We start from the raw sequence: 469,487 nt of genomic DNA, 5'->3' as shown, positions 1-469,487 counted from the left end.
TCCACAGCTTCCACGTCTTCAATTCCTACTGCTGTTACGGACAGCAGCGTTGCAACAAGCCTCCCAAACCCTGTGCTTCCAGCAGTGTCTGACCAGTTTAAGGCAAAGTTTCCATTCGGTGGTCTGCTAGACTCTATGCAAACGTCAGAAACCTCAAAACTGCAACAGCTAGTGGAGAACATTGATAAGAAGATGACAGATCCAAATCAATGCGTCATTTGTCACCGTGTGCTTAGTTGTCAGAGTGCTCTCAAGATGCATTACAGAACGCATACAGGAGAAAGACCATTTAAATGCAAAATTTGTGGACGTGCCTTTACTACGAAAGGCAATCTAAAAACACATTTTGGAGTTCATCGAGCGAAGCCACCACTTAGAGTACAGCACTCATGTCCCATTTGTCAGAAGAAATTTACAAATGCGGTTGTTCTTCAGCAGCACATTCGTATGCATATGGGTGGGCAAATTCCAAACACGCCACTACCAGAGGGCTTCCAGGACGCCATGGACTCAGAGCTTTCCTATGATGAGAAGAACGTTGACACACTGAGCAACTTTGATGATGACATTGATGAAAATTCTATGGAAGAGGACCCGGAGCTAAAGGACACGGCAAGTGACTCATCCAAACCCCTTATCTCTTACTCTGGGTCATGTCCTTCCTCGCCACCTTCTGTGATCTCCAGTATTGCTGCTTTGGAGAATCAAATGAAAATGATTGATTCTGTCATGAACTGTCAGCAGCTGACCAGTTTAAAATCCATAGAAAACGGATCAGGGGAAAGTGACCATTTGAGCAATGACTCCTCATCAGCTGTTGGTGATCTTGAAAGCCAGAGTGCAGGCAGCCCTGCAATGTCAGAGTCTTCTTCCTCCATGCAAGCTTTGTCTCCTGTAAATAGCAATAGTGAAAGTTTCAGATCAAAGTCCCCAGGTCTCAGTACCCAGGAAGAGCCACAAGAAATACAATTAAAGACGGAAAAACCAGACAGTCCACCACCCGCAACTGAAAATGGAGGGGCATTAGATCTGACATCCACCAACCCGGGAAGACCGGTCATCAAAGAGGAGGCTCCTTTTAGCCTGCTGTTCCTGAACAGAGAACGTGGTAAGTTTAAAAGTACTGTTTGTAATATCTGTGGCAAGCCTTTTGCTTGTAAGAGTGCATTGGAAATTCACTACCGCAGCCATACTAAAGAACGTCCATTTGTTTGTACAGTCTGCAGTCGTGGGTGTTCCACTATGGGTAATTTAAAACAGCACTTACTGACGCACAAATTAAAAGAGCTGCCTTCTCAGTTATTTGAACCCAACTTTACTCTAGGTCCCAGCCAAAGTACTCCTAGCCTGGTCACCAGTACAGCGCCTACCATGATCAAAATGGAAGTGAATGGTCACAGCAAGCCGATCTCTTTGGGTGAGGTTCCCTCGCTTCCAGCTGGAATCCAGGTTCCTGCTGCACAACAGACAGTGATGAGTCCAGGGATCACCCCTATGCTGGCACCCCCCCCTCGCCGGACTCCCAAGCAGCACAACTGTCAGTCGTGCGGGAAGACCTTCTCCTCAGCAAGTGCACTGCAGATACACGAGCGCACCCATACCGGTGAAAAACCGTTTGGTTGCACAATCTGTGGTAGAGCTTTTACCACAAAGGGGAATCTTAAGGTAAGAGGCCAAATAAAACTATAAAGGCTCGGGGGGGGTTTAAGGCACCGTGCTTGAACTCGGCAGGTTTTAGTGCCAAGTGTTTGTCCCAGAGACAGGAGAGAAGGGAGCTTCGAGGAAACGCTTGCTGTACAGCGGTGGTTACTATGCTTCCGCTGTGTTGAAGATAGGGACTGGAAAGCGGCTGTGCAATGACACGAACTTTAAAACCGGTTCCGGGTGTACATGCTTGCACGTTGTTGTTCTCCTGGCAGATGTAAGCGGCACACGCAGTCGGCTGGTGGACAAGTTCCGGCAGTTCTTGTGGACCATTGGTGCAAAATAACCTTGCTGTAAACCAGAAGCACGGAGCTTGCGCAGCTCCTTGGGTGCCTCTCAGTTTTCCATTTTCTATTCTGCTTTGCAGCCGTTGTAGACTAGAAAGCTGTTTCCTGCTGATTTACGGCAGGTTACCACAGGACTGATGCCTCTTATTCCCGCAGTCCCGCAGTAACCATCAGGACACAGCCTGGGGAATACCTTTTTAAATGTCCTTTTTTTAAAATATTAAATTTAACAAAATAATTGATGCTCTGACACAAGATAAAATGTTATGAAAATAGGCAAGATGTAAAAAGGGGAAGGCCAGAAAAAAAGCCCATCTGCTAGTAGAAGTAATGCCCTTGGTAATATTCATCATGTGAGGACTTCCAGCTTGCATGTGAAATTGCCTAACCTAAGAGGATGTGTACTCTTTATTCTCACAGCACGGCATTTGTTTTCACTGAGAAGAAACAAATGCACATTGAAAAATTACTACGGAGCTGGGTTTTCTTTGTATGAGTTGACTGGGCCTTAGAACTGTGTCTTAACCGGAATTGATTTGTTTTCAATGCGAACTAAAAGGCATTTTTTGTAAAAAGCCAGCGATGCTGTAGCTAACGGCATTTCAGGCCAGCTGCCCCACCAGAACGTGCTAACCTGGGGGTGCTTCTTGTCCCCGTTTGCTCCGCAGGTCCACATGGGAACTCACATGTGGAATAATGCCCCCGCACGCCGTGGCCGCCGCCTCTCCGTGGAGAACCCCATGGCTCTGCTTGGTGGCGACGCGCTCAAGTTCTCCGAGATGTTCCAGAAGGATTTGGCGGCTCGGGCCATGAACGTTGACCCCAGTTTTTGGAACCAATACGCTGCAGCTATCACTAACGGACTTGCTATGAAGAACAATGAGATTTCTGTCATACAGAACGGAGGCATCCCCCAGCTCCCAGTAAGTCTAGGCGGAGGTGCCATCCCGCCTCTGAGTAACCTTACCGGTGGCATGGACAAAGCTCGCACGGGCAGCAGCCCTCCTATTGTCGGTCTGGACAAAGCAAGTTCTGAGACGGGAGCCAGTCGTCCGTTCACCCGATTTATTGAGGATAATAAAGAGATCGGCATAAATTAAAAGCATTCATTCTGAATACCCGTTGGACCGCTACTCGACGTACCACTTGTCCCGTTCCATGTACAGCTTTCGAAGCTAAGCGGTAGTTTCCTGACCTAAACCCGTAGGTTCCCTTAAAAGTTTCACCCATAGCAGAAATTCATAACTTTGTGGCTGCTGAAAAGTTGTCTTGCAAGACCTGCATGGTACTTCTTTCAACAGTGAGTTTGACTGTTACTGAAATCTTTGAAACCTTTTAATTTAACAGTAAACAAACAAATCCTGGGATAACTTCATTAGAGCCAGAAAGTGGCTAGTCTACGTCCACGCTGCTTCTTACAAACTTACCATCACTTGAGAAGGGGGGCTCCATTGCGGCATTCTGTCACACTTACTTGCTGGTTTTTGTTCAGATTAGTTAGCGACTTGGACTATGTTTTTAGGAATCTTAATCTTAAATAAGTGATTTAGTACCCCAATGCTGTGTATTATTACAGTATCCTTGTCTGTAGTATTTATAATGTTAAGATTATGCGGGTAACAGACAATATACTAGCCACAAACTTATATGAAGCTTTTGTACTGCAAAATACATCTGGCTATGTGATTTTTCTTTTTCTTTTTTTTTTTTTTAAAGTAAGTTTTGTTTTACTATAAATAAGTAGTTTATTTCAATGCAGGCAAAATTGTGACGTTTTATTGGGAAAGATAGCATGCTTTTCATGTGCAAGTACCTGTCAGTAACAAACCTTTTTTTATTTAAATATTTGTAGCTGCTATGTGGACAGTTGTTCTATTAAATGAAAAAAAAATGTAGTGTGGACTTGAGCTCGATGATTGGAAAACAAGTTACAGACAAACCTTAGCACCGTAAATTATTCACAACATCATAAACAGTTGTGAGTAAATTCTCCGTGTTATCAGAGCTGTACAATAAAAACGTAATGTTTGTATAATGTGGTTGCAAACTCTTAATTTATACTATTGCACTTTTAGTATTTTGTATTAGGGAGGTTTGTCTATAATTTGAAACTGAACAAATATGTAAACTATTTTATAAATAGTACTTTGACTTAAAGAATAAGGAGGAGAGCCCTGTTGCAGTTTCTTGGTTTGTTTTAAGTTCAGACACTGAGAGATCTCTATTCACTCTGCAGAAAAGCCGCAGAGAACTGTCAGATCCTCAGAAATATGGGGCCTGCCATTTCTGAAATGGAAATGATTCGTTAAACTTTTCCACAAAGCCCATTTAAGAGCATGACCACCCCCGAAAGAATTCTGATACATTTATCTGAGGAGTGTGAGATTAATACCCGCCTAGGACAGAGGAAGGAGAGCATTGCGTGGGTTTAATTTTACTGTAATCTGCTCTGTCTCTGTCGCACCTACCCACAAGAAAGATGTTGACTGCCTAAGAATGTGGGAGCAAAATAAGAACTCTTGGGCAGTGTGAGCAGTAGTAACATACAAATATTCTGTATTGATTTCCAGCTCTTGCTGATTATCTTCTCAGATTGCTCCAAAGCACAATGTCCTCTGATTAATCAAATATAATGTGATGTTGATTGCATTGTTTAAATTACACCGGGTAAAGAAAGGGAATGGTTCCACTCAGAAGCTAGGCTGGGGATGCTGAGGAGGCTGGGGCTTAATCAAAACTTGAACAGTAAATGTTTTGTGTACTACCTCATTTTTGTGCGTTACGAGCGTGGTGGAGCCGACAGTGTGACCTTTCGTCTGGCAGCATTGCTTGAGGGACGTTATGGGTAGCTGGGTAACAGCGCAAGGAGTCTTCTGCCCCTGAAGAACGATCAGACAGTGAGGTCTTCTCAGTTGAGACTGAAAAATAGGACAATCTTTCTTATACAACAAAAACCATTACTGTAAGAGGATGGACTATTTCTGCCATCATGTAATGGAGTGAAAAGAGGTTTAAAGACTTATTAGCTGTTTGTTTCTATTGGAAATGAACAATGAACTCTGCAGCTCCATTTTCTACAGTGATGAGATAGAGATATATAGATATATATGTATCTATATATAAGCAAAATTATATATCTGTAACACCTCTACAGTATAACATCTTTTTTTTGCCACAGTGTGCAGGTGGTTAGAGGTGTTTCCAAGCATTGAAAAAAAAAAAAAAAGAAAACTGAGGTGGCTTAATGTTGCTGTATTTCAGCAATTGAATGTTTTTATTTATATCTGTGTCATTTTTGGTGTGACTTTTTTTTTTTTTGGTTAGTATTTGGTACCATGTAGTGTTATCTCTGTTCCCTAAAGGATGTGTATAACTTCAAAAAAGAAAGAAAAAAAAAAAAGAGAAGAAAAAATGAAAAATGAAAAAAAGAAAAAAGATGTAAAGTGTTGTAAATAAGATGGTTGATGATGGTACAGTACGACTGACCCCATTTTGTATTCAGGGTTAGGTCATTCCTCTCTGCATGGTGAAGAGAGACACTATTTTTATACTGTGATACCATGTAGGGCTAGGAGCCTCCCTGAACCAGCTGGGAATTGTTACCTAGATCCAATATTTTTTATTATTAAATCTTGTTGGCTTGACACATCTACTGATTGAAATGGATGTCTTAGTCTAGGTTACTATTTTTGTCATATGGAATTGAATAAAATGCAGGATGTAATATTATTTCTGAATTGCGTTCCTTGATTATTCTAACAACAGGGCAAGATATGAGGCTAAGGTCACTTGTGGTAGATTGGTGTCAATGGCTTCTAATCGTCGCATCTGAAAATCAGAAGAAGGTCGACACCTTATATTCAAATGCTATTCTAATATGTCTTAACAGTGCAAAGGGGTAGAATTTTTAAAGTCTCTTTTCCAATCAAAATAAATCGTAAGAGCATTTCTCACAAGACAGCAAACAAAAAAAAATTTTGAAGGGGGTGAAAACAGCCTTGGAAAGGACGACTGTTTCAAATTGACTGATTTCTGAACACTTATAACGTACTGTCTACCAAAAAAGCCTCCTTTTCATGTTGTTTAAACATCTGCCTAATATTCGCGATACACTGCATGATAAAATGCGGGAACAAATTTATCAGGAGCAGTTCAAGTTCTAAAATACAACCAAAAAAAAAATTGACAGCTCGCATCTGTTCATTCCAAATGACATAACCTGTACGTTGAAACCCATGGCTTTGTTTCTTCTTTTTTACCAAGACCCTAATTTATCAAAGCATGTCTAACTTTAACAAAATTATTTTTTCACATTGATTTAAATGAAAGTATTTACATTCTTAAGGTTAGGCATGTGATTAAGTATCTCCTGCAAAAAAGCTGTGTGTTTGAGTAACCTTCAAGCTGTTATAATCTGGTGATGAATGCCTGCTGCGTTTAAAACAGACGAAAGATAAATAAAAGAGAAAAATCTGTATTAATCATCTTTCAGTGGCCTTGTTCTGAAGATACTTTCTTTTATAAGATCTGCCCAAAGAAGGTATGAGTTTCCTCTGGTGACTCAACAACAATAGGTTTGTGCTTGTGTTCCCGCACGCACATCCCTGAGCCTTGCTGAGAGGAAACGTGAAGTGCAAAGGAGAAGGAAAGCGAAGGAACGCTGGTAGTTATGGGTCTGTTCAGAACACAAGAGGACAATTATCTGCCTTCCTCTCCACCCAAAAAAAGGACAAAAGCAGAATGGTATCTATTTTTAGATATGTATGGATTATTTTTTTTATTATAGGAAGACATTAAATGATAAAATGTGCTACACAGACAAAAATAGTCAAAGAGCTGAATTACAGATGTTTATAAATAGGGCCATGTAGGAACTCTGCGAAATCAGAAAAATTGCCGATCATGATTTTTTGAGGGGAGAGTTATTTTACAAAATGAAAATTCCAGCAAGGCTTTCAAATTCTTCACTTATATTTTTTCCGTGAGTTATTAGAAGGAGAGTATTTATGACAAATGATTGACATAACTACTTTTTTTTTCCCTTTTCTCTATATTAGCCCTCAGTGTATCATCTGTTCCTTCACCTATTTTGTCCTTTCTAACTTGGCAAATACTTCGTTCTTCTAAAGCTGCATTTGAGCTGGTTTTTTGTTGCCTTTATTTTACTTCTCTGCATATGCTCTGTCATTTGGAAGATACTATGTTTCATTTTTTTTCCTTTTCTCTCTAATTCTGCAGAAGTCAAATGAGCTGCCTGTTTTTCACACCTATGTGTAACACTAGCATAATGAGTGATGCAGTCATCAGTGGTGTGATCAGGTATGTGAGTAGCTCACAGGATTTGCTAACAACCATGCCATTCGCGCTTTTTCGTCCAGATGAAGGCATGCAGTTTGTTAGTGTTGCTGGTATAGGGCAGCCACAGATTGTCAGGAGGATGGAAGTCCTGATCCTCACTTCACTGCGCCTGCTTTTACACCACCGGAAACTCCATGGCCTTCAGTGGAGATACTCCAGGTTTACACTGGTGCAAGAGGGACTGCTTCCAGGTTCAGAGGTCTTGCTTTTCTTTACATGTCATCAAAACAATGATTAGCTATATAGTAGATTAAAAGTATGTCTAGGCAAAAGCATTCTGGACTTTATTTTTAAAAAGAGGGAAAAGAGAATACATATATTTTAGTACATACCACAGGATTATCCCAGTTTTAAAGGAGGTCCTGGAAGCTGAATCTGAAAAAAGACGACTGTGCCCCTTAATACAGAGTTTTATTTCATCATCTGAATAATCAGTCCTTTTTCACATGAATAAGTAAAAAGAACGTGTAATTTTTATGCATAAAAGTAGAAGAATGTGAGAATCTTGCTATGGCTTTGCTACACAAGGTAGGCACTCACAGAGAAATGCCTTCCCTTTGCAGATGCTAAAGGTATAAGCTAATTTATGAAAAGAAACATACGTGTTTGTGCATGTCGCAGCAAAAATGCATAATATTTTATTTTTTCAGAAGTGAGAATGTCTCAATCAATTGACAAAGTGACAGATGTGAAAGCCAACAGCTTTGGGCTGTGCCACTGACAGATTTTAGGGATGTGGGCAAGTCGCTAAGTAGACTCTGATTCTGCTTGAGTGTTCCATCCTTCTGGGGCCTCTGGGGTGAGCTCCCCCTTGCAGAGTCAGCTAGCACCTTGGATCATCGGGATGAGTTGCGCCATCAGTAAAGATGGGGCAATGCTTTTGTACCTACCTCACAGGGGTGTTGTGAGGAATAGTTTTATGTTTGTACAGTGTTTCAAAGATGGAAAATGCTTGGTATTATCGCTGATTTTAGAGAGTTTACAGTACATGTACTATTATTTATTATTTGTACTCCAGTAGTACCTACAGGCTCCAGTCAGGACTGAGAGGCCTTATCCTAAATGTTGTACACTCACCTACTTGGGACTGATACAAAATTTTGCTGAGTAACATTTTCCAGTGGAGGTATTTCCTTATCAAGTATCTATTTCATTACTATAGACTTTAATTCAATTATTTAGATGTTCAAATTGATGATCAGTTTTAGACCACGGCAGAGAATTATCTGGTGTCACATTTTGTTTTGGGCTTGTATTGGTTTTCAGAAAAAGTGCACCAATTTTCTATGGATAATCTAGAATCAAATCTTGCTATCAGTGGAATTCTACTGTACTTTTTGCTATTAAAGCTAAACATTAAAATAACTGTGTGTATATGTTATTATACACCAATATATAATATACATGTACCTATAAACATGTATGTTTTAAATTTCTTTAGCTGCTTAGAATTTATTTCAAACTGTGTGTTGCATATTTTGCCCAAGCGTTACCCATTTCAGATGCAACTAGAACATGACTACATGGTGTTGGCCCTCAGCAAAGGCACAAAAACTGGAAATCATGACAACAAAAGACACTGTCACTACGATTATACTTATGAAGGCTTGTGAGGAAAGTTTCTAAGTCTCAAATGTGTCAAAAACGTTCACTAAGTCATAAAAATCTTTACTTAGATTATATTGAAATAAACAGGATGAGTCACTCATTGTATATAAGTATGTTAAAATAAATAATTAAATCATTCCAAAGGTAATGCTTCCTATCATTTGGATGTTGAACAGAAAGTAATTTGTTTCCCAGATTGGCAAACTATATTTAATATTTTTTTACAGGTAAGAACAATCTGATTTACAGTACTGTGTTAAGCAACCTCTTCAGCAATTTTTCATGTGCTAAATATGTTAGCCCGATTAATTCTGTTGATACTCTTGTCTTTTTTATTTGAATATAAGGAAAGTTTTTGGTTTAGCTTTGTTTAATGTGTCCTCAGTGATATTAGTCTCACTGATTTCACCCAGGCACACCATGGAATAAAGGTATGAGTAACAGTGGGTGCATCTAGTCTAAAGAATCTCTCTTTCTTTTGCCTCTGGGAATTATTGACATCTCTCCACAGCCCCGTTGTGGTTACAGCCAGCCTGTCTGTAGGTTGTTGACTTTCTTGTGTGTCGATCAGCACTTGTGGCTCAGCTAATTTTGTCAAACACTTGGCAGCTGTTCTGCTACAACGCACACTTCATATAGCACCTATAAACATACTAACATAAATAACGTATTTAAGATAGGCTGGTGGTGGAGGGTGTAAGTGAACACCTATGCTGGAATTCCTATGCCGTTACCTGTTGTGTGCAGCAAATAAAATGTGCACATAAAAAGATGTGGTCATCAAGAGATGTGGGCACCTTTCCATTTGGTTTCTGTCACTTTACGCTCTCAGTAATGTTCCTGATACAGGAGGTTTGGGTTGGGTTTTTGCTTTTTTAAGCACTCCTGATAAGAACAGTTATAAAGATACCTCAAACAGGGGAACACACCTTTTCAGGTGAGAGTTTTGTAGCTAAATCTTGATTGGGATTTGCCTTTTCTTCTGCACATTTTCTATTAAATCGCTCTTCCCAACATAGCTTTCTAAATCACTTCACAGTTAGAATTTAGTTCTTCACCTAGGTTTCAGTCTGCCATCATCCCATTCCAAACAGGTTTGTTGAAACCGACAGGCTTTATGTTAAGACATTAGCTAATGTATCTAAATAGGTGGTAGAATCAAGTCCCCTCTGCATTTTGTAAATATACTTAAAATTCAGTTAAGTCTTCAAACAGTTGCCTGTGTGTCTTGTATCATTGAATGGGATCTCTGTTCCAACATTTGGCGACAGTCTGGGCCAGACTCTGGTACTTTCCCTTACACTGGGCAGCCCAGTGCTCCACAGTTTACCCTGAGTAAACTAATGACATGTGCCAACCAGTATTACTCATTGAAAGGAATTTTTTTAGCATGTTATCAAGCATCCTACTACAATAGCTGCAATTCCAGCCTCACAGAACATAGATTAAATGCGGCTGATAGTCTCTGCAGCCTACATCTTTTCCTCTTCCCCAACGCCTACCGGTTCTTTTCTGCAAAGTAGCCCTGCTATGCTAATTTCTTTGATTTCATCGTCTTCCTGTGCACGGCCATGTTCTTCACGTGTTTCTTTTAAGGCTGTGTTATATTTGCCCAGTGCACACGTTTGTCATTCTATTACGTTGAGATTAATTTCTTTTTACTTTTTGGGCCAGGTCATGTTGTCCCTACTCGTGTCTCCACCTAATTCCAATTCATTTCTCTCGTTGAGACTATGAGTACAAGATATTGCACAATATAGCAAAATCCAGCACCCTGAAACTCGGAAGACTTTCAAAATGTTTGTCCAACGGAGATTACTGCACACTCATGTATTTATATCTGGAGACTCTTTCAGGCTGATCTTGATCTTCCATACTTTTTAAAAATAACAGCATATTAGTTTTCCCAAAGACCTGCATCAAAATTACATTTACTTAGTGGTTAATGTTTTCTATGCAACAAGCAAATTGTAATAAGGAATAACCAAGCTTTGCTGTTCACAGAATCACAGAATCACAGAATGGTAGGTGTTGGAAGGGACCTCTGTGGGTCATCTAGTCCAACTAGTTGCATAAAATGCTGAGATGGAAGTAAAGCTCAAATGAGTAAAATAAGTAGCTTTTTCTTTCTGCCTTTAGATCTCCAGTGCTAAATGGGAGAAAAATAAAAGGACTGTATACCACATGTAAAGAAACCGATATCGATACCATGACAATAGCAGTGTTAAGCACAAACATGAGCACAGTACCAGAATAAAAGGCAACAGAAAATGTAAGAATTTGAGATACTAGCACCAGATTTTAAAAATACACGTAATAAATAAACAAAACCATACTCCTACGCAACTAACTCAACAGACTTCCCTAATAATCATGAACTTTACTTTTTTCACACGGATTCACTTCTCTGAAGTCAACAAGAGCATCTGGGGGAAGCCGAGCAGTGTGCCCCTGGGTGCAGCTTCTTGTCGACTTTCTCATCGGCTCAGGAAATGTTTATTCCGATTTGACAAGTCCAGTTGTGAAGGTTGGGGACCTCCTGAAACCAGAAAGATCATCTAGTCAATGTTAGTGTGCGTGAATATCCCAAGCACATTTCCAGTTTACCCCCCTCTTAGAAAAAAGTGGAATATTTTAGTATTTCTAAAGCTTGTAACAGGGCTCCAAAACAGGAGTGAAAATGACCCCTAGCACATCCTGATCATCATGACTATAAAAGGCCTCATTCTGATCTCTTTTACCCAGCACAGAGACTATTCTAATTTCTATAGAATCACTCCTGATTTACACTGGAATGAGCAAAATCAAATGGCCATAGTGACTGTATCATCCCTTTTTCATCAGAGCAAGACAGTTGTCTTTTTTCTTAAACCATAAGTTTTTCAATGCACTTTTTCTGCTACAAGTCACAGCACACGCTGGAAGAAACATGCTATAACCAAGGTATATCTGTACTGCTGTATGGAACAGACCTGGGCCCATTCCAGCGGCCAGCTAGCCCAGCAGAAGTTGTATCCACACCATTTCAAACCCTGTCACTCCCTGGAAGGGATTGGCCCTTGGCCCCCAAATCACATCCGGGCATTACGTGGGAGCATGTCCCTCAGCCCATGCCAAAACTGCCTGTGAAGGTGTTGCTGGCTGATGGGGCAACCCCTGGCCTCCTGCCCTCACCCTGGCCAGTTCGAGGAGATTGGCAAAACCTGTGAGGGCAAACATTTCTATCCTGAAGTGGGAAACGTACTTTTAGGTGGAGTAATTTTCCACCATGCCTTTGAGTAAAAGGTACTAAAGTCACTGGAATTAATTCTTTGTCAGACCGCTCCTTTCGGTGTCTTTCTCTCTTGCCATTAGGAATTTGACTCCTCTTGCATGGTTTCATAGTTCACGTCTCGTGCTCCTGGGAAGCCAGGCTTCTTCCACTAACTCTTCTGTGTGAAAAGAGAGTCACTCCTTGTAGGTTTGCTGAGGGTTTTCTCTAGATTCAGTGAAGCTGGCAGAACATCTTTTAGGATGTGTTTATTCATTATTTTGTCTAGGTATGTTACCTAGACCATTCCTCTTACAGCATAAGAATAGACACACGGTTATTCAGGAATAATATTTCCTGAATACTTGCGTAGACAGCGTAGTCCCTTAAGTAATGAGTTCAATTAGGCTAAGATACACTATGTAGCAATTCAATAACAAAAGTCCTGGGAGGTAGGGGGAGAAGAGGCTTGCCAATTGCTTACACACAGTATGCTGGATGACAACTAAAGACTTCGTGCTGTGGCATATTTGGCACCTGCTGGCCTACAGTTATGCCTAGCAACTCCCAAGGTTTGAGCAGTTCCTTACTAAGGTTTTAATCAAGGGAAAAAAAAAAAAAGCATGGTGTGAAAATTAGTAAGACAACAGGCTCCATTTGAAAACTCTTTGGGGATGTTCAGTCTTACAGAATACCAGCATCTAAGAAAATCAATTTATCCTCCATTTTTGCCTGAAAAAAATGTCAATAGAGAGTTTAATTTACCAATTCACTACCCTGAACACAGGCTGTTGGATTCAGAACTGTAACTTAGAAAAAACACTCTCAAAATCTGAAATGCATACAATTTTGCATATTTGACTTGGGAATTGCAATAGATTCAGTATTTAGTCTGCATTTCTTGTTCCCATTGTTAAAATTTCAATATTTCTTCTAAGAAGGTCGATTAGCTGCATTCTAAATGGACTAAATATTCCACCATGTGCTTAAAATTATATACCTCCACTATGTATTATTTTGAAGGGATAATACATTGAAAAAATGCCTAGAAATCTTCTTTGGCTCTGCCTGTAGTCCAGTGAGACTACTCTTCTTGGTTTCTACTTCAAGTGCAACCTCTTCTTGAGGAGTCTATCTTGTAAAATGTAGAGACATTGCTCATTTTTTAAAGTCTACTTCAAAACGTTATGATGACTATTCAAATGAAAACAAAACTCAGAACCTAGCAACACTACACTAAAATAATACGGTATTGAAAGATTGCTATGCCAATATCTCAGAGTCGTCTGCTCTTCAAGCTTCTGGTTTTGTGATAGCAATGGGATTCTACCTGCCAGAGCGTTAAGCATCATTCTGAGGAGGTGGCTGCCAGTCAGACCTCCTGACTGCTGCTGGGGTTGAGTCTTCGGAGGCTGGAAATATTGATACAGATTTCTTGGCATTGATTTTTATAGAGAATGTTAAAATGTAAAGTTTCACTCAAATGCTTCGAATGAATTGACTTGTTTTAGTTGTCTTGAGTCACAGAGTCAAAGCAAAACTTTGGCTAATTAAATAAGAGCCAAAAGCAGATTTCAGCTGCTGAAATCATGCCGCAGCTAGGGAATCGGTGTTGACATGCTGTTCATGCTCTACAAAGTTTAGAACTTGCCCACTGGGTTGGGATCTTTGAGCCTTACCACACCTGACTGTTGAACAAAGCATCCAGTAAAACAGCAAGACCTTAACAGGGTGTTGGAAAACAGAAGAAAGCCCCTGTTGCTCCACTGTGAGACAGAGATAGGACTGTTCTCCTGAGCACTTCAAATTGATGTGCTGTTGTTTTCGTGGTTAGAGTGTTCTAATGGAGCTGAGGCTCTGCCAGTGATTTCGACATGGATTTTTCAGCTTTCGTTTTTAACTCATCTATATGCCAGTTCATTAGCTTGAGGTAAGCTTTTCTCAGCTTGTATTTTACTTCTGCTATCTTTATTCTAAATAACTGGCTTCTTTCCATGTTATTTTGTACCCTGGCAAGCTGTACTTTTCTGCTTACGGTACATATTACTGAGTAACTAGCTGTAGCAGAAATGAAAGCATTCAGAGAAATAACAAACGACCATCACATTGCAGGTTTTATTTGTTTAGACATCAGATACTGTACTGTTTATATTCTTACCTTTGGCTGAACAGGGTAGGTTTTTCTCCATTTTTCTTTCTCTTTCAGTGTTTAAGTAGGACACAGCCACTAAAATGACCTTGTATTCGATAGCTGATCCTCTGTTCTGAAACCAAACAAACTCCTATTAGCTTGTGCTCAAGTCTGAAGTGTGTATTTCTCCTGGAATGATGTATCCAGATTATAGATATATATTCCTCCAGGAGTTATTTTGTGGTTAATATGTAGGAATTGGGAGGGTAGTCTTTTCTCCCAGAATGATTCTGAGATTTTAGTCACTTGTTACAACCTTGCTATCAAAATTATTAGAAAAGGCTGTTTAAAGTTTTAGCGAAAGCTGGAGACAATAACTGGCATAAGACAATGTAGGCAGCCTTACCACAGTGCAGAACTAAGTAAGCAGAAAGCAAGAAAGATGCATGGGAATAGACAAAAGAGAAGGAAGGAAGGAAGGAAGGAAGGAAGGAAGGAAGGAAGGAAGGAAGGAAGGAAGGAAGGAAGGAAGGAAGGAAGGAAGGAAGGAAGGAAGGAAGGAAGGAAGGAAGGAAGGAAGGAAGGAAGGAAGGAAGGAAGGAAGGAAGAGAGGGAGGGAGGGAGGAATGCAGCGTTATATAAAGAAGTGATGTGGAGCTATCTGGGCTGTTACACATTTAGGAAAAAGTGCCTTCTTATACGATGTCTACAAAGAACACTAGACAGCAGAAATAATGGATAGTGCATATATGTTGTGTGCAGACTGCATGCTTTTTAATTGTTTTTAACTGCTTGGATTTGCTTATATGCCTTAAGACAAACCTTACTTACAATTTATTACTTTTCTTCAGTATTTCACACTCTGAAAATCACTCATTTGTAATTATCAGCCCTGTTTTTGCCTCAGTGTCAAACTTTAAAGCTGTAATTGCTCCACTGACTGCTATAAATGTTGGCCTATTGCTAGTTACAGTAGTACAATAACAAATTACATGGGCTCGTTCTGGACATATAAAATCCATCTCAGCTAAACTAAGTCCTTACCCAGGACTATCAGCAGCACTTCAGGACCCATTGCCTGTGTTCTGGTCTCACAAAATCAGCCTTTCAGCCATACTGCAAGGCTCAACTGTTGGTGTAACCATGGCAAACTGTGTATTTGATGGTTTTGTTGCAATTTGGCTTTATCTTCTTTGAAGAAGCTGGGTGGACTTGCCAGGGGAAATTCTTGAAGTGCTACCGAACAGATTCAGAGGATGGGCAGACCAGTGGGGTCCAGCAAAGTCATTGCACATCTGCTCAACTTGTGTCTTCTAGAAACCGAAAGGCTGAAGGAAGGACTGGGAAGAAGACAGCCGCGCCTCAGAGGCAATGGAAAAAATGTCATAGGAATGTGGGGAAACTCAGAAGAGCTTTCTGCTTCTCAGTTAGTGAAATGGCTGCAGTGAAGGGCCCACCTACAATGCTGTTTTAGGCAGAAAGAATTGAATGGGATGTTTATTTTCTTTTCTCCAGCTACTTTAAGGATATTTTTCTGTTAAAAGCTTATTGTGAACTTTAATTCAAATAAAACTTAGCTTTCCTGAGCTTAAAATCCAAGGTGGGGAAAAGGGTGGGGAGGAGGCCAGTCTGCCACAAAGTTGTAGTTGAAGCAGAGCCTTGTGACCTTCTGCACGAGCACAGCACTGCAGCTGGCTTCGGCCACCACCAGCTCTAGCAGATGCTCTCGCTCCTCATTCCTTCAGCCAGGGTACAAATCCAGCCAGAACATAAAGGCCTGTTTCTGCGCTGTTTTGAGCTTCTGCAACTCCCAGTGTTGACGTCGGGTGGGGTAAGAGGGAAAGGAGGAAGGCTAACAGCTCTCCTAGAGAAAATAGTGGTAGTGGAGGTCTGAGGTAGCAAAGAGGTGGAAATGGTAAGGAATATAATTCCCTATTAGTGGATGCTGCCTATGCTTGGGCAGGAGGTGAAGGCATTTCTTGTAATATGCAGCTCATTGCAGTTAACTGCCTCCAAGCTGATTTCTGACATTCTGACAGTATTTGAAATTAGTCAGGAAATGCCATTGTCAGAGAGCATGGCTTTCCACTCCAATGGACCTTCTTCTCATGCAGAATGGACTATAACTGAGCCTATAGTTGCATTTGCTTTTGCACGGTGCCAAATACAATTTAAAACAGCAGTTGTAACTGATAAAGCAACAAACTGTTTGATTCCTGTGGAGCTTTCCTCAGCCAGCGCAGTGGCTGAGGTGTCGTGCCACAGCCGTCACGTGCACACCAGAGAATCACAGAGTCACAGAATGGTCAGGGTTGGAAGGGACCTCTGGGGGTCATCTAGTCCAACCCTCCTGCCGAAGCACGGTCACCTACAGCAGGCTGCACAGGACCGCGTCCAGGCGAGTCTTGAATATCTCCGGAGAGGGAGACTCCACAGCCTCCCTGGGCAACCTGTTCCAGTGCTCCGTCACCCTCAGAGGGAAGAAGTTCTTCCTCATGTTCAGACAGAACTACCTGTGCTTCAGTTTGTGCCCGTTGCCCCTTGTCCTGTCACTGGGCACCACTGGAAGGAGTCTGGCCCCATCCTCCTGACACCCACCCTTCAGATATTTATAAACATTTATAAGATCCCCTCTCAGCCTTCTCTTCTTCAGGCTGAACAAGCCCAGCTCCCTCAGCCTTTCCTCATAGGACAGATGCTCCAGTCCCCTCATCATCCTCGTAGCCCTCCGCTGGACTGTCTCCAGTAGCTCCTCATCTTTCTTGAAGTTGGGAGCCCAGAACTGGACACAGTACTCCAGATGGGGCCTCACTAGGGCAGAGCAGAGGGGAAGGACACCCTCCCTCAACCTGCTGGCCACAGTCTTCTTGATGCACCCCAGGATCCCATTGGCCTTCTTGGCAACCAGGGCACACTGCTGGCTCAAGAGAAGGGGGGAGCAGGATGTGGGGAGAGGATCACACCTGCCACCTCTGAGTCTCCATGGGTGTGGATTACTGTGCTTTGGAGGCATGATGCATGTTGCTGCTGTTCCCTTCCGGGGAAGGATGGAGTAGTTGGGAAATTACAAAGGTTGAAATTGGATGAAAGGAAAGTGTTCTAGCCTGAGCAGACAGAATGGGTTTACTTCTGGGTATTGGCCAACCCTGTTCTTGCACATGTGCAAGCATATTTTGTACCTGTACTTAAATCAGGATGGTACATCTTAAAACTCTATTTAAAGAAAGAGCAAGCAATTGTTTAGCTACCTAATTTCTGAAACACCTGTATTTTCTGCAGTGATGACTTGTGTTTTCCTATGCCACCAACATCTGAATTCAGCTGTCTGTTTTTTGCTTTCTTCTTTATCACTTGCTTATGCCAATTTTAGGATTGATCTGCCTACCTAATGCTATTGAGCTCCTGAGCACATGTGCATTTTCTACTCTCCTCCCCCACTCTTGTTTTCCACTTTAGTTACTACCACTGTTTGTGAACCATTATAACTCCACGTCTGCTGGTTTAATGAAATTTACCTATGGAAAGCAACGACATGAGATCTGGCGGTCGGGGAGCTCAGGGAGACAAGGTGGTCTGTTACTGAATGAAGTGATGCTTGAGAGGTGCTATTCTTTATGCATCATCATGATCATCAGATAAGGAAGAATCATCTGACGCATTGCAAGAATGCTTTGAAGAAAGTGAAATTCTAATCCTTTCCCAACATAATCATAATGATGTAAATGTATCCCTTTATATGGTGTAAAATTGACTTTTGTTCCTGATAACAGCTGTACCATTTCTGTTCTGCACACATTTTTCTTCAAAATTGCCTGGTTCCCTCTGAGTACATTGTTGTTCTTTCCCTCCTTCTTTCTTTAAAGCCATTCATTTTTTATTTATTTTATTTGCCATCCTGACCCTTGTTAAGGTTAAAATGATCATTCGGCAGTTGTGCACTGTTGAATTACCCATCTTTTGTTCCGTGGTCTATTTTGTTGTTAGTGTACTCCTTAGACGCTTTTGACTCAATTATCGCTGATATTGTTAATCTCTGGGCTACTCAAGATGAATTCCAAACTGTATAAAGATGACCTCAGTCTTTTCTATTCTTAAAAGACTAATTCTTTTGACAGAAATCCAGGAAACTTCAACCTGTGAATGAATAAGGTAAAAAGGACAGAGTAATGATGTGATACCTTTTATCACGCTGACATTGTAACTTGATTCTATTATAACTACTCTTAGGAATCTAACTGATATCCCAGTCCAATAAAAAGTATGGCAGCCTTTATTTTATGTAACAAAAATCTAGCTTCTTCATGTACACTGCTGGACCTTAGCTGCCAGAATGTGGTCAAAGGAGTGCAAAGGGTTGTGCTCTGTTCTCAGAAATAACTTCTGTGCTTGGAAGTGTAAGGAATCCCACAGATGTCCCATGATACGAGGAAATTTTAATGATAAAACTATCTTGAATGGGGAGGGGGCAAACTATTGTACTGCTGCGTTCTCACGGAGAGGCAGGTGTGCTGGAATAGAGGTGTCTTACAAACTCACTGGACTTTTTTAGCAGCTTGAACTGCAGTAAAGCCTATGGTTTCGTATTTTTCTTTAGAGGCTCAGTGAAAGGCCTCAACATACATTTGGGTACATGTGTTTTGAGCAAAAAATGCCAAGAGCAGCACCCATCAGGACCTCAAGGAAGGTGCCCACCCATAAACACTGCCTTCTTTCAGCACTGAATGCACTCTAATGCTGCAACACTAAGGTACATGAAACAGGCAAAAGGCGGATTTTTCCATCTAGTCATTAATCTCATGGTGGATTTAATACCACAACTCCAAGCAAATGTGAATGTTTATTGTCTAAAGCCAATCTCTCACCTTCCTCCTGTTTTTTTGGCCTTCCACTCCTAAACCTCCCCACAGATTTTTTGGATGCCTGCCTATTCCATGTTTACCTGCCACAACTCTCCCTAAACCTTGTCTGTCACCTCACATCCCCCCTGAGCTTTTGCACAATATTCAAACCTAACTCCTGCCTTTATAAAGGAACATCTCACTCCCTTGGGTCCACTCACACTAGCTGCTAACCCAGGAGAAGTTGGGTGTCTGTGAGACCAAGGTTCATTCCCAGTTTCAGAGCTTCCAACTGGATCTTCTGAGTGAACTAGTTCTGGCCTTAGTCGGATTAGGTGGTTCGGATAGGACTTAGATACAAGGCATGAAGGAGATTATTCAAAAAGGAGGATTAGACAGATAATAGCTAAATTGGCAAGGAGGCTAATCCTGCGTATGTGCAAAAGGGGCAACTTAGCTGTCAAAGGACTTTTCCCTCTCCTATCTGTGTGGCTGCTGGGGCAAGATAGTTGGGGAGGCCGGCGAGGCGAGATGGCTGTGTGGAACCAAGTGGGGAGTAGGTGTAGCTCTCCAATGCCTCTGGACACAGGCGTAGCCAAATTAGGACGCTGAGTCTCACTGTTGGCCTTCACAGCACCCCTAAAACAGGAGTGGGCCTAACCTATTACAGATGGATACAGATACCGTACTTAGAGTCATCAGTCAATTGTCTGGGTTTAAAAAAGTATACACTGATAGATTTGTATGTAAGGTAGGTATGAATCTGTAGGACCTTATAAGATGCTTTATGCCTGTATGGCTGTTTCATCTCTTGAAAGCTAATTTGCTATGCTACTATAAAGTAGTTATTTCCATTGCAAGTGCAAGGATAGGCAGGGATGGGGTTTTTTGTTTTGTTTTGTTTTGTTTTGTTTTTTGCTGGGGGTGGGGCAGTGGTGGTGGCATCAGTAATACAGAAAATTTTATGTTTGGCCATAGGCACCTCAGCCACTTAGGACTTGCAGTAAGGATAGACCATTGAGGCTTGTATTTGCTAAAAGGATCATACTCTTATGGTGTTTTTTTAAAGACTTTTTATCTGTCTGTTGACCATAGCCTCTTTTTGTTTAGTATGACTTCTTTACCAATTTTTCTGACAGTGTACTGATCAGCACAGATTTTATTTGCCTAATACTCCTCATCTGTAGTTCTAGGAGCTACCATGATTTGGTCCTCACTGCTCCATGACAATCCTGGTTCTCTTTATCCCACCTAATTTTCATTCCCTTCGAAGGATGCAATGTTCGTTGTTTTGCAATATTCTCTGTACTACTCAACCACAGTTGCCTTCAAATATTCTTAAACTTACCACACACAGTCGTATTTGTTTCATTTTATTTTTGGTTTTGGCTATTATTTGACTTGCCAGTGCAGAGGTCTCGGGTATTATCTGTGATGTTTTCCTTCAGTGGCAATTCTTTTTGCCTTTCAGGTAGCTGACCATTATACATTCTGTTCCAGGAGCCCACAGCAGTCATGCAGGTGTTATAGTAATATTTTAGGAAAGCAAATAAGACCTAAAATCAACTGAATAGGACAAGGGGCAATGGGCACAAACTGAAGCAGAGGAAGTTCCGTCTGAACATGAGGAAGAACTTCTTCCCTCTGAGGGTGATGGAGCCCTGGAATAGGCTGCCGAGCGAGGTTGTGGAGTCTCCTTCTCTGGAGATATTCAAGACCCACCTGGACAAGGTCCTGTGCAACCTGCTTTGGGTGACCCTGCTTTGGCAGGGGGGTTGGACTGGATGACCCCCAGAGGTCCCTTCCAACCCCTACCATTCTCTGTGATTCTGTGAGTCTGTGATTCTGTGAAATTTCACTCCAAGTGTTTATTTTATTCTAACTGAAATAATATGTGCAGTTTTTATTTACACACTTGCACATTTCGAACTTTCAGAGATCCTGAGAAATGCATGTTTTAATAGGTAGCCTTCCATGACACTGGCCCGCTCAAATGGAGTGAGAACATCTCTCCTCCTCTTTCTTTTTCTTTCTTTCCTTCTTTCTTTCTTTCCTTCTTTCTTTCTTTCCTTCTTTCTTTCTTTCTTTCCTTCTTTCTTTCTTTCCTTCCTTCTTTCTTTCCTTCCTTCTTTCTTTCTTTCCTTCTTTCTTGCCTTCTTTCTTTCTTGCCTTCTTTCTTTCTTGCCTTCTTTCTTTCCTTCCTTCTTTCTTGCCTTCTTTCTTGCCTTCTTTCTTTCTTGCCTTCTTTCTTTCCTGCTTTCTTTCTTGCCTTCTTTCTTTCTTGCCTTCTTTCTTGCCTTCTTTCTTTCCTGTCTTCTTTCTTTCCTGCCTTCTTTCTTTCCTGCCTTCTTTCTTGCCTTCCTTCTTTCTTGCCTTCTTTCTTTCCTTCCTTCCTTCCTTCCTTCCTTCCTTCCTTCCTTCCTTCCTTCCTTCCTTCCTTCCTTCCTTCCTTCCTTCCTTCCTTCCTTCCTTCTTTCTTGCCTTCTTTCTTTCTTGCCTGCCTGCCTTCCTTCCTTCCTTCCTTCCTTCCTTCCTTCCTTCCTTCCTTCCTTCCTTCCTTCCTTCCTTCCTTCCTTCCTTCCTTCCTTCCTTCCTTCCTTCCTTCTGTCCGTCCGTCCGTCCGTCCTATTTTAGGGCAATGGATCTAATCTTTCAGGATATTTTAAAATTTCAGCTGACTTCAAATCAAGTCGTTCTTTCCAAATTAATGCCCCATAGATCAAAACATTGCCTTCAACTGCTGTTTGCAAGGCTTTGCACAGTTGAACTCCATTCAGCCTGTGCCATCCCTGGTTTACTTTATCTCCTAACTAGTTGCATTGTAAATGCAGTCATGGAGTGAGATGTGTTTATGCACTGTTTACAGCACAATATGGTGCTATTTACCGTTAAACTGGTATTTTGGATTTTTTGTACCTGGATAAGGACCAAAACCAAGATGCTCAGAGAGACAGATTCATAATGCAGACACATGCTCACGAGGTAGTGCTGAAGCTGGCTCAGCCAAAATGAGCATGACCAAAGTCCACTGAAGTGACAAAATGACTTTCCATGCATTTGAGCTTAAAGATATAATTGCATCAAGAAGTGCAATTAAGCTATTATCAATTGCAAGCCAGCAAGGAGTAGGACCCTGTGTTAAGAGAGACTGTTGTCTCAGAAATCTCTGTGTTGCTTGCTTGATAACTTGCTTCATACTATGAAAAAAAAGAGGGGCTCAGTATCTCTTTCCACTTGCTTGTAGCCCTGCTTTTGTGTGGGCTTCAAGGGAAGTCAATGACCATTCCCTATATCACCTTTTCTTTTTCCAATCAGGTTGAACTCTGTTTAAATTGTGACAGCTCTGCAACCTGGAGTGGGATGCTTGCATCAAGACAGTTTCTAAAATGTAAACATGGTGGATTAAAATGTAAAATACCTGCCAAATTAAGCACATTAGGTTGCACTCGTTATGAGTCTCATTTACTTCTTTGCTATTTTTTGTAAGTCACCAGGTCTTTGCTCACTCAAGAAATAAATACATCTAATTATTGTGTTGTGGAGGAAAGAGTTTCCATTTTTGAAGTTATCCTGACTGGCAATAAAACAGCAGTGCTGCTCAGAGAAAATAGCCAAAAGCATTGTATTTACTCTGCTATTGCATTTTCTATGCACTTGTTTTTGAATTGTAATTATTTACTTTATTTTTAGACTGGATCTACTTGTCTGTATTTACCCACTCTCAGACTTTTCTGTTCTTGTTTGAGTTACATTACTTCTAAACATTACTGAAAATATATCACAATTTTACTTCAACTACTATTTTCCTTCTTTCCTAATCAGCCTCTTTTTTCCTCTTCATTTTTGTCACTGTTGTTTCCTCCTCTTTACCTGCTATAGACTGTTTAAATATTTTCTCTTTGTCCCCGCGCAGCACTGTCCCACTCTTTCATTGCTTTGTCCGCTTCCATGGCACTGATGGTAGCCAAGGCATCTTGCTTCACTTCTTCCCACTTTGGTCTTAGAGCCACTTAGCTGGAAAAGCTGGCAGGAGCCCACCCATTAACTTCAGTGAGAAGCAGGTCAGCCCGCGGTCAGCCCTCCCCATCCCATGATCATGTATGAGAGGGAAGAAGGATAAAAAGCCCCGATGAAATGCTTCTCTGGGTGTCTTCTATGTCCTGTGTTCTCTGTCTGCCTCAGCTTTGTGACCTCCCTGAGGCAGAGGCTTTGTTTGGGTCATGGAGATAGGAAAAGTACTTTTTAATGTAGTCACAGATTTCAGTGAGACCCTTAATCTTGGGGTGGGGCTGTCTTGGGATAGGCTTTTTCCTACTGTTTGTAAAAGAGTATTTAAGTAATATAGATTACCTGAGTTTGAAAGGGAAATCTAGAAAAAATGCATCAAGCAGAGGTAAAATAAAAGGTTAGAAGACTGCGGTTGCGAATTCTTAAGAATAGAAGTGAACTTATCCTGCTTAATTTTAAAATGAAACAGATGAAATAGTATTAGTCATAATTTTCAGTGTTTTCACCTATGGTGAGAAAGCAATCTATGCTAAATGAGATGTCTGGCTTCCTAGGACAGTGAGTAGCCACACCTGATATGACTGAAAGCACAGCTGGCCAGTATCACTACAAAACAAAGGGCTAATTTATAGATGAGTGGAGATTCCAAGGAACTTTAATTCTGTACATTTTTTTTAAAAAAGTTCAGTAAACAAATTGCCATTTTATGCTTCTTAATAGGAGGAAAATTATCTCACAGAAAATTATGTACAGTTCAAAACTCTTCTCAGATGCAATTCCACAACTGCACTTCAGACTAACAGGCCATTTGCAATTGTAACTGAGTAAGCTTTGGCCTTCTGTGTAATAGATTATTACTTTCCTGACTCCCAAATATTTATCATGTTATTAACTTTAGGCAAATAAAAAGAGACAATTTAAGCAAACCTATGTCAAAGAGCTAAGATGATTTTTCATGTATTGTTAAATATTAACTTAATAAATAACAACGTTAAATCAAAAGGCTGCTCATGAAGAATATAGCAGTGCTAAAACAGACAATGTACATTAATAAGGGAATAAATGGATATCTTCAAATTCTTATTTTTAATTGCTGATGCAAGTTCGGCATCTTTTAAAGGTACTGTCTATAGGATGCATGCTCTTTAGACATTACAGTGTTTGTGAAAATGCAACCTGACCTACATTTACATTATTCCTTAATTAAACATTATGGCTTAAATTTACTTAGAAACAGCATCAGTGGAGTTTAAAAAAAAAGAGTTTAGAGCAAAGCTTTCTCCCTACCTATGAAGCTGATCAGATAATGATTGTGAAATAAACCATCCAAAGGTAATGCACCAATTTGAATGAAACTAGACTGAAAATTAAGGTCATGATTTGTGCCTGTTGCTCTGGGGTATGGAAAATGGGACTAAAGGAAGTATGAGGGAAGTTAAAGACCTTATTCCAAGTCAAGAAGCTCAAGGCATTCCTGTCCACACGCAAAAATGTTAAACTCGTAATTCTTGTACTAAAACTGGGAGATACATCAGCACCAGTGCCCAGTGATTCAGCCCAAGGAATGCAAAGATTATTCAATATATTGTTCAAAAGTGACTAAACTTCATGGGAAACAGGAGTGAAATTAAAAATATTTTATGATCTCAAAACGACCTATACAGGGAATAAAGCAATAATGAAAAGCAATCACAAAAAATAATAAAGCTGGGGGGGAAAGCGGATGAACTAGTATGGTTAAGCGACACGTGAAATGTTGGGGTGGTTGATATGCCTGAATATGCAGAGGGCTTAGACCCAGAAGGATTTTTTACAAGCTGGCTGAAAGAGTTATTGATACAAGCCAATTTAGCTGCCCCAGTTGTGCTGGCATCTGCCAGGAGGCTTCTTGCTAAATAAACTTCTACTTTTCCCTTTCTGTGTACTGTGCTGGTGGGTTGTGTAATTGTTTTTGTAATAAACAGGCTCCTTAAAACATCAAGAATTGCTTCTAATCTGAATTACCAAAGTTCCACTCTGGGAATATATATCCAGATTACACTATGTTACTTTTGAAGGAGAGACAGATGTTCATGGCTGTGAAACAGATATTTCAATATATTGTTTTTTTCTTGTGCAGTTCGCTGCTCAGCCAGACTTCGGGTACAAGTAAATAGGCATATGGACAGCTTTTAACTCCTGATGAAGCAAGTATGTTTGCATAGGATCAGTGGAAGTGAGATCGCTGTATTTGCAGGAATGAATAAATAAAAAAATCCTCTTAGAACACTTTCTGAAGGAGCTGCAAAACATGGAATTAAAATATCTTTGTACATAGCATAGTGAGTATATTTCTTTATGTGATACCCTTATTTAATTCCTAAAATAAGATTTAGAAGAAAAATGCATACTAAAAATATCATTCAAGCAGAAAAAGAAGGAAAAATATATATGTTCTGCAAGTCAATTCTCATATCATCACATGATGACTGGCTTTTAGTTACCTGATAAGACATCAGAAACCAAATTAAGAAGTGAGACTTTCTGAAGCACATAAACCAACCATAATTCCTGTTCACAGCCTTTATTCATGGGATATGCTTGTGTGCACACAGAAACATATATGTAGTCCAGTTCACTATAAGCTTTTTCCACATGAATACAACCTGTATGTTAAGGAAATGGAAATCTCCTGAGTCAACCATCAAATACATTAGTGCAAGGACAAGGCCACTTGACAGCGGTGGTCACCTTCTTCTGTTGGTTTAATGGAAGCTAAAATGGTTTCTGTGGTGCAGCAGCTCTGATGGAAAGGATGTTTGAATGGAGGGGATTGCAAACATTGCTCTAGACACTACTCCCTTTAGAGGCGATATCTTTTACTTTGATAATGGAGGTAGAGTTTTTTCTAACTGCAGGAAAGCTTACTATAAGTTGTTTAGAGTAAAGTTTAGGGATGTCTGATCAAGATGATTAAACCATTTTCAAGACTCTTAAAGAGTTTTGAAGAGATGCTTAGATCTGGCAGAATGCCCAACCTCACTCCAGAGTGAAGGGGAACTTACCCAGTTTAAAACCTGCCAGACTGTACATAGTCATACCAGGCATTTGTCCTTGCAGCCCATGTGTACTGATTATTGTAATAATCATATTGTACCAATTGCTCTCTTAGGACAGATCTGTTTTTCAAAGAGGAATGAAAATCTCCTGTTCTCTGGATATGGCAGATGCCTGCCTGGCACCTTGCTGGTGGGCAGCCACGAGGGATTTGAGTCCTCAGAAAGTGAGGGTTGGTTGGTCCCTTACCAATTTTCATTGTAACAGATTAGTAGGAAGTGTTAACATTTATATGCATTTCTAAATCCCCCTTGACTTTTACAATGCATTTACTTTTACAGTATTTTCTGATCTGGAGATCCAACGAATCGCTATACAATATAGAAACATTGCCAACCATCTTAAATGTGTTCCTTTTATTTCCTTGATCTTGTATTGTAACCTAGTAATACGGAGTAACCAACTGATAGGCTTTACACTATAATGATATTATGATAATTATGCCATGTCATCTCTTATTCATCTACCTCATAAACAGACCTAATCTCTCCACATGCGGAATTATTTCCTGGCCTCTGATCACTTGCCTGTAAGCCCTTTCAGTTTATTGTATTTCTGCTCTGTTTCGTGAGAAGTGCTGACAGACAGCAGGCAAGATCAAAACTGAAGGGTGGCTATTGATTTATAGGACCATATGATAAATGTCTTCGATAAAGTGTCTTCTGTTCCATCTATTAATACTTCCTAAAACACTCTGGTTTTGTTCTTGGTGGTTTTATTTTCGTTTTTAACTTACGGCTGCACATTGAGCAGATGGCTTCATCTGAGCCATGCACAATGCTGTCTAGGTCTTTTTCCTGCATGTTTACAGTTAATTTAGAACAGCCTAAACTTCCCACTGAAGTCAATGGGGAAAATAAATAAGAACTGCTGAGGAAGGCTCAGAGGCTGGCAGGACACTGCAAACTAACAGTCTTCAGTGTAACTTAGAAAAAAAAAGACGACAGATTTTTCCTGAGATATGAGCTTATTGAAGTGATAGTGCTGACAGCTTTCTTTAGGTAAAACTGGCAGTATGAGATGTAGCTATCCATTTCTTGGAAGAGAGATGATGTAATTAGAGTATTAAACATCATAAACAGGCTACAAATTTTTTTTTTTTGCCTTATTCCACAGAGCAGAAGGATTTAGGACAAAATTTTCCCAGCTGGATGTTTCAGCATTCTTCTGGAGGCACATGGAGCCAGTGGTGCTTAACATAACTGAGGATCATGCCTTTATTTAGGTGACTGCATGGAATCAGAATCCACTTCAGGTACTTGGCTTTTGAGGTCTTTTCCTCCAGGGTCTAATGGCAATGTCACTGAAGGCAATGACTCCTTCACACAAACCAAAGAAAAGTAACAGAGGAGAGCCCAGCAGTAAGGAGCAGGACCATGAATATGGCTGTTGCCACTGCTTGGCTCCTCATTCTCCAGCAAAGTGCACATGGAAGATGTACAATAGCACAGGACTCATTTTACTTAAATCTAGATGCACAGCGTGCAGACAGCTGTATCTCAACTCAGTCTCTTGACTCCTTCACTGGTGGGAAACAGATACGGATTGGGTGTGATGTCTGACATTGGGGACTTGTATGGTCTTGACTCTATACTCAACCAGATGAGCAGAAAGCATCTACAACCCTGCTCTGACTTAATAAGAGACCAACCGTGTGTTAAGAACTCTAGGCACAAGCATGTCCTTGGCATTGCTGACCACACGCGTAGCTGAAACTTCAGTGAGATGACAGTAATATTTCAGTAGCTCATGAAGTCCTTATGGGAACTCTCTTTAGAATTTGAATAGAAAGTATATCATCTTCTGTTAAACTCTATTTTTATTATTGTATTCTGGTGTTTGGTCTCGACATTTCATTGCATTTCTAAAGAACTATTCATTTCTGAAATGCTTTTACATGGCAATATAAATCTATTCAAAAGTGGTAAGCTGAATTTGCATGAACTTAACGTTTTGTTAAAGTAATCTAACCTATGCAGTTAAAATACTACTTTTGTGTGTTATTGCAGTTTTTGTTGTGCAGGTACAAACTTATTTGTTGGAAAGAATTTAGCATTGCAAAAAAGTCCTGTTCTTTCTCTAGCTACCTTACAAGTAACATATGCAGATTGCTTTAAGAACAGCTACTTATATGCATTATATGCTGGAACTGATATTTTTCTTAAATATCCATTAGGGAATTTAAGAAAACAATATTCAGTTACTGACTGTGTTGTGTGAGTTGATGAATAATTTGCCAGATTTATTTTTGCAAGCTTATATGTTCATAGATAATCATTTATCCCTACTGTGGGGATTTTTGCTGTCAAAATATTTCCTTGGCAATAGGAATTTACTTAGGGAAAAACTGAGAATTCCAATGACCAGCTGTCATAAGTCAGTAAACATTTAAAAAAAGAAAATTTCTGTAAGGCTCCTATAGAGTTCCTGCATGTAGGAACCACCGTTTGTCATATAGCAAGGAAGACATTCTCAGGAAAATGAAGCTGAAAGCTACTTCATTATTAAAAAGATTACGTCCTTTTGGTTTCTTTTGTTGAGATGGCTAGCTTGGGAGAAATCTAGTAAAATCTTACTAAAGTGGAGGTTTGTATATTTTTTCTGAATTATGTTAGTGACAGTCAGTGTCATATTCTTCAAAACAGGCTTATTTACAAGGCCTTTGTCTTCAACAGCTACTTATCTTGAAACATCTAGGTGGAAAAAACCAACACGTCAGCTTTTCAGGCAAAGAGGTTAGAGGGAATTCCATCAATAATGAAGAGATAAATGAACCAATAGTGTTTGCATAATAGCTCAGTGACAGGAACTGTAGTTTATGAGGGTCAAAGCTGAATGATAAATCTAAGTTCCGAATAATCAGGAGGCTACTGATAAAGATTTGTCTAGTTCCTCTGGTATTCTCTGGAGTAAGAGTCTTGTGCACTAGTGTGTCCTTTCCCTTACATTTCTCTGATACATGTACACAGCAGTATGTCTAAACGAAGAAGAAGAATAATGTTAAATAACAGGTTGAGGAAGATGAAAAATCTTAGCTGGCTGTGGTCAAGCCAAGAGGCAGTGAACGTGTTTGCGGTAATTCATTCTTCTGGCCAAGACTGACATTCCCAGTGGCTTACTGGGAAAGGAAGTGAATTGGAAAAAAATTCTCTGCAGGTTAAGGATGTTCCCTTAATGATGAAGCACAAAATCAATGATTAAGGATGTCTGAACATGTCCAATACACTTCAGATCAGACTTTTAACTGTAAGAGATTCTACTCATCTCCAGAAATACAAAGATCACAGAGGAGGTAAGAAAGAAAAATGTCTTCTGGGATAAAAATACATATGATGGACTACTTTGCAGCCATATCAAAAAATTGCATGATTCAGTACAAATAAAAGTAACTTTAGGCATAAAGTGATAAACAATTAAGTAATGTGATCTACGGGAAAGTTAGCTGGCAAATCATTTTTAGAAAATCTGTTTCAGAAGGCAGCATACTATTTACCTTTGTGGACTAACATTGCTGCTGTTTTCTTTCAGAACAAATAAGTATGATAGGAAACCCAGACAGCAGCACCACCTATTTGAAGGTACGCTACCTATAGCTGGAATTGTCCATGCAAGATCACGATACTGAAATAGAGGGCAGCCCAAATCAAACTTTCCACTCACCGCCAAGTAAGGACATATCAAATATGTCTTTTGGAATCTAGTGCTAATTTTTGCCAAAGATTTTAGTACAAGTAGAATTGGGCCCCAAAAAGAATGAGGAGAATATTACAGGATTTTATAGTTTAGCCTCTACTGAGGGATGGCCAGCCCCCGGTGTATAAAGACTTTACTATCAGTTGTATCAAAGACATCCACCATGGAGAACCATGAGGAGGTGGGATTTATTTGCATGCTTACTGCAAAAACATTTCTGTTGCTTCTAAATACGAGATTAGGGAAAAATATATCACTTTGCCCATAATAATTGTGAGTAGATCTCCTTCACAGAGATGTCCTTATGCCTTCATGGTTAGGAACAGGGACTTGAGGCTTGATGGGGCACTGCAGCATTGTCTTTCAGGGATGTGTCTTTTGTCATCCTTGCACATTAACTGCCCAGGTGTGGCCCCCATTACAAGTCTTTAGAAAATGTCAGTCTTCATTTGCACAGTTGTTAGGCTGGCTGCTCCATTCATGGAAGGACATGTTTACAGTGAGTGTTCTCTAACCTTTTCCCCATGTTCCTCGTGGCTCCTGTGGTACCAGAAATGAGATCAGACACATCGCCTTTTGCCCTTTCAAGGCTTCCCATATACAGAGGAAAAAGATGCTGGAGTGGAACAGGAGGGAGAAAGAACAAGGCCTAGACTAGGATGGTAAAGAAGAAATAAAATGGGGTAAGGATCTGAAAGGTTAAACTGTCAGGTCTTGGGGTAGACTTCAACTGAGAGAGTAGGGGAGTTTGGGATTCAGACTGAGGACAGAAAGGACACCTGAGACACCATAATGAATTTAGGGGCAGGACAAAGGAGAGCATCCCATCCACATAGCCTGGGAGACTAGAACTGGTACAAAAGAGGTGAAGGTTAGCAGGGAATGCAGAGGTGTGGAGAGCCTAACAGAGTTGCCTGGTATTAGCTAAGCCAGGAGTTTTAAGAAAAAATAGTCTGTGTTCAGTGTAGATAAATGACATCATAAAGTATATAGAGCTGCATTAAGACTGTGTGGGTTTGGAGGTCAAACAATGGTGTTATTTTTGTCTTGCTAAATTAGACTAACAGAGAAATGCTGAGCTTTAGGGTTTTTTGGTTTGTTTGTTTGTTTGTTTTTTCTTTGTGCAACTTTGAAAGGGAATTAATTCTTTTTTATTTTCTGACAAGCATAAAAAAATCCTGCTCCTCCAAGTGCAAGCATTTATGAGGACTTGGTGAAAGCAAGAGCCTGAAAAGCCTAGGAACACCTATAGTGCTTGCCTTGGAGCATGTGTTACACCCTGCATGAGACAAACCGTCTAGAGGACTGGTGTAGCGCAGCACATGCAGTGACACCCCGCAGTGTGGTCGCTTCTGATATTTATGCAGCCTAGAAAACACAGAGACTCAAGGGGGAAATGATCACAGAATATAAATACTTTCTGGTAGAATAAGGAGCAATGGCCTGAAACTAAGAGAGGAAACATTTAGACTTGCTATTAGAAAAATGTCCTTAATGGGAAGAGCAATTGGGCAGAAGAGCAGATTACAAAGAGAAGAGATCAAGGAACTGCTGCTATTTTAGACTGCATTAGGTGGAGAAAAATAGCAAAAGCCAACATTACCTGTGGAAGTTCACTTTCAGTGTTACATACTTGTAAAGGGTAGTATCCTTTTATTAGAATACACAGTTATTATGGAATTCCTTCTCTCCTAATTCTTTTTCAAAGCAGTGGATATAATGTATAATGATTGCAACCAAAGGAAAATGGATGGTGAGAAAATCATAGGAAACTGAAAAAGTGCCTGAGAAGGTTCTGAAAATTCCTCACCAGAATGAAGATACAGCACATCGACCCATGGCATTTCTTGGTTACCACTTCTGGAAAACTTTTACGTCAGCGCTAAGTACCACGAACTGAACTGCCCAGGGTTGCTGAGCCCGCTGTGACAGGAGGGATGTGTTCTGCGATATCCAAGTCCTGTGCAGTCTTACCCTTCCACTAGGCTGAAGCTTGGCAGCTCTGAGGACTGTCTGATCTGTCCTGCTGGATACCCGGAGGAGTGGCCGTGTGGCAAAAAAAGACTAGATGTGTTGTAGCACCAAATAATGTGTTCAACAACTGTGTCACTGAAAGAAGGCACACCTCAAGAAGCTTTGTGATCTTTAGAGGTTTTCTCCTGTTTATTCGCAGCTTATTGCCTTTTGCATATGGCTTTATAGAAAGTCAGATTCTCAGTCTTGCGCTAACATTAAATTATCACAGTAGTAATAATAAAAATACTACATAGTTACATGGTTTTGGCTTACATCATGATTTGATCCCAGAGAACTAATTACATTATTTAAAACAGAGGCAAGCATAATATCCAGTGCAAGATGCTGGAGAAATAAAACAATAATGTCATAATGTTGCTTTGTTTCTGATTTTTAATAGCACGCAACATCTGGAATAAGTAAATGTTATCTAGTTTCATGAAACATTGGAAAAGCTACATACCAAACCCTTTTACTATTGAAAATCGTGAATGCTTGTGGAAATATTTTTCAGTTATGACACGAAGGAAATTTTTATTGCTCTTAGCTACTCATTTACACTGTTAATATTAAAATTTAATCCATCTTTGCACAAACTCTGTGAACCAAAGATAAATAATCACTGACTGAGATAAGCAATGCGCTGGCTGATTGAATGGAACAGCTGATAATGGTATCGGGATGCTTCAAAGCCCCAGCAGACGTTACGGTTCAAAGAGGATGTTCATGAAAATACATATCTATATATCCTTTACAAAGTATTTGTAACTTAAATCAATTAATATCCTTTACAAGAATGGTGAGGGAAAGGTACCTATGGAAGTCAATAAGCTGCAAAGGTAGTTCCTGAGCTCAGAATGTATTTTTTCAAGGCTAATGTTTCACTGCAGATGTGATGATCCAAAACGCCTCATCTGCTTTTTTGTACACGAAATATATGATGACACAGGTGCCTCAACTGTGTGTCACACCAAGAACAGGAGAATTTCAGTCAGCCTCCACAATCCACTCATCACCTGCCACACATTCTTTGGCTTGAGCTGAACTATTTGTTTTTATATCTCAAAAATATATTTAGGACAAATATTTTAAAAAAGATTTTATTACTGGTGAGACGATATGCTTAACTACGCAATCACAACTAATAGAGCAAACACAGTGAGGATTTCAGCATCATCACACAAAAATAAACTCTTTCCTGTGCCAGGTACTCCTCGAAGCTTAACCGATGAAAGTGACAAAATTAATTTTTTCTTATCTAGACTGTCCATATTTTTATTTTGAGGAGTAGGGGTTTTTAAATGCCATTTAAAAGATCTGCTACATTACACTGTGGCTTTGCAATAAAAACTCAGTGTGGGACAGAGGAACAGCTGTGCTATCTCAGAAGCATCTTAGTGAACCTATAATTGCTTCACTCAGATTTCTTTCTCTTTGTCAGAAACTTTGATAATGTGGCTGAACAGAGATCGATTTTTCTTTTAGTTTTCTTAAAGAAAGAGGCATTATCTCTTTCCTTTTATCTATGGGAAAGATTTTTCAAAATACATATTTAACTGAGAATCCTGTTTTCCATCAAAACAATTTTGTCTGCACACTTTTGATCAGACTGGCTTAGAACAAAAACCTGTCATATTTTCCTAGCTCCAGAAGGGGACTAAGGTAATATTTCCATTTGCAAGGGCAGAACTGTGATGGCAAGAGAGCCAAACCCTTCTTCCAGCTTCTTCCTTCTCGCCTTTGCTGTAGGCACTGGTCATACAGGGAACTGGGAATCCGTATGCAGTAGTGATCTGTGTAGACTGCCTTCAGGGAGTAAGGTACTTTTGTTTCCCTCCTCGCATAAACGCAGAAGTAAAAATTGGTCAATTAGCATCTTGTCTTTTAATTGCTTCTTCACAAATAAACATCCTTACCCCTCAAGGGTAAGGTTTGATCAACTTCACTTGGGCATATAGAAGACAGGTGAGAGTTCTCTTTAGCCCAGTTCCCGGAGGAAGCGCTAACCCTGCACAGCTCTTAGAGGAGAGCAGGTGAGGAGCAGATTTCCAAACAAAGCAAACAGGTTCACTGCCGAGTTTCAGCATCCATGCAGGGACAGGAATGTCTCTCACACATTGATACAATGCACAGTCGATTCGATTTATTGCTCTGCTTTCATGGTTATATACATTTTTCATATCTGCACATGCGATCATGCTTATTCGGATAGGCTACAGACATAAATCACGCGCTGTTCACGCACCCCATATTCCCTTATGATTGGTAACTATGCACTAACGCTAACAGCAACAGGCCACCTGCATGTCCTTGAACACATCTTGTTTTTGCTAACCCACATCATGTGCACTATCAGAACTTTCTCAATTGTTATTCTTAGCTGTCCTTTCCAGCGGCCTGTTTAGTTATGTGAACTGTTTTGCTGAAGCAGCCTAGTCATGCTAACTCTCAAATTACATCGACCCCAACATCTCCCCCTTTTTCTTTTCAAAAAAAGCTAAGCTATCTTATCATTGCCTTAAAAACGTTTGCTCAATTGGTGTTAGTTGCATCAGAAAATTTTTTTTTTACAGTTGCCTCTAGTGCCTTTTGTTTTATGCGTATTATACACGGAACCAATATAATCACTGCTTCCTCTACATCTCCCCCTTTTTTATTTAATGAACTTAAAGCAAGTGCTACATTGACACACCTAAGCATCACTATTGGCTTTATGGTCCAGTAACAGCCCTGCTACAGTGCAATACTAAAAACAAACAGAAGAACACAAATGCTAATAAAAAGATATATAGATGTGAAGTGCATACCATAACCTGTATTCATATTAATCACCTAGGCTAAAATCAATGTGTCTAAGGGTATAACTCATTAACTATATACAATACCTGCAGAACTCACCAAACCAAAGACGCAAAGGCAGTTACTTAGTCCAGACAAATCCGTTAGATCACAGAAACCAAATAAATCCGTCAGATCACAGAAATACAAACACTATGACAACAAACACATAAAACCACACAATCATAGTCGCGACTGCACATGCACAAGCACACCAAGTTTTCAACATAAATCCAAATATTGCAGACTTTTTTTTTTTTCTTCTTTTTTTTTTTTTGCAGTGCAAAGACTTATGAACAGACAAGGACTTACAATAACATTCAACACTTAACAGACAAATTCCCAAGCCTCAGTTTCAGGAAGAGTACTCTCTTTTCAATTCTGTTTTAGGAACGGAACTTTCACTTCTCCCCAGGGATGTAGCCCATTGCTGTGAAGCTTTCACTATGACTAGCAGGCAACTAACAGGCAGGCAACAACGAACAACACTGGAAGAATGTCTTTGTCTTATTAATGGTTCGTGCTCAGAACTTTTTGGTCCAGGGATCAGAGGTTCTCCCCGAGAATCCCTCGGTGCCGGCTGGAAGTCCTGCAATCCCTCGGACCATTGATGTTCAAGAGCAGCGTCCACCTGGGTACCCAAAATCTATTACCAGAAAGCAGCAAAGTAATTCACTCTCCAAAACTTAACCCCGGAGCCCTAGAAAGCAGGCACTCTTGAGAACTCATTAGCATACATTAATATCATAATCAGCTAGAACAGTTTGCAGCGATAAGGATACAAGGAATTCTACTGCAGTAATTGAATTATACACACTTTTTCCAACCAAGTCCTTGAATGTCAGGAAGATGGTTTTTGCCGCGCCGCTTCTGGGCTGGCCGGGACGGGCCGGCGCGCTGGGATTGGGGCGGGGGGGGGGGGGGGGGGGGCCGGGCCAGGCCGCACTGCTGGTTGCCTGGGGGGGACCGTGTGCCCCACCAGGTGTAAGGTTCGCTGACCCATCTGGTGTGGTGGTCACTGGCGCTGCGGGCTGTGCTGTGTCGGAGGGGCTGCGAAGTTTTATGCTAGAATTCACCCTGCTTTGATCTCAGGTTGGGTACGCCAATTGCTGTAGAGGGACCCTGTTGTACACTTTCGGGATGCCGGATTTTGCACCCCACTTCCCATTTCTCTGTATTCAAAGGATCATCAGGTTCTGGCTGATTTACTTCCTGCATTTCTCGTGTTGGGTTAGGAATTTCGTCGTATGTGGGGTTAAATATTTCAAAAGACTGCAGGTCTGCCCTTGCTTTTGAGATAATGGTGGAGGAGTAGCAGCCACTTCTAAGATAGTTTCTACAAGTTTTAGAACATTTAAAGCTGTATGCACTGATTTCCAAGTAATGATTTCCTCAGGGATTTTAAACTGCAAGACTTTGTTCTTTCAAAATTCTCTGTAAAATCTTTCAATTGAGCTTTCGTTCCTTTCAGCTGATCATGCTTTTGACAGCTCGAAAAACAGAGGCTAATAATCGCTCCTCTTTGTTGCCAACCTGCACAGAGTCCCCAGTTCTCTGCCACACATCTAAGTCGAACAACCGATCTGTCATTGCCATCAGCTTTTGTCGGCGGTACCACAACAATAGTCCCAATATCTCTCCTTCAGTTAACTTCACTTTGGCTCGATCCGCCAATTCTGGCAGGCTTCTCTGCGCCGCCTTTTCCAACACTGATACAGTGGAACCCATACTGCCAATACTCACGCCCCCCCGGCGTGCCGCGGATCCGCTCCTGCCTCTCTCGGGCAGCCCAGCTTACCTCGCTGGCTGGCAGTCCCCTGCCTTCTTCGGCTGCGGTATCACGTCAGGGTCACCACAATGCTGCGTTTCAGCATCCATGCAGGGACAGGAATGACTCTCACACATTAATACAATGCACAGTCGATTCGATTTATTGCTCTGCTTGCGTGGTTATATACATTTTTCATATCTGCACACGCGATCACGCTTATTCGGATAGGCTACAGACATAAATCATGTGCTGTTCACGCACCCCATATTCCCTTATGATTGGTAACTATGCACTAACGCTAACAGCAACAGGCCGCCTCCACGTCCTTGAACACATCTTGTTTTTGCTAACCCACATCATGTGCACTATCAGAACTTTCTCAATTGTTATTCTTAGCTGTCCTTTCCAGCGGCCTGTTTAGTTATGTGAACAGTTTTGCTTAAGCGGCCTAGTCATGCTAACTCTCAAGCTACATCAACCCCAACAGTTCACAAAATTTGCCAAACCAGAGGTCTACAGGGCAGGTTTCGTGGATAGGCAAGAAGTCACAGACTAGCTAATATCTGCCTTAACTCTTGAATGTGAATGATGGAAGTATTGCTCCTGGTCCACCAGTGATATGGGATGAATCCTACTGGCTCTGCTGAACCTATGCAGAGCAAGGAGGGGTGTCTTGGCTACTCATCTGGAGAGGGTGGAAGGGTGTAACACTGGGCTCTGCAGAGTTGTGTATAGCATAAAGATGATTTACGACACATAAACCATAAGAATGGTTTGGGAATCTCTAGCAAAACACCCAGTGGCTTCAGTATAGCAGGGCGGCAACTGTATACAAAAAGGGTATGGTCCACAGTGGCTTGTGAATGTTATCTGCACTTTATCTTGAATAAGACATTTTTAAAATCTTTCCTTAGCCAAGGGATATTTAGTTTTAAACAAGTTCATTCACAGGGAAAAAACAAGAAGAATATAAGCAAATTACTGTAGTATACTGAAACTCTAAAAATAGTAATAGTACAAAATTCAGCACTGCAAAGCTGTTTCCTGCCTCCTAGGACCCTGACAATAGATACCACTGATTGCCAGGTCTGTGCAGCAGTGTGATGAGACTGGCACTTGTGGCGATGTCTCTTTGCTGAACAGCATTAAAAAGAATAAGTCTTATTTTGGTCATGTAGAGCAATTTCTGGTTTTGTCGTATGGCTTTATAAGACTAAGCTTAACCCTGAGAGGGGCTGTGTGTGTGTATTTATTATTAATATCATAATAAAAAATGGTTCAGAAAGACACAGTTTATAAAAACCTTTTTTGGCTATTTATGGTGTTTTTTTGCATTAATTTGGAAAAAAAAATCTATTTTTAGAAATATGAAAATTTAGCTCACAGAAGCGTGAGATATTTACATTTCATGGAATAAATCTGCCTTTAATATCTTAAGGGTTTTCCTTAGTGACAGGGAGAAACTGTGATCTCTGAGAGAATCAAATGCAGGAGTTTTTTTCAGTGATGGGTGCTCAGAGAAGGCAGACTTTGCAAGAGCAGCATTCTTCAATTCTTTTCTTAAATCAGTGAGAGTGCCGAGAAACTTCAAGGAAGACCTCAGCTCTGTGCAGAAACAGACACAAAGGCAGAGGAATTTACCCAATGTATTTGGGTTCTTCCTACTTTTTTGCCATTTATTTACTACATATTCTTGTTATCTATACTTTTCTTTGGGTCCTCACATGAAAAAGAGATGTGATACCACCATTATAAATGTGCTGTGAGATTTATTCAATGCCAAATCATCAGTTGTTTGGAACCTGTTGTTAAGAGATGGGATCACATGAATGTAAGGCTAGATCCCTCTCGCCTTCCTCCGCTTCTGCGAGAGGGTGCAGCCCTGCAGTATCCTAATCTACTAACAGACACCATTTACCCTGAATGTACAGCACACTTGCTCCAGATCACGATTTCAAGACTCCCTATCTTTTGGGCAATTTTGGTCAAGACATTTCTAGTCTTGTGGCTGACTGGACAAGCTAAATCACGTGACTCTACCTCATTCTTAAATATTTGTTCAGAGAAGGAAGTATGGATAGTTTTTTGTGTTTGTTACTTCTCCAATGCAACATAGGATGGAGGTTGACTATACTAATGTTCTCCATGAATCTGATGCATGAAATAAATGAAAATACCATCACCGCCCATTTGGAAATGCAGGAAGATTTAGACAGAATAACTATTGAAGCTGGAATTTAGCCAGGATGCCAAGGCTGAACACGCTTCCTGCTGCAAATACTACCATGGATCGTTTCCTGACTGCATGTGGCCAGGACCTCATTTTTTGTGTGTGTGTTAGCAAGCTGTCGTCTCCTTTCAGTCTTGTCCTAAATTAAGAATGACATACTACATCCAAATCATAGACCTCCATTATCAACAGCTCATAGAACAGTCTTCAGCATAATCAGTGTAAGTAATTTACCAGATAAAAGAATGTTAATAGCATGTACAGTGTAATTTATGTGGACACAAATTGTACCTATCTTTCAGAAGAAGACAGGCACTGCTGCACACAAAGAGTGTATCAAGAGCAAGGTCAAGTGTAAGCACTTCTGTTTAACATGCACAGCCTGAAAACAGCAGGCGGAGCTTTCAAAGACAGATGGAAATTATACTCAATAAAGTTATTATAAATAATTACTGTTTCTTCTCCCCTAGTGAGTTTCATATGGGAGAGGCAGTTGCAAATGGAAGATCCATTCATTAGAAGACATTTGACGAAGACCTTCTCATTTCATCAAGAGAAGAGTTGAAAGTTTATGACTTGTGATACTAGAAAGACATGGTCGTTTCAGTTAGCAAAGTTTCTTAGCTAGCATGTGTAGATATATATGTATGTAAAACACTGTTACAAGAGATTTTGTTCATAATTCTTGCATCTCAGTTATACAAGTCCTGAATACAAACACAAGTGAAATTTTTTCTTTGGATTAAAGGAGCATCTTCTCTTTCTGAAAGTACTAGCGCCTACAATATGCTAGGAACGGGCTAGGCTGTGCAAAGTAAGTATTTTCTTGACATGTACCAGGGCTTGGGACTTGTTAGCTGCACAAAAGATCACATTTTGCCTAGATTTTTTTTCTCTCTTCTCTTGATAATGCCATCTCATAAGCAGAAAGATTGAAAGAAAACATTCAGAACTAGCATGTTGTATCTTGATTGTATGTAACCACAAAGCTTCCACTTCTCTTCTCAGTGAAGCTGCTCTTTGCATGATGGGGAGGTTCCCCAAATCTACCACCTCAGTAAAGGAAGAAACCTCAGACACTTTGCTCTGTGATGGAACATGGGCTTTCTGAAGCACAGGAGAATATGGCATTTTGCTAACTGGCTTTCAGAAACCTGCTTGGGCCAGACGCACTTTGTAACTAACATGGTATGGAGAATGATATTTAAGTGTTGAAACTTCTCTCTGTGTTGTATGGACATCACCCCAAAAATGTGTTGTCTACCATTTTGAAAACCCTCACACTTCAGAGATTAGCAAAACAATGTGGTGGGTGGAGGCCAATTTCTGCCTTAGGATGCTCTGTATTTTCCAGCAAGGTAAATAAGCCTGGAAAAAGTTGTCAGACAGATGATTTTCTGGACAAGATGCAGGACTAGGACTGAGGCAAAGTGGCTTTTGTCACTGGATTTCCCATAGATTTTCTTAGTGTTCTTTGCTGTTCAGTTCTCGTCCTATGCTTTCACCACCGTAGACAACTTCCAGATCCATCCCCAAATTCACTTGGGAAAAGTAGAGAACTAATGAGGTCAGATGTGTCACACTGACACTACCTTGTCAGCACATATAAGTTCACTTAACTTGCTGCTGGATACGTACTAATTTTCACTCCCATTATCTTCACATTCTTGAGTCAACCCTGTGCCTCAGCAGCTTTGCATAGCTGGTAACATGTCTAGTCAGGTCTCCAGCACTGGGAATTTGGATTTCCCCTAGGTCTATCTAGACTTTTAGTCACGCTCTGAACAATAGCGAGGGTTAAGTGGTATTAGCAGGTAGGTGAATAGCAAGAGATGTCAGCACTCTGCGGCAGTCGCAGTTATTGTTACCCTCCTGACCCCAGAAATACTGCTGGTGATATGGGGGCACATCAGGTGATTTCTTCTTTTTGAAGTATGTGCCAGGGCAGGTAACAAAGGCGAACTTTCCAAACTTCATAGATGGAACAGGAATCCCAGTCACAGTACATCAGACATATACACACACATATACACACACATATATATTGAACAAAGATAACTGAATTAAAGCCAGCCTTCCATAAGTCCCCTTAAAGGCAGGTAACATGACAGGCCCTGTTTCTCACCATCTTCATTTACTTTCCTGCCTGAGCTCTCTGCCAAAATCTTTTCATGCTCTGTCTGCCACAAGAGAGTGAAGACCTTAGCACAAGGGCTCCTTGCTGTAAGGAGGCAAGGAGCTGACCAGGATGACTGAGGAGAAATTGAAATCAAATTGAATTCAAATCACCCACATGAACCCTGTTCACCTCACAGTTATTCTTCTCTCTTTCCATAGTTCATTCTCTCTGGTAGCACTGAGGGAAAATTAAGTGTTTCCATTGACATTTCAGAGACCCTAGTGGGGATGAGGCATCTGCTGAATGCTTTGTTGAAGTGAAGCCTAAGGCCACAGGCATATGCTGAACTCCATCTTTCACGTACCACCACACCCAAATTGTTAATTGTTCAGAGAGGGCCCAGGGATACATTTCTTCTTCCTATCCGTGATGCTTCCATCTCAGCCCAGTCCTCAAAGGACAATCTTCTAACAACATCAGTTTTCTCTTCTGATAGAGACCTTGTTGCACACTACTAGCACAAAGGGAAACCAGGTGTGTTATTTTCCAGAAGAAATGTCTTTGACCTTAAAATTATTATCTTTATTTTCTTCAAAATGTCATATAAAATTTGCAGGGCACATCCTCCTTCCCCCCTCCCCTTTTTAACACTTGCCTCTTTGAGGAAAGCAAACTGGATGCAACTTGAGATTTCAGATGCTTTCTAGAAGATTAATTTTTAATAATGAAGTGGATAATAACCCATAGATTTCATAGAAACAAAGGCTAGTCCAATGATCTGGGCAGGACAGCATGAGTCAGTCCTAATCCCAACTGAGTCTGATAGATCATTTTAATCTGTGTTGCCATACTTCACCAGAGGTCTGTGAAATTATTTTCAAGCACCTCTGTTATGGAGTGAAAACTGACCACTCACATCTTTGCTTGTTTTAAATGGAATTTGTACAAAGCCGAAAAAAAATCAAGAAGCTAGAAAAAGAATATAATCCTCAAACAAAAGTTCATCTTGAGCTTCAAGAGAAAACAGTCTGTCTTGTGATATTGATAGAATTCACAAAAAGGATTGTTGCTTTTTTTTTTTAGTAGGAAACTTATGAGAGCAGAAAAATTCCCTAGACTTCCCACTTTTCTGAAGAGCTTCTTCCTTGACTCTTCCCCTACTTTCCTCTTGCTAACATTCTTCTGACTCAAAGGTGTAATGCACATCTTTCTCTCTTTCCTTTCTTTTCAGTATTAGCAGCCTTCAAAAAGGAATTTAATAAATTTCCCTGAAATCTGTGCAAGACATGGACTCCTTTAGATTCCTTTCATAGAATGTTCATTTGGGGTTAGAAAAATCTTTCTTTTTACCAGTAGATTGATAAATGGCAAGGCACAGCTGATGGTCCTGTTACCCTGAACCCCACAGCTGCTCACTCACGCCTCCCTTTCCCCCCCAGTGGGATGGGGAGGACAAATGGACGAAAGGGAAAACTCATGGGTTGAGACAAAGACAGTTTAATACAACAACAAAGGAACTACTACTACTACTGATGAATATGCAAAACAAACTATACACAATACAATTTTCTCACCACATGATGACTGATTCATGGCCAGTTCCCCAGCAGTGATCGTGGAACCTGGAATTCGTGGATTTTGTGAATTTCATGGAACTCTCGAAAAAGACTGAGCTCCCAGAAAATTTTGAACTCCCAGAGATGAGAGGATTCGAACTCACAGAAAAGAGAATAAAAAAGGATCCCTCTCCCCTGGCCAACCCCTATCTATAAACTGAGCGTGACGTCTACGGCATGGCATATCTCCATTGGCCAGCTTGGGCTGGCTGTCTGGCTCTGCTCCCTCCCAGCTCCTGCACAGCTCATTAGCTCAACATGAAAAATTGGAAAAAGCCTTTGATTTGTTAGCAACAACTAAAAACATCAGTGTTATCAACATTCTGCTCCTGCTAAATCCAAAACACAGCAGCTACTGGGAGGAAAATGAACTCTATCCCAGACAAAACCAGAACATACGCACAGTCTACCAAAGAAATTCACACAACTTTTTATATATTTCTCTTCCCTTAGCTGTTTGTTTCAATCTTGTTTTGTCTGTTGGCTTGTTGCATCCTGTACCTATAATTTTGGTTATATAATTATCTTCACTGACATCATGGACTATGATTCCATGCTTCTGTAGTCCAAGAAATTAAATCCTGGTGACTTCAGTCTCTCTGTATTCCAGACCTAATGTACTATTTCTAACCAATGCACTAAAAATAGGTACAATCGCTGCCAGCTTTTGTAGATAACCTATTCTGTCTGCTGCATGAAGTACGTACTCCTCTTCAGTCTTAAGGCTCTTCACAGCAACATTATCTACTTTCACAAATACTGTGTTTGTCTACCAATTCTTCCATATTTAGATAAATTAGAACTAGACAAGGATATTGCAAGCTGCAGGTAACTCATGTTTGTAGGCTGATCAGTCTTTATCCTAGTACCTTGTCTGGAGACCACAGCTGATGTTCTTCTTCTAGTGTTATGGAAGGCAACCCTAGTTTCAATTCGCACTGCGGAAGGAAGCTTACCTTTCCTAGTTCTGAAAATGAACAATGAACCCATTTTTTTCCATTTATGGGAAATTCCCCAAGGAATGGGAGAAAATGTTTGCGAACTATACAAGCAGACAAAAACCACTGGAATTTTCTGTTGATTAGTGATGGGAAAGAATCTCAGTGAGAAATAATGAGTTGAGCGAGAACAGATTGCTGCGCTATGCAAGAAGAAGCTAGAGGAAGGACATAGAAAGAAACCAGACATTGAAAGTGATGAGTTGGGAAAATAATCACTTCAGCTCGTGCTGAGCTGATCTGAGAGTAGCTGCCATTCCTGACACCAGAAGAAGGGTGTGGTAGCAGTCGTGAGGCTAAGAATGTGTATAATTATGTTTCCTATATGGGTAAGAGATGCTATACAGTGAAGATCTGTAAGATTCAAACTGCTGCTTGGACTGCAATCGGTATACAAAGAGATGTTGTCCAGGTTTTAACAGGAGACAGTTCTGACTGGCTAAAATGACGGAGAGAAAAGGGGTTTCAGAAGCAGGTCTGAGGCAAACAAGAAGCCTTTTTGCTATGGTCCTGTGCTGATGGCTGGGGCAGACATAAAGGGATCTCAGAGAGAGAGGACGTTTTAAGTCATTTCTGACTTCCAAAGGATATGCTAGCCAAGACACTAAGTATTTTGTCACTTATCATTCAGGAGATTTTTCTTCATCTATTTCTGTATAGCTCTCAGAACAAAGATGCCCTAATCCTACTTGAAGTTTCCAGTCGCTGTTGTAACAGAAACTGCAAAAGGAAATCGGATCCAGTGAGTCTGATACCAGCAATCGCAATGGGATACTCAAGCTTACGCTTGGGCCTTGTTTGTCCTTCCATGACCTTTTCAGAAGCTCTGAAAACAACACAAAATTTGTAATTAATCCATGGGCACATTTTCTTTCCGTTTCAAGGAGTAGTTAAAGCAGCTGTATTTATTTATTTCAAAGATTAACAGAGTGAAATTTGTTAAAATAAACCCCCAGAGAACAGTCAAAAAAATGGTGTCCTTTCAAAGTGCTGGTATGCTTTGCTGTTGATTATGCACCACAGATCATGGAAATATTTTACTGGATACTCTCTGGTTTTAAGAGAAGATCAGAAGTTGGTAATACAGCTCAAAAGTTTTGAGTCCACAGAATTTTTTTCTCCAATTACAAATAAGAATCTTGTATTGAATTTACCTACATTAAGAGGATGAGAAAGAGTATCTCAGAAGCTAACTAGAAATTAAAAGGCATGGGATTTTTCAACATATATTGCAGCAATTTTTTACTTTAGAGGTTAATATAACTGAAGAGATACTGTGAACAATTACTAGATTGTTCTTACTGAAGGGCCATTGTGAAAGCTCAGTAAAATAATGAGCATTGTCTTCTTAATTTTCTCCTTTTGTTTATCCACAATCAATAATTAATAGCTTAAATGTGATTCTGTGATTCTGTAAACGAAGTCACAACTGATATTTGTATCAGAAGTCACCAAAGTGTACCTTTGTTTCCAAACCAATTTGATTTAAGTACTCTAGGATTTGCTCTCATTTTTTTGCCTCATCTGTTGCCAAGTGAAATGGAGAAAATGCCTTTTCAGCCAGACCTGTTATTGGCTAGAAGATGTAACTCTGGCAAAATCCAAAATACAACACATACGTAATTTTGCTGATTCAATTGGAGAAGATATTTCTGGTCTTTTATTCTAAATGAAATACTGGGTGGAATCCAGGTGAGGGTGGCACACAGCTGGTGTGAAGCCAGTGCTGCGGGACCCACAGTTTGGTAAGGATGGACTGCAAAAGGAGAAGCAGAGATTTAGCAGGCCATAAATCCCACAGAGCTTCAGAGAGTTGACATTTACCAAAGAGAAGACCTTGAAGGAAGGTCTGAAAGAAATGTAACAGCTGGGAGCACAAGTAATTGACAAACACTGAATGCTCTGAATATTAAAAATAAAATGTGTAGAAATAGAATTTTCCTTGTAGTTATGTAGACAACAGCATTTTTTTTTAATATGTGAGTAGTTCTGTTTCCAGTACCTATTGCATTCCAGTTTGTTTTTATAGTATAGTAATATTTTATATGATTATTTTTACTTCTTGTTGGTGTTTAAACTCATTGATTTCAGTGTATAACTGAATTGCGTGCGGATTCGTTGTCTGAAGTAATCTTTTAAAACAAGAGTCCTCTCAGAGAAAACAGATCTCCAATTTTCTTCTTTCCCACAGCAAGACAACATTTTGTTACATCCTACTGATACGGATTGAAGATATGAAGGCACTGCTATTAGTTATTAAAACTGATAACTGTACCTGGTTTAGCTTCCTCTCTTTTGTATTTATTCTGCTCCCTCACTCTGACAGCGTAAGAATGTATGTGGTTTGGTCTTCCTTGCTGCGTTCAGCTCTTTCTATATAGACAACAGGATTCTTTCTGTGTCGCTGTTCTCAGGCGTTGCCAGTGATTTTGTTTGTTTGTCTGTTTGAAGCCTCTAGGTGTCTTGGACTGATTTGCAATTTGCTGAAAACTTGAAGACAGATACTGAGCTGGTTCCTCACTGATGAAAGAAGTTTCACAATTAAAATGGAAATGCAAGTCCATTTGAAGGATGAGGTGAGAAAACACCTAGTATAAAAGTAATGTAAATTTTGTATCATGTAACATTATGTGAGGCTTACTGAAACGCATTTCTTTTGTTTTATATTCAACTGGTTTTAGTATTGCTTCCACACATTTACTTCGATATAACTGATTTTATAATTTGGCTCCGAGAAGGATAGTGAAGAATGAATTAGCTTCAAACCGTCTCTCATTCCCCACCCCCCTTACCCTAGCCGAGACTGGATACCTAAACAGGATTAGGAGTGAGGGAGCACTTAACCTTGAGCATTTACAACAGAATTAGAATGATAGTGAAACTATAAATTATTATAAGAAGCCCTCTGAGGACATCAGGCAGAACTAGTTACAGATAGGTTCTGCACCTGTAGCAGATACATGTAACAAATGCAAAACATTTTCCATGCCAGCTCATGCCTAGCTAAACCAAGAGTTCACCAGGTCCATAAATCACAGGTTCTGGATCTCTGCCACTTGTTACAAATGCAAAAAGATGCAAAAAAGAAACACAGAGAGGATCATCCAGACAATTTATTTCAGAATGGTGTTGCATTTACTTATCACAAAAGTATGTTATAATCTTTCTCAAGTGACAAAGGTTATTTAGCCAGTACTTAATATTGAATGCAAAAGTATTTCTTTCCTGAAATTAAAAGCTTTTTTCACATAGCAAAAGAACACCTGCCTGAGATGCCTGACTAGCAAAACCTGGATCAAAAGCAAGTTTATTCTGTGACCTTGCAGGATTTCTAAATAGAAAAGGAAATATTATTTTCAAAATGCAGGCACATTTGCTACAGGCATTTTGAAAAGTCCCTAAATACCATATGGCAAAGTCTCAATTTTACATTAAAAACCTTTTTCTATAAATGTTAAGAATTTTCTTTAAAAAACATACAACAGGATTACACAATAATCTAGAGATAGAACTGAATGATGATGGAAGCCACACAATAAAAAAGCTGAAAAGCTTTTACTATTTTATAAAAATATTGATACAAATAGGCAATCAGAGTGATCAAGAAGCTGAGATCATGATAGATTTCCACCAACTGTCTTAACTGGAAGTTTTAAACATGCATTTGAAGTAAGCAAAGCTGCATGCATTTAAAATGATAAATATTACATTTGTCATTGGCCATCGATTTATTTAAAAACTGTCATTTTTCCTCTTCTTAGAAGGCTTTCTGGTTCAAAGCCTCTCTGCACACAGGTAATACTGAAGTATTTCTCTTTTAAAATCCTAAGGTAGTCATAAATAAAATAATGATTTACAGAATACACTCAGTAAGAAACCAAGACTCTAACAGCATTTATGGCCCCTAATGATTGTCCCATGCTGGGGCACTTACAAGTCTGCCAATAATAAACCTTTTATTATATATGCTAGATCACATATTTGTCTATACATACGGAATTTACAAACACATAGACGTAATTGACTACACGTATTTGTCTGTACACATGGAATTTACAAACACGTAGACATAGTTGACTAATATTAGGGATAGATACAGGCCAGATAATCTGGTAAATAGCCAGAGATATAACCAAACAACCACAACCAAAGTTCTGCAGAGATGAGAAGACTGGTCTTAGGATGTTACCTTGTGAATTAAGTGATTTCTGTTCTGTCCGAAAACAACTCTGCCACAGGCCTAAATCAAATAGCAGACACAAAGAAATCACTTTAATTCTCTTGGCCTCAGTGAACTGCATTACCTTCATTCGCCACGTGAGGATTCTGAATATAATAGCTGTTAATATTAAAGTTAAAATTTTAAAGTTGAGAGATGCGCAGAATTGTAATAACAAGGGCCACGAAAGCACCTAGGACTGGCATAATTGTTATGTTGAAAGTTTTCAGGGTTGTGCTTGATTGCTCCAACACATAGAGTACAGCTACCGTTGCAGAGCAGGCAGGAGGCAGGCAGGACCACACCGTAACCCACCGTGCTGCACGTCAGACAGCAAGGTGCCCTCACAGCACAGCCAGCCCCTATCACACCTCAGGCAGTTTTGGTAAATGTGCAGCCAGCACCTACAAGCAGGGAAGCGATCCTTCCCCTTGGTTTGGCACTTGTAAGACTGTAATCAGGCTATCGTGTCCAGTTTTGACCTTCTCATTACAAAAGGACATTGTCCTTCTGGAGTGAGTCTATGCAAGGATGACCAAGATGGTCAGGGGGCTGGAGAACATGATGTATAAAGAGATGCTGAGACCTCAGCCTGATCAGCTTGCAGCAGAAAAGGCTCAGAGGAAACTTTTTAGTTGAATACAACTACGAAATGGGACTATACAGAGAAGATGGAGGTACACTGTTCTCAGAGGTGCGTGGTTATCAGGTGAGAAGCAACAGAAACAAGTTGGAACATGGGGAATTCTGATTACTTATTAGCAATTTGTTACAAGACAAACACTGCAACAGGTAGCCCACAGAACTTGTGGAAACACTGTGCTGTCCTCGGAGGTGTCCAATACTCCACTGCACATGGCCGTGAACAACCTGCTATCAAACGCTATGTCTCGGAGCAGGAGCTTTGTCTAGATGACATCTGGACATCCCTTCCAACCTAAATGACAATTCTATGATTCTACTGGTGTGCTACCATCAACTTTATAACAATCATCACAGTTAGAAAGATGCCTTTTTGGCATTTCTGAGTTCAGCCCTCCAAACACCCAGCAAAGTCCTGCCACATGTCCAGCAGCGGGATTTTTCCCTTTTATTCCCATATGAGCCTTGTGCCTCCCACGTAACTGTTCTTCCTGCTCTCCTGGTTCATCTTCGAGCGTTCTGTGTCTGTCGGTGAGTTCAGTAACCAGTTAGTGTGCTTAAAGTCAAAATACTGCTTAGAAATTTGGACCTGGCAAGCAACCTTAAGCATTGTCAGGGTTTCATGACCTTCACTCCAGCAGACAGGAGCATCCTGCGGCGTACACTGTGTATTGTGGTGCCTCGCTACCGACCATTCTCCCTCATTCTAAGGGAGAAAGTACGTTCTCAGGTACAGCAACATTCCAGTCCGAAAAGTCTGGATCGTAAGAAGCAACTTCATTTAGCACTTCTGAGTAGACACAGTATTCCAAGTGTGGCATCATCACTTGTCAGTGATGGAGTACTGTATCCAGTTCTGCTCTCCACAATTCAGGAACGATGCGGACAGGCTGGATAGGGTCCAAAGGCAGGCCACAAAGATGAACCAAAGGGCTGGAAAACCTGACCTGTAAGGAAAGCCTGAAAGAAGTCTTTTCTCCCGGGGGAAGAGAAGGCTTGGGGGGACCTCACCACAGTATTCCAGTACCTAAAAGGTGGCTACAAAGAAGACAGAGACTTTCTCATCAGAAGGAGAAGACATGGGTCAATGGGCACAAGTTGCACTGGGAGAGGCTTCATCTCTATATGAGAAAGGAATTTTTTACAGTGACAACAATGGAACAACCTCCCCAGCGACATGGTGGAGTCCCCATCACTGGAGCTTTTCAAGACATGATTAGACAAGGCGCTAGATAATCTCATCTTGGCTCCGTTTCCCATGAAAGGTTGGGCCAGACGGTCTTTGAGGTCCCTTCCAGCCCAGGCTGTTCTGCTGCTCTACGCTTCTACAATTCTGAGGGCAACTCTTTCACTCATTTGTTGTTCTTGGTTGCCAGTGCTGCCATTAGCACACCGCATGCTTCAGGTCACACTCCAGCAGACCAAGGGTTTCACCTGTGCCACGAACATCTTTCTGCCATAGGGTATCTTCAGAGCAATAAAAGGAAAACAGCCCATGTTCTAGAAGACTGAAGGTGGCATCCTACTAATTAACCCAAATTAATTAGCCCCAATTAATTGCCAAAGATCTTGGTCTTGTTATCTTGTGTAGGCCCAGTCATTCTGCAAAATAACAGAAGATTTTTGTCATTTGTGAAATCTTTTTTCATTCTAACGTATTTTGAAATTAGTAAGCTTAAGGCATTTCGCAAAACGGTTGGTGTGCAACCAGGCAGTGAAACCTGTCTTCCTGCTGTATTATTGCTAAGAAATCTGCAATCCTCTGTTGGAAAGGCGGCCCCAGCAGCTCACACTACTGACGAGCAGCAAAAATCATCAAGAAAAGGTTTTTTGCCACGTAGCTTTAATTTAATCTTGTGTTCCGCACTTTGGACATGTCCTGCTGTCTTTTGGTGGAAATGGAGTGGTGGATACACTAGCAGGCTGTGCTGCCATTCAGCGAGACCTGGACAGGCTGGAGAATTGGGTGCAGAGGAACCCGATGAAATTCAACAAGGGCAAGTGCAGGGTCCTGCACCTGGGGAGGAACAACCCCATGCACCAGTACAGGCTTGGGGCAGACCTGCTGGAGAGCAGCTCTGCAGAGAGGGACCTGGGAGTACTGGTGGACGACAGGTTGACCATGAGCCAGCAGTGTGCCCTGGCTGCCAAGAAGGCCAATGGGATCCTGGGGTGCGTCAAGAGGAATGTGGCCAGCAGGTCAAGGGAGGTTCTCCTCCCCCTTTACTCTGCCCTAGTGAGGCCCCATCTGGAGTACTGTGTCCAGTTCTGGGCTCCCCAGTTCAAGAAAGATGAAGAGCTACTGGAGAGAGTCCAGCGGAGGGCTACGAGGATGATCAGGGGACTGGAGCATCTCTCCTACGAGGAGAGGCTGAGGGAGCTGGGCTTGTTCAGCCTGAAGAAGAGAAGGCTGAGAGGGGATCTTATAAAAGTTTATAAATATCTGAAGGGTGGGTGTCAGGAGGATGGCGCCAGACTGTTTTCAGTGGTGCCCAGCAACAGGACAAGGGGCAATGGGCACAAACTGAAGCAGAGGAAGTTCCGTCTGAACATGAGGAAGAACTTCTTCACTCTGAGGGTGACGGAGCACTGCAACAGGCTGCCCAGGGAGGTTGTGGAGTCTTCTTCTCTGGAGATATTCAAGACCCTCCTGGATGCGGTCCTGTGCAGCCTGCTGTGGGTGACCCTGCTTCGGCAGGGGGGTTCGACTAGATGACCCACAGAGCTCCCTTCCAACCCCTAACATTCTGTGATTCTGTGATTCTGTGAAATGTCTTGGAATGAAAATTTTCCCTGGTAGACACTTTTTTAATTTTTTATTGGATGTTTCTTCTGCCTCGAACTGACATTGAGAAAGAAAGAAATTTTCATTTTTTTCTCCTTTTGTGGAAAATCTCCCACGTCTGCGGCAGCACTAGGCCTCCTGCTCCCCACAGCAGCCGATTCCAGAGGAGCACCGAGGGGTCACGTCCCACGGCAGGTCCGTGGACACATCTGTCCCCCAAATCAGTCCAGACCCCCCGAGCCCGCGCCGCGGCCCGCCCACGACCCCCCGGCGGAGCCGCTCTCCCTCGGGAGGTGCTTCAGCACCCGCAAAACTTGGCACCGCCCACCGCCCCGCCCGGCCCCGCGGCCACACCCCCCGCCCGCTCCGACGGGCCCCGCCCCTTGCTCGTCCCAAGGCCCAGCCCAGCTGGCGCTTCCTTCCTCCTGGCGTCAGCCGCCGGTGGCCGTGACGTCAGGGTTCCCGCGGCTGCACCCCGCGGGCGAGGCGGGGCGGGGGGAGGCGGAGGCAGAGGGGGGTGAGCCCCCAAGATGGCGGACCAGATCCCGCTGCACCCGGTGCCGCGCAGCGCCCAGCGGAGAGCGGCCTATTACACCAGCGCCGCCGCGGCGCAGAGGCACAACAGGTACGGGCAGGGGCGGCGCAGCGGCTTCCCTGCCCCCCCCCGTCCCTTCACTTCTGGTGGCGGGCGGGGCGGTGCGTGCCCCTCGCCCAGCCCCGTTTCCCTCAGGGGCTCCGGGACTGCCCGCTCGCTCCGTGGGGAGGGCGGGAAGGGGTGACGGCCCGCCGGTAGGCCGAGAACGGGCGTGCCGGCGGCCCGTGGCTCCTCCGGGCCTCCGCGGGGCTGGCCGCCCCCCCCTCGGCCGCCGCGGGGGAGCGCGTCCCGCTCGTCCCTTCGGCTGGCGGCGGGTGGTGCCGCAGGGCCCCGCGGGAGGGTGCGCCGGGCGCCCTGGGCCCTGCCGCGGGAGCGGCCTTCGCGCCCCCAGCCCTGGCCGGCCGCCTGCAGCGGGGTGGCACCCGGCTCCCCGGCCGGGACCGGCTCGCTTGGCAGCGGGGTGCCCGGTTTGGGCGCTGGTGGCTGGGTTGGGCGTCCCCAGTAAACACGCTGTGAGGCGGTTGCTGTGCATGAGCACGGAAAGCGCTCGTGGATGCAAGAATTAAGTCCAGCTTGCTTGAAATTGACTAGATTACTAATTCGAAGAAGCCAGTTTAAAGGTCTGCCCTCAAATGAAGTTTTTCAGGCAAAGGTTGAATGTTTCTTTGCTTCCCATTACTCTGGATGATTTCTGGGTGTACTGTGGTTGCGAGGAAGGAGAAACTTCGCTCCGTAACCGTGGTGTGTCCGCTGGGCAGCACTCTTAGGGTGGAAGGTGTGCTTATAGTTAGCTGTTGGAGGGTTTTCCCTCTTCTTTTGGTTTTTGTAGAATGCTGGTTGTGGACACAAGGGCTGGAGGGAGCAGTTGTAGGATCTGAAGTAAATGGACTTTTTAAAAACAGAGTAGTTCGTGCTGTTGCTCGAATATGGTGGTAAATCTGCTTCATCACAAATAAAATGTATTTGCTTCTTTGTCTGAATGGAACAACTAACAGAAAAGGTAGTTTAAAACTATGCAGAATAGTTTAGACTTAAATTATGTCTTGATTCTTACACTAGATAAAAATATTTTTTGTGAACTTTTACAAGCTTGTAGGACAGTCTGCCATGGCAGTAGTTTTCCCTATCTTGCTAATACATGAATGGTCCAACAATTTGTAGTAGATTTGTCCTCTGTTTTGAGGTAAGGCACTGTTACCATCGTCATCGGTATTCCTCAGAGAACTGAAGTAGGGGAAGCTCTTGCTGGAGTCTCTAAGCTTCTCAGTAGGTTTTGTGCCTTGGAAGAAAAAAGGAAAGGGGAGCTTCTTCCCCTCTGTTTTGTTTGATCAACACCACCCTCCAAAGATCGTGGATTAAATTCCTTCTAGTTTAGATTACGTCTTTCAGAGTTACGGTCTTTCAGAATCTATGTGTTTCTCAAGTACAGGTGATAAATGTGTTTAACTTACTGATCCTCCACACAGATGATTATCTATGATTTTCATTACTTTTGTTCAACTACTTGTAGGTTTATAAAACCTTTAACAGTTGTCAGGCATGTTTATTATGTTTATTTTGATCACTTGATTAAATTGCTCTTTTGAGCTCTGACTATTAGAATACATATACCAACCTCTTCACTCACTTTAGTTCTTTATATTTCTCTTACGGTGAGTTGAGTAGGTTGGCCATTCTCCTTCAAGAATACTATGCCCTGGATTTATGAGAGCACCTGGTGGTGTACTTTGGAAGGTGTCCTATGTACCTGTTACAAAAGCATGGGAATGCTTGTGTAGATTCTACTGCAGGTGCCTTGTGTAAAGCAAAAAGGGGGAACGTGGCAGTGCAGATGGTCAGACTACAACTTGTAAGTCTTATGACTGTCACCTTGTAATTGAACTACAGCTCCTATGACTTTATGAATGATTCATCCTGCTTTTCTGATCTTTATCTTCAGCACAGACTTTGAAGAAGCCTTGCATTCCTGTGGAAACTGCAGCAAAGGTCCTTTTCTTGGAGATACTTATAAGAGTGTTGAAGTCATTGAGTCTCTGATGTGCCGAAAGTTACCACATGCATATACACGTGTGGATTTTGCCTAAAAGGGTATAATTCATACTTCTGAAGATGTCTAGAAACAAACACCGATTAAAATATAATAGAGTTGGTATCTCAGGTTTAATCCAGTACTGTGGTTTCTGGGCCCTCAAGAGTCTTTGACTTGCTGTGATTTATTTCTTCAGTGAAGAACTGACAGTCTTTTGAAAGTCTTATGCACAGATCCTTAACTTCAGTGTGGTGGTGTTTTTTAACTCAAATTGATTGCCCTGCTACTCTACAACATCAGTTAATACAACTCATCAGTGGCTAACCTTTGGTGGCCTCAAAGCTAATTTGTAGGAAGACTTCTTTTGCTTGAGCTAAGCAGTCTATAGGAGCCTTTGCCAGTGTTGCTGTAGTTTCCCTTGCAGTGAGGGCAAAGACTTTCTCCTTCCATGTTTGTCCCTAATGTGCTTTGTGCCTTTTGAGATTATTTTGACAGACTGAGCGCGTATTTTAAAGCTGCAATATGTTTTTCCCACAAACCTAAAAAAAACTATGATGGTACACACCTGAGACTGTACACTTCTGTGTAAAATTGTGTCCGGTTAAGAACCATGAAATGTCCTGAGATGTGCTTAATATATAAATGTGACAATATTAATGTATTTTATATATTTGCTTTGTATATATATTAAGGCCTGTTTAAAAAAAAACATATTAAAAATACATATGAAATGTTACCTGTGGTTCAGTGAACACATGTATCCTGTTCTGCTTTTATTTCTGATGTTTAAGGGCAACTTCTTACTTTTGCAATAGAAATTCAGGTTTTGTATCTTCTGGTGTCTTCCCCTACCTCAGATGGACAGAGAACTGTTTGTATACTACTGTGAGAAACTAGGGAAGTCTATCTTGAAGTAAAAGGTTGTTCATCTTCAAATTATAAAAAAAAAAAGTTATTCTTTAGTATGTTGACTTGAATTGTTGTAGAAAGCTTGGGGAAGAAGAGGTGATTGATTCAGCACTTTGTCCTTCAGCATAAAGGATCTGTTATCTAAAGGAAAAACAGCTGCTGCTTTTTGTTTACATTGTGACAGGAAGAGGAGACCAGAGAGCATTCAAGGATTACCTTAAATGTGCAGTGAAACTTAACATGCTGCTTCTCGTATGTTAGACTTGTATTTGTCATCATCAGCCCCAGAGTAATCAGCTGCTCAACACAGGAAGGGAGTTAGCTGTGCTGTGCCTGTGTTGTCATGTGAAGTTGGTGGAAGGAAAACAAGAAGCCTGGTGGAATTTTGAAGCTGATAAGGAGTCAACCCTCATTTATCCATAAGCAAAATGCCTGTTTTTTTCAGGTGTCCTGCACTTGCTGCTGTCACCCTGTGCTTGTATTTTGCCTAATAGCTCTCAGATGTGAGATGTTGGGACTCCTGAGCTGGTAGCAAAAAAATCATTTCTTACTAGCTGTATTATATAAATTCAGGTGCACTCCAGGTAGTCGCAAAGGTGATGTCATGAAAAACACTGACTGGAAGGAATCCTCTTGCATGATTATTCATAGCACTGGTCATGGTAGTGTACTTACAGATGACTACACTAGATATGTTAGGTGGTTGCAGTAGGACAAGTTGTGGAACAGATGAGCTGTGGTTGCTTGTCTCTGTGGTTTGCTCACTGATAGAGCAGCTCTGTTTTAAGGCAACCGGCTACAGTGTTCTTTTTGAATTCTCATTCTTTTATGTCATTAGCGAAAAACAAAATTACACAAGAAGGAAAAAAGAATGTGTCCTTTGTTGAGGTAAACACAGGATACATGTTGCTTAACAAGCGGTGGATTGTAGGTTATTTCATGTGAACTATGTATAATAGGAAAAAAAAATCTATTCCAAGCAAAATGGAATGGAAGTCTGCAGAAATCAAAGTTCTCTACAAATTTGTATGTTTCCCTGATACTTACAAATGTGAAACAAATTTTCATATTGCATTGAAAGTAAAGTGGTTTAATGTAGTATTACTGTTCTAAAGCTCATCATTTAAATGGAAGCTCTTCCCAGCAATCTTGTAGTCCTTCTGGTTATGATTTGTCAAGGTATTTGGCTAGGTTTCACAGTGAACCACCAAACAACAGACATACAAATGTCAACATGTAATACTACATGCATGTATGGTAATTCTGTGATTTCTTAAATTTCTGACATTGTCTGAAGTGAGCTTTGTCTGAAATATTTTGATACTTGGTGCCTGCTTTCAGTTGTTTGTTGGAAGCTCGTGTTCCGGATCTCAACTACAGTGTGATTTTCATACTTCAGATGTTATTCTTCATTTTCCAGTGGCAAATTATATGCCAGGTTTTTGATATTTGAAGTGTAATAAGAATAAAAACTTCCCCGAATAACTCAAGTGTTATTTGTTGAGACCATATAACAATCAGAGCCGACAGGACCTAACAACTGTTGTAGAATGGTGTTTACACTCATAAATTATTTTGTTATGAGTGTGGGTCTGGAAAGCCTTGCAAAATGTCCATAATTGTTTTAAAAAGACCTGAACATTGATACATATCAATAGAGTTTACCTGTTGCATGGGTTGTATTCGGTGATAGTTGGTATTTCTTGGAGTTTCTCTAAAATGTTGGTAGTTCCCGTGAATCTCTTTCCCTGGGTACTTCTGAATGTTTAGAACAAAAGTTCTTGCGATATTTGGGCAGAGTTTCATAGGCTTCATTTTAATCTGCTCTTCTCCTTTCCACACCAGCGAATTGAATGGCTCTGCACATTTTATCCTGAAAATGAGTTTGACAATGACGGATGAATCTGAAGGATTGACAGTATTGATGTTAATTTGAATGTTAATACAGCTTCTGTGATAAAGCGTTCTGAAGATGGAACTGTATTTACTTTTCAATGTTTATGTTTTAAAACTGCTGTTGCAAAGTGACAGTAGCTTCTTCAAATGTCTGTTTGACCAGAAGCGATACGTTTTTTAGTCCAGGAACATAAACAGTAAATGTTTATGTTACTTTTTTGTAGAAATAGCGTTAGTAATGCTATTCATCCTGCTACTCGGGGTATGGTCACAGAAATTCCAAAAGTTAAGCAAGTGTGGGAGTGTGCAGGAGTGGGTACTACTTGTTAGGAGAACTATTGCCCTCTGTTTTTTAGTGTTTTCACCTGAAATTCAAAGTGTTTGTCGCTTGCAAAGCAAAACTGCTTTTCTTTAAAAAAATAATAAAAACTGATGTCACTGTCTTGCAGGACATACTGTCCTTTGTCATTAGACATTCCTGAACTGTGGTTTTGGACAGAGATGGGTTGGAACTATGTCACTGAGTAATTTTTAGGCTGAATCTGAGATGCTATATCTTCATTCCAATTCTTCCAACAGGGTTGTTTGCATGGCACCTCTGTACTTGCAATGTTGTATATGTATAAGAGTGGTTGGGTCTGTGCTTTGAAGACTCTCTCAAGTGATGAAGTACCACTGGTTTTTAGAAAAAGAAGTTAGCAGTGATTTTCTTTTTAAACTTTCTTCTCAATATGTGTTCTATGCCGGTTGTTCACATGTTCACATTCCTGGATTGCATGTTGCTTTGTTTGCTCAAGACTTTATTCATAGGGTAATACTGCTTGTTGGGACTGCACTTGATTCAGGAGAGACGTAGATGCTGAGATTTTTCCCTGGGACAAAGGTCGAAGTAGTTTGATATACAACTTTTGAAAAATGGCCTTGCCATATGTTAATGTTTTCAGAACTTTTATGCAGTGTGTGTTGTCATTGTTATTTTAGTTTCTGTGGCTTTCACTTTTCAGAGCATTCTTTGATTTAATGATACAGGTAACCGTATTACATGCATATAGAGATGCTCACAATAGCAACTGTAAAATATTTTTACATACAATGACACTTTCATTGGTATTGTACCTGAGAAGTCGTTTGTAATACTTTGTCTGTAGGTTTAAATTTTGATGACATAGGAACTTTAAGTGATTTCAGTAGTTAATAGGAGCTCTTTAACTTGACATTACTTAGAACTGTGTATTTGGAAAAAGTTGTCCTTGTGTGTTTTTCTGCACTAGTAATACTCTTTCCCACCAGGATAGGTTTATAGAAAGTCATAATCTTTAGCATGGTCATTCTTGGAGTAATTATCCTGTTCTGAAGTGTTTTAATCATTAGACGAAAATAAAGTTTGAGAACTTCAAATTGCTGTTGCAGATGATGCTGTCTTTTGCAATGAGCACATGTTACTGCATGTGCAGTAGAATAAGCTCTGTAAATGTGTTTCTAAGGTTATTCGTGTTTAAGCTATTATTTTTGCCCTGTGTTTGCATGCCTTCCTGGTTTGTATCTGTAGTATCTAAATACAGTGATTTGTGTTACTTGGGCAGGCATTTGGGTTGCTAAGAACAGGGAGAGAGAACAATTGATTGGGCTGCAATGTCAATAACAATACCCGGTGACAGTGATAAAATGGTCCCGTTGTTGTGATCAATGATGTACCCTGCTAATTAAAAATAGGGTTCTGGTGAATGTAGATGATGTTTCCTCAGGTCCTGCTGTGTATTTAGGTATTTCTGGTACCTATTTGTTAAATACAGAGACTCACTCATCTTGTCATGGGTTGAAAAAGATCTCATAATAGGATATGCGTAGTGCTTTGTAAGGTAACGAAGGGGGAATAAGGAAGGATGCCTATTTTCATGAAGGCTTTGTTATGCAGATCTTGTGATTTTGCTACATCTGTATACAGCTCTGGTAAGGAAGTGTGAGCTAGGAGAGAAGGCAAATAACATTCAGAATATTTGCTTTATGTAAGTGTCTGGTGGAACCTGTAGTTTCAGTTTATGATTTAAGCAATTTTTGATAAGCTGCTGATGAAAAGGAGCTGCCTTGGTAATAACTACATAGTCTGCTTTTAGACCTTTAGCTCAACAGATGTAAGTTTTTGGGTTTTTTTTTCCCCTTAGTTCTGCATGGCAGAAGATGCTAGCTTTTTTTTTTTTTTTTTTTTTTTAATCGTAGTAGTTGAGCAAAAATGTTGCCGTATGTTTTTCCAGAATATCTCTGTATCATTTGTAAAAGGCTGGGGGGGCAACTTGATTTATTTGGTCTTATTTCAGTAAGTATTATTCATCTCGGTGACACACTCAGTAATAAATGTGCCAGCATGCAGCAGAAGTGCTTCCCTCTGTCTGTTTTGTTGTCCAATGGATAAACATGCACTACGATGGGAGTCTTGTAATAGCTTTTTTAAAGATGCTGCTATGCAAGGACACAAAAGCAAAGTTAGCAATTGAAACTGGATATAAATGTTCAGCTTTACAGATCTACAGCTTCCTTAAAAGCTGTGTAAATGTGTGGGGTTTGTTTTTGCTTGTTTGTTATAACTGTTGGGATACTGTGGTTAGTGTGATCCTCCATGTAGAGATCTCCAACCCACCTGTTTTTGATAATACATACACACATGAAAAATAATCCTATTACAAATGTAGATTTTTTTTTATTTTTTTTTTTAGGCCAGGACTTTGAGAGACTTTGCAAGTAATACTGATTAGGGGTGCACTTGTATTAGAGGCACAACTAAAGCTGAATAGGGACAAACAGTGGCAAGCTCTAATCAATTCTAAACACTTCTGAAACAGCTTTTCTGTGTTTTGGAGGAAGAGGTTAAAGGAAATTCTTTCAATCTCATGCACTTACCCATAGAAGATTTTTCCACTTCTCTTGTAATCTGGGAACAACATGATTGCTTTGTAGCTTAACTGAATTTACTGATGTATAAAGCATAGAGGCGTTTGCAATTAGAGAGGAAAAAGTAACTTCCGATCTTTAGAAATGCAGAAGAATGTTTTTAAAAAAATAAATACTTGTAATTTGATTTTTCTCAGGTAGCTTCCAGCAAATCAGTCTGTTTTATGGAGGCACTGGATATTTGAAGAAGAGCAGTTATATGAAAATATGTTGTATACTTTGAAGAATGGTTATGGATGAATGTACATTTTTTTATAATATTCTTCCTGCTGCTGTGCAGTTTCCTGGGATTTTTTTCTTTGTCACAGGACAGGATCTGTACAGTTATATGGGTGATACAGGCAAGCTATAGCAGTTGCTGCTTTGGTGGTTTGTTCTTTAAGAAACAGTTCTTGCTCGTTATATAAATATGCCTGTTGCTTGCTTTATTATTCCTCCTCCTGCATCTCTACAACTTGGCAACGTCATTCTTTATCCTCAGACTGGGAAGGTGTTCACCTAGGTTAACCCTTGGAGGCATTACTGGAGGTAGAGCAGAGTATGGCTGAGACAGATTGTGCTGCTTAACTCCCTCAGTCTTTCCTCTGCCCGTGACCAGAAGGAGAGGGAGTCCTGTGTCTGGCAGCAGCCACTGAGCCAAATCACCAGTGTCTGGTGGGATGGGACATGGTCATAGTGGCAAGCGGTGGTAGCTCAACTGCCAGTAACTGGCCTTTCTCAGCTTTTCTACTTAGATGCTCAGCTGGAACTTTTTCCACTGCTGCCTTCCATGCTACTCTGCATCCCACAGCCACCTCCTATATCCAATTCCTGTCTAGAGTTGTGGCTGCACACTCCTTTTCCCCCTCCCTCACTAGGTTTGAGAAATACTGCTTTAAGAAATCAGCTTTACTTTTTCTTCTTGTGAATTATGGTATATAGCACAAGTGATAGGCAACAAGGAAACAGTATTTATGCAGTATCTGATGCAGTGCTTCTATCCTACTTGGGTCTTTTAAGCAGGCAGATAGAAAAATCCATCGTAGATACTGCTTCTGCATTTGTCAAGTGAGTAAAACTAAAAAAACATGCCGTCATGATTGCCCTGCCCCTTGAACCTTCCTGCTGCACCCTTGAACATTGCTCTTATAGAACAATGGAAAACTGGCAGAAAATACAGAAGCAATTACGGATCCAGATAGGTAGCCAGATTAGCTTTAAATGAATTAAAATGGTTTCTGTTACCAGTTATGGCACCCATGGAACTCTGCAGCCACATCTACAGTGGCAAACAGCCATCAAAGTTGAATGATGTAGGTGCAGGTGACTTGAGGCATCATTTTCATAGCAGATGTTTATATCAAAATTTCATTTAGAAGTATTTATTGTACATGGTTTCCTTTCACTGAAATCTGTTAAATGATATTCCTAATAGTAGTCAGATTTTGTTGAAAGTTGTTTAATATTAATGTTCCCTTTTCCTTAGGAAACTGTATTTTTGTCAAGATAGTTGTCTTCATACCTGATTTAGTAGCACTCATGCTGAGAGTTTTGATGTCTTCACTCTGGCTTCTTTATTCATGTTGCTTTCAGTGCTTCCCTATTTTAACAAAAGTTTATAGGATTATACTAAATTGATTTGTCACTCAAGGAAAATCAGCACTTCAAGCAATTAAGTGCTGGAAAACTACTAGGTAACAAAGGCATAAAGATTTTTGTCCTCATCCTAGTTATGAAAAATCCATTATTCATTATCTTACTGTTTTTAAATACTGAAGTACAATTTTCCAACACAATAGCAAAATTGCTTTTGAAACAGAATAAATTGCTTGCCAGTTCAGAGGCTGCATTCTGAAGTCAGGATTAGTAAACATGATGGTGCTTGTGCTCATTATCTTCACTACTTGTTGAAGTTCCATATTTAAAAGTGCAAACCTAGATACTGACTGTGGAATTTTTTTTTTTATAATGTCAAGAAAACCTTAAAAAAAACCTTAAAGAAATTATGATTGGAACATTAATGTACTCTTCAAATATTACTGCATTTACAAGAGTAGACTTAGATATTATGCGTGTCTGTGAATGTTTCTCAGACAAGTCTGTCTGCCATAATTCTCTTGTGTTAGCATGTTTCTTCAAGTGAGACTTTAACCATGTTGACTGTGTTACCTTTGTAAATAAAGAATATTATTTTCTGAATCAGACGTTTGTGAACTGTACAGAAGTAAAAGGGATCTGTTACTTTGCAGTATCTTGCTAGATATTCCAGTATGGCTAGCAGATTGTGATTTCACTGAATGGTGTTACAAATACACTGTTAATTGTTTGGGTATCTATAAGCAAAACACAATGCAAAAGAAAGCTCTATATTAAAACTGTGATGATCTAGATTGCAAATTTAACCAGGAGAGATTATAAAAGCATTGACTGTGAATCTGTTTAAACACAGGCCTGTCTTAGTGGGAGTCTTAGTATAAAGTAATGTCCTAAGTTTTTTCTAAGCAGTGGTTTTATTGTCTAGTGTTAAATCAGTCTAGTCTGAGAGTAATCCATACAGGTTAACCTGTAATAACTACTCTGTTTTGTGAAGAGAATTTTTTGTGTAGTGTCTTTTCTTAATGACCATTGATAGTAATGGGAATGGAAAACATACTGTCAGATTACCGTATTAGACTAAACATCAGATGCAGCTTTCTGCAAACAACATTGTTTGTGAAGATCAAGTTTCTCATTTTTTTTTAAACTTTATTTTCCTTTTTTTTGAAGTGGGTGCTGGTGGTTAGAATTCTGAAAGCGTTTTCCATACCATGTTTCCACATAACTAACTTTCTGGGAACTTTTAACAAATTTATGCAGGCTTTTAGTTTGAAACTTTTGTTGTGTTTGCTGCAGTGTGGTGCTTCTGCATCATTTGAAACAGATGAAGATTTTTCTTCACAAGTTCGAACATGTGTAAGGTTCCAATAGTCAGTTGACTTTAGCTGGGGAGGATTGGGGGGGGTGTCTGTGTTTATTAGTGTTCCTAGTTATGCATGATTTTCTCATCTGCTCTGAACACTTTGTTAACATCCCTTAATGATGTACCATACCAAGTGATTCAAAGGGGGTACAGAAATCAGGGCGTCACCTGCCAACCAAATGAGGAAGTGTCTAGCTAATGCCTGGTTAACCAGTGGTTGGTTTTTGGGGTCGTTTTTTTTTTCCTCTCCTTCCTAATTAGATCTTCTTAACTGTGTTGATACCAATTTATTACTAAGCCAGTGTAAAGTATGTGGTGTACCTTTTAAATAGGGAACTTACCTACAATACAAATCCCTTGCTTCCCCTGTCCCTTTCCTGGCATCAATAAAGGTTAATAACTGCTCTGATATATTCCTGTATACAACAGGGCACAACACAGCAAATCTAGGGGAAAAGGAAATGGTTTCAGATTTTTGTGTTAAATATACAATAAGTTGGGAAAACACAAATCAAGTGATGGTGCTTATTCCTGCTTAGTCCCGGGGTTTATAATGTTACTCTTCTTAAAATACTGGGTTTGTCTATCAAGATTTTGGACTGAATACTACCCAGGTTGCTGTTCTGTGTCAGCAGAACTCCCCCCCTGCTCAGGCAGGGCCACCTAAAGCTGGTTGCCCAGGATCATGTTGAGACAGCTTTTAAACATCTCCAAAGATGGAGATGCCACAACCTCCCTGGACAACCCTTGCCAGTGCTCAGTCATCCTCATGGTAAAAGTGTTTCCTGATGTTCAGAGGGAACCTCCTGTGTTTCAGTTTGTGCCCATTGCCTCTCATCCTGTGACTGGGTATCACTGAAGAGAGCCTGCCTCAGTCTTCTTTGCAGCCTCCCTTAAGGTATTTATAGACATTAATCTTGCCCATGCCTTCTCTTCTCCGGGCTGAACAGTCCTAGCTTGCTTGGCCTTTCCTCATAGGAGAGATGCTCCAGTCCCTTAATCATCTTCATGGCCCTTCATTGGACACTCTCCGGTATGTTCATGTCTCTCTCGTACTGAGGACATAGGAGTCTAGTTTGTGGCCCCACCAGTGCTGAGCAGAGGGAAGGATCTCCTGCATTACCCTGCTGGCATTGCTTTGCCTAATGCAGCCCAGGATACCTGTAGCGTTCTTTGTGGCAAGGGCACATCATTGTCTTATTTTCAGCCTGGTGCCCACCAGGATCCCGAGGTCCTTTTCTGCCAAGCCCCTTTCCAGCTTTCCAGGTGTCCCTCCAGCATATACTGGTGTCTGGGGTTGTTCCTCACCAGGTGCAGAACTTAGCACTTCTCCTTGCTGAGCTTCCTGAGGTTCCTGTTAGCCCGTTTCTCCAGCCTGTCAAGTTTGCACTGGATGGCAGCACGCCCATCTGGCCTATCAGACACTCCTCCAGCTTTGTGTCATCTGCAAACTTGCTGAGGGTTCGCTCTACCCTGTCATCCAGATCACTGTTAAGCAGGACTGGACCCAGTCAGGACCACTGGGATACACTGCTAGTTACTGGCCTCCAACTAGACTTTCTGCCACTGATGATGACCCTCTGGGCCTGGCTGTTCAGCCAGTTTTCAGGCCACTTCACTGTCTGCTCATCCAGCCTCTGCATCAACAGCTGGCCTATGAGGATTTTATGGGAGACAGTATCAAAGACCTTACTGAAGTCCAGGTAGACAACTAGCCACTGCTGTCCCCTCATCTACCAGGCCTTCCCAGGGACTGTGATGAGACTGACAGACCTTTAGTTCCCTGGGTCCTTCTTGAAGTGGCATTTGCTTTCCTCCAGTCTTCAGTCACTTCTCCCAGTTGCCGTGATTGATCAAAGGTTATAGAAAGTGGCCTTGCAGTATCATCTACCAGCTCCCTTGGCACTCATGGGTGGATCCCCTCAGGGCCCATAGACTTATAATTGTCCGATTTGCTTAACTGTTCACTAACCTTATCCTCATCTTCCTTATTCTAGCCTTTCCCCCTGCTCTGTGAGACCTGGGACTCCGGAAAGCCAGACTTGCTTGTAAAGACTGAGGCAAAGAAGGCATTAAGTACCTCGGGCTCTTACATGTCCTGTGTAACCGTGTTCTCTGTCTCATTCAGCAATGAGCCCACATTTTTCCCTAGTCTTCCTTTTGTCACCACTCATAGAATAGTTTCGGTTGGAAGGGACCTTTAAGCGTCATCTAGTCCAACCCCCCTGCAACAAGCAGGGACATCTACCACTAGATCAGGTTGCTCAGAGCCCCATCCCACCTGACCTTCAATGTTTCCAGGGATGGAGCATTTGCCACCTCTCCAGGCAACCTCTTCCAGTGCTTTACTGCCCTCACTGAGAAAGATTTTGTCCTTGTATCTAGTCTGAATCTACCCTCTTTTAGTTTAAAACAATTACCCCTTATCCTATTGCAACAGGCCCTGCTAAAAAGCCCGTCCCCATCTTTCTTATTGGCCCCCTTTAAGTATGAAAGGCTGCAATAAGATCTCCCCACAGCCCTGTCCAGGCTGAACAGCCCCAACTCTCTCAGCCTTCCCTCAGGAAAGGTGCTCCATCCCTCTGATCATTTTTGTGGCCCTCCTCTGGACCCCCTCCAACAGGTCCCTGTCTTTTCTGTGCTGAGGGCCCCAGAGCTGGACGCGGGACTCCAGGTGGGGTCTCACCAGAGTGGCAGAATCACCTCCCTCAACCTGCTGGCCATGCTTCTCTTGATGCAGCCCAGGATACTGTTGGCCTTCTGGGCTACGAGCACACATTGCCAGCTCATGCCTGACTTTTCATCCACCAGTACCCCCAAGACCTACTCAGCAGGGCTGCTCTCAATCCCTTCATCCCCCAGCCTTTGTTGATACCTGGGGTTTCCCTGACCCAGGTGCAGGACCTTTAACTTGGCCTTGTTGAACCTCATGAGGTTCACATGAGCCTGCTTCCCAAGCTTGTCCAGGTGCCTCTGGATGGTGTCCCAACCCTCATGCGTGTCAACCACACCACTCAGCTTGGTGTCATCTGTAAACTTGCTGAGGGTGCACTCGATCCCGCTGTCTAGGTCATTGATGAAGATATTAGACAGCACTGGTCCCAATATGGGCCCCTGGGGGACATCTCCATCTGGACATTGAGCCGTTGACAACTACCCTCTGACTACCCTCTGGATGCGACCATCCAACCAATTCCACCAAGCAGTCCACCCATCAAATCCTTGCCTCTCCAATTTAAAAAGAGAAGGATGTTGTGGGGGACCATGTCAAAGGCATTACAGACATCCAGATAGACGACGTGCTTAGCTCTTCCCTTGTCCACTGATGTAGTCACTCCATCATAGATGGCCACAACTTTGGTCAGGCAGGACTTGCCCTTGGTGAAGCCATGCTGGAGTGCCTCAGATCACCTCCCTGTCCTCCATGTGTCTTAGCATGGCTTCTAGGAGGATCTATTCCATGATCTTCCCAGGCACAGAGGCAAGGCTGACAGGTTGGTAGTTGCCACAGTCCTCCTTTCCAGCCTTTTTAAAAATGGGCACAATGTTTCCCTTTTTCCAGTCACTGGGGACTTTATCTGACTGCAGTGACTTTTCAAATACTATGGAGTTGATTTGGCAAATGGATTTCTTCCAAAAATGTATTGACATTACATGAAAATGAGAAAAATCACCTTCAGTAATTAATGTTTTCTTGCTATAAACGTGTAAAGAACTCCTACCATGCTGAAAAAAAAGCACTGTCACTTAATACCAAGCACTTGCACAAGTCTCTGTAAGGTGTGTAGTCATTAGATGCAGTCTAGGCAGGTTACTAGTAGTAATGTCATGGCTTTCTATTCCACTTTGTTGGATTATTCTATTCCAATAGCTGAGGAACTACCTCAGCCAATTCCTTCAGGACTCTGGGATGCATCTTGTCAGGTCCCATAGTCTTTTGTATGTTCAGGTTCCTCAGGTGGTCTCAAATATGATCTTCTCTTCCAGTGGGAGGGACTTTGCTCCCACAGTCCCCATCTTGTGGTCTATCCACTGTGTACTTACAGACTTCTTGTCTTTGACATCCCTGGACAGATTTAATTCCATTTGGGCTTTAGCTTTCTTAGCGTTGTCCCTGGATGCTTGGACAATGTTTTGTATTACTTCCAGGTTACCCATCCTTACTTCTACCTTCTGTGCACTTCCTTTTTGTGTTTGAGTTTGGACAGGAGCTTGTTCATCCAGTCAGGCCTCCTGGCATTTTTGCCTGACTTCCTATTCATTGGGATGGAAATCTCTTGAGTTTAGAGGAGCTGATCCTTCAGTATTAACCAGCTTTTTTGGGCCTCTCTTCCTGTCAAGGCCTTATTCCGTGGGACTCTCCAAGTAGTTCTTGAAAAGACCAGATCTGTTCTCCTGAAGTCCAGTGTTGTGAGCTTGCTTGCCACCCTCTCCCCTGCCTTCAGGATCCTGAACTCCACCATCTCATGGTCACTGCAGCTGAGGCTGTGTTAAACTTCTGCATCTCCAGTGGGCCTCTCCTTGCTTGGTGAGTATGAGGTCCAGCAGAGCACCTCTCTTTGTTGGCTACTCTAATGACTTGGAGGAGGACGTCGTCGTTGAAGTACTGCAGGACCCTGTGGGATTGCTTATGTCCTTTTGTGTTGTTCCTCCGGCAGATATCGGGGTGGTGGAAGTCCCCCATGAAGACCAGGGCCTGCAAACATGAGGCCGCTCCTCTCTGTCTGTAAAGGGCCTCATCTGCTTGTTCTTCCTGTTCCGGCGGTCTGTAGCAGACCCCCGTTTTAATGTCACCTGTACCTCTCCTCTCTTTAATGCTAACCCAGAAGCTCTCAGTTGGCTCCTTACCGCTCCCCAGGCAGAGCTCCATGCACTCCAGCTGCTCTCACATAAAGGGAATGGATTTCTGGTCTTGTTAATTACCATTTTTGTATAGATTGTTTTTAGGTTCCTGTATGGAAAATGGGACAGTCCCAGGATGCACGTTGTGAGAGATGAGCGTACAATACAGCTTCATCAAAATCAAGCTTCCTCATTCTGTGCCAAACACTCATATTTTTTTGGTGACTCGATCCTTTTTCTTGTTTTTTTTGTTTTTTTTTTCCCCTGAGCTCCAGGAATTATTCTTCGCTACTCTCAGTGCACGAATAATTTTGAGGCAGAGAAATTACATATTACACAAAGAATAGATTGATGGTAGTCTACTAGTGTGCTGAACTGTAAAGGAGTTGAGATTTAAAAACACATATGCAGAATATATTTTTATTTATTTTGGTCAGAAACTTTTTTTCACCAGCTGTTCCTATTTAAAGACTGCTTAACTACCGTTACCAATAGTGTCAAGTAATTTTTTATATATTTAAAAGTTTTTGCTGTTGTGTTCAGTTTGATACATCTTTCGTGTATTTTGTGTTTGTACAGCCAGCTTTTCTGACCATTTTGTTTATATTCTTTATCGTGCATTTTTATTGGTTAGGGTTATTATATGTGTTACTGCGTACAAGTAGATGATCTTTGCTTGATTATAATGTTTAATCTTTTACAAAATTTTCTTCTAATTGATATCCTTATTAGTCCTTTTAATAGTCTGTGACAGGAAACCTGAGAAATAGTGCAGTTTCTTTCAATCATCTTCCCAATGGTATAAAAACGTGAACTAAGTTACTCAATTTACATGCACTTAGGGGAATTTTCTTACTGAATATTCCAGTGTTTTGTGTTGACGTGAAAAGTATTCCAGAAATGTAGAACTGAAGGGAAGGATAGTTTCTGGAGAGGAAAGGACCATTGTTAGCTCAGTGTTGTTTCCATGAGTCCCACAGGCAAATCTGCTTTGACTTGCTGAATGTTTTTGTATAGAATTGTGGAAGTAACTATAATGTTTTAGTAATGAAAACTAAGATACTGATGAGTTATTTAGAAAGTGTGACTCCAAGAGAGGGCTGTGCACACAGGAACAGGCATCAGGAAAGCAAGTGGAAGAAGCTCAGTGGAAATCTAAAATCTGTGCATCCATGAAAACTCAGTCACTTGCATCTGCTATAAACTTTGCCCAGTAAATTCTGTTTAACAAAATCTTACAAAGAATCCTTTTAAAAGTATGAAGCTGCAGCTCTGTATGTACAAATTATATAAGAAACAAGAATTTCTCTAGAATGATTTATACTGTGATTGACAATGATTGATTGCAGAGCTTTTTGCTGTATTGCAGATTTTTAACTCAAATCGGAATTTCTTGTTGATGTGTCAGCACAAATACATGAGATGTTTAGATGAAAATAGCTGTCTAATAAAATTCCGTGTGGCAACTTGTTACTTTAAGAGATTCCTGGGAATAAAGAAAATGATGTATTGGTTATATACTTACTGTTTTTGTTTCATTTTTTCAGGTACCAAGTGGAAGATGAGTCCTCTCATTTGGATGAAATGCCACTAATGATGTCAGAAGAAGGTTTTGAAAATGATGAGAGTGATTACCATACTCTACCAAGAGCCAGAATTTCTCAGAGAAGAAGAGGCTTAGAATGGTTTATCTGTGGTGGCTGGAAATTCCTTTGCACTAGGTTTGTTGAATACCAGTACTTTTTATTAAACTGTTAAATTAAGTAAATAGTAACTGTGTATTGTGTGATATGTGCAGAATATGGGAACACAATCATTTGCTTGACATGCACCTTTTTGATTGCTTTGCCTGCATTTTCCCTACTAGGACATTACCAGCCATTAACAAAAAAAAGTTCTGAAGAACTGCTGCTGCATACTTCTCCTGTCTGCTGTGCTGACTGGCAAGAAAAAGAAGGCTTTTAAGAGAGACCATGTACTAAACTTGTACTAGTCTGAGGTCCATAAAATGACATATTGGCGTGGTCCTCACTTCCACTCAAAACCACACCAGGGTAGGGGGGTTAAAACTTTCTGTTACATTTGAGAGTGTTAGTGTGTTAAGTTGGCAATATATAAATTTTATTGATGTTGCTGGAAAGAAAAAGCAAATTCATGAACTAATGATTAGTTAACACTTCAAATGTAAGGGTTAAAGAATACTTGTAACTGGTGGCCTTGGAGTGAGTACAGCTGGAATTAGCTCTTGTGATTAGGTTCTTATTTAGAAACTTCTTATGCTAAACTCTGCTGTATTCAGTTGCCTTGGAATAGTAACTTTCTAATGAACTTCTAGCAAATTTCTAAGTACAGAAATTTCTATTAGGATGATTAAGAATCATGGAATTTTTTTTATCTTGAAGGATAAAATCTGAGAATCAGTCAAATGAAGTGAGTGGAGCATCTTCAGTGAACTTAAATGATGAATGGTTTTTTTGACCGATGATTTTAGAATAGATTTAGATAGAAGTCTTCACCAGTAGTTTTCATGGAACTTAGTAAATTCCAAGAGGCCTGATACTGTTGTTTTCCATAAGCAAAGCATTATTTGTGCACTTTTCATTTAGAAATAATTTTGTTATGTGGCTTTATTATTTGCAGAAAAATATAATCTGTGCTGATGTTTTTTTTCTATAGTGATTTAATGAAAACTCATTAGATTATTAATTGTACTATAGGGAATAAGTGTTTGGAAAGTAGCAGGAAGGAAGTAAGGTAGCAAAGTTTGCAGAATCTGTGTTTGTACTCGCAAATGATTTTTGGAAACAATGTGTCTGTTACAGAACTACACTGTAGTTTTTAAAAAAAACATTTTTAAGTATTTAAAGAAACTGTTAGTCTCGGACATGTCTTAAAATTGAGATACCTTTCAAACAATACACGTTGAATGAGTTCAGCTCTAAGTATCAGTGAGTATCTAGTTACTGTGATTACATTCCTGTAAGATTCATGAGAACAGGTAGACCAGTAAAGGCTGCGTCCTGTAGTTGCCCTGGCAGAGAATTTACAGTGTTTTGATACAGGCAGGAAACTGTAAGATGAGTTTATGTTGGAACTAGTTAACGATTGTAAGAGAATGTCACAAGAAAGTGTCTTTAATGCTGAGGATTGCAAAATTTCATGTTCTTGCTTTTTAAAATTGATAGGTACATCTCAGCTTTAAGTGGAGCTCAAGCCTAGAATCTTTCCAACATATTAGAACTTCTTAATGAAAATATTCGAGCGATATTTTTGATGGATTTCTGAGAATGAAAAGAGCAAGGAAATTGCATTATGTATTCGTTATTTTGCTATGTCTTGTACGTATTTTACTGCTAATGTAGGTGTATAAAGGAGGCCTTAGAAGAGTATGGCTTCTGCTTTGCTGATTTCCTCAAATGAATTGGGATACAATAAAGAGTCCATTCAGTCTTGTATTTATACCTAGAGGCACTTTGATCACAGTAGTGTTTTCTATAACAGAACATCATAGCAGATAATTTACATTTTTCATGGAAAAACAATCCCTGTTTAAAAAAAAAAAAGAAAGATGACTCAGATCCTAGCAGAAGCTTGAAATTTCAGTAGGATATTAGCAGGCAGAGGATACTCCCACAAGAAAGTTGCAAACATCTGCTTAGATGATATGGGTAAAATTAGCTGGAAGGAAGTGAATCCTATAGTATCTTATTTACTGGTCCAGTCAGCTTGGGTGAGCGATGCTGAGTGACTATCTAAATACCCGTTATAGCGATAGGGAAGTTTCTTCTGGGCTGAGAGCACGATTGAGGCTTTGTTACTCCTAGAAGTCAGGGATGTGCAGTCAGTGTTAAGTTACTCATTTTGATGGTTTCTGATTACAATAAAACTTCGTGACTTTTTGCTGGGGCCCACAGAATCCTAGGTTTTTTGAAATGCTGATTTGCTGTTCATGAAGCTGCCTAGGATCATGCAAAAGACCATACAGGAAACCTGGAGACTACTGCATTGTCATACATACAATTATTATTTACACTGTCTAGTAGAATGAGTTACACTGTTTTTATGTGGTGTAAAGTATCAGTCTGGGATAGAACTGGGTGTTGATGCCTTCACACAGAGAGAGAGGAACATGTGAGAAAACAATTTTCATGTATGTTGATGGTGGATTAGACATGTTATGCACACAACTGAAATTTATTTGCAGAAGGTAAACTGCCTTCTTTTAAGTGTAATGTAAGGTTAAAAACAGCATAGCAGTCTGAAACATGTTTTAGTTGAACAGAATTTAAAATTTCACCCTGGTTTTATGGAAATCAGTATCTCATACCTGAGACTGGGTGAGGTTGAAATCTCAACTTCCACATCCAGAATTTCCTTTAGTGCTTTAAACTAAATTGTAAGTTTTTCAAAGCTGTGACAGGAAGTTGAATACAATAAAAGACTGGAGCAGAGCTCAGGGGGCCCCTGATTTCTTTTGGGTTCTCAGTGAAAGTCTTCTGTTTGTGTTCGAAATCACTTGTTGCAAACAAACAAAAACCATCATACTTGCTGGTTTGTTTTTTTTTCTGTCTGTCTTGCATTATTAGGATTAATCTCATTTTTGTGAGAGGAAGTTTTATGTGTCTTACTTTGCAGCTTTAGAAATTTATGTTGTACGGATTTTTTTTTTCCTACATCACAGTCAGTTACTGTTTAGTTGAAACAATTTCACCCTTTTGGCAGGAGCAAATATGGAAGGTTTGACAAAGTTCACTGTACATTAAAATTTATTTTGTAAAAATCCTTTATTCGGCTTTTAACTTCTGTTTAGACAATAGACGTGTTGATCAGAACTGAATAGTGTGAACTTTATTTGCAAATCTGCAGCTCTTTAAACAGTTTTTACACTTGCAAGAAAAAAATCATAATTAAATGTTGTCTTTGATTTTGAACAAATTGAAGACTTAATTCAACCAGTATAACTTTTAACTTCAGAAACTGCTTGTTTCTTGCTTTCATAGCACAGTTAAAAGAAAACTTTGTGATATAGCAGCTGTTTTGTGGCTGTAATCATTTCCTCTTTATCTTACAAATTCTCTTCAAGCTCGTGAAATTATAATGCACATAGATCAATACTCTGGAGTTCTTTGGGCTGGATTGATTTCTTTCTCATGAGATTTACATTCCACTTGTTATCAAAAAACACTTTGTCCCTATGAAAATGGTGCCATTGAATGGTATTTCCATATGAAGTGAAGGGGATATCAAATGCTGGGATTAATTTGGGCTCTAAGATGGCCTGTACGCTTTCAATTAATCTGCAATGCATTTGTTATGCAGAAGCATGGGAAAATGCTGATCTTTTAAGAATGACATGACCACTGTGTTGCTTTTGGCCTGATTACTGAAGCTACCTGTTGAGTACAATAATTACAGTATGTTTTCTTTGCAGAACTAGTTTCTGCTACTTAAAACCTAATAAGGAAAAGCTGACCCTTGCAGACAATATAGAGCTTTTATATTATCTTTCCATTCTGATGAAAATGCTGTTTTGTGAAAGATACTGGCAATTAAGCTTGTAGGATAAAAGTAATGAAAAGAGAAAATTAAAAAAGCCTTTATTATTAGAGCTGCAGAGTCAGTGGAGACTTTTACTTTAGCTTTTGACTTGGAGAGATACGCTCTATTTGTGAAAAAGTGAAGGGTTCTTATTTAACAATTACTCCAGGTTGGTTTTCTTTAATATGGCATCAGTTACTGATATGAAGACTGTGGTGGTTGTTCCTTCAAATAAAAAAAAGGTACATTAGGAAGCAGGTTGGTAAAAAGCCGTTTCATAAATACACCTTAAAGTTATTTTGTTGATTACTTCATTACTTCATATATACAATCTGTTGTACTGATACAGGCAACATGGCTTATAGCTAGCTTAGGAAAAAAGCTTTCTGTGCATGTGTTGAATTTTGTAGGCAAGGGCATTTGAAATAGATGCTTAAACAAGCAGTAAACAAGAATGTGATTTTTAATTGTTGAATCCATAGCATAAAGTATGGTTTTACTTTAAACATTTTGGGAAAATCTAAAGTGTGTCTTGCTCATACTACACCTTACATTATGTTTTTAGGATCTCTTTGAAGCTTGGAGAATGCTGTTCTTATTTATCTCCTAATATTTGTTTCACACAAATTTAGTGGGTGCAAAAAGCCCATGAAAGGGTCCATACCCTTGTACAAAAATAGTTTCTGTATTGGGGAATGTTAATTTGCGAACAGATTAAGTGTGTGTTGGGTGTTGATAATAGAAGTTTCGAAAATATCAGGTAGACTTCATTGTTTTTAAAAATCTGGATTAATATAAATTGATTAGGATGTCTAAAGCCAGCATGTCTACCTTATGTTCTTCCTGTGATATACCAGTGATTACTGCTGAGACTGTAAATGGCAGAACCTAACTGATTTTTACTTTTAAGGTAGTAAAACTCATCTGGACCATTACCATACTGATTTGGGCATAACCTGTAATATTTCTATCATCTGAGATTTTCTTGCGTCCTAGAACTTGAGTGTTGTTAGCTCTGTGTCAGTCAAATCCCTTTTATCAAAGGTATCACAGTTGTTGCCCAGTCAGGCATCATTCTTGTGTCTGTGCTTTTTGGCATTTGCTAAACTAATGGTCACTGTGGCATCTGTCTCAGCTTCTCTGTCAATCTGTGATGGAAAAAGTAGTTTTAAGAAGGGGAAGCTCCATGGCAAGGAAGGCGGTATAATTCAGTTGCTTTAGTCAAATGTTTGATTTTAGTAACAGAGAAGTCCTCAGTGTCTGAGGAAATTAATGTACAAAAGAGACTGTGCCTGGTCAAGTGTTCAGTCTGTTAATAGTTTAAATTCAAAAACTGATTTAAGCAATACAGGATTTCGAAGGCAGTCAGGAAATTTCTGTCTGTGGGTTTGTAGACAGAAGCTGTCATGCTTGTTCACTTTGCCTGGAAAAAATTATTTTCCTTGGAACTTTTTTGCTACAGATCTATCTTGACATTTCTTTGCTATACAGCTAAGCTGTCTTTCATTTGTATTGTCTTCTCCGCCTCCCTCTTGCCCTGGAAGCTAAGATGTTTAAAGCTTTAATTCCGTGAGCAGTTTTATCAAGTGTAAATCCAAGCTGGCACTGAGTGGAATTGTTCCACCTTCTCCTGCAAGCATGTAGCCTGCGTTGTTTCAAGTATTTTTAGTTTTATAGATTTTAAAGATCAGGGGTGGTTCTAACTGAAAATTGTCCCCTTTCTTATTCTGCATTAGTTTGCAGCTGAATCACTTCACAGGTCTGGTTTACCTGTGCAGTTGCATGAGTAGTTGTGTCAGCACAAGGGAAGGGGCAAAAGTCCACACCTTCGTTGTGGGAGGAGGCTGGCACTAGCTATTTCAGCAGCAGCAGTACAGGTTCACAGCCGTTAAACTGCGGAACCATGACATAGGAAGACTGCTGTTCATTTAGCTTGAAAGAGAAATTTAAGTGATGATCAAGGTAACTGGATTGTTCTGACTTGTAGGTTACTAAATAGCAGGGCAGAAATTTGAATGTTGAACTAACAATGTTTCAGTTTTTACAATAGAATAATTCTTTGTCGCTGTTTAAAGGTGATGGGGAAAAAGTTGCTGAATGGGCTTGATTTGTAACAAAAAGAATATGCATGTTTACATAGAATGGTTTGGGTCGAAAGGGGCCTTGAAGATCATCTAGTTCCAGCCCCACCACCACCACGCAGCACGACACCTTCCACTAGACCAGGTTGCTCAAAGCCCCATCCAACCTGGCCTTGAACACTTCCAGGGAAGGGAGCATCCACAGGTTCTGCAGGCAACCTGTTCCAGTGTTTCACCGCCCTCATAGTAAAGAATTTATTCCTTATATCTGATCTAAATCTACCCTCTTTTAGTTTAAAGCCATTAACCCTTGTCCTGTCACTACAGGCCCTTGTAAAAAGTGCCTCTCCAGCTCCATTGTAGGCCCCCATCAGGTACTGGAATGCTGCTATGAGCTCTACCTGGAGCTTTCTCTTCTCCAGGCTGAACAGCCCCAACTCTCTCAGCCTTTCCTCACAGGAGAGGTGCTCCATCCCTCTGATCATCTTTGTGGCCCTCCTCTGGACCCACTCCAACAGATCCATGTCTTCCCTGTGCTGAGGGCTCCAGAGCTGGACTCAGGACTCCAGGTTGGGTCTCACCAACGCGGAGGAGAGGGGCAGAAACCCCTCCCTTGCCCTGCTGGCCATGCTGCTTTTGATGCAGCCCGGGATACAGTTGGCCTTCTGGGCTATGAGTGTACATTGCTGGGTCATGTTGAGCTTCTTGCAAACCAGCACGCCCAAGTCCTCCTCCTCAGGGCTGCTCTCAATCCCTTCATTCCCCAGCCTGTGCTTATAGCCAGGGTTGCCCTGACCCAGATGCAGGACCCTGCACTTGGCCTTGTTGAACTTCATGAGGTTCACGTGGGCCCACCTGTCAAGGTCCCTCTGGATGGCATCCATTCCCTCCAGCGTGTCGACTGCACCACACATCTTGGTGTCGTCGACAAACTTGCTGAGAGTGCACCCAGTCCCACTGTCCATGGCACAGACAAAGATGTTAAACAGCACCAGTCTCGATACCAACTCCTGAGGAGTGCTACTCATCACTGGTCTCCACTTGGCTATCATGCTGTTGACCACAACTTTTTGACTGCGACTATCCAGCCAATTCCTTATCCACCGAGTGGTCCATGTGTCAAATCCATGTCTCTACAATTTAGAGACAAGGATGTCATGTGGGACAGTGTCAAATGCTTTGCTTAGGTCCAGGTAGATGTCAGTTGCTCTTCCCTTATCCACAGTGCAGTAACCCTGTCATAGAAGGCCATCAAATTTGTCAGGCACAATTGGCTGTCACCAGTCACCTCCTTATTTTCCATGTGCCTTTAGCATTGTTTCCAGGAGGATCTGCTCCGTGATCTTGCTGGGCACAGAGGTGAGACTGACTGGCCTGTAGTTTAAACTTGAGAGGGTCAAACCAAATTGATGTCCATCCTGTAGCTTCAGGGAGGAAATCTTAAGAATCCAGCATTTTGAAACACTTCAGTGTCAGCTTGTGAGTTGGTGTAGTGGCATTTCCATAAAAAAGTGATTGTTGCTTTGAATGATTTTGCTATTGTGTAACTTCTAGTTTTCTTTAAAAAGAGAGTGCAACTTGAATTCCATTTGTTCTTTGGCAAGATTGGTTTGTAATAGGCCTGGTGTAGTGTAGGCTACAGACAAGAACATTTTAAGTGGAACTGTGACGATGTAAGCTGACTATCAGCCTTCCTTCCCTGCGTATTTGTGTGTACCGTCATATTGTAATTGTGGAAAAATAGAATAGGAAAGGACCTTAAGAGATCATCTGGTCGATTCCTTGCCTGCACAGGATGAATTACACCCATCACTTATGTCTGATCTAACCAGATCTTGGAGACCTGCAGTGGTAGCAATTCCAGGCTCCTGGAGTGTTTCTCTCCACCCTAGCTGTTAGAAGCATTTACGTCTGTCGCCCCGGCTTATTTGTTTGCTACAGTTGAAGTCCATCATTACTTAATCGTGGTAGACCTAGAGAAGAACTGTCCCTTTGCAGCTGTTTCTTAGATACTTGAAACCATTTTAGGTCCACACTTGGCCTTCTCCAAACAACTCTGTTTCTTTTGGTGTATCTAGTAGAAAAGCCTGCCCTGCTTTCTAGACCTGTAATTTTTTTGTTGCTCGTGTGTGGTCTTTGTTTTCCCAACAGGCCTGTTTATTGAAACCTGGTATTCAAAATGCTATTGCAAGTCAACTGAGATCTTTCTAGCACCGAATTAAGAATAAGGAATACGTTCATGACTTGGTAGCAATGTGCCTGTCCATGCTGACCAGGTCTATGCCTCTTTTTGTACATGTATATCCTTCTCATGCAGTAAATGAGTCCTCTTCTGAGCTGCCATCTAGTAACTATTTTCCAATTCTGTATCTGTGTAGCTGATTATTTCTGTCTAAGCGGGCTGTGTTGCGCTTTTGCCTGTTTAACTGCATTCTGTCTCTTCCAGGTAGTTTTTCAAATCTGTCAAGACAGCTTTGAATTCTAGTCTCCTTTTTGCATGTTTTCCTGTCTCTTCTAGCTTTTTGTTGTCTGAAAAATGAAATATCTGATAGTCAATTACCCAGCAAGTTCTTGATAAAGCTTTGCAGAACTTCACTGAAATTATTTTGGTTTCATAACAAGCTGTTCTGCAATTCTGATTTTTCCAACTGTGTCTGTTCCAAGAATATGTTGCTTTACTTTCCTTAGGAGAAATACCTTGAGAGCTAAATTTTATGAGAGAAATAGAATCATAGAATGATTTGGGTTGGAAGGGACCTTTAAAGATAATCTAGTCCAACCTCCCTGGCCATGGGCAGGGACATCTTGCCCCAGGAGTCGAGAGAGGACATATACTCTCAAGCAGTGGTGCATCTGGTTCTGCTCAGGGAGAAATTAGCTCTGTTTTAGAGATTGCTCTTGACATGTCTGTGTTGGTTATGACTTTTCGTTTCCTTTCAGGTGTGTACAAATACATACAAATAGGTTGACTATACAGAATTCATCCAGAAAACAATGCTGAGGTGACTGGATCATAATTTTCCCCTCCTGTTCTCAGCAAAATCCTTCTTGTTGGTTTGAATACAATTTGTAAGAGCTTCCTAATGGTTACCCTTTTCTGCATCAAAACTACTGTCAGTATATTCAAAATCCTCACTAGAAAACGTGTGTCAGTTTCCTTCACCTTCACCTGCTGATGTAGCTGAAGTCCACTGAGACCAGCTAGGTCTGTGCTTCGGCCCGGCAGGTGCTCGTGGAAGGCTTGTACACTCAGTCTTCCTGATTCACCTGCTTAAAACAGATTCCCAACATGATTAAGGCACCTCCCCCCAGTATTAAAAAATGCAGAGAAATTATCCTTTAACATACAGGATTGCAAAACAAGTATGTACAATGTATGGCAAACCTGCTTTTCTTTCCACACTGCCAGTTCTTTCCAAACCATCTGTACTCATCTGCGTTAATAATGTGTCCCTGTGGATAGTCCTAGCAAGTCTTAGGCTGATTATGTTATGTGAGTTGAGTCACATCCATATTTGTTTGTTGTTTTACTGTTGTTAGTAAATAGTCTGCTGAGTGTTGGTGGCATAATTCTGTTTGCCAGCCTTTTGTTCTTCCTACACTGTGATCTCGCCCATCCTTCCTGTGTCCTTGTCCAAATTACAGTTGTTGAAAGGTGGCTGTGAGCTCTTCCTGTCTCACTGCTCCTAGTTTAAACCCTCTTCAGTAGATTTGTAAGCTGGTTAGGCAAGGATGCTCCTCCTTTCCGCTGTGAACTGAAGTTCACCACTGCAGATCCTTGTGCAGTTTGCACCTACATCAGGTTTGGTTTTTCATTTGTTTGAAAACATTTGACAGCATGGCATTAGGTATGCTCCCCTGTGATGTCTGCTATAGGCAGTCTGATGGAGGAAACCAAGATTTATAAATTATGTGGTAATTGTATACAAAGCTGTTGAAATTTTTCTAACTTTATCTAACAGAAGCCTTATTTCCTCTTCAATCATTAGTATAATTTGAGTATCAGTAATACAAGATAAAGAGTTTAGCCGAAGGACTGTAAGGTATGATGGATGAATTAATTAGTTAACAGTGGGGGAATTTAGGCACTGCTAATGCAGGTCTGTGTTAACTAGAATTTTTTGAACCTCTGTCAGGGTAAAGTGAAGTGAAACTTGTCATTGTTTTATTAGGATTTCCTGTAAAGAATGTGCCAGTGTTTCTATATGTACATGTCTGAATGAGTTGAGTATTGTGTAATTGCCCTAAATATTACAGGTCAACATCATGCTTGCTTATTTAGATGTGGCAAAAATTTTCAAGCCTGTTTTTCTTAGGTGTTTGCCTTTAGGGTCCCAAGTTTAGAAACAGTAACACATATAGTAAATTTTTAGTTTTAAAGTAAACAATTGTTTTTCTTTTCAGTTGTTCTGATTGGCTCATAAACATTTGCCGAAGAAAGAAAGAGCTGAAGGCTCGCACAGTGTGGCTTGGGTGTCCTGAAAAGTGTGAAGAAAAATACCCCAAAAATGCCATAAAAAATCAAAAATACAACGTCTTTACCTTTATACCTGGGGTAAGGCTGCTAACCATTTTTTGGTGTTGGGCTGACTGTATGTTCTGTAGTGTTTTTTGACAATTCTGCAGAAAGATAATTTTATTTGCCCAGATTCTTTTTTTTTGTTTTTACATTTATCTCAGTGTCTTCAATTAAAATTGACAGTTGAGAGTAAGGCTTCTTTTTTCTAAATGTTGTTTACAAAGGGGTATTTGCTAACGAAGTGCACTATGTATAATTGAGTGGTTGGAATTCAGTGAAGATTTAGAAATTTGAGATGGGTTTCCTTGCACTTTTCTATTCATCATTAGTAATTTGTAATCCTCTTTTTGAAACAGAAGCATTTCTACACAGCCAGTTGTGAAAATACTATGAAGCACTGACTTCAGCTGAGAAATTAATAGTAGAAAATTGCTGTGTATGCCCATAAATATTTTCTCGTACTCTCTGCCATTGAAAGTGTAATAATAAATAAGGTATTCTGAAACAGGCAACGCCTTAAAGGACAAAATCAACCCACCTCTTCAATTTATATGACAACAAGTAAGGCCTAGCTTAGTAAACTAGTTCTTTTCAAAGTTATATTTCTTACTGCAGTTATAAAAACAGTGATGTCTTTTTGGTTTTGAACACAGTTCTTCAGACAATACGTTTGTTGTGGAGTGGAAGGATTTTTTGTCACCTTTTTCCCTAAGAAGCCATATTATGTATTTTTTTTTGCCTGTAATGTTCACGGTGTTTATGAAGACAAAAGAGACATTACAGTTTTGTCTGGTTCATATTTTTAAAAAAATCTGTTGTTATAATGAAAAATAGCGATAGAGAAGACAACTTTTGAAGCTTCAGTAGTTAAAATCTAAAAATGTATGCTGCTGTGATATTATAAATTTTACTAATATGCTTTTAGTCATACTTTGACTAATACCGTCCAAGAGTCCCGTGTCCTGTTGCAAAACCTGAATGTCTTCTGCATTTGAATACAGACATGCTTTGTCTTAAATTTTTTATTTAAGTCATCATGCTGGTTGAGAAGAGTATTGATTCTGTTCTTCTGGCCTCTTTCATCCAATGACTGGCAGGTGCTTTCTAATACATTTCTTTATTAAAACAAAAAAAAATTAATGGCTTTGTAATTAAGACTGATCTCCTGTCAAAGAAACAAAATGTCACTTATCACAGGCGGATAAAATATTCTCATCTCTATTGAACGAAGTAAATGTTTTCTTCCGAAGTTTAAATTATTAAATACACTGAAATAGGTTAAGCCACATATGCTTTCCCGAAGGTCAAAAAATTCATTAAGCATATAGTAAACCATTGATTATTGTGACTAGAAATCTGCAGTGTAGATTACAACTAGATTCATGTTTCCTATCGGGATCAGCCATAGCTTGCAATTACCTGTTGAGAGTGAGAATGTTTGTTCTTGTTTGATCTTTTGAAAATGTTTGGTTTTTTTTACAGTATAGGCAGAATCAGATTTTTATTTTGGTGTTAGCGTTTGGAAACTCAGTAGTAGCTTCAAAACGAAGTGAGATCCTAAACCTAAAGCCCAATAGTTGGTGAAAAGAAAATGTTTCTAAATGTTATTTTTAGACATATATTAACAGTTTTCATTGATTAGAAATACTGTGTAGCTATCTGGGTTTTATGCTGTTCCATTAGAAGTAATTTGTAGGGAACATAGTTGTATTAGTTCCAAACCCATAAATGTAACCAAGTCATAAATATTGACTCCAGTGATTTACTCTGGTTGAAATTTTCATCATACCAAGTCTTGTCTTCTGTTTAGAGCTGTGTCTTTTTTAACTTTGTAGCTGGCAATGGGTAGTATTCAATGATTTCATATCAAAATACAAGCTTAAAATAGTGTTTGGATTAACAGAATTTTACATGTTGGCTCAAAGAACTATAACATTTCCAAAATACCATTAATTGCCTAACATTTGTGTAAAATACTGACTGCTTCTATCTTTACACCAACTTGTTCAATTTCTGTTTACTATTGCATATACATCTTGGTACAGCTGCTTAGGAATGTTGTGTAAATTTCCATAAAGAATATCTTCTGTGATGGACAGGTTTTCAAGATACCTCTCCTGAACTTCAAAGTAGTAGTCTATTTTTTTAGTTCAGTTTATGTAACCGGAGACTTCTTAATTTGCTTAGCTAGGCTGAAGCGTTTAGCTTTGTATTGGAAGAACTGTCAGTGGTCTGCCATGATGCAGAAGATTTGTAGGAAAGTGCTTTTTACCTCCCATCTTCTCCTGCACGATGGGTTCTTTTGCAGATCTGCACCTCCCAAAGTACTCTGTGGACTTTTCTTTGACCTGGTATATCAAGTCTTTGTAAACAGTGAACCATACTGCTAGAAAGGAGTCTATGAACTTCATCAGTATTACCATGAGGCACGGGTTCAAGCTGAGTTAGTTTCCTTTTGGAAGAGTACTCCAACTTTCCCTGCAACTTCAAATTTGACTTTTTTGGCTTGACAGTTTTGTTGGTAAATAGTGGAATAGAATTCCATGCTTTTGAAAAAATCTTCTGATTTGAGGCTGTTTAGGTAGCCTGTAGCTGAACAGTAATGTAGCACTCTTTCAAGAACTGCCAATTTTGAGTACTACTGCTTTCTTGTGCCTGCCAGAAAGACACTTTGAAATGAACTTACTGGAGTATTTTTTCCTAGGGCATAGGTTTGAGTAATAATGTTGGATGTAGGATCAACAAATACCTGTCCAATAACTTTGATTTTCATGCAGAAGTCATTGTAATATTAACTGAATTGTAAGAGTAAAAGATGGAGGCACTTCTAAAATGTGTTTTTTTGATCTGTTTTGAATCTTTTAGCTTTGACACAATTGATTATCCATTTTCTCAAATCTCAGTGTTCCAAGTTCCGTAGCCACTGCTGATCATCCTGCTGGAGGTGCCCTGTTATCCTGGCCTACTAAAGAAATATGTGAATTCTTTGAAGATTCAAAATTCTGTAAAATGAATAATGTTCTTAGCACTGTAATTATAATTAAAGCAATGTTGAGAACGTGCACTTGCTGAAGTGGTGCTTTTGATTACCAAAGGAATCTCTGCATCTGTCATTCCTTTGGAATATGGGACAATTTATTCTGTGATAAGGTTACTGTGTCTTCATTTGAAACTTGGACATGTATCTTGGAGTTTAGACCAAAGCTTTGATTTATTAATAAACATATCTTATGTACCAATATATATTGCAAAATAATCTTTTGAGGAAATAAATGCTGAGCGTTTCTTCTCAATTACCTCAAAAGCCCGTGTTACTGTGTTACAAATTTTTTGTGGTTTAAATTTTCTGAACACTTCAACTGCAGTTGCTTTGTAAAAGGCTTGTCTTGCTGTGGAAACTGAAGCTGACTGCCTTGTTCTGAGGTTGCCACACAACAGCCATTTGGAAAGAGGGCAGGGTCGCTCACCCTTGCTCCCTGGATGCTTTCAATAGTGTTCGTTTTGTCTTCCTAAACAACATTTGTTCTCGAACATTGGGCAGTTTCACTATTTTTAAGAACAGTGGGAAATGGATATTTTAAAGGAGTGCGTCTGACTTGATGGTATCCTTTGTCCCTTGAAGAAGCAAAGAACTTCAGAAATAAGGCATGTGAGATGTAAAGCTTTCACCCTTGCAAGAGGAGAAACCTCAGTGGCTGTATTGAGGAGAGAGTGTGTTGAGGGAATGCAGCCAACAAAAGTAACGAGGGGTTCATGTATACTATTTTCTGTATGTTTTTTTAGGGTATCTCCTAGTGATGCAGAGCAGCATGGTGTAGCCTACTCGGTTTTGTTACTCTGTAGGAGTTAAAATGACAGAGACTAGGGTAATATTTTTGTAAATGGTTTCTGTTCATTTGATGCCAATGTTTTTTTTAATTATTATTTAACACCAGGATATGAAAATTTTTAAGACAAAGAGACATTGAAACACAGAACAGAATTTAAATATTGGTACTTAAGGAAAAATTAAGATTTGCTTTTAATGCTGTATTTTTAGGAAGAGAAGTTTTAGACGTTAAAAATGAAAACTTAATGTAAGCAATGAAAGTTCAGATCCTCACACAAACTCATTTTGCTTTTTTTAATGGAGACTATAAAAAAAGAAAATTTTCAAAAACTGTTCTAACTCAAACATTAAGGTAACTTGTGGATATTAAATTATTGTAAGATGCTTCTACAGACATCTGAATTCTGCTTACTGTTAATTTCAGAGTAAATCTTTGCACAGTGATCTTGGTGTATATTTAATATTTGTAAAGATTGAGTTCATGTAGTCCAGTTTTCAAAATATCAAAGATTTAGCAAATTGCTTTTTCTGAGTGAGAAGACTCATCAATATCGAAGGATGTCTCAACAAAAAGAGCAGTATAATATTAAAATAACTCATAGTGCATGTAGTAGTTTGTGATGATATATGGCATATTGTGCTATATAGTCCTGTAATAGTACCATGTAGAATAGTATGCCATATAATGGTTTTATATATACTATCACGAAAAAGTGGATTTTATGTACATTATGGGTACAAATTTTAAGGCATTTATCTATTCTGTGTTTTTGATTTTAGGTTTTATATGAGCAGTTCAAGTTTTTCTTGAATCTCTATTTTCTCGTCGTGTCCTGCTCACAGTTTGTACCAGCATTGAAAATAGGCTACCTGTACACGTACTGGGCTCCTCTGGTAAGCTCAAAAATAGTATGAACTAGAAGTTTGGTTTTTTTGACTTCAGATGAAAAGTGCATGTATACATACTTTTCATAAATTTGCATCTGGTAAACTACAGTGATTGAAGTGTGTAACAGAAGTAAAATGCTTATTTGAAATTAGAGTATTTTACAGCTGATACTCCAGAAGGTGTTGTTTGATAGCCCTCCCTGCCAGCTGCCTACTGCCCCGCAGGCTGGGCCTGGTTCTTGCTAGGCAGCTAGTCTGAGTGAGCACTGCACCTTTCTGCCTGCTGGTCACCTGAGAGGTTTGGAAAAAAAAAAAAAAAAAAAAGAAGACAGAAAAGCCTACGGCTAGCAGAGCACCTTATTTGGTGACATAGATAATTTGTGTGTTATATTTCTTTCAGTTTATTGTTACTTACTATTTTATGTTTTCAGGCTAGGTCAGATTGAAAGCATAAACTTTTTGCATTCCTTTATTTTGATTGTGTCCTTTTTTTCCCAAAAAAATTGAGATAAATTATTTTATCTCATGGGTAAAGCAGGAGGAAAATGCATCTTGAAAATAAGGATTCATTAAACATGCGTTTGCTAATGGATTGCCCTGCCTGTTGCACTGGCTTCCTTTCAATATGTCTTTTTATTATTGAGCCCTCTGCAGTATTTTCTTGGGAAGCTGTTCAAACCGGTTGCTTGTGACTTTGGTTTCCTAAGGTTTGAAAATTGTATTCTCTTCGGAGGAGGCCCTTTTGGTAGTCTGCCAGCTATATTCCCATGATTTGGAATTCTTTTCTTGTTTGTAAACAGATCATTATTTTCATCTTTCTCCTGGCCCGTCCACCCCAGGTCTAGAAGCAAGGCAGGAAGAACAAATGCTTTGTTTTCTAAATTTATTTAAAAAATGGTATTTTCCAGTAGTATTTATTCTCGGTATTCAAGAGGAACAGTGATATGCTGACTGCTTGAGTAAAGGTCGTTCTTAACAAGTCAATAGAGTAAATATTCTGGATTGATTTCATTGTTTTAATTGTTGCGACATGTGTCCTTTTAAGTATTGATAAGTGGAGAGACTGTCCTGGAGGTTCTTCACACCTCCTTTTCCCGGTAACTTTTGGCTTCTACTGCAACAGAAATCACTTCCAAGACAGAAAGCTTGTTCAACAGTGGGATTTGAAATGAATATTTACAGATATCTTTGTCACTGACCCAGTAAGAAAAGACGGAAGTCAGCCTTGTCTGGAAGTTAGTCTCTTCAGTAAAGTGCTGTGTACAGCTCTATACTTTAGTGGGATAGTAAGGAAAAAAATCATTTGGCATCTCAGCCCATCTCATCCCTGCCCAAAGAAGGGAGAAGATACTGTATTTGGCAAACATGGATAACCCTTTCTGTATAGATGTGTTTGTCTTATTCAAGGATATTCTGAATGACGTTTCCCAGTTTTCACATACAGCTTGAAAATACAACAGTATCGCAGTTAGTGCTAGTGGTACCCTTCTTTGCTAAACTCACTTGTTTCTACTTGAATAGCTTTTCTACTAGTTATTGACCTCCAGATAAAAAAGATTGCTTGGGTTTGAGTAAGGCTCAGTATGTATGATGAAAATATAAAACATGTAAGTCAGACCTATTGTTCTGTCTGTGTTTCTTAACAAATAAGTTTGGTTTTCTTTTAAGAGCATGTAGCAGCTGATAATTTTTCAGTAATAATCAGAGAAGTAGTGATGACTTGGCTCATATTTTCTCTCAAGATTTTAAAGGAAAAAAAATTGTTTGGCCTGATACTTAAAACCAACTGAATAGAAGTTGACTACATGCGAAAAGGTTTGGGGGGTTTTCTGGTGGTATGTGGGTTTTTTTAAGGGTGTTTTTTGGTTTTGTTTTTTTGGTGTTTTTTTGTTTTGCTTCGATGGTTTTTACAACAAACAGACATAATACACTTAGGTCAAGCACTGGAGTTCTCCATTGTCATTTGCACAGTAGGCAATGGACTTCATATTTCGAGTCCAACGTACAACGGATGTAAGCATGCAGGTTTGCGAGCAGTATGCTGAAGATATTTAACTGCTTAAAGAAAGATGGCAGGTTTTTGTGAGCTAGGCCTCACAGTTGCAGCTCCCCTTTGGAAGAGTATTAAGTTCCTTTGAGCAAGTAAGGGAAGAAGGAAATGTCTGTCTGAAATTTTTCCTCATAGTCACGGTCAGCTGTGCTGAGCTGTGCGGTAAGGTACACTGACCGCTCGGGGCAATTCCTGAAACTAACACCTTGCATTCTGTGCTTTGATTACTGTCCAGTAGTGAGATATGTGCAACGGCGAATGTGTTTCAAGGTGTTTCAGGGGTGCCTTTTTTTATGCTGCTAAATTATCTATACTGCCACAGCTCATGAAAATGCCGCTGCCAGAAAAGGGGAAAACCCTGCTACTCATTCCGTTATGCCCTCGGAGTGAAAAGGAATGCATTTTGCAAAAGCATTCGTTTGTTCTGCATAGTTCTAATATAACTGCTGTAGCTAAGGTAAACCTGAACAGGCAAGAAGTGTTCAACTGTAAGGTCGCAACAGAATAAACCTTGGAATTTTGGGCTGGAACTGCAGAACAGCCCTTGCTATTGAAAAGGAGAATTTTAGTCAAGACTCCTTTAGGAAACTCTACACCTTCACTCCTTTCTTATTGCTGGGAGGTTGGGGGAAGGTTGACAAAACTGTTGGACTTCTGCAAGAAGAGTCTAATGGTATAGATTTTATTCTATAGAATGAAAGTATTGGTGGGTGTCTGAAGCCAGATAGAACCTTATCTGATGACACATTTCTGAATATTTGATTTTTTTTTAGCCATCTTACAGTAATAAGATCCCTTTACTGTTGAAAGTTTTATTTTCCTTTCACTGATTGAGAAGGACTGAGCACTTGAGTTTAAGAAGCCAGAAGACCATATCTGAGGAGGTTTAGAAAGGGAGAGAGGAAACTCTTGCGTGCTTATCCCTGAAATGTTCGGAATTCTTTTTAGCTTACCATTCTTTCGTGGCCAGACACCATCTCAGTTTCATGTTGTGCACTCTGTGCTTCCAGCAGAAGCCACAGGAGCACTGTCCTGTGAAAGCAGTGGCCAAAGCATTTAGATACTTAGTTTTTCAGAAAAAAAAAACTGTGGGGTTTTTTTTTCAATACTTGTGACATATTGGTACATAACTACATTTAAGATGGCAAAATTAATTAAACTGGCTATCCGTTTGCCTTTTCATTTCTGTCTGTTAGGAGGAAGGTAGTGAACTCAAAATTAGAATTGGAGACGTCTTAAATGTTTTTGGTAAAGCCCTAAAAATTGTGGAAGACAGTAAAATAAGCTTATTGAACTATAAAGGCTGTCTTTAGCTCATCCAAAGCATTTTAATTTTTAAAATTTCAGATTATATCTAATGACATGTATTTGGAGATGTAGTTATTCTAATTATATTTGTACAATGTACAAGTATGATTTTACTTTTTTTGGACTAAACAAAGTTGTTATTTTAACAGATTGAAGAAAACACCAAAATGAGGAAAAAAGTAAATATTCTAAGCACTTGTTCTTACTCTGTAGAGTGTTCCTACTTGTGTATTTCTATTCTAGCTCTTTGAGAATTCTGAGTTATGTAATCATATCTTCAACAGGGATTTGTTTTGACGGTCACGGTGGTGCGGGAAGCCGTTGATGAATTTCGACGTTACAAGAGAGACAAGGAAATGAACTCACAGTTATATAGCAAGCTGACAGTACGAGGTTAGCAAAACCATTTTTATAAAACCTTAAAATATTTCATCTTTTTCTTACAGACTTTCTGTTCAAGGAAATAACGAATAGTCTCAAGGTGCACCCTTCAGAATGAAACTGATACTGACCTAAATAAAGTGCTTGATTTCCCTCAGATAAATATGACTGTTAAACTTGATCTGTTTAAGAAGTGGTGTGATTCTTTTTGTTGTTTGTAAAGGAAAGATATATGTATATAATGTATATATTTTTGAAGCATTCTGCTGTTTAGTACTATTACTTGAAAGTGCAGTTCTCTGAAATTGATACTGAACAGTAACTCAGCAACACTCTCAGCTGTGTATCAAGTGTATATAGCAAGTAAGGGATCAGTAACTAACAAATAATGATCTAATTAAAATTCACTAGAGCCTTTCAAACTTGGTGGATAGATTTGTGCATAAGAAAAGGAAGATGTATTGTGAGTCAACTGGTATCAAAAATACTTATTTCAATTTTTGCATATAATTTATATATGCAAAATTTATAAGTCTGTATGATCATGCAGTAGGAACAGACAGTTTTCTTTCTAGAAATTAATAGGAGGAGAAATCACAGTTACGACTTCTTGGACTCAAAACCTTTGACAGTTTTTCACAAAGACTTTTGAGGAAATGAAGCACTTCAGCTGTGAAGTGATAATTAAATTTGGTAGGATATTGTAAATTTTAAGCATGGGCATGAGAGAAAAAACTGTGCACTCCTCTCCACTTTTATGTTGTTTAGCACATTTTACTGTTTACATTCAGAACAGAGTGCCACGTAGAAAGGTGCCAAAAAATAATGAATAACCTAGTATCAAGTCAAACTGTGATGAGCAACCTTAGAAAACAACGTGACCTTGCTATTACCCTCAAAAGTTGTTTTGCTACAATATCCTGGGAAGTCGCTGTTAAGGATTTTCCTTGGCAAAAGTTGTAGAAAGTGGGAAGTTGTTAAGGAATGAGGTTGCATGTCAAGCAGTTAGAGTATATGGCCTACATTGTGCCAAGTGTAAATTCTGTTACCGAATTTCCAACATACATTTCACTGCACTTTTTAGTGTATCTTGATGAATATCTTCTGAGAGCCAACGGGAAGAGTAACCTCGCTAGATCTGGGAATCTTAATTAGAAGCTAACCTCTTGGAGTAGCTCTGGATAATACTCTCTCCAGAACAAATGGATGAAAAGCTTGTAATGTGGCACAAGTATGTTCTGTCTGAAATTTTACCCTGTTTTTTAAAGTAATTGGAAGGTAAGGAAACAGGCTACAGTCTCATTAGTGATGACATAACCTAGTAGTTGAGAGGAATTTATACTGCTTCTTCGCAGTGTGGAGACTTGCATTGTTTTCTGGAGTTTGCATAAAGAAGGGAGCAACTGCAGGGAATATTTGCCTATGGTTCTTCCCTTACCTGTCAGCCTGAAATAGCTATATCAACGTTTAGACATACCACTGTGGAAATACACAAATGGATAGCTGTCATTTAACACACGTGGTTGCATTGCTAGCCTCCATATCTTTACAGGCTTTAATCCAGTCTGTAAAGAAATGGACTCTTAATGGCTTTTCTTTGAGGTGTAATTTAACCTGCTAGTTGGTTTACTCATTTTTTTGGATCTGTTATGGTAGGCCACTGAATGCTCACCTTTGAAATAGATAGTACCATCCTACCCTATTCAGCAACCGTGTTAGTAATCGGAAATACTTAGTTCTGGAAGCACATGTATACTTTATAGTTGCCAGTGTGATGTAAATGTCAAGATGAACATTTGCTGTTTTAAGAGCCAAGTTTCATGCCTTTTATGCTTCTTTTTTCACTTAATTTTTTTAGAGTTAATATTGGAGTTTCTGGTAAATTACTAGGCATTTGAGTAGAAGTTTTGGAATCCTGTTTTCCTCTTTCCCAGTTCTTGAAATATTTTGTGGTTGTGTATTTGAGAAACTTTTCATTTTGTAGCTTCTAGAAATAAGGAATTTGTCAAATTAAAATTGGATTTGGTCATCCTGACACAGCTGTTCTCTAGATATGGAATAGAGATTTAAAAATAGTATACAATACTATATAGGTAAAGCCAGCAGTTATATCAGGAACTGACATGTAGAGAACAGTGACTTATTCAAAAGAAGTTTTAAAAATGCCCTTTTTTCAAAAAGCATATCGGCTTTTACACACAAATGTGTATGTCTACTTCAACTTTCAGATTTTGCTGTCAGTGCCAGCATGAATTCATACTTGGTTTTTGTTCTGTGGGGTTTTTTTAAGACGATGATATTCTACACAAGTAAAGATTCAAGATCTCTGCTTACAAGGAACTCTGAATCCCGTGTTTACAATGGTGTGATCAGTGAACTAACAATGTGGCCAGTTTTAGGAATGAAAACATTATTGCAGTCCCCACTCAAAATTAAGCTGTTTGAAGAAACAGATGGGCCAAGTCACCTTTCTCAAAGGGAGAAGAGGGTCTTTGCTCACGAGTTAGCGGGCCTGATTGACAGAGCTTTAAACTAGACATGAAGAGGGGAGGGGGATAATACCAGACTTGCCCGTGACCAGCTGTTGGATGACACACCAAGGTTAGAAGGATGGGGTGCTAGTGAGGGCCCTCAGACTGTTGCTCTGAGATGTGCTGGGTACACTGCAGCACACTTGAAGTCTTACGGAGATGAGCCAGGTGCTCCTGAGGTAATAGGGGTCAACAGGGAAACACCACTGAGATATCTCAAAGGAATTAAGGGGTGTTCCTCTAGGAAGGTGACATGGCCAACAACCCAGCTGAAGTGTCTCTACACCAATGGAGCAACACATGTTGCCCATGCAACAAACAGGAGGAGTTGGAAGTCACCATGCTGCTAGAAAGCAATGACCTAGTTGCCATTACTGAAACTTGGTGGGGTGAATCCCCACTGGCGTGTGGTGGTCGATGACTACAGGCTGTTCAGAAGGGACAGACGGGGAAGGAAAGGCAGAGACATTGCCCTCTCTGTCAAGAAATGGATAGAGTGTGAAGAGCTGTCTCTGAAGTACAGCCACGAGCAGGTTGAAAGCTTATGGGTAAGAATCAGAGATGGAGGCAGCAAAGGCAGCCTTGTGGTTGGTGTCTCCTACAGGCCGCCCCATCAAGGGGAGCCTAGTAACGAAGCCTTCTTCCTCCAGTTCCAGGAGGCTTTGTGCTTGCAGTTTCTCGTCGTGCTGGGGGACTTCAACCACTGTGACATCTGCCGGAAAAGTAGCACAGCAAGCTGTAGGCAGTCCAGGAGATTCCTAGAATGCATCGAGGACAACTGCTTAAGCCAGGTAATAGACAGCCCTACCAGAGGGGATGCGATACTGGACCTGTTGGTCACCAGTGCAACTGAGCTAATCAGAGATGTCAAGGTTGGAGGCAGCGTGGGATGCAGTGATCACGCACTGGTGGAGTTTGCAGACCTGAGGGATATGGGTCAGGCGAAGAGTAAAGTTAGGACCCTGAATTTCAGGAAAGCAAAATTCCAGCTGTTCAAGGTGTTGGTCAGTAGGACTCCCTGGAAAACTGTCCTCAGGGACAAGGGAGCAGAACAGAGCTGGCAGCTCTTCAAGGATGCTTTCCATGGAGCTCTCGATCCCCAGGTGTTAAAAAATCAAGAGAGGAAGGCAAGAGACATGCATGGATGAGTAAAGACCTGGTGGTCAAACTAAAGAGCAAGAAGAAACTGCACAGGCAGTGGGAGCAGGGACAGTTATCCTGGGAAGAATATAGGGACGCTGCCCAGTTGTGCAGGGATGGGGTCAGGAAGGGCAAGGCACAGCTGGAGCTGAACTTGGCAAGGGATGCAAAGAACAGTTAGAAGGGCTTCTACAGGTATGTCAGCCAGAAAAGGAAAGTGAAAGAAAGTGTACCCCACTGGTGAGCAAGACTGGCAAACTGGTAGCAACAGACAAGGAGAATGCTGAGGTACTCAACAACTTTTTTGCGTCTGTCTTCTCTGGCAACCTCTCTTCCCACACCTCTTGAGTGGATGGACTGCAAGACAGGGACTGGGGGAGCAAAGTCCCTCCTACTGGAAGAGAAGATCATATTTGAGACCACCTGAGGAACCTGGACGTACCAGGTCTATGGGACCTGACGAGATGCATCCCAGAGTCCTGAAGGTGTTGGCTGATGTAGTTGCCAAGCCACTCTCCATGATATTTGAAAAGTCACTGCAGTCAGATAAAGTCCCCAGTGACTGGAAAAAGGGAAACATTGTGCCCATTTTTAAAAAGGCTGGAAAGGAGGACTGTGGCAACTACCAACCTGTCAGCCTTGCCTCTGTGCCTGGGATGATCATGGAACAGACCTTCCTAGAAGCCATGCTAAGACACATGGAGGACAGGGAGGTGATCTGAGGCACTCCAGCATGGCTTCACCAAGGGCAAGTCCTGCCTGACCAAAGTTGTGGCCATCTATGATGGAGTGACTACATCAGTGGACAAGGGAAGAGCTAAGCACGTCGTCTATCTGGATGTCTGTAATGCCTTTGACATGGTCCCCCACAACATCCTTCTCTTTTTAAATTGGAGAGGCAAGGATTTGATGGGTGGACTGCTTGGTGGAATTGGTTGGATGGTCGCATCCAGAGGGTAGTCAGAGGGTAGTTGTCAACGGCTCAATGTCCAGATGGAGATGTCCCCCAGGGGCCCATATTGGGACCAGTGCTGTCTAATATCTTCATCAATGACCTAGACAGCGGGATCGAGTGCACCCTCAGCAAGTTTACAGATGACACCAAGCTGAGTGGTGTGGTTGACACGCATGAGGGTTGGGACACCATCCAGAGGCACCTGGACAAGCTTGGGAAGCAGGCTCATGTGAACCTCATGAGGTTCAACAAGGCCAAGTTAAAGGTCCTGCACCTGGGTCAGGGAAACCCCAGGTATCAACAAAGGCTGGGGGATGAAGGGATTGAGAGCAGCCCTGCTGAGTAGGTCTTGGGGGTACTGGTGGATGAAAAGTCAGGCATGAGCTGGCAATGTGTGCTCGTAGCCCAGAAGGCCAACAGTATCCTGGGCTGCATCAAGAGAAGCATGGCCAGCAGGTTGAGGGAGGTGATTCTGCCACTCTGGTGAGACCCCACCTGGAGTCCCGCGTCCAGCTCTGGGGCCCTCAGCACAGAAAAGACAGGGACCTGTTGGAGGGGGTCCAGAGGAGGGCCACAAAAATGATCAGAGGGATGGAGCACCTTTCCTGAGGGAAGGCTGAGAGAGTTGGGGCTGTTCAGCCTGGACAGGGCTGTGGGGAGATCTTATTGCAGCCTTTCATACTTAAAGGGGGCCAATAAGAAAGATGGGGACGGGCTTTTTAGCAGGGCCTGTTGCAATAGGATAAGGGGTAATTGTTTTAAACTAAAAGAGGGTAGATTCAGACTAGATACAAGGACAAAATCTTTCTCAGTGAGGGCAGTAAAGCACTGGAAGAGGTTGCCTGGAGAGGTGGCAAATGCTCCATCCCTGGAAACATTGAAGGTCAGGTGGGATGGGGCTCTGAGCAACCTGATCTAGTGGTAGATGTCCCTGCTTGTTGCAGGGGGGTTGGACTAGATGACCTTTAAAGGTCCCTTTCAACCTCAGCTCTTCTATGATTCTAAAAATTGCCATAAACACATATGTAAAATAACAGATGATAAGTTGCACCTTTTTTGTAAGGTAGGCTTCTTTCATTGTAAGACATTCTGAAACTAGAAGGTGTCATTCTGAGGCAATAAAATGGGACTTCCTGCTATGATAAAATTAGACCCAAGATTTTTACAGGTTTTGAGAAGGCTGTAGATACTTATCTGTGCAAATTAATAAAATCAGGTACTACACTTCTGCAAACTGTTATTATAAATAACTTTCAATATAATATACCTAGTTTTTAATATTGGCAGTACTCTTCAAGTGGAAAAATTCACTTAGGCTTACTATACTAACCTGCAGGCTAATGGTTTTGAGAAAGAAGGCTTTGTTACTTGTGAATGAACAAACTTGATACTGATTTCATTAAAAGCCTGAAAATCGATACCACTCTTAAGAGTCACTTTTCAGAGTGGAACTGCACTTTATACTGCTCTAGCAGCTTTTTTTTTCCTAGTGATTTGGGGACTTCTGTAGGTTTTGCAGTCTTTACTTTGAAACAGATATTTTTTACATCTCGAAGATGGAGAGACTGACATAAGAGAGGTTAAGCAGGTTGCCTAAGCTCAAACTGGACAGTAGGAACACTTAAAGTTAGCATGGTTCAGTGTTAGCTTTGGATTAATTGTACCATTTACAGAAGATAAAAATGAGAATTTAATCACTTCTGGTTAGTTGTTTTGTGAAATTTCTTTTTTACTATAGGGAAACAAAAATTTGTAGCAATAGAAGCTACTGGATTTGATTTGTAATTAATTACTTGTATAAAGTTAGTGTGGGTAGGCTGATTGGTAGGTTAAAATCTTTTTTTGTAGTGTTGCAATAGATTAAGATCAAGGAATCTTTGACTGCCTAGCAGCATTACTTACTATGGAGCTATTCTTAGTCTCAGGATCCCCTAAAGATGTAAAATGTGAATGTTTTCTTGTGACCTGCATGTTGATAGTGTAAGAAGTACCAGTTTTTCGACAATGGTGTTCACATTAGTGACGCTTGAAGACTTAGAATTTCTTTTTAGTAATTCAAGACTTTGAATAGGTATTTGTTCTAAGAAGTAAGTCTTAGCTTTTTTTATAATAATGAGATGTTCCAGGTAGGAAATCAAGGGAGAATGGGACATCTGTTTTAAGTGTTACTTAGTTGTACTGGTAGCAATGGCCTTAAGATGGCCATGTCCATAGACTAAGGCTGAGCCATGAGATAGCCAGTGTGATGCAGATTTCTTTTTGTCATGTAACATGGCAAAGCTCAGTCATCCCTTCGTCAGTTTGCTGTGTAACTTTGCACTTGTCAGGTAGGTGGGCTGCTACATGTGAAGTTTGAATGCTTTCTGCTTTTTCATCCCTTTGTAGCAAGTGATGAAACATGCAAATCAGTAAATGTATTGAATGTTTTTTGTAAGCAAGTCAATTAAGTGTTCCCATCTCCATGTCTTTCATGTGAATCTTTTCCTTTGTATACTTTCCTAGATTATAATATCGCATCTCTCAAGTTGTTCAGTGTACAGTGCACTCTGCTGTCTTAATCTTTTTAGAGATGCTTCTTGCAAAATCTACTTTCCTTTCTTGCGTATCAGGGTCAGCAAATCCTTAGATTTCAGTCAGTAAGCAAGTTAAAGTTGGAGGGAGGAAAAGTATCTGCCTGTAGAATTGAAATTATCTTGCTATTGAAGATCCTGTTAATTTAATTGCCTTTTCTGCTTCAGAGCAGCTCACCTGCGTATCCTTTTGGAGAGCAGAAACTGTAATGGAGAAAATTTTAGACCTGTGCATGCAGGTTTGGGAGGACTTGTGTTTTCCTTTCCGAAGGGGCCATTATACTTCTGGCGCAGCTGCTTGTCCCGTGCATTTAGGTATGACCAGTTAAATACCTGTGAAAAAATGGTGCTGTTCTGCAGAAGAATTACCTCAAGTTCATAAACAGGCTGTGATCTGTCTTATTAAGCTGCCAAAAGCCAATTGGATAATAAAATTGTAAAGCAATTTTAACTGTTTTTTTCCTTCCCGTTCTTGAAGTTGGCAGTCCTGCCTTGAACCTTTCCTAGTTTGGTTTGTCCATGCAGTGTTACTGAAGTTTGGAAGAAAAAAGGTCAAGAAGAATATAACTAGCTATAATAGTCACAACTGCAAGTTGCAGAAGATCTGTCACTTCATCTTGGGATGTTTAACGTGATTTTTGGAAGTGTTGCAGAACTCTATCTCACTTTGCAATCTGCAAACCAAAAGAAAAAATGAATGCCAGGATAGATGAGATGAATTAAATCATTCCATTCAGGTTTCAAATGTGAAAGACTTAACGTCTTTACTGTATCCTTAAATGGTGTTTAAGAATGTAATGAAGTTGAAAATATGTGCCAAAACTGTGTGAAATTGAGAATATACCGATAACTGCTACACATAAGAAGAGAAAGCATGAAAGTTAGCATGTTTCCTTTAAAATTGGAGAATTGAGGAGTCTGTTTTGGGGAGATACATGATTAAAGTTTTTTTTTTCTTACCTTTGAACTTCTGTTTGTGCAGTGGGAGCTGGTCTGTACCGAAAATGCCACCTTCCTGAGTTTGTATCTAAATGGACCTTTTTTTTTAAATTGCAGAATGGTCTCTGTCAAGCAGCAGTCAGTTTTCAATCATATATACCTATGTTATCTGCAACTGCAAAATAAGAGGTTTGTCAGAATGTCTCGTTTATTGTAATATTATTCTTTTGCAGTTGTTGGAAATCTGTATTGAAACCTCTTAGAACATTAGAATTTCAGCTCTTCAAGAACAGGTCATCCTTCTGCTTTTTAAAAAGCCACCATATTAAAAACCCACAACATTCTTTCTGAACCTAGAGGTACAACATTAGGTCTTTAGCACTTGCAGTATTTCAAACCTACCGACAACTCCATTCCTGGTGTTTAGACCATTTGGAATGGAGACGTTTTTAAAGGATTGTATCAATTTGATCTAGCTGATTAGGGAAGATGTACGCAACAGCAGAAACAGAACTTGAAATGTCAGTGTAAGACAGAATTTCAAAAGGAGGCCAGAAGAGAGAAATTGTCAAGGAGACTGTTCTCTTCCCCGTTTTTGCAGCATCTAGGAGACTGGATAAGAAAGAATGAAGGCTTTTCAGTTCACCAAGGAGGAGATAAGTACACAGAGGAGAGGAGCTAGGAAGCTCCTCTCTAGAAAGTTTTATACTGGTGATTAAAGACTGACCTTAGTTCGCTATGTAAGATGGAGTTGAGAGAAGGACCTAAGGACAGTCCTTGCACTGAAAGGTCAGGATCCTCACCTCGAACTCACTGCAGCTTTAAGCTTTCACCCGCTGCCCCCGCTCCCCATTATGTTAGGTATACTCTAATTATGGTGACCACTCAGGTTAATAGATGTCAGGTAAAACTTTCAGATAGTCTATACTTAACTCCTTTCATTCAAGAGTTTTGTATTAATGGATTAAAGACAAGCTCCGTTACCAACTCCAGGAGCAGTACTTCAGACAGTACTCAAGGTACCATCGGTAAGATGTAATAGCAAATTAAAAAGAATTTGAAAATGCTACTCTCAGAGGTTACTCTTCTTTCTGGAGTGGCTTGTACTCCGGTAGTAGAGACACTTTTTAATAAAAATAAACAAAGTCATTTTGGATATACTATATACCCACATTTTGTTTACTTCATTTCTTAAATTTTTATGCGAAATACTTGTTAACACATATGAGATATTTATTAGTTTTTTCAAATCATTGCAATTCATTTCAAAAGGCTTAATCTTGGGAGTATAATGAATTACTACAGACACATTTCAGTGTTCCAGTTCTGCATAATTCTAGATGTTGCTTTAGGCAAAAGCCTTGCGCCTTGGTGGACTATAAAGTCTGGATGCGCAGCCACTTCTAACAGCTTTGGACTTTTTATTGGTAATTACACAGATGGTGAAGAGTGTTTTGCTACAGAGATGTTTTTAGAGAAAAAATAGTTTGCAAAAATAATTTATGCAGTGAATAACATTCAGTGTCTCTTTTCTCTAAATGCGTCTTCACTAAGATGTGGTATTGCATTATTTTAATGTTCTTTGAAATGGTGTCTAATGATTTTCATTTTTGCTAGTCTAAAGGAAAGTGTTATTTGTTGACTTTTCAAAATTTTAAGCCACTTTTTGAATTACTGCCACGTTTTACCATTTAGTTTTTAATGGAATATGTCCTGCCATTCAGATTCATTGTAGAATTCATTGTCTCGTATGTCACAGGCCCCTTCCTTATGTGTGGGGATATAGAGGATGCTCTAACACGATATGTTAGTGTGTAATAAAGACGATATCCTGTTGTATTGTACTAACCCATCTAGAAAATAGTCTGATAGGGAAACTTTTCAATTCATAATGTGAAATTCCCAGGATTGCTAGACTGAGTACAAAGGTGCAGTGGGGATTCCTGTTGGTGTACTTAACACCAGGAGTCTTTGGCTGTGCTGCATCACATTGCAAATGAATGTTCTACCTTCTCTCGTCCTCTGAGGCTGAGTGTCTTTTGATCTTTACTGTAGATGCTGTTAGAATATTACTGGAACAATCAATTGTTGAAGTTGATATAATTGCTAGTAGTCGCATTTGATTAGTATCTCTGAATAGTTTTGGTCATACATGACTGCATAGGTCGCGTAGATCTGAGACTTAATGCAGCTGGTACTAGGATTTTAGGGGCTGGTATTACTGTAATCATTTAATTGACTTGGTTATCACACTGATAAACTGAAGAAAATTGTTGACAAGAAAATAGGAAATGCTGTCCTTTTGGTAAGGCTAACGGAAAATAAAGATTATTATGTTTTTCTGCTATATACTATTAACTTCTAGTTAAAACTTGAGAATTTCTAAAGAGAATTCACAGGATGAGCAGTTAAGCAGACTAAATGTGCTGATATGCTGTCAGACTGGTTTTTTAGTAGTTAAGCTTTAGGTACTTTAGATTTAAAAAAAAAAATCATTGAGAGATTGACACTAATGTAATTTGCATAGGTATCTTGAAACTGCTGTAGAGAACCACCAATGTTTCTTGCTACAGCTTTTTATACCTTGGTCTTCTGCTGCTCCCTTCACCCTCATAAATGTGTTATGGCAGAGTTAGGAGTCAGGTTGAAGATATAATTTGTTTTATATTTTGGAGAGGGGGAGGGAAGCTGCTTTTGGCAACTGAAAAATTGAACTGGTGTTCAAGATCATTCTGGATAACAAAGACTGGCTTTCAGAAATAACTTTGTGGACAGGCCAAACAGAAGTTCTGATTTTCCTCTGACATTGCACATTGTAGAAGTGCTAATGTCATGGAAAATGTATTAAAAAATTAGCTATAGGAATACATTTATTATTGACTGAATTAAACAGCTGTTACTTTTGCATCAAATGCAATTTTAAAGAGTAGGTACTGAAAATAATTATTCCTAACATAAATCTTACTACCTTTGACTAGTGCACGTGTAAGTATAAGGAATTTTTTGAGGTTAACTACCTGGTTTCTCTTCATTGAGAGTTAGGAGGAGGAGGAGATCTTATGGAGTTGGAACCTAGCTTAGTTTTTCTTTTATACTTAGTTATACTTAGTATAACTTTGAGGGGTTGATAAAACACACATTCACAAATCTCCTATTTATAATCCTTTTGATTAAACTCCAAACTGATTGCTGCTTATCCTGTGCTTTTGTGGGTCTTCTGTTCCAATTCATTCAGCCTGATTTTTGTTTAGAACCCTAGCACCTCAACATGTTTTTACATAGTTGTCATTTGATGCTTGCTGATCAGATACCTGCTGCTTGGAATCATGATAGTGTTTCTGATGGGAAAAGAGATTTTGTATGCGTGTGTGTTTCAGCTCATCAGGCTGTGTAAATACGTGTTTATATCCTGGGTTAACAGGTTCTGAATTAATCACCTGTTACATCTTGGAAGAGAGTATCCATATGTTATGACTTGTTTGTCTGGAAGTTTTATTTTTTTTGGTTAGTTTTGGTTGTTTTTAACTCAGGGAAGCAACTTTTTCTAGAATTGTAGCAAGGACCTGGGACTAGAACTCCTGAATTCCAGTGAGATGAACAATAACTCATTTTGGGCAGCAGCTTAACCTCTCTGTCTCAGTCTCTGCATCCATCAAATAAGAATGTTAAATCTGAACAATCTTACAAATATGAATACCCTTCAGAACATACAGAAGTTAAATTGGTACATATGCTGTGTATATTTTTGAATGAGTTGTTCACTGCAGTTACTGGATGGGCAGCTCGAGACAATGAAAAACTTCTAGTTCAGCTTTCGATATTTTACTTTTCTAAAATGAAATCTTAAGGCATTTCTTCTGCCTTTGGAGAGACTTACCTATTTTCCACTATAATTGCCAGCAAGTGTCAGACAGTGCCAATTACCTCAGGAGCTTTAGTGGCCCAGCAAAGCTACCTGCTGGTGACTGTGACTAACAACTTGTGTGTGTGAATGCTCCATCAATGTAAGGCTAACAACTTGTGACTTGTCAGAAATAGAAGTGCTGTCTAGTAGGAGATGTGAAAGACTCCTTTTTCCAGTTTTACAACTGTTATTGGTACTAGAGATCAGACTTGAGAATCTTCCATACATATTTTTTTTGTCTAATACTTCTACAGTCGTGAACTGGTTACAAAACTAGACTTTTTTTAACCAGTGAATTATTTATTCAAACAGATGAAATCTATTTATTAATGTGTTCATCAGAGATCCATTTTGCATAAATTGTAACATTTTCACCAAACAGTAACATCTTTTAAGTATAACTTGCATTCTGGGATTTATATTCTTGTGTCTCTTTATTAATGTCTGCCTAAGTTGATTACATTTCTTCTTTTTTTTTAAGGTAAAGTGCAAGTTAAGAGTTCAGACATACAAGTTGGAGACCTCATCATAGTGGAAAAGGTTGATACTTTTTAAATACATTTTAGAGACTAAAGATTATTAACATGCTAACTGTCTTCTGAAGAGAAATATATTGAGGTACTTATCTGTGAAGTACTAACTAGCTAGTGTTTTAGTTCAAGTCTTACTTGAGAATCTTCAAGAAAGTATTCTTGGATTAATTACAAGCTTAATTGAATGTAAGCGTTTATGTTTTATAAATTGGTGTATACTTAGATGTTTCTAGTGAAGGAAATACCATTACTGAGTTAAATTCTCTGGCTTGTGCTATGGTAAATGTTCTGAGCTGTCTGATTACTGGTACCTTCCTTCTGATGCTCAAATCAGTGTTTTTCTATGTCTGAAGCCTTCAAGGATAAGTTTTATTTATATATATATAATATATTTCATAGTTATAATATGTACATAGTATTATATTATATATATAATTAAATAAGATAAAAGTTGATATATTTTTCAAAAGGAGAGAAAGCTTTCCAGTTTGGTTGCAAGTGGTGAGTGAGAGCTGTGAGCTTTTTCCCCCTCTGTATTACTGTTATAATAAAGACAGTGTTGCTTACTTCATTTGTCTTTCTGGGATACTAAGAAATTATTGTGACCTTGAAAGTCAATGTAGTTTTCTTGTCAGAGGAAACTATTTTACTAAAGTTCACTCTGGGGTGGTGACTCACTTTCTAGGTGCTAGCAAGTGATTTCCATCACGCTTTGTATGAGAGAGCTAATCCATGGGGATGCTGGAAGGAGGCAGCTTGGGTGGAAGCTCATATCTACAGCTTTGTTTGAAGTGTCGTATGGCAGGTTGCAGCTTGGCAGAATAATCCTTAGTGGAACCTGGTCAGTGATTAGACTTTTCTAAACTCCTCGGTGGTTTTACTCCTATTTAGTGGAGTAAATTACTTCTGATAAAAGAAAATCCTTCAGCAAATGTGCCCTCCTGATACATTTTGTGCTTTCTTATTTGTTAACACCTCTCCTTTTACTTGGAGAATTTGCAGAACTCATACATTCTTAGTGGATAGAGATTATTTCCATTTTTCTCAGCCATATACATAAGAAACGCCTCTTCTGTTTGTTTTGGAAAACTTCTGTTTCCTTCCTTTCTATTTCTTCTGTAGTCCGAAGAAAGAACAATACACTCAAGTCTCATTTAGTTTGCTGCTCTCAGCTTAAAGTATATCTATTTTCATGCGGTTTGTACTATTTTTTGCCATTTTTTTTCTTGCTTTTGTCTTCTATCTCTACCAGATATTTTTTGGGCCTTGTCTGAGAAGCATATACTAGCGTAAAGAAGATTTGCACTAATATGCCTGGCCTTTACATCTGTTTTGCTTTACACCTTGCTGTCTTAGAGTGTAGGTGGAATCAGCTTGCAGCTGCTTACATGCGCCTATTCCAGATCATCTAGGGGACTGAGAATGAGATATTTGCTCTGATTTTCATTAGGAAACTTTTTAGGGCCTTCTTAATCTCTCAGCTTGGAATTAATTGTTATAGGGTGTAGGGAAGACTCTAGTGGCTATGTAGGTAACCTGCTTTCCCTGAAATTTACTGAGATCCATCAGTTGAACTATGCTAGAATTTGGAAAATTTGAATTACTTTGGGGATCAGTCTGTCTTGTATGAGGTAGGTCATTAGCATCTATTTCAGCATTCAGCTACTGGAGAGAGTCCAGCGGAGGGCTACAAGGATGATGAGGGGACTGGAGTATCTCTCCTATGAGGAGAGGCTGAGGGAGCTGGGCTTGTTCAGCCTGAAGAAGAGAAGGCTGCGAGGGGACCTAATACATACTTATAAATATCTGAAGGGTGCGTGTCAGGAGGATGGGGCCAAGGTCTTTTCAGTAGTGCCCAGGGACAGGACAAGGGGCAATGGGCACAAACTGAAGCAGAGGAAGTTCCAGCTGAATGTGAGGAAGAACTTCTTCCCTCTGAGGGTGACGGAGCCCTGGAAGAGGCTGCCCAGGGAGGTGGTGGAGTCTCCTTCTCTGGAGATATTCAAGACCCGCCTGGACAAGGTCCTCTACAGCCTGCTGTAAGTGATCCTGCTTCAGCGGGAGGGTTGGACTAGATGACCCACAGAGGTCCCTTCCAACCCCTACCATTCTGTGATTCTGTGTGATTCTGTGATTATTTGCAGGAACTTACAGATCATATGTTGTGAGTACCTGAGATTTCTAATGAAAAAAAAGTAATGTTTAAGTATTTAAGGAAATAATGAGTTAGAGTTCTTTTTGATGAAAATTTTACTCAGGTTCAGTAAGATACATATAATTGTTTGAGTATTTCAGCTTCAAGCTCCCTTCTGCCCCAGCAGAACTTTCTTTCCTTTTGGCCTAGCTGAGGGTGCCTACAAACTAATGAAATTAAATGTTTTCTGGTTCTGTTGAGAAGTGTCTTTTGTTGGAGCAAGCAGTTTTCAATTTCCAAGTATGAGTCTTAAGCCAAAGAACCAGTCGGGAGTGAAATGTTCAATTGCTCGCTCTGACGGCAAAGGAGCACGTTAACATTGTATTTGACTGGAAGAAGCATCAACAGCATTTCTGCAGCGAAATTAATGACTCCTTTGAGCTGAAGATCCATATGTTAACTAGTGATTGCATCACCAATGCTAACAACTTAAGTGAAAGGCTTTTCTGTATTTAAACCTTTAATATCCTCTGATTATTGTCTTTTTTTTTAAATAAGCTTGATTAATTTCAAAGCAGCTCTAAGTGACTGCAATATGCTTAAAACAGTTTAGTTCCAAGTAATGTATCTGTTGTTTCAACTGAAAATTTTGTAATGCACTAACACTAGGGCAGGAAGAGGCCTGAACAGAAGAAAATATTGCCTGTTTTTAAAGGCTAAAAGACATTCGTATATGTTAGCTAAAAAATGAGCAGACATGCTGCTTCCTAGATGTTCTCCTTGGTATGTGTGAAGATACATTTTTAGTTTCCAGTGGGAGCACAGGTGTGCAACCAATTGAAGGGATGAGTTGATGAGTTCAGATATTGTTATTTAGACACTGTAGATTATTGACAGTTTGGAATATATTTTGGAGATGTGAAGAGGGCATAAAATTTTAACACATTTACTTAGTAACACATTTACTTAATAACACTTAATAATAACAATGCATAACAGTGTTTTAAAACATGGGGAACAGTAATGCTTTGTCTTGAAACTTTGAGATCTTATTTTTGAGCTGTAAAGTGACAAAATTGTTTTTCTTAATCTCGGGTGTTAAACTGAAATTAATCTAATACTTGTAAGGATTGTAGTTAATGCTAGCATGCAGTATTGTACAGCATGCAGATGCGAGAAGACAACTGGGAAGTGCCTCTTCTGTTTACAAGTCAGAAGCAAGCAGGAATATTTTAGTCAATGAGAAAAGTACATGGTTCGTTACATGAATGGAGAAGAAAGAACAGTAAATGCAAAATTCTGAGGGTCGGTAGCTATGGACAGTTGTAGGGGAATTGGAAGACTGACTAGGGAGCTGGAGAAACTTATGTAAATAACAATTTCATGATAACATGAGAAAAAAGTAATTTGAAAGCTATTAGGAATGGTATTTTTCAAGTGAAGATTGTAGCCTGTGTTGCAGGGAAGTATAGGTGTGTTTGTGGGTTTTCTTGTTTTCCAGTCTGGCTAGTATTCCTGGCTGGCATGGAGTTGGCCATGGGAACCCAGAAGCTGGGGAAGTACTTACCTTATATTGACCATTGTCTCGCTGTAGTTAGATCTCTAGGAATGAATCTGTAAGTCTGCAACATAGAAAAACACTCAGAGAAATGGAAGCCCGTCTTTGGAGCTCTAATTCTGCCCAGACTTAAGCAAAACAATGTAGTCAAATCAGTTTCATGACTTATGTATTCAAATTTCAGTATATATCAATAAACATTTCTAGCTTCATCTTCATGGTAATTGAGATTACATGGTTTCTTTGCAGGTTTCTGAATGCTTGAAGTTGTATGTGTTGTCATTTTAACTTGTTCCACTTTGATAAACAGGACATGAGAGGGCTAACATGATTGACATATTGCTGCTGTTTGTCTGTGGCAATGTACAGCAGAACTTAATTTTCTCCATAATGAGGTGTTAAAGATTTTCGTAGCATACTTGCCATCTGTTTCTGCGCAGTCACTCTTCGGTAGTGACTAGGTAGATCTTTGCAGGGGGATCTTTGCTCTCCGGTGTCAGCAGTAATAGTGACAGTGTTTTTTGATATCTAATACTCCTGCAGTACCTTTCTGCAGTATGAAAAACCTGATGGAAACAGAGATGCCAATCTTAAATACTGCTGTGGTTTTGGTTTTGTTATTTTTTGCCTTTTTTTTTTTTTCCCCTGAGGGAGAAAGTAAAGACAAGACAGGCTCTATTCTTCCCTACATGGAAGGATATATTCAGGTATGTCAGTGCAGAAAAGCTTACATTATTTTACAGGAAAGAACAACAAGCAGAGAGAACACATTAAAAAGACACAAAATCAAGATGCATTTTTTCCTAATAAAATGTGAAAATGGTCACATGACTAATTTGATTGCAGTCCATAACTTCCTCAAGGGGGGCGAGGGGGAATGTGTACTGATCTCCTCTCTCTGGTGACCAGCGATAGGACCCGAGGAAATGGAATGAAGCTGCATCAGGGGAAGAACAGGTTTGACATTAGGAAAAGGCTCTTCACTGAGAGGGTGGTTGCTCACTGGAACAGGCTTCTCGGGGAAGCGGTCATAGCACCAAGCCTGTCAGAGTTCAAGGAGTGTCTGGGTGAAGCTCTTCGCCTAATGGCTTTGCTGTAGGTAGTCCTGCAAGGAGCAGGGACTTGGACTCAATCCTTATGGGTCCCTTCCAGCTTGAGATATTCTATGATTCTGCCCGGTTTTGTCAGCCATAAAGACCTGAATCTTGGATCTCAAGTACTAGGTGAATGTTTCCTTTACTGAATGTGAAACATGCGTTCTCCGTGGAAGCTGGTAATGGTTTGTAAAAACCTGATACCTCATTCAGATTATTAGACCTTGTATTTCATTCAGTATTAGATCATTTGACTGCTATTTCTGCAAAATTTTTGGGTGTTGGTCAAGTGTTTTACCTTGTTTACAAGTAACTGGAAGTTTGTAGGTATGAAGCCAGTAACCTGAAACTTGTGCAATGGATTTATGTCAGAGCTGGCAGGCAAGCTGCAAAAATGTATAGCTAATCTGTGTGAAGCTGGATATCTCTTTAATTGTTATTGTCATTTAAGGAAAGATTTATTTAATTTTGAAGTTGCAGTTTCCTTTTCCTCTTTTTTTCTTTCTTCTAATAGGTGCATAATAATTAAGGCTAATGTTTTTACTGCAGTTTTTTCCAAATCTGAATATCAGATATTCTTGGTTGAATCTAGGCTCATGATGGATAATAAATTTTACTACACATTTAATTATTTTCTGTTATAAGGCAAGATTCCAAAAAATGTTGTACTAGCTGCAGTTGCAGGTGAGCAGCCTCTTCAGGGTGAATAGTGCTGACGTACAGACAAGCACATGAATTTTTAACTCTGTGTGCTTTTACAAATAAATGGGAATTGCTGCAAATCAGGAAGTCTCCATACATGAAAATGCATAGTTTCAAGGTATGAGAAGGGTTTTTTCTAACTGCATAGGATTTTTAGGTAAACGAGAACATGTATCTATTTTCTGATGTTTCCCAGCTTACTTGAGATAGTAGCATCCCTGTAGCCCTTCATGGCACTCCTATGCTGAACTTCCCATCAACAGAGAATACAGCTGCAGTTGGTTCCAGTCCCACTTCTGAACTGGTGTCCTTGAGAGGGTGGTACAGGGAGTGGTAAGAGGTACCTGCCTTCCAGAGGTTTAGGAACTTACATCCTCTTATTTTGAAAGCTGAGCCCATTAACACAGAATCTGGCAGTTGACTCTTGACACATCTATTCTGATCACAGTATCCCAAATGGCACTGCTGTGGATGCCTGCTGAGCTTGGGAAGGTTTCTCTGAAGCAATGGAAAACATTGCCTACAGTACCCAGGATGTTTTGTGGTCAGAAATAATATTGCTGTATGAGTGTGGCTTCTCAAGAACTAAGGCAAAGTTAGAGTTCAGCATTATATATGGGGAAAAAGCATCAGCTGCTTCAGTGGTATTGCCTGGTTTAAATACACATTCATTCTCCATTATGAGTGTGACAATGTGAATTTTTTCACTCTGAACTCATTTTTATGGATAGTCAGGCATAGTATTTTGAAGGTCCCACACACTAAGTGTCGTACAAAGCAGGGTTTAATTATCTTGACAAATGTATTTTGAGCTGTTTTGTTGGAGGGGACTGTGAGTGTACATACACCTAAGATTTTTCTTTTGACATGCGGTGATGATTCTGTGATTCTGAAGAAGTGCTGCCTTGAAAAAAGTAAAAGATGGAGGGTTAAAAATGAGAAGCTACGTGTCTGGTTTCGAATCGAACCAGTTTAAGAATGCTGGGTTTCTTTGTGTCCATAGCAGTGTTGTGTTCTTAAATACTGAGATGGAGGACTGGCTTGACTCAGATGAACAAAAATACCCCTCTGTGTTTTGTGTTGATTCTTTTAGGAGGTTTTTGAATGTGTTTTCTGGGGTCTGGGCTATTGCCTAGATTCCTGTTGGGATAAGTACCTTCAAAGCTGCTACATGCTGAATGCACTTGAATTTCATGTAAAGATAATTATGACCCCATTATGGTTTTCTTTGATAGTTACATATTTGTAATAACCCACAGAATTTGTATCTTCCACTTTGATACAGTGAATTAGAGTACTGTGACTAGGATTACCCTTACAAAATTTACTGGCCGGATTCTGTATGCTGCGTTCAGTACGTGAGATGTTCCATTGCTTAATGTCTCGAGTTGAAGTTTTCCGGTTAGCTTGACCCCATCTTCATTGCTGTTTATTCTGTATAAAATAACTAACCAGTTTACTATAGCTGATAGTTTGTGCACAATAGAGCCACAATTGAATTATTAGTGCTGTATTAATTTTGCAGTTTGATGATAATTGAAGTGTGAAATAGGAAATAATTGTGTGGTATTGAAACGCTCATATACTGAACATGCTTCTCAAATTTTTATGTTGAGTAAATTCGGTCAGGTTTTTCAGGCTGAAATGTGAGGTTTGTGAATGCCATGTGGTGGACTTCATTAGCTACATTTATTTTCTTTTCCACTCAGCTGAGCTCTTAAAAAATAAAAGATGAGCCTTATGTATGCAGTGGCTTTCAATGTCATCTAAGTATAAGAGAAAAACTGGAGATTTGTTCTCAAATGGAGGTACCTTCTATGGCAAAAATATTTGTGCATTATATCCTCTTAACAAGAAACCTGAAATGAATATTAAGAAATATTTTTTAGCATACAACTAGTAAAGCCATTGATAATAATCCACTGAGATTTCTTAATTGGTTAAAGATAGTCTGTAAATAAAATGCAAATGAATCTTTCTGTTCAGCTTCAGTATTGAGCAGTACAGCATGTGGCACACTGGACAGAAGTGGTGATGGAAGAAACTGAAATTCAGTGCAGTACCTTTCTCATGGCTCTGCCCATCGTTCACTCTGCTCCCTGTCAGCTTAGTCTGTTGCTTTGTTCCTTTCCAGTCCTGTATCTCTTTCAGGTTTTGACATGTTGGTTATTTTGAGTTCCCCCAGTTTTTCATTCTTAAGCTCTGCATTGGCAGCGTGTAACTGGTGCTGGTAGGTGCCCTATGAACAAGTGGTGGGAGACCTAAGAATAGGGGTGATCAGGCAGCAGGTAGCATTTGTGTGGGATTTTGTTTAATCTGCGAAAGCTTAGATTGGCCTTTCTGTGGCCAACAAAAAATTGAAAACGTGATTTGATACAGCTAGTTCTATGCTTGAAAGGGAAACAGCAGAACAGGTGTACAGATGCCTCTGACTTTGCATATCGCTCCATGTCTTAGATGCTGGGGAAGAAATTCTATTCATTTTTGTCTTTGTAAAGGAGAGGTTTATAGGTAGGGAAAAACATTTTCCTGTTTCACATGACTTACTGTTTCCTCTGTGTGTGTTTGTGTGTGTTGTGAGAGAGGAGAGTAGTTGGTATACATGTTTGCAACTGAAGTGCCAAGATGGATGTTTTAAATTTCACTGGTTTTTCTGTCATATAGGCTTAACTGAGTGTCAGAGTTTTGCTCAGTGGAATTATTTTAAAAAATATTTGTTAGATATTTATATTCTCAAACTACTGTTTTCAGTGAAGAAACATGTGAATCTGTTGTAGTTCTTCAGGTATTTATAATTCACTTATAAAGAGCATCTGAAAGGATTAGCTGTTGTTTGCTTATTGTATAATTTTTCGAAAATATTGATTTCTGAATTGTAAATGCTGAATGTAAAGTACTGTGAGAAATCCTATTTTAATTGAGTTTCAATCCAAGTGTGACCTTTTGGTGATAGATCTTACTGGACATTTGATTGGAATTCACTTTTTCCCCTACTTACAAAAAACATACCTTTTTTTTTTTCTACCCCCTCTCTTCAGAATCAACGAATCCCATCTGACATGGTGTTTCTCAGAACATCAGAAAAAACAGGTATGTTTTGATCATTCCGATTGGTTATGTAAGTTTGTGGTTGCGGTAAAATGTTAGCTTGTGCATTATGGTCCAGCAGATTGATGGTAGGAGATCTTCCTTTGTCAGATTAATGGAAGGGGGTCCATATGCGAGAAATACAGTATGCTTGGACTGTAAAACAGGAGAAATCTTACTGTGAATATGAGACCTTTATAGTTATGTTCCTCTAAACAGATAATTTTTATGAATTGTTAGAACAAAATGTTTAGGTAAAGCAAATATTAAGACTACTTTATATTTAAAAGACTGTACTTGTTTAACATGACTTGACAGTATTTAAATAATTCTTCTTCATCAACGACCTGGATGAAGAGTTAGAATGTACCCTCAGCAAGTTTGCTGATGACACCAAACTGGGAGGTGTGGTAGACACACCGGAAGGCTGTGCTGCCATTCAGCGTGACCTGGATAGGCTGGAAAGCTGGGCAGAGAGGAACCTGATGAGGTTCAACAAGGGCAAATGCAGGGTCCTGCACCTGGGGAGGAACAACCTCATGCACCAGTACAGGCTTGGGACGGACCTGCTGGAGTGCAGCTCTGCGGAGAGGGACCTGGGTGTCCTGGTGGACGACAGGTTGACCATGAGCCAGCAGTGTGCCCTGGCTGCCAAGAAGGCCAATGGGATCCTGGGGTGCATCAAGAAGAGTGTGGCCAGCAGGACGAGGGAGGTTCTCCTTCCCCTCTACACTGCCCTGGTGAGGCCCCATCTGGAGTACTGTGTCCAGTTCTGGGCTCCCCAGTTCAAGAAGGATGAAGAGCTACTGGAGAGAGTCCAGCGGAGGGCTACAAGGATCATGAGGGGACTGGAACATCTCTCCTACGAGGAGAGGCTGAGGGAGCTGGGCTTGTTCAGCCTGAAGAAGAGAAGGCTGTGAGGGGACCTAATAAATGCTTATAAATATCTGAAGGGTGGGTGTCAGGAGGATGGGGCCAAGCTCTTTTCAGTGGTGCCCAGTGACAGGACAAGGGGCAACGGGCACAAAGTGAGGCACAAGAAGTTCCGTCTGAACATGAGGAAGAACTTCTTCCCTCTGAGGGTGACGGAGCCCTGGAACAGGCTGCCCAGGGAGGTTGTGGAGTCTTCTTCTCTGGAGATATTCAAGACCCGCCTGGGCAAGGTCCTGTGCAACCTGCTGTAGGTGACCGTGCTTCGGCGGGAGGGTTGGACTAGATGACCCACAGAAGTCCCTTCCAACCCCTGCTATTCTGTGATTCTGTGATTCTGTGATTTACGACTGATTATTATCTTGCAACACACATTTAAATGTCTTCTGATTGTATTTCAGTTATAAAATTGAAAAGAACTGAAATCTGAACATACTGATATGTGATAAAAATAATTTTATAAAAAATTTACTACAATGATTAAAAACCTGAAATACTGATTTTTTTCTTTGCTTAAAAATAATGCTGCCTTTTTGGTTAGTCAAAAAAACCCCCCAGTTTTCTTGAGTGAGAGAAAGAAAAGTTGGATGCCCCCTATATAACTCAAATGAGTTTCACTCCTTTACATTACCTTTTCTCTTCAGATGCTAAGAACTGTCTGGTATTTGTCAGACAGCACTAAATTTCACGAAGCTAATAGCTGTGGTGTTGGTAAACTCTGTATTAGTGGCATTTGGTATTTCACTGTGGCACTGGAGTTCTATAATATATTTCAGATAAAAGGCTAAATTTGCCGATATCATTTGCAAGAGAAGACAAAAATATTTCTGATAGCCTACAGAACCCTGGTAGAGCTATATATTTACTGAAAGAAGAAGAAATTACTGTATAGTTACTACATCTCGCTAATGACTTTCAAATGCTGACTAGATGCATTAGATCATCTATAACTTGTCTGGACTGACAAAGTTTCCTGATAGTCTGTATATAAGCTCCATCTTGGTTAACCACCCTCTGGTTCCGGATTCATGGGCTTTTCTTTTTATTCCCTCCCACAGTACCATATTTTATTAAAATGCATAGTGCTTCTGAGAACTTCCATCTCTTGGATCCAGCATAGTTATAAAAGGATTGATAACGTGTCTTTTTGGGCTACTTGCAATGTCATCTTTTTCTACTGACCCTGTTTCAGCTGAAATCACAGCTCCTAGAAAGGCAGAAAGTAGGAGGACTTCCGCACCTGTAGAAGAAACACTGTAAACTAGGCCACTTGCATCTAATGTGTAAGTGGAAGAAGGTCAATGGGAGTTGATCCAAGATTTTCGTAACATTTACTAGATATGTTGGATTAGGTGTTACATATCTCGGCATTTGGAAGCAATCATCATCTGCTCCAGCAGGGCTGTGTCTCAGTTGTAGTTTCTTTAAGTGGTGTGTGCACAGTAGAAATGTGTGGGGAGCTCCATATGTACCGTTGTGCAGCGTTTGCTGTTGTAGGAGCATCACAAACTGTTTGTCTGGTGGGAGCTAGCTTGCTGTCCTTAATTAGGATCCTTGCAGCCGTTTACATCGGATGCATTGACGCTGCTGGAGTAAATGAGCAAGAACAAGATGAAACAGTTGCCCAGCTTGCAACTAAACAAGTCCTTTAATTATGGATTTTGCATAACTGCACTGTAGCGTGTTGTTCTCCCTGTTAATTCTGAAATTCCTGGATTCTTTCTTTGAGGTTGTAAGACGTTGCATAGTCTCCCTTCCCTGTAGTACTATTAGTTGAAGGATGTGGTGCAGGTATGGTTATCAATGAACAGTACAGGCCAGAAATGCATCTGCACAGGATAACTCTGTCTCGGTTGGAATATATATCAACAGTATATCTTGAAGTACCACAGTTAATACAAGTTAAACTATCTGTTTTTCGAGCTATAGATGGGGGGAGGAGAACAGGGTGAATCCCTATGTCAGACATGGGTGAAGAAAAATATTTTTGAAAGTAAAATTCATCAAGTCTACTTCAATATTTAAGTCTACTTCAGTCAGCTTTCTTAGAATGTCATAATTAAAATTTTCCTGTAAGAAGCTCCATTAATTTGCTATCTAGAAAATAAAGCTACTTCTAAAAGTTTATCATGATGTAACAATAGACTTTCCATAACTGATATCAAAAAATGCTCGTGAGTAATTTGAAAGAGTTGTGTACCTGCTATGTAAATGTTCATTATAATGTAGAGTGAATAAACAGTAAATTGAGTGAAATCTTCCCAGCATTCTCATGTAAATTATTTTATATACAATTCTGCTACATATGGGGCGTGATTTTTAACATTGAAAATGTACTTTCTATAAGCATGCAACAGCTTAAATATTCTGGTGTTGCACTTCTTTAGAAATAAAACAAACAAAAAAACCCACAAAAAAATAATCCCCTGAACTTCAAGCATATGGCAGTAATTATTTTTTGACTAAAGAGTGAACACTTACATCTGTAATTGTTTCTTCCTGGATGTTGCAGTTTTGACTGATTTATGGTTTAATTTATAGTTGACACTTTAACTACTTTGTAAAGCACAGTAGTTTTTGCATGGTTTATGTTCCATACGTAATTTTATTTTATCTTCCGTGCAATGAAACAGCTTAACTATAACTTCTTACTATAAATCTGTAAAGAGTAAGACGAAGAGTTTGAACTAATCTTAAAATCCAGCCCACCCTGTAAGCTTCTCTTGGGGCAAAGTACTATTTTCCAACTTCAGTACTTACACTACATATTAACGTAGGCTGCAGCACTGCAACGTCCTGTTTCTTCAGTCGAAACAGAAGCCGCTTGAGTTACAAATGGGCAGTTTACAAAGTTCACTCTAGAACTATTCTGGCTTCTTTTCACGCAAGTGTGGTACCATGGAAGAAATGACAGTGCTGTGTGCTTGTTTTCCTCCCCTTCCACTTCCCACCCACCCCCCAGATGCACTTTTAGGAATTTTGAGCTTTTTAGCAGAATTTTAACTCTACATAGAAGCAGCTGAATTTCAGGGAATCAAGCTTATTTTGATAAAACTTAATTCTTATTGGGTGTCTTTTTTTTTTTTTTATCAGATACATAGGCTTTTAGTGTGAATGATATCTTCATATCATCTGATAAAATCACGGTGCTAATTGTGTACATATCTCTAAGATTCCTAGGGGCTGTTTTTATCAAACTTATAAAAGTTAGTCTGAAGACTAGTGTAAGTGGGTCTTAGTTTTGTATTCATGTTTGACAGTCTGTAGTGTTGGTATTCCTCTCTCATGAATGGAGGCAGCTAGATGACTGAGTCTAGAGTTAGTGTTAGTTCCCAGGAGGATGCAGGAGGCGGGAATCACTCCTCAGATGTGAATTCTTTGCTGCTGTCAGGCTCCAATAGAGGTTTCCACAAGATCTTAATTGTCTTCCAAAATAAACAAAAAAAGACAGTAAAAAAAATTGAGCAAAAAACTATGGAATAATATCTTGATTTAAAATATATTTAAAAGAGGGAGGGAGGAAGGTTAAGGCTGAACTGTGGTTCTGCTCATTACGTGTGGCAGGGGTGACATGCAGCTTGGAAGATTTGTCCCATTTATCAGCCTTCCACCAGATTAAAGGAAATGTTCATGCTGAGACAGCTGCAAAACATGGTTTAAAGGTTATTTTCATTTGGTGTATAAGCAGGCATCATGCCAAAAACAACTGACTACCTTAGTGGAAAGCTGTTATGCAAATGTAGGCAAGATCTGTGTTACACCAGCGGAAAGCTCCCTCACTGAAATTAAACTAGATCCGAAGTGGCCTTTAACATAGTTTTGAGGTTATTTTTTAAATTGCTTGGCATGCTGTCTGTGTTTTATTTGTCTATATGCCATCTCAATCATAGATCAAAAGCTAGACAGGGCATTCTGGACATCATTGTGTAACTTTCTAACTGTCCCCAGGAACTGCCAGCTGAAGCAGGTGTTAATGACGTCAGCATTGCGGGAGTATTATAAAAAAATACTGTGTTTGTAAAAGACAGAAGAAAAATTTCAAAGATAAACTCTTTCCTTCTCTAAGCTGAAATCTTCGTCTTCCACCTTGGTTGTGCCTTTGTGTTGGTACTTTGGTTGTACTTGGTTCAGTGATTGGCTTCTGATCCAGGTGATACAAAAGTGTTCCAACGTGAACTGGAACTGGTCCTTCATGAAAATCTGGTGCATGTCTTTGTAAGCCTTGGTATCTCTGGAATATTTGTGCTCTGGTAACTGTAAAATGTGAAATTCTGAGGGGAACACAAATTTGATAGGGTGGCTACAGTGTCAAAAAATAATGAATGAAGCTTAATATTTTTTTTCCTTCAGACTTTGCATTTACCCACCTCCAGTAACCTCATATTCTTATTATTCATAGGGCAAAAGCTGGCATGCGCAATGGCTGGTTCTGAGCTAAGCACATGTTGATTTTTGCCATCAGTTTTTGCAAGGTCCTAGAACAGATGCCTGCTGGAGCTAACAGCTTGGTGGTTGTCTTTTTCATGCGGCTCTTTCATCCTCTCATTTTTCACAAAAATTCAGGGAGCTTCATATCCTTGAGATCTTTGGTCTGCCATACTGGTTTGAAATTGGCCACAAGTGGATAGTTACTGGGAGAGTGATGGCATGGCAGAATAGTATTGTATGTGGAAATAGGGCTAAAACAGGCTATTTGCTAAAGCCTTTACAGCTGGAAGAGCCAACTGCCTTCTTGGCTTGTGACATGCTCCGTAGACACTAGGAGTATGAAGAATCGTTTGTGTTCTGTACTGCTACTAACTATTTAGGCCTATGCCAGACTAATCACAACACTGTTATGATACTGGTTTTTGTTAGTAGCTTTTTAGGAGCCACTGCTTCTGGAAAACAGTACTTTTCCCAAGAGACAGAGTATTGCAGTAAGATATTCCTCTTCTAACAGACCTGTAAAAGTTTGTAAAAATTGTAAAGGTAAAAGTATAGTAAAATAAGGTCCACAAATGCATTTTAATATATCAGCTGCTGTAAACTTCTCAGCAGCTACCAAAGTGGCAAAAGATTTTTTTTTTTGTGTTGTTAGAGATGATACTCTAGAGAGAGCAACTCCCACTGGACGATCAGTTCCACTGTCAAGCATGCTGTCATGCACAAATCATCATCATAAAACAATTTTGTTATTGTATGTCTTTAAATCCAGTATGTAGTGACTTACTGGCATGGACATTCCAAAATACTGTATATCTACCACTACTGCTGTGCAATGGAAGCAATAGGGAAATGGGACATCGTTTACAAATTCTCACAGTCCTTTGATTGTGAAGAACCTTTAATTCCTTGCAAGGTAATGCCAGCTGCATAATTGTTACATCTGGTATTTTTCAGGCCTGTATTTACATTGTTGTGGTCTTACCTACATAAGTATTTAGATGGTATTTCAGCATCACAGAATGGCTGAGGTTAGAAGGGATGTCCAGATACCATCTGGTCCAACGACCCTGCTCAAGCAGGGCCACCTAGAGCTGGTTGCCCAGTACCATGTCCAGACAGCTTTTGAATATCTCCAAAGAAGGAAATTCCACAGCCCCTTGGGGGAAGCTGTGCCAGTGCTCAGTTATCCTCACAGTTAAAGAACAGCAATTCTTGTTTCCCGATGTTCAGAGGGAACCTCCTGTGTTTCAGTTTGTGCCCATTGCCTCTCATCCTGTGACTGGGCACCACTGAAAAGAGCCTGGCTCGGTCTTTACACCCTCTCTCCAGGTATTTATAGACATTAATAAGATCCTCACTGAGGCTTGTCTTCCCTATGCTGAGCAGTCGCAGCTCTCTCAGACTTTCCTCATATGTGAGATGCTCCAGTTCCTTCATCTTCGTGGCCCTCTGTTTGGCCTTCTCCGGTATGCCCGTATCACTCTTGTACTGGCGAGCCCAGAACTGGACATGGGAGTCTAGCGTGTGGCCTCACCAGTGCTGAGCAGAGTGGAAGGACCTCCTCCGCTGACCTGCTGACAATACATTGCCTAACGCAGCCCAGGGTACCAATAGCCTTCTCTGTCGCAAGAACATGTTCCTGGCTCATGTTCAGCCTGGTGCCCACCAGGATCCCCAGGTCCTTTTCTGCCATGCTCCTTTCCAGCTGGGTGGCCCTCCAGCGTATACTGGTGTCTGGAGTTGTTCCTCGCCAGGTGCAGGATTTTGCGCCATTTCTTGTTGAACTTTGATGTCCTTGTCAGCTTGTTTCTCCAGCCTGTCAAGGTCCCCTCTGGACATCCCCAATTACAGAGATAATTTTCTTGAATGTCACTTACGAAACTCATTAAAAATGGTATATTTACTCAGGCATAAATTACTAGTCACAAACATGTTTATATTTTTGCAGAATTACAACAAAAAGAGCAGTCTCACTTGTATTGAAATTTGTAGTTGAGGGTTTTCAGGATTCTTTACTTGTAATTACTTTAACAACAATGGTATGATCAAAATGTGGGAATAAAACAGGAAAATAATTTTTATTTTGAAGCTTTGTAGCAATTCATTTCTGTAGCAATATAACTGCCTCAGATGTGATGTTTTTTAAAATTTTAGCCATTTTACTGGCATAAACTATGCAGTGCAAGTATAGGCGAAGTCATCCCTCATATAGCTTGATTTGCTGTTGGAAGGAGCTCTGAGTAAACTAGTAAAGGCCTCCTCCAGAGTCCAGCTTCTCAAACAAAGCCCACTAATTAAAGAAAAGGGTTCTTTTGAAAATGATGAATCCTTAAGCATTTCTCCACAGAAAGAGAAGCATGGTGCTGGCAAGTATGTTTTACTTATTTGAAAGGTCTAGTTTTTGAGATCTGAAAATGCAAGTATTAGTAGAACATTTATGTCTTAATACGAAACCCCAAACTCCCTGCAAGTAAAAAAATAAGAAGGATGATGCAAGTAGTGTCTATTTATTCTGGACAGTTAGAAATAAGTGTTCTACAAAGAGCTTCATTGTCTGGGCCTCAGCCTGTTCTGGAACTTCAGATATTTGAAAATCAAACCAGGGTAAAAAGATGTCATTTTGGAATTCAGTTGTGCAACTGATGTCACTTTTTATCTCTTTATAAAACCAACTATTGCAGAATAATAAGGCTGAGTGAGTTGCATTTGTCACACACTCTGGAATTTTCTATTATGTTTAGAAAACAAGCGTTATAAAACCTACCTGTCTGGGAACGAAAATGCTTTGAAAATCTATTGCTATAGAGAATGATAAATGACTAGAGTTAAGTTTTGCACATACGGCCAGATAAAAGTTTATCTTCAGGGCATGAGTAGCTGCCAACAATCTGTCCAAACTACTTTAATCTGTTTCTATACTTCAGTTCCTATTCTGTTTTTAACATTTGATGTAACTCGGGCTTGAAATGTTTCGGTATCTACTTTAAGCCACTGAGTAATACTGATTCTATGTGATCAGCTGCTTGTTTAAGATATAGTCAGAGAGTATAGGTGTTACATGGTAGACGGAGCGGATTTCAGCAGGCATTAAGCTCCTAATAGTATTACTCTATCTATATTATTGATGTAAAAATACACAATAAAATGTTATTGAAAGACACGATCATGTATTTCATTCCGTAATTATTTTCTTTTATTTTCTGTGCATACTTGGGTGACTAGCACAGTGCATGTGTTTCATTAGATTTGCAGCAAAATATGCAGTAACAAAGAAGTATTTTACTATTTCTTTGTTTTTCTTATTAAAAAAATAAAAAAGACTAGTTAGAGTTGAAAAAGTTGGATCTGTTGGGAGGCTTTGTATTGTGTTAGGCATAAATTTACCTGTTCCCACTGTCCAGTGATAATGCATTTGCCCAGAATTTCGGGGCATTTGGTGGCTTGGCTGGGGTAGCAGTTTGAATATCTTGAAAGCCCAAACAATTTCCCCAGTTTTGGCAGACAGCTTAGAAAAGTGGAAGGTGAGAATCATCAAAGTGGATCTCAGAGGCAGAGCAAGTCAGGCAAACAAACTATATGTGTATTTATAACTGTTAGACTGTGAATATGTTGTGGAAGACTCTGAAAATAGCAGACAAATCACTCTTGCAGAAGTTAGGTTCAAGAACTCCTTGCATAGAAGCAGTTTATAATATGTTTTCTGTAAAGTATCTGTTCATAAGGTTGATGCCATGCATTATGTTTTTTTAACGATGCTGTCACCTTTTTCTTCTATTAGATTGTTTCATTTTGGGTTTTTTTTTTTTCTTACCTGAAGTCTTTACAAGGCAAGCTGTTAACTTGATAATTCTTTGAAACAATTGGAAAACATTGTGTGGTGGTCCTCATCTTTATTATGGAAAAGGAACTTTTGCATGGCCTATGAAGTTCTGATTATTAGGTCTAATGAGGAATGATCTTGCAGTAGTTGTTGTCTCACTAAAAATTTAGAAATGATCCTCAAATCAATCTTAATGTATTCATAAGAAAAGGATGGCTTGCACATGTTAATCTGATTCTGCCTTTCATGTGGGGCTTGAGGTGTGTGGCTGGCTGGAGCTGAGATGGAAGCTTGTGTAGAGCTGAGCTACTTTAGTCTAGCAGCTGTCTCTCCAGTGGCAGAGAACCTAAGGTGGAGCCACCTGCCATATGAGGAGTACGCAGCTGAGGAGGGCATGGGAAGTGCTGTCGCCCACGTCGCCATGCTGTTGTTGCTCTTGGTACATATGGAGGGTAAATGAAATTTAGCTCAAATATTCAACTTTTTCAGTTACAGGTCTGATTGCAGGTGTCCATGTAGCTTGACACAGCTTTCCTCTGTCTGTCAAGGAACAAGAAATTGGAAAAACCAGAAATCCTCTGCTTTTTGCTGTAATGAAATCCAGTGGTAAATCTTTGCAGCTGGGGTTGTTGCTTCCTCCCAGGCTCCTGTTGGGTAAAGGGGAATGTGATTTTCCCCGATAAATTTTTAACCAAAGATTCATCCTCGTGTTTTTCACATGCCAATTGTAATCTGATGGTTTTGTCAACTCCTCCTCATTTAGGTAATGGTATGTCCTTTGAGTTGATTGCTGTTGCTGCTGCTAAAATTTTTGAGACTAAGTATGCTTTCAGTGGATTCTGGTGTATTTGGCCATATGCTTTTCTCAGCCTCCTTTATTTGCTTATAAGCTCTGCTTCCATCAAGAGAGAAAATGCTCCTTAAGTTGGCCACAAGCACTCTTCTTTGAGATGCATATGCATGTGTATTTTTGGTATTAGTGGTCTTCAGAAATATGTAAGTGCATTAGGAAGGCTGTTTGAGAGAGTGAGTTCTGCTGTGTTGTTAGAGCTTTCCAATCAGGGAGCCTGTTTAGTCAATATTCTTAAAATATTTTTAATGTTTTGAATCTTTACTTGTGGCATCGATGTTAATGTGTGCTTTGCATTAGGATCAGAAAATTGATTTAGTTGATTTTGATTTTTCTACTGGAATTTAACCCAAAAAAAGAAGGGAAGCTAGTTAAAAAGTTGTAATTCCTGATCCCATTTCTGTTATGATAGGCAATGGTTTAATGATTATCCCGTATAATACAACTACTGCATATCTGACTGCATTGTAAGGAGGATCCTATTGAATCTTTAATATACAGCACTTGCACTTAGAGTAATTCTCATGTAACATTTTAAATAAGAAACAACTTTCCAGTTGTAAACCAGAATGCTTTCCTGTGAGGGCCAAATAAGCACTGTGTGTTAAGGCCAGATAAATGGAAAATGCCAGCTGAATGCAGTACCTAGACCAGAATAATGATTTAAATAATGATATCAAAATGGATGGTTTTTATGGAATAGCCATTATTGAATAGTATCTCTGGTAGACAATTTTCCTGTTTTAGTGGGGCCTTAAAACGGTTTGCAGTGGAGCCACTTTTGTATGAAAAGACTCCAACTTACTCTGTGTTTGCAAACGGTTCCGTTTCATCCCTTTGACCTATCCAGGTGTGCAGCATATTTTGTATCAAAGTAGTCTAGTCTCAGCAAAACTAGCCTGCTGCAGGAGGTTACACTAGGTGGGGGTTTTGTCCTACTGCATTACAATTGCTTCTTCTGGAAAATATTTTTGTCCTCGATTCATTTGAAGGAAGATGTACTGCTTGTTGAGAAACGTGCTTCTAATACTAACATATGTAGTAAATATGACTAATATGTTGAAGATATGAGGAAAATTGGTTTACAAATGAATAAGCAAGGCTGAAAATATTCTCAAGAGTCTTGGGTTTGAATCACGCAGTGTGTTTGGATCATTCATGGGACAGATCACCATAGGTTATTCCAGTTCTAAATGTGAAAACCAAGTGGAGTAGCAGACTAAGCAAATGCACAAACGGGGAGCAGGGTCAGTGAAAAATATTCTGGTGATTGTATGCAATGTAGTGGCAAAGCTGACATGTGCCAAGTACGGTACTGATTTTCATTCCATTATAAAGTGGTATTCCAGCCTTCTTCACCTTTTTTTGATCTGAGAAGTGAAGCGAGAACTTTTTCAGCGTTCTAAGCATTCTGTGTTGCAGAGTTTTTGATTTAGTCATTAAAGTGAAGACGTAAATAATTCACATTATCTTTTTTCTGTATGACTGAGTTTTTCCAAAAAGAGATTACTAGCGTACATCAGAATAATGGAGCAAAGTGGTGCATCAGATCCTCTTAAATGGAAAGATAAATTAATGCTTTTGAGTATGCTTCTGTATATCTCAAAATAATATAAATCAGTAAGATAAATTTGAGAGTGTGAATGAGTATAGATGCTTTTTTTTACTTCAAACATTGTTTGCTATATATAAGAGAATTCCAGAATGTTTTTATTAAAGATAAAAATTCCTAAGGCTTACTGAATCAATATAGCAATTCCAAAAAAGATGCAGTGTGATCAAGCTTGGATTAAAAGCATCTGTGTGCTCGTCAATAAGGAGCTGTGATGAGTTTCGGGGTATCATATTGACTGTGTATTAATACGTGGTATCCTATAAGACCATCAGCTGATAGTTTAGAATGTAAATGAATCTGTTGATGGATCCAGTGACTGATGGCTTAAATTCCAATTAATCAATTGCTTCATCGGTTTCTTAATTCAGATCAAATATCTCAAGTACACACAGTTCTTTCATGGTGTTAAGAGAAATTAATTCCTTAAAACTAATTTAATCAGTCTTGTATAAATGCCATTACATTTTTTTATGGCATCCTATGTAATAGCATTGTGGCTTAAATGTTTGGGATGTTTCAGGTGCTTCAGGTTTTTCCCTACTTAAAACTATCACAATTGATAGCTTGTTATAGTGGTAAATGAAACTCTGTACTCTTAAGATGTCATCTTGGTGCTGCTATTCATCTTGTCATCAGTTTAAAATTTTCATGCACATAGTCACTTAAGCAATATAAATGATTTAAAAATTAAGTTGTTCATAAATGATGTGGTGTTAGGTGTGCAAAGTCGAAGTCCATTTTTATTCTGTTTGGTAGATTCTAGTAACCCATCTCTTTCAATGCTTTTGACTTCAAGCAGGAAGGCTGGTAATATATACAATATATAACAATATGCTGTTTATGACACCACAGTTCCATGTGCCATGTTTCCCAGTGACCCATCAATTAATTCATCAACACTTGATGCAGGCTCTTCACTGTGACACTTACACCAGTTGATCTTAATTTGATTGCCATTAAAACCTTCCTTTCCTGACAACTATTGTCAATTATACAAAATAAAATCAAGTATTCATAAGTAGGCTGTAATAGGATATAGGCAGACAGATTTAATAATTCAGTTTTGCTGAGGCTTGAAAGGCATTAGTTGTAGCTGTTGTTCTCATTTGTAAAAAATTCATTGGATACAGCTCTTGAGAGAGAAGGCAGACATAATTTTATTTATTTAGATTTGACTGAGAACAATCCAGACGTGTAGTGGTGGTTTAACATTATCTCTGTTTAAGAATAACTGACATGAATTCTTATCAGTTACACATTAGAGAAAGTAAATGAAATTTAATTTTACAATTTTTTTTCCCCACTAGTTTAAGTGCACACACTCCACAGCTGGTTTTCGATAATACATCTGTAATGGAGTGTGGAATTCAACCCTACACTTATGCAGACAAAACAATACTTTTTCAAGACTAGGATGCTTGGTCTTTCATATGCTTGTAAAATATGCATATTCCTGCGTATCTGCTGTATGCAACTAAATTATAGTTGTTTCCCTGTAATGCATCTTCAGCACAGCATAATGTTAAAATGGGTGCTATGACGTGTTTGAACTATACCTATAAGTTCTCTTTATTGCTTACTGGCTAATATCTTTTTGTTTTTTTTAAGCTTGCTGATATTTGGCAAAAAATTTGCAAGCAGATATCTCTTAACCTCAGAGTTCTCTAACATAAAGTTAAATACGGTTTTCAGACGACCTGTGTTGTTTAGTTTCTTATATACTATTCTCTACTGTGTGTACTGACATTTGTAGTTGTGTATGGGTTGACTGATAAGGCTCTGTGGAAGGGGTTTGAATGTACTGTACTTGTGAAATCTAAAAATGGAAATCTTTTTAAAAGTAATTTCACTTGTAAAATGCTGATTAAATAGGCACAGTTGAATACAAGATCTGCATTAAGTGATTGCTCAAAGCAAGAGCTGAAGTAGTGAAGGACAGAAGTGTGGAACTGTTTTTCTAATGATGTGTCATTCAGTTCAGCATTTTTTAATGCTACTCAGAAAAAGTTATTCCTTAGGTGTCCCCCCCTCACCCCCAAATTTAGAATCCGCTCTCTTATGTCCTGTCTCATCTCATGACTTAGAGCTTCTTTCTCAGATCCTTCTTCCAGACTGGGAACTGGGAATAGGAAAATGAAAATTAAGTTCTGGATACAGGACAAGTGTGATAGTTTAGTTTCTTATGGCAGGAAAACCACCATAACTTCTCATGTTGCTTTTAGTCAAGAAACCTGGCTGTTCCTGGAAATCAAGCATACTTTCCCACCTTCTCTCTGTAAAAACAAAGCCAGCAGGCTTCATGAGCAGAAGGAAGCAGGGGGGGAAGCTCTGTCTTTTCATGTTGCCACTCTACCTAAATTTTTCATTTCCATTTTCAGAATCTGATTCGCAGGGAATTTGCATGAGTTGATGCGTGCATTTTTAGGCATTCGGTTTCAATTATCCAGTCTGGGATTATTCAAGAGTATTATTCCCTAACAAAGCCCAGGGGGCAATACTTGTATAACTGGTAGGATATTCTGCTTCTGTCTGATTATTTTAGGACACTATTAGGCTACTAAGAAAAGTTCTGTTGCAGTCTCCTATTAAAGATCATTTGCCTAAAACACCTCTGAAAGAACAATGTTTGTGATGCACAGGAGTGTATGTAATACACAGGAGATGCTACGAATGGCACACAGTTTCCCCAGGGTAGTTGAGATTTTCTTTCTACAATTATTGCAAATGTTAAAATCTTGATATAATTCAGATAATTTGATTTATTTTTTCTTCTTTATAGCCTTCCATGAATATCAGGTGATACAATTTTATATAGAATAATTTAAATTTTTTTCCAAAGTAGATTGCTCCTAGTCTGTCACTACTACTGTTTTCGGTTTCTTGTGTTAAGTACGTTTCGTTTAGATACTACTTGTTAAACAAGCTGAATAGGAAGTTAATTGTTTTAAGGATAAATTGTCCATCTTTCTACTTATCAGAAATAATAACACTTCCAAATGAAATAAAATAAGAATAAATAACTTGCAGCAATTTTTCTCTTCCAAGTGACTTCATTTAAAAACCCCATAAGCTAGAACAGATTTAAGAAAATACGTAACATCCCACGTAATAGCTTGTTTTCGGAAGCCTGTATTAGAAACTAATTAATATTCAGAAGTGTGTATATCAAAATAAAATGTAAGTGCTTGGTGGTAGCACAAGTTTGCACGCATTACTATAATTTCAAGAAATTAAAGATATCTACACATAAAGAAATGAATGCATAAAATATGAATAGCAAGTTTGGGAGTATAAAAAAGACAAGATTTGGCTATCTGATGATGATGCATAATACTAAGAGAAAGCTTCTGATATAATTGGGTTTTACTTCATTAAGAAGTTTCTCTTTCTGGTTTGGGGGTGGGGGATTTTTTCCCTCTTCCCCTCCCCCTTCCCCCCACTTTTTTAAGTTTAAGGCTAAAATATGACCAGCATTTTCCAAGCACAACCTGCATTTAGTTCGAATTTTTTGTTCAGGGCCTTTTTCTTCAGGGTTTCTAGAGGCCGGCAGGCTCACACAAGAGGTGACCGATAACGTCTGTAAGTGTCAACCATTCCCAGAAGCATCTGACATGTACGTGTCCTGCATCTATGTTCCGAATAAAGCCTGAAGTCCAGCACACACGGAGTAAGCAGGATTCTCCCTGTTTGCTCTTTGTTGAGCACAGTACCTTTGACAAATCTAGGCCAGGCATATAACGGCCCTTAATTAGTGCCTTCATAGATGAGCTTTGGTGTCTCTGTTTCAAAATACCATAAAAGCCACTAGAAATAAATGTTATTTTTATGCGGTGTTCTATTAACACACACAATAGCTTTTAAAAAAAGATGGGTTTTTATCCACAGCATCTCAGATAACCATAAACAAGACGTCTGTTTATAATTAGCAATGTATCCTTCTATTTTAAAGTTACATAGTTACTTCAGGTTCTTAAAATGGTTTTCATCCTTTGTATTGCAGGTGCTGCTTTTGGACAGAAAAGCAATCTTAGGGTAACTTCTGGACAGGCCTCAAATGCATAGTTCATCTTTTGCTGAAACCCAGAAAAAGAATTGTAGTCCTAGGACTTCCCTAGGCATACAGGTGTCACGGAGATCAGCTGCAATGTTGTTAAAAATCAGTGGAGTTGCATTTGGACACCACCTTGCATGGACATGCTCTAAATTAACTTATGCCTGTCTACAACTGATGAGGCTAAATGAACATTATATACTTGTGAATTAGTTTAAATGTGCTCACGTGAAGTTTCACAAAGTCACTTTTGATAAATGATTAATCTCTTTAAACCCAGTGTAACTTCCTTAAATCAACCCTCAAATTCTGAATCAGGTCATTCCAAAATTTTCACTATAAAGACAAAAATAAGTCAGGCCTGTTCACAATCTTCAGCTTTATCCATTAATGCTGAATGACTGTCTGTTGTTATGGGAAGTGAGCATCGGAGTGCCCTCGCTGTCAAAATTGAAAAGTTTAATTTTATTCATTCTCCTTTATATGGAGCCTTTCTGTTCTCTTAGAAATTTCTTATGTTTAGTGTGGAATTTCCTTTTGGTGGTTTTTTGATAGATGGCTATGCTTTGGTTGGTAAATATTTAAACTACTTCATGACTTTTAAGCAGCACAGAATTTTAAAAAAAAATTGATTCTTGGTGTGCTGTAAAAAAATTGTCAGGTTCAAGAGTTGTCACTGAATTCAGAGAGAATAGCAATTCCTGAAGTTTGTATAGATGTCTCTTTCCCGGCAAGTCACATTCAGGTTAGAAATAGAAGAGATTTCTAACATTGCCCTAAAGCATTCTGTTCAAGTACATACAGCTCCAAATGTAGTAAAAAATTATGTGTTTCTTTTGAAATTGTGTGATGGGGGGGCAGTGCTTCTAAGCATTTAAAAATGGAGCTGTTACAATAGCTATTTTTCCAAAAGACTGTGATTTTTTAGAAGTTTGATGTACTGCTGACTCAAATACCTTCAAAAGGTAAAGTACACGTGACTTCCACGTAATACGCAGTGGGGAATGTGTAGTTTTTTAGAGGTCCAAGGGCTTGGTAAGGGTGAGGAGTTGTTTTTATACATTTTTTTTCTAATTACATATTTAATCTCCCATGTTTGTACCTTAGTTAAGCCAGGTTTAAAATCAGTATCTCATAGTATAATCAAAATTACTTAGTCAAATCTGCTGAAGTATTTGAGGTAGAGAAGAGGATTATATTGCTTCAGTTTTGCTGTTGTGATCACTATTGAAAGCTGACTTGGCAGAAAGCAGTCCCTTTTTCTGGTTAAAAGGGAAACGGGCTATGAGATAAGTTATTGATGAAATTAACTGCTGAAGTGGAGAGGAAATGCAGCTGGCCAATACATGTCATAGTGTGAGCTCTATTAAATGAATATATGTGCAGTCAACCATTCACAGGAGCCACACTGGTCTTGAACTGCATTGATCTATAGTATAATTCTAAATGAAATTGATGGAAGAGAGCAGCCATTGACAGGAAGGGTAAAGAGAACCATGAAATGTCTTGTACAGGAAAAGTATGATGGAAAGTAGGCTCATCTATGCCATGGATAGAACATGCAGGGAAACCATGTTATTTCTAGACGTTCTAGGTACGTTACCCTTATGTAGTGTATCTCACTGGACTCTTCAAAATGTGCTTTATAGTATTTTATTTTTAGAAGAAAATACATTAAAAAATCCTGTCAAGAGTTTTAAATCTGCTTTTCAAGAACTGTAGATACAGCTTTGCAGCTTGTATCTGAGCTTTGGGTGAAATTTAGTTGTGACAATGTGTTCTGAGAGCTGTTTATATTAAGATTTAAAGATTTGTGTACTTACTATGCACTTAATACAAATGCAGCTGTTACAGGAAGGCTTGTAAACTGCTTTCAAGACTGTTGTGTAAAAATTCTACCTTCTAGTCAGATATAATTTCAGGTGGCTTCTATGTCAAGCTTGTCCTTTCAAACTGTTAGCTCATTGAACTACTTAATTTACAGGCCTTGATGAATAAAACATTGGGTTCTGTTAGATTTTACTTACATCAGGGTCCACGTGTCCTATAAAAGAATCTATCTCAATTTTTTGTTCACTCATAGATACCCTTTCTTCATGTATTGCCTTTTAGATTCAAAGCTTCTAGCACGTTGTCTTCTTGTCTGTGTAAGAAGACTCAAACCTGGATAAAGTCCTTTGCCAGTGTTTCCTTCAGTTTAATTGCCACCATATCACTTCTAGTGATGGGACTGCTTTGTTAGTTTTTATTGGGATGGTTGAAATATAGAAGGAATTATGGGTATATACGCATGTATGTTTACACACATTGTCTAAAATTTACAAATAACTAGAAAAATCTATTTTTATTTCATGCCCATGGCACACAGTAACAATAGTGTATACAGTTGCTGGGCTGTAGCATAACAGAAGGTGTAATTATTACTTCAGAAATATTTAAGCTTTCTTTAGTGTAGCAATTGTGAAGAGTATTGCTGAAGTTGTAACACCCTTTTTAAAGGCTTCAAACTAGATGGACATTATTACTAACTGTAAATGTTTTTAAGAGATTTGCAATGTTTGTGCACAGTCTTTTTTGAATTTTACATTAGCAACCTATGTAATATTCCAGATTTGGTGATATCCATCAAGCTAGTTACTGGCTCTGCACTGGTCTTAATTTTCTTTTTCTTCAATACTAGTCTTCTGTCTGTAAAGCATGCTGATTCTCTGCAGTACGTATTTGTCTGTTTCCGGACCCTCCCTCGAATCTGAAGTACTGCGCATGTGTTAACAGGGTTCTTTAGCTTTGGATCCTTGACAATTTACAGGTGATTTAAAATTATTTCTTTCATAGAATCGTAGAATGCTTTGGGTTGGAAGGGACCTTTAGAGGTCATCTAGCCCAACCCCCCTGCAGTGAGCGGGGACATCTTCAACTAGACCTGGCTGCTCAGAACCCCATCCAACCTGGCCTTGAATGTAACCAGGCATGGGGCCTCCACTGCCTCTCTGGGCAACTTGTTCCAGTGTTTCACCACCCTCGTTGTAAAAAATTTCATCCTTATATCCAGTCTAAATCTACCCTCCCTCAGTTTAAAGCCATTGCTCCTTGTCCTACCGCAACAAACCCTGCTGAAAAGTATTTTCCCCATCTTTCCTAGAGGCCCCTTTCAGGTACTGGAAGGCTGCTGTAAGGTCTGCCCAGAGCCTGCTCTTCTGCAGGCTGAACAGCCCCAGCTCTCTCAGCCTTTCCTCACAGGAGAGATGCTCCAGCCCTCTGATCATCTTTGTGGCCCTGCCCTGGACCCGCTCCAACAGGTCCATGTCCTCCTTGTGCTGAGGGCTCCAGAGCTGGACGCAGGACTCCAGGTGGGGTCTTGCCAGAGCGGAGAAGAGGGGCAGAATCACCTCCCTCACCCTGCTGGCCATGCTGCTTTTGATGCAGCCCAGGATACTGTTGGCCTTCTGGGCTGTGAGCACACATTGCTGGCTCATGTCAAGCTTTTCATACACCAGTATCCGCAAGTCCTCCTCCTCAGGGCTGCTCTTAATCCCTTCATCCCCCAGGCTGTATTGATACCTGGGGTTTCCCTGACCCAGGTGTAGGACCTTTAACTTGGCCTTGTTGAACCTCATGAGGTTCACACAGGCCCACTTCCCAAGCTTGTCCAGGTGCCTCTGGATGGTGTCCCAACCCTCATGCGTGTCAACCACACCACTCAGCTTGGTGTCATAGAATCACAGAATAGTAGGGGTTGGAAGGGACCTCTGTGGGTCATCTAGTCCAACCCCCCTGCTGAAGCAGGGTCACCTACAGCAGGCTGCACAGGACCTTGTCCAGGCGGGTCTTGAATATCTCCAGAGAAGGAGACTCCACAACCTCCCTGGGCAGCCTGTTCCACCAGCTCCGTCACCCTCAGAGGGAAGAAGTTCTTCCTCATGTTCAGCTGGAACTTCCTCTGCTTCAGTTTGTGCCCGTTGCCCCTTGTCCTGTCACTGGGCACCACTGAAAAGAGCTTGGCCCCATCCTCCTGACACCCACCCTTCAGATATTTATAAGCATTTATTAGGTCGCAGCCTTCTCTTCTTCAGGCTGAACAAGCCCAGCTCCCTCAGCCTCTCCTCGTAGCAGAGATGTTCCAGTCCCCTCATCATCCTTGTAGCCCTCCGCTGGACTCTCTCCAGTAGCTCTTCATCTTTCTTGAACTGGGGAGCCCAGAACTGGACACAGTACTCCAGATGGGGCCTCACCAGGGCAGTGTAGAGGGGAAGGAGAACCTCCCTCGTCCTGCTGGCCACACTCTTCTTGATGCACCCTAGGATCCCAATGGCTTTCTTGGCAGCCAGGGCACACTGCTGGCTCATGGTTAACCTGTCGTCCACCAGGACACCCAGGTCCCTCTCCGCAGAGCTGCTCTCCAGCAGGTCCGTCCCAAGCCTGTACTGGTGCATGGGGTTGTTCCTCCCCAGGTGCAGGACACGCTGCATTTGCCTTTGTGAACCTCATCAGGTTCCTCTCTGCCCAGCTTTCCAGCCTATCCAGGTCACGCTGAATGGCAGCACAGCCTTCCGGTGTGTCTACCACACCTCCTAGTTTGGTGTCATCAGCAAACTTGCTGAGGGTACATTCTAACTCTTCATCCAGGTCGTTGATGAAGAAGTTAAACAAGACTGGGCCCAGTACTGACCCCTGGGGGACACCACTTGTCACCAGCCTCCAACTAGACTCAGCGCCGCTGATGACAACCCTCTGAGTTCTGCCATTCAGCCAGTTCTCTATCCACTTCACTGACCACTCATCCAGCCCACACTTCCTCAGCTTCCCTAGGAGGATATCATGGGAGACTGTGTCGAAAGCCTTGCTGAAGTCCAGGTAGACAACATCCACGGCTCTCCCTTCGTCTACCCAGCCAGTCATGTCATCGTAGAAAGCTATTAGATTGGTCAGGCATGATTTCCCCTTGGTGAATCCATGCTGACTACTCCTGATAACCTTCTTTTCTTCCACTTGCTTGATGATGGCCTCCAGGATAAGCTGCTCCATCACCTTTCCCGGGATGGAGGTGAGGCTGACCGGCCTGTAGTTCCCTGGGTCCTCCTATTGAAACAGTGTCATCTGCAAACTTGCTGAGGGTGCACTTGATCTCGCTGTCTAAGTCAATGAAGAAATGTGGAAACAGCACCGGTCCCAGTGTGGACCCCTGAGGGACACCACTTGCCACCGGCATCCATTTGGACATCGAGCTGTTGACCACTACCCTCTTGCTGCGACCTTCCAACCAATTCCTGAGCCACCGAACAGTCCACCCATCAAATCCGTATTTCTCCAATTTAGAGAGAAGGATTATTTTTCAAGTAGAATACATTGGGACCCATATTGTTTTGAATGGTGTGCATGTTCAGGATTTATTTTAAAAGATTTTTTCAGAGAAGGCAACAAGACTATAAGCAGTGGAAGCTGTGATGTGTCATACCAGCAAAGAGACAAAAATTGCAGGCATCAGTTCATTATTCTATTGTGTTGGAATTGTACAAGTGACACAATCCTGAAAGAAAAAAAATAAACGTATTTCAGCTTCAGCCAGTGGCATTGTATCTCTTGCTGATAACATCTGGAAACTATTAAGAAATCTGTAAAATAAGATTCCTCCCTGCCCATTCATAAACAGGCATATTGTTAATTTTATCAGAAAAATTGTGCAAATGTGTGGTATCTGGAGCATTCCTGGAAGAAAGCACACAGACATTCCAAAATATGGATCCTTTTATATGTAGCACATTTATTTAAAAATGGTTGTAAATTGCTTTATTTTCACTCTTCTACTTTTTTTTTTTAACCCAAACTGAATTTTTGAAATCTAAAACATAGTTTGATGTCTCTCTATAACTTCAAGGTTCGTGTTTCATTCGAACTGACCAGCTAGATGGAGAAACAGACTGGAAACTGAAGGTTGCTGTCAGCTGCACGCAAAGATTGCCAGCTTTGGGGGTAAGCGTTTTATCTGTTTGCTTTTAAGTTATCTTCCATATATACATATACATGTTACCTAAAAGATTGTTACAATTATTGTAAGTATTGGAAAATATCTGTTACCACAGTCTTAGTTTTTGCAGTAAATAGGAGGTAGATATTCCACTGAATGCTGAATGAGAAGTTGGTTATGCAAATGTTCTTGGTTTTACATTGAAAAGAAACTGAGTACTGAATTTTTGTCTTTGAACTTGGTGGTTCTCATTGTGGTCCTGACTGAGATCCATACTCTGCAGAAGTGTATCACAGTTGTAGTGTTTTCAACCAAGTGTTGTACTGCAAGCGCAAGGCATTCTTGCCTCAGGAACCGTTGCTTTAATTACTGGCTTGTAAGCTTGGGAAACAGCAGCCTGCTCTTAGAAGGTAAAGTGCTTTTTGTTGGCTGGACTGACTAGGTGCAATGTGCAAGTTCTTGCAAGGTGGGCTCTCTAAGAGCTGCCTGAATGTATGTATTTCTTGAGTGCATATGTGTCCTGTCATGAGTAGCACTATTAAAACAGTGAAAAAGGGCACCTGTGTGTATGGATATACTCCAAATATACATGTATCTACAAAACTGTATGTAGAATTTTATGAATGTCTTTTAATGAGAAGCTGAATTGTGTCCCTTGTACTGGGGAAGCTTGCTGTTTTACAGGAGAGTTTGCTTTGTATGAAGAGACTTGCTATGAAAACATATTCAAGTTACAAGCCTGTGGAAATTTACCTGTCCAGAATTTCTGGTGTTTTAACCCTAAATCCTTTAGGTGTTTTATTAAAGGCAAACATACCTTAAAAGGACTGTTATGTGCCATCTCAATAGAAAAAGTAAGCATTAGATTAATCTGCCAGATTTTAGCAGGATTTCTGCAGTTATTCTTCCAGAATTACAGAGTTGCTGCCACACTGAAATTAGCAAAAGGGAGAGATTTTTTTTTCCTGCATTGACAGTGCTCTGGCTACTGGCTTCATGTGTGACAGGAGGAGGAAAAAATAGTTAGGTTTGAATTTAGGGGCTTGGGAACAAGGCATGGAGCTGAAGTTTTGTCGTGCCAGACAGAGATGCCAAGTCGGATTCTGGTGCAAGAACGGACTTTAACAAGTATTCTGTAACCTGCAGTTGAACTTAGTGTTTGTAATAATGCCTATCCTATAGGTTTTTACCATTTACTCATTGGCCTGTCTTGTTTTCTCATTAAAAAAAAATGTCCACATTTGAGGCAGATGCATGCATTTGACTAAAATGCAGTCAATTTTTTATCTTGCTTTGATTTTTTTTTTTTTTTGTCATTACTGCTTTTCAGGTGGTTACAACTGTGTCCAACTTCATTATTATTTTTTATTTCTCTTTTGTTTTGGAAGCATCACTGATTGCACTCAGCAAATACAACTTTTTGTGCAGAGCACTGCCTCTGAGTTCTGTTTGCTGGTGACAGTTTCAGTGTTCTGAACTTTGGTGTTCTGAGGCTAATGAAATCTGGAGTAAATTCACAGTGCAAAGGTTTCTCTACACTGTTTTGGAAAATAAAAGAAAAACTTTAAGTTACCTGTTCTATTTTAAAAAAAACAAACCCACAAATCTGTGTCTGAAGATTTCCCTTCTTGCTAGGAGGAAATAGACCTGACAGAGCAGGGAATTGTTGTACAATAACTTTTATGTTCTTTATTACTGATAACTGATTTTTTTTTTTTAGACTTGATGAATTGTTAAGCTTCTATAGAGACAGCATAAAATGATGCTTAAACCTGTGCATTTGATTTGAAAGATGTAAATGTTTGTGTTGTAGTTGTTTACAGTGGAAAATAAATCAGAAATGGCTGAATTTGGGGAGTCTGCATTTGAATGGCAGGACATGCAGCTTTGTTCAGAAGTGAAGGTTTGCTGCAGGTGGTGGTGGTTTGGGGCATGTAGAGGAGGGAAGGGCAAGGAATCACCAAGCAATTATTCATGAGTCTTGGAAAGAGTGTAGGAGAGTCAACTGTACAACACAGTAACCATTTCTTCCTTAGTTGTTTCCACTTGCTGCTATTAACCTACCTCTGACTGATCTGTGCTTCTTTCAAGGTTTTTGTATTCTCCATCTTCCTGAGCTGTAGGTGACAACCTGAGTTGTGTCATCAGGTGCGGTTGTGTACACTTAAACCTTCCCTGGCTACCAGCAGCAAATGGAAGCCACCAAGCAGTTGATATGCCTCTACCCTTTCTCGCATCACGCAGTTACTGGTGGTTAACCACGCTAGCCAAGACTTTGTCTGCTGATATGTCATCCTGAAGTAACTGGCACTGGGTATAATACTTCCTGCCAACTAAATCAAACTGTCTCCCAGTTTCCATACTGTGCGGTTTGGTCGCACCATTGACACTTGGTGGTTCTTTAATGAGATCATTTTAGATGGCTGCTTCCCAGCTGGTCTCAGACTGTTTGCAGTGGTTATGTCATATATCTGCTTCACTCTGGAGCCCCATCTGTCTCTGAAATGTTTTGGGGAAATGGTAGCCTAATGTGCCCAAATGTAAATACTTTTCAGGGGATCCCCACATCCATCGCAGAAGATGATGCTCAGCACACATCGAGGAAGGCTGTTCCCATTCCTGTGCAAAGCATATTGGTACCTCTTTCATTTCCGCAAAGACATTTTTACCTTTGTGGGGATGGCGATAATATGCAGAGTATCAGGCATCTGAACAAACTCTGTGGATGGACAACTTCCTGAGATTAGTATGAACCTCTAAGCAAGCCGTGAATTTCAAACTAACGAAAGACAGCATTATGGAATTATTCTATTCTAAGCCTAATTCTTGCAGTTCCTAGTAGAGTCATAAGCTGTATCTCTCTATAGGCCCTACATTTATTCATTTTTTTTAAAGTTAAATTAAAATGCAGTAGGCAGAGGTATTTCTTTGTAGTTACGCTAACATAATGGTTTTGGAAAAAAGAGTAAAAATAGGATACATGCTTTAAACATGTAAGGATAGTGTTTGGCACTCTTTGAAACTTTACACCCAGCTTATCTAAAAAGGGATGCTTGAAATACGTAGTGGAGGTCTTATTAACAAATGGTATTCAAGGTCTCCTTCACAAGCAGTGGAAAAAAATGTGAAGCAACTTCATTGAAAGTCAGGATCATTTGAGAAACCCATTTTAAATAGACTCTTTGTCACCCTAGGCTTCTACAGGATCCTCTGCTGCTGAAAATTTCTCTTAATAAAACTGAAAAACTAGGCAAGCTGCTCTCCAGATACTAACCTGAAAAGGGCTGTTGCTTTGCCAAACACCCCTATGCTTTGTGTCGGCTCCTGAGTGGAGGGATCGCCATTTCACAGCGACAGTCTCGCTCACCCCTACGATGGCATGACTGGCTGGGTAGATGAGGGGAGAGCCGTGGATGTTGTCTACCTGGACTTCAGCAAGGCTTTCGACACAGTCTCCCATGATATCCTCCTAGGGAAGCTGAGGAAGTGTGGGCTGGATGAGTGGTCAGTGAAGTGGATAGAGAACTGGCTGAATGGCAGAACTCAGAGGGTTGTTGTCAGCAGCGCTGAGTCTAGTTGGAGGCCGGTAACTAGTGGTGTCCCTCAGGGGTCAGTACTGGGCCCAGTCTTGTTCAACTTCTTCATCAACGACCTGGATGAAGAGTTAGAATGTACCCTCAGGAAGTTTGCTGATGACACATAACTGGGAGGAGTGGTGGATACACCAGAAGACTGTGCTGCCATTCAACAAGATCTGGACAGGCTGGAGAGTTGGGTGCAGAGCAATCTCATGAAGTTCAACACGGGCAAGTGCAGGGTCCTGCACCTGGGGAGGAACAACCCCATGCACCAGTACAGGCTTGGGGCAGACCTGCTGGAGAGCAGCTCTGCGGAGAGGGACCTGGGTGTCCTGGTGGACAGGTTGACCATGAGCCAGTAGTGTGTCCTGGTTGCCAAGAAGGCCAGTGGGATCCTGGGGTGCATTAGGAGGAGTGTGGCCAGCAGGTCCAGGGAGATTCTCCTTCCCCTCTGCTCTGCCCTGGTGAGGCCCCATCTGGAGTACTGTGTCCAGTTCTGGGCTCCCCACTTCAAGAAAGATGAGGAGCTACTGGAGAGAGTCCAGCGGAGGGCTACGAGGGTGATGAGGGGACTGGAGTATCTGTCCTATGAGGAAAGGCTGAGGGAGCTGGGCTTGTTCAGCCTGAAGAAGAGAAGGCTGAAAGGGGACCTTATAAATGCTTATAAATAACCGAAGGATGGGTGTCAGGAGGACGGGGCCAGACTCTTTCTAGTGGTGCCCAGCGACAGGACAAGGGGCAATGGGCACAAACTGAAGCAGAGGAAGTTCCATCTGAACATGAGGAAGAACTTCTTCCCTCTGAGGGTGACGGAGCTGGTGGAACAGGCTGCCCAGGGAGGCTGTGGAGTCTCCTTCTCTGGAGATATTGAAGACTCGCCTGGACGCGGTGCTGTGCAGCCTGCTGTAGGTGACCCTGCTTCAGCAGGGGGGTTGGACTAGATGACCCACAGAGGTCCCTTCCAACCCCGACCATTCTGTGTGATTCTGTGTCTAACAGGGGAGGTGCTTTTCGGGAGGCTTCAAACTACCTGTCGGGGCCTGAAGCAGCCCGGCAAAGGGCCGTGCTGTGTGTCCGCGGCCGGGGCTCCGCTGCGGCCTGCTGCCCTCCCCGGGATGCTGCAGGGGGGCCGGGCGGGGACCCGTCCTCCCGCGCCAGGATCTGCTGGCCCCGTTTGCCCCCGCCACGATCGCTGGGGTGAAAGGAAGGCGCAGCAGGGAGCACCCCTCGGAATGCCTGGCCTCGAGGAGCTCTGGAATGGGAGCCCTCCCGGCCGCCGGGTCACTCGTACCGCGGCCCGACCGCGGGTCTCCCCGCGCCCCCGTTCCGGGGCCGTGCCGTGAGGGCGCCGCCTGCTGGGCGGCCGCGGGCACAGCGGCGGGGGCGTGCTGCGCGGCGGGGCGCGGAGCCGGCCGAGGGTGGGCTGGAAGGCGCGGTGCGGGGAGCGGGGGGGGGTGGGGCACGGTACACCCGGTGCCTGCCCCGCGTCTCTGCCCCCTGTGCGGCCGGAGCCGCGCTGTGCCCGCCCTGACCGCCGCCACAGCCGGAGCGCCCCGAGCCGCAGCCTCTCAGAGCTCTGCCTGAAGAGCTGCGGGCACCGTCGCGGCCGCCGGTGCAGGTTGTGTTGCCTTCCTGAAGCACTTAACGCGATCGGAGAATTAAAATGTCAGCGAGACGCTTGATGGCGGCTGAGCAGCGAGTGCTGTAACGCCTGGGTTAAGTTTCTTGCGCGGGTGGGGCGGTCCTTCGGGCCGTCCGCGTCTGAGGCGTTCTTCGCTAGCCTGGGTGGTCAGCTGGGTTCGTTAGCAGCAAGGAGGTCGCTGTAATTTCCAATAAATGGCGACTTGCTGATTGATATCAGAAGATCCATACAGCAGTAAACAATACCATTTACATTTAATTAGTTGTATTGAACCAAAGGCGCTTTTATTTGTAATGAAGTGCATGTTATGGTTAAGAATGTATTTTAATGATCTTTAAGTAAGGTGAACAAATGTTGCCCTTGACCTAGGAGAGGAGGGTTTTCTATGTTATTGATAACTTTGCGATGATTTTTAAATTGTGAGATGCAAAAGAGAACATTTTCATTATTGTGCCGTCATCAATTTCCTGACTTTCAGTGTAGAAGGATGAAATGCTTTTTTCTAAATTACTATTTTCAACTATGAGATAATTAAATGCGTGTAAAAATGGTTTTAATCTCATATACTGTTGTAGAAAGACAATTTTTGTTGCTTGAGATTCAAGTCTTTCATATAGTTTCTTTAATCTAGAACTGTTACAATCCCCCTACCCAAGTGTTGCTGTTTTTTTTTTTTCTTGAGTAAGAAGATAACTGAGGTCATTTGCCCTCGCTGTTTCCTAAAAGCAACGTAATTTTAGGTCTAGAATACTGTTTCCATTTAACATTTCAGTAGAACTGTTTGGCATCAGTGAACCAGTTCAAAGCTTATAATATGAAAATAGTTCTTTACTGAAGCTGAATTTTACAAAGATCAAGTCCCTCATTAGTTAAATCATTAATAAAAAGTAGTTTATGTTCTGTTTTGGCTTTTTTTAATATAATTAAATCCTTTGTTTAAGGTGATTTCCTTTCTCTCTGCTTTTATGTAGGGATAAGCAATGATATAACCTAACCCGGTAAACTTTTTTTGCTCAGTGAGCAGAAGTTGTATTTACATGCGGTGTTGTGTACAGATCTTGATGTCTTCTTGTTAAATTCACCTTTGTGACATCTTCCAAGAAACTGAGATGCAAAAGGTACAGCTTCTGCTGCTGGGAAAGCAGCGCTGGGTGAAGGACCATCTTTGTACTCTTACAGTAACCTTTATTGTTGGCTGCGGTTCATATGTAATCTGTCTTCTATAACTGCATTATTCTTTGAATTTCTCTTTCTTTCGCTTGTGTTATGAAACTTCAGTTACTGTATTTTATTGGCCTGAAGATGATGTCCATTTGGAGTACAGAGCATTGGGCTACAGGAGAAAAAAAGTCCTTATCCCTTTTCTTTAGCCTAATAATGAAAAAAATACTTCAGAAAGCTACTGAGCATGTGTAATATGCTTGCATGTCTTTTTTTTCTGCTACTCATGAATGAAATGAACTACCACCTTGGATTTCTCTCAGAGCACCGTGGTTTTCTGGTTTTAGGGAAAAACATGCACTTTCGGAATGCTCTTCTGGTTCTAGTTTGTGGCATGCCAGAGTAATGCCACAGATGTGTAGCGAATGTGCAGGTCTCAGTTTTTCAGAAAGAGAAGTGAGTGTGCTTCGAAGTTGAAATTAAGAAAATAAGAAAACATGAAAGTTTAGGTGCCAGATCAGAAATGCAAAAGGAGAACTAAAACATAAAAAGAAAAGACACCAAAGGAATGTGGTAGAAATTTTTACGTTTAAAATGTAACAAAGGAGACCCCTTTCAGTAGAAGAAAGTAGAAAGATTAGAAACCAGGAAGATATATTACTGTACAAATGCCAGTATACTTAAAAAGTTGGGTATTTCTGCTTCCTTGTATTCTAATGTTGCTTCCCACTACAACATTCCTTGAAAAGAGAGAAGTTCTTGGTTGATGCATTTCACTAGCAGTTTTTATTGTGCATAGGAGTATGTGTGTGGTATTAGTTTTCTGCTGTGCTATCCGCTACTAAGAGACTCTGTATTTTTCTTTGCATAATGAAGTGCATAATAGCCTGGATTAGCTAAATTGTAGGTGATAACAGGTTGGAAAGAAGTGAGTGATGAAGATATAGGACACCACACGAGTATTAGTTTCATATGAATTATTTCTCGTGAACCCGATGAAAGTAGGTTGGAAGAACAAGGATGCAATGAGTGAACGTCATGTGAAAGACTGCAATAAATGGCTAACGGTTTAAGATAAAGATAATTTGTGAGAGTAATGTTTGGATTTGATTCAAGTTCTAAACAGCATATGAAATACAAAGTTGTTTTTTTGCAAGGTATGAAGTGAGAGATTTCTTCAGAATATAAATAGAAATAAAAATTCATTATTTATAGAGCTACGCAGTTTTAAACTGAAGTCAGACATGTTTGATAAATGTACAATAGATTTAAATCATTCATTTTGATCTGGAAAAGTGGAAAAAAGATGTTTTTCAAAAATCTGTAGCCATTTTATTGGAGAAACAAAAGGATACAAGTGTGTCAGATTTTAAGACATCAACAGAGATTGCAAGATTCATCCAGTAATAACCCAAATAGTTAGGCAGTGCCTACGGTGCGAAGGTAGACACTCTTGCATTTCGTCAGAGGTTATGATTCTTAAATCAGCTGGGATTTAGTATCAAGCATCTTCTCCTCTTGAGAGTAGAAATTGGATCGTGGATCCATAATGAGTGGTATACTTGTGTTGAAATCTCTTAGCTGCTGTTGGTCCCGACCATCTAAAAAGCACCAGGAGGTTTGCTTTTCTGATGAGAAGAAAGTCCTTTGTATCAGGTCTTTAACAATTATTCTGTGGTATTCTTTCTGTGGGAGGTGGGTGTTTCAGAAGAGTTATCTGTTTAAATAATTGTTTCAGAATTTTAAGGTGATCCTCCCTGGGTCTTAAGGGACATCAGATTTTTTTTTTTCCCTTTCCCTCTTTGTACCGTACCACCATCTATTTGTAGAGCCTGCTCCTGTACTATCTTATTCTCTTAGCGTGCAGTACTTCTTACTGTAGTATCTTATTCTTACTGTCGTCTCTTGCTTTTTCAGGTTTTAGGGCAGGAATGTGCATGGGCTATTTGCTGTCACAAGTGGTACTACCACCTGTATTAGACCTAATTTTATCAGACTAGTTTAGTGTTATCCCTGACTTTCAAGCATTTGAGGAATCCTGTTGATGTATCCAGGCTCTCTTGAAGTGGATGGGGTTTTCTCATGGGTTGACTGCAGATGTGCTTGAGCATTTAAGAGAACTGGAATCAAATTCATTGTTTCCTCTTGTATTCAGTTGACTTTCTCCTTGCTGGAGAAGTATTTTGTTTCCAGTTTCATTAAAAATAAAAACAAAACAAAAACCATTTTATTTTTAAAGGAACAGATATATGGAAAATATTTTAAGATTATACTATTATAAATTAAAATGGGGCTGTTAAGAGAAAGTAAATTAGATACATTTGTAACATGAGTTAGAATTTTTAAAACCGTTTAGTGTTTGAACTGTCAACGCATTTAGAGTATCATCTTGCATCTGGTTCCTTTCTAGCAAGATGTACTGAAAAAACAGCATGTTTCTTGGTTGAGTAAAAATTTCATGAACTTAACTTGGGATGGGTGGAGGAGGTCATAATCGGGAGCCTGTACCACTAAAATGTCTTCAAAATATGTGATTAAATTTAAGTAATAATAAATACATTAATCTGTTTTACAGGATCTCTTTTCAATCAATGCTTATGTTTATGCCCAGAAGCCACAGCTGGATATTCACAGTTTCGAGGGTACCTTCACACGGGTAAGTAGTGTATGTAAATCCAGTTCTACTTCTCTCATCCATTTCTCATTGTAAGTGAAACCTATACTTAGTGTCAGTTGTATCAGATCTCTCCTTAGCTTTACAGCAGTATTTTTTTCCATGTTCCTGCCATGGCAATACTTAATATAAAAGATATCGTGGTAAATATGTATTGCAGAAAGCTAATACAAAGAGAATATCTGAAAAAAGCAGGCTCCAAGAATTGGATATTTGTTCACATCAATATAATCTTTTTATATGAAACCATTTGTAGAGTAGCATATATTATTTGTCTCCAGGCATCTAATGTATTTTTCCTGTAAGTCAAAAAAGTGGCAAGTTGAATATATTCAGTAGCCTGACACAATGCAACTGCTAGTTTATGTGCAATAGAAATGTACCTTGTTTACCAGCGTTTCTGTTCAAGGGAAAGCTAGTACTTCCAAAGTTAAGTTATCTCAAAATGTAAGATAAAACTAAAAACTACTTATGGGGGCCTTATTAAATCTCTTTTGCAGCTATAATTATATGCAAAACTGAATATGATAATAACAGTGCAATAATTTCTGTGACTACTTTTTTCTGTTATTTTCAAAAGGTGACCTGATAAAGTTAAGCCTTCAAAGCAGGGTGTCCTAATAGGTAGTAAAATTTTTTAATTGCTTTACAGATTTGTATCATTGTATTAGCAGATATAGTGATTGTTTTGCCTTTTTTTAGCCAAACTCAGTGTTAGTAGACTCATTCCTCTTGATAGTTTGTTTCTAAAATAATTTGAGATAATTAACTACTATGGAGGTCAAGAGAAGGCTTTTTTACCCAAGTGGCTCAAATTGGTAATAGATTTTGTTCAGTAATTGGAATTCCAGATCACAATTCTGAGTACACTGATGAATGAGATGTTGCAGGTGTTGGCTCTCTAAGAGCAATTTATACTAGTTATATAGTTCATGCTGCCTACAAAGTACATGTCACTTGCCCACACCTTCTAAAGCTGTAAGCAGCAATGTTTACTTAAACATTGTATTGACCAATTGTCCGAATGAAACTTCTATTAACAGCTGTAAAATTCATGTTATTCCTGTCCCAGTGGCTAGGTGTATACTTTTCTAAATACAAATTGAATTCCTCAGAGCCTTTTTAGCAACTCTGGTACGTGTAATTGAGGCATTGGGGAAATCATCGCTAACCAGTTGCTCCCCATTGTGGGTTCTGTTTGTGCGTGTAATGAGAGCTGTATGATTCGAGCATCCCCGATATGTATAAATAACCCTGGTGCATTTTATGCTTTCAGGTTTACATATGCGTTGTTTGGACTGCTTCAGCAGGGAGGGCAGTTTAAACTGAACTTGGGTGTGCATGCACCTGAGGGCAGTGCCCTCAGATTTGGTTCACAGTGGATCACGCTATAGATGTTTTCAGAAGATTTGGGGGGTTTTTTGTTTACTGTGTACCTTCTGCGTAGTGAAATGTTGTTTGAGGACACTTGTTTACTGATTTATCTTTCTACTTCTGCTGTGAGCCCCTGCTTCTTACACTATATCAGTTTTTGCATCTAATTTCTGTTTTACGTTCAAGTAAAAAAAATAAGCGTGCTTAGTGATGCTAATGCATACATTTTTCCTACTTAAGCATCAATGTTCAAAGAATTCTTGCAAGGGTAGGTTGACAGGGTAATAGCACATTGATTTTCCTTTTCTTTTTTTTTCCCCCCATTATGAAGACAGAGTGCTAACGATGTAGAAGACAAACTTAGCATGACCATAAAATAAAACAAAACAAACTTAGGTGCGCAGCTCTGGAGTTTTTATGAGAGAACAACTTCTCGTAAGTACTTCTGTGTGAGAAATACATCCACAGCAAACCTGATAGCTGCCAGAAGATACCTTTGGCGGTATACCTGAATAACCATGTCAGGAGGAGTTAAGGCTCTGCTGTGCTCTACTGATGTCTGCCTGCTTCACATGAAGTCATTTTCTGTTATCCAGCATGGATTTTCGTGCGCTATATGCAGTCAGTGCATGAAAGTGAGTGTGTGGCCTTGCATGGGCATGTGGGAAGGATTATGTCTGGCCCTTAAGTAGTGGCATAAGTTGATTCCTCTCCTCCTCTCCCCTCTTCTGGACATCCTACCAAGAAACAGTAGATGAGCTAAATTAGTGTTGTGTGAAAATGTGTGAGATTGTTTTATTTGTTCTCAGGGCATCATTCAGGTCTTGGCTGAGCTTGTTTTGAATTAGTGATGCACAGAACAGGAATTTACACTGACTTAACTACTAGAGTTTCTCTTCTGTCTGATGCTTCTGTGTAGGCTTGATAAATTAGGAAGCTGTTTCATCAATTCTGAAAAAGCATGTGAAAAACACGTGTCTGTAGAAAGAGAATAAAAGGGAGCCGTACCTATTAAAGCAACTTTTACCAGATGGAGCCCAAAGAGTACTCCAGAGCATTACATCCAGTGTGTACTGGCGTGACCACTATTATTCACCTTTTGCTTACAGTTTCTGTGCAGAATCATGGAGATTCTTTCTTCTGCTTTTGACTTTGGCTGGTTTTTGTTTAAATTTGGGTCCTTCTTCCACTATTTCCTTAAGAATCTTTTCCTTTAATTTCTCCTATATTGCAGCTCTGTGCTGTCATCTCAGTCTCTTCATTTACTTTGGGAATATGGCTAAATCTTACTTTTTTTATTCCAGTAGAAATGTCAGAGCGCTTCCTTTGAGTTTTGTTCATCTGCTGTAATAAACTTTTTTTTTCCTATGATGGAGAACTATTTGCTGTTCTTTTTTCCAATATAGCACCTTCACAGAATCACAGAATCACAGAATAGTAGGGGTTGGAAGGGACCTCTGTGGGTCATCTAGTCCAACCCCCCTGCCGAAGCAGGGTCACCTAGAGCAGGCTGCACAGGACAGTGTCCAGGCGGGTCTTGAATATCTCCAGAGAAGGAGACTCCACAACCTCCCTGGGCAGCCTGTTCCAGTGCTCCGTCACCCTCAGAGGGAAGAAGTTCCTCCTCATGTTCAGACGGAAATTGCTTAAGCGATCCCTCACACAGTCCTCCTCAACCAAGGGAAAGTCGTCCTCTTTGTAGGCTTCTTCTTTTACCTCCGGGGCTTGGGATTCCTGAGGGCCTGCCTTGGCACTGAAGACTGAAGCAAAGAAGGCATTCAGTAGCTCTGCCTTCTCCGCATCCTCCGTCACCAGGACACCCACCTCATTCAGCAGCGGCCCCACGTTGTCCCTAGCCTTCCTTTTGCTGCTGATGTAGTTGAAGAAGCCCTTCTTGTTGTTTTTGACATCCCTTCCCAGCTTCAATTCCAGGTGAGCCTTGGCCTTCCTCGTCGCATCCCTGCATGCTCTCACCACGTTTCTGTACTCTTCCCAAGTGGCCTGTCCCTCTTTCCACATTCCGACATTCCTTGTCGGCTGTTTAAAAAAAAACACCTTGATGCAAAATGTGTTGCATATAGCTGTTGGTACATTGGAAAAATACATATTGAGATGTGAGCACTGAAAATTATGTATTCATTTATGAGTAGAATCTCTGGCCTGCAGCTAATTATATAGATGTTTTCTTGGATAAGTCTTGTATTTTAGTAGAGAGAATGTTGAGTCGTCTTTTTACTTCATATTTGCTGTTAGAGAATTACCTGCCTTGAAGCAATGGTTGTGTTCACTTCAATCTGGTTTATTTTTATGTTGCCACTGAAGGAAATGGTATTATGTTTTGCAGGCACTAACAGCCATATGGACAGCCAGACTAGGGAGCTAACGTGTCCAGAACCTAATGTGACCCTGTCCGAAATACATATGCAGTAAAAGGAACATAGCAAGAATGTGGGCTTGGGGTAGGGAAGGAGTCTCAGTGATGCAACTAAAATAATGTGTATTTTTCCACTTTGCTACACAAAGTGGTGGGGATTGTTGTGCTGCATCCTGTCAGGTGGGAATAGGGCTCGAAGAGGTCAGATGGAAGTGGTACACTGGTTCATGCAAGGATTAGGTATTTAGTCTCAAAGGTCTCTGTCACCTGAAAAAAAAAATTCTAATAAATTGTAGCTTTGAAGTCTTTTAAATGATTACTTGAAATTTGTCACAATCCTTGGTCAGCTGTATTATGAATTCAGGGCTGAGAGTAGGATATATTAAATTTTTATTTCATTGCTCATCTGTTCCTTTTTCTCTACACATGCAAGAGCTACAGACTAATTTCCTAGAACAGGAGCTTAGTAGACAGTTTAAACCTCTGATCATTGCTGCACAGGATTTCAAAACCCAAGCCTGAATATGAATCTGGAGTGCAATACCGAACAGCACTATTCTGGTAATGAACTTAATCAGAATTTAAAGACCGATAAACATACAGCTGCCAAATGAAATTTAACTCAGCAGACCTGAAGCAGAAACTTCATCAGCAGGATAAAGAAACCCTTGTATGTAAAATTTCTGCTACTGGAGTGAGTGATAGGTTTCATTTACCCCAAAACATACATTGTTCTATTAGCTGTACTAGCATCAGAAAATTTGCAGAACCGTTTCTGCTTACCACAGACCCGGTCTTGTTCAGGAATCTGAGTCCTTGTCCCTTCCCTGCTTCATCTACCCCTACCATCTCTCCAAAAATAGAAATAAAAAGAATGTGAAACAGCTAAACTTGTAACCTGTAAATATACTTTTTTTTTTTCTTTTGAGTAACTTATGAGAAATGAAAAATGAGGTTAAGCTGTCATCCATTTAGTTATGGAGGTGTGTTATTTGGTAGAAATGTGAAATGAGGGAATAAAGACATGAAAGAGTCGTAATGAAATAAGCAGAAGGTAACTGATCAGCCAGACTGTTCTGCTGATGAGCATGGCATGAGTAGAAGGAGATATAGCTCATTAGATGTTTCCCTATTGTGAATGACCTAAAAGGAAGCATTTCATTAAGTCTTGCAGGTAGTCATCGCAAAAGTGATTTTTTTCTGCCTGCACTGTCAGCTCTCCATAATCACTGCAGGGCTGTTGATTTCTTCTTGAGGTATGAAAGAGTTTCATAATTCACTATGTTAAAATCTGCTGACTGAAGAATACACTAAGGCAGAAAAAAAAAAAATTCCTAGCTTAGGATACTATTCCTGACAATAGCCAGAAGCAGATTGCTGGGAAAGGGAATCAGACTAGAGTAAGGAGATGGTAATGCCTCCGCAGAAGATTCTTCTGTCTCTTAACAACTCGTGATGTGGGAACTTCTTGAGTCAGACCTGGTTTCTGTAAGTAACCTGCAATTAATTTTCCTTCTTTAAACTTACCCAGTCTCTGCGTGAACGTGTGTAACCTTTTAGCATGCGAATAGGAAGAAGTTGTACAGGTTACTTTTTTTTTTTTTTTAATGAAAAGCAATTGCCTGTTGTTTTAATCTTCCTAGCTTAATTTATGATTTCTTTCTTCTTTGGTCAGACACAGCAGTATCTGCCCTCCCTTTCTAGGTACCCATTTCATAGACGTCAGGCATGTTCCCCATTAGAGTTCGGGTTTATTTAGTCATATCTTTAGTCGTAAGACTTGGGCAAACCATGGATTTCTTTGTAGTAGCATTATTTGTTGTTGTTCTTTCTTTCTCTCCTAGTACTTCTAAGAATTTAGCTTGTTCTTTATAAGTTAGTGTCTTGGTAGATTTTTAATAATCCCAAAATGTGTTTTCTGAGCAGTCATGACAATTCCTGAGTAGTTCAGAGTTCTGAGGAGTTTTGATCAGCTTAGAGCTCATCAGTTAGTGAAGTTGGAATGTTTTCTTCCTTCCTGTGCATTGCTTTACATTTCACAGTATGGAATTTAATCTGTCCACTTTTTTATAGGATCTGTTAACCTGCAATATTACCCCACTATTAAATCGTAGATGTTTTTTCTACAATTTTTTTTTTTAAGTCTTACTTTAGCCTTATCTAAAGTCACAATTATAAAGGTATACAAAGATATGGCACCGAACATTTCTTGGAATTCTACGGCTTTTGTGTATCTCTAATTCTGTACATTAATTCTGTGCTAACGGCTAGTTAAAACACAGTGCTCATGTCAAATTTCAAATTCTTTCTTCATACTGGAATTCAACATAATGCAAAAATGGCTACCTCAGTACGATTGCAGTTTTGGTAAGTGGCAGGTGGGAAATTACCTCTTTCAGTGTTTGGAGGGATTCAGTATTTGGAGTTCCACTGTGGACAACAGGTGTTCTGTATGGAACTTCTGAGGGCAAAATATAAAACCTTTTTAATTTATTGAGACTAAATTCATCGCAAGTATGGTATTCACATCTTTGCCCTATCACTGTATGTTGATGATTGTAAAAGACTGACCCATTCATTTCCATGAGATTGCAGTGTTTGAAACCTGTGCTCACAGCCCAGAAGGCCAACTGTATCCCGGGCTGCATCAAAAGCAGCATGGCCAGCAGGGCAAGGGAGAGGATCCTGCCCCTCTGCTCTGCTCTGGTGAGACCCCACCTGGAGTCCTGAGTCCAGCTCTGGAGCCCTCAGCGCGGGAAAGACATGGACCTGTTGGAGTGGGTCCAGAGAAGGGCCACAGAAATGATCCAAGGGATCACCTCTGTTATGAGGAAACTCTGAGAGAGTTTGGGCTGTTCAGCCTGGAGAAGAGAAGGCTCCATGGGGACGTTATAGCAGCCTTCCAGTACCTGAAGAGGGCCTACAAGAAAGATGGAGAGGGATGTTTTACAAGGGCATGTAGTGATAGGGCAAGGGGAATGGCTTTAAACTAAAAGAGGGCAGATTTAGATTAGATATGAGGAAGAAATTCTTTGCCATGAGGGTGGTGAGGCACTGGCCCAGGTTGCCCAGAGAAGCTGTGGCTGCCCCCTCCCTGGAAGTGTTCAAGGCCAGGTTGGATGGGGCTTTGAGCAACCTGGTCTAGTGGAAGGTGTCCCTGCCTGAACTACGCAGAATAGTTTGTGAATGATAAGAAGTGATCAAGGTTAGCGTGTGTGTTGCTGACTGAGAACAATGCGTGCATCTTATGGCACGTTGTGTGAAATTAAGACTTTTGGTGCCTGGCTTACTGTTTGGGTTGAAAGTGGCAGCCTTCCACTCTTGTCACAAATGGCTAATCAGCACTGTTTGTATGAAAGTATGAAAGAATTTCAGGAAAGTTGTCCTGTTAGATTCAGCAGTTCTTGAAAAGCCCATGATAGGAATGAAAAAATTCAGTATCTGTTTTCAACTCACATATGGCCAGTTTATGTCATATTTCTAGCCTTGTAGAAACAGATTCTGAAACCTCCAAGTAAGTTCCATACAGAAACTTACTACTGGAAGTGGTCATGTTTAAACTTTATAGGTGTAGATGCCACTCTCTACTAACCGCTGTGACCCAAACGGCTGCAGTTAGTATTTTGACTGTATGGCTATCATCTTTCTCTGGAAAAACTAGTATTCTTGGGTAACTTCTCCTTCAACTTGTATGTCTATACACTGCTTAATTAGGCTTTCAGAAAGCTGATATAATCACAGAATCCTAATAACTCAGGAACAATCAAAAATCAAACCGGCATTATTAAGTTAGGAAAAATTAATAAAAAATTTAGGCTGTGGATGAACACTATCAAAGGCACTCATCTCAGAAATAAGTTATCTAGTGTTACAAAGATGATTGATAACTGCCACAAATGATGCTTTTTTTGAGCTAGATCAGAACACCCTTCTTGCATTTAATGTTTCAGTGATCAAGACTTCATGTGTTACTAATACTACCAATAATTTTGAATATTGCTATAGCTACTGATCCTGTTTTACCTTCAGAGAGATATTTTTGGTTCTCTGCAGCTGAATGTTCCTTGGCTTATCAGTATGAAGTACTTCTGCTGTTAGGTAGCGGTATCGTGGAATTCACTTCTGCTCTTTGCAGCACTCCCCAGCTACTGAAAATTCCTGCATAATATCATGTTACTCCATTAGAGTGGGCTTGCGGTCGCTGTTGTCTCAAACATAATGTGTTTTAATTGTTAGGAATATGGCAAATAATTCTTGCAGTATTAATTCCATAGGTAAGAATCAAAATATAATTCTCCTTTTTCTTAGTGAAATACTAATTGTATAAAACATTGATGATTCTTGACAGAATTTTTACTTCTTGTATGACTCTTGGTTCGAAACTTGTAGCTTGTGTCTTCTAGCTAATTCCATATCCTCCCTCTCTTCCCCTCTAATTGTAGCAGAATGGTTCTCTGTGCCTTTTAAACACTGATTTTGCTTCACGTAAGAGAACAAGAGCTATAGTTTCCTCGCTATGCGGGAATATTTTTCAAGTGCTCACAAAAATGTATCCAGTTAGTTTGAGATTGTTCTTTTTTAGGAACAGAGATTTCGAAGCAGCTCATCCTATGCTTGGTGGTTGTTTCAAAACAGAGGTGAAAAGTCGACATAGGTTTTGATTATTGACATTGTGTAGAATTTATTGTGCACTTTCATAGATCAGTGGTCCCCCTTTTCCTTCAAAATGTTTAGCACAATCCGTAATTCAATCAAATACACTTGATTATCCTACCTCCTAAAGTTTACTTTAGTTGTAAACAGCACATTTCACAGCTGCTAGTGAGTAACAAATCTGTACATACTCCAAATTGATTATGAGAGATGAAGTCTGTTTACAATCTGTGGACCATTATTGCTTGGGAGGAGAGAGGGGAGGGAAAAAAGAAAAGTTTTAAATAATCATGACAGCAATTTTCTGTTGAAAGTATTTTCCTATTGGATGTGTTTTGTAGGTACGTGGTAAGACAACACAGGTGTGCATTTCTTTTTAAAAATCTAAACATTCTTCCCTGATGTTGATGTGATGTCGCGTGGGTTGCAAAATGATGATGACCATAACTTATTGTATGAGCTATAGATGATTTAAATGTCATTGAGAGCAGGATATTAATTTTTGGTCGTTAGTGTTCATAACTCACTTTAAGTGCTGAGTATAGCAAACTGTTCTGCAGTTTGATACATCTGAGGAAAAGACTGTGTCCCTTTTAAAACACTATTGACTTTAGTTCTTTGACTAGAATTGAGTTTAAGTAATATGAACTTTAGTCAGTATTTCACTTTCTGGAAAGTTATTCTTGTGTGTGTATACAGACAAATAAAGAATGTGCAATGAATACTGTTGTACAGAGACTGACACAATGATGCAGAGATCCTGTGCAAGTTATTCAGATGGTTTGACATTGTTCTTAACTATGACTATTTGTGATGTTGATTCACCTATTTGCTGTTCATGTTTTTAACAGGAAGACAGTGATCCAGCGGTTCATGAAAGCCTAAGCATAGAAAATACGTTATGGGCAAGCACTGTTGTTGCTTCTGGTAAGGGTTGCAATAGCAAAGCTGATAATGTATCTGAAAACTTTTGTGGAAGTATATCTTTATTTTTACAAAGTGAAATATTAATGAATTTTGAAAATTTTATTGTCTTCCAGGGTATTAATAGCTCTCGCTCCTATTGTCTGCCTTCCCATTGGTTTCGTGATGCTACTCACAATATTTGCATATCTTTTAATCCTCCTTAATAGTTCTTTTTTTTTTTTTGCTTAAATTTTGCTGTTTTGTTAGTCCTGTCCCTTGTACCCCACTAAAGTCACTGACCTTTTTGTTTTAATTAAAACTTCATGTTGTAAAGTGCTCTGTTCAGCTCACTGTGGATAGGGTCCTGCTGAAAAGCAAGGATGGTTTTGCATTTATTAGGAGTTCTCTTTTATGTATACTCCATGCTGCCAGTAAAAAGAAAAAAAAAAAAAAAGCTTAAAGTCTTTTATCAGGCAAAATCTTAATCAGAAAGTATAGATCACTTACACAGTTATTGAATATTAAAATAATGGGATCTAAATGTTAATTATATTTGATGTTTCAGATGTTATAAGGAATTTACATTATCTAGATGCTGCATTTAGGCTTTAGGCCATTGTAACTTTAAGAGCAGAGAATTATTTTCTTTGGTTTTTGCTCTACGTAAGAGAAGTCGAAAGGACTGTAGAAAAGGGGGCTGTGGTTATTCTTCTGCACAAAAAGGCTGAGAATAAGGAATCGGGAGAGCATGATTTCTGAAAAGGAGCTACGATTTAAGATGGGGAGTTGGAACTACTGGAAACATGAGCCAAGAGGAGGGAAGGGTATGGAGAGAGGGATGGACAGTAAAACAGGATCTCCACCTAAGCTATAGAGTCAGTCCCTACTAGGAAGGCTGCTTACATCGGTGAGGGGCCTGCTGGAGGGCTGTGGGGAAGCGATCGAGTCTGAGGATGTGACAAAGGAGACTGACTGAGCACTCCTTTCCAGAGTCTGGAAAGATAGTCATGTTCTCCGATGCTCGGTGTTGTTTCGTTTGATTCCACTGGGAAACTGTTCTCTCTAAAACCGTTCTGTCAAGTGGATGATGGCTAAAATTGTCCTCGGTTAGGTTTTTAACTGAAGTAGCCAAGATGTGTAATTGTGTGTAAAAAGGTGCTGCTCATGAATTACAAATTTCAATACTGTGTAAATTTGTTTTGAGTTTGCTTTTCCCGAAATTCATAGAAGGGGGGAAACCACATTCAAAGTGTATGCATTTGCAAAATCAGTAATTCTGAATCGGCAATTTTGAATTTAGTTGAAAACCATTCACGTTTTCACTTCCAGGGTAGATGATTTTATTTTGTTTGGAAGTGTAGCTAATGTCTAGGATTCTTGATCTGCCATCTAAAGTTGGCAGCCAAATTAATGGAAACAGTGCTCCTTAAAATCTGTGCCTTAGCATATGTTTGGGTTTTTTACTTCTGAGGGGTCTTGTGAAGGTTAAATTGTTTATGAAGGACTTGGATTCATTATTAATGAGGGCAGTAGAAAAACATAGGAGAAGATAATTCCCTTGTTAGAGCGTGGTTTTGTATAGTGGAATAGGACTCTGAGGGAGACTCAGGGCAGCTGACTGTATGATACAAAGTAAAAATATCGAATGGCTCTTCAAGACTGCAGCCCCTTCTGAAGGCAAAAATAACATGTGATCAAGTAATTAAAAATGGTGTCGTGATGTGCATACAGAAGTTAGTTGAATTAAGGTAGAGAGAAATAATTTCCTTCAGTAACTGGTTTTGTGACGTATAATTGTATCTTAATCTAAACTTTGGCATATCATTCATTTTACTTGTGTCATCTCATGTAATAACTACAATTTAATACTGTAATAGTGTGCTCCTCTCACGTAAGTGCTGCAGTTATCAAGCCTGTAAGATTTCTGTTTGGATATTTGCTTGTTCTGTATGGCATCATAAATCCAGATCTTAAGAATTGCTCAGTACCTCTGTGGAGGTAATTTTAAAATTTGACAGGATTAGGCCCTTAACAAAGAGTAGGAAATTACGGCGTTCCGTCTGTTACTTATCTGAGGAATAGCTGCACTGTGCATATAGTCATGAAGAAGACCATAAGGCCAAACAATGAGTAGATAGTTAAAATTAAGGTGTTCTAGATTTGATTGATAACTGATGTATCATTCAGTTGTTTTTATCTCACTTCCAGGTTGAATGTAGTAGCTGAGTTAGGATACTTGATGCTAAGCTAATGAAATCTGAATTTTTGTAGTTTTTTAAAAAATTAAGACTTCATAATTGAATTTCCAAGATTTGTGACAACTGAAAATCTTGTCCGTGTCTGACTGCGTTATCAACACACGTAAACTGCCTTGCTTAAAGCCTGCCATGGCAAGATCTCAGAGGTGGACTCTGCCTGCACAAATTTGCAGGCACCTCTGCATCCTGTCACAGTTGTTGATTATATCTGAAGAAATTAGTGGAAAATTACGCTTGCACACAACCTCTGCAGATGAGTCCCCCTCGGATTCTATGAAAACAGAAGAATAAAGAGCCTGCAGCATGTGAAAGCCTGTACTGTTTTTCTACTCTGTAGACAGCTGCCTCACTTCAACCATGCTTGTATCTGAGTCTCCTCACTGTCTAGGCTCACAGTTCTGTTACATGCAGGTGTGTTTTACCCAAAAGTATGTGATATCTATGTGCAAGCCTAATCTTCTTGTTACTTTTCCACTTTGATTCAAGAAAGTGGGTTTGTAGCCTGTGCCCAGATGGTGGGGGGTAGAGTTCTGCCCTGCAACATTGCTTGTACAACTCTTGATTTACCTTTAGACTCTTCAGTATGGCAGTGTTTAAGGCATCCTGGCTTGGAAGGCTGCTTCCTCCAGTGCTCTGTAAGCAGCCTGGACATCATTTGGTACTAAATCAAACAAATATGTGACCCGTTGCTCTTGGGACTCTGTTACGCCTTTGCCAACTCCTTGGAGGTTGTTACAAAGCGTTTTTGGTCAACCTGTACTATTATCTTGACCTATTACTGACTGATGCTGTCAGTCTGCAGGGTGGAGACAGGGAGCTACATCACTGACACCCAGGAAAGGAATACGTAGCTGAGTTGCAGATACAAAGCCTTATCTAATTTTAAAAAAGGTTTTGCATAGGACATACAGGACAGTTGTTGGGTGAGGGCATTCTCCTTCCTGTTTTCCTCCTTCCAGTGATTAAATATGTGCTGAATTTCCTGATATTCTCTTTGGCATATTAGATAAACCACACTGCATCAGCTAGGAGAGCCCACTGTCTCCAAGACACACGCCGTTGCCATTTGTCAAGAGGGTCAAGGTCAGGCTAGGAAAAGTGTGTGGGAAATTATGTGGGGAATACCTCAGAAAACTTGGGCTCTGGTAGCTGATGTCCGGACAATTTTAGAGGAGAGAGACCACAAATCAATCATCTTGCAGATCAGTAACAGTAAATGTAAGTGTATAAAGGTTTCAAGGAATCTTATCAACTACAGGTTGAATGCAGATTGCCAAAGCTCATGAAAACATCACGGTACTACAATAATGGATTCTACAGAAAAAAAAAAAGCCTATTGCTAGAGCAGTACAAGTGGCAACAAAAATATTTTCTATGATGAAGACTATTTTTATGTTCTTTTTGAATTTTGGGAACCAAAAAATTGGTTAAACAAATTCATATAGTGTCAAACAACTCAAGAATAAACTATTCCACAGCCTTTTTATATCAACAAATACAGTTCAGAAGAATGAGATTCCTCCAGTTTGTACCTTTGGAAGGTGTTTACTTTCCTTGGTTTCAGTATGTCTCCTTACTCCTTACAATAACAGTAAGCTAAAAGGGAAAAAAAAAAATTTCCATTTTGTCACACCTAATATGTGCTTTATACCCAGATGTTCTAGTCTCAGAATTGATAGTTTAGATATCTAAATAGAGACTCCTCCTCCTACCAAACCTGAAGTGCTTTCTGCCCCTTGCTGCAAAGCCCTGAAAGAGATCTGGTGACCTGCGTGTGCAGTGTTTCTCCTAACCACAGAAAGTACAGAGACTAATTTGCCAGGATCACACTGGGAGCTTCTGGCAGGGGTGGAGATCAAAAGCACCTCTCTCAAGTCCAAAGCATGCAGCTATCCTTTTGTTATTCTTTAAGAAGTGAGCTAGGAAAAAATATTCTGACGTTTTCCACTTACAGGCAGCATCCCAGTGGGTTTCAAAAAGGTAGCAACAAGGTACGGAGTCTGTGTGTCATTCTTAATACCTATAATATTGCTGTGGGATTTATAATAGTGCCTGGAGGACAGGAAGATTTGGTTAGTGAAAACCTGAAAAACTGTTGTCACTGAAGAAACAAGTTTGAATATAACCAAATAATTTAAACCAGTAAGCATTTTGAAAACCTCTTAGGTTATCTTTAATTAAATTACTTATCTTTCAGGTCATTTGTGACATCACTGACTGTGGTGTTTGTGTTTATTGCAAGCTTCAGTAGATTTCCTTTCAGGAAGAGAGAGAAGAAAGTCAGCAGTTAAATTTTAAAAAGCCTCAGAAGGTCCATTACAGTATGGACCTTAACTTTGTGCTCCCCATTTACTGTAACGATCAGGGTGGTTCAGCCTCTCAACAAGATAATGTGGTTTTCTGAGAGACCTGCTGAGATGTCTGTTGAGAGGAGATTTGTGTTAATGGAATTTTGTGATCATTTCAGCAGGTGTCAGTCTTGCAAAGTCACTTTAGATAAAATTGGAACAATTTGTATAACTGCACAGCTGTAAACAGCACTATTCTGTGCAAAGTCCTACACATGATTTTAATTAATTTGAGCACTCTTTGTTTTTGTATGGTTCACATAGTGCTTGGGAGATACCAGAAATTAATATGATCACACACCAGATTCAGAGTATGCCTGAGTCTTTTTGTCTGTTAATTCTGCACAAGTCAACTTCTGTCTCTTTTCCAGGCCCACATGTTCTAGTGGTATCTCCTGTAACTTCTCTCTCCTTCATTAACCACTCTGTCCTTACCAATCAGTGGTTTCCCCAGTTTACATGAGAGCCAGCTCGCGTAGAGGCCCATACGTAGAAATACTGAAGTCATTTTAATGAGCCCAAGCTTGTAGTACATCTGTGCTTCCAGGAACCCCAAATTGGATTTAGTTTTCTCTACTGTGGGCCAGGGTGGAGATCAGTGCAAGTATGCATCTTTCTTCACAGCTGGTATTAAGCTTAGATTTGCTGAGGATAACGAGTGAGAATAGTGGGTAAAAAAAACCCTTCAGAACACCAGAAGGGTCCCTCGTGCAAGCACTGTGGGACAAGGCTAAAATTAGGCTCTGAGTTCCCCACACTGATGTAATTCAAGTCTGAGGAACCCTAGATTTACCAGTGATGCTGTGCTAGTAACTAACAGCCCCAAAAGTTTAAAATCAAAGATCAATGCCTCAGTAAAAGCAGCAGCTCAGCCAGACTTAGCCCAAACTGTGACCAAAATTTGGTAACCAAAAGGGATTTTTTTATCTGACTTTCACCTTTGAAACCAGCTTTTCAAGGAACAAAATAGAAGACAAGTAGGACAGCTTGCTCTCCTGAGCTGTAGCAGCCGAGCCAGGTGAAGTTTACTGGGAAGGTGCCATCTGGAACAGAGAAGTTCTCCCAACTTTTGTTGAACTGAGGAGCTACAAAGGCAGAGATTGTAGGGATGTGGAGGAGGGGATTCCCGACTGTCCACTGTGTTGCGACCGTTGGACAGAGGTCATCTCAGAGGATCGCTCAAAAATAAAGTGCCCCAAAGGAATATGGGCGTTGGTTGGAGACCAGTAGAAGGAGTTCAGAAATTATGGATCAATGGCAATTTTACAAAATTCAGTAATAATTTTGGGGTGTTTTGGGGGCTAATGCCTATATACTAATGTGCAGATTTGCACGTGGAACTGTCAGCAGAGTCAAACTAACTTTGTTGTTCCCTTGTTGCATCAAGGGAAGTCTTAAGAAAAAGCTTTAGTATGGAGAGGAAAATAACAGAAAAACTAATTTTCAGTTGTCCAGAAGATGTAATGTAGAATCACTGATGTTTTATATGTGGGTTCAAAGTTTTCACTTGCATTCTCGTTTTTGAGTAACTGAAACTTCCTTTCTTTAATGCCTACATCTTTAACTGTCATCTTTTTGTTTTGTTTTGTTTTGTGTGTGTTCCTTCAACATTTTACACCCTGTTCTGCTGTAAGAGTAGTGATAGTAGATCTTACACGTGGTCCTGATTGCCAAAGACAAACTAAGTTACTTAATGGCGGACAAATGTGTAATACTTGTACAGTTTTTAAAGTTTTCTAGGCAGGGTGTTTCTGACAAGTTATGTTAGTTATAACTTTATAACACAAATACAACAAGAAAACCCACAGTATTGGTTGACTAAGTAATAGAAATAAGGTTTTTGGTTTGTGCTGTAAAGTGTGATACTGGCATATTAATAAAAACCTATTTTTTAATTTAAAATAAATATGTATTTAGTGATGCTGAAGCCAAGTTTTCCTATACCATCCAGTAAAAACTGACTAAAAGATAACTGGAATGGGGGAATCATTTTTACAAGTTAATGAACAGGAAAATATTTTTATATGGGTTTCTAGCAAATTAATGAATTGAGTGAACTAGATTTTGCATCACTATGGATGACACAGCTGGCAGGGACTTTGTGTATGATCCATTCAGCGCTGTTGTACTAATTTTTGTTTTCCTTGTGAAGGGCAGTTATTTATGTGTGTGTTAACTGCTGAAAACAGTTGGAGACAATAGTAAGTTCAAATAGAAGTTTCTAACCAGTTAGATTGAAAGTATTGTTTCCATTAAAAAGAAGGAAAGCATGTTGTCATTTTAATGGCTGTTAATTAAAGAAGTTATAATGATCCTTCATAGGCAATTCTGGAAAACAACATTCACAATATTATGTACATTGCATAAATGTTTGGGCTTTTTCATACAACTGATTTGCTTGAGAGACTGTAAATTACTGCAGATTCTAATTCAGGCAAATTTTGTCTTCACTGCTTGACACCTCTGTTTTATTTTTTGCTCATTTGTTTTTCAGGAACTGTAATTGGTGTTGTGATTTACACGGGAAAGGAAACTCGAAGTGTAATGAACACATCCAATCCAAAAAATAAAGTAAGTTAGCCTTACTGTGGGATTTCCTACTTTTGTTTGCATAAGACTTAAAAACAGATCTACCTAAAACAAAAATCTACAAGCTTTTACTGTGATGCATTTGATGTGTACTGGACTGACTTGAACTTTGGTGTGTGAAGTGAATTCTGCCTCAGTCTCATTTTGGAAGTAAAATTATTCTTCCTTTAGCTAGGAGTGTTACGAGTACTGATGGAAACGTTTCTTTGATGTGTAAGGGTACATCTTCAGACTTCTATATTTCTGTCTCACAGCTAAATATTAATTCCCATTTCACTTCTCAGATTATTTTACTGTAAAGTATTTGGCCAAAGCTACACAGTAGTTTTAAGGAATGTTTATAACAGACTACGGAAATTTATTCGGGCTCACAGGGGAAGTAGAGCAAGATAACTGAGGTTCCAGTCAGTACCCAGAATGCTCTTCCAGGGATTTATGTAAGCGGTGAAAATATTGTCAGGAAATTTGTCTGTTGAAAAGACAGCAGAAGTTTGAGTGCTTCTCTCTGTACAAAGGTTCTTTCAGTTCAGAACAAAGCAAATAGCTCTTCATTTCATTGGTTGTGTTTCTAATGTGAGTTGGGGAGGGCCCTCAATTATAAAGAAATGAAACTTCAGTTGTAGGCTGTATCTTACAACCTATACCTGTGTTTAGTAAGGAGATACTTAATTACGTTAAGAAAGGAAAACGTTCTTGCAAGAGGGTTAGAAAAAATCAATTGTGACAGGTTGGCATTTTCACGCCATTCATAATAAGTTGTTCTGAGTAGGAACATCAAGAATGAAATGATAATACAAATTGCTTGAAGCGGTTATTGCAGTCCCCTGAGTGTATTGATTTGTATTTCTAATAAAGAGATGCTTTTAAATGTCTCATTGACTGAGACAGGTGATATGTACCATTATGTGGATTAAGATGGCCTCCTATTATTTTAATCGTTGTAACATACATTTTAAAATAATAGAGTAAAATGGAACCAAAATGTTTATGATGCATAATAATTTTCTGTTCCATCTGATACAAAGATGAGCCCTTTAGTAACAGAATCTTTCTTTAAGAATTCTGAACAAATTCTGACTGATAAATAATACTCACAGGTGTTTAAAATGAAATTATTTAGTATAGTAAATTGATAGGAGAATGTGTGTGAATGTAATATGCTTTATGCAAATTCAACAGATTCTGGAGATGTCTTAGATTTTTAGTAAATGTTTGTTAAAATTTTATTTGCATGAATGTTTGATGCAAAAACTATCATAAAGGGTAAAAGGATTTGTGTTTAAAATTTCCCTGATGTTTCAAAATTGCTATTAATATTAAAATAGTTGCTCCAAATTTACATCAGCAAAAGGTTAAGTAGCAGATAAATCTACGAAAAAGATCCAGCAGGATGTTGACAAGCTGCAGCATGGCCTTTAACATTATGACAATGCAGGTACCACCTTTACTTGCATAATGCTTTAATGTTACAGCTGCTAACAATTAAGTGTTGTGTTCTTTGATCTACAGTGGGAACCTAAAATAACTTACAATTTTCAGGAAGCACCAGGAAGTGAAATATTATATGTACACATGTACACGCATGCGCATACACGAACAGAGCCAAACCCTAATAATATTATCTGGCATATGTTGCACTGTCAGTATGCGAACACGATCTAAAATAATTAGCTTAGGAACAATTCAAGGGAGGTTTAGACTGGACATTAGTGAGCATTTCTTCACTGAGAGGATGCTCAAACCTTGGAACAGACTTCCTAGAGAAGTGGTCGATGCCCCAAGCCTATCAGTCTTGAAGAGGCCTTTGGACAGTGCCCTTAATAACGTGCTTTAACTTGTGGTCAGCCCTGAAGTGGTCAGGCAGTTGGGCTAGATGGTCATGGTAGGTCCCTTCTAACTGAAATCGTCTATGGTATTGTGATTAGAAAGCATACTTTTAAATAGCATTTTATCTGCCACTGAAAACAGGTGGTGCTTGTATAGCTAAACTGTACTCATAGTTGTCCAAAGGCCTTTCAAGGGGTCATTGACCTATTAAGATGTCCAGTATTCGAAATATGTATATTCATTTGTTCTTTGGAGGTGTTTAGTTCTTTGTACTATAGTTAGTTGATAGGAATCTACCAAGTGTGAAGAATGAGGCTTAATGTACTATAGTATTTGTAAAATTACATGCTTTAAATGTCTCTGCCTTGGTAGTTGCTCTATAGAATATTTCAAAAATTGAAGAATTGATCTTACACTGAGCAGGTGAAGACTTTCTCTAGAGCCTGTTTTCTTCATCGGCTGTATCAACTCTGTCAGCTGTCTTTCAAATTATTCTGTAAATGTGTGAGAAGTCTTGTGTGGACCAATTGGTCAACAACAATACTGGCGTGGGGTTTTTCTCTCCATGGACTGAGCATCTTTGTTTAAAGCAGTAACCTACAAATAATGTAACCAGTAAGGATGGATTTGGGAACTGAAAACAGAAAAACACTTAAGCCTATCACAGATGACTAAATGATAAAATGCTGTACTTCAGTGTAAAAAATAGTTGTCAACATTTTGAACATATATTTTCAACTCTGCTTTTCTGTGGAGTTAGAATCTTACTGTCTCTGTGAATTCTACCATGGGGTGAGATTGGTTTGCATACTGCTGTAAGATGAGACACTGCCGGTAGGTGCTAGCTGGGCTTGCAACAGGTAGTCAAGCAGTAGTCAGTTCATTCCTTCTCTATCTGTTTGGGGGGCGGAATCTTCCTGTGTTTTCTCAAGCTTGACAATAACGGTTACATGTTGGATAAGGTCTGTAACATTAGGAACCTAAGGAGCGCAAAGGGAGTCTAAAATAGGCTTTGAGATTAGAAGATGTATTACAGTTGAGAGATTAAAGATTCAAACACTTAAAAAAAATATAAATAAATCTGCACCTAACTGTTGCTGAGACAAGATTGAAATTAAATTGATCAATTGTCATACTGCTGTAAACGTGAGAGGAAACAAGTCTGCCCCCTCTTCTGCTTTAGAGAAGAATTGTTCCAAATACTATTTGGAACTGCTTTTAAATGTCAGGCTGTCTCTCTGCTGCTCTTTGAAAACAAATAAAAATAGTATTCCATAGATTTTCCTGTAAAATGTGTTGATGTGCTGGTGTTGGGAATATAGTTCAGTGATGTTTGTGTCTTCTGGCTTTGGGAGAAAGCAAACACCGAGATCTATGGTTCTCAGTTTACATTGCCAAACTGAAACTTCTAAGTCAAGAAATAAACACGACATAAATGGGCTTGACTCTTCTATCATTCCTCTCTTCATTGAAATACAGATAGATGCTTCAGTTGTGTTTCTTGCTGGAGTATTAACATTACTGCTGTACTTTTACTATTCAACTGGATTTTTCTAGTGGCAAATTTTTAGTTTTCCTTCTTAAGGGTAGATGCTTTTTGACTAAACGAGTATTAAAATTTAGAGATGCAGACCTGCTCTGTAAACACTGAGCAGAAGACTAAAACTGAAATAAGTTTAAGCAAACGTACATATGAAAAATTGTGAAATGTATGTACCTGTTCAAGCATGTGGTTTGTCTGTGTGTTAAACTTAGAAGGATTTATTGTGTTTGCTGAAGTATTTAGTCATTCAAGCAACAATTTCCTTAACTTAAAGTCAACACTTTGTTGTTTTATTACAATTATAAAAATGGTTTCATTGCCTAAGGATGCAGACACGGTCTGAAAAACACAAAGATAAAGAGAAGAGAATTTTCTTAATGGAACAATTCAGTATGTTTTTAATTCCGAACAATATAAAGAAAAATTATTTCTGACAAGGTTTAATTTCAGTCTAAAATGATATATGTTTTGCGCTGTAGATAAATGTAGAAATGGTAACATCAACATTATTATAGTGTAATGACTCTCTGCATTTTAGCTCATTGGCAGTCACATCAGCTTACTCAGGAATGCAGTTCCAGCCCTAAAAAAAAAAAACAAAACCCCACCAGATTGAATTGTGCTCCTCACAGTGCTGTAATCAGTAATCAATCCTATTTGGATAGATATTCTTAAACCTTGGCTTTCTGGATGAAGTTGGACTTGTCAATGCTAAAGGTCATTTATAGGTGTTAATTAACCAAGAGGGAAATTAACAAACTAAGGTTATTTATTTATTTTGTCTGGCATTTTGCAGTATACTAATTCCTGCCTATTTAAAGTGTGGAATAGTTTGTTATCTAAATTCAGAATTGCTTTTGCAGTTTTGGTGTTCATAGAAAGCAAGATTGTTAGTACAGCCCTTCTGCAAATGTGACCTGTTTCCATCAGTGGCAGCAGATTTTGGGGGTTAAGGTTAAAAACCCACAATATACGTGGACAGAGGTGGAAATAAATTCGAGGGAATGTATATTGTGTACTAAGATTGAAACGTTAAAATTACTTGGACTATGCAATATATATACACACTCAGAGTGTACATAGTAATGCATCAAAATGAGTAGAAATTACCTTAAATAGAACTCCTGAGAAATCAGTAGCCTCTGTAAAGGAGCTACAGCATGTAATCTGCCTGGTGTGCTTGAAATTAGTACAAAAGTAGTTTTTATATTGCTGATCCTTACAAGCAGTGTTCAAAACACTTATTTTTTTGCCTTCTATTATGAAATTCTACATCTGCTGTTACGTTTTAACATCAGAAGTAAAACTTTGTAGTAACCATTCAGTGTTCGTCAAAATAGTAATACTGATTTTTCCCTAATTCTTAGCTAGCCTGAAAGCTAAATGCTACATCTTGCGGTTGGTGCTTGCTGATTTTGTAAGTGTTGGTTGTTTGGGGTTTTTTTTTAAATTCTAAGAACTGATGTTTTTGTTGTTGTGTGTGTTGCCCTTGGTTTTTTGAAAATGGCCTCACTGGTGAGCCTTGAATTAATAAAAAAAATATTTCTGTTGTGGTAAACTGAGGCAAAATCACTTCATCTCTCTCTCTCCCCTCTCCCACAGGACGTCTCTTCCTAATATTTTGTGGCCACATTTACTTCTCTACATATAAAAGCCTTCTCTATGCTTGGCCTTCTCTATCCTCCATTTTATGAGCATAATTTTTGAAAAATGTTTCTTAAAAAAGCATACCCCCCAGCGCACTTGTTTATTTGGAGTGAAAGAGAGCGACTGGAGCAGATTCATGTGTTCCAAGGAACTGATGCCACTTCACCAATTTACCTGTTCAGCATAGCATTTTCAGTATTCAAAATACGCTTCCCCTGCCTTGACACACTTTTTTTGAACATCCTTAAATGTGGTTGTCCAACATCTTGTAATTGCATTAGTAAGCCGTTCCTGTCTGTTCCACCTCAAAGGCTGACATTCGTGAGTCCGACTTGCATCTCTGTTCAGTGAGTACCTGTGTTAACAGTGGGAGCTCTTCCCTACTCTGCCACCAGTCCTCCCTGTAACAGAAGTAGAATCACATCATGAATCTTGTGTGTTGGTATAAGATGGAGGGAAGAAAATGCCGTGTGAAATCCCCTGTCAGATAACACAAACAAGAATTTGCTGTGTTCCCTAAAGAGCTTCAGAAGGGCCTTAGAAATAAATTGCCTTTATCCTGCTGGTACACTGTTGTGCAGGGGACCAGTAACTTCACTTGCATGTTTTTCTTACTAAATTGATAATTTGATGTTCATAGTCCGTTCGAGAAGAATGGGTTTCTATGCCTGTAGGGCCTAGGATAAAAGCAGAACCTTGAAAATAGTTATGTGGCTCTTAATGACAAATTTCAAGGATTTATAAGAAGAAAAGGGTTTATGTAGCATTTTTTACTGGAGTATGTCTGCTGTGCTTAATCCTCCTAAAAACTCCTCTTCGTATGGGATAAAATTGAGAAAGCTGTCACCTACAAGTAGCAAGTAATTCCTAAACTTAGTTTGTTTCCTGTACCTGGAGCTTTAGTCCACAAAAGTGCCTAACCACCAGCTTCCCTTGAAGGATGAGAATCTCCCTCTTTGTGTGCAAGAGAATTGCTGGGATCAGGCCATGAGGAAATACACGTCATGTACTATTAGTGCTTCTCTCTCCACGTGCTCTCATCTCTGAGCAAAGGAAAGAAAGGAGCAAAGGAAAGAAAAGAGAGGAGCCCCTCCCAAAGACTAGAGCGTGTCAGTAAGATGGATGTAACAGGGTTAGGTAGCTAACACTGTTAGCTGGAGGAAGACAAAAGATGTCTTTCCCAAGAGGTTTGGAAAGAAAGGGCTGAATGGCAGTAGTCACCTTTGCTCTTCCAAAACCAGGATTGGAACATGGGAATGCTGATGCTTGGAAACAGTCAGCAGTGTTTCGGCAAACCCAAAGCAAAATTTCTATGTCCTTCACTGTGAGCCAGAAAGATCTACCTTCTGTCATTATCAGTAACTCCGTTAACTGACATATCGAAAGTGTGGAACTGAGGGTTGCGTTCATCAGAGGACTAGTACGGAAAAAGTGTGGTTCCACATAAAGGAACTGAGATTTTCAGTTTTCTTTCATGTATAGAAAATTGGAAAAATACTGGATATATACCTCTATATTAAAACAAGAAGATAACAGTAAGACTGAAAGTCTTGATTGACCACTTTGAGTATATATATGGACAGAATTCATTTAATGCAAACTCATACGTTGAGCCAGGGTTTTTTTGGTACACTCCTATACTTTATTTACATTACTCTCTACAACTTTTGCGTTTGCTTCTTTTCGGAGACTTGGTAGGGCATTTTTATCCACATTACCAGTGCTTCTCAAATAGCAGTGTATTTTTTTTATACTCTTCTTTATATTCTTCTCTCCAAAAGTAATAAAATGATAATACTACAAATGGGAAGGTGGGGTGCAATAGATCAGAGGGGGTGTGGGAGAACCCACACACAAAAAAAACAGTAACTGAGAGTGGTCAGTTTAAGGTATTGGGCTTCGTTTCTCATACAACTTAGTTTTTTGTCGTACTGTTGTATGTCGAATACTGCTACTGTTTGGTTTGCATGCATCTGATGTCTGTAGCCTTAGAGCAAACTTGAGCCTAACATATTTTCTTTTGGCATCTGGAAAATACTAGATCATCACTTGCTTATCTACTTTACTGTTATATCCCTGGGCTAGAGAGTAAGTTGTTCTGTGATGTAGCCTGCTATCAATTCACAAGTTAAAGTCCCAGAACAACCTGTGCCCTAACTTCTAATTTGTTCTGAAAGCAACAATTAAACATATTATGCAATTGGTCAACCAAGTCATGTGAGAGGTCTTTTCTGGCTACATGTACTTTAGCATGGTGCGCTGCGTTGCTGTATGGCTTCTGAGTCACTCAGCATAACTGCTGCTCAAGTACCGAACTGAACAGACTGTCTTTTACACTGTTACGGTGCTGTGCTGCTTGGGACATGGATGTTGAATCAACACTGCTCTACTTCACCTGGTACCACTTTCTGTTTACAGCCCTCCTGCAAGGCAAAGTACATACAGCATATAAATATATAGCATATAAAATAATTGTTAATAACAATATGGAGAACAAGTAGGGAAATGGCTCTTTAGTTTTTGGAAAGACTTTTCACTGTACTCTGGGTGAATTTCTGGATTTACTCTATATTTTAGAGTTAGTGGCAAACTCTTCCATTGATATTTGCTAAGCCCAAGAGTTTATTCATAGCCCTAAAATTCCTACAATGTTAAATCAATTCCCCATTATCAAAATATAGGAGGATAAAAATTGGTATGTTCCAGTACGTGAATGATGAGCCATAAGCCATATCTAACTCGGAGTCTTAAATTTTTATGGTTTTCAGCAAAAGTTTTACTTGATGATATTCTGAGATATATCACTTCCTGTTTTGGAGATTCCTGTTAAAAGTTGCTTGGATTTTGTTCTCTTTTAGTATGTTTTGAACAGGAGTACGTTAGAATTTGGCTCGGCAGCTCAATGTCATTTCAAACCAGTGTCAGAGGAAGGCTCAGTGGTGGAGTACACTATTTCTGCAGTAGTCCCTAAAATAGATTAATCTCACAAACAGTCTGAGCAACCCTTAAAATAGATCAATTTATGGAGTAGCAATGACTTGTTGCTTACTCACCAGAAATACAGCGTATTTTACCTGTAGCAAACTAGACCAAAACAAATTATTTTTGGTAAAATACAGAAACCATTTTTTATCATTCTACAGAAGACAATGCCCAAGGGAGGTTCCTTCTGTGGTTGTCTTGTGCCGAGTATCCCAGTGAGCTGTGAAAAGAGCCAGTCCCTGATGCTGTTTCCTCTCCGCTGCTGCGAATCAGTTGCAGGAGTTTGCTTTTTCACTGGCATTGCTCCTTACAGCGTTGCTGCCATTCAGAGTTAATCATGCTGCTGGCAAAACGCAGCTGCTGGGAGGTGGAGAGGGTGGGGGCAAAGGGCGCTGCCTGGCAGATGATGCTTGTAGCCTCATCTCCTTGCTTAGAGCCGCGCCACCTCCATCAGGCTCTGCCTACGAGGCGGCACTGGCACCGTGCGAGCCGCAGTGGCGGTCACCAAAATACTGACATGGTGGGAATAGACCATTAGGTGTTCTCCTACGCTGGGGTTGTGGTCTGTCTATCAGGTGTTTGTTAATAAGGGCAACGTACCACAGTTGGCGCTGATTTTTATGTGTATTGTTTTCTTACTGAGTGTATTTTATTGGAAGTCTGAAACCTGTAACTCGTTCAATATTCTATGTGCTTTCCTTAGTAAAGATGCACCTGCATATTCCTGAAACATACAGTTCTAAAAACTTGAGACTACAACTGCGTAGAAAGTCAAGTGTGCTCAGTATCTTTATTAAGTAACTCTAATGATTATTAGAAAAGCCTCTATAATTTTTCTTTTGCATAATTTTCCGTAATTTGTACAATTGTTTTCATGGCTTTCTGAATTTAGTTTATTTTTTCCAATATGGAAATGAATTATATAAGGAGGAATAGAGAGGTTAGTTTTTGTGGTGGGTATGTTCAAAGTATATTAATTTTTTTATTACTATTATTCTTGTGACAATGGGATGTCTTAAATGTCAGAAACTAGGATCTTTCAGAGACCTGGAGAGCATTCTTGCATTAGACACTGATCTGATGTTCACACCTCTGATTCAGATGATTTACAGGCATTATTGTGTAGCTGGTTAGCCTGCTTTTCATGTAGAGCAAGTACAGAAAAACAGATCTTCCGTGTGTTTTCATTTATGAGACTTCTTAATTTACGCGGCTGAAGTCGGATGTATTTCCCTAAGTAATGGAGGCTCAGTAACCATCACGATTCACATGACTTGAAATCTTAGTCTACACCGATGAATATCTAGAGGGAAAGTTCTGTACATATCAGGACATGATATTTGTTTTGATATAGGCTGGACATAGTGATCATAACTAAGATAATTTGCTTAGTTCTGTTTGTGCCCTTAAAGTAACAAGCTTGTCATATTCTTAGTAAATACAGTATTTGCCCTTCTTTTTTTCCTCAGTTCAGAGTACATCCTGAGGATAGACTTAGCATTAAAATCAGCATTCCAGCTCATACTGGATGAAAATAACGTGGTTTAGGTTGTGTATTAGTTTGCAAAGAGTGTATTGCTCTTCACGTTCTTAAAGCTAATTCCCTTCCCATTGTATCTTTTGGAATGTATCTCAAAACTGTTTATACAAAACAGCATTCAGTTTCATTTCTTTTATGATTTGGAGACTTTGTGGAATCTTTTCTTAATCTCATAGTCTCCAAGGAATCCACTCAAATATTTTCTTCTATAGAAGCAAAGATAGATGACTTGTGACTCAGCTGAAAATAAGTTTCTTGCTGATGCCTTGAGGGTTTGAGGGATAGCCTTTTTTTTTTCTTCTTCCTGTCACATAGATCCCTTTTTCTAGTTTAAGTTTGAAAGTATTTGCGCAGTTGTTTACTTCCTTTTTGGAAGGAACTGTTGAAAAATTTTTTGATTCACTGTGTTTTAATTGCCTGCTATGTGTATACTCTCTGTTTCTTAACGGGACTCTGCCAGAACCAGTCCTCTGCTTTGTATTGCTTATCCCTTTCTTCTGACTACCTTCCCCCTTAGCATGTTCTGCTTCTCCACCCTATTGTTCTGGTCTCTCTAATATTTTTAGTAGTTCTAGCTACCCCTTTCTTGCTTTCATCTCCGCTCAAATCTTACACACCCTTGTTTTTATCTGACTATGCAGCACCTTTATGAAGAAGAACCTTTAAATCTTTAATAAACTGAAATTATCAAAGAATATTCTTCATTTGTCACAGTTGGTTTACCTGGAAAAATACTGTCTTGCTTAATTTGCGCTCATTGTTCAACGATAAAGATCGTGATCCTGATTCACTTTAGCTCTGCATCTTTCCATGTGCTGCTGCCTCCCTAGCCTGTCCAGCACTGTCCTCTTCCTTTTAAAGCTTCATTCACTGCAGCTCACCTGTCTGTCATCTGCTCTGCTATCAAGTTGTTGGCTTCAACTTGGGAATGCCAGATTGATTCCTTAATGGTTTTATGCATGGGAAGAGACTCACCATAAGCAGCTCAGTAGCCATTTCATGGACTTCCTCTAAATATACCTTTGAGTCTCCCTGCCATCACATTTGTGCAGAGGTTCTCTGGCTGCATGGCTCTCTCTTATTGTCACTTACGGGTTTTTGTTTCAGCTATTATCGTACTATTTCTTCCTCCCTTACATCCAAATCAGCTTGGGTTGTTCTTTGGCCTGTTGAAGTCGTTGGTGCAGTACCTTGTGCAGGGCTGTGCTCCACGTAAGGATAACGAGACCTCTCTCTGGATTTGCAGTTAAAAAAAAAAATGAAGCAAATCTGTGCATATTTACAGATTCAGGGGTGTGGTTGGGAGGAATTCATTTTTATGAATGAGCTGCACCTAATCGTCCTCGAGCTGTGAAACAACACTCTAGAGAGCACTGAGCAGAAGGGCAAAGGGGTACCCATGAGAGCATTGTGTTCCACGTGCATATTCTCCTGGCCTGCTTTCCCCTTTGCACGAAGGCATGTGTTCAGTCAGTTTCTTACTCTAGCAATGCAGAAGTGTGTTTGTGGAGCCCTTCCTGGGTGACACAGGCTTGAATTGTTTAACAAATACATTGGCTGGCAGTACTAGTTTCGTATTGACTCTGCCCATTGGGAGGTTAGATTCACTCAGTATGTACTGTTTTATTTTTAAATACATTTAATTCTATAAACAATAGATGAGCTTTTAATGCTTTGCATAATATTTTATATTCAACTTTGACCTTCCAGTTTTCTTTAAGAACCCAAATAATTTATTTCTAAGTAGTTAGGAGTTTTATGGTTGTACTACACAACGGTTTCCTTGTGGAAGGTTTGCTAGCTTCCAATGACCCTTAGCTGCCATCTGGTACGAATTCAAAGTGCTTCTGTCATCTGCTGCTAATTGCTGTCACCTGCATATTGCAGTCACTCTGAGCAACCTGGATCGCAGTAAAGCAGGAAGCATACTGCTCTGGATAGCTGCAATCTATCAATAATACCCATGATTTCTTTATTAATATTAATTTAATAATAAATGAAGGACATGCATCATGAAATGGCGTGAATCAATATCAGTGGCATTTCATGTTTATTTTCACGACTTTCACGGTTTAGTGTGATATCCAAAAATGTGTGTAGATTTGTATTATGAATATATTTATTATTTCAGTATTCTTCAGCCTGTTTATTCTGGTAAGATTGTTCCAACTGAATCTTACAAAAGAGTTCTTTAATCTTTTTTGTAAGATGGTAAGCTTCAGGCAGGGCACTAGCCTACAGCACCATATTATATTAATGTATTTTACTTGTAATTTAGAGAACAAGAAGAATATCCTGATCTGAAGGCTAAACTGTCCCCTGTGGCACTTGCACAGCTGATAATCGTGAACTAGAAAGATGTGTATATCAAACAGTTTACAAAATGAAGCCAGCTGTGTTTCCCTACATACTGTGGCTTCCTGACATGCATCATTAAACCTTATTAGCTACTTCCTTTTACAAAGATTCTTGTAGTCTTGAACATCGCATATTAACATTTTCTGCCCCTCCAACTGGAAATTATTTGCTTTATTGTAGAGTGTCAACTTGCTCTAGTTTCTGATGTGTTCTAATTGGTACTTTAGACTATAATCATAGTGAAATACCACTCCATGCATTTCTTTATTTGGAGATTAATACAGACCTTTTCACTTTCTCTGTCAATCTGGACAACTTTTCACACAATTCCCAACTGTTGGGATTGCTTACAAACCATTAAGTATGAAATGGTTCATAAAACGTATTTAAGAATATACACACAAAAAGCAGGAGTTCACTTCTGTGGTAGGATTTTTTGTTGTTGTTGAGCTAATAGTGATAAGGCTATTTCAGCTGATAAATTTAATTATGTCAAAAACCTCAGAAATTTAGGGATAAAGTTCATTTTTTGCTGATAAGATTTCATTTAAAAAAAACCCACCACCTCACACACACTTATGCACACACATCACTTGATCACTGAATCCTGATACTGAATTTCAGCTCTCAAACCTTAGGAAAGCAGAATTTTTGAATTATTAAGCTCTTTGTGGATAAAACTAGATTTGTAATTAAGTAGAAAAATCAAAATATGTATTGTGTATATGCATTTGTACATGTTTACAACTCTTTCAGGTATTTGAACAGAAAGGCAATGAATTACTTCTGATTTCTGTGAACGAGACTGTGGGCAAATTATTCTAGAACCTTTTTTGCTTGCATGATCCCAATAAGAATAATTTCAAGGCAATATGTTCTACTGAATTCTCTCAAAAGGTATTTTGTGTTTACTGTAGGACAGAGGCACAAATTGCATAGAAATTATATAAATTCTGATTAAGATGTAACTGTACAGAGAATAAAAACTGAATCATCTTAATAGTCTTTTTGTTGGCATTCCTATTCTAAAAATTTTGATGCTTATTCCAGAAGACCAGTTTGATTTGTAAATACATCAGTGTATTAAAATTGAGCTAGAAATTCTAGATTTTGTGTCATAATTTCTACTGCATAGTTGAGTCAAAATCGATGTTTTTACATAATACTAGTGAGAAGTTGCACATCAGATCCGATCTAGAAGTCTTCATTGAGAAGAGCTGTTTTTCTTGTGCCTTAAATGATTGTGGACATTTACTCTGGGTGTGTTTTGGGTATTTGCACGCAGACTTGAAGAAGGCTTCCCCCACCCCCCTGCTTTGGCATTTTCCCCTATATTCTGACATGTAATTAATCTTCACGAAGACTACTGCTTCTTTCCATCATATTGAGCAGCTTTCAGGCTCCTCTTGTTTAATTTTAGACTACAAATAAAACCATGCACAACTTTTTCTTCTGAAATGCACTGTAGATGTTTTTAAAACATTTCTTCACAGCTTGCATACAAACAAGATTTTACACTCAAGAATAACTAAGGACAGAGACAGAAGTTTAATGCAGTCAAAATGCTCTGGCTTTTTCTTGGCTGGGATTCTTTTAGCCAGAAATACACTAACTTATAAAGCCAGAAATAAACTAACTTACAAATTTCCTTCTCTCATTTTTTTCTGCATTCTTGAATATTATTATATATTATTATATATTCATATTCCTTATGAATAGCATTCAGCTATAAATGCTTTGAGACAAACTGTGAGATGCTTTGTGATGAAGTTTTGTTTAGTTTGTTGAACATGATGCCCTGTTGTGTTGCATCCGGACCTGTGCAGGCTGGGGATGGAGTTGAGGTGTCCACAGTGGAGGAGGAGGGAGACTCCGGAAGCGCTCCAGCATTGAAAGAATGGCTGCATAATGCCAATGGAGATTGTTTTAATTCCTCCTTCAGTTTTTATTTATTCACGTGCATTTATTGGTGAATCCATCTTCAGAAAGTTGCCTCAGTCACCTTAGTCATCTGTGATTTGTATGCACTATATTACTTCAATTACACTTCCATAAGGAAAGGCTGCAGCTCTGATTTCCGTGTACTTATATGGCATAAGCACCAGCTTCATCTGTACCACTGTTTCCTGACAAAGTATTTTCCAGCTTCCTTGTAACTTTTAAAATAGCAAGGTATAATGAAGTAAAACGCCTGTAATTTACGTGAAAAGAAATTTTCAAATGTACTTCTCAATGTAACCTCGAGTAAGGTGGAAGAAAAAAAAACTTTTAACTGTCTTACTGTTGATTTGGCATAAAATGAATTGGTAAAACTTAAAAACAAGCTTAAACTTCATGGGTTCTTGGCTTCATTTATGTAATTGAATTCTTAGTGGAAAAATTGCCATTTGTGTTTTGATAACCTTAGCTCTGACCTTTCTTCCCCTAGCCTGTGAGATACACTCTTTAAAAACTGTAATAATCTCTGCTAATAGCTTAATCTAGATAGTCTGTGAGGAGCTGAGTTACTAACACCTGATTTTTAATGTGGAGTAAGCAAATGTTGGATTTCTTTAGGTACGTGTTTTGAAGTGTTTGCTTAATTTCAAAGATGCGTTTGAAACAGCTACAAGGTTCTCATCACTTACGAAATCTTATTCAACGTATGCTGTAACATACATAAAAACCATTAAATCGGTCTGTACAGCAACAAAAGTAAATGGGTGCAGCTTTCTGCATGAAAAAGTTACTGAGACCAGTCAGCTCCATGGTCTGAAGTGTAGAGATATTCGAATTCCCCAAATTTACACAAATGGGAGCGCTAGCTGTTGCTATCAATTTTTTAGGTCCATAATTGCAAATTCTACACAATAAAAACTTTGAGGCCAGTTCTCCCCATGCTAGTTTTGCAGTTGCTTTCACAAAGCTAATTATTTTCATCTGTGAGAGTAAGCCTTGCTTTTTTAATCTACTCAGATCTGAAAAAATGCTATCTCTATTGAGTATGTCTTAATAATACCATGCGGTGTGTAAAGCTGCTTAGGCTGTATTCTGACCAGGGAAAGAAATGATTACATCGCAGTATGCTAGAAGGGTCTGGAGTTGGAGCTGGTGATTATCAAGCTTAGAGAAGATGTAACAAGCATTTGTAAAAGTTACAGATGAAATGCAAATTTGAAGTGTAAATATATGTAAATTTCCAGTGTGAAATCAAACGTCTTTAAATCGTGATCTTTTGTCCCCCAGAATTCTATGTCTTACCAATTTTTTTGTCAGATGTAAGGAGGATCGTGAGTGCTGAGAAACTCTGAACATCTTCTGTATGAACTCTTGTGTACCTAGATTGTTGTCAGTTGGAAAAATGGATGTCTGAAGAGTTTGGCTGTGTGCATGCTTTTGGTTGTTGAAGTCTCCAGTATGACTAGTTAGCTTAGATTATTGAAGTAATTATCCTAAATAGATGGGTGGTCTCCTAATAGGGGGAGGATATATTACTAATACAGGACAATCCCTGTATGGATGCCAGAGCTTAAGAAGCTGTTAACCTTCTCGGTTTCTTAACATGCTCTGTGCACGCTGTTGTCATTCTGGTGTGTGCCAAGCGTCTGGTGAAGCTGGCGAACAGAGGGTTGCACGGGATCTGACCACCGGCACCTTCGGGTGCGAGTCTGTGACCGTGGAAAGGCATACGAAGGGTGACTTTTTGCTAAGAAGGCAATCGAATAGTTTCATTACCCAGTCTGAACTGAATAATTAACTCTGAACCTTGCAAACGGAATGCGGTAGGTGCTGTCGGCCAAGGAGCAGGGCACAGAATCCAGGTCGTCCTGTGCAGGTGCAGGGCTGTGCTTGGCGCTGAGCTTTGGAGAGCAGGAGCTAACGCCGGCCTTGAGCACCCTCTGCTGACCAAACCACACATGGCACGTCTTTTCACTGCCTGCAGTCTAGTTAGAGCAAAATACTAACATGAGGTAGAGGCAAATATCAATGGTTTGGCTTCGTTGTTATATGTAAAGACTGATTCTAAAAGGACATATCAGACTGAAGAATGTTTAGAGACATTTCAATCGTGGAGCAGACTGCAAACTGTCTGGTTAATGAAAAGCAGATTTATAGTCGACGGGATATTAAGAATGGGTCACCTTCAGTTTCTCTCATTTTGATCTTTTGAGGCATAATGTTTTACTACAGATACAGTAAATCGTTGGCATGAGGATAAATCAGGAAACAACTGACAAAGAAGACCCACCTAAGAAGGTTATGAAATCTGTACCCAGTATTTTTCAAAATTAGTGCCTTACTTCAAGCGACTGAGTCCCCTATTTAAGTACAGTTGTGGATATAGCTCACTTACGGTTTTTATGGTGGTAGACTGAATAAGAGAGGGCTAAGCACCTCGGAAAACCTGGATGGGCCTTGCAAGTTTCACTTGGAATATCCAAACTCAGATGGTGCTGAGTCTGGAAAAAGCAACAATATCAAAAGGACAGATAAAGGAGGCAGAGAAGGACGTGTTTGAGTCTTCGTTTTCTTTTAGCATTATAGATATTACTAGCTACAAAAGGGAATATTGTTTCTAAAGGGATTAGTTTATTTCAGACATAAATATTATGCGGTTATGAATAGCTTCTTAAAGACAGACAAGTCGGATAATTTCAAAATCTAATAAACTTAATTTTGCTTTTAAGAGCATTTAAACCTCTTTTTGAATATGCATCAGAACATTTAAAAAACATTATCTACTTGCAGCTTACTCTTCCTTTGGATGATAACCTTGTATTTCTTCTAGAGTTTCAAAATATTTCTATTGTTTTAAATGTCTATCTGATGGATAAGGGCTCGTTTTTGTAACAATACAGACAAGTAATTGTAATTTGTTTCTTTGGGGATACAGTTAATGCTGACTATCCAAACCGTTTCTTGAAATCAGTGTGGAATAGGCATAATTCAGTTCCATAAACTTGCAGTATTAACATAATGCCAAATATTTCTGTTTGGTCAAAGTGCTGTTGGGTTGCAGTAAAGCTAGCATGAAGGATGCATAATGTTTTTTGCCAAAGGAAGTACAGAAAGTGTTACTGGAATCGAATGGGCTGTTTTCTGGTTATTACTTTTGTGGAACCCCTCTGGAGTGGACTAAATAGCTAGTTTATTTCAGTTTTACTAAGTCAAGTAGAACCCCCCACACACACACCATCACAATTATTGCTCTAATTCTAAAATGAATAAAATTTTTGATAGGGTTTTAATGCTTCAGAAAATGTTTTCAAGGTTTGTCATTGTTGCTCTGGCAGCTAAACAAGTGATTGGGATGTTTGAAAATGGATCTGAGAAGAAGTAGGGAGAGGTGACTTTTTTCATTTAACAGTCGCTTTATGCATTTTCTTTGCTTTTCCTACCTTTGAATCTGCTGCTTAAAAGAATGAGTGAGATATTGATTAAAAAGTGCAACATGCTGCATGCAAGATTTGGTGGGGTTTATGTTGATCAGGACAGGCTTGTAGAGAAACATATTTGTCAGACCGTTGCTTGAGCACGGTCAATTAGGGAAAGATGCCTCCTAAACTTAAATTCACTTGCTTTATTTGTTTTGATGCATAGTTATTTTATCTTATTGTGGTTACCTGGATTGCTGAGCAGTCAGGAAGCTGAATTGTAGGAATAACTGTAGAATTGGAGACTTAAAAAAGAAGAAACATTTATAGATTCCAAAGTTGCTGTACATGTTTTTGGTGTCAAGGATTAAAATAAACAGATAATGATGTGTCTCTTCATTTAGCCTTTAAAGACAGATTAATAATCTGTTAAACAGATTATTGAAGAAAGCCATAGAGGTTCAGATATATGCAGCCAACTGTATACAGTAGTCTATATAAAAGTTATTTTTTGTGAACAGTGAAATGCAATGAATCGTTTTGCTTAGGGTAAGCTTGTTTTTTGTCAACCCAAAGAAAAAAGATACATTATTTGATTTTTAGTAATTTTAAATACTTATCTTTCTCTTTGCATAGCTGTTACATCTGAGTTTAGACTAGAATTAATGAAAAAATTAATAATTGACTAGTATTCAAGGTTTAATAAAGTTAAGTTCAGAGCAGGTAGTAAGAATAGGAAAGAAAATGTTTATGTTTATCATGCAAATTAAAGCCAAAGTCTGTCTCAAAAATATATACCATCAGATTTCATTGTAGTCAATATGGTGTTTGTCAGTGCAGAACCAGACTGATTACTGAAACATAATTGCCTTCGTAGAGGAATTTAGTTGCGAGGGGAAGTCTCTCCTAAGATAGCGCCTTAATACTTCAACAGTATTAAAGCAGGGTGCTTAAAAAAAAGGCTAGTTAGGAGCAGTTATTTCTAATGCACTTTAAACTGTAATTGAATAGAAAATGACAGCGCTAGACTATTTTGAGAAATCTTGACCATTGTGCAACATTTAATTATCAAATTTTACATTTCAGTATTCTAGCATTAAAAATTTTTCTCAATTTGCAAGTAATATACTTTTTACTATGTTAGAAGCATTGTTCTATTACTACAGTAATAGCTTCCGAGGATACCCTTTCCCAAAAGTTAAGCGTTTAGGGCAGCAATAGCAATATCACTATTCATGTTCTATTTCAGTAGTCAGGAAGGTTTTTTGTTGCTTTCAACTTCTGCTAATTAAATGAAGATTTTTCTCATAAGGTAATGATTTGTAGCTTGTGGTCCAAAATGTGAAGTTTAGACCTTTAATCATTCCCTCATTCAACAGTAAAGTATTTTTAAAACTTGTCAGCTTTTTTTGGTGCAGGTAGACAATGCTATACTTTTTATTGATGGTGTAAGCCTTTATTTTACTGAGAGTCATTAGCTATTTAAAACTTCGTGCATAAATTAAAGAGGTGCTAAATGGATTTGCAGTTGTTGCCATTAGTAGCATTTTAGATTATACAGGCAATTATTGTGTTCATTATTGTATAGCAGCCCCTTTGCAAAACTATTGTGGTTGTCTTAGACATTATGTACAAATTTTCCCTTGGAGATTAAAATTTCCAGTGGTGTGTTTAACTTTGGTAACACGGTGGTTTCAAACAGAACAAATATTATGATGAGTAGAAGAAAATTTGCTTTTCTTATATGGGAAGTAGCGATAAATGTGGAAAATTACTCCAAGTCTTACATTGTCATAAGTATTCTGGTTATGAATATTTTCAAAAGGAAAGGAATTGCTTTCTTAAGATGATAAATTTTACAAATGCTTTGATAACATCACAAAGTACTTAAAATGAAGTTTACTCACTTTTCCAATATTTAAATAAATTTTAGAGAATGTTAGTGAATTTCTACATGAAATGTAGCTGGATAATTCAACAGAGTTTCATTAGTTTGAGTGCAGAAGTTGTTTAAGTGGAAAGGCACGGGATTAAACTAATTAAGTATATTTCAGTACATTGCAGTAACTATTTTTTGAGAAATGGCAAATGCATTTCTATTCAAACTTATATTCTTTGTGTGCCTTTTTGAGTAGGGCTTTGCAATTACTCCACTTGCTAGAGTAAATGAAAATATTAAAATTGGCTATAGCCAGTAGTATGATCAGTGTGAAAAAGGTTTGCATTATTAGTAACAAACCACATGCTTTTGAGCGAGAGATTTATTGTGTGAAAATTTTTCATCAGCAGCTTTTTTTTATTCTCTTCATATTTCCCCAAGCACATTTTTGTTAGATGCCAAACTTAAATTCACATCTGTCTTCATTAACTAGAAAGGTGTTAATGCTTTGAATTAGCTACGTATCAGTATGAAGTAGACTAAATTTAACGTTTCTGTCCAGAAAGTGGCATTCGTTCCAAAGCAGCCATTTATTCATTTCTGTTCTGGGGTGGGGTTTGTACAGGAGGGGGGAGCTGAGGGGAGAGATAGGCTTTCACCACCGTGATGCGGGAAAAAAAAGTGTGAGGTGGTGGTTATGCATATTGCAAGACAGTGATTCTTTATTTTATTACAAAAAAAAGACCAACTCTAGAAGGCCAGATTAAATCATTCCTTTCACTTTTTAATGGGATTTGGATGAATAGAGTAAAATATGCACTTTGCATTCATTGATAGCATCTTTAGGTTGAGGTAATTGAGTCTTTTTTCCCTGACTGAATGAATAATGACTTCATCTGATCCTCAGCGAGGCCTGAAACTTAGCCTGCCTTTGTCAACACAAAAAGATCCGGGCTTTGAAACATGCTCTACTTCCCTGGCTTAATTTTTCTTCATTTTAATCCAAAAACCTATTTTTCTCAATAATTCAAGCATAAACTATGTAGTAGTTGAAGCAGCGGAAATTGCAGGATATTTGTCCTCGTTGTGCTGCTGTTGAAATGCGGCTGATAAATCAGGCACTGCAGTCTTCAGCTGCCTGGTTCTCTGGGGAAGGGACAGCCCAAGTGTAAGCAGGATTGCTGGAATTTTTAAGAACTATATTTAAAGCAGCCCTTCTGCAGACTGTTTGTTATCTAAGGAAGTGTTCTGTTTTACTGGTCTTACTGGCAAGACTTGGAGATAAAAAGGGCATCTGTGACAGGGCCGAGGAGACGCTTTCTGACACAGTTTTCCCACATATTTTACTGACTACAAGAGCATCCCAAAAAGCGGAGTATAAATACTCAGTTTACAGCATACATTATTGAAATGGTGGGAGTCTTAGTTATATAGCTTAAAAACATTTTTGCATGAGAAACAGCGGATGAAAGATAGCCTCTCTCAGTGTTTTTGCTAAAGTGTTTCTACACCAAATACCTTTTACTCATGAAAAGTTGAAGCCATGTTCTACTATTTTGGTTTGAAAATGGATATTCTGCTTGATTGTTGGTTTTTATTACTGTATTGAATAACTGAAAGCTTCATACAATTAAAAATGATTTCTATGAAATTAGTTCAGATTTGCAGACCGGTGTGGGAGTAAGGTTACAAGTTACAGTATACTAGCGGTGTGATGAGAAGGTGGCTCTGTCGAGTTTGTCCGTTGACTCTTGAATCTAACGGGTTTTTGATCTTCGAGCAGTAAATGAGCAGTAGCTACCCTACAAATATGATGTACAGTGCTAGTATTTTTGCTGCATGCTGACAGAAGAAAACTGTTCCTTCTCATTTGTTCATCTTTACTTGTCTTTTCTCCTTGCCCTCCTGTGTTCCTCTCCTGGATCAGGGGATGGGGAGAGATGTGTCAGACGTAAAACCATACGGAAGGCCTGGCTGGGACAGGTCACGCTGGTTCTAGGAATTGCCACTGCCCTGTAACCAGGGAACATCTATTGCATGCAAGCATAGGAACAATAATCAATTCCGTTATCAAAATACAGTTAATTGTTACAAGTGCATGGATTTTTAACAGGTAGGAATAAAAAAGCCAATAACAGCTAATTGTTTGTGCTGCAAAAGTGTCAATTTAAGAAAAAGTCATGACTAACTTGGCATATACTTCTCCCTCTAGGTTGGCTTGCTGGACCTGGAGCTGAATCAACTGACCAAAGCCTTGTTTTTGGCTTTAGTTGCACTTTCAGTTGTTATGGTAACCTTGCAAGGATTTGTAGGCCCATGGTATCGCAACCTTTTCCGGTTTCTCCTCCTGTTTTCCTATATCATCCCAATCAGGTATGTATCAGAATGAAAGAAAAGCACAGATGTCTAATTTCACTGAATGTGGCTCTCTTGAAATTTATACATGCTTCTCATTGTGAAGGAAATTGATCTTATCAGGAAGGAGAAGGTGCCAACAAATCTGCTGATTCTTGAAGGATCACTCTACAGAAAACAATACTGTTGTATTTTCTTTTTGTATAATGTTCATCTTGCTGGAGTAATCAGGATATCTAATCCTTTACTAGCATAAATGTATTAATAAGGATACAATCTTGATATATTTGAGAATGTGGTTTTAGGAAACATATTTGAATGAACTGCTAGGTATATTTTGAATTTTATTTTTAATGACTTAAATACTGAAAATGTTTCGTTTCTTTGGTTAACATACAGACTTTTTACTAGAACAATGATTAATTTAAATTGAATGGCTGGATAATGTAGGTGCGCTTTTACAATGAGAGGACTTTTAACATGTGTAACCAAGTAGAGACTTGCCCTGAATTAGTTAATTCATTAAGCATGAGTACGGTATATTCAAATTGCAGATAAACTGGAACAGGAAATAATATCCATGTCTGTAATCAAGTCTTCTGTGGACACAGAAGTGAGAACACTGACTCTGAAATGATTTTTTTTTTTTTTCCTGCAGTGGGTATTGCCTTTGTGCAATGGAAATACTCCCTCCTGTTAAAATACCCAGTGTTTAGATTAAGGGGATTGTTGATTTTAGATGCTCTCTGGAACTTTTCAGTGTGAGATACGTCATTCACTAAGTCCAGTGGCTAGCCACAGAGTTAGCTGCAACTAAATCGTAGCTAGGTTTAAGACCTCTCCCCTCAAGGTTTAAGACCTATCCCCTCCGGTGTGCACACAATACTTAAGTCCATGTAGTATAAGAAAAACAAAACAGGAGGATTTCGTTAGGTGTTTTAATCTAAGCTTACATGACTTCTGTGTTACTGCGCTCACACTTTGTAAGTCCATGTCTGTGTGAAGGGAACTATATCATATTTGACCAATTTGATGCTCGGGAAGTAGCTGTCTTAAGGTTTTATAACTTAAAGGACTTGTATTTTTATACTACTTCTGTGTTGCAAGAGCGACTGATTCTGTTGGGAAGTTGAAGGAGAAGGTTCCAACAAATCTGCTGGGGAGCTGAGGAGCTCTCTCATTGTAAAAACTGACCATCTTAGAACAGTTTCTACTTCCTATAACTGGCTCTTGTTTTTTATTTACACATTCGTGTTTCTATTTTGTGATAGCTTTCTAAACACTGTCAGTGTCATAACTCCCTTACTGTTTGTGTGATGCTGCTGTTCAGCTGATGTCATCATTCCCCCCATACACACACAGCTCCTGAGCACTGAGCAACTCGGCCATGTAAAGAGCCAAAAATTGCTGCATTCAAGTGAGAAGTGGGGTCTGCAGGTTGCTGAAAGATACACTTAATCATCAAAGACATGTAGGGGCAGGGAAAAATGAGCTAACAGTATAAAGGATCACTTGTCAGTGACTGTGTTCTTCCATAATAAACATACTAAGCCAAAACTTATTAAAATGGTTAAAAGACAGATCTATCTTTGTTACTGAATGCAAGAGGGTTAAAAGCACATAGGTGGTGTAAGTAAATTTGACCCTGTATTGACAGTTCAACATATGACACTGAAAAACGTGTTGATTGAGCTGCTCATTTTCAACTTGAGTTGTGTAGTGGACTTGCAGAAGAGTTCTCTTCCGAAAATTATTTCTAGTAAACACCTTATCCCATTTTTCAATTGTTTGTGGGAGTCGATATACAAAGCGGGAAGTATTACATAATTTGATTGGTTTAGTTCTGAGATGGACCATCTCATAGTAACCATAGTTTACTCTATGGAGGATCAGACAGGAATCTGTCAGAGAATGCTTTTCTCTCTAGCGGTTTATTTAACTATTAAAGTGTACCAACTTTTCTTCAACTCGGATTGTTTGTATATAGGGTTGCTTCCCACACTGCCAGCAAAATAAACAGCTCCAATCATGCCAATCTTCAAATATAACTACACTTTATTTCTCTCTTCTGGAAGCTAAGCATGGAAATGACTTATTCTTTAGGCTGTATTTGGAGTGTAAACTCTTGGAAATGAAGATTACAAGACTAACACACTGAACCACCAGGTGTTGTGTCCTCTCATTATTTTCAAAATAGCTATATGGGGGAAACAATGAACTTTTCACAGGTAAAGGAAATCAACGTGGGAGATTAGGATTGACTGGGGTAGAGGCAAAGCATGTCTGAACTCACGCGCGCATGAAATGTGTTGATTGATGGTTTCAGAGAATTTAGGAAGTTTCTAAATATGGAGCATTTTTTGCAGTTGTGGTTGGCTTTTGGTTTACAGGGCAAGGGAAATTCCAGGTATGCAATAAAAATAATTTTCCATGGCCAGACACATTTTGTAAAGATCATCAGGAGGAGGTAACTAACTGCTAGCAGAGTTTAACTGAGCTCTGTGCAGCCTCTCCTAGAATTAATAGGAAGAGAAACTTTTTTTTTCCTCCAGGGAGCAGCTGGTTCCTTGTGATTCAGCTGCATCCTAGATACTCTTCTAGATCAGTGCTGCTTCACGGTGTGAAGGGTGTTACTGTGGGGCATGTAAGACTTCAGAAGTGTAAACATAAAGCAACTGTAAAAAAAGGAACCTAACACAGCCAAACAAAAAAGTAACCCCAACGACCAACACCTATCCACCCCATAAAACGCAGCCCACAACATTGCATGCGTTCTGTAGCGTACAAGGAATCAAGCAAAATGGGGAAAAGGCAGTAGTAAGCAAACACTCAAAGCTTATCCCAGCTCTGAACTCGTTGTAAGATAGAACCATTATGCACAAAAGGTTTCAAACAGTCCCACACCCCCAGAAACGTTTGGCCCTCAAAAATGGCTCTTCTGTAATTGATGTTTCTTTTTCCCCAGTGGAGGAAGCATAGCCCAGAGAGCCTCCATCAGCAATCTGCCTCCCTACAAATTAATCTATTCAAATTTCTTATAATTTATTGGGAAAGGAGGATAGAAAGCAAGTCCTTGACAGACTGTCCAAAACTAAATAAATCTCTCTAGGACTATGCTCACCCATTCTCTGAGTTTTCCCATGTTCCTTGGTATTCTTAGGCCTTTTTTCTAGTTGGCTCTAGCCAGTTTGAGGTGCATTAATGCCTAGCCATAAGGTTCCTCCAGTGTCACTGAGACCATTTCATTACTTATTTTAAATAAAATCATTGACTGAAATGCATTCTCCATTAGTTGATGAGATCCTGTCTGATGATGTCACCTAGTGCAGTTATCACATAGCAGGCTGGAGGAACATGGGTCCTCAGGTAGGTCCACGCTGCTGCTTTTTGTGATGCCAGCGTGGAAGTTCTTAGGCCTGTGATGTTTCCTGGGTTTTGTTTTATTTTTTTTAGAATAGTAAGGTCCTTGTGTTGAACAACTTTTTTGATTGTGTATTTTCTGAATGACAAAGGACAGAGGGCAAAAACAGTCACGCTAATGAGAAGTGTGCACCTCGGGTTGGGGAAGATGAGGCAAAACTTTGTCATCGTTATGCTATCTTCTACCTGGTTACCCAGTTTATTACTGAGGTTATAGATACATTCTTTTTAGTTTTATATCTTTTTTAAAATCAGGCTTACATTTTTATCAGGAGAGTTTGATTTCCGTTTTGTGTGGAACTGAAGACATTTACTGTACACATTTAAAATTCCAGTACAAATCGTGTAAGTCTTGAGGAGTTTTTCCTTCAATTTTTGCAGCTACTAATTTGATCAGTTGTTTTAGTTTTATTTTTTTTGAAAAAGCTGTCAGAGACACAGTTACTAATATTTGTGTTTTCAAGTCCAAGAGAATAGAAGAGACTTCAGTGAATGTGGGATACAGGACACCCGCTCTCACCTGCTGAGCTGAAAATCCCGATGTGTATGTGGGTGCAGGAAAGAGGACTGGGCTGTTAGAACGCCTTGCCTAGCCCTCTACTCTGCCCTGGTGAGGCCCCATCTGGAGTACTGTGTCCAGTTCTGGGCTCCCCAGTTCAAGAAAGATGAGGAGCTACTGGAGAGAGTCCAGCGGAGGGCTACGAGGATGATGAGGGGACTGGAGCATCTCTCCTCTGAGGAAAAGCTGAGGGAGCTGGGCTTGTTCAGCCTGAAGAAGAGAAGGCTGAGAGGGGACCTTATAAATGCTTATAAATATCTCAAGGGTGGGTGTCAGGAGGATGGGGCCAGACTTTTCAGTGGTGCCCTGCGACAGGACAAGGGGCAACGGGCACAAACTGAAGCACAGGAAGCTCCATCTGAACACGAGGAAGAACTTCTTCCCTCTGAGGGTGACGGAGCCCTGGCACAGGCTGCCCAGGGAGGTTGTGGAGTCTCCTTCTCTGGAGATATTCAAGACCCGCCTGGATGCGGTCCTGTGCAGCCTGCTGTAGGTGACCCTGCTTCGGCAGAGGGGTTGGACTGGGTGACCCACAGAGGTCCCTTCCAACCCTAACATTCTGTGATTCTGTGAAAGCAGTTCTGTCCTTTCCCCTGGCATTTAGTTGTCGTATCTCTCATTCAGCTCACTTGAGCTGCCATGGTGGTCGGTTCAGAAATGACAGCCAAGGCCAAAGAAAAGGCTAGACTTAGTGATGCTACCACACCACCAAAACTTGATCCCCTCCACCACCGAGTAACGGGGCTTGGTTTGTTCATTGTCCAGTCTTCTTCAACACCTTGAAAGGCAAAGTGAGTTGTGCTTTGACTTGAGTCCTTTTGTTTGGTTGGTTGGTTGGTTTCCCCCCCCAGAAATGCATCCAGGAAAGTTTTTTCAAGATAATTTAGGCTTAGCCAAGCAGTGTTTGGTAAAATTACTGTCTCGCATGTACAGGCATGTGAATCCTGTAGCTGTACATGCATCTGCTTAGCTGTTGAGAAATGTAGAGGAGTTACCAGAAAATGGTAAGGTATTGACTGGGGATCTGGTAAATATGTGTATCGTCCCGGCTCTGTATTTAGTAGCAGTTTGAAGCTGGATTGGCAGGGGATTGATCAGCTGTCTTTTTAGGAGAATCCTTCAGTTCTGTGTGTGCAGAAGCTGAATGTCTTGTCACTGTCCTTTAGACACCCCAAGACTCCTGGGCAGAGGGCCATTTTGCCAAAATAATCTGTCCCAGACATCTGGAAAGAACCATCTTGCACTGAAGTAGTAATGTTTTGGGGCACTGCCTGACTCTTGGCTGCTTTTTTTTCCTGTGTCTTTGAAAGGAGCATTTAAAGAAAATCCTGCAAGTCCTGTCAGTCTGTTTTCAGTGGGCAGTGAGGAAAACGTGCTAAGAAGTCTTGTATCTGCAAGTCATTAATATCCAGTCAAATCTCGGATCATACGAATATGAAAAATGAAGTTTTATTCCATGTGTTTCTGTGTATTCCTGGGATCCAGGGAACTCAGACCGATGCAGGACTGTGGTGTCTGTCTAACAGCAGCAAGAAGCTGTGCTGCTTTCAGTCGTGTTATATAGCTTGTGCTGTCTGTGCGGGAGCTCTAATCTGTGTGATGTATAGACGCGAGAGTATCAGTATATGTAGTCTCACATATTCAGAGTATAAATTAGATATATGATGCAAAGCTTTCAGTGTGGAAGGACTAAAGAGCTACTCATAAAGTAGTTTAAGCAATCCTTGTAAACGTATATTATGCTTCTATACCATACCATGATAAATGATGCCATCTATATAGAGAATGAAAAATATTATATTATATGAAGCTTCTTGATATTTTATAAACTAATTTTGACTTCTTCATGCAACAGGAGCTATGGCATGTCTGTATCATGCCAAGAATAAGTCTTACCCTGCCCAATATGGTGCTGTATTACTGCCTGAGCTAGCTTTGTGCTTTGCTTACAGTCTGATACACATGCTACATAGAGAAAGCACAATTGGTTTAGGAAAAAAAAAGGTCATTTTTTAACTGATCTGTTGCAGTAGATCTTTTTCCTTTCTAACCTTGCAACATTGCCTGTTTTCTCCTAGTTGGTTTTTTAATCTGATAGTATTACAGTAAGTAATGCCAAATTTGTCTGGAATACACTAAAAATAGTCATGTTTTAAAAATTGTTTGTGTTAGACATTTAAGGTCAATGTTGTTGCCAGTGTATAAGAAGATTAGTGAAAGAAGGCATCTGACCTGATAAATGTGAAAATAGCAAAGTTTTTAAATAGTTACTAATTATTGTTATTCTGAGCTGCATATGCTACATCTCTTATGCCAAGGCGTTGGTCTGACGTGTTCTATTTGTATTTTGCACTCTACTGTGTTTTCAGCCTGTAAGAAATTCATAGATTAATTTTCTCATTAGTGGTTCTCCAGATTTCCTCCTGAGGTTTGAAGTTCCACCTATGTTACAACACCTAATTATCTGTGCCTGGGTTGCATGTGGCCCTTGGAAAACTGTATGTGCCACAGTCACTGTAGCAATATAGGGTTGATACTCATTTTTTTTTGCCGCATATATTTAAGCAGAAGTGTGTGGGATTGAGTTCTCTTTTAAAGTCACATTCGTTGCCTGGGTTTTATGCAAAGTGCTGTGTGCACCTTCTTTCATTTCCTTTTATATGCTTACATAATAGACAAAATTTAGAAAAATTAGTCAAAGAGAACTAGTGAGACCGATTATGAAGCAAACAAGAAAACAGATCGGAGACTCTTCTATGGACTATCAGACAGATAGCAGAGAAAACTAAATAAAAATTTATATAGTGGGCTAAACACAAAAAGAATATTACATTCAAATATCCTCTTCAAATAAAATATGGAAGAAGGGGAATTAGGGGAAATTAAAGAGATGAGCTATGGGTTGATTTTTACTTATTTAGATCTTGATAGAATATTGTGTTTAAAAGAAGTAACTTTTGTTTTATTTTTATTTGTATAGTGCCAGTTAATGGAAGTTGTCAGGCTCCAAAAATCACTTTCTGTGAAGATTTAACTTTCCAGGCATGTTGAGGTTAAAACAATTTTGGTTCTTTCTTGACCATAATTTTAAAATTATTCTATAGCGTTTTCTAAATTGTAAATAAGGAGTAGATCTATGGCTGTTTCAAGTACGTAGGGATTAGGGAAGGTTAAGGGGTATAGCTGTAGGGGATTGGGTGCAGTCTGGATACTAATGGGACCCAAGTATTATCTTCAGTATTACACGTAAAAAGAAATCCTGAAAATAAAAAGACTACATCTCAATTACTTCATTTATTTTAAAAATTGGATACCACTACAGGTATTCATACTGTATCTGGAATTGTAGCAGGGCCTTGGTTTTTGCCGTGAAATGTCTGCTTATATGCAGAACTGCTCAGGAATTTCTTCCTGCCTTCCAAAGCTCACATAAAACTATCATATGATTTTGATACAAATTCATACTTGATTTTAGTAGGCACAGTGTCACTTTGTTCACATAACTGCCTTTGCTAAGTTCATTAGCTCTTGATTGCTTTCCACTCAGTCATGAAAGGCAGAATATCTCTGGAGTTTCTAAATGTTTTTGTCTGAAACTTTCTCAGTGAAGGTCCTGGCTTATTGGCAAATATTTCAATTTTGACTAAAAAACAAAATCAGAGATCTGTACAGGGGGACCAAATGTCATTACCGTTTGGAAAAAAATGAAGTTTAGAAGTCCTGTAAATATGAATTTGTTTAACCTGAAACGCTACTGATGCTTTTGAGGGAATAAAAACAAAAGTGTCTGATTTTAGCTTGTAGTAAAAAGCAGCATGAATTCTGAAATACTGTGTTATTGATTTGTTCTGAAGCTGAGTTGCAGAGAAATGCCACCCTGGCTCTTGGTGGAATAAATCCCAAAGTTGGCTAAAAGCTGCCTTCGGTTTCCCTGCTCGAAGGTAACTAGTGCTGAGGCTGAAAGACAAGAAACTGCGTGCTATTATATTGACTAAAGGTGCCCATTCTCTGCAGCAGCCTTCAAATACCTGTATTAACATACTGTGTCTAAAGATTGCAGTTAATTGGGTTGGTAAAAGTTAGTGTTACTGATGCAAGAATGTTCTAATGCTATGTAAGGTGCTGTTCTGTGCGCTTTCAAACCCAGGTGACACGCACACTTAAGAAAGATGCAAGTGAGGGCAGGAACTGCACTTCAGCTTTGAGAGACTTTTCTCATTCAACTTATTGAAGGAAGGTTTTTCTTGTCTGGATGATTTTGTAGGTCTCCATTGGTAGAGCAGCCATGTGGGTTTCTCTCTTTGTGCGCTATGTACCTGAGACTGCAGCTCTGAAATAGAGCTTTCATTGCAGAATTCCTGTCTCAGTAGCACAGGCAGGAGAAACAGTTTATAGCCCAAATGCCTTTTTAAAGTGGGGTGATGAGCAGCTTTCAGCCTTTAATCCTTCACTTACTCTACTTACTCCTGGTGAAGGCAAATGTCTAGCTGTTCTTAAATAAAGTAAGTGTGCTCATGTTTCTCCTCTTGAGCTAGACAGCATCCTTTATACTTGACTGGCTAACTAGTAGGCTCTCATCCCTAAGAGGAGTAAATGTTTTGCTGTTCCTTCTGTTGACTAATACATACCTCAGTGTGAAGTGTGTTACATTGGTTCTTATATTCTCTCTAACTCTGCAAGTTAGCAGACGTACGTAATACAAATTCCCCTCTACTCTGCCCTAGTGAGGCCCCATCTGGAGTACTGTGTCCAGTTCTGGGCTCCCCAGTTCGAGAAAGACGAGGAGCTACTGAAGAGAGTCCAGCGGAGGGCTACGAAGATGATGAGGGGACTGGAGCATCTCTCCTCTGAGGAAAGGCTGAGGGAGCTGGGCTTGTTCAGCCTGAAGAAGAGAAGGCTGAGAGGGGACCTTATAAATGCTTATAAATATCTCAAGGGTGGGTGTCAGGAGGATGGGGCCAGACTTTTCAGTGGTGTCCAGCGACAGGACAAGGGGCAACGGGCACAAACTGAAGCACAGGAAGTTCCATCTGAACATGAGGAAGAACTTCTTCTCTCTGAGGGTGACGGAGCCCTGGCACAGGTTTCCCAGGGAGGTTGTGGAGTCTCCTTCTCTGGAGATATTCAAGACCCACCTGGACGCGGGGTCCTGTGCAGCCTGCTGTGGGTGACCCTGCTTTGGCAGAGGGGTTGGGCTAGATGACCCCCAGAGGTCCCTTCCAACCGCTAACATTCTGTGTGATTCTGTGAATACTGGTTGCTTGGTACTGCCGGTGGATTGAGTTAAGACGAGGCAAAACTGTAGTTAACTGGTGTGAGGCAAGTGACTTTCCAGTATTTTTATCCATGTTATACTGTAGCATTTAAAAAAAAAATGTGGTAGAGTAATCTTCCTGTTGTCTGTCCAAATTTTTTTTTTATATATTTGCATGTCTGAAGACAGCTGAAGTTAGGTATGATAATGCTAAACTAATTGGGGCTTGGGGTTTCCTGCTGCTGCTGATTTTAGTGGGAAAAGAAGAGCTAAATAAAGAACAAAATATCATCTTGCGTGGTCAAGAATCTCGTATCAAAAAGGCTTGTTCTTTTTGTGCTGGAACATGTGTTGTCTTCTGCTGTACAGATTCAGGAAGGGGGGGATGTGGAAAAACTGAATTTTTTCAGTATATGTTGAAATTTCAGATGTTCTCAAAATTCTAATTAAATGCATCTCTTTAGGAGATGTTGCAGTTTGTGACTTGCTATTCCCTCCACTGCTACCTCAGGTAATTCACAATTAATCTGTCGCTGTGATTGCAAGAGGACAGATGAAGACTGCGGCTGCTATTTGGGGTATGCTGTACAGCAGCACTTCAGGACTGTTGAAAAAGCTCTGAGGTGCATTCGCAGTATTTTTTCCTTGATGTATACCTTTGGACAGTTTTAAGACTCATGTTACTGTAAACCAAATAGTTCAGGTAGCCACTGTCATAGCTGTTTTTTCAGTCATTTTCAGTATTTTGTTGGAGCAGAGTCAACAGAAATGGACATGTGCCTATTATTTAGTCACTCTGCCTGTAACATGGTAGCAGGAGCACGGTGAATAGCTAAAGGAAAACAGCATTTTAAAGTTTTAGAACAAGATGGCGTGGAGTTTTGAGTTGGAGCATTTAATTTTAGGGAAGAGCTATGTAATTAAGGTTATCTCTGGCCAGCGTGAGTGAGGACTTTTTTGTTATAACATAGGAGTATAAAGTGCAAGGGCAGTTAATTCTTGTATGACATAGACATGGAAATATTAACAAATAAATATGCAGACACCAGGTGAACTGGAAAAAAATACTTTTGATTTTGCACTTCTATGCAGAATCAGTAAAACTTGCTGCAAATTACAATTTCTAGTACAGAGGTACCCATAAGTTGCTTATTGCTGCTGGGAGTAGTGACTCCAGCCCACATGCCGTCACCTGAGGGTGCATTGCCCTTCGCGGGCACTATTCCCTGCTTGCAATAGAGAGCCTCTGCAGCTGCCGTCTGGGGAAGGCCAGCAGCGTTGTTGAGTGGTTGTGGAGGGGAAAAGACATTGACGAGTATAGGTGCACTTTCCTAAAGAAAACTTTTTAAAAATAACCAGTGAAGAGGTACAAAAGTATCTGTACTTTGATATCATAATGAAAACATAGGTGTTGTGGGTTTTTTAACAGATAAAAACTGTGACTTGAACAGCGATCTGGTCGTGTTGATAACGTGTATATAATATTCTCAGCTGTGTAAGTGTAGTAATGTAATGATGTCAAGAATCTCCACAAAGTAGAGCAATCTGTCTCATGCAGAAGGCATGGTATTGCATTTGTTTGTATTGCGGTGGCTTCTGAAACTCCGGAATGGAGCCTCAATTTCTGATGTGGTACGTACTCTACAAACACAGAACAAAAGCATTGTTCCAAAATTTTTGTTGCATATAGTTTTAAGGTATTTTTTTTGAGTATCCTAAAAAGAGCTTTTTTAATGATCATAACTTTCACTTTGCCTAATATTCACACTGATGATGGTATAAATTTTCTTTGCAGTTTACGTGTGAACTTGGACATGGGTAAGGCAGCCTATGGGTGGATGATTATGAAAGATGACAATATTCCTGGAACAGTTGTTCGAACTAGCACCATACCAGAAGAGTTGGGACGATTAGTTTATTTACTAACGGATAAAACAGGTATATAAGGTTACAATTCTAAAATATGATGACTTCTATAAAAATTCTAAGCTTTATTTGATGTTTGAAAATGTTAACATATGAGCAGATTTAGGCTGCTGATTTGTATATTTCAGTAAAATATGAAGCATGTGCTTCAGGACTTTATGCCAGTACCAGTAGGCTTAGGCAGGCTGACGCTTATGTGTGAAAGTCGGTATTTTGTAGCAATCCGGTTTATTCCAGTAGGAATGCTCCTGCTATAGTAACGGGACACTGGATAGCATTAGGAAGAGTACCATCTCTCTGCTCTGAAAAGACTCTGGATTCACAGTCGGGATGCTGTTTTATACCACACCTCATTTCTGCTGCTATACTGTATGATATTAGCAGTTACCCTGCACACTTCTGAATGCTGTTCTTCTGTTTCGTAAAAGATAAAGACAGCTGCCACTTTCTTCCTTAGCATGTAGAAAAGTGTATTGCTAATTATAGTGTGGTAATTCTTCAAAGCAAGCAAACAATTCTTCTTTGAACAAGTTTTGTTTCAGTTAGCTAATGATTTGTATGCTATTTGAAACTGCTTATTGATTTTAATTGCACCCTTCATCATGATAATTTATGTAACTTAGAGTGCTGTCTCATCGAGGGCTTGAAATATGTAATTTACAGCATATGTTTGGAAAAAGGGAAGTGTGTTCAAAAATAATGAATTTTCAAAACAGTGCAGTAGAGTTCATTTGCCCAAAGCACTACTTCTTAAGCAAACCCAATGCTCTTCAACTTTTCTGATAGAGAATCCAGTTACTATACCAAACTGGAAATGCGGTTGAAGTGTTGAGTTATTCTGCTTGCAGTTGGACCGCACTGAAGATTTGAAGAGGCTTGCTAAACAAAATGCGAACAGTCCATTCACCCAACTCTACTCTGGTGACCAGCTTATATTCTGAGGCACAGGGATCAGTGTACTGCCTTCCTTTACTCAAGCTGTATATACCTACCACCCTGTCTGAGAAAGAGAAGATTTTTTAAAACAGAAAAAAGAATAAAAGGCTGCTGCAGTTCTACTTCTATATAGACGACCAATACACTTAGCCTAGTACAACAGTAATTAGAACCAAAATTTTTCTGAAAAAAAAAATTTTTCAACATAAAATTTAGTGATACTAGATTTATCAAAGCAGAAATACTGTTTTATGTCTGTAAAGCTTTGAAAGGATACATTTTATTGGCCTGCATTTACGAGGAGAAACAACCCTGTTTTGCTTCCAATAGGGGTTTTTTTTAAGATTTTTTTCAGCCCACATCATGCCATTTGCCATCACGGTAGTTCTTTTAAATTTTAAGAAGAAGCACTTGTATTCTGTCCTTTCAGAGCGCATACTTAAAAGGGGCTGAACAGACAGATACTAAAAGGCTTTTACCAGCAAATGTGTTTATGTATAGTTTGGAAGATTGCTTGCATTCAGCCTCAAAGGCTTTTCAGAGCGCTGAAGTCTGCTGAGTTCTGGAGGAAGGTCTGAATCTGTAAATTAATGATGTAAAAATGAAAATAAAAGCAGTATTCTAGGGCAGTAGACCCAAAATGTTTTGGACTTAGCAGTCAGCAGTCTCACCCTATGTGCTTTTATCCAAGTGTTAGCTGAAAGCTGATGTAAGTGCCAACAAGCCTGGAGTCCAGCAGACATCACCAGCTTCAGAACACTGACCATGGCCTTGCAGATCACGCTCTTCTTCAGATCGTGATGGAAAACACTACACAATTTTATTAGTCTTAGAAGCCCTGCAAATTTTAGTCTATTTTTAATTCTAGACAAACACGTAGCCAATGTACCTTTTACCCGAGTGTATCAGTAGCTGCTTCCAGTTTCCTTTTCTGGTCTCATTCTGCATTTTATCATAAATGTGAAACGTGCTGTTAGGTGATGAACAGAATCGATACAGTTAAGCCCTGATCGCCATTGCGTGATTGTACACTCTGCGTGAGAGCTGGCTTCAGTACGTTATTGCTTGAATTTTCAGTTCTGGTCATGTAAACCAGTTGGTTCTGTTCCTCTGCCCCCTTAGGGCTTTGCTGTCGGAGGAGAAAGAAGAGAGCCAGTTTTGTAGCTGTGGGGCTGAATGGGTGCTCCTAAAACACAGGACTAAAAGGCTGGTCTAGTGAAATGTGGACAGGTGAAGTTTTTTGCAATATTGGAAATGAAAGGGAATCCAGGGAACAGTCTGCAAAAATCTTACGTTGTGGTCCAAGCTTCACTGGAAATGATGGAGAATTAGTTGTTGAGTCTAAGGAGCATAGCATTACTAACATAATTGCAAGGTAGTCCTTTGTATGATTGTAAATTGGGTTTGTGCTTCATCAATAAGCTTTTTGACAAGAAGCGTCCATCACAGTGGCTCTCTCATTTGCCACAGCAGAATAGAAAATGAAGTATCCCAATAATTGCATTATGGTTTCCTTATTGTGGGACAAGAAAGCAATGTGGTATAATTAGGTTTGATTGGAGTGCATGTTTCCGGTAAGATCTGAAATTAATGATGTTGCTATAGTGACACATCTGTGGCCACCAGTGCGTGAAACATAAAGTAATTCATTCGACAAGAGAAGACATCTGTTAACTGCAAGGATGCAAAGCATATTGACACTGACCAGAAATACTAGACGTTATGTGATAAATGAACAAATGATGCTGAAACAGGAGGACAGATAATTTGTACTTAATCTGCTGGGAGAACTTTAATCTTCTCACTGGTTGCATTTGACAATGCCATTGTTTAAAGAACAATGCTGCAGAGAACTCATAAATTTTAAAACTTAACTCAGGGTGCAGCCTATTAAAGCAATACATTAATTCCTTTGTTAGGGAGTTTTTATCTTCATGTAGAACAAAGCCATTACTAAAAACACCCACTAAAACAACAGGTTTTTTAGGACTCACATTTTAATTATAGCATCCATTACCCAAAATGCCATGTTGTTTGGACTTGAATCACATAGAAGTTTGACAGAAAGGCGTCATCCATTATGGTGGGGGGGGCACAGTTGCAGGGAGGGAGCGGCTTCCAGCATTTTCCAAGGGCAGCTGAGCATGGGATCTCATGCTCTCCAGGGTACAAAAAGATTGTAATCATGAAAGAAAAATAAATATATTTGGCAATATTTATTGAACATTTTTCTTGCTTAGGATGTGAGATGGCAAACCTGCCATTCACAACAACTACCAGAGTATTCAGCTAAAACAAATGCATGCAGTATTCCAAGCGTAGTTATTTACTAATGCATACACTCCTATTTGAGTTCTGTAATTAACATTTTAGCGAGTGTTCGGACCAAATGAGATGTTTAACAGATAGAATAGTTGAACAGATGCATAGAGCAATGGGATTCTTGATTTTCTGGGAAAGCCTTGTGTTAGAGGTTGGTGGCGATGGGTTTTTTCATTAAACGTGCCTAATGTAATGTGCTATTAGAATAGTGAATTTCAGTAATTGTTTCTGAAAATTAATCTTTTAAGGTATACTTTAATTGAGTCTTTATCTGTTCAACGTCAGCTACCACAGAGAAGGAGTAATTAAAAAAAATGCTGATGGAATAACATCTCCTCACTTCACTTTGATGGACAGATATTCATGCTATTGCCCTTATACTTTCTCTGCCTCTATGATTTTTAGTACCACTGAGGTTGCAGGGTGAGTAGAGCAGACTAGGAGTGGAAAGTTTGGATGATCCTACAGGAAGCTTCCAGACATGCACTCAAAAAGTAGAGCAGTCGAAGGAATCCTTACTTTGTGGCTTCTGTTGGACTCCCATCGGCTAAAATACAAGGTGTATCCAATGAGTATGGATGTTGCTCTTAGATACTGCTGTCATTCTCGTGGGAGGCAGAAGGCACAGAAGAAATAGCTACTGCTATTCATAACTGTTAACTGTTACCTCTACGGTTACCTTCTGCCCAGGAAAGAATAAACATGTCTCAGCTCTCTTTTATATTTGCCCTCATTCTTAACGGGCTGCACTGGGGTTTGTCTGGTTTGAGGTTTTGTGGTGGTTGTGTTTATGGCCCATTCATAAGTGGAGCAACTGAGGGAGCAGACGTATTCTGTACATGTGTTTACTATGAGTTTTTTCATTGCTTTTTACATTTGATACCAGGTTAATTTTTTTCCCCAAGGTTCACAGAAAGATTTTGCATCTCCAGATTCATAGAATCATAGGTTGGAAAAGACCTCTAAGATCATCAAGTCCAACCATCCGCCCAACACCACCATGCCTTCTAAACCAAATCCTGGAGTGCCACATCTACACGTTTTTTAAACACCCCCAGGGATGGGGACTCCACCACCTCCCTGGGCAGCCTGTTCCAATGCCTGACCACTCTTTCAGTAAAGAAGTTTTTCCTAATACCTAATCTAAATCTCCACTGACGCAACTTGAGGCCATTGCCTCTCGTCCTGTTGCTGGTTGCTTGGGAGAAGAGACCAACACCCACCTCACTACACCCTCTTTTCAGGTAGTTGTAGAGAGCAATAAGGTCCCCCTTCAGCCTCCTATTCTCCACAATAAACAGCCCCAGTTCCTTCAGTTACTCCTCATCAGACTTCTCCAGACCCTTCACTAGCTTTTTTTCCCTTCTCTGGACACGCTCCAGTCTCTCAATATCCTCCTTGTAGTAAGGGGCCCAAAACTGAACACAGTGTTTGAGGTGTGGCCTCACCAGGGCCGAGTACAGGGGCACGATCACCTCCCTGCTTCTGCTGGCCACACTATTCCTGACACAAGCCAGGATGCTGTTGGCCTGCTTGGCCACCTGGGCACACTGCTGGCTCATTGTTTTGGTTTCGGCTGCTGCCGGCAACAAAAGCGCCACACGGCCGCCCCTCCTCCCGCCGGGGTGCGGAGGAGAATGGAAAGAAAACAGGCAGAAAACCGGTGGGTCGGGATAAGGGCAGTTTAACAGAACAGCAAACAGAGGGAACAGTAACAACAACGGTACAGATAAGGAGAAAATACGACACAAACTCGCGCAACAGACCCTCTCTCCCGGACAGGACCGGCGCCGCCCCTCCCACCGGAACCCCAGCATGAGGGCACATGGTATGGAATACCCTGCTCTGTTTGGCCAGGTGGGGTCAGCCCCCACCCCCCGGCTGTGCCCCTTCCTGGAGTCCAGTGAAAATTAACCCTGTCCTGGCCAAACCCAGGACATTATCCACCTCTTATTCCATACCATCTACATCATGCCCAGGTCCCCCATTGTCCAGTTGATCACCACCACTTCTCCTGTCTCCAGATATCATTCCCTTAGTCTATGGATCATCACTCTAAAGTGTCCGTTGAGTTCATTTAATCCATGACTTCAGGCTCCATCTGTCGTAATGGTCTTCCGTGGCAGGAGAGGTGATGTGTGGTGATGGGCGGTCACTTGCTGCATCCGGAGCTCACGGCTGATGTATCTGGTGCGGCCCGTGCCCACAGTCTGCAGGAGATGTTGATCTTGATGAAGTTGCTGGGTGCCAGTTGTTGAAAACCAGGTCCAGTTCCATCATCGCTGTGCTCTGCTAGGTTTTCATCAAAAAAGTCCATCCATCTTTAATCTGGACGATTCTTACTATGCTACTACTGGTACAAAATATAACAATTATAACAGTGATAACAGACAGTGACAGGGTTATTTAACTTTATACAATTGATTTATGGACTATTCTCGCCCAAAATCAAATCCCCATGAGGTACACATCGGACTTCCCCATCCTTCCGCATTACCCACCAGGTACACCCAGGTCCTTGAGCAAAAGCAATCCCACGGACGGGCTTGCCTTTGCCCGAGGCAGGATTAACCCAAACTGTCTTCCCTAACATGTTGCGCGTGTGCACTACAGGGAATTTATCTCCTTCTACGGGGCGCTGAGGTTTTGACTGGGCAGGACCAGCCTGGTTGGTGGATCCCCTGGTGTTAACCAGCCAGGTGGCCTTTGATTAATGAGTATCCCAGTTTTTGAAAGTCCCACCCCCTATTGCCCTCAAAGTGGTTTTTAGCAGCCCATTGTACCGCTCGATCTTTCCAGAGGCTGGTGCATGGTAGGGGATGTGATACACCCACTCGATACCGTGTTCTTTGGCCCAGTTGTCTATGAGGCTGTTAAGAAAATGAGTCCCGTTGTCCGACTCGATTCTTTCGGGGGTGCCATGTCACCACAGGACTTGTTTTTCAAGGCCCAGGATGGTATTCTGGGCAGTGGCATGCGGCACAGGGTAGGTTTCCAGCCATCCGGTGGTGGCCTCCACCATTGTGAGCACATAGCGCTTGCCTTGGCGGGTTTGTGGCAGTGTGATGTAGTCAATCTGCCAAGCCTCCCCATATTTATATTTTAGCCATCATCCTCCATACCATGAGGCTTTACCCGCTTGGCTTGCTTGATTGCAGCGCATGTCTCACATTCATGGATAACCTGTGCGATGGTGTCCATGGTCAAGTCCACCCCTCGGTCACGAGCCCATTGGTATGTCGCGTCTCTTCCTTGGTGGCCCGAGGTGTCATGGGCCCACTGAGCTATAAACAGTTCACCCTTATGTTGCCAGTCCAGATCCACCTGAGCCACTTCAATCTTAGCAGCCTGATCTACCTGGTGGTTGTTTTGATGTTCCTCAGTGGCCCGACTCCTAGGGACATGGGCGTCCACGTGACAGACTTTTACAACCAACTGCTCCAGACGGGCAGCAATATCTTGCCACAATGGGGCAGCCCAGATAGATTTGCCTCTGCGCTGCCTGTTGTTCTTCTTCCATTGCTGCAGCCACCCCCCACAAGGCATTGGCCACCATCCAAGAGTCGGTGTAAAGATAGAGCACTGGCCACTTCTCTCGACTGGCAATGTCTAAAGCCAGCTGGATGGCTTTCACCTCTGCAAACTGGCTGGACTCACCTTCTCCCTCAACAGTTTCCGCAATTTGTTGCGTAGGGCTCCATACAGCAGCCTTCCACCTCTGCTGCTTCCCCACAATGCGACAGGACCCATCTGTGAACAGGGCATACTGTTTCTTATCTTCTGGCAGCTGGTTGTACAGTGGGGCCTCTTCAGCACGTGTCACCTCCTCCTCCGGCGATGCTCCAAAATCTTTGCCTTCTGGCCAGTCCATGATTACCTCCAGAATTCCTGGGCGACTGGGGCTTCCCATTCGGGCGCGCTGGGTGATCAGCGCGACCCACTTACTCCACGTAGCATCGGTGGCATGATGCATAGAGGGGACCCTCTCTTTGAACATCCAGCCCAGGACCGGCAGTCGTGGAGCTAGGAGGAGCTGTGCTTCAGTGCCGACCACTTCTGAAGCAGCTCAAACGCCTTCATATGCTGCCAGAATCTCTTTTTCAGTGGGAGTATAGCGGGCCTCGGATCCTTTGTATCCCCGGCTCCAGAACCCCAGGGGCCGACCTCGAGTCTCCCCTGGTGCTTTCTGCCAGAGACTCCAGGTTGGGCCATTCTCCCCGGCTGCGGTGTAGAGCACGTTTTTAACATCTTGCCCTGACCAGACTGGACCAAGGGCTACGGCATGAACTATCTCCCGTTTAATCTGTTCAAATGCGTGTCATTGCTCAGGGCCCCATTCAAAATCATTCTTCTTCCGGGTCACGTGGTACAGAGGACTTACAATCTGGCTGTAATTTGGGATGTGCATCCTCCAAAAACCCACAACACCCAGGAAGGCCTGTGCTTCCTTTTTGCTGGTTGGTGAAGACATAGCTGCTATTTTGTTGATGACATCCATTGGGATTTGATGGCGCCCATCCTGCCATTTTATCCCCAAAAACTGGACCTCTTGCGCAGGTCCCTTGACTTTACTTCGCTTAATGGCGAAACCGGCCTTCAGGAGGATCTGAACTATTTTCTCCCCTTTCTCAAAAACTTCCTCCACGGTGTCACCCCATACAATGATGTCGTCGATGTACTGCAGATGTTCTGGAGCTTCACCCTTTTCCAGTGCAGTGTGGATTAGTCCATGGCAAATGGTGGGACTGTGTTTCCACCCCTGGGGCAGTCGATTCCAGGTGTACTGGATGCCCCTCCAGGTGAAAGCAAACTGTGGCCTGCACTCTGCTGCCAAAGGGATGTAGAAGAATGCATTAGCGATGTCAATTGTAGCATACCACTTGGCTGCCTTTGACTCCAGCTGATATTGAAGTTCTAGCATGTCTGGCATGGCAGCACTCAGCGGTGGTGTGACTTCATTCAGGCCACGGTAGTCTATTGTCAGTCTCCACTTTCCAGTAGATTTTCTCACTGGCCATATGGGACTATTAAAGGGTGAGCGAGTTTTGGTGATCACTCCTTGACTCTCCAGCTGGCGGATCAGCTGATGAATGGGGAGAAGGGAGTCTCGGTTGGTACGATACTGTCGCCGGTGCACCGTTGTGGTTGCGATTGGCACCTGTTGTTCTTCAACCCTCAGCAACCCCACAACGGAAGGATCCTCCGAGAGACCAGGCAAAATGGACAGCTGTTTAATTTCTTCCGTCTCCACAGCAGCTATGCCAAAAGCCCACCGACACCCCTTTGGGTCCTTGAAATACCCTCTCCTAAGATAGTCTATCCCAAGGATGCACGGAGCCTCGGGGCCAGTTACAATGGGGTGCTTCTGCCACTCCTGCCCAGTGAGGCTCACTTCAGCCTCCAATACACTCAGCTCTTGGGACCCCCCTGTCACTCCAGAAATGCAAATGGACTCTGACCCTTGGAAATCTAATGGCATTAAAGTACACTGTGCACCAGTGTCCACTAGAGCTTTATACTCTTGTGGATCTGACATGCCAGGCCACAAAATCCACACCGTCCAACAAACCCAGTTGTCCCTTTTCTCCACCTGGCTGGAGGCAGGGCCCCTCTAATCCTGGTCAGAGAATTTGCTGCTCACCTGCTGTAAAAATTACTTGGAGGTCCCCTCCAGAGGATCAGAATCAAGATCAAACTGCCTACCTGGTCTGGAGAGCTGACTGCTGGAAACTGGAGCGGCATTTTTCCTAACAGAATCCCCTTTTGTGATTGTTTTACCTCGCAACTCACGGACTCGTGCCTCTAGACTTGAGGTGGGTTTTCCATCCCACTTCCTCATGTCCTCTCCGTGGTCACGCAGGTAGAACCACCGGGTGCCCCGTGGTATGTAGCCTCTGTATTCCCTCTCCTGAGCAGAGAAACGCTTGTCCCTAACAGCTGAGACACTGGCCCGTACAGGTGGGGAGTAGGATATATTCTCTTTGATTTGCCGCACCTCCCAGGCCAGTTTCTCCACAGCTGAGACAAGGGAGGAAGAGAGACTTTCCTCATATTGGCGGAGTCTGACAGCCACCTCATCCACTGTTGGTGCCTCCTTACCTTTCCAGTCTACTATTGCCAGTTAGTTAGCACGTGAGGATGGTGCGCTCCGCACAAACTTCCTCCACATGGATTGTGAGCACTGGAGTTCATCTGGGTCTGTGGGTACCTGCTCATCGTCTGTGTCACAGTAAACCAGCTCCCGCACAGCTAATTCCCTCAAGTACTGAATACCCCTCTCCATATTGGTCCACTTGCCAGGATAACATACAGAATCGTCACTGAAGGGGTACCTCTCCCTCACGCCTGACAGAAGTCTCCTACAGAGGCTGAGGACTTGTTCCTTCTTCCCAATGGCCTTGTCAATGCCCCCATCCCTGGCCAGGGATCCCAGCTGCTTGGCTTCCTTGCCCTCTAATTCCAAGCTGCTGGCCCCGTTATCCCAGCACCGCAGCAGCCAGGTGGCAATGTGCTCGCCTGGGTGGCGGCTGAAATCTTTCCGCATGTCTCGCAGCTCACTCAGGGACAGGGACCGGGTGATGATTTCTGTCTCCCACGATAACCCTGGCTCATCGTCATCCCTCCCGGAGCAATCTGCTCTCTTTGTGTCTTTGTTTAGTTTTACAGGGGCGACTGCTACCGGCACAGGTTGGTCATTGGGCTCAGTCACTGTGCCTGTGGCTGGAACTGGGGCTGGAGCAGCTGCTGTGCCTGCCAGGGAAACCGAGGCAGACCCTGCAGCTGTGGCTGTGGCAGCCGTGGTGCCAGTCGGGAGGGGGCTGTGACTGCCTGCTGGGCTGGAGGGGCTGCAGGGCCGGCTGGGTGGGCAGCGCCAGCCGCAGTGCCTGCCGCTTCGCTTCCTCCCCCTTCCCCTTTAGGGCTCTGAACAGTGTTGAACAACGGAAGCTCGGTAGGCGTGGGCCAGACCCCAGCACATGGCAGTGATTTGTGTCTCTCTGGAGTTCCCAGGGTGGCAGCACACTTTTTGCATATATTTTACTAGTTTTTCCGGATTCTGTACTTGTTCAGGGGTGAGTTTAAAACACACCGGTGGTGCCCACTGCCCTAGGTACTTGCCCATGCTGTCCCACACACCCAGCCACTACAGCTATCCGGCCCCGGGGCAGGTCTCTGCACGATGTTCTTAACGACTTGTTTAACCCTAAACAAAACCTGCAACCCATTCAGGAGGCATAACAAAAGGAGAGTGCTGCCCTGAGCCTCCCACGGGTACTCGAAATTCTCAAAAGCCGTTAGGACCAGCCTGAGGCGGGGGGGGGGGGGGGGGGGGGGGGGAGTGGGGGAAGGTATCCCCTCCGGTTTTCCCCGCAGATTGGGTTTGATTATTAACAAATTCTAAGACATAGGATCCGAGGTATGGAAATGACCGCAGTGCCACATGCAAATACAATCCTAATTTCATGCACAGTGATGCTATCATGTCAGAAGTCGATATCGTACAGTACAGCAAAATCATCATCCTAATCCTTTTTCCAGTGATGATGAATAGCATGGCAGTAAACACATACTGCAAGTAAGGATTCAAAAACCACAGCCATCTGATCAAAGTCAGCAACATTTTTACCGGTGACTATTTAACTAACACAGAAAAATGCATACAACAGAATTTAACAAAATCTAAGAAAGCAGTTTTAACACACACTGCTCAGCCCTGCTGTTATCCCTGCCCCACGCCTGGGCGCCAAATTAATGTCTTGGTTTCAGCTGCCGCCGGCAACAAAAGCGCCACGCGGCCGCCCCTCCCCCCGCCGGGGTGCGGAGGAGAATGGAAAGAAACAGGCAGAAACTGGTGAGTCGGGATAAGGGCAGTTTAACAGAACAGCAAACAGAGGGAACAGGAACAACAACGGTACAGATAAGGAGAAAACACGACAAAAAACAGACCCGCTCTCTCGGACCGCACCGGAGCCGCACGCTCCCGAGCCGCGAGTGAGTCCCTGCCGTGCCCCGCCCCCCACCGGAACCCAGCGTGACGTCACATGGTATGGAATACCGGGCTCTGTTTGGCCAGGTGGGGTCAGCCCCCATCCCCCGGCTGTGCCCCCTCCTGGAGTCCGGTGAAAATTAACCCTGGCCTGGCCAAACCCAGGACACTCATGCTCAGCCGGATTGTTTTCAACAGTCTAATTATTAAGAGCATTGGGCCTGATCTTCCTTAAAGTTTCCATAGAAGTGTTCACATTTACGCTGACTTTGTTTCAGCAAATAGCTCAAACAAAGCACTCGCATTTTATGAAATGTTAATCACCCTGTCAGTTTCTCACAAACTTATGAATTATGTGCTGTACATAGTTTCTTAGTTTTTTGTTTTGGATTGTTGATACTGGTCCAAATTACCATCTTGTAATATAAGATCAGAGAGATCTGCATCTGCTTCTCAAAAACAAAATAAAAAAAACTCTGCTGCTCTGTTGTGAGTCACATCTGTTGCCACCCAGGGAATGATGCCTTCAGGACTTTTTCCTTAGAAATTAATTTCCTCTTTGCCTGCTTTACTCTGTGTTTAATGATACAATTGGGGGGGGGGGAAGCTCTTGGCTTCATTAAAGGACATACTAAATTTTTCGTCAGCAATTGTATACTAACTTTTCATCAGGGTATTTTCCTTGAGTGGTACCGGCATTCCAGAGCAAAGTTTAAGAACGTCAAATATTAGTAGCAGATCATATATGGACTAGCATAATTCCTGGAAGCTTTTCTAAAATAAATTTTTTTTTATCTAATAACTCTTCGTATTAGCAATGTCCTGAAAGCGTGGAATTGATAAGTAGGTCTTGAAAAAACGTTAAAAATAGAAAACCCTTTCACTGTTCTTTATTACTTATAGACTAGAGGGCTTGGTTTGGGGTTGCTTTTCATTCCTGAAATGGGCTATATTAGAAAATACACCTCTAGAAGGGCTTGCATTTGGGGCGTAAAGTCAAAGAGGTGTTGTTTTGTCAATGTGTGTTAGTCTTCAGTTAAAAGACTAAAATTTAAGACAGAACTGCTGCTAAAGTTAGAACATGACTGGTTGGCACCAAGTAAAATTTGAAACAAGTTGTTGGGAATGTTTCTGTCCTATTTTGGTGTTTCATTTAATGTTTTGGTTTCGGCTGCCGCCGGCAACAAAGACAAGTCATTAAGGGAATTTAGAAGTAAATTCTTAATTTGCACATGTGGTCAAACAACTTCCACGTGGAGGACTTTAAAAGATGTGACTTGGTTTATTTTTTTGCAGGAATTTCTGGGAGCACTTTCAGAAACGCAGCTCCCCATGTTTGGCTCATAACATACCGGGTTTATCGTGGCTCTTGTTGAGAGCTTTGCACTAGGATTGAGAAGCACAACAAACTGTAATTGTTGTTTCTTTGGTTTTTTTATTCTTTTCTTTTGGATTACAATTTTGTGTAGCAGGTACAGGTGTTTTTGCAGCCTCTGTTCGTGTGTCATAGATGTGTCCTATCACTGTAGCTGGTGGAAAGGATCGTAGAAGTAATGTCAGGTGCAAGTATTGAGTCAGGATTGCCAGAATGTTGATGTTCATGTCTTTACAAGTTGATTCTTTTTCCTCACCCATTTTTCCTAAACCTCCTTCCCTGGCACCTGATTGTTGCAAGATAGGAAAATCCATACTTTTCTGTTCGGATGCGTTTCTTCTCTGCTTGCTGAGAAGGGGTTGGGAGGGGGCAACACACAACTCTTCCACCTATCTAACTCTCCTCCACCAAGCATGCTTTGGAGTTGGACTGATTTAATGGTGTCAGAAGAAATCATCTTTCCATATAATAATCACAGGGCTAATTTTGTTTCCTGCTCAGTTTTTCCAAGCAGCAATTACAGAACTGGTGGGAAGCGGGTTTGACAGTTGCCTGCTGTCTCAAGTTTTAGTTTCACAATTCCTAGGCAGCCTGTGTTTGAATTCAAAGGCTTGGCAAAGCTGAGGGCACTGAGAAGGTGTAGGCATGCCTGGAAAGTAGGGAAGGTGATGCAGATTTACTTGGAAATTTCTTGCAGCAAACATTATGGAACAAAACAGGTGGGTTTTGTTTTTGTTTCTCGTGTGCAAACTGGAGATTGGACTTTTCAAGTCTGTAAAGTCAAAAATTTAATCCACAAATTTGTCTCAATAAAAATACAGCCTTTAAAAGCAGAAGTAGTTTTATATGGGTAGTGTAAAACCAAAATAATCTTCTTATCCCTTGTATAAAAGTAAGCGAAAATTTCTGACTTGCTGATTCTAGAGACGAGGACATTTGTCTTCATGGGCTCTTTTCCAGCCTTGGGAAAATTCTGCTTCTCATGTGATTTTTTTTTTTTTTTTTTTTTTAATGATATGTGGATTTTATGGAGAATTTATGCATTTCACGTTAACCTTATTTTAAATATTTTTTAAAATTCAAATAAAATGACAAAAAAAAAAATCCTCAACAATATGGCTAGAAAAGCGAATGGGAAGCATCATTTTTTCATAGTAGAGGGGGAATTTGGAGTGAGCATTTAGTGCTGGTGATATGGGAAGACATGGTTTGATAGTGCAGTGTGATGGTGCAGCTGAGATGGAGTGTCACTGGACAGATGTTCCCAGGGAGCAGGAGTAGTATGTACCTCAAGTGTAACAAAGGACAAGAGACTTTTACAGCCCTGCTGAATTGTTGAAGATCGCTGATGGTTCTAGCCCTATTAGATGCATAAACTGGATTCTAACTGTCCAAACAGTTCTGTTTTCCGGATAGTAATTATAGCGTATCTCGTGCTTTTAGTCTTCTCTCTTCCTGTGGCTTACTGTGTATTTTGTCACGCTGGGACAAAGACATGGTATAAAAATAGTATAAATACAAATATATATATATTTATATATTATAAATATATACATATAAAGTATATAACTATATTTTATATAAATATATATTTACATATAAATAAATAATATATATAAAAAGAAATAAAATGAAAAAGAAATATTTTATTCTGCAATTTTTATTTATAGATACTGATCATATCCTCCATATTAAAAATATTGTAGGAGCTTCAAGAATGTCGCTTTTGCCACCATGATGTGTTTATTACTTTTATCATCAGATTTATGTATTTTAATGACTCAAAACTGTGTGCTTAAATATAAGAATAGCTTTATACTGTATTAATTTCACTTTGGCTGAGTAACCATAGACATAAAGTTTTAGGAAGGGCCGTTATCAACATAATCTTTTGTGAGCTGACTGTGGGAAGCTAGGTGGTAGTGACCTCTCTGCCTGATGTGCCCCATCACGGGAGGCTGAAGCCAGCACCCCTCGATTAGAGCTTTTCCAAACAGGATGTGACAGGTTGGCAGAGGTGGACGCAAAGTGTCGGTCTGCGACTGACACCCTGTACTTTCTTACAAATGTGAAGTGAGCTCTGAAAGCACTGATTTCACTCATTCTGGCTCATTCCGGTTAGAGGCTAAATCTGCCAAATTTGGAGGTGATGTCAGGTCTTAATGATTTACTCTAGCTAACAGTGAATGTGCCCACTTGCCAGAGTGTCTGCCTTCATTCATGAAGTGCAGGACATGTGTATGAATTTCGGGGGGTTGGGTTTTGGGGTCTTTTTTTTGCTTTAGATTTTCTGATACAGGGTACAAACTTTTGCATTGGCTTTTGAGAGTCAGTTCCATCCAGATACTGCATTTTCTGTCTTTCTTATGAAAGTTTTTGTCTTTTTTTGAGCTTCTATATTTAGTTGTGTTGGTAGAATCAGCTTGCAGGTGGAACCAGTGATTTCTTCCAGTATGACTAACCCTGATCTTTCTCCACAAGCATTCTTTTAATCAACTAAACTGATGCTAGCTCGTGATTCCTTCCTTCTTTCCAAAAGGAAGATTTTGGGGGGTTTTTTGTGGTCTTCTCGTGGTATTTTTTGCTGGTTTGTGATGTGCTACTTCTTTATTACAGGAACACTTACACAGAATGAGATGGTGTTTAAGCGCCTCCACCTAGGTACTGTGTCCTATGGAACAGACACAATGGATGAAATTCAGAGTCATATTATAAACTCGTATTCACAGGTATCTCATTTTGTAAATCATTTACCTTTAATATTGAGATTTTTTTAACAGCATTGAAGCATTGTTGTTACTGATTATGTCTAGAAATTTGAAATGCTATGAAAGTTCTTTCATCTGTAGATATCTCTTAACAGATGTGATGAAAGGGAAAAATGTGACAGTACGTAGTTCTCTTCTGGTTCTGGAGTTCCTTGTAATACCGACTTAAAGAAGCTGACTTTTCAGTTCCCCACTAGCAGAAATCTGTGTTAACCTGTCTGTGCCGTGCAGTCTTTCTCCTGCCAAATCATCCAAGAGTAAGCTATTCACTACTGAGACTACAAATTACAAGTGTCCAGAACAAGACGAACAGTAATTACATCTTTGAAGATATTCATCAAGAATAGACAGCAAAAAGCCACATTAATTGGTATAACCAAAAAGTAAAAAAAATAATTGTCAAAATAAAATTTATAGAGACAGATCTAAAAAGTTTTTTTAAAAAATTAAGATGATTATAAACAGCATATAACTGGGGGGAGGAAGGGGGGTGAGAAAATGGAAAACTCTGTATTGCTTGAGAGTGAAGCATTCCTGTGATATGTGAGAGTGCTTGGTCTGAAGAGTGTACAAGGGGATTGTGGCTCCCTGTCTGTCTGTGGGTCAGTTGTGGGGTGAAGGAGGCAGACAGAATTTTGCAAGTGTTGCTTGTATTTCCCATGTATGTAAACTATTCGGGTGCATTCTGCAAAACTTTCTAAGCACCTGATTCCACTCTGAGATTAGGGAGGATTTTTTACTTGATTTTTAAATTCTATTCTTTGAAACAAAGAAGAAAAAAAATTGACAGAGGAGGATATAAACGATAGGTTAACTAATATTTCTATATGTTGCGTACAGTATGATAATAAAGCTTCATATGAAAGTTCTTTTCCATAGTTAACGTGGATACACAAACATGACTGGCTGACCCAGTTAAGTTTGTAGACTGACCTCCTTGTCTGTGTCCTCATTTTCTCTTGCAACAGGATTGTAGGATCAACAATTGATTTGAACCTTCAGTTGTGCTGTTTTGAACTATGGCTCCTTTCTCATTTAATAACAAAAATTAAAAAGTGGCTGTTTGACACAGCGCTGCACTCTAGTTAATATTATGTAGCTTTTGGGAAGAGAGGCAGGAGGGAAAGCAGTGAATTAGCAATGTATGTTATGAGTTTCTAGTCTACAACTTCAACTTGTGTGTTACTTCCCATCTAAACAGATGAACAAATCCACTTCTTCGATTTATTCAAGGAAAAGGAATTCATTTCAGCTTCATTCTTAGTACGTATAGCTAGGAATAGTAACCCAGATGCAATAATAGGCCTTGGAAATGAGATAGACATGGAGTTCCTTTACCTAAAGATCCGCAGTCTAAGTACGGTTCTGGGTGGGTTGTTGAAAGTAATTGCTACATGACTATGTTTGTAAAAATCACCCAAACATCGTTTCTGATGGCACACCTAGGTCTGGCTGAGTTTGATGACTAAGCACCAGTCTTCCAGAGGGCGTATATTCATTAACACTACTGGTTTCGTACTGTGCGGTTAAATGTGCGATCTGAAAAGAATTGCATGATTCCGGGTGTTCGTATTTGCTTAAAGCTTTTACCAGTTTGCTGTAAAATTTAATGAGTAGTACCCACGGTTAGTTACGTTTTTAATAACTGTAACATATTTTCCACTGAAATTTTTAAAAGTAGTAAGAAATGTGAGGGAAGCTCTGCCCCCCCCCCAGTTGTGGGAGAAGATCTCCGCAATCTAGGTTTGCTGTTAGTAGGTGATGATAAGAACTTTCTTGGAACATCCTTTTTTTTTTTTTTCCAGCTTTGTATAGCACTACTTGCTGTTTAAATAATGCTTTAATTATTTGTGTGTTGGTAGCAACTCTTTAAAACAGAAAAAATGAAAGCATCTTGGTAACAAAACAAGCAACTATTAAACAATTGTTTCAATCTGAGAAAGTATGGCGAGGCTTTTATTTAATCTATGATAATAGAAGCTGCCAGTTAGCTAGGCAATGGTTCTTGTGTGACATTGATTTTATCCCTTGTTTGTGTTCTGTTTTATTATTACAGTGGACCTACTAGACTATTGTCATCTTAATGTAACACACAAATCTATTATAACCTGATTATATTTCCCCACTGGAAGCATTTTGTGATAGAGGGCATAATCTTTAATGCAATTTGTGTGAAATTAAATTATACAAGCATCAATAAACATAACATAATTCAGAAGGAGTAAATCAGCTTAATTTATTTGTGGCTGTAATGGCATCAGCGCTAGCAGAATGCAAATGCAGAGGTTTAAAGCAGCAGCTAAAAAGCAGTGCCAGATGAACAGAAAGTTAAACCCTTTATTAGAGAGCACTGTAATTTGATGGGCAGAATGTTCACGGTTCAGCAGATTGCAGTCAGGAGGAAAAAAGCGTGGGTTTGGAAGAGATTTTCTGAGTTACCCTGGAGTGAACAGAAGAGCCTTTGGTAATACTGCCAACACATTTAATGTGCTGACTTTAAAAAAAAAACAAAAACAAAAAACAAACAAACAAACAAAAAAAACAACAAAAATAACCCAAAATAACCCAAAACCAAACACAAACAAACAAAAAACCCCAAACCACAATAAAATCCAAAACAAAAAAAAAAAACAAACCCACTTATTTTCAACTAATTATAAATACACAGTACTTTCTCTTAAAAGGTTAATTGAATCATGTGCTGAAGGATAACTTAAGATAGTGCTAGTTTAGTGGTTATGCAGCAGTACTGTGGTCTTCGATATGTGTCAAACTTATTTTGCATGATGAGTGTATTAGATTATTGCATTCTTGTAAGGACAAACAAACTTCAGCCTGCAGCAAAAGCATACAACCTGCATTAGTTCACAAATAATACAGAAATGGTGTAGGTTATATATTAAATCTGCAATATTTATATTTTAATGACTCCTAATATTTATACTTCACAATGAGACTTGCTTTTGTTCTTTTGTTACATAGCAATGTGGTGGTCTTTAAAACACAGAGATTCAGGTGAAAATTTAAAGAAAAAGGGTTTTTTTTCAATTTAGCGGCCTTAGTTTCCAGCCTCTGAATGTAGACAAGTGACAAAGAGACTGAAGAACAACTTGCGGTTTTGTTCTGGGGTTCTGAACTCACACAGTTGGTTGCTGGCTTAAATACTTTTGAAAAACAATGCACAGAATGTGAAGGACATTAAAGGATGATTGTGACTGATCACTGAAAATGATAAATTCTGAAGTGAGGAGGCAGGGTTTTCTGCAGAATCGTCAGCCTGTTCGCCCCTTTTACTGCATACGTGTTCTCATTTCACATTTGAAGTTGTCTGCAGGCTCTGTTACTGAAGTCTAACTAGACATGCAAGGTGATGAGCCCACAGTTCTGTATCAGTTCTACAGAAAAGTAGGTGAGGGTTTTCATGAATCACAAACTGAATGAGTTAACAGTAGGTTATGTCAAATAAATACGTGGTTACTATCCTTATCATTTATCAGCCTTTGTAATGGGAATAATCAGATATGTATATTAGTTTCTATCTTTTGTTTCCATTATTAAACTTTGTTTTACTATTCATTGTGTTGGGTCGTAAAGGTGCACTCTCAAAACAGTGGAAATAGTACAAGTTCAACACCATCTAGGAAACCTCAGTCATCTGCACCCAAAGTCCGCAAGAGTGTCAGCAGTCGGATACACGAAGCTGTGAAGGCCATTGCGCTGTGCCACAACGTGACCCCAGTGTATGAATCCCGGGCTGGTGTGTCTGGAGAAACAGAATATGCAGAGGTGGATCAGGACTTCAGTGATGAAAATCGAACTTACCAGGCTTCCAGCCCTGACGAGGTTAGTGAGCAAGGGTGAAAAAAATAATGTCTCATAAAGAACAGGATAAGCTGAGTTAAAAAGAGCAGAACTGTGAAAGAAGAGTGTTGGGCTGGGGTTTCTGTAGCATTAACAGTAATCTAGTTTTATTTCTTCTACAGCTGTAGAAAATACCTCGTTTCTTTGTTACATACAGTTGTTTTCAGTTATTTGACTAAAAGGTCTGTGAGGTCAGTGCTTCAGGATCAATACTGTGTTGAGTATTGCCATTAAAGGTATGAGGTGTATTCTCAAAACGTTAATCCATGTATGAATCATAGCATATATATGCAAAAGGGCATATGAACCTCTTTGAGTGATGGACAACCTGGTACATTAGCTAGAGACACCACCAGTTAGTGGAACGTATAGAATCTTAACAGGAAAAACCGCCAAATCTCAAATACTCTTGTAGAAAAGCTTTTGAGCTTCAAACCGCAGGCAGGTTCATATCTGCAAGGTTCAATCAAAATTGTATCAAGTGTAGCTCAAACTGAAAACCCTTTTTCAATGAAAACATGCATTTCACTTCCATTGAAATCCAATTTTTAAACAAATCCCGCTGCTTTCAGTGAATTTGAGTTATTGTTCCAAATAATCCTGTTTTGGGACCTAAACTGATTGCCTAAAATTGAGCCTAAAAAGATCCTAGAAGAGGGAGGCAAAGCTCAAGTTTTAGGATACTGCAAATAAGCATAAAAAAATAATTATAGCCCAGTTACTTGATAAAAATATGCATGTACTTGAAACAGTGAAATAGAGTATTTTGAGATTGGTTTCGCTCTGAAAGTGAAGAGGTTGAGGGGTGTCTTTGTTTTCAAGAAATTCTGGCAGTGTCTGAAGCTTGGATGTACTGTTGGTGGTGTAGCCACCGTAGCTTAGTCATAGGCAAAGCAAGGCGCTTGTAAGATGTGAAGAAGGAAGTGTGTATCTGAAAGCCTGTTATTTTTTCTAACCAGATAGGTTGATTTAATACAGGATAATGTTTCTTCCACAAACCTCGTCTTGCCACACCATAGCGGGTTGCTCTTGGTATATGTTTGGTTTACAGGTCTAATATGTCACCATATGTAAGACTAACAAAGCTTTAGTGATTCAAATTCTGCAAGCTGTAACTGCTAAAAGTAACAAGCCGGTAAGAAGTATTTTTAGGAATGCAAGAAATAAAATGAAGTCTGCCTTGATGTAGCACCGAACTAGCAGGCATTACAGGCATTTCAGGTGCTGTAAACACAGTTCATAGTGTCGAAGGATTGTAGGATATAAAGAAGTGACAGGTTCTCAGTGATTAAAAAGTGGCAGTCAGGACATTTTTAAAAATAAACTCTAGGCAGGACTTCAGATGCTGCTCTTTGGCTCAAATCAATAATCCAGAATACTCTATGCGGTGTTACGTAGTGTGGGTTGATCTGCGTGCTGAATTGAGAATGCTGGAAGTGCAGTTGTTTATGCCAGAGTTACACTGTAAATATCATTTGCCTTCGTAGCTTTATAATATTTGACTTGTATTATGCACATGTACGAATTTTCACATGCACATAGATTCATATTTGCTGAATCAGTGTAATGAGCCTGTGAGGTATTACTAAATACAATGAAAGACTGCACGAGCAAGTATCTCCCTATGAAGATACGATGACAGCTATGGAGTTCTGCTTTAACAGATAAAGGCATTGCTAAACGACATGAAGGAGATATGCAATTGAGGGAGACTGTGTGAGATTTTTCTCCCATTTGCTCTTTTCTCTGTGGGCTTTTTGTATATTCATTCAGTTGTTTGGAACCTGAAAATATTACCATAAAGAGCAACTCTTCTCCCATATCTGCTGAAGCAAACAGCTGTAAGACAAGGATTACGCAAGTGGTGCCCTGGGAAGACAGTAGGGAATCTGACCTTGAAAAGAGGAAAGTTGATAAAGTGCTAGTACGAGAGATCTGGGACTCAGGGTGGACGGGGAAGTGGAAGAGGAAATTGGCAGCAAAGAAACTGTTAGTGCTTCAAGGCAGAGAAAGCATGAGTATCTGTTTAATAATGGGGTTTTTTTATGTTCTCGACTCGTACATTCAGACTATATGACAGTGAAATGAAAAACTTACATTTCAGAACAGACAGCATTACATTTCCTTTTTGTTTCTCAAAGATAATGTTTGAAACACTAGTAAAATTATAATATTGAACAAACATGTTTTAATATCAGGAGATATTGATGCTAAATGGAGTCTTATAAAAAGATGAAGCTACAAAAACCATTTAAACAGTGTAAAAATTGCAGCATGACAGCAAAAAGCCTAGGAGTTGAAAGACTAGCAGGTCTTTATCATAATTTTTTTAAGAGTTCTATTGATGCAATGTTTGCAAATCACTGGAGCCTAAGGAAAATAATGTAAATGGTTCATTATTTAGCTTATTGAACTTTCCTGCAGTTAGGTTGACGGATGATGCCAATGTTTCCCAATCACCAAAGTACCATTTTAAAAGCATTTTTTATTGAATAAAGTGCTTTGAATATTGCACCCTGGAGCTTTATTTAGGGAAATGGTTCAATTGATGTTTTCTGTTTAACCTCAGCGCTGACCTATCACAACATATTTGGTTAATAAGCAACATTATCATTTAATAGACTTCACCAGTTTTATGCATTGTACTTTCTCAACATTACAACTCTATTCTCTTACATTTTGTTTATGGATCTGGCTTGACTGCAGTCTTTTGAAAGAAGATGTTATTTGCATGATATAATATTACATGAGATCACCTTAGCATAGAAAGAGCAGAGAACTATGTGTAAGTATAACCTATTCTTCCATGTAGGAGAGCGTTGACACACTATGCACTTAATAAATTGACTTGAGGAATTCATTTGAAAGTCTTCACATCTGTCTGTGTATGTGTGCATCTATATACAGATAAAATATAACCATAACAAGGTATGCACATTTAGAAGTAGGTACATTCATCATAAAAGATGTATTTATCTATTGTTAGAGTAACCTGAGATAAGTAACTGATTTTGTATTCATGATGTGAACCCTACTTATGCCAGGCTCTTTGTTTCTTATGATAAGTGATCAATATTTCATTTTCTCTGAAAGAGTGGAAAGTTTCATTTGTCTGTCACTTGTCCTCTACAGCTGTAGCATAGCAAACAATAAATATTCACTGAGAACTCGCTGGAAAAAATGGAAACGACTCCTCTTTGGCCATCGTAGGTGTGGGTTCAGCTCATCTGTAGAAAGCCTTAATGTAATGAACAATCATAAAAGGATATAAGCTAGGTAGGTAAAGCAATGGAGTTCAGAGGTCGCAGACCCAAGCAATTCAAGGGCATGCTACCAACAGGAGCCTTTGAGGACCTTTGCTGCCCTTGGTCAGAAGAGATTGATCAGGCACGATTTTTAATGACTGCTTACTCTCATAAACCAGCTATTTATTGGTTATGCTTTGTCGTGCACTGTAAAATTCTCAAGCATTTGTAATTCCAGGATTTTGAATATTTAAATACTACCTTAAAGTGTGGTCAGTTATTGAATTCCAACATTTTGGTCCAGAGACAACAGAGTTGCTAAAATTAATTACAAGGATACAAAGCCAATCATTTAAAAATGGACAAGGAAATGATATGCCCTTACTGAAGCAGCTTTTGTGTTTACAAAAGTGAAGCTGTAATGTATGAGACATGTTGTATTGTTTAATTCATTTTATTGTGTGTACTTATTGAAGCAGGACTAATTGTGTTGTTGTGTCAATGTATTGTGAAAAGCAAATCACTCAGTAGCATAAAACCATCACTTTCATGACCTTTGAGACCCACAAAGAATAACTACTCCACAGCTTGTCTTGAATATTGATCGGCAGTTTTTTTGCATTATCAAGCTGTATTTTTAAGTTAATAATTTTATTTTGATTATGAAGTTTCTTGATGAAAAGCGATGGTCTGCAAGTGTTAGTTATCATATCATTGTTTATAGATATAAACAAACCAGTGCTGATGGGAAACACATGTGAGTTGTTGTTGAACAATCCAGACAGAAACTGTTGGGAGCACACAGGCAGTGGGAAAAAGAAATCTCACTGCTGCTTCACTGCTTCCAAACCAATAACCTTGACTTCAAAATGCCACACATATAACCTCCTTACAGAGCAAGCTGATCTTGAAAGTAGATCCTATTGCCTGAAGTGAAGATGCTCTTAAATACTCTGAAATAAATGAAGGTTGGTTACATGAGAATTCTTCTAAGCAGCAAAACTAGCTTACAGAATTTCCATCCCTAAGTCCTTCTTTCTCACCCTGCAAATTGCACCCTCGTGTATGCCAAAACCTTCAAAGCCTTTATTCATATGGGTCGTTTTTTCAGTTGAAGTGGTCAGGTTCATAGCATGGCTCCAGAAGAGCTGTCAGCACAACTGTGGGGGAACTTCCAGACTGATGGATGGGTTGGAGGAGAACTGCCAGCAGCTGCCGCAAGGCGATGGATCTTTTGCTTAAACTGCTGTTAGCTCAGAAGGGAACATTGTATGTTGGAAGTGGCGATTAGTTAGTCATAAGCTGTTTGAGCACCGCTTTGTAAATATTGAGCAGTTCGGTATTTCTGGAGTCTCCTTCTCTGGAGATATTCAAGACCCGCCTGGACAAGGTCCTCTGCAGCCTGCTGTAGGTGACCCTGCTTCGGCAGGGGGGTTGGACTAGATGACCCACAGAGGTCCCTTCCAACGCCAAACATTCTGTGATTCTGTGATTCAGCTGGGGAGGAGCAATGGCAGGCTGGCCTGCGAGGAAGGGGAAGTCAGGAGCCGAGCATGGTAGCCGGGTGGCTAAAGGCAGTGGCCTCGCTGATGAGGTATACCACACCACAATATCCAGGCAAGGTGAGGAGAGCTTGTCCCATGATGGAAGCTAGAGACAGTCAAGAGTACAGATTGTTGTACAGGTCTGTGGTGACGAGGCATGTCTGAATTCAAGCCAAGAAGTCAAATCGGTAAGTCAGCATCAGGTGCCAAACCAGGAGCCAACATTAGCCACAGATGGGTGATTGCAAGGGAACTTTGTGGTGGTGGAGCAGGTCCAAAGCCAGGAGGTCGTGTCTGCCTGCCAGGGCCAGGTCAGCAGGGTACGTGGCCAGGTGTGGGCATCGCTGCAACGTGACTGCAGCGTGGCTCTCACAGGACCAGGCGTGAGAGCCGAGTGACAGGGCGAGCGCAGCCTCCATGGGGGCTGCTTCGAGCTGCTTCTTCGTGACAGCTCTTAACAGTGAGCTGGCCTTGAGTGCAGCTGATTAAACTCCTGGGAAGGAGAGCGCACTCAGGGCCTTGACAGTTTCAGTCTAAATAGGGGTTTGAATATTGTTTCGCAGAAATACATTGCTGTTCTGTCTTGGTTGATAAAAGGTTTGAGTAAAGTAAGTATCCAATCTTTGTTTCAATTTACCCAAGCTAAGAGTGGTTTATTGGTTGGGGTTTTTTTTTCCACTTCTGCTTTCTCTCTCAAAATGCTGTATTATAAAAAACAAAATTAGTGGATTAGGTTTCTAAGACCAGCTAAGTTGCAAACAGCCCAGAATTCAAAGGGAGCAGTAGTAGTATGATGGTTTGGATGTTCCAGTCCTGATTGATGTAGTATCTAAAGCAGGCAAGAACACCCTTAGGGCATTTTTTTGGTCTTCTGCCAAGCAGTAACAGTCTTTTAGGATTGATCCAGTAACCGAAGGTCTTCAGGATTCAGCAGGGTGCCTCATATACCTCGCTTTGTGGACTTATAACCCTGTGTGCCCAAAGGCGAGGCGAGTTTTTTTTTTTTTTTTTCAGGTGACCGTATCAGGTTTTCTTTAACTGGGACTTCTTCACACCATCGCGCTCCCAAGATGACAGGCAAGTAGAGGGAGTTACATTTTCCACAGAGCAAAGGGACTCAGTGTTGCAATTCCCCAGACTGAAAATTAGCTGGGTGAGAAGTGATACTTCCTGTTGGTCCAGAGGAAGCGAAGGAAGATGTTAATCTGAGAGGGAGTGAGAGTGCCCTTCCTTGTGCATGTCACTCACTCTCACAGGGAAAGGTCAGGAGAATTCAAAGATGGGCTTTGAGCTGGGCTATGTAAGGAGCAGTTCTGTACATACTGATTGAATGGCCTAAAGCCATCTAACACCACTCCAGACAGAAGCAAGCTCCTGTTTCATCCTCCGGGTTGAAAGTGAAAAAAGATGTGGCTGTTCCTTTAAGTGCTTTCTGTGGACAATCTGTTTCATCTTACATGTTGGCCTTAATTTTGACTATTAACTCATGTGTGTAGTTTATAACATTTTCTGCCACATAATTATTTTCATTGGGGTTATTAAATGGAAGTTATAGGCTAATAGACTGTATAGTAGAACAGATTATTTCCTCAAAAAAAAAAAATGTTGGCACCATAGTTGAAAAAAAAGTTTTTTAAAATTGTTGATTAATATTTAGTTTAGGTCAAAATCAGTCTAGTGTTCTAATTAAATATGCAGTTCTGAATCCACAACAGCAATAATGTTTTGGGGTTTTTTTCTGTGCTTGTTATGGGGTTTATGAAGTCCTTAACTATTAATTTTCCTGACTTTAATAGGCTAAAGTTTTGTGGCTGATAAAATAGGTAACTGCATCATTGTCACTTAAAACTACCTATTTATGAGCTGCTTGTCTTGATTTAGTTCTGTAAACGAACACTTACAGACAAATGGGATGACTATGTCCCCAAAACATGGAATTAGTATGCAGGGCTGCCATGGTCTGTAACAAAAGTGCTTCTGAAGTTTCTCCTCTGCTCGCCCCTCTCGAGACGCTCAAGTTCCTCGGGCAGTTGAGCTAGACAAACCGTCCTGCTTGGAGAAGCTACTTCCACCTTCTGAGCTGGCACTGCTGTAGGTTACACTGTGGGTCGCACAGTCACCGCTTGAGTTGAGAGAGTTTCCTTATCAAGTCTCGGAGTTTGACGTTGAATGGAAAGCTGTGCTGTGGTAATTGAAGGGTTTGATATGTGGGGCTGTGAGCTGTGGAAGCTCTGAGAGTCGGGTGGCCTCTAGTGGAGAGAGATTGCTGACAGAGGCAACCAGAGCTCAACAGTAGCCATGTGGTAAATAGAAACATCTGAGAGATTTTGGGTAAGAAACACCAGACAGGAGGTGTTTCCCAGTACCTTTTGTCAGATCTGTTGCATTTCCATTTTGTAATGCAAGTATTTGCTACCTTCATTCCTCATGTGGAAGCTGCTGCTTGACGTTGTCCATGCGAGAGGTGCATAGATGTCTTTGTCCTTTGGATTGCTGCTGAGGAGGAAGGCAGCTGGCAAGTTAGAAACCACAGAAGCTCTCTGGGATTCCAGCTGCGTTACCTGTCCTGGGAACACCACGCAGTTAGTGGGTTCCGGTGCACACCTCTGTCTCAATAGTCGGAGGACGCTGTATCTGCCGGTCTACTTCTGTCTCCCAGGCAGCCGGTTTCCATAGCAGAGAAGCCTGATGATAGGCCAGGCAAGATACACAAAATATCCAAAGAAGTTCCTAACCTGGGTTCAGGAAACTTGACGCATTTCATCTGTGTGTGTTAGGGAATTAATGGTTATCAGCAAATAAATATTATAATTAGAAAGGATTTTTTTTAAAGCACAACGGTAGCATCACCAGCGAAGACTTCTGTGCTTGTCCAGCCTTTGATTGCTTTATCTGACTGTATCCAATATGTAAGCTCTGCAGAAGCCACAGCTGCTGTGTTTATGTGGCATTCTAGGGCTTCTTGATGTATGTGCACGAGATTGCAAGACCATTGTAATGTAAGGTTTCAAAAACATACTGAAGAGAATATACTTGCAGAGGGGAAACCTGAAGAAGAGGGACTTACTTAAGAATCCTTTTTCTAAAGTCTGTCCAGCCAGCCACTCAGTATATATTTATTTGTTAAGATTTATAGTTTAGATTTTCATGCCATTTGTGATTTTTTTTTTGTTTGTTTTAATTTGTATGTTCTAAAAGCTTCAGATATTTAATGGTAAGGTCTGGCCGTGTTGTTCTGGATGCTGTTAAGGTCTAGCTGCTCTGATTAATTCTGGATGACGAGAGTCAAACTTAATGTCTTGCTCTCAAGTTTGTTCAGTTGCTTGTTAGGCATCTATTTGATGCTTGAGCCTTATTGACTATTTCTGCTATGGTATTTGCACTTATCAATTTAAAAGAAAGAAAAAATATATGCGCTTGTGTGTAGGCCAGGTATAAGAATCCAAAATGACTGTGCTGTAAAATGCTAATTTAAATGGTAGGTGAAGCCAAGCATAAACGAAATAATAAACAGATGTGAGTCACCAAATATAGAACACTTAAGCCCTAGCTGCAAAGGGACACAAATGAGATGATAGGGTATTAGTAGAAAGATGCAATTTGCAGGTCAGAATGTAATAGTAACCTTTCACTGTGAAAATTGAAAATTAACCTTGGGAGTATTGGATCATTTACAGCTTATATGGTACTTTTATTGAGGAAGAAAAATCTCTAAAAAGACTTCCTGTGATTTTTGAGAGTTTAAAACTGTGCTTTTCAGAGTGTGTTCTTTTCTCTTCTGTAGCTTCGTCTCGCTGTATTTTCCTGTGGTGATGTCTACACAGATGGCACTACTAGGGTTTCTTAGGGCTTCACAGAGTTGGGTTTTTGTCCAATTTTAGATTTTCGTAGAATTTTCAAGATTTACTTGCTTTGGGTAAAATTCTTAGTGATTCATCACATCTGTTGAACTTACCTAGGGACTTTGCTACATACATGTCTTTTATTAGACTGCTGGATTTTTATTTCTTTCATCTTACCTGAGATTAGTAACAGATGCAGGTATCATAAAAATCGTATGAACTTCATTATAATTACCTTTCTAGTCATTTAAAATCTGGTTTCCAGTAACATTTGGAAAAATAAGAACAGAATTGAGAGGAAAATTTTTTTTTTATCCAAAACTTTCCATTCAGATATGGAATATGGCTTGTAGATAAACTAACAGTAAAGCAGTTTCCTAAAGTATGAATTTTTTGAAGGAATAAACCACATGGTGGTGATAGAAAAATATCTACTGTGTTTCTTAAAGTATAGCGTAGAAGAAAATAGCAGCCAGATGTCATGCACTTTAAAGCAGTAAAAATTTTAAAAAAAAGTGAATCTAATGCATGCATGTAAGATGCAGTGTGGTGACACCTAATAGTGATTATTGTATAATACAGCATTTCTGGGTTTGTAAAACAGACTTTCCCAGCGTGTTTGTGGGATGCAGTACTGTAAGCTTGGTTTCCATCTCATTTGGTACGGTAAGAACTCAATTACGTTCTTGTTGAAACAAAGTAATAAAATGATGCAAGTGAACAAAGTAAGCTAGAAATAATATCCTTTGCTTATCTATTTACTACGTATTACAGCATCTCAACTTGCATGCAATTGTAGATCTAATAAAACGTGTTATATGGAAATACTCCCAAAATCTGTTACTTACATAGAGGTGTCATTGGTACAGGAACTGTATTCTGGTTTTGCATAATTTCTGCTTGGATGTCCTGTAAATACCATTAAATATAGATCTGTGGGTTATTTATTAGAGCTGTTACTTCTGAACAGTGTGTTCTAAATACCTCATATGCAGGAAGAAGTTCAAATGAGTTTTTTTATTCTTCGTAAGAATCTTTGTAAGCTTTGTGAATGAAAATACTAATTTGTTGTGTTAAGATTTTGTACCCAGTCTTCTGCTATTCACATTTTTGTTTTCCTAGGTGCTTGGAGGAGTTTAGGCCTTTACCCTAGCAACAGTTGTTTGGCTTTAGCCTAATTTATGTAACAGTATAATAGACCTTTCACACTTAAACATGTCCGTCTCTTCCTTCTTCCCTTCCGTTAGGTCGCTCTGGTGCAGTGGACAGAGAGCGTGGGTCTCACGCTGGTGAGCAGGGACTTGACCTCCATGCAGCTGAAGACCCCAGGTGGCCACATCCTGACGTTCTACATCCTGCAGATCTTCCCCTTCACTTCTGAGAGCAAGCGCATGGGGATCATAGTCAGGGTAATTCGGAGGTGTTCTGGGTGCTGGCTTCTATTTCTCAAAAAATGTTTTTACTGCATGTTTATAAAATTTAATAGAAACTTGATCCTTCAGGAATGCATTTCACAAGATTTTCAGATGGCAAGTATACTTTGGACACAGGTACACATGAAATACTAGGCAAGCAATTGTAGAAAAGTCAGGCTAACCTCATGCTGCAGAGAGCTTTGTACAGGACAAAATCTCCTCTAGCATGTGAACATGTTCATTTCACTACTTCACACTTAGCCTCTGATGTTGCAAGTTGCCTTTAAGCCGTTGTTTTTTAATTTTCCATTAATTTCTTTCATGCAAAATATGTTGCCTCTTCAAGGGTTAAATTAAAATATGGCTGAAAATTAATGGCTGAATCTTTTTACAATAGTAATAGCAAAAAGTTAGCATCTTTCTATACTACTAGCGCTGCTGTTTTTCCAGATCCAGTATTGATATCTGAACTGGCATGCGTACACAGCACAATCCAGGGTCTAAGATTTATGAGATAGGTGCTTATTGTCTCCTGGATGCCCAGCTGGAAGCATAGGTAGTGATCATTGAAACCTCCGATGAAAGAAAGCCACAACACCGTGCTAAAAGGAAGGTTTAAACCTCTGCGAATGTTAAGCCATCCACGTTACATATTTCTGCCTTCTCCCTACCTAGAATCAGACACCGTGGCAGGACAGCTTCAGACAACATTCTGAGATGATTAGATCAGTGCCAAGTGCCAGTTCAATAGGTGTCAAGCTCATCCCATTTTTTATTTGCCTGGGATGAAAAGCTAGGCATGCCATCAGCCTTAGGCAAGGACAGATACTTCAGGCAGAACATGTGCATGCTCAGGTCTGGAGAGACCTTGGCAAGTCTGTGTTTCATTAGGTGAGGCTGGCACTAAAAGCCTGTTTAAGAGTTCAGAGATATTCTAAGAAGCTTGCAGATCAGGCTAATCCATTCCTTCTGCAACAGACCATACCTCAGAAACTCGTGATTTGGATTAGATTTGCCTGCATGTGAATGCTCTGAATATGCAATGAATGTTTCATCATTAAAACAGCTGTAATAAGCATTTACACTAAGTTATTTGTAAATTTTTAATTACTTGGATATTTCAAAGATACAGAGCAAACTTTCTGTTGTGGGTTAGGTAGTATATGCCACCAAAGAAACAAAATAGTAGAGGAGGCATAACAGTGGTATTTTAGAATTTAGATGGGCAGTTTAGGGATGCTCAGAATCTGTTACCCACATTGACTTCAGTTAGAACTGATCCTCTCCTATGAGAAAGTAGGGAATATGTATCTGAATGTTGAGATGTCGTTGGAAGTAGTAACATCGACTAATAAAACTTACCCACCTCTTGGCAAGGTGCTTCATCTTTTATAAATGATAATCCACTGACTAATTCCAAAGACAGTTAGGTTATTGGTAGGCAATTGTTTTGACTGTATAAACAGACTTTTTCCCCCCCCCCCCTATTTGTTTTGTAAAATTTTAGGATGAATCTTCAGGAGAAATTACATTTTACATGAAGGGTGCAGATGTTGCAATGTCCACTATTGTACAGTACAATGATTGGTTGGAAGAAGAGGTAAGAAACAGAATAAAAAATGTATTAAAAAAAATTGTAAAAACTAAAAATTTAAAATCAAAATATTGGGTATTGTTGAAATAGGTTTAAAGGAGAACCTGAGCCAATGCAGTAATGGTTTTTGAAGTTCATGTATATCCTGAATGGATTTTAAGGGATTAGAATTGCTTCCAATTCTTAAATAACCCACAGGAAAAGCAAAGCTGGTAGTCATAGCAAAACACATTCCTACTTAAAACAAGGAAATTTGTTTTTCATTGACTGACCTTTCACATAAAACCTAATTACTTCTGAGAAGTATTCTGTGATAAACTTATTTATCCTGAAATGCCCTTGTTTCATCAAATTCTACAGTGAGGTATGATTATGAATTACAAAGCTTAATCAAGGTTGCAGCCAAATTGAAATAGTTTTTTTGCCACATTCGTTAATATAACATAGCTAGTGACTGATTTTCAAAACTGATTAATATTTTTCACTGTGTGGCTCTAGTAGGCACCAGCAATCGTCTTATTTTGACCCTACATACAGACAATATGTTAATACAATGATTACACCATGTATGTTCATAATGGTATTGGCAATATGAATCAATATCTGCTGCAGGGCAGTTTGATTTATTCAGGGACATGAATAAATTAAACTCCCTCAAGACCTAGCAAAATGTCATAAAAATTACTTTTGGCGATAATGATGCACAATTAATTGTAAAATACTTGTTTAATTTATTTAGCTTTATGAGGTCAAATCAATAAGTGTTTTGCACTGGACAGCCTTGTTTTTCATTAAGACATGCTGTTGCATGGTTATTTTGAATTTGTAGATATTTTTATAATAAGAGGTACATTCAGTAGAAAAAGAAAATGTAGCTCTGTTATGTGCCTCAAAAATAGCTTTAATTTATTTTAAAGCTTCAACCGGAAAGAGGTTTTCTTTAAGCTTACCAATAGCATACAACTTCATTTGGGGTACCTGAAGTATAATTGCTTTTTATTCTGTTTGTGTCTTCTCCAAAATAATCTAAGAGTCTAAAGAAACACCTAAAGTTATGGTACAGATATCCCCTGATATATATAGCATATAAAACGGGTACATACTGTTGAATATTTGCATAACTGTTCCGTGGTTTGGTCCATTTAGTGTGGTAATATGGCACGAGAAGGACTGCGTACGTTGGTTGTTGCCAAAAAGTCACTGACTGAAGAGCAGTATCAAGATTTTGAGGTATGAAGGGGCAGAGTCATCTTGTGCTTCACCGTGTTTAGTTACTTCAAAGGGAACATTCCTCTCTTTTATTCTATTATGGTGGAAAAAAAGATGATTCATATTTAAAATATTGATAGCTGAGGTGTGGCACACAATCTGTTAAGAGGTTTTGTCACTTGTTAGTGATTGTTCTGCAGTCATACATAGGATACTGTTTTGCTTGATTATGTGACTGGACGCTGTTTTCCCAGAAGCTAGTGTAATGTTAATGCTGTAGCTTCAGCATGACCTAAAATACCTACTTGTTCTCAAAGATAAGGGCAGTTCCTACTTAGATGCTGTGATGCCTAGTTCTTCAGAAGGCATTCTCCTGAGGTGATTGCACCAGTACAGGCTCAGGGCTGACCTGCTGGAGAGCAGCTCTGCAGAGAGGGACCTGGGTGTCCTGGTGGATGACAGGTTGACCATGAGCCAGCAGTGTGTCCTGGTTGCCAAGAAGGCCAATGGGATCCTGGGGTGCATCAAGAGGAGAGTGGCCAGCAGGTCGAGGGAGGTTCTCCTTCCCCTCTACACTGCCGTGGTGTGGCCCCATCTGGAGTACTGTGTCCAGTTCTGGGCTCCCAACTTCAAGAAAGATGAGGAGCTACTGGAGAGAGTCCAGCGGAGGGCTACGAGGATGATGAGGAGACTGGAGCATCTGTCCTATGAGGAAAGGCTGAGAGAGCTGGGCTTGTTCAGCCTGGAGAAGAGAAGGCTGAGAGGGGATCTCATAAATGCTTATAAATATCTTAAGGGTGGGTGTCAGGAGGATGGGGCCAGACTCTTTTCAGTGGTGCCCAGCAACAGGACAAGGGGCAACGGGCACAAACTGAAGCAGAGGAAGTTCCAGCTGAACACGAGGAAGAACTTCTTCCCTCTGAGGGTGACGGAGCCCTGGCACAGGCTGCCCAGGGAGGTTGTGGAGTCTCCTTCTCTGGAGCTATTCAAGACCCGCCTGGACGCGGTCCTGTGCAGCCTGCTGTGGGTGACCCTGCTTTGGCAGAGGGGTTGGACTGGGTGACGCCCAGAGGTCCCTTCCAACCCCTACCATCCTGTGATTCTGTGATTTGTCAGAAAAAACACATATAACATTGGGTGTAAGGTAAAATTTGCTTTGTCAGTCTTGTTGTTCATTAAAGATATTTAAAGACAAACATTTAGCCTGAAGAATCCATATTGTAACTGATTGGTAGACTGAACACATACTTTATGAGTCATAGCGAACTCTAAGTGGTTTTGTGTTTGTGCAAACAGAGTCGATACAACCAAGCGAAGTTAAGCATACATGACAGAAACCTGAAGGTTGCTGCTGTTGTAGAGAGCTTGGAGCGAGAAATGGAATTGCTGTGTCTCACTGGAGTAGAAGATCAGCTGCAAGCAGATGTTAGACCAACTCTAGAGATGCTAAGAAATGCTGGAATAAAGGTAGTAAACACATACTGCTGGCATGACAAGTTATCATTTATTAATTTTTTTTTTTTTTAGCAAGACATGAAGTATATTTGTCTATATTCAGGATCATTTAAAGTAAGAAAGATGCCAAGTCCTAAGCACCTTCTGGGTATGAGCTAGCAGAAACAAACAAGACATTGTATGTGATGTTCCCTTGTCCACCACAGGTTTCATTAATCTGGAGCTTACTTCTGTAGGAAAACTAGCAACGGGTAAACATACGTGACGCCCAGTCACTAATCCCCTGACTGTGTATGGTGAACTGTGCTAGCTGACGCTAAATGAGTTTGGCACAAGATTCGCATGATAACAGTGTTTTCAGGCTTGGCACTCAGGAGAAGTCTCAGCAAGGATGAAAAGATGAATTGTTTGAACTAGAATTCAGAACTGCCCTTGGAGTTTGTTTGGGTTGTTCCAGTCGTGTTAAAGGGACAGTGTCAAAAGCTTTGCACAAGAATTTGTGCTGTGATTTGTTCATGGACAGGCTATGCTAGACAGCTGTCAACTGCACATTTAGAAGTAATACATTTATTTGACAACAATTTCCTGACACAGATGATTAAGGAGTCAACAAGGAGAGAAGCCCTACTAGTCCTCATGCTAACAAACAAGGAGGAATTGGTCAGGGATGTCAAAGTTGGTTGAGGGGACATCCTTGGCCACCCGCAGTAGTTACGAGAGGGTGAAGTTCAGCAGGCTCAGGAGGATCTTATTAATGTCTATAAATACCTGAAGGGAGGGTGCAAAGAGGACAGAGCCAGGCTCTTTTCAGTGTCGCGCAGTGAAAGCACAAGAGGCAATGCATGCAAACTCATATCAAGGAAGTTCCACTTGAATATAAGAAGAATTTTTTTTCCTCTGTGTTCAAACACTGGAGCAGGTCTCCCAGAGAGTTTGTGGAGTTTCCATCCTTGGAGATACTCAAAACTGTCTTGACGTGGTCCTGAACAGCCTACTGTAGTTGGCCCTGCTTTGAGCAGAGGAGATGGACCAGATAATCTCCAGAGGCCCCTTCCCATGTCTGCTATTTTGTTATTCTGTTTTCAGTTAATCCGTCTTCCCCAAAGGCTTTCAGGTGAATTAGCTGGGAGTGCAGTGGTGTGCACAGTTAGAAAAATATATGGGTGGATTAAAGCCTTAGGATTACATCAGGTTTCTTTTCAGTACAGTGTGACTAGTGCAAGTACTTAGATTAGTGCTTAATGTATAGTATTTACTCGTTTGCTCTTGATATTTCTTTTGTATGTGGTCACTTCTGACTGTTAGGTATAACCTGCTCCAAAGAGAAATAGAACAGCATGGCAATTTTTAGGGGGGGTGGGGCTGTTAGTGATTAGTTCTAGGATTTCAGAGCATTAAAACTGTTCTGGCTTTAATTACAACCAACGCTATAGCAAGCTGGAAACACAACAGTAGCTGTAAATACATCATAAAATTATAGATTACTCGGTTACTGATAAGAAAACAAGAGTCCTTTGTCCATTTGCTGACCCACATGGACACTAACAAAAAGGATCCTACCTGAGATGTCCAGGAAAAGAGGGAGACAGAGGCTTACAGTTTAATAAAATTGCAGCTGTTAACTTAGTAACCATCCAGTAATAACTCCTGCAGCTGAAGTCATTTGTGCTGCGTGATCTGTTCTGTTTGGTCTAGGGCTAACGGTATCTCATTCAGATGACCTTCAGCTTTCTTGGTGTGAAGGGGCTGAGGGAGAGAGAGCTGTCTCACTGTAAGGACAGATGGTCCTCAACCTTATTCCTTAAACTTTAAAGCCTTCATGCCAGTTCTGCACAGTCACTGGGCAAGGTCTAGTTGGAGCATTGGGACAGTAGCTCTTCCTCCAGGATCTGCTGTCTCGTTCCTTGGCTGCTGCTTTCTGCTAGATTCTCACTAGGGTCACAGACTGTCGCATCACACCATTTTGCCGATAAATGGTGTTTCTCTTGTAGTTGCCTACTTCCTCGCTCTATGATCAAGGGTAGTAGCAGGGCCATAGGGAATGGCTGCTGTGCTTTCCCTGCTGCCCAGCTGCGCCAGTGGGTTCCCCCAGAGTTTTGTGTTCTTGTTTTGCCCCCTTCATGTAATTAGAGACAGCGGCCCTTGTGAGATGGGGAGGGGAATGGAGCTGCCTGAAGTAAAGACGGTTCTCTTTTGCTTTGTGTGTTACTGCAGTTAAAACTTTTTAGTTAAAAATGCAAATTTTGATATATTTTCTCTGGTAATCTAATCCCAAAAGGTACCAGAAAAAGGTTGGAGAGAGATGTCATTTAGATTTGAAGAACAGATATGTTAATGTCCAACGGAGTAAACTTTTACATTATTTTGCAGATATGGATGTTAACAGGAGATAAACTGGAGACAGCAACTTGCATTGCGAAAAGTTCTCACCTGGTGTCTAGGACTCAAGATATTCACATTTTCAGACCTGTAAGTATAGTTCCAACTTTTTTGTTAGTTCATCAAAGGACAGCTAGTAACAATCTTGCTTCACTTCACCAGTTGTTGGCTGCTTGTTGAAAATTGGTGGTTATTGTACAGAGTGTCATGATGATGGTTATGAGAGTAGCACTTAGGTGGTTATTCAAGGATGCAGAATTACAAAGCGTTGCTTCTGTTTAAGGGTGATTGTTTCTGGTTTTGTTGATGTGCTGCAGAAGTGTTTGTAGCCATGTTTGGGTGACCCAGGTTCAACATGCGCTTTACACCCTTCAGTTATGCAATGGGCATAGTAAGGTACCTCTGAATAAGGATGGAGAGGGGTCTATGTGAGGTGCTGAGCCGGTAGAAAAGAGCATCCAGGAACTTAGGCTGTCTGAATGCAGTTCGTACTTGTTTTAGCGTTTGCATTAATAGAACTCTTTAGACTCAAGCAGAATTAATCCTGAATTAAGCTGTGATGCCAATGTCCTCTGTATAGATGTAGTTCAAATCATCATGAGAAAATTCGGTACTTTTTTTTGTATATCATAATGTATATTTGCATTTTATTAACAGACTGTTTAAGACAATTGTTACAAAGGTAAACCAAATATCATTTTCTATACATTTTGGTGATATTTGCATACTATCAACTCTACTGAAGCCAAACAAAAGTAGATTTTCCAGAAGTTGATTGATGCTGTGTGATCAGGCATAATATGTCTGTGTTTGTTCTAAACGAACCCCTTGCACCTACAGAAATAATTATATGAATATAATTTACATGTAAATGTAGTTTCTTCTGAAGCATCGGAATGGCAAATTAGGCCCTGCAGACTACTGTTTGCAATTAAATTATTAATGCTTCTGATAAAACTTCAGATCAATTTTTGTTGACCTTTCCATGTTGTAACACCACAAATTAAGTCTTCCTGAACAAAAGCTATTTAGTTGAGTCAGATTTTTATTTTCATTGCCTGGGCTAGTAATCAGAGATCAGCATAAAACTGAGTTAACTTAGAGTACGCAAAGTTTTAAATTAGTTAGAAAATGGATTTATACGGAATTATTTGTGTGGCTGTATTTGTTGCAAAGAAGTAACTGCTGGATTAATGTGAGAAAATAGCAATCACTGTAACACTTCTATCTTAGTTATAAATCAGTAAATAAAAAATTATTTGCTACTTTGGCTTCCCAAAAAGATGCATTTTGTTTTTAACGCTCTTCCTTTTTATTCGTATATTGTTTAAGGCTTATCTTCTTCATTTTGTAATGAAATTAACTGATATATTATTTTAGAGGTATTTACAAATTTAAAAAAAAAATACCTCGCTTAGGTGAAAGGTAGAACAGAGAGGGCAATTTCTGCTCATCGGTGCACGCCAAGTGCTGACATCTCTTAATCTTTGTAATGCAGAAAGATTATAACAGGCGAATGCAATCCAGGGTTCCTAACAGTTGGTAGACTAGGATCTTTCTCTTTACTTGTTCAATTGTGGGAAAGGAGGAAAAAAATTCTGGATTGGAGCATGTGTATGGGTTTTTCTGTTTGCAGGTGCTTTTTAATGTAACTCAAATTTTACGTGTAGCAGAACCTACCTGGAGGGAGAAGGGTCTTTGGACCGCATCTGATTCTGGGTAGTGGTGGGCCAAAGACAAAGCTTCATGTTCAGTGTAATTAAAAATGGTATATTTTGAAAGTTATTTCATCAAAGTGCTGACAGAACCAAAATTAGAAGTGTAATCAGAGTCTGTGTTTTATTCTGTACTTGGAACTTTGTCTTGCATAAACGTTGATCTTTTATTGGAAAAAAAACCCTAAAACTGCCAGTTTCCTCAAAGTCTGGTTATAATTTAAATTTTTCATGTTATGTGTTCTAGCTCAAAACTTGCCAAAATCCATTTGGTAACCTTTGACCATTTTCTGCGTCTCACAGCTGGGCCTTTCTGAAACAATAACTATATAAATAAAAAAAATCTATGATGTAGTTCTTTTGTATTATGCCACTTGATCCTGCTTGCCTACTCATGCAAGATCCAAAAGGATTAGTACTAGTGAGCATTTTGGGTGCCTTTTTAAATCTGTGTCTGTTTACCCAAACTGAAGGGACTATTAATACGAACATTTTGCATTATTCCAAGAACATATTTTACTGATTAACAAATAAAAGTTTTGGGGTTTGCTTGGGTTTTTGTCTGTTTTTTTCTCTAGCCCCACCAAGACAGAAAGACTCGGGTCAGTTTGAACATAAGATATTTTAGTGTCATTAATTCATTAATTTTTAGCCCTGGACTTCTTTGGTGAGGAACCAGTAAAGCTGACTACATAGATTTTCCTTGTTTGAGGATACTTTCTCACTCCATAAGATTCGAGGCTTGTAGTCACATCTCATGGGTATTGGGCTTGCACTGGGATGAAACACTTGTTGAAGAACGGAGGCCTTCTGGGTATGAGTTCTCAAAACCTGCTTTATTTAGACAGGTTTTTTTTAAGAATATAACAAAATGTTTTAAGTAAGTGTTTTTTATTGAAGGTTGCCACTCGAGGAGAGGCTCACTTAGAGCTAAATGCCTTTAGGAGGAAGCATGACTGTGCCTTGGTGATATCTGGGGACTCACTTGAGGTAAGAACTTGGTTTCTCTCACATTACATTTATCTATACGCTTATGTTCAAAAAGTAAAGTATCAGTGTCTTCATGTTCTTAAACTTTTCTCCTATATTTGCCCGTAATTTAAGTTGTCCTTACAGATATTTTTGTTTTTCACTGAGTGCTAATTAGAGATTAGATGTTCTAGACAGGCAAATGTTATTGGTTCTCTGGTCTCCCATATGGTAACAGAATGGAACCTGTACGCAGCATGCTTTAGTACTGTCTCTCCTCTTAACCCCAAAGCGTAGAATCATAGAATCATTCCAGTTGGAAAAGACCTCTAAGATCATCAAGTCCAACCGTCAACCCACCACCACCATGCCTGCTAAACCATGTCCTGAAGTGCCACATCTACACGTTTTTTAAACACCTCCAGGAATGGTGACTCCACCACCTCCCTGGGCAGCCTGTTCCAATGTCTGACCACTCTTTTAGGAAAGAAATTTTTCCTTATATCCAGTCTAAACCTCACCTAACACACGTGGGCGCCATTTCCTCTTGTCCTATTGCTAGCTGCCTGGGAGAAGAGACCAGCACCCGCCTCACTACACCCTTCTTTCTGGCAGTTGTAGAGAGCGATAAGGTCCCCCCTCAGCCTCCTCTTCTCCAGACTGAACAGCCCCAGCTCCCTCAGCTGCTCCTCACCAGCCTTGTTCTCCAGACCCCTCCCCAGCCTCGCTGCCCGTCTCTGGACACGCTCCAGCACCTCAGTGTCCTTCTTTTAGTGAGGGGCCCAAAACTTAACACAGTATTCGAGGTGCCGCGTCACCAGTGCCAAGTACAGGGGCATGACCCTCCCTCGTCCTGCTGGCCACACTGTTCCTGACACAAGCCAGGATGCCATTGGCCTGCTTGGCCACCTGGGCACACTGCTGGCTCATGTTCAGCTGGCTGTCGACCAGCACCCCCAGGTCCTTTTCTGCTGGGCAGCTTTCCTAAAACTGAGCCCTGGGGAACACCGTCTTGACTGGCCGCCAGCTGGATTTAACTCCGTTCACCACCATTCTCTGGGAATGCTGGCTTGTGGGCATGTTGGCTCTCTAAATGAAACAGAATGTCAGCTGTTTTCTCCCAGATGGATGTTGTGCAAACAAAACTTCATAAAAGAATTTGTATACTGTTTTTTTGTGTAGACTGCATGTAATAGTATTTAATCATAAGTAAATGCAAGTGTATTTTTTTCCCTTAGGTTTGTCTGAAGTATTATGAGCATGAATTTGTAGAGCTGGCTTGTCAGTGTCCTGCTGTAGTGTGCTGCCGATGTTCTCCCACCCAAAAAGCTCACATTGTGAAACTGTTACAGCACCACACTGGGAAACGCACGTGTGCAATAGGTAACTGTTGGCAGTGTCTTCATTTGCAGTAGCTAAAATCTGTAACGAGCAGTAGATGGCACCATTGAGAAATAGTTGAAACAAATCCAAAGAGACTTCTGTATCGACAGCCAGGTATTACGCAGCTGTAGCAGAAAGTGTCGTTCCAGGAGAGAGGTGTAGTTATCTTCTTCATTCCACGGGAAAATGTCGTGATTGCTGAAGTAGTTTATCATAATCCATAGATTAATTGTAAGAATTTAAAGGTGTGTAAGAGGTTTCTAAAATACTGTAAGGCCAGGAGAGTAAGACCTCTGAAGAGCTGAATATTGCAGTAACATTTTCCAGGTGATGGTGGAAATGATGTCAGCATGATCCAAGCAGCAGACTGTGGAATTGGAATTGAAGGCAAGGTAATGTGAACAGTTTCATTCTCAAATGTGTGCCATATAGTAGTATGGTAACGTGGGACTAGAAGCTCTATTCTTAAACAGTAGTGAATTGATCATTTCAAATTAAAGTATGCTGTAAGGTGATAAAAACACTTAGTCTTTGAACTAGTATTTTCTTTGATTCTGTGTCCTCTGCTTTATCTTTTTAAATACAAAAAGCAAGAAAAGCAGAAAATACTATTGTTACTTTTGTGTAGCATTTAACTGAAATAAGCAGTATAGGTGATAGTACAGGTAGTACAGCTACTGCATCACAGAATATGCACCAAAAAATTGGTTTTGGTGTCTCGTTGCAGGGTTGATTCCTGAAGCAGGAGCAAACTTGACTTTTAAAATTAATTATCACTTAGACTTTTGAGATTCGAAACACATCTTTCACACTGGGTTTCGTATTTGGAATGTTTTTGTTTCGTTCTAGGAGGGAAAACAAGCTTCCCTAGCAGCTGACTTTTCTATCACACAGTTTAAACACATAGGTAGGCTGCTGATGGTACATGGTCGAAACAGTTACAAGAGATCAGCAGCACTTGGTCAATTTGTCATGCACCGAGGCCTTATTATTTCAACTATGCAGGTAATTAAAACTTTGTTTTCTGAGTAGTTAAAAAGACTGTCTTTGAAATGTCACAAAATCTTAATCAACCAGTATTGTTATTTTTTTCTGTATTGTAATGTTTTGTATATAGAATTATATTAAATATATATAATTATCTGCTTTTTGTAGGCTGTATTTTCATCAGTCTTCTATTTTGCATCTGTTCCCTTGTACCAAGGATTCCTAATGGTAGGGTAAGTCAAAACCAAGAGTTACGATACCTGGTAATAAATATAGCAAACTAACTTGTAAATAACACCCTGTAGTTGGTGTCAGCCACGTTTTTCTTATATTTATCATTGGCATGCTACCAAAACCTGGAATGAGTCTACAAAGCAAAATCAAACTAGGTTGAATATGCGTTATACAAGGGGGTAAACCTCATTACCAGTTCTCTGAAGAGAAGGATCTGCCTAGCCTTAGAAGAAGATACCATATAACCTTTTTCACATACGGGTTGAAAACCACAGCGGAAATCTCCCAGTCTGTAGCTGTTACACAGATGGCCATGCAAGCCTTGGTGAGAATCCCAGGTTTTTCTGTTAAAAATTGAACTGAAGCTACTGGCTATGAAATTTCCACTGAGAGTGCACTACCCAAGTTTGCCACGTAGCACTGTTTGGGTGACTGTATGCAGGATTAGAAGCACCCCAGTCTTGTTGCAGAAGCTGCTTTAGTAACTCTGTTCCCCAAGTCTTACAGCTGAGGGGATGCATAGATTCACAGAATCACAGAATAGTAGGGGTTGGAAGGGACCTCTGTGAGCCATCTAGTCCAACCGCCCTGCTGAAGCAGGGTCACCCAGAGCAGGCTGCACAGGACCGCGTCCAGGCGGGTCTTGAATAGCTCCAGAGAAGGAGACTCCACAACCTCCCTGGGCAGCCTGTTCCAGGGCTCCGTCACCCTCAGAGGGAAGAAGTTCTTCCTCATGTTCAGCTGGAACTTCCTCTGCTTCAGTTTGTGCCTGTTGCCCCTTGTCCTGTCGCAGGGCACCACTGAAAAGAGTCTGGCCCCATCCTCCTGACACCCACCCTTAAGATATTTATAAGCATTTGTAAGGTCCCCTTAAATGCTTGTCCATTATGCATCCCCAGAAATGCTTCATGTTTGTCCCTACTCTCTGCCCTTCCTGTCGTAAGAGCTTCTTTTTATACTCCTTGAAAACAATGACAACTTAATAATAACTTAAACGATAGCCAAAATGAGATGTGCCTACACCAGACTCTGCAGAGGCAAGGAGCAGACCTCTCCAAAATGGTGGTGAATAGTTGTGCGAAGTTCTCGGAAAGTACAGACTAAAATGTGCATCTGGCATGTGCATACTAAAATCCAAAGCCACTCACAGAGCTGTTCAGACTTTTGTTCATCCACCTACCTATACTGTGATGTCCAGAATATAGTGCTTGTTTTCTCTTCAGTTTTTATGCCATTGTCTGTGGATGAATATAAATGTCAGGTCTTTGCACTGGTTGTCTGAAGTGGAAGTGCACAAGGAGTATGGTAACAGGCAATAAGCTTGGGTGATATATATAGAAGAAAGAAATGTATTTACTGTTTTTGGATGTATTAAAGCGCTGTAACTTCTCACAACTGGCAGCTTTCAGAAGCACAAGAGCAGGTTGCATGTATAAACCTGTGCTGGTACACTGCCTCAGTACTGGGTAGAAGAACCAGTTTAATTCCACTTACACAAAAGGAATAATTGAATTCACTAATCAGTTTAAAATCGTATTGTACAAAAGTGTCAATTTATGTGCTTTCCTTTCACCTAGGTATGCAACCATATATACCATGTTTCCAGTCTTCTCTCTAGTGTTGGATCAGGATGTGAAGCCAGAAATGGCATTGCTGTATCCAGAGCTTTATAAGGATCTCACAAAGGTATGAATGTCCTCAGATACAGACCGATGCTGATATCTCTGCAGTGCAAAACTGGGAGTTCTTAGCATAATTTTCTGAAGGCATTCCGTGCAAGACAGTTGCAAAACTAGTATAACGTAGACTTTTGTACTATGAAAATAATCCATGGTACCAAATATTCCACTCAATTTTATTAATGCATTTGTGAAGTTGCCAGTGGTTGGACTGAAGTAATTAAAACACGAAGTTACGCTGATGTAGAAGTTGCTTTCAGTCTGGCCCCAGGATCTCTGATCTGAAGTTATTTATGCACACTTTTTGACAGCTCCTTTTTCCTTTTTAACTGGCAGATTAATTTATAGATTTGTTTTTTCCCTATCCCCCAGAAATTACTACTGACATCTCTAAAAGCTGACTTGCTTTAAGTAAAAGATATTGATACCACGTAACTGAATCATCTGTAGATACTGCTTTCGGTGTGTTTGCACATACCTGCAAAGAATGAAAGTGTGTCATTTCTCTATCCCTCAAAGTGAAACAAATCTCAAGATTCTGTTTTCGTAAGTTTTTTGAAAGTACTTCTGCTCTATCTTAAACTGTTAGCTAGAAAAGTTATGATCAAAGACAGAAGCAGATAGTCTTTTTAGGGATAGTAGATGCTTTGAAGATGTGTCTAAAAGTTCAAAAGCAGACTGTCGTCAGAGGGTCCAAACTTTTCAGAGCTTTTGTCTTTTTAATTGTACTAAATTAGCTATTAGCTATGTTAGTCTGGGAGAATTTTTTCTCATCTCTTGGAGATTTTGATTCTCTCTTTCACCTCTTCAGAATCTTTAAAGTTTCTTTGTGAGATTTCAGCCTGTGATTTATCTCAAAAAAGCATGGCCTTCCACCTGCTAAAGGCAGTTGTGAGCTTGCCTGTGGAAACTTGTTGATGGAATTTGAAAGCATCTTTGTGTACTCGGAAACCCCCCAAGATGGGTGAATACAGGCAAAGTTTTTTGTTTAGGCTTGAATGGCAGTGACGGGAGATGCTGAATCACTGGGTTTAACAGCTTATGTTGCACCTCTACAAATATTAAATAAGTAGAACCCAAATAATTCTCTTCAGATGAAAAACAGAAAAAGAGAATGTGGAGAAACTGGAGAGTACAGTTCAGTGCACTGTGTAGGGCAGATGATGATCAGTGAATGATGGTGAATGAGTAGTACAAGAAGTTATTTATGTGCTACGTTTGACTTCGCTATTAGAAGGTAATCTCATTGTGAGTGTTTATTACAGCAATTTAAGATCATGCTGCCTTAGTCATGACAGTGTGAAGCCTACATATTTCTGCATAGCATTTTTCAAATTACGGACTCTAAATGCAAATCTCTACCAATGCTATTCAGCCAGTGTTATTCAAACGTCTGTTGACGCGGACTATAATTGTATTCCTAGGAATTGGTTTCTTTTCTGGGACATGCTAGTGATGAAAATGTTTTTTAGATTTTTAAAAGCATAAGATATGTTGGCACAAGTCATTGACAGACTCTTACTCCGGTGCAATAAGAAGAGAAAATGAGCAAGGTTCAGAGAGCGAGGTGTGCCCACATACCCTGGAGGACGCACTGATTCAGTGTCGCCATTACTGCAGCTCCTACGGAGTTACAGCTGGAAAAGCTGATGAAAATTTGAAAGGAAGCACAAGAGGGCTCCCTGCTTTCATCTGAAGATGATTCACAGCCTGTTGTGCAGTGTTCCCTAGAGGCTCAGGAGTGACTTACCCCTGCTAGTTCCATGAAGGTGAACCAAAACTCGAGCTCATTCTGATTTGGAACAAGTTGCCCAGAGAAGTTGTGGAGGCCCCGTCCCTGGAAACGTTCAAGGCCAGGTTGGACAGGGCTCTTAGCAACCTGGTCTAGTTGAAGAGGTCCCTGCTCACTGCAGGGGGGTTCGGCTAGATGGCCTATAAAGGTCCCTTCCAACCCAAAGCGATCTATGATTCACGAATCTCACTAATTGGGAGCTATGGTCAACGGCAGAAGCAGTGTCCAGTACTCAAAGGAAAATGTGTGGGCACTCATAGGAGGAAAAAAAAAAAATCTAATGTTTCTCTGTGCTCGTAAGAGAATTTTTTCCAGTATGTTTGGCATGCCACCAACATTCTAGACTATACAGAATTATGAAAATGTGTTTAGCACCTTGCCATGAACTCTATCTATCCAAGAAAATGTTTTAGCCTATACTGAAGGAAGAGCTAATTCATCTCTTTCTACAGCAGTGAAGCACTTTTCTTTGTAAAGAACTCCCTGTTCCAGCGATCCCTTCTTTTGTGCTGAAATGGCTGCTTTGTTTGCCTTTTTATCGTTAAATGCGTATCCTCTCAACTCTGTGGTTCTAACATATTTCATCAGTACCCTCACAGAAAGCAAGTCATATGCACATGCATAGCATTTATTCTTTGATTTCTGCATATGTTTCAATCTACAACATTCACAATCACAAGAATATTTACAATGTATTTGGTAATACTTACTTGCTGAAAACTTACAGTAGTCATATGTTTATTCTATGAACGCAGAGAGACAGTTTATCCCGCATTTAGAAGTGACTAGTAACTACAGTTTGGCTTGAGGTGTAGGTCAGTAGATACACAACGCGATTTTTCTTGAAGACTACATTTTACAGAACAGATATAAAGACATTTTAAATGAAAAATAAACTCATTTTACTGGAATCATCCCTCTGAAAACCAGGCAGAGCGTTGCAAGGTAAAATATCGTTGCTGTTTAAGGTCTTAACTGTCCTACCCCTGAAGTTAGAGACTTTGTGCAATTTCTAGACCAGTTTGCAATGAAGAATCAGAAAAACAAGTAGAAGCTTTTTAGCCTACATCACTTCAAAGACTGCTTATTTTACTTGTAAAATATCTCTCTAGTGATTAACTATTAAAAATGTATGAACTAAGTAGATTTTTTTTTAATGTTGTGTTTAACTGTCCTCTCACTTGTTTCCCTTAGGGAAGATCTTTGTCATTTAAGACCTTCCTCATCTGGGTTTTAATCAGTATTTACCAAGGTAGGAGAGAGTCCTAGTTTTACTGAACTGAGATTTTTCTTTGTCTGCTATTAGCAATATTGTTTTTCAGCTGCAGGTTGAATTCCCAAAGCTTCACATTTCATCAGCAGTTATATTTATTGCTTTCTGTTTATCTCGTAAATTGATATTCCTGTAGTATGCCAGACCTGTTCAAAACACGGGATGGACTGGTATTTTTATTGATGCATGTCACCTAAAAAAGGACATGTTTTTAATTAAATGCTAATCCAGAAAAATTTTAATGAGTGCTTATCCCATTGCATATATTTACACATTAGTTTTCTTTCATGGAATGACAGAAGTGCTGTTGAAGAAATCTAAATTATGTGATCAGTTAAAAATAATTACACTTTCAATAATATCTCATTTATTTGTAGCACTTGACAAAATGAAGTCAATGGAGTTCATCAGATAAATTGCAATAAATGATGTTTCATTTTCTAATAGTTTTATTTCTTCACAGCTTTGGTTGTTTTATTTCACATGCACAAAGTACAGTATATATGACTTCTGTTCTTTTAGAAAGATCAGTGTTATCTTATAAAAAAAACTACTGGGCAGGTTTTCATAATAAGCAATCAAATGTTCAGTGTGCAGTTGTGAGAACTGGTACACTGAAATGTCCTTGCTCGGTGTATTGTTAACTGTGTGTGCCTTTCCTAGGTGGTATTCTGATGTATGGAGCCCTGCTGCTTTTTGAATCTGAATTTGTACATGTCGTTGCCATTTCCTTCACTGCCCTCATCTTGACTGAGCTCTTGATGGTTGCACTGACCATACGAACATGGCACTGGTTAATGGTGGTGGCTGAATTCCTCAGTCTTGGCTGCTATGTGGCCTCTCTTGCATTTCTAAATGAATACTTTGGTGAGTAATAGTAAAAATACTTTAGCAAAGAACTGTTCTTTATATTTTTAATAGTTTTTCTCATTTTTAAAATTAAGAATAGGTGATGTCATGCTTTGTGAAGTACAGCTTTCTCTGTAAGAGATATGACTGAGATAAAATTAGGCTTAATTAATGTTGAGTTAAAATATTCTCTTATGCTTTTCTTCTAGAGTTTGGTAATCTTTATTCCTGTTGTTATGATTTATCCAGATGGTAAACTTTACTCAAACCACACATGCTTTTCCCACCCTTGATGTGACCTTGATAGTCCAAACCGCATACCTTAAATTGGCTTTGAGATTGCACTATTGAAATGGATATGATTTTTGAAAAACCAGGATCTTTCACTGAGTTGGTGAATTATTTTGTGTGCTGGACCAAGTGGACATCATTAGATCTAATCCACAAGCTTAAAAGAGCTGAAGTATTGCTAGAGAGTGAGGCAGAAGGCTGTTAGGATAGATACTTTATATAAGAATAATTTTTTCGTAATTACATTATGCTTATATTAAGCTTGCTTTGCTTTAGATTGCAGCATACGGTACTGTGTCTTAAGGTTCTGATTGTTCATAGTTCACAAGATGAAAGATGACATTTTAACTGCAAATCTTAGCAGTCTGGGATCTAAGCATCAAAATAAGACATACTTCTTTTTATATCGAATTATCCTTCAGTAAAAGCAACCATCTCAGTCTTAGTGTGATTTTACAAATGTAACTTTTGCAGAAATGTATATAACAATTTGGATTATGCCTCACAAGGAGTAGAATCCAGCTCCTTCCCTTTGTTTTCCAGGAGGTGATGGGTAAGGAGTTGTCCTGCAGTTGTCACTTCTCAGAGCAGAATTAAACGTTGCATGGTAGTTTCTAGGAGTCCCATAGTTACGCTTGCACTCTTTCATGTCCCAAGTGTTCAGCACTAGGGTAGTGTGTTACATTATATAATTATTTCATCAGTATATGCTTCGCTGCCTGTCCCAGGTGTTCTGCTGCTTCCCAGGTTTCTCAGGAGTCAAATTTTCCTGAAGAAACAACCCTGTTGGGCTTGGTACTTGTATATTATTTCAGGTTTGCCAAAGTCCCTTTTGGTTTTCTCTGACACTGATGCACAGGCTCTTTAATATAGATTCTTGGGTTGGTTCCTTCATCTCCCCAGCCAGATGATGAATGCAGGGAACAAGCAAGAGCAGGTTCAGGTACTGGCTCTTTAGTCCAAGCTTCCAGGAATACCATAGAGCAGAACTTGCTGCTTAACCTCTGTAAGTCTTTAGCCCTGGTGACAGCCAGTCCTTCCATCCTTTCTCGGTGGTGTTCCCTGTGCAGCACCTTCAGGTGGTGTTCACAGATGTGTAAAAGCTGTGGGGACTTTGTTTCTTGCAAACCTTCCCATGAAGGGGAGTGTTTTACTCGCCTCATGTATTTGCTGGAGAAGTCCAAGCAACTGAGTAAGTAAATGATTGCATGGCTTCTTGCAGCCCGGGAACTTCTGTATTTTTCGTCATTAAGGGTACTGAAAAGGCTGCAAGTTCATGGGCTTTTGTAAAGATACATTTTACAGTGTCTTATTAATCAGTTAATCTGAGAAAATTGCATTTCAGTCTCACTCCTGCTTAATGCTTTACTCTTACCTGTCTGTCACATTATAACTGGGGGGAGGGAGCTTTTTTTTGGGCATGTAATGTAGTATAAACTGAAGTTAGAATTTACAGTTCAAGGTATAGAACAACTTCCATGTATCAGGAAAAAACAATCCAGTCCAATAGTGCCTGACTTCAGTGGCAAATAAATTTTCTTTCAATGGTTACTTACAAGCATCGCCTCCTCCCAAAGAAGTGATGCCATAAGTATGAGAGGGCACTCAAATTAGAAAGACAAAAATATTTGATACTGCACTACAGCTCTGACTCACGGAAGTAAATCATTTTTTAGGCTTCTGAATTAATTGCACGTAACGGCCTTATTAGGCATGTCTCTATGATGCATTACGTAGGTGTGAAGTATGTCTAAGCAGGCTTAGGCTAAAACTGTGTGACATGTTTATTATACATTGAAATCTAATATACAAAGTATTTTTAATGAGTGAAATTGGAGCAGTAAAGCATTTCTTTACTGCATGTTCTGAAGTGAATTTTCATTGACATTAAAACAGTTCTGATCAAGTTTGTTCTGAAGTGAGTTTTCATTGACATTAAAACAGTTCTAATCGAGTTGTTTATACAGTAAGTTATACCTTGAAGTCAAATGTAAGAAAGCTGCCTTCATACCTACAACCTTAAAACAAGACCAAATATAAAACCTCTATATTTTCAAAATATTTTGGTTTATTTGCTGTTTAAAATATTCTGATTGTCATGCAAAAGGCTATAATATTCCAGTTAATGATACTAACATCTTTTTAGTTTCCTTTTTGTGTAGCTAACCTGTTTGAGGTTTTTTTCACGTAACTTTTGTATTTTCTGTGAATCTATCCTTTCATTTTCATTCTCCATCTTTGTGAAACAGGTATAGGCAGAGTGTCTTTTGGAGCTTTCTTAGGTAGGTGAAGTTTAACTTTTCTTGAATTCTTTTTGAAGTCTTTAGAAATTCATTGGAGAGTAGTAAATTATGTAATATACATACTTGTAAATAATGGGAGAAAATGAAATCCCCATTCTTCAGGTTACCTGGGTTCTGGGATCTTTCCATGATAATTAATTATGACCTAACCATTGCAAATACCATCAAAAAATTTCCATACCAAGTGTAGGGTGTCACCATTCTCGTTAATGTTTCTCACCAAAAATAGCTCTCCACTGTGGCTTGTGGCAATGTCACTACCTTGTTTTCCCTTGAAATTTTTTGGGTCTAGTGTAATCTCTAAGGTTTTAGTGAACATTCAGTCTACTTGTGACTGTTTCAGAGAAAAATAATCTGAATATGCAATAAAGGATCCAAAATAGTGGCAGAATTTGGGGTTGGGAACTTGTACTATAGTGGGTAAGAATTGTTCTTACTAGTAGAAAAATAAGCTGGCTTAAGTTTTTATTATGAGAAAATCTTTTAAGTTGAGATTCTGTTTCTCTTAAGATTTTATGCTACAAAACAGTGTAAGGACCGTAAAGGAACTCTGAAGTTCCTGTCTAAAGAGAATAGTTGGCAAAAACAAGATGTTGAGGTGAACTTTCTCTTTCTTGTTGTTTTGTTGCCTTTATTTTTTTTTTAATTTTGCATGGTCTTGAACAATAGGATCAACAAACAATTAAGAGAGCTTTACTGAGTGTGCACTGTGGAAGTTCCAGTTTTGTGTTAGCAGCTTCCATTACTGATTTTCCCTTTTTGTTCCTGCAGATGTTGCCTTTATCACAACGGTGACCTTCCTGTGGAAAGTGTCAGCAATCACCGTCGTCAGCTGTCTTCCACTTTACATTCTCAAGTACTTGAAGCGCAAATTTTCTCCTCCGAGTTACTCCAAGCTTACCTCGTAAAAGTAATGATAGTGCTGTGGTTTTTCACTCACACCAGTCTGCAGGTGTTTATGAATTTATGCTGGACTAAAGAAATTGACAAAAAAAGAAAAATTGAAGGCGACAGAGCACAAAAAGAGGAGGAAGCATCTGACAGGTACAATAACACAGAAGTACACTAACAAGAAATATCAGAGATAAACTACAGTTTCTTCATGTTGATTTTTTTTCTTTTTACTTTCAGTTCCCATGATTATAAGATAAAACTGAATTACCTTTCATTTGACAGTGCTTCTGAGTGGTTTCATTGCTACTGTGAAGGATTTTTTTGCTACCGTAAAGGATTTTTTTCCACTGTACTAATCTTCTGCAGATTAAATTGAAAGTTTTGTTACTTATTACATAACTTCCCTTCTTTAATTATTACATAACTTCCTAATTCAAGTCCTTTCCTTTAATGTTTATATGTGGAAAAGTTCATTTGTCCATACTGCTATGACAAACCTAATACCTGTAAATGCCCGCATCTGTATTAGCAGCTAACTGTTATTCCTCATCGGACATTGAGTAATATGCACTATTTGAATTACGTACAGATGTCTGCATAGCACAGTATTATTTTAGGAGCTGTTGTCCTATTCTGTACTCTCCATTTCTGCCACCAGTAAATATTACAGATCTGTGATGTTGACAGCAGTTCTTTAAATGCACATTACAGCCAGGTTGCACAAAAGCTGTTTAAAAATTAAACGATAAATTCTGTACATAATTCCACTGCACCTCTTGATCTGTACAGGTATCGAAGACATGGCTGCTCAGTACATATGTCTTAAAATTCTTACTCATTTTGTATTTGTAAAACTGCAAATAGTGTCAAAGTACATTTCTATATATGAGAAGTCCAGTAAACCTTGTATTAGCTAATATGTTTAAATTGCCTTGTAATCTGTTTACTTAGGTTACTCAGGTAAAAGAAAATAAGACAAACACATGAGCATTATGGTAGGAAAATCTATCATCTTCCAAGATGTAAATTTTATGTTTTTACAACTTAGTTTGGGTGCGAACTTGTTTAAAAAAAAAAAAAAAAAATTCAAACCCATTTTGCTTGTTGTAAACTGTCAGAGTTGAGTGTCTTGGCTGGGTTATGACACTTCACAGTGGTTGAAGGTTTGTTCCAGAAGCTCATATACTCTGATACAATCTGAAGGGTCCAGATCTTGCATATTGTAATGGAAAGTAGGATATATTATTTTAGTTTTCCATTGTGATATAACTTTGCTTTCTCAAGAAGTACGTATAATAAATCTGTCAGAGTCTATTAATCAGTAGAAAGGAACAGCATATAATTATCCATGCTTTATTTATTAAATATTTATGTGTGTGTTTTTAAAAAACACTTAATATGGATGTCATTTTTATGTTTGACTGTATGCCTTTACAACATAATTCCTTGTTTAATCTTTTATAACTTTGCCCTTATGCCATTATTATATCGGCTGAGTAATATTGAAGTGATCAATGTAACTACTTCCTGGGAGAGCAGAGGAAGCTGCTGCAAAGCCAGGTGGGCTTCACTCCACTCAATTCATTTTTGCTTTGGAAGTTTTTCTTACTAGCTATTTATCTGCCTTTTTTTTTTTTTTCATTCCTCATTATAAAAGCAATAAAGCATAATTTCTACCAAATATTATTAATGGTATATGTATTAAATGAACTACTGAAGTAGTGTTTCTTTTAATTACACAACATTGCAGACGAGTTTGCTCTGTCCCTCTGTAAGCTCCCTTCTGCACAGCCCCCACAAGATGTCACTGCTCTTGCGTATGAGCAGAAGCCTGGCTTCATCTCGTGTGGGTTTGGCAAGATGCTTTTCGTTTTATATTTTTAGTTTAGTTGTGTGGTATTTTTGTTGCTGATTTGTTTCATTTATTTGTTTTTCCCCAATAAGTGGTAATTACCTTGAATTGACTGAGAAGAGTCACCAGTGTGCAGTTGATCTGAAACAGTGAGGATGTTTTCTTCAGACGCCTTTGTCTTCTACATTGTGAGCGCACAACCATATGCATAAGATTCAGTGGATAAGCAAAAGAGTTGAGTTGGCCGTCCTTCATCTATACATCACATATTTGACATTAGTCAGAGAAAGAGAAAAAAGCAGAAATTAAACTAGCAATGTGAAAGTGAGAGTGTTACCATAATACAGCCGTGCGAGATGCAATCGTATCCGTGTGTACAGAATTTATAGTGTGCCTGTATTAACCCTCGACATGAAGAGCGTGAGGTTAGTGTGAGAGCAAATGTAGAGATCGTGCACACAGGTACCAGCCTCTCAAAAGTGGAAGTGCCTGCTTTCTGAAAGTGTTTTCAGTCTACAGCAGAGTTCTGGTTTCAGCTGACAGTTTCTTTTGAAGACTGCAGAAGTCTGATGCAGGCACCTTACCTTGCTTTTGAGGCTCCGCCACTGCAAAGCGATGCATACCTGGGAAGCCTGCTCTCTCTTCGTCCCTGCCGCTCGGCCACAGCCCTGTGAAGGGGTAGCGCTACCAAATCGCAGTTGTTTGCAGGTAACAATATCAATACAGAATTTAAGTGTTGTAAAACGACATGTTCCAGTAGAAAGCTTTCATGTATTGTGGATTTCAGTACAGAGTACCATCACAATCCCTGGCTCTTAAAACAGACAAGAATGGTAACATGTCTGGCGTGCAAGTGAATAAATTATTTCATAAAAATCTCATGCTGTTGTCATTTCACATCAGTGTATGTCAGGAAGAAGTCTGGAGCACCAGATCGGCTTACACAAACACAGATTTAGACTTTGGATCTGCAGGTGACACCCAGAAGGAGCTTAATTTTATCTGGTATTAGATAAATGTTTGCTTTTGTGAGCTGCTATGTTAGATATGTATTTCTGAAATGGTAATTGCATCTCTTTGAAAACATATTTGGAAACTGATGTCAGAACTGGGATAGGATGGAGGAGCAAGATGTGAACAGGAAATATGTCATCACCAAAGCAGCATGCATAACAGTACTGACCTATTTGGACCATGTTTAATAAGCGTACGAGCTGAACGTCTGCTAGATTTCCTATGTGGTTTGATGGAAGAACACCGGGAGAAGGAGAGATCCTGCGAAAAAGGAGTAATGGTAATTATTACACTGGTGTCTTCTGCTGCTGTTCAAAACTCACATGTTCATGTAACTGCTGGAAAATATTTTACTACACAAGATATTAGTTTGCAAATAGAAGCCAAAATTAAATCCTTGCGTACTTAACATTAAACCTGTAGTACTCATCCATGAATGCAAGTGTTTACAACAGTGGTTTTATGTTCCAACTGAGCTTGTTGACACATACCATCAAAATTCAGCTGTGTGACATCTCCTGTTTTCTTCCTAAAATTTCTGAGTGGTTATCCAAAAACGTGCAATTGCTTTTGTATCTACATAGGACGTGTGCGTTGTCTTGATGAGCAGCATCCACTTGAGCCAACCTGTATTAGAACTGTCCTCCTAGCCTGTGTCCACAAGAGAGCGCGAGCCTAAATATTTTTCAGTCTCCTTTTGAAACATATCAGCAAGAGAGAACTCTGCAGTCAGGAACCTTTTCAGAGCGGACTCCAGTTCTGCAGGTATTTAAGCAAGAATTTTAATATTCACCTATGTAGTTAAACAGTTGTTAGTCACAGGGGTCAGCTTCTGTAGACAAAGAGGAGATGATTTTCCTACATACCGCTCATGCCCATTTGTGCATGTCAGAGAGTATCGTAGAATCGTAGAATGGTTTCGGTTGGAGGGGACCTTGAAGATCATCTGGTTCCAAACCCCCTGCCCAAACGCCCTGCCATGGGCAGGGACACCTCCCACTAGACCAGGTTGCTTAAAGCCCCGTCCAGCCTGGCCTTGAACACTTCCAGGGAGGGGGCAGCCACAACTGCTCTGGTATTTCACCACCCTCATAGGAAAGAATTTCTTATGTCTAATCTAAATCTGCCCTCTTTCAGTTTAGAGCCATTACCCCTTGCCCTATCACTACATGCCCTTGTAAAAACTCCCTCTCTAGCTTTCTTGTAGGCCTCTTCAGGTACTGGAAGGCTGCTATAAACTCTCCCCACAACCTTCTCTTCTGCAGGCCGAACAGCCCAAACTCTCTCAGCCTTTGCTTACAGGAGAGGTGTTCCAGGCATCGGATCATTTTTGTGGCCCTCCTCTGGACCCGCTCCAGTAAGTCCATGCCTCTCCTGTGCTGAGGGCTCCAGAGCTGGATGCAGGACTCCAGGTGGGGTCTCACCAGAGTGGAGGAGAGGGGCAGAATCTCCTCCCTTGCCCTGCTGGCCATGCTGCTTTTGATGCAGCCCAGGATACAGTTGGCCTTCTGGGCTGTGAGCGCACAGTGCTGGGTTGTGTTGAGCTTCTCATAAACCAAAACCCCCAAGTCCTCCTCCTCAGGGCTGCTCTGAATCCATTTGCTGCCCAGCCTGTGTTTGTGCTTGCGATCGCCCTGACCCGTGTGCACGACTGCACTTGGCCTTGTTGAACCTCATGAGGCTGCATGGGCCCACCTGTCAAGGTCCCTCTGGATGGCATCCCTTCCCTCCAGCGTGTTGACCACACCACAAAGCTTGGTTCGTCGGCAAACTTGCTGAGGGTGCACTCAGTCCCACTGTCCATGGCACAGACAAAGATGTTAAACAGTGCTGGTCCCAATACCGACACCTGAGGGAACACCACTCATCACTGGTCTCCACTTGGACATTAAGCTGTTGACTGCAACTCTTGGAGTGCAACCATCCAGCCAATTCCTTACCCACCGAGTGGTCCATGTGTCAAATCCATGTCTCTACAATCTAGAGACAAGGATGTTGTGTGGGATAGTGTCAACTGCTTTGCTCAAGTCCAGGTAGGTGATGTCAGTTGCTCTCCCCTTATCCACCAATGCTGTAACCCCATCGTAGAAGGCCACCAAATTTTTCAGGCAGTATGTCTAAGCGGTATAGTCTCCATACTCCTCAGCAACCTTAACTGCTTGCTCAAGGCCTTGAGATTGCTTTGTGGAAGAACCTGCCTCAGATCTTCCACTGGTGAACTAGGCAGTGGGTTCCTGCGATCATCCTCCATGCCTACACTGATATGCTCCTCTGCCTTGCTCTTACAGGGTACATTGGAGGGTTCCTTCATCACTGGAAGTTGGGGCTGTTTGTTCCTGAACCACCTTTGTTTGCGCATTTGCCACGTGAGTGGTGGCGAGCCAGGCCTGGGGAAAGGGCTCACTGTTTAAATGGCAGTACAGACTTCCTCAGAGGCTTTGGAGATGCGCTGTTAGCAAAGATACTCTGGTGTGACCTCTTTTCCCACTTTTGCAGAGCTCTGTATCTCCAGTTTTTATACTGCTGAGAGAACTTGAAAGAGGCTGGTGTCTGTTTCACCCTTGCATCCCTTCACAAGCCCCAAAGTATCAACGCGGTTCCGACAGCCTCGGCAGGGCGAAGGGATTTGGTGTGTGCAAAGGGACAGCAGAGTCTGGGTGGACAGTGCTCCTTAAAGAAGTGATAGCCACAGGAGCAGAGGTGGCTGTTCAGCTTTCACTGCTGGTGCAGAAGCTGTGCTTGTAGGTCCTGCTTACACTGACATCCATTTGAATTTTAGCTTCCATGGAGTTTCTCCTTACTTTTGCTGGCTAGAAAGGAAAGAATTGGGCCAGCAGTCTCTAAAACACTTTATTTAATAACCTTTCTGTATCTAGTCTGGTATTACTATAACTCAATTGAAAGTTGAAGGCAATCAAAAAAGCCCTTTGATACGTTCGCCCCCCGTAGAGAGGAGAATCGGTGCAAGTGAACGACGACAACACCGACAGAACATTATGTGTAAACAAACAAGAGGCGTGATAGCTTTAACGCTGGGTTAACAAGCATAGGAATTCCTTTTGTAAACAAAACACACTTCAATACTTCCCAACAAGTATTAACTACCCGACAGATGCCCTCAGCAGGGTTCACAGCTGTCATTGGGAGTGGGAATTTGCTCAGCCAATTGCTAACGAAATCCGTCTCAAATGGGGAAGACCCATTCACCACTTCATTGCCCAAAAACATAGTTTTGGTCAGGATGTTTTACAGCAGAGGTTGTGAAGACCGGATGCCTTGAACAGAATAATGAGGGCGTGCTCCGCAGTTGAGTTGACAAATTCTACTTCATTCTCCCATTCCTGACCAGTTTTTGGCAAAACTGCAGCTGCGATTTCTCCTGATTGTACTCTCCTCCTGTCCTCCAGCGTGCTTTCAACTTGAGATTGTCATTGGCAACAGTAAACCTCTAAACTGCTCAGAAAAAAAGCAGGTTTGAGGAATACTTAGCCTTTTTTGCATTACTGAGCTAGAAGAAAGATCATCATCTCTTCTAAGAGGAGGAGGTATTATTTTCAGTAACTATAATGCATGGTATTTGTGGCCCTGCCTTTATTCCTCTAGCAGTAAACTGTGCTTATTTCCTCTTCTCTTACAGCAGTAGTAAGCATAGAAAGGGTTTTGGCTATAATGTTTATGTAGCTGTAAGCAAGCAGCACACAAAGTAGACTATTGCCATTCTTATTTGTAGGACTGCTTTCCACTGTTTCTCTATAACGTACACATCTATTTTTCTCCATGGCCCTCTGTGTTTTGCTCCAGGTTCTGAGCACGAATTTGATTTTGCAAAGGAAACACACATTGTGTGGAAAAAAATTATAGATAACCCCTTCAAAACTATGTTGAAAATGAATTCCTGGTCATTTGGACTGGAAGGCTGGGGGCTGTTAATGGGTGAGCAGACCTGTAAGGGACAGGCGCATGTACATATGTTTTGTGTTTATTGCAATCATCTACTGCCTGTTTGAAGGACAGATCTGGGAATTCTCAGTCAAGATGCTGGCTTGGGGAAAACCTCCATGCCACATGTGATCGGTAGAGGAAGACGAGCCGTAGTCTCTCCTGTGTGCCATTGAATCCCAAACTCGCCTGCAGGAACACAGCTACATATGCACTTCCTCCCACAGCTTCTGGTTCTGAGAGTACCTCCTCCCGTTGTCGGGATACAGACTCTTCCAGGACAGTCCTTTGAATAGAAGTCTGTCGCTCATCTTGATCCCAGCTGAATGGCGTTTATCCCAGCTGCAGGAGGCAGTTTTTCTGTCAGAGTGTCACGGGCAAGACAGATGACACAGACGTGGACTAGTACATATTTATCCCTATCCAAATGCAACTAAAGGAATTGTAGGCAATCTGCAATTTAAAAAACAAACAAACAAACAACCAGGCAAACATGTACAATTCTGTCAAATTCTATGAAAGAGCTGGAGGGAAACAGCATTTATTGGCTTGGAGACTTCAACCCTGTGGCTGTAGTGGTTTTTGCCTTGCTTATAGGTGCCTTTCAATTTTTGCATAAACTTCTTCACTATAAGAGAATAGTAGAAATATTTCAAGTTATCTAAAAAACAATAATTAATTTTATAAAATACCCTAGCTTGAGGCCTTCACATTACCTTCCTACCTGTGCGTGGCTAGTTATAATTCTGCTAGATCCTTTTACGTTGGTTTTGGTATTAGAATAGGTGGAGGGTGGAGAGTCGGAAGCGACATATGAGGACATCTGTGCATTTGTTAGGAACTGGATGTTACAGTGAAGGATAACGAAATTTAAGAAGCAAGTATCTTGAAGTGTTTTAAGCTTATGCATATTGTATGACCTTAGAAATAAAGGAGGGAGGAAGAAATCTGCTGCTCGCAGTAACTTAGGTTTGTGATGCCCTTAACGCGTGCAGACTTCAGAGCAAAAAATACCATATGGAAATCTTACTTAAAAAAAAAAAAAAATTCAATAACATTTTCAGAAAATAGGCCCTTTAAGACAACCCACACCTGAATGCCTGGCACTACTGAGGCAAAATACGTTTTTAACAACCCGTCTCAGGAACACAAGCCTGAAAGAGACAACTTGGGACAGTCATGGGGCCGTGCTTTTCTGCCTGGCTCTGCTATAAAGTGTGGCCCTGCTGGCGTCAGCAGAGATTCTTCCTGACCAGGATGGGCTCTGCCAATAACATCAAGCAGGATCCCCGCACGTCTGCCTGTTGTCACGTGGCGCGTGCGCGGTCGTGTTTTCCCGAGAGCAGCGATCGTACAACGGTGCGTCCGTGCTTTGGCCCAGCTGTGCCCACTTGCGTGTCGAGAGGCACCGCTGCAAGTAGTCCCCAGCCAGAGAAGTCCTCCGGCCCTTGAAGCTATCAGCTTCTGTGTAAACTGGTTTGTAGTGCTGGAAGGGAAGCGGAGCAGAGAAAAATAATCTATCTCTGTATAACCTGAAGCAGATTTCTTTTTGGGGGGAAGTGGGAAGAAAACCAAGCTGCTAGTCACATAACCACACTAGCATCTGTCCAAAAGCAATTGCTTGGAAACGGCAGGTGAGGCGGGAGAGCAAGGCTATAGCTCAGCTGTAACGCAGAGCCAGCCCGAGGCACTGATCTAGTGCTCGGCAGCGTGAGAGTCTCTCTTCTTGACACGCAGGTAACTCACTCTGCCAGTTCAGACATACCAGCACGGGGAGTGATGGAGGTCGCTGCTGGAGAATCGGGGAAAGGCTTCTTCAAGCAAAGCCTGCCCCAGAGGCATTTACCTCGGGGCACGGGAGCAGAGATGTCCGAAACTGCAGAACTTTGCATGTTCTTGTCAGCCCCAGGAAATGCCTTCAGAGGCAGAAGAAGACTCTGAAAAGAGAAAACGAAAGCATGGAGGGAAACCTAATTTTGCCTGAGACCCAACAAATACATCCCCTCTACCCTCGCCCCTCCCACCCTGTAGTGGTGGAAAGTCCAGGCTGTGCCGTGCTGCGGGGTCAGTGCAGCCCCCCGTGGCTTCCACCTCTGGGTCACTAGCGTGGCAGGAACGGGTTTACTGTTCCATGGTGTTGAATTCCTGCTCTGTGTTCTACCCTGCCTCCATCTCCTTTGCTGCCTGCCATGGTTAGCAGAGGGAGCTGGTGGCTCCCAGTCCATTGGGGGAAAAATCAGAAGGCTGCCTGCAGTTATCTTGAAGGACCCCTGGGCCAAGTCTGTGGGGCTTGTCTGCTCCTGTGCTCCCCAGCGCTCAGCGCAGAGGTACCTCCCCTGGGCACAACGTGCTGCTGTGGCGCAGGTTGGAGCCAGACCCTGCACTCATAGCAAGCCTCGTGGAGCCACCCTGGGGACATCAGGAGGTCTCCCTCCGTAGCTGGTCTTCCTGCAAGCCATCTTCTAGACTGTTTCGCTGCCCTAGCCATTCCTCAGTGCCTTCCTACTACTCCTGCTTGCGCTCTCCTCCTCTGAGTACCCTGGGTATCTAGGGCCTCTGTGAAATTGCAGTCTGCGGATCTTGTAGCTGTTGACTCAAGCACAGTCACGTTTGCATGTGGGTCAGGGTTAGTGACTATAGTCAAGACCATTTATTTGTGTTGTATTTATTTTTAAAGATGGGACACAAATTCCATGAGAGACTCATCTGGTGATCATGTGGAGAGGGTGACTGGGCAGCTGCTCGTGGCTGAGCTTCTTTTGGGCAAGCTGAACTCAGCACATGCGCTGCTCCTGCAGCTCAGAGAGACATTTTGGAGGGAAGGCACCAGATATAGAGCCCTCCAGCAACTCAAGGAAAACGTGAAAAACAAAGCACTCTCTACAGTCTTCCTTGTTGCCTGCCAGTCCTGTTTGAGTCCCAGACATCTCCCAGCTCTCCTGCTTTGCATCCCTCCTTTTCCGGTTTGATACTTTTCCAAGGCATAAAAAATGTGGGAACTGTATCTCTTCTGAAAAGAAAGCAAAGACAGGAGCTGCTGGAGCTTTTGGAATACAGGGAAATCAGCTTTGATTTCAGAGATTGTTAAATGATTGATCTAACAAATTCTTAATCAGCTTCATACTGTGCAAATGTCAGTGAGAGCATCACAACTCGCGGCAGGAACGAAGAACTAGAGAGGTGAGGCAGGTGAAGGGGGAGGACTAATCATTTCCATTCAATTTCTATTCCCAGTCTGGAGGGAGTCTCCACCAGAAGTGACTAATGATTTTATATGCTACTTTTTTTCAGATGTTTGCTTTGTGAGTAGGAGCCTGGTTTGCAAAAAAATGTGAAGTACTCACTGTCTGAACCTTCAGTCTCTTGATAGATCTCGAGCTGGGCAACCAAAATGATCTATCAGAACGGAATGAAAGGAAGAGTGTAGGAGCAACAAATAGATAATCGCTATTGGTATCGCGTTATAAGCCCTGAGCAGGATGCTGGAGAAGATGATACAGGTTATTCAGAGAGAGGGAAAGAGCCCCTTTACCCCTTAATTAAGAGATTGACAAAGGAGAAAGTTTTGCCATCGCTGAGAATGGATGGAAGCGAGGAAAGATGACAAGAACAGTGATACGGAGCTAGAGCCAGTGTAGAGGAGGACAGTTCTAGGACCTCCTCTAAGTGACCTGGAAGGAAAGAAATGGTACCTTTTTCTTACAAGGAGGCAGAACTTTCATCAAGGTGGTAAACCTGCTAGCTTAGAATCTTCATTATATGGGGGCTTGATGGTGTCATTTACACAAAGTGTAAAGGAAGGACTTCTTATTTTTTAACCTGGCACTTGATCATCCATTTGTTGGAGTGGCACTTCACCTTAGGGATTGCTTCACTTCTGTTTTAATTTTTTTCATGAAAATGCAGTGTGATTTTTTGCTATATTTAGGAGTGGTCACTCTAGAAGTTAGTCGGTTAACTTCAGTGTAAGTCCATAACTGTCACTCAATTTTGTTCTCATCCTCCTGATTACTGCAATCTTATGCAAGTACGTGCACTTCTGAATGTAGGAAATGCATCTACAGGGGCTTCTGTCCTGCTCCAGTCTCTGACTTGGTGCTGGTCTGAGGGGGTCCCACCTCCTGCGCTGCCCCCTGACATCGCCCCACGAGCTCCCCTGCCAGAGCCTCGCTGCCCGATCTTCGCTTTGCCTGCCTGCCAGCACCTGCACTGCTTGGGCGCTTGCTGTTCTTCCCGGCGATGGAAAGCACGCTTGCGCTGCCAGAGGCGATCAGCCTGGAGCTTAATCAGCAGAACTGGAGTTTCTTAGCACGGCGTTATGATTTAAATAGCTGTAAGCTGGTGCGGAAGGAGAGAACGAGGGAGTCAAAGGCGGAGAGAGAGAACGGCTGCGCAGCACTCAGTGCCAGCACGGCCTCGCAGGCCGCCCGCCCGCCAGCCAGCCAGAAGCAGCACCTGCACCCGTCCCTGCCAAGTCAGCATCCGCACTTCCCAAGGGCGGTCCCGGGTTCTGTCTGAATGCCTGATGCATTCGAGTCGGTCGGCGTGAACGCTGATAAATGTAGAGGCTTTGCCTTACTGTTCTATTTTGAAGGGAATTTTATGCTTCTGGTAAAAGCTGGTATTTTTAGAGGAGCCAGGAGGGGGCGGTGGAAGCTAACAAATAAGTCAAATCCCACGTCCGCCGTCATCATCACCAACTCAGAAATCCCCTCTCAAGGCACGCAGTGCCCGTCTTCTGAAATCTTGTTTCCGTAGTATGGGAAAAAAAAGTTTCTTTAATGGCTTAGCCTTAAATCTTCCAGACGAGACAGAAATCACTCTCATGAAAAGGATTTGTCTCCAGCACAATCATCGTCAAACCCCATCGCCCCAACATCTGCCACAGGGGATGCAGTCCCCACCCGACAGACTGATTTATCAGTGCCGGGGTTGAATGGTGGAGCGGCTTCTGGCAGCAGTCCATCTAGCCTGGCTTCAGACGACACTCTTGGCCTTCGGAGCCTTCACCCTCTGAAGAGAGTCTGTGGTTTCTGTTGAACTTTTCATTGGGTGAAGGGAGGAGAAAAAGCCCTTAAGCAAAAACTACCCAGGTAGTGTTTACTGTGATAACCTATGGACAGCATTTCAGTAGCTGCGGAGACAGCTGAGTCAGGACAGACTTCATGTCAAGGAGTCAGAAGCAACATGTTCCCCTGCTCCTAGCAGGGCAGGACGTTTCATCCCAGCAAGATGTTCCCCTCCTCACCATTTCTGAATCATCGAGGTCCACGGGACTGCTGTGCCGGTCCCAGCACTGTGGTTGGGTCTGAGAACCAACGCTCTGGCAGCCCTGCCCCTGCCTGCTCCTGCCCCGCTCCAGATCTTCGCACCAACATTCCTGAAAGTCCTTCGTCACTGAACTGGGGCGTCATGTGTTGGCCCCTCCATACTTATCCCAAGCTGATCTCTTACCACCCTGCCTTTAGCCTCCTCTGATCTGCCACTGCTACCAGCCTCAAACCCTAACATGGCTGTTCATCCAAGCCAATTCTAGGATACAAGAGTTGTCTTTTACTGGGCTTTGTACCCAGGCAGCAGTTACCCTGGACCACCTTCAGATCCCACCTCAAGAGAAATTTCTACCTTGAGGTGACCAAGTCTAGCCAGCCATGAACTCCAAGTGGAGGAGATAGATAGTTATGTGTGCATGCATGTGCCCGTGCGTGCAGCTTACGGGGCCTCTTTCTGTCTAATCCGTTGGGTCACTCTATACCTGTTGGCATTCAGAGAGTGGTGACCAGAGACAGGAGCCTCCAGACGAGGTGCTCCAGAGCTCCATGCAGCACTGGACCTCCGCAGCCCAGCAGAGGCTGTGTGCGGGTGGGAATGGCCTTTCTTTCACAGAATCACAGAATGTTCGGGGTTGGAAGGGACGTCTGTGGGTCATCTAGTCCAAACCCCCTGCCAAAGCAGGGTCACCTACAGCAGGCTGCACAGGACCGCGTCCAGGCGGGTCTTGAATATCTCCAGAGAAGGAGACTCCACAGCCTCCCTGGGCAGCCTGTTCCAGGGCTCCGTCACCCTCAGAGTGAAGAAGTTCTTCCTCGTGTTCAGCTGGAACTTCCTCTGCTTCAGTTTGTGCCCGTTGCCCCTTGTCCTGTCGCTGGGCACCACTGAAAAGAGTCTTTCTTTGTCCTGCTAGAGGTTGCTGGCCGCTTCTGTAAAATAGGTCTGCATCCACTTATTGGAGTGCAGCCAGCAAAGCTTGGACCCAAATCCCAGACTTCCAGACTTCACGGCTTTGACTCATGAAACTTGAGAAACACCAAGGAAAGTATTTCATTGTGGCACAGCTCTTGTGGACTGCTCAATGCATCAGTACTGGGCAGCAGGCAGGCAGCAGCCCTTCAGCAGTAGATTCAAGGGGCTTTAATCTCAAAGACTCACCTCCAGCGATGGATTCTTCAGCAGAAGTTCCAAAGTGTGTTGCGAACCAATTTTCAGCCTTAGCCTTCAGTCTGTCTTTTCACACCTGCCTTTCCCGGAACGAGCTTGGTGGGTAGATCCAGCCCGCGGCGGTAAGTCAGGGAGGTTGTTCTGCCCCTGCTCTACCGCTTAGCATAGTGAAGGCGTCACTGCCTGCGTGTATCTGTCTGCGCAGCTGGTCTTCCCGTGCACCACGCATGGCTGCGGGGAGCCTCCTCACACACAACTGAGAGGCTGCTTCAATTTTGTTATCTACTTAGCTTGCTTAGAGAGCAACCTGAAAATAAATTGGAGTCTTGGGAGGAAGGGAGTAGGGAGAGGAAAGTCCTGGAAGCAAAGAAGAGCAAGGGATTTATTTGTATATTATCTTCACGGTTTTCTTTAAGTGTCCTAGGCTTGCATTTGATAGACCTGCACTAACCTGAGGTGAGCAGACCCAGTGCCTGGCGGCAGGAGGTTGTGTGGTTTCGTAACGCTTGTAGTTTCACTGCTGCACTGGAACACAGTTTAGAACAGAGGAATTGTGAGGTGCATTCTGGCATTTTTCATAACGACGAGGAAAATGGTTCTCTGGCTTTGCAGAGCCGAGCATCTCATGTTTGAACTGCTGGGGCCGAGGACTGCATCCTGAAAAACTTTTGCATGGCCTTTGGGAAGTCTTGCACTGTAATGTCTGCCCAGCAACTGCAAGGACTTAACACATCTGCTTTTCAGAAACTTGACTGAGGGATCCTAGACAGAAGTTTGACCCTACTAATGTTTGCAAATATGTCTCCTTCTAGTTGGTAGCGACTTTGCACTCTCACATACAGAAACAGATGCAAGAGAAGAGACGGGGTTCTTCCTGAGACTTTCTGGTTCTGCATACTCATTTGGAAATCAATTTAATGCATTTTAATTGCCTATTTTTCTCCTTGGTTTTCTCTTTACAGCTACACACCAGCAAAAAATAATAAGGTAGAGTCTAGCCAGGCAGGCTGCTAATGAGGAAGCTTGACTCAAGAAGATTTTAATTTTCAGCATTTGTTCTTCAAGATAGCTATTCCAGCATGCAGGGATATCACAAAACAGGTACACTGCCATCAGCTAATGGAACAAAGGCATTGGGCTCGTTTGTCATTTTGTTACACGAAGAACGCTGTAGTCTGGAGAAGAGGAGGCTGACGGGGGACCTTATCGCTCTCTACAACTACCTGAAAGGAGGTTGCAGTGAGGCGAGTGTTGGTCTCTTCTCCCAGGTAACTAGCGAGAGGATGAGAGGCAATGGCCTCAAGTTGCGTCAGGGGAGGTTTAGATTAGATATTAGGAAAAATTTCTTTACTGAAAGAGTGGTCAGGCATTGGAACAGGCTGTCCGGGGAGGTGTCTGAGTCACCATCCCTGGGGGCGTTCAAAAAATGTGTAGATGTGGCACTTCAGGACATGGTTTAGCAGGCATGGTGGTGTTGAGCGGGTGGTTGGACTTGATGGTCTTAAAGGTCTTTTCCAACCTACGATTCTATGGACCAAACACTTTAATCCTTGACCAAACTATAGGAGTCTGGCAATCCGTTTCAGGATGCTGTTCCACTCAGACAAATCATCCCTATAAAGAAAACACCCATTGTGCATAAAATATGATGTGAAAAGAAGGAGAAAGAAGGAGGGAGATACAACTGAAGCTGTGAAGAAGGAAAGGTATATGTCAAAAGCCCAACCTCTTGTCAGCCTTTCATGATCCTCCCGGTGAAGAGAAGCTTCTGGCTCTGCCAAGCTGATCAAAGGGCTTCTCAGAAACCCTCATCTATGGGGCATTTCTGCAAGAAACGGCATTTAGCCGAGGTGCGTGGCATCCCTGGGCAGCTGGAGCAGGCAGGGTTGCACCAAGTTGGACTAGGAGTTCGTGTCAAAGCCGACCCACCACTGAGGTGCCCCCGACTCCCCAGCTGGTGCAGTTCAGCCGTGCCGTAGGTACCGTTGAACACTGCACCTGAAACTTGCCATCGCTATTGGACCAGTACGCTGCAGGCAGCTGGAGACGTCTGCACTCAGTATCTCCATCATAACCTTTAATTTCCAACAGCATGCAGTTTCCTACCATTTCATCTTTCAGGCTGAAAAGCTCAAAATTTCATCCCTGTCCAAGGCCACTGTCTTTGGAAAGGCTGAGCAGCAAAATGTTTGGTGAAAGTAAGAGGGGAGGAGAATATATTGCCTTACGCCATGGGGCTGTAAGCGCATCATTACCCATTTCAGATGAAATGTAAAGGATGCTCCTCGATAGTGCATAGCCACAAGTGAGTGAATAAAACCTTGGCACCTCATTTCATCACGTGGAAAATATTTCCTTTCTCCCTCAGTACCTCTCATCCCCTGGGTGTTGCTGGTATATCACGCTGAAAGTGCTGGGGAAAGGGGGAGCGGGGACTGGTGGTCGCAAGCATCTGGCACAAGGGCCACAGTCAAAATCGCTGCTAGAGTAGTCCAAATCCTATTCATAAAGTATGTGGAGGTGAAAGTTTAAAGAAACGATTTTGTGTTTGCTGTAGTTTAACAAGGTTACCGGCTCTGCATCGGAAAATGAGGTCAGTAGAAAGTATACAGCTATTGGAGTATCGATATTAGAAGGATAAACATGACTCAGAGAAGACAGAAGTGCAATAAATAGGACCGCGCACACGAAGAGAGCCAACGGACCCGATCTCCTGGGGCTCGGTGCTGGGGCTTGCTCGGGTTCAGAGTTTCGTACAAACGAGCCCGAGGCTGGCGCAGTCTGCTAGGTGTCCAGATGCGGATGACATCATGATAGGAGGGGAGGCTGCTTGATAAATTTCAGGAATACACCAGGCTACAGGAGGATTTGGAGACTCTGGGGGAACAGGCTGACACAAAGGAATTCAATATTATACGACAGAAGGTTATTCGCTTAGGGAGAACCAACAGCACATTTAATGCAAGTTTAATGAACCAGAGCAAGAGGAAACTAACGAAGGAAAAGGCCCGGGCTGGTGCTGTGGAGTGGTAGGGATAGCAGCAGACCGACAAGTAAATAATAGCGCAGCTGAGGTTTTGGAAAACGGGGCTCATGCTGCGGCCGGGGAGTCCAGGACTTCACACGGGGTCGCCCGTTTCGTGTGGCAGCTGGGGTGCTCTCGGCACTGAACTCAGAGTCTGAAACAGGCCAGTCCCCGATTATGGAGAGGGAGGCCACGAAGGGTACTCCACTGCTGCCGGACCTGTTCTACACGTCGGGACATGGGCCCTTGGGTCCACGCAGAGATGCTAGCGTAGCACACGTCTTGGCAGAGACAGCTAAGGACATGTTTGGGCCCCCAGGGCACTCGGCCGTGACCACAGCTCAACAAACACGTGCCGCCTTTGGTTTGAACCAGACCAGTCTAGGTCTCACAGAATCACAGAATGTTCGGGGTTGGAAGGGACCTCTGGGGATCATCTAGTCCAACCCCCCTGCCGAAGCAGGGTCACCCAGAGCAGGGTGCACAGGACCGCGTCCAGGCGGGTCTTGAATATCTCCAGAGAAGGAGACTCCACAGCCTCCCTGGGCAGCCTGTTCCAGTGCTCCGTCACCCTCAGAGGGAAGAAGTTCTTCCTCATGTTCAGACGGAACTTCCTCTGCTTCAGTTTGTGCCCATTGCCCCTTGTCCTGTCACTGGGCACCACTGAAAAGAGTCTGGCCCCATCCTCCTGACACCCACCCTGAAGATATTTATAGGCATTTATAAGGTCCCCTCTCAGCCGCCTCTTCTCCAGGCTGAACAAGCCCAGCTCCCTCAGCCTTTCCTTGTAGGAGAGATGCTCCAGTCCCCTCATCATCCTCGTAGCCTTCCGCTAGACTCTCTCCAGCCTCCTCCAGCTGTGGGAGTAGATGCACTCGGGGACCAACGACCGGCAGAGGGGAGAGGGTGAGAAGGAGTTACGGTGGCCCGTTGCTGAAAACAGACTTTCAAGGGGATGTATGGCTTGCAGGCTTGTCAAGAGGGAAAGCAGCCCCTTTTGCAGTGGAAGAGCCACACACAGCCACTCCTGACCATCACAGGCCCAGCTGCTGCCCCTGGGCTGCCGGGTGAAGCAGCGCTGCCACGCGTGCAGCCAGCCCGGGTCTCACGCCCATCCCCTGGGTCACCGCTCCCGCAGAGCCTCCTGCAGCAAGCCCACTCCTGTGGGGGAAACGTGGGCATCTGGATGAAAACCGCTTTGCACCGCCTGAAAATGGAGGTGCGATCCCGCGCCTGGGAGGATGGATGAGGTGAAGCCGCCATCCCCGCAGTGTGTCGGAACCGACACCTACCGCAGGTCCCAGTCGCCCGCAGACGCCATAAATCTGACGTTTCCCGTCCCCCGGAGAAGGGTCTGGTCTGCGGCCAGCTCTAGTCCCTCGGTACCCAACCAGCCTTTCCTCCACAGAGTACTTCTGAGTGAGGCGAAAAGCTTGTTACCACCCTCTGCACCATCAGCTGGGGAAGCCTGAAACATGTGAGAGATTTCCAGAGCTAAAATATGTTGTCTGGTAGAAAACTTTGTCACCGGTCCTTTGCAAGTCTGTCTACACTGCACAAGTATAAAAAATTGCCAATTCTTCAGTACTGCTTTACAAACAGGGTGTTACATGTGCTCTCATTTTTTAAGCACCGCCCGCGATGCAGGTTTGTAGCAGGGGCAAGCCCAAAAGCAAACGAAGCGGCACCGACGCAGCGTGTATCATTATGAAATTATTTCTCTGAACTGACGTCTCGGTTTAATTCAGTCGCAGCTTTCTGTGTATGGGTCTGGCGTGGCTGTCTGACGTCTGTCTTGAGTTTAGAAAGTCGGTGTCTGAGCGGGTGACTGTAGCTCCAGAAAGGTTGAAGGTCCTCTGCCTGCAGTCCCTGGCTGCGTTCCCAGATCGTCGTTCAAAAGGAGTCCACTGAATCAAAAGCCAGGTAAATCAACAGAGCACTCAGCGTCGTAATGAGACCAGCTATAAGGTAAATTACAACATTACTCAAGCACACAAAATTCCTCCTCTGGCGTTTGTCCTGCGAAGTGCAATGCACCCGAAAAGCGGGGAAATGGTTTCTGGCAGCCTGCGAGAAAGGCTGTGTCTGGGGGGCGGAAGGCTGAGCCCAGCCCCTGCCTTCGCACCAGCTTCTGGCTCCGGTGGTTTCGGGCAGCGGCTGCCCACCACGCGGGTGTGCTCGTGCCTTCTTTGGAAGGTTCACGGATGCGTCTTCAAAATGGTGCAGCACTGGCCACAAGGACTGGCCATGTGCTCTCCTCACTTTCCAGTAAATCTTGTTACAATTTTCAAAGCAGGGGATTAGAAAGACTTTCATTAGCGACTTGGTTTGGGAGGCTCGAGACTTATAAATCTTTTGTTACAATGAATGAAATTCTGAGCAGATGCTGATGCTTTTGAAGCTGCCAAGGCTCAAAAGATGGGCGTGCAGACCCTAAGGAGATGGCCTTTATTATATATGCTAGATATAAAAGGCTACAGGGATATAAGGGCAAGAAGCCCGAAACGGAACAAAATTTCTGTGCAGAGATGGGTGGCTTTTCCCGATCCGTGTCTTGGGTTACAAGATTCTGTGCACTTATGGTAAGAAAATATTTGATACTGGTAAATACCAGAGAGAGAGAGGGGTCCCCCCGCCCTCCTTTCAAAACACTTTTGTGTGGACGAAGCTGAAAGATTCTCATTTCACAGGACACCACGCGGATTAACGCTTTGCCCCGAGTCTTGTGAGCAGACCCAGGCACGAGCCAGGGGCGGCAGCCCTGCCCGCTACCGACCCACGGCCTCCGGTGAGGCGGTAACTGAGGCGTTTCGGCGGAATTAGGGGTTCCCTGAGAAATACCATAGCTACTGAGTACCAAGCTCTGCGCGAACTACTGCTCCCAGTCTGCCCAGGCCCAAGGAAAAGGAGAGAAAAGCAAAAAGCAAAGTGTGGGGGAAGACACGCACACTCACATGACTTGGTGTGTGAAACTCATCTTCCGAGCACGAATCGGGCTCTTTGGTGATGAAAACACCCTGTATAGATACTCCGCAGGCTCGGGGTTTAAAGGGCAGCACCACCTTTGCGTGCGAGAGCTGAGGACGGAGCTGCGGCTTCGCTTGCAAAGATGAACGAGAAGGGGTAGAAAGTGACCGAAAAGCGCCCATCCAAGCCAGTGGCATCGGCTCCTTCCCGCAGCGAAGACGAGGGGTGTGCGGGGCAGGCTGGGCTGCGGGGGTGGGGGATGGGGGGGGCTCCTCGACGGCTCCTGCCCTCCCTCCTTCTACGATACACGGGTTTCTTTTTTTCCTCTTTTTTTTTCGCACCCCTCGTGATTTCTCCAGTACAAATTGATTGCCGTCAATCAGCAGGGCAGCGGGAAGTCGGCGGGACACACACACACACACCCCCCCCCCCGAAAAAAGGTGCGCCCTGAGACAGGCCCTGTGCCGGGCCCCCCTCTCCCCAGACGCTCCCCCCGCCGAGCCCCGCGGACCGGCCGAGGCGGGGAGGCGGAGCAGGGCAACCGAACCCTCTCTGGCAATTAACCTAATTAGCGGCTGAAAGCAGCCAGCGCTTCGTTTCCGAGCACGAGGGAAGGGGAGCACCGCTCTCCCCCGCACCGGGAAGGCGGGGACCCCTTCCCTTCCCCGGGGGATCCCCGCGGGAGGTCACCGTGAAGAGCCCCGAACGCTCCGAGGCTTTGTTGTTGTTGTTGTTGTTGTTGCTGTTGTTGTTTCCCCCCCCCCCTTTTTTCTTCCGTGGAAAGAGCCGGGGACCCCCGGTGCCGGCAGCCCCGGGTGGGTGCAGCCGGTAGGTGCGGGGCCAGGCGCGGCGGGAGGACAGAGCGGGCACCGGGCCGGCTGCTCGCCAGACCGGCCGGGGTGCGCTCGCTGCAGCGATCCGCTGGAACAACAGCCGTCTAAAAATAAGGTTGTTTTCTGTACCGAGCTCCTTTTAACTCCGTTAGTCATCGCCGGCTCCCAAAATAAGCTCCGTGTAACAGTCTCTCCTGGTAGCGGCCGTAAACAAACCCCGGGCAGGCGCGGGGGAAAGGGAAGAGGAGCGGCGGCGGGCGGCCCGGGGGCAGCGGGGACCGGGCCGGGGCCGGGGCAGCGGCCGGAGCGCCGGGGCCGGGGCCGGGGGGCGGCCGCGGGCCCCGCGTTGCGCCGCCGTCGGGGACTTGGAGCCGGGCCACGGTGGTCCGGGCAACGGCATTAAACAGGAGGAAACAGACGGGGGATTCCGTCATTTCACCGGGGAGCGGGGGGGCGGGCGGGAAAGGAGAGTCCCGCCGAGGGGAGCGCGCCTCGCCCCCGCTCCGGCCTCCCGGGAAGGCGCCGGGATCTCCCCCCCCGCCCCGACGGACAGCCCCGCGGCCGCCCGGGCCCACGCCGGGCCGGGGGCTTGGGGGGGGGGGAACCGGCCCCCGCCGCGCCGCCGCCGGAGGGGGGCGCTGCGGCGCCGCCCCGCGGCCGCCCCGCCCCGCAGCGCCCCCTGGCGGTGCCCCGGCGCGGCGGGGGGGTCCCGGCCGAGCCCCAGCCCCGGGTGCCCGGGGAGAGGGCGCCGGCTGGGGACGGTGCCGCGGGGGGGGGAGGCTGAGGGTTTTTCCTTCTTTTTTCCCCCCCTCCTCGTCCAGTTTTCCTTGAAAGAGCAGCGTCGCCCTCTTCGCTCTGGTTTTGGTTTTCCCCCGCCCGAGGAGACGGCGGGGGGGGGGGCTGGGGGGTCGGGCCTCCAGCCTGCCTTGGTGGGGGGGCTCGCCCCGAAGACTCCTCCGCGGCCTCCTGTTCCCCGGGAGCAGGCAGGATTTCGTTTGTGTCGGGTTTATTTCCAATCGCACAGGGGTGTCAGGCGCTAGATTTACGATAGCTGCCCTGCCCCCCCCACACACGCTGAAAACAACCCCAACTCCCCGCACGCCGCCGTCCAACTCCAACAGGAAAGCGCGGTCCCCTCCCGCCAGCTGCGGGGGCCGAGGGGGGGGCTCGGGGAGCGGGGCGGCGCGGCCCCTCTCGGCGGCTCCCGGGACGGGGGGGCCGGGACGGGGCATCCCGGGGGCGGGAGGGGGAGTCGCTGTGGGGTGGACCCCCCCCCCCCCGCTACGAAGTGATGAGGTACAACCGCGCTGCTGAGATATTTACAGAATAATAATAAGACAGATAGTAATAATAAATCCGGAGCGGCTGCAGCCGAGTCCGCCGGGCCTGCTAGTCATTTAGCGGAGTGGGATTTTCCTTTCCCTCGCCTGCCAGTTGATGCTCTTTTCCAAATTTCCACAGCGGGGGAAGCCTGCGATTTTTTACATAATGATTTCAGCATGCGAGGCTGCTTCGCGCTTTTTTTTTTTCTTCCCCCCCCCCCCCCCCCCGTCGCCGTCTCCCTCTTTCCCCCGTCTCCCCTCGCTCCGCGACCCCCCCGCCCCGGGGAGGGCACCCGGCCTCCGCAGGCTGCGGGGACCCCGCGGGCCACGCCGTGCGGTGCCGTGCCCCGCGGAGGGGCGGCCGCGTCCCGTCGGTGCCCGCCGGTGCCCGCCTCCCGCTGGCCGGCGGCCGGGGCCCGGCTGACATCACGGGGCCGGGGCGGGGAGAGGGGCCGGGAGGGGAAGGGAAGGGGGGGGACGGGGGAGGGGGGGGTGTTTTCCAGCTTTAAAAAGGCGGCGCCGGGCGCCCGGCCCTGCGTCAGAGCGAGACTTCCCCGCTCCGCACACCCGCCCGCCCCCGCACCCCGCCTGCGGCACCCGGCGGGCCGGGCAGCGCCCGCCGCCCCGTCCCGAAGTCCCCACGCACACCCGCCCTCCCCTCCATGCCCCGGCCCCGGGGGGGCGGCGGCGGCGGCGGCGAGCTCCTCTGCCTCTGCGGGCGCGGCTACCACGGGGCGTGAAGGCGGGCGGGGGGCGCGGGGCAGGCGGCGAGGGGCGCGGCGCGGCGCGGGGGGCTCGGCCGCCCCGACGGGTGGATGCCAAGCGCTGCCCCGCCGGCCGCCGCCGCCGCGCCGCCGTCGCGGGACCCAGCCAGCAGGAGAGAGGGGCCGGCGGCGGCCCCGCAGCGCGGCGCCCGCCCGCTCGGCAGCACCATGAAGGCGGCGGAGGAAGGTAACGGGCGGGGGGGGGGGGGGGGGGCGGTGCGGTGGCGTCCTCCGGTGTTTCCCTGCGGCGGCCCCGGGGGGGTTTGCCGGCGGCCGCGTGCCAGCGGGTGTCTCCTCCGCCTCCCCCCGGTGCCGGCCCGGGGTCCGGTCAGGGGGGAGCGCTGCGAAGCGGCGCGGGGATTCCCCGCCCAGGGCCGGCGCGGATTTTTTTTTTTTTTTGGGGGGGGGGGGGGGGTCGGAGTGCGTGCTTGCAGCCGTCCCTCGCTCTGAGGGAAAACGAGGGAGGCTCCGTAAGGAGCGGGTCCCGGGCGCCGTACCGGCAGCCAGCCCTGCCCGCCGCACCGAGAGAGCCGGGCACGCCACGGCCGGTGCCCGGGCCCCCCCGCGTGTCCCCCCGGGGGTGCGGGCTCCCCGCCCCGGCGACCCCGGCTGGCTGTCGCGACTTCTTCCGACGCCCCGTAGTAACCCCCGCTGCGAGGAGCGCGCTCGAAACGCGTCGGCAGAGTTTGGGGCGGGGGGGGGGGGGGCAGACCGGGGGCGCGGGGCTCGGGGAGCGGCTGGACCGCACCGAGCTCGGTCCCGCCGGGGCAGCGCCGGGCCGTCCCGGCCCCAGCCTCTCCCGTGCCACTCGGGACGTGTTCCCGCCCCCCCCCCCCCCCCCCCCCCCGAGCATCGTTACCCAGCTCCGCTCGCTGGTGAAACTTTTCGCCCCTCGCCGTTCCCCGCCAGCCCCTCTCGCCCCGACGGCGGCCGCGCATCGCCCGCTCGGCTCCGCGGCAGGTGCCGGACAGCACCGGGTCCCCGACGCCGGACCGGGGGCAGCCCCCCCGCCGCGACACCGCCCCCCGCTCCCCTCGGGTTTCCCTTCTGTCCGGTGTCCGCCGCTCCGCTGCCCGCACGTCGTGGAAAGTTGGGAAGAAGTTGGGGGGGGCGGCGTGCATTGCGCAGCGAGGGACAGCGGGGCTCCCTGCCCCGTTTGTGCCCGGAAAGCCGGACGGGCGCGCTCAGGACCCAGCTTTTTTCTTCTTTTTCTAATTTTTTTCTCTTGTAAGACAGATGTTTTCACTCTGGGGGTTCGTTTCGGCTGACTCCCGGGATCCTGCCAACGCGAAAGCTGCGAGCGCGGCTCCGCGTCTGAAGCATGCCAGCGCCTTTCTGGAGGGAAGTTAATTACCTTGTGTTTAATGGCCCCGGCGTGCGTGCCCTCCGCGCGCTCGGACACACACCACCACCCCCCCCCCCCGAGGGCTGCTCTGCGGCGTGTCCCGCACTGTGGGCTCCGCGGGCACCGAACGCGACAGATGGTGGAAACGACACCGGGGGGCAGCCGGCACAGAGAGAGTACCGGAGCCTCTCGTAGAGAGAAAGAGAGAAGACAACCCCCAAACACGCCCCCGCCCCCCGGTTTGTGTCCGGTCCTGGTGCCTCTGTGCTGGGATGCCGCCCGCTCCCGTCCCCGCGAGTGCGTCTGGTGCGGGAGCGGGGAAAGGGGGGGCAGCCCGAAGGCGCGACCCGGTGCGGGGGAGCCCGGCGAGGCGGGAGCGCTGCCCCTTGGATGCCGGACTGCGACGGCCAAAGAAAACGCTCGATTTCTTGCTTAGCCTGGGAAAAGAAACCCTGGCCAAGTGTCCCCGGTGGGAGGACCCCGCTCTCTTCTCCGGGCCGTAGCGCGGCGCGGGGTCCTGTGCCTCGGAGAGCAGCCGGTGGGCTGCGAGTCAAACTCTGCTCCGGGCTGCGGGGCCGCGGCTGGAGGCTGGAGTCACGGCCCTGTCCGAAAACTGGGTGATGGGCTGGCGGGACGTGCGGCGTCGCTTGGGCTTTACCTTTCGGTAGCGCATCTTCCCCCGTTGCCCGAGGGAAGGGTGCCGATCGGCGCGTTTCGTTGACGGCGCTGGTACTTATGCCCGCCAGTCGTCGGGGGCAATTCACCCGCCCCGCAGGGACCGGGCGTGCGGGAGGCGAAGGGGCGAGAGCGGCGGGCGGTGGGGAGCGGCCCCTCGCCTTCCCCCGGCAGCAGCCCCCAGCCCGGGGGGGCTGGAGGGCCGAAGGGAGGTGGGCCCAGTGACTGCGGGCGCGGCGGTCCCCGCCGTCGGGGCAGAGGCCGCGGGACGTGCGCGGCTACAGCGGGGATGCTGCGGGCCCGGGGGTGCCCCGTCCTGCCCGGGGGTGCCGCTGCGCCCCGGGGGCTCCCGCCAGGGACGGGCTTGCGGCGCGGCCCGGCCCGGCGAGGAGGGGAAAAAGCGTAACGGGCCCTGATGGAAAAAACCCGATGTTTTCCTGGCACTCTGTAACGGAGATCTCAGCCATGAGCCTGGAAAATGGTATTCCCTGCGTTTATAAGGGAACACCGTTTCCATAACCGCTTTAAAAAACCATTCGTTTTGAAATCCGGCCTGGAGCTGAGGGAGCTCCGGGGTCGGGCCGAGCCGAGCCGCCGGGGCGGAGAGCGGGGCGGTGCGATCTGACAGAAGTTCGTTCCTAGACAGAAAAAGAGTCGAATTTATCCCCCCCCCCCCCCCAAGTGATTTTTAACCCGTAGAGGCGGGAAAGGCGGCAGGGCCGAGCCAGCGTCGTGCCCGTCCCCCCGAGGCCCTGCGCGATCGCCCCTCGGTGCGCGGAGGCAGCCGGTAGCGCTGCGAGTCCCGCGTTAACGCGCTTTTTGCGGCGGCTGGCACTAGTGGGTGCTGCGGAGAAGTGAAATTAATAACAAATAACCGAAAGCGAAGCCTCCTGGCTCGCAGACGCGGCGCGGACCCTCGGAGGAAGCCTGAGCAGCCCTCAGCGAAGTGGGTGGGACGCAGCCGGTGCCCCCCGCTCCCTCCCCGGCTGCCCCGCTCCGTTTGGCGGGAGCCCGGCACCCGGGCGGCAGCGGGTGAAGTCCCGCAGCCCGGCTACCCCCGGGGTCCCTCCCGGGGCCGGGACCCCCCCCCCCGCGGCCTCGGAGGGGCTCCCCGCGCGCGCGGGCTGGGCTGCAGGAGCCGAGCCCCGTCGGGTGGGGAATGGGGGGGGGGGGGCCGGGCACCGCCGTTGTTTGCATCGACCCGGAAACATCGGCGGCGGCGGCGGCGGGGAGGGCGGGTCAGGGGCGGCGGCGGGAGGAGGCCGCCCGTCGGGGCCCGGGTCACGTTACCGCCCGCAGCCGCCGCCGTGCCCGCCCGGCCGGCAGCAGGTGTCCCGGCGCGGCGGGGCGGGCCCGACGGGGCGGCCGGGGGCTGCGCCGCCGCCCGGGTGCCGGAGCGCGGCGGGGGTCGCCATGACGGGCGCGGAGGCCGAGCAGGAGTTCGACTTCGATTTCCTCTTCGAGTTCAAGCACAGCGACGAGGGCGGAGGTGGGCGCCGGCGGGGGAAGGGGGGGGGGGTTGCTGCGGGGAGCCCTCCCCTGCGCAGCCCGGTGCGGGAGGGGGGAAGGTGACCGCGGCCGGGGGCGGCGGGGTCGGCCGGGGGATCGAAGCCCAGCCCCGGCGGCCGCTCTCCCTCGCCGTGCCCTTGCAGCACACGGAGGAGCCTGCCGCGGGGCGGGGGGGGGACACGGCTCGGGAGGCAGCCGGTGCCCGGTTTGTGAAACTTTGTGGCTGTCGGAGCGCTTCGGAGCCCCGCGCTGCCCTCTCTCACGGCCCCCCTGGTCTGCCCGCAGCCCCCCGGGGATCGCCCCGCCCGGCGCTGGGGGTAGGGGGGGGGCGGCCCCACCGCCCCGCCCCCGGGGGTTGCGAGTGAGGGTCCGGGTCTTGCCCGCAGCGGAGATGGACCCGTTCAAAAACCCAATTCTGCCCCTCTTCCCCCCCCCCCCGCCTCCCCCGGAGCCGGAGCCGCTAAAGCTTGGGGTTTAACTTGAAGGTCATCCGTACATAAAAATAACGGGCCCGAATTTATCACGGCTCGCGCCGTTCCCCACGCCCGTGTCTCGGTCCAGCCGTCTGTTTAAAGGACTTTGAACAATACTGGAGGCGGGGAGTGAGGGGAACATGGCTGGAGCTGACACGGAGAGGCAGAAAGCTGTCCTCTCCTGCGCGGGGTTGGTTGAGCATGGCCTCGGAGCAAGGCTGTCGCGCTCCTGTGCTTCCTCTCCTGCCTCTGAACTGAAGCGGGGTCCCAGATCCCCGCCTGCGCATCGCAGCCTGCCCGGATGCCAGCGAAGGCGCAGTGCTCCCCGTCCCACTGCTCCCCGCTTGCCCAGCCCTCCCGTGCGTCGTCAGCGTCCAGGTAGTTGTTAGGAGCTTCCCAGTTTTTAGAAAAACGCGGGTTTAGGAGTTCCACACCGAGCTCTTAGATGAGTGTCCCAGTAATGAGACGCCTGGAAAGTGGAGGGGCCTGAGCAAATGAAGTGTTGAAGTCGTAGTGAGAGAAGTACCTGGCTCCATTAGGCAATTTTGAAAGCACGAATTTAAACGCAGACCTAGACGTGCCTTCGTCTTTAGAAATGTAAAATAGCCCTCACCTTCTCTGAAGCCCCTCTGAGCTGCAGGTGTTCAGCATTCCTGTTTAAAGGATGTAAATAAAACCTGATGGGACTCGGTGTGTCGCAGCATCAGCTCGTTAAAGGCAGAAAGGAATAAAACCTTTGCTCTGTGAAACTGACTACAGAAAAACATAATCTACATTTTTTGTGTTGTCACCGGGTGAAACGTAATATGCGAAGACGTGCTCGCCAGTAAAGGGGTCCAATTTCTTGCCCTAGTTATACCTGATGTAAGTGTGGATGTGTTGGAACAGAGCCGTTGCGGACCTGCACTGGTCTATCCAGTACTGGGGTTTGGCTCGAGGTATTAAATACACTCTTGAGAGTGTCCTGGTAGCAAGTGCACTGGTCCTGGGGGCCTCCGTGGATCACGGACGTGACACCAGCTCCATGTTAGAGCACTACCTGCCTTTCGGCCCTATCGGCACTGCCAGAACGCCCTACGCGGCTGCGTTGTGTGATGCAGTTTCGTGCCTTGATAGCCACCTCCACCTCCCGTCCCTCAAGACTGGTGTTTTGTTTCTCTGTGTCTCATTCAGTCTGGTGAGGAAAACGTCGGCGTGTTACGGATGCTGACTGTGTGTGTGCATTTGATGAAGTTTGTGAATGTGGAAGTTGTGGAAAAGAACAACGTGTTTTTTCAGAAATTGTACCTGGTGATTTTTAGCTCACGAACGAAGGACTCGGTACTGTTCTGGGTTTGGGGCATTGATAGTTGGTGGGCATGCTTTCTACACGCTGCCTGAAAATTTAAGATACCTGAATACATTTGGAAGGCTTTGGATCGTGCTTCTTTAGATTCTGAGTACTAGAGTGAGAGAAGCTGTATGACACATTAGTTTTCTTGGCCATTTAAAAGTTAGCTTTTTAAAAATATGCATAATAGTTCTACAAGAGGCTGTTCCTGGCATTAGGGGAACTTGTTGCTTGGAGCACTTGAGGCTGTGTTTTAATTTAATTACCAGCATCCCAGCAGCTGTGCGGTGCCAGGGTCATCGCCTTCCTCTGGAGCTGGGGGAGGCGGTGGAGGGGCTGAAGATGACTTGAAGGCACTGCTTAGACTCTTTCTCTGAGTGAATTTCTGAAACGGAAAAGGTCTTACTACTGTTGTAGCACTTTGTTTTTGTTTTTTTTTCAATGGAGAGTGAGAGGGAAGTGGTGGTAGTCGTGGTGACGCGGCGCGTCCGTGAGGCAAGGCAGCAGCAAAAGGAGACCGATTTTGGAAGGAGGGCACTCTTATCCCCCAGGCAGATCTGCACCCCGCTGTGACCCCTGCACTCAGGTTATCTTCGTCGAAGTAGCACCTTTCTCCATCATTCCCGCCGGCCTTGTTGTTAGAATGGACTGTGAAGCTGCAGCCTGTGTTGAATAATCCAGTTTTATTTGTGGCACGCTCCGGTGTAATTTAATGACCCTTCCTCAGTAAATGGCCAGTCTCTGAAGGCAGGCGAGAGAGCGAGTTCCAAAGGTGCGTTGCTCGTCGTTCCTGTTACCTGACGTGACACACATCAGCTGGAACATCGCAGAGTTGCTGCGAAACCGCGGCAGCGCATTAATTTTTCCTGAGTACCGTTTGCCTTGGAGTCGTTGCCAGCGAGAAGGGCGAGCACGGGATCACCGGAGGATGACACCGGAGAGGGCTGCGCCGATAAACAAATGAAAGCGAATAGCCGGCTGCGCTGGCGTTACCAGCTCGGGGGCTCGTTTGCATCTGCGGCGCTGCCGGGGAGCGGGTTGCGTTGGGGATAACGAGCGGCTGCAGTAATTAACGCAGCTTTTCCGTGCGTCCCTAGGGAAGGCGGGCGAGGGTGACCGCGGAGGGAGCTTGCCTGCTGGGAGGGAAGGGGACAAGCTCCCTGTGCGGACCGGCTGCGGCCGGAGGGACGTGGAGTTTCCCCTCTGTCCTGCGGGAAGGTGCCGCTGCCGTAATAAACCTCAGGGAAGGCCGATGCGCTGCAGGCGCGGCTTGGGGCTGGGTGCATTTCCAGCCCGCTGAGGGGAACCTGCAGAACAGCATTACCCAGGCTCAAAGTTTGGCGGCTCTTGTCCCTGACAGAAAGGTTTTGCTGTCTTCTCCCAGTCAGGCAGGAGGTGCTGGCGTTAGGGGCTCTGGCCCACATGTGCTGGTGACGCAGAGCTTCCCCGTATCGCAAGGGACGGGGTGGGTGACTCCTGGTTCTGCCGCTGCTCGGAGCACCAGGGCACGTTGCCCTTGGCTGAGGGCTGCCCGTCTCCCCGCGCACGGCCCACCCGTGTCTGTGGGTGGCAGAGAGAGACGCGCGTGCAGCCCGGGACGGGGGAGAGGGGCTGAAGGGGTCCCTTTGGCAGGCCGACGGTGAGGCGGGGCGGTGTTGGTCTCCTGCGGACCAGCTCCAAGATACTGGTCCCCGCAGCGCAGCAGGGACGGAGGGACGTGAAGGGCGGGTTGCTCCCCTGTGCTGGGTCGGGGAGCCCACCGGCACAAGTCCGTGACGTGATGATCCGTCACCTTCCCAGTTTTCTGTACTGACTGTGCAGCGCTGCTGTTACTTTTATACACCCGGAGCTGTTAGACAGTCGGACCGCTGGCCAACGGCGCGCTGCTGGCAGCGCTCGGTCTGGCGCGTGCGATAACCGGCAGTTTCAGCTGTCGCGGAGCGGCGAGGCATCCATGTTTATCCTTCACCTGGCCTCTGCCAGTTGCGCTGGAGGATAAGTGGTCCCAGAAACCAGAGCAGGTCGATAGATCCATCTCATTCCAAAATCCTAGTTAACTGGAACCAGTTGGAAACTTGCTGTAATGGAAATTTCGGTTGTGTATAATTCTTTTAACAGAATGCAGTTGACCACGTTCTTTGCCTTAGTCGGCCTCCGCTTTTGTTTTTTGTGTATTCCAGCTTTTCAGAGGGGGAATTAGGCTCGCTTACGTAAAAGCACGTCTCTTGAGCAGCACAGCAGTCTCTGAATCCTGAAGCAGCGTTGTTTGAGGACTTGATTTTTTGCTCTGCAGATTCACATAAGAAGAGCATCCTCGAGACAGACTCCGTCCATGTACATCCTCCTCCCAAGAGTGCTTGTCTTGTGCTGTTCAGTTAGTGGCGTTTTGGAGGATGCTGGTCTGCAGCTTCTCCCTTAGCATGGCATGGCTGAGGGCTGCGTTGTTGTGTGTTGTGCCATGTCCCTGCGCTCCAGCTGGGTATGTTACTAAGTGAGTAGATTTGTGCAGCACCTCATACAATTCTTTTTTGTTTGTTTGTTTGTTTCCAGAACACTATAATTACGCATCTTCAAACGTAAATGCTGGCTTGCCTCTAAATGTGGCACATTCCTCATTGTCATCTCCATGTCATGGCCTTCAGACATCAAATCCCGTCATTTCAGTTGTCCCATCAACAAACCATCCTTCTGGATACGGAGGACACATGGACAGCGGGGCCTCCGAGTATTACGTGCCACCAAACATCAGACCTAATGGAGCTCCAGCGCTGGAGAGCCCTAGAATTGAGATCACTTCTTACATGGGACTTCATCATAACAACAACCAGTTTTTCCACGATGAGGTCGAGGAGGCCATCCCAAACGCCAAGCGGTCGCCTTCCACTGCCACTTTGAACTTGCCGAACATCGAGGCGTACAGAGACCCGTCCTGCCTGAGTCCAGCGAGTAGCTTGTCTTCCAGGAGCTGCAACTCTGAAGCGTCTTCCTACGAGTCCAACTACTCGTATCCATACACTTCACCCCAGACCTCTCCGTGGCAGTCGCCGTGTGTCTCTCCGAAGACCACCGACACAGAGGAGGGCTACCAGCGCAGCATGGTGGCCTGCACTTTGCTCACTTCCCCGAGGCACTCTCCATCGACATCTCCCAGGACAAGCATCACGGAGGAGAACTGGCTGGGGGCTCGCAACTCCAGGCCTCCGTCTCCCTGCAATAAGAGAAAGTACAGCCTCAATGGCCGGCAGACCTCCTACTCCCCGCACCACTCCCCCACGCCTTCTCCACAAAACTCGCCGCGGGTGAGCGTCACGGACGAGACGTGGCTGGGGAACACCAACCAGTACACCAGCTCCGCCATCGTCGCCGCCATCAACGCCCTCACCACCGACAGCACCATAGATATGAACGATGGGATTCCCATCAAGTCGAGGAAGACCGCCATTGACCACACCCCATCCATGACTCTCAAAACGGAACCAGCTGGCGAGGATCACGGGACCATATCGCCAACTGCCGACTTGTCACCAGAAGACTTCTCCAGCTTTCAGCACATCAGGAAAGGAAACTTCTGTGAGCAGTACCTGTCTGTGCCACAGCATCCCTACCAGTGGGCCAAACCAAAGCCTCTGTCTCCGACATCCTACATGAGGTGAGGAACCCCGACTTAGAGGGCAATCCTGGTAGTATCTTTAATGCATGCTTTTTTTCCCCTCCTTCCCCTTCCTGTCTCTGCTTCCTGCTAAAGCTGCCCATCCGCTCATTCCACTTGGCTGTATCTTGTGACGCTGCCTCTGTTGTTGGTGGGGCGTGACCGTGAGAGGCTGTTCTAGGAGCTGGCCATGCGTGGGTTGTAAGTGGTTATCTGCTTCCCAGGGGACGAGCCCCAGCCCAGGCAGTCTGAAGGTGGGTCCAGGGGAGGGCCACAAAGAAGATCCGAGGGCTGGAGCACCTCTCCTGTGAGGAAAGGCTGAGAGAGTTGGGGCTGTTCAGCCTGGAGAAGAGAAGGCTGCGGGGAGGTCTTATGGCAGCCTTCCAGTACCTGAAGGGGCCTACAAGAAGGATTGGAAAAATATTTTTAGCAGGGCTTGTTGTGGTAGGACAAGGAGCGATGGCTTTAAACTAAGAGAGGGCAGATTTAGACTAGATACAAGGAAGAAATTTTTTACGATAAGGGTGATGAAACACTGGAACTGGTTGCCCAGAGAGGTAGTGGAGGCCCCATCCCTGGAAGCATTCAAGGCCAGGTTGGATGAGGTTCTGAGCACCCAGGTCTAGTTGAAGATGTCCCTGCTCACTGCAGGGGGGTTGGGCTAGATGACCTCTAAAGGTCTCTTCAAACCCAAAGCATTCTATGGTTCTATGAAGTGGGGTACTCAGAAGCTCACTGGGCAGCAGGACAATTTGGTGCCATCAAACCGGTAGCTTTACTTTGATAGTTCATCATGTCTTAGTATGTTTTTATTGCAGGACGAGGAGGTGGTCTCATTATTGTGGCTCTTGCAGGGCCTTTTATGTTGACGCTTTATAGGCAGTGAATACAAACAGGATAGGAATATAGTTCTTTTGTGCGTTATTTCTGCTTTTACTTCGCTTCGTCTGAAAGCTGCTTATCAATTTTCTTTTCCTATCTGTGTTGGACGGTGATCTTTTTTCCCCCTTCCCCACCATTTTTATGTTTAATGAATAACACCTTATTTGTCAGCTGCTAACACTCAGTATACTGGTCACACTTATTGATCACAAGAGGACTCCGGGTGGGAAGCACCACGGAATAGCCAGAATTATATCCATTGCGTTCTCTTTCGGTCTTGGTTATGGTCCTTATTTTGAAGTCTTCTGAAGGCTGTGTATGCAGAAGCAAGTGGTGCAGGAAAAGAGTGCTACTTTCCAAAAGTTTGCGGGCTGTTCCCTGCCGCTGGTTGTGATGGCCACCTCCTCTCCTCTTCCTCCCCCAGCACACCTGGCTGCTTGCTTCTGACAGCAAAGCTGTCTTGCTCAAAATTACAAAAGTGGATGCATAGCTGAAATGTTTTAATTAGCGATACATCCCCCGGCTCTCAACCTTGTCAGGCTCACTTTTCTCCAGCCAGCACCTCTCTGCCACGTGCTGTCTCCCAGGACTGAGACTGAGCGTTCCACGACCCTTTGCGTTACACCATGTAGTGCTGTGGTCCCCTTCCTCATCATTCTTCTCCTCCTCCTTCTCCTCTCTGTGTAGCCCAAGCTCCTTGCGGGACGCTGGCTCAGTTCGGTGCTGGGAAGTGCAGCAGCCCCTCTGGGTCTGGCCGCGCCGTCCCGAGGCAGGCGCTCGCTGCATTGCGGAGCTGGGATGGGGACTTTGAACACCAGGGAAATCCTTGAGAGCCTTCCCGTGTACTTAAAAAAAAAAAAAGCCTTTTATGTTCTGCCACTGAAGTGCGAAGTAGCCCGTGCTGAGCAGAGGGGCTGGCCGTTGGCTTTTGCGCTGGGGGGCTACTTGCTGCCGAAGACTTCGAGGGCAGCAATGGGACAGTTTGGCCAAACAGGCTTTTATCTTTCCCTTGCAGTGAGCAGCCCCAAGGCACTTTGCTGCCGTCCGTCCGGAGGCACCCGGTGGGCCTGGGCGCTAACACAAACAAGAAAGGTGAAGTGTACAAAACGGAGCCCCACTACGTTGTGTATTTAACATTTTTTTCCACTGTTTTGGTCTTGTATAAAGTATGTTTCCTGGTTCGCAATATGTTTCCATGTGATCTCATTAACTCGTGCTCTGGGGCAGTTGGAAGTTACTGTCGCAATGTGATTTTAAGTTATTTTACCAATCAGATACACTGACCGTGCTTCCTTCCACCAAAAATACCTCTCGTTTTATGTATATGAAAGCGCTGGGCAACTGAGCACGGACGTCAACAGGATCAGAGCCTACGCAACAGAAACGATGTTATTTTAAATCTTTCCAAAAAAATTGGTTAAGAATTTGTCACAACAGAGCTGGATTTTTTTTCCTGTTATGTTACACATCTGTTCTGTTTCAAACGCGAGGGCTGGAGGGGTGGGTTCCAACAAACAACTCGGGCTCCAAAATCTACCCGGTCATAATGATTTCGAGATAACCAGATATGATTACCTCCTCTGTCTCTTCCTGAATACGCGGGGCAATTTTCATCAAAAGCCAACATGCCTTGGAAAATCACTGACGCCTTTCCCTCCCTCTCCTGCATTCCCGTCTCTTTGAGGGCAGGAGGGAGCAGGCAGTCCCGAGGCTTTACAGCGGGCGTCAGTCTAAAAGGGAAACTGTTTTTTTGTATTGTTTCTAAAATTGATGATGTTTTTCATTTGTTGTAGTTGAAGCTCAATCCACTTTAGGCTTTTCAAGTCCCAGAGCAAAGGAATAGTAAGAGTATGTAATAGTAAGATTGTAATAACGCCTGCCTTAACAGAGACAGAATCACAGACTCACAGAATGTTAGGGGTTGGAAGGGACCTCTGGGGGTCATCCAGTCCAACCCCCCTGCCGAAGCAGGGTCACCTACAGCAGGCTGCACAGGACCGTGTCCAGGCGGGTCTTGAATATCTCCAGAGAAGGAGACTCCACAACCTCCCTGGGCAGCCTGTTCCAGGGCTCCGTCACCCTCAGAGTGAAGAAGTTCTTCCTCGTGTTCAGCTGGAACTTCCTCTGCTTCAGTTTGTGCCCGTTGCCCCTTGTCCTGTCGCTGGGCACCACTGAAAAGAGTCTGGCCCTGTCCTCCTGACACCCACCCTTCAGATATTTATAAGCATTTATAAGGTCCCCTCGCAGCCTTCTCTTCTTCAGGCTGAACAAGCCCAGCTGTGCCTCCTGCTTCTCCTGGGTGCTTACGAGGACCCGCTCCCCAGGCTGTGGGCTCTTCGGAGCAGGTTTGGGATCGCCTGTCCCCCTCGAGGGCTGTGAATGCGTGGCTCTGTTCCTGCACGGGACTCGTGGGTGCTGAGGGTCACGAGACGGCATGAGATGGCAGAGCCCGATGCCACCACTGAGGCTGGAGATGCGCAGGGTGACCCGGGTCTGCTGGGGAGTTGTCTGCGGCGCTTCAGTTGCAGCCCAGGGCCTTGTGCCAGATCTTTGGATGTAGAAAATATTTAGAGACTGAGCAGAGATTTTCAGGGGAAGCTTTGGAACAGACCCAGAGGTAGTGATGGCAGTCGTACCTTTTCCAGACCACAACGGATTACCTAAATGCACCAATCTGCCTCAGAAACTGGAGGTAAATTATTATGTGGAGAGTCAAGAGATGGTTTTTGTGAATTTCTGCTTTAGCTTTTAGCTCCAAGGTCTTTTTTTATTTCAGCATTTATGCATTGTGCTGTCTCCCTCGCATGCAAGAAGTTTCTGTCTATGGTCCCTCTTTTATTGTTAATGTAGCCAACAGTTTAAAAAGAAGTGCTCTGCCAGGCAGTTACTGTATGAGCAGGTGATGCTCTGTGTTTCTCGAGCCCTTGCTGTCTCAGTGGTGACATTTCTCCATCACTTCTCAGTGCTGGGTGGTGCAGAATCTCTCACGGGCAAAAATGTCAAAGTCAAAATGGAAGTACGGGACTGGACTTCTGCCTGCGGGCGTGGGGGCAGTGCTAGTCACTGTTTCCAAAGCTAAAATGCCATTTTTATTTGTTTACCCGCTCATTAGCACGTCCTGAATCATCCTGTGTTACAACAAGAAGTATAGGCACTCACGAAAGCGCCGGGTTTCTGAGTATCCCACACGTTTTTTATGACTTCCTCCTGAGCCGCTGTATCTGACTAAACACAACCTGCCGTTTCCCAGAGACAGTTTCTTACTCGTTGAAAAGTAATGCATTGCAGTTACTTCAAGCGTCATCAGTTTAATCCAAGAAGTGTATTGGCCTGCAACACTGGAGTTTTCGTTAAATGTAGTGTGTTTTGGGGGGAGGGGGAAGAGAAATGGTTGGGTTTTTTGGTCGGGCGTATGGCATCTATGAGGTCTACCACACCAAAAGGAGCTTCCAGGAAGAGACACGCCGTTCCAGGTGGCTTGTAAAAGCTCCCCACTCTGTTTTCTTGTGCAGTTTGTTGGGTTTTTTTAACCGTTGAAAGCCACATTTTCTTTAGCTGCAGTCTCTTATTCAGCCTCAAAAATATACGTGTATGTTCTTGACCTCACAGACATGGGGTCGTGTAGTTTTGCGTCTGGAAGCTGCAGTTTGCACCCAGAGAATGTATGGCTGGATACCTGCCTTACCAGTTGCAAAAGCATGTTTGACTTTCATCTGCATCAATGGGCTTGTTTATTTTTTTGGATTCCACTTTCATGACTGTGACAGTGTTAAACTCAGGCATGCAAAAATCATTCATTGAGGCCCCAAACCATATGATTTCCTTAAAAATTGTCATTTTAACATGTGGCATATTTTTTCCTTCTCTTTCTTTTGATTTGTGGACCTTTCAGATGCTCTTGATGCTTGTTTGTTTAGTTTTGTTTTTGTTTTTTTTAAATAGAAGTTTTGGTCCAGATCATGAGATAGAGAACAGCCTTACTTGGGAGAAGTTGAGTTTCTCAAGAAACTGGGGTTTTCTGAGGGTGGAAAAGGGCACCAGCTATCTTAAGATGAGACAGTCACGGGTGCAGCAGCACCGGAGTTGCTGACCTGCACGTTCGTGGCGAACTGGTATGTTTATGGCGAGCGAGAGGAAGTTCCTCAGACAAAGCAAAGGCAGGGCTGCCTGGGCATAGACCCGATGCCGTGGGGACTTGTGGCTGTGTGTTGGTGACCATCTCCTGGGACTCGTTAGCGTTAATTGAGGGGCTGGGGCAGTGGACAGGGAAGAGCCCGCAATGCTGCTAACCTTTTTCTCTCTCCTGCTATGTTTGTGTTGGATGGGGACATGTAGATGCTGCAACAAGTTTGGCCTGCCACCACGCAGCAGCGACTTGTGATTGCATTGGGTTGCTGTACCGTAAGGCTGAAGGCTGCTTGGAAGCCTGTCTCAGTAAACTGATTTGTTTGTTTGCTTGTCTGTTTGATTTAATCCTCCCCACGCTTTCTCCTGACTGTGTTTCAGTTCATTCAAAGGGCCCTGTGAGCATCTTATTAATGGCCTTCCTTCACCAGCTCACTTTAGCACTGTGTGATTCTAAATAAAGAACGAGCAGAGCTGTGATGCCGGCCACTTCTTATCTCTGCTCCCACAGCAAGAGTTTCTTCTTCCTTCTCTAAGCCAACAAATGCAAAATTTCCCATGCAAATCCATCTCTGAATGTGAAATTTTAGGACGCTGGTGTTAAGTGGTACCCGGGAGCATGACGACAACTTGCGCTTTCAGACTTCGGCGTGAGGAATTCCCGTGCGCCGCATGCACTCCGCGGAGGAGCTGCTTGCTCCGCATGCCAGCAAAATGCAGCCAAGTCTGGGGTGGGACGCAGCATCTATTTTAACAGCTCGCAGCCAGATTGCTCGATTGGCAGACAGGAAATTAAAAAAAAAAAAAGAGAGCAAAATCTACCCACATTAACTCATAGGTGAAACATAAAGCAGGTATATTTTTCTTGCCACCATCAAGTTGGTGGACACGTAGGCATCATCGTTGTTTTCTTCCTCTTCCAAAAAACACTTAAGGATCATTAACAGACATCCGCTTTGATGTGAGACGTGGGTAATAAATAATAAATTGTAACCATATTTGCATTTGGTGCACAGTTGGAGCAGGGGCAAGCTAGCAGCCTGGTAAAAGTTTCAGCAGCCCTGTGGTTCCTCTAGTTTATGTTTTTCTGTCTGAAGGATCACTCCCTGTTAGAAAAGAGAAGTTCAGTGCAGGGCACCCGGTCTCAGCCACTTGCTTGAGTTTGGGTGCCGAAGCTCGCTGCAGCGCTGCTCTTCCAGGCAGGGGCTCGTGCCGCTGTCAGGCAGCGGTCTGGGGTAGGTGACTCCACGCCGTGGGACGCGGCCACGGAGCAGGGTTAGTCACTGTGCGCAACTGGCAGTCCTGCTGCCACCCTTTGCACAGCAGCCGAGTTAAGGACACAAAGGTTTGCAGAGCTCTTTTTCAAATGGCCTTGGGCATCTAGTAGCTTAGAAAGCGTAATGGCAATTTAATTCCCAAATGCATAGCAGTCATGTGAAAATCGGGCTTAAACACCTTTGCAAAGTTGAGTAGAAGTTTTTGGCTTGGTTTCCTCCCTGTCTATGCCATATTCCAGTGTGCTGCTTAGTATCTTTTTTTTTTTTTTTTTTTTGTAACTTGATAAATCTTTCTGCTAAAGGCAGAAGTCAGCCAGACTGGATAATCTGTTTTTGATTTAATCATATTGTGTATCTGGTGTATGCAAAATAAATCACTATTCATGTGTTTAGTAATCTGATTTATGTAGGATGGAGTTACACCGAGCGAGTTTGCTACAGCCTAGTGCCAGGTTTCATGTACCCGCCTTGAAACAACCATCCCTCGTTACAGCATTTAGGAGGACTACAGTTAGAGTTATTATGGCGTGGAAAGGAATGGGACAGGTTTTCAGTTGGTGGAAAATTCGATCTGAGGGAAATACACTGATGTATATTTGATAGGAAGACTGCATGAAGACCTTCTATTGCTCCTCTTGACCCCTGCGAGGGGCCCTGCTCCCCTCTGCCCGATGCTGGCTAGGTGAGGTAGTTTGGGCCTTTTCAAATTGCTAAGGTTTATTTGCAGCAGCCAGATTTGATTTTACCACTACACCATTTGCTTGGTGACTTTTTCCTTTAACCACGTTTAGCCGCAGGAAATGAAGTGCATGATGAAGATAACCTATCATAGGAAATAGCTCTGGCAGCTCCAGCCCGTGACACTGTTAAATGCATCACTCTGCTTCCTTTATCAGGAAAACTGCCATTAATTGTCAATTTATAATTGGGCAGGTGGTAGTTTGGAATTTCAGTGATAGATTGCAGACTAACAGCAAACTGTATTTTTATTTTCAGGCTTTACTTGAGGACATTAATTTTACAGCTTAATTATACTGTCTTTCTCAGGTGCTGATTTGAAGGGGTTTTTTGTGGGTTTTTTTGTTTTTTAAAGAGATATAATTAGTTATGGAACTATTACTTCCAGGTAGGTTAAAAAACTATTAATTGCTATTACTTACTTCCAGGTATGTTAAAAAAAAGCCCTCATCACTTGAGGGCTACATGCTACCGGTCAGAGTTGTCCTTTTTAATGAAGTGCTAAAAATTTATAATCTGGTAGACGTTGTGTCTTCAGAAAAAAAAAATCCATGAAGTGAGAATTTATTTAAAACCAGAAACATCTGTTTAAAAATGTGTTCTGATCATCACCAGGAGAGACACAGCTGTTTTGCTCTGCTCTTTGTCATTTATCATTAGTCAAATGTCGTTTATCCGGAATTGTTTTTTTTTGCGAGAGTGACTTTTTCAGGCTAAAGTATGTGTACCTAATGTGCTAGACAAAGAAGAGTGGCTGTATACAATGGGCAATCGACTGTCGTTTTTTTGCTGTCTCTTTGCTGAGTGTCTTAACAGCGGAAGAGCTTCTCCTCGCCCCCAGGGTGGGCCCTGGCCATTTTGGGGGGAAGGCCTGCACAGGAGCTCGGACGATGTAGTAGCCTGCCTCTGGCTAAGGCTGGGGCTCCCATGCTTGAGGATGGGGTAGCCAAATTCAGGATTTGTCCCTGGCAGGGTCTTGCCTCCGCAGAGAGTGCCCCGCTGGCTCCTGCTGGGTCCAGATGTTCTTGGCAGCTGGGAGACCTCACAGAGGCAACATCTTTCTGTCAGATGAGCTTGCATTTGGGCTGAGCTGGGAGCTATATGGCTACTGTCTTCTCTCCTCCTCTGTTGTTTTTGAGGATGCTTGGTGTCCTGAGGGCTGGAGAGCAGAGCAGCTGGAAGTTCGGAGCCTGCGTCTCGTTAGCAAGCCTTACTGGGGTAGCGGGGGGTGCCGAGGGCATGAGGGTGGTCCTGGTCCTCGCCCTGGGCTGGGACTTGGTGCCTCCAGCTGGCCCCTGTAATGCATGTGGTGCGGGTCTGTAGGGATTCACATCACATGGCTCGGGTTTATGAGCAGCGAAGAACCATCGTGTAGGGAAACTTGGCACCACCTGAAGCCGCATCAGTGTACATGCACATAGACACTAGCAGAGAGAAGTTAAATATGCTGCTGATAAAGGGCTGGATAAGCACTTTATAAAAAAAAGAAAAAGCTGGTGCAAGAGGTTAAAGGGTCCTGCGGTGGGAGACAGCAGGGATGCTTTGGGGGGTGCGGGAGCTGTAATGGCTGAGGAGCCACAGGCGCGCTGGGTTAGCGTGTGGGTCCCTGGGACGGGGAAAGGGAGTGTTCAGTCTCCGGCTGAATGTGTGTTTATAGCGTGTGCGTCCAGCACGGGAGCTCTTCTGCATCCTTTCCCTCCCAGCCTGCTTGTTGCAGACGTGATTCGCACCGCTCGGGCCGTCCTTGTACCGGGGCTGTAGCGGCGAGGCGGGGGGCTGGTGAATCCCCGGCGGCCAGCCTCCTCGCAGGCTGCGGCGAGAGCTCGCGAGCCCTTCAGCGTCCTCGTCTGCCTGTTGCGGTGGGACGAGCCCTCTCGCCGTGGCGAGCCCCAGTCCACCCAGTCCGTGGTGACGACAAAGAGTCGAGGACTGACCGTGGTTTTCTGCTTGGTGGTCGTCTTCTCCAGGCTGATGGGAGAGATAATAAAGCTTGAAGTAAGAGGGCAGGGTAGTGTGTTGCGGTTGTGCTGTTTAACTACTGGTGAAGGGCACTCGGTGAGGAGAATTCACCAAGGGAAAGCATATACGCTAGGCAGAAAATCAGTGTTTTTGTCATGAGGCTTTTTGCTTTGATTTTAATATCAATAAATTTGTCTCAGGCCTGCAGTTTCTGCAGTGCTTGTTTGTTTCTTTTTTCTTTTTTTTCTTGACTCCAAGTGTCAGCTGGGCATTTCTTACAGCCCAGCTCTCCTGACTATTTTCAAGTGTGGAAGTGGGTTGCTAAGAATGACACTTCCTCACCGTCGCATGCTGTCGGGCCTGCTGGCTTGTGTGATGGTAATGAGTCCTTAATATTCCAGTTAATTGCCGCGTCAGTAGAGGGCTGGAAGAGTGAGCTGGATTTTCTTTGGGCTTGTGCGTCATTGCTGGTAGGATTTGTCAGCAATTTCTGACTTCAGAGCTTGCTCCCTTGCAGTGCATGAACCAGAACGAGCTCGGCTTTGCTTGGAGACTCTCTGGCGAAGTTTTCTGTTGGGAAGGAACCTGGGAAGTGGCTTACTTTCTTCTTTCCACTCTCTGTAAACTGAGCAGATTTGTTGAAACCCGTTTGATTCATTAAATGCAGAAATCCTCCAGAGCTGTTTTGGCATTCGCTTTCACCGCAGAAATCCTCTTCCTTAAATTCCTCTGCGTCTTCCCACTTTCCTTTCTCCTTTTGGTTCAAGAATCAATCTATTAAAATATTTGTAAGCTCTATCTTAACATTTTTCCATTTTGTTTACAAATTGGATAGCATCTGGGCCGTCAGATACGCTCAACCCATAAATCTTCGTGAAATAACCATTACCTTCTAAATTACTTATGCCGTGGCATTATCCATGTTGATGAAATTTTAGATGTAAGATGGTGAAGGATGAACTGCGAAACACGGTCTCTAAAGTAATAGTGCTGGATGCTTGTGGTTTTGTGATAGTGTACTTGATGTTAATTTTTAATACATTTTCCTTTCCGTTATAGCCCATCCCTGCCTGCCCTTGATTGGCAGCTGCCATCTCACTCAGGACCTTACGAACTGCGTATTGAGGTGCAGCCGAAATCCCACCACCGAGCTCATTACGAGACGGAAGGCAGCCGAGGGGCTGTGAAGGCGTCTGCGGGGGGCCACCCCATTGTGCAGGTACCAAAGCATGTAACGAGCAGCGCAGGTTGTTGAACTCGGCGCTCTGTGCTGAGCACCCTTTATTCTCCAAAACCGAAAAGCAATGGGACATTTTTTTTCCCATCCTCAGAGATTGGTGCCCGTGAACACGCCTTAGAGTGTATTTTAAACTGGATGGGTCAAGCCTTCATTAAAAACAAGGCAAGAGCATCTGCTCGCTCTTAGCGGTGTGGACACGGCGCAAGCAGGTTGCCGCTCTGTCTGCATACGACTTAGCAAGGGTTCAGCTGGCGAGTGGTGACCGGGGACCTGTCTGTGCAGTCAGATTGCCGACACGCAGTTTGTACTCCAATCGGCTGGGAACGTGCCTTGGTACACTTCGTCCCTAACGCGCGGTTGGATCTAATCAGAGCTGTGAACACATGTTGGAGGGCTGAGCTGTAGCAGCAGTGCGGGAGCGCGTTGCTGGCTTGGATGTGGCAGTGAATGCTGAGCAAAGGGAGGCTCTGTGAGCTTCTGCTGTTTAGTTTCTTAAACCCTTCCAGCCGCTCTGGAAAGCACGTGAGGTCTGAATCTAGTTTCATGAATTCTGCCGAACTCTTCAGTTACTGTATATAAAGCATTTAATTTAATAACACTGTAAACTGACCCTTAATTCATTTACATGACTAGTCTCATCCATTTCTAAAGGACTTTTCTCAGGAGTGGGAAGAACAAGATTGAGTCATTTAAGACGTAAGAAAGAAGAAGCAGCGGGAGAGAGCTGACTGTGCCCCTCCCTCCTCAGCTGCTTTTTTCTCAGCCGGCGGTTAAACTTCCAGTGCCTTCTGTTGGGGTTGTGACCCGCCATGCTGCGGAGCTGGGGTTGTGTCGCTGCCCGCGAGTGTCGAGGCAGCATCTGAAGAGGGAGGCAGGCGCTGCTCATGCCACTTGGGTTTACCCCACAGCTCTTGCTGCCGGAGCAGCAGCTGGTCGGGAGGCCGGGGGTCTCAAGCTGGTGTGCAGCCCACACGTGCAGGGCTCGTGCGGCTTGGTTGGTTTGCTGTAAAACCCTGTTAGCAAGCACGTTGTTTGAAGGAGCGACTGCGAGTCCGAGATGACGCCGGGCAGGGAATGCCCTGCAGAGTCTGTGTGCTGCCGCAGCAGCTGAGGAAGGAGAGTGAGGGGAGTTGTCAGCAGCAAACGTGGTTTGCTCTTTAGCCCTGCCAAAACTCGTCAGTGACATGGGATTATGGAAGTCATCTGCTGAAAGACGAAAGGTTTCAGCAGACCATTTGTGAATGATATTGAGGAGGGGCTTGTGGCAGACAGGCTTGGTGACAATTAATACCTACTTTGTTTGTGGCTTGATGCAAGGAAATGTAAATGGCGAGGCATGAATTTGCAGCAGCCAGCCTGGTGTTTAAAGTTTCCTACGTGCTTTTTGGAAAGACTGAATGTGATGCCAACATTTAATTGGACTGAATGTGTCCAGACATTTCCCCTCTCATCGCCTGTCCCAGTCTGCTGGGAGCGAGCGCACTGCTTCCAAACACAAACAAGCGTGGCAGAAGAGGAGAGGAAACTGCGGAAGGGCACGAAGGGAGAGGGGAGGAAGCAGCCAGTCCGAGCCCTGTCAATCGGCTCTACCGGTTTAATAAGGATTAATGTATTTTTCATTCCTTTTATTACAACCTGAACATCCTTTCCACCAAAAAGGACAGAAACATAAAGAGGGCCAGAAAAAGCTTCTCCGTGCTGACATGGCCATCCTGGCTCGAGTTACTTGTATGAGGAAATACTTAAAAGGTTTTGACTTAGACCAGATTTGGATGGATGGATGGATGGATGGAAAGTGCTTCCCAGAAGAAAGTACTTACAAATACTTTTTAGGAGAGAAATAGTAAGTACTTATAAAGAAAGAAGTGCTTGAAAAACTAAAGTGCTTGTAAGTAAATGAAAGGTGGAGGAGGAAATCTAGGGAGTAATTTCTGATAAATCAGTGACTAACAAAGCTGTGAAATGCATCCCTGAATCAACATATTTCCAGATGCTGTGGACATTTGGGTCGGGTTTGATTCAGCCCACTATGTTATAAAGAAAGGAGCCCAAGCTTCGAAGTTTGCACTTGGGTGTAAGCTCGCATAGTATCTGAGTGTATTCACGTGAGAGATTTTGGATCAAGCTTTTCCCTCTAATACTTCCTGGTGTTTTCAGTTGTGTTGACTCAGGGAAACTCCTCATAAAACTGCTCTGACCTCTTGCGCTACCGTTTTGTGTTATTTTTTTGCCCTGTGTAGGCAGTCGGATCTTTCTTACGTCTAGGCTTCGGGGGAGCTTGCTTAAATTCTGCTTTTCTTAAAGCTCTTCCCCTTTACCTTTGACAAGAAGAGAATGTGCAAGAGGTCTCTTCCTGCCTTTTCAGTTTCAGACCCCCTCTCGCTAGCATCCTGCTTCCCAAACCAGGAGACTTTCTCACACTAATACCTCCGCATATCTGTAGGGCCTGCTAAGGCAGAAGAGAATTAAATCCAAAAAGCATCTGCTGCTCATGACACAGTTCCCCACTGAAATTGCCAGGAGGTTGCCTTCTCTGCAGATAGAGCATGTTTATCTTTTTTTTTTCCAGGCAACATTAGCTTCCTTGCTGCTTCTCCATCTCGTAGGAGGTGGAAGGTCTGAGAATCAAAGGTTTCCAAGGCAGGCATGCTGGGTGAGGAGAGCGGTGGTGTAGGAGGGCAGGAGTCTTTTGTGGGTGTGACATGAAGTCCAGGGTTGGAGACCATTTTTTTACTTGGCTGTAGTGGCTCCTCCAGGCTGGTGACTTTTCTCTGGAGCTGGAGAGGGCTGCATGTAAAGCTGAAGAGCATTGCACTGGGACCTGGCAGTGTGCTGGATGTCCGCCGGTGTATGAGGTTACCCTCCTCTCCCAAACCTGAGCCTGGGAAAGGGCAGGTAGTGCTGAGCATGGCAGGCTGCCGAGGGGGTTTATGCTGACCCGTGGAAGGGCCAAGCCTGGAGGGTGCTGGTGGCTGACCATGGCAGCAGAGCCTTGCCCCAGCCTGGTGCTGGAAGACACCACTCGCTCCTTACCACCTCTCCATCATCTGCCTGGGGCTTGCTCACTGGGAGACAGCCTGCAGGAGCCATTCATGGCAGCAGGATTTCCCGTGGATTTCCATCCGTGGGATGGCTGCACCCTGCCTTCTGCACTGCAGAACGTTACGGTTTTGAGTTCATCAAATTGCTCGTGATGGCTAACGAGCCCGGTAACACGATGTTCCCCTCTCTCACGTTTCGCCTTTTGCCTGTTTGGGTGTTTGGCTGCCATGGCAGCCCCAAGCTATTGCTGTTCTTGATTGCTAAACGTTTTGAGAGTGGGATGAGCCGGCGCGCCTAGCGAGCTAAAAATGCTGCAGAAGATTGGCAGGCGAGTGGTGACGGGGAGCGGTGCTGGTGAGGTCACGGCTGGCACCGGCTTTTACCCCTTGGCCCGGGGAAGTATTTTGTGAGTTGTCGTTGCCTTCAGTGATTTCAGACTGGGGTGCTCCCCCCTCTGAGTCCGAATGGGGCCAGTGCCCCAGCTGGTGCCGTGCCTGGTGAGGGTGAAACCTGGGACCACTGTGGGGAGAGAAATCACGCCTGTTGGCATCTCACTGGCACCTCCGCATTTGCAGGAGTTCATGACCAGGGTGAGGATTCCTCTGAATGAAGCAAGACAAAGTGAATGGGGACTTTAGGAAGCCCACATAGTTAGATAGCTACAGCCATATTTGAAGTGAGCTGAATTTAATTCAAGGGATTTACATCCAGAACATCTTAAAAACATCCTCCATTTGGACCTGTCTCCCATTCTTCATTCTGAGAGTGGAGGCGAGGAGTTGCACAAGATAAGGGCTACATTCCAGCCAGCGATGGCTCTGTTTCAGCTGCAGGTAAGTAATCTGGCAGATAAAACTTTGGACTCCCTGGGGAGGGATGGCACCAGATTATAAATATATGATCTACAGATATTCTAATTAATAACTTATCTTTGGAGTAAGTCGAGCGCTTTGGCTGCCTGAGATGGAATTTTTACAAGCAGGGTGTGGTGTATCTGTGAGGTAAAATCCAAATACTCAAGAATGTTTAATTAAAGGGTATGATTTACTCCCATAGAATACTGGACTAAATGGTGAAAGAAAATATTCAAATGCACAGAACAGTCTAGTAAGCACCTTCAAAAGTCATGATTGTTATTCAGGTTTTTGACACAAAATATGCCAGGAATTTTCTTTAGGACCATTCTTGACATGAAGTAGATAAATCGGTTAGAAAATGGGAAGAAAAGGACTTACAGAGGTTTTCCTTTTTCATCTAGGTAATCTAGTCAGAATTTGTTCTCCTCTTGGATAAGTAAGTTAATATTGAAGATACAGTGAATGCAGCCTTGCCTTTCACTGTATCGCTTTGCAGTGAGATGATAGAGGTTGTGTACGGCTTGTGAGCTCCAATACGGAATTTGGTCTGAGCCTGTGAACAGATGAATAGTCTGAACTCCCTCATTTCACAGGCAAAACACAATGATTTGTCTGCTGATTTACATAGTCAAAATGTTGTCTGTATCAGGAGACTTGCTCACAGGAGTTGGCTGTGTTGTTTCTTGGCAAGGTCTCAGGTAGGCAGTTTGGGTCCGATTGTCAAAGGCCTTGAGGCATGTGTTGGGAGTTTTAAATCTCCTCATGACTACCAAGTGTCAAACTCTTCTCTAAAGCAATTGTTGCCTCAGTATTTTTGTACATCTCCACATCACCACAATTAGGCACCAACATGCCTCTGAGCTATTTGTGCACCCCGGTAACATGTGGAGCGTGTTATCGTTTGCTTCCCATGGAGCAGTTGGTTTTGTTGCTTTCGGGTGATGAGCTCAAGTAGTCTGGGTCCAGGTGCTGGCCACTGCAGGTATCTGTCAGATCTGTCTGTCCTTTCTATCTATCCTGTCATCTTCTGGACCCAAGAGTTACAAATACCTTTTGCAAACCCCTCTGGGAATAGAAAGCCTTGTCAATCAAACCGTTGTAACTTCAGGGGGCAACCGTCAGTCCAGCGAGCTGCAAATTCATTCCAGCCCGGGGCTTTATGTTTTAACATTGCAGCATCTCTCATGCACCCGGCTTCACAAATAGTTGGTTAGCAGTGTGTGGTAATAGGGTTGTGCAGTTACACAGAAGGCAAGATGGGAAGAAGAGTGAAACGAAGAGCTAAAGGAAAAGACTGGGAAGAGGTGTTCAGCACTGATGACGGGAAGGAGATGAAGGGATAAGGAAGCCGAGAGGAAGGCTCTTCCAGACACAGTGGGGCAAGTCCTTCGCAGCAATGCTCTGATGCTGCACAGTGAGAGTGAGCCCCTGGTTAATTTTGAAGTACGTAGTATGTGACTTCTTGTATACCTGCAGTGCATAAGTGCTTTCCTTGATAGCGGTCCCCCAGTGCTGCGAGTTTGTTTTAAACAGGGCTGGCTGAGTCAAGGGAGTTGAAAGGAGAACAGTCCCTGGTGGGTCCAGCTCATGGCCATCTGACACCTGACCAGGAGGAGTAGATGTGGAAAAAATAGTGTGAGCTGCGTTCCCCTTCGCTCTCTGGGTCTATCAGAGCAGAAAAGAGGGCATACTCAGTGATTCAAGTTGTCATGCCACAGTGGACTTCCTCCTCTCTGTGCTGCTCTTAACTTCTTTTTAGAAGACAGCGTCACCCTTTTACCCAGACGGAAATATAATCCTTTCTTATGGTGAGGAAGTAAAGACATTGGCAAGCAGCTGTTAGCCAGGTTGCAATTAATAGCACAAAGCCGTGCAACCATACAGCAAACCAGACAGGGAGCCTACATTTTATAGCTTGTTTTAGACAGCCGGTACTTCTTAAGAGTAAATCTCAGCTGAATGGCTTTCTCACTTCTTGCATCTATATAGTTAAAGCTAACCTCAAGCTAGCAGACAGATAATCAAAACTGAAAAGTAGAATGATTTGGCAGATGTTTTAAGGCTTCTATTGCTTCTACAATTCCAACAAATGGAAGAAAGCCTATTGAAAGCTGTTTATCATGGTTTTTCATCGTTAGAAGATCGTATTTTGGGATGGGGAGAGTTTCTCTTTTTTGGTATTTCACATGAAGTTGGTCCCACCTGGTAGCTTCACAAGCACAGCCGTGCAGGTAGCTTCTGGCCTCCCTGAGAAGGCAGAAGGGAGCCATTCCGGAAGGTGTGCTGCTGTCAGCTGGTGAACATTTCAGGACCCTGAAGATGCAGCTTCAGCTCTAATTTATGAGCAGTCCTGGGGACAGGCCTCTGCTGTTTGGCGCAATGGCCCTTTCCAAATGAAAAATGAAATTTCCACCAGCCAGCGCTTGGGGGATGCGCTCTGTTCTCCTTCAAAAATGATGCCTCGCCCACACTCAGCCAGACGGATGCCACAGTACGTACCCCGGCTGTTAGGAGCCCGAGATACTCGATCTGCCTTCACAGGCCGTGAAGGATTTAGCGCAACATCTGAGGTTTGCCTTCAGTTTGGACTCGCTGGCTGCTGGCAAAGCAGAAGTTAGTGGTGGCCTTGAGGGAGGAGGGGATGGCAAGCGTTCCCACTCCTCCGCTGTTGCTGGCTCCCTTCCCTCGAGAAAGGGTATGATGGTGTCAGCTTCTGGCTTTCCTCTTCCTTGGCCACTCCAGGTTTCCCTCCGCCTCGTCCTTTGCGACAGGGGAGTTGGTGGCATTGCTCTCGCTGTGTGGGGTGTCTTTTAGTTGTCTACTGGTGGTGGTTGATAAGGCAAAGACCTTCTAGGTTAGACCTAGGCAGGAAGCGGAGGAGTCATCTTTGTCTCCACCACTGCTGCCAGAGCCATGCTTGCTGTTTCACTTGTCGAGCTGGTTTTGGTGACTGACAGCCCGTGCACCCTGGGTATCTAGAAACAATGTGATGGAAGTCTCTGCAAGATCAAGAAAGACAGAACACAAATGTAGTAGCCTTTCTTCTCTTACTCCTCATTTACTTTGTCCTCAGGTCTCATGCCGCATCCTTTCGCTAGGTGAATTGCTGGCAGTGTGGACAGTGTTTTTTCTGCACGTTGTCTGAAAGGGAGATTCACCATTATTTTGGAAGCATACCTAAAAAACATTTATCACCGCTCTCCGGGGAGGAATCGGGACTCATCCATGACTATTCGAGTACGATGCTTTTTTTGTCCTTTCCATCCCTGTTGTCCCCTGCTTAGTATTGCATCACTCCTGCCAAAAGTTGCGGATGCTGTGTCTCTGTCTCTGAATTTTCTTTCAAAAAGTTGCCATTCCTCTTTCCCACAAGTGGTCAGGTCCCAAGCAAGAGAAGTAAAATCCCTCTTGCCTCGTTTATTCTACATGACTAAATAAAGGGCAAGCATGTCTGTGGGCGGTGTGCAGTGAGGATGGAAACAAAAACATTAGTATAATCAGCAGTTGAAATAGGGGACTTCTCTGCAGCGGTGTGCTAGAAAAATACCTGCGCAAGCTGCAGCAGCCCGGCAAAGGCATTTGTGGTACTGCTAGAGAGGATGCTTCAAATGTGCTTATAGAGCTAAACGTTCACAGTTCCTTCCTTTATACTTGCTGTCAAGATCTGCTAGAGCTCAGAAGCCCGTAATGTGGTCTGTTCTCCCTTACATTTCTTTTTAAAAGAAGTGTTAGGAAGAAACTGTTCAGCTTAAGTGACACAGGAAGAGAAAAACAACAGCCAGTGAGATTCCTGAGCGTTTGGGCACATTTGAAAGTCTAAAATATGGTCATAACGTAAAAACAAAAATTGGCAATTGCTTAATCAATGCTCTAATAGATCTTTGTCTCCTGGGAACATTGTTTGAATGCCTGAGCTATTCATGCTAAAAAATGGCCCGTGCATCTGCACAGTGATTATTTTCTCACAAGGACAGTTGGTGGTGGTGGTGGGTTTTTTCCCCCAGTGAATTTGTGGTAGAAGCACCCTGCCGCTGAAAATGCATGCATCAGGGGGAGCAGCTGGACATGATGAGAGTCACGGAATCAGAAGGCTGCAGTTCTGCAGACCTGTCTGAGCTTCAGCAGCACTGCTTCTGCCCTCCCTCCCAGGTCTGAGAAGGAGCTGCAGATGCAGCTCCAAAAGAGGCTACCAGCAGTGCTACAAATGGGTACCCATTTTTGTAAGGAAAAATACAACATTGGTAGACCTTTTGCTTGCCCAAAATTACCAGACCTCAGTTATAAAAAAAACCCAACACTAAACAACCCAACAAACAAGCAAACAACTCCAAGCCAAACCACATTCAAAGCAGTATTGGGGCACTCCTGAATTCAAGCACATGCTTAGGAGTTTGCTGACTCTTAGTTTAGCTGTTTGTAAGAAAATTAGACTGTGGTTGGGTAAGATGTTGAGGACTGGGTTTAAAATGGCATTACAGGGAGGTTCAGATGATAAGTGAGGCTGTGGTCTGTGCGTCAGCCACAGTTGCAACTTGACTTAGTTTTGGTTGTAGTTGAGCAGACCTACACCAAAGTTACCAATCAGCAAATCTGCTCCAGACTTGTCAGATTATTGCAAGTTGACATGCACCCAAAAGCTGAAATGAAACACGGTTAAAATTGAAATGCAGCTTTACCAAAGGCCAGATGCCTCATAATGAGCTGAACGAACCTACCTGCCAAATACTGTTAAGCTGCATGAGGCAGGTGATTAATTTTTTACAAGTCTGCTTTGGCAACTAGACATCTGTCCTCTATTCCTAAAAGTAATATCTCAGGGCAAATGATTTTTTTTTTTCTTCTTGGTACTCCAAATTACATAAAGCATATCTATGATGAAAATTATGTTGTGTGCATTCTGTATGGAGATATACTAGGGGTCAGTTTGTATTTCAGATCACTTTCACATCAATGTAACTCCATTGGAATAATGTCTGCTTTTATGCTTTCTAATTTTTATGTGTCAGAAGAGTAAAAAATCACATCCGTAACACACCTTTTAACCTGGAATGTCAGTATATGTGGTTAGAATATAAATTTTCCGTTTTGGTCAGTCATTGTTCCAACTAACAGGCTGAATCAGTGGAAAATACGGTGTCAGATTACTCAGTTGCTCTCTCAGTACGTTGCAGCTTTCATTATGAGCAGGGGTTTATCATTTCTTTCCTTGTGAAGAATAGCTCGAGATCTTCTTTGATGCGTGCCGTGAAAGGGAGATGATCCATTACAGCATCTGCTATATACATACACATAAGTAGAATACGTTGCATGCTGTCAGTGCAACAAAATCAAATAAACTTTCTCCTCCCTCCACGTGTTTAAGAAGTAATATAGCAAGAGTTACGTATTTTCACTGAAACAGTTGAAACACGCTAGTGATCAATTTACTTGCACGTGGTAAAAATAATGCAGGTTGCAGACAGATTTGTAATGCAGTTTTTAAACACCTGTTTTTAATGTTTCAGTACCCCGTAAAGTGGAGGAACTCCTGCTTTTGGTTTGTGTGCAGACATTATGTACACTGGGATTTAAAAGTCTGCTGCCTAGGTTTCAAACGCAGCCCTGTTCAAAGCAGTAAGCAACACTTGTGGGCGAAAACCCATCGTCCTCACCAGAAAGGGAGCTCCTCCGTTGCCACTTGCAATCCAACTTGTGTAAAAATACTGCTGGTCCAGTTCTGTGTAAAGTAAGCGAAAAAATGTGAAAGCGATTGAGCAAAGCGATCTTTCTGTTGTAGTGCAGCAGAGCACTGAAGTATAGCCTTAAATTTTCATAAAGTGGGATTAAATGTTCAACATGTGTGTAAGTTTTCTACCAAGCAAGGATGCATTGACCAACTGGCAATGAATTGTGTCACTTACTGTGGCTCAGGTTACTCAGCTGCAAAATCTGGATTAAGACACTTTCACTGCCTTGCGCAGGCGTTACAGGAGATTGGGTGTCGCACGTGAGCCGGTGGGGCTGCCAATCGCCCAAAAATAGCATTTTCAGGGGAGCAAGTTGCAGAATCTGCGCTCTGTTCTTGCAGACCTCTTTGCTGCTTTTCAGGAGATCTGTCAAGTTTTGCCTCTTAAAAGTCTGATGCGCTTTGGGCATTGGTTGCAGGCTCCCTGTGTGTTGCTGCTTCCTTGTGGTCGTTTTCAGGTGAATGCTGTTAGCTGGATCCTCCTTTTCCTCTGCCTCTGCCTTTGGTCCCTTTGATTTTGGGATCCCTTAGGATGATTGCATCTTCTTTTTGTTCTGCCACCATTGTGCCTGCCCACATCTAGTGGGCATGAATTCCCTGTGTCCCTGAAGCTTTTACTGTATGTCTTGATAGTGAGTCAGGCGTAATGGTGCTAGAGCCGAGCTTCCCATCACTGTCCAAAATCTTCCCATCACTTTCCTCTGTCTTTGGGCAAACTGTACCTTTCTTCACGTCATTTAGATCTGTAATTTAGACCAGTCACTGAAGTCTGCTATATTTAGCTGATTCCTGTCCCTGTGCCTGCATCAAAATAGCCATATCAGCATATCGTGCGTGTTCAGCGCAGGACGTGGATGCCCATATTCGCCGTACTTAAGAAGCCGCACGTTCCCGTCCCCTCGGCTCTCTGCCCGTGAAAGGACAGTGGCTAGCGTTCAGGAGCCCGCAGTGTATTGTGGCTGTGCAAGTAGCTACAGAGCTAGAAGGGAGTGGGTTGGGAGGGAGATCGCCTTTCATCCCTGGAGAGCTGCTCGGAGCCGAGCCGTGCGTGGCACGAAGGGTTCGTCCTGAGTTTTCGTCCTCCTCCTAACGCCTTCACCTGAGGCTGCTGCCTGGTTCAGCACTGCCAGGAAGACCTGAGCCCGGCGTGGCTGCGGCGCGCCACGTTGAAGAAGCTCGAGCAGGGCTTGCAGAGCGTTGCCCGTGCTTGCCTGGGACCAGGGCTGCCAGCACTGTGGCTCTCCGGCACAGGGACGTGATGCTTTGTGATGGGCACAGGGAGGGGAAGGGGTGCCGGGGACTGCTCTGGACGAGACCGACCGTTGCCAAAGCACGCACCGGCGAGCGGGGTGGCACGCGGCGGCGGGGCTGCGGCCATGGGGCGAGGGGCCGGGCGTTGCATGAGTGCTGCCGGCCGTGCCACCCCTCGTCCCTGCACATCCTGGCCTGGCATGTTGTTGTTATGATTGCTATGGAAATAATTCCGGCGTGTTTTGTAGTTCTGAGATGCTGCGTCTTGCAGCGTTTGGCTGGAAGGCTGCTCGACTGGTTTTAGAGGGTGGCTGTGCATGCACAAACACTAGCTGATCTTTTTTTTTGTGGTGGAAAGCAGGAGATTCGCAGCATGGTTTTAATTAGAATCGCTCATTTAGTCTTTCACTGCAGCGTGTTCTTTAGTTGAAAGATAATTTAATTTTCTTTGTTTTGGAAGATTTTCGTGCTTGCCTGTGTGAAATGTCTTTATTTACGGTGCCTCATTGTGCTTTGCGCATAGCTTTGATTGTGAAGAGAGTCAAAAACAAATACTTCCCTGGGCTGTATTATTTTCCACCTGCTGTGGCTTTTAATACAGTCTCACTGCTATCTATGTACCAAGTGCCTGCATTTCTAGGAGAAAAACACTACAGAGAATTGGCAAAGGATGCAGGGTTAGTTTTAGCTGTAAACTCTTGTTGACTTGTAGAGGAATAGCACATCTCAAAGTTGTGAAGTGCTGAAGAAGCGTAACTGGTATGCATTTGGTTTTCTGCCTTGCAGAAGTCCGTAGAAGATAACTTTTGTTGAAAAAAAGGCGAAACCCCAAAAAATCCTGCCGCTCTTTGCAGAACTCTGTATTAAGACCTTGTAACACCTCCTGTGCTATGGAGAGTATTTGGTCTGGTTGAAACGCAGTACAGTGTGGAGCAGTTGTGTTTATATGTGTAATAATATTTAGATAATGCCTGTCATTTCAGTATTAAAAAAAAGCTGCATAAATCTCTCCCCATAGATGCAGGAATTCATAAAACTTGTAGCTTTAAAAAAAAAAGTATAGATGGCTTTTATTCATCGATATTCCTTAAGAATCCTGCAATAATTTTCCAAGTGGCTTTCAAATCAATTTTCAACTGCTTCTCTTGCAGTGGTGGTGTTTTCATTGTGTGGGCCTTGTGTGTCGTAGCTCTTACTCTGCAGTGATACATTTCTCAATATAGACTCAAATATTGTTACCGCATATAGGTTATAGAGTATTATTGACTACAGAATGGCATGCAGTAATAGGATTTTACACAAACTCCACCCATGGCTGCAAACACGAGCTGCCAGGGACAAACAAATTTAGACCACAACTTGCAGGCACATGTGCTAGCATCTAGGTACACGAGTAATCTCAAGCACATGTCCTGAACACATCAAAGCCTCATTTTCTAATCCCTGCCGGTTGTGAGGAAAACCTGAAAGTATGTGAGCGGACACAGCCCCGCTGCGGGCTGCACGAGCCCTGGTCGAGGTGGAGGCAGGCTGGAGAGGTTTTGCAGCGAGCGAGACAACGCAGCGGCCATGCGGGCGCTGGGCTGTGGCTCTGCGGTTTTGCCGGTGTAAATGAAGCCCCTGGAACCCTCGGCCCAAACAGACTGTACACGGGTGGTTGCTCTGGTGACAGGGCAGCGCTAACCTAGAAGCCTGGCTGTAACAGCAGATGGTTTTAGGAAAATCGTTTGAGGAGTAAAAGCATTCTTCTGTTCCTCCAGTCTTGAGTAAAAGAACATCAATAAAATAAATAAAGAGAAAGATGATGAAATTTGGCCTTTAGCCTCTCATATGTCCAGTTATTAGTGGATGCTCTTTTCCCTTTTTGTGTTAGAAAGGTGTGTAATACACGTTTGAATTTAATTTAAAAACAAACATTAGCAGGAACAGTGCTCAGGATTGTGCTTTTGTTATGATTTTAACACGCACTCTGATTTTGAAACAACGGCAACAGCAAGGCCACCCGAAATATGCCCGACACTGCTCCAGCACTTCCCACGTGCTCCAGCGCTGGGCTGGGGAGCGCTGCCGGGACAAAATTAAACTAAAGCTATAACAAAATCGAACTAAACGTCAATTTCCCACATCAAGTGGTTGCCGCAGCCTTTGCCCGCGGGTGAGTTGCTCCCTGCCGCGCCTCTCCGCCCAGGAAGGGAAGGGCTGCCAGTCCCGTCTCGGGCACGGGGCGCGAGGCCGCGGGTGCAGCTGCGTCGGCATCCGGCTCCTGGCCGTGGCCACCCGCTGCCTGCCCTGTGTTGTGGCCGGCTCCAGGTCCAGGGTCCATCAGGCCCCCAAAATCAGGGTGGAGAAGCCAAAGCACTGGAGTTCAGCTGCAGTGGAGCTGACTTCGACCTTCCCCTCTGCGACTGCAAAGGGCTGCGAGGTGTCACCATTGCAGCGGACGGTCTGGTGCCCTCGCTGTGAAAAGCTGCGGGCGACGGCGCAAGACACGTGGTGGTGAGGTGCGAAGCGTTGCCTCTGCGGTGGGCTCTGCCGCTGCGGGAGTCTCCTCACAGTGGCTCTGCTCCCTGTCTCGTCAGGTGACAGCCTTGCAGCGCTGCCCCGGTCTGTGGGACACTCGTGCTTTGGACTGTGTATAAGGGGACCTTATAAATGCTTATAAATATCTGAAGGGTGGGTGTCAGGAGGACGGGGCCAGACTTTTTCAGTGGTGCCCAGCGACAGGACAAGGGGCAACGGGCACAAACTGAAGCAGAGGAAGTTCCATCTGAACATGAGGAAGAACTTCTTCCCTCTGAGGGTGACGGAGCACTGGCACAGGCTGCCCAGGGAGGTGGTGGAGTCTCCTTCTCTGGAGATATTCCAGACCCGCCTGGACAAGGTCCTGTGCAGCCTGCTGTAGGTGACCCTGCTTCGGCAGGGGGGTTGGACTAGATGACCCGCAGAGGTCCCTTCCAACCCCGAACATTCTGTGATTCTGTGATTCTGTGTCCTGGGCCAGTTGCAGGGGCAGCCCTACATTTTGGGTTTATTTGGCTAACTGTGGATGCCTGCAACCGAGCTAATTGCCCAAGTGTCCCTCTGTAATCAGGGGAAGGCTTGTCGGTCTGAGGTTTAGGGAGCTATTAATTTTACTCTGGTGTGAACATCTGAAGCAGCTCAGGCAAGTCACGCCTTCAGAGTGCGTCTCTCATTTTGCTGGTTGTGAAGGCAGCCAAAGCAGCTAGACCCTGTTGTTTTTCCAGGCTGTATGTGTTAAAGTTAGGTGGTGTGAATTACCTGGGTTTCCCTGTTTCTTCCTGACTTGATGTGTTGTATGTAATTATGCGTAACTGGGCCCAGCAGGCTTTGAGATCTTACCGGTTCGCCAGGACTGAGTTTGATTTCTTAGGTTAGATAGCCGAGGAAAGCTTGAGTGGGATGGGGAGGAGCGGTGCCTGTTGAGGCTGTGGCATTGCCTGTCTCTGGCTTGGGTCTTGACCTGTGCTGGAGCCTCATGTCAGCAGGTTGGTATAGATGCTGTCTTGGTTTGGGTGTGGAAGCACAGGTCCTGGGCACCAGTACTCACCATACTTCCCTTGGAAGGAGAAAGCATTGCCCCCAGTGCCCTCCTCAAATCCCAGTCGTGCACTGACATCCTGCTACACCGATGTGCTGGTTTTGGGTGGGGTAGAGTTAATGTTCTTCATAGTAGCTAGTATGAGGCTATGTTTCGGATTTGTGCTGGAGTCAGCGTTGATAATTCAGGGGTGTTTTAGTTATTGCTGAGCAGTGCTTACACAGAGTCAAGGCCTTTACTGCTGCTCACACCGCCCCGCCAGCGAGTGGGCTTGGGGGGACACAAGAAGCTGGGAGGGGACACAGCTGGGACAGCTGGCCCCAATGACCGAAGGGGTGTTCCATATGATATGGCATCATGCTCAGCATATGAACTAGCAGGAAAGTTGGGCGGGGGGCTGCTCCTCAGGGATTGGCTGGGCATTGGTCGGGTGGTGGTGGGCCATTGGGGTTTTTTTCACTTGCATCACTTGTCTTTCTTGGGTTTTATTTTTCTCTCTGTTATTTTCCTTTATTACAATTTCTATTATGTTATTTCAATTATTAAACTGTCCTTATCTCAACGCACAAGTTTTCTCACTTTTACCCTTCCAGTTCTCTTCCCCCTCATCCTGCTGGGGGCAGCGAGTGAACGGCTGCGTGGTGTTTAGCTGCTGGCTGGGGTTCAACCACAGCAACTGACTGCAGCAAGGTGTCTTCTGTTTGCAGCAGCAGATAAGCCACTATGTAAAGCTTTTGTTGGCAAGTTCTGCCATTAATATTTGCAGCATTTTATTTGGCCATCTTACTAGCTTTAAATGGGGTTGTGGTCTTAGCTCATCAGTATTTGGATGACATTCTAGTGCGGCAGCTGTTGCTGAATAATATTACTCAACGTGACAATATTTAGAATGATCGATTGAAAATAGTCTGTATGTGCTGAGAAAGCTTATTGAAGAGTCTTTCATGCTGATTTTATTTACTTGCTGTTGGAGATCACAGGCTTTTCAGTTCATTTGAGCCCTTATGGCCTGTTGGGCAGAGCTGCTCGTGTTGTGCTTGTTGGTCAGGGAGTCTGGTCTGTTCCATCTCTTTTTCTTTTTGGTAAAACAAGTGACGTCAACCAACAGCATCACCATTGCTCCCAAACAACTCACAGTGTGGAATCCAATCTCTCTGGATTTTTCACAGTTTAAGTAGACTGTCTTGCAGGTCAAAACCTTGAAGCCGAGCCATAAGATATACCTGACCTATTTTTACTGCTGCATTGAGATGCTTTCCCTGGAAGGCATGCTCTCAGATAAAACTGCAGTGTAATGAGAGCTCACAGCTGTAGGACCAGGTGGATCAAAGGTGGCTGATGGAAGAAGTGTAGTGACCTGGCAAAACACACTGCCCTTTTCTGCTTCGAGACAGGAGTCACAAATAGCACGTTTATGAATCTCGTGCCTGTGATGACAACACATTTTGGGGGTTGAAACAGTGGAAGCAGAACCTGTGTTGAGGAACATACACATGGAGACAGCACTTTTCTGAATCCAAAGACAAATTAAAGCATTAATCTGCTTTACTCCCCAGGGAATGTGAGTGTAAATCATGCCGGGATTGGGACCCAGAGGGCTGGGAAGCTCTATCTTTTCCATAGTGAAGAAAGGGTTACCTGGCCACGTAGCATGGTTACTGGCTTTTATTTTATAAGAAGGCTGAAGCACAAATTGATTAAACATAGAGCAAGCTGTGTAAAAACTTGTTATGAACTTTTCTCTAATCAAGTCATGTATCTGTGATGAAGCAAAAAGTATCTGGCGGAGCTGGAGATGGGAACTTGATCACCCTATGCCCAGCTCACTGCTCTTTCAGCTGCAAAGCCATCCTTGCTCTGCGCTTTTATAAAATACCTTGAAAGGCTTTCCTTCTTTTAATTAATTTCTACATTAAAAAAAACAGTCGAGGTCCTGTGAAATGTGGAAGCCATCGGTGTTCATGTGACTTGCAGAAGAAGCACGAAGGTTTATTTCAGACCTTCAGAAAGCCTGGCTGCCTGCTCCCTCCTTTCCCCAAACACAGAAAGCAGTCAGGGCTTGACTCGTGGACTGTCTGATGGCAAGTTGTCCCACTTGGGACATACAACTGTATAGCGTGCTAGGGCACTACGTGCTTTGTCTGCCTCTATCACTGAGTTTTCAGTTCCTGCGCTGTGCTGTGGCCTTTGACTCTGATGGCTAATTACATAGCGAGACATCTTAAATAAGATTTTTTTGTCTTTCTAGAAGAGTTCTTGGCAAATCAAAGAAATTAAGAATTAAAAGTGTATTTACAGTAACTTTCATGGCAACAGAAGAGTAAGTCCAACATTCATATTATGAATATGGCTCAGTATTTATAGCTCTCCAAATATTTACAGAGATAAAGCCTTTAAACATAGCACCAGCTTTCTGTCCTCAGTAGCAGTATAAATAAATGTCATTTGGATAGGAGTTAAAATTTAGGGGGAAAGCAAGCATTTCTTGTGTAATACTGTCCCGTGGGTGTGTATGAACACCAGCAGTATTTTGCCTGGAGCTGTGTTGCCGCTGCCCCGTGTGAGCCAGTGTTCATCTTGATGTGCAGGAAGAGCACCTCAAGAGCATTGACGCATAAGCTGGTAACCACCAGGCGTAGCTGGGCACCCCGTTGCCCTCAAATTTGCAGGCGTGGGCATCCAAAGTCATGCAGTTACTGCGTGGCTAGCGAGCCGCCGAGTCATAACGCGGCATTCGGGGTGCATGGGGTGTCTCGGGTTTGGAGAAGTCTGCGATGGGTATTGGCAGTGGCGCTGTGCTGCGTCCGGGACGGGCATCGGTGAGGGCATCGCACCCGTCCTGCTTGCGCTGACGGCACCTGACACACGCCCGAGCATCCCGGGCCAGCCTGTACTCACCCACAAACGGGAGCTTGCTGGATGCGAGCAATGCGTCAGCGGCGTGACGAAAGGCAGGTTCACAAGTACAAGCTTGCCTGGGGTATCTGCCTAAGAATATGCAATAAATTCCTGTTGCAGTGCTCCTGTGATATTTTTTTTTTTAAACTCTTAAATGGCCATGGGTATGACTGTCCAAAGCTGTTGTGGATGCTGGTGGCAGATGTTGGAGTAGAAACTGAGTAGGTTGAGGGGTTTGGGTAGTTTCAGGGAGGGCACTATTGCATTGGCCTTCCCCACAGACCCAGATTTTTAACCCGTGGTGTCCAGAGCCCCTCTCTCTGTTGTCAACATGCATTTACTTCATTGCAGTTTGAAAGCCTCCCTCGCTTCAGCTTTGTACTGCTGAGGATCCCATCCAGAAGGAAACAGACACAGGCTGCGAGGGTGGAGAGCCCCGAAAGGTGGTGGCCCTGCTGCAGGAGAAAGGTTGTCCTCCCCTACCCAGGGGAAGGGTTGTCCTCCCACCCCAGGGCTGGCGCCAGCACCCTTGGGGAAGCACGGGGCTCTTCATGAAGAGGAAATCTTCATGTAAGTGGACTGTCTGGTTTGGGTGCCATTTCAGACCTCCACCAGGGAACAGCTCTCCCCAGCCCTGTCCTGCAAGGAGGTTTTAGAAGCTCCCATGGCTGTGCTCTTAGAGATGGGCCGAGGTGCAGAGAGAGCTGGCTGCCTCTAGTCACCTGAAAGTGGGGCTGGGGAGTGTGATGAGGCAACAAGGATTAGGGGAAGGACATCTCTTCAGTCTCGTGGTAGAAGATGGCACGAGAGCAGTAGAGATTTCCCAGTGTCCCAGTAAGTGGTGTCCAGGACTTAGAAACTCATTCTGTTAGTAACTCCTATTATGTTGGGCATCCCTCTTGTGAGTCTAACAGTTTTAGGAGGAGTGTGACTTGGGCTGGTTTCTAGGTACATGTATTTTTGAGGAGGAAAATCCTTCCTAGAAGCAGGGAGCAGCATCTTGTAGCTGTTTAGACAGGGAGATTTCATGGCTGTGCTGAGAGCCAGCAGCCACGAAGGCTGTTTTTCCCTGGATAGAGACCGAAATGACTTGTGAGCCAGTGACTGAGTGTACGGCATCTCTATTACATTAAGATTAATAATTCCTCACAGCGTATTTGCAGCTGGAAGCTTTATATAGATCTTTATTCATCGTGATGTGAACAGCTGCTCTTTTGCTGCACTGTTGAATTAAAGTCCAAGTGGCAGCACTAGAAAGTGCCACATAAAACACACTCCTGCTGTTTTCCATTCACTCCTCCTCCTGTCCAACTCTCGCCCTCTGCCCAGGCTTAGCCCTTTGCAGGAGCGAACCATCTTATTTTTATTTGTGGACCAGCTCTGACTGCATTTGGATCTTAAAACAGAGTTTGAGTGAATCCAAGGAAAATTAGTTTTAGAAAGGAAAAATAAATCTTGAAAGCAGCACAAAAACTGTAGGAGTTCCTGTTACATTTTTATTTGAGGTAAGTGAAGGACTGAGGGGTAGTAGCATGTATGTTAAGTCACACAGGGCGTAAATTACACACTTTTTGTGGTCACCTGTGTCAGATAAAATTCAGCAGAAGCTAGCACAGCCAGAGGGTCCCTTCCGCTCCTAAGGAGGTGTGCTGTTTTCTGGTTTGGTGTGGGTTTTTTAAAATTTTTTATTATGAAGTCTGTCTGCTCTTCTGTTTTAAAGAAGAAGCTCCTCTTTTTTTGGCTTGTGCTCTCGCCAGAGAACAGAGTGTACAGGAGCACTGGAGTGCTCCAAGTTTGGCGCCTCCATTTTGGATCCACGCTGACAAGTGGTCTGGAGCTGAGCTTTGCACCTCATCCCGAAACTGGCACCCGCCGCCGCACGCCCGGTTGCTGGCGAAGGGAAGAGGTGCCTGGTCGGGGTGGTGTGCCTCTCTTAGTCCCGACGCATGCAGTGGGCTGCAGCGTCCTGCTGGGCCGGGGACCCGAAAAGGGCGAAGGGTGCGGGGGAGCTGCGGCGGCGGCTGGAACACCCACACCTGCGCAGCGGGGTGCTGAGGCGCGTTTCTTCCTCCAGCCTCCCCCAGCAAAGGGATTCGGAGCCAAAACGGGGCGGAACATGTGGAGGGGAGTTTTGCGGTCAGGAAGGCAGCCCTTCCGCGTCGTTCTTGTGGCAGAGCGGCAGGGTGCTGGCTCCCTGCGCCCTCGGCAGCGGGTCCCCGGGCCCGGGTTTGCAGCCCAGGGGCGAGGAGGCAGGGCGGCTCGGCGGCTGCCACGGCGGAGGGCCGGCAGGATCTCTGCGGCGCGCACAGCAATGGGTGCCCGGCTCTCCCGGCCTCGCCATCATCGCCTTCGCTTCACGTGGCGGTCGCTGCTCACAGGACCAGCTTTCCCCTCTTCCCATTTGAACCTGTGTTGCAACGGCTTACGTCTTCTAGCGCTTCTACGTGGCAGCCAAAAGCAAATTCTTTTTCTTAAAAATCAGGTCGGTGACCCTATTTTTATGCATGCTTGGTGCTCACAGCTAAAATCAGTACACAATATGTTTGTGCACTTTCTTTGTAGGTTAAACAGTTTGATTTTCAATTTGGTTTTAAAAAATCAGGACACTGAGCACTTGCCGATACCATTTTTTTGAGGCTGTATATTAGGTACATTTTTAAAACAGGACAGTTTATTTCATGTTGTCATTCACCACGTGCAGTTACTGTAACAAAAAAAGACCTGCTGCTTGAGAAAGTTAGCAATAAAGCTGCTTGGTGTGTAGCTCCTGAAGCTTGGGCTTAAAGAGACAAGCAGCAATTACTTTAAACTTTTTTCACTATTTTATAGATTTTGTCCTGTTTCACCTTTTTAAAGCATTAGAATTACATTACAAAACATTGATGGGGAAAAAAGGTAAAGAAGACCCCTTTCCCCAGGCTGGGTGTTCAGTCTCAGTAATGACTCTCTCCAGAGTGACTCGAGGATGTTCCTTAAACAGTTCGAGAAATGCAGGTGGGACAGACGGACGTGCAAGGCATTGCTGAGAGTAAGCACTGCGGTACCTGCTGCAAGCAGCATGGCCATCGGTTACATGGTCAGATAAGAAAATCTAAACATTGTTCTTACTATTTTTAGAGGCATAAATGGGTGTATTTACTTGTTGTCTTTATTATGTACCAAACGTCCAAAGAAGAGGCACGTGACATTTGTAGATGCGTCGCTGCTATGGACGTTGCCTATGGATTTTTTTGGCACGTCGTTGTCAGTAAAGATGTCCCAATCACAAGCTGCTGACTGAACTAGCTTAGAGGGGCAATACTAAGTCCCTCGTTGTGCTCCACGTTGTTATTAGTGGGTGGGTGTCAGGAGGACAGGGCCAGACTCTTTTCAGTGGTGCCCTGTGACAGGGCAAGGGGCAATGGGCACAAACTGAAGCAGAGGAAGTTCCGTCTGAACATGAGGAAGAACTTCTTCCCTCTGAGGGTGACGGAGCCCTGGAACAGGCTGCCCAGGGAGGCTGTGGAGTCTCCTTCTCTGGAGATATCCAAGACCCGCCTGGACGCAGTCCTGTGCAGCCTGCTCTGGGTGACCCTGCTTCGGCAGGGGGGTTGGACTGGGTGACCCCCAGAGGTCCCTTCCAACCCCGAACATTCTGTGATTCGGTGATTCTGTGAGTCTTCAGGAGCGCGTTGCTGTGGGGTTTTTGCAGTCTTTCCCTGCAACTCCCAGTGGGTTCACTTAAAAGCTATTATGTAGCGTAGCTCCCTTTTCTCCTGACAGCGTGGGTGGGTGCAGAGGGTGTGCCTGGCTGGTGTGTCCCGTCAGAACGGGACCATTCTTTCAGTGGCCTCCAGGAGCCTCTCCAGGCACAAAGGGCTCCTTGTTACGGCAGGTAGCTTTCTGAGCGCTTCAGCAGATGCCTCGGCATGCCAAAGGCGTAAAGCGCTTGGAAGGGAGCACGCAGAACATTTCAGCCACGTTTCTTAAAATAAATGTCGTGGCTTAAATAACAGACGTTTTCCTCGCAGACTCTAGAATAAGCACTGATGCTGAAATAGCGTTTGAGTTATCGGACACGATGTTTGCAAAAATTTCTCAAAATTCGGTAACTGCAGTGAGGTTTGGGGAGGTTTTGCTTTTTTTTTTCCTAATGCTCGTGTTAGAAGCACCTCATCTCCTTCTGCTCATCATTTTTTCAAGTCTGTTTGATTCTGATTGCCAGATTTCAGAGATATGCACCAGGCGCACGACTGGGATGCAGGCAGGCTGGGTGTGCTTGTGTCTGTGATAAACCTCAGGTCACCGTCGCTGTGGGACTGAATTGGGTAGCAGCCTGCAGTCAGATGCTGGCTGAAGGGGGGTGGATCGGGGCTGCTTCCCTCGTGCTTCGCTGGCCGCCGGAGGAAGATGCCTGGTGCTCAGCGCTGAGCAGTGCGCAGCGTGTCACCCCGGGGAAGGGCTGGGCTTTGCTTTGGCACCCTGCACCAAGGCGAGCAGCGATCTCCTGCTGAGAATCGAGACGTGCTGGGGGGAGAGGGCGTTGTGAAAGCGGTGACGGAGAGGTGTAGGAATCCCAGGGAAAGCTCAGTGCGGTGGAGCAGTCGCCCAGCCGGCGCAGCCTTTCCCTCGCTCTTGCGTAAGATGATGTAAGGTGACAAAGAGCTAAACTGTGATTGGTCCTGTTCTGGTGTTAATTAGCAGTGACTGCATTGCTTTTGATAGAATTACAGGAGCGTAAAGCAGGCCCACAATTAAGTCTGATTTTGATCTTAGCAGCTTCAGACAATATAAATGCAAATACCATTTGAGATGAGTTCAAATGTTTTTGAGTGTTGCTGGAAAAGGGAAAGAGCAGAGTAGTCAGTGGTTGGTAAGAGCAAGAGAATATGACCTACTTCCATTTCAGAACGAAAACACTGACCACAGGAGTCTTATCTGCATACTGAAGTTTTACCTATGTTTTTGCTTTGTACTACACCGTGTGACTGCTCTGTCCTCACCTTTATTTAGGAAGCAAAACTCATTCCAAAACATTGTGCACCTGATCCTTATTTCCAGCTAAGTCCTTTTACACTTTCACAGCAGGGGAAAGTACAGCTCTTTCCACTTGGGTCTACGTATTGCCAAGCAAAGCATGCTTGGTAGGAAAAGCACATCCTTTATTATGAATGCCGTAGCCGAGAGCAGCCTTTGTCAACCGTACTCAGCCACTGAGTTATTAAAAGAAGAGCTTCGGACTGTATTACACAGAGAAAAAGATAAAAATAGGGTGTCTGACGCATGCATCCCATGTCACACGCCAGGAAACGGAATCATTATACCACCGAGTACAGTATTCCAGAGCATGCGTGGAAAATATGCATGGATGTGGACGCGCGAGATCTTTCCTCACCAAGAAAAAGACTCAGTCCCCCTTTTCCCCCGTCCCATTTTGCATCTGTCTTGTTCAGTATTCCCTTTACGTATTGACAAATCCAACAGCCTAGAGGACCGCAGCCCTGCCTTTACTGGCACCTCTCCCCTCGTCGCCTTGCGGAACGGTGTGGCTGTAATACCACTCTCCTGTGTTTTGAGGGAGAATGTTCTTGCTGTGCCCAGCGGAGAGTGAGCAAAACCTTGCCTATTCTCCAGACATCGGCAGCATGCTGAAAACTGCTAAAGCTCAACGCTGTCTGTCACAGAAAGTGTGTGCTGGGTGCGTAATCTAAAATTAGTCATCCACAGTATGTGCCCCTTTAAATGTTAATCCTTGCATCGTTTTCTTTTATTGCTTCTGTTGGCATACGTGATTATGTGACATAATATAAAAGTAAATAATGTGATGCAATGGGTAAAACTCAAAGGGAAATACATATCACAGATTAGATGCCTCCTACTGTATAATACGAAATAAAACTTGCAGTGAATTAAGGGTGAGGATTTTGCCTGGTTTGAGGGCAGCAAAATCAATTGTATGGCTGTTACATTGGTCTTTCTGGATGTTCTTGACGCTTCCTAGCTCTTGAAAACTCGTGTTTGTTCAGTGCTGTAGCCACTCCTTGTCATCAGGTGTAGAAGCAGCTGTCAGGGAGTAAGTAACTGTGGGCAACGCATCCAAAGCAAAGCCCAGCAGGGCTGTGCGACAGCAAAAATAGTAGGGTATTTTTTAAAAAAAAAAAGCAAACATAAAAAACAGTGCAGAACATGCATCTGAGATCTGGTTATTCATTTTGTAGCATGTGAACCCTTCTCAGGGGAGGACAGGTATGCAAAGCTGAGGACTTTGGGTGTTTGGTTGCCTCCTGGTAGGAAACCTGTGGGAAAAGCACAAGCTGAGGCTCAGCAGCAGGTTACAAGATACAGCAGCAGCTGAGTTTGGATTTAAAGATAAACCCTGAAATAGCAGAACCCAATGCAAGACCACCGTTTTTTGACCCCTTTGCCCAGATTCAGTAAAACATATGGGTACCTCGGTGTGCGATTTTGCTTTTGCTGAGTTGAGGTTTGAGTTACTCGCTAGTCTATTTTTACCTTTTAAGCGGCCTTGTAATTCAATATGTGTTTGTTTTAATTTTACACTCTCCATAAAAAGCACTGTCCATGATGGGTTGGAGAAGTGACCGCTGGTGATGCATAGACATTTAATCGGCTGGTGTGTCACACTGCCTTGCGTTTCCCCTCTGCAAACCCGCGTGCTGCTCGCGATCAGAAATACCCCACGATACCTTGCGTGTCCTCCATCATCTAGGCTTTGCCGCTGGGGCTCTGGAGGTGCCGAGGCAGAGCGAGATCAGCCTGTGCCAGACCCGGGCCTCTGCGCCAGCCCCACTCGCGCAGTGGTGAGCAGCCGGGGGGACGCGGTGGTGGGTGAGCAGGGTGGTGGCTTCCCCCCCACCTACAGGGGTTAAAGCCTGAAAGCCCTGTTTGTGCAGCATAGTGCTCGTGTTGGTGGCAGGGGCCGTAGGAGGTCTGCTCTTCTCTCTCCGTCGTTTTGCCGATACCGCAGATTTTCAGATTGCTGCTGATGTGTTTTCAATTTGACAACGCTGGTGTGGAAACCCCCCATACCGTGTCGCAGCCCCATCACTCCAAGCTGCCTTCGTGTGGTGTCTCAGCAGTGCGGAGCTGATAGAATACTGTGGTGCTGGAAACGAGCCTCCTCCCCCTGTCTCTGCATCCCCCATGCGCTTTAGGTAAGGATGTAAAAATTGCTACAACGATATCAAACAAATCAAAGCACTTCCGTTTGCCCCTAGCTCTTCTGAACAAAGTGTGGGGTGAAAAATCTGCCGTGTGCCCAGTTAGCGGTGGAAGATGTGTCTATGCACAACTTCATTCCTTACTTATACATTGGTCACCGTGGTACCTGAAACATTTCCGTTATGCATTCCTATTGCCATCAGCATGCTTGGTAGCAGTGGGAAGGCTTCGTGCCTGTGTTTGCACTCACCAGAATTTTGCAGTGCTCAAGGAGCAGAAGTGACTCAAGATCTTTGTTCTTAATACCATTCTTGCTGTCAGATGTCATAATATACCCTGGAGGGATAGGTCTTGCATTATTATGAAGCCACAAATTACTTGTTAAGATTTAAGGAGAGTGGAAGCAAAAGAAACACAAATATCAACAACATTTGATAAGGGTTTCACCACTTGTTTTGAGCTTTATTTAGCTTCAAACTTGCATGCAACATAAATTAAAACTGTTGCTCCTCACCAAATTACCATCAGTGGTCTAATTATGACCTATCAGATTTAGCGGTGGTGCAGTGATGGTGGATGACTTGTGCCCAAACCCACCTGAACCGTTTGCAGGGGAAGCTAAACCTACAGCAGACCAAGCAGGTTTGCTCTGTGACGGTGCATCTCCTGGGCCAGCCCGCCTTGCCCATAGTGCTCGCTCCTACGGTTGCTGCATCCTCCCTTCCCTCGGGATGGGGCTTCGGAGCTAGCTGCTGCAAGATCGCTATTTTTGCAAGACGTGTTTGCCGGTGTTGTGTGGCAGCGTTAAGCGGAGGTTGGAGCTGTTTCCAGGCAGCTCCACCCGTGCTCACCTTCGCACCAGTGGGAACCCAGAGCAGCTTCTTCAGGAGATGGTGGGGATGAGGTCAGGCTCTGCTCCTGCTCCGTCCCCAGCCTGTGGCAGAAATAACTCTTGTTGTCATCAGAGCGGTCACTGTAACATGGATGGGGTTCAAGTCAGGCCCAGTAGCTTCAATGAGATTTTTGTGCGATTATAACAAGAATTTGACACACATGGTGAGCTACTAGTCATGTATATGTGATCTGTCTCCGCGCTGTCCCAGGAGGTATTTACCAGCATAAAAATCGGTTAATGAGGGGACGTGTCCCGAGCAGCAGCCTGCTTCTGCGTGAGAGGTGACCCGGGAAGCTCGGGGATGGATGAGCCTTCTCCTTTCCACTTGCAAACTCCGTCGGTTCTGCCACCCTCAGAACTGGGAGGGAACATTGACTTCATTGTGGGTTTTTTGCTGAACGCCATGGCAGAATTTATGCAAAGTTTTCTGTGTACGGAGCGGGCGTGCTCAAAAGCTCGCCCCATGTAAAGTGCCTCGGGTCCTTTAGGATAATGAGACATTTTCTGAGTGCACTTTTTTATTGTACCAATATTACATTACAGGAAAAATGGAGGGGGGGAACTTAACACATAGCACCTGTCACAAGTTCTCTCCTTGAATTAGGCTCTCCTGCTTTATAAAAATTTAATTGATTCCTCGCAGTTTATGTGCATGGTGCTCAGTGGGCGTTTTCTGTTCTCTTGCCAGCTACATGGTTACTTAGAAAGCGAGCCGCTCACGCTACAGCTGTTCATTGGGACTGCAGACGACCGCCTGCTGCGACCCCATGCTTTCTACCAGGTTCATCGGATCACTGGGAAGACCGTTTCCACCACCAGCCACGAAACAATACTTTCCAACACCAAAGTCCTGGAAATTCCACTTCTGCCAGAGAACAACATGAGAGCAATGTAAGACCTAGGCACCGTATCTGACTCCTAGCAGATTCCTCTTGGTCGCCTCACTTGATTTTGTCTTTTTTTTTTTTTTTATTTTGTACACAATTTTCCTTTTCCTATCTTTTTTTTTTTAAAATGTTCTCTCTGTAATAGTAGGTTTTCGCAACTTTTCCAGGACGAATTGCCCCTAATCAGCTTAAAAACAAAATGAACTTCACAAATATATATGACAACTGATTGCTTTCATTCTAGAGTTTCAACCAATGTGCTTATTTGCCATTTAAAATAAGTATCTCAGTTACCAAGCTGTAAATATCTCCTACCTCAGCTCCTGCATTTAGTTTCTAAATATGACACCTCTTGCTCCTATACGCACTAGCACAAGGAACAGGGCCTATTAAAATTTATCTTTGTATGTCAAAGGAAACTCTTAGAGAGCATTTCTAAGTACCCTAGTGGTTTTTTGAGACAAATAAAATTACTCTTATTTCTTACGTAATAAAAATCAGCATTTTTCATGGCAGTTGTTTAGAAGCAAGGCTTCTAGAACTAAGAAGGGGAGTAAAGGTGATACACATTTCAGACTGGCGTTATTAAGCTGGGGTAAGTTTAGACCTGTGCAGAAAAGCAGGCATGGATGTCTTAGGATCTCTGAATTAGCAGGAGTCTGAGTGATAATTAAGTGTCCCATAGGTCCATTACACACAGGTAGATTTCATTATAGGATTGTATATAAAGGTTCAAATATCCCTCTGTGTATGTGACATACATGAGACCCTCCATGTTATTTAATCCCGTTCTCTCTGTCCTCCTCGTTCAGATGATTCTAACCCTTATCTGAGGTGTCTCCCTTGGGAGGAATTTGTGTGTGCTTGCATGCATGTACATTTCTCAGTGTGTATATATGAGAATGTATTCATATTGATATATAGATGCGTGCACCTTTGTGTGTATGTATAGGGAGCTAGCAAGATAAGCAGGTAGACAGAAAGCAAGCAAGAAGTCCTGGCCCCACCAAACCAAATACCACAGGAGAATCCCAGGGAGCTTACCAGAATCACAATTTCACTCCGTGTTACTCATATGGTTTCCTGTGCCTTAATGAAGTGAAAGATGGTATCAGACACCTGAAGTCCTTCTGCATGTAGTGGTTATTAGAGGCTGACTTTCAGTGTCAGGTACAACATGCCCTGGAGTGCCTCGCGTAAATAGAAGAGCTAGAATATGTTTAGCTGCGTTGCCAGCTGGGCTTAGGGTGGTCACTCAAGACCTGAGGACCTCTGTCAGTGCATTGTGTTAAAAGTCATGACAAGCCTGCAAAATTATTGGCCACATTTGCTGTCATGGTAAGCTGGCACGACTCCATTCAGGTTATTGAAGTTTCACCAATTTGTACCCAGGCAGTATTTATATGGCCCTTTATTTATCCGGTTTGACTTTTGGCCATCTAGGAACATGATTACCATTTCAATCGTCTTTTTCCCTAGAAGAAAGGTAGTTACACAGTTTGGGAGCCAAGCTGAATATTTTCGTGACATACGTGCCAGGTCGTAGTAGAGCTCTGTCAAGAACCACAGACAGTGCTTTGGCATTAATAAGCCTTACACATCAGCAGTGCTCACCTCGTGTAGCACTAACAATGTATTGAAATTGGGAGCCAAGGACTTTTCTTTCTCACAGATACTTTGTGTATTCCAGCCTTGATTCAGTGAAACACTGAAGCTCATCTGCACATTTAAACTTTTGCACGTTTAACTACACCTCTTGACTTCAGGTTTTAGTGTCCGCAACTTTACAAGCCTGAATTTAAATGCTTTTTGTCCTCTGAACTTTATTGACTCTGAACTAATTGTTATTAAGTACTTTTTATTTATTCGACAAGTGTTGCTATGGAGAGACAACATTGAGAAGCACCCTGTTTCTTCTGTATCTTATGAATCTTTGCGTAGAATTTTTACATGGGTACAAATATTTCATAATTCTTATGGCTTCACCTGCTAATAGGCGTTGTTGAGAAGCTTTAATACTTTCGTTAGTTTCTTTGATCGTATCAGCAAGGGCCTTTTTGTTGTTCTGAAATCCATACTTCAGAAAAAATGTAGATCAAAACTGCTGCCACGGTTCTTGTTTGCAGTTTGCTTCAGAACAGAGCTTCAAAGATCTGGAGGGGGAATTAGACTCTTTGAATGCAAAATAAAATTAAACTATGCATATTCAGTGTAATAAAATGCATGCCAGAGACCAGTACCCAGAAGAAATTGCCGTGTAGGCTTTGTAGTCGTGGCCAAAGTAGAGGTATTTTTGCAGTGGGTTTCTGAGTGCTTATGTTTATATATCTTTTATTCTGGGAACTTCCTCCGTTGAAATTTGCTTTGACAAAAATCCTGACTTGTAAACTCATCCAGGAGCAAAGCAAAGTTAAAAAAAAGGAGGGAGAGGTCAGAAATAGTGGTAGTTCTACCTGATGAAAAGCACATTTTTTTGCTGATGTGGAGGGAGGACTCTGAGTTTAGGTTTTTTTCATGCAGAGCTTCAGCTCAATGGTCACCTTGGGAGTATTTCCAGCTCACTCAAATACAAACACATTGACAGTAGAACTGACCTCGGGGGGGCTGTGCTCATTAATAAGTGTTTTCAGGACTTTGCAGTAGAAAAAAAAACATGTCAGATTTTTCTCCAAATTAGCTGTAACAAGTGAAATTGTAGGTAACCTTTCATTCTAGGTTAGTAACGCTTTGTGCACTACTGTCTCATCCCATTGACTTTTCTAGTCTCTCTGGTTCTTTGGTTAATCTGTAAGCACCATCCTTACAGGATGTATTGGAGAGGAAGGATCTTTTAGATTTTTTCCTCATGGAACTGAAGTAATATCCTAAATATATGTGCTCAGCAGCAGCTACTACCTGTTACTACAGATAGCCCCAACTTAGCTACTTGTGGGTGCAAGTGCTAGGCTTGACAAAGTCTGCCGTGTTCAGCCTGGTCGTTGGGTCGTGTCTGACTCAGATGTGTAAGAAGGATGTACGGGAGAGAGGGAAGATCCTGCACGCTCGTGTCTTCCTGAAGTCTGCCTGAAACGAATTGAACTGGTCTGTGTTTCCTTTCGGATAGCATCGACTGTGCTGGGATATTAAAGCTCCGAAACTCTGACATTGAGCTGCGCAAGGGCGAGACAGACATTGGTCGGAAGAACACGCGTGTGAGGCTGGTCTTCAGGGTTCATATCCCGCAGGCCAATGGCAGGACCCTCTCCTTGCAAGTAGCCTCCAACCCCATTGAGTGCTGTAAGTAGCAACAAACATTCTTCTCTTGCTGGGTATTGTGCACCCCACACCCGGTCTTTGTCCGCTGACATGCTATACTTTGGTTTTGCTTTACCTGTCCAGTTGGTGAACCTTAATCTGCTTTCCAAAAGCACACGTTTTATATTGAAGACAAAATACCCGTGTCTTAGAAAAAAACATGTAGCTTTGTGCATTGATTTCTGTAGGAAAGAATACACTTAAAACAAAAGCAGAGTGCACTTAAACTAATAGTAGACCTGGGAGTGACAAGGCTTTATTTTTTTGTGACTCCCTATCATACAGGTAACTGCTGTAAGAGTTTTGGAAAAGAGCTATCGTGTCCTGTTCGCTCTCTGTCTCCCCATCATAAAGCAAAAACCAGCAAGCAAAACCCCAACCCCTTTGATGTGGAGCTAGCAGTATTCAAGAGCTGACACACTGGCACAAGCTGCTTGTGGCTTCAGAAAACCTCCAGAAACCAGGTTTCCGCACTAGGGTCTCTTTGATTGAAGAGACTGCTTTTTATCAGATACGCTAGGGCACCCTCCAAAGACACCTATATCATTCTTGCTCCTTAAGCCTCGTCAGCCTCCCATACAAAAAGTAAAACCTATTTGCTTGGTGCAGCTTTAACACTCCAGCATAAGTGGTAGAAATCACATTACAGTCTAACTCTCATTGCTAATTTGTTTGGCTGGGTGGACGGAAACAGTATTCTGAGGTTTTTCTGGATTCCCGAAAGTGGATTTTCATGATGCTGACAGGGTAGGGAGTAACTTAACGTCTGGTAGGTATGTGGGGGTGGGTGAGGTCTGGGAGTGGGGAGCAGAGGGGATGAAGAGGAAGGCTTGACTATCCGTCGCGCTGTGCATGCTGGAGAGTCATGTCTGCACTTGTCCCTGCATCATTCTCTGGCTGGAGTCCCACACAGCATGTCTGGCAGGTCCTGGAGCCTGTCAGCATTTGATCTCTTGGAGGCACGGTGCTTTTTCAGGGGCTGTTAATAGAGAGGCTGCAGGAAAGAGCATCCCTGCACTCCTCTTGCAAAAGCAGTGGCACTGGTGACAGCCTTCCAGACCCGCAACAGTACTCCATCCTTTCACCTAGGGTAACACTGCTGCCACTCTGGCAGTCCAAGTCTGCAAGAGGGGCAGAAGTTGTCGGAAAGGGTAGTGCTGTAGACCAATGGTGATAGCTCCTCTCCTTCACAGTCATTCGCTTAAATAAACACATGAGCATTGGCAGTGGGAAGGGAGTTCCATTAAGGTAAGCCTATGTTATTTATGACGAGTTGCAGAGCCTTCTTACCTGCAGCAGGTAGACTGGCATAGAGCCCTGTCTTCTGTCCTGGATATGTATGAGATGAAGAATTTCCCCTTTGTTTCTTGTTCAAGGGAAAGCTCTAGGCTAACGAGCAAAGCAAAAAAATGTGAGGAGTCGTGGTTTTATCCTGCTCCCGTTGAGGCTGATGAGAGCTTTTCAGTTGCTAGATGGCAGGATGAGGCACAATTTGAATACGTCCTAAACTGGTCTGTGCAAAGGTGCCAAGCTCAGGAAGCCACTGAATATGAAACAGATTGGATTTGTATCAATTAACTGCAGCTTTGGGGGTTGTGTGATGAGCAAAAGTGTGGTACATGCACCCTGAAAGGAGCGGAAACGAGGAGAAAAAAATAAGTACTGGTGTTCTTTCCAGTGCAGAATGTGGAATAAGCTGGTGCCAAAAACTTCATGCATCTCTTAGTCCATGTGACACCAGGAGGAGCCATGTAATCTGGATAAAATGTCACGTCATCCCTTGAAGCACAGCCACACTCGCTCTGTGTCCCAGTTGGGGGGGATAAAATACGTGCCACGAGAATACCGTATTCTGTTTGCGTGGATCCACGTGTGCTTTGGCACGCAGGTGCTGGTGGAAATACTCTCTCTAAACTGTGTACTTTGGCTGGATCACAAAGCCCATGGCGCCTGCTGCCGCTGTAAGACAGTTTGCAGAATTAACGGTAGAGTGGTTAGTGACAATACAGTGTCCACGTTTTGGACACGGATGGTCATCTTGTCATGTGTGCCTTGTAAACACACAGCATATGTGTTATAAGATTAGATAAAAGAAAATTATTTTAAATAAAAGAATTTCAGTTGTTCTTTGTGAGCCTTTTGAATCTGTACTGCTATGTTTGATAACCCTGTGGTTTACAATCAAGGTGCTTGAAAACCAACCAGTTTTGTTTCCTGCAAACCTTCTGACCTTTCTTTGCTTCTATATCAAACTCAGTTTATGAGGGTAATCATGAAGTTACTTACTAATGCAGTATTTACTTATTTTTATGTGTGTTTGTGTTTGCTTTTGGGTTTTTTTCCCCCTTATCTTCTTTATAACTCTCCAGCTCAGAGATCTGCCCAAGAACTGCCTCTGGTGGAGAAGCAAAGTACTGACAGCTTTCCTGTTATTGGAGGGAAAAAAATGATACTGACTGGCCATAACTTTCTGCAAGACTCCAAAGTCATCTTTGTGGAGAAAGCACCAGGTATGTCTTTTCAATCTAGACTCTGGTCTGCCTCTTATCCTCTGTTTTAAAATCTCTGCCAAATGATGAAAGCATAAATACGGTAATGACATTTTCTTCTGCATGTAATATGTTTTCCATATTGCTGGGCAAAGCTGTGAAAATGATCTGAGCCGTGCCGAACGCTGAGCTTTCACGCTATGGCAGGTGTAGTTAGAGGTAGACAATAGTGGCATTGAAAGTCAAAGCTGGCCGTTTGTTTTTGTAGCAAACCACCGCTGACCCGGGTAGGACCTGTGAAGGGTGTTCGAAACCTCGGGTGGCGTGTCCCCGTTAAACCTGCAAGGTGGTGCATCTTGTTAAACCTTTCTGTAATTGGTGGAAGAGGGAGCGGTGTTGCTGGTAATGTGTATGCGCACATGTGTCTCCTCCCGCGGCAGTCAAGGCTGGTGGCATTTGCAGTCCGCTGGCTGAGGAGGGCTTGCAGCGCACACGCATTCGTTCGAAGGAGATATTTCTGGTTTACCTTGAGGGCTGGGGAAGCATTGCCGCCGGCTCCCCCCTTGCACGGCGCTGCTCCTGTGGTGCGTTGGTGGTGGGACAGGTCCTCCCGGGAAGGCCATTCTGGGGCAGGGCAGGTGGCATGGGGTAGGAGCCGGGGCCGGAGCAGGAGGTGTCGAGGAGCGGTGGGGTGTCTGCAGGGTTGGTGAGTGGTGGGGTGTCTGCAGGGGCGGGGGGGTCACAGGGTGACAATGCGTAACACACGTGAGTGTCCCACGGGAAGAGGCAGTGGGAGCGGAGCTGTGAGTCGAAGTCAGGCTCTGAAACGAGATCGCTAAGGGTAGTTTTGAGTCTTGTTTTGGAAAGGGTTTCCGTGGCGCTGGCACAAGCTATGGATTCCTCAGCTGCCGGCTGAAACACCCCCCTGAACTTTAAACACTCTTGGGCGCTCCTCAGCCGCCAGGGCTGGCTTGGACGCTGCGCTTGTTTAACCCTCCATGTCCACGAAGTTCCCGTGCCATTCCCTGGCCCGCAGCTGCTGCCGGCGCCGCAGGAAGCCAGGCCGTGGGCAGGGATGGCGGGGCGAGCAGGGGAGGCTCTGGAGGCGAGGACACCTGAACAGGCGCTGGCTCAGCGGGCCTGGGGGAACAGCAGAAGACTTCCCTGAAGCTCCCCGCCAGAGTCCTGGGTTGGTGAGGTTGAAGTCACCAAAAGCGCACATGGGGCGGGGGCAACGCCCCGGCTCCTCGGCGAGAGCTATTCAGTGCCGTTCCTGTGATGCCAAGAGCCACGCTACGCACGGCCAGGCTGTCGCCGTGAGATGGGCAGAACACCCTGCTTGTTGCTTAAGAAAGTTAAAAAAAAAGGAAAAAAGGTGGTATTGCAATTAAAAAAGAAAATGGAACCCTGCTCTTTGCATAGCGTGAGAGGAGGGAGGAACACAACTGTCTACTTCATATTTAAACTTCCTTTGCTGCACGTAAGTGGGTTAGTGTGACATGTCAGGAGCAAAGTCCTTGGTCTGTCTCATTGCAGGAAGGAAACCACATTAAAAGGTGCTTTCCTTTATACTTATTTTTTCTCCTCTTCCTTTATGGAGTTGGGAAAATTTTGAAGTATCGCGCCCCAGAGGATTATCATGATGATGCTGCTCCCCCACCAGCAGATACCACAGTGTGGATTTGGACACTGTCTCCCATAGTACTAAGTACACCAAAAGTAGGATGTTCACTGTATAGCCTTAAATCACAAAATGCAAAACAGGCTCAGCCTTGTACTTTTTAACCAGACAGATACCTTCCTTGAGCAAAAGGAATTTGAGGCTGCACAAATACAGCATATAGAGAGAAAATAGTTTGCATAAACAACACCTTTTAAACATTGTGAGAGATGATATGAGCGTACTGCTGCACACTGGGTGTGCTGATGAGGAAGAAAATGATCAAAAGGCCTTGCCTGTCACCCTGAAAAGCTCCTGGGTGAACTCCTTTGGGTGCGTGGGGTGGCAGGATGGACCAGGAGTGTCTTCTACATGAAAGCACCACCAGAGATCCACCTGCGCTCTTCCCTCTGGCATGGAGTGGGGAGGCAGTGCTGCAGGACTCAGTCAGCGAGCTGCTGTCATTGAAGAGTAATCAAGATCATGAAGTCAGTATTGAAAGATCTGATCCGGAACTGTCCTGCCTGGTTTCAGTGGTCTCACGGTAGCTCTGTTGCGGCTGCAGGGCAGTACTGCCTTGTGGAGGTACACAGCAGGGGCCAAGCCTTCAAAGTCGAGAGTGTTCAGCATCTCCAGGAGCTGCAGTCGCGTCACAAGGAACGGCACACAAAAAGCAAAGCTGCTGGCTGATCTGGCCTTAGCAGTTTCTAGGGCTTCTGTGATGAGTTGTGTGGTACGTTGCCTCACAGCTCGATGCACTGGAAACAAACGAGCATGGTGCATCGCAGTCTTAGTGGCAAACTGCTCCGGCTTCATGTGTGAGCAGAGTCACTGTATTTAGTGCCAAATGAACAAGCATTACCAGCCTTCACTTTTGACAATCAGCATGCGGTGTTTCTTTCCCTTTCAGCTCTTGCACATCTATGAAAGTAGGTCAAGAGAGGGAACACCAGCATGGTTTCTCTTTCTCTTAGAGAGCGGTTATGAACTTTTGTGATTAGCTGGAGACATTAATTAGTTTTGCTGCTGTTCCCACTTTTGTTTTTGAATTCGAAATGTTAATCACGTTCTTAATGGGTAGCAGCCAAATGCAGCTATTACAGAGTAATAGATCACAGGAATCATTGCACTCATAGGAAGAACGTATCTTTTATATGAAATTTAAATATTATACTACATGAGCTCATGTCTTCAGTCCTCACTCGGGCTGAGTCCCCAAGCCGGGAGATGGTCTCCAAGACCTTGTCTAATTCATGCTAGTCTGCATACTTAATTGGTTAATGCAAAGAGTTTGAGAACACTTTTTGTTTGCCATTTTTTTCCCCTCTTCTGTCTGAATAATTTCTTCAAGTCTGCCTAGTGCATTGTGGTCCGCTGAATGTTTTTCCAAGCATGAGTCCCAAGCTCTCCGTCTTCAGGGCTAGCCCTCAGCTGTTGCAGTCTCTGGAGGAATGGCATTATCCTGGCCTCCTTGCGTGGGGAGTCTGTCTGAGCAGTGACTCATACAAGAGGGAATCCCTGAAGAATGATCAAATCAATCCGCAGCAGCTTGGTGCTTTCAGCTTAACCCCTTACTGGCTGCTTTTTAGCCAAGATGCGCATGTAACAGAGCAGAATATGCTTTGCAGCCCTGCAACTCTGCGTCTCACAGAGGAGGAACAAGGCAGCCGAGGGGTGAAGGTGCACTGAAAGGACCATGAGAGGAGCGCTGTGAGGACCTCTCCTGAAAGGAGAACCCCTCACGGTGTGGTCTAGCGCTCAGGCAGAAGGCACCCCTTTGGATAAATAATGAGTCTTTTCAAACGTGGATTAAAATTTGCTCAAGCCTTTTACAGTACCGTAAAAAAGTTCTGATATGTTGAAATGAGTCCTTTTCTCCTGCTGGGTTTCAAAAGGGTCTTGTGAGTCTGTGTGTCGTGGTTGTTGGGTGCTAGGTTTAGGGCGTCTAATACCGATCTGTTTTTCATCAGAATTAGTACTTTCTAAAATATAAAAAAGTCTGCAGCCTCTTACCAGCAAGGGCCCTTGATGTCTGTACGCAGGTATTCTCTGTGGAGGCAAGGTGTGTGTTGTAGTTACAAAAGCAGATGAAATGTAGTCAATGTTTGTTAGCTATGGGATGAGGCATCTGCAAGAGCATGGATAGTGATCTGAAGCTGTAATAAAAGACACTGACTTATTTACTTATCTTTCTAAAACTTCTTATTTCATTTCTAGATTGTAGGTGTACCACACAACAAAAATCTTGAGGGAAGTTCAGAAAACACGGAGGTGTTTGGAGTATGTGTTTTAAGGGCTGTGTATGCCAGCTATCCTTTTTTGGTAACAACTTCTGCAAACACTGTGTACTTGCTTTCAAAGCTAGTTTTTTGAAGGTAATACGAGTTACTGAACACAAACCAGCACAAAAGCCTAACAGAAATAACCAGACTGCTGGCTCCTAGTATATCAGATTATGATTAGTGATGTATAAAACTGAGTGCGGTGGAAAAATCCTAGTTTCTTTTCACTCAGTTCACAAAATGTTTCCTGTAAGTGACAAGTGAAAGCTCGCTGATGAGACACAAAGCCAATATCCCAAGCACCAAAGCACAGGGAAGTTATGGGTATGTCTCACTGGCACGCTCTAGGACGTTGTAGAGATGCCCAAGATGTTCTGGGATTTAGAAGAAGTCTCGCACTAAGATCTGAAAGAGTTAATCTGCCCCCAAAATTGCTCCTTGCTCAAAAATTGCTCATTGCTCCTGTAGATAGAATGGTTTTGGCACTGGAACTAGCTAAAATATTTCTGGACTTCACGGATTTGGCCAAGTCTAGGCATACCTAAGAGATCAGGTTAAACTGACTGAAATCTTCATTATTAGCAAGTTGTCATCTATGGGAAGGAATGGATATTTGGTCTATTATTATTAATTATCATTCAGTTGAGTTTCCACTAGTTAAATTAGAGCTCCAAACCCATTTCTCTGGTTTTGTGCTTAGTGACCAGAGCTCAAGTCAAGAGTTTTAAAGAGCAAAAAGGCAGAAATGTAACACCCAACCTCACTACAGGGATAGTTTCTCAAATAACACTGACTGTGAAATTCTGATTCTGGACTGTTAATGTTGAGGGCCATTTTGTCCTGGTCAAAGGCCTGCATTTGAACTTCTTTCTCACAAATGCCCCTCCCTGAAGGTGCATCATGCTCTTTGATGGACATTAATGGAGTTCACAGTTTATAACGCTGTATCTCTGAGTAACTCCAGGCTTACGGTTTCAGTGGTTTTGAACATGCTGTTAATTACTCAGCCTTCAAATCAACAGTGATCCTAGCACCTATACACTCTGTAACCTAAAAGCATAATATCCTGAGCTATTGTGCCCAAAGCCATTGAAACTCATGTTTCTGAAAGACAGAGAAATAAACAGCGCCTGAGCAACACTTCCTCCAGGGTTTTTTCTCTTTCTGAATATTTTCAAACAATTAAAGAGTTTTTAGGATTTAGTTACTGCTCCAAACTCTTCGTTCTGCTGTTGGTTTTATTTTGTTAAATGGATTTTTCTGTCATAATTGTTCCTCTTCCCTGCTGGAACAGGTTTTACTCTTAGAACATGAAGATGCTGACGTGGCATGGTAATAGTTATACTAGAGCAGATGAAAGATAGCTTGGTTAAATCACCGGGTTTTTTTTGGTGTATATGCCAAAGGAAATCACACTTTTCTGTAAGAATTTCAGATGGGAAAACTTACAATTCGCCTCCCGTTAGACGTGTGGTCAGGCTTGGTCAGCTGAATGTTTGCACAAAGTAAATGTGATATGGAAAAGAAGGAAGCTGGATGAATTTAAGTGTCCACTCAAGCATTTCACAGGTTTTTTCTTCCTCTCAAATTTCACTGTCTCTGGCAAAGGTTAGGATCAATCCGTTGCTGCTTTAAGGTACAAATGTCAGCCTGAGAAATTCCGTTCAGTTTCCTGTATATTGTATGAGCAAAAGTTACCTTGTTGTATGGCAGGTAACTCAAGTGCAGCATTTTAGCTTCAGGAGAACCTATAGAGAGTTCTGAGAGATGATATGTTGATGAAACACTTGAGTGGCATGTGAATGGAATGGATGCGTTGGGGAAGCATGTGGGCTTTTTGGTTTGACTCAGCTACACTTTGGAGCTCAGGGTTTGGAGTCTATTTTGACGTGATGTGATGTGATGGGGAGACGGGTGACCTGAGTCTTGGCAGAGCTCCATTTGGTAAAAGATCTTGCATTCTCAGAGATCTTTCCATTGCTCTTTCCATTGCCAGTAGCAGTCACAGTTTGAGGGGCAACTGGCCAAAAAGGGGTCATGTTTCACGCTGGTAATCATACTGTAGCTCACATAATAAATAAGCAAGTGGCAAAACTCCCTTTCCCCCTCTAGTTGGATGGACAGATACTACATAATTTTGTCTTTATCTGTCTGTTTATCCAAGTTCAGAACACACATTCCAGTTGGCAGTGAGCAGTTGCACGCTGACTCATGCACGGTGAGGTTAAAAATTCTGGAAACTAGATAAACTGGAAGCTTCAAAGGCATACAACTTGGGAGCATGGAGTTCATGTGGAGGTCACTTGAACCTGTTTCCTAGAGGTGTTTTGCTAGCTGAAGGGGTTTCTGGCCACTGCTCGGAAACAGATATCCTTGGGCAAATAGTGTCATCAAATGGTGGAGTCATTTGATGGTGGAACCCTTTCATGCGCACGCAGGAGCAGTGATGTAGCTTGTAGGAAATGTCAGCACGTTTCAGTTTTTCCTGGCTGTTTAGGCTAGGGAATGGTGAAGACAGAGCGGGACAGCAGCCATACACATGAGACGGTATCAGCAACAACAAACCTCGTCCAGGGTATTGCTCTCACAGTGAAGAAAGAGATCAATCAATCACAGATACTTACTGCAGACAACGAAGAAATAAGGAATAACCATATGGTCTCTAGTTAAGTGTCACTTGTCTGAGTAATCCTGTAAATTTTTAATTATTAGAGAAACTGTGCCTGAATGCTTGAAGTTTATTCCTTCATGTCTTTGCCAGACGAAGTGGCATCAGACAGCTGTATCTGTGCAATCACAGCTTTGTCTCTGAACTTCTATAACTAGCGCAAGATTTCAGATAGTTTTTACTGTTACTGTTCCAGTAGGACCCTCTGTCCAAATACACAGGAATTCACAGCCCTTACCAGAAAGCTGAGAGTCTAGTGAAGCAATCAGTGCCTAAAGACAGTAGAGGAAAGGAGTGTGGTGGCTGGCTGCCAGGTACCCACCAAGCTGCCCTCTCACTCCCCCTCCTCAATAGGACAAGGGGGAGAAAAGAAGATGAAAAAGCTCATGGGTCAAGGTAAAGACAGGGAGATTGCTTACCAGTCACTCTCACAGGCAAAACAGACTCTGCTTGGGGAAAATAATTGATTGCCAATTAAAAATAGAGTAGGATAGTGAGAAACAAAGTCAAAACTAAAAACCACCTTTACCCCCTCCTCCCTTCTGAAGCTCAGCTTCACTCCTTCATTCTCAACTTAGACCTCCTCCCCTCGAGTGGCGCAGGGGGACAGGGAATGGGGCTGCAGTCAGTCCATAATAGCTCCTTTCTGCCGCTCCTTCCTCCACACTGTCCCCCTGCTCCAGCATGGGTCCCTCCCACAGGAGACAGTCCTTCATGAACTGCTCCAGTGTGACTGCTCTCCATGAGGTTCAGTTCTTCAGGACCAGACTGCTCCAGCATAGGTCCCCCATGGCCACAGTTCCTGCCAGAAAACCTACTTCTGCGTGGACTCCTCTTCACAGGCCACAGCTTCTGCCAGGAGCCTGCTCCAGGAGGTGTCTCCATGGACTGCAGGGGGACAACCTGCTTTGCCATGGTCTTCTCCATGGGCTGTGGAGGAATCTCTGCTCCAACACTCAGAGCACCTCCTCCCCCCCCTTCTTCACTGACCTTGGTGTCTGCAGGATCTTCTTTCTCACATATTCTCTCTCCTCTCTCTCAGAGCTGTTGTGCAGCCTTTTTTACCCCTTCTTAAATACATTGTCAGAGAGGTGCCACCAGCTTTGCTGATGGACTCGGCTTTGGCCAGCAGTGGGTCCATCTTGGACTGGCTGGAGCTGGCTCTGTCCGATATGGGGGCAAATTCTGGCATCTTCTCACAGAGGCCACTGTGCAGCCCCACCGCTACCAAAACCTTGCCACATAAGCCAATACAAGATGATACCTCCAAAATACTTGGATTTTGGAGGGATTGTCTACATCTTTTGGAAAAGCACCACTCCTTGTCTCCTGTTAGTTCCCTGACATCATTAAGAGTTGGTTCACGTCTCAGGTGGGCATCACAAGAAAAGTGGGGAGAGCTGAGGGAAGAGGAGCATGCTCCTTTTACGTCTGTTGACGAAGTAAGATTACACCTTCAAGAGCAATGAGGAAGAAAGTACAATGTCATTTAAGAGAGGAACAGAGAGATAAGACATTTCCAAGTGTGCCTTGTTGCAGGAAAGCTGATGTCAAGGCAGATAATCAGAGAAGAGGAGGAGGGACATCAAAGATTGAACCCGACCTTCTTGGACAAGAGAAACAAGAAAAGGGGCATGAGGGGGACAATGAAAATGCCATTCAAAAGCTTACCGTTTAGACTCTGCTAAAAACTTACTAGGCATTGCCATAATGGGATGTCTCTGGAAGATGAGAAGTTGTGGCAGTATAGATAAAATGAAGAGTGTGTATCTTAAAAAATAATCAAGAAAGAAGAATTGAAAGCATTTGGATCAAACATCTTAAGACGAGAAAGAAGTAGGAGTAGTTATAGTACAGGTGATGGTGTTGGCATCAAGCATAGAAGAAGCAGAGGAGGAGAATTGTTCATGGAAAGAAAACTTGGAACTTGGTTTTGAGGTTTGTTACTCCAGCAGTCTCTGAGAAAATGTGAAACAGATTAGACTGAAGAAGATTGGACCAGGAATATTTTACTCGGTTTCAGCTGTGAAGTCACAGGTTCAGCCTACTAGAGGTTCCCAGAGGAAAGTAAAACTGTGGAGACAAGGAGATGACATGAATGCAGCCAAAGACAGAGTGAAGTATTGTCATGACTGCTGGTGGGTGGCTGTGCTGGGTGTGCTTGGTTCGACTTGCCTGCTTTGGAGAGATTTTGCAGGGATGTCAAGCTACAGTTTCACTTGGAAGTTGAGTGTCTTAGACCTGGAATTACTGAGAGTTATTAAATAAAACCCTCAGACCAAGGGTAATTTGAATAGGGGGAGGTGCCAAAGAGCACAAATTGCATAACCAGCTTCCATTCTGCTGAAAATAGGACCTGGCAGGTCACTCCAATGGTTTTTGGCTCAAAATGAACCCAGATCAGTCAATTGTCAGCACAGTGCCTCCTTTTAATTACCTGGACTAAAATTACAGTTCATTTGCAAACACTTGAACTCAGAATAATTAAATCTGTTAGACATACTGTGGTAAAAGCAGCTAAAAATGTTCACCGTTTAGGCAAAGTGAGTCCATCAGCTTTTGGCTTGCCCAGCTGAGTAACCGGAGAGGAAGCGTGTGTCTGGCACAGATGCCAAAGTACTGTAAGATACAGTTTGTACTGGATTTTTATCACCTGGTTGCTGCATCACTTTTTTATTGTTAATTTAAGGTTAAAAAGAGAGAAAAAGTAACCTGAGAGCATCATATGCGTGACAGACGCACCTAAGTCTACGTAATATTCAGCTCAGTACTGCAAAAATGTATAGCTGAAGGAATGGACAAAATCCATACGCTGCGAAAATGCTTATGAGGAGATGCAAACAAATAGAGCAGCTTTGATGTGGAAGTACAAATCGGTCAGTTATGCATGAGCCCTGCTGCGCATGGACTGGTGCATGCCAGAAGACGTGCCAAGGGACGGGGAACAAAGCTACGGGGGGAAGTCTCTGTAGCAGGGCAGTAGGCTGTGAGGAGAGCAGAGAAGAACAGCTGGGGTCTTCCTGGCAGGGAAGAGGGAAATAAAGTAGGCAAAAATTAGACCAGCCGTGTGGTCTCATAGCAGAAGTGGTGGAAGAGCAAAGAGGAGGTCAGGGTGACTGGAGAGACGGACGGGGTGCTGGGCAATGGGCAGGGCATGGCCCCAACAGGAGCAGCGGCAGGAAGTGGAGCTGCTCTGCGGGTGGCTCTGGGCACACGCGTGACTGGGAGGCATCTCCCTTCTCACAGAGCCCTCAGGGACGGCAGATCGCAGGAGAATGAAGTGCCATTGAGGCGGTCGAAGAAAGGTCCTGGGCGCTTGCATTGCAGATACTTACTTACTCTCCGCTCCTGCTGCATTTCTGAATGTTTTCTTGCTCTCTTTGTGCCCTGTCTTCCCTGTACATCCCATAGCAGACTACTTGGCTGGTGTTGGTTCGTCTTTATAGCATGTCCCTTGTAAAATGTACACCAGTGTGTATACGAGGGCGTAGACTTCCACCCACAGATTATTGGGCTTGCTGGTGTGTCCAGCTGGGGAAAAGTTGTTCTCAGCAAGGCACCTGCAAGACCAGCCTAGAAAAGTGCCCTGGCTCCTTGTGGCATCCCCAGATCCGAAAGGCTGCTGCCTCTGGAGTGAAACCTGGCACTAGCACACCCACACCAATGCTTATCCACCGGCAGGTGAGACAGTGCCAGTGGGTCGAGCCCAGGGCTGGCGTGGGGAGTGCTCTTCACCGAGCAACGGAGCCACCTCTTCGCCTCTCTTCTTGCCAGCCGGGGTGCAGACCTGGCCCAACCTGCCCTGCGCCTGGAGGCTGATAGCGTCTCTGCACGAAACAGGATGACTCTTAAGTCTGAATGACAAGACTTTGGCCAAGTCTTAATCCTCTTCTCTGGCTGGAAACCTGTCCTTTCCTTCTAGACCTGTTCAGAGATCAGGCATCTCAGCGTCGTGAGTGTACTGCCCTGGCAAAAGGGGTTGGGGTGCAAACTGAAAACTTGCAAACCCTTCATTCCTAAGCGATTTGAATATGCATTAACAGGGCCAGATGGGAAGGTAGAAAACCTTTGGAGAGCACCTCAAAATTATGCTGTCTAGTCATTCTGCATTGCAGCAGTGCCCTGCCTGTCATGGGCATGTTAAAGTAATCTGGGATGTAATACAGACATTATTGTTTCAGGTAATCTCACAATACATTAATCAAGTAGTGGGTTCCCTTGGGAGGGTGGAGCTAGTTTCACCGTCTTACTTGCAATATATGAATGTAAATACAGATTTACAGTCCAGCCAGTGCAGTCAAACTTTGTTGAGCCACGGGCTGGAAGAACATAAAATGTACATTGTGTACAGGCAGTGAAATCCCGGATAATGTCTATTCTTCTCATATCTCAAGTGAACACAGAACTACTAAAGAATATAGACTGTTTTAACCTCCAGTAGTAAAGTGAAATCGCTTAAATATATCTGAACGCTCCCATTATGCCCGTTTCGTAGAGGGAAGGTTTGTGGTTGCCAGATGTTATACCCTCCCGAGTTTCCAGGCTTTGGGTTTTTTTGGTCCTCTATTTTCTTTCCCCTTTCTGCCACCCATCGGTCTGTAATGAAAGTTATACTAGTGGTTTGACAGTTGTGAGCTTGTCAACCCCTGGCACTACACTTGCAGTTCCCTGGGGTATGAACGTAAACCCAGCCCTGGAAACCCTGGGGAATCTGTCCTTGATGGGCAGCGAGGAGGGGAAGATGGTAGAAAAACGTCTTTGGAAAGTCTTTACAGCTCTTTGTGTTGCTCTTCAGTGAAGAAAATCCATATGTCATGGTCTGCTAGGCTTTATGTGCGAGTAACTGGTGCCGCTATATTTACACAGCTACTTTTTAGTGCTGCTTCTGTGTTAAAACAGGCCTCTACAGTGCCTTTTTATGTGGAAATCTTGTAGCTGGGTGTGGTGGGGAAGCCGTTCAGTGACTCATACTGCAGGGAATTCCCTGATGAATTAGAGTATTTTTGCTTCTGGACTTGTGCGCAGTTTCCTTTAACACTGGAGCGAGTGGCTGATAAGAGCAGACTACAAAGGCCCATTCACCGTTCAGCCGCCGCATGTTAAAATGGGGTGTTTATGCTTTGCAAAGCTGAAAATCCACCCCACGTAACGCGGTAGGTTTGTGGTATTTTCATCATTAGCAATCCCAGGTGCTCCGAGTGTCACAGCGCTGAAAAAAAAGCAAAGGCTGAAGCAGCTGGTGGCGAAGTGCACCCGAAGCAGGGATGGCTATAAATAACAGCGATCGGTCTGTAAATGTCAGGCTTCCTGACAAAAGCCGGTGTCTTCAGCTGGCGGCAGGGCTGATGGCCACCTGTCTGATGGCAGTCGGCGGGCCCGTGCGAAACGGGGGGTTTCTCGCTCCCCCGGCATGGCCGCACTCCTGCGGTGCCTCTTCGGAGGAGGAGGGATTCGAGGGTCCTTCTCCCAGCCCTTGGCACGCGTCCCCAGGTGAAGCCTTGGCTTTGCCTGGTCAACTGGTGCTGCAGCTGGTCCCCGGGGGAGCAGGCACTCCGCCCGGGACTCTGCAGGGCTTCTGCCCTGCGGCTCTGTGCACGGGTGTTTTGCTTTTAATTCCTTTTTGTAGACGAACCCACAAAACAGAACAACTCCAGTATAATACCTGGACACAACTTTTTAGCTATATGAAGAGATGTCTTTCTGTTCAAAATATTGGACTATAAATCTTAAAAACGCTGAAACAAAGCCAGGCATTTGGTTTGGAGAAGACACTTCTTATTACTTGGTAAAAGTAAATAACAAAATGAAAGGGAATGAAATGAGACCTTTGGAAAAGCCGTTTTCTCCGTTCTCCCTTTTCCTCCCTGCCTCCTCCTCTTCTTCCTCTCCTGCCTCCGTCTCGCCCCCCTCCCCGTAGAACAACTGCCCATTTGGGTACGGTAATTCCAGAGAGTAAACTTTAACGGGAATGCCTGAAATGTGTCTGCTTCAGCTTTGTGTTATGTCTGTAATTTGAATTATTTGCATTTTGGAAAGGTATAAATTGCTCTGGTGTACTTTGGTTGGCTGGCGGCCAGGAGGGAGTTGCCTCGGGCCCCGAACCAGGCGGGCTGCTGCAGATGTGGCAGCCGTACAATGGAAACTTTTGTGGTCGAGCAGCCCTCACTCCTCCAGCTCGCGCTGACAGAGGCGGCATCCCGCCTGCTCGCCAGAGTCCCCGGCGTATGGGCACTGGGGGCAAAACCGTTTGCTCCGGTGCAGGCAGATTGTCCTGATGCTTCAGGCTCCCGCAGACCCTCCCGGAGCCATTACTCCTTTCTCTCTCTCTCTTTTTTTTTTTTTTTTTTTTTTTTAAATTTTCAGCTGAACTGTGTAAACCTGCAAAACATGTTTACTGTAAGAGGTTGACGTAGTGGTCTAAGGTTTCCCTCCTGGAGCTGGTCCCAGTCCGTGGGCGTTGAGATTTCCCTCTTGGTTCACCAGACGTAATATGAGGAATTGTCTTTTTTTTTTTTTTGGTCTCTGCTTCATAACAACTTTTCCTCCCTGTGTTTTTGTTAAATGAAATGTCACTAGCTGTTAATGAGTTGTCTATTCCCTACTTCTTCTCTCTCTTCCCCTTCCCCTCAGTCGCTGAGCTGCGATGGTCTGGACAGTCTCAAGGGAATTTCTTGGAGCGAAACCCATATTGTTCTTATTAGGTACCAAAGATGAGCCACGACTCTGGATTTTTTATTTTCCTAATAGTTTAGATTACAGCATTTAAAATATGTCTGAACAAACTCTCTCTTTGTCATCATAAAAATTTCAAAAGCGAATAAAGGCAGTGCTGCGTGGAGTAATTGAAAGATTAGCTAGAGATGGAGTCATTTTGAATTTTACTGAAGTATCGGCAGGAAATAAAAAGCAGAAACCAGAATCAGATCATTCGTCTTGCAAAGCAGAAATTAAACATAGCGAAAAACCTGAACTTCTGGTAATCCGTTTACAAAGGCAAATTGAACATATGTTAACTACTAGACTGGACATCTGTAGACTTACAAAAACCCGACCAACAAACCCCGTACAAAGCAGAAGTTCCTAGACTTTGCAAAACGTGTGATAATGTCAGTGTTGTGTTACTTTTACAATTGACTGAATTAATTGCAGGGGGGAGGGAAAAGTAGGGCTACAGGGGCTCTGTGGGGAGGGGGTGGGAGATAAAGGGGGCTGCTCCCAGGCAAGGGATGTGTCCCGGCTTGCCAGATTTCGGTCGGGTTTTTTCTACTGACATCTCGGGGGAAGCATCTGTTGGATAAATTGCAAAGTGATCGCCAGTCCTCCCGAGTCCTCCCGAGAAGTCTCCTTCAGGTCTGGCGCACTAGGAAGGCATCGTCAGGGAGACTCGAGCACGGGCTGGCTGCTCCTCTACCCGCAGCAGAAAGTGGCAGTACCAGTTAAAGGGAATCCTTCTCCAGCGTCACAGTTTAAAATGTAGGAAGAAGCGAAGGGTAGATCTGCTAGTTGTTTCCTACAGAAAGACCTGCCAAATCCACCGTGCTATTCATGCTGCAGCTTTCACATTGCGCTACTTTCCATATGTTAAAAACAAAAGGTTTTTTGGATGTTAAAACAATCGCCAGGGCTAGTCCCTCAGCAGCATTCCTTTCGCAGTAGGACAGCTGTACACAAAAATGTTATTTACAGACATTTGTAATAAATCAGGCAGTTCTAAATGCGTCACCTCCATCCTGGCCGTGAAAGCAAAGAGAGAAGAAAAAGTGTATTCACTCTTTTACCTTGCCGAGAGCTGTTTTTCTCAGGCAGGCCCACGTCTATGTGATGAAGTTCAAAATAGCTAATATTTGCATTTGCATTTGCATGTCCCGATGCTGCAATAAATATACAAAAGAGATGACATAAAGTCTCATTTTCCCTTTCATTACGGTGACATCTGACAATGGTGGGACTCATGAAGCTGCATGTGTCCCCGCTGCCCAGCTTAGACGGCAGTCTGCCTGTGGCTATTCGTACACGTTTTGTGTTTTTCTAGGCCTGCAGAATGGAAACCTTACGTTTTGTATTATTTTTCTAATTTCTCTGCTGTTGAGTTTTGAAGCCGCAAAGAAGAAAAATAACCCTGTTACTGACCAGTGACTTCTGTATCAGTGAGGCCCAGGAAAAATCACCAGAAAAACCAAAATTCTTCCAGAAGATGGGTCCCCAGAAAAAGTGATATCTATAGCTTAAATCTATGTTTGGTTGAAAACAGAAATACAGCAAATCAAGAGAACCCAACACACCGCTAGAAGCAGCTCCAGAAAACTGTAGGTAGGACCACTGTAGCTGAGCTAAACCAACTTTAAAATGGAGTCGAAAGCTACGCTTCCCAGCCTGTGGCCTTGCCTATTGATCCAACCAGCAGAATCACGACAATCCAGACTAGGAGTATGTTAAAATGAAATACTGCATGGCTGAGGAGCTACCTTAATACTACATGTAGTATTGTTTTGTTTAATATTGATGCTGAATATGACTTACTGCATAGGTAGTGATCAAAAGGCCTCATAGGTAGCAGTCTTCTCATCTGAAAGTTTGGGAAACTAAGGTGTAGGACAGTTGCATTTTTTTCCCAAACCAGGGGCAGAATAAACTGCCCGTGGCTCTCTCCCATCGCAGTATCATGCACTCTGGATTGTGGTTCCCCCCTCCAAAAAGTGAAGTGGACTCCTGTTGCAGGTTACGCAGATGGCCTCTCAGTTGGGCACCGCTTGGCCAGTGCGTTGTGAGACCTGGTTTTCATGTAGGCAGTGCCCTTTCACAGATTTTTTTTTTTGCACAAATCATGCCTTTGTAGGCTTGGGAGAGGAAAAAAGGATGGAACTAGATATCTTTTTCTTTTGTCTTTTAGATGGTCACCATGTGTGGGAAATGGAAGCCAAAACCGACAAAGAAATGTGCAAGCCAGTAAGTCTACCTTAAATATTTTAACATCAAGCTGAAAAATATATATTGCCTTCTCCAGCACTGTTACTAAAGAGGGATTTCCAAGGCTTTGGCACTGTGTCTTCCTACTGAAACAGAACAAGTACTTAGGCCTCCCCTCCTGGAAATCTTTCTTTGACGGGAACATGGGGTAAAAAGCCTTCATTGGAAGCTATCCCGAAAGTAGGAGAGACTGTTTGGAAAATATTTTTTCATTGTCCAGGATGGGCCAACCCTGTCTGCTCATCTTGTATCTTGCTGGGTCAGTTCTTCCCTCTGCTCCCAAAGCAATTTCTGATCATTTTCCTTGGCTTTTGTCTACTGTTGGCTGAAGAAATGTGAGTCCCCTCACAGGAGATCAGCCTCATGGCTGGAGAAGTGTGGCTCCCTCAGCCGTGACTGTAAGTGGGAAATACTGCCACTATTCCACCTCTGGAGGAATATGCAACAGTTTGTTAGCTGCAAACCTGCTGGAGACATGCAGGCAAACAATTTAAAGACCTCAGCTGAATGCAGGCCAAATGCTGAGGAGTGTTCACTTTTATTCTTTCAAAAAGTGCCAAGGGAGGTTTTGATGGTCATAGCAGATTTCACTGTACAGTTGTGTAAGCTGATGCCCTAGCAGCTAAATTGATCCTTAGCCCCATGCTGGAGCATTTGGTTTCTGACAGTGGAAGATCATCTGCATGGTCTCCAGCCCTTCTACCTGCAGCACTAGATGTTCTTGCAAGATCTCCCATCCACAGAAACTAGCGTGCTTAAAACTTCCTGAGTTGTTATATGAAAAAACATTTCACTGTGGAAAACGGAAATATTTTAATAATCATATGTCTGTCCTAATTCTCCTTTCAAAGGAAGTTGTGTTAGGGTGAGAAATACTGGGGATGGCCTTCCAGCCAAGCAGTTGTGCTTTCTTGTGCTGAATGAGAGACCGCAGTTTGGTTGTGGTCCCAGATTCTTGTCAGAGGCAGGAGGGGTAGAGCCTTGTCCATACGTGGTATCATATTTGCTGTCTGAAGGGAAGAGGTGAAGGCTAGTGATTCTGTAAAGACTTGAGCCATGCCAAAATCTTACTTCCCTGCTTCTGGAGTGCTTGGCACGGAGGATCCGGGGAGTGGCGGGAGGCCATCCCTGCCCATGAAGGCCCCCAGTTCCCCTGTAGAGACCATGTTTCTCCTTGTGAGCCGGGGCGCCACCTTCTCAGCGTTAACGTGAATACTGTTGTACAGCTCGACTACCTTAGTCATGCCTTGACTTTCTGGTTTGTTGCTTTTGCAGAATTCATTGGTGGTTGAGATACCACCTTTCCGCAATCAGAGAATTACCAGCCCTGTTCAGGTCAACTTCTATGTCTGCAACGGAAAGAGAAAGAGAAGCCAGTACCAGCTTTTCACCTATCTTCCTGCTAATGGTAACAAAATATATTCCTTATCTCTGCTAGTAAAAATGAGAGAGAGTGATAATTGCTTAGAAGGATATATGGCTCTGATAATTCTTTAGTAACCTGAGTGATTTGGAGGTATACCTGGTGCTATAAAATGAGTGAGGCTCAAACCACGAGAGCTGCCTTTCTGTCTGCTGCCCACACAAGAAACTTTCTCTGCAGATTAATTTCTTTTGTACTGGCATCAGAGACCTGTTGGAACAAGAGGTTTTTCTGCCTGTGGCAGCTGAGGAGCCCCAGCACAAACTCATATGTGTAGCCACAAATTGTGAACATGCTGGGCTCTCTGCTAAGTTGCTGTCAACCCTTGGTCTGACTCTGTGGCCCCAGAGGGTACATTGCATTTGAATAATACTTCTGAATTTGCACCACAGCGTTGTAAGCATGCTGGGCTCTGAGCTGGAGGTGTCATCCTGCACCTTGCTGTCTCACACGGGGTGAAAACAGTGCTCCAGGCTGATGATGCTCTTAGGTAGCAATGAAGAGCACAGTGTGGATGGAGATCAGAGTGCTCTGTACAGAATCCTTCATGTATAGGAAATGTTCAGAAACATGTGTGCTAATTTATTTTGGAAGCTTATGTCGGTGGCTGTGAAGTGGCAATAAAGTACTCATGCTAGCTGAATCCTAAGCAGGCTTGTATGAAGATTTTAATAGCAAGTAAATTCAGGTTTTTTTGTTTTATTTGAAATCGCTCTTTTCTGAGAACACTATTTTGGAGAAAGTAGGAAAAAAGGGTGGTTGTTTTGTTGTTGTTGTTTTTTGGAAGGAAGATGAATTAGAAAAATGATTAGGTTCGTGCTTTTTTGTAGACTTTCCCAGTGAAAATGGTCCTTCTGAGGGAAATTACCACAAAGCAATACTGGAGTCATGTCACATGACTTGAAGAGACCTGCCAGCTGTTTGCAGGTGAAGTCCCATAAAATAAACATTTGGAATTTCACCTCGTTAGCTTGCATTCACTCCAGGCTTTAATCAGGACTTAAATTTAAAATAAAAGTATAGGGAACCTGACATGGGCAACTGACTGCTTATTGCATATGTGCTGCGTGGCTATGCTTCACTGAATCAGCCTACTTATGCAAACTTCATCCCCGGTGGGTATGTCTGTGTACATTTAAAGACTGTTCATCTCTTAAATTGGAAACAAAAAGAGTTGTTATGCTCTTGCACAACACTTTTCAGCAACAAAAATCTGTTGTAGAGGCCAACAGGTATTGATTGCCTTGCCATGCAAGTTACCCTCATGAGAATTTCAAATACATGCCTGCTGTTAACTGCTGTTTATTAAGCACCATCTTTCTTCTCCAGCCATTTTCACCATTTTTTACCATTTTATTCTAAACCGTGGGAATAGTATTCACTGCTGCAAAGTTGGTTTATGCTACCCCATTCTGAGTTTGAATCATTTGGTGTTTCGTTTTGTGTGAAGCGATGGGAATAGCTACCTAGTGGCAGGCAACAGAGAATCAGCATAGGCTTTTTTCTGCAAAGACATCCTTAATTATGGTAATTCTTGAAAACATCATGAAAACATTGTTTAGTCTGCTGTACTGATTTAAATTCCTGTCAAATCTTTTAATTTCAGTGTAGGGAAACCCGAAAGAAAAAGTAGAACACTAGGGTAGGGGAAAAGGAGGCAGGTATTTAATAGTAAATATTCCTTCCCCCTATTCCTGTTTGGTTCTCCGCTCACGTTCTCTTAATAGATATGTATGTGTGCATATAGGTGACTGAAAAACATCTTATGTTCTTTGCAAACTCGTAACAGTGGTAAGAGTGAAAGTGCTTCCGCAAACGCCAGAATTAAAAGTATAGTATGTTTTTGTTACACCTGTGTTGTAGCTGTAAGGTTTTGCCCTTACGTTGCTGGTGGTTGTTTCCGTCATGCCTTCCAAAGAGGTACGATCACTTTGACTGTGTATTCAGAAACCGTGCACAACGACTGAATCGGTCATTTACGCTGCTGTATTTCTAGGAGTCTTTTTAGGATGTTCTGCTTTATTTGCTTTCAGTCACAACAGATTTTTAATCTTTCAAGACATTGCAGAAAACCAAAGTTGAGCTCATGAAGAAAACAATAGTTGAGTCGATAACCACTGTGTGATCAGTGTGAAAAAACGTAAAGAATTTAAGCTCTGTTTTGGTCCAGGTAGTACTTCATCTCTTGTTTACACAAATCCCACGAACCTAGAAGGTGTAGGTTTTTGACAAGCAAATGTCAGAGTGATCATCAAGTGTAAGATGTGGTTTTACACAAATCAAATGGTATCCTGCAAGCTGCTTCTCTCTCTGTGCTTGAGGACTAGTCAAAATGCTAACTGTTCAGTGCCTACCATAATTTTGCAGGTAGTTCTGCAGGAGGGATCTTTTAAAAGCCACATGACGCACATTAGACATATATTTTACAGCTCACCTGGACTGTGCCAAAGCAAAATATCGCATGTGGACGAAAGCCTAAATCCTGCGTGAGCCCTGTCCCCTGAGGTGGGTGCAGGCAGGCGCAGACGGTGCAGCCAGTGGGAGAGACATGGACTCCCTGTGCGGTTCCCACCCCCACTGCAGAGCAGTAGGGTTTTTTCCTGTAGCTCCTGTTTCTCCTCATTCCCTAGGAGAAAACGGCCAGTGGATCCAGGGACACGTGGCCTCACGCACTCCACCTCACGTGGATGGTCCTGTAGCATCTCCGTGGAGTACCACTCTGTGATGTGCAGCCCGCAAGAGCTGCCCTCTCCAGCAGAGTGTTGCGGTTTCACCACTGTAAGGCTGCTCCTGTGCTGCGGAGATATGGCAGGGTTGGACTTTTCTTCTGTGTTAACTCAGGTGTTTTGCAGAGCAGGGACTTAACTTGCTGAAGACGAGTTCCTGCCTCAGAAAGAAAAAAAGTGCTGTAAAAAGGAAAATCTTACTGCTCTGTGAATGAAAAGTTTAAATAAGAAAACAAAACAGAAAGTAGAGGCTTCACAAATGAGAGCCAAGGTCTGGAAAACGGGCTTGCTTAAGTCTTTGGCTTGGGGCAGACTGTAAACCTAAGTACTTGTAATCCACTTTTAACTGAAATTTTCATTTACTGTTCCGATGAATTTGAGCAGTCCCCGAATCCTGTATTAGCCTATATTGTACAGAAATTACTATAATGTTGTATTTTTCGTATTGCTTCAATATTGCACATCGCTGGGCAATTGCTTATCAGTTTTGTCCTGGAACCTGCAGGCTGTAGGCTCTGGAGATTCCTCCCCAGGCATGCCTGGCACAGAAATATAAGTAGTTTCCATACCATTCTGGCACAGGTGAATTCCCGCAGCTCACGTGGTAAGTAGTAATACGTTTTGCATTGCCACATCCCATCAGAATGTGAGGAGAAGCCACAGGACCGGATGCTGCAGTCAGGAGTCTGAGCAAAGCACAGTGAGCAGACACTTGGATATTTGGCTTTTCAAGTCCCTCCACTGCTGCAGCTCTGTGCAGGCACACGCTGTGGCTTTGTTATGTGCAGCAGAACATTTCAGAAAACCATTGGTGAACGCTGCATCGGTGAACCCTACCCTCTAGAAAAGCGCTTGCTTTTCATTTTTGTTTATGGCTGCGTATCGTTTTGCTTCTATGAATTTATTACACCATTCGCCCATATATGCATTTCAAACAGGAGGAATAGTCTTCTGAAATCACTAGATGTAAGCAGTAGCATTTGAGGTATAAATTAATCTGGAGAGGCTGAAGAAGCACACAGGCGATCAGACATGTATGCTGCGGTTCCAAATCCTGTGCTTTCATCTGCTAAGAAAGGTGAAGGAGTTCTGCAGTTCAGACGACTTTAAACAACACACTGAATGATAAGGGTTAGATCTCTGTTTATTCAGATTTCTTTTAAGTAGGTACATCAAAACAGAGGAATCGTGTTCAAGAACTTATTTTTTGCAGATAGGAGCGAATGGTCTCTGTGATTTCTGTTATCTTAATGAATATTGGTAACAAAAAGCGTGGACACAGAAAAGCTTTTCTATGAGTTCTATTTAGACAAGTAGTGCTATTTGACTAAGCAAAGACAGACTAGTTTGTGTAGGAAATATTTTAACAAGATGGAAAAAGGAAAGTTGCTATGTTTCTTTTACTGAAATGAAAAATATGCTTTTGCAAAGAGTTGATGATAAAGTATTTCCGATCTCTGTTTCTGTCAGGCTTTTTAATTGTCAAAGCATTATTAAAAAATCGTTTCACTACTTCTAGTATTTATTAAAATGGTGTTGATATGCTGGGCAACTTTTATTCAGAGATGTGTCTTGCCACCCTTAGGGCCAGATTTCCAGGCGCGCAGCCTTCACTCATAGAACCAGCTTTTCAGCAGTTTCGTTGCCTCCCTGCAGGCACCTGCGCAAGCCCCCGGGGTGCTGAGCGCTTCCGAAAACCTGGCCATGCAGCCAAGTGACTTGGTGGGGAGATCCTTTGAATCGGTGGGTGCAGGGCTGTGCCGAGAGCCTGCCCGTGGTGACTCGATGTGCCTCAGCGTTGCTGTTCACAGCCCCGTGGCATGGAGGTGAAGCTCTTGGTGTGCTTCTGCAAAGCGTGAGCGGTGCCCACGGCGCATTGCTGTCAGCATCCTCCTAACTTCCCACCTCGGCTCTAAAATTATCTGTCTCCTGCCTGCCCTGCGGATGAGTGCAATCAGCAGTTTTCTAGAGATTGCGCTGAGCAGCCGTGCCTCTGTGTCACCTCTGCTTTCCCGCCCACAGCTCACTTTCGAAGTTAAAAGGCGACATTGGCCGCCTGAGCAGAAAACAAGAAAATGAGGATGCAAAGTGTTGCTGCTGTGATGCAACACATAGCGCGGCTTTCGCTGATCGTCTCCTGACACCTCTCACCTCTGGAGTATTTGTTGTATTTTCACGCTCGGGGCTGGCAAAATCATCCTAGCCGTGTCTGCAGCATGGCCGTAATTTGGGGTGGCTGGGGAAGCGGGGCCACATTCAGTGCCCGGGTTGTGAAAGGATCCTCACCTGCAGGACGTGCAGCATGGTGGCGGCAGTGCCACCACAGCACCTGGCAGCTGGCCCCGGGAGACGGAGGAAGGGGCATGGAAGTCCGTAGGAGTGCGTTACGCCCAAGTCCACCTTAGGTTGGTGCCGTGTTCCTGGGGCCGTGTGCGAGGGGACCGAGTGTGGCCGAGCCGGCCCTGAAGCCCCAGACCTGCTGGAAGTGTTTCCATACAGCCCGCGGAGCAGCGGGGCTGCTGCAAAGCCTGGGCAGGGCAGGGCAGGGCATGGCCATGGGAGGAGCGTTGGCCCCGGGGTGGTTTGTTTTATTTTAGGTGAAAATACGGATCGTGGTTGCTCATTTTTGCACTATGTGCTGGTACAGTTTATTTCATTTTGGCTGCTAGCTGGCTGATTGTTGCTTTTGACATTTCACAGAGCAACAAAAAGCAGGCGAGGTTTTGTCAGAGTCCTGTTTCCATTTAAGAGGATCACAAAACTCATCACTGTCGGGCACATCAGCTCCTCCGCTCCCTTTCAGCAGCCACGTGAGGTCTACGGCGGAGTGGAGGAGACCTGCATTACGCTTGCCAGCATTACATCCTCGGCTGTTTTGCTCCCAGTTGCTGGGTCCTCAGTAGAGCTGCCCACGCTTCATCCAGGTGACATCCCGTCTCCGCCATCATCCGGAGCCTATTCAGCTGCATCCAACCTGCAGATGCAGTCGTCTTCATCTTTAGAGGCAGAACTTCTGCCTCAGTGTACGGTGGTCGTCTTCATCTGGAAGGGCAAGAAGGAGCATCACGTGTGTGCTGTCCCTGCAGCAGGCAGGGGTGGACGAGCTCTATGTAGAAGCCCCAGGCTGTGCCTGACCAGCAGGCCTCGTCACAGCAGCAATGATCACCCATAATAGTTAACTTCTAGTGCAGAAACTTGTCTTTTGGCAGGACCCGCCTTTACAAATATTCCCCTTCAGGCGACAGAACGCAGCCTGTAGTTATGGTCACCAGACCCCTCTGCACGAGCGTTTTGAGGACTCCCTCCCTTACTTCCCAGTGATTTCCCATGTGTATTTTAGCAAGCATGGGGCTTTAGGATCTTCCAGTTAGCTTAAAAGCCTAAAGGTAAAACTTGTGTGATGGAGAACGGGGTTTAGAATTACGTGGGCTTGATTACAGGAGATGCTTATTTTTGTTCAAGTGGCTGATCACCATAGTTAACCTAGTCCAGTGATTGATCCAGAAGGAGATGTGGTGGTGGTGGCTGCTGGAGGTGAAATGCTCAGGCAAGGGTGTGTTTGCTGGCGGTGGGAGGGCCCGCATCCATCTCTGAAGACGATGACCAGGTCAGAGCCAAGATGTCTGAGGTAAGCCGGGTCCAAAGCCCTCTCTGGAGAGAGTGGGTCTGGGGTAGGACCGGCGCAGTACAGATGCCCTGCTGCCAGCCTGTCCCCGCAGAGCTTCCCGCAGGATTGCCAGGGATGAGAAGCGTCGGGCTGCACCCACGCTGCTGCATTGCGGGACCGCTGCCTGCAGCCCCAGCTTGCCTGTTCTCCTCCCCTCGTTGGGAGCAGGAGTTGTGTCAGCGCCGGCGGTGTAATGGTGTGATGCATTGTCAAAAAAAACCTCACTCCAGTGAATTTAACGTGTCTGACAGAAGTGACACAGAAAGCCTCGGCCAGGGCAGCCGGGGTGTTGTGCACAGTTAAACCTCCAGCTCAAGGCGGCGATGGAGCTGGATGCTGCACCATGGTAGCAGCAGTAGAGCAGCCCAAGCAGGCATATCACAGGACTTGATTTATCCTTTTCAACATTGTAGGATTTAAGAAGGTGTTATGATGGAAAAAGAATCCTGACTTTTAAGATTTTTCACGTTTTCTTTTGAAAGAAAGCTAATGCGTGTCTTCTGTACTAACACAACCTAAATGCCCTCCACCTGCTTCCCACTCCTCCACACCCAGTTTAACAGTGTATGCACCAAGCTACCATATATAATCTTCCGTCTTATAAATATGCATTGAATAACCTAATAGTTTAACAGCTGTTGAAAAGCATTTAGTAAATGAGTTAGCTGGAAAGCACTTTCTAATCACATAATGGCACTGTCCAAGATTATAGGCTGCGATGTATGCACAAGTCTTCCATCTGCCTGGAGGCTATTCTTGTATAAAACTGTACATATACATCTGATCCCATAAAAATACGCATAAACCCAAAGAGGATGGGCAGGCAGGCATGTGTTGGAGGTAGCCCTCCCTATGAGCAGTACCAGTAGCAGTGTACTAGCAAGAGAGGGTGAGTGAGTTCAGATGCTTGTACAGATAAAAGCTGCAGTCACACGTGTGTGCTGCCTGCAGCTTCTTGATAGCGTGAGGCTTCCTTTGTTTCTGAGTCACCGTGTTCTGGTTTTATTAACTAAAAAGCAAAGGCTTGACCTTTAAAAAAATGTGTTGGTTGAATAGGTGCCTAGGGAAAAATATCCAGTTCACAGACAGCGTCTGCAGAGGCCCATGTAGTGACTATCTCAGGAGATCCCTGGGGTTGAGTGCCTGTCCTTTGTCACGGAGGTTGCCACTGCTGCAGATGCGTTGGCAGGGCGTTTCAGGTTTTGCTCGGCCACTGCTGTTCTGGCATTTCAAAATAAGGGGATTATAGTTTCTGAGGGCAGCCAGCCCATTGCCTCTCCCCAACACCAGACTGCTCCAAGAGTCTGAATGAGGGGTGAGGTCCTTGCTCTGCTCAGGTCTGCTGGATCCAGCCGATGCTGCCGCAGCGGCCAGGATTTTGTCTTTGAACGAATCAAGAGTGGCTAAGCTGTACATGGAGCTATGTCCACATCCCTAACCACGTCTCCAGATGGCCAGCAGCAGAGTAGCGGCAGCACTTGGGATGGCCTGCGCAGCATCTTCCAAACGAACGCCTGGTTCGTGGTGATGAGGGTGTGCTGCTTGGCTCAAAACTGACTGACAGGAGAGGGTTTTGAAGGCACAAACAGCATTTCAGAGCTCGGCTCAGTAATGGAGATTTAGCCACTGAACTGCTGAACCCTCTTTGAAAGTCTCGTCCCAGATTCTTACCAGTTACGAGACATTTAATGCAGAAGTTGAAGAAATGTGTGTGTGCACATGATGAAAAAAGTAGTGTTCTGATTTTCATATGCTAACCAAAATCTGTGTGCCAGTGCCAGGGAACTACATCATAGTCTGCACCGTGAAAGGTGGTTGTTTCGTTTGATAGGCTCAATCAAACTTAAGGGTAAAATAAATATATTATAATGCCATAAATGTCTGCATTGATAATACTACATGGAAATGGGAATTTGTTAGTTTAATGTTAATCAGGATAAACATCTGTTTAATTTATATGATTATGTTTTCTCAGTTCACTTATTTTAATAGCACCCCCCAAAAAAATAGTTTTAAAACCCATCTCGATTGCCAAAGTGTAAAAGCAAACAGACTTGTTAGAATTGTCAAAAAATACATGTAATTTATATTTAAGCACTTTCTGACTCCCTTTACTGAATGCACATGATTTATTATTTTTCTTCGAGGTTTGATATATTAACTTTTTACCTGCTAGAAAGGCCTTTCATTGAAACATGGGCTTGCAGAACTGGCTGAAATATTTCTCCCAGATTCAGACCCGCACAGAAGGACCATTGTCTTCCACCCAGTGCCTCGGTGTAATGTCATAACCCTGGTCTCTCTGAGTAAGAAGTTTTGATTTATAGCCAGGGCTGCTGCCAACACACGGTTCTCAGAACTTCGTGTTAAATTAGATGACATAATGACATGAGTCCAGAGACTAAGAAGGCATCGTCAAACCATTGAAGACCAGTTAGCACAGATGGAAGTTGCTTATCAGACTAATTTAGAACTGTGAGCTCTGTCAGATTTTAATATTCAAAATCGAGGACTATTTAAAATTGTTTGTCAGCCGACCTAATGCATTGTGAATTGAGAAGCGTCTGAAAATTCACCATATGAACTGAACTTGCATTAATTTTTTCCTTTTCATGGCAAGGACCTGATCCTTCAGCAGAGTAGGGTATCTCAAACAAGCAACATTACTTTTGAATCTGAGTGCATGTAAAAACAGCATCTTTGCTGTTTACAGTTTCACAAATTGTGGCTTCGTTGCTGCAATTTATTGTTGGCAAATCTCAGTGTATGGCGTATTCAGTCACAGTTTTTCATTCTAGCCATCTGAGAGTCTGCAAGACTGGCTGTTATCTCAGCACCACGGAGCAGCTTTGAGACAGAATTCTAACTGCCATTTGATATGGCTGTGCTGAATTTAAGAAATAGTCCGTTTTCTGCTAAAAGTGCTTGCAGATTCTGAGCAGCTGTGGGGCTTTCCCATTAACTGCCTGTCCAGGCCTGCTGTGTGACTGGGAGTGTCTCTTTCAGCTGGCAGGTTTTTACCAAGTCATTTAAGATTTGAAATATTTGAGCTAGAAGTTAATCAGGGTAATACTTTTCTGTTAAATATTAATCCTGAGAAAATTAACTGTACTCTGTATCACGTCGCATCTCCCTGTGTGAAATACTCGTGCACGTGAGCGACAGTGGAAATGGATATGTGTTATGGCAACTATCTTACCGTGCCTCCACAGGGATGTATTTGAGAATGAAACCCCTTTTTCCAGCTCGGGTCTGTAAAGATTTGCAGTTAATGAAGCGTGAGTCGACAGGTAAGCAGTAACGCTAGGCCATGGCTGCCCGGTGATCAGTCCTGGCTGCTCTGGAGGAACCCGCGGGGTTCCTGCGTAGGAGAGAATGGCAGAGGTGGGCATGTGAGGTCTGTGTCCTCTGCTGCTCTGCATCAGCTACAGCCGCTCGCCCCAGCTGAGGGCCTCTGGCCCCCCAAAAGTCAGCAAGGTGGTGGGTAGGGCGTCTTAGGAACTGGAACCTTATTACATGCAAGTATTTTCACTTGTTTGAGTAACGCCATAGACGCCGTGATGCTAAGTGGGTAGCCAGTGAGTACAGGTACAGGGTGTTCCTGGGCTGGTTTTGGAAGGTGTGCCTTGAAATACCCACAGCTCCTACCTGGGGCCCTCTGCTCTCCTTTGCAAAGTGGGAGTAAACAGTTACCCTTTGAAAGAAAGAACGTGAGGCGATTTACACCACTTTTGACACATTCAGAGTATTTTCAGAACAACCAGGAGGTCAGACCCACAGCTCGTTTGAGTCCGGTTTGGAAATACAAACATTGGCAAAGATTTTTGGCCTTTGTTACTCTGTATGGTGAAGTTATGTGGGCTAGGGGAAGGCAGATACAGGATAGAGTGTCAGAAATAAACTGTTAACTGGTGTAATGTAGCAATTTGTGGTGTATCTCCTCCACAAGTCAAGTAACGTAGCTATTAATGTAAAACACAAAAGTTGGGGTCTGGCTGAAAAGGGAAGAGTTAATGTCTTATGTTTCTGCTGACAGAAACTTTGCAGGTCTGATTTCAGATCATCTGGGTCATTAGTAATGGTTTCTCCGGGGGGTGGGGGCGGGGAAGAATCCTACAGAGCTTCCTTCTCCAGACTGGTACCCTGTGAAGATATTTACACTTTTTTACAGGGGAGTGAGTGGCTGCCATCCCAGCTTGGGAAGAGCCGTACATTCATTCTGCACAGTGTTGAATGGCTGTGCAAATGGCAAAGCACTGAAAACTCAGATACAAATCCTCTCACCATTTCAGCGTTAATACTTTTCCTGTCTTTCAGTGTGGTACCTACTCTAGTGATGAGATTATCATACAGATGAAATATATGATACTTAGAAAGGGGAGACTTTTTTGTTGTGTTGAAGAGACATATTAAAAAAGGTAATGGAGACAATTCAGTTGATGAAGTTCAGATGCCACTAAGCTTAAATGCAGGTAGTATCTGTACATTTAGAGACAATTTGTTTCCCATTATGTGAAATAACTGATGCTCAGGAGCATTAGTTCAGAGCAATACAAGGGGACAATGTAAACAGATGTCAAATAAAATGGAGGTCCCACTTAATCTCGTATCCCTCCTTCTTGTTCCCCTCGCTGGCTACCAACCTGCCATCCACAAACAAGCTACTGTGACTCACCCTGACTGGTCCTGTAATTAACACCAGTCTCTATTTTCCCTCTGAACTCTGAATTTATGGGCAGCCAGGAGTGTCCTTGGTTGCTGTCGCCATCTCCAAGAGAGTTTTTGGACTAACAGGTCTGGATGGAGTCCCTTCTGCCCATCAGTCCTTCGCCCAGTGCAGAGCAGGACTTACTGGTTATCCTCTTGGTTGCAGTAGGTGTGTTTCAGTGTAGCAACGTACGAAAACAGTTTCCCAACACTCGTGGCCACTAATCAGACCTCATGGCATTGGTTTTATAAAGAAAAAAATTGAAGTGACAAAAAAGTGCCTGGTAAACCAAGTAGCAAAGATGCACCATAGAAGAGCTACAATGAAAAACCAGCTGGAGAGCAGGAACCTGTCTTCTTTAAAGCCTCCAGCCTGCCTGCCACCAGGCCTATAACCCTCCCCTAGGTTATAACAAGTCAGACGACTCCAGAGTTTATTGGAGTTGAATTGCCAGTGGTTGAGCTTGGAATTATTTAGCACAGGTGTTTCTCTAACAGTGATATATTGGGAAAATTCAGTGTTCAACAACCATCATATTTCCAGCTGTGCTGTGGTTAGTGTTAGTACAGTGAACCTAATATAAAACATGTGAGAACATTTGCTAGCTCAGGAACTTGTTAAAGGTATTTTCTTACAGTATCTGAGCTGCTATGTTTATCTAGGTGCGTTTCTTTGGTCTTGCATTTTCATAAAGGGTGTGATACTGGTTTTATAAAGCTGTTGCTGAACCTGGAATCTGCTTCTCTGCAACCAATTGCATTAGTAGCCCTGCTAGCCAGTGCACAGCACATGAGCAGGTGAATAAGATTGTGAGGAATCCAATGACAGTCCATTATCCTTAGCACATTCGTCTTGAGTAGCACCTGTGCATCTGTTACATATATAGACATGTTTTTACTAGGGGTGCTAGCAATCTTGAAATAAGTGTTGCAAGCATCTATATGTAAAAGAACATAAAAGGAGCAAAGTTAACAAGAGGCTAGGGGACTGTAAAAGAAGGGTAGTGAAGTGCATTCACCAGCAGCAAAATTTGTGAATTTTAAAAAGAGGTTTTATATGTACACATGCACACACGTGCATTTTTAAGGTTTCAGAAGACTCATACACGAACATAGTAAATGGCTGGAGAATGCATAGAGCTGTTTATAAAACACATGCAAATAAAGTTGCAGCCAGAGACACTCACATAACACGCATATGCTCTGAGCGGTGTTGTGCAAAGATATGTCATTAATAACTTTGCGCTGCAGTAGGTCAGTTATTCTGGTATTCTGAAAGATATTCTGTAGTGTCACCGTAAATTTCCAACAACACCTTCAAGCGACAGCTGTTCCTGTGGGTATCTTTTTGAGAAAGCAGATGAATGCCACCGTGTATCCATACTCCATTGTTGTATGCATTACAGTTGTATCTGGCTAGAAGAAGTACATCTACAGACTAGCATGGCTCTTTTATTTATAGTTTTCCTGATACAGAAAGTGGGTGTCTTTTACCTATGCGTGGCATATGTTGTAGGAGAAGCAGCAAAGGCACCTCTCTGATTCGACAGGGAAAGCCGACATGAAAAAGACACTTTGATTTGAGGAAGGATCTCTTCTCTGCTTTGAGAAAGCGGCTCTGCATTTGTCATGACTGAGTTGATGCTCATAACCAGTCATTCTGTCCATGTGCTGGTGGTATTAAGAGACAAGACTTGACAGCTCAGTTAGAGCCTCTTTTGGACAACGGGTAGAGCAAGCAGAGGTCTAGAATAGCACTCAGTTTTTCTTGGTAGCCAGAGACTGGTTAGGATCTGGCATTAGCAGTTTGGATCGAACTTAGCATTGCGGAGAATTGGATGCAGCCTACCGACTATTTTACGCCCTTTGGCTGGTTAGTGAGATTAAACACAATCAAGTAATCAAATCCTACTCTTTAAAAAATACCCTCATAATTGAGAACTTCTTGTATGTAGTAGTTTGTCATGTATCTTTGCGATTTTACTTTCACTGAACTCTGAAAGCCCAGCCTCTACCTTATTATGCTTCAGTTTACCGAATGTGCAGACATTTATCAAATGGGCCATCAGTAGCCGTAGAAATGCAGTAGTATATCCAAGTTAAAATTCTTGCTTTGATTACTACAAATCCGTGGAGCCCTTGGGTCCAAAGCTTCCACTGAAGCACAGCTATTTGCAAATAGATTTTTATAGCACATTAGTGCTGGAGGAGACTCCAAAGAAAATAGTCCTTTTCAATATTAGAACCAGCTGTGACTTTCTTGTGCTGATGACTCATTCATTTTTTTTTATAGGGTGGGAGAACTAGGCAAAAGACACACAGAGTCTTATTCAAGACGTTGTTTGTTTTGCAAAGGGTATCCTAGCCACAAGCCAACTTGATCATACCAATACGCAACTCATGTTTGTTTAAAACTTTTTTCTTTTAACAGTTCCAATTATAAAAACAGAACCCACAGATGACTATGAGCCTGCTCAAACCTGTGGACCAATGAACCAAGGCTTAAGCCCTCTCTCTAAACCATACTACAGCCAGCAGATCATGATGCCCCCTGATCCTGGTTCGTGCCTCGTGGCTGGCTTTGCCTCCTGTCAGCAGAGAAATGCCGTGATGTCACCCTCTCCCAACGCAAGCCCCAAGCTGCACGACCTTTCATCCTCTCCTTACAAGTGCATCCCCAACCCGGGCCACAGCCACCTCGGACTTCAGCAGCCCGCTGGAGGTGTCCCCACCATACAGGAAGTGCCAAGGTCTATAGTTGTGCACCCAAGCTCCCCCGAGCAATCATCTCACATCATGCTGCAGCCGCAGGTGAGTCAACATCTGAGCAGTAGCTGTCCCCTTGGTTATCAACAAACACTCTATCCCAACAGTCCCTCTTCTCCAGTTCCATCTGTTACCCAAGAGCCAACCTATTTGCAGTCCTGCAGTCCAACTCACTCATCCATAATGGGTCAACAGCAGCAGCAACTGCCGAAGGTTCACAGAAATGAGTCTCCAACAACCCAACCACTGTCATTGCCAGAGTTGCATGAGGAAAGTAATCATAATTTGGCCCCTATTCCTGTAACGATCAAGCGAGAACCTGAGGAATTGGACCAGATGTACCTGGATGATGGTAAGTCTTCTACAGCATAGGATTGCGTTCAACCATGTTGCTATATCAGTGAGTTCCCTTAACCCTCTCCTCCTTTTGAACCTTGGTGGAAAAAAAGTTCAATTAACAGCCTAGTGGAATGGTGCAGACTTTTGCTTGGATTGTCTCTGTATGGGAAAGGGCTCTTTAATTTCATTTGCAACAATGAAACCATACTTTCTAAGCATTAAATGCTGTTAGTTATCGTACAGCTAGCTGCATGATGGATAGCTATGTTGCAATAATCTTAACCGTATGGTCGTGGCTTATGCCCATGCCAGTGACCTGTAGAACTGCGGTGAAAACATATTTAACATTGTCCCATCCATAATGCAGTGAAATGTCTGATGTGCAAATCCGTTCACTGGAACTAAATGATAAACTGCTCTACTTCAGTTCAGAAGGTTCAAATTAAAAATTGAGGCACGTCTTTCAGCATAACTTTTCAGCCTGGTGGCATCTGACATTAAGACTACTTTTTCTTCCATTCTTATTGGGGACTTGCTGCTGCTTTTGTTTTTTTGTTTTTTTCTTTTGTAAGATTCTGTATGTATATGTATTCTACACGCACCACTGAAACGTTAAAATGCTGAGATGAACTTGTCAGACTCTAGTTTCCAAAGATTTATTAGTCGAACGTAATAAAAGGGATAATCTGGAATTTGATTATGTGACCTCGCTGAACTGTGATTTAGCACTTGCTGCTAAGTATCCCAGTTGTATTCAGGGCCCTCACCTTAATGCAGTACGTGACTTCCCTTCCAATGGCCACATAACTTTATATAACATGCTATGCTATTTGCAGAAGAAACGCCTTTGAAATGGCTGCATTGAAACTAGTTGGTGCCAAGAAACATCTGAATGTAATTGTCTTTCAGGGAGAATTTAAAGACAATTCATTGCACTGTTTTTAAAAAAAGGACATTTAGTCATTCTATTTTAAACAGCATGGTACTCACTGAATTAGGATTACGAATTAATGTTTTGGAGCTTGAGAGCAGCCTTTTGCTTTTCAGCTCTAGGAGAATGGTTTTTCTTAACAGAAATTATTATTGGTTACATGATAGACTGGTCTAAGGAAGTTTTCCTAATTAGAGTTCAGTTGACTAAAGTTTTGCACAACACATCTTCTGTGACAAGGTTTTCTTCATATAGTGTGCATTTTTACCACATATCTATGCTGTAAGGAGCGAGATTTCAACAAACCAAACAAGAAATGTACACAAACCAAGACAAAAAGCCATGCTCAAATTTTGGATTTGAGCGAAACCAGAAGTTAGCTATGGAAGGAAGAGAATACAGATAAACCTAGCCTATGACTGTCTTTCTAGAAAAGCACAAGAAATGGGCAGTGTTTCTGCCTTACCTCTCCAAAATCGAGCAACCACTCCTCTGACAGCACTATGAAAGCTGCCTTTGGCTGGTCTCTGCTGGAGAGATGGGACTGCAGCTCAGGAATGAAGGGTGAAGCTCCCCAGCTGTGTCTACTTCAGGTTTCTCCTGGAGGAACAGAAGAACTTTGCTACTGTGTGGTCCGAGACAGATATTTTAGTTGTTTCAGCAATGCATTCTCTCTGGCAAAGCATAAATGGTTTAGTCTTTACCCCCATCTCTCTTCCATCCCCTCTTCTGCACACACACGCACACCAGTCCTCTGACAGATAATCAGAATTAGCTGTAGAAGCCACAATGTATAGCTGCACTGATACTTAAAGGTGACTTTGAAGATCTCTTCAGCTAGCCAAATCCAGATATACTTCCCTTTGGCATCCAGCAGGCTATCAAAATCGTTCTGTGGCTGACCACAAGAGCTATAGACCAAGAAAGAATTCATAGACATAACAGTCATGGTAGCAACGTATAATAGAAAAAAATTAACTAATGTAGTTCCAAAAAATTAAACACCACCAGTTCCCTCTAAGGGTGGTAATCAGAAATGGTAGCCACAGGAAGTCCCTTTCCTGTGTCTAAACTGATACTTAGGTTTGTCTCAGGGGTCACACCAATGGAGCGGAACCGATGTGAGTTGCCCTTTCCTGTCTATGCCTTATCTCACTGCCTTAAGAAAAGGTCATCCACTCTATGTTTTATGTTGACAAAATGAAGCCCTTGTAGAAACCAGTAGTGGACTCCTACTGTCTCCTTATTTGTCTCAGTATTTGGGCAGTCGAGAGAAAGTGTGCAGCAGAGGGGCTAAAGGCAGGAAGCGTGTCCTGTGGGACTTGTGCTGGCCAAGACCCTCTGTTCAAACCATGCAGAGCCCCAGCACACCTCAGACACATAGCAGAGGAGCACAAAGCTGTGAGTCAGGCTGGAAGCCTCTTTAGGTCTATGCTACATGCATTTCATGGAGGCAACCTTACCATCACCAGTGAAGACATTGGTTTCACATTACGTTTAATCTGATCTAACTGTAGGCTTCCATGGAAAGGGTGGCCTCGATCCATCTTGCCCTTAGCCACATGTTCTTGCTGCTTCCTTTGAGTCATATCAATTGATTATGGAGCAGCAGAGCAGGCTAATGGAAAACTAACCTGCCAAAAACAGCAAAACCCACGTAGTTTTCCGCTGGGTCAGCTCATGGAAGCACATGCCCCGGGTCCAATAGCTGGGTCCAGCCCATGAGAGGGGCAGGAAGCCTGTTGCTGTGAGTCAGGGAGTGCAGTGGGACCGTTCTGGGTGGCAGCAGCCCACCCGTAGGCCAGAGTAAGTGTGACTTGAAGCCACATCTGATGTCATCTGATCCTCCTCAGCAACTATCTAATCAGTTCATCCTATCTCGGTAAGAAATCCCCTTTTCGTGCCGACCTATTAGTTATGGAAGGATGACATCTGGGCTGCCTCACACCATCTCAAAGGGCAGTTTGGCCACTGCAATGACTGCCTGGAAGCCACCAGTGATTGCTCTTGGTGTCCCAGTAGGTGCTGTTCGCCGAGGCCTACATTGAAAAGGCAAAGTGCTCGGTATACACAATGCCTTTGTGCCTGGTGCCAGTTCATTCAGACCTCTGGCCATAACTGTGGAATGAGGGAGAATGGGTTTTGCAGAGTGGCTCATGCCAAATAGGAGCAGCTAATTTTTCAAGTGCTGGATGTTTTTTTTGGAATAGGAGCTTTTAAGGCATTGCCATGGCTTCTTGTTCGCATCATATCGATCTTCAAGTGTTTTCCTTGTTGGAGAAGTGGGTGGGTTATCAATGCTTTATGACCATATCCTGAAAACCAGAATATCAAATCATACCCATGAGTAAGGACAGTTACTCTTTTTTTTTTTTAAATAGATTGCTGCTGTACCTCTTTATAATTTGTTGTCTCACTGATTCAGTTCAGATCCCTTCATATAACATGATTTTAAATTTTTTTCAGTATTTTTTCAATCTTTGTACCTGTGAACAGTATGAAAGCCAGAGGGAGGTCAGATGTACTTGACTGCTTTCCTTGCCTACTTTAAGCATGCCAACTCTTTCCCTCATCCTTAAAGTAGTTTAAAAATAATGAAATATTTTGATGACATTAAAAATTAAATTCTCAAAGTATCACTCCATTAAAAAAGTGTATCTTCACGGTGTCTTGTAGCTGTTTAATACCTCCAGTTTTGCCTGAAAGTACTTAGGAAGTGTGACGTATAGACATCTAACATACTTATGGGACTAAGACGAATAAAATATCTAACTGGTTATGCCACATTATATTTGGTAAAATTTTCGTTTCTTGTTTACCACTTTGGAGAGGTCTGATTTATGTATCTCGTATATGTATAGCAATCCTGGACCAGATATGAACAGAAATTTTTTGGTTTCATCTTATGGGATCAAAGCAATATTCATTCCTTTTGGTCTGGAGTATCTCCAAATACAGACCATCTATACTGCAGAGTATAGATGGAAAAAAACAGTCAGTGAATTTATATATCCCATATATGACATCTTTCTGCTTCAGTGATGCTGGGCAGCTGAAGTGATATAAAGGGAGCACCCAAAGAGACTTCCATTTTGGCAAATAAGTTTTGGTCTTGGCAGTCTTGTTTTAAATAAAAATCTGCAGTAGCCACCTGGGCTACTCATTAAGTGTGCTGTCCAGTTCAGTATGTGAATATATGATTCAACATGTAGAACATATTTAAAACTCACCCTGTAAAGTGATACCTGATATATTATGGCTATGCTCTTGATATTGAAAGGTATCTGGCTTGTATACCAGCACTCGTTTCACATAATTCTTAGTTCAACCTCCTAACAAAGATTATGACTGATTCCCTTTACTAGTTTCACAGCAAGATTTGATTAAAAGTGGTTGAAATGTGACATTTGTGCCTGGTTTTGCTCCTTGGTGATGGGAGAGGGGGTGTCTCCTGTCCTCTTTCAAGAGCAAGAGGCTCTTGCAGCAGCTTGCAGGGCGCTGGGGCACCCTGGCAGACCACGCCAGGGCTAACACCAGCTCCGTGTGCGTGTGCCACCCCTGCCTGAGACAGTGACGGTTGTGACATTCCCCTTTCAGATCTGATGTGGGAGTAGTGCTAGAGTGGTGGAGCTCACAGAAAATCCTAGGCAGGCAGGCTTAAGGGACCTCTTCAGTACAAGTCCATGCAGTAACTGCTTTTTAGAGAAAATATTTAACTTGGGGATCGATGATCCTAATGTGCTGTACAGCCCTTTGTGGAGTGAAGCTGAATTAGCTTAGTCCAGTTTGGGGAAGCTGCAGGCTGATGAGAACTCTTCCTGGTCCGTTGAACCAGTCATTCTCTCAAGGGAAGGTGAAAATTTACCTAATTTATACCTCACATTTGAACGTGCTCCTCTCTCCAGCCCTCTTACTAGGACTTGGGTGAAAAGTGTGCTAGTCTGCTCTTGAACTAACCCTGCTTCTTTTCTGTTGACCAGGGAAGCTCAGATAATTTTTCCAGATTTTAACTGCTTTTCTTAGTGGTAGGAGAAACCCTAAGCCAGAAGCGGTGGAGTGTAAGTTCATATAGGCTTCAGGATGTTCAGGCAGCTGGGAAATGGCTAGGCTCACAACAGGAGATGCTAAAGGTGACTTGAAATCACCTTCCTTATCCCCGTTTCCCTTTCCCGGACCTAGGGTAGCCGGGATGGAACACAGAACTGAGCTCCAAATCTTTTATTTCACCAGGATGGAGAGAGTTCAATTAGACATGCTAACGCCAAGAAACATTTTTCAGGTTGTAACTGGCACTCCCACAAGCTATTACATTTTTTACCTGCAGCAGAATGACACTCAGTTGTGAAATTATTTCCTGCCGTTAGAAACATCAAAGAAAGTAGTCTTCATTACAGACGAAAATGAAGCTATTTCAAAAAAACAAGGAGGAAACACATTGGTACCAGCAGGAAAAAACATATGACGTTCTCAGCAGATTTCAAGGTGTATTGTACACGCTGGGATCCCGTTTGTTGTATTAAAGCACAGAACTTTACAAAAGCAGTTTTTAATGGAAAGCAAATCAGCATCCTGGAGGATTCTTTAAATGAGGTATGCGTGAGTACTGAAGCTGAAGAAGATCTTGGCTTCTTTGAGCTTTGCTTGGGTTCTAATCTCAACTTCTGAGATGCAGTCCCAGCCATGTTGAAATCAGTGGCAAGCTCCCATTGCCGGTGGTGGGGCCAGGGTTCCACCCACCGTTGAAAAAACTGTTTTCCAGAACGCCCGAGTCCTGTGTAGGAGCCAGAACTGGAATAACAATATCTGAAAGACAGATCTCTTGTCTGAAGTTTTGTGTATTAATTCAGCCTCCTCCTCTCCACATGGACGCTTTCATAAAGATCTCTTTCCTGATCTTGACTTGATCAGATCTATAAATCTTTGTGTAGTAAGATGAAAATACATAGGCCATAAACGAAGGTAGCTGATGTTTAGATATGTGGCTAACAGAAAGCATCAGAACCACATCATCATCTTTTTTAAAACAAGGAGTCTTTTGTTCCTGTGATTGTCTTTGCACAGCTGTGAGTTTTATAGCACTGTGCCAATGAATGCACTCATTGCGACTTTTATTTTACTCTGAAAAGGTAAATTGGGAGCATTAAGCCCCCAATAAGTACGTAAAAGTGGCAAAACCACAGGTAAAGTGTTACTGAAAGCTGCAGCCCTGCCAGCCATTTCATTTTAAACATGGCTCTTTTAAAAATAACTTTTGCAGTAAAAGCTGTAACTCCTGGATGTAATATGAGCTATTGCTAATGTCATTCCCATGAATTGCTTACAGTGTTGAACTGTTAGATGTCTGACAAGTCCATATATCTCTTATACAGTATATATGAAAGTTTTTTGCCTCTAAACCATATGTTCTTTTTTTCACTCCTCTATATTCTTCACGTGCACGTGGTTTGGTGATATAGTTTATTTGAACAGGAACCGTAGCAGACAGAATTATTCTTTTGCTGAAATGTATCCTTTTTCATACATCTCAGCTTCATGATTAAAGTGATTGGCTCTCCAGGCATTAAGTTTAGTCTGCTGCTGCCACAATTATGCCTTTGAAAACTCCTGAGTGCACTCGGTGATTTCCAGTAGTCCAGATGTCATTAGAACAACACGCAGGTAGTCTGCAAAGTCCAGTAACACTGTCTACACTTCAGTCTGGCTTGGGCGAGCTTTTCCTCCCTCCCTCTTGGCCAAGCCTCGCAGCTCTGGGAGAAAACAAATAGCTTTCCTCATGGAAAGTTTTACTTAATCTGGCGTGGTGCCTGAGCCTAGACCCTCCTCGTCTCTAATGATGATTGAAAGTGTACATGCTACTGTGATAAAACTTGCTGAGTCGTTAACATTTGGGGCTTGGGTCATACGCGATGAGTAAGGGAGGACTGAAGTAATGCGTTCGAGTCAGACCTTCGGTGGACTTGCATGTCTGGGTTTGAGGGGTATCCTGTTACACGAAACCACCCACCCGCGGGATCGGGTTTTACTTTTTCTAGCGGGTTTGCTGAGTTGGGTCTCCCTGGAGGCCCACCAGGAGAAAGGCCCCAGAAGAGCCACTGGCCAGACTAGGTGTCACTCCTGGTTTTCCCCAGTCCCAGGTGTGCGGTTGCCCACCGAGCAGACCTGCCTACCTCTTAGCTGCGGTGTGCTGTGAAATCTAGCAGCAAACTTTGCTTTCTTCTAACATCAGCACTTCGATTTCCAGGGAGGTCCTTGAGTCTCAGGCTTTCAAGGAAGTGTCGGGTCCCTTCAGAGAAGTCCTGAGTGCCTCGACTCTCATTCAGCGATGGCAGACAGTGGCGGAGGCAGCAGGAGGCTGGCCAGGCGGTGGGAAAGCTGCAGTAATTAGCAGGCAGCGCTTTGCAGTGTTTCGATGCTCAAGGGTGGATTCTGTGTTGAAAACCCCCCGTCTGCTTGGTGTCCATCTGCAGGCGCACCTTCACGTTAAACATTTTGAGTCATTAGATGTTCGGCTGCAGCCGTGTCGCACCCCCTCTCCACAGCTCAGAGCCAGCTTCGTGCTGCAGCCCTGCGGGTGGCTGTACAGTTTGCTGGGGAAGAAGTCGCTTCTCGCTCCTGTGCCTGATTCATTCTCCTATTTCCATAGTAATGGCTGTTGGCATTGCTGTTTCACATGGTAAAGGTTTCGTGGGTTATTTTCTGTAAGTTTTTCTTGGCGACTGGGGGAGAAGAAGTTGCTGTATCTGAGCCTTGGTAACATTTACATCTGCTTTTAAGCCTGGAGGAGTGCCAAGGAAAATATGTGGCTTGCAGAAGCGTAAGCTTCATGAGAAAGCTTTGTTCCGATGCAATTCGTTTTAGGAATATTTTGTTTGTTTGAACCGTTTCTGCTGAGCTGTGCAGTGTTAGCTGGTCAGGTGTGGCTTCGTGGCCCGTGCACGGCCTCTGTGCTCTTGTGTCCTGGCAAAACACTACTGGGGAAGCTGTTGTAGAAAACCCCTCTTCTCCAGGGAGCAGAGTATCACACAGAGCCCTGCTGCATCTCGGCAGAGCTGGGCTGGAGCAAGCTGCCAGCTCAGCCCAGCAAACACATACGTGTCAGAGGAAGCACTCTCATGGATAAACTCCCTGACTTCACGTACTACGGCGTGCTTGGCTAAGCGCTAGCAAGCTGTCGTGTGCCTAGATCGCAGAGCGGCCGAGGGCCTGCCCCTGCTCCCGCCTAAGTTAATAACGCCGTTCCCTTTGGGTTCGTCGGGAACGGGACCAAGCGTATGGCTGGTAGTTAAAATGCATAATAGCTGCATTCATTGAAATCTGGTGTCTGATAGACAGGCAAAGGGGAGTCTTTTCTGGCAGATTTCTTCACGGCACAGTGGGTTGTTTCATCGGCATCTGCCGGACAACTGTGGGGCTCGGTCATGGGTCTGACAGCGGCTTGACCATCGCTGTCAAGGGCGGGCTGCTTGATAACCTGGCTCCTGGTCTTTCCTCCTCTCCGAAGAGCTAACACTGATTGCAACCGAAGGGAGCACAGGCTTTCCACAACAGGCTTATCTCTGCACTGGGAGGAAGCTTGTGAAAAAAAGCAGACCCTCAAAATGTTCCCCTCCTCCTCTGTCACTGAGGAAGCCTGCAAAGTCTGGGCATTGAAAATATCTGGAAACAATCGGTGGGTAAGAAATACAGCAGGAAAACCACAGTCCTGGTCCTTGTTGGCCAGCCTGGCTGGGTTTGTCTGCAAACCAGGGAGCTGGACCAGCCCTCTGCCTGCTTTACAGGCTTCATTTTGTTGGTAGGTCTTCTACATTTTGCACACTTTGAAGCCTACTGCAAGACAAATACCAGAAAGCAAAGTGAGATGGTGCTGCAAGTGTGTCGAAATTCCCAAACTGTGTTGTCCCTGAGCACATGAATTGCAAAATGAGCACTTGAACGGTCTTAAAGAACAATGCCACAGGCTATCAAAGTCCATAATTAGTGGATTAGATTCTTGGGTCCTTACATAATTATAGCTCGTGTTATCCAAGCATCTTGTATGCACAAGAACATTCACAGAATCACAGAATCACAGAATGTTAGGGGTTGGAAGGGACCTCTGTGTGTCATCTAGTCCAACCCTCCCACCGAAACAGGGTCACTTACAGCAGGCCACAGAGGACCTTGTCCAGGCGGGTCTTGAATATCTCCAGAGAAGGAGACTCCACCACCTCCCTGGGCAGCCTGTTTCAGTGCTCCGTCACCCTCAGAGGGAAGAAGTTCTTCCTCGTGTTCAGCTGGAACTTCCTCTGCTTCAGTTTGTGCCCATTGCCCCTTGTCCTGTCGCTGGGCACCACTGAAAGGAGTTTGGCCCCATCCTCCTGACACCCACCCTTCAGATATTTATAAGCATTTATAAGGTCCCCTCGCAGCCTTCTCTTCTTCAGGCTAAACAAGCCCAGCTCCCTCAGCCTCTCCTCGTAGGAGAGATGCTCCAGTCCCCTCACCATCCTCGTAGCCCTCCGCTGGACTCTCTCCAGTAGCTCTTCATCTTTCTTGAAGTGGGGAGCCCAGAACTGGACAGAGTACTCCAGATGAGACCTCACTAGGGCAGTGTAGAGGGGAAGGAGAACCTCCCTCGACCTACTGGCCACACTCTTCCTAATGCACCCCAGGATGCCATTGGCCTTCTTGGCAGCCAGGGCACACTGCTGGCTCATGGTCAACCTGTCGTCCACTAGGACACCCAGGTCCCTCTCCGCAGAGCTGCTCTCCAGCAGGTCCACCCCAAGCCTGTACTGGTGCATGAGGTTGTTCCTCCCCAGGTGCAGGACCCTGCATTTGCCTTTGTTGAATTTCATCAGGTTCCTCTCTGCCCAACTTTCCAGCCTGTCGAAGTCATGCTGAATTCCTCACTTACCTTGCCTTTGACCCGCTAAAGCATGATTTTTCTATTTAATACTGTCCCTTCTGCAACCATATGAGAGTGCAGAAGACGAGATTTGACTCTTCATGTGTGTGCTGTCCACATTGCTCTTGATGTGGGAGCTAGGGCTGAAGATTTGTTCCATTTCATAACTCTTGTGATATCTTTGGGGTTGCAGAATAGGTATTGCAGTAGGTATGATGAATCAATTTTCATACCCTGGGAGCAGCAGTCAATTCTTTTTCTGATGCTGTAGGGAAAACACATTTTTCATTGCCCCCTCACAAGTGAAATCTTTTGCAAATTACCTAAGAATTAGAAAAAATGCTATTTTGGGTCACAAGAGAAGCCTCCGAAAATATAAAACTGAAGAATGTTTATTTTAACTTTTATTTCTGTCTTGTCTATGCAAATCCATACACAAATAAAGTATGTGTGTGTATATGTATGTGTGCGCACATACACAGACATACATGTAATGAGCTGTAAGACTTAATATGCTAATTCTTTTCCTTCTTTGAAGTTGCGATGGGTGAGAGTGACGTCTTTTCTACTGGTGACTGATTTCCCTGAAAATCCTGCAGGTGTCTGCCAAGTAAAACCTTTTAGAAACGTGAGGTCAGGTGGAGAAGCCCATCCTATGGACCTTCTGTTGTGCACAGTTAGTTTCTGAACTAAAGTGCCCATCTGAAATCTGGCTGCACGCTGCTGCATGCCTCTGAGCTGCAGTTGTCACTGCAGCTCAGTGCTTCTCAGGCGTCTGAGCTTTTGCTATCCAACTATTCTTTTGGAAGACTGAAGCAACTGGTAAAGATGATCTCTTTGCTATTAGCTGGCTTTTTTTCCCCCTGTGATAACTCTGTGTTACACCGTGCTCCAGGCTATGCTTGGACTCAGCTATTCACTTCAGGGCTTTCACCTCGAATCATCTGCATGAGCCATTAACAACTTCTCCAGGCATCTTCTCCTTATAGTAATATGTCACTGGGTCAGTAGTACTGGGAGGTTCAAATGTTCTTCTCAATCTAAAATGACTATGTGTGAAATAGTCATATATAAACTGGTCCTGATTTTTTTCAATTACACACACCCTTCATTGTTTTCTTTCTTCTGAGATTTTTCCCGACATGTTGACTGTTAACCACTGTGCGAGATGACACAGGGCTGTCCCTTTGGCCCTAACAGTCAAAGGCTAGAACTTCCTGAAGTTGCTAGAATTGATGCAATGGAAATTCAGGTTTTGCAGAAAGGTGTAATGAGTCCAAGCTCTGGCTAGATGTACCTCACCCAGGTGCTGCACGAGGTCTCTTTGAAAGGGGGCCTTGGAAGTGCCACCAGTGATGGAGATAGCTGCTCTGCTCCAGTCTCTGAGTTCCTAGGTAACTTTGAAGGAGTTCTCAGGGATTTTTGCTTATTTTTCCTGAGAGTATGTCAGGGTGAGGAAAGTCCTCATTGCAAAAGAAAAAGAAGCAAAGCTGATTCCAGGGCAGAAAGTGCCATCAACCACAGGGAGACTATGCTTTTTGCATCAGTGGACAAACACAGCAGCAATGGCTGCATCAGAGAACTTTCCAGGAATTCTGCCGCTGTTTCCAGAAACCAAGGCTGGACCTTTACAGGCCAGACAAGCACCACTACGATCTGTTTAAACTATAGACTCACAATGGGATCTACTGTGGCAGATCACCACTTGGTAGGAACCTGCAGACCTCCATCATTGCCAGACAAACTGCTGGTGTCTGCCCTATTCGGCATATAGCCAGAAATGTAGAGGTAAAGGTGACCATCTCCTTTGCAGAGGGTTTAGACTTACCTTTTTGCAGATATTTCACAGTATTTCAGTAATAAACTGAAGTCCTAAAGAGGAACCAGCAGCACTGAAGTCAAGCAAATGTTTGCCGGCAGGATGTGCTAACGTGAAGGCATCTTCTTGCAGTACTGTAGCAGCTAGTTCACAAGTCCAGAGATAGCTGCAGCCCTCAGCTGAGCTGGTGTGTACTTGCTGGCGGAGTCAGCGCTGTGTGACAGGACTCCAGGACCCCCAGTCGAAGCAGGGGCTCTGTGTGGGGCTGCTCCCTGGCAGGGGTTCAGCACAGCTGGGGATTGGGGCCCGTCGTGACAAGTGCACACGAGTGCATGTGCGTATATACATTTATTCTATGTGGGAAACATACGAAAAAAATAGAAGCGCTCTCATGATGCTGTAGCACGGTTAGCAAGCATTTTAAAGTTTCAGACTTAGAGTGAAACTACCTGGTGTTGTAATTAGAGTGAAAGAAGGCTTGAGAAAAGGAGAAATGAGAGGAAGGTTAAATATAACATCCTCATAAAAAAAAAAAAAGATGAGCAAAGATGAATTTTGGAAGAAGAGGGGAAGGGGTGAGTGTGGGTGTGAGAGAGCGGAGTTTGTCTAAAACTGAAATGGTACAAATGAGTAGTAATAGCCCAGGATTTGACTGCCATGGAAAAGTGTATCTAAAGAATACCTCACTTTGCCCCAAAATAATTTAAGTGTAGAGCCAAATGAGAGGAGATGATTAAATGACTGATGTGCTCGTTAAACTTACATATATCTGAGGAAGTGTATCTGAGGAGTAAGCTTAAGTCGGAGGACCCCGCCTGTGTGTCTGTGGGGATCTGCAGGGAGATGGCTGCACTGTGTGGAGGTAGGAGGCTTTGGTGGCCCGGCTCCACCAGGGCAGAATCTTCAGATACCCTCGGAGTTGTCTCCATGCTCTATTGCCAGATCTTCTGAGAAGTGAGGAATGGGCTTCAGTGCTGGGTGGAGAGAGCTCCTGTGGGGAGCCCCAAAACACCTCAGAAATACAGTAGAAGAGAAGGGGGTGGGAAGTGCTCTTCGAGTGGGTACAGTCATGTCACCTGAACTTAGTGAGAAATTTTCACATCAGTTTTAAGACTTGTGGTGTAACAGGGCATTCAATAAAAATGAGAAAAATCAGAAAATATTGCCCATTGGCTCTTCCCCAATTAGAAATTACCCAGAAAAAATACTGCTAGAAGGAGTAGAAGTGATCAGCCTTCAACAAGGCAGAGGGGGATTTGTGAAATCTCATTTTCAAGGTTATACGATTGAAGAATAAAACAGGAAATCCCCTTACTTTGCAACTTTTGAAAGATGGTATTCAAATTACATTTAGGATACGATCCAAATGCCATGAAAAAATTTTCCATCACCTTCCATGGATGTTTTAAAACAGGATGTGTTAAATCAGGGGAAATAATAACAGAGTTGCAAGTAAATTAACAGACGATCTGAAACACATTATGAATCGCTGTATTAAAGAATCAATTAAAGTCAGCTATTTAAATAAAGGCAGAGTAGTAGCAAAAAAAATGTGAAATAGAAAAAATTAGAACATCTGCTGAAGTTTCCAAAGCTGTATTTAATATTAACTTGGGAAAAGCACCTGGACTGAGTGGTGTCTCATCAAAAATTTCTAAGTGTTTCCAGGCCAAAATCACTCGGATACTTTTTAAAATAAATTCATCTGCTCAACCAAAAGAGAAAACTCCTCTCTAGACCCTTCTCTACCACTGATTTTTGTTACGGGGAATATCACCATCTTAAACCAGAGAAGCCAAGAATGCAAATGTTTCTGTATGATCCATTTTTCTGTTGATTGTAAAGATCTAGTACCAGAGTCTCTGCCCTCCTATCTGCTGCGCAAGCTGCACCTTCTGCCCGAGTGAACTAGTTTGCTGGAACAGACCTTGCCCTTCCAGAACAGTACAATTAGCTGACAGTGAGGTAGACTTTATTATTATAAAGAATATTTCAGATTCAAGCACTCAGCACAGAGAGTATGAAATGTGAGCAGACTTTTGGTAGAGATGCCAGATCTCCTTCCAAGAAATCTACAAATGATGGACCTCTTCGTTGGTTGTTAGGTGAATATTCAGGAAAAAAATCTACTTTTGAAATTTGAAGCAAATCTACTGTCATTTTAGTCAGCAAGGTGGTAGGAGACAGGACTGCTTATGTCCGATCGTGTGAGCTGTGACCCTAAGAACATTTGGTCAGCCAGCCATATACCTGGTGTATCAGCGGCTATATTTATGGTTAACTCTGGTGATGAAACGTAGATTTCTGCAATGACTAATATAATTCTCTGCTGTCAGTTAAGACCTTGTTTCAGGGAGGAGCGGGCAGATGCTTGTGACGCCAGACGAGGCTGTATCATGCTTTCTGGTGTGCATGGTCCCCTGAGCAATGCGGGCCACCGCCTCCCCATGCCTATTTTCTGAAAAATGTCACTGTTCAGAAAGTTGTCTAAAGACAGATTTAGATTTCGTATGAAAAACTTTTGTTGAGGGGAAGCACCGCTGCAGGGGGAAAACTCCACACCTTGACATTAAAATGATTGAAGGAACTCTTCTGTAAGATGTCTAAGTAGGAATATTTCTCATGACATGGAAAAGACATCTAGATTTTACATTGCTGCTGCAAAATGAAAATCTTAGAGTGGGAGAGCTTACCTTTGGTTATGCTTGATAGAGACAACTAGAGTAAGTCAGCACAGATCCATCTAGATGTAGTCCAGCTGCACTGGTTTCTACCTGTTCAGACCCTAAATCTGTTTATTTAAGAATGAGTGTACCAGCTGCAGGGCGATTCTTCTGGCTACATCCTTACTTGAGTATGACCCCACTTTTAAGTACAAACAGACATTTCTGTGTACCTCCTTCTTTTCCTTTACAGACTTTTCTTTAGATGAGGTATTTGTATCTCACATGCCAATGGAAATCAGGAAAGGAAATTAATTTGTATGAATGGACTTCATAAATTGTGTGATTTACCAGTAATGAAATCCTAGTTTGCAGAATGAGAAATAATAGGGCTTTTCCAAAATATCTTAATCCTTGGCTATGATTAGTGGCATAAAATGAACCATTCTTTCCTATGTGTCTAAAGCCCAAGTTGTGCTCCATGTAGCTATGTGATATTCTTTCCAGTCTCATGTCAGTAAATAACTGCAGTGCTGCTCTTTAGTCTGTCTCTGACCTTCGCTGTGCTCGTCTTTCTTGAACAAAAGCTGAGAATTGTGACAGATTGATCTCCTTCTGTGGTCTGATCTAGTCTAGTGTGAAGGGAAAGTTCATTAATCCTGCTCCCAAATTCCTTAACCAGTTTACCACAAATGTGCTACTCTATAAGCATAACTAATACAGTACAACCGTAACAGTGCTTAAAACAGGGTTAGGCAATACCTCATAGTTTCTAACGACTGCTACTTTTTCACTTTCTTTATATTGTCAAGGGTGATTTTTTTGTAAAAAAATTATTTAATCTAGTTTAGGTTTTATGAGTTTAGGCTAGAATATTGCCTAGTCTGTCTGAACTTTGCCACTTTGTGTAATTCTAGTTGTTGTTGCCTGAAAATGAACCAAAGATGATTCGTGTTCTAAGGAGCCTCTTTTGGGGATGAGAAGAACCAAGTAGCTTAACATCATCTGGTTTTAACAATTAAAAATTGGCAGCTGAGCTGTGTACTCAAGCAAAGCAAGGATTTTTAGGCCTGGAGAAATGGTTTAGAATCTAGAAAAGAAAAAACACATGCTGCTGAAACTCTCTGCGTTATTTTCCACTATTCCCTAGAAAGCGGGTAGGGCTCTAGGATCAAACTGTGCCCACACGCATATGCATTAAAGCCAACATGCTGAAGTAAACACAGTTACGTGGTTGTCCTCTTTGAGTGGTGGGAATCAGAAGAAGGTCTGCTGACATCAGAGAAGTTGTGTATGCTTCAAAATTCAGGCAACATAAGAAAACAGATCTACTTGCATTTTTGCATATCAACATTAAAACATTTCAAATAATTTTGGGAGAATAATGAGCAAAATAGGGTGTTTACAATACAGTGACTGATTCTTTCCTGCCAAGCCATCAGACCTGTACCTTGGGGATTTGTAGACCACCGTTACGTATCTGCCTATGTTTAACAAGGACTTGATGCAAGGCCCATTGAAGTGAACAGGAATTCTTCTGTTGTCTTCTGTGCTCTTTAGATCAGGCTCCCACTTACAATCAGAAGAAACTATCACTTCATGCTCTTAAAAATAAGTCCTATGTTAAAAACAAAGCATGAAAATCTCTAATACTGGATGAAAATGTAAGGGCCCATGTTGATGCAGACACAAGTTATAGTTTCCAAAGTAACTGTAAAAGATGGTACTACATTAATATGTAAAGGTTAATGGCACATGCAATAACCTGAAATACTGTCTGAATTGTACATGTAGTGGGACTGACTCGCAGGGTTTGAAGAACCCTCGCTTTGGTTGTTTGAATGTGCTGATATTTAAAGCAATGTTTGTGTTGGTTGCAAGGCCTAGGCCAAAGGGATCTCAAGGAGCCTGAAGTTCTTGCACACTAAACAGTGGATAAGTGTATTTTGGGTGAATGCACCGTGCCTCTTTCTGTCCCCTTTTATGCCAGTAGGAAAGAGAAATTTCTCTCCTGGAGTAGCTATCATACAGGTATATGAGGTCCCTTTGTGACATTTTGGAGGTCGCTTGAGTTGCTGTACTCTGTTCTGTGGTTTGTAATGAGACATTGACAGCACTGCACCATGCGTTCTCCATGGAAAATGGGATAATTTCAACAATTTTCCATTTTCTGTCATGTTTTTCTCTGAAGCAGCAGGTCCTTCTTTATATGTGCAAAGCCTTCTGTTGTAGCTCTCCATAGATAGCCATGACAAAGCATGAAAGCTTCTAGGGCGGAACATTCATCGTCACTTATCTGGCCCGTGGAGACATTAGCTAATCCAGACATGATACTCCATACAATAGGACAAGTGCTGTAAAGCTACCTCTGTTATCCCAGCAAACGTGGAGACTTATCATTCCCATGGCCATTTTACAGGATTTGTTTTCTTCTGACAACAACATCCACAGTCTATGGTGCTATCAGCTCCAACAATGAATCTGATGCTGGCTCTGTGTGTTATCAGCTCCCCAATAACTGTCTTTTTTTTTTTTTTTTTCTTTCCCACTCCATTTGTGAGAATTTGTCCCCTGGAGCTCTTCTCTATCAGGCCCCTGCAGCTGCTGTTATTTTAGATATGGCAGGAAGTAGGTACCGGAAAACAGCGAGAGCTCACAGTGCTCAGAAAAATCTAGAAATTCCTCTGATTTACCCCAGGCTCTGGAACCAAAAGCCGGTTGCAAAAAAAAAAACAAAAACAAAAAAAACAAAACAAAAAACAACAAAAAACAGAAAAGGGAGGGGGGTGTTGGCAGGAGGGGGGAGGCGCGAGCAGACAACTGTGTCTGGGCTGTGTGTGGGAGGAAGAAGAAGGGTGCCAGCCATCCCCTGCAGCAGGGTAGCAGGGAGATGCTCCACACGGCCATGCGAGCCCAGCCGAGGAGCGCTTGGCCGCCAGGAGCAACGTTCCAGGCCCTGCTGCCGGCACCCTCCCTTGCCAGCCGAGAAAACCCCCTCTCACCTCCCCAGGGACAGGCATTTCTAAAAGCTCATCCCTTTTTCACACTCTCCCCTCTCGTGTCTGGTGCGGGCCTGGAGCAGATCAGCTTACCCGGTCAGTTGTCCGGCAGGCTCCCATAAATGCTTTTAGCAGCACTTAGCGAAGGGCGCCAGCCAAAGGCATTGGTGGAGAGTCACTAGAGCAAGAAACTTACATCACTACTACTATTGTTATTATTATTGCTACCGCTATTATTATTATTACTATAGTAATTTTACAGATCAGATGGGATGCTTCTTCATTTGCTAAGCAAAGACTTTTTTAGCCACTTTGAATACCTTTTACATCAGGCTGACTCTGGAGATGACTTCTAAAAGAAAAGAAAAAATAAGGAGAAATGATAAACACCTCCAAACCTGTTAGTTCAGCAAGCAGTTTAGAAAAAAAGACACCACCACCCCCATAAACAAAGACATACATGGAAAAGACACTACCTTTAGAACTGGTTTTAATAAAGAAATCTTCCTCTTTGACACAGCAGATAAGGAGGAAGATGTCCGCCCACAGACATCTCACACCATTAGCAATCTAGTTAAACATCTGTAAATGTTTTAGGGAAAGAAATTACACTTTGAGACATTTCTTTTTTAATTACAGGCTCCAGATGAGATTTGTTAGAGCAGGGAAATGTATCCCATAGCGACTGATGTCAATAGCAAGCAGTCCCTAAAGCCAGCCAGGACTGGGAAAGCCATGCTGTTTGCTGCTCTTGGCACCGCTCCCTGCTTTCACAATGTCAAACTTAGAACCGCCTTTATATGCACTTTCCATTTTTTTTTCCACAGTAGCTGTTGCCAGCAAGCTGTAAACTACCGTATATCACTCAGATTTAAGAACCTAAACTTTAAAACAAATTAAACTCTTGTTGACATTGTAATAAAAATCAGAATCGAACTGAACAGCTCAGTAAAACGGCACTTCAATTATTTTATGGATTTAAGATTGTTTTCTAGGATTCCCAGACTCCCAATACAGCAAAGTTATTTCCTCTTGGCAGATGTCTGGAAAAAAAAAATCATTGAATGGATAAAATTATGTGGCAGACACTAGGTTGAAGCCTGAAGGGAGGAAACGGTGTCTCCCCAGCACCTGTAAATATTTGCTCGGTGTCTTGACCAGAAGAGCCTTTCGTCCATACTTTGAAAAAAAATTTCAAGGTATTTATTTTGTGAGTTTTTAAGAAAATAGAATTTTCATGTGTCAAAAGCCAGTTCCTAGCTAGGTGTTTATATGCTTTTGAATGAGAATGGCAAATATGGGTCTGACCCTCCCTTCAGAACCACGTCCAAACGCAGGTAAATGCGCACGAGTGCTCCCAGTCACTGGCCTCTGCTTATCTTTCATCTCCCTACTTAGCAGTTAATGTTGGGTATTCTTTTTATAAATATCTCTTTTTTTTTTTTTTCCTATTCTGTAAAATGGAAACAGAGGTTTCCATCCGATTAATTGCCAGGTTTCCATTCTTTATAATGTTTCCTCTCAAAACAGTTTGGAATGAAAGTATTTCAGAAATGTGTGTAGACGGAAGCTACTGGAGATAATAATTTCTTTCATGTAACTGTGTTTTACAAAAGGTGTGGTGCATGAGAAAGACTGTTGTGTAGAGCAAACAACAGTCAGCTTGAGCAGCCTTTCACCAAAACCTTTGTTGCACTTCACTTGTTTTCTTTCATCGCATCAGTGAAATGTCCTTGATGTCCCTGAGGCCCCAGCCTGAAAAGCGTTGCATTCCCAGGGTCTTCAGCAAGAGCTGACCCTTGCTGGGTTGCTTCTGTCACAAGGATGCTTCTGTAGGTTGAGCCAGATGTTGCACATCTGCATGCCCACAGCTAGGTCCCAGGGTCTGCATGTTCTGGCTGAACTCCCCCGGGAGTTCCAAACGTTCCTGTCCCTCCAAACGATGTACAGTTGTGTGGATTCTCCAAAGATCCTGCATTAGGCTCCGTGCGTTCGCCTCCTGATCTGAATTGGCTGACTCGACCTGACTCAGTCTGGCGTAAGCAGCCAGTTTTCTTCACTGTAGCATTAATAAACTTTTTAAAGCTACTCTTGAATTACTGTTAAAGTTCTTCCACTCATTTTGTTGCCTGGAGCACCTCTCAAAGTGCAGGCCAAATTCCTGCTGGAGTTTGGATGTGCTGCCAGATCACAACCCAGGCCATGGAAGCACCCTGTCATTTCTCAGCTATCGAGAAGCGAGGGTTTTGGAGTCCAGGTACTCAAAAAGAGGCAGAAAAGAAGGCTGTCGCGCGTTGCGAGTGGTTGTTTGGAAAGTGCAATGCAAACATTTTGAATAAAATTTCAGGTCTTTGAGAGACGAGTGTTGTACGTCTGTGTTGCTCAAGTGCCTTTTTCCTAGTTCTGGCTGCAGGTTTGCTGTGCTTCGCTCTTGGAGCAGAACAAATGTCATCTCTAGTGGAGAGCGCTGAGCTTCAGCATGGTTCTTGTGTCAAGGACTGGGCTCCAAGGGGGAAAGTTTCTCCTTCCCTGGGAGCCAGGTTGTGATTCTTACTGAATTTTTGCAGCCGTATCTGGTGGTTTTTCTGTTGACATTGCTCTGTCAGTCCAGCCTAAGGAGCCATTCTGCAGCTTAACACAGCATGTGGGAGGGGGGAAAAGAGGAAAAGACATTTTGCCGTGTTTGCAGCTCTGTCGCACTGGGACCATGTACAAATCAGAGTATTCTTCCAGCTGCTCTAATTCGAGATGCTTGCTATCAGTGGTTTTAGCATCCGAGGAGTACTGGAGTCCAGCAACTGTCTAGATGTGATGGCTTTCACAGCTACATCTTCTGTGCTGGGGAGAGCACCTAATAACACCCAGCTGGTGGTTTCCCCACCATGGCCCAGCTTGCACTGGTATGTCTCCAGTGTGGCTCCACTAAATCATCCGTTGGATCAAACCTTCCCAGCCACACTGGATGGGACTTTAGTCATGAAAAGGCCTTTACCTAATATAGTGTGGTGCAAAACCAACACAAGGGTGTCATTAACCACTGCCAGTGCTTTCCTCCGAGGAGCTGCAGCGGAGGGGATGTGCATTTGTCTTTAAACTGCAGCATTCTTCAGCAACACATGCTGCCATGGTTTAAGTAAAATCCTGTGGCATTACATACAGCTCGCATTATGGTGGTGGCCAGGTCATCATGCCACAAGCATGTCGCATGATGATTGTTCGCAGCCACCGGTGCAGATTCCCAGGGCTAGCTCTGCTTCTGTGCCTGCTGCTGGTCAGCAGCTGTGTTCTACCACCTAAGGATTTCCCCCAGCTAGCGCAGCCTTGCCCAGCAGGCTCGTAGGTGGATTCCTTTTCCCTTATCAAACACATTAAAAATTTTGTTAGCCCCACCCAGCCTCTCTCTTCCATCAAGCAGCATGTGGCCGTTCACTGAGTCATCTCATGGCCATCATTTTACCTGCCTGAGCAAAGACCCTGTGAATTAGGGGTTAGCAAACGAAGCTCAGCCTTCGCCGCAGCCTGGGTGGGAAATGTGGCCCAGCAATGGTCACCCCCCAAAGCAGCATGTAGGCACATCGTGCGTTGTATACACAGCAGCGTCCTAGTGTTGTCCCTGCCTTGGTGCGCTCTTTGATAGATGATGTGAATAACAGCATTGATCTTTCCTGTTTAGCACGCACTTTGAGGTTTTCTGACGAAAAGGGCTATGAAAGAAAGAGGTGTTGATGATGGTGATGATAATAGGGCAAGTAGGGTCCATTTAAAAAAGCGAAAACCACTCCTTGCTGAGAAAAAGATCAGATAGACCCTATTTTAACCTATCTCCAGGACACTTAATGTTGAGGCCAACGTTACTCCTGCTCAAGTCCGTCAGGCCTTGAGGCTGGTGGAGTGAAAGGAGAGCTGAGTCTCTTGGCCATTCTGTGCTGTGGAACAAAAAAGGCACTCAGCCAATACTCCTGTGTGACCCAAGGTGCTTCTTTCTTTCTTCCATTCATTTCTTTGCTTTATTTGATATGCCCAGCTGCACATGAGCTGTTTTTTTAAGAACAGCAGCGCAAGGTGGCTCATTTTGGAGGATTCCAGATGATCACTACGGGCCACACTATTATTACATAAAGTCAATTAAAGAGCATACGTGCACATCCCATTGATTTGATTTAGAACTAACAAAAGCTTCAATAATGTGCAATTACAAGAAACTTAATGACCCCTTTATATTGAATGTAACTTCTGTGGCACCTAATATGCTTTGATGAATTGCTCATTATGTGTAATGTTAGAAAAGCTTCTGAAAAGATTAATAATTGTATAATCGACAGAGAAATTCAGTCTCACTTGGCTTTTTGTAAGCTCTGAAATCAGTAAGTCACAGAGAGTGTGGACCCAATCGTGCTCCCCTTTTTCCGTCTGTACCCTCAGAATTTTTTTTTTCTGAAGCTAATCTGTCACATTTCCAGCATTTGGAGAAATCCCTGTTTGTGTTACGTGGAAACATCTGGCCTGGTACAGATTGCTGTGTGAGGTCCAGAAGGCTGGTGCCAGCTGCTGGCAGAAGTCGCCGGTGCTGGGCTGGATGCGTGCATGGGATGCTGCTTTGGCGGGGCAGGAGGTCCCCAAGTAGCAGCCACCAGTGTCAGGCTCAGAGCTTTGCGGCACAGTCCAGACCCACTCCCCCTCTCCTACTGACTGCCCGTAAGCTTCGGGAGCTGCCAGCCCTTGGGGCTGTCAGGTGGCTTTAACCTTGCTCTTCTAGCCGCGGGATGCGTCGAGAGCCTTGTGTCTTAAGTGTTGCCCACGCCGCAGCCAACTAGTTGTGAGGTACAGTAAACCTTGTGGGAGTGGATCACAAATACGAGAGCAAAAAGGAAAAAAGGAAGTTTCATTTCTGTTACTTTCAGGGTTTAATAAATACTGCCAGAGATGCCTGGAGGCTAAAAAACAGGCAAACGCACAATCGCTTTAGATTTTTTTCGGTTTTGAATCCACTCTTGTCATGCTTCAGGGCATGATTGATGAGTTTTGAATGCCAGGGTCTGACAGCACTATTTTACTTTTGGGCGCTAAGCTGGAAAGTAAAACTGATCGCCGGGATCACTTTGAATCACTGTATTTCTTACGGCGGGGGCAAATTTCTGTTGTCTCTGTCAAAGCTGTGCACGCTCTTATCCCTGAAACTGGTTCTCACAAAGCTTCCAGCAGTACCGACCTCGGGTTTTGGCTGCCTTAGGTAGCATTTGCGTAGTTCTTCTGTCATGTGGAAATTTTGTGTGAAACGTAAAATATGTCTGTTTTGTTTCCGTTACAGATGCTCTTAGGAACGTAAACACATAATTTTGGTTAAAATGCGGCTTATTTGTCCGTTGCCCAGCCCTACCCTCACGCGTGTGTGTATGTGTGTGTCAGACGTGGCTTGCATCATACCAGGGCAGACCCTGCAGCCTCTGCGCAGCCCAAACCCCAGCTCCAGGCGAGGTTGGCCTCGGTGAGGGCTGCTGAATGTTCCTGTTGACACTTTGATTCTTTGGCATAAAAGCCAAACCAGGTTGAGCGCAGCCACCCTCAGACGGAGAGTAAAAACGAGCCAAAGTCTAGACCCCAGTGTGCTGGGAGTCACTGCGGCTCTGCTGATTCCTGCGCTAATTCCCGGCAGCAGGGGAATTCATCCCTAAGTGTTTGCAGAGCAAGAGACGCAGGGTGTTCCCAGGGCTGCATGTGGGAGGGATGAAAAAAATCCAAACCCAGGAGTTCTGGTGCAGTAGGATGGGACTCATTTAGTCTGGGCACCTCGTCAAGAGCCCCAGTTAAATTACTGCCACACGGTGCTGTCATCGCACTGCAGCGAGAAACCTTCCCCGTTAGCGCTCCGCAGCGCAGCCGCCGTGGGAGATTCTGCATCATTCGGAGTTGTTGAGCTACATAAGGCAGAGGGTAGAGCAGGTAGGAAAACGACTCCGTGTTAGTGGCTGCCATGCGCGACAATGCCATCCGTCGTGCCAAGCTGACGTTCGTATGGGCGGATCATGTTTTATTAAAACCTGCTACTTGTTGTCACTCCCTTGCTCCACTGTCCTGTTCGCTGCCTCCAAAAATAGCATGCCCTGTGGTGGTGGCTTATTATGATTAAACAGATAAAAATAAACTTAAGGTTTAAACACATCCAGGACACCTGAGGTAATACAAGATCTGACTTCTCTGTGGAACGTGTGAAGTTATATTTTCCATTGCTTCACGAGACTTGTTTTGTTTGGTTTTTAATTCAGTAAGCTTTAATGTGATCTATAGTTTCACATTACAGGCTGCTACCTCAGGAATTTGTATCACTGTTTTCTGGTGTTTTTTCTTACCCACAGGACAACGTTTACTAGCTTTGAAAAAAGATTTTCTCTAAGATGGCCCTATTTTTTTCAATGATTTAGGTAATAATTCTATGTTGTTTGTTGCAGCTTTCATATGTCAGAAAGGAGTGCTCCTTATTAATAGTGAGGAAGTAGGTACCCTGATAAAAACTGTAGGATTTTACTCATGTGATGGAGTTTATAGCAGGAGCTTCATTTCTTTACTTGCTGTGTATGTGTCTATATTTAGTCATTTTTCTCTTTAAACAAAATCTGTACATGGAGATAAGGGAAAACTTTTTTTCCTCCTGTATTTCTGCTTCCTCTGCATTCATTTGCAACTTTGAATTCCTCTTCAGTGTTGCTAATAGGTGGCATTTCATCCGAAATGAAGGACATACGAGAGCGCAGGAGCCTGATGGAGCAAGATGAGGCATCACTGCTGGAAAAATTCGAGGGCAGCAATTATAGACAGCAAAGCGAATGTCATACCATGAAGCATTACTACAGGTAGCGTGGTGTCGGTGACAAACTCATAGACTCACTCCAGAGCTGGGTTTCCCTGTCCCTGTTCCTATGCTGAACAGCATGGTCAGAGCTGTACCTGGTGGAGAGAACGCAGTCCCCGCTCCCCCGTGCTTGTGAGCAGCGAGCTGCCGCTGACTGTGGAAGTTCCGAGCACTCAGGGGCACGTCCGCGCTGCGTAGTGAGGCGTGCGGAGGGAACCCTGGCCTGGGTGTCGCTGTAGTTGTACCGACGTAGGGCTTCACCTGAGCTAGTGAATCCTGCTGCAAGGCACAAACGATGAGCCGAACTGAGGCAGTTTGGCTTTCAGGAGTGCTGCTCTTTGCTGGAGATTGCTCGAACGTGACGCGTAGCTGTGCGGTTTGACCAGAGTCAAACATGGTCCAAACGTGGTATCCAAACGTGGCACCGCATTGCTTGGGCAGTGACACCCGTCTCAAAGATGAAGCATTACTGTCCGGACACAGCAGAATCCGGTCATACTTTCTCACAGACTTTTCATACGTGTAGCTTGAAAGATGCAGCTGGTATTACTTGTATTTTCCATGACGCATGCACCAGTCAGAGCAGGTTGCTTTTGTTCCTTTTTGGCAAGAGAGAATTATGGCATCTGAACCTCCTGCGCCATAGTAGAGATGATGATCCCCAGTGGTCACAGGTGGACATGAGGTAACAAGCAAAGGTTGGTTAGTCTGCTGTGGAAAAAAGCTTGATGTGACCCTGAAGGCCTAGATGTCTTGGGACACGCCATGTAGCTCTTCCCATTGATAAGGAAACCAAAAACCATCCTGAAGGAACCGAGCTGACGCTGTCACTATGCAGGAACAAGGACACTGACACATCCAGTGAATCACAAGGTGTCAGCTCTGCACAAAAACCTCTGTGTGCCCTTTTGCTTCAACTCCATCACACCCCTTAAAAAAGAGTGGAGCGGAGAGCCACAGAGCTTGCTTGTGGAAGAGAAACGTGCTATTGGTAAGGGGCACAGCAGTACATACAACCCACAGCTCCACTACTCAGTCTCCTTCTGCACAGAAGGCCCTTTCTGGGCCGCTGCTGAAGTGGATTGAAGTCAATGGAAAGACGTTTGTTGACTTCCACAGTGTGTGGTGTGTGAATAGACAGTGGCTTGACACAGCCAGAAACTGAAGCCTTAATGTTACCGCTAACAAAGAGAACAGAGATGGATATGTTTTCAAAGTGCCATTGTTCCCTTCCAAAACTGTAGACTCAGCTCTTCATAATTGTGGGTTTGACCATGGCTGTCCTCTCACTTTCCATTTTTTCAGACTCCTGGGGACATTTGCCTTTAGGAGTGTAAAGTTTGCCAAGATCTTGTATTTGTAGCCCTGAAGAGCTTCCCAGTTGTGGAAACCCCCTGGATGTGCCTCCTCCCCACTCCCTGCACCACTGACCTTGTAACTTCTTTCATAGAATCATGGAATTATAGGTTGGAAAAGATCTCTAAGTTCATCAAGTCCAACCATCAACCCACCACCACCGTGCCTGCTAAATTGTATCCCGAAGTGCCATATTTACACATTTTTTAAACACCTCCAGGGATGGTGACTCCTCCACATCCCTGGGCAGCCTTTGATCTGAGTGGGATCAATGTCTGAGCTGGAAGGCAGAACTTTGTCTCAGAAAAACAGCTTTTTTATTAAAACAAAGGGCCACAACGTTATCCATATTAGTAGTCAGATACAAGGAAAGCAGATATCTGCAGAAGTCTAAAGTTTTGCCAGTTGATGGAATCCATGTACAGCCACCAAATGTTAAAAATACTTCGTTTCCTATGAAGTTCACATCTATATATGGAACCCACGTTTATTCAGATATGTCTGGTTATCCTGTTCAATGCAGGAACCCAAACTGTTGCATCGGTAAGACACTAATGTTGCTAATTAGTAAAGCAAAAATTTCCATTGCATGGGCATTTTAAAGCAAAATTAAATGCAAGAAGAAAAAACTCCTTATTAAACTAAAATGTGGTGTAACAGCTCACCACATCCTGCTACCATGGCATCTGCTGTTTAGCAAAGGAAAGGTTCCTCTTTCAGACGCCTTGACAGGTAGAGAGGTCACGTGTTACTTGCATTTCTCAGCACTATTATTTTTTTGACTTTCTGTCAGTGGAAAAGCTGAATGTGACAATGGAAAATATCAGTTGAGGGAAGGCTTTGTGGGAAACTGTAGGTGTTAGCTATAAAAGCGACAGTGGGCCACCTCCCCAAAGCCAGCAGAAAAACAGTGAAAAAAATCTGATGACAAAGGTGCTGTAAATCATTGTACTCAGCTGTTTGATCTGATAGGGATCAGCCTGTCGCTTTAAGCGAAGTGTTGTGCTAATCTAGGCGTTGAAAATTAAACACTTTGCGTGCTATTCCAGTGCTGCTGCTAAGCTGTATGTAGGGCCTCCAGCAAGCCAGGTAATTCTTTGGGTCTCATCTATCCTGTCTATAAAAAGTCTTTTGGAGTACTCAGGTTATGTTGTTTTAAAAATGAGTGTAAAGCCTTTGAAACCTTTCTTTGAAAAATGTTGCGCTCATTCAAAACACAACCGCTCCTGGAATGGTACTACAGATGTGAATGGATGCGTATCCAAGCAGCAGCAGAATCAAAGACCGGCATTTGCTTCAGGAATGAGACACAAAGACAGGCCGAAGTACTGGTCGCACTGAATACTGCTCTTCTGTAGAGCTCACACAATCCTCTGGAGGTAGCAGGTTTGTAAGCCAATGCGTGAGCATTCAAGACAGCAACCATCTGACTCTCCTCAAGTGTATAATAAATATTTTGTTAGTAAAGTGAGAACTGAGTGAAAAATACCAATTATTTTCTCTGCATGAGCAGCATATTTTACCTCTCCGTAGAGTCTGCAGTGGTCCTACAAGACCGAGTGGAGCCCTGAGGATACCAAGGGGAAGGAGTGTGGTGGATGGCAAAGGAGATGGTGAACAGGGAACAATCAGCTTGTTCACACGACACACGAGTGAAATTATGAAGAAACAAATTTAAAACAAAAAAAAAAAGTAGTTTTTTCCACCTGAAACTGTGCAACCCATTGCTGCAGGAAACTCTGAAGGCCAAAATAGGTTCAGGAGGTTATTAGAAAACTTCATGGAAGAAAGTTCATCAAAGTTCAGGAGAAACAAGGATGCAGACCTCTTCTTGCTCATGAAGCCCTCCAGCAGAGTAAAGCTGTACTAGAGAAAGCATCGCTGGAGGTGTGCCTGGTTCCTATACCCTTTCCCAAAGAACCTGCTACTGGCCATTGTCGTAGATGCGATACTGGTACGGATGGACATACAGGATGCTTCAGCAGACCTCCACTTCAGTAACAGAATTTTTGCTTTGATGTTGGGAAGGACAATTTTGGGTCAACTTGCAACAAAAATGCTTGGTGTTTTCTTGCCAAATGAAAAAAATACATGTTTGGGTCAAACAAAACATTCCAAAACATTCCATTTGATCCAAAATAAAACATTTCCTAACACGCAACAAGAACGTGAATATGTTTTGGAGTATTAAAAGAAGCAAATTTTCCAGAAATTTGAAATGAAAAACATTGATGCTAAAGACATTTGAAACTATTTGAGAAATGTAATCCATATTTTCATGTCATTTTGACTGGCCCAAAACTGCATTTTTCCCAAAAAAAAGTTTTCCCTCAGCATCCATTTCCCAGACCTGGAGGGAGAGAGGAGTGTCTCCGTGGCCGTGCAGCTGGAGGTGGCGGGGAGCATGCTCCTAGGTGAACCCAGCAAGCATCACCCAGCGCACTTCACTTCCCCCTGTTCCCCCCCGCCGGAGGGTTTTCCTTCCAGCCTCCGGTGCCTCGGCAGGCAGCGCGGGGAAGCCCGCGCTCAGCACGCTTCCCCTTTCAGCTCTCGTGTTTAGTGGTCTCTGCTAGCAGGCTGCCTCTGCAAGATCAGGTGCTTTGCTGGGTCACGTATTGCCCCACCTGGGCCTTCTGCGTGCACCCTTGTCCCTCTCTGTAGGTTTTTTCCACTGCGTTATTGGGAATTTTTGCATTTTCGACACTGCAGTGAGTAAAGGGGAACACGTGACAATGCAGTAGAGCGAGCTGTGTGTCTGAGCCACGCTGTCCGTGAGCCGCCATGGATGAGAGGGATGTTGGTATTTTTGGCCGCGTTTGATGGTGAGATCCGGTGGCAGTGGGTGCACTTTGGTTGAGGTTCGGTTGTCTCCCGAGTCCACGCTGACATTGTCTAGTGACTGCTGTTGAACAGCTGTCAGGTGTTGTTACACAGGCACACCAGACTTGACTGCTGCTTATCAAGGGAGCAGAAGTCCACCTCTATTAAGAAAGTAGCGTCAAATGAAACTGAGCAATACAGCCAGAGGTCTAATCTGTGTCCTATTGGAGCCAATTACAAAATTACGAGTGATTTCAGCTGGGGACAGATTGATTTGGCTGGTGAGAGCTGGAGAGCATGTGATTGAAGGACCCTGGTGGTCTCCTGGGCTGAGCGGAGGCAGGTGGGCTCCCAGCTGAAAGGAAAAGTCAGGTCATCTGTAGGGTAAGCCCTGTGTCCTGAAGCGCTTCGGTGACAGGAGATTCAGCTGAGGGTACCTACTGTGGCTGGAAAGGACAGCCTCCGAGTGCCTACGCCAGTTTTGGAGATGGACCTTTGGCTCTCAGGCACTCATGTCATCAAGTTGCTTCCGAAATACTTTTACTAAATGCTTTAGTAGGGGGAAGTGTGGGCTGGCAGGCAGGGGGATACTTTTGGAAGTTACTGAATGAATCAAGCAAGAGTGCATCAGCGTGTGCTATAGCATTAGTCTGAGATTCGAGATACTGGCGTGCTAATCCTGACTGAGATGGGAGCTCCTTCTCTTTTCCATCTCCCTGTCCCCATCTCTGAAATACCAGTGATACTTAGGTTCATATTTTATAGAAGCACTGTGAGGATTTGTTATTTAATGTTTCTAAGCACCAACTAACTGTAGAAAGACCGAGGATTGCCTTGAGTGGTATCTTGGTTTTATTTGATGTGACAGAAACTTTGAGGGAAAGTTAGCAAAACTGTGGCACTGTCTGGCCCATATGAGGACTTGTTTTCATTGTCACGCTCAACACCAAGATGTCACTGTGTGTTTTTGCTGCATACCCAAGGTTATTTTGAGAAGTTTATCAAAGAAACTGTCTTTAGAAAAGCATAGTGGAAGAACCATCCCATAGAAGTGGTGTGCTGTTTGCATTCAAGGCAGAGGCTCGGTCACGAAAGCTGTCCGGAGTCTTGCAGCATGGAAGTGGCGTAGCACTTCTTGCTCGTTTTGGATGCAGGGCAGTCTTTGCCACAGAGCAGGGCTTACTGCTTGAATTTGTTTCCGCTGTTCATTAATATTAAAGATGAACTCCACAGCACTCTCAAGAGAAAGGACTGCTTTGTCTTCACCTCTTATTTCCATACTGCTCTTAGTTTGCTGCTAAATAGATAGTTACAAATACAACTGAGACTTCCTTTCTAAAGTATGGTGTGTGCATCCATTGGTAGAAGGGGCCAGGACCTGACAGAAATCCTTACTGATTCATGTGCTGCAGTTACTAAATGGGCAATAGATCTACAGAAAAAAAAAACAAAACAAAAAAACCAACAAAACCACACAAAACCCAACTAATTGCTTCAGGAAGTTGGTTTTAGACAGGCTTGGTCCATTCCAGTAAACACGTGAAGTTATCTGGATGGCTGTGAAACCAGCCCACGAGGAGAGGAAAACACAGGCTTTTCCGTGGTGCTTCCATGACATGGGCATGTGTTTCCCATTCCCAGCAATGACGGGGAAACTCAGAACCGGCGATAGCCCTGCTGATGGCATTTTGTCTGTCTTCATGTAAATCAGGTGGTGGCAGTCGCTGCAGGGAGGTGGGGTGGAAATAAAAGGGATGTTGTGTAGTCCGCTGTGGATGGCCTTTGCCAGGTTCAGTCATTTCCTGTCCATCTGCCAAAAATCACAAGCTGATAAACGGACATAATTGGAGTGTGGGAAACTGCATTGCTCGATGATCTGCAGGGGAGGGGGAGAAGAAGGAAAGAAGGCTCGTGAAGAAAGAAAACAGCACATTATCAGTGGAGATGCCGTCTGACTGGCTGATACTGAGATGGCAGACCTTGTTTATTCTTTCCCCTGACTCTGGCCAAGGGTTTTGACTTGCTTGTCTTTCCCGTCTGTCTGTGCGGATAGGAGCGAAGATGGCATGTCCACGTGTGCTGGTCACCGCGACAGGAGGGTAGATACTTGCATGTGTTACCAGGTCCAGGGAATGGACAAGCATGCAGCAGTATCTTCTTTTTTTTTCTTTTTTTTTTTTTTTAACTTAGTATCATCCCACAGTGGAAAAAATCAGCACGTGAAGTCGTATTCTATCTAGGCACTGCAGCTGCACATACCCGGCTCAGTGGCTGGCAGCTTTCTGCCATCGGTACCTACCAAGGCTAGCATACTTTCCAGATGGCTCTTTTTAGAGAAGGGGCAGATCTTCCTAAGATTCCCTGTGGTCCTCTTTGCTTTCCATTTCCGAGCCAGTTCTAGAGCAAACAAAATGTTTTATCTGTAACTGATTTGAAGTGTTAAATATGTTTGATGCAATGAAGGATCCAGGATGCTGCTGTTCTTGTGATGCCTGGTTTTACCCAGTACTTAGCATGTTAATAACCCTGGTTAATCCCGCTGTTCTGCACTGTGATCAGCCCGTACAAGCTCTCTCGTGATGCTGCGCTTGCTGTTCAGAGCTGCACGGAAGCTGCCAAGGAACGGATGCAAGCTAGGGGGGGGCCTGTGTGCTGCAGAGACCCGGCCGGCAGCAGTGGGATGCTAATCAATTCCTTTTCTCTTGTCTTCTTTCTTTGCAGTAAATGAAATTATAAGGAATGACCTTTCCAGTACCAATGTCCATTCGTAGCTTTCGATACGGGCCTAGTATGAAACCCACACACGCTTTTGACTTAGCTGGCGTGTCAACTCGAGTAGAGAGATACTGAATAAACTGAAGACGTTGCCTGGTACCACTCTAATCTTCCACCTTACTCCACATCAGGAACTGAAGATTTACCTCTTGCTCACGAAGAAGTAGCTCCTCGACTTCAACTGATGGAACGGCTTCTTTAAAGAAAATCATCTCAAAGGAAAGAGGAGGGAGCACACTCCAAGATGGTGCATTTCATGGGACAAAACTAGGAAACTCAGCAGAAGTCTGAGTGCTTCTTCCCAGTGCTGATCTGTTTGGCATGGCACCGCTGGAATACAGCCCTGGAAGTGCCTTATTTTACCAGGTTGTGGCATCAGGGCATTTTTAATAAGCTTTGAATTTGCTACCGTTAAAAGTGTTGGTAGGTGCAGGAACCGTAGAGCTTGCGTTCTGGAGAGTGGTGTTGGAAAAAAGCGTAGGACTCTGCAGCAAGGTAGGGAGAGCAATCCCTGCTCCAGTAAGATGCATTGATGAATTCCAGAATTTCTTCAGCTTTCCCTCTGCTGTGATGTACAGCCTATTGCCTTATTCTCAGTGCATTTCAAAAGTCTCCTGATTTGTCATCATCTCAGCTTTCTTTTGCGTATTGTCTTTATTATGTGCTAATGAATCATAGGGTTGTTAGTAGTAGCATGTTAAGATTTTTTTTATTTTAATCTGGCTTCAGTCATAGCACAAGTGATTTGAATAGCACAAAACAAAAAGGGTTGGTGGACAAAAAATTGAAATCTATCTTTTACATGATAGATGAATGTGTATGCATGTACATACATACTAGTATATATGCATATATTTATATATGACAAATAATATAGATGATTGCCTAGTGAGGGCACTGAATTTAGCAATAATTTCAATTTCTGAGAATGCATTTCAAATCCACAACAGATATTTCTGCTACTTCTTTTGAGGGTTTGTGGCACCTAAAGCAGGTATGCATTTTCTTTCCTCATGCAGTTAAGCAAGCACTTTAGATAGGCAAGAAGGATGCATACAAGATACATGTTATTTACCAAATGACAGAATATGAGTTATAGTAACTGTAAATACCATTACGGAGGAGTGTAAAATATTTGTTCAGTTATAATGTTATTATTCCGCAGAAGCCTTATAACTCCCTGCTACATGTATGAAAAAGAATATTACCAAAAAGCCGTGGAGGTTTAATATGCAGCGCTGTATAGTGTGATTTCAGATTAGCTAATGTTTCTGGAGCTACAGGTAGGCATGTAGTGTAGCCTTTAACATTGTATTTTTTACAATCAACTGCTTACTATATAACTAGCAACAACCTATTATTATTTCATATAACCAAAAAAATAAAAACTAATCTAAAGTAAAATAGCATGACTTAAATTAAAAATGTTTAACATTAATATTGTGCCTTAGGAATCTGTGCCCCCTTCTGGAAATGCTCCTGAACTACACCTCCTTAACCTGAACGCAAGGAAGATTGAACAGGTTTCACAAAAAGGTGAAATCCTCCTAAGCGTTTTAAAACATTATTCTGTACGATTATGTCTTACTTTCTTTAGGAAAAAAAAATGAAAGCCATATTTGTCACATTTGCACATTACTGTGAAGACATGAGAATATAATATGGCTCTGTGTACATAATATGCTGTTACTGGTCCTTATAACAGTCTGTTACTCCTCACCTGTTTAATCCCAGTTATTTACCCTGTATTTAGCATTGTAGACGTTGCATGGAACATTTCTTATAGACTGCCATATGAGAAGTTAATAAGCTTGACAGATGTCAGCTTGACTTGTAGCTAGAAAATAGATCCAATAAAGCAAAATGTTTTGCTGGAAGCTAGTCTTAGAGTGGTTCATTTTATGTTATCTTGACACATCTTCCTTTCTCATATAAAATAAGCATTTTTACATTATATACATATATATAAATATATATATCCATCTCTTCTATTTGAAGCTGTTTGCATCCTGCTGCATCCTGCTAATAAAACCATCTTAGTCTGGAAGCAAAGTCTCTTGTCAACAGACTCTTCTTCATTTCCCCCCTGCGTTTACAGACGTTGCTGCCAAGGAGAGAAAAAGATGTATAATACAATTCTCAGATTTGATTCTCTCAGTATTTCAGAAATGTCAACAAAGTGTGCATGGAGGAATCGCTCGTTATGTCAAAGCATTTTTTTAGTCATATACATAAAAATACTTTGGGTGAGGCTTTTAAGATACAGGATGATGCACACAGACACACCCTCCACATCTGCACATTTCAGCAGTAATTTTAGCAAGATTTTCAGCTGTATCGTTTGGATATGTTGCACCTCCTTGATCCTTATTTTTATTTTTCTCTTTAAGCTATTTTGGAAAAAAAAACCCAACGAACCTATTACTTTTAAGCCTGGATAATGGAAGATTATGCATCTCTTGTATATGTATTCATAAAATAAAAATGAAAGCAGAAATATTTCCCATGTGAGACTGCTATCTTGTTTTTGTACATGTGTGATGGTTATTGCTGTCAGTTTATGAAAATGGTTTTCATCAACCCTTTTTGAAAATGAAGCAAAACCAAAAAGCCACAACACTCTGAACAAAGAGTGTGGTCCTTACAGGTACGTTCAAAAAGGCTTTTGCCAGGGATGATTCTGACTATTAAAAAGAGCCCTCTAGATGAATTTTAAGTGGTGAAACAAATGACCGTATTAATCATGCAAAGTACTTGCATCTGTGTGTATGGCTTGGACAACAGATTCTTTTGCTCTCCCTGGAACTATTTCTGAAATGCGTGGGTTGCTGAGGGCAGGCTTTGGCTCTGCAGTCTTCAGCGCGGTAGCTGCGAGAGACGTTTTTGTGAGGCTGGAGGCTGTCATAGCCCTGCGAGGGGAGGTCTGCCCACAGGCTGGCGGGGGAGGATGGCTCGCCACGAGCTGCCTGTGTGTGATGGATCTGATCTGTGTGCGGGTCCTGCTCCCTGAACCCCCTGAGAAGGGGCAGCAGGAGGGTGTCACCTCATCAGAGCTGGGCTCAGCACAGAGCTGGGTTTCTAGTCACCTCATCGGGTGGTGCATTTGTGTGTACCAACACGTGACACCTGATGGGCCAGGGCGTACAGAAACACTGGGAAAAATCTGAGCTGCTTTGATTTTACTAGACCAAAGGCAAGGTATGAAGTTTATAAGCACAACAGCGTTCCTGCCACAGCGGTCTGGATTTAGGCAAGCGTGTAAATACATTTCGTAAATTCCTCAAGAAGAAGGAGACACAAATGTGTGTTTAAGCCTGTGTTGAATGAAGACCTTTCTCTGCCTTGGGTTTGTCTCCCTGTGAGCACCGGGTGACGCACCCAGGCTCCCTGGTGCTGCTGCCGAATCCCTCCCAAGTTAAGGAGAGGCAGATGCTCCAAGCCCGTTAAAAGCCAGATACGGACCAGCTCTTTAGAGGTCAGCCAAAATGCTCGTTCTCTGCTTCCCTGTCTGGAGGGTGGAAATAGTGATATTTACTCCTCATGTGGACAGTGTGAGCTGTATTGTTGGTGAAGTTCCTGGAAAAAGGAAAATACTGAAAACTCAGTCACAAATTCCCTGCATCTCCCAGAGACCACGGCATCATTTTGCACCAAAGCAAAATGTCTGGTCATAAACTGAATTCAGCCAAGCAACATACTTGGGTCATTGTGCTACCTGGCTTCCTCCAAGTTTCCTTTCCTTCTCATTTCTGCACATCCTCCCCCGAAAGCACAGCAGACCCCAGCACGGCTACATTAACTGCATCTTGGCCAGGCTTCTGTAGTCAAAAATAGCCTTTTGCGAACTCCTAGCTGACTATTTTCATTCATAACCGAAGAAGAAGGTGAATCCCTGCATCCATCTGGTACTGTTTGACTAAATAGCCTTGCTGGAGTCATGCCTTTGAGATTTTTTTCTTTCCAGCTGAAAATGGCAAATTTCAAGGAGTTAAGTTTCTTGGACAGAGCTGTACTGCCTTGAAGCTAAGCTTTCCTTCACCATGTGTGTAATTTTATTGCATTCATCACCGTAAATCTATTGAATTTGTCTCAGTAAAAATACAACAAAATTCCTCTCATCAAGTATATTACAGAGGAGTGTTAAGGTCAATGGCAAAAGATCTTCCTGGTTGCTGTAGTTCTTTTTTAAACAAATTGTCTAATTTTATGTCATACGCAGTGACTGGACTGTTCACCAAACTAAAAGCGAGTCCCATCTTCTCCACCTTTGCACGCGCTTGCCCAGTACAGAGGTCAAGCATTCGCCTGCTTTAATTTGCCCATATTGTTTCCTCTTTCTCAGCAAGTCAAGGTTTTTCTTCTTTGAGCCTCTTTCCAAAAAAATACAAAGGTTTTGATTCTCTGCTTTTCAGGTAGCCAAATCATTTGCTCAGAGCAGATCAGTTACAGATTCTCGTACTGTTGGCTTTAATTACAAGCTGTTCTTGAAGCCAAAACAAGCTTTTTTTTTTTTTTTTTTTTCCCCCAAAAAAGACTATTTTTGGACTGCGCAAACTCATGGAGCTTCAACTGTTCGAATGGTTGCGTTTTCAGGGTTTAAGGTGTCTGGTAGTTTACCTGGCACTTGCTGTCACCCATGGGCACATGAGCTTTTGTCATTTAAACAGAGAAGCTGCTGACTGCAGTGCTTCCTTAGCTGCTTTCAGGGACAGGCAACCCACAAGCCACTCTTTGCAGATGTGGCAAATTCATTTTCACTCGTTTTAGGAAATCCCTTTTTTTTTTTTTCAGCTCGGGGGAAGAGTTTCCAAAAATGCCGTCAGCATCAGTTTCCAGCACCTCTTCTGAATTAGTTTCACACCCGCAGCTCCTGTACCCAGCCTATTTTCAGCGCTGCTGACGGAGGGCTTTTGGGTCAAAAATAACATAGAGCAAACACTGAGAGGGGGCATCGGTGGCGGAACTGTCCTAGCCCAGGGCTTACTCGCAGCCTGATGGCCAGTTGGCTGGCTTGGCTTCACCTGTCCAGAGCCGCTCCAGCGGGAGCAGCCGGGCAGTTGTGCACCATGTGCAGCTGTTTTCGTCCTCTCCCTCGGCCATCGCCCCCCCTGCCCGGCTGCGTGGTGCCCCGCGCGTCCCTGTGATGCTGAAGGTGTCTGTAAGCAAGCCCTTGGCGCCTGAGTTCAGCATGGGTTTGCCTCCGCTGGTGCCACTCTGATAGCTGCCCCGCAGGGGTTGCTGCCAACTCCTGGACCATCCCTCCTCACCCGCCAGCCGTCAGGCGGGTCAGGATGGGGGACGTGGGGATGCGCCAGCTGAGAGGTTGGTTGGCTGCCGTGCCAGCGGGTCCCGGGAGAGCAGACTCTGCATTTTCAGATGTGTTTTTAGGCCCTGCATTGGTGACATCTGCAAAACCAATTCTGGGGTGTGAAATCTCCAAGAGCACCCGTGGAGGGGGGGGGGGTGTCCCAAAATTCAATGTGGTGGTGTTCCCATCCAGCCGGGGGACATTCCAGTGACACCAGTTTCATGGTACTGGGGGAGAGCAGAAACCTCTGGGCCTCACCAGAAAATATTTCAGTGCTTGGCAGATTTTTTTTAACTGCAAGGTTTGGGGTTTTTCTGGTCTAGTTTGTTTTGTTTTTTAATAGGAAAAAATGACATTTCCTCCAACATGAAATCTTTTGCTCTACTTACTTACTTTTTTGGGTTTTTTTTCAATTTTCTGCTTAGAAAATACAAACCACATATTATTTTGGGTCAGGTTGATCCAAACTGCACCTTCTTTCCCCTCTCCCTCCTCCAGATCTCCAGGCTGGGCGGCTTTCCCAGATGATGGCTCCCCCTCCACCCAAGCAGAGCCGCCCAGGCATCACATGCACACTGCCTCTGCCCGATTTCTTGAATGGTTTCTTTGCAGGAAACTCCTCATGGATCTTTCCTGCCTCCCTGGCCCCCTTCCAGGGCTCCTGCCTGGGCCGAGCTGATCCAGCCGACTGCTCTCATCCTCCTGGCAATCTCTTCTTTTTATTATTTTTTTTACCGTCAGCTTCTTCTCTATTTTATCCTATAAAACAGCTTGGCCCTGGTCTGATGATGACACTAAATTGAGCATGCACCTTTTGGCGTATTGATTGAGTTACTCCCGCGCTTTCCACCCACCCCACGCGCAGGCTCTGGTTTATAAGCCCGTCTGCCCCGCCAGCACGCCGGGATGGCTCCCGTCCAGCGGCGAGCTCCTTGCGAAGCACCCCGCAGCAAGAGCCTGAGACGCCGGCCTGCACATGCAGAAGGGACAGAGTCCGGCACTGGTGGGGCAGGGGCTTCAGCCCATGGGACCTCCCGAAGGACCTCACCAGCCGAGCGCTCCCTGCTCCCACTGCCGGACAGCCTCTCGCCGCCATGACCCGCAGCAACCGCCCTGCGCTGCCCTCCACACGGTTCCGTCCCCCACCATGGCTTGTGACAAAGCCTTGGCAACCCCGCGATTCAGTGGCAGTAACGGCGCTGCGAACAAAAGCGTGTTGGGGGGTGAAGAGCAAGCGAGGCGGAGGGAGGAGGAGAAGCATGGTGGCTGGCGAGGCAGTGGGAGCCATGGGCCTTTCCCCACGGGAAGGGAAGGGAAGGGAAGGGAAGGGAAGGGAAGGGAAGGGAAGGGAAGGGAAGGGAAGGGAAGGGAAGGGAAGGGAAGGGAAGGGAAGGGAAGGGAAGGGAAGGGAAGGGAAGGGAAGGGAAGGGAAGGGAAGGGAAGGGAAGGGAAGAAGGGAAGGGAAGGGCGACCCACTGCAGCCCAGCCCACGGGGCCCTGGCCGCGCCGGGGTTGAGTGAGGGCCCGGCTGGTTGTGGGCTGAGAACAGCCACACTTCAATGCACCTGTGGAAACAAATCCTGTACCAGCGTGCCCCTGGGACGGGCCCCAGGGAGACTCCCCCCATCACCCCCCGTCTGGCAGGTGTCATCAGAGCGATTGAAGCGGGTCTGTGGTGGTTTCTCCATCCAGCAGCGTGGGGGGGGGACGGGGGGAAGGAGCTCCAGGGCCAAGGCTGCACAGCCGCAGCGGTGCGTGGGAGGGAGCGAACTCTGCCTGACTCCTGGGATGAGTCTGCGCAGGTGGGTGCATGAGAACTCAGCTTCTTTTCACTTTAACTTTCCAGCTGAACAGCGTGGTCTGGGCAGAGAAGCTGTGGGGGGGAACCCCGGCACGGTTTCCTTGTCCCTCCTTATCTTTGGGAGCAAAACTGCCCTTCCAGCAGGGAAGTGCCCCTGGAAGCAGGAGGCAGCAGGTGCTGTCGGGGTGCTCTGGCGCAGCCGCTCGCCTGCCTCCCACTGACCTCAGCCATGCAACTGGCAACCCAAGCATCTACACGAAGACGCAGACCGGCGTAGGAGTTTCTGGTTCAGTTTTCCCCATAGCACACGTTGCCGTCGACATTTTAAAAAGTCAGTTTCAAGAGTGGCGAACAAGATCAGAGAACTCTCACTCACAATTTAGAAAGTCAGTAGTTTCAGGGCTCAACACACAGGCTGCGAGCACCCGGGTGCGCACCGGAGGGACTGGATGGGAGCCGGGTTCCGCTCTCCTCGCAGCGCTACGTGGCCGCCGAAATGCAGCAGTGAAGTACCTGGCCCATACCAAGGGCCACCTTCATGGCAGGTGATCACCAGCAGTGATGGTCTTGCCCCGACGTAAGGCAGCGGGCACCGGGGACCTCTGGCAATGCTCACAGGCGCAGGGTGCCCCAGCATCTCTAGCAGTCATCCCAGCTCGCTGGGAGGGATGATGCTGCCTTTAGCAGGTTAACCCCTTGGTATCACTGCCAGTGACCAAGAGGGCCAGGAACCCCTGCGTTAGCAGGATGTCGAGGTGAAGCAGGTCACCAGGTAGTAAGGACCATAATAAAAGCTTAGATCCAGTAAAAACATTTTGGTCTACCCAATGCCTTCCAAAATACGTGGGCGTACCAAAAGAGAAGTAGAGAAGTAGAACTTGTTGCTAAAAATAATGATGGAAAATTGTTGTTACATTTATGGTTCACATGTATGTGGCCTGTGTGAGGTTTAAAGGCCCAAAGAGTTAAACAGAGTGTTTGACTAATAATGTTAAATAACTCCTTACATAACACAGTGCATCCCTAAAACACTTTTGTGGCTGAAGTGCGCACATTTCCGGTGACTCAGGTATGCTATCTGAGCTCTAAAGCAGTGGCCGAGCACAGCGGCAGCACGGCACTGATCACTGCTACCTGCCAGCCCAGCATTTGACCTAAAACCTTAAGGTTTCCCTTCCCCACAGCCAGCGCTGCGAAGTGCAGGGTAGCAAACACACCGTCTGCTGACGCACTTCAGTCCCTGCACGGATTGCAGCACAGTCATGCAGAGCATCGCTCCCGCCAGCTCTGCTGTGTGATGGAAAACACAGAAAGGCCTTTTCTTTCTAGGCAGAACTTTATCAGCTCTATGTGTCCGAACCGCTCGGGTCAAAAGGAAAGACACTGAGGCAGCCTGGCCCTGGGGTTTGTAGCTTTACACGCCGGTGGTTTATCTGGACTGTTGTGGGTACCTCGGTCGGGCATCCCTGGTTTGAGGGCGCTTCTCAGAAGAGCAGAAGGGTACCCGTGTTTGCCTCCCAGGGCAGGGGACCTCTTCCGCCGCCGGCTCCCACGGATGCGCTGCCGAGAGCTGCTGAGCTGCCACAAAACCAGCATGGTCCTGGCAGCTGGCAAGGTGCTTGGTCACAGAATCACAGAATCACAGAATGTTTGGGGTTGGAAGGGACCTCTGTGGGTCACCCAGTCCAAATCCCTGCCGAAGCAGGGTCACCCACAGCAGGCTGCACAGGACTGTGTGCAGGCGAGTCTTGAATATCTCCAGAGGAGAGTCCACAACCTCCCTGGGCAGCCTGTGCCAGGGCTCCGTCACCCTCAGAGGGAAGAAGTTCTTCCTCGTGTTCAGCTGGAACTTCCTCTGCTTCACTTTGTGCCCGTTGCCCCTTGTCCTGTCACTGGGCACCACTGAAAAGAGTCTGGCCCCATCCTCCTGACACCCACCCTTCAGATATTTATAGGCATTTATAAGGTCCCCTCGCAGCCTTCTCTTCTCCAGGCTGAACAAGCCCAGCTCCCTCAGCCTTTCCTCGTAGGAGAGATGTTCCAGTCCCCTCATCATCCTCGTAGCCCTGTGCTGGACTCTCTCCAGTAGCTCCTCATCTTTCTTGAAGTGGGGAGTCCAGAACTGGACACAGTACTCCAGATGGGGCCTCACTAGGGCAGAATAGAGGGGTAGGAGAACCTCCCTCGACCTGCTGGCCACACTCCTCTTGATGCACCCCAGAAGTGGTCAAAATCACTTGGGATTTTTTGATCCAAGTAATCAAGATTTTAGTCTCTTTGGGCCTTTCTTTAATGTGCTTGGAAGGGCTGACTGCACATAAAGCCTCTCGTTTACTAAACCCAGTGAGTCGCACGACACAACACTGCACTGTATGATGTGAAGGCTCTAAATAATCTTTGTTCCTAGGATTTTTCGTGCTTTACAGCCACACTTCGTAACTATGACAAGGAACAAGTTTAAGCCTCTGTGGTCACACATGCAGTTAATCTGGGCTGATACTCGGTTGGAAGATAAACCCAGTCAGTGCCTGGGGTTCCTCTCTCCTCCCGCCTTCTTCTACCGTGGCTGCCTGTAGCTTGGCACGCAGACGTACTTTGGCGAGGCACCACGTCAACAGCTTCCTAAGTTCCCCAGCTGTGCTGTCAGCATGCCGCATGCTGTGTGTGCGTCCCGGCGAGCTGCTAAGGGTCCAGCCACTCCGGGGCAATCACGAAGAGCAGAGGAGGGTTCCTGCTTCAGGGGGTCCTGAAACCAGACCTGCGCAGATGGCAGTCACAGCGTGATGCTGACCCTTGGAGGGCTTTCTGAGCTCCCGGTTGCTTTGTAGCTGACTGAGCATGGCAGCGTCAGAGGTCCAGGCCTGTGTACAGAAATCTTGCCTGCTGGATGCCGTTCCTCAGCACTAACCTTCCAGATGAGGATGGGAAAAGAGCAGTGTTCTTCAGCTCTGTTTTCTGAGTATCTTTTTGACATTACTCAATGGAGTTCAGTAAGTGCTCTGTAATAAGTGAAACCACACATCTCAGCATTGTCATATTCTGTCTTCTAATACAAGTTGCCACTGGAGACAGTATCAGTACTATTTTCAGCTGATGGGAATTTTCCAACTTTTGTTTTCTTCTGTAAAATTTTGCGTCATAATGCCAAATGTTTAGATACTGTAGGATTTTTTTTTCCCCACAAAACTATTTTTTCAGTTAAAGAGCTACCCAAAAAATACTGAACTATGGAGGAGAAAAAAAAAAATCTCCTTCTTCAACTGGCTCTGTTGTTCACATCTTGGACTATTTTCTTTCTGCAGATCACAAATTTTGCCCAGTTAAAACAAACTGGACTGATTTTGGTCTTCTACAATTATAACTGTAGTTATTCCTGAATTATGCCAGAATAAGTGAGATCAGAATTGGGCTCAAAATCCTGCTTCCCCAGAGCTTTATGATCAAAGTTATATTGTGCAAGAAACACTGAGGGAGTAAAGGGAATGGAGGACAACCGGCTTATTGCAGTCAAAAGAAGAGTTAGTGCAGTAGCTGCGCTGCACACGCTGCACTTTGGCTCTCTTGCAGAAGAAAAAAGCTCGTGCACTCCAGCCCCATCCTGGCTCTTTAGAGAGGTGAAGTTGCATCACTCTCATCCTAGCTGATTTCCAGGCTCCGTCTGGCCACGTACTTGGGCTCGTAGATGCTGATTATCGGCATTGCAAGGCCTATCAGCCACCCATCCTGGCCTGGGACATTTGGCTGAACTTGTGGGTCTGATGTCATGCCTGCTTCCCTTGGCGTCCCAGTCTGTTCCTCTTCCTTCAGCAGGTCAGTGACTTCTCTGCATGCCACAGGGAGCACAGTGGTGGCAATCCCATAATTTCCTCCTCCTGGCTTCTACTGGTGTGAATCCTGCAGAGGCAAAATCTGGAGAGAGAAACATGTTGTCTCAGCCGGCTCTGGGAGGCATCTCATTTCGGATGGTGCAAAGCAAGTGGAGAAACCAGAAGCACGCGGTGAAAGGCTTTAACAGACGCTGCCAGGTAGGCAACAGATGAGTGACTGGTGAGTCACTCAGCAGACACTGAGTCAGGCAGATCTCACCGTACAGACTGTCACCAGGCTGTTGGAGGTTTTCTCCAGCCAGTGAAGCTCAACAGGCTCAAGAAGACTCTCTGCTGCCCAAATGGACCAAACTGCTGAGGCCAGATCCTGTCCTGTCATCGCAATATCCCAGACTGCAGTCTGCAGGGGACTGAACAAGGTGAAGAAGAAATCTCCATGCAGGTGTAATGACCATGTTTGGAAAGGTTTGAGCAAAGTATCAATGCTGCTGTGTCTAGTCTTGCAGTATTGCAAGTTCCTAGACCAGGTACTACCCAAAGCAGGTATCCCTGCCACTTGCTCCTGCACATAAATGGGTGGATCTGCTTGGTGGGTACATCTCCCACCAGGAGGAATCAGGCCATCACCGGCTGCTGCCTTCTACAGCCATCAAGATCGATGTGACGAAGAGCCAGCCTCTGCTCAGTCCGATCCTGTGGCCTTTGCTAGCTTCATTCCTACTCTGCTAACGTGTGCAGCTTGTGTGGCTTGGAGCTGGGATGCTTCACAACCTAGCAACAATACATATTTACACAGTCTCAAAGATTCCCAAAGTAATCCTTGTCGAGGCTTTACTTGCAGATAGAATAATGATAAAAGGTTGAAAAAATAGAAAGGAACACGTCTTAAAATAATTCCTGTTTTATTTTGTTGGTTTTTTTTTTCTTGACATTGATGTTTGTGCTGAAGGTTGGTTTTGCTTCTTATTTTAAGAAGATATTCTTTCTTAAGCTTTATATGTATATTTTTTCAGTTATCCTGTGTAAAAATAGAAGCCAGTGCTGAGTATCAATATTTATGCATGAAGCAATTATTTTAGAAGGCCCATAGCTACAGCATGATCCTTCCTCTGTACACTTCCATCGTGATTTCAAATGGCAAAAAGAAGCTTCAGGAGGAGTTTTCTGTTCAGAGCTTCGGACGGGGAATGCACCCCGTTTCCCAGATTGAAAAGAAAAGGGGTATAATGTCTGAAGTAGCTATGTCGAGAGGACAATGGAAAAACTAGTATTTCGGCTTTGGTTGTGTACAATGTTTACAGCCAAACTGCTGAATGGGAGGCTTTGGCTTAACCCTCCTTTGTGGCTGAACTTTACAGACCTTGCCGAAGCTCCGAGCAGTGCCTTTGTTCCCGGTGGTCTTGAGTCCTCCTTGCTCTGCCGATGCGATTAAGTGCCGTGGATCCAAGCCCACCCCGATGGAAATCCCTGCGGCTGCGGGGCCGTAACCCAAGCCAGGGTTTGCCCAGCTCAGTTTATGCTGCGCTAGACGTGAACAAAGGGCTCGCTGGCCGCGGCTTGCTGCGGAGCAACAGCTTCCAACCAAGATGCAACGCCACTACCAACAGAAAGAGATTACATTCATGCTAAGAGTTTTGCTTGACTTTAAATCCCACCAGAGATTCATTTGTTTTAATAGTTCTTTCTTGGCCAAATTTTCAGTATTCTGTTTTCGAACATGGGTACCTACATTATCTGTCTGGTCCTGCGGTTTATAGGTTCTCTAATAGTATGCACTCGCACTGCACAATTCAGTTAAAGCCCCAAACAGAAGACCTGAATATTCTCTTTGAAAATTTGTCTCAGCCTCTCTGAGGATAGATTTAATAACTAAAAAGAAAGAAACAAGAGACGTTTTGGAAGGGCTATGTTACACTAATAGTCATAAAGCAGCCCCTGAAAGCAAGGCAGTGTCTGCCACTGCCAAACAACCACATTTCATTACTTTGGAACCACATTTTAGGGCTCAGGCAGCTTCTTTAAATACATTTATGGTGCCCTGCTGCCACGGGAAGGCCTGCTGCAGCCTCACCTCAAGTCTCTCTCATTTCTGTCCGGCACTGCGGGCCAGCTGCCTTCCCATCCTGTGCGTGGGGCTGCTGCTGATCCCAAAGGCTATCAGAGACTGCCCGGGCAAGGATGGCTTCGCCGTCCCCTGGAGTAGCAGGGCAGGGATGCAGCAGGCATCCACCAGCCGTTAATGCACAAATCTGTTGCTAAAGAAGGGAAGCGAGGAACAACAACTGCAATTAGAAGCACAGAGGTGATTTTAAGTAGGTAAACTGCCAGAGCTGGTGATGCGCCAGAATGGGATTTGGCCAGGATAGCATGGCTAACACCTGCACGGATACAAGAAACGCCGCAGGATCAATGGCTTTGAGCGCTTAAAGCCTCCCACCTCCCGTGTCGCCTCAAGGCTCTCCCCGCCGGTGGCACGGCACTGAGGTGCAACATCTGGTCTGCAGTTGACACCAGCAACATCATCATTATGAACTGGTCCAGTGAAGACTCAGCTTGAAAACCACAACCTAATGAAGCTCCAGCCCCACACTGTGCAAAGGCTCACAGCCCAGCGCAGGCCGATCTGGGGGCGGTGGAGACGAACGGAAAATCTCCCCTGCATGCTGCCAGGCGCAGCTATCAGGCCAGCTTGGTTACTGTAACGTGTGAGCTCTGACAAGAACATGGCAAAAAAAGAAAGAGCTGACCACAGGCAGATTTCTTCCTAACTGTGTCACTGGTAAATGCTGAAATTCCAAGTTGGAGGTGGGAGAATGGGTTTTTTTTTACAAGAAACCTGTTGACACAGAAAAGAAAAATTTGAGGAGAATTTAGCAACTGGCTGAATTTGGCAAATAATTTCAGCTGGAGAAAATAGCTAAAATAGTTCAAACTTGGAGCGGGGAGTGGGAGAAGAGAAATTCTGAAAATCCATTATTTGCACAGCTCTCCTCCAAAGAGCTTATATTATACTGCCCGCTACCAGCTGGCCCGAGATTTAGGTTGCCTAATATTTTCCGTTATAAAAGATTCTTTCAACATTTTTATTATTTTAGAAGCTCTAACACCTCCATTGTTTGCAGCAGGCCCTTATAATTTGGCAGGGACAAAGCCCCTGGGCTAGAGAAGTGCCTTTTCTTTCATCCATGAAATTCCAGTCAGGTTTGGCTGGATGAAAAAAAAAAAAAAGAAGCTGTTAAAAAAATCACCATTTCCCTTCTCTCTCTTATGTGCCTCAAGAAAATATGCTGGCGGGCTGCCAGCATAGCAAGTGAACGTGAACGTTCTCATTAAATTGAGCCCAGGTTGTCACCAAAGCAGCCGTCCAGACTCTGCTGGGAACGTCTGGGGGCTTCCAGGGCAGCTGCAGCAGCAGGAGAAGAGTTGCAGGAGACCCAGCACCATCCCGAGGAGTTTCCCCTACAGGAGGAGGAGGCAGAGAGGGGAAGGAGCTCCTCCTGCTCCCCCTGACACTGATTTAAAAGACCTGGCAAGCTGTTCTCCATGCCCTGGGGCTCCTGCCTCTGCTTCTTAGGCTGGGAAGAGTAGAGCCAAGTTCTTGCTCAGCCAGCTGTGAAATAGCAACACTAAGCTATGCTCCTCTTTCTCCGGCATCTTGCTCTTCTTCTCAGGAACAGCAATCTTAACCTGCCCTCCCGCAATATAATTAACCCTGTGGTCCTAATTGTATCAGTCTGTTCTGTGATGCTGAACAGAAAATAGATTTGGTGGTTGTTGGGGGTTTTTTGCAGCACTGGAAAGGGAATAGTCTTGGAAAAGTTTCTGGTCTACAGGTTGGAATGGGACCAGCCCAGAAGACTGTGCAGGAAGAGACAAGAGCCCAGCAGCCAGACATACTAGGGAGGCAGCTTCCAAACGGTGGTCAGGAAATAGAAATGGGACCATGTGTACCGAAATGAGCCCAGAGACCTAATAGGAGTGGAACGGGAAATGTGAAAATTTGGACATCATTGTGTGGGAGACCTGGTGAAGGCCAGGAGGATCTTAAGTAGCCAATATAATCTACTCCTGGCAGAGGAGGCTGTATTATGAAAGTCAACATTGAGTGGAATATAGTGAGAGGAGCACTAAAGCAGAAAGGAATATAGAGATATATCATTTGGTGGTCCCCCAGTCTAGTTATTGGCTTCCAGGAGTGACACTGGAAAGGATGGCATACAGCAGCTCTGCAGCCAGCAAATTCCTGCCATTTATGAAAACCCTAGTTCAATCCTAAGTAGCAAGAAAGTGGTTTATACCTCAGAGTATCAAGTTTTACAAGTCTTCCCAAATCTGTTAGTATTAACTGAAAATTGGATTGAAAGCCAAACGTCGGAGTACACCACGCAGAAGAAGTTCAACTTGCCTGTGCAGATCTCTTCATTCCCACAGATGCGTAGCTGTCAAGAATCTAGTTGATTTCGCAAGCGAGGTGCTTGTCCATGGAAAAGCTGTTAGTCCCCATGTGAGAAGTTTGGTTGTTGCCTGTAGACAACAGGGAGAGAAGAATAGAAGGCCACCTTAGCTCGGTCATCCTTCCCCTGCTCTGTTGGCCGTGCATGCAAGGTTCAGGCACAGTCTGACCCTTTTCTCCACCCAGAGATGGAGCACAGTGAAAATCCACTACCTAGGCTCATCCCAAACTGCGCTTTACCAAGAGGTGTAACTTCTTCCAGTGGGCATAGTGGACCAGGGCTACACTACTTTTGAAACCTGTGCTGTTGTGTGTGCAGAGCATGGATGCATGAGCCAACGGGCTGGGGCTGACTTACAGTTCTTTGCATGGTAGTCCATTGTGCCAAGTAGACGCAGTGGTGAAGATGCTGGTAGAACATGAAAGAAAGACTGAGTGGTAGCAGTTGAGAAGGCAAGAGTCAGTACACTCACCTCTGCTTAAGCATTTGCTTTACCTGAAAGATGGGTTTCTAAGTTAAATGAGAGGTGGGTGGCCAAAACTATGCCAAAGCTTGGCTTTCCTTTGCCCCCCTTTCAGAAATAAAACTCCACTCTCACGTCTGAATTCAGACAGAGTCAAACTTGTGCCCCTCATGGGAAAATGCCAGTTCAAAGATGGGTCTTGGTAGTGCTTCCAATTTAAATAGAAAAGACTGTGTATTTTCCCCTTCAGCTGGATACTGTGTTAATTAGCACAATAATTTCTAGAGTCTATGTTCATTGACTTTAGCAGTAAAAATGATCGAAGAAAGCATCAGCAACTCTCGAAGACAGAGACAACTATGAGTACCTGAAGACTCTTTCTTTGGATTGCAGGAGCAGGATAACTTGTCAGGAATGAGTAAACTGGAATCAAATATGTCTATAATTCAGACTAGCTAAAGACGGAATAATCAAAACCATCAAAGCTTGGTGCATAATGGTTTGAGACAAGTGGTCCGGCAAATATTGTTCTAATATCATCTTAACCACAAGGGCTGCTCAGATGTGTTTCTTGAAGACGTTTAAGTTAGCAAAGAGTACTCATCATTAATCTTTTATAATGGCTTTTGGGAGCCACAGTTCATTTAAACATTTTACATTTTTATTACTTATGTATGCAGGGCAGCAATTAAAGCTGTCGTGGTCATATAATGAAGACTAATGAAAGCAAGATGAAGGCAGGTTTTCATTTTCTGTCAACCTGAATATCCATCTGCTTCTGCCATCTCCCTGCCCCCTCCCCTCCCCCTGAAAAATTTATTTTTCTTTGCTTGAAAGCCAGCTCCCCCGTCCCCAGGCATTTAACCAAACACCTTCACAACTGTCCAGGACGAACTACGAAGACTAAGTGGTCCTTTCTTTTCTTATATGGAAGAAGCATATCTCTTGGTAATCAGACAAGTACTGTAAAAGGCTCAGTCTTGCTCAGTGCAAGTATATGTGAGTGATGCAACAACAACATCTTTATGGTATGTTTTCTTGGCCACTGTGAAGTAATAATTTTGGAGGGGAGACAGGGATTAGTCACCCCACAATTAGTCATTCTGCAGTGTAGTTTGATACTTGAGAGATGTGTATTTCAGAAATGTGGTTCTGCAACCATAGGGCCCATTCTCAAGTACTTTCTGCTTTCTCTCTCTTTTAATTGGGAAGAGTTTGTGGAGAGAAAAAACATTCAGTTTATGTTTAATGTGCTTCTGCACTTGTGTGTCTCTATTTCATCTTCATACAAACTTTGCTTTCCCTTCCTTGGCAGCTGTGACCAAAACCTCAGTTCGGGAGGTGCCTCCATCCTGGCTTGTCTAAGAGAGAGCCCATCAGCCTGGCCAGACGTCCTGATGCCAGTGCTGCAAAGGGCTGGGGGGTCATACACGTAGGGCCGACGCTCCCTCACGCCTGTCTCCAGCAGCCCGGGAGCTCAAGGGGCCGGTGCTTGCTGATGTCTAGGGAGGTGCGGAGGGGCTCACGGCCACCACAGCTTGCGTGTCTGGAGGGAACTCTCTGGGGAGGGAGCCGTGAGCTGGGGCACCAGGAGACACCTCCTCCCCAAAAGCGATTCACTGCTCTGGGAAGAGTAAAGGGCGGAGACAGCTGAACTAGAAGTCTCCTCTTTTGTAACAGTCAGAAACTTTGCCACAGAAAATTGGTTCCCTTTAACTGGAATTCAGAAAGGCGATGCAGATGTTTTGAAGTGTTAATCATAAATATCAGGGAGAGGGAGCTTAATGGCAGAGCTCCCAATGAGTAACAACTTCATGTTTGGCCTCAAATATTTCAGAGGGTAAGATGTTTCTTGCTTCACTGATCTGTACATGGCAGCTCCGTGGCTGTCTTAACCATTTCATTTTCAGACTGAGTACCTGCAGTCTAGCCCGTGTGTCACAGAAAGTGTGCTGTGTGGCAGGGTTTGCACTAAGCATGCTTTCATCTCTGGCTCAGGCACCTAGACCGGATCTAGTCCTTTCCTTACAAGATGGCTTCTTTCATCAAATCTCCCCACCACAGCAAGAACCTGGATCTTCGTTCCAACCCACCTTCCTCCCAGCTCATTGGTATTTCTTCGTTGCCAAACTCTCGTCTCCTGAATGTATGTTCATGCATACCAAAGCCTGCTTGAAATTTGGCACCAAAAGCCTTTCATAATTCTGCTTGCGCTGGTATAAATAGAGTTAATATCTTCTTGTTTCAGACATGTTGTTGTCATTATTCCTTACCAGCCCAAACTCCAAACACAAAAATCAAATCTGGCAAAAGAAATACAGAGCGAGTCATGGGCCAAATTGATTTGACTTAAAACAGCGTTGAAACACATGAAATACTGTGTTTCATTTGGAAAAACAGCAGCTGTGTCTGTACAGTAACTACTGTGCTTCTCCAAAGGGTTTTTCCCACATGCAGGGCCAAACTCAACCAAATGTAGCTTGGAGTTAGAAGGTAAAGCTCACATGAAACTCCTGGATCAAACTGTTTGAAGACGGGGTTGCTTGATTTGAAGTCAGCCGAAACCGGTATGCATCGCACCAACTACAGGAATTCAGCATCATGTCTCTGCTGCTGGCAGTCAAGCACTGAGTAGGAAAACTCCAGCCCAGAGGACACCAGCTAGACAGAGCCTTGCTCCTCTATCCATTCCTCTCTGGCTGTGAGCAGATGCCAAGGTCTGTACTCTGCAGAATAGCAGTCATCGTAATTTGCAATGATTTAGTACTAAAATGTCAGCACCAAAGTGCAAGGAATTCTGTTTCTCCCCAGTCCCAGCATGTGGTAGCTATACACAGTTGGCATCTTCCCACAGCCCTGGCATGGTGTAGGCCTCTCACACTAAATGAGTGCAAACACGCTACAACTGCAAACAAAATTGTTTTCTGGTATGCTGGAGAACCTTGTTTGGTGCGAGCGTGCTGCATAGTCATCTTTCCACCGGTGATGTGGTTTAAAAGCGAAGCTAACCTGAACCAAAACTCTGTGAGCAGACCTAGCAGGGCTGGCAGCTGCCCGTGTAACTCAGCAGGGAGTTTGGTTGTGTGGTGCTGTCCCCAGAAGCAAAGTCACCCGGAGCAAGTGTGATCCAAACCTGCTCTCAGTGACTCCTGTACAAACGCTACCAGGGCTGGAGCAAGCACCTCGATACCATTGTGATGGAAGCAGCATCTGAACTGATTGTTCTCTTAAATGTGTTCTGAATTTTAAATCCTGATGGTTTCTCTGAGAATAGGATAGCTGAAATAGCTTGTAGACCCCAAAGGTGAAGTTTCATGGAGGGTTTTGTGACTGAGAGGGAAGGGGAGACACCAGTTTTCTGATGACACTCACAGACCATGTTTCCCCTTACTCATCATGGTGCACGCTGCACGCCTGCGTTCCTGAAGCAGAACACTGCGGTCCAGCTGTCGCAGAGTCCAAAAATGAGGCATATCCTCAAGGCAGCTCTGGTCCTTTTACACAGGAATGATGCGGGGGAGAAAATCAAGGCAGATGCAATTAGTGCAAATCAGAAACTGCAGTGTGGCTTCTTTCTCTGGCTGTGTTCACTCAGGGCTCAGCACAAACAAAGCAGCCTCCCCTGAGCCTTGGACTCCCAACAGCTGAAAGCAGGAAGATCACTACAAGCACCAGGTATTTCTGTTAGTGGGAAGCCTGGTAAAGGCTCTTTCCGTGCCAACAACACCTCCTGTTGGCAGGCTTACTTGGCAGGCTCCAGGCACTGAAGCAAACGTGCTCTCTGTTTCGCAAGATTCACCAAAGGGGGGCTTCTCCCTGTCATACCTCTCAAGGGAGTCTGAGGATCCGTTTGTGCCCCTGCAATGTGAGGGGATGAAGCGGCCAAAAAAATGGAACTGGCTGAAAAAGAGTTGTCCCTTAGTTATGCCAAGCAATATGGAAATCATTTCAGAGTGGGTTGTGGGTTTTTCTTTTTATAATCTCACAAAGTTTTAAGTCTAGGGGTTGCTTTACATTTATTTTATTTCACAATCTCACTGTACATTAAAAGAACGGAGAGTCAGTACCATGTAAAGAGGGAGAGTGGGGAGCAGAGACAGGATGCAAAAAAGCTGGGAGAAGCAGCAAGAGCGAGCTGGCCGCTTAGTGATACCCAGAGGGATCACAGGATCACTAGGGCTGGAAGGGATCTCGGGAGGTCTCTAGCCCAACCTCCTGCTCCCACCAGGGTCAGCCTGGTCAGGTGGAGCTTACACCGTCTTCTGGGCTACCCTGAGCCCAGCGCACAGGCAGGCTACCTGTTACGAAGCTGCTTCATGGGGAGTAATCCGTGGTGTGGAAGATCAACCCACCAACATGTCATTAGGCATGGGGACCTACCCTTTCCTTCCTGGCTTCTCTAGGAGCCAGCATGCCATGTGTTAAGAGGATTTAATTTAGCCTGCCAGTTTTCAAGTAGTGCAAGGGAAGGGGAGTTGTTCCCCCACACCAAGACCAGCTGGCGGTGAGCTGTACTCCCTCTCATCCCACTCATGGCCATGCCCTCTGAGGAGGACCCGGCCGAGGCGGCAGTGGAAGCGCCCATCAGCGCTCTTCCTTCAAGCAGACATAAGAGCACTGAGGGCTGACGCAGCCAGCAACATCCTTGGCACGCCTGGCTGATGATAACCAGTTCTCCATTCTACTAAAGCCAGCTGGTGGTAAATGTTAGCACCACGCACATACCATTTTACCTTCTACTTGTTGCTGCCTCCTCTCTCTTTTAATATGTGAGTAAGCAGAGGCACTCCAAACCCCGGTGACTTGCTTGAGATGGTTGATCCCAGTGAAAGCACAGGGCCCATACCCAGCAGCTGCCAGCGCTTCTTCCTGCCTTCTTACGGTTAGGCCATTCTGCTGCGAGCACACCCCTGCACAGAGCACTGCAGAGACCGGGGCAGCCACGGAAGATATTCCGGGGCAGTGCACAGGCTGGGATGGGTGGTCCTACAGCGCAGCATCCCTCCTCCGCCTGGTCTGGACCTGGCCTGGCTCTCCTGCCCCTTCGCCTGCGGCTGCCCAAAGACAAGGGGCCAGAGGAGTCACCCCAAAGTGGGTTATCGCTGCAATAAGCTAAACTTTGCCTTAGAGTTTGTTTGGGAAGGGTGGGAAATGGCCACCCAGAAAAGAGAGAGGCAAAAAAACCCTCTAGAAAAATAAACAGCAAACAATATCTCATTGAAATAGTGTCTGGGGCTGGCACTGTATTTCAGGCAACACGCAGAGGAGGGAGGAAAGCCCTGGCCTTTGGCGTAGCCCATTATTTTCACTGGTTCTGCCCGTGCTTCCCCGACTGCAGGCATCGCCCAAGCTGGCGGGGTGCCTTCGGGAGGGCCACAGCGGCATTTCTGCTGCTGCTGCTTTGCCCACTCTCCCATTACAGCGAGACCGCTTCTGTCTGCTGGGGTGCTGCGGAGGGAGGCTCGGGCCACGCCGCAAGCCCATCCCTGCGCCCAGGGCTGACCCGAAGGGCTCGGCCGGCAGCCACAGCCGCCCGAGTGGGGCCGTACGCGCCGCTGGCTCCTGTGTCGGCTGAGTCACCCTGCTGGCTGCTTCTTTCTTGTTGCTTTAGCTAAATCAGGAGATCTGCCCTGCCCTCGCAGGGCTGCCTGGCAGCTGCTGAGGAGCCCAGTCAGTGCCAGCCGGCGAGGGGCTTTGCTTGCTCTCGGGCTGGAGCTGCTGCAGCCAAGAGAACAGGCAAAGCACACACAAGGAGAACTGCAGCCTTGTATATCCGTCGTATAAAACTCAGAGCCCCCAGTCTGGCTCTTTATCAATTATTAGCCTGCTGCTAAAAGAAGAAAATAGATTTCATAAGTGTGTTTCTGTTCCACACACCAGACAGATAGTCTGGCTAAATGATTTACGGGCATGAGTTAGTGTGTGTGTATGTGTATATGTGCATATGGTTCAAATCCTATAAAGCAGAGTCCTGCCTGTGTGTGCGTGTGTCTGTATTTAATGCTTTATATGGTACATCATTTCTTTTTCGTGTGTGTCTGTCTGGTTTTCTTGGGCAGCACCAGTTAAATTTCTTTTTCTTTTTTTTTCTTTTTTTTTCATTTCACTTCACATGAATTGTGCAGTGGAAGCCAAGAGCGTCTGCCAACTCTGCTGTCCCAAAAATAAAAGTTGACACTCTTCTCCTAGAAACAGTTATCTCCCCAGTGTAGTCATGGTCAGACACACCCACACCCATCCCTTGCTTGAAACTGAGGCCAAATTTAATAATGTGCTTGGCCGCTTTTGTTTCTGACTTAAAATGTCAAAGATTGAAAAGACCTTTTTGTAAGAATGCAGAGGATTTAAGCAATCCCAGGAGACGGCACTTACTATTATGAGTGTGCATACAGGAGCGGACTGCTCTCCTCCATGCTGGCAGCTGGGAACAGCGCTGCAGAAGCCAAGAGCAAAGGTGGAAGCAGTTATAGGAGAGTCACTCCACCTTCTCTCCGAGTTAAAATTCGTCTCTTCTCTCCTGTGTGGTAAATGGGCTGGTACAATTTTCAAATTTCCTTGAATTTTTCATTTTGGTTTTTGAGGTTTGGGACTCCTCCTCTTTCCACACCCCTAGTTTACTCTGAGAAAGTAAACAAATATTGATTTCACCCCCATGGTAAGTGCCACAAACAAAGTCTGAGGAGTGAACGTTGCTCGGCTGTGAAGCCAGTCCACGTCCCTGCCTACCAGAATAGCAGGGAGGGGTTGATAAGAGTCGTGCAGGACACGTCGTCCACTCTGGAGTTATACTTGCCCCGTGCAACTTGTTTTCTAAGTCACTTGGCAGAAAAGTAGCTATTCAGTGTTGCTGCCATAGGTATTTCAGAAACGGTGCTTTTAGTAAGAGGTGGCAACAGCCCATGGAAATGTCTGGTTCAGATAGGAAAACATAGTTCGGAAAATGAATGGACAATTGGTTTTCCCAAATCACGCCCATTTCCACATGTACAATACCTAGAGAGCAAGCAAGGTTCTTATAAAGCGATCATGAATGCGAAGTGGCTTTTACCACTGGAGCTGCGAAGAGCCATGACAAAATACATTCCTTCTCAGCTTGCAGAGACAAAATACATTCTTCCTTGGCTTGTGGAACTCCCACATTTGTCTCTCTCAGTTTAGGTGTAGTAGTTTCAAGCTCTCCTATCATGAAGACTCTTAGGCTAAACAGCTGATTCTAGTTTTCCTGTCCATAAGTTCAAGCAACTGTAGCTGGTTGGTTTTTTTTAAGCTTCCAGGGTTGAATAGTTCTCAGTTACAGGAGTTGCTCCACGTGGTCAGACCTGTGAGTGGTTTGAAACCATGGGTCAGATGGAAAACGGCTGACGTCATGATTGAAGAAGATATTATGTTTTTCACTGTCCAGGTGATTGACAGCTGGGTGAGACCATTGGATATAGAAGCCACTGACAACAGAGATTTGTCAGTCTAAGTACCTGAGGAGGGTTTTGTGATCCTTCATGATGGCTCTCTAGTGTGGTTGTTGGTTGATTGCCATTGGAGAAAAGGTTGTGTGTGTTTAAGCCTTTGGGGACAGCAGTTTGTTCAGCATCAATTTTGGAATTTTTTCCCCCCAGTGAGCATGTGGGAATAAAGCTCCAGAGCAAAGGGATGTTGTCTGTTTACCCTACAAAGCAATATTTTCAGCACTGTCAGTGCCATCAGAAGAGGTGCTTTAGCTCTTGTGCCTGTGCTCAGCCTCTGCAAAAGTAACATTGAGTATGTTGGATCGTTATTACTTACATGTTCTTGCAAACAGACAAGAATTGCATTATGAATTTGTAAAAGTCAAATACCAGGTTAACCTTGGCACACTTAGAAACCTGGATAAATTAACTTTCTCAGCCATGGGAGATTTGCACATGTTGTACAAGAAGCAGCTTGGATTCCAGGCAGCCCTCTGCGTAACTGCCTGTTTTGAGGGCTGGGTTGAACTGATCCACCTGAGTTGGAAATTATCAGATTCCATAGGCAGATTGTGAAAACCCAGAGAGATCCAAGCTGAGATGAATACTGCGGTTTGACTGTAGACCAAGTGTCCTTTCATGCATGCATCTATGCTCTGAGCTGCTGTCTGAAAATGTCTTTCTTCTTCCCTTTACAATAAACCTGGGCTTCTAACTGTGGTTCTGCATGGCACTCAGGTGTCTGGAGGAAAGGGTATGAGTAGTAGTCTGAATGCATGACTCTCCTAACGACTGTATAGCACAGCATCTTGCCTGTACTGGGTAATAGCTGCTCATCTTTCCCATTTTTTTAATATCCTATCCATGTTTCAGAGACATTAAATATGTAGCATTTTTGAAGGGGAGTGTTTTCTTCCTCAGAACATGTTTGTTTTTAATGAAAGTGGTAAACATTGTGCTGCATGCGTCTGTTCATCATGGCTGGAGTGTACAACAGAGATGGTTAGGGAGACAGTAGGAGTATTTAGAGCGTGAGGATCAGTAAGCAGAGTCTGCATCAAACTTTCAATCTCTGAGAGGTTTTCCATGTCATTTTCCTGTTAAAGGTGTCGAATACTGCTTTCACTTAGAGGTATGACCATCTTCATATACCAACCCATCCACATATTGATGTGGTTGAAAGGAGTATGGACATTACATCTGAGTGCTAGCCCAACATCTAGAAGACTTCAAGTTGGTTTCCTGCTCTGGGGAATCTCTGGCAAGTTGATTACTCTCTCTGCACTGTTTCTGTCTATCAGAGGGCAACTGCATGCAATACATTAAAGGCTGTGACTGTGAAGGTCAGCCAGGTTGTTGTATAACTTCTCAGCACTAAATGTTGAAGAGAGGGCAGTAAGCATCTGAACGTGGCATCTCCATCTCTGAGGCGGATAGCTAGGGCAGATAACTTGATTGTGCCTGGAAGTCACAGTAAAATAGAAATCAGTGATGTTATAAGCTTGAGCATTGTGAGGAATAGGCCTAGGCTAGTACTGGAGTCACAGAAAAAGACTTGCACAGATAATGGTACCAACAAGCTGTGGCACCTCTTGAGTGAAGGCAGGCCTCTGGGACCAGCCAGCCTCAGTAACTGAACCTGGCTTCACTATGGGCCAGTGGTGACAGATGATGAGCCTACCCTGAGCAGGAGACTCCATGCTATCAGTATAGTGAATTAGCTTCCCTTGGAGAGCTATACCAGAGTCAATGGGGTGGGTTCCCATTTTGTGAGTTTCAGTGTTCCCCATTAACTTCAGGAAGCCTTTATCTGAGCAATCAGGGAAGGCCAGAATAATCAAAGTAGAGGTAATGCATAGGGAAGTCCACAATACTTGGAACACAACTTGTTTGAAAGTAGTTTGAATAGCGTGAGGCTGAGCTAACCCTCCATCTCTGTGCACTTAGGAGACTATTGAGCTGCATGCAGGGGCTAATGCAAGAAACCACACTGGTGGGTGGGGTGGTGCAGTGGAGAATTGCCATGAGCTGGAGCTGATCTCTGCCCTAGCAGTGCCGTAAGCGCCTGCTTGCAGGAACGTGGGAACTCAGCAGGTATGGGCTACTATGAGAGCCCAAATGCTGATACAAAGGGTAGCCAGAGGAAAGCCGATTGCAGTGCACAATAATGTGTTTTATCAATCCTGCAAAACCAAGGAGCAGTTCTAGCATAGAGACCAATTGCTGGTGTCTCTCTCCTGGCATTTTATCTGTTAATAACTGGTTACTTACAGAGTGATACAAAGCACTCCTGTAATGAAAACTGATCAGCATGGAAGCAGAGACTGCTGCTGAGTTGTGACAGAATCCCTTTTAAGGAGGAAATTTCTTTCCAATTTGCAAATGCTAAAGATGCAAGTTTTCCAGTGTGTGTACACCATATGACAAGCTGTTTTACAGCTGAGATTCCCACTGAATATATTTTTTGAGATGGGCAGGTACTTACCAAAGATGTAGCCTTGTGTTGGCTTCTCATGGTGTCTCGTTAAGTGGTTAGTGAACCTGAAATTTTAGATTCACTAACTAATCACGCAGTACATGGCTCTGGTGATCTGAATGAAGAATAGCATACATGTCAGAAACTGAAAAACGTGTGTCACCAACACTAAAATTCAGTGACTGGGAGAAAAGTCACGAGTAAATGCTGAAGTCATGCTGAGACAGAGAAAGAGAAGAAAATAGAAAGCTCTCCAAAAATGGCAGTACTTACACACTTATTTCACAAGGTTTATATACAAACATACATATGTGTGGGTACGTGTACACATACTTTGACAAGAAACGTCTTTGTATATGGAAGGTCTGCCTTGGAAACTAACAAAGGCCAATTTTTTCTGGGGAGTATACCTGGAAAAAGGGAGAAACGCAACTTTTAAAAATTGACAGAAATTGTGTATGCATCTAATTCTAAGCATGATTGTCCCCTACAGTTACTTATTTTAACAGTCTGCATCAAGGTACTGTGGAGTAAAAGAATGTTTTCCTCCCTATTTTGTATTTATTTTGTACTCACATAAATACAAAACCAGTCCACAGCTTTAATACAAAGCTGATACAAGACAAAATGCTAATAAAAACTAATCATCAGACTGATTTTTCGGAAGTAAATATACACAACACTTTGGGTTGCCAATTTTTATTGTTACTGCAAAGTAAAATCCTGCAAAGTCTTCATTCACAATCAGAATTACTTTCTAATGGTGTGGACTGTTGTGGCCTCTGCAGTTGCACAGCACCAGGACATCTGGGGTGCACACTCCTTGTCTCTAACAGCCTGGACTATATATGCAAAGCTGCAAGAAGGACCTCCTTCTTAGTGAGCTGTGTTTCAGCCACAGTCAATATATTTTTTCTTTCCAGTTTCAATATTTTAATGAACTTTGGACTCACAGCAGCAATCGTCATTAAAAAAAATTAGAAAGGCAAAAAGCAGTAGAGAAATCTAATCCTAGATTATCTCACCCATTCCTGAATTGTGCTCTCAGGGTGCTTTCTGCTAATCAAACCAACCTGTGCTATAAGAGCTCCCACTCGCCCTCTTGCTGCTGCTTCTTTCTAGCATCGCTAATGTAAACAACAAGGGAGCACCTAAGTAACAGCAGGGGTAAGTGCTGGGAGAGAACATTGCAGTGGAACAGACATAGCAAAAGAAAATGCATTTTTCTGAAGAATTCGAGTTTGGGATGTGATCCTTGTGCCTCTTAGATCAGCATGAATCAAGAGAAGAGGCTCTTAGCATCATAATGTTGTATGACATTGCACAGAACTTCATGAAGACAAAAAACATCCCACACGCTATCTATTGATTTGGGTCTATAACGGACACAAGGAGAGTGCTTGAGAGTACGTGGGAATTGCTGCTTCGTTTCAGTGCATCACTAGGAAGTTAGCTTTGTCCCCTTGTGGACCAGTATGAATTTTATAAAAGGAAGGAAGGTTAGTTTCTGTTTGTTTTCAAGAGAGAAAGGATATTAGAGAATTTAAAGAAAACCTAGGTGAGACTTGAAGCTACCTGTTAAATGCAAGTGAAGTATCAAGGGCTGCTGACCAGACTGAGCCTACTCGCCCCATGGAACTGGTCTCCAAGGAGCTGCCACAGGCCAGAACGGCTGCTGTGGTGGAGGCCGCGAGAGCCATGATTCACACAATGAGAATGTGAAGCAAGTCGGCTGTTCTTTGAGAGTTTCACAATGGCAAAGAATGGGAACCAATACACTGGCCAAGAACACAGGCAACAATGGGTACCAGTATAAACATGTAGGGCAGATGTATAGGGGGCAGGCAGCCAACAAAGAGGAAGGAAGAAGCTAAAATAAGCCGATGAATGACCAGACAGGAAATATTTAGCAGTGAAAGAGATAACGTGTGACTTAGAGGGAAATAAGAGGAAAGAGTTACAAGGTTAAATCTATAAAATAATACAGTGGTTATTTAGGGGAAATTTTTCTGATGTCTTGATGCAAACAGAAAGGACAGAACAAAGAAGTACAGGGGAAGTGCTGTAAAAGTACCAGAAAACAGCCGCAGTGGCTCCTTGCCCCAGCAAAGACCAGCCAACCCCTGCTGAACTCTGACTTACCTTGGGCGATCGCCCTGCTGCTCTATGCCTTCTCTCACCTGGCTTGTAAAATGCACGCAGTGTTTTTGGAGTCTTTCGAGAGCTGCTTTGCTGCCTCAGGTCTAAATCCTCTCTTGCCTACGTTTTGTATAGGTCACACACTCTGCTTCATACTGTGCACTGGGGTTCTGGCAGGAAGGGTTCCTGGAAGTGGCAGGTTGGTGTTCAGGTGGTGTTCACAGAGAAGAGGACAGAAACAACCGTCCCAGATTCAGTGAAATTCAAAGGAGGTGGAAAAGCGCTTGGGACTAATTGAGGAAAAATACTTTTTCAGAGAGATCAGGCTATATCAACTGCCTTAGCAGAGCACATCCAAAACCAGTTTGGTAGCTCTTCTTGGGCTGGGAAGAAGTAATGACAGCTTCTTGTCTCTGAGGTCCTGGTGTGTCTCCAGCCCTGTGCTTTCCTTCCCTATGGATGCTATGGGCTGGTGGAACTCTTCTGTAGGCTGGATTCAGGCAGATCAGAGAGAAAAAGAATAACCTGAAAGGCCTGTTTTTACAGGTTAGTAAATAAGGTAATGAACTTTTATAGTGGAATAGAGCCACAATTCTAGGCAAAATTGCATTTTATAAAGCCATTTTTTTTAGACAACTTAATAGAAGAAACAGCTGGGTCTACACAGAACTCTATTATTTTAGCATAAGGCGATTCATGCAAATATGGGGGGGGTTGTCTTTGTAAGATTGGCCTCCCCTATCTTTCTGCATTCCTTCACATTGACTTGAGTTCACAATTTGAATAAACTTCAACTCATAAAATCTTTAAATAGTTGGGACCTGCATGTTGAATTTGCAGCATCCTGAAATTGAGCAAATTCCACGTTTTTCTAGTTTGTTTGGATGTAGCTTTTTTGGACAGCTCTGAAATAACATTTTGGGTAGACATCAGAAAATCACCAGTCTGAGAAAACTACTCATCCATCAAAGAGGAACATATGTTATGACACTAACAAATAGGGGATGAAGATGCTCCAGGACAGCTTCCTTATTCAAAATTAGAAATAAGGAAGTGGAAAGGGAAAAATTAATGACTTTGCTTTGCTCAGCACAATACCGTGATTTGAGTGCAGTGCCTGACTTTGCTCTCAGTTACCCTCAGAAATTCAGCATAATCACAACGTAAGAGTGGTAGGAACAGAATAAGACCTGTATAGTCCTCACACACATTCACACCTCACAAAGCCTTTTGCCTGGGACTAGCAGTGTGCTCAGTATCACCCGAAACACAAAGGCAGGCACTGATTTTTGGAGCTTACCATTTAAAAGCAAGCAGCCCTTTCTAGATTCTCTCTCCTAGATTAAAATGAAAACCCAGCATAAGATGTGTATGGCTATGGCAGCTTCTTCTAGTCTTGTGCTTTCTGATTGCTGAAGGACAGGAGAAATCCTTGGCCTGGCTGCACAAGGGTGCAGCTTGGACCTCTGTCCAAGACTATCTAATTAGCCTGGGCAGTAAGAGCGATGAGACTACCCCACAACATAGCATTCAAAAAATCAAGGTCTGTGGGGCTTCGTGGTCCTGAGGAAGGTGTTGTGTTGCAGGAAGGTGCTGATGTCTTTGCCAGCATGTCTTAACTGCTGCTGTTCTGCACAGCTGACAGACTAAAGCTATCACAGATATGTGATATCCACGCTGCAATCACACCATCTTTTCGTCGCTTAGGCAAGCATTTGGATATCCTCTGTAAATCGTGGCAGTCTTCCAGCTAACAATGGCGTCTGGACTCTCTGCAGTGCTACCTGCTGAGGTGTTTCCTACTACATACCACTTCTTTATTTACCCATATTCCTGGCTCTTTCCCTTCAGACAGAGCTTGGCAAGCGGCCCTGTGGCCATTTTCTGCTCTGAACATGTGCCAGAGGAAACCCACTTGGATAACAACTGGTACTTTTTGACCGAAAGCAAGGTTGTGAGTCCCAATGGATATTCTTTTTAACATGTTTGTTAGCATCATTGCTTTTCGTATTTTTGCTGTATGAAATAGTTTTCTGTCCTTGGCTAATGCAGTGAGCTATTATTCACAAGCTTTTCTTACAAGTCTCTACTTTGGTATGGAGGATATCTAAATTCCCTTCATTAAACTTCCTTCATTCCTTGGAAAGTAATACAGCAAAAACTGTATGGCAAAGACTTGAATGTATTTGAAGTAATGCTTTCTCATTTGCTTGGGTTTCTAAAAGATAATTGTTTAAAAGTAGGGTTTGATAGTAAATGTGTTTTAATAATAAGGTGCTTGGAAAGAACAATTCACAACTGCCAGTCCAGCTTTGTCAATCCTTGCTTACATCTGGACAGTACTTCATGTAGTGAGGTGCCATCTTCAGACCTGCAGATGCTCCTCTGCAAGAAACCATGCTAAGAGTAGCCAGCTGCAGCATAAGAAAAATGACGCCAGTCATCCTTTCGATGAGTTAGGTATTGGTATCACAGATCAAAATGACTAATTTGTTCACAAATGAATAGAAGAGTTGCTGTTTCCATTTTCTTTTTTCAGATCAAATCTGTTCTTAAAATCTCTGAGCCCACAGTTTGCCTGTTTTTAACTTTCATTTTCTTGTTTTCATTTAAAAGATTCAGCTAGCAGACCCTTGGCAATATCAGCCATGTTTATAAACAGCAATATTTGCTTAAGAAATAGTGTCAGTGCCATACCTTGTGATGATAAACATCCTGAACTTGTACACAGAAAAAGGTCAAAGATCAAATAGATTTCCTCACCAGGGAATTGTCCTTGTAAAACACAATGATCCTGTTGTTCGTGTGGTAGCACAGGAGTTACAGACTGCAGACGATGATGACATGGACTGGATTGAGAGATTTTGAAAGACGTGTAAGATGTTGGATCCTTCAAAGACAAGAAGATTGTTGCCCTGTCACTGTGGCCCCCGGGTTTAGTCATTCTCATGATAATGGGGTGACAGGTGTGCGAAATGAATACTTGCTACTGGCTTACGTCAGAAAGCAGTGGAACAATTCAGCTGGGTAGCTGAAGGGGGCCTACAAGGAAGCTGAAGAGGTACTTTTTACAAGGGCATGCAGTAATAGCAGAAGGAGTAATGACTTCAAACTGAGAGAGGGTAGATTTAGATTAGCTCTAAGAGAAGCTGTGGATGCCCCCTCCCTGGAAGTGCTCAAGGCCAGGCTGGATGGGGCTTTGAGCAACCTGATCTAGTGGAAGGTGTCTCTACCCATGGCAGAGGGGTTGGAACTAGATCATCTTTAAGGTCCCTTCCAACCCAATTCTATGGTTCCATGATAATCTAAATGATGTTCTCCTCTGCCTCACAGGATAAGAGTTACTCCCATGCAAAGGAAACTTAACCTCTAGTGTTATGAAGATGGCAGTGACTATAACCACAAAACAAACTAACAGCAAGTGCTGGGCTGTGTCTGTGTGCATTCACTTCAGTGCTTGCTTCCCGTTTGCTGACTCGATTGCCTTTAGCTGTTGCTCGGACAGGGGGAAGACATAAAGTGAGACCAGCTGAGTGTGCAGACAGCACTGAGGCATTCCAGGGGAGCAGTTAACAGTGCCTTCATAAGATATCCAAGTTCCAGTCAGCCTGGAGATTGCATTTATTTTTGGGATGGAGTCAACATCAGTTAGTTGGAGAATTTCATTGTCAAATTAAATGTTAGTCCAAAGCAACATTAATATTACTTACTCCTAATGCTCTGCTGACTGTTGTGTAGCTCACACAAAATCTGAGGTATGAGCTGCCTTTGCCTGTATCAGGAAAACTAATTTTTCAAACAAGACAAAAATGTTACTTGCTCTATAAAGAAAAAAAAATAATAAAAAAAAAAGAGGAAGCCAGGATCTTTCTGTTTGAGTCTGCCTGGTGTTTATGCTGTCTTTCGCTGTTCTCTAATATTTGTTCATATGGCATTCTCATTACAGTAAGGCATCATCCTATAAATATGTAACAAGTGACAGCTATCTCCTCTGTAGCTAAAAATCAAAAGTATACATGACGCAACAAGTCAGTGCGATAAATGAGTAGAGGGAATGGAAGAGAAATGATGTGGCTAGCAGTGATGGGAAACAGAGCTATACAGACCGTGTATAAAATTTGTAACTTTGCAGTATGTGTTAGGTTTGTTTGTCTAAGATACAAAAAGAGGGAAAAGATTGATGGTGTCAGTAATTCCTGCTGGCCACCTGCTTCACTGTTCTGTTGAAAAGATGAAGGTGCATTCCTTTTATACATCAGGGTACATTTTATGCTTTCTTTAAGAAAGCATGCCATGGTATTTTGCACAATTCCATTTTCTATTTAGTTGTAAGAAAATGACTCCAAGAAAATGGAGTAGAAGTCATAGATCCTTGAGCACTCTGAGCCTGCTAATTTTGTAGTTAACAAATCTCTATCATGTTGCTTTGCCTTTCCCTTATAAATATTTTCCAGAGAAGTGCTATCTCTTGACTGGACCATCTTGTAACCATTAATAGGAAACAGAGAAAACGGTGGTGAGTGCTGTGCTTGGATGGAAGCCTGCCAGAACCAGTAGTACAACAACACACAACACTCCTGCTCAGACTTTGAAGAAAACATCGGACTAAACAATCCATTTTTCAAGGGTGGGATAGTGGTGCAGCTGACAGTTACATGACAGAAAATGACAGAACATATACAGAGGTAAAAATAATATAATTTTGTGCGTGTGTGAGGGGGTCCGAGACGTAGAGAGAAACCAGACTGCTGTTTTCTCAGTGAAATCTAACCATACATCAGAATATAATTTTGCTTGCATTTGCAAGGAACAGGAGCCTTTCTTTCAGAAGAAAAAATGTAGGTCCTGGTTCTAAGAACAGCAAGGAGAGGGAAGTTTGGATGAGGCAGGACCTCCTGAGGAAGGCCAGCAGCACTGTGTCCCAGCCAGGCAGCTCTTTGCAGCCAATAGCTAAAATGACTTCACTGAGTACGTCACAGGGACCACCAGCTACACCAACAGCAAGGACTAACCTGGGTACACATAGCACCAAGGGCACAACTCTCTGTTCCTCCAAGCTAGGGTGCCTCTGAAGCAGAGGACCGCACCGTGCACTCATATTTTTAATTCAAGCAAAAAGGAGGAACCATAACAGAATCCCACCAGCAAACTGGCCTCGGGGAATTGCTAAGAAAATAGCTGTAAAGTATGATTTCTAACGCGAGAAGTTTGATCCAGGTTTACACGGATTAGGGTTAGACAGTTCTAGATTTGCTTTCACGTAAGATTAGGGTTAGGGTTTAGGACTGGAGTTAGAGTTTACGGTTAGGGTAATTGGGGTTAGGGTTAGGGCTTAGTGCTAGACAGGGTTAAGTTTAGGGTTAGAGTCATTAGGGTTGGCATTAGGAGTTAGGGTTAGACTGAGAGTTATATTCATTAAGGTTAGGGTTAGGGGTTAGGGTAAGACTTAGGGCTAGGGTTATTAGGGTTAAGGTTAGGGTTAGGGGTTTCATTTCAGGTTGTTAGGGTTAGGGTTAGTGGTTGTGGTTAGGCTTAGAGTTATAGCTGTTAAGGTTAGGGTTATGTTTACGATTCGCATTTGGGTTAGGGTGCAGCTTATGATCATGTGTTTTAAGGTTAAGGTTAGCATTAAGAGACTTCTAGATTTGCTTTCTCACAGGACTGCTGCACTCCTCTCTTGTGTTATGTATTTTTGCACTATTGGAATTCTTTTAATGCTAATTTGTCTTTCCCTTCTGGAGCGCCATGACCTCCTTGTCATCCTCAATATTGTCCTCCCTACTTTTAACGTGGACCTTGCAGTCCAGGCTGCATGAGTGCTGTTTTGTTCTTGTACATTTATGTCCAGAGAAGAGCTGCCTGCTCTACATACGAGCATGTGGTCCCTAGTTCTTCCCATCAGGAGACAAATTTTTCAGGATCTGGAAATTTGTCAGAGTTTAACTGCTGTGGTGCTTAGTCATTCGTCTGTGGTAGCATCTAATGGCCTCTGTATTAGGGCCCTGTTGTGAAAGGCACTGCACAAATGTGGAGTAAGAAGAGCTGCCTGTCCCAAAGAGCCGAGGAAATCGGACAGAGAAAGGCCAGGCGCAGGAAGAAACGACACGGAGCAGTAAGGCCCACCGCCCCGGGGCAGCGCGAGGGTTCAGAGCTAGCTCTCCTGGTGCTCTGCCTGGCAGGCCGTGCTGAGGGGTGACAGTAACACCCCCTTGAAGGAGAAACTTCTGAACCTCCAGATGAAAGGAGCAGCTGTCTACCAGCAATGCAGGATGTGGATTCAGTGCAGTCCTTTTCCTCAGGTGCCTCCCATTAATCTCAAATTAATCACAAGCCGTTCATTTCTTTTATGCTTGGATGGACTGATGTCAGTGCATCGCAGAAATCTTTTTCTTCAACTTTTTTTTGGAATCTTTCTTAAGTATGAAACCTCTGTGGTAGAAACAACATCTTCTGTGTAAAACAAAGCGAGTGGCTCAGAAGATGAAATGTTTGCCCCTGGGATCTTCCCCCCGCACATCGCAGTACATGTCCTCCTCGGAAGGGTTTCTCCTGGTACTCCACGTGAGGGGCTCTCCATTTCCTGACCAAACACCACATGGAAAATTAAACTTCACAGAAAATATATATAAAATCCAACACCTCTCTGTAACAAGCTATATGCAATGCCAGGTATTAAGTCGTTAATTCTTACCACTGTTTAATACACAGTGTATAATTACTACTATATAATACTGTACAGCTCACAATTCTTTCAGTGTGCTGATCAAATTTATGTAATTTATTTCACTTTTTTTTCTTACCTATTCTGGGTCCTCCCTCCCATTTCCTTCTGACAATAGCTCTCTTTTCTCTCTCTCACTTTCCTTCTGTGCAGTAACATGTGTTACACAGCCCTGTCCCTGTGGTGCATACAATATTTCCTTAAGCTTACCAGACCACGTACCTGGGAGCAACTTAACTCAGAAGCAGCGACACTGTTTTTCAGCCTCAGACCCCTGCCCAGGGCAACCCTCCCACCTCCAGCCTAAGCATAGCCCCAAAGAGAGGAACAGGCAATGTGGAACAAAGTGTATTCAAAGAATATTACTACTTCAATTTCTTTTTGCTGTAAAATCTATTCACCTTTGGGAGCTTGTGCATCTCTACATCCACATGTATAAAAATGCACGTATATGTACATGTGTGTATGCATCTATATACACACTGATGCATACACCTAGATACAAATAGCTTTTTAAAGGTTGCTGAGCACTGAGCCAATGCCCCCCTTCCTCCTTCCCTGTTTTCAAAGCTACTTTTCAGACTCATTGGGCATCTGACCATGCCGATAAAACAACACATCGCTGAACGTCATTTGGTGAATTTTGCCACAATGGGAGGATCGGAGCTGGCCGCTGTTTCGTTCAGGGCTACTTCTGGAGAATAAGGGAGAAGCAAGGGGCTCCTGTGGGGAGGGGGAAAGGGGGAGCAGGAGCAGAGAGACCTCTGTGGCTCGCCATGACTGGCCCCTGGCCCCCGGCCCGGGGAGGTGGCTGCTGAAGGCCCCAGCGCCGCTGCCTTTCATTTCGCTTTCGCCCGAGACTCTCTCCAGCCTCCCTTTTTACAGCTCTGTGTAAACTCTGGGGTCCTGCCGGATGAAAGTGCTCTCTGTTTCGCAGCGGAGCTGTGGCTTTTGGATTTTACAGCCCCAAAATTACTTCACGATGATCCAGAGCACACATCACAGCCCAGAAACCACACGGGAGCCGTGCCGGTAAAGGAAGCTGAAAGTTGCTGAAGTAGCCAGACTGAAATTTATAACCGTGACCTGGGCCTTGTCAGGCCTTTACGACACCGTGTAAAGTGAATTGCTGCTTAGTCACCAATTTGCTTGGCAAGATTGGCTGGATTAGGAAATACATAAAAGGTCAGACAGTAGGAGTTTGTCTAGACATCCTATTTTGGATTATATGCTCTACATGTTTCTGTGGCAACCCCTGCAAAACATTCACATTTTAGCAACATTTTTGGAGCCTCCTTTTCTGTAATGAGCTACTGAAGCTTTTGTGAGCAAAATTAACTTGTTTCTCTGCCGCCCGCAGCCCAGCAGCTGCCCAGCTACACCCTTCCAGGAGGCGAAGGGGAGCCTCCACGGCCAGGCAACAGCGGAGGCCTTGCTGGCAGGGCAGCCAGCGAGCCGGGAGGCCCGCGGACCACGGTCCATCGCCCTCCAGCAGCCCAGGCTCCACACCGACACTTCCAGCGGCGGAGGGATGGGGGGATGCGGGAGAAACAGCCGCTGCCTCAGGTTCTCTGCTTGCAAGCAGCACGCGGAGGTCCGCAAACAAAAGAAGCAGCACCGTGGCTTGCCACCCGCAACCGAGTCCGCCAGGATTTGAGCCGGGCTGCTCACAAGTTTTAACAAAAAACAAATGCAAAAAAAGGCAAAGTGTTGTGGCAAGAGAGGAAAACCAGCCAGCCAGGCAAAAACAGGCTCCATAGCTGGGTTTTTCACTTCAGTGACGTTATTGTTATTTACTCCCTTCCATCCCATCCATCTTGCAAGTGAAAAGTGGGAACGACGTCAAATCTAGAGCTCTGGAATTCTTCCTCTCAGATTTTAAACTAGGGGGAAAAAAAGTACAGAAAAAGTGAACTCCAGGAGTTTCAGTGACGCTAACTGGATTTGGCTGGGCTTTCCAGGTTGAATCAAATAGATGCCAATTTAAACTAAACAGAATGTAGCAAGAAAGATTTTATGAAAACCAAGGGCAGATTTACTTTGTCTACTCAAGTAAAAATTAATGAATAAATAAACACTCCAGACAGCACTTTTGACCAGGTTCATTAAAGTAAGTGCATGCTTTAACTTTATGATTTCTATCATCTGATACCTAGAAAACTTGGCTTTGAAATTCATTCCTGAAAGGGCTGGTATTTATTAGAACTGGTCAGTTTTCTTTCCTTTTCCTCATAATTATCTTCTGGATAAATAGTACTGTGAAAGGGGTTTTGCATTGCTGTCTGCTGACATAGCCAGCACCTGGAGCCGTGGCAGTGCTAATTCAGTGGTGCAGACGTTCCTCTGAGAATATCATGCACCTTCCCTTGGCAGTGCTTCTCCTTGCCCGCCTCCAAGCCCTCCAGAAAAGTGGGTGTCACTATCCCCACTCTGCAGAGGGGGAACAGCTGAAGAAAAGCAGTGCTTGGAGAAACAAGCAGAGAGGTTTGAGAAGGTGTGGGCTGTTTGCAGCTTCCCTGACACTCTTGGGGCGAGAGTGCTGTTTCTGCCACCGCTTGGCTTCTCATATGTGTGTCAAGAAGGTGTGCAAGAAGTTTACTTTGTAAATTAAACTGAAAAATACCATACGGATTTATAGCTGGGCTAGCCTGATTTGCTGAACCGAGCAAGGTTTCTGAAGTAAGAGCAAAGAATAACAGCTTCTGCGCTGATACCCTCTGAATCTGAAACCTAATGCTCCAGCACTTCCCAGGCAAAGTGAGTCAACCTGCATTTGTAGCTGTCTCTGGCACAGGCAGAGGGATTGCACATGAATTTGGGGAGTGTAGCAACACCCCCAGGGCTGAGGGGGTGTGTGCTGATGTATGTACTTACATGTATCAGATTCTATGCTCTAAAATAACCGCAGGCAGATGCATATTTCATGGCCTACCTGTTCACCGAGGCTCCCAGCTGACAGCCGATGAGTCAAATAATGTGAAACTGAAACCCTCAGTGGAAGGGAAGTTCCAGGTTTGATCAAGCAAACACCTCTCCAGTTCTAAATTGTTTTCAGACAGCTTCCTTTGGTCATACTTCCTTGGTGATTTGCCTATAAAATGAGCTTTTATTTAATGTTTTGAAATACTATATTAATAAGAAGGCTACAGAACCACATCAGATATTTCTGAATTCCAGCACAAATCTGTTATCTATTATTATTATTATTATTATTATGCAAACAGTCATGTTTAGGCAAAGAAGCACTGCAATACAATTTGCCAAATGAGTAACAGGTCTCTGCCCTAAGGAGCTTACAGTCTAAAGGCAATTTTGGCAAGGTTTTCAAAGGTGCTGTGTACCCACAGTTTACAGTGACTTCAATGAGAACCTGTGAGTACAATGACAACTTTGAAAATCATGCCAAATATAAACAATTACTTTTTTTTCCTTCTTTGATATCTGGAAGTCACTCATAATTTTTTAATTACAAATGTATTGTTTATTGTTTGACTAGCTTAGTCCCATCTCCCTCTTTTAGGACTGATCTTCATTTGGTTGATAGACATTTATCGTTTCTTCTCCTACAACGTAAGAGGACCCTCAGCTAGTCACTGCTAGAGAATATCCTACTAAATGTAGCAGCTATTGCGAAGAACTACATTCCTATTTTTATTGGTGAATATAACCAGAAGGTTGTCTATTATTTGTAAATGACAAATTGAGGGGACAGATTTCACTAATGCTTAGAAATGTAAGGGGCAAGTAGATGGGATATTTTAGATCTGTGATAGTATGTAGAAGTCTCAGGGTGCAAGGAAAGGAGGTTTTGATAGGTGCATGTGCATAGTGTGGAGGATATTTTAAAGTAGTTTTTTTTAAAAAAAGGCTTCCTGGCAAGCTAATACTTTCAAAGTGCTAAGGCAATATAATCTGTTGCAAAATATGTCATTAAATTTAAAATTTAAGCAAGTTACACAGAGCTCATGATGTTTTCCACTATTCATAAAGACAGCTGGATGTTAGATATGTACTATGTAGAGTGGATGAGCTCTGGTCTCTCCACACTCCTTAACAAACAGTGCAATGCAGTATATAGTTCTAAAGTGCGGTAAAGGGAATCAGCAGATTATGCCTAGATTAAGAGGAAAGGTGTTTTTTTTATTTTTCTGGTGACTTGGATGATGCTACTACCACTTTGCTATAGGACTCCATATTCTTCACTCTTTTACTTTAGAACTAGGCTATGCAATAACAGCATTTTTATGAAGTGAAAAAGCACGTGAGACAAGAACTGTGTTGCCATGATCTAGATTCCAAGCAGAACAGAAGATCAATGAAAGGCTTGAAAGCGCAGAAGAAAATTCTGTGTACACAAGGGGAAAAGGTAATTTTAGTCACACCCAGCTCTTATTTAGTGCTTTTCTCTGGTGGATCTCAAAGTCACTTAGTGAATCAGTGAGTACCATTACTTGACTTATGCATGGGGAAACTAGGGAACAGACAGGGAATTTCACACGCTCAAGGCTGCCCAGTATACCAGCTAGGAATAGCACCAGTATCCTGCTGCTGCAGTGCTGCATCCACTGAATTGTATGAACTACGAATGCTGATTCAGCTGAAATCCATGCAAAAGCATTGTTGAATTACCACCAATACTGGTATGCAAACCATGAAAGAAACTGGGTTTCTCCGACTCAAAATATGCCATGAGAATGGTCTGTTCCCTCCAACTGTGACATCCTCACTCGAACCTGTTGTGAGACAGGAAAAGGCAGCAGGCAATTTTGATGACCTGCTCAGCCCTCTCTCCTCCGCAGGTGAGCAGAGGGTTTTGCCTCTCCTACCACACTTTCCACCCAGGTTGTCCTAGAGAGTTTCTGTTCCCCTTCAGGAGAACTGCTGGAGCATCCTGCAGTGAGTTTCTCTGGTGTCTGACATCCCGCCAGAGGCATATTCTTTGGTAATCCCCTCTTCACCTTCACATTGTCCACATACTTCACTATAGTTACTGTTATTAATGCATGTATTATCTTATTTTGGCAGCAGTTTTCTAGAAGATAAAATAAGAAATCTACCACTTTTGTTGATGTTGCTTATCTCCCTTGCCAAGTCCTCACCTCCTTATCTTCTCCTTTCTTGGGCCTTTTCCAACATCTGTTTTCCCTCCACATAATTTTCCTTCTTGTTGAATATTGTACTGTATTAGTACTTTTTCTTCCTATTTCTCTCTGCCTTTTTACCTCTCCCACACTTTGTTTCTGTCCATTACCTCCATACTACTTCTTCTGTGTCTCTTTCCCACATTTCTCCTTTTCTGTCTGGTTTGTCCGAGTCTCCTCAGCCAGAAACAGATCAATCGTGTCAGGAGGTTTGGGGAGTTTCAGAGCAAGTGCATGAGAAGCAGTTGATCAGGCCAAGCAAAGCAACTGCATTCGGCCATTTCTCCATTTCTCAGTCATTTTTCACCTACCTTCTGCTTAGTCTGAGTACACAGAAGAAGGCACAGCTGCCACATCTGCTGGAGAGGTGCTCAGTAGCCATAAGGGATGAAGCTACCCAGAAACTAGTGTGCCTGTGCCTCTTCACCCTGTTCCCCACAGCTGGAGCTCACCTCCACTTCCCTTAGAGGTTTAGAAAAAGGTTTTGGGCAGGAGCTACAGCAGGGATAACTCCTGAAATATTTGCAACAACCCTCAAATCAGGTCACTTCTGTGGCTAAACTAGAAGAACAGCAAGGTCAGCAATGTTATTTAATTCAGTGAAGCAGATAAACTGATATAAAATTGCCTGTGTTTAAACACAGCTTTGGTGTACTTGGACATACTGCCCAGTCAGTATCACAAAAATATCATTTAATGAAAAATATTAATCGCAGAGAGGACAGTTGTGTTTTTAATTGCCCAGTCTGATTCAAAGTTATTAAGAACAAAATTTGTTGACACTTGCCTGCTTTCATACCTACTTGTCAGTCCACGCAGAAGGGTGCATACAGCACGGCATCTTTTGACAGCTGTGTTAAAGACTGATTATACCAGCAATGGAAACAGCATTCAAGGAACACACACACCTCAAAGCTTGCCTGTTTTGCAGGCAAAGCCAGTATGGCCAGAGGATTCTCCTGCTCCCCAGGACCGACACCTCGAGCCCTGAGGCTCGTTCCCCCCACACCTTGCTGTTAGACCCCTCTGCCCACAGCAGCGGCTGCCAGGGGAAGGATGAGGTGGCAGATGGGCCCTTCCCAAGCCACCGCCAGTGCAGATGTGCTCTCAGCAGGGACAGATGCTTAAATTGCCTTGGGGCTCTGCCTACCCTGACTCTCACTGTCACTACTGCCAGGGGAAAAGTTGTAGGACAAAAAAGCTTCATGTAAATAGGCTCTTGTTTAAAAGCTTAGTGCCTTCAGCTGTTTCTAACTGAAGCATGTCAAGGTGTAGGAGGGAAGCTTACAGGGAGCTGGGAAACACCAACTTCCGTGGCCAGCTTTAAATGTTCTTAGAGGTTTTATTTTTAACTGTTTCAGTAAGTAAGAGACCTTGAGTGGTTGTCTGGAGGATAAGTAAACAAAGTGTTGGTAATTTAATATCAGCTATGTACTCGGCTTTGTAATTTTTCTCTTCTCTGTCTGTCAGTTCTTCATCAAGCCACAGAAACCAAACTTTAATTGTTGTCTCTTCCTCAGAACAATGCGATTGCTTTTGCAGTTGTCTCCTTGACAAGCTGCCAGTAGTGCATTATCATATACACAGGATCTCACAAGACTTTTAAAAGCTGCATATCATCAAAAGTTGTCTTCTTGGTAAGAAATTGTGTAGCATTTGCTCTACAGAAACAGTAGTTAGCTGTGAGGTATAAATTTCTAGATGATGACTGAAGAGTTTGGATCATAATGTCAGGGCTGCAGAGCAGGCAGTAAGTCTCTAAGAATGCCTGTCCAGGACTCCTCATCACCGAGGAATGGCTAAATATACCATAAATTGCAGGCTGATTGGCTGGAGGAGACTTCAGCTCCTAATTATCTTCTGCTAACACACACACTAGAATGACACATCTAACTGAGTTACTATGATGTGTGGGCTATCCTCCAACCCACTCCCTCCCCAACTTTTTTACGTTCTGTTCTTTAATAAAATTGCTTACTGTGTTTCTCCCCCTTCTCGACTTTGCTTTTTTCCATTCTCCCCTCTAACACTCTTCTGAATGGGTCTGCCTGCTGTCTACGCCGAGTCACTCCACAGCAGGTTTCCAAAGGGAAATTGCCCCTTCCCTTCATCTGATTCGTGAGGTGAAACTCTGGTCTTTGAAAATTCGTTCAAGCCAATAGTACATCCGTCCTTCGACACATATACAGATTTAGTATCTGCTTCCTATTAATGTCCTGCTAAGATGTAGGTCATCTGGACTGCTGCTTCTGCTGATACACTTCCATACAGCTGAGCTATCTGTAGTGTGCAAAAACATTGCTTCTGCAGATAACCTCAGTGCAGTAGAAATGTAGTTTTATACGGTTACCTTTACATAAAGTGGTTCCATCAGTAAAATTATAGAAAGCATTCAGGTTTGCTAGATTTAGCTGATACAAATCAAAGTAATTTGTCTCAGAATTTGGCAGGATATCCCCTTTTAGATATGTGTTACTTTCAGTAATTAAAAAGAAAAAAATGAGCCGTTAACTATTGCTTTCAGTAGAGCAGGAATTTGCTTGCTTTTATATCTGAAATCTTGCCAATTAAGGTTCCTACTTAACAGTTAATCCCATTCACAATTAGGTTCAACCAAACCCTGGTATATCTTTCCTAGTCATCACTCCACCAGACTCGTAGGTTGGGATCCAGAAGGTAAAAGTAAATGGGCTATGTAACAGATAATCCCAGAGAACTACAGTGCAGAGAAAGGAGCCAGTGCATGGACAAGTTGTCTCTGGAGTAGCAGATATCACAGCAGCTGTAAGGATGCAGGCTGTCAGCCACGCATGCTTTGTCAGTCAGCTGATGGGGAGCTCCCTCCTGCCATCAATTCCCTGCTGCTGGACTCCAGACCAGGCAGTCAGAGTCAGCTGGACACGGCGCTGACTCCAGGGATGACAGGCTTGTAGACCACAGAGGCCGGGGTTCCCCCCAGCTCAGACACCGAGGTAATCGTTCCAGGCTCCCCAGTTCAGGACCCCACCTTACGATGCTGAAGTGAATCATATCGGGCAGTTCATCCCCCTTAAGAATGTCTCTGTGATTGGATAAGGACACAGCCTAAACTGACAAATTAAAACATGGTGGTAATATTCAGTCAGTTAAAATAAAAGAGCTGTTTTCTGCACCAGTTTCGAACATTTCTTGTTCAACAGGCTTTAGAGACTAAACCATGTGGTAGTATTGGAAGTGTTACACCCAGCCATATTTATTACCAAGCCACGAGCTAAGAAGATAGTGCTGCTGTCCCTTCAGCCTCTAAAATGTCTCCGTGTGCATACTTATTCTGTCACTGTTGGAATATGTCAACATATTTTAACTACCAAACCTTAGAAAGAATCAATTGTATCAATAATTTAATGTACAAATACTTTCCAGGGTCATCAAGATCAAGCTAATAGGTGATGAAATGTTGCCTCAGCCATGACCACTTAGGCCTGAAGCCATGTGCTGGATCGTTTACCTCACCCAGATTTGTAGTTTGCATAACTGATACAAATCGATTAAGAAGTGGCGTGAGATGGCTCTAATTTCTTCAAGTGCCAGTTTAGTACCTGTTTCCAGTAATGGAAATGTATGGTCAGCTGGGATGGAGCTAGTCTTACAGTTAGCTCACAGTCTCCAAGACAGCTGTCTGTCTTCAATGCTTTCCTGTAACTCTGCTGGTTTGCAGGGGGCTGGCAAGTCTGACAGCTCCAGGCCTCTACTGCACTGCTTGTGGGGCATTTGGACTCAAAAAATAATGCTGCAAAGGTCCTCAGGACACCAGACAGCCTGTCTTGAGGACATTCATTCCCCTATTGTTCTTAAAAATATTACTGAAGCGAACAATGCCAGCTGAGGAAAGCCTCTGTTTTCTTTTGATCACAGCTGATGGGCTGCATTAGCACTTCTGCCTTAACATTTTTGTTTTGCTGTTGTTTAAAAGCAATGTACAAGCCAAGTTTTGTTTTAGCATGCAGCTGGAGCTGTGGCTTCCAGGCGTAAGGTGCAGTGAGTGAGAGCTGTGCCGGCACGCGTCCCAGCTCTAAGGAGCTTCATTTGAGTGAGCTGCTGCTGTTCATTTGCATTTGCAGGATCAAGGTCTTCATCAGTCTCCCAGTCATTTCACTCAGGTTTTCACAAGTGAGCCTGGGCATTTTATTTTAGAAGAGGAAAATACTGGTCATGGAAAGTGCAAAAAATTACTTGGAGGGGCAAGGTTTTACTACCCGAAATGGACTTGGTTCATTTCTTCTTCTTCTTCTTTTTTTTTCTTTTTTTCAACTCAATGAGAAAGTAGAAAAGGTTGTTCCTTTGAGTATACTTTATCTTGATGGTTGGCTTTCCACAGAAATTCTCTGCTTTGTTTCATGGTTTTATCTGTGGTTTTGAATGAGTGAAGGAGTAAGGATTAAAAAAAGTGCTTGGGTTTCAGAAGGATGTAAGGCCAAATGTTAGAAAGTTTTTGCCAGGTGTCTGCATTCAGTGATATTTTTTAACAGAGTTGGTGTATTTTCTTGAAAAATAAGGCATAGTTCTACTAGACTCTTTACGCTAAAATATTTCAAACCCATTTCACCTAAGAATTCACTGGTTATATATACTTCTCATAAACAGGGCCAGTAGAAATGGCCACTAATTTATGGTAGATTGGTTTTGAGTCCTAGCTGTGACATGGGTAAGTGCGAAATGCTTTGGGAAGAGCTGAGTTAGTTTTCCAAGACTATCTGAAAGAACGAGTTCTGGCACTGCTGCCTCCCAGTTATCCCCTTATGACCTGGCGAGCATGGCTAGGATGCACACAGAGCGGGAGGAGAGGAGGCATGCTTGCCTCATTGCTCTTAAATCAAGAGGTAAGGTGGGAGGGATTTCAAGTTGTTATCACCAAGGCATAGTTTGCTGGAAAAACATTTTTATCCATGATCTAAACTCAGAGCCAAAATTAAAAACTTCTAAAGTAAAGAACAAAAAAATCCCTCGGGATCATATCAAATGTTTTCTTGGAACCAAGACTGCGAATTAGGCTTCTATTCTGTTCCACGGAAGGTAATGAATAATATTTAATAACCTCCTTATGTTATTGTTGGCCTGCCCCTGGAGGGGTTACCCTGACTGGTCAGTGAGGATAATGGATGTCAGAAAAGGTGCTAGGCTATTTGTATATACCTTGGCGAAGATTTTACCATCCCCGTTCAAGAGTGATATGGGTCTTTATGAAGTGTATGATTTTACAGCTTCTTTGGAAAAATAGTCATTGTTGCTGCATTTAGGACAGATAGAAGAAATAATATGAAAGACTGTCTACAAGGTGCACGTAAGGGATGAGGCCCTTCTTTAACTGGCAGAGTATCACAGAATCACAGAATGTTCGGGGTTGGAAGGGACCTCTGGGGGTCATCTAGTCCAACCCCCCTGCCAAAGCAAGGTCACCTACAGCAGGCTGCACAGGACCTTGTCCAGGAGGGTCTTGGATATCTCCAGAGAAGGAGACTCCACAACCTCCCTGGGCAGCCTGTGCCAGGGCTCCGTCACCCTCAGAGGGAAGAAGTTCTTCCTCATGTTCAGACAGAACTTCCTAGGTTTCAGTTTGTGCCCATTGCCCCTTGTCCTGTTGCTGGGCACCACTGAAAAGAGTCTGGCCCCGTCCTCCTGACACCCACCCTTAAGATGTTTATAAGCATTTATAAGGTCCCCTCACAGCCTTCTCTTCTTCAGGCTGAACAAGCCCAGCTCCTTCAGCTTTTCCTCATAGGGGAGATGTTCCAGTCCCCTCACCATCCTCGCAGCCCTGCGCTGGACTCTCTCCAGTAGCTCCTCATCCTTCTTGAACTGGGGAGCCCAGAACTGGACACAGCACTCCAGATGGGGCCTCACTAGGGCAGAGCAGAGGGGAAGGAGAACCTCCCTCGACCTGCTGGCCACAATCCTCTTAATGCACCCCAGGATTCCATTGGCCTTCTTGGCAGCCAGGGCACACTGCTGGCTCATGGTCAACCTGTCGTCCACCAGCACTCCCAGGTCCCTCTCCGCAGAGCTGCTCTCCAGCAGGTCTGCCCCAGCCTGTGCTGGTACATGCGGTTGTTCCTTCCCAAATGCAGGACCCTGCACTTGCCCTTGTTGAACTTCATCAGGTTCCTCTCTGCCCAACTCTCCAGCCTGTCCAGGTCTTGCTGAATGGCCGCACAGCCTTCTGGTGTATCCACCACTCCTCCCAGTTTTGTGTAACCAGCCTACTCTGGATAGATTTCCCCTTGTTAAGATGGGGTTCCATGTCAGAGGGTTTGGCCGCTGCCTTGCCAGCAGGGCTGCGAAGCCTCAGTCTGCCCTTCAGCACTTCCCCTCATTGCCTGTCACCCTGCACATACCCGCTGACCGTCAGGAGCCAGCGGGCAGAGCCATGGCTGTACAGAAGTGCGTTAGCTGAGCGCTCAGTCCCAAACCGTTGGAAACCACTCAGCAGCTATGCAACCAAAAACGCTCAACGCTCCTTCTCTCTGCACGAATAAATAAAACCAATGTCAAGCACCCCACCTCTGCTATTGAAAAGGTTGCCTGTAACATAACCAAATGGCAATGTAAACATCTAAGCGAATTTCAACCTCATCTATCTTGCTTCTGAAATTTTATTTTCATTTACAGCAAACTGAATTAAAGCTGTTCAAGATAAAACAAAATGTCGTGATGATTAGCTGGCACATCCCATATTTTTCTTCTTTTGTCTGTTTTCTGCAAGGGAGCAAATGCTCAGATTCTTTGGACAGCCCAAATGGTGTTTCTTGTCTCACTACAGAGTTTCTGGGCAGCACATGTGAGGATACTGACCATTCTTGTTCCTTTGAACACATTCATCTATTGATTTAGGGCTACTTTCTGAATTTTTATATCAAAAGGTGCTGAAAAGCGATAGCAAATTGTAACTGTTTCAGCCCTCCTTTAGAGGGGACTTCTTCATGCTGCACTGGGGCCTGCTGGTTTGTCATCATATCTCCACAAGGCTGAGACTTCTCTTTTTCATCTAAATCCTCTAGAAGATCCTCTGCATTTCATTGTGTTATGTTTTACTTACGTTGACATAGAAAAAAATCAGCAGTTTCAGCTCCCCGGGCTTTGTTGCTGATCCCCTCGCTATGAGGAGAAGGAAGCACCGTTCCAAGCCGCTCTACTGCCAGTGTGCCCATGTATTCCCCTCCGAAAGTCGCCCAGGCTTGTAGATAACAGAGGAATTTGTCTGGGGTCACATTTTTGTCCTTTCTATTCTAAGTGGATTTTACACCAGATTTTTCTAGTTTTGTTGTTCAGCAGCCGCAGCTCTCCAGAGCCGTCCTCACTGCCCCGCTGGCAGCAAGTCACTCACACGCTGCGGGGTCTGAAACCTAAGCGACCGAAGTTCCTGCTTTCTGCAAAGAAATTCAGTTGATTGATTTCAGTTTGATTGGCTGGAGTCAGTGAGAGCTAAGCACTGCCCCAGAAAGTATGAAGGCTCCTGCAGTTACAATATTTAAACCCTCAGAGATGCAGCTATCCGTGTGTCTCACAAAGCACACGGACATGTTCGTTGTTCGTCCACGTGTCACCAGTGACTGCACAGAAAGCTCCAGCTGAGACCAGGGCTTTACAGGCCACTCAGTAACCAGCATTTTATGCCCATCTAGGTAGAATGGGTACCTGGTAAGAATACAGCGCTGCAGGGCCTCTAGCCAGGAGGTAAAAGCTTTTTCCACAAATTTTTGCTCAGTGCTTCCTGGCCAGGTTGTTGCAGCCACCCGCGTCTGGCAACAGCTCCCCTGACCCACCCGGCCCCCGTGACGCTGCGTCACCTCCCACTTCCCTCCGCCGCCCACCACAGCCCTAAGCCGGCAGGTCTCTCCTGAACCCGTCACCCCCTCTTTGACGTGCCCCTCTCCCCGTGGGGGGCCAGCTACCACCCTGCTGGCCACAGGGCTCCTTCCAGCCCACCGCACGCTGCACGCTCTGCCTGCCAGCCGCCCTCACCTCCATGGGCAGAGGAGAAAGGGAGAATAAGAGGGTGTGAATGGGCAGCCACCAGAGATCGCCCAGGCCAGGTCACTGAGCCCCACGTCTTTCTCTCAGCCAATCCTTCCCCACAGCTGCTCAAAATTAGAGCAGGAAGAGGCTTAACAAAGTGTTCTGGGAGTCATTCACTGCCAGCTGCCACCTTTGCCAGGGTACTGTAGCTCCTCTGCTGTCGTGTGACTAATTACACAGGCGTTCCTTCTGACTCATGCTTACTCAGTGCAGAAGAGGGCTCCAGGTTGTAGCCATAAGGGGTAACGCTGCTTGCCGCAAGAAGACATGTGTGCGTCACCAGTGTATGGCTTGACTTTGAGTATCCAAGGCTAGAGCTATTTTTCCTGTGAAGTGACAGCAATGGCATAAATCCCTCGTAGTCAATCAGGCTTTGATTCTTGCAGCTGTACAATCGCACTGCAGAGAGAGAATACTACGATTTGTTGGTATTACAGCAGTGCTGAGTAGCCTCACTAGAGGGATGTGCTTATACACGTGCTGAGTAAGAAAGACTGTTTCTTAGCTACAAAGCTTAAACCGTCAACAACTAGGCGAGGATCAGTGAGCAGAGAAACAACACCCAGTTGATTAGTAAAACAAAACTGTAATTCACAAGCCAGATCAAGATTTAATCGTTCTGCTTTCTTGATGGTAGTAACTTAGAGAGGCATACAAATGTGGAAATTGGTTCTGGCATTGCAAGAGCTGTGGGCCTGGTGGGGCAGCTGCAGTTCCTGCACACGCTGCCTCTGGGATTCCTGTGGGGATGGCACGGAGGCACCCTGGAAATCCCCCGCTGCTCCTGCTGCTGCAGCAGTGGTGAGCACAGAGGACTACGCTTCAACCCTTTCGGTCTTGCAAACTCACTTCACAAAGAACTTCTTTCCAAGACGTTGCCATGCTCGCAGCACTCCATCCAGGGAGCACCCTACCGGTGTCACCCTTGCCAAAGCGACTGCTCTCGCAGCTTGGTCCAAGCACTGACCCCTCCTTTGCTGACCTTCTCTCCTTGGTCTCCTAGATAACTCTTACGGCTCAGTCTTCAGTGACACTGAGTCAGCCCTGGGCTTCCCAGGTGTGCACAGGGGCCATGCCGCTGAGTTTGTCACACAGCTCAGTGGACCGCACGACCGGGGAGACCTGACTTGTAGTTGGTTATGCCCTTGTGTTAAAAACACATGAATCAGGTCTTGAAAAATCATAGGAGTCACTTAATGATCATGAGATTTAATAAAAACACACGTGGATTTCTTTTCATTTGCTTTTTAAAATTATTTCACTTGAGGTGGCTCGCAGATCAGTGTTCAAAGCTCTTCTCCATACCCATGAGGGCTGCAAGCAGATGTAAATCCAGGACCTGGAATTTTTAACTAAAAAACTGAATACTGTGAGATCTGTAGTTAAATCAGGAGCACTGGCAGCCTTGAAATCACATTTACCTTGCTTCACACAGCCCAGCTTTAGAGCAGTGCTACCTGGTGCCATCTTCAGTGTGAGCAGAGGACCTGGGAAAAGAAAGCTAGGCTGGAATTGGGACCTTGTTAGGTGTCCCTGTCGAAGAGTGCAAGCCACCTCACGCTACTCCCAGATCCCCTGAGCGAGCGACACTGTTCAGAGCAGAGTTCTTTCTGACAAGTCTGCTTTTCTGGCCCAAAATTTACTGGCTCTGCAATGTGAAGAACCTACCTAATATCTAAACTTCCGTGAACATTGATGTGATTCTGGGAGAGCTTGTTCCAAATGGGGTATAGGAAGAGTAAAATGAATTTGCTTCTGTAGCTTTGGGGGTTGTAGAAGAGCAAGGGTTGTAGTAGAATGACCGTAAAAAAATAATATTTTACAGTGAAGGTCCCCCCTCTCCTTGGATGGACGTCTCTATCCAGAGAAACCAAGAGCACTGGAAGTCTCAGTGACATAGACCCACCATGGGAGTAACACAGACTGGCTTGTGAATCTTACTCCTGAGGTTTTGTGCAAGTGAAATTCATTCAGGCCTTCAAATACAGCCCAACTGGAAGGTGGAATTTATGTAAAGCAACTGAATTTGGTCAGAGAAGTTTCCTGGAAATTAGAAACGAGTTCAAACTGCACCATTGCAAGCCAATTTTTAAACAGTTCAAACTCTAGCCTAGTTGATTATCTTCTCCCCTCTTCCTGCCAATCCATTACAGATTTGGCCTCTGCAAATACGTTATTAAAGATAGGAGAAAAATGCAAAATTCACACTTGGAACCAGTTTTGGCTTTTAGAAACCCTGATGTACTGAAATACTTCAACTCTCCTTGCTGAATACTCTTCACAAATTCGAGGTTTCTGAGGTCACTCTGAGCCTGGAGTTTGATGACACAAAAACATCAGACCTTCACGTCGTTCAGTCTTTGCTATTAAAGTCTTGTGAACAATGGGCAGACCCTGAGCTCCTGCCCCTAAAATAGCAAATTTTGTATATTTTGAAGTTTGTGGAATTATGCAGAAACTATAGGTGAAAAAATAATTTTTAAGGACAGCCCTGATGTGGGTACAAAGACTGTGATTAATTCACATGAGGACAGCAACCTCATTTGAAGCGTGGAGCTTGGGGTTTTTTTTCCTGTGGTCATTTCCATAATTGGTTAGAAAATCAGCTCTGATCAAGGAAAGGTTTTATTTGTTTTAACTGCGTCCTACTTAATGGAGATGTAATAATTCAAAACAATTACATTAAGGTAATTATGTTTTAATAAACATAAGCTTGGCACTTCAGACTGGAAATAGAACCTGTACCCTGAGCCAATTAGGAGCTGTGAAATGAACAGGAGACAGTTGATTGCAGTTTGTGGAATGCATTTATTAAACCAGTAACAAATAATCTATTAATCTTTTGCTAAACATCAACAGCATAAAAGAGTTCCTCACCTCAAAGTCAGTTGCATTAAATAATTTCGCATGAACAAAATGAGACGCCAGAAGTTTGCATGTCGGGATATGATTTATAGCATGAATTAGCTGCTTTTGTGTGACGAAGGGTATAATTAAACTCCAGCGGCAGCGTGTGGCTGTAGCGAATGGCTTGGCAGAGAGCTGATCTCTGGAAGCTGGCTCACAAGGCTTGCAGGGTTCATGGTGCTGGTGGCACCGGCAGGTCAGCGGGACAGCCTGGTCCCTGGGCAGGCTCCTTCCTACCTTTGTCCCACACAAAGGAAGCACGCGGGTTTAGCAGGGGCTCCGCAAGCCAGAGGGGACTGTACAGGCCCCGCGAGCAAAGCACAACAGCCTTTGTAAAAACAGAAACATTTCACAAAAGCCTTCCGACCAAGACTAGAAATATTGCAGGTGAAAAATGTAAAGGGACTTGGTCAGCTCACAAACGGCGTGACTTTCTGAGTACGCTTCACTTGTGAGGCTGGTGTTACCAAACAGAATGATACAGGAAAAGGCTTGTGCATTTTTCTTTGGCTTCCTTTCCTTCTCAGCCCTTTTTCTGCAGCCAGGTCTCACAGTTTTCCCTGTTGCGTTTATCTCTGATGCCGACAAGGGTAGAAAAGCATTTTAAAAGCTGTAATATTGTGAATCTGTGGACTACACAGAGAAACGGGAAAGGCCAGAGGCATTTGGCATAGGTGTAATCTCAGAAACTGCTTCTCGTGAGACTGTTTAAAACTGTCTCAGAAACCTTTCTGCTGGGCTGGACCTCTGAATAGCTGGGAGTCACCTAGCAGGGCCCCACGCTGAAGCCCCCAGAACCTGCCAGAGCAACAGTGTGCACGGATAGCCAAGGCTTGTATGTAAATCTGTCAGACGTGCTTATTTGCAATCTATCTGATTTCTTCATTCATTTAACACCATGCAAGGACACACCGCTGCTATTGCCGTTGCTATTTTCAAGATTTTATATGGATTGCTTTTAGTTCATTAAGACTGAGGATCTCTTTCATATGGCAGGCAAAAAAAAATAGCTAAAGTCTGTTGGTAGTGAATCACAATCTTCTGATTTATTTGAGAAAAAAATAAAACTATCTAGTATTTTATTGATCTGACGTGCCAACAGAAAAATTGCTGTCTCTCTATATATGCAAGCCAATACATTTTCACTGCTAGCATCATTGCAAGTGATGGAGTTAAACTTCAAATCCCCTATGTAAGTAACTTTCCTGTGTATACTTGTTCTCTCTCTTCACTTTTTCCTTCTTTAAATCCACGTACTTTTGCCTGTTTGATTTTCTTTTACTCTCTGTAATGCCACACGGTCTTTAATGCCTTAGTTAACAATCTTAGCATCTTTTTAGGGTCTCTTATTTCTATTGTCCAAAGGGGTGTCTCGCAGATATGAAGCTGATTTGTAATAATCAACATTATGTCCTGTAATAATTTGTGTAATTTATCCATGAACTGGATTCGGTGTGTCATAGAGGTTATCGGGGCGCGTGTTTTATGCCTGTGTGCCATTGAATGCAACAGGGGCTGCTGAAATAGCGGTTAGGGATCCAGCATGCCATCTCCAAGTTGCAAACACTGGTTTGTGCTTGAAAGGGTAGTAAGCAAAGCTGGAGAGCTACATCATGGTTTTTTAACTCTGGTCATGTATTACTTAGTTGAAAACCTAGATTTTGAAAGATTGCTGAATACTTAGAAAACCTCTTTTATGAGATGGAGGTAGAGGCAGCTGCTGAGGAGTTTGAGGGATGTCTTCCAGAGAGGTTTGGGGCCCTCTCTAGGGAATGATAAAGCTCCAGGAAAAGGCAGACATGCCTGTAGACTGTACTGATATGTTATTACAGATCACTTTTCTCTCTCACGTTGTTGTTTTTTAATAACTCTGGTTTAGAAAGTCAGTTTGGTTTCCTGACTGCCATTGTCACAGCACCTAAAACCACAGATGCTGAAGGTAAGTCAGGCTACTGAGGCAGTCACACGTAATGAGAAAGGAGTAAAAGCCACGGCCTTGCCTGATGCCACCTCAAGGGAGCAGATGTTGATTAAGGTCGGAGCAGATACAGCTGGAAGGCGAGAAGGATAAAAGCTGCAGTTAGCCCAGGAGCTATGACCAAGGCTCTCCTAATCATAGCCTCAAGTTACTAGCTGCATGGCTTCTGGTATGAGCTGCCGGTGCCTCGTGCGAGGAAATGGTTTTGGTCAAAACAGTGGGTTTGAACGGGTAGCCAACAACTCCATAACACAGCTTCCAAAAGAGCTGATCTGAGAGCAAGAGACAGAAGGGTTCATTATCAAAATTATCGTGTGTGGTTTCCATCTCTCTCTTTTAGGTATCTGTCATCATTTATTGGTTAAGACTTAATACCTAAGAGAGAGTATAACTCGGCAGTCATTGCCAGAGATCCAAAAGAAAACATTACTGCTATTTTTTTAAGTATAGACAGTAAATTTTTCAGAGCACTTTCCCCAGCAGCCTGACCCCCACTCTCCTCTCCCCAGCATCCCTTCTGCAGCCAGGCAGCTGAAGTAGCTCCTGACACTGAGCCAGACCTCCTTGTCCCCAGCAGCAGCGAGCACGGCACAGGGGATCACGGCCGTGCTGCAGCCTCCTCGTGAGGCAGACACAGGCCAGTGAGCTTTGACAGCACCCCGGGGAAGGCAGGCTCACCCCGCAGCACCATAATGAGGCCAGCAGGTCTCCATCAGTGCACTTTCTCCCCCCTCGTAGTGCATGAGATAATAGTTTTCTTAACCTCAAAGTTTACCAACCATTCAGCGAGCTGAAAGGTATTACCACAATACATCCTTCAAATCATAATGAGCAATCTAATCCAAGTTACCTGTCATGTATGAATCAACCAAACAATTTCATTGGCACCAAGCACTTTATTTCTCTTTTACGGGTTGGAAGCAAATCCCTCTTGATTGAGAGGCATGAGACAGTGAAGTCATATATGTCAATCAATCTCCCAGCGAAATCCTCTGTGAAATGTGAATTCTCGTCCCTGTTACATAGAGTTTCCATCTTCCGAACCATCACGGCCACAAGTTGTCACGGGAAGCCCAGGCCAGGAACAACAATGCCTCAGCCCATGGAAACTTCAAACAGAGGGCAAGAATGATTTTAAAAATGAACCTTTAAAGATCGGGGGATTTCCCCTTGAACAAAGGTTCTAATGTATTTTAATCAGACAGCTACACAAACACTTTAGCCCAACAAAATTTTGAATGGCATGATAAGGCTGTAGTCATTGAGAATTTTATTTCTACGTCTGTGCAACCATGGTAAGAAACTTACTGCAGCTTGATTTTAACCAGTCCCCAGTCTCCTCTGACTGCAAAATGAGCTAAAGACAAGTCCACTCATAGCTGCTGCTACCCTGTTAGTTCAAACCATGTGGTCAAGAATTCTGGAGTCTCATTTTGGTTTTAGTATCTCTGGTTTTCTTCCCGCAACATAAAGAGGAATTCTTAGTACCCAAAAACTGCTAATATCTGACCAAAAAAGCACCAAACCAATCCAGAGACAACCAGAATCAATGGCTGCTTTGCCATATAGCCCTTTATTTCTCAGCAGCTTAAGTTTGTCACAGTGATATGGAATAAAAATCTTGCTCTGCCTTCTGGGATATTGAATAGCGAATGGTTTAGGTAGTGAGTTGTGCAGACTCCATATTCATGAATGCAATAATTGACCATACCCTTTTAGTGTTAGTATTGTGCTGCATCTCATTTCAGTTCCAGAAATTCTGATACTTTATCTTGATTTGGACAGGTCTTTTTTTGCCACTTTGCTACTCATATGATTTACATCAAATGGATGCTGTGCTCTGTCCCTGCAACACAGACAATCAGTACAGTGGTATATATTTTGCAATTATTGAATTCCATATACCTCTAACAAGGCTGCTGATCTCACCCCAGTGTAGCAACCTCCTTGATATGAAATATCATTGGAAGAATGTTTTCTGCCTGAGCGCTGTTCATATATATGAGCTGCTGCAACCAATTAAAACATTGAGGAACATACAGTTGAATAAATATCAGTGAAAATATAAGAAGAACGGAGTGGTAGTTTTCAGCCAGTTTTATGGAAAGTCAATAGGTATCCAGAGGTCCAATTACAGGAAATGTTTTAGCAGTACGAAATAAAATTATTAAGAAATAGAGAAGTAAATGAGAATGTTATAGGCACCTAGCATGCTTTTGGTCCTGGCATAACGAATTAATTAAGTAGTAAAGAGGAAATTCTGCTGTAAGTTGCACCTCTTTAAATCTGGCATAATTTCATAGTATTCACAGAAATCACACAGGATATAAAAGTGAGAAACATGGAAAACTCTCACCCTGACAAGTCAGAATTTGTTGTCCTTTCTGGCCTAAGGTCCACCTCCCCCTGCCTATTTAGTACAATTCAGTGGCTGGTTCAAAAGCCAATGCCCTCAGCTAATAGGGAGTAGCAAGATAAAGGGCAGCATTTTATTCCCACTCAGGCAGCCTCCTTCTTTGGCCTCGTGTTTCAAAATGAGTGAGGAGGAAGTCTGCTCTTCCTCTCCTCAATTCATTTCGGGCCATATAGCCTCCTTGGCTTTATGCTTCTGCACTTTCCTCTGTTTCTTGGAGACAACCTGCCAGCAAGCCGTCTGCAGGATGCATGGGACGGCAACTTCACCCTGCCCCGTCTACCTGCTGTTTGCCTCATCAGCACTCGCAAGCACTGTTTGCTGTTTAGTCTTCGAGCTGCGCACAACTAGCGCTGCCAAGTGCGCTTGGTAAAACCTACTGAGCCATTCATTTAAATACTTGTTAAACAGGAAGCTGCTGCTGGAAAGTTGAGCACTGTTTCATACCTAAACAAATAGTGGGAACAGGCATGAGTGTCATTTTGCGAATTAGTGGAAAATTTGAATAACTTGCACTATCCCACAAGTATCCCCTTGAAAACAAACCTGAAGGCTGTTCAGGACCCTGCTTGAATCTGCAAGCTTTTGCATTGGTAACAGCAGTGAAACAGTTAACTTGCACAGTTCTTTCCCTGCAAATGTAGGCGTTAAGGAAAAGTGATGCACACAATAGTGTAGCATTGGTGTTTCCCTTGTGATTGAAGGAAAGTAGTTATTAAGGTCAACCATGCTTATTTTTGACTGATGTGGAGCCCCTTTCAGCCTGAACACTCCTAAGGAGTGTACTTCAGGTCAAGAAAGTTGCATATTTTGTGAGTGAAGTAAACAAGGAAAGCAAGAAATGTTGGTGTGTTGTGAGTACCTCCTTCTAATAGCTGTGGAATATTAAGGATTAAGATTTTGATTTAGCCTCTGTCTCCTGCAAAGTTGGGTATCAGCATTGTCAGGGATGCTGGTGAGGCCAGCTGCAGCTGTGGCATCTCCAGAAATTCTGAGGCATCCAGGGGGATGCCAGGTCCCACAGGCGTGCGAAGCCCCGAGATGCAGCCCACGTGCGCGTGGGTCGGAGTCATACGGGCCTTCAGATGCTCCGGGAGCATGTCAATTCACACCCGGGGGTTTTTGCCAGCTCTTTCTGTTCTGCAGGAGGTTTTTGACTCCTCTGGTGCGTTTGCTTATGTTTTGATAGGCCACCCGTCTGTAGAAAGTGCATGAACTCTTGGAATAAAGCAGACCCTTTCCTCCTCTGCCACCCCGTGCTGGTGTGACAGCTACCACAGTGAGACAGTGTCTGTCTCACCCACTGTAGGCTTACTCCTTGACAGTCACGGCTGTGGCAGTTTACACAGCCAGCAGCGCCTGCCAAGCTTCACAACACAGCCAGCAGAGCTTTCCTGGGAACGCATTTGGAGACGTGCATTAGGCTACCACGGAGACACGTATTCAGGTGAAAGCGAGAGAGCCTTACGTTTTTCTTGAGCAACCAAAATGACTAGCAGCTCTAGTCAGCTTCCCAGATGTATCACAATATTTTTCTAGTTGTCATCACACTTCATTCTTTATGCTTCCCTATTTGCCTCTCTCACTTCATGTTGACAAGTGCCATGTAAACTATCTTACTATTTGTAGAAAAAAGATACTGTATTTATAAATTTGTAATGCATATATTGTATAATTTATACAATTAGCATTTGAATTCTTATTTATAATTTATGCTTCACAAATGAAGATCATTATTGCTGGTCCAATGCCAAGAAAATACTTTCAATTCTAATAATTTTCTTGTGACTTTTTCTAAGCATTTTCTTTTTGTGCTTAGGCATGCACTGGCATTACAATATTTTGGAAGGATGCCCTTTTTCTTCAGTTTTAAAAGTCCTCTCCATTTAACATTTAATATATACTTGTCTGCTGGCATGTTAGACTGAGCTCCGAAATGCATTGCAAACTACAGGCTGAGTTATTTCTCCCATGAATGCTTTAAAGCACAAAACAGTGTTTTTCTGGTCTTGAAAATCTGGCCTGAAAAGCATGCAAAATGATTCTCCGTGCAGTGGGTAAGATGGTGCAAAGGAGCGTCTGTGGCCAGGTAGCATCTGCGGCTGCTGACGGCGTGCGTCCTCCCGGCAGCCTGAGCAAGCGCTGACCCCTCTCCCCTGTGGAGCCCACCCTGATCCCAAGATAGGCAGGTGAGGTAATGCAGCTGCGCTTCAGGACTGTGACCCAAGAGGGTGGTGGTGGGGGGGGTTTGGTAAGATTTTGCCAAAACAGAAAGTCAGATTTAGCGCGTACGAAACACATCTAAACAATGGAACACATACAAATTAGAGTACCCACCCACAACGCCTAATACATAACCAGTGAGTCATGCCCGGAGCCCAGTGTGAGAAATCTGTGTAGGTGGGTTTTATTTAGCTTTCTTTTTGACTGCAGTTGTGCTTTTCTCTAGCTAACAATTATTGCACTCCGAACTAATAAACATAAGGATCTGAGCTTTACAGCATGTCCAAGTGGTAAATATCTCATTTGTTGGACTTCAGATTCGATCCCTGTGGAAACACAAATGAATTGTGTCTTAGGACCCTCAACCCCTTGCTGCACATTTGAGTTCAGGGATTAAAAGCAATATACTAAACCACTGGGATGAGCCCAGTTCGAGGTAGGAGTGACCAAAACAAATGTTCAGTCACCTATGCAAAACGTGAAATGAAACGAACAGCTCCTGTGGATAAAAGGACACATCACAAACTTCACCAGCAGTGCTGGCTTCTTTCTTATTAGGCTCAGCAAAGATGCCGAAGGTTTCAAAGGTGCGGAGCCTGAGCTGCCTTCTCACGCCCAGCGATGGTCCCTCCAGGTCAGGGCTGCGGCTCGCTGGCAGGGCAGCTCCGGGAAGCCGCGATGCCGCTCCCTCCTCTCTGATCGGCCTCTGATAAACAGGGAGAAGCCCAGTCCACAGAGACACAAACTTGGCACTCTTCCCGAGTACTGCACTGAGGAAACCAGAATAACGAAAGACCGCATAGAAGCCTAAGCTGCTTGTAAATGCAATTAGAGTTTTGGTGATTTCATTTTAATTATTCTGAGAAACAGATTTCTTCTAAGCTCCACAATAATGTATATTTTTACTTTATTTAAAAGAAGTGAGTTTTCTAAGCAGCCTCTGAGGGCCTCAGAAAGATCCTGTGTAGTAATTGCCGCTGAGTGTCTCAATGCCACAGACATCTGAGGTTTTCCAGAACATCTAAGTGGGCACTGGCTGTAATTTAGTAGCCATGAGTATTGCTTGACATCATTGTTGCAGCAGAAGTTGTAAGAAAGCAATGTAATTCTAAGGTGAGATTTTTTTTAAGTGCTCTTTGCTAGCCTGACTCTGCCACCTCTACTTATTTTTGTTGCCAGCATCAATGGGAAAGTAATTACAACTTCTTAGGCCAGTGAGGCACTTTTGAAAATCCTGACCTTAATTTACTGCTTCTGCAGTGCTTCCACTTCCTTTCTTCTTTACTTCTAATATTTCTTCATCCATTCCCTCCATGTCTACTTCAGTATCAACCTTGCCTTCGATCTCAATGTCTCCTCTTTTTTCTTACTGCCTCTTGGGGTATTCTCCCGGGGTTGTTTTCCTGTTGCAGTCATTGTTGTCCATAGACAATACGGTGACTCATTGTGACCCATCCTCACGTTTTGACAAGACACAAAAACCAATACTTCCCTGCCTCAGTTACAGCCTCCTTCTTTTCACATCCTCACTTAACCTTACATTTCTGATCTTATTTAATTGCTCTTCAGACCATTAACAAAGTCATAAAAAGCAGTGCATAACAAAGAGGATTTATTTCTGAAGTAATTCTAAAAGTACAGTTGCTTTCTCAACCACCACTTATTCCAGGAAACTTCAGGGAATGGATAGACTTGCTCATGTCTCCAGTTGCAGCAATTCGGTATTCAGTGAGATCAAGCCAAGTTCAATCTTCTCTGACCTATGGAAATGCTATGCAAGATACACAGACAGTGTTTAGGACCCCTGCAGTTCATGTTTAAGGCCTTGGTGGGAACAGCCCAGCTTATCTGCTGCTATGGCAAATGCTGAGTGGTATGAGTCACTTAGACCCCTGACATGCTGCAAAAAATGCACATTAGAGGGAAACCTTTATTCAGGCTCTTGGATTGATGCAGTTTTTCTTTCTTCCATCCTGCATAGGAACGCAGCCAGGGCTGACTAGTGTTTCCATGCAGAGTCTCCTTAAGTCATGGTCTAGACTCAGCAGTTTTGGAATGGACTGTGAATTATCCTCGACTACCCAGCCCAAAGCAGACACCACAGCAAGGAATTTGGATGCTGGGACTTCTAGTTCCCAGTGAGATTTTGGTATACCAGGAGCATTAAAATGCTGCCAAAGCAGATGTCTTGCATAGCCATAGCTCTGTGCATCCTCAAACATTTTTTTGGAGCTTATGAGTTCAATGGAAATCTGATAACTCATTACAAGCTATGGAAGCTCCCTTTCATTTGGACACCTTTCACAGGCAGTCTAAACCACCTTCTTCAAACAGCAAATGCATTTTCTTCCCTCATTCCACTCTAAGTGTAGTATGTTTTTCAGTCTTTTCTTGGACAGAAGTGTCACTTGAAGGAAGATAAACACTTGGCAGCTTTCTCTCAGGCCACAACAGACAGCACTTCTGTGCACTCATGCAGCTTGTTTACTCATGACCTGCTATGCTCCACACATGCAGAGCTCTGTCTGCTGTAAAAGCAGAAAAAGAACATCTCTGTTGTACTGAAAACTTTTAAAGATTTTTACTGTTATTTGCTTGGAGAGGAGAAAATACTAGTGCTGCCTGGAAATCAGAAAGGCATAGAACAAAAAAACTCACATGATTGCATGTGCCAGATGCAGTCTGTAAGGAACTCCATTATTATTAGTTGTCCTCTCAGTAACCTCTCCCTCTGGTGCATAGAGGAGTGCTTGCAGGCACCTGCTTCTCAGAGAACAGCGGGTAATTCAGCCTCTGTGGTAGTTATAACAAGTTCCTCAGCCACTAAGTGGTGACATACAGTCCTAAGAGTCAATCTCATCTGGAGCACAGTTCTCCTTAAAATAAGGTGATAAGTTTAATGCATGGTGAATTAGACAGAAGAAAAGAAAAAAGTAACATTTTCCTCACATCCAATGTTTTCCAACTGACCGCAGAGGCAAATACAGGGAATAGGGCTCAAAGAGATTATGGAGTGCTACCAGACTGTTCCAGTGAAGTGTTTTCCAGATGTGCTAAACAAGACTTTTATTGCCACAAGCAATGAAATACAGAGTTCATCAGGTTGTTAAGGTTCAGATACTACAAACACAAAAGGTAACATTAGTTTTGCTGTTGATGTACACAGAAACAGAGCAGGTCCCACATTTGCAAACCACATTCTGCCTTCAGTCTGCCCAGCAACATTACCGGGGCTTGGACGTGGTATGTCACCTGAATAACACTCTGCCTGGGTCCAGCCTGCAGGGGTGGAATACCTCCGATGCCGGTGTAATGTCACACAAGCGAACACTAGCGAGGCCAAGCGGTATGCGTCTCACTGCTGTGGCACAGCTCCTCAAAACAGCAGCCAGCTACAGGGAAATAAGCAGCACCAAGTTCCTGTCTGGACTGCAATGTCTGAAAATGAGGTGTGCAGAAAAGGACCCATGGTTTTAGTAATGCCACTAGAGAAATGTGATTGAATCCCTCTCCGCAAACAAATACAGCTGGACCACCCGTACACGTTTGCAGTCTACCTTCTCACAAACCATCCTCTGGTCTCTTGCATCCTCCAAGCGTCTTGGCCTTTCTTGTAGGCTGCTCTTCATTCCTGTTCTCACCTGTTATTTTAACCTTCCCAAACCCTGCCTGGAGCCAGTTGTTTCCACTGTGATGAATGCTGGAAGGGACCAGCGCAGATTTCTTTCCCTCTCTTCTTTGATGCTCCTTTTGCTCCCTGCCAGCTGGCAGGTTTGGCTATATGCACTGCTGAGGCTGTGGGACCACCAAATACTTCCTACACCAGTTCACTGGCAGCAGAATAGATGTCACTTAGGTGTTTCAGCTGTGCTAACATTTTGCTAGAGGAGATTCTGTATTCTACTCCTGTCTTCTGTCACTTTCTGTGTCAGCTTGACGTCACTTGTACTGAGTTGGTTTTTCAAATTGCATGAGTTCCCTCAGGGACATAGAGTCTGAAGTCAAGCTATGTTACTCTGCAGTCCATCGCTGTTTAGTGTTTAGGGCTTCTAGGTAGCATAGAAAGTACTACTCAGTCCACTAAAGTTACTCAATTTGTGTCTCTCTGAGGCTGTTTTTAGAAGGAGCTGAGCCAAAGCTCCGATCACAGGATCAAAGCGGTGATCTTGTCATTCCTGATATTCTGAATGACTGGCATCATCAGCTACAACCCTCCCCCCCCATATTTTCCAGAAGACTTCTGTAAACCAAGATGCTGCTGCTGCTGGTAATCCCTGCTAGGGAGAGGATGCTACCTCCTCGTTGTGCTTCTTCCCACCATCTCGTAGAAGTCTTTCATTTCACCAGTGTTGAGATAGTTTCAGCTCCAAAATGCTAGCAAAGGTTAGTAAATACAGGTTTACTCAATGCCGAAGCACATTATTTCAGCGAGGTCCCACCTTTGGAGCGTCCAAACCTGTTGCCTCTTCTGAATGGAAAACTATACGGAAATTCAGACATAAATGTCCTTGATATTTCAGCCTGCTACCCCTACCTGAGAGCAACTGAACTCCCTAATTTAGCCCTGGTGGAAGAAAACTGGGGTTAGACCTTAGGGCTTCATATGGCACCTGTGCAGGTCTACCAAAAATCTTAGTGCCCCTTATAATGTTCCTCCAGCTGTCAGCAATCTGGCTTAGACTTGGCTAGTCCTGCGCAAAAGAACCCCATACTTCTCTGGTCAACTTCCTTCCTGGGTCCAGCCAGAAGATTTTTATTATGAGATGTGGAAAGGGTCAGGATGAGAGACAGTCTGTTTCACATCTGCAGGAAGGCTATCCAGGCCCACTGAGACAGCTAGACCTTGTAGGAGGGCAGGATTGACACTTCCCATCTCTAGGGCAAGAATGGGACTAAATCAGGAAAAGGCACAAACTGAGGTGGGATTATTCAGTGAAAAGGTTTGGTGTGCGTTGTCAGTCAAGTACAGACTAAGAGAAAAATCCTATCAGCTTTGTGGTCCCAAAAGAACATTCCACATCAGGCTACCTCAGCCAGCTACATTTACCCCTGTCATGTTTCCACTGCATGAGGTGACCTGCCTCTGTTTGTTCCTTGTCTCTTACGACATCTCAGAAATTTTAGAAAAGAGAGTATCTTCTAAGTTTTTTACTAATACAAAATATTTTTCTCCTGTTGCAAATTAACTAAACTTCCTGCTGTTTCTCCTACAACCCGAGTTAAAATATGAAACAAATCACAGACAATTCCTTGAAATTTTAGCCCATAATTTGCTCTGAGCTGCATTTTTTTCTCCATTGGCTACTTCGATGTCATTTCCTCTAGACCATGACTCTCAGGTGGGGACGAAACATCTTGCATAAAACACCATGAAAGTCACATTCTTATCTATTTTATTTTTTTTTGTTGTTCACTTGTTTTCATGGCTGCTGCTTTCTAAAAATAATTATTCTTCTAAAATGATGGGGAGAAATGACAATTTGGGTAACCACTGATGACTGAAAGCTTCCTACTTGGACAGCACTCCCATTCTTCATATTCAGTGGAATTTTATTTAATCATGAAATATAGGTCCAGGCATGCAAAGAAATCCAAATATGCACTTGATTCTGCAATTAAGGCAAAACTCACATAATTGGCCTCAGATGAATTTTCACCTACAGAAAAGCTGAAGGGTTCTATTCTGTGTGTAAAACATGTACAACAGCCCTTTCTTTCTCGCATTTAATTAAAACTAGCACAATGGTTTAACTTCCTTTTATCTGCCCGTTCCTTCACTGGAATTCAGATTTGCATATATTTTTCAATGGAAATACTTTAGACCACCCTAGGTAGACCTCCACTATTTTACTGATCCTATAATAAGTATCTATCTCAGAGATGTTTTGGTTGTTAGAACTATAATCAGATAAAGCAGCACTCTATAGAAAGCATTGCTCAATAAAAAAGAACATGTGCAGGCCTGTTTGTCATCCGTGCAGCAAGTGATGTGTGATTTCTTATTAGCAGGACAAGTAGAACAGGAGATCATGCTCCCAAGGAGTCTCAGGCTATGGGCTCTGTCACACGTTTTACTTGCTGCTGCTCCCATGTCCTGGAGGGGTGCGCAGCCTCAGGTGCTGGAGGCATTTTGTTTGCACTATTATGAGGCAACCAAAGAGCCCCAGGAATGTGGAGCAGAGAGATTCTTCCTGCCACAGACCTGCTCAGAGTGTTTTTCTCTCAAAAATCGGTAACTGGCACTTCATGATAGTGTGACTGCATGCAAGGAGAAGCATGGAAGTGGGATTTTTGTGCTATATTATTTCCTTCTGTGCACCATATAGAAGAACTCAGTCCATCCCCACATTAGATAAAGTGGGCTTATTAAAATTCCTGTGAACATTTATGGTAAACTTCCTACTGATTTTAATGGGATGTGGATCAAGCACGGGAGGCACTAGGATCCAGAACTAGCAGTAATGTGATCATGCATTTTTAGTTTGCGTTTGTGTGCATGCATGTAAATATAAGCCAGCAGAGAGGATTGTTAGTGGCAGCAGATTGGCTCAAGCTTTACTGATGATGAAATCTAGAAGTAGAATCCTGTGGCGATGAGTGTTATTGAAAACACTAAGACAGGCAGAACGAAAGAAAACACAAATGTAGAAAAACAAAGTCTTGGTCTGTGCGATTACTGAATACGTGTTAAGAACAACCACAGAGTGCTGGAGACCAGAGCTGACCCAAACTAAGGAGCAAAAAACACAGATGCATGGACAAATGCCATAAATCACTCTGACAGACCTATCATTAGATCTGTAGGAAAGACCACCTAGAAGGCCAGGGGGAGGGAATCACCAAGGCTGCGTCTTCTGCTGGAAAGCATTATGGCTGGAGTTATGCTGCTTGCTGTAGAACTGCAGCTATTTTGAACACTAATAATAGTGTTTCTTTCCAGTTAGTATAAAGCAGGAATTGTTTCCCATGTGATAGCAGAACTATTTAATTTACTAGACTGGCCTGTCATAACCCAAGAGCAAAGAGTTATGAGGTCATTTCATTATCACTTCAGTATTAAACTATCTTGATGAGCCAGTAAAAAAATTATTAGATGTGTTTTCTCATAGCTTGAAAACATCGTATCTATTTTCTTTTCAAGGAGTTGTTATGACCTCCGGTACAGATAAGAGTTTTCCCTCATGGGGATAAAACAACTTTGTTAAATCATGTGTCTCAGCAGCATTTAAACAGGGCATTTTGGCAGAGGGAGAGAGAAAGAGAGAGATTCTGCATTTTCTCCCAGTGGCAAAGAGTGTATCTGACAAAAATATAATCCTCTTTTCCTTTCTGTATTTCAAAAATACATCTATTGTCAGCTCAGTTTATTTAATTATTTCACTGAGAGGAGGAATCATTTATTAAAAAGCTCACTTGGAAAAATTGAAACTATTGTAACTTGTTTGCAAGTGGTCTATTGACAATTGGCCATGCTTAAATTTCATGTATCAGCCTAATATGCCATAGATGACATACTAGAGTGTCCAGGGAGACTATCAAACATGGGCTACTGTTGGTCTTTCTTCTCGAGGTGGTTGATAAACCTTGTATTGGTTTCTCATGATTCTTGGAGATGGCCTAAGCCTGCTTATGGACAACTTGCCTCTCTCTAGAGAAGAGGACAAACTACAAAACGCAGCCAAGGGGGCATCAAACTGAATGTTAATCTGATGTTTGAAAAGTCTTGTGAGATTGCTTGTGCATGGGTCATTCTTGATGGCTGGCAATGAAGTACTCCAGGCTAAGCTCTGTATGGCTAAGCTGAGTGATGCTCAGCATGCGTGCACAGCAAAGGATGAGGCAGAGCTGAATATTTCCAGCATCCTCATGTGTGGATTACTCAGCAATGGCTTGTCCTAGAGTCTCATACTAATTATGACCTGAAAGAAAGGGTAAGGTGGTGTATGCTTGCTTTCTGAAGCATCAATCAGTTTCACAGCCAGTTTTTCACTGTACTAACTTCTCCTTTTCCAGATTCAAAAAGGAAACGCATGTGACATATGCATCCAGCAGTTTTGTCTAGCAGTACTAAGTATGAGACTTTATAACACAGAGATACTACTTTTGTATTTCTTTCACCACAAGGGCTCCGTTCAATTCTGAACTTAAGCTTCGCAGCCGGTGCTGAACCCCATGCTGCTACAGTTGAAGTGCTAATGCTGTCACACTCTGATAATTTAAAGCTAGCTCACATGTTGCTGTGCTACACCAGACATCCACAGAGAGGTTAAGTGACTGGTAGTTTTTCATGCAGGCACCGAACTGCATCCTGCAGGCTATAACAATCTATTTAACATCGGTACTGTTTTTACCACTGGCTTCTGCTAAAACCAGGACACTGGATTAGACGAAGAATCTTGTCAATAGGCTAAGAAAGAAACAACAGACACTCTGAAGAGTTGAGTGAAACTATTTCCAGTTTACAAAGACAAATCAATATGTGAAGTAACTTCTGGTTTTCTGCCTCAGTGCTTAGTATGATGTTAGTATTCTGTGGAGGAAAATGGGCAAAATGCACTAGCCAGGAGGCTGTAATACCATGAAACAGCAAAGAGGAAAGGCAGTTTAGGCCTAGAGATCAGTGGACTGGGATGGTTTTTCTTGATCTCTTCCACTAAACTATGGTGCAACCCTAAACAAGTCACTTCTCTGAGCTATCTGCTTGAAAAAAAGAATTGATAAAAGACTCATTTCAGACTTATAGAAATGCATTAAAAGGAGCTCTATAGACAACAATGATCATTTCTTCAAAGTATTTTAGAACTTCTATCCAGTTTGCTGCCATGCAAGCTTAGTTGTGTCTGTCTCAAGCACTGAAAAGCACCATTTCTATTTAATCAAAGGTGAAAATGTTTTCTCATTATGAAAGTCCTTGAATTTAATCAGGAGTTATTTTTTCCATTTCATATTAGTATTCCTTTAAAGTAAATGGTGGGTTTTGTTCATTCCGTAGTTTGTATCCATCCCTCTTTATCAAAGCCGCAATCTGAGCTGGGGAAGGACTGCTCTGACTTGGGCAACCTATAATGCTTTTCCATAGCACATGATTCCTTGAATCAGATGAAACCCTTCCATTGTTCCACGAAACTTGCACCTAGAGTCACAGTCTGCACATGACAAATGCCCTGTCATATGGACAATGGCTCCGTTTTTCCTCTGAGTTTCACAGATGCTGGGAAAATAGGATTTGCCTGTTCGGTGTGTTTGAGGGCAATAGGATCTCCATGTCTGCCCCACACCATCTGCAGTGATCCTCCGGGCTGAACACACCTGACCTGTGCAGCAATAATACCTCACCCTTGACATCAGGCCTGTATCTGCCTGGATATGAGCTCCTTGGACACGAAGTTGAATTGCTTCTCATTGTAGTAGCTACCTCTCATAATCCCTTTAATAAATTCATCAGTCTAAAATGGTCTATGGCAGTTGCAAATGGTAGTGTGTTGCCTGGGCTGTAACTCTGGAGCAAAAGAGAGGAGAGTGGTAATAAGAACTGAATGTCCATCAGTTTTAATAGCAGGGAAGAAGTTAAAACACCAGTGTTCTAAAACTTTTACTTCAGAGAGCAGTTGTTGTGGGGGTTTGGTATCCCAGAGAGTATCTGTTGCCAGCCACCACTTCCTACGTATATAAAGTTAAGCTGAAATTGTCCACAATTGAGAAACTCTGTGGTAGTGTCAGCAGGTAAAAGTTGAAAACAAAAAAATAAAAAAGGCAAAACTGGCTGCAGGGGCCATCTGAGTTGTCAGCCACAGTGCAGCTCAGATAAACTGAATTCAGCATGTGCTCCTCACCATTTCCCCTGCACTCAGCCCATCACGCTCCTCTTCTGCTGAACCACCTTTAACATCCCAGACCTCAAAACAGCACCAAACAGCAAGTTCTTCTTTCCTCCAATCAATCTGTTGCAAGAAGTGTTGTTCTTTAAACCACATTCAAAATCTGGTCAAAAATCTTCCTTCTCAAAATAATTGCGACTTGAGATTTGGGCTAAGCAGTGTTGAAACTGGGAGGAAAATGACAAAGATAAGACCTGCCATCTAGAAATGAATACTAGAAAGCGAAAAAAACTCTAGCAAGTACCTAGCAAAGCTCCTCATTCCCCATAAACACGAAGCATTTTATTCTATTTGTAGACTAGACCTCAATATCGCATAGAGAAAAATCTTATTTTTCCTCTTTTGCTTGCAGAGGGTCAGTTTTACATCTTGTGTGCCACTTTTGCTTCCTGGATGTTTGACACACCACGTTAACCCTAAAGCTCAATTTTCAACTCCATGAAGCCAAAGGGACACACACTGATGTGGCATTTGGGCGTAGTGGGCTCTCCTGCCTAAAATATTAGTGGCTCCAGCATTCTCGAAACGCATGGGCTTTCCCAAGCTCCTGCCAGGAGCCTCTACACCGTCCCTTCCTGGATCCGCCCTCACCGCTTCTGTTGCCTTCCCTCACCCACACCCCTCTGTCATTTATACATGTTGTAGGGCTGGCAGCTGAAAGTGTTTATTGCTGATGTTTATCTTTGTGTACTGATTGTTGTTCTCTCCTCACGTAATTTTATTGTTTTTCTGTCCTTAATGCCTGTTATTTGTTGGCGCAATGAAAAGAGGGATTGGACAGAGCCTCTTGTTTAGGCTCATTGGACAACGGCTTGCCGTCATTCGAAGTGCGGTGGCGTTTTTCCCATTGCTCTTTTTGAAAAGCACACCTCAGCAAGGAGTTGGGCATGGATATGGTGGCCGCTCCAGGCCACGGGACAAGCAGGGCCCCTGGCAGAGGTGGCAGCGGCGGCAGCAGCGCTTGGCAGGAGTGGGGTGGCCAGCGGCGGCAACATCCCCAGCACTCCTAGTGTGTCCTATTCAGTTAATGCTTTCACATGTGGTTTGCTCGCTACTTACTTGCATGCATAAGAACGGTTCGGATTCAGAAATCAACTCCCAACAATTTTTTCATGAGGTCTGACCTCCAGAAGGTCATCAGTGCCAAAAAGGAGAGAAACTGAGAATGACAGCACTCCACAGAATGGGAAAATGTGCTGCCACACAGTTGAGACTGATGTCTCTGATAAGGAGCGACAGACACAAAACCTCATTGTGTATTTTCTTTTGAACAGCCATAGGGTGCAATGTCTGAATCCAAACCTGGTCTTCCTTGAAGTTTAGAGGCAGCTGGTTTAAGACCATATCTGATGTCTAAAGCCTCATTGATACTTTGTTCAAAAATTTTGGTCTAATCTCATCACTGCTGATCACTCCAACCATAACCAGTTAATTTTGTCAGCATATATATGCTTAACTAACTGCTGACACATACACTGACCCACAGTTTGCAGCAAGAGCATCACAGTACATTGCAGGTTTGACACATTGGTGGATCAGAGAATTTATTGCAGAAGTGGTGGAAGACAGAAAAAGAGAGTTAGAAAAGGGTACTGGAAATTATTATGCAGTGACAGACAGTGTTAAACTACTTTGTTTCCTGTTCATACCATGAGCTTTAGCCTGCTGCAGATGTGAACGCTTGGGCATATTCTCACGCGATGGACACAAAGGGATGGAAATCAGACAGTTTATACCAACGAAGATGATAATTTCCAGTAAAATTCATGCTCTTGTTTTCTGTTCACTGGAAAGCAAACTTCAGAATGAGGGGTAACACCACCACAGGGTGTACTGAACCTTAATGTTGTCAATAGCAGCTTAGTTGTCTAGAAGAGTCTTGCCCTGGCTCATCCTACAGTTTCCTGCTCTGGTTAGGCTTTTTATTTTCTAACATTTTTACTCATCAGCCTTATTCTGAATCCCTGATCCAGACAGATGCTCTTGTAGGGAATGAATTAGAAGCCCTGAAATAGTCTATCCCCCCTTAACAATGCATTTAGGTACAGGATTGATACTGAGCACATTACTAATTTCATGGGTAGCAGTACATCAAATTAAGAAGTCTTGGCCATGACTGAGCGACATATCCCTATTCAGCAAAACATTTAAGCATATACTTTAAATTCTATGGACTTCAGTAAGATTTAAGCCTGTACTTAGGAACCCAAACATTTAGATAGGTTTTTTCCTTCTTTTCACAGCAGGAATGACTGACATAGCCTTTCAGTAGCTTAAGATGGAAACGACTGTATAGCTCATCATAGTCCATCCCCATGCAAGCATGCGAGAGATTAAATGGGTAGGCGACACAGAGCTGTGGTCTAAGTGAACTCACCTTTATTTCACAGTGCTCCAGGGGCAGAAGTCTGAAGCGTCTCTTCCTGAGTCCTCAAGTCATCTCTTCATCATCCAAACACCCCATTTGTCAGAAGGCTTCATGTGTCTCCCAAGACCTTGATACAAGCAGAATTTTATTGTCAAAGCCATTTGAAGTTGAAGAGCAGCCATTTCTCACTTTTTTTAATAAATAGAGATACTGTTCATATGAATAAAAGTGAAAAGTACTTTCCCTAGATACTTTTGAACCTTCCAAAAATAGTCCTAACTCTCAGCCAAAGTTACTGTTGCTGAGCTTCCCCAGGAGAGCATCAGTACATGGTACTGCTGTGTGAAATATTCTCGCTGCCAGCTAAACTGGTGAGAAATCACGTTTTGGTGGTTTTGTAATAAAATAAAATATTTTGTGGCCTGGCCCCTAATTCTTGGCTTATTTCTAAAGAAACAAAAGGCTGTTTCCATAGCTACAAAAATAGCGAAACATCTCTGTAAAAAATTAGGCTGCAGTCTAAAACTGAGAAATTTCACAATTTTGCCCATAGTTCAGCAGTAATTCGATCTGCAAGTAGAGAAACTTGTTCTGTTTGCAGTAAAACACTGTGCTCTTTGAAAGACACGTTTTCCTCTTGATCAGATTTGAGATGTGTATGTGGGCAGTTTTCACACGAGTTACTGCAGAAGCACGCTCTGTCACAGGACCTAATCCTGCAAGGTGCAGAGTGCTCTCAGGCCCCCGTGGTGTTAGGAGGAGGAGAGGTCACACAGAACCTAACTTTTTGCATTTTTTCACTTCTTTATTCTTTTGGTTTGTATCAGAAAAAGACAGATTTTGGACTTGCTTCTGCATTCCTTACCTACCTGAATAATCCCATAGGGTAACCAAGAGAACAAGTAAAAGCTGTGGTAATGGATCTTTTACTTTTGACATAGAGATAACTGTGCATACGAGAGCCATTTGGACAAATACTAAGGACCAGGGGATGCAGTCAGTGATACTTGCTTATTATTTTTTGTAATGGAAAGACTACTTACAAGGTAAGCAGTCTTTAAGGCTGGGTATGTATGATGTGGAAAAATACTACGTAGAATAATATAGTAAAGTAGAAGGAGATCTACCAGCCACCAGTATCACTGCCATCAATTTGTTTTGAATGACATAACCTCTAATAGTAGGTAGTCACTGGTAAAACTACCCACATGTGACTTTATTTTCAAATTTCCTACTTTTCCACTCTCTCTAAAAAATACAGCTTTATGAATGCATGTTCACATGTGAATACATAACTATTTGTTGAACAGGAATTTTAAAAATTTTTAACACGTTCTAGTGTTTTAAAGTGTTACTGTAACATAGCAACATATGCTTCTGTGAATGTGTAAGAACCACAAAAATTATCAAATTATAGCACCTTCATGAAGCCTCAGAGCACTGCAAAGAACAGCAGTGGCTCCCCTTCAGAAAGAATCCACGATTTAGATTGTCACTTAGGGTAGAACAAGGGCAGCATACTTCTTGAGCCTTCTCAGAATACACCTTGAGATGATGGGAACCATCCCCAAATCATCCAAAGATATTATGAAATAACATCTTACTTCAATTCTGCTTCATAACAAATGGGATTTTGTTACAGCTGCATCATCATAACTAGGTTCCCGAGCATGCTTCAGCATCCAACTGCCACTGCACTTTGCTTGTCACTGAAAAGAAGCCCCTTTTAGGGAGCAGAAATCTCCATTATTGCTATCAGTTCCTGCCTTGTACAATGGCCTGGGAAACGTTTTTAAATCTATTGCTACTTCATATTCAGGGCTCTCCTTCAGTATGCATCACTGCATTTTCTATTAGCCCTGTGGATGGTAAAATCTAGTATTATAGCTGGGGTCACTTGCACAATTCATTTACTGCCAACATACAGATTCTTGAATGTTCAGACATTTCTAACACCCAAGAGAAAACCCTGAGTTTATAACTGGACTTTACGTTAACTAGCTTAGGTCCTGTTTTTCCACAGGGCAAGTTTGGAACAAGCACTCAGCGCTTGTCTCTTGTGTCCTGTTGACTTGATACAGACATTTCTCATTGAAGCACAGTAATTAGATTTGCTCTTTAGTACTTCGTAAGGTAAAACAGAGGTTCCGCTGAGATGGATATGTCAAGCCTGCAAGTACAGTAAGCCTGCATCCCAGGTGCTAAGTGCAAGCTTATTTTCATCTATTTCAGATATTGCAGGTTTATTTATAAAGTGTGGTGAAACTAGGTACACCTATACTCAGCTTTGGAATCAGCTCATAAAAGAGAAAAGCCAGTGCATCCCTCAGGTCACCTTCCTCCAAACTCTTAAGAAAAAAACACATGCTTAAGCAGCACATCTGGCGATTTAGTGCAGTGAATTGCTGAGCCGAGGCGGCTTTGGCAAACTGTGCCCTGCTAGCCGTCTTTGCTATCAGCTGAGCTCCCACCTAAATGCCTCCGCTGATGGTCGTCTGCTAGCATGCTTTGGGGAGAGAGCCTGCATCCAGAGCTTTAAAGGTCAGCACCAATACCTTGAATCCTGCTGGCAGCCAGCGCAGCTCTGAGCGTGCTGGTGTTATGTGCTGCCAGCTTAAGCTCTGATTAATATGTGACTGCTGCATTCCTGACTTTTTTCAGACTCTGAATGATCTCAAGCGATAGCCTAAAGCAAAGCATATTACAAGAGGCTAATGTTGAGGTGAAAAGACTGTGAAGAAGCATAGCAAGTTTCATTTAGACTTTTTTTTTTTATTCCAGGTGGATCGCAATTTGTGGGACGGAAATAAAAATGTGTACGCACCTTTTGAACTGAAGCACATGTGAGTGACAGCTGTTGAGTGCACTGAAGTGATTTGATGTTAGATATTCCGGGGATGAAACGAGCAGCATTTTGTTTTTCTAAAACTGCTATGAGTTTGCTCTGCCTGCCTGCCTACACTTTCTCCCCCTTCCTTTTTGACCCAGTGTCAAAGGGATTCTGATTCCCACTCCAGACAGCTAGTGAATGTTCCGTTTCATCTTTCCTTTCTGCAAGATGGATGCACAGAGATTTTTTTTGGGTCTCGATAGCATATTGCTGCTATTGTTCCAGACAAGTTAGAATAGACACTTAGAAAATAATACATTAAGTCCACTCTAATAGACTTGTACGTTGCTCACAGCAGTAGATGAGTTGTGTACAGAAACGTGCATCTTGTTACATGCAGCTTTTTTGGAATATTATGTCCCACTAATGTTGGCTCAACTCCCATATTCATCAAAGGCCCCTGACTTTTACAAGATAAATGGGGATTTAAATTCTAGGAAGTAATTTGCTGTGTTATATGAAAATTAATGAAAATCTTGCTGCTTCAACAGCGGTAGACAGAATGGTGGAAAAATGTTTAGCTCTGGGACTAATTAATAAACCAAGGGATTTTAATGCATTGGGTAGAACTGAGCCAGAGATTAATTTGGCCCACATTACATATACTTTGTGTAACGAAGGATATTAAGCTCCCTTATAATACAGCATTGTAGGATTCCTACACATTCTATACAGGGTTGCACGAGTTTCCAGAGCTGCACCAGATTTCACTTGCTCAAAACCAAGCCTTTTGCAGAGATGGTTGCAGAGGTATGGCGTGTCACTTTTGCTTTGTATTGAATTATATCTACGGTTTTATCTTCCTCTATAACATAACACTTTATGGCCAGAATCTTCTACCCTTTCTAACGATGAGTAGTATCTTGCCTTATTGCTTTCAACAGAGCATCACACACACGTGTCACTTCAAGACTGTACAGGTGACAGAATCTAGTCCTTAATCAGGAACTCTAGTTAATCATAAATTAAACATTTGTAGAAAAATCTGCAAAATGCCAAGTTGTTGCCAAGGCTCGTTAGAAGTGAGCCAGTAAGAAAGAGACGTGCTTGTTGGCCCTTGAGACCTGCCCCTCAGTGGCAACACACTCTAGCCAGGCTGGAAGAGGAGAGAAACAGAGGCAGAAGAGGCAAAAGTCAGTTTTCATAAAAGCAAAAGATGATGCCAAAAACGAAGTACAACAATATAGCTGTTGCAGGGCATTAGGTAAGAATCTTTGCTCACATCTGGCTAAGAATCACAACAGGCTGAGAATCATTCCCAGCAGGTAATTTGAAAGCAGTCACCCTATTTTGGCTGAAGTCTTTCACCACCTGTATGGACACAAAACATGTTGTGCCAGTCATTTCGGTGTCAGGAAATGGGCAATGGCCCATTTTATTATCATTTTCTGTTAGTATAGAATTATTGTACACTAGTTATCCTATGTCTATACTAATAGGATGATTAGCATAGACGTAATCTGAGACCTGTCTGCCCCACTTCTTTTGTTCTGTAACATAAGGATAATAATATTTGTATACCTACCTGCCTGACAAGGATGCTGTAAGAATTTATGCTCTATTAATGGTAAAGCATAGAGGATTTGGGGACAGGAGGACGGGACACACATTAAATAGAACTTTGGACTTTTTTCTAACTTTGGCATTGCTTGTAAGTATGCTAACAGCAGCATTTCCTACCTAGCACCCAGTAATTTTTGATTTCTGATACTGGGTGAAGGGGAAGAGCCCTGGTTAAACTTGTTAGGTCCTCTAAACAGGAAGTAATTAATTTAAAAATTAGCCTTTTTGCTCTGCTGGACAACTGCTACAAAACCAACTGTCTCCAAAGAAAGGATGTGGTATAGTGAGTTTGCCTTTGTGCAGGATCTAACACGTAGGCCATGGGCAGAGGGACAGGCGCATACATATCCCAATATACAGTAAGACCTGCTCATGTAAAGGTCACATAAAAAATACTAGCTACACAAAATAACAAGTTGGCTATCAACTGTCCCTAGGGTTGACATTCTCCAAGACCTTATGAAATCAAGTTGGCAGGGTATGAAAGGTACCTTGTTGCTCCCACACATCTCATGCAAAACTTCAGGAAATTGCACTCATGTTTCTTACACCAACATTCACAAATGAGATTCACTTTTTCACTGCTATCCTCATCCACTCTGATATTTCACAGTATTAAGTATTGTCTGGAACAGCAAAACCAAGAATATTGGAAAAACACCAGGAAGAAGAACCAGAGGAGAGGGAAATTAATCTGCTGAAGATGAGAGAAATGGAAGAGGAGCAAGGCAGCAAGTCAGTCAGTGCAGACAGGCCCAGGAGAAAAGCCCTGTGTCAGAGGAGGACAGGGCCTCTCCAGGAAAAAGAAGGCAGAAGGAGCTCTAACAGGGGCACCATGTGTGTCCGTGCCTTGTGTGGAAGCTGGGGGAGAATAACGCTCTAGGAAAGGCATCTCAATTTCCTAGTACTGTTGGAGTGCTTAAATGTGCTGTGGGCTTTACATTATTGTTTTTTCCTCACAACATCTTGTATCTGTCTCTATTAGGGCTTAAAGGAAGAGCAAGTTGAACATTTCCCCTTTCCCACCCCCACAGATATCACAGATAGTGAGAGGAAGAGTCCCCAATGCAGAAGAGATTACACAGAGAAGAAGAGACAGGCAGTCTGTTGTGTGTGCCTTCTTTCATCAGTTCAGGGAATTAATGCTTTCATTAATTCAGTAATCATAATTCAATAAATCTCCTAATGCTGATGCTGCCTTGCTTATGTTTTTATTTCATTCTTTTAATCTACCTCTTCAGGCAACTTTGATGGTCCAGGAGATGAGTTGTGTATATTTCATCACTGGAAAGCAGTGTCTGGAAATTATTAATGGTATGATCTTGCTCAGCCTTGGTGGTTTTGTTGTTTTTTGCACTGAAGCAGACAGAGTCCTCATATTGCAATGATAATACTCAGATAAGTAGCAGTAACAAACCAGTGAAGCAAGGAGGAGAGATTAAGTTAAACTGCCTCAGCTTAGCTGGTGATGTGCATGCACTTATATTGCATGAAAAAAGGGGTCTTTGCCATGTGAAGCTAGATTAGTGTATGGTTAGCATACAGCCGACTAAAATCGCTGTCCCAGTCCAAGGACTGGGATACATGGGAGAAGGTAAGGTCTGGAACTGTGCTTTAATGCTGAGGTGGGGACAGCTGGCAGAGGTAGCTGTGGAGTGCAAATTGTTCCTCTGCTGATGCTTGAAGATCTCTACGCACTAGAGATGAAGTCCTAGCAGTCTCAACAAATACTCAAGTCCAACTTCAGTGATGGGGTCCAACACAGAGCGTAGGTGAAATCTGTGGCTTAGATGCCACATGAGATGATGATAATTGTTCCATTTACCCTTCAAAAATCTATTAACTGTAAAATTTTTCAGTCCCTAGAAATGCTTTAGGAGATTGATTTGTCATGAAGACTCTGTCTAATACACATGAACTAACACCCACCTCCTGTTGCTGCCGTATGTTGATTGCTGAGCTCAAGCTATTGCATTGCCTGTGTTCTAACAGAGCGCACTCCTTTACCAGAGCACGCAAGCCGGGACAGCCAGGCTCAGAAATTATGCGCTGGTTTTGTTGTTCGGGTTTATTTTAGAGATGCTGATTTAGAAAAAAAAAATATTACTGATTCAGACACTGGGTTTCCAGTCGCAGGCAGACACCTGGGCAACAAGCTAAAGAAACTGGTTTATAATTGCTGTTCGCTGGTGGCAAAGCTATGAAACAAAGTCACAGTGTGCTGGGTGTTCAGCCAACTGCTAACTACAGCCACACTGAAAAGGGGCTGAACCACAAGAGCCAGAATTCATTTGCACACCGAAGGAGGCCACTGAGAATGGACTGAGGGAAACTCAAGAAAACAAAATGCAAAGATTTCATTTCACAGCCTCATTGTAAAAGAAGCCTCTGAAGTCACTGCTGAAAGTCATCTTTGCCCAGTGAATTTCTTTTTGTTGAACCGAGGGCAGTGTAGCACAGGGCCTGAGTGACAGGAAGAGGAAGGTTTGAAAGGTGACTCAGTATCTTGTTTGCGAGCAGAGGCAAGCACTCAGTAATTACGAGGAATATGAAAGTAATACCTAGACAGCCTCCTTGCTGCCTTTTAAATAAGAGTACTTCTTCTGGTGGCGTAACACCGTATATTTGAATCAGCTGTCCCATGAGCAGTCTATGCTTTTCCCCTGGTGTTGGAAAGACGCTGCAAAATCATCATGTAGAAATACATGTTCTGAGCTTCTGTGCTTCCCGCTCATAACAGACACAAAAAGGAACAATCAGGGCTAATTATGACTGCTAGTAAAGAAGGGATTCATGCCTTAAGGCCTCTGAGTACTTCGCTCAAATATAATTAAAAACAAGAGTTTAAAGGAAAAAAGCAGCCTGGTCCAGTAGGCAGAACGATCATAAACTTGTCCTGACCATCTAGGTAGATAAAACCTTTCCAGAGTATCTGAATATGCTTAAAACAAATCTTTAGTAACCCTACAACACACTTCAATACCCTGGATCTCTCGCTCGAAGCAGTTCATAGTGAAAGAGCAAGGAATCTGGGCTGCATGTACATGTATGTGGAAAAAGCACAGTTACGAATCACTGGAAGTCAACCGCATTGCTTCGGACTCCCGTCTTCTCAGGGTGACACCGTGCTAGCGCTGGCTCATCTTTCAACTCAGACGATCTTAATCACCACAGTAAGAGGTAGGTCAACAGGCAACACCAGAGATTTGCCCAATATCTTTTTCAGTTTTGCATGCTAGAATGGTTCTGAACTGTGTTTGCTGGAAACACTACTAGCAGCAACTACTTAGCACGGCTTTCCAAGCAGCGCTGGCATTGCTAATTCATGGCCAGTGTTCACGGCAGCACGCTGTCATCCAGCCACACTGTATGCCACCCCTGCGGTCTGCAATGACAGCCCCACGCGCAGTACATTGCAGAAGTCCACTTTACGATAAAACAAGATGTGAACTCCTGTGATGAGATGTAAATCTGGAATAAATGACAAATCCCCAACATTTTCAAGTTGAAAGAAGCAGTTTCTGACCATATTTGAAATTTGTTCCCATATTCAACTGGTAGATAGGGGAAACAAGACAAAGACATCTGTTCTGAACCTGAAAACCTCCTTGCGTCAAACCACTTGCAACAGGAGGGATGCCATCATACAAGTGACAGCCTTTAGACATGCTCCTCCTTAAGCCATTACAGAGATTCATCTGGTTGAATCCAACTGCTTGACCCCCACTGCCAGGTCTCAGGCAGGTGGCAGAGCACTACAGAGAGGTACTGATCCTGTTCAGCCTGGCTAATTGATGCAGTCAGCTCATCAGTATCTCACAGACATCAAAAGCTGCCTAATAGATACTGTACTACCTTTATTGAAAGTTGGGTCTCAAAGTTATCCCAGTCACCAGCTTTTCTGTGATAGACTGTGGTATGAGAACAAAGAAGCCCACAAGACACACTGTCTTCTGTCCAGACACTTTGGAAACACTCTGTTTCCTGATCGCAAAAGTAATCCACAGTTGCCTCCTGCAAACCTGGTCATCATTTGTACAGTAAATAGTGACAACTGGCATAGTTTAGACAACTTGATCTTCTGTCCTGTCTGAAGAAAACATGGTTTGACAGCATTCATCCACCCACTGAAATATTTAAACTTCCAAAATGCTCTCTGAACACCAGAGACTTTGTGAAGGTGTGTAACTGTGATCTTCAATGTGCACGCCTGCACCGTTAGAGCATTTGCCTACCAGGCCTAACATCTTGAGGTCCTTTCCATTGTTACTGAGGGTTTGGTGCAACACTGTGAATGCATTTCCTAGGGAAAATCTATCTTCTGGTTCTTCCAAAGCTCTTTTCAAGGGTCTGTCAGAAATTTGTGAGAAAATTAGGTAGTGATATGTGGAGATTGTCAAATAGCATTATCTATGTTGTACCTACCTGTACTGGGCATAGACAAAAAGTCAGTCTTCAGAGCTGCCAGCTTTTGTCATTAGAACATTATTTAGAGAAAACTAACCCACTGCAGGAAAACATTTGGAAGAAAGCCCCATGTCTCTTGCAGATAATGAATGCATTTGCTGACTTATGTGTGTATCTTTATTTCCTGTGATTATTGTGGACATTAAACAATGTAAAATTACACACCTGAATAATCATCTGCATGGCAAATCTCCTTGTCTGATGAATACACTTTCTGCAGATAAAAATGTTTTCTTTAGAATGTACCTTCCCAAAACACTTCAGACACCTCCACAGACTAACCCATGACACACATGTCATTTTGCTTACTCTTCATAGACCTTAAAAAGTTGTCATGATGACAAGCGGTTTCTATAACTGGTGTGCTTATTAGATCCTTTTTTTTTAATTAAAAAAAAAATCTCAATAAAAATGGTGTTTAAAAACCACCAGGGACTTTCCTTGTCTGAGTATTGTAGCTTCTCTTACAAAGACATTTCAGCAACCACATAGAAAACTATTTAAAGAAAAAAGGAAACAGTATGTTTAAAGCACGATGAAAAAAACTGTAATTGATCTGAACTTCTCTTTTTTTAATTCAAAAATTTGTCCTTCCCATATTGTTCAGGAAAATGTGGCTGTGTGCAAAAGTATTATGATGTCTAATGGGTTCTGAAAGTAGAGTTCACCTGTAAATACTTCAGTGGGAGAAGACAATGGCAAATCTCCTCTGTTACTCATCAGGGTAGAGATCTTGCTGATTGTCAGTGCATAGTTTCCTGAGCTGTCACAATACTGCTGGTTAAAGCCATATTTCCAGAGTACCAGGTATCTGTTTCTGTGCCTAATTTTGTACAGAATATTTACAGCTAGTGGATGAGTTCAGCCTGAGAGTGCATTTTCTCCTGCTGGCATTTATGCTAGACCAGAAAAGTTGGGGGGAGGGAAGCAGAAAAAGGAAACATTAACCTTTTAATATTTAAAAGCAATATTTTAAAAGAAAAATTAGGGAAACACAGTTGACAAAAATTACCAGAGGAATATAACATTTAAAATGAACTAAAGGAAGCAGATTTAGTAGTATCTTTCAAAGACAGTGTAAAGTCAACATAGTTGCAGGATGTATCACAGTATTGCATTTTTGTGGTAATATTTTAATAGATATTCTTCTAGCTGAGTTTCTCTCATTTTCCCCCAAAATTCACCATATGGGGAAGAGTCAGTGCAGCATAAGGGCACAGGCAGATAAAGATTAGACCCATAAAGTATTAAGTTCAACTCAATCAAAAAATTTTGTTGATCCAAACTCTCGTCTGTCTAAAAATAGTTCTTGTATCCAAACACCTTCTCCCAAATCTCTCTTTAGTGGCATAACCTGGGGATGATATAGGTACCAAGGGGTTGGTTTCTTTCCGTCTTTACTGTTGGAAATGTTCCATTTCATATAAATTATTAACTACCACAGGTCTAGAAATTGAAGTAGAGCAAGGGGAGCAGGGAGAGAGAAGACCCTGTCTCTCTAGCCCATTAGTTGGGAAATACAGCAGAGTTCAGGGTCCAAATACCTTCTCAAATAAGTACTTAATTATTGATATTAAGCGGAGCACCCCTCATAGGAGAGGATGAGAGAGATTTATCCAATATTAGCCTGCAGCCTGGTCATTCAGGCAGCCACCTAAAATACAAGAGACCAAATTCATCTCCCTATTTGAGACCAAAGATATGAAACGGTGTGGGAGGGAGGGTTCACATTCAGGTACCTAAGCTAAGAGGCTAAGTTAGGCTCTAAGGGCTCAAAGTTAGGGCTAAATTAGGAATAGCTAGGTTAGCAGGTACCCTTGAGAAGCTCAGTTGTTGGCCTATTTTAAGATGGGTCTTCATGTTTTCCTGAACTCTTAATAACTACAGAAAGGTTACTTAGACAAATACTTTGCACAGTACTGGAAGCCCCCTTTTTAAAACACATACATATGCAACATTAAAAATGTTTAAATAAATGGCTACTATCTACTCTGCAAAAAATAAAGATTCAGTGGGTCAGACTATTTTCCTGCAAATGACATCTATTAATGCTGTTCTGGGTATTCCCCTGGCATGAGGAAGTAACCGTCATCTTGCTACCAAGGATGTATTCATCATCCTCATTGACCACAAGGAATGAATGTAAGACACCACTTGGGTACCTACTTGAGGAAACTTTGAATGGAACAACAGCTGGATTTATATATATATATATATATGTATATGTGTGTGTGTGTGTGTGTGTATATGTACATTTTTTCCCAGTGATTACAGAATAAACATCCACTAAGAATAAGAAACTTGCAGAAGTACTTCCAAGACATTGTACTTAACATACGCAAGAGGTCTCGACAATAATTTAGCCTATTGCTTGCAGATTTGAACCTGTGAATATTTATCAGGAAGGTCTGTTCACTGGCTGTGTTCTGCCAAATGCTGTTAAAACATTTTTATAATGTATGTAAAAAGTAAAAGTGGGGGGTGTAATGGATTTCTGTTTAGATCCCAGTACTGAAACAAATGACAGGTACAAAACCCTCTTACCTTTCTCCTCAATATGTTTGAAATTTAAGGTTAATGCAAAGAATGAGATTGCTATTGGAAGGAGACAAGAGATATACATGTTTCAGCAGATCTATGCTTGCACATAAGAAGAAAGATGAGCCAATGATAGGGGAGGGAATGAAGCTATTAGTGGATTGTCAAAGGAAAGGAAGTGCTGGAGAAGAGGTTTTGGAATTAGGAGACTGATAAACATAAGTTCTGGTCAGAAACTTTGGAGAATGGATTTCCCACTGGAAAACTGACATCTTTCAGCAGAGGAGTGATAACTTCAAAACTGTGATCTACAAAATGTGACTGCAGTATCTCATTACAGGCCAGAAGTCCCACCTGCCTGAGCGAGTCTCCCCCTCAGCCCGCACCTCCCATGGCACAGCACAGCTGTCCCCAGCATGAGAACACCTTCCCCAGCACCATGGGAGCTAAAGCCAGGATAGCAAACTTGTTCATAGAAGAGAACGGGGAACCCAAGTCACCGCACTACACTTTCTAAGAGGTACCACTGTGCCATATTCAGATGAAATCATTTTGGCTTCAGTATGCTGGCTGAAATGTTGCATTTCCTTACATTTTCAGGCATTCTCTTTTTCAGTTACAGTCAACATTTTCCATGGGAAGCAGATACTCTGCTCAGGTCTACACCGCACATGCACAAAATAAAAAACTCGATCTTCCACTGAAAACAGATTTGAAAATTTTCAAGTAACGATCAGATTTAAAAACTATACTTGACATTAAATTATGAAGCACTTCTACTTTTCAAATAGTTCCTGAAATTTTGGCTAAGCAGTTAGCAGGCTTCCTAAGGAGCTGAATCAATGACATTTCTTGACTTTGTAAAAAGCAGCAATCTCCATGATGGACGCTTAAGATTATTCAGTGAAACCAACTTCCTCTCTGATTATCTTTCTACCTGTCTGGCACTGACAGAGAGAAGACAAGCTAGAAAGTGGCCTCTGAAGGTCTTCAGTAAATCGTGTGCTTAACCCTTAGGCATCACTCTTTTTACTTTGGAACAATCTTGAAAAAACAGTACAGAAAAGGCAAACCTACTTTTGTTCCATTGACTCAAGCATTTGTACCTATATCACCTTGACATTGAATATTGCAAATTTGTTATTGGATCATTTAATCTGATACTCGTTTTTAATTGTTTGGAGCTTTGAAAGTCTCAGTGAGAAAAATGTTTGTCGCAGAAGTAAGCCTTGCCATTGAATCAGTACACGCTACGTGGTATGTTTTGTGAAGATGTGGCTAATGTGGGGGTGGCAGGAAGGGGAAGCAAAGCTGATATTTGTTTCTTTAATTTCTTACGCGGTTCCATCAGAAAAGCCATCTTGCTCTAAAGTTTCCCCTGATGTTAATCTCCTAACAGCTTGGTTTCCCTCCACCCCATTGATTCATTGGTCCAATCTTTCTTCAGATTTGAACAAAGGAAAAAAAGTGTTTTCCCATCTGCAACAGAAATTCCTGTGCTGGTTCTCTGCCTTTTACCATCAGAGGCCTACGGGTTAATACTTGATAAAAGGGAAGAAGTAGGTATTTGTCTCTTGCCTGGAGAGAAATTCTTTGCCTCTTTGCCAGGGAAAACATCTGATCCTGTTGCAATGATTTTTCTTTTAATTGGAATGCAAAGATCTTATCTTTTTATTACTCCTTTATTGTTGATAACCATTCCACTTGCTCACTCTCCACAAATGTCCAGCTTCTATATACAACCAGGGAAGCAGTTCATTTTTCCTCCTTTTTAGCTTTAATCATTTGCCTAACAACTGAATTGCACCAGAGTGGTTCATATATCCCTTCTCATGCCGCGGTGTCTCTCTCAGATGCCTGGCCTGTGTCTGCCTCTCTCTAATTTCCAGGCACAGATTGGCCCAGCAACTGCCTCTTGCTCTAACAACTGCCTGAGGTGTGGGAGACCACTTTATGGGAATTCAGTCACACGGGCCTATGCAAAAATAACAGTAAATGAGAAATTTGCAGTGAAAGGGAAACATTGCATGCAAGTCATACGCCCACTACTCTCTTAAATTAGTTTCTTTGTGGCTTTGCGTCGCCATACGTTCTGTAATGTCAGATTAGTGCGTGGGGAAGCGACGGCCTCGTGGATAGAGCTGAGGCACAGGAAATCTGGGTTTTATTCTAAGCTCTGCCCACCTCCTGCAGATGTACAGCTCAACCTGCCTGCTCGCCAGCAGCCATGGAGAGCCTCACTGACAGTCACCTGCCCTGCTGCTCAGTGTCATCATTGCTGCAGCTGAAGGGTGCTCTGGGAGAGCAGCTGTGGGCACCGCCAGAGCCTCAGTTCCCAGTAGCTCAACTGGGTGCAGAGCAGGAGGCATTTGGGGCCTTCTTGTAGCTAGGACAGCCACAGATGGCTTAACCCTGCCTCTTTCTACGTGAGATAGCCTCCCTCCTCCTAATGCCCATTTTCCATCAGTTCTGATGTGTGTGAGCACGTGCTTGTGTACAGGCAGTACCACTTGGTCTGTTGCTCTTTGATCATTGTTGCTCTTCAAGACCCCTCTCCCACCACTGTAGGTCCTCAGCTGGTATCTTAAATGTCCAGGCCCTCTGTGTTTCCCGCCCTCCTCCCTTCTCTTTCTTCCTTCTTCCCATATTCCTCTTCCCTTTGCATATTTTCAGTTCTGGTTTTGACCATCTCCTCCCCTCTTCAGCCCCAAACTGCCCCTGCCAAAGGAAAGCGTTTGGAGAAAGGCACTGTGAAGTGCATGCACATGGATAAACACGCCTGCAAAATGGTACCTTCTAAAGGGAGACAGCTGGGCTCCAGCCCGAGTAATTAAAGGCATTAGAGACAACAGGTAGTGTCTGCCCACAGTTGTGGTCTGCCTCTATCACCACTGCTCAGTGTCTGCACCCTTCTGACATGGGGGGCCCGGTGCCATTGGCTCATCTGTACTCCTGGTAATGATGCTGCAGTCCTCCCCACCACGCTACTGCTCTGGTCTCTTTCATATGGTTGGACTCGGTGATCTTAGAGGTCTTTTCTGACCTATGATTCTATGATATTGCAAACTCTCCAGAAGAATAACTACTTTTACATGGGCTTGTAATACAGCAAGCCTAGTAGGATCCCCATCCTAATGCAGATATACAAGGAGGTTGTCCCACTCCTCTTCTGCCCGTAACACCCACACAGCACCCCACACCAGCCCAAGGTGGTGGGTGACCAGGCTGTGGGTCACATGCTGCAGAACGGCTCCCCACTTCCCCGCTAGTACTGCAGCTGCAGCCGGCCCTGCCGCTGGCTGCTATGGAAATACATATCATCACCATTGGGAATCAAAGTACTTCCCTGTGCCATGGGTTTTTTGTGAAGCTTAATTCCTTGCAGGCTGTGTGACATGCCCAATGTCTGTGCAGTTGTGAACTTGCAGTGTCTCTGTTTCAGGACACTGCATTTTGAAACATATAATATTAGCTGTAGCACTAAAGGTTTGTTTTCAAAGGGTTGCTGCAGTTGCACACACACATGTACTCTTTGTGACTATGTGTTACTCTTTTCTATGTATGAAAGAAGAAAACCCAAATTATATGATGTCTGGAAAAGAAGGGAAAAGCTTTTTTGCAGTTTAGAGTGAAGACGTAGGTGGTTTTTCTCAGTTCTGTTTAGACAATGTAGAATGTAGCCAAATCTCATACTAAATAGGCATTTCTGTCCACTTTCCAGTTATCACTACACCATTAGAAGAGATTGAGAGAAAGGTATGTCCTGAGGGGGGGAAAAAAAAATCTTCTTTTTAAACAAAAAGATTCACCTGAAGTTATTCTGCAAAGAAAAATACCAGATTTCAGAAATGTTACTGATATGGGCTGAAGTATAAGACTGACCCTCAGTGTAAGCGTAGCACTTCTCTCAGATACAGCTAAGACTGTTGGGTGCTACTAGCTATGGAAAATGCATTTTTCCTCCATTGAGTCTTCCAGTGTAGACTCCGGCTACACACAGGCTGGTTCTGTATCAGATCACATCAGTCATCCCAGAAATCTTCTGAAACATACAACTGCCCTTTATTGGGAATGGAAGAAAGCAGAAGTAAGTGCTGCTCTGCTGCATTTCTGTGGAGCCTTTATTACACCTCGAGCAGCACTGCAGAACTGTAGGTTTTGTTTATCTGTCAGTGGACTACTGGGCCTACTAAAGACATGTACATAAGTGTTTAAAAAGTAGCAAGGCTGACAGACAGCTGCCACTTGAAAAACCCTTTAGCTTTTCTCTATCAAACTATCAAACTATCTGTATCCAGCAGCAGTCTGAGAAAATAGGTGAAGATTACCATGTTGTGTCTCTCAGAGATTTTGCTTAATGAAAACAGGAGCGGCAGAGTTCGGAGCTGAGAGTACCCACCATTCGCTTCTCCGCATTCAAACCCAGGCCCTAACACCCCTCCTCATGCAGCCACTGGGATGACATGGAAGAGAAGAAATGAGAGGGCTGCCAGTCACAAGGATAAAAAAATCATAAAGCATGTCCCCAGCACTCAAAGCATTACTCTGAAGATGATGGATTTACAAATTAAATGTGCCTTCATGTTTTTGAGCCAGGGAGTTCATATTTTCAACTCTTCTGTTGAACTGTGAAGTTTTTTAGTGACAAACAAGGTTCTCATATAATCATAGTAGCTGTGAAACTATGACAGTTGTCAGCAGAGCATTCAGTATCCTGGAGCTCACCTGCATAGTCTTTTGTAGAGATTCAGCCGTGCAGTCAGTGCAATTCACTAGCATGGACACATGTACGAGTAAGAGGCTGAGTGTATGGGTGTATTTCAGCAGCAGTTCAAAGCAGGATGCGTTGTTCAAACCCTGCGCTGCCCTTGGCAGCCCTGATGATACTTTACTGTATTACATCCTGACAAAAATGTCATGGAGCAAGCTATGCCATCAGCATTTCACTGTGAACGCCAAACCAGAAAATAGCACCCACAATGGCAAGCCAGTTGAATCAACAACCAGCGGTGCCCACGCCTGAAAGCCTTCTTCAGCTCTGCCATCACATTAACCAGATTGGGCATGAGGGGCAGCTGGAAAGGTGACCCCAGGTTCCCTGCTGCCTCCTCTTGCTGGCGCTGGCACCCAAACTGCAAGCCAGACGGATGAACTAATCAGAAACTGTTTGGTTTTGTCAGATACCTTTTCCAACAAACTAAATTCCCTGATTTGTCTTGCAAAAAGAAAATGGGAATGTGAAGCTGGAGACAGAGGAGGAAGGCTGAACTAACCTTCTGGCAACTGCTCGCAGCTCTGTTGGCAGAACGTGCTTCGGGACCACACCGGCAGGGAGTGTGCCTTACCACACAGGCCAAAGATGCAATTTTAGGACGCAAGCTCCCTGATTTCAAAAGCCACTTAGAAGACATCATCTCAGTGATCTTTGCAATATAAGTTGTGTAGTTGGGGGGAAGGGGAGGGGAAGTGTAAATTAATTCATGCATAGTTAGCACAGGAACAAAGCTGAGGTGCATTTCTGAAATGTGGCATTTATGGCAACACCTCACGTGCAGCAGCAGCAACATTGTTTTCTTATTGGTGTTTTCATAATCCAGCTCTATTTGAAAGGAAACTAGTATATCTTTGTTTTCAAAATGGAAAAAAAGCACTACTGGTTTTAATTTTCTGTCTAACTACAGAGTCACACGCGCAAGACACGTACACACACAAGAGAAACAGAGGCTGAAAATCAAAATCTTGCACTGCCATCCTGTGGTGACTGCTAGGAAAATATTAACTTGTCCTGCTCATAAGTATGGGGTTATCCTCTCTGAAATGTGGAGGCTTTGCAGCAGAGTTTGCAACTGCTCAGCGACCAAGAGTTACGTTGGGTGTTATCCCAGGAAGCAGAGAGTAGAACCTCAAATGCCATTATTTCTCTTTATTCCTCCTGCAATGCAGTATCTTCTAGAGACCTTTCAGAAGACACGCAGTCCACACTCAAGAATATAGGTTCTTTTAAGAGAATAAATTCTGGGTAAGCAAACAGTGAAGAGCATGTACGACATGGCAGGCCAGGTGAGGTAAGCACAGACAGGCTGGAGGGGAGTCCTTCGGCATCACTGGGAACTTGACACAGTTTCTAAAATGCAATCCGGGGGGTACTTTAGGGGTTGACTTTGGCCTATGAAAAGTAAAGTGAAGTTCACTTGTAAATAGGTCATAAATTCCTGCTCACTGGCTAAATGGATTTTTTTCCAGTGAATCACCACTAGGCTAAAAAAGAAAAAAAGGGACAAGCCAAAAGGGCACAAAGTCAGCCAACAAGGGAAAGAGAGAAAAGGAGATGTCATGCAAATAATGTGCAAAATATGCAGTCAAAAAGTGTAATGTTTACCAGAGTCTCGATCACAATTAAATTCTGTGTGAAGGTGGTTCTGACTTGTGCTCTCACACCTGAAGCTTGTTTTTCTACTAGATTAGTAGATTTTGCTACTATAAAAAACTGAATTAAGTATACTGAAGAATGCCCCCCAGATACATATTCTACTCACTTGCATTTCTAAGACAGAAGCATTTTTGTCAAACTGAGATGCATACAATACAAACATTTGCCCAAAACCCAGTGATGGAGTACCCCAGTATACTGCGGCTTCTTAGCTCTTACTATGTTTCCTTCAGGCGACTATTCTTGTGAATGACTCCATACGCTAGGACCGTGCCAATTGAGAGCTAGCGTCTCCCCCTGTGTGATGCATCAAAAGCTGTAAGAAGCTGGCACCTGGAGCAGAGAAGATGCTGACTGAGGCTTCCTCATGCATCATTGTTAAGACCTTCCCTCCTTTGCTTTAAAACTGTCCATCAGCAGGATCAGGGTGAGTTCAAATTTTGCCTTCACGAGAACAGAATATAAAAGTGTCTCTCCCCCAAAATATTCCTGAAATGATGGAAAAGAAAAATCACAGCACCATCCACACAGCAAGTTTTCAGACAAAGTATAAGGGGAAAAAGGATTTAGCTCTCAGTTCGTGCAGTCACCCACATTGTTTCTGCATGTCTCAAAGTATGATTACGGGTTTCTTAGTAATGCGTATGGAACTCCACTTTCACCAGTTCAAACACCCACAGCTAACGCTACTGCCATAATTTATGGTTTGTAAGGTCAGCTTATGAAGCTACCATGTTTGTCTCATATGCTAACTCAGTATATAGTATGTCTTCTTTGATCGCTTATGTGGTTGTACCATCTTCCCCCTTCCGCTTCAGATGTACTTCTTTTCATCCCTGCTTTGAAAAAAAAATGGTGCTTGCCTCACTCTGTTCTCACTTGCTAATGACTTCTGTCTCCAGGCACATCTTTCCTCAGCAAAGCACCAGACCAAATTATATTTTTTGTTGTCACTTCTATCAGCAGCTCCATTCTTGATCACTTTCGATTCAGCTTATCTTCTTTACAGTGCTATGATTTTTCTCTTTGATTAAAACTCACTGCTGACAGCTTCTTACTTTCCCCCTACATTCCTGCTTGGTTGTCTGAACTTTTCCTGATCTACCATAACCAGGAAAGTATTCATTTAAATCGTCTTCTGAACTTTGAATCCTACCTGTTATGTTTTACCTGTGCCTGTGCAGATGAAACAACACGCTTTTCATTTCCCAGCTGAGTGGGTTTTTCCCTGTTGATATAATTTTTTTTTTTCACATTTAAATAAGAGTTGTACTCAATATTCTCAACATCATTTCTCTTATGGACCACTCTGCGGTGCTCTGCTTGAAGGAGACTACAGAGAAATGCAAGTCCTCCCAGGCTGGGGGAGCGGTCTGGCTCTGTCACAGGAGGGGAGCAGCGCGCAGCACTGCCCACCTGGCCTGTCGCCAAAGTGGGGTCCAACACTCCCACTGTTGCCTTGGGCTGGAGACACATGGCAGTGGGAGGGGTAAAAGGGAATGATAAAAAGTTTTGGTCTGAATAAACCTTTCGCACAAGTCCAGCAGGAACAGCACGCGTTTCATTACAGCAGGGCTTTCCAGCTGTTTGCTGGTTTTCATGTCTATACATTTTCCAGTGCAGGTGAGGGCAAAAAAGTTTCACATCTGCAGATTACTTAGACAGCAAAGCGTCTTTCTTAATCACTGTCCACAGACTCGCCAGCCCCAAGAGCCTGCAGAGCACAGGCTGGAAATCACCGCTCTGAAGTTTTGCAGTCACAAACTGCTTCGGTTATAAAAATGGCCCATGCGGGTCGATGGCCTGGTCTAGAGCTTGAATTAACTTCTGTTATGATGGCACAGGATCCTCTGTCATCAGCTTCTCTTCTGAAATGAAAATGTTTAGACATGTTCTCCTTCTGCAGAGAAGGGCAGAGATGTTAAGTTGTGCACAACCCTGCTAAGGAAAGGGAGAAGTGTTGATTCATGCTTCCGAGTCACACATTTCAAAACTATGTGGGCTTCAAGATGTGAAGCGTGACTGTGAAGGCACCGTGGGAGTAGCCCCAACAAAGTAAATAATGGTTTACTTTATGAGTAATGACAACTACCTGTAGGGTTTTCAAGGGCAGGACCAAAAGGCTGTGTCTGTGCTAGGATAAGTATGGGTAGCCAGCCACATTCACGACGCTGTGCATGTGGTAACCTCTTGTGCGGTTGAACTGGCGTGAGCCAGTTTGTATATTGCTAGACAGAAAAATGTCCATGCAAAGGTATTCGCACTGCTGAAAACACACCTGTGCAGATCCACCAGTGCAAAATTAACCCCACTTGTAAAGACGGAGCTGTGGGGAAAATGTAACTTTCACAGATTATTTCTTTTTTATATCCTTTTCTTTCAGGTTGCCCAAGAAAAACAAAAATTGAGAAGCTAAATTAGTCTCTGCTATATTTCCACTGAGAAGCACAGAGCTTTGCCAAAGATATTTGCTGGAAAAAAAAAGATCCTCTGTGAATGGAGCATGAAGATCACATTTTCAAACACAAAGAGCTAGGGGATCCAAAAGTTGGTGACAGTGCAATTTATACTGCTTGCTAATTGATTATTGTGATGCTAACAATTTGCATTGTCTCCTCTTGAAGGCAACTGACAACATTTATGATAGTTCAGTGCAAGTGGGATCAAGCCTCAGATATGCATTTTATTGTATTCCATGTGTTAAAGTCATTCCCTGAGTTGCTCTGCAAAAGCCAGCAGCAGCCCTGGCAAAAGGTCCTTGGCTGAGCAGTCAAGAGTCTAGAAACAGGAAGGGATTGCCACAATGGAAACTACCCAAACCTCTCTTACACCAGGCGCTCACGTACAGCAAAAGCTGCTCTGGTTTCCAGTTTTGATGGTCAGTCCTGCCAGGTTTTGAGGAGGGTAAAGCTTCCCTTCCTGCTGGAAACACTCAGACACCAGACTAAGGTTATTTCACTTCCCCGAGTGAAATCTGTCACTGATTATCACAGTGGATTCAACAAGGTGTCTGGGCACAGAAGAGTTATGAGAGCTTTTGAATGTCTCCAAATTTTGTTGTAATATTCAAACGTGATACCACCTTGCAGACTTCTCGCACTGAGGAATTGCATATAAATAGCTATAAACTCCCTGCCACAGGGACTGGCCAGCCTGTGACTCTTCAACAACTTTTGCATCACTCCCGAGTAGTTCAGACACAGCTCTCACAACAACATTACATCATGTAATTGGCGACGGGGCTGTCTAGCACCGGGACAGCTGGTTCATTCAAATCCCCAGCCACGGGGGAAAGCCGAGAGCGACTTTGCTCAGCCACCCTGCACCGCAGCTGCATGCCCAGCCTCTTTTTTTTTTTAATTTATCTTCTATTTCAAGAAAAGTTTTAGATAAGCATGTTTCAACCTTAAGCAAATAAACTGCAGATTATCTCCTTAATCTTCTTAGAAGTCAGCCATACCGAAAGCGTGTATTTTTAAAAATCTATCACTTTCAGGAAATGCTTCCCCAAAAGGCCATATCTACCACCCTAGTGCTTTCACTTGACAGTTATATGAAGTTGATATCTACAGCATATGCTTTTGTTCATGCTACGTATTCAAATACAAAGGCGTGGTTAAATTCTGATGTCCTATTTCAGGGGAAGACTGAGGAAAACATCTGCCTCTTGATGGAAGCCATCTGGTATAACCAGACATGAAGTCAAGCATTTTAACACAGTGTGTTCCTTAGAATTCTACTTACTTAAGAGAATCACAGATTCCTCCTCTAATGTTCTCATCACACACATCTCAGGCATTTTCCCTTGCACCTACCTGGGACTGATCAGTCCAATTATTTTGTAAAGCTTTGTCTCAGTGCAATCAAAGTAAGTAGAAACAATAATAATAACTATGTAGATTTCTGTTGTTATTCTCCCAGCTGAGCTTTTTATCTGCACAATTACAGGTGCAGAGAAGATCACGAAATAGTTGCTGTGGAAGGAGGGGCTGCAGAGGCTTTCTGAGATCAGCAGTACTGCAGAAGCTGCAGCACACCTTCATTTTCTTCCAGACATAAGAGTTAACATATCAGGGCTGGTAAGGTGAGGGAGGTGAGCTCTTCTTACTTCATCCCTTACCTGTAACATCGCAAATTCTAGCCCTTGTGTGACCATGCAGTGGCAGACTTCAGTCACTCAGTTCTTACATGCAACCTGCTGGTGAGGGATCACATATTGGCTATTCTTGTCCATTCAGGGACTTCTGGTAGGACAGATATGTTGTTGAAATATATAAAAGCTGCGTGGTAGGCCAGCTTTAAAGAAAATGGCAGGTGTTCAGAAAGCTGACCTTAAATGTACACCTTTGGGTGAGGGAGATTAGCAGGCAAAAGGAAAATAGAATCACCATCAGTTTGAGGTGTTTGTAGAGAAAACAAAGTCACATCATTTTTATGACACGGCTCTGCTCTGCCGCCAAGACTATCATCCCCGCATACAGTAAGGGGACATTCAGTACCAATAAATACAGTTTGTTTAACCGCGCTAATCTTCAAACACAGAGCAAGATTACACTCGGGAAATCTGGAGAAAATTTGCAGTCTTTTCTGATTTCCTTAAAGAGGTTTTTTCCTATGGCAGAAATGGAAAAACAAAAGATCTTGCATGAGTATAAAGCTGGTCCCTGGTGCTTCATGCTATGCTAAGAGGGTCCTGTCGCTAGTTACCCCTTCACTAGTGGTTTGCCTAGTGGGGCCAATACTGTTTAGCGTCCTCACTAATGACCTTGACAATGAGGCAGAGTGCATGTTCAGCAAGTTTGCAGGTGATACGAAGCTAGGAGGAGTGGCTGATGGGCCAAACGGTTGTGGTGCCATCCAGAGGGACTTTGACAGCCTGGGGAAATGGGCAGAGTGGAACCTCATGAAGATCAAGAAAAGGAAACACCAAATCCCATCCCTGGCGAGGAATGACCCTGGGAACCAGGACAGTCTGGGGGCCAGGTGTCCGGAAAACAGCTCTGCAGTAAAGGCCATGGGGACCCTGGTGGACACCAAGCTCACCACAAACCAGAAACTGTAACCCTCGCGGCAAAGAAGAAAACAGCATCTCATGGGGCATTATGAAGAACACTGCCAATAGCTTTGAGGGAGGTGCTCCTTCCCCTGTACTCAGCACTGGTGACACTACATGGGGTGTGCTGGGCCCAGTACAAAAGAGGCATGGACATGCTGGAGCAAGCGCAGCAAGGGCCACAACCATTATCGAAGGCCTTGGAGCATCTGTCATACGAGAAGAGGGTGAGAAAGCTGGGACCTGGAGAAAAGCAGGCTCCAGAGGGATTTTACCAATGCGTACAAACATCTCGTGGGAGTGGGGAAGGGTTGATAAAAGACACATCCAGACTCTTGCCAGTGGTGCCCTGTGAAAGGACAAGAGGCAACGGGCACAAACTGAAATACAGGCAATTCCACTTAAACACAAGAAAAACCTTTTTTCACTGGAAGGTTGGTTGAACGCTGGCACCGGTTGCTCAGAGAGGCTGTAGAGTCGCCATCCTTGGAGATATTCAAAACCCAATTGGACACAGCCCTGAGCAACCTGCCAGTTGCCCTGCTCTGAGCTGGTGGACAGGGACTAGATGATCTCCAGAGGTCTCTTCCCATCTCAGCTATTGTTTCAGTCTTTCCTTGACCATCATGACTACTGCTCTTGATGGAACAGGGTTTCGCTACACTTGGAAGTCTACAGAAGCTTTAACAATAGGGAAGTTCCTGATGAATTCTCCTGTTCTTTGAGGATCTCTCTTTTCCTTTGCACTCTCGAGGCAGGCCTCAGCCTGCTGTCCCTGAGCAGAACATTATCAATCCACTCCCCAAAAGAAAGAAGCCTGGGTGTGAGCTAAAAACACTGGTCGGATGAGAGCTGAGAAGAAATGCTGCAAGTCAGCCCTTCCTGGTGGGGCTCCACAGTGGCCTCATCAGTGGTCACTGATGGTGTAAACTTCAGTTTTCATGGGCAAAAGGACGTGGACATGTTTCTTCAGTGCTGATTACTTTTATTTCAGATTAAGAAATGGCAAATAGAGCAACACATGCAGTAGAGAGATACTACCAGTCTCCCCAGTGAGAACTGTGCAGCCTTGTGAAAGAATGAATAGTATGTAGAAAGGAAACGACTCACCTTTTGTGACGGAGCTTTACTGCATGCACACGACAACATTAAAAGAATGTTATTAATAATAATACACATTAGAGAACGTAAGAATTAAAACTACTAGTCAAAATGCAAAGAACAGCTGGAGCTCACATAGCTAACATTCAGTATTCAGCTTTAAATCCAGTGTTCAGTGTGTGGCCTTATCCTCTGCTTATCTCCCACAGTTCAGACCCTGTTAATTACTATAATAACAAAATTTCTTATACGTAATCCCTCCAATAAGGGCCAGGCAGTATTACCCCCTCCTTGCACACCCCGGGACAGAGTAGGTACACATTTTCTCAACGCTGTGGCTGAAGACACTTGCCTTGGACAAGAACTCTGGAGCAGAAAGAGAATGAGCACAACACCTTTCTCCTAAGCAGTGTCGAGATGCCTTCATCGTAACACTGAACCATTCCTCTCGCAGTTCTTTAGCCTCATTCATAACATACCTCCCAACTTCTCTGGCAAACGAGTGGAGGACTATACAGTCAACGGCCTTCTTTACGATGTAACCTCGAGGCTTTCCAAAAAGCATGTCCCTTCAGCTCATCGCACGAGAAAGGGATCTAGAAAACCTACATGATCATGCACTGTGTCATTATGCCTGTACACAAGGAGCACGACAGATGCGCAGCGACTTTCATTCGAGAGCTTCCCTCTCTCCAGTTGGTGGTGGTGGTGGTGGTGGCTGCCTCACAACCCCACCTCGTCACGAAGCTCGCAGCAGCACCCCGCAGGCCAAATTCCCAACCATCCCACGCCCTCCTTGTTTTCAGGCACCTCCACCGACACCTCGGGAGGACAAACCTCAGGAGAACCTGCTGTTCCGAGACCGCCTGCGGGCCCT

General features: G+C 43.2%; 3 protein-coding genes across 13 annotated transcripts in view; all 3 read left to right on the top strand.

The window, feature by feature from the left end:
- The window catches only part of SALL3 (spalt like transcription factor 3), a 27,260-nt gene extending 18,115 nt beyond the window's left edge, over nt 1-9,145 (top strand). For 2 of the 3 annotated variants that reach the window (XM_075417053.1, XM_075417052.1), the window contains exons 2-4: nt 1-1,108; nt 1,325-1,665; nt 2,660-9,145. The exon at nt 1-1,108 is cut by the window's left edge. In XM_075417053.1, coding sequence (XP_075273168.1) covers nt 1-1,108; nt 1,325-1,665; nt 2,660-3,091 — 1,881 coding nt within the window. In that variant the 3' untranslated portion in view covers nt 3,092-9,145. The remainder of the gene's footprint in view (nt 1,109-1,324; nt 1,666-2,659) is intronic. The other variant, XM_075417055.1, reaches the window with a different exon arrangement.
- A 42,524-nt stretch (nt 9,146-51,669) lies between these two features.
- Nucleotides 51,670-242,520, top strand: ATP9B (ATPase phospholipid transporting 9B (putative)). 5 transcript variants are annotated; one of them, XR_012763527.1, is made up of 31 exons: nt 51,670-51,832; nt 68,910-69,083; nt 79,386-79,536; nt 84,110-84,223; nt 87,860-87,968; nt 100,477-100,535; nt 109,055-109,106; nt 130,673-130,767; nt 139,719-139,799; nt 149,070-149,145; nt 156,225-156,301; nt 177,662-177,822; nt 188,833-188,975; nt 204,197-204,309; nt 207,943-208,191; nt 218,088-218,249; nt 219,763-219,855; nt 220,996-221,079; nt 222,355-222,525; nt 224,884-224,982; nt 227,508-227,597; nt 228,815-228,959; nt 229,287-229,351; nt 229,809-229,964; nt 230,115-230,179; nt 231,758-231,866; nt 234,846-234,903; nt 235,588-235,791; nt 238,314-238,346; nt 239,139-239,411; nt 241,206-242,520. XR_012763527.1 is itself a non-coding variant. In XM_075417049.1 (30 exons), exons 1-30 carry the CDS (start codon nt 51,738-51,740, stop codon nt 239,273-239,275), a joined length of 3,420 nt encoding a protein of 1,139 aa, XP_075273164.1. In that variant the 5' UTR covers nt 51,670-51,737; the 3' UTR covers nt 239,276-242,520. The 5 variants fall into 5 exon arrangements, 2 of the variants coding, with proteins under 2 accessions (XP_075273164.1, XP_075273166.1); XR_012763526.1 differs by having other exon boundaries at nt 239,499-242,520; XR_012763525.1 differs by having other exon boundaries at nt 239,139-240,821.
- Nucleotides 242,521-261,466: 18,946 nt separating this feature from the next.
- NFATC1 (nuclear factor of activated T cells 1) lies at nt 261,467-377,476 on the top strand. Of its 5 annotated transcripts, XM_075417046.1 has the most exons (11): nt 264,816-264,924; nt 269,298-270,396; nt 280,437-280,596; nt 306,694-306,896; nt 309,996-310,168; nt 312,556-312,696; nt 328,176-328,231; nt 329,528-329,660; nt 343,207-343,586; nt 343,698-343,893; nt 374,924-377,476. In XM_075417046.1, the coding sequence occupies exons 1-11, from the start codon at nt 264,849-264,851 to the stop codon at nt 374,971-374,973; spliced, it is 2,667 nt and encodes an 888-aa protein (XP_075273161.1). In that variant the 5' UTR covers nt 264,816-264,848; the 3' UTR covers nt 374,974-377,476. The 5 variants fall into 5 exon arrangements, with proteins under 5 accessions (XP_075273158.1, XP_075273161.1, XP_075273163.1 ...); XM_075417043.1 differs by lacking the exon at nt 264,816-264,924 and adding an exon at nt 261,467-261,602 and having other exon boundaries at nt 343,207-343,893; XM_075417048.1 differs by lacking the exon at nt 343,698-343,893.
- The last annotated feature ends 92,011 nt before the right edge of the window (nt 377,477-469,487 follow it).

The sequence above is a fragment of the Opisthocomus hoazin genome, chromosome 3 (genome assembly GCF_030867145.1).
Source record: "Opisthocomus hoazin isolate bOpiHoa1 chromosome 3, bOpiHoa1.hap1, whole genome shotgun sequence".
NCBI classification, from domain to species: domain Eukaryota; kingdom Metazoa; phylum Chordata; class Aves; order Opisthocomiformes; family Opisthocomidae; genus Opisthocomus; species Opisthocomus hoazin.
This window is presented reverse-complemented; position numbering and strand designations above follow the sequence as displayed.

Coding starts and splice junctions, on each gene's coding strand:
- ATP9B (XM_075417049.1), top strand. CDS start 51,738: ATGGCGGACCAGATCCCGCTGCACCCGGTGCCGCGCAGCGCCCAGCGG. Junction 177,823..188,832: donor TCCTATATCATCCCAATCAG/GTATGTATCAGA, acceptor TTTTCTTTGCAG/TTTACGTGTGAACTTGGACA. Junction 229,352..229,808: donor GAATTGGAATTGAAGGCAAG/GTAATGTGAACA, acceptor GTTTCGTTCTAG/GAGGGAAAACAAGCTTCCCT.
- NFATC1 (XM_075417043.1), top strand. CDS start 261,467: ATGCCAAGCGCTGCCCCGCCGGCCGCCGCCGCCGCGCCGCCGTCGCGG. Junction 261,603..269,297: donor CATGAAGGCGGCGGAGGAAG/GTAACGGGCGGG, acceptor GTTTGTTTCCAG/AACACTATAATTACGCATCT. Junction 270,397..280,436: donor TCTCCGACATCCTACATGAG/GTGAGGAACCCC, acceptor TTTCCGTTATAG/CCCATCCCTGCCTGCCCTTG.